Source organism: Biomphalaria glabrata, chromosome 3 (assembly GCF_947242115.1).
Source record: "Biomphalaria glabrata chromosome 3, xgBioGlab47.1, whole genome shotgun sequence".
Taxonomy (NCBI): domain Eukaryota; kingdom Metazoa; phylum Mollusca; class Gastropoda; family Planorbidae; genus Biomphalaria; species Biomphalaria glabrata.
Window position 1 is genome coordinate 48963299 of NC_074713.1, and position 576716 is coordinate 49540014.

A 576716-nucleotide genomic window follows, 5' to 3' on the forward strand; every position below is an offset into this window, starting at 1 on the left:
GGATGTGTGGACGTGTGGACGTGTGGATGTGTGGACGTGTGGATGTGTGGACGTGTGGATGTGTGGACGTGTAGATGTGTGGATGTGTGGACATGTGGATATGTGGACGTGTGGATGTGTGGACGTGTGGATGTGTGGATATGTAGATGTGTGGATGTATGGACGTGTGGATGTGTGGACGTGTGGACGTGTGGATGTGTGGACGTGTGGATGTGTGGACGTGTGGACGTGTGGTTGTGTGGACGTGTGGATGTGTGGACGTGTGGATGTGTGGACGTGTGGACGTGTGGACGTGTGGATGTGTGGACGTGTGGATGTGTGGACGTGTGGACGTGTGGATGTGTGGATGTGTGGATGTGTGTGGATGATGTGAATGTGTGGATGTGTGGACGACATGGAAATCTGGAACAGCTTCGTTGAGAACAGCAGACAAACAAAACAATGTGGCAGTGGCTGTAAACGAATCCTCAGTTGAACGCCGGGATCTCTGGAGTTTGTTACTTGTTGCAAGGTATAGTTAAGTAGATCTAAACTTTTTAGAAATTGCTTGGTGTCTGCGTGGTATAGAGTTTGTCTTTCGAACCCACAAGGTTTTGGGTTCGAATCCTGTTGAAGACTGGAGTTTTTAATGTCGAGATTCTTAGGACGCCCGTGAATTCACCCTGGATACAAGACATTTGTTGGGAATAGTAAAGGACATTGGTCGTTGTGCTAGCCACCTGACACTCTCGCTAACGTCTGCCTTATAAACATATGACCTTTACATTTACCACCCCATGGATCACAAGGTCTGAAAGGAGTACTTGACTTTTACACTTTTAAAAGTTTTATTTCTAGAAGTAAAACAAACCTTCGAAGTCTCCGTCAAGGAAGATAACTTCCTAGCCAAATTTATTTTATTTTTGGTTATAGTTTTTGGTTTGAAGTGGCATGGGTAAGACAAATTTCTGAACTCCGCGAGCATGCCAGGTTGTCGCGTTGGTTTTAAATCTCAGATCAGACTACTTTATTTTGGCCACTGTTTGTCATGCCACAAATCTTCCTGTCACTAATAGAATCCGTTGTCTTCATGTCTTCGCCTTAAGTTGTACCGGTAATGTACGGTTCCTTGCGCAATGTGCACACATCGATAAATAAAACCGTAAAGATATCGCCTGACATTTCTGATGCATTTCTCTCTCTCTCTCTCTCTCTCTCTCTCTTTCTCTCTCTCACACACACATTGTCTACCATTTGTTGTATTTCTTAGTACTATAGTTTCTTTTCTTTATTATTATTATTATGATTATTTTTTTTTTTTGCTTTTTTCTTCCCTCAGCTGCTCGTCCTATCTCTTCAACACTCTTTCTCAATGACTCTCTTTTTTTGAGTTTTTTTCTTTCTTTCTTTCTCTCTCTTTCTTTCTCTCTCTCTCTCTCTTTCTCTCTCTCTCTCTATTTCTAATCAGACTCTTTCTCCTTTCTATTACTCTTTTATCTAATGTCACTTATTCGTTCTCTCTTTCTCTTACTCTTTCTTCTTTTTCTCCATCTTTCTCTCTATTTTTCTTTCTCTTTCTCTCTATAATCTCTTTTGCTATATCTTCTTTCTCTTGATAATCTCTTTTGCTCTATCTTCTTTCTCTCTCTCTCTCTAGAATATCTTTTGCTCTATCTTCTTTCTCTTTCTCTCTATAATCTCTCTTCCGCTATCTTTTCTCTCTCTATAATCTCTCTCTTTTTACTCTCTCTCTCTAATCTCTCTAATCTCTCTTTCTCTCTCTCTCTATAATCTCTCATTTCTCTCTCAATCTCATCTCTTTTTTCTCTCTCCAATCTCTCTTTCCCCCCTCTCTCCGATCTCTCTTTTCCCGCTCTCTCTCTCTAATCTCTCTCTTCTCTCTCTCTCTCATCTCTCTTTTTTCTCTCTAATCTCTCTCTTTTCTCTCTAATCTCTCTCTTTTCTCTCTCTCTCTAGTCTTTCTCTTTTCTTTCTCTAATCTCTTTTTCTCTATTTTCTCTCCGTGTAATCTCTCTCGCTGCCTCATTATTTCTCACCCCTTCTCATTGAGGTCAGTATGCCAATGTCATGACCTTGTGTGTCTTGATATTTTTTTTTTCTGAACTACCGTAAACATCCGTAAGATAGAGACGTCGGGTTCTGTTTGGGTTGTTGTCGTTTGTCTGTGCACCTCGTGACCTTTCCTTCAAAGTGACGCAAGTATACCGTTGTTTATTATTTACTTCCGTCCTGATAACATACATGTGACGCAATCAAGTCTTGCGTTTCTCTTTGCCAGATCGGTGACAGGCAGAAATTTTGATCAACATTGTAGGATTGTGTGTTAGGTCATGATTTCTAGTTGTTGTTTTCAGACATTCGGGAGAGGCTCTAGAACTGACCGTGATTTTATAGGACCTCGAACAACTAAACAATGCAGGTGTTTTTTTTTTGATCGAACATAATAGGATTCTGTTTCTTTCTGGGGCTTGTCTAATTTATAATAAGTAAATAAAGTACCTATTTCATACATGGCGATCTTTTGAGGGCAGAGGATACAAAGCCCATCTGTTTGTATGGTTCCGACAGGTAACGAGGATGTCATGTGGCCAGCACAAGGACCGTCCGCCTTTACTTTTTAAAACATATGTCAGTCACACATTGGAATTGGCTGGGCTTTGGGGCGTCGTAAAAAGTCCCTAACTTCGAATTGACACTCTTCACAGGGAATCCAACTCACGAATCCTCGTCTCGGATGCCAAGCTAATTGCCATACGATCATCACGCCCTATTACTATTAGTATTCTAAATTGCGAAAACCTGATATTTGTGTGTGGAAACCTGATCTCTGTGTGTGGAAACATGATATGTGTGTGTGGAAACATGAAATATGTGTTGAAACAGAATATATGTGTATGGAAACATGATATATGTGTGTTGAAACAGGATATATGTGTGTATGGAAACATGATATATGTGTGTGTGAAAACATGATATATGTGTGTGTGGAAACATGATATATGTGTGTGTGGAAACATGATATATGTGTGTGTGGAAACATGATATATGTGTGTGTGGAAACATGATATATGTGTGTGTGGCAACTCTGTATTGTGGAAACGTTCGCTAGTGGAAGTGGATAGATAAACATCGGGTAGCTTAACTGAACCCCCATGAGGATCACCTCTGCGTCCTGGGAACTAACGCTATTAATAAACCGGCATCAAAGACCTGGGGTGGAGATTCAACAGAGACCACCAGCCCAGTCCAAACATGCCACCACAGCCTTCCACACGGAGAGTTCCTTTAACTTGTGTGACCGTCTCCTGGAGATATGAAGGTTGCGCGGTCTTTTACCGCTTTTGTCACATATTCTTTTTGACTGCCCCAGATTTGCTGATTTCTGTCTCGGAAACCAAAAATTCTCGACCTGTATGGCGACATGCATGCACTACGCAAAACAGCAGGGTTTTTTGTCCAGGGCTTTTGCAAGAGAGGATTTGAGCCTCTCAAGCCCTCACTCAAATGGAGTTTGAGGATGATGTGATGACCGATTCTAAGCGGATCTATCCTAGAACGAACGTATTCGAAGGTCGACACCACAAACCACCGAGGAACCATCAAACAAAACCGGGGGGCGAAGAATCATTGGTTCAATACTGAAGCATGGGAGAAAAGATGCCTCAAAGATGGACGAACTTTCTAAAACTCAACGGGCTTTATCTTATATTCGCAAATAAATCAATACAAATAGAATCTTTATAGCGAAAAATAATATAGTTTCTTTCTGATGCTTGGATGACGGTCTATACGACAGTATGCAGCTCTGACCACACATCCAAAAAAAGGAAAATTGAAGTTTATCGGTATAAGACTTTCGAGAATTATTTTTTGGCGTATTATACACCCCAAAAAACTTTGGATTAATAAAAATGATTTTATTTGGTTCAGAGTCAACGAACTTTACCCCCCCCCCCCCAGTCCTGTCTGAAGTTTCCTCTAAGTCTAATGCATCGACCATTATAAATAATTTATGTAAATATTCTGCAGACGATATATGAATTAAGCTCTAAGAAATCTGATCATAGCAGACTATAAATAGAAATGGAGTTGTGGAACTTTCAGTCTTAAAATATGGAAGTTTGCAGAATGCAGGTGTGAATCTATTCGAAATCATTAAAATTTTTACTTTAAAAAAAGAAAGTTTATGAACTTTTTCAAACTTTTGACATATTGAGATAAATTATTTTCACAGCTTATCTCTATCTGAAGCTTTAAGTACAAAGTTTCTTAGATCGGTTTGAAAATAAAAAATATTATAAAATTGAAATTGGCTTCACATTTTGAAACCTAGGCTAGAAAAATGTACCAAGCTGTTAGTTGGCTTGTGCTGAAATTCCAACCAGAATCTACAAGTTTATACCCAGAGTAAACTCAAGCTACTTTGTGTGATGTAGCTCTGGAGGGTTAGGGATTGTACTAGAAACACGCACGCACACACATCCACCGAGAGAAGGGTTAGGCAATCGAACCGGAAGCTCCTCCGACTCGGACTCAACGACCGTAATATAAGCAACGGAAATAGCCCCATGGTGTATTTATAGTCAGGCACGGGGAATGGGTGGGAGAGGGAAGGAATCGAAGGTTTAAAAATTGCGAAAGAGCAAAAAAAAAAAAAAATAAGGGCAGTGGTGCCAATCATTTTCGGAATAGAGGTCATATCAACCAGCGTTGGTCTTTGGCATAGGCAGCCGCCTAATTTATTTTTTTTTTTAGGAACAATTGTGAAACATGGATAAAATCTCAAACTTATGAGAATTGGGCCCCGTGCAATCCATTTCGCATAGGGCCCGCAATTAGTTAGGACCGGCCCTGCTTTCATCCATGTCACCTGCATTCTTTCATTATCTTCAGCTGGCTAGACTGCTAGATAATTCGAAGATTGTTACGACATGAAAAGGAAACAAATAAATTGTTAATGAGACAGACAAGGCAGGGACATATCAATCCTTCATGGGTCAACGTGTACAAACATTTTACAACACTGACAGACAGACAGACAGACAGAGTGAGTTGATATAAGCTTTGTAAAAAATATTCTTTTTTGCTGGCCAGGCATGATTAATAGTACACATACTTTTCCGAATAGCTACAAGGAGTTTTTTTGTTGTTGTTTTTTTTTGAAGCTCGTAAAATAAATAAGGAAAAGATAGACCAAAATAAAAAATGAAATTGACCAGAAATTCCAACAAAAATTGCCCAGGACAGGAGGAGACAAGTTAACGTTATTAGACTGAAGAATGCCGACTGGAGACTTGATGAAAGTCTGCAAGAGATTAAATTTTTTTTTTGTATAAAGTCTGGTCTCTTCATTTGCCTAGATCTGCGATCATTAGTTAAATTCTAGCGATATTATCTACTTGACAAAGCGCAGAAATTTTAAGTGGCATTTTTTTGCTTGGAAAGAAAACTGCGGAAATGAAAGTCATCTGGTCTTGGTATCGATACCTCGTATCAAGGCGTATATCTAGAGAGCTTGACCTCATGGTTCAATGTCCTTTCGATTAAGGTGAAGGTTACCCACGTGTGCAGACATCAACATAACTAGAAGACATGGCTTGATCCTAGGCTTAATTGGACAAGAATGACAAAATAGTTCACTGATAACACAGTACACACACACACACAAGCTGACCTGGACACCAAGACATTTTGACACACAAGAACAGATCAGTTCACAACACACAACAAGAACATAAATACACAACACAAGATTAGTGCACTCTAGTCACCATGCTACTATAGCAAGATTAGTGCACTTTAGTCACCATGCTCTTATAGCAAGATTAGTGCACTTTAGTCACCATGCTCTTATAGAAAGATTAGTGCACTCTAGTCATCATGCTCTTATAGAAAGATTAGTGCACTCTAGTCACCATGCTACTATAGCAAGATTAGTGCACTCTAGTCACCAGGCTACTATAGCAAGATTAGTGCACTCTAAACACCAGGCTACTATAGCAAGATTAGTGCACTCTAGTCACCAGGCTACTATGACAAAGGTTAAAATGTCATCATGGCCCAATCGCCGTTTTGATCTAGTTTTCCATTTCTTTAATTGTAGGTGATACCTACAATACTTCTGTAGCAGCTTGTGACACTCTACAGAGTATAGACAGTTTAGATAGGTTGGTGTCAAGTGGCAATGTAAGGACATTTGGGTAGAATGTATTCTGGGGGGGGGGGGGGGGGAGGTCTGAATAAATTGGTGTCAGAAACAAAAATGAAAACCTGGTGACCTAATCTCTGTAAGTTACTTTAATGGCGGGGAGATATTATGTTAACTGGTATGTTGTAAGAAAGAAGCTAGTGCCCTTTTTCGGCCGGGCCAGTGCTAGCATAGTAACTCCTCGTCTGGTCGTGAGGTATGCCGTTGGACTGGACTGTCAGTTTGATAGCCTCGATGGTCCTGGGTCCATCTTCTGCCAGGTGCTCTCCCCTGTCGTCCTTCGGTGTTGGCCAGGAAGTAGATTCTCTTCAATTCTTAAGGAACATCGGAAACATGTAAAGCATGAAACAAACTTCGAGAGGACAGGTTCTCTATAAGAGCAAGAATGTCTGACGACGGTTGAACACCTCGATTGCAATTACTAAGACCTCTGTGAGCACGCTCAACCACCCACGTTTCACAATTCTAGGTCACGCTGACATTGACCCAGTTACCTACATGCACCTGTGTTTAGACAAGGACCAGAAATGTCAAGACTGTTTGAAGCTCAAAGTACAGCATCTTAGTGGGTAAAGAAATTATTTGGTACATGCCGCAGAGCAACTTTGAGATCTTTAAATGTCTTCGTCAAAAACACATGATGAGGTCATCTTAACTTTTTGAAATGCCATTAGGAAGACATAGCCCAAGACCGCACTACCTGAAGAGAGATGGTGACCATGAAAGTTATGGAAAGGGAAAATACACGGGCCTCAGCTCTGGTCTCTGGAAGAAAAGGCGTGCCGTACGAAAAAAGTGGCTGGCTCCTCTACCACCAAAGCGAAAGCCACCTTAACCTGCGATATATGTGGACGGGTGTGTCTCTCCAAAATAGGTCTCCACAGTCACATTGAGAAAGTGATGTACGAGATGAAACATTGTCATTCTACGACTGAAGGGGGTCAACTGTCAATGAAAAAAAATATACAAACATGATTATTCTGATGATCCTAGGAGCGTATTCACTTCATCCTCTAGGGATTTTTACATGATCCTTGGGAAATATTTTAAATGATGATCCTCTGGGGATTTTTACATAATCCTTGGGAGAGTTTGACTTGATCCTCAGGGGATATTCACAAGATCAGTATCCATGATTTTATGTCAATTAGAGGCTTAAACTATGCTGTCATTGGTTTACCTTGCTGATTTACGCAGCCCCCTCTAATGTCAATAGGGAAGAAGGAGCACTTTTATGAATTTGTCCTTGCATATGGAATAAGAAAAGCAATGAGTTTGTAAACTCCCTAAACACGAAATGTTTATCTCTGCTACGATGTAAGTTAGGCAGCAATTAGCTTTTTTTTTTTCTGAAAAGCAGGCATGCTTAAAACTAATTATAGTCGAGTATGTGGTTTTTATCAACGATAATATGCTTTTTAAAAATTCATTTTTTCATTCTCTAAGACACTGAACCAGAAGTTCGGTACTGGTTATGTAGTCTTGTATTTCTAGATTTGTGTCACTCGACAGGCAGAAGTGCGGAAGTTACACTTTTCCCAGGGTACATCATCAACCCTCTTTTAATGGAGATCCCTTTCAAGGGTCAGGCGAAAGTTTGAACAAATGAACACATCTACCTGTTGCAGTAAAAGTGATACCGAGGGAGATTTGAGGGGGGGGGGGAGAGAGAGAAATAAGCGCCATTGCCTTCTCCCCCCCCCCCCCCCCCGGCAGTGATACAATCATCAGTGGCAGGAAGTAGGGAAGAAACCATTTATCTCGCTAGCATTGGATGCCAGGCACCCATCTCCTGTAATGCTCTCTCCCTCTCTGCATCTCTCTCTCTCTCTCTCTCTATCTCTCTCTCTCTCTCTAATTCGTTGTCGTCGTATTTTCTTATCTTTGACCGCCATGTGTTAATTCTATAAGCAATGAAAGTTGAGCTTGTGTTGTTGAAAAGGTAACTGTGTCTTAAGATTTACCCATGATGTTGAAAATGTAGCTGTCTTAGGTTGAACCCACAATGTTGAAAATGAAATTGTGTCATAGGTTGAATCCATGTTAAAAATGTATATGTGTTTTAGGTCGACTTGGATTGGGCCCATGATGTTGAAAATATAGCTGTCTTACGTTGAAACCATGATGTTGAAAAGGCATGTGTCTTATGTTGAGTCTGTTTATGTAACATATTTTTTGTCAAATACGCTCCTGAACGAGTTTACAGGATCATTAGAATATAAAGTCAGTGCATATTGTTTGCCTTTTCACTTTATTTTTCTCATTTCCTTTCGTAAAATGTGCGCTACAATTTTTAATCTAATCAGCAAAGATGTAAGCTACAAATAGAAGCATATATACATTTTGTCTATGGCTACAACTAATCGTACAAGGGTGATTCCCAAATCTTCAAACAATCTAGAAAGTTTGTTTCGTTTATCTTACCTGTTGACAAAAGCTATTTCACATTTTATAGAAGGGTAACCATTATTTTTTACAGCTTAGAACCGCAGAAGTATTTAGATACACATCGATTACTTTGTGTCGCGTGGGCATTTTCACGCGACAACTAGACAATGTCAAGGACTCTTATTAATAAAACTTCACTGCTGTCACCTTAATTAAAAAAAATGGAGCTATACTATTAACAATACCCCAACGCCTATCAGTTGATCTTCCTATCAAGTCTTCATTATTACCACTTGCTAGTTACTATGTGGCATTTTACGTCTCGAGAGACGATCTTTCCCCTTTGCAACTTCTTGTGTAACTAAAGAGGCTGATCCTTGATACACAGCTGCGATCACAGGTTGGGCATATATAATCACCAGGCGCCGTTGCATTTTCACCCTTCTTTCTGTTTCTGTTGTGTATGACATCTGCAATCCGTGACCCTTCCTTTATGCTCTCTCTCCACGTGGATCTGTCCAGTGCCACCTCTTCCCAGTTGCCAGTGTCGATTTTGAAGAGCTTCATGTCGCGTTTGCATACATTCATTGCATACCTTAAAAGTGGGCGACCAGCGGCTCTCCTGCCTTCTATTAGATCGCCATACAGGATGTCCTGTTGAAGTCGACCTACTGGCATTCTACTAGTGACTAATGGGGTTTTAAATACGTTTAAGACCATAGAGTGACTGTCTAATACTTTCCCTAGAACCTGAAAGGGTTAGAAAATTTGATTCTGTAGTGAAAAAAAAAGTGCACAAAAATATTATATTAAAAAACATACATTGTCAACATTTCCTTTATTTTGTACCCCGGATACACCAACAAGCTTGTTATTTACTGTTTTCCCGCCATATATGAAAATATCCGATAGTTCTGAGCGTAAAAAAAATAAATTATTATTTTACTCTCTAAACGAATGTTCTTCTGTCAAGAAGTTTACGAGATTAGTTTTTGTTTTTCTCTTATTTTATTGTTTAAATTATCGTCGGCTTGGAGAGTTGTCAATGTCATGGCTGCAACATCTTCACCTTCAACTATCTCTTGGTGTGTTGGACCTATGGGGCATCACACAAGATCTGTTAACCATCTTTCTCCATTCCTCTCGGTCTTTGACCTTTGATAGAATCTCTTACAATGACATGCACTTACATTCTCTTATGTTGTCGCTTTCTCTGTTCGCCTCTTCTTCTTTTTCCTGGTACTGTTCCCTGAAGGAAGGACTTTGCGAGATCTGAGGACCTAATGATATGGCCATAGAGTTTGATTTAGCGTTGTTTTTTTTTAATTTACAGTACTTAGCAGATCATCGCTGAACTAATCCTGTCTCTAAACTCTTCGTTTGTGATGCGGTCTTTGCACTTATCTATATTTACATATTGGTATTGACTTACTGCGTAAAGTACTTCGACGATCTTCTATTTGTTTGAACTTGACATGATGGAATCTTGGAAATAGGATACCACCATCTTTTTTTTTTTTTTGGTATCCGTACGTTCACTGCTAATAACACACACCGAGTTCTATTGCTCCGCTAAATGACAACATTAAAATTATTCCAGTGTACTTTTACTTGCAGATAGAATAACAATGACTCTATCAATATTAAAAGCTCCTATTCATTAGCTGCATTATGATTCAAGCAGGTGTTTTCAATTCAAATCTCAGACTACATGCACTAAAGGAAGTTAAGTGTACTTTTACTGTACCATGCCACTGCACCCTTTGAAGATTTGAATTACGATGGGGATGGCAGCCATTTCAACTTCTGCCAGAAGCGTCACAGTGTAGGAATGAAGGTGCGGGTTGCAATGGTCAGAAAAAAAAAAAGGTTTACAGGACCAGCATACGGAACGCCATCAACAGTACTTTGCCATCAGACTTTGTTATGGATCGTTCCCATAAGTCTTTGCTTTTGTTTTAACTCAACCATATCTATCTGTCTGTATCTCTCTATTTCCTCTTTCTCTCTGTCTTTATATATATATGATAGAAGGGAAGATAGATAGATAGATAGATAGATAGATAGATAGATAGATAGATAGATAGATAGATAGATAGAGAGAGAGAGAGAGAGAGAGAGAGAGAGAGAGAGAGATTCATTTCATTGTTGACAAGCTGGTTGATAACTTGCAAGATGTATACAAGTAATACAGCATTCAACATTCAACGTGTTCTGTACACTAAGATATAACTACCCAGACTAACACACTGAGATCAGTGCACCACAAACACATTTGTTACATTTCTAAAGGATTTTCGTTCTATGCCAATGTTTTGATACACAGACCTACATACTGTACTTTTAGACATGGACTAATAAATGTTCGCCATAAAGGTCTTTTTTTTTTAATATTGACATATATTTATCGCCTTGATCATAACAAACCAACATCCTATGACACGTGATCCACTGATAGAGTAAATATTTGATCTTGTTTCTCCAGAGAACAAAAAAAAAAAAAAAAAAAGAAGAAGCAGTCGTCAACAGAAGAAGACGGATCTCTGAACAGTTACGTGCCCTTGAAATCCTATTTATCTAATAGTTCCCATTAAACGCTTGAAAACGATGAGTTACCTGATACTGACAACTTATACTGACAACCTAATGAGTTACCTGATACTGATAACCTATGTCACTATGTGGTATATATTGATGGCCTTCAATTTTAGTGACACTAGCTTATGCTAGCATAAGAATTACACAGCTCTGCAAAGAAAGCCGGCATGTTGAGTTTGTGTAAAAGTGTAGGTTGTCTGTCTGACCTAGTGGTATGTTCTTCGGACGAATTCACATTCTCCAGCTCGACCCCCCCCCCCCCCCACCCCCAAACTCTGACCATTTGTCGTCCACTATTGTCCAGCATGTGTTAATAGTTATAGTGTACGTATCTTCATTTCTTAAAGAAAGTCTAAAAGTTACCATTTAAAGTTTAGGAATAGTGTTTATCATCTCATTCTATAAACTGACAATAAATATGTAGCCAATTATATGAGGTGCAACGCCTCTTACACATACAATCACTTAATAAAATACTTAATTAGGTAAAACGCAAGTTAAACGCTTGCCAGACGAACCAATAGTTCTAAATTTTATTTATCTCAAGTTGAATTTGTTTATCTATACTATAAAGTAGAAAGTAAGGCGTGTGTATGTATGTTACGAATAGAAATCAAAACCGTTTGACCAATCTTGATAACACTTGGCATAAATGTTCCTTGGATACTAACTGGAACCGTGAAGTATGTATAGTAGCCCTAAAACAAACTTTAGACCCTCAAAAAAAAAAAAAAAAAGGCCAACTCTATGAAAGTATTGCTATTTTATGGATCTAGGCCATGTTTACCATGTTTACATGAGAATGACCATATCACTTTTAAACACACAAAAAAACGGTGATTTGTATGGAACTGATCGTCTGAAGCTTCATTATGTACCTTGTGCAGAAGTTTCGAAGACCAGTTTTGGAATCCCTCATAAAAATCGATGTTCTGGGCTCATGTCATCTGCATTCACAGCGTTAGGGAACATCCCGCGTTATCTCTTGTTTATAAGCTGTGTTAGGGCTAGATCTTGAATGGAAACAATCCCGGCCCTATTAAAGTGCAGATGTGTTTTGACTATGATTAATAACTCTATGTCCAGAAAGTGAAGTACATCTATTCTACTGGCATGCACATTATGTAGGGCTTAAATTAAAAAAAAATAAAACTCAATCGGATTTTCAGTTATAAATCTACCTTCTGTCAGTTTAATATGTGCCCTATTCGGCTATTCTTTAGTCTGTTGGACCTTTGGGCTGCCATGCAAGATTTTTCGACCGTCTTTCTCCATTCCTCTCTGTCTTTTGACTTAGATAAACCCTCTTTCAATGTTTAATATAACACCATAAAAACTACCAATTCTGTAAGTCTGATGTGTAAGCTCCGGTAAACGGGCGTACGGTAGATTAGTAGAAGAAATATTGTATGGATGGTCCCTTAATCGTACAATCGAGCTTATTAGTCAGCCTTCTATTTATTCAAATGCGCATGCGCTACACGAGATTAAAGAGCAATAATTGTAGCAATATTCTTTTCTTTTGGAGAACCAAGAAAAATCCGAAGGGGGTAAAGAACATTAAATGTTATTTATTTCTAATTAAACTACCGTTTATCCGCTCTATTTGGTCATTAATTGACATTCAGTGCTCAATTATAAAAACATTTACTTCTATTGAAGTAGTCAACTCCGCAGTAAGACCGTGTATTAATTGCTCTGAAATTCATTGTTCAAATGGGTGGCCCTTGCTATGAATAGCCGCATGCTGGATGCGGGAGCAATAAAAGAAAGATTAGAACAGCCCCAGGATGACGCTCATGAGTAATGACCTTCCCAGAGCACCTCCCAGCCGACAGTCTTCGCGTGCCAAAAAAGGTTTTCGGAATCCCAAACCCCGGTTCAACGGAGACTTCAGATCGGATCTTCACACTAAACTAAGTCGTCAAGGATTTAGAATGGTATAAAACACAAAGACATTCATTTAATTGTCTCTCAATTATTCTCATCGCGTCAATTACGAATGTATAATTGATCTACTTTTATAATCTATGCCAAGTTATTTCCAGCGATACGGTCTATCAATTAAATAGCGCCGTATAGAAAGTGCGTTCATTCTGACTTATTTATACGTGGACCATACGACAGAGTCGGCTGACGGAGTTATCGTCGCTTTTGTCTCGCTTACAATGAAAAAAATCTTTCTCTACGGCAGGGGTTCTCAACCTGTGGATCGCGACCCCCCCCCCCCCCTGGGGGTCGATTGACGATTTGCCAGGGGTCGCCTAAGACCATCAAAAATAAGGATTGTTATTGTCTATTCTTCTATTGCTGTGTGTGTCTAGGGGGTCGCGGCAGAGTGGGAGATTGTAAAAAGGGGTCGCCGAGCTTAAAAGGTTGAGAACCGCTGCTCTACGGGCTCCTCCGACGATTATACTAGATCCTAAAAACGGAAAACTCTATTTGAAAATGCGATTGGATAATCAATTGATGCATCGACTACTTCAAAGCTTCAAAAGCTTGTGACGACTTTAAAAAAAAAAAGAACCAATAGCAATTTTTTTAAAGTTTTTTCAAAGAAAAGGGGAGGCTATCTTTTGTGTTTAAAGTCTTGTGATCATACTACTCTAGTTTTTATAAATGTATGTAATAAAATATAAATATTTTACGTGAGTAAATTTTGCATATAAAACACCAAGACAGTATAGAAAAATATATTTTAAAATATCTTGTTTATAATAATACTGATAACAATGAAACTTTATTCAGCTACATAGTCACTTTTCTAAGATCAATTTGAAAAGTATAGTAACATTAGAAACTTCAATTTTGGCATTGATACTTCAGGAGATCAAAAACTGAAATGCATTTTAAAAGCTTCTTATTTACCGACAAGACTAATTCAGGGGTCGGCAACCTGCGAATCGCGAGCCACATGCGGCTCTTTGGAGGCTAAGCTGCGGCTCTTAAGTTCCACGCAAATATTAATATTTAACGAAAAAAAAAATAATTTAAAAATCGTTCGGATTCGATTCTCTCATTCGTGCTCGTTTTTCGGCGCACCCCTCCCCTCTGTCTTGAAATGTAACCTACTTGCAGGTGGAAGATCTCTTGATATAGATGAGTCTTGCGACATAAAAGACACGGCACAAGTTAACCTTTTTGTCACATATATGTCTTATCAAGATCCAAAAGAAGAACCTCTAGGATTGCTACCGCTCTCGTGACAAACTAGAGGAGAGAATAGAGCTAATGCGATGTAAAAATACCTTGAAGACAATGTAATCAATGTAAATAAAATCAATGGCAACTGATGGAGTCAGAAGTATGACAGGAAACAAATAAAGGGGCAACTACGATTCTTTGGCGCAAAATAAACCGCGAAATTCTTACGTTTCACTGCATAATACACAAACAAGAGCTTTGTGTCCAAATAGTTGAAGTCATGAATTTGGTAATCAAGATTTTTAAAACCATCTTGTTAAAACACTCTACCGACGTCAGTTTAAAGAATTCTTAACGAAATGGAGATTCTTTACAATTCTTTACAATAAAATGCGATAGCTTTCCAAAGGTAAGATGTTGAAAGTTTAGTTTTGTGCTTGAATGATGTTAATACATTTCTAAATTTAAAAAAAAAGGCATTATACACCCTGAATTCGAGAACGACAAATGGTTGCAAGCATTTTACTTTATGGTGGATATAACAATGAAATTAAATGAGCTACATCTAAAACTGCAAGGAAAGGGATACCCAGCCTATGTTTTGGTCGAAGAATTCATTTGTTTTTGAAGAAAAATTAATTCTTTTTGCAGAAACTATTCAGAGCGGTCAATTCATTTTCAATTTGTAAAGCAATATTGCGATAAAACCAGTAAAACTGTTGACACGAGTTACTTCAGCACAGTTAGAAACATAATTAAAGATGAATTTGTTGACAGACTTGAGCAGTTCAAAACAAACAAAACGATTATAGCATTTATTAAAAAAATCATCTCAACACAAATATAAAGAAAACCCATATTGAGCCATTGGAATTGATACTGGATCTCTAGACATGCAATTAAACGATTTAAAAAGTAAAGCTTTATGTAGATGTAGTGTACAAAGTAAAATATCAAGTTGGAAAAGTTTATGGTCCAGAAATGTATGTAACGCAACAAAAGTGAACAGCTTTAAAAGAAATGCCCTTAGATGAGTCACATTTATATTGCTACAGTCAGGTGAAAAAGTTGGCATTTGGAAGGCTGACGATCGTCGGATTGGCATATTCGTGCCAGCAAGCGTTCTCTTGCATGAATATAATTAAATGTAAAGTAAGAAGCCAACAAACTATTGAAAATTTAGAGTCGTGATAGGAACTAAAAACAAGTTATGAGCCACATGTATCCAAACTTTCTAAAACCTTGCAAAGCCATCACTCCCGTTGAATTTGATTGCACAATTGTCTGTTATTGAAGTAAAAGTTAGTGTTGTATGTAAATGTTGAATTGTTTAAATTTTCTACTTAAATAATAAGTAATTATCTAATATTACCATATAAATAAATATATGTATATATAATAATTTGTTGTGAAAAACACTATTTATAATGAGATAAAGAGATATTTTTTTTCTAATGAATAAATAGATTCGTTTTTTTCAATCAAAATACTTTATTTATGCGAGTACTATTTATTGATTGGAAGAAAAAAAAATGTGGCTCTTTTAAAAGGTTGAGATTTTGTAAATTGTCATTTTTGGTTCTTTCGACTCAAAAGGTTGCCGACCCCTGGACTAATTGACACCTGTGACCAAAAAAAAAAAAAAAAGTTACAGAGAAATTGTAGCAGAACAGAAACTCCCGAGATACTGACTCTAGCTGCGATTTCCACCTTGATGATGAGGAAGTAGTTTTCCAAATCTCAAGGGAGGAGATCGAAAAAGGGAGACAATAAAATGTTTAAATGCCTATGTTCACATAAGTGTGTACACACATAGATGTGTATGCACGTTTGATAGAAGTTAATATAAAGAACTGGGGTAATGTATCCAAAGCACAAGGGAAACAACCATAAGCAATGTACACAAAGTGGAAAAAAAATGTGACTAAGATGTTTAAAATGTTTTAATATCAAATTTTCTACTTTCACACTTTGATTGTTTCTATTTAATTACCTATTGTTGACATTCTCACTAAATATGCATTAAGTACCTTATATTTAAAAAAATTTTCATTATATGCTATTAGAAATAAAAAAAGCTATTTAAAACGTTAAAATAGTATGACAACCCAATATACTTATTTTGTATTGCCGGTAATTTCAAACCTGCATTATAAATTGTAACTATTTAATTTGTACGCTTACTAATAAAATATGTATCTTTTGGTTAAAAAAAAGCCCAATAAAGAGTCCAATAGCCCAAAAAAAGAGGCAATGCCAAAAAAAGAGGCAAAGAAAAGAGGCAAAAGCCCAAGGATTCCTAGGATGTAAACAGCTTGACAACTGAAGTCAAAAGCTAAAAAGCTGAGGTATCCTAAAAAAAATAATACGATTTCTAAGTCTGATGATTTCTTCCTAATACTTTGAAAATGTATTACTAGGGTTTTGAGGTACTTTGGTATTACTGCTTTAGTAGGTTTATTTAATGAGGGTGTTGTATAAGTTTTAGCAGACTTAACGGGAGTCTTCAAATCAATTAGCTTCTGCTAAGTAGCGGCTTAACCAAGTAGTGCTTCCCCTGAAGTACAGTTCGTAAGGATATGCTACTATTTATAATAAACTAGACTAGGCAAATCTGTAGTTCACATCCTACCATGTACGCTTCATTATAGGCTTGCAATTCTTTGCACTATATAGGTAGTCATATATGTTAGTCTTGACGATTTGTTATCATTCGCACATAATTATAGTTATTATTATATTTAGTTAAGGCTAGAATATGATAATTTCTAATTTTTTTTTTTTTTTTTTTTTTTTTTGCTTGGAGGATAAATTGTTGCCAGCTGTCGTTCGGTGTGATAAATGTGAAAGTTTCTTTGAACAAGAGTGAAGAGTGTATAATAGTCACCTTGGTTAATGTACCCTTGCAGAGTTGCGGTCGGTGTTAGCCCTTGATAAAATAGCAGGAGAAACACGTCCACCGGTTTACGATAGAAAAGATATAAGAAAGTTTGCAGTCTTTGGTTTGATCGACCGTTGAGTGCCACGGGCCGCACAAATACACTTAACGACGTATACAAGTATATGTACAGTAAATACTTTATTCACATGTTTATTGTTTGTTTATTTCACGAAACACATAGGCTATTTACAGTGCACTTAATATCGCATAGGCATGGAGAGGAAACCAGTTCTTTGCTTGAATATTCTATGCAACAAGAAAATTGATGCTACGACCTTGAGCCATAGGAGGCAACTTGCACCCCCCTGTAAAAAATCCAGCGACGCCCATGATATCGAGCCTCCGTGATAGAATGGCGACGTGGTAATCTCTGAGCTATTCGGGTACATATTGACTTACTTACTTACCTGTATATATTTTCGCTGACTATTGCAAGGGAGGTAACTGTTAAAATGACATACTTTCTAAGGGATACTATTTTCGGGATTAAATTTTGTTAATTAATTAACTTTTAGTCCATGATTTTACTCTTTAAAAATCAAATGACATATACATGTATATATTTATAAATATTTATATTAATTATATTAACTTTTCAAATATTTTAAAAGTTTTAAAATAATTTTTAAAAATAGGTTTTTGAATGACTATTACCTATGTTTTACAGCTTATTTAAAATAGAAATATTGCTAATATATTATTCCAAAGTTTAAATCTTGGTTATCTTTATATAGTAAAAAAAATTTTTGGACGGGTCAAGTACCCCATCAACTGTTAATTGTTCTGGAGTAGAGGATATTTGTATCGTTTCTGTCTCTAGTGGGTTCAATGGTTAGGTAGTATGTCTTTGATATTAGAAAATATTTCTATAACTATTATTATATATTTATGTTAATCACTTTTCAATTGTTTATGATTTAGTACTTGTGAATTATGAGAATTTACAAATAAAAACATATAAAATATAAAACAAAAAGAGGCAAGATGGCCCTTAAAAGAGGCACATAAAGCTGAAAAAAGAGGCCTAAGGCCCAAGGATTCCTATGATGATAAAGCTAAAATTAAATAGCGCAAATTCTGAGGTTTCCTTAAAAAAACACAAAAAAAAAAACAACTGTTTATTGATTATTGTTTCCGAATACAGGGATCTTGTAGGGGCTAGCTGGCTCAAAGTTATACATAATAATAAAGTGTTTGATCCTAATCACTTAGAATTGACATTTAGGAAAATAATTGATTTTAGCTTAGATAATTATCTAGTTTGATTTTCATATGCTTGTACAATACTCAGGCAGTATTCCAGAAATGAGGTGTTGGGGTCAGGGATATTTGATATTGTGTTGATTGTTCTGGGGTATAGGATCCTTATATCTATTTTCTGTTCTATTACTATTATTATATTTTTAGATTAATCACTTTTCAATTGTTTATGATTTAATACTTGTGAATTATGAGAACTTACAAATAAAAAACTATATAAAAAAAAAGAAGAAAAAAATCCCACAAAATGTAATCGATATACTAAACAATAATTATAGAGAGGATACGCTAATCATAGGGGGGGGGGGGGGGAGGGGAGGGACTTCAACTACATAACTTCTGCATTAGATAAACAGATTACTTTGGCAGTAGGCCCTCCCTCTCATAAAACCTTTCCGAATCTTAATTTCTTAGAGGAGATAGAGATTTTCATTTAGTTGATGCTTACAAGGACACTAGAACCTATGGGTCGTGACACTACCATGGTGCATAGGTCATACCCCGTCTCGAAACGCTTAGATAGAATGTATACGCCTAATCATTTCTATATAAGTCGGCTAAGATACCAGAGGGGAGTGACATAATAGTGATATCTGTTCTCTTCTTCCACACGTATAACTCCTTGAATTCTAGAATTCTTGAAAACTTTAGAAATCCACCCAGCACTTCGTACCATTCTCTTTTAGCACCGTCCAGCCCCATTAAAGGAGGCGCGGTGGCTGAGCGGTAAGGCGCTTGGCTTCCGAACCGGGGTACATGGTTCGAATCCTGGTGAAGACTGGGATTTTTAATTTCGGGATCTTCGGCCGCCTCTGAGCCCACCCAGCTTTAATGGATACCTGACCTGACAAAGGCGGTTGGTCGTTGTGCTGGCCACATAAACACCCTCGTTAACTGTAGGCCAAGGAACCAGATGAGCTCTACATCACCTGCCCTAGAGACCATAAGGTCTGACAGGGGAACTTTACTAATTTAATAACCGCATTAAATGATGGACTAATCAAATTAAATGTCAGCACCTACATATGTTAAGCAAAGGTCACCTGTTCCTGTGGCCCACGGTTAACGAGGAGTTCAGGTAGCCCGCACAACGGCCAACTCGATAGAGACGGAAGCCAATCATGAGAATTTATTGCTTGAAAAGCAAAAAAGTTTTGAAGTGAATTGAAATCTAGTTTTAAATCGTTCGACATCTTGACATTTCCTATGTATACATTTCTGCTTTGTTGTAGATTTATAAATCAATAAAATATAGTCATGTCGATATTGTTTAAACAAGAAGTTCCTCTGAGGTTCATTCAAGGTTATATAACAAGTCAAATTAATTAACACACCTACAAGGGTTGATTGGGGGCACGGTGGCTGAGTGCTTAAGCGCTCGACTTCCGAACCTGGGGTCATGGATTCGAATCTCGTTGAAGAATTGGATTTTGAATTTCAGGAATTTTAGGGCGCCCCTTGAGTCCAACCAACTCTAATGGGTACCTGACTTTAGTTGGGAAAAGTAAATGCGATTGGTCGATGTGCTGGTCACGTGGCCAAAGAAACAGATGACTTTAACTTAATTTGCCCTATGGATCGACATGTCTGAAAGGGTAATTTCACTTTTACAAGATTTAATTGGTATTGAGCAACAACCCTGACCTTCCGTTGCATATTTTATGGTATGTAGGTTTAATATATAGTAGGGATGAATTTGTCATAAATGGTAAATTAGAAAGCGTTATTTGTTTAAGTAACCGGTACATGTAATTGCAAAGGTTTATACGATTATCTATTTAAGGCTACACTTCTTAATGTACCTTTTTTTTTTCAATGCACTGAACCACAAAACATCAGCTATAAATATTTCAAACTTTGGAATTATATTTTTGAAAAATGAAGCGCTATTAGTCATTTGGATCGGCCATATTGATTGAGCTCTTGACAGACGACACATTACCTACCTTTAATTTCAAAGGCTTTGTGTGTGGCGCTGCAGTGCACTCGGGTAATCTTTTTTGACAAAGAGGTTCGCTTCGTCTCTGAATGTCGTCTGCGCCTGAATACCAATCACGTGAGTGGTGAAGATGTAGTCATACGTATTTCCTCTTCCGGCGACACATGTCAGAGCATTTCCTGTATTATCTCCCTTAGGCACAAGTTTCATTCATCTACCTTTCGGCACAGGACAAAACCTAGACGTGTTGGCTTGCTTGGGGGAGGGGGGTATAGGTGTTGATTGACCTAAAATCAACTTCTATCAAACTTAGGAAAACGGGGTTTTTTAATCAAATGATAGCGCGTTGAAGAGCTATCAAAGCAAACTGGAGTATTTATGATGGAGATTGCGCCTGATTGTACGGATAAGACAAATAAAGAGGTAGGCTGAGGATTGATCCGCGTTTTCGTTCCTCAAAGAGTGTGTATTACAATGGAAACAAAAACATCAGCTCACCACAAAGACGTCAGCATTTGGGGATCATGTTTTGTTAGCGCTGACTCAGCTTCCGGTCACAGAGCTTCTGTGGTAAAGACGTTCTGAAAGAGAGGCTAAAAGAGGTGGGGAGGGGGGAGCAGCCATCAGTAGATAAAACTCTCTTTTTTTTTAACGAAGGACTTTGAGATTTCCTCCCACTCACCTTCCCCTCACCACCAATTTTATGTGCCCCCCCCCCCCCCCCCGAAAGTTATAAACTTTGCTGAGACGACTTTTAAAAAATAATTAAGCTATAAATAATATTTTAAGGTTAAATATCAAATTTTAAATCCGACAACACAGTCCGCAAAGTCCACACAGTCCACCAAGTCCACATAGCCCGCAAAATCCACACAGTCCACCAAGTCCACATAGCCCGCAAAGTCCACACAGTCCACCAAGTCCACACAGCCCGCAAAGTCCACACAGTCCACCAAGTCCACACAGCCCGCAAAGTCCACACAGTCCACCAAGTCCACACAGCCCGCAAAGTCCACACAGTCCACCAAGTCCACACAGCCCGCAAAGTCCACACAGTCCACAAACTCCACACTGTTCAGACAGCTTTAGTAGAATTCTAGGATTAGTTAAGGAAAATAAAGACCCATGAGAATTCTGCCATAGTAAGCCTTCGATGGTTTAAAAAAAAAACCCAGTCAATTAAAGTACCCCTTTCACTACAGGTCTTTGATGTTAAGGCTATATAAAAAGTCATCTGTCTCTATGGCTAACGGTTAACGTGTCTCACAAAAACGACCAGCCACTTTTATTTTCACTAATGTCAGGTACCCATGAGTGTCGGTTGGAGCGTTCAAAATCCCAGCTTTCATCGAGGTTGGAACCCGAAACTCCTCGGTTTGGACGTCAAGCACTTTATCACTCCACCACCACGTTATTCCATTGTTCAATTTTCGCTTCGCAGGAGCTGATGATTACAGCCGATCGCGTTTCTGTTCAGCTCTAGATCCCATAATGCTGTTCGTTACGTCATACAAAAATGGGTGTCTCCAGCAGACGATATAGCGATCCACGTCTGCGAATGTTTCGTGTCAACCAGTGCGGTTAAGTTGACCGCTCTTTTTAACTGCGCCCATTGAAAAAAAGGTTCAACCATTGTAAAAGTAAATAATGCATTGTCTCCTTCGTTATTACAGCGTAACATCTGCATAAACCTGTAACGAAAAAACCAGTAACAAAATCCTACAGCAGGATTCATTCAAAACATTTTTTTTTTCCTCTCGACGGATGCCAGTCTGCAGGTTGAACAATAAAATAAATTGACAGCACCGGAACCAGGCATTAGAAACGAATGTCTACCTGGATACCTGCAGAGAGTTCTCGGACACAAACGAGGACAGACTGAAAACATAATGACAGCGATAAAGCAGAAATTTTATGCACTTTGGAACTTGCACTATTAGAAATGTGATCTTTTTTTTTTCTCTCTGTCTTCGTAGACCGCAATCGGTTGAAGCATTCTTTAGTTTCCTACGATTTTAGTGTGCCAAAAAAAAAAAAAGGGATTTTATAGCAAGAATCAAAAAGTTATCGTTTAGTCTAGCGGGCAGAATTGTTGAATTTAGAGGGTTATTCTTTCCTATAGTGTTTTTTTCCTTATTCCAAACTGTGGCTGTTTTTTTTTTTTTTTTTTTTTGTCAATGTGACCTCTTGTATGATTTGCTTAATAAAGGTTTGCGATTTTAGACGTGAGTCTAGGATTCACTATCCAGCACATAGGGACACACTATTCAGAGTCTAGGGACACACTATCCAGCAATCTAGGGATACACTATCCAGCGTCTAAAGACAAACTAAACAGCATCTATGGACATACTATCCAGCATCCAGGAACACACTATCCAGCATCCAGGGACAAACATACAGTGTCTAGGGACACACTACCCAGCAATATAGGGACACACTATCCAGTATCTAGGGATACACTATCTTGCATCTCGGGTCACACCATCCAGCGTATGCTGAATATTCAAGAAGTGATATTATATAAATACAAATTTACTTTTCAAAAATGAAATAGTTTAAGATCTGACAAAACTAATTGTGTTGTTGCCATGAATAATAAGATTATAATTCTTGTAATTGCCACCGGAATAATAAGATTATAATTTTGTAATTGCCATTCTTCATTTTATCGAATCTTTCTCTTTCCATTAAGAAATCATAAGAAAGAATTTAGGCTGTAACATGTTTTATAGCCAATAGACACATTTAAAAAAATGCTTAAATTGTGTATATCACAGTATCTAGGAAACTGGAAACATTTAAGGGTGTCATTTAACATTCTAGCGAGAGATTCTAGTGAGATTTTTAAAGTCTACCTTTTTTTTTTTTAACTAATCAGAAAATGGCTTCATTTCTCTACTTAAAGTGTGAGCAATATTGTAGCTAGATCTACCTTTACCACAAACTCATATTTTTTTGTCTCTCTTTGGTAAATATTCCAATCAATGCCGCCCCATTTGTTTCATAATGCCTTTTATTTGTTGTGTTGCTGGTTTTTTTAAATAGCCACACTTTATAAAACAAATACGTTGGCTTATTATCATGTTCCACAAACAGTAGACGGTTCTATCACACACACACCCACACACACACACACAGGTTGCGGCAGAGATTATAAAATCTCATTAAGGTCTGAAGGTCTCTATTCTAAAGCCCAAGTGTTCGATTCACTGTGATGGAGTGTGTGTGTGTTTCTATGGCGACGTTTGGAAGATGTTAGCGATTACTTCTGAATGATGTAAGATAAGCAGCATTGTCATCAGCGGTTTGATTTAGGTCAGACGACTCCAGAAGGTGAGACTGAAAAGAAGTGTTATTGTAGTGAGTTATATTTTTTAGAAAATATATTTTAACATTAATACTAAAGTCTACAATATTTATTGCCTTTCATCACAAGTTGATGTTGTCTATATTTAAATTAAAGTTATATTTAGTGGGTTTTTTTCAAGTTATTTCTAGTCTTACAAGTTAAAACAGAATATGTCTACATCGGTTTGGTTGTCTACCAGACGTTTGGTGCTACAAGGCAACGACCGTCAACAATACTCACCTGACATACTACCAGGTCAGCGTAACTTTTAAAGCCGCATACGACGTCTTCTTAGTCGTCTCTACAAAGTATGGGGGGGGGGAGACAGTTTACCAAAAGATAAAGAAATGTTTCCCTTTCAATCAATCGCGGGGAGGGGGGGGGGACAAGTTCACAAAGTGTGGAACGAGCCCCCTGGTCTCGACACGGTCTGTTGATCTGCGGTTTTCCTGTCACTCAAAAAAATGTGAGCCTTTTCGTTGACTTATCACCGGAGCCGATCTAGAGGGCGCTTTGTCTCAGCAGACAACTTATCTGAACAGCCAGACACCTAGTGGCAGTAGATAAATGAGGGTCTATACCACACGCCGATGCATTACATGGGCGAGGATCAAAGAGATTCTTAAGTTACCCTTTGAAATGTGTGAATTTTTATGCCTGGTTATTAAAACAGTATTACTTTCTGACTCATTTCCGAAATATGATAGTTATGTATTTAATGTATTAAATATATTACAATTTTAAATAAATAAAAGCATTTTTTTGAAATTGAGGGGGGGGGGGGAAATGACCTGAATTCGAACTCATGACTCAAGCCTCCTCAAGCCGACATTCTAACCACTCTGCTAGTGAGGTAGGTACGTATGAAAATAGAAGATTGTTTAGTTATCTACTGTTTTTTATAAACTTACTTTAAAGCGGCGACCTATAAAGGGGACTAGTTCAGCTAATAACACCACCTCAGTCAAGTACAATTTTTTTCTCTTGTTCGAGACACAAAAAAAAAATTCATTACCAATAGTTAATTAACTATTTAGTTAATTTTGTTTATTGATTCTTGTGTTGTCAGGTAAAAGAAATAATTGTGCAAAATTTAAGCTTGATTCGAGATTGGATGTCGGAGAAATAACGTGTACAAACAGACAGACAGACAGACAGATAGAGATGATATATGCTTTGTAAAAATGGAACATTCACCCCACCTTCATTCCCCCTTCCCTTTTTTTCCGAAACAATTCCTGATTAAGTGCATGTATAAATAGATCTACTCAGAGTATATAAAATTCTAATGCTAAGCCTATAGGTCCTGACTTAAAAGTCGCTGCGCAAAATGCATTTATTTATTGAACTCTTTAACGAATACCTGCGGGAATACCCGCTGAAATATGTTCAAGATGTAGGAATTGTCTAGACATCCAGAACAAATTCACATTTTATTTTCATTATAATTTTGAAAAATTATGAAGGTCAAACCAGAGTTTTCATTGTTTGGTCAATGAGATAGTAATTTTTTTTTCTAAAAGAAATATATATATAAACTGTTAAATTTTTAGACAAATCATTAGCGCCGTATTCGATACCCATGTTTTTTTGGGAAGGATTTATTTTTGACCCGATGAAGACTTTGCAATCTGATAAGAGTAATTATACAAATTGTTGGAATGACATTGATCATTACATTCGACCAGTGAACGCCGTAGTACTTTTTAAATAGCACTTTGATATTCTAATGACATAAAACAGTTTTTCTTTGATCAAGTTAATATTTTACAACACTATAATGGGCTTAAACTAAACATATTGGAAAATTATTTTTGATTATAGGGATACCTAGACCTCATTAATGGTAGCAAGCTGGAGGCCGTAAATGAATTCTGCTACCTTGGATCCACAATTCAAGATGACCTGACTCTAGAAGAGTAGCTAAAAAAAACGCATAGGGAAGGCTGCATCGACCCAGGGGCGTAGCTAGGAATTTTCAATCGTTTGGGGGCCCTGGGGGCTTAACCTCTTTGGAGGACCCTGTATTTTGCATAATATTAATTTTTAATTTAAAAAAAACTCATTTGGGGCCTCCCTCAAGTGGGGGCCCAGGGGGGTTTTCGCATTACCCCCCTCTACCCCCACCCTAGCTACGCCACTGCATCGACCTTCGCTAGACTCAGAACAAGAGGTCACTACAGCGACCAAAATGGAGGTCTACAAGGCATGCGTAGTGAACAAGCTACGGGACGGCAGTGAGTCCTGTCAAAGCAAGAGAGAAAACTAGGCTCTGTCCACGTGCGCCGCCTCCGACGGATCTTGAGAATCACATGGCAAGACAGAGTTGGTTATACTGAAATCTTTGAGCGAACGGTTCTTCCTAGCATTTTACAGTGCTCAGAGAACGCCGCCTGCGCAGGTTGGACATGTTCCCCGGGTGGAGAACAATCGCATCCCGAAAGTCTTTAGGGCAACTCGCGTCTGGCTCAAGAAAAACTGGTGCCCCCCCCCCCCCCCAAACGTCCGTTACATTTATATGGATGTAATCAAACGGGACCTTAAAACAGTGAACATTGATACTGACCATTGGGAAGAGATAGCCTTAGACCTTAAAACAGTGAACATTGATACTGACCATTGGGAAGAGATAGCCTTAGACCTTAAAACAGTGAACATTGATACTGACCATTGGGAAGAGATAGCCTTAGACCTTAAAACAGTGAACATTGATACTGACTATTAGGAAGAGATAGCCCTAGACCGGACTGAGCTGGAGAGAGACAGTGACCAAGAAAGCTACGGACAGCTAGAAAACATGGGCCTCAACTCTGGAAGAAAAGCGTGACATGCGATAAATGGATGGCTCCTCTAACACCAAAGCGAAAGCTGCCTTAACCTGCGATATACATCACATGAAAAAGTGTTCTACCAGATGAAGGATAATTATTACGGCTGAGGTAGGCCAACCCAGAAACTTTACAACTTCGATCACTGAAGATCGATAATAAACATTAATCAATTACCATACAATGAATCTGTTAAATAAATCCACAAAAACTGCTGGAAGGAAGTAATAAGATTGAGATCTGTAAATTAGATGATGTAAAGATAATCTGTTTCTGTGGCCACGGTTAACGAGGGTGTCATGTGGCCAGCACAACGACCTACCGCTTTTGCTTTTCCCCAACTAATGTCAGGTGCCATAAAAATGATCACATCTCCGCCCCCCCCCCCCCCACTCACACAATGTAGAAAAAAAGTATTTACAGGAGACGTGTTCATTCCAATTAAGTGATGCTCTATTGCTCTTCTTTGATCACTGGCACTATCAACATGTTTTGTTTTCCAAGTCCAGAGGAAACAGACGTCACAGCGTGTGGTCCGTTGCACTCTGCTCAAGGATTGAAGAAAAACATTGTGAAACCAGACGAAAAGGGACGGGGCTGGGTGGGACGTAATATTGAGTGATTCAAAGTAAGTTTACTTAAGTATATCAACGTTTTACTTTGCAGTGGTGTAGCTGGACAGGGGCGAGCAAGGGGAGGGGGCAAAAAACCCGGATAGTAAAACGGCATTTAAAAAAATGGCCTAAACTATTATGTCCGGTGAGAGAGAAGAGAGATGTTGTACTATTGACATTCTTTATGTGGTTTTATATTTGAAAGTAACTGAACTTTGACCTTTCCGTTCAGTCCGTCTCTAGAAATACTTACACTCTAGACCGGTCTTTTTTGAGAGTCCTTTTATTAAGCTTAGAATTCTGAAAATTGCTTTGTGCCTGAGCCAACTGATGGAGTGCTTACCTGGACACTGCATGGCCGGTGGGGGGGGGGGGATCGGACGTAACGTTTTTCCCTGGAGAAATCGTCACAGGTAAAAGATTAAATCTAATGTAGGGAAAATGAAGCAGAATATTTTACTTTCGTAAATTGACTTCCCCCCCCCCCCCCCCCCATTCCAGACAAAACAGTAACGGCACCGATTCCTGTCAACCAAATTGATCTTGATTAGTAAAGTCGAGTATACAATTGAAAGTAATCTAATATAGATTGAGTACAAACTACTGAACAACAAACAAATTGAAGCGTTTCAACTGTTGCTGTTTCTTGTCTTGGAGTACTTTCAAGTTCTCTTGAATAAATAAAGTACTTTTGTTATCAGTTGTAAACGAATAGTCAGGGGCGGATGCATCAATTCTGGTTATTACATTTTTACACAGCTTATATCATACACTCTGTCTGTCTGTCTTGTAAAAAAAAAGTTCGAACATGTTTTTTCTCCCATTTCCCATTCTCGGATCAAGTTAAAACTTTGCACAATTATTCATTGAACCTAACAAGACCAGAATCAATTTAAAAATTAACCAATTAGTTAATGTATTATTGATGACTAATTATTTTGTTTGATATGGAAAAAAGGAGAACAAATGAAAGATGTGGATGTATATATGGATTTAATCCCCTTATTACGTTTTGACACGTTTTTTTTTCTCTCACTTTCAGTATTCGGATCAATTTGAAGTTTTTACATCATTATTCATAGTCGATGACAATACACGAATCAATCCAAAAAATGAACCAATCAATCAATCAATCAGTACTACTTAATTTATTTTGTTTTATATAACAGAAAGGGAGCTAAACCTTGTAAATTTCAGTAAATGGTAGTATTTAGTAGTTCTTTCCCTTAAATAAGAACTGTTTTGAAAGAGAATTCTTTTTAAAATTGCTGGTTTATCTTATGTCGCTATCAACGAAATGTTGCAGTGATTGTGATCTGGGAAGATGGAAGGGGCTTGATCGACTGAGCCTAGACCGCTTGTATTTTCATGACTTGGAAAGATGGGTCTTGATAGACTGGACCTAGATCGATTCTATATTCATCACCTGGAAAGATGGAAGACTTGATAGACTGGACCTAGATCGATTCTATATTCATCACCTGGAAAGATGGAAGACTTGATAGACTGGACCTAGACCGCGTCTATTTCCATCAGCTGGGAGGAGACTTGTAATAATGTAAATTCACTCAATGTAGAAATGAAAAAAAAAAACAAACTCAAATTGATTGTTTTGTGTGTGGGCATGTTACTATATTTACAAAACATTGGAGAACACATTTGAGGCCCAGAGGAAAGCCCTCGGAAAGGACAGTTCAGAGGACGTAAAGAACACGTAGATAGATCTCGGGTGGACAACGGCTTTGTCGGCATTAGATTTGGGGAAAATATGCATGTCGCAACTGGTTTAGCCTAATCATGTGAAACAATTCACTCATCCTTAATCTTCGGAATCGAACACATTGCCATTAATGTATAAGGACAATACAAGTGTGTTTAAAAAATGACATTAATGTGTTTAATAAGATAATCACATTGATTTATAATTAGAATATGTGATACACCGTGTTAATATTTTTAATGCAAGCAACTTGTTAGATGAATTCCCCTTTCAGACCTTGCGATCTATAAGGCAGAGGATGTAAACGTCATCTTCTTCTGTCGCCCACGGTTAATGAGGGTGTCATGTGGTCAGCACAACGACCAAACGCTTTTACTTTCCCCAACTAATGTCAGGTACCCATTAGAGCTGGATTCGAGCCAAGGACTTTCAGTTCGGAAGCCAAGCACTTTATCGCTCAGTCACCGCGCCTCCAATTTGTTAGAGAATCTTATGTTTATTGTCAACAAGCTAATAATAAAGTCTTTCATGTGTTAACAGTTTTACTTGAATGTCAAATGCATTTTATATTGGCTTGAAAAAAAAATGTCTTCAACTGAAGTTCAGCTCACACCTTCAAAAATATATTTCTATGTAAAAAAAAAACAAAAAAACAACTCTAAAAGCATTTCTCCAAGCACTCTGTTTTCTTTCGTAATTGCTAAGGAAAGCTCCGCCTCTGGTGACATCACTTGACTAGACAAAGATTTGTGTTTATATTTTGGTCTGGCCACACGATATGGGATTCGGGTACAACATCACGCGAGTCGACGAGAACATAGATTATAAACCTTTTTTGCGACGGGCCTAAGTGGAAGTAACCCGATCGTCTGATCCGCCGCTGACTGTACAGTCGAGAGAAGTGATAAGATTCTATCAGGCGTAGGGTAGATTAGATGTTATTTACATTCTTTCTGTCAATAGGTATTTTGAAGTAACCGAGCTTTGACCTTTCCGTTCAATCAGTATTTATAAATAGATACATTCGCAGACACTCTTTACGGCTGACATCATCTATCTTTTTGCGTTTCAGAAATCGGAAAAACCCGGTCACGGTCACGGTCAAGGGATGTGATGTCAGAGATGGTGAAAAAGAATAAGACAGCAGAGTACATAGCATTAGTATGAGGTCATAGAAGCTTTTGCTCACTGATACTTATATTACAGGCCGACTGGTTATCTGGGCACTTGGGCCTATGCCCTTTTGGTCGGTATCCGATCGGCGGTGAGGCTACCGCCAATAGAATTATGACATGTATGTATGAATGGTCATTAGACAGCTTGTGAAGAACAATGTTTGTGTAATAAGAAATAAAGAACACTGAAGATTAACCTAAAACAAGGCTTTATTAAACTAGAACGACACATGAACTGACGAAAGAAACTTGGACTGTAGCACACTAAATCAATGTTGTGAACACATTCTCACGACGTTACACAAACATAAACAAATAGCAACTATTTCACCACATTCACCCCGCCTAGAATTAAAATAGCAAGTATAGTAATATAGTAGGCCAATAGCATAAATAAAAGAGAATGCCAGTGCCTGTAATACAATAGATCAATAAATAGTGTCGAAATATTAATTTCTCTTGTAAACAATAGTGAATGGTGATGCAAAGAAACCTAAAACCCAGTATCTGTTGTATGACTTATAAACAATTACTAGTTTCTGTTTTAAATATTAACAAATAGTGTAGTAAGTAGACATGTACGTAAGTAAGTGAACAAGTAAACTCTAGTATCAGTAGCAAGAGATAAACAATGCCAGTTTATGTAGAACATATGTAGTGCAATAAAGGAACAACTCTAGACTCTATAGTTCGGTCTGGTTCTTCTCTCTCTCAAGTTGTAACGGGGTTGACTATCCTGTTCTACAATTTGGGAGTCACTAGTGAGTTCCTGAGCGTCAAGTGGGGTATTTTTAAGAGGAAGCGCTCGGAGGTCCTCAGAGCCTACCAGGGGTTCTTTCCTTTCTTGTATCACCGTAGGGGTGTTGACTGGTACTTCCGTGTTTTGAGTTTCTGGAGGATATTCATTATCCTCACCCTGAGGGAAGAACGAAGGTTCACTTGTTGTTGTGGATGGGGAGGGGGTGGGAGCCAAGCGTCTTAGAGAGACCGTCTCCTCTTTACCGCTGGGCAACCGTACGACAGCATATTGGGGGTTGCACATCAGCAATTCGACTTCCTCCGTGAGAGGATCATACTTTGAAAATCGGTTCTCTCTTCTCAGCAACACTCTACCTGGGCTAGATAGCCAAGTGGGGATAGATATCCCGAAGGAGGATTTCCGGTTGAACCGGAAAACTCTCTCATGTGGAGTTTCGTTTGTTGCCGTAGATAGTAATGATCTAATCGAGTATAGGGCCTGGTTCAAGACAAGCTCCCATCTCGAGATCGGGAGATCGAGGTCTTTCAGTGCTAAAGTAACAGCGTTCCATAGAGTTTTGTTTAGTCGTTCGATTTGTCCGTTGCCTGAAGGATTAAAGGCGGTTGTTCTACTTGTAGCTATTCCCCTCTCGTGCAGAAAGGATTGCACCTCCCTCGACATAAAGGACGTACCTCTGTCAGAATGGACGTACTCTGGCATCCCAACAAAGGAAAACAGCTGATTTAAACACTTTATGACAGTGGATGAGGACATATCGGGACATGGGTAGGCAAATGGGAAGCGTGAGTACTCATCCACCATTGTTAATAAGTATTTATTGTGAGTAGCAGATGGGAGTGGCCCCTTAAAATCAATGCTTACTCTCTGAAATGGTTGGGTAGCTTTGATGAGGGTGCCTGAAAACTGTTTGAAGAATCTAGGCTTCAGTTCAGCGCAAGTTTTACATTGGTTTACCACTTTGCGGACGTCCTCGCAGGAAAAAGGTAAGTTCTTAGTCCGAACGAAATGGAGGAGTCTCGTGACCCCTGGGTGACAGAGGTTGTTGTGTAACAGTTTGAGGTCTTCTCCAGTCATTGCTGACGCAAAGTGGTTCCTTGAAAAGGTATCCGCCGCAGCGTTTTGTTTCCCGGGTCGATATACGACGTCATATTGGAAACAACTAAGCTCCAGTCGCCATCTTTGAATCTTTTCGTTTTTGATCTTGCCCTTGTTCTGCTGGTCAAACATAAAAGACACTGAGCGTTGATCTGTAACCAATGTGAAGGGTCTACTGATAAGGTAATGTTGCCATTTTCTCAGGGCTTCTACGATAGCGTATGCTTCCTTTTCCACTGCTGAGTGTCTGCGTTCACTATTAGTGAGTGTTCTTGAAAAGAAGGCGACAGGACGGCCGTCTTGATTAAGAGTGGCGGCAATCGCGATGTCAGAGGCATCTGTTTCGACTGTTAGTGGTCGATTGTAGTCTATCGTCGACACAGCAGCGTTTTCAAGTTCGTGTTTTAGCTGTTTAAAAGCTTGTTGTACTTGTTCAGGGGGAGGAAAGGCTTTGTTGTTCACCAATAAATGGATCTTGTTGGAGAAATTTGGGATCCATTGAGAATAATAGGACAGTAGTCCAATCACCCGCTTTTGTGATTTCATGTCTTGTGGTGGAGGTAGGTTTCTCAATGCTTGAAATCTTTCGGGGTCTGGTCTTAATTGCCCTTGTGAGATTTCGTAGCCTAGGAGGCATACTTTATTAGTCGCAATAGCACTTTTATCATTGTTGAAGGTGATACCGTACTTTTTAGCGGCATTGAGAAATCTCTGTAGATTCTGGTCGTGGCTAATGGAGTCAAGTCCGCAGATGGTAACGTTATCCACGTAAGCGAACGTGTCCTGTAGCCCTGCCTCCTCAATTATTGTGTTGATCGTCCTTTGAAATGCGGCGACTCCGTTTGTCACTCCAAAAGGAATGCGGCAAAACTGATAAAGCTTTCCGCCAGCCTCGAACGCCGTGTACTGCTTTTCATCATCCCTGATAGGTATCTGGTGGTAAGCGCTTTTGAGGTCAAAGGTACTGTACATTGAGTATTTAGATATTTCCTGCACCAGTTCATCCACTTTTGGCACGGGATACGCGTCGAGGTAAGTGAATCGATTGATGGTTTGGCTATAGTCGATAACCATTCTCTTTTTGTGCCTTTCATTCGTTGTTACAATTATCTGGGCTCGCCACGGGGACGTGGAAGGCTCAATAATTTTGTCAGATAGAAGTCTCTTGATTTCAGTTTGAATGAATTTGGAGTCAGGCATAGAATATTTTCTAGATTTAGTGGCTATGGGATGGCAGTTAGGAGCCAGATTAGCGAAGAGGCGAGGGGCTTCAACTCGTGCAGCTTTCAGCGTACAGACCTGGAGAGTGCTTCGTTTTCCTTCAAATGGGATCATCAGTTTTTCGTGCTGGCTGATGAAATCTAGCCCTAAGATTACATCCGATACTAGTCCATCTAGTAGTGAGAGCTTAACACTTTCATATTGTTCATCTTTGTACTTTATTTTAGCGAAAATATGGCCGTGAGTAGTGCGAGAAAGATGTGTAGAGGCCATGTAGATTCTGTTTCTGGACGTTTCTAATTTCCATTTGTACCTTTTAGCAATTGAAGAAGATATATAGCTTTCACTGCTCCCCGTATCTACGAGAGCCTTCAATGGTACTCCATTGACGAGTATTGAAATAGTAGATTTAGTAAGACCGGACGCTGGTGTCGATGCCCAGGAAGATCCAACGGTTGTAGTCCGAGACGTGTCATCATCTGCTTTCACTATGGCTGAGGTTGTAGATTTGAGTGTCTGTCTGGTCGATTTACAGACTTTCTGGAAATGGCCCCTCTTACCGCACAAGTTGCATGTAGCGTCACGGGCCGGACATCTAAAGCGTTGATGTGGGCTGTTTCCACAAAAGAAACATCTTTTACTAGTCGCCGCACTCACCTCGTGTTCTACTTTTGTCATTGGAGAAAGGCTCTCCTCGTCGGCGCTGGCTCCACAGGGAGTTTCAGAGTGGATGTTATACGCCATGGCATGGTTATGGGCATATTCGAGTTGTCTTGCCTCTTCATAGGCGCACTGTAGAGTTAGAGTAGATTTCTCTAAGAGTCGCAGCCTTATGCTGTTTGAAGCCAGTCCAGTAATGAAGGCGTCTCTTACGAAGATATCTCTGTGTTCTTCAGCGGTGACAGCTTTGAAGTCACAGTCTTTGGCCATACTTTTAAGCTTAAGTAGGAAGGAGTCAACGGTTTGTCCGTTCTCTTGTCGACAAAGAGTTATCATGTGCCGTGCAAAAATTTCGCTTTTAGGCTTCACGTAGACATTTTGTAGAACTTTGATTGATTCTTCGAACGTGGTACACTCACTTATGTACTGAAATACGCTCGAAGAAACGTAGTTTTCTAGTAATTTCTTTTTGTCAATCTCGCAATGAGAGACTGAGGAGATGAAATTCTCAAATGTTCTCAGCCAGTGCAGCCACTTCTCGGCAGCCGATGGCGAGCAAGGCTCTATGTCCAGCTCTTTTGGCCTAAATAGACGTTCCATTTGTATTACTACTTTTACTTACAGACTGAGAATAGTGTTGAACGAAAATCCAAAAAAGATACGTGAGGCACATAGATCCATGGAATTGAAAATTTCTAGTTTAATAAATTGTAATAAGAAATAAAGAACACTGAAGATTAACCTAAAACAAGGCTTTATTAAACTAGAACGACACATGAACTGACGAAAGAGACTTGGACTGTAGCACACTAAATCAATGTTGTGAACACATTCTCACGACGTTACACAAACATAAACAAATAGCAACTATTTCACCACAGTTTGATTAAATTATTAACAGAGAGGTGATAGTGTATAAAGCAGTGTTTCTCAAACTGTGATTCCCCCACCCACACTATTCACTAGTCCTTACAAAGAATGCATTAAGGCCTGGAAGGGAGGGGGAATGTCAAGCCGGCCAATTTATTTCTCGAGTGACCAAAAACAAATGCTGCATTTTCATTGTATTTATAGATCACTCTTTAAGTTTATCATAATCACCATTGTTTAATAATCAAAATATTTGAAATATTTGAAGCAAGAGATGTCTCATCCTCTAAGCAAGACTAAATAATCCTTAAAATTTATAGCCTACTTGTTTTGTGAGAGGCGTCAAAATTATCCACATTTTAGAAGAAGACTCTCCCATTATCCACATATTAGAAGAAGACTCTCCCATTATCCACATATTAGAAGAAGACTCTTCCATTATCAACATTTTAGAAGAAGACTCTCCCATTATCAACATTTTAGAAGAAGACTCTCCCATTATCAACATTTTAGAAGAAGACTCTCCCATTATACACATTTTAGAAGAAGACTCTCCCATTATCAACATTTTAGAAGAAGGCTCTCCCATTATCAACATTTTAGAAGAAGACTCTCCCATTATCAACATTTTAGAAGAAGACTCTCCCATTATCAACATTTTAGAAGAAGGCTCTTCCATTATCAACATTTTAGAAGAAGACTCTCCCATTATCCACATTTTAGAAGAAGACTCTTCCATTATCAACATTTTAGAAGAAGACTCTCCCATTATCCACATTTTAGAAGAAGACTCTCCCATTATCCACATTTTAGAAGAAGACTCTCCCATGATCCCCATTTTAGAAGAAGACTCTCCCATTATCCACATTTTAGAAGAAGACTCTTCCATCATCCACATTTTAGAAGAAGACTCTTCCATTATCCACATTTTAGAAGAAGTCTCTCCGCTGACGCCATTTTTTCTCGAATTTCTCGTGTCAGAAAGATCGAATTTCTTCCGTCTGTCGTACATCATAATTTTGCTTTACGAAAAGAAAATCTGCGTCAAGACGATCTATTTTTCTGATAGACTAAACACTTTCCAAATTGACTTGGAAATTTATTTCAGAGAAAACCGAAGATGAAGCGAACTGGCTTTGAGCTTTCATCATAACGTCGATTTGGATTCCACACATTTTCATCTAAGTGCAAAGAAAACAAAGAAAATTGAATGATCTTAACGGCTTTTTTTTATACAAAGCTTATATCAAGTCGCTCTGTCTGTCTGTCTGTCTGGTAAAAAGTTTGTACACGCTATCTCTTCCAAACGCAATCTCAGATCAAGCTGAAATTTTGCACAAGTATTTCTTTTATCTGACAACACAAGAATCTATTAGAAAAACATCAACAATCAGTTAATTAACTGTTGGTAATTAGCTATTTTGTTTGGTATCTCGAACAAGGAAAGAAATAGTACTTAACTGAAGTTGTGGTATAGGCAGAATGAGTTCCTTTTATCGGTTGCCGATCTAAATTGAAACAAACAATATATAACAATACAATCATCAATAGTCATAAGCAGCTCACGAGCAGAGTGGTTAGAATGTCAGATTGCAGAGGCGTGAGACACTACTTCGAATTCAGGTCCACCCAAATACCCTTTTCTCCCCACCCCCCCTTTTTTTCCATTTTCACAACTGGCCCAGATGAGTGATAGGATCAAAGCGGATTGAGACAGCTAAAAGCATGAAATAGCACTAAACAAAAACAATTGGTAAAACTATTATTAATCGCAGAGAGATGTATTGTTGTTGGTCTAGATCTATTACGAATTTAATGACATGACTGATTCAAACTCATTGATACAGCTTCACTTCGTACAAGCTTTGTTTATTGCGAAGTATTTTGTAATGTTTTCCTTGTCAGATATTGCATTCTAAAACTCTCTTATAGACCATTTCTAAAATAGTAAAATAATAAGTAAAGTTCCCCTTTCTGACCCTGTGGTCTATAGAACAGTAAATATGAAAGTCATCCGTTATTTGTGGTATACGTTTAACGAGGGTGTCGTGTGGCCAGCACAACGACCAACCACCTTTACTTTTCCCCAACTAATGCCAGGTACCCATTAGAGCTGGGTACCCATTGGCACCCGAAGATCCCGAAATTAAAAATCCCAGTCCTCACTAGGATTCGAACCGCGGACCCCGAGTTCGGAAGCCAAGCGCTTTACCGCTCAGCCACCGCGCCTCTGACCCATGTCTAAAGGAGGTGCGAATTTATTTATTTTTAATGTAACGCCACTGGTAAAAGTTGAAGAAACGCTGATATTAAGATTGATGAGCAGAGGAATATATGAACAGCTTATTTAAGGGAAAGAACGCCACACTTACAACTATGTATGTCGATCATGTTGAAGTTATTAACTTTTTTTTCGATATCAAAAAATAGTTAATTTCCAATAATTAATTCGTTAATTTTTGTAATGATTCATGTTTTGCAAGGTACTATATATAATTGTTTAAAGTTTCAACATAGACATATATATATATAGACTGGACGATAAAGAACAAATTATTATCGGAAATATTTGGGAAAAGAAAAGTTTGTAGATCCACATCACAAACCTATATATATTTGCCTATGTCTATGATTATGAAACAAAGACAAAATATTGGGAATATGGCAGTTTAGCACTTTTCAAAACTAAAGATCAAAGGTATATATTGGCTGAAATGTTAGTCCTAGAATTTATAGCTCAATCGCCGCCATTTTTTTTTTCACATAGATAGAGTACATAAAACATATTGACTCCCCCCAAATAAAAATAACTTCCTACTTCCAGTCTATATTTATTTATGTCTATGAGTTTCAACTTGATCCGAGATTGGGTGTGGGAGAAATGCTATTAAATATTATTTAATTGGGGGAAACCTGACATATTTAACCATATCTGTGAACACTGATTAATTTCCCTTGTTGGTATCAAACAAAATCATTGATAATCAATAATCAATTCACTCATTGGTTCGTTTTTTTAAATTGATTCGTGCATTTCCTAAGGCAGTCTATATCAAATACAAATTTAATTTCATATCTACGGATCAAAATTATTGATACAACTAAGCTAAATATAAGATTTATTGGGGTTTTTTTTTTATAAAGTATTTTTATATTCTCTTGTTTGGTAGTAATATTCCTTTTGAAATCGTACGCTGGAGAACATATAACGCTTAGAACATGTTGCACCTTTTGGAAAACAAATTGCGTTTTTGTGTGTGTGTTTATTTTGTGTGTGTGCCTTGGTCCTACTTTAAAAGAATAATGTATTTTAACAATTTCGCAATCGTCACGTTATTTAATATTCAACAATGTTTTAACCATATCTTAAATAAACAAGATTTAGCTATAAATGAGTCTCAACCACCCATTTTTTGGGTTTCTTTGCATTTTTAGGTTTCCTTTTAAAAAAAAAAAAAGATTTGATACTTGTGAATTATGAGAACTTACAAATAAAAACAAAAAAAAAAGCCCACAAAAGAGGGGAGATGGCCCATAAAAGAGGCACAAAGAGCCCAAAAAAGAGGCAAAGAAAACAGGCCTAAGGCCCAAGGATTCCTATGATGATAAAGCTAAAATTGAATAGCGCAAATTCTGAGGTTTCCAAAAAAAAAAAAAAAAGCGCAAATTCTGAGTTTAGTGTAGCATACGTAGATGCTAGTTTTTAACGAGACTTTCGTCCATGTCACTGATGTATCAGGAAAAGAAACCATTGCTCGTGTAACTGTTGGCATGAAAGTTAAAGCAGATCGTGATGACGCTTCACGTTATGCTGCTGTGTTGGCTGCTCAGGATGTTGCAGAAAGGACCGGGTTTTACAGCATTGCATATTAAACTCAGAGCTACTGGTGGAAACAGAACTAAAATACCTGGGCCTGGAGCAACAGTCAGCACTTAGAGCTCTGGCACGTTCTGGCATGAAAGTTGGCCGCATTGAGGATGCAACCCCCATTCCATCAGATTGTACTCGCAGGAAGGGTGGTCATCGTGGTAGACGTTTGTAAATCCTTGGACTATGTTCTAAGAAATTAAATATTACATACTTAAATTTATTTATTTTTTAATTCGTTCTTTGAATTACTATCCTGTGAATTCTTTCAGTCATGTCCTACGACAGTGGCCGCAAACTGCGGATCTTCCACTAAAACGTTTAGTGTAGGCTTTCTAAATGAAACATGTTTGAAACGCAAACCTAAAGATAAGGGGCGCAACTGCAGAAAGCTCAAAAGCACAAACAGTGCTGAAGCTTGTACAAGAGTTATTGTAATTGTAATTTATGGTATCATTGACAAACAAAAGAGTTCCTGTGCCTGTTTGTCTGATGGGTGTCGTGTATTTCCTATTGTTCGTCCATCGTGGTTCGATGATGACCACTTTGTCATCCAGTGGGCTGAGGGCTTTGCACTGGGGTTTTATGCCTCCTCATGTGGCTGGTGAGACCTATGTGAGCCCGGAATGTTCGGCCGCACACTGGGCAGGTTTTTCCAGCTGGAGCTAGTGTCGTTTGCCTTGCTTTTCTTCTCTGGCGTTTTTCTTCTGCCAGCGTTGTTCTTTTTTCCTCAGCAACCTGTGCGCCAGTTTTCACAGCGCGACGCCATGATGCTCTGTCATGTGCCTCTGTCTCCCAGGAGGCTGGGTCTATGCTGAACGCCTTCAGAGAAGCTTTGAGGGTGTCCCTGAAGCGCTTTCTTTGACCACCTTGCGAGTGCTTTTCTTCGCTTAGTTGGCCATACAAGAGTTAAAAATACTTATGCTAAAAAAAAGTGTCTAAATGTCATTAGTAGACATCTCCAAAATAGTGCGAACTTAAGTCTCGCCCACAGTTTGATGGCCTTAGGCACATGGTTGTGCCCCGTGCTAAATAAGTGTTTGACCCATTGCATCTGTCGAATGGTAAGTAGTGCTCCTATGCTCTTAGCATCGACCTCCAGCAGAACATAGGTATTTGTAAAGTAGCCTTGTAAGCGTATGTCCATTATGGAGCGAAGGCACCTTTCATTGAAGCGTTGTAGGCTCTGGGTGCACTCTAGAAGACATCTAAGGCTGCTCGTCCTAGTTCATATTTTGCAGTACAATATGTATATCGCAATACCAGAAGTAATACAATACAATGCAATACAATACAATAAGTAATTCAGTAAGGAATGCTAGATGCGATTTTAATCATTAAATTAACAAACAAACACATTTTACAGTATTTACAGTATTTGTCACGTTAAATAATATGCAAAAACTTTTTCCCCTACATTTTATTTCAAAATTAAAGAACCTATTAATAATAAGTCAAATTCAATCATTGGCAGACTAACAATGTACACACTTAGGCCTACCAATATTAACGCACCTTGCGATTGCACTATACACCATCAATACCTTTAATAAAAGTTAAAATTGTTTTACTTGTGCAAATGATTTTCTTCCCGTGAAATAAATATGCATAACAATATTTTGAAATTAATTATTTAAAATAATTCTTCGGTTGTCTAACTGCGTATGCATTGAACGGAAAGAAAACAGGTAATGCTAAATTAGACAACAATATGACTTTAAAAACATCAATTACAATGCATGCTGGGTAACTGACAGACGCCGTTACATACAACATAGCAGATGCGAAATAAAAGGGAAGTAATAGAAAATCTACTATACATTCTGAAATATATGTTTTGCTCTCCCTTTCTAAATATTTCATTCAAAACATGACCGTTGAGTTAACTAGTGAATTAAATAGTAATAATTGGTTACTTAGTAAAGTTGTTATGAACATTAATGGTAAAAAAAAAATGTTGATAATACGCCATAAGAAAAACAAAACCCGTTTAGAAGATACGAAATAGAATAAAAAGATCAAAAGGAAAGAATCCTAGAGAATATTGGCGTCGTCTTGAGGGAAAAAAAAAGATTGATAACAATAGGAAAATTAATAATGATGACTTTACATTCCAAAAAGAACTATTAAACAATCCGAGTAACTATAGCTACAACTATGAGGTGTCGGGGTGAGGTATAGCAGTAAGAGCTTGGCAACATACATGCGTCAAGAGCATAGATGAAATAGTCTGCCTGCCACGCTTAATGTGCATCTCCTGGAGGGATCAGGTCTCTAACCACGACGTTCTAAAACGGGCCAATATGCACAGAATCTATGCTCTTCTTACACAGAGAAGACTACGCTGGCTCGGTCATGTCACTCGCATGCCGGATGGAAGAATCTCTAAAGACTGAGCTAGCATAGGAAGTCAAACTCAAGGGCCGCCCATGATTAACCTACAGAGATGTCTGCACGCGAGACACGAGAACCACAGGAATCAACGAAAATCTGTGGGAGGAGATAGCCCAAGACAGGACAGCATGGAGACAGCCTGTACGTGCTGAAACGAACCTCGCCGAGAGCAAAAGAAACGAGGCTGCCTTAGTCAAGAGGAAGAAAAAGAAAGCTGCCCTGTCAGCTAGCCCTAAAACAGATGCACACAAAATGCATGATCTGTGGCAAACTCTGTGGCTCCAGAATTGGCTTGATCAGTCGCTCTAGACTCTGACCCGTCTCAAGATGAAACTAAAAGCATTCACTCAACAGGGCGCATACATTGTCTTCCGAGACAGACGGAGCCATATGAGGTGTCGGAGAAATAACCTATACAAAACTTTTACCAGACAGAAAGACAGACGGACAGAGCATTCCTTTATCTAGCCCGTATGGGCTCGGTTCTGAATAGGTCTGGGAATAAACTCATTTTTCTTCTGTTTCTAATATATCTTTCATTCCTTTATCTAGCTCGTATGGGCTCGGTTCTGAATAGGTCTGGGAATAAACTCATTTTTCTTCTGTTTCTAATATATCTTTCATTCCTTTATCTAGCTCGTATGGGCTCGGTTCTGAATAGGTCTGGGAATAAACTCATGTTACTTCTGTTTCTAATGTATCTTTCATTCCTTTATCTAGCTCGTATGTGCTTGGTTCTGAATAGGTCTGGGAATAAACTCATGTTACTTCAACAGACAACAGATCAATACATAATCAAAGTATATTAACATTTATCTACAATGAGGGAGTGTTTGAACTCTGGACTATCGGGAGGACAGTCGGAAACGCATACCTTCTGACCAGGCAGTCTTCCGTATTTGTGCTACTTTAAATGAAAAGTTATTTGCTGAAGCTGAACAAATTTAGAGATTTCGCTATTCTGGCTGATATTTACGTGTCCACTATAACGAATAAATCTACATGTTCTCAATACAGAAAAAATCTACATGATACTACATGTCCACTATAACGAATAAATCTACATGTCCTCAATACAGAATAAATCTACATGTCCTCAATACAGAATAAATCTACATGTCCTCAATACAGAATAAATCTACATGTCCTCAATACAGAATAAATCTACATGTCCTCAATACAGAATAAATCTACATGTCCTCAATACAGAATAAATCTACATGTTCAGTATAACGAAAAAATCCACATGTCCACTAGAAATAATAAATCTACTAGTCCTTTACAAAGGGTGAAACATGGGTGCACTATCGAAGGCATTTAAGGCTTCTCGAATGCTCCCATCAAAGATGTCTCGGCTTCATAATGGGCATAAGCTGGCAAGACTGCATTACAAAAAACAATATTCTGCTGGCTAGAGGCCGGTGTGGACAGTATAGAAACACCAATTACCATTTGACAGCTGCGCTGGGTCGGACACGTATCCCGCATGGGAGACGACCTCATGCCAAAGGCGATCTTCTTTGGCGAGCTTAAAGGAGGACGGCTTAACAGAGGTATTTTCTATAACGATCAAACTCGGGCGCCAATTCGCCCTAAATGGCGTAGAGGAAAGAAGCTGGCAGAAGAAGGCGTCTAAAAGAGACAGTTGGAGGGAACTCACTAAGGCTGCGGGACATACATTTGAGACCCAAAGGAAAGCCCTTATTGAAGACAGGCTCAGAAGACGACAGCAAACTGATATAGACCGCCGGTGGACTACTACTGCAAATGCACAAGATGGGGAAAGTATGTAGTTTTCAGTTGGGTTTGCTTAGTCATGTGAAACACTGCACTCATCTTTAGCCTTCGGAATTGAATACATTGCCAATATTATTATAATGAATTAATATACATAAATGTCCACTAACATGGATTGTTTAGCTATCAAGAAGAATAATTTATATTATCTGTTGGCTATAACGGAATAATTTAGCTATCAGCTAAAATTGATATATTAATATATTCTCTATAATGGATACAATCACTTTATTGGATTGATTCATACATATACTTTATATCAGCTTAATGTAAACATCTATTCGTGCACTGATAAATCGGTTTATATAAAATAAACTTCCATCCCCCCAAAACACATTTGATAATACAAGAGGTATGTGTATAGTCCCTCGCACATTCACTCTGACAGTGGGTTCTAAATTATAGATCTACGACTTTAAAAGTGACAGTGATATAGACAGTGATATTAGATACCCGAACACGTGTGAAATAATTATAGTCTTTGCTCTGTCGAGCAGGGGCGTAGCTAGGAATTTGCCATCATTTGGGGGCCCGGGAGGCTTGGCTTAATATTAAATGTAAAAAAAAAAACACTCATTAGGTGGCTTCCCTAAAGTGGGGGCCCGGGGAATTTTCAAATTCTCCCCCTCCCTCCCCACCCTAGCTACGCCACTGCTGTCGAGGACAAAATAGATCTTTTTTTTTATACTAACTATTAGTGTTGTTCGGCCGTGACTAAAAGGAAGCGGAAGTGTCAATACAATATGACGTAATGCAAATTAAAACAAATGAAAATATGTTTGACAAATACGGAAGTCTTATCTTTGTGCTATTTGTAAATGTTTTTTGTATACAGCATGCGGCCTTTGGAGGGAAATACCGAAAATAAAATACAAAGGTTTCGTAGAAAGATTGCGATTTTTCCCGAATCGATGCGTTCAGGGTGCGAATTTGAAAACCCAATCTTTAGCAAGCAACTAAGAGGTAAAAGGAGTCTGTGTACGAAATTTCATGTGAATCCGCTCCTCTGTTGCTGGGATCTCTTGATACATACATAAATGAAAGAATCATTCAGTTGTATTTTGCGCTTGTAATATAGATTCTAATGAATACATTTATATATCCAATATATCCACAATTATGATTTGACTCGAGAGTTTTATAACAAAATGTTACAGTCTGACTTTGCGTCTGTGTTTTAGCTTTGGGAGGCTATATGTGCTCAAAATGCGCTTTTTATGTTGCCTCCATAGCTGAGGGAGCCAGACAGCGCCTCTAGAGGACAAGGACAGAGGTCCGCCTCTGACTGTAGCAGCATTATGTGTGTCACTCTCAGTAGAAACAGCGTCCTTGGCAACGCTTGCATTATGGGAAGTGACGTTTCCCGGTGTTGTTGCTACAACTACGCTTCCAACAGAGTCCGGATATCGCTCATCGACAGAATGCGCCGTGATAGCAGGAAGTGGAAAGATTGGTGCATTGATAGTCTCTGAATGTGCATTGATAGTCTCTAAATGCCTTGCGTTGTGACTGTAGGAATTCAGAGAAACTTTGTTATGTGTTGTCCCCTTTACATTTTCTGAATGAGACACTTTCTCTTTTGAAGTGTTGGCGTAAAGTTGCTCCGTGGTCGCTACTAAATGTCCAGTGGATACGCCTACGTCTGAATGTTCAGCACCTTGCTGCAGTACTTCAGGCGTAAGTTCATGAGGACCGTCGCTAGCAGAAGCAGACGGTATATGCATGAACGAGTTGCTATATTTAGCCTCCGCGTGGCTGTCCCTGTGGTCTTTGCCTATGATGAAGTGTTCAAAGTCTTCCAGAAATTGAGTCACGTCAAGGTCATCTCGACCTTTAAGGACGACGCTGGCTTTCTCAATAAGCGGTTTGCTAAAGGCCATCAACTCTTCCTTACATCTCCTGTGGTCCAGCCTCCTCTTGTCTTGACGCCATCGTAACCTGGGGGTCAAAGAAGAAGTGGAATGTATGCAGGCCGTTGTATTGCATAGAATTGTTTTTTTTTTTAATTAGTAGGCTTTAAAATTGTAACAAGACCAATTAGAATGGAAAAATAAAGAGAAGATACCACTGGAGGATATAAAGAGGAAGGTAAGTAATTACACACTGCCACAGCAACAAAATATTAGAGTGAAAAAAAGCTTTTCAAGTGCACAATATTAAAGTGAGATGTAAAATGCATGTATGTTCCCTAAAAAAATATTACTTAATGTAAGCTAGATCTAGATCTATTTAGAAAATAAACTTTTAATTTTTTTTTTTTGTGTAGGCTAAGTAAGCAAAAGTATCACAGACTAATTCAAATGTATATTTAAAAAAAAAAAAAAGCTCACAATTTATAGCACATCGGCACTGTGCGATACTGCGTAATCGATTTGTCGTTTGTAGTATTAATACAGATATTATGGGACTGTTGATTATACACATATATATATAGAGAGAGAGACTTAAACTCCTTTTCCTTTTTTAAAAAAATGTTAAGATATAAATTTTAATCGGCATGCCAGTCAAAACAATATTCAAAATTAAGTCATCAGAATTTTCCGAATATCACTTGATGAATAGGTCAATGTGTCAAAACTACCGGAGGTATAACTGCATTTACAAATCAAAGCCGAAAATAGAGACTCTTGCTAAATCATGCGCGAAGACAGTTATTCTAAACAGGAGACCTAGAGATTAAACTCATGGGACACTAGACCACCCAAATGAAAGTCTGTAGTTCGAATACTGTTCTCTAATAGCTAGTTACAGCGTTAGGAAACTGACCTGGCCAGGGCTTTCACCGTGTGCTCACTACGTCGGACGAAGTCTGCTTGCTTCAGGAGGTCACGACCTAACTTTGTGTTCAGTGGTTTCTCTCGAGTGACCTTTTCAATTTGGTTCTGAAGACGCTCTTCCTCCTTGTGTTTGACTGAGTCAGCAGACGACTTCATACTAGCGACACTTCTGAAAGGCATTAGAGATAATAACATTGAGCCTACGTAAGACAGAGACCCACAAACAGTAGAGAATGAGACAAACAAACAAAGAAAGTGACAGAGACGTCAAGCTGTGTCTTTCTTTGATTGAGCATATCTATTATATGTACTATGTATATATTAGTATTATTATTTGTATTTTTAAGTTAGAAATGAACGAGTATTCATTCTCTGGCACTGCCAGGGTCGACTTTCGCTATGGAGAAACAAAATTCATTGTTGTCCACTGAGGAATTTTCTGGTGATGTGGCAGGTCTGCAGCAGTACCGCCCTCTGACAGACAACGAGGATGTTCCTAGGAATGTTAAGGGCCTTGAAGGTATCTGTGATGTCAGTTGTCCTTATTATTATTACTATTTTATTACCTGTTTGTGACCCATGATGCACTTTCCGGGACACCAAAAGAGCTTGAATCTTTGACGTAACTCCTCGACAGGAGAGCTCGTTGCAAGGCCTCAACTCGTGCTTTCTCTAACGCTAGACTGCTGTCCAGACCAGGACTTCGCTCCCTTATTTTCTGATTAAAAGTCATAGAAACAAAAGACAAAGTTAAAGGTTGTTCTGGTAAAGGAGATGTAGAGAAAGGAAGTTCTCAATGCTTTTAGTTCTACATTTTGCTGAATTTTCGTCCATCATGTCTACTTTCTACCAGCAACTGGTAGAAAAAAACAGAAATGTTTTATTTAAGGAAGGGTTGGTTGACCTCACCCCCCCCCACTTTTTTTTTTTTCCAATTTACGCTCAAAAAAATTAGTAGTTGTAGTTTCGCTTTATTTATTTATTTATATTTTTTTTTGGGGGGGGGGGGGGGAATTTGTGGAATTCGTTGGCTGTAGTTTTGCTTTAGTTTTGTTTTTTTTTTTCGGAAAGAAGATGGTGATTATTGGGCCTAGAAAAAACCTCTGGACTTAGGCGACTGTAATTTTGCTGTAGTGTGTCTTTTTTTTTTTTTTTTGGGGGGGGGGGGGGTAGAAAGGGAGATTGCATTAATATACTGCCAATGGTAGCTTTATACATTTACACACTACCGAATATCATAATTATACACTGCCAATGATTTACAATGCTTGTCATAATCTTCGCTTAGGGCTAGAATCTTTCAAACCAACTTTGATTTAAACGTCAGCGAATAATACTATGTTATTTATTACCAAGATAATGTTTTTTTTCCCTAAAATATTAGATCTATATGTATTTTATTATTCAATAATTTTTAGAGACGGTCTATGCTTATTTCTAAGCCAAAAAAATACTCTGACCATTCTAATAATTGTCTTTTGTATAGAATTTTTTTTTTTTGCGTTGTTTGATTTATTTTTATTTTCTATCTTCATCGATTGTTTTTACCCCCAGTGATTGTTCTTATTTTAATGATTGTTCTTATCTTTAATGATTGTTCTTATCTTTAATGATTGTTCTTATTTCCAAAGATTGTTCTTACCCTCAGTGACTGCCCTACTCTCCATTTCTCATAACTTTGATTCTTCTGGCATATCAGACTAGCGCGGTTGAAACTCTGACTCGTCTGCTGCAGAGCTCTGTCTTCTCTGGCATTGACCTCCCTTGTCTTCAGCCTCTCTTTCACTGCCAACTCGATGGCCATACTACTGAAGTAGGAGTCGTGGTATAAATGACCCATGTCCATTCTGCTGTCCACTGTGGTAAGCCTAAATAAAGTGAGTCCGAATGACAATAAATATAAGTAACAGAAAAAGGTTGAGCAGAATAAGTAAAGTAACACCCACATGTGAAGTATCCGAAGGATCTACCTATGGCAGCGGTTCTCAAATTTTTAAGCTCGCGACCCCTTTTTATAATCCCATACTTTTCCGCGACCCCCCCCCCACACACACACACATACAGCAATAGAAGAATAGACAATAACAATCCATATTTTCGATGGTCTTAGGCGACCCCTGGCAAATCGTCAATCGACCCCCAAGGGGGTCGCGAACCACAGGTTGAGAACCCCTGACCTATGGGATATATTTGTAGCTAGCAATGCAGCTGATAAGACTGATTTTAATATTTTTACAAATACTATCAGAAGCTATGAAGTACAGGCTATCAACAGCTCTCCCTCAATTCAAAATAAACGTTACCCGCTTCATCATGCGCCCCCGACACAAACACGCTCTCATATTTTGGGCCTGTTAATTTTAGAAGCACTTTTACTTACCCCCCCCCCCCCCCCCCGTCCCCGCCAACAACAAAAAGTTGTTCATTCATACACATTTCCTTTCGCTCCCTTTCTACATTTCTCTTGGTATTTTGTTCTCTAAATAAAAAGAAATATCAATGGACCTCATTCACCAATCGTAAACTAACAACATTTAGCCACGTGATAAAAATGATAAAACAATGAAAAAAAAACGTATCACGTGGTAGCTTGTGTGGATTGTGTAATTTGTATAGAAGAGATAGAGAATCACGTGGCTAAATGTTGTTTGTTTACGATTGGTGAATGAGGTTCATTCGGTTTTATTAAAACTGTAATCGTTTGTTGTACCCCTTTTGAATGTAGCGAAATGACAATAGATCTAGATTTATCTTTTCAATGTTATTAGAATTAGAAGGTTTTTTTTTGTTGTTTTTTTTACTGTGTTGCAAAGTACTATTACTTGCTCTCTCTTTCTCTCTCTCTTTCTCTCTCTCTCTCTCTCTTAATAAAGAAAAAGACTCTTGATCTCTAAATCTTTCATTTAATGCTTTTAGGATTTTTTTCTTTAGACCGCGTCTTAAAGGAAGTGGAAATGACGCAAGGCCTAGTAAGACTAAGTAGACTAAGGGAAAAGAAAAATATTGCTTCAAAAATACGAAATTCATGATATTTTGTATATGCTTGACTGCGGCCTATTTGGGAAATACCGAAAATTTAAAAAAAATACAAAGGTTTGATAGAAAACTTGCGGTTTTTCCCAAGATTGTGATTCTGTCAATAAAACGTTCTTAGTTAGCCTCTAGGAGGTAAAAGCAACATGGATGCGAAATTTCATGCGGATACGTGCGGCAGTTAAAGAGATATCGTGATCAATGAGTCAGTCAATGAGTCAGTCAATGAGTCAGTCAATGAGTCAGTCAATGAATCAGTCAATGAATCAGTCTATGAATCAGTGGTATTTGGTAAATATATAGTAGATTTTGTTAAAAAAACAAAACCGCTCGCATGCATACTATAAAAATAAAAATAATCCCCTCCTTTCTTTCTGTTCATGCAACAATGGAATGTACCAGACAGAGTGAGTTGATATAAGCTTTGTACAAAGCAGACTTTGCATTAGATTGAACTAGAACTTTGAGGGCTGCAAAATATTAGTTTTTTGAGATCTAAGCTTGACACACGGTCTGACGGACAGGCAGCACAAACTAATAGCAGCTTTTCTCCATTCGGGGGCCGCTAAAAATTCATACAATCTAATCATTATAGTCTAATCTCTTTTTTTTTAATATAGTTTCAGGCACCCTTGTGTCATTTTTATAAAAGAATGAATTTTTTTTTTTTTTGTAGGATAAATTATTGTGTAATTAGTTTCTTATTTTACCACCAATATTTTAAAAAATGTTAATTATCAAAATTAGTGACGCCTTTTCATCATGGTTTCATCGTCTCGAGAATCAACCTTTTACAAAAACATACCTCTTGTAATCTTAACCTTTTATTAACAGCCTCTCCACCCCCACCACTCACGACAAAGTGGGATCTTTTATACTGCTTTCGCCAGAGGCGTCTACGGCAAGAGGCGATTTAATAATTTTTTGGAAGAAGAGATTTCAATAAATCTCTGGCAATGCGATTTGATCCTTTTTTACGGTCAAATTTCTCTCGTGTGACGTACTGTTGTTATTTGATACGTCCAGAGAGTGAACATTACATGCCGAGTACAAGACGTCACGCTGAACACAGGATGATTATCAAACCCATCACAAGAGATTAAGCGGTAAAGCACTTGGCTTCCGAACTTGGGGTCCGGGTTTCGAATCCTGGTGAAGGCTGGGATATTTTAATTTCGGGATCTTTGGGCGCCTCTGAGTCCACCCAGCTCTAATGAGAACCTGACAATGGTTGGTGAAAAGAAAAGGCGGTTAGTCGTTGTGCTGGCCACATGACACCCTCGTTAAACGTGGGCCACAAAAACCAGATGAAACAGATGATGACCCATCACAAACGTACATGCGTTACCGTCTCGAATATCTCTCACACTTCAGTCTTGATAAATTATTTATAATTACAGGAGTTCCCCACCAAAAACAAAATGAACAAGAAGATAATTACAATCTATGCGTATCCATGGGTTAGTATAGCCATGCATGCAAAGTAGAAACTGAAATTCTACTTGGTCTTTGGTTTTTCCTGGCCGATTCAGGCAATGAGTTCCAGCCTCTAACGGTAGGCAAGTAGAAAAAAAAAGAGCAAGAATAGGAAATGGAAAATATGTCTTCGTCTTGGATTCTTTTTTATACTTTTTTAGCTGTTATCTTTTGTTGTTGTTTTTATTTTCAGTTATGTTTTAGTGTTTTAGGTATTAGTGCTACTTTGCTTTTCAATCTACCGTCCTGGTGTGTCTGGGGGTTAGCGAGTGTAATAACTGTTTCTCTAATTCATTGTTTCTAAAACTGTGTTCCGGGGGACCTTAGTGTTCCGCGAGGTCTTAATAGGTGTTCAACGAACCACTGGAACAATTAATTAGTAGGCCACCACGTGAAATGATCTCTCTACAAAAAAAAACACAAAAAAACAAAACAAAGTGTTCCTCTAAATACTCAGAATGTGCGAAGTGTTCCGTTAAGGAAAAAATTATAGGAGACAATGTTTTAATCAATTGTGAACATTCATTCAAAACACAACTTACCTAACTTACGACAAGTTGTGCCTAATTCCCGCAGTTTAAGAGATAGATAGAGAGAGAGAGAGAGAGAGAGAGAAAAAAGAAAGAAATAGAGAGGTAAAAAATGAGAGCAAATGAGCAAATAAAAAAAGAAAGGAGGAAGAGAAAGACCAAGAAAGTCATTGAAATATAAGATATTAAGAATTATGCAATTGATATTCCAATTGTGTCCTACCTTTTCTGTAACAAATACTGTAAGAGTTTTCGATGCTACTCTATTGCTATATCCATGTTAAGAGTTCAATAATACACAATGTATGATCTTCTTGTGAAAAGCCAATACTCATAAGATAATAAAAATGGTTGAATTCTAAAAATATCCAAGAAAAACAGCAGAAAGGGCGTAAAGCTATTTTCTATTCAATCGTCAACGTTAATGAAGGTTACACTTATCCTAAAGTTGTCACCCTTATAGTGAAAAAAAAAAGTCATTTGTTTGCCGCTAACACCAATACCTGACCACCCCCTTTCTTTTCCTCAGTTTCACACCACTGGAGAGTACAAACTCCTAATAAGTTCGGGATATCTCTATATCTGAAATGTCAGGAATTCATTCAATACCAAACCTTCTCAAGAATTAATCTTCCACATAGAACATACCTCTTGTAATCTTAACCCTTTTATCAACACCCTCTTCACCTGATCCACCCCCACCACTCACGACAAAGATTCATTGATTAAAATCGATACGTCCTCAGTGAACACACACACAGAGTGTTTTAAACGCTTGGGCAGTTTGTTTTGAGGCGAGAACAAAGATAACAAGAGACTGTCCGCCTCAGTGGGAAACCCACGCCTCTTACTAATACTTCTTTGAAGAGGACTTCAAAACTAAAAGTGACTATTTTTAAAAAAAATGTAAACTAGTAAAATATTTTTTTAAAAATATAAAAATTTCTAGAAAGTTTATATTGAGTGAAATTGTATCAATTATCTTGAATTCATCATGTTGTAATAGGTCTGGACCAGGGGCGGACTGGCTATATGGGCATTCGGGACATTGCCCGGTGGGCCGGTACCAAAATGGGCCGGTAGGACCACCTAAAGGGCCTCATGAATGCCATTATATAACGTATTAAACTTTTAATAATAATAATAATAAGTTATTGTAAAAGAGGCCGTCTGAGCGACGTGTGTGTGTTTTTTTTTTAATCTTTAAGACTCTATAGTATAATGGTAATTTAATCTTACACACTTTCCGAAATAATGTAATAGTCTACATCTGTAGACAGTGCTATTGCTACTAGTAGGCTTCATCATTTTAGGGCCCACACTTTTAGCGGTTGAAAAGCAACGTAAGGCCTACTATATTTCTTACAAAGTTCATTGTCTGCGTTCAGTTACCCATACATGATCAAACTTAACATAATGATGTTGAGGACAGATAGACCTCGAAATGGATGTCCATCATATAATATACAATTTAAGGGCCGTATGGTATAGAAATGCCCGGGCCGATATTAACACTCAGTACGCCCCTGGTCTGGACTAACAATAATAGATTCGTGCGATTGGAAATAGTTTTGTGTACTAATTGTTTTTGTTTAGTGCAGCTGTTGTGCTCATTGCGCTAAAGTCCAAATCAATTTTAAGTTCACGTTTTAGAACTCCAGTCTACCAATACTGTCATAAAGCGATTTGTTTGAACATGCGAACTATTTTTAAATCCTTTTTTTTTTTTAAATAAAGCTTTTCTAAGGGAAAGAACGCCACATATACAGTCATATTTCTCGATACTGCAACAAAAAAATAGGTAGTGGAAGTGCTTGTATTCAGGTCTCATTCTAAAAATACTTCAATGACACAATGACGTCAATACAATAGATTGATTGACTAACTAATTTGAATATAAAAATATTTATAAAAAAAAAAAAAGCAAAGCTAATATGAGCCAATGAAATGCACATATACTGCAATATCTATGAATACTGCAAGATATATTTCCCTTTTCTATTACCCCTCCCCCCATTAATTTTCACTAATTTATTAACTAATTAGTTTGTATGATTGATTCATGTGTTGTCATTGACAAATAATAATAATCTTGTCAGACAGAGTGAGTTAATATAAACTTTGTAAAAAAACAACATTTAATATCTTTCAAATACAGCTATCATCTCAATTAAGAACTATCAATTGGAAGATGCTTTCTACACTATATAAAATCCTTTAAAATAATGTTCGCCTATTAACCACAGTGACATCAGTTCTGGACGAAGAGGTCGGCTCCTCTCTATTAAGAATTTTTTTAAAAATACAGCTTTAAACATTCCTTTAGTCCTCTGTCAGTCATGGTGTTTCAAGGTCATTTGTCATCAATCAAAAGTGCATAGGAGCCCAATTGATTATACATTAATTATGAGTATGCTGTTTGTGTTTACATCAATATTATTATTGTCATAGTAGTTATGCTGAGGTAGACTATTGTAGTCAAACTGAATTTCAATTCGTTTGGACCAACAAAATAATTCTATCTTTAAAATGACTTTTATTTTATAGAACTATTTAACTCTCCTTTGGGTTGTCTTTTTCTTTAGAGTGCTAAATAATTGCATTTTTTAAAAATTTTTCATTGTATCTGTCCGTGATGGTGAGATTCATAACAAACGAATATTCAAATTTGACTAGAGTAACAGTAACACCTTTAGTAAAATCACTAAATTTAGAAAGCCTTGAGGATAGAAGACTCAAAAGTAAAGTAGCAATTATACATAGAACGCTGAACCATAATGGGAAGCGTGGTCGAGAGGCCAAGTGCAGAGTTGTGTTTACTGAGCACCTAAAGGCAGCACGAAAAACCAACTCCTAGATACCCCCTCCCCCCCACTGGTCCACAAATGAGATTGGACCAAAAGCGCTCTGAGCATGCTATAAGCATGAAAGTAGCGCTATATTAAAGCTATAATAATAATAATCTTTAAATACAAAAACAAAACCTAATAAAATACTTAGAAAGACACAAAGATAAAGGCACGTTCCTTTTGTACAAATGCTCACTCTTCACTAGCGCTATTAGAACGGAATGAGTTGCCTGAGCCAACCAGGAAAACCAATGACTTGGCAGAATTTAAGTCATTGGATAACATGAATGACTAGGTGCATGTCGCGTAGGACGTAATCATCTTCTTTCTTGAAGTAACGTCTGTATTTTATAAGATAAGATAACATGCATATAATCCCGAATAAATTTTGCTTATTTTTTAAATGGCATCATTAGTGTGAATATAATTGGGCTGGAAGTCATCTGTCATTTCAAGTAAGGCAGTATCAAAATAATGGTGCCTCCCAGACAGTTTGAGATTAGTACAGTATCAGATTTTGTTTATTAGTTTTCACATTGTCTAAGATATTAAAAACATACATCGATAACATATTCTGACAATTAATCAATAACCTGACTGACTATGAAAACACCCGTTTTATAACATACATTCTTAAATTCAAAGAGTTGTCAGCCCTTATCTATTTCATATTAGTAAGCACTGTTTGGTATGTTTAAGTTGTGAGTCTTCTGAAATCGTTTAGAAGTCATTAGTTACTAGACTAGTGTGTACAGACTGGGTTGACTTTGTTATCATTGGAATATAGACAGAATTGGACAAATTAACTCTTTCTCTCCTAACTGACGATACCAGCGTTGATTCCAGCAGAATGTGGTAAATAATTACGGAGAGAAGGAGTTAAGACATCGGGATGAGGACACGTACACGCACATATATACACAAACACAGTCACACACACACGCGCAAATTTAGGCACAATCAAATACTGACACTTAAGTCAAGAACACACACACACACACACAGGCAGCTGTTTGTAATTTATTGGATGCGTTGACAGGCTCTTTGCAAATCTCTTTGCTGGTTTCTAAGTGTTTACGCTCATGTACAATTCATCATGACCCTCCACCCCTCCTCTCTGGGACTCTTTATTTAGACCGCAGATTCATGATAAAATTTATTATTTTAATTACAACACAAGATACTGAACATTTTCAAAGAGAATTAGATGAGTGATATAAATAGGAATCAAATCGGAGCATGTCTTTCCAGCCAAGAAAACTACCAATTATTAAGAGTAACAAAAAAAAAATAATAAAACAAATAAAGACTACTTATTCATTGCATGGTAAACCAGTTATAAAGACTGAAAATTGAAAATACATATGTGTTTACTGTCTGTCTGTCTAATACGACCATAGAACACCATATGTCTCCCACTTCTCAATCTCCGACTTCTTGGTTCAAGTTGAAACTTAATACAACTCTACATTTCTCTTAACAAAACATGAATCAATCCAAATATTAACCAAATAGCTAATTAAATAGTCTTAATTAATTAATTAATGTATGATATCGAAAAAGGGAAATAAAGCTTAGAGTATTGAGATATGTGGTTGTAAATGTGGAGTACTTCTGGTTAGATAAGATTCTTTTTTTTTTGTATTTTATGTTTAAATAAACATGCAGACGACTCTCTCTGTTATACACATGGGCCATTTTTAAAACCAATATTTAAAAGTTTGATATACTTAGGATTATCAGAAGTTCGATTAGAGGGTCAACATGTCCTCCATTTTAAGGCTGTGTTCCAGCAGACATTGTCTTAAAGTGTGAAAATGTCCGTCTTTTACTGTGTTGTTTACCTGGAATTTTATCTAATCATCAAATTTCATAACTTCTGGGTTTAAACACAACCTCAGCAATGAAGTATTGTCAATGTCATGCATGCGGTACCCAAGGGATCAGCATTGTAGGACAGAATGAGAATGTGCGTTTTTAACCATTTTTGTGTGTGAATAGTTAAGTTCTGTAAATGCTTCTACTGAAAAAAAAAAGCTCCGCCCCTGACCACGCTGCCGCTGAGGTAACTCTTGACATCCTAGCAGGAGGAGCTAACATAAATACTTTTTGCCTGGGAGGGGGGTTGATGAGCGTCCCAAAAAGAAAAACAGTTGTTAAAAAATTGATACAATTTTTTGCAGTCATTGAGTTTCCTTTGTTTATTTAAGTGTCCCCCTTCGAAAAACTTTAACCTCTTTTCTGTCCCCCTTCGATCTTGTAAGTGTCTGGTCTACACATATATAGTACAATATACTGATCAAAGAGATAATTATATGATCGAGTGGTTTGGAAATAGATTTTAATAGAGCTTTTAGGTTTTTTTTTGAGAAAATACAATAACAGACAGAACAAAAGCCAATGTTGGTTTTCTCAGACTATTGTGAGCACAGTGGCGTAGCTTGGGTGGGGGGAGGAGGGGGAGAAGCCCCCCGGGCCCCCAAACGATGGAAAATTCCTAGCTCCGCCCCTGTGTGAGCATGGTCCAGATTTCGAAACCCCACCTCCCATTCGCAATAATCTTCAATTTGGAGCGACTGAAACTTACAAATAAAAACACATTGCAATGGAAGTCACAATGGGCTCAGTAAGGGCGTAACAAGGTTGGTTTAGCATTTGTGCAGTGTTTCCCAAACTGTGTTACACGGAGTCCTAGTGTTCCGCGAGGCCTGAATAGGTGTTCCACGAACTACTGGAATAATTAATTAGTAAGCCGTCGCGTGTATGATATATTTATCATATGATATCGTATGATATATGTATATATATATATATATATATATATATATATATATATATATATATATATATATTGTTATAAACCTGGTGGTGGCACTGAGAGGGGTAGTGGTGTGTGTGTAGTCAGCCGACGCAAATCGCCCCCAGGCCAGCGCTAGACGAGCGGTCAAGCGTGACGAGTTACGACTGTCAGCCGAGTCGAGCGTCAACAGGACAGTTCGGGAAGGATCGCCGACGTGAACAGAGCTCAGGAGCGTCACGAGAGTTATAGTCATCTGACCACCTAGAAACGTCGATGGGCGTTCTGTCCGGTTCGAGAAGGCCAGTAGGGACCCTATATAAGAGAGGAGGTGTCGCAGTCAAGACAGTCGAGAAAAGGGGCTCAATACAGCAAGGTTCACGGCAGGGGTTCAGAGCCCGGTTCACTACAGTCCGGTCGACTACAGCACAGTTCAGCGGTGTGGTTCTGTACGGAGCATTACGACGGTTCAGTGCGGAGTACTATCAAGTACAGTTGAGACGAACGGCGTCTTGATCTTGGTCTGTGATCGAGTCCGACACAACGAGCCTAGTGTGTGAAGTCAGTCCTGAACTGTTGAACCCAGTGAAAGCCCGGAACGAGACGGAGAGGCCAGTGCAAGAGTTGATACGGCGGAACGGTGTTATCGAAGAGGTATTTGTACGGTCTTGTGTTACGTGCTGCCAATTGTACAGTATTGGCTGTTATTTCTTCAACTATTAAAGTGTTACGTTACTTTGGAGCCCTGAGTTGTCAAGTTCTTTAAGTTGGTGGTGTCGTTTGGTGCAATTTGCAGAGAGCCTGGATAGTGAGATTCGTAACAACTGGTGTCAGAAGTGGGATCGGATCGGAATCGGATTGGACCGGATCTACTATGGCTCGTCTGAAACTGCTGTACGAACTTGAATTTAGAGAACTGAAGGAAGAACTCCGTGGACGAAGGCTGAAGGTATATGGTAACAAGGAAACTTTACAAGCACGCCTCCGAGAAGACATGTTGGAAGAAAAAGAAGATCCGGACACATATCTTTTTGAAGTCGAACCTAACTTGCTGGAACAGATCACCAGTATCATGCAGCAACAGATCACCAGTATCATGCGGGAACAGATAGCAGCTATGAACTCGGGGCTGGAAAACACCAATTACAAGATAGATGCCATGAATACCAAGATAGCCGACATGAACCAACGCATACCTGCTGTGGAGGAGAGAATCATCAACTCAGACGTTCGTTCAGATGCTAATACCAGAGAGAGGAGCCTTGGTGGTGATCATGAGGACCCATTGAAACCTGACGAAGCCGTTGAGAGACATATGCAAGTCGAGAGATACCAGCCAGGTCCGGACCTAACAGACGTTGGTCCAGCTGCCAAGACTGAAGATGAAAGTCCTGATGGTGGTGAAGAGAATCCAAGGAAGCTTGACGTTGAAGTTGATGGACATTCGCACGATGGAAGTCATCGACCGGGTCTGAAACCAACAGGCGATTGGCCCGATACTGAGACGAGAGAGAGAGGCCCTGATGGTGGTGAAGAAAGCCGAATGGAGCCTGAAGCCGAAGACGAGGGACCTTTGCACGAGGAGTGTTACCAACCTGCCCCACAAGCATGCCCTCCAGACAAGGCTGACGATGATGACCTGTCCCACAATTCCCTGTCCTGTGAATTTGAAGCCCATCCCAGTCCTTCTTCGCAAAGCCCTATGAAGCCACCTCTTTGGTCAACAATCTTGGTAATCCCTGCCCTTACATCCTATACCTCTCCATGTGTCAAGTGGCTGTCCTCAGTACCGACCGACAAGAGAGCGATGCAACCACAACGTCACTGCAACAAGAGGACGATCAACTGGAGGAAAAGAAGAAGGCGGCGTTTGCGTAGTCCAAAGTGCATGGTGATCCTACCAAGAAATAACTGCAGCCACATGAAGACCAACTGGCGGAGAAGAAGAAGAAGGCGACTTTTGCTGAGTGCAATATGGATGACCATGCGATCACGAGGTCGATACAACCAGATGAAGGCTAACTGGAGGAAAAGAAGAAAACGTTTTCTAAACTCAACGTGGATGACGATGAAAGCACGACGGCGAAGCAACCAGGTTAAGGCCAACTGGAGGAAGAGAAGGAAGCGACCATTGCTGACTGCAACATGGATGGCTCCATCAAGCTCAAGAGGCAAGCCAACTGCCACTGATCGCCCCCCGCCTGCAGCGATGAAACTTTACAGCCAATGTCATGATGTTGATTCTGTCCGGGACGGACAGATCTAAGGAGGGGGCAGTGTTATAAACCTGGTGGTGGCACTGAGAGGGGTAGTGGTGTGTGTGTAGTCAGCCGACGCAAATCGCCCCCAGGCCAGCGCTAGACGAGCGGTCAAGCGTGACGAGTTACGACTGTCAGCCGAGTCGAGCGTCAACAGGACAGTTCGGGAAGGATCGCCGACGTGAACAGAGCTCAGGAGCGTCACGAGAGTTATAGTCATCTGACCACCTAGAAACGTCGATGGGCGTTCTGTCCGGTTCGAGAAGGCCAGTAGGGACCCTATATAAGAGAGGAGGTGTCGCAGTCAAGACAGTCGAGAAAAGGGGCTCAATACAGCAAGGTTCACGGCAGGGGTTCAGAGCCCGGTTCACTACAGTCCGGTCGACTACAGCACAGTTCAGCGGTGTGGTTCTGTACGGAGCATTACGACGGTTCAGTGCGGAGTACTATCAAGTACAGTTGAGACGAACGGCGTCTTGATCTTGGTCTGTGATCGAGTCCGACACAACGAGCCTAGTGTGTGAAGTCAGTCCTGAACTGTTGAACCCAGTGAAAGCCCGGAACGAGACGGAGAGGCCAGTGCAAGAGTTGATACGGCGGAACGGTGTTATCGAAGAGGTATTTGTACGGTCTTGTGTTACGTGCTGCCAATTGTACAGTATTGGCTGTTATTTCTTCAACTATTAAAGTGTTACGTTACTTTGGAGCCCTGAGTTGTCAAGTTCTTTAAGTTGGTGGTGTCGTTTGGTGCAATTTGCAGAGAGCCTGGATAGTGAGATTCGTAACAATATATATATATATATATATATATATGGGAACACATTTGGTCTTCAGACAGCATGTACTTATATCCGAATAGTGTGCGCATCCACGATTGTATACGTTCGTAATAATCTCTAATATTTATATACTCTTATCTTATCTTAAAAATAACAGACATTCCTTCAAGATAGAAGTTAAGCAGACCAAATGCCGTATGCGTAACCATGTGTTCATCTAATCATGCATGATAATTAGAGACTTAAAACTGGTTAACTATTTGTTTCAGGCAACGTATTCCATGTTCTAATCATATGTCACTTAAGAAGAAGGAAGACGTGGACGAATTTTCCCCAGCAAATGAAATAAGAAATGTGCTTTTTTTCCCTTTATGTCTTTATGTGCCTTTTTACAAAGCTTATTTCAACTCACCCTGTCTGTCTGTCTGTCTGATAAAAAGTTAGAATTTTTTTCTTCCATTTCCCATTCTTGGACTAAGTTAAAACTTTTCACAATTAATCTCTGAACCTGACAAGACATGAATCTATTTTAAAAATTTACAAATAGTTATTAATTGTTGGTGATTAATTATTTTCTTTGATTTCGATGTGGGATAATAAGTGCTAATTAATTTGATGTATATATATTGTTGGCCTCCTTCAGTCTTAGAACGACTATGGTTCATCTCGCACACTTTTTCACGTGGCTGTGGAGCCCTATTTTGGAGAGACACTCCCGTCCACAAATATCGCAGGTTAAGGTGGCTTTCGCTTCGGTGATAGAGGAGCTTGCCATTGTACGTCTTTCTTCCAGAGCTGAGGCCCATGTTGATACAATTACTTCCAGAGCTGCGGCCCATGTTGATACAATTACTTCCAGAGCTGAGGCCCATGTTGATACAATTACTGCCAGAGCTGCGGCCCATGTTGATACAATTACTTCCAGAGCTGAGGCCCATGTTGATACAATTACTGCCAGAGCTGGGGCCCATGCTGATACAATTACTTCCAGAGCTGGGGCCCATGTTGATACAATTACTTCCAGAGCTGGGGCCCATGTTGATACAATTACTTCCAGAGCTGGGGCCCAAGTTGATACAATTACTTCCAGAGCTGAGGCCCATGTTGATACAATTACTTCCAGAGCTGGGCCTATGTTGATACAATTACTTCCAGAGCTGGGGCCCATGTTTGTTCGCTGTTCATAACATTCTTGGTACTTGGCTCTCTCCATTATTACCTTTAATACGTTTTGACACGATTTTTTCTACCACTAACCTTTCTCGGATCAAGTTGAAATTTTACACAATTTTTCTTAGTCTATAACTATATACGAATCAATCCAAAAATTAACCAGTTAGATAATAATTTAGTACTAATTAATTAATTTTTGCTTTATATAACAGAAAGGAAGCTAAACCTCGTAATTTTAAGATAAATAGCAATACTTAGCGGCTATTTCCTTTTAGATATAGCTTTGGTTTAAAAAGTATTCTTTTTTATATTGCTTGTTTAAAATTAGTAATTTGTGTTAGTTATTATTACTCATAGACATAAATTAATATAGACTGGCCGAAGGAAGTAACTTCATGTTACTTGAAAACATGTATATCTATTGTATTCGGATTTCCGAATTATGAAAAATTGCATGATCTTCATTCTTTGAGTTAAAAAAAAAACACTAATGAAAATAATGTAATACTTATATAGGTTATGGCTGAAATAGATATGAATACTTAACTTTTATACTGCTCATAAATGCTGTATAATACCTTTACCTTTTACCTATCCCTTAGTCTGTTGGACCGTTTGGGCACCAGGCAAGATTTGTCGACCGTCTTTCTCCATTCCTCCCTTTTTTTTGCCTTGTTTAGAACCTCTCTCAATGGCAGGCCCGTCCATTCTTTAATGTTGTCCTCCCATCGCTTTTTCTGTCTGCCTGTATAATTAAGTACACAAAATTGCAAGTCACAAATTTTCGTTTCATAAAACTCTTTAATCGGCCAGTCTATATTTATTTATGTCTATCTGTATTACTACTTTACTTTTTAGTCTTCTATCCCGAAGAGTCTCTAAATTAGGAACTTATCTTTATGGTAATGGTGTTTCTCTAGTCTAAAGTAAATATTCGTTTGTTATAACTTCAGGGCTCGATTTTGCACACAGAAAAACTTATATTGTAATATACAAGTGTGTCTTTGGTCAAAGAATGTACACATTAATGTCATGAAATCACGCTAAATTACACCTGCGCGAGATTGAGTTTTTGTGTCTAGCGTGAGTATAATTGACTCTCCCAGGCCGTTCTCTCTTTTTATTTTGTTTATTCGTCGGACTGTTATGTCAATATATCAAGTCTTTGTTTGGTACACATTTTAAGATGGCATTCGTGATTTCAATGACGTCGTGTCATAATATATATGTCAGGCCTCTGTGTGACTGTCTTCTTCATGGGCTGTAAGTATGTAAAATTATGTTAATTGGTATCACGATCTCCCAAGATCCCCTGACAAGATCCACCAAGATACCTTGACAGAATTTCGCTAGAGCTAGTATAAGCAGAGCTTTATTTGGCTTGTACACTCTCCAGTAAAGAAATCATTAAAGTCATTCGGATTGAGGTCAATTAATGCGTGATATTTTAAGAGTTGTGCTACTAAGATTTCATTGACAGTCTGAAACAGGCCACTAGATATTGAGCTCATTCCTAAAAGGGGGAATCTTTATAACTGTGGACCTATAATTGAGTTGGTTCCTCGTTCTATATTTCTCTTCTATGTACCACATTATCTTAGTTTCCATATGACTCGCTCTGTAAACGTCATTGCTCCTTGTGATTTCACTTTGGTGTCTCTATTGAAGCCTTTCCATTGTTGTTCCCCAGTATTGAGGAATCAGGCTTGGGACTCGGTGGTAGTCAAGCTCGTATGAACGTAGACTGTTGGCTTTGTCGTTGCGTTTGGGCCGTATTTGGCAACGTAAGCCCGATTGTATTAGGTCTACTGGTATAGTGACTAAGGTGTGCCTTAATGTTAAGCCAGTAATTAATGCATTGTTGCCTGAAATTGTACTTCATATGTAATATTGACTTTTTTGTTTTTGCTCTAATGGCTGTGTATGGACTATGATTCATATCGTATCATTAAACATATGTTACGCTACTACATGTTGCTAAATAATGTACGTTAGCCCATGGGCATTACTTGTTTGACTTAATTAACGCAGGCCTACTCATTCTACTAAGTTGATAGACTGCCAGAAGTGCCAGGGCAGACAAGGTAAAAACACAAACCCCAACAGAGACTACTGCTTTAAGCTATTCTTTCAGGTTATAATTTTGTAATGTTAAAAAGAAAGTGATACCAAGAAAGAGACTGCGTGCACTGCCGACTAGATCTAGTGTCACTCTAGAAGATAGACTATACAAGACATTGTTTTAAGGCTAACCCAATTCTAGAAATGATCTCAAAGGATCATAGTATCATCAAAAGATCATAGGATCATCAAAGGATCATAGTATCATCAAAGGATCATAGTATCATCAAAGGATTATAGTATCATCAAAGGATGCAGAAACATTTCGTGTCACGTGATCGTTCTTTAAAATCTTCAGACTAGCTTCCTAAAAAAAATAAAAATTAAATTAATTTTTAAACAAAACTGTGAGCAGTGATTCCAAGATCGTCATCTCAACGGAACAATGCAACGCGTTAATCTTGATACTTAGCCCGTCAACTTTCCCAATGTGGCTCACATTGTGTGGTTTCAGTGTGGTTTTAGCTCCACGCGGCTAGTCTTTCTATACGGCTGTATTGCTTTCAGCAATAAATGAAAAGTGCCCAACCCGTCGTAATTTGGACATTTATTTTACATCCCTTTGTAGGGGGGCTCCTGGGCATTAGCCCCGCCTGCATTCTCCTAAATCCGGCCCTGCGTCCAGACATACACAAACACACACACAATATTTAACTTTTTACTCCGTAATTATTTACCACATTCTGGTGGAATCAACGCTGGTATCGTCAGTTAGGAGAGAAAGAGTTAAACCTCCCGCTACCGCATAAGTTTTATTAAAATTAAGTATTGCTTGAATTCAACTCTCGGTGTGTATATACACAAAGAAATATAGAAATCTAATTTATGTGACAGTTCTCTGACGACAGACCATATTAAATGGCGCCACTCAACGCGAGATTAAGTTCCACTCCGAAATTAACACAAGGAACAAAGCAGACGTTATGTCATAGGCACGCAAAACACACACACACACACACAAAGTGAAAGTTTTGACCTTAACAGGGCAAACTTGTTATCAGAGAAAGCGGAAATCTTTGACAAAAGGAAAGCCACGAATCAATACTTCTCAGAGCAAGCCATGTGATAACAGGTCCAGAGGTACCTTACCAATTTTGTAACAAAAGCATAGCTCCTAACCATTTGCTAACAAAAAACCCAGTGGTTCCATATCAATTTGAAAAAGCGCGCAATGGTTCCCACCATTCGCTAACAAATTTAGTGGTTCCCAAACTTTTTTTTAACAGCAGCAGTGATTCTTAACCATTAGCTAATAAACGCAGTGGTCTAACTAACAGACGCAGTGACGTTACATTACCAATTGTGTATCGGGCGCTTTTTTCCCTATCTATTAGATATACCAGCTCCTTGATTCCTTAACCCTTAAAACGCGTGTGGTAGCTTAGCCTCTAAACATCAGCATTGTAATTTATTTTGTTTGCACTCACTATAAAACAGCTCAGCACTTTAAGGGTTAAATTAGCTCGGATCATCTGTTTTCGATAATATTATTTGTAATTTTGTAGTTTAATATTTTCATTATTTCTCCTCCCAGCTCTGCCTGTGGTTCCTTTTGGGGCAAAGGTCACCAACCAGCTTCCTCTAGGCAATTCGGCTCAGGGCAAGTCTCTCCAACTGTCCCCACGTCTAGCACGTCTACATCCAAATCGCGTGTTTGGGTATAACCTTATGGTCGTGGAGGTTTGGATACAGTTTTCCTTCTCCTAAGTGTGTAGCTAATCAAGGCTAACGAGCCCCTCCTGCCCGAAGCCTTCTGTTTTAGGCGTCGCCTTTGTCCCTTCTCTTGTTAGTGATAACAATTCCACTGGACACAATATCTGAACCACACGTGAAGGCCAGGTGTTGGACTGGTTATCAAAGGCTATGTGAGACGCAATCATTTTATAGGTAAAGGGGCACTTGAAACCCTTACCATTTATGGCGAGCAAAACCTTGCGAAATTTAACCCATCTTAAAATCTTTTCCTTACAAAATGAATACGACAACATAGTGGCAGCGACTAAAAGTGACAGTGATAGTTCTAGACAGGGCCGGTCTTATGCCACTGCAGCCTATGCTGCCGCAGTGGGCCCCGCACTTTCATAGGCCCCGCGCGATGCGAATTCTAGGTGTAACTTATTAAATTAAACCATTTTAACTTGGGCCTATTTAAAGGGTTCCTGTAATTCTCCTGAAATTATAAAATATAAGAAAAAGTCATGAAAATCTCTTATTATTAAAATCTTCTGAAAACTGATGCAAATCTCCTTAAAACAGACGCAATTGTCATTTCGGGGTGTCATTCAATATGGAAAACGCCAATCTTACTCGCAATTAAAAAAAACCAAAACAGCTTTGCCAGCTTTCATTTAATAAAAATGTAACAATAAGCCGAATTTTAAACAAAACAAGAAATTCAAATACTTAATTTACTTTAATAGTCACTGGCAATCAAATATAGATCTAAATCTATCTCGACCTCTTCGAAAAAAAAACACGATATTTTGCTAGTCGATAGTAAATCTGAATGGCAGATCTGAATGTTTATCGGCTTTTTGTTGGAAAATTACTATCTACTGTAAAGTTAATTTAACAGTGATTTTGTATTTAGTAAAATATAAATAAAATGCAAAGACGAATTTATTTTCTAATACAAAATCTTAATTTTCACTTATTATCCTTATTACAACGCAAATTAGGCCCCGCGCAATCCGTTTCGCATAGGGTCCCGCAACCTGTAGGACCTGCCCTGGTTCTAGAGGGGAAAACATTAGCACACAAGATGAACATAACCTTCAAATATTCAGGAAGAAATCCACCATAATTATTAGAAACAACGTTTAGATTTCATAACTGTTCAGGAAATATTTTTTTTAATCTAAAGGAAGTGATCAATTTACTAATCATTCTTAAGTTGTGATCATAAAAAAATATCATACTTAAGTTAATAAAACTGAGGTATCTTAACAAAAAAATAGAGAAGCTAAAACTAATAATCTAATGGCCGTTCGTAAATCTGAGTCATGATACTACATACCTCGTAGGCCTACTAGAATCGTGATAAGCACGCTTCTAAAGCTATTGCGAACCAATAATACTGCTCTACTCAATAACATGAAGAGCTTAGCATGACTATACTGTCTATCTATAACTTCATGCAAAGTACTGCATAGATTTTTCTATTCAGGGCCGGATTTAGCGTTGATAAGGCCTAAGCTATTTGAGATATGAAGCTACTTGTAATCTTTGTAATACTTGTAACATAAGAATTTTTCTTTTGTTCTTTCTTCAAAATGATTGAAAATAACCATAAAACCATTTGGGAGCTCCCAAGCACGTGGAACTGGCAGCTTGTTCCAACTGAGCTCTCAGTTTTATCAGCTCAACGCAGAGTTTGTTCCTTCACTTATGGGCGTTTTCACAGCAGCGCCACAAGAGATGGAATCATCTAAATGCTCATAATTGTCATAATTAGATGTATAAACTTCTTGTACCAGTTTTCACAGCGCAAAGTCATGATGCCTCTGTCTCCCAAGTGTCTGGGTCTTTGCTGAATGCTTTCAGAGAAGCTTTGAGGGTGTCCCTGAAACGTTTTCTTTGTCCGCCCTGCCTTAATTGGCCATACAGGAGTCGTTTACGGATGCAATGTAATAACTATGAAATAATCCACTGACCTTATGTTAGAGGAAAAAAAAAACAGATTTGAAGATCTACACATATTTATACACACACAAAATCTGGGAAATATGGTATTGGGTCTTTTTAATTTGAAAAAGATGTACATTAGATTTTAATCGACCACCAGCGGACAATGGTTATGCTTGCCCTGGATATGTGGAATAATATGTAGGTCACAGCTGAGGCTGCGTAATCACGGGAAATACAGCATTCCTAATTAATCTTCGGACTCGAAGACAAGCCTTTTTAGCTTTGACAGAGATTTTTTGCTACCAACACGGCAACATTTGAACTGACAGGTCCCACTTAGACTACGAAAAAACAAAAGATTTAAATTATTTAGGTTAGCTTATCATTGTTATAGGTTAAAATATAATCTAGTTTATTGTTTCAGGTCTAAACATAACAAACAGCACACACACACAAAAACTTACACCAGTTCATCAGTGTGGAGTCTCAGTGTTTATTGCTGTTCAATCATTTGTAATATGAACATAATAGGAGGAAAACAACATTCATTTCATTTAGAAGTAGTGAAAGACAATGCACAACAAAAAATAAACAAGTCCAGTCCTAGAATTTTTTTTTTCTTTTTTATCTCTAAGTACTAAATATGTTATTGCTATGAAATTTATCTTGAGTTCTCATAGAGTCAAATCACACCTAACTGTTGAACCAAACAGTTTGACAAATGTTAAACATTAATAAGTTTGACATTTCTACTGTTGTTTTTTTTTTCTTACGGTCAAGTGGCCAACTAAAAGATAGAATACTTCATGCATGTATTAAAAAGTAGAATGTTTTGTGATACAACATTACATAGGTTTGGATTTTTTTCCATTTTGGATTTTTGGCACATCTGCCAACTTTAGGCCATGTCGTGCCCACGACATTACTTGAGCATGGGACCTTATACTTAGGTCTAAGGAGATCAGTCCACCCAGTACCACTAGGTCAGGACTGCAGTGGCAGAGTGGTAAAGACCTTGGCTTTTGAATCAAGTGGTCATGGGTTCAAATCTTCGTAAAAGGTGGCAATTTTTATTTTGGGATTTTTACGACACCCTGGAGTCCACCCAACTGTAATAGGTACCTGACATTAGTTGGTTGTGTTGGCTACATGACACCCATAGAAACAAATGACCATTACATTATTTGACCTATAAGTGACAAGGTCTGAAAGGGGTACTTTACTGCATCAGACAAAACAAATAAATGGATATTGCCAAAGTAAAGAAAACAGATGTACAATGTGTCATAAGAATCTGTAATTTTTGTATTTACAACAGAAGTTTGTTTTGTACTTCACAAATTGGACACCTAAATTTAATTTTTTGATTCCTTCTTGAGGGAGATAATTGTTCTATCTAACACTAGACCCATCGTTATATACATTAAACATGTATCCAACACATTGTTCATCTCACACATCCTCAAACCCCCTTGTACCACTAGTAAAAGTAAATATGATCATCAAAAACAAAAATAAATGTTTCTTGTAATAAATGAATCGATGTTTTAGTTAAACATTAACTGCTGGATAAAAATAGAAATGACATTTTAAGGCTGGTCACATGATTTCTACATGTTTTGAGAAATGACTTTGTTGCTACAATGGTGGACACCACATTGTTCCAAAAGTGTCGGGTTTATCCATGCAAGGGACATCAATAAGCCAGGGGCGATCTGAAACATAATGCAAAGAAATTTGTTAGTGAAATACTCATTACATTAGCATGATTTAAGCCAATGATAATATATGATCTGCAAACCACATCTGACTATTTGAGTTTTCAAAACTTCTACTAACACTGCATAATCAAACTACAGAGGATCAGTTCTATTGAGCTCAACCTTTTTTTCCATATGTTCTCTGAATAATATAAGGGACCATTATGGTTTATAAAGTATACTGATCCAATAGGCTGGTGTGTAAAAGTTAGTGATAGTTGAAAATTTCTTTAGTGATATGACAGTAGGTTAAAAACTTAAAGCGCACTAGCTAGGAGACAGATTTAACTGACAACAGGAGCTTGAGACTGCATAGTGTAAAGACATGTTTATTTACAGTCGACTTAAACCCAACATCAGACTGTGATTAAACATTCAAAGGTGAACTCAAGAAGGATTCTACACTTGTGTTCTTTAGATAGTATTTATCTAAAAATTGATCTAAATATTCTAATAACTTTAACATAAGGAGGAGTTCGCTTGGGTCTTATAATTTCAAAGTTGAACTTTCGGGGATTTTTAATGTGTTCTTAAGTTGGTATTTGTCGAAACTTCATCTACATATTCTATTAACTTTCTGTATTAAATCTTTCAAAACATTGAGTCATCTCTTGACTCGCGAGAACAAACTTTTCTTTCCCAGTTTGCATTTCATAATATATATGTTGCTTTTCATATAATAATAATAAGGGCTTATCATATAATAACAATAATTTTATTCACCCCCTCACCTCCCTAAATTTAACCTTTTATCAAGTTGCTATATTTAACATTTCAGAACATTTACTTACCTCCCTTTTGGTAAGTCTGAGCTGGAAGATCATAAGGTAGTGGGAAAACAGGACTAGTCGTCCCAACAACTTCCTCTAGACGACTGCTGACATTAAATGCATTTTTACAGCCCTGAAAATTCACATGTACACACTTAGGATGTAGTTCTACACCAGTGTTGGGCAAACTTTTTTTAGGAGAGAGCCAAAAAACTTAAAGGAAACATTTTGGCAGGCCATTAAATTTCTTTTTTAAATTTGAGAAATATTAAGCTAATAGGATGTGTACGAATTCAAGCTGCGAGTGTTTTGATAACAGTTTGTTATAATTTGGTTAAAATCATGAAGTTATTGGATTGGACTGATGTGTGGAAGTTGAAAAACACAACAGTCAATAATTAAAAAAAAAAATAAATCTCTTAGTCAATAAAGCAGGATGGACACATGTCTACGTCTAAATTCAAATTTGAGATATTTCATTTTGAAAGGTTAACACACAAGCTACTACCTGTGTTAGGTTGTGTATAGATGCTAGCAGAAGTTGTTTTTTTTTAAACTTTCCAAAAAGAAAGGCTCATCAAGTCTCATTCAGAATGAGAACAAAAGTGAAAGACTCTTTTTTTTAAGTGAGAACTGTGTCACTATCCTCTTTGAATGCCCCTCCCTAATCCACCTTAGGCAGACCCTACTTCCACTACAGCCCAACATAACCAACACCCTGTACGGCAGTGCTGAACAACTGAAGAAAACAGCACACTTTTTTTCCTTGGCACAGTCTGCAAAAGAGCTCACAGCTCAGCAGCAATAAAGCTGGCTAGAAGAAGAAGAAGAAGTGTCACTTTCTAATTTTTTTCTAGCAATGTTTTACATGAACATGCCTGTATCCCCAGTGTATAGGCCCTCAGCTGGGAAATCAAGTATTTTTTAAGCTTTTTTTTATATTTTTCGAGATATTAAAAGTATATATATTTTTTTAATAGACATATTGTTCTTTTTTTTGTCTTTGCTTCGGATATGGGAAGGATTTTTCAAACCTGAAACAGGAGCTATTGTTAAATACTTTTCAGAAAGATAATCTGAACATTTTTAAGAACAAAGATGCTAAGGATTTTTAAACCGGAAACTAATTGGTTAAGCGCCTTATCACTTCTGTCACCATTGCCTCAAAGCCAACTTCTGCCAGCCCAACCCTATCTCATGATTAAAATTTGCGAGTAAAAAGCTGAAATCGAGCTCACTACAATATAATGAAATAAACTTACAAAACATTGAGGCAAGAACAGAACACCAAGTTCATAAGATCTGATCATCAGCTGGCTTTTATCTTTCTCTAATGAACCCCAGGCAGCTTTGGAGAGGTTGGCACTGACAACAAGGAAATAGGACAATTATTACAAACTAGATTCAGATAATATATGGTGGCTTTACAAAGGTTAGGTTAAAACTAATCTAAATGCAATGATTACAATAAAATGTTGGTAAGAATAAATTTAAATCTCTTGGAGATAAAGGTCTTGAAAGTAAGTTCAACTGTTTCTTTTGCTTATGATTAAAACAAATCATGGACACACACAATGACAAAATGCTTTAACTTTCATTAAATGATAAACATTATTGACAAATGAAACAATCTTAAATCTCTTATGAAAGAAAAAAAAAAGCTGTGTCCAACAAGATTCCAACTAAAGACTTGTTTCCAAAGCCAAGCCAAAAAGTCACCTAGTTTCATAATCTATATGTGAAAAGAATATTATGTTTAACTGTGCTTACCTGGTGACCATAAACCAAGCAGCTTGAGAACCATCAGGTGAGACACGGGCATATGTCTTGATATGAGGCACTGCTTTTGACCTACCTCTACCTTCTGAGACCCACTGGCTGAAATAAAACAGTTTAAAAATCTCGGTCCACGTAATCAAATAAATAAAACTAACAGCCCTCCAACACTGCACACAGTTGTTGATTTGAGAAATCAGAGATATTGATTAGAGGAAACAATACTCCCTCAAACATCCACATTAAAAGCCAACAACATTACTGCAGTACTCAATTCATATTTCTTCTTATCTAAGCCCTTCATGTAGTTTCATTGATGTTTCCAGTACGAATTAACATGATTTCTAGGGGAACTCTCTATTTCCTGCAAGGATATCCATGTATAAATTCCACAAATAATTCATTTAGTGGAGAAAAAAAATTACCCGAAGATAGAGATGGATTCCTTCAAAAAAGAAAAAAGTCCATCTTTTTGTCACATATTAGAATTAATCAGAAATTTCTTGATTTATATTCCTCCCACTCAAGCACCCTAACTTCAATTAATTTATAATTATATTCACAATCAAAGCTTTCAGATACTTAAAAAAAAATTTCAGGGGTAATTCCATCCTCTTCCATATGCATGACTGAATGCATGATGCGTAGGACGTAATTATCTTCTTTTTTGAAGTAACGTCTGTATTATATAAGAAAAGATAAGAAAAAATAGTGAAAAGTCCGTTTATCATGTACCTGAAAAACTGTACAAGCCACGGCTGTTTGGAGGCAGTCTTAATGCTGTAAGGTACACAACCACCACCATTGTAGCCTTCCAGACTTAGACGAATGTTGTCTAGTGAAGGAAATATCTGAAAACATTCAGAATGAATGCTTTAAAAGTGAAAACTAATTAAGCAAACAAATTAAAATCTATCAATTTAAAGCAAAGTAGATATAAAGTCTAAGTTTTTTTTTTTTTGTAATCTATTGATGAGTTTGAGTATGGGTTAGGGTTAGGCAAAACTTAAACAAATTGTTACCCTTTAGTAAATACCTAATACATTAAGATGTAAATCCCATCAGTAAGAAAGGTTTAGAGATAAAATATATTCATTAATTTAAAAAAAAACATGCAAGAATAATGTAACTATTTCAAAAGAAAAATATGTTTTTGTTTTTTATTGTTAAAACAGATTTAAGTTTTGAAGATGTTTTTGACAGAGTTTACTTACAAGATTTAGTTTTGACGGCAATAAAGATCCATTTTGTTCACTCTTACATACTGAGATAGACTGACCCCACTCATTCAAAAGCCAAGCCTCCTTGTTGGGTCCTAAAGAGCCAATGCTTGAGAACTGACCTATCACTGGCCAGTTTTTGACTAGCCCAGAATCTGGTCCTCTCTCTGACAAAACCTAAAAAAAAAAAAAGTTGACAAATGTTTAATTTCTGTAAATACAAAACTCTTCCCTTTTTGTTTAATTAGGAAGAGAAATCATAAATAAAGTGGGTTTTTTTCAGGAGAAAGGGAGACAAACATGCAAAAGAAACAACTGGTAATAAGGAATGGACATGCCGTATGCTGGAGAAGCACACCACAAATCAACAGAGTGAAATGGAGGAAATTTGCTTGTAGTTTACTTTGATGCCACCTTGGTCTGACTTAAGTCCTGAAGAAGTTTAACAATGAGAAAATCCTAAAAAAAAAAGACTAAATTACATTACTGCCTTCTTGTTGATTCAGTGATGCTGTAAGACAGTGTTTCCCAAACTGTGTTCCATGAAACCTCAGTGCATCATGAGGCCTGAATAGGTGTCCCATAAACTACTGGAATAATAAACTAGTAGGCAACCACGTGAATTGATCTCTCAAAAAAAATAACAAAAGTGTTTTGATAAATACTAATATTGTGCGAAGTTTTTGTTAAGGAAAAAGTTTGGAAAAACACTGCTGTAAGACATGGTACTACATGTTTTCAACCTTAAGAAACTAAAAAAAAAGTGAGTTCATGCAAATATATGGTGTTAAGAGCAAAAATACAAATGAACTAAATGAACTTAAGGACATGTTAGAAGAATGTGGAAACGTTGAGAAGATTTGATTAGGAAAAATATGAAAAGAGATTCAAACAAATTTCTTTTTTAAGCTCACTCAGTCAGTAATAAGAATAAAGAATTCTTTGAGATGTATGGGTCAAACTTTGAAACATTATAAATTTGTTTTTAAACTTGTTGATGATAGATGAAGAAAGATATCGGACAAGTCAAAGTTTAATGTCATCAGAGCATCAATGTTTCACTTTACCTTTTTCAGTTTTAAGTGTCCCCAGTTGTGTTTATTGTTTAGAGTGTGTCTTCCTGGTACAGAGCCAATGATGTAGACACTGTGAATCAAAGTATTATGCAAAAGTGGTTACAACTATGGGCCTCAGCAAGAACATGCAGGTTTCATAGGGGATGCTCTAAGTTCAGATAGAATGTCACACTAGGAAATTAAACCACAGAAAAGGTCCAAAACACATTTAAAAAAAAATAAAAACCAAAAACCTCTTGTTGAGCTACAAGAATTAAAATAGTTTTATTCAATGTGTAGTAATCTTGAACCAAAATGAGTTGCTACATTTAGACAGGAAACGATGACAAGTTTTGGTTAGAGCAGTGTTCTCCAAACTGTGTTCTCTGAGGCCTGAATAGGTGTTCCACAAACTTCTGAAAACTTGTAGGCCATGAGATAAATTAATCTCTCTAAAAAAATAAGCAAAGTGTTCCATTAGATACTCAGATTGTGCAAAGTGTTCTGTTAAGGACAAAGTTTGGGAAACACTGAGAGTAACCCTAAAGACAGAATAGAATAGAACAAGAAGACATATTTCCTTATACAGAAAAAACATTGTAAGTTGCTAAAAGAAGACCCATTCAAGTTTCTTAATGTGCGTCTTGAAAGTTCAAACAGTTGTGAGAATGGGGCATAAGCTTTAAGTCCTCTTTGTATTCCAACAGAATTAAGACTATTTATGAAGACTATGAAAAACCCTGTCAAGTCCTACAAGCTGGGTCACAAGTGCTGCATATAAAATCATCCACTAATGGGAGAAGGGTTCATTTCCTTAAATAAGAACTATCAATCTCACTGCAACAGATAGCAGAATTATTTTATGAGGATCTTTGAAGTGGAGACTCAGTATCCTTCTCAATTGGACCACAAGAAAAGCTCCACTTTTTTTTTTTAAGACTAGGACATGATGGTCAAGGGCTTTATACCTTTGGAAGCTGGGATATTTAACAGACTTTTCTTCCTACTTCCAAGTACATCGAGTATTAATTCATTCCTGACATCTATGAGCTGACTGCTTAGCCCCCTTGTTAAAAAGCATTTACTGATAAAGGGAAAATAAACTTCCTTTGCAATAATGACTTGTCTCAATAAACCAAGGGTAATGAGAAATTCAATATTACTTTGGCTTTAAAAATAATACACTTCTTGCTGGTAAAAAAAAAATACTTCCTAAAGAAATAAAACTTAAAGACTTTGGTCATGTGTTTTGCATTCTGTATTGTCATCTTAATGGTCACCATCCCGTGTCATCCTACAGGAGGTCTGGGCTAGGATGTAATAATCTTCAATTCTAAAGAAACACCTGAAACTGTCAAATAAACAAACATAATATAAAAGATGCGAGAGATGTACATCATTATCATCTTTCTGCGTTCTTCATGGAACATAGGACCTCAGTAAAAACATGCCACTCTCCACGGTCTCTTATCTTATATAATACAGACGTTACTTCAAAAAAGAAGATGATTACGTCTCTTGCTAGTTTTCTAATAGCTTCCCAGCTCTTTCCCGTCATTTCAGCTTATCTAGTACAATTCAACGTTCTTTTTGGTCTTGAGAGGTGTACAGGAGTGGAAGAAAAAGGTTAAGGAGTGAAAAGCTTATAAAGTGTAACACTTACTTTGCTGAGGACATGTCATGTGATTGAATGTGTTTCTCCCAAGGTGTCAGTTTAATTGATCGGTAGGCTGCGATATATTGCAACAAGTCAGCCTTGAACCCTGTTGTGGAATCTCCTTTGTCTGATGAATTCTTCAAAGGTGGAAATAATGGGCTGATCCAAACTCTGATAATTTTTTTTAAGAACACTATTAATTATAAATTTAAAAATAATTTACAGAAATAAAATTATAAATAAAAAATATAAGATTTTTTAATTAACCTATTGGCAGTATGATAGATTTAAATTTTAAACTGAAACTGCATTACACTATTTGCCTATTAATCATCAAAGCCTTATTATCATTTGATACCACCACCTCATTCAAGTACAATTTATTTCCCTTGTTTGAGATACCAAACAAAATAATTAATTACCAATGGTTAATTAACTAATTGGTTAATTTTTTATTGATAAAAGAAATAATTGTGCAAAATTTCAGCTTGATCTGATTGGGTGTGGGAGAAATCATATGTACAAACTTTTTACCAGACAGACTTTATATAAAATTTGTAAAAACAAAAGAAACTTTTTGAATTTACTGCCAAAAATATGGGAAATTAAATGAAAGAAAGACAAGGAGCCAATTAAGACTAACATTTCTCAATTGTAATAGAAAAGAACAGACCCTTGAGTTTTCTGATGCCAGTCATTATCTATCAAGTTGGCAGTGTGGATGACAACTCTCATTCCACTCTCATATAGAAGCAACATCATCTTTCTGGTGACAGAGTAAGAACATTTTTAAATCACTCCAGGCTAAATCTTTTTTTATTAATTTATTCTAATAAATTATAATAATATTGATTCAACCAGAAACTTTGTAAAACTAATAAGCAAATGTTGATTAGTGTGAAATGAAGGGGGGCACTGTGACTGAGTGGTTGGCTTCCCAACCTGGGGGTCCAGGTTCCGAGCTTCATGAAAACTGGGATTTTGAATTTCAAGATTTTTAGGATACTTGACTTGAGGTGGAAAAAGTAAAGGCTTATGGTCGTTGTGCTAGCCACATGACTCCCTGCTCATTAATTGTTGGCCAAAGAAAGTTACGACCTTAACATCGTCTGCCCTACAGAGCACAATGTCTGAAAGGGGAACTTTACTTTACTTTGTGAAATGATTATAAAAAAAAAAAGAATACATTAAATTTTATTAACAACTTAATAACAAATGTAAATCTAAAATGAAAACACATACAAGAGGAATACAATGACAGAGCTGCCCATTATCACCAAGCAGGTAATTTAAAATAAAAGTTTAGTCTTTTAGTCTTTTAAAACAAGAAACAGAATTAGAAATCATCTGCTTGCATTTGTAAAAAAAAAAATTTAAATGACTGATATATTTCCAAATATAAAACTTACGTATGATGTGTGCCGTATGGTATATCCAAGGCTGCCTGTCAAAGAAAGTAAACAATTTTATTTTACAAAACAATTTTTTTTCAACAACTGTTTTCATAGACAAATTTATTTTCTTAATAAAAATCAAAGCAACAAGATTTGAAATCTTTTTCGTTAACAAACAATTTATGATTACGATCAAAGCCTTAGTCTTACAGTAGCTACATTTTGAATTGTAGGAATTTCAAAATTACAGAAATAAACATTAAGCCACACAGATTCTGTGTCTACATTTCTTGCTACATTTCGTCACAACAGCTTTACAACTGTTATTATTGTAGCTTTTGGCTGTCATGCAAGGATGATTCTTCTATGTCTATATATTGTCAAATATTATTTATATGCTTAAATAATTTTTTAATATAGTTTTTTTAAGCATTTCAAATTTATCTTGATAAAAATACTGTGACAGAAAAAAAGTAAAATAAAAAAAAATGTTTGTCACAATAGAAAACTAAACATGTTTCTATTTTTACATAGGTTAGATAAAGACAATACAGTTTATAAAAAAAAGACATTTTTTAATTATTTAGCTCTTTCATACTTTCTTGTACAATGTTAATACAAAATGCTGATGAAATAGCGATTGGTTAAAATAAATTCCAAATTTAGATTAAGAAAATAATTTTGTCCTTTTTTTTTTAGTACAAAATTAAATACAGCCACATCAGGATGTTTTGGTCCTAATAACTAACTATACATCCATTGCTTAAAAATGGTTTAAGTTCTTCTGGATTTGATCCCATTAAGCAGCTAGTCCAATTAACTGAAGGCACAATTAACCAGATTTATTTGTATTCCATTTTGAATAAAAACAATTTCATTATCAGTTATTAATGACAGCAAATTGCAGAAAAGCCTTGGAAAAAAAACATAAATGTACATAATTCTTAAAGATCAATATCTGAAATTAAGCAAGATCTACTGTTGTTTTTATAACAATGCTATTGAGCCAAACATAAGCCCTTAAAGTTGAAAGTTATTGAGAAATGTATAAGTTGGCAAAATATTTCATACCCAAATGTGAAGCAAAAATTTCAATGCAAATGACTAAGAAAGACGTACCCGACATAAAGTAATGTTTGCATAGTCTGAGGCTTCGGATTTCAAGTCTGTCTCACTTCTTCCCTGCTCCCCATGCACAAGAAGGACAGGCAATTTCCTGAAAATATATATATAGGATTTCCTAATTGAATTGAACCAGTCCTATTTTTTTAAATGTATTATCAGAGTTACTTATAGTGTATTCTTAACAATCACAAGAGTTACTTATTTTCTGCTATTAAACTGTAGTTATAATCTCAACGATGATTTTTTTTTACCAAAGCTTCCAAACAGCTTACTGTTGTTTTTAAAGAGTTGTCATTATGACGAATATAGATGTTAGGGTATTCATTCAATGGAAAACTTAATTGTGCATAAACTTGATAATCTTTAATTGTAATTCAATCTAAGGTACCCAAAGTTTTACTGATGACCAAATTGGAACATTTTCAAAATAAAAGCAAATTAGTGAAGTGAGGCATATACAATATACACTGATTGATTTGTGAGGTGTTATCTAAAGATACATGGCTGTCTGGTCATGGGTTATTGTCCTGAGTTTGACCCTTGCCAACTCCCATCTCCTGCTATCCTGCAGGAGGTTCAGACAAGGACATTATAATTTTTATTTCTGAATGAACATCCAAACTTATAAAACAAAAACTAACAAAAATAAACTTTAATGATTATTACCTAAAATCGGCTGGGTACTGACTCATCAACCACTTGATGTCAAACATGAAATTAAAATGACAAGATGACCTTAGCACACCCATGGAGTTAGACAATATGTCTGGAAGGAAACAAGAATACAACAGTAGACTTTGTTTTCATCCAACTGTACATATACACAAAAGTTGTAAATGAAAAAAAAAAAGACTGTTTACATATTAACTATACAAACTAATGTATTCAATTAAAGTTCAGACATGATAATAATAATTATATTTTTATCCTTTAGGAAATTTATCATTCAATTATTTATGTATTAAATATCACTATCTATCCCTTGACTTTTGCTGTAGGGGTGCTGTGACAGTTCATGTAACCAAATCCCTCCATTTTTTTCTGGTCAGCAGCTGTTCTTAGTAGGATATCAAGAGATATCAGCCAGCTGAGGACCCTTTCTTCATGCTTCCTCCACTGTACCTTCAAGGATGACTTTGGACAGTGAGTCATGTCTTACAATAAGACCAAACCAATTCAGCTTTAGACAGTGAATCATGTCTTACAATAAGACCAAACCAATTCAGCTTTAGACAGTGAGTCATGTCTTACAATAGGACCAAACCAATTCAGCTTTAGACAGTGAGTCATGTCTTACAATAGGACCAAACCAATTCAGCTTTAGACATTGAGTCATGTCTTACAATAGGACCAAACCAGCTCAGCTTTAGACAGTTAGTCATGTCTTACAATAGGACCAAACCAGCTCAGCTTTAGACAGTGAGTAATGTCTTACAATTAGACCAAACCAATTCAGCTTTAGACAGTGAGTCATGTCTTACAATAGGACCAAACCAGCTCAGCTGTAGACAGTGAGTCATGTCTTACAATATGACCAAACCAATTCAGCTTTCATCTCTCCTGCTCCTTTCTTGATATCTGGTATCCAGCATTTTTTGGTAGAATTTACTCTCAAGGTTTGAATTCAGTGTCCAACTTTCACAACCATATAGAAGTACAGAGAGCACTTAGCGAAGAATACAGCTTTAATTTTTCTTGGAAGCTGAGTACAGATTTTCCAGTTTACTCAAGGCAGCTGTCACAAAAACAAAACAGGTTGATGTGTTATTTCTACTTCTATAATCTTTTATAAGTTACCTTTTAATGACATTGCTCCCTGGGTATTAAACTTCTGTGGAATATCTGCAACTTTGGTGAGAAAGAAACTAAAGGGCTGAAACTCTTGATAGACATCTTGAGGAGATCTATTCAGAATGTTATGGGTTGAGGCCCCTTTAGTTTTTTTGTTGACATCACTGCTTTCTGCTCTATCTTCTTGTTCATCTAGCTTTCTTTTCCCTGAAAAAAACATGACAACTTTAGTTTAATATTTACTTTGATGAAAATGTTTGTAAAAACCTAAACTTTCCCCAATCACGCCACAAGTAGACATATCTTTTTCATTACCTGGACTTCTTGGGTGGAAATACTCCTTAAGGTGAATTGGATTTTTTCTGTAACATTTGGAGCCATATGGACAAACTGGCAACTTTTTCTCAGGCTTTGGATAAGATTCTTTATTTGAAGCTTTGTCACCAGAAACATCCACGCTTCTGTTAGAATCTATATACAAAAAGTGAACATTAAAATTCATTAACTGTACATCTTCAATGGTAATCTCTTAACAGAATATAAAATAATGTTTTAAGTTCATAAATGTTTGAAAAATAAAATGAATGAGAAGAGAAAATAAAACCAGTTGGTCCAATTCAGCATTGTGAATGATGTATAATAAACATGTCTCGTTCTAAAATTTAAAGTACCTTTGTCAGAAGCATCAAATAGATCATTTGAACCATCAAGTTTAGAATCACTTTCACTGTCAGTATCTTCAGAATCTGAGACTGTGTGGACCTTATTATGACTAGATCTACTCTTCAGCTTGGTATAACTTGCATGGTTGCTTAAGAACTCTGCTGCTTCTTGATCAAACTTGAAAAAAAAATACATATATATGTAAAACAGTTATATTATTTCCTAATAACTAAATAGTGATAATGAAAAGTTAGAAAATTAGAGGGAGAGAGGAAGCCTAAAGATGTTGAAAACTATTAAATCTATGCTCTTGATACATGTATATAGGTTAACATCATTAGTAAAATCACTAAATTTAGAAACACTTCAGGATGAATCAGCTAGGAAAACCAATGACTTAGCAGAGTTTAAGTCATTGATTAACATGCATGACTAGATTGACACATGAAATGCATCATCATCATCTTTCCTTTGTGCTCCTCATGGAACGTAGAGCCTCAGTTCTTCTTCTTCTTCATCGTTCTCATTGTTATGTTGGAGTGTTCATATGACTAGACCAATACATGAGATGAACTGCGCAGTGGTTTCCAAATCAGGGAGCTCTCCATATAGTTTTCTTTCTATTGGGGTGATTTGGGGCCAATGTCTTATACGGGCCTCTTGGTAGAGAGAGCAGTTTTGGAGGACGTGGTCGGCATTTTCTGGTGATACTCCACATGGGCAGATTTCACTGGTTCCAATTTTGAGCTTCCGGAACATGTGTTGTCGCATTCTGTTGTGTCCGGTCCTGAGTCGAAAGATTAGACGTTGGTCTTGTCGGGATAGCTTATAGTAAGCATCATCTTTCTTGTGATTTGGATGGGAGCTCGTCCATTTCTCATTTATTTTATCTACAATTAATTTCTTCATTTCTTCTGGATAGAGTGCAGAGTTTACTTGTGAGTTTGTTCTCCCACTCTTGGCGAGTGTGTCAGCCTTCTCATTTCCTGCTAGTTGTATGTGAGCTGGAGAGCCTCAGTAATGATGAAGATATATGTAGATTTGGTCAAGTTGAGAATCAAGATTATTGTAGATAGACCTACAGACATAAATATACATCCAAATTTGATTTTACTAGACATAATAATCAAGAATGTATAGAATAAATCTGTAGTGTTATCAACTGTTTTAAGTAACCCTTTTAAGTGACCCTGCCCTGCAAACATTAACAGAAGTGTTAAGTTATTTACCAGCAACCAGCCTATTTAGTCATTTAGAAATCTGTGGAAGAGTGGCTTGATGGAGGAAAGAGAGGAGATTGGGAGTGGAGGTCATTCAATAGACTAAATAAATGGTTAGGAGTCATTCTCCTGAAAAAGAAAAAGTTGCGAAGAGTTTTTTGCCCCTACAATTTCTGGATCTAGATCTACTAGATCTCCAGAAAAAGATTATTTATTACAATTTTATTTATTTATTTTGTCATTATTATTTGATAATTCGTTGTCTGTTGTCACTCCATGTCTAAATATATATATATATATATATATCTTTAAAATTACAGAGACATTACTTCAAAACAATATGTCCTACAAATTTCAAATTTATTCTATTCTAGATCTAAGAATAAGACTTACTAGGTGACTATCTACCACTATCTTATCTTATATTTATATAATACAGGCATTACTTCAAAACAGAAGATGATTACATCCTATGCGTCATGCATTTAGTCATGCATATTAACCAATGATCTAAATTCTGCCAAGTCATTGGTTTTCCCGGCTAGCTCAGGCAACCCATTGCATGCTCTAATACTACTAATAAATATCACTAGGGAAGAAGGAGCATTTATACAAATTTGTCCTACGTATGGAACGAGGAATGTGCCTTTATCTTTGTGTCTTCCTGAGTAATTTATTAAATTTTGCTTTTGTATTTGAAGATTATGGTTCAGTCAGTGTTTCTATATCTATATCACAATGTTCTTGAAATAATTTGTTTATCAGTGACAGTGACTTTAACTGCTAGGTTGTTGGTTTTGCTTATACTTATTGATTTAGGCAAACCATCCCATGCTCTAATGAACTCTAATGGCACTATCACTAGGGAAGAAGGAGCACTTTACGAATTTGACCTACAGTAGATTTAGATTAGACCTAGTCCTAACATATGCCTAGAAGTTAAAGAATGCCAATGGCCTTAGTCCAACTTCCAAGTCCAAGGAATAAATTATTAATTTATTATAAAATATAAGGAGAATTACTAAATTAGCTATGTGCATTTGCAAACCAAGATTTGCCTTGCTGGATATTTTATCTTATATAAATCTTATATAATACAGATATTACTTCAAAAAAGATGATTACGTCCTACATGTCATGCATATTAACCAATGGCTTAAATTCTGCCAAGTGACTGGTTTTCCTGGCTAGCTCAGGCAACCCATTCCATGCTCTAATAGCACTAGGGAAGAAGGAGTATTTGTACAAATTTGTCCTACTCCTAGCATATGGCCATTATGGTTATGGGCATGGGATGAGGAAAGTGTCTTTATCTTTGTGTCTTTCTGAGTATGTTATTAAATTTTGTTTTTGTATTTGAAGATTATGGTTCAGTGTTTTATGTATAATTACTTCTGTCCTGAAGGGTTTCTAAATTTAGTGACTGAATCAGTGAATCTTATCTTCTTATCTTATATAATACAGACGTTACTTCAAAAAAGAAGATGATTACTTCCTACGCGTCATGCATTTAGTCATACATATTAACCAATGACTTAAATTCTGCCAAGTCACTGGTTTTCCTGGCTAGCTCAGGCAACCGATTCCATGCTCTAATAGCACTAGGGAAGAAGGAGTATTTGTACAAATTTGTCCTAGCATATGGGACAAGGAATGTGCCTTTATCTTTGTGTCTTTCAGAGTATTTTATTAAATTTTGTTTTTGTATTTGAAGATTATGGTTCAGTGTTTTATGTATGATTACTACTTTACTTTTGAGCCTTATGGCTTATCTGTCCTGAAGGCTTTCTAAATTTAGTGATTTTACTAAAGGTGTTACTCTAGTCAAATGTGAATATTCGTTTGTTATGAATCTCACTGCTCTATTTTGTGTCTGTTCCAGTTTCTTAATGTTTTCTTGAGTTGGGGGTGGGGGGGGGGGGTCCCAAACGGAGGATGCATGGTGAATATTCTGATTTTATTCAGTTTAAAGTTTATGTTATGAATCTCACTGCTCTTTTTTTTTATACTCTATTTTGTGTCTGTTCCAGTTTCTTAATTTTATTATTAAGTTTAGTTTTTTTAAATGTGTTACAGTGTTCCGTCTTTTAAAAAAAACAGATATTTAGATTTTAGGTCGCAACCTGGGCTTGCAGCTTTCGTGCTAACTTTTCGTCATCAGACATCTTTATTTACTGTGTTGACATGATTTTGTTTTTTTGTGAGAGTTATTAGCCTTATTTTGTTGAGAGTTATTCTCCTTATTTTGTTGTGCTTTACGATTAAACTACTTATTTGTTTTCGAAGCTTATTTCCACGAAACTAAGGTTAAATATCGATACGTTTGAATAATGAATTCATTTTAAAATACATTTCTTAATTAACCAGAGTAAATTACTGAAATATTTATTAGTTAAATCTTAGATTTCACAGTTAAATAAATATTTATTTTGTGCGAAACTGAGATTAAAAATACACACATAGTGAAGGTTTGATTACAATATGGCGGCTTGTTGACAATATTTTGAAGCGACAAACGTTAATTATCATTAACAGTATGTTAAAATAAGAGAAAATATAGGTCTAAATAGTGTATCATTATTATTTTAATTAGTTAAAACCTAACTGTATTATACGTTGTAATAATGTATTATGTCTACGTTTTGCATACTTTTTTTATTAGAAAAGTTTACCATCATTCAAGTTTTGACACGCTGTAGTCCGCTGTACTAGTGTAGTGACAGTAGTGTTACTGTTGACAGTGTTAAGTGTTGTGTTGCTGCCCTTAATTTATTAAACATAATTACCCTCCTCCTTAAAATTAATACTCCATATAGATCTATTTATACATATTTTAAAATGTAATAATAAGTCAAAGTGTAATCTAGCTAGATATATATAGAGATTCATCTCTACTTACTTTATAATTTATGATCATCCACATCAAACTCCATTCAATTCTCTCTTTGGACTCTCTTGCAAAAGTTGTTTTTTTTTAAATGCCATTGAAAAATTTAGATTTAGTTTAAAAAAAAACTTTTTGCACTTGCACTTACATAGTGATAGTAATAAGCAAAATTATGCAACATCTACCCAAACATGTTCACTTAAAAATCATCCCAGAGTTCTGATTGGTGAAGGTGTAATAGATCTTGATCTAACGGTTATTTATAAAGATAGACTTCTACATTTTATATGTTCAGTTTTTACAATTATCCATGAACTCATCTTCACTGGCACAACTTCAAAGTATAGTTTTAAGCCACATAGGCACTGGTGCTATGAATTATAAATATTGGAACAATAAAGCAATATATAATATATAGTCTAATTCTAAACAATTTAACAATATACATCATGTACAAAAATACAACAAAACAAAACAATGTACACAAGTACATTTATTTTTATATGTTTTTCCCATATTTCTATATACATATATGTTTTTTTTTTATTGAAATCAGAATTTTAGAATTAGAAATGTCATTATTGTATTTAATAACGTTATCATTAGAGCTAAAGTCATTACTAACAATAAAATTTTAATCAAAATTTTGCAAGATTTTTTCAACAACTAGAAAAATGACCAAAACCTTATCAATAAATTATCTGAATTGGCGAAATATTTAGCTGACTGGATGTGTGGCCTTTTAAAGTTTACTTTTTACAAAAATAACTTGCAAAATTTAGTTTATTAAATCATTCTACTTACATTGTTTTATTGAAGTATATATATTTTAATTTTATTTCTTCAGATGGCAGAAGTACATGTTATTGGTCAAATTATTGGTGCTTCTGGATTTCCTGATCACAGTTTGTTTTGTAAATGGGGAATTCATTTAGGTTAATATTGTTTCCTTTAGTAATCTCTGTGTTTAGTGTCAGCAGTTTTATATTGCTATACATTTATGGTTGAAATAATTAACACTTTTCCCCTAATGACATCTGGTACTAGTAGTAAAGTATGTTTAATAACACAAGTGATTGTATCTATTATAATTAATACAAATAATTGTAGTTTTAGTTTCCTTGATTTTTTTTTCTTGAATAGTTCCTGAATGTACTTGTTTTGCTGCACGATTCTTTGTTTAAATCTTGTTAGTATAATAATGTTGATGTAATGTATATAATTTGTGATCCATTTTGTAAAATAATTTACATATTTTATTTCCAGGTGGGGGCTGGAAAATCCTCAGTGGTCTAAGAGAAGGTCAAACACAAGTGGACATTCCACAGAGTCATGAAGCTGCATACTTTGCTCATCCAATAGATCTTCATTTGGCTACCAAGGGCATTCAAGGTTTTACTTTCCTTATGTCTTTCTTTCTCAATATGTTACATGGAGATTTTCTTATCCTATTTTAAAGGAAAATTTTAGCATGCTTTTAGCAAGAGATTAAAAAAAAAAAATTAAACAAATCATTTATTTCTTCTGCATTTTTCAGATATATTCTTTCTCAAATATTTATATTTTAAAACTAAGTTGAGCATACAAGATTTACCTACATTAATTCTAAAGTTCACTTCACCTGTCCATACATGATCTGTTGAGCATCTCTCTCCATTCCTGTCTTTTACCAGGATTAGAGTCACTTTCAATGATAGATATGTCCATTCTTCCCACCATTTCTATTGTCTGCCTGTCCATTCTTCCCACCATTTCTATTGTCTGCCTGTCCATTCTTCCCACCATTTCTATTGTCTGCCTGTCCTTCTTTCCTTTGGTACGCCTGCTTTGCACTGCATAAAGGTATTTCCAAGCTCTGTCTATCTTATAATAAAGCCTTACAGTCTTAGCTTGTGTTTTATGAAAATGGTTAGAAGGTCAACATGGGGCATGATCACCATTGTGAAATGGTGTTGGATTTCCTTATTTTGATTTGGTCTTTGTAGGTTCTCAAGTTTTAATTTCACTTTAACTGTCTACTTAACACCAAACATCAGTTTGGAAGGTTCAAGTTGCAAAAAAAAAACTGTTACCTAATATACAAGGAAGTGAGAGTTAGGTGTTGTGTTTCTATATTGGAATCCTGAAAACATGACAAAACTGTTTGAATTCTAAAAGCTTATCCATAATAAAGCGATGTTCTGTTGAATATAATTGCACACATTTAAAGTTAAAAGTAAATAGAAATAGAACTGCATGATAGCTTTACAATTAATACACCATTTCTTTCTTTTTTTTTTTAAGGTTGGCCTAGGATGCATTTTCAAGTCTGGCACCAAGATGCCTTTGGGAGAAATGAGCTGTATGGCTATGGGTTTGTGCACCTTCCCACATCACCAGGAACACATGAAATTGACTGTCCGACTTGGAGGCCAGTTGGCACTTTTATGGAAAGTGTCACACAATTTTTTTTAGGCGGAGGACCTCACCTTAAAAACCCAGACCTAATTTATAGTGGTGCTGACCGATACAGGCTTCAGACAATAGCCATGGGGAAAGTTCATTTACGAATAGGGATAATTCTGAGAAATTTTGATAAATTTGGTATTGAATGTTAATTGTATATTTAAAATGTTACTGTAATATGTGATGAATTTCAAAATTATACAAAGTAATATATGGTCAATTTCTATGTCTATAATTTATAACATGTCAAGTTCATTAACTGTAACCTATCTCCTCAAATGTACATATTTCATAGTTTCATCATTTTTTTATTAAAAAAAAAACAACTTTATTTTTTAAGTAACAATCAAAAGTCTTCTCCAAAATATTATGATCATGAACACATTTTTAACATTTATTTTTATAATTCATCCGTCACTTCAGTCAATGAAGGTCATCATCATCAAACTCCATTTGAGTGAGGGCTTGAGAGGCTCAAATCCTCTCTTACAAAAGCCCTGGACAGAAACCCTGCTGTCTTGCGTAGTGCGTATATGTCACCATACAGGTCGAGAATTTTAGGTTTCCCAGACTGTCAATGAAGGTGTATACTTCACCAATGCCGTCCACACAAACAGAATGTAGTTCGTATCTTATTGAAATTCCTCCTGGCTATTCTCTACACGTTTGAAGTTCGTAACTTGCCATTACTCATTTAAAGATTATACACCAAAAGTTTTAGTTTATTTTTAGCAATATAATTCTAAGTTCCCATTGTGCTGAACCCTAATTTATAAATCGTGTTAAATTTGTTTTTTGTATCACCAAATTTCTTTGAAATAGGTGATTTGCTTAACATGTCATTGTTATTCTATCATTTTTAGGGTCTAGTAAGGCCAATGCAGAAAATTTACTAATTTAGGCTAAGTATTTATTGTTGGTACACTCATTATATATCCCAGGATTCAATAGGTTTAATTACAAGTAAAATAATCAATTGTTTCAGCTAGACGTTATTATGGTTTTTTTTTGTATCTTTCCATCAAGTTCCATAGCATGTTCAGACGTTCTGTGCATTTTAACATGTATGGCTAGGAGTTGTGAAAAAAGGTTTCTATACGCTTTTATGCTCTTAACATAAACATATCAAGATAGGAAGGAGGGGAAAAGCTCCTCCCCTCTCCTTATGTATATACACACACACACACACATGTATATATCTTAAAGCACTTCCGACTTGAAAAGAATAAATTTCAAAAGCTCTGCTTTTTGTGTTTCTGTTTTTTTTTAGCTTCAATGACAATTAGAAGAGACAAAATTTGCAGGTTGCAACAGGGCTTGCACAGGCATGGGAAATACTGCACTCATCCTTTATTCAGAATTGAAGATGTTGCCATTATTATTATTTGTCTAAATGATGTAATAAAATAATATCAATTGGTGTGCATCAACTACAGTTTACAAAAACTGCATTACAAATGTATGCACATATTTATAGGAGTTATTTAAAGCAAGATTTAATAAGTATTTAAGCAATTGAATGAATATGAATGTACTACCGTTACCAATATACTGGTTGTCCATTTATCTGCCTACTTGTAAAAAATCCTTAAGTTCAAGCTAGCACTATATTATGATAGGCCTTGATCTTGTAGTCATTGATGGATGCCTGACTTCAACAGATTACTCTGGAGGTGTCTTGGTTTCTTGTACGGGTGTATTAGATGCGTTTAAACTACTACAGAACAACGCCTACACGTGTAACAAGGTTTGAGAATTAAGTCCAGACCTTTACATACTTGAATGAAGTTTAATACTGAAAAAGGGCAACCATAGAATCTCTATCCTTAATATGAAGTGAAGTCCTAACAGCAACTGACAAATAATAACATTAATAGACAATAACCCATTAAACTGTGCCGTCATTAGTTCATTGTTCCTAATATTGGCATGTAATGGTTTCCTAGAGTTTTGTTAATCCAAATGTACATTTAGTTCTTTATATTAACAATTGCTTCTTGTATTCCTCTCAAAGTTACACTTAGTTCTTTATATTAACAATTACTACTAATGAAAAGCATTTGTCATAATCCTCAAGCTAAAAATATCAAAACCTGCCTTCGACTTACAATGCCAATCAGTTTTTGTGAAAACAAACTCCCTTATTTATTTTTTTTTAACAATCTATTGTTTTAAACATTTAAACATAATTATTAAAAATGTCAAAATATTTTGTTTCTCCTTGAGACTTATTATTAGATCCTTTAGAGTTTTGATAGAGATTGCTCTTTGATAATGTTACAGCCTTTGCCAACAACTGTCCACTGCATGTAGTCTTCCAAGAAGGTATAGTTTTCTTCATTTTTTGCCTCCATGTTATTGCTAATGTATAGGAATCAAAACACCAAGTGTAGATAGCACATAAACAACAATTACAATGAAATAACGCATGTGTTTTTAAAAAATAAACTTAAGATTTTATTATCATCTCTTTGTTCCTTCTGGTATATTCAGACTCACAAATCCTGCAGGTATATAGTTCTGTTTCTCTTTGTGCATGATGGCCATAAATTTAAAGCGCTCCCCCATCTGGTCAGGTGATGTGAGCATCTTGTAACCAGAAATGAGACTGGACCAGTGTTCTTGGTGACATGTTTGTAACAGAGCCTGAAGAGACAAAAACAGATGGAACGATTCAACAACAGTTAATAGCAAAGATAATTTCTTTACCACTGTAACATATCCATTGTAGAGCTTGCTGAGACCAAAGATATTTAGGAATTCAGTAATTATTAATTAGCATAAAAGAAAAATATAGAAGAAAAAAAAAAGTCTAAACATGTAATCAATGGGGAATGGCAAAGTTTGCTAATAATTTATTCCGCATGACTTAGGAGAAAGAAAATTGTACATTTGGCTGTGTCATTGTCTAGAAACTGAGTATGAGTGAAATCATTGTTGAAACAGAAGCAGACTGTGTTAATGGCTGGGTCTCCTTTAAATATTCAGGATAAGGCTTTTAACAATTCTCACTGCAATATAAAATACTAAAAGTTGCCACCAAGAAACTATACAAATGACAAGTAGAATAACATAGTCATTAAACTGGAATTCCATTGGGTCAGAGGTCATGAATTTTTTAACTTTTTTTTTGTATAGTCTGGGGATTGTTAACACTTTACCATTGTTGCTAAATGAAAAATGGACTATACTCCTATAAACAGTACATGAATGTTTTGCAGGAAGTTTAACTTTGAAGAATATTCTGGTACACCAATAGGGAAACTAATGACAAAATGATCCAGTCCCATAGGATGATTTTATTTTTTTGACATTCTCTTTTTCTGTGACCCACTTAAGTAATCACAGATTTTAGCAACTAACACTTACCTGTAATCTGTAGCCTATACCCATGTTGTTTAAGTATCTCTCTTGTGTAATAGGACCAAACACATCAACTAGATAGGAATACACAGATCAATGCTTTTCATCATTTTAAAATGTTTTCTCAATGTTGCTGCTTTTTTGATTCACAATATATCTATAAATACTTGAATATCAAAAACATTACTCTGATAGAAGCTGATCAGTCAAAATGAAAATGTTGATATTTTACCTTCATCGCCAGTAAACTTCTTTAGATATGCAAAGTCAACATCTGCGGTGAGGTCAGCGGTGCCTGGCTCTTCCAAAGGATCATGAAGTTTGTGGCTCTTGAAAGCCTGACAATAAATATATGATCAACTTATTCAACCAAAAATGCAAACAGTCAGCACACAAGCTCCAACCTTTGGGATTTCTGGCCAGCACCATAACCAACAACTCCAACTAGCCAGTTATCCACTTCAGTACAAATAAAAACTGGGATCTTTAATTTCAGGAACTTTGGGCGCCTCTGAGTCCATCCAGCTCTACAGGGTACCTTACATTAGTTGGGTAAAAGTAAAGGCGGTGGGTTGTTGTGCTGGCCACATGACACCCTCGTTAACTGTAGGCCACTGAAAAAGATGAACTTAACAACATCTGCTATATAGACCACAAGGTCTGAAAGGGGAACTTGTTTTTTTTTTTTTACAGATAACAAAACAAATCTTGATGGCCTGAGATCAATTGTTTAATTGATTCAACAGGTTTTTGAACTTAAAATGTATAAGTTGTAGAAAAAGAAACATTCTGAGATAAAGTTATCTGTAGGTGATTTGTATCAATAGTACTTATTAATAATATTAAGGACAAGATTTAATAAAACCAAAATTCTTTTTACCCTAAACGTGCCACCTTTTTCTCCAGTGTGACCATAGTCTGCCAAAATTGCAAATCCTTTGTGCTTCTTTATCCTGCTACAAATCTCTTGGACTATAAGCCCAGCACTGGGACACACTTCTAGATTGGTTCTTTCATCGCTGGCAGCACCCTGAAATATTTAGAAAACTGAGGTCAACAATAATACAAATCTACAAAGCTCATAATTATTATTATTTATATTTAATGTCACAAAAGACATCTGATATTTTTTTTTTAATGTTGAATATCCTTTGATTATATCAATATTTAATATCTGATAAAATAACATCAAAACATGTTTTAATGTTTTAATCAACCATGAAATTAAGAAAAACTGACCATAATTGTATTATTTTGTAACATTTTTTTTGTGTGTTGTTAGATTTGTTACTTATTGACATTATTTAAAAGCAAATTAAAATAGCTTTAAAAATTGTAATTTTCAAACTTAAGCATTATTTTTTTTTAAAGAAAATTATCACAATTTTGATTACATTTATAATATTAAACATGGAACCACCTGTAAATAAGCAATGCTAGCTGGGGTTCTAGTTGGTGCAATAACAAATCTGAGTGTGCCTTTGAGTGGGTCAACATCTATCATGACTTCTCGCCATCCCTTTTCTGTTTTCTGCAGAAAGAAATAAGAAATAATAAAGTAGCTACCAACAAACTTAGAAATGGTGAGCGATGAGTGATTTTAGCAAGTTCCAATCCTAGTAAGTCTGAGATTTAAAGGCAACATTAAATCTAACTAGACAGGATGAGGAATGCATCTTTTTGTGTACTGGTGAAAATACTGGCATTTTTAGTTTTTGGCTTATGCAATTGTAATCTATAAGGCAGATGATATTCATGTCATCTGTTTCTGTGGCCCATGGTTAGTGAGGGTGTCATTGGCCAGCACAATGACCAACCGCCTTTACTTTTCCCCAACTAATGTCAGGCACCCATTAGAACTGGACGGACTCAGAGGTGCCCTAGAGATCCCCAAATTAATAATCCTAGTTTTCACCAGCATTTCAACCCGGGAAACCTTAGTTTGGGAGCCAAGCGCTTTACCAGTCAGCCACCCCACTTCCTTTCACTATGTTAGCCACATATGATGTATGTCGATCATTGGCTTCAATAGAAGTGAAATGAACTTCACCCCTCGATCTGGCTTTACTTCTTTTCAAAGTTCTTTAAGTTCTATCGATTATCTAACATCAGTTGGGGAGGATAAAGTTGGTTGTTCATATACTAGTCTTACAAACTCTTGGCTTTTGAAATAGTTAAAGTTTACTTTAGTTACCCTATAAACTTCTTTGTCATGAAGGATTTTTTTTTAAAGTTACTTCTAAACTCTTGTAGAGTTTTAAATAGTCAGATTTTTAAGTAAACTATAAAAAAAATTCTTACATGAAACTTATGTATGGGTAAAGCATCCAAAAACTCATGGGCAATGAAACAGCTTAGATTCTTAGGGACATTAGCAAGTTCTTTGTACCACGACACCTCCGGACCATATTTGGAGGTCAATTTGAGATAACAAGTCCCAGATTGGTCTGCACCATCTCTGATGGCTGCAACTTCTTCTGTACTTTTACCAGTCAATTTAGCCCCTTGCATGATACTGAGGGTTGGGCTGACCTCCACAAGATGAAGACTCACTTTGTCACTGATATTAGGGAATTGGGCAAATACCTATCAATCAAAAACATATATTGTTAACAGTGCATGATAAAGGAATAATCTTTTAACAAGTAAATAAATACAAGTTTAAGAAAAAAAAAGCTTTGTGAGGTTGTCTGCTTAATCTTGGCTATATCACTATGATAATAATAAATAGATCAAGAAATAAAGAAATAAAACAAAATGGGGTAAAAATTATAAATTGACAGAGAAAATGGCAAAGATTAAAAAAAACAAAAAACATTTTGATAAAGTCTTTTGCTTTTCTATTAAGTGATTTAAACAAAATAAATTCACCATAGAACTCATTAAAATAAAAACTTAAAAGCCATTTATTTTTTTGCAGAATATTTAAAAACCTATAAATACAATCTTTTAATTAAAACTGATAAAAACTTACCCGAAGCATATCATCAGCCAATGTTCCTCTGCCTGGTCCGAGTTCAACAATTTGTATTTTATCTGTATAGTGATTCATCCATTCATTCACGACCCATACTCCAATCATCTGAAAATATAAAAATGCTCAACATTAAAATTTAGTTTAGTAAGTATTATGGGATGTGTGGTCAAGAGGCTAAGCATGCATGGACTTGGCTACCTATTAAGGGAGCTAGAGGTTCGACACCCGACTTTATCAGAGTTGTGTTTACTGAGAGCCTAATGGCAGCATTGAAAACCTTCTCCCAGAAAACCCCTACCCCAACTGGTCCATAAATGACATTGGACCATAGCGCTCCGAACATGCTATAAGCATGAAAGCTTGACAATATAAAAACTATTTGAAAAAATAGTATGGAAAAGGACTCCCTGCAAGAATAAAATCCAATGCCCCTTCATTGAACATTTCACAGATTTTAGCATGTGAGTCAGTGTATATTCAAAGGCACATAAAATTAAGTAACATAATGTTATGAACAAGATTTTCTATATATTGAAATAATATAACAATAAGTTTCAATGAATAACAACATATATATCCAAAGGCTAAAAACTAAATTTTTGTTTCACAGAGTTGTATCAATTATGATACTTACCTCTCCAAACATTTGGCTGATCTCAGGGGAGGTAATAAAGTCTCCAGCAGTTCCAAACACATCCCTGTTCATATAATAACCCTTTATAAAAACAAACATAAACCTATAATAGCAAAACAACTCAAACAAGACACACATTTTACTAATTGTATCATCTTAAAATAGTTTGTATTGTAACAGAGTACAAGGAATATTTAATAGTGAATAACAAACTTACATCTGATCATTTAAAACTGATATGTACAAGCCATGTTAAATTTGCCATCTCAGAAGTCCGAATATGATTTTTTTTTTTTCAATGAAATAATATTTTGATATCAACCCTAATAAAATATTTCTCTTTCTACATTAATCCATGTCAGAATATAAATTCATGATTACTCCACTTACAGACTGAGGATTCGTCAGAACTTCTTTCATGTAGTCAGCCACAGTAAGTGGCCCATTCATTTGTATTCTCTGCTTTAAATGTTTCAACAGTAAATTCTCTGAGCTAGTCACAGTGCTGTACATTTTGTGTAAAGACTGATTCACTGCACATGACGGCCAAGTGGAACTTAGCATAAGAGACGGTTTAGCTATAGATGTTGAGACATGCTTTGACACGTTCAATATTCCAAAGACTGTTTTACAAGCTAGTAATACAGGTCCACCTTGTACTTGCTTCAGCAGCATTTTGAATTGGCTTGAATAAACTGAAATTATTAACTTTAAAAATAATAAAGCACATTAATGACAGAATGTCATTGTGAAGAAAGATTTTTTTTTTAAATTAGATCTCTCTCTATATATATTATATAATTCTGAAATAACTCAAATACATGATAGCTGCCAATAAATGAACGATAGATTGGGAATAGGTCAGAGAATAGATCTAGTAAAATTATTATTACTAAAGACTGAAAGAGTAGAAAAAAAAGTCATTGTTTGTTTTATGTTTTGGATGTTATCATTAACATTTGAAGATATTTGAAGATAATTACTTCCAATCAAGGCTATTCCTAGCGCAAATATGCAGGAGGATCATGATGATTAAGATTTATAAGATAATACATAATTTAAAATGTAATTATGATCTAGGTTATTTTAGATCTAAATCTATAATTATAATTTAAACTAGGGTAATCCTGTTGATCAGAGATCCGGACTCACAAAATGCCAACAATTAGCCAAAAATAACTAATCTAAAAGTATAATATAGATGTATATAGACATAGATCTAGACCAAGTATAGGTCTATTTACTCTATAAATATGGCTATAATAAGAATTAAAGTATTTCTTTAAAATGTGGGAAGCGTGGTCAAGAGGCTAAGTGCACTTGAACTTAGCTTGGCTTGGCTACCTATGAAGGGGGCTCGAGATTCGACACCCAACTTGGGAGAGTTGTGTTTACTGAGCGCCTAAATTGCCCTAAAGTGGCTAAAGGCAGCACGGAAAACCCTTCTCCTAGATACCACCTCCCTCCCACTAGTCCACAACTGAGATTGGACCAAAGCCAAAGTGCTCTGACTAGTCTGACTACTCTTACTCTGAGAATGCTATAACTACTAATACTAAAACTAGTCTATAGTAGACAGTAACTTTAAACTTTTAGTAACTATTTTAGTAAACATAATAATAAAAAAAAAATAAAAATAATTAAAATCTAAATTCTAAATAGTGACAGTCCAGTAGTCTCTCTTCTGTCTCTTAGATTCTATCTAGAATGACTGGAATCTAATCAGACTCAGACTAATCTAAGTCTAGTTAGACTTAGGGACTTAGTTAGTGACCAGTCTAGTCAGACTCTAGTCAAACTAGTCTAAATAGTAAATTCTAAATGATGATAATCATAATAATGTAATGAAATGATTATAGATCTAATTATCATTATTATAATAATCTAGTCAATCTAGATCTAGAATAGTTACTACTTTTATTATTTTAACTTTAGTTTAGCCGTTTAGCAGCTAACCAGCTGCCTTTTTTTTTATTGTAATGATTTATTTAGATTCTAGATCTAGAAAAAAATAATCTAGATCTATATATTTTATTTCTAAATCTAGTCTACATTCTAACGAACCTAGAATAAGATTCAGATCTAGACTAGGAATCTAGATTTAGATTCTATATCTAGATCTAGAGACTAGACAGGTTAGTTAGATATCATTTTATTCTTCCCAAGGACGACAATCATGTTTTCGTTGGCATGATCTAGTAACTAGTTATACTTTTACATGAAGCCAGCTATTGTGATTAAAGTAAGTTTAATATATATATATTTTACTACTTATACGTAAACGTTATAATAAGCCAGTGTCCATAAAGCTGTATTTAAATTGATTATATTATAGAATCTAATTTCAGATGTCAAAATAAATAATGGTAACTGTAATAATAATAGCAGCAATAATAATAACAAACAAAAATACACTTTACGTATATATAAAAGAGTATGTCTCTGTTAACATTTTTTTTGCAAGGTATATGAATTTTGTTTATTTTTTTTAAAGTGGCCTTGACCGTAAGGTTATGACCGAGGAAGCCACCTTGTCTTGTCAAGCATTTCTGTTTGTGTCTGCTTGTTTTGTCTAATATTACCTTTAAAATGGCAGCTAATGTAAGTTTTTTTTACTGATTAAACACTCCTTTTATATCATAGTCTATGATGCATCTAGAATTTAGTGGAATCTTGATTCTAGATCTATTCTAAATCTAGAAGTAGAGCCTAGCTAGAACTCAGTGGAGTCACTCTCACAGTCACAGTGAGTGAGTGACAGTGACAGTCACGACTCAGTCTCAGTTACAGTATGAGTGAGATAATCAATGATAATGATATTGAATCCAATGAGTATCACTTCGTCACTATCAGACTTACTAGATCTATAGAATCAATTTATCAAAGTATGATCACTATCAGTATCATTCACTATCTATGAGTATGTGACTATCATGACTATGACGTCTATGTCAACTATGTCACAGTATGAGTACTATCATTAGTATCATCAGTATCAGTACACCAACTTACTCTGTCTCAGCAGTGACCCCAGTGTCTGTGAGGTCTGTCTCACAAATCAAGACTTCCTTACCTATTCTAACTTAGTCTCTAGTCTAGCCTCTAAGCTCTATTAAGACTATTAGTCTAAATTATGTATCATTTTTTTGTATGTATTATACACTATTATATAGATCTAGTGACCTAGTCTAGATAGTTGATACTAAGATATTCATGACACTAGACTAGAGTACTACTTAGATGTTAGATCTAGTACTAGAGTCCTAGTGCCTAGACTAGATGACTAGACAGTAGACTTAGAAGATGTCTAAGACTAGTCTACTAGAGTCTAGTCACTAGTGGGACTTGTGTCACTAGATTTAGATAATTTAGATATAGATCAATAATATATAGATCTAGATCTAGTGATAATGTAAATGTAACTTTGACTAGAAATATCTAAACCTAGATGTAGATCTAAATATAGTCTAGATTAAGAATGTCAACAACTAATTCGAGGTCTAGCAATACTAATAATTATAACATCATAGTCCTCAGAGTCAGAGTTGTGAGACTCTCAAGTCTCTCCTGACCTCTGGCTCTGGTATCCAAACCAAACCATCACTATAAATATAATGTTTGTAAAAATGTTTTACATGTTTTTGGATGTTCCTTCAGAGTTGAAGATAATTACTTCCTAGTCCAAAACGACAGGGGATGGAAGCGAGCAGGGTTTGAACCCTGGACCATCGATAAATCTGTACGACAGTCCAATGCGCAAACCGCATGACCAGGCAGCCATCCATTGCTAAATGATCTAAATCTTCTAGATCTAGTGCTTATTATTATGATGATGATGCTTTTGCCATGGGCATGGCCATGGCCCATGTCAGAAGATAGACCTTGTAAAATGTTTTACATGTTTCGGATGTTCCTTCAGAGTTGAAGATAATTACTTCCTAGTCCAAACCTCCCGCAGGACAACGGGGGATGGGAGCGGGCAGGGTTTGAAGAAATACTAGATATATAATTATATAGTCTAAGTAGTAGATCTAGATCTATCTAAATCTTATAGTTACTCTAGTTAACTCTAGTACTATAATCTATATATAGACAGTCTGGGAACGCATGAGGCGCCCTAACCGCACTTCCCCTTGGTGGAGGCTGTCCAGGCCTGGGCAAGCTATTATAGCACAGTGCAGGACAGGCCATTGTCCTGTTGGCTCATAATACTCATATTTCTCACGACTATGGCCAAATTTCGATTCACGGTGCCCTTGCTGTTGGGAAAAAGAGGAAACAGTGCCTCATATTCTGTTTGACTGCCCCAGACTTGCTGATCTCCGCCTCGACAGGTCTGGGAAACCAAAAATTCTCGACCTGAATGGTGACGTGTATGCACTACCCAAGACAGCAGGGTTTCTGTCCAGGACTTTTGCAAGAGAGGATTTAAGCCTCTCAAGCCCTCACTCAAATGGATTTTGATTATGATGATGATGATGATATATAGACAGTATAGACTAGAGTATAGTCTAGAATCTAGATAGAACTATAGTACACTTTGACTTAGACTAAGTTAGACTACTTAGAGGTAGAGTATATACACAGACAATGGAAGCATTGAGTATTTTCTCAAGCCCTCACTCAAATGGATTTTGATGATGATGATGATGATATATAGACAGTATAGACTAGAGTATAGTCTAGAATCTAGATAGAACTATAGTACACTTTGACTTAGACTAAGTTAGACTACTTAGAGGTAGAGTATATATACAGACAATGGAAGCATTGAGTATTTTTTCAAATTTCTAACACTTTTAGACTTTATATCTAGATTATAGATGTAATCTAGATCTAGTTTTTAAGTTTTGTATTCCTGTATATGCACTGAACTGAAAGCATCTTTTTTTTTTTTTTTGAATTTATACACATGAATTTGCTGAGACTGAAAGGGGGGCACTAGATCATACCTACTCCACTTGTTGACTGGTAAATATCCCACACCTTTTCAGATCTAGATAATACCTACGCCACCTCTCTTTGATATGAGATTTTAACTTCGCCACTAAAAATGCATACTTGCATAAGCTTGAAGTTGATAGAGTTGTAGGGAAACGTTCCAACATATCTATTCTTATTGACAAATGGATGACAAGTTTTACATAGATGTTTTCAGTTTTTTTGTTGTTGTTTTTTTTTGGTCTAACCTTAGTAACCATTAGACATTACAGAGCTATAAATTAGTATAAAAATTCAAACACAAAAAATGGCTGTGGCTACATGTTTGATAAGTCAGCTTTATTCTCTAAGATGCAGATTTCTTGTGTAGATCTGTATCTTGATAAGAGTTCAAACGAGTATCTTTATTCTATATATTCATCATCGTTGGATTTATATCTAGATCTAGATTCTTATACTCTAATATAGTAATATAGATCTAGATCTTGAATTTGTCTTGTCCTAGAATAACTAGATCTAGAATCTAAATCTAGTTGTAGATTTGTTATTAAATATGGATCTAGTATTTAATAAATAAAATACACTAAATCTTGTCTATGCGTTTGTTAACATTATTATGAAAAATAACACAATTTCAGTATATATAATATTGATGTAGATCTACAATCTAGATCAAGTAGTAAATGTGACCCAAAAAATATACTCTCCCTTGCCATGGCTAGATCAATGATACTGACCTTGCCAAAATAACAACAAAAAATACTGTGCCTTGTGGCAACATAGATGGAAGAATATAGTTACTTCTATCATAATCTCAATTATAGTTCATCTTGTGTAAAATTATGATTAAAAGCAATCAGATCTAGATGATTAAAATATTTGTGATTAATATATTTTGTTTGATTTGGTTTCTAAGTGATGGGTGTGCTACTGTTAAGTAAAAAAAAATCCTTTGTTTGATGTGTGAGACACTTATTAGATCTACCCCACCTCTTTTTGACATTAGATTTATTTTAACTCTCTTTAGTATGTGTACGAATACGTCATATTATATTTTATTTTATTGACTGATGGATGAGAAGTTTATAGATTCTAGATGTTTTTTGTTTTTTTTCTGGTCTTAACATTTGTAGCTAAAATAAAAAATTAAAATGTAAAACTTAATTCAGCAAGTTCGATCTGGTTGTTTTACTCTTGATCATAGAGCTGTGAGGATATTGACTTATTACATGGGTGCAAGATCGCCGGCTATAGCCGGCAGGCCGGCAAAATCGAAGAAAAAAAAAAAAGCTTGCCGGCAAACGCCAGTCCGACTGATTGCCGGCTCAGTATCGGACTTTTTTTTTTTTTTTCACATTCACGTTTTGTACTTTAAAACTAAAACTTAATAAGTCGAATTCAAAGAAAGACAGGAAGTTACAATTCTTAAGTTACGGCGCATGCGCTATTTCCGAACTTTCGCTTTGTATCTAAAAAACGTAAACAAAAGTTAGAAACAAATCCGTATGACCCCGATCTGAGACGCCTAAGTTACATCTATGATCTAGCAAGTAGATCTAATTCTAATAAATTTGATCTGCCGGCATAAAAGTTTAAACCAGACCTAGAGGCTAGATCTAGTCTAGAGATCTAGATTCTAGATCTATTTCTACATTTTAAAATGATTTTAGAAGTTGAACGTATTTAGTATTTACCCGAAAATGCGAATTTACCGTACCGTATCATAGATCTAATTATCGTCGCCGTATCGGCGTATGAATAATGATAGATCTAGTAACGATAGTTTTAAAACTTATATAATAATATAGAACTAGATCTAGTCAATTCTAGTCTTGCCTTTTTTAAAATAAGTTTTTTATTATTAGATCTAGATTTAATTATATCCAGGGACTAGACCTAGACTAGTCAGGCTAGCTAGTGCACTAGACTTGACTAGAGTGTCACTAGAGTGACTGACTAGACTAGTAGTGGCAGTGGTATAATAGTCGATAGATCATCTCAGACGTCTCAGTGGATGATAATGATAGATCGATATCAATTCAATGAGTATTAACTATTAGATCTAGATAATTGGAATAATTAGTTAGAATCTTGCAGTTACAATCTACCACTAGTGGCACTAGCCTGACTAGGTCTAGTCCCTGGGCAGAAGCAGCATAGATCAAAAGTAGATCGTATCAATTACTTTAGTTAGTATTATAATCTATTATCAGATATAATATTCTACTAGTAAAGTCTAGATCTAATTAAATCTAGCTTCTAGATCTAATAATAAAAAAACTTATTTTAAAAAAGGCAAGACTCTAGATCTAGTAGATGATTCTAGCTAGGGGGACAGGGCTCACTTCTATGATCTAGCATTACTAGATTAGTGTGTATATAGATCTAACTTCAAGATCTGGAACTAAATCTAGAGTATATAATTTGGATTTAGTTAGGTCTAGTCTAGACCTAAATCTAGAGAAAATCTAATATCTAGTTAAATAGTAGCTCTAGTGACACTCTATTCCTAGACAAGTTAAAGTCTAGACTTAGACTATTGTATGTCTAGATCTATAATACTTAATTAACTTAATACTTACTAGTTTCTTTATTATACCTAGACATAGATAGGTGTAAATTGGTGGATCTACTCTGTTACTATTATCATAGAATTAAAATGACATCTTGACTAGATCTAGATATCTAGTATAAAAATCAGTCTAAGTACTCTAAGCTACTATTAGTTAGAAGATCCAGTTAACTAGTTCTATATTTGGTAAGATCTACTGACTAGTAGCCTACTCTGTCAGCCAATAAATATTTAGATCTATTAGATCTTTTATTTGAAATAGAGTTAACTTTTAACATAGGTGCTACAAAGTTTGATTTATACTAATATAGTGGTAGTAGGTAGGCCTATCTATGTGCATATTATATATATAAAAAATGAAATGTTTAAACATACATGTAGATTATAGTAATTTAAGTAAAAGCTTAAAATTTATAGTTTGTATTTAAAGACATATATATATATATATATATATATAATATATATATATATATTTATGTCGAGAAGTATAAGAGGCATCATGCTTGCAGGTTTTTTGGGATTGCCGACCCCCCCTTGCAGGCAAAACGGGGCTCTGTTGCTTGCATCCATGTTATTAAGATCTAGATCTGGACTAGATCTAGTTGTACTCTTTTACTTTTTAGTTATTGAATATTTCAAATAGTAATAATAATAATAATAATAATTTTATTTATAAAGCGCTGTTAACAAACAAAATTGTAGGCTCAAGGCGCTGTAACAACATTACAAACATAAACACAACTGCTAGAATAACAGTTAATCTAAAAAAGTTTTAAACAAGTAGGTCTTAATGTTCTTCTTAAAAGTGGTATAGCATGTTGTCTGTCTGAGATCAATGGGGAGTGAGTTCCAAACCTTTGGTCCGTGAACTGAAAAAGCACGCAGACCGTAGCTTTTGAGGGAGAAACGTGGCACTACTAAAAGCGTTGAGTCCATTGAGCGCAGGGTTCTCTGGGGGACATATGGAGTAATCAGTTCGCTAAGGTACAAGGGCATCTCATTGTTATATATACACTGATGACAAAGTGTGGCGACCTTGTAATCGATTCTCGCTTTCACGGGAAGCCAATGGAGCGTGCGCAAGAGCGTAGTAGCAGAATCTTGTCTAGTTTTTTTAAGGACTATTCGAGTACACAGAAGAGAAACATTGCTGCATGCCTGCATAGCTGACTCAACTATTTGAAATGCAGAGTTAATAGTTAAGTGGGAGGTTCAATCACTAGACTAGATTCTAGATTTATATTTAGATAAGTTCTAGACTTTAAGGCTATGTGATTTAAATTAGGCCTTAATTTCTTCTTTCCTATGTCTATCAAAATCTGAATTTGTTTCCTTTGCCTATCAGAATAGATCTACATTAATTTTGTATTACAAACAGTCATTTCTACATTTAATGGCTATGTCCTAGATTCCAAAGCTTAATGATGATTGGACTTTTTAGTCTTCTTGCTCACATAGTTTTTTTAATCACTAATTTTCTAGAAATTATGGATCTAATAGATTTAGATAGCATCAAGTCTACGAGTTTGTTGACTGGTAAATACCCAACACCTTTTCAGATTTAATTGGGATCAGACTCAAGCTGAGTTTGCATTTTCTGAGTGCCAGAATGCAGAAACCTTCCCCAAGATACAGTTTCCCAGTCCATTTGTCCACAAATTGGACTGGACCTGAACTATGGCATGAAATTCGTGCTATATTCTGTGGGCTTTCATCTCAATGGTCTTGGGTTCTAGCCCTGACAATCACCATCCTATGGGAAGTTTGGGCTAGGATATAGTAATCTTCTATTCTAAAGGAACATCGGAAACATATAAAATATAACAAAAACTAGGAGAGTGAAAAGGTCATTAAAGGGACATTATCACTCTCTCTGTTCCTTACCTTGATTACATTTGTTACTGGAGGGGTGCGGATGATATTTTTGCTATTGTTTTATTAATCTGTTTTTCAATAGTATTTGTGGTTTGTTTGTCCAGTATTGGAGTCACAGCTTTTGAAAATCTATTGTGAAAATAAAACATGAACATCACAAAAGTATTAAAAGTATTAAAATAAAATGTATAAATATGCTTTATATTCTTGAAAATTTACCCCCCCCCCCTTTTTTTTTTTTCTCCGAATTCCAACTTTTCACATATAACTTAAATGATCCAGTACATTTGCTAAAAGGAAAAAAAACATTATTGTCACCCTTTACTTTCTTGAAGTGGGCAACAACAAAAAAATATTCACATTATGCTGTTTTAGTAAATCAACATTATTTTGATACAAATTAAAAAAAATATATATATTTTGTACAGAATATTTTTACAAACATCTGTTGTTGTTTTTTTCACTTTATTAAAGATAATAATAATAATAATAATTTTATTTATAAAGCGCTGTTAACAAACAAAATGTAGGCTCAACGGCTCAAAAATATGCTGTGCAAAATATTGATGTAAAAGTTGTTGTTTTTTCTGACTGATGGTCTACAAGGGTGTCATGTGGCTAGCACAAGAAGCAACCACATTTATACTTTCCCTAAATAATTTCAGGTACCCATTAGAGTTGCGTCTACTCAGGGATATCCTAAAAATACAGAAATTCAAAATCCCAGTTTTTACTGAGATTCAAACCTGTTACCCCTCGTTTGGAAGCGGCACATTTTACCACCTAGCTTATTTAATTTTAAGATACAATAACTTGAGATTAGAATGCTTACCGAATCCTGTTTTAACCATTGCTATAATAAGAAAGAAAAAAAAAACATCTCTTTACTATAGTATCACAGTAGTAGTTTGCTGTGCAAAGCATTTCGAGTTTTCAACAAGATATATTCATACAATAAAAATAATACAGATTGATTATTGTTATCATAGCCTGTTGTTTATAATGTTCTGATGTCTAGCATATATTTAGCTGCCTCTGGTAACTATGTATGATTCTCTAATTGGTGAATGATTCATATGACATTCTAATTAACTTTTTTTCTATCTATTAGTCAATATCTACTAGAATCCCCATCCTCTTATTATGGCCTGAATGAAGTCTTATTTATAGGTGTATAGCACATATCCCCATGTGTGCAAACATGTTATTCAGTGTAATCATTGCTGTTACACTGTTGTTTTTTTCAATATTGTGCAGTATTGTATTGTATTGTTTATGCACTTACAGACTAATGCTGCTATATTACAAGGTATCAACTCACTCTATTTGTCTGTGGCCAATTTTTATACTCTTATTTGTCCCACGGCCATTCTCGAATCAAGTTTGAACTTAAAGATTTATTGTTTGTTTTGGTTGTTTAACTAAATGATGTCCTTGAGAAACTTTGAAGGTTGTGTTCAATTTTTGTTTCTGCTGACACTTGCGTCTAAAGCACTGGATCCAGCCAACCAGTTCTATTCATGTGTTTGTTTGGGATTGAACTTGCCTAACTGAGCAGACAGCAGAGGGCATCGTTTGCTATCTTATAAGAAGACCATATTTTTATTTGTCTAACAACTTTTTTTGCCTATGACTCAAGATTTGGAAGACATTTGTAGAGTCCACAAAGAGATGAGGGGAAAACATATATTGTTAATAAAAGCCGTTCTATTATAGTGTAAGAAACATAAGCATTAGAATTGTGGGGGGCGGATAAAGTAGTTAAACATTTTATGTTTTTATTAAAACTATTTCTAAAATTTTGAACTATGTGGTGGTAGACTAGTAAGAAGTAACAACTCTGCTTTTGTCTTAATTCTGTCTCAGTTTTTATTTGTATAAGCCAATGTCTCCCAAACCGTGTTCCGCGAAACCCTAGTGTTTCGCGAGGCCTGAATATGTGTTCCGCGAGGCCTGAATATGTGTTCCGCGAACTATTGGAATAAGTAGATCTAACGAGTAGGCCACTACGTGAATTATTCTCTCTAAAAAAAAAAAGGAAAGTGTTCCGCGAAATACTCAGAATGTGCTAAGTGTTCCGTTACGGAAAAAGTTAGGGAAACAGTGGTTTAAGCAATACAGTTGAATCAGTTGAGTTAAGATTAGTATAAAAAAAGCAACTATGTCAACTTACATTAATGATTGGTTGGCGTAGTCTCAGTCGAGCCTAGATCTGAAGGTCTCATTGTGATAACCATCAAGTTCAAAGGTCACCTGGAAAGTAAAGGCGATTATTCGTAAAATTGATCATTCAGTACCATCGAAAAGGTTTGCTTCGGAAACTCTAGACCCACGTAATTTGAACCCAGTCTATTAAATCTGGAACAACTGGACGCTACTCCGGACCCAGCTGAATGCAACATACTTTTTAAAAATTATTTTCTGGTTAGGGTGGGGGCGTTGTTAGTATAAGTTTGAGGACTACTAAGCCTACTGAATCGATTCCTACCTAGATATGGCTATGTGCAAGTACTTCCTACACCGTTACGACATGTTTAAAAAGGCTATCTCTACGTATATTGCATTTTCCAAGAATAAGAAGGCAGACAACTATGGATATAAATAGTACTTACAGGTTGGCTAACTTCAGCTGTACATAGCAGGGGCCTAGTGAGGAGGCAGGCATGTATTGTTATCTACTTGTACACCCTGAAATAAAAGAGTCAACCAAAAATGAACATAGAAAGATAAAGAGTGCAGTTCCTTCACATGGCTACCTTTACACACTCACTTAAGAAACGCTATACAAAGTCATGCACCATGTTGTGCAATATGCTAAACACTGTCACTGACTTTGAACTTGTAACCTTGAGATGACCGAAAAACAACTTTTAATTGATTTTCGTTTTCCAACTACCTAGTGAACGAGGCCATTGCTTCGGATTCGTCTTATTTCTCATTATTCGTATTTCCGTTCATTGTTTTTTTTCTAAGTTTATTGTCCTGGTTATTGTTGGTGGTGGCTGCATGTGTACACATCAGTTGTTCGAAGTGTCCCATAGAGCCTGCTTTCAGCATGATGTAAGTTTATTTCTCCCGAGCTTACTGTGTGAGTGCCTCCCTATACATTACTTCCCCCCCCCCCCCCCATGGGCTCACTTTGTCCTCATCTTTGAATGATGCTCTTCCAGGACATCTCTTTATTATAACTGATACCTCGTGGGGCCTTGGCTACAAGCTATCCCCTCACATCCGCCACTTAGGTCACCATAATGATTTTGTTTTTCTTATATGTGATTTAGTTATTCTCATAACAAAAAAAAAATGTGCACAGAAATTTCGTTTACCGTTGAGTTCTACTTTTTAATTCATTTTGGTCGCGACACTGATATTGCAGTAATTTCATACCTTTTCATAAAATGCTGGCCATTGAGTGCCCCCTCCCCCCTCCAAAAAAAAAAAAAAACAACGTTCCATTTTAGTTTCGCTATTTTAAAATATTTCGTTCTTTTGTGTTTACAATTATGTGTTTAGTTTTATTTGGTGGGTCTAATATTACGCTACACTTTTTGATTATGCGATTTTGTTATGATTTTCTACTGTTCCAACGAACGATGATGTATGACAACCTGCTCGCTCCTCATCCCTGACTAAACTCCAGAAACTTGACTATCCCTCTGTTGGGAAATCTTATTGTCACTTCCATCCGGCTGTCTATTGAACGCAAGGTAAATACGTTGTAGGCCTATAACACGAGCAGCAGATGGGCAGCCTAACCATTATATTGACAGTTTTACAGGGCTAGCAACTTATCCTAAAGAAAGGAACATTGTGGACAAAATATAGACCTATGTATTAATAACACAAAAAAAAAAAAAAACAACTGTTTCTCTGTTTGCAAACATATTGGCCGTAGGCAATGCGTGGCCTCACGATGTTAAACGAATTAAACACAATACATCTGTTGGTGTTTAGACAGTTCTACGTACACCAGACATAAGATACGACGTCCTGAAACAGAACTTGATGCATGTGGGGGTCTCGCCCTGTACGGAGACAGGCAAACCCTTCAGAACACTACCAGATACCTGGACCGTGCTGTAAAGGGATTAGTCTCAGCACGGAACCTTAAGTGAATGGAGGCTTACACATTTTCACGAAACCATGTCTGACAGTGTGCTCCGAACTAGCCTGCTTTCAGACGTTTGTCAGTAGTCAGAAATGCTGCTGCTTGCCATACACTCCTCTTCAATGTCTATCTTTAGACCAGTATTGTGTGTAGACCATGCATCAACAAACAGATCTAGGAAATCGACTGTACACTTTGGATGTATTGCCTCATCAGCCCTATTGAATCTTGAAACATGTTACCGTCTTTGATAACGTCGGCCTCATCGTGTGTACATGGACATTATTTACCCACCCCCCATCTGTGCGCGTCCCATTTTATATACTTTATGGTTAGATCTTGATCTATAGTATAGTTAGACCACTGACAATCCTTTTTGTTTTTTCGGCGTGGGCCGGGGCAATATAAATTTCAGACACGCGTCACTGGAAAATGCATTACATTTTTTAAACATTTTGCACAGTGTGCAGGTATTTCTAGGGGCGGGATATGGCAGCCGATCGCATCACTGAGTTAGACCACCAACTTAACTTCAGATCTAGATAAAAAAAATGTCTTCAAATTCATATTATTGACCCACCACCACAAGAAAATGTACACAGTATAGGCCTACATATGCTGTATCACATCTTGACCTTAGAGTAACGACCTTCGGCGTAATATATTTCATGTTTCGGCGCAGCGCGGGACCCAAGCCGTGTTATTATCTTATCAGCAATTTTTAACTTCTGTTTTTGTTTGTCGTTTGTTGGCTGAAGTCTGGAAAAGATAAAAATGTCAAGACCTTGTCTTGATAGTCATTGAAAAAAAAACAGAACAAAAAAAACGCGAAGTTGGATTTGTCAATGCTATATGCTGTAATTGTTCGTATGTAATGTGTAATACAGCGCACATGGCTAACATCTCGTCTGCTACATTGTTGTGAGAAACGGGCGCAAGGTCAAGAACGTCTTCTGCTTTACCAGATTTAAATCTTAGCCTTTTTAAATTTTATTTCAAAAGAGTTTGCGTAGGTTATATATATATATATATATTTAATGCACCCCATCCTTTTTCTTTTTTTTTTTTATTTGCCACATTAGTTTTCTTTTATCCTTGAGGTGGTCGGGAGGATGCGGAGAGGTGGTCGATGAAACTATTTACAAACGTTTATAGAGAACACAGTTTGCTAAGGTCTGTAAGGCACCATTTATTGCTCTTAACTTTATGGTGTTTCCTTTTTGGACGCTTTCTCAGCTTGTAGCCCTTAGGCCTTTTGAAAATGTCAACAATTTCAAAAAAAACAATATCGCTGTGACGTGTTGCAATCCACGTTGAAAAAGTTCGTTAGGGAAATCTTTTGACTTTGCGAAGGATTTCTCCAAGCAGACAGACGTGAACCGGAAGCTATTCACCCCTAGTCCTGTCTGAAGGTTCCACAATGCTTGTGGCCATAACTAGGTTAGGTCGTATTTATTTGTATATACGTTGTTCGGACCGGAGCCCGCTATTGTGTGACCGCCACGTACCGTGAAGAGACCGGCCACTCCAGCTGACGGGATTATGATGACGGCCTCCGCGTGGAACGGTGTGGCGGCTTGGACTTGGCAGCTGGGCTACGGGGATGTTGAATTCCTACCCCGAGACTCCAGAAACCGTGCTTTGTATGCCTTGGTTCCCAGGCTCCTAGAGTCAATCCACTAGCAAGAGCATGCCCTCCCCCCCCCACACACACACACCTTCCACAAAAAATAACACGAATAATAATAATAATAATGTGGTACTGAAATTGACGTTAAAGCTTCTACAAAGACATATGCTTTGGGTGCTTGCCTCTTCCATTTCTTCCGCTTAAAAAATGTGTATAACACTCGCTATTAAATCCGAAAGCGGATATAAATCTTAATTCAGTTGGGCGTCATATGTTCCCTTACTTACTTTCTTGAGTAGCTATTATTGCACATTATTAATTATTACGTTGAGTAGAATGTAGTTCCAGCGCTCTGTTCTTTTTTCGTCAAGCTTTTGTGAAGGAGGCTAATAAGTTCAGTTTGTGCTAGAGGTCGAGAGAGAGAGGTCATCTCCACACCGAGTAAGGCTTGTAACTAATTTTGTAACATTAACATGTCATTGAATAAGGCGTCACATTTTTATTTCCTCGGGCTGCACGTAGACTAGTCTCAGTTCCCCCCCACAACCAGGACTGGAGGAAGCTCCTGAGATCCCCCACGTTCAGACGAATTGCAAATGATGCAACGATTGTTTCCCCTGTTAATAATTGTCATTATAATTTAATTTGATATTATGATATATATTTTTTTTTACTTTAGATATTTGAGATTTTTATGATAAATTAAATAATGTCAAGTTCGCTAAATTGAACTCCACCGTCGCCAATTAAATAAAAAAAAGGATCAAGCTCTCTAATTTTAACCCTATCTCAATTCGTGACAGTAAATCTTCGTATCACATCTCCTTTATTACCGCTAGCTAGTTAACCAGTTTTTTTTAAAAATAAGTTATAAGACATAGATCGAAATTTAACACCTGCTACCTGTGGGAATTATTTAGTGCTACAAACAGAATGGCTTAGAAAATTGGATTCTGTGGTGCACAGCAGATTATCCTATACCTTTATTAACGCTTCCGTTATTGTTTTTTTTTTTTAGTTTTACACCGGATACACCAAAAAGCTAGCTATTTATAGTTATTCCGCCATTTATGAAAATCCCGTGTTTTTTTTTATTTTTTGTTTTTTTTTTACTACATTTCCCTGCAGAATTCTGTAAAGGATTTCTTTGTTTATGTCTTTGTAAAAGGTCTGGTCATATCGGACTGGAGACGGTAGCAGATCGCATTGTGCGTTAGTAGTGGGAACTTTTAGGATCATAAACTTTTTTTTGTCCTTTTACTAGACCAAGTTTTATACACCTTTAGTCGTTTTCATTCAATTGAAACTATTCCTTCGTTTATCCTTATAATTTATTTTAATTACCCTCTTGTGTATTTGTAGCTTCTGTGATGTTGCCAGTTCAGGCTGTCTTGAAGTCAACCAATTACTCTGCAATCGTTTGGGTGTAATTGTTCGGGTGTATTACGTGTAGTTGACCAACAACACAAACAAGAACTGGCACATCGATTGTAACAGGTGAAGAGATGTAGTCAAACGATGATGAACAATTGTACATATATTTATTATGATAAAAGGCCACAGTAGAAGTCTCTGTCACTAAACACGTCGTTACCCTGGAATGTTCTAACGCTAACTGATTTTCCGGTCTCTAACCCAACATATCCCAAACGTCACTAGTCCCGTTCAATATGCGTCTACTATGGTGCGTCGCTAAATAACTAACCTATATAAATAAGGTGTCTAACAGATTCCTCCCCCCCTTGAAAAAAAAATATGTCAATATTTTTCCACTACTGTCAAGTCTTACAAGGGCATTTTCAATCTAAGGGGAAGACCACAAACATAAAATCTTGATCTCTTCATCTTGACATCTTCATCTTGACAGTTCCTCATATTCATGTCAATGTTCATAACAGTTCATAACATTCCAGAATCATCTTCACTAGTACACAGTTCATCATGGAGGAAAATGTGGCATTTTATGGGCACGTCCTACACATCTCAAATGTTCTTCACTGGCAGTAATCTGATAACATACAATATTTCAAAAAAAACAATTATAGACTTTATTTACACATTCCATAAATTTTTTCTTCTTACCACCCTTTTATGTGCTTTTGTCCATTTTTCTTTTATACTCACCCTTTTCCATAGAACTAACTTTCGTCAATGATATATGAAATGATTCACACACAAAAAAATATCCATACTTACTTTTAAATGCTTAACATCAAATTTACTTATCTCCCTTTTCCATAACATATAAATGGTGTCAATATATTAATATATATTACATAATCAATATAATCATAGTTTATTTACAAAATTATTTCACTTCAATGTCATTCTAGACAATAGATCAGCTACAATATTCACAGATCCACTAATAGCTTTCACTTCAAATTTATATTCCTGTAGTGCTAAGAACCATCTATAAACACGACTGTTTTTCATGCTCTTTTGCTGTATATACTGAATAGGTTTATGATCAGTTAATAATATGAATTTCCTTCCTATTAAATAGCTCTCTAGCTTAGTAATTACCCATATTACAGCTAAGGCTTCTCTTTCAATGACACTATATTTTTTTTCTGCCTCTGACAATTTTCTGCTTACATATAATATAGGATGTAAGTTATCATAGTTCTGCATTAGACAACCACCAATAGCATTACCAGATGCATCAGTTGTGACATAAAATATTTTGTCTTTATCAGGTAGTCTTAATATTAATTCATGACTAAAAACATCTTTAATTCTGTCAATAGCTTTCACACATTCCTCATTACAAACTACTTTTTGAGGTTTTCCTTTTTTAAGTAAGTCATTTAATGGATTTACTATTTCTGCTAAGTTCTTTATAAACTTTCTGTAATAATTTACTATTCCCAATATGCTTTTAATTTGTCTTTTTGTTGTAGGTATTTCAATATTAAGTACTTTCTTTATGTTATCTTCAATAGGGCTAATCATGTTGTTATTTACTTTATGTCCTAAGAAAATTATTTCCTCCAATCCTATTTCTACTTTTTCTGCTTGAATTGTAAGTCCACTTTCTTTTATTATTTTGAACACTTCTTTTACATCTACCAAATGTTCCTCCCAACTATTATTAAAAATACATATGTCATCCAAATAGCAAATAACATTTTCTTTGTTTCCAATTATCATGTTCATCATTCTATTAAATGTGGCAGGTGCATTTACTAATCCAAAACTCATATAATTCCATTGAAAAATACCATATGGTGTTACAAATGCTGTGTAAGGTTTTGCATTTTCTGTTAAAGGTATTTGCCAATAACCTTTAGTTAAATCTAATTTAGTAAAAAATTTTGCTCCATTTAATTTATGTAAAATATCCTCTATATTTGGCATTGGATATGGGTCAAATTCTGTGATGTTGTTAAGTTTCCTATAATCAATACATAACCGTATATCTCCATTCTTCTTTTTGGCTATCACAATTGGTGAAGCATAAGGAGATGTTGATGGCTCAATTATACCTGATTCTAGTAAATTGTCTATTTCTTTCTTTACTTTGTCTTGTAAATGTAGCGGTATTCTATATGGCTTAAGCTTGATAGGTTTTGTGTCTGTTACTTTAATGTCATGTTTAATAATATTAGTTTTTCCTGGTATGCTGGAAAAAATTTCTTTGTATTCCTGTATTATTTTAGTTATATCTTTTGACTTTTCCTTAGTTAAATTATTAAGATTAATCTTTTGCCAAGTTTGATTCTCTTTTGTTTCTATTACAGGTATTTCCTTAATATCATTTTCATTATGATTTTCATTTGTTATTATCATCAAGCATTCTTCTCTTTCTGAAAATTTATTTTCTATTTCCTCCTGAATGTTTTGTATCAACTCATCTTCTCTATCATGATACAGTTTCAAATTATTTATGTGATATGTTTTAATTTTCCCATTTATTTCAATTTGATAATTCACATCACTAATTTGTTTTATCACCTTAAATGGACCTTTCCATTGTTTACCAATTTTATTTTTCAGGTCATTTATCAATATTAATACATTGTTTCCTACTTCTAGTGTTTTCAATTGTCTTTTCTTATTTAGATTCTCATGAGCACTTTGTTTGTACTTCTTATTGTTGTTATATGCTTGAGTCCATATTTCTTTCAATTCTGTTGTGATTGTTGTTTCACTGTCATTATTTAATTTATTCTCATTGTCTATTAGATTTTCTTTGAAAACATCTAATTCATCTCTAGGTTTTCTTCCATGTATTATTTCATATGGTGAAAATTGTGTTGCTTCATGGATGTTGTTTCTATGAGCAAATAGTACATAGTTAATGTAATGATCCCACTTGTTCTGATTATTCTGAATTATCTTTGTTAGTGATCTTTTTAATGAACCACCATATCGTTCACATAAACCGTTACTCTCCGGGTGATAAACCGAAGAGTATATGTGTTGTATATTGTATTGTTTAGTCCATTTCTTAAATTGTTCTGACTTAAACTGAGATCCCTGATCACTCAATATAATTTTAGGTATACCATGTCTTGTAATTACTTTTTGAGTTATGGCATTAATGATATTCTCTGCACTTGTATTTGATAATGGGATTGCCTCTGGGTATCTACTAAACATGTCTATTACTGTTAGAATGTATTTGTTATTATTTTCAGTTTGAATTAAAGGACCTATTAAATCAATAGATACTTTCTGAAATGGTGCTGTAGGTTCATCCATTTCTTGAATAGGTGCTTTATTCACTAGGCTTTTGTTAGATCTCTTTTGACATATGTCACATGAGTTTATGTATTTGTTGATTGTTGCTTTCATTTTGGGCCAAAATACTTGTTTTGACAAATTCTTATAACATTTCTTTACTCCCCTATGTGCTGCTAAATTATTATCATGTGTCATGATTAAAACATCTTTCCAATATTTCTGTGGTAAGACAAGTTGTTTTATTTTCTTGTTATCATTACTTGTTTGTCTAAATAATATTTTATTTTCTATGCAAAATTTCTCCATTGGATTATTATTGTTTTTATCTGCTATTCTTGAATAAATTTTCCCAATAATATTGTCATTCATTTGTTCTAATGCAAATGTGGGTATTGTTTCTTTTTCACTTTGAGACATTTGTGTTTCAAGACTATTTTGTGTTTCATTTTCTATCTCTCTTTCCTTAACATCTGTATTTTCTATTTGTATTACATTACTGGTTTCTTTTTCTTTATCATTACTTATTACATTTATTGTATTTTCCTGTTTCTTACTTTGTTTATCCATTGATCTTGTTATTATCATACTTGTTATATTTTGTGTTTCTATGTTTTCATGATTTTGTCTTATGTTTTTGTATTTGTTTTGCCAGTCTTCTAATTCTTTTCTTGAACATTCTTTAACTCCTTTTATGTTTCCTACTAACATATCATATCTCATTTCTGGTATTGCAATGCCATCACAATAACCAGTGAAAAATGGAGTTTCAATGTATACCCTTATAGCTTTAAATTCCCTTACGGTGCCATCTGCTAATTCTACTTTCCTAGTAAACCCTTTATACCAATGAGGTTTGACAAATTTAGTTTTTTACTGCCAAGGTGTTACAACCTGAATCCCTGATTAATTCCACCGGAATTCTATCTACAAACCCTGGGTACACTGCAAAATTGTTCCTATTTCCTTCCATGAAATATACCCTATCTGTCCCTTTATTTTTGTATTCCCTACTGTAACTCCTATTTCTATAATTTCCCCTGTCATTCCTATCTCTACTCCTATATCTACTGTTATTTTGTTCATTGTATCTATTTCTACTTCCAGACCTACTATTCCCTCTTCTACAGTTAGCTGCTATATGACCTTTTCCTTGACATTTAAAACAGGTTATTTCACTATATTTTCTAGTTCCACTATTTGATCTGTTTCTATTTCTACTTCTATCAACATTTTCTTTGGTGTATCCTATTAAATCTACTTTGCTTTTATCCCTATCAGAAAATGGTTTATTTGGATAGGCATTTTTGTATACTCTCATTATCTCTGTTATTTCATCTATAGTTTTTGGGTTTCTTTCTCTAATAAAAGATTGTAATTGAGGATCACATTTATTTACAAAGTTGTCCACTAGAATAAAATTTTTTAATCCTTCATAAGAGTTATTCACTTTTTCTAATTTTACCCACTTATTGAAGAAATCCTTTTCCATATTAATGGTAGTTTGGGGTTCTATTTCTAATGATGGTATATTGTCAAAGTATTTCTTTCTAAAAGTTGTAGCATTATGACCATAGGCATTCAATAACTCTCTTTTTAAAACCTGATAGCTATCATCAATATGATGGTCATGATTTTGGCATATTGTTAGAGCTTGACCATGAACAAAGTCTATCAGTATTTCAGACCACTCTTCTTCAGGCATATTAAATGTAGACATTTTTGCCTCATATCTTTTCAGGAAATCACCAATGTCATCTTTCTGTTCATCAAAACTTTGTATTTTTCTTTTTAGCCATGTCTGTGAATTAGGGTTGTCTCTTTGAGTGGTATAATTATTTGAGTTATTTGTGTTATTTCCTTGTTCAGTTTGAGCTCTGGCTTGTGCTGCATCCAATCTCATCTTCTCCATTTTAGCTTCATGCTCTCTAATTTTTTCTCTCTCTTTGTCTTGCCTTTCTTGTTCCTCTTTTTGCTTCTCATATTCTTCCTTTCTGATCCTTTCTTGTCTCTGACGTTCTTCTTGTCTTTCTATTTCTTGTTTTTGACGTTCTGTTTCTTCCCTCACAACTTGCTGTACATAAGCTGCTAAGTCTTTTCCTTTTAACTCCATGGCCTTTCCATCCTGCATAGCTGTTTCCTTAACCTCCTTAAGGTCCACATATGATGATGTAGCCATTGTGTTTTATATTTTATATATATATTTTCACTTAGCCTATCTTGGTTATGGCTATATTTTAAACTTATTTTATATTTAAGTTTTTACAAACTTTTATACAAATTTTAAGTGTTATGTCTCTGTGTTATGTCTCTATCTATAGATTTAGTAAATGAGTAAATCTAGTCTGAGTTATTATGGTTATATTCAAATCTGTATATTAGATCTAGTATCACACAAATTTAAATCCAGTATATTATAGTATGTATAATATTACCATTTAGATCTAGTTATCAAGAGCACTATGACTATTAGATCTAGTATGACCAACTATGATCAATTTTAAAATCTGGTATGACTGAAGTGTCTAGAGTAAATTCAAAGACTGTCTAGAGTCCAGATCTAGAGTAGATTATGGTTCTATTTAACCGTATAAAACTAATATGTTTATACAATGTCAAATATATCTTCAACAAGATATATATATCTAGAATGTACTACCTTCATTCATCTTCCAATTAATAATATTTCAAATTAGAGTCTAGATGATTTAATTGTACCAAAGAGATGTACAACAATTTGCAGATCTAAATTTAGCCAGACGACAGTGTTTGACTACATAGCCAGTTTCGGCATTATTCTCATGGCAAAATCGTATTTGATTTTAACCGCTCAAACTAAAATTATTTTAGTCTGATTCACAGTAAAAGAATCCTACCCGCACTTTCTATCATTAAGTGAAAAAAAATACAGATCTAATTAAATTAATAAAAATAAATAATTTAAAATAATATAAACAAATGAAATAATTAAATGAGACTATCACTATGGGTTGGGATATGACAATATGGCACACAATGATAACGTCACGAAGTAACTAGGCAACAACGGATATGACGTTTACACAAACAAAACAAATTACAACTCTAAACGTATAATATAGCTTTTCATCTAAATTACGTCTTCTACCCCGACGGGTTTTAAGGCGCACCACCTGATTTTACTCAGGCTAACGTACCAAATTTAGACAAAATCTATTTCTAAGGGCAATCTAAACATACACTAATAAGAAAAATGGCACTTAGCTTTTGATAAGAAAGATCCCTTTGTTCGGACTCCCGAATATGCTAGATCACAACAAATTCCACTGCCTCTCTTCCAGTTCTGACTCTGTTCTCCGGTGCTACCAGTATCCCACGTAATGCCACAGATGTCCTGATATGCCACAGCAAAATGTTCTAGTTTCTTCGACGACTGTTGATGACTGTATGTGTAGTTCCGACGACTTTGTGTATACAGTTATTGACGAATAGGTTAACGGTTCTTCTGGCGATGACTTGACTTGTGTAGACGACTACTGACAAATAACAGTCTCTTGACGGCAACTTGATCTGGACGACTGACGAATAACGAATTTCTTGACGATGACTTGATCTGGGCTGACGAATAACGACTTTCTTGACGATGACTTGATCTGGGCTGACGAATAACGACTTTCTTGACGATGACTTGATCTGGGCTGACGAATAACGGTTCTCTAAAATAGTTCACTGCTTCTGCTGCTACTCTGGTAGTACGACGAAGTTTGCTGTTGTACTCTGCTTCATTAGACCAAACTGTCCAATGTAGACTAGGTGAAACCAAGGTCACCTCCGACGACGTTCCGTTAGACGATTAACGGTTTTCAACGAAATTAAGTGGATGTAGCTGTTTCCACAACAATATCAGCACGTCTAGATATCGTCTAGACCAACGAATACTAGATAAATCAATGTTCAGTAATGATACATACAACTTTACTAACCTTCCAAAGGTTAAACACAGTGACCGTTATAAACGTGGCAAGCAACCGGTTCAATGAGCAAACTGCTCCACAAGAATCTCTCCAAGGGTAAGACGACAGAGCGATTTCGATTTAGTTAGCTACCAAACTTGTAGTACTCACAATACTTCTGACAGCGGGCAAACTGTCCTTCTCGACACTGGCGAGGTAAAACTTGATACTCGATGTGGCTCCTATGACGAAGAAAAAATATGTCCAACAGGTTCACTAACGATCTCTCACCCGTTATGAATGAACGGTTTCTCTGGTTGTAGGTCGATTCAGCATATGAAGATCAGGCTTTGCTAATATACTGGTTAAGTAGACCAGACGTTACGATGATTACTGTCCTGACGAAGGTCACCCTGAGTTAACGGCTCGTTGAACGTACGATCAAGAAAATGTAGATCTAGAACAAAGTCACTCTGCGATACTGCTGTGTTCAGCCGTACTCCGATGAAATCTTATATCTTCGAGTGCACGACCCTCACCTGAGTAAACGTTCTGCTTCGATGTCCGGTTCGAGGTTCGTCGGGCTTCGAGGTTCGGGGTCGCCACTGTGATGTTGCCAGTTCAGGCTGTCTTGAAGTCAACCAATTACTCTGCAATCGTTTGGGTGTAATTGTTCGGGTGTATTACGTGTAGTTGACCAACAACACAAACAAGAACTGGCACATCGATTGTAACAGGTGAAGAGATGTAGTCAAACGATGATGAACAATTGTACATATATTTATTATGATAAAAGGCCACAGTAGAAGTCTCTGTCACTAAACACGTCGTTACCCTGGAATGTTCTAACGCTAACTGATTTTCCGGTCTCTAACCCAACATATCCCAAACGTCACTAGTCCCGTTCAATATGCGTCTACTATGGTGCGTCGCTAAATAACTAACCTATATAAATAAGGTGTCTAACACTTCATACTACATCTTGGGAGCACAATCTAGACTTGAATGTATACATGTGGATATTTAGGTAAAATTTAACGATTTCAAACCTTACGATCTATGGGGGCAGATGAGGTAAAGCTCCATCCGTTTCTGTGGCCGACGGTTAACTTGGGTGTCATGTGGCTAGCACAACGACCGACCGCCTTTACTTTTCCCCAACCAATGTCAGGTACCCATTAGAACTGGGTGGACTCAGAGGCGCTCTTAAGATCCCTAAATTAAAAACCCTAGTCTTCACCAGGACTCGAACTTAAGATCCCTCAGTTCGGAAGCCAAGCGCTTTACCACTCAGCCACCACTCTCCTTTTACTGTCATATTCACATACTATTTAAGCAGGTCATTGGCTTCAATAGAAGTGAAATCAACTGTACCTCTCTTTTAGGCTTTACTTCTTTTCAAAGTTGGCAAGCCAAGTGATTTACGGGCTCAGCTGCCACGACCCCCTTGTACTAGCCCAAACTTGCAATGGCGGCGAGCAGGTTTCGAACTCGGGACCATTGTAATGGCAGTTGGAAGTACATTGCACTCGACCAGGCCTACGTCTATCATCTGTTTCATTGTATTTGTCGCCACTTCTCTGCCTACATTTTGAAGTAGGTGAAATGCAATTCTGTTAACATGACCAGTAACATGCACAGCAGTGCCAATTATGGCCAGTTGTAACCTTATCTTGTTAATAAAGAGCTCGGTCTCAAATCGGTTCATTCAAATCTCTCATTACCTTTGTTGACATAGGGCTCGCTTGGTTCAGAGATCTAGACATAGGAAACTTATTGACTTTGTTCTTGATAAGACACGACCTGCATGTCATACTGGGGAAATAAAAAAAAAAAAAATATTTTGGAGCCAAGAAAGGCGTCTTTGTGGTGTGGTAGATCTAGTATATAGTAAAGTAAGAAGATTGAAACTCGGGTCGACGGGATGAGAAGCGTAAGCTCAGCTTACAAAAGTAAATTAAGTGCTCCTACTTCCTGTATGTACATTTATATATCAGCAAGTAGGATCTAGATCTAGCTTTGTCGACTACTAGCCGCACTTGCATATTTGCATAATAGACAGTCTGGTTGATAGAAAATATAGATAAAAGAAAAACAATTTTTTAAAAAACTTAAATTAAGTGTAATTGTAGTTTGTATCAGTCATGTGATTAGATTAATTATATATATTTATATATTTTTGCCAACTGTTTTTGTTTAACACAATTCCATGCTTTTAGCTTTCTCAATACGCCATGATCCCATGATTGTAACACTTGTCTAGAAAAAAAAAGGGGGGATGGGGATCTGTGAATGTTATCGTGATCGCTTTTGTTTTTTAAATGCATGGAAGAAGGGAACTAATTCAACTTATACCACCTTATTTGTCAAGTATGATTTCTTTCCCATGTTGGATACCAAACAAAATAATTAATTCCCAATAGTTCATTAACTAATTGGTTAATATTTTTGTTGATTCATGATTTGTCAGGTACAAGAAATAATTGTGCAAAATTTCCACTTGATCCGAGATTGATTGTGGGAGAAATAACTTGTATTAACTTTTTACCTGACAGACAGACAGACAGAGGGAGCTGTTGATGTAAGCTTTGTAAAACAAAAAAAAATATGTATATTTGACCAGAAAATAAATATTGCTAAATGTGAACACCTCGAACTGTTAGATGCAAGGCCATGCTTAAGAAATGACTAGCTTGAGGGGAACATGTATCCTCATTTTTAGCCTTCACGTTACCCAGATCAATTGTATGTGAACCCCGCCTGGTGTAGTGAACTCTAGGTCCGTTATTTAAGAATAACCCAGTTTGGCCTTTTTGTGTGCGGATATTGAACAGAACAAAAAAAAAAAAAAAACAAGCAGAGTTTGAGTTTTTGGCACATCGGCACAATTTAGGCCATGTCGTGCCCCTAATCCTTCAAGGATTACTCTCCCTACATATCACCAGAGCTAAATTCCATGCAGTTAAATCATTAAAAGCAAGGTCTATTCACAATTACAATGGTAGAGTTAGTAAAAATTTAATAATTTAGTAAAAATCTTTTGTAAATATATGGTCATAATATGGTCATAATTTCACAAATCAAATCTTCGTAGACAAGCCCACCTCCCGGACAAAGCCCAGTACCTTTCCAGGGTCGACACTAAAACAAACAAGCAATAGAAAAAAATAATACTTTTTAAAACCAAAGCTTGTTTGATGGGAAATAACCGCTAATTACTACCATTCATCTTAAAATTACAGGTTTTAGTTCATTTTCTGTCACATAAAACAAAATTAATTAATTAGTGCTAAATGATTAACTAACTGGGCAATTGTTTAGATTGATTTGTGTATTGTTATCGACTATGAATAATTATACGGAATTTCAACTTGAACCGAGACTAGAAAGTTGGGAGAGAAAAAAAACAACATCGTCCAAATGTAATAAGGGGATTACATTAATACATCTAAATCTATCTATATCTACATCTCTCATTCACTTAGTTCGAAATCCAAACAAAATCATTGATCACCAACAATTAACTAACTAATTGTTGAATTTTTTTCGATAGATTAATGTCAAGTCAGGTGCAATGAATAATTGTGCAAAGTCTTGATCCGAGAATGGGAAATGGGAGAAAAAAACAACATGTTCAAACTTTTACCATACAGACAGTCAGACAGAGTGATAGAAGCTTTGTAAAAAAAAAACAACTACTTACGAAAGTTACTAAGACTTCATGGTTCATCACCCTGTTACCAGTGTAGGTTTGCTCGTGTGTAGGTTCACCCACCAATAAGGATACAGCGTGTCCCCCAGGTGCGATCCTCCGCCACAGCCATCCGCATCGCCGTCTGCGTGACATACGATCGTTCTACTTTAGCCCAATATACTTCTCTTGCTTCTTCTATTTAGATTAGTTCAGAAATGACTTTATTCACCACCACCCCCCTCACTTCTTCTTTACCCTGTGCTCGGTCCATGTCGTAGGGCCTAGTTAGTCACAGGCATTAGTAATAGAGGACCGTAGTTTGAACGGCAGTTGGCCTAAGCGAGGTCGACCTTTAGGCCGTGTTAGTATTGTTTTCGTTAATACACCGTTTTCAGTTCATTTTGGAAGGTTCCAGCCCATAGCGGTGCTCTCATGTTGGAGCCTCGGGAGAACTCTTTGTGTTTCCTTTGATTTCGTGGCTTCTTCTTTGGGTGTGCTTCATCCTTGGCTAAAGGACCATCGTAGATCAAGGTGTTCTGCTTTGTCGGATATATAGTTTGCTGAGCTTTTTTTTTTCCCCCATTGATTGAACAGAAGTTCATTGCAGAAGATTTCTCAATGGATCCCTTCTCTGTAAGGTCAATCACTCAGGTAGGTCAAAGGTCATTACATGTAACATAACGATAGCCATTTTCTAATATGCCCTTTACCTCTAGAAAAAAATAAAAATATATTTTCAAAAGCAATTTTTTTATCATGAGTCTGTACACTATGTAATAGTTGTGTACTAGTGCATGTATAATATAAACCTTTTTTCACTATAATGGGTTACAACATATTCCGGATAATCCATACTTACTGCTATTTGCATGTGCTCATCTGTTATCCTACGAATTTTGTCTTATGTACCACGCACGTATGTAGGTACATATAAGCGAAACGTCTGGAATATTGTAGAAATAAATCAATCTACTTTTGTCTAGATTGTAAACTGAAGCTGACTATTGTTCCGTTTCAAGAACAGATGTGCACAATTTTTTTAGCAGTCCCATCTTTCACGGGCATAGAAAAATAGATACGGCCTTGAATGAAGTCGATAATCTAAATCGAATTTTACCACAATTACTAATTAGTTTTCAAATAAACAACAACAACAACACACACACACACACACACAGCAACCATAATGATACTAGCTTTCTTTGTGGGTAGCTGGCTGGTCGTATGGTATGCGCTCTGATCTATCATCACCGTAGTCCTGGGTTCGTACCCTGACCGCCCACTGCCGTCCTGCAGGATGTATGGGCTAGGACGTAATAGATTTTTTTTTTCCTCTTCAAAGGAACGTCTGTAACGTCTGCAGCAACATCTACGGGTCTATGTGTCAAGTATCTCCACCCCTTCCCCTCACACGGATTTCTCAAACTTCATTGGTCTCCTCCCCCCCCCCCCCCCCCACTGCAGGCTATGTCATATTTTTGTAGTCGTTAAAAAAAAAATCTATATTTTATGAGCGACAACAAAAGCTGTTAATGCTGTGCGAACAGTCGTCTGTCCTCCCTCCGCCCACCTGTCACGCTAAAATGCATACACTTAGTTTGTACGAGCTGCCAAGTGTACACAGTCATTGTTTTTTTTTTTTTTTTTGTTGTTCTCGTTGATATATTTTATAAGCTTCTATAGATCCGTTTTCAATAGTAGGCCTAGTGTTTGGTTGTTTATGTGTGTAACGCTATGGGGAATAACTCCATCCGTATTCCTAGTCATCGCACCTTTACTCCCCCTGTCATTCCTCCCCTCACTTCGTGTTACTGTTTAAGCTTTGGATCTTTTTGAATATATTCGAAACTCATTGTTCCTAACGCTGCTATTAGTCCGGCGATTTCACTTTTCACTCTCTCCCTCTACCTTCTACGAATGTCTGTGAAATAAGTTTGAACTCATCCCATCCTATTGATTGTCATCTTTTTTCGTTCTCATTCTTTGTATCCTCCATTCACTTGTTTGCACATCGCCCTTCTAGCCTTCTGTCTGTCCAACAAGTGGTGTTGATACCTGTTCAACCTTGCGGCGGACGAAGAGAAGACATTTCTAAATAAAGCAAAACGATTGTTGTGGGATTTGGGGGTGGGGTCAAATTGGAAAACGTATTTGCAAACTTTTTCATATAATGAAAACCAAGATTAAAACATATACATTTATATTGAAATATGATATGTCAGAGAGTGTACTACATTCATAACACATTTAAATTCTCCCACTTTGTTCAAATCAGGGGCGGCCTTTTGGGTAGTGACTGGTGTAACCAACCCCGAGGAAGACCGCGATACAAGATTGTTTTTGAAAACCAAACCCGTTCTCACAAACTTTTTACTCTATATTTTGGAATTCCTTCCATGCATCTATATTATATCAATTAACATGAAAGCTCTCAACATATTTTTATTATGGTGATCACCCTGACAAGTCACTTTATTGGGGGCAGGGTCATACCTTTGCTCATGCCTTAAGTCTGTCCACAGCTGAGTCCTTAATCTAAGGTTCTGAAGTCCATTTCAGCGCCCCACCTTCAACATAGACTTGAATGTCAGACACTTCCTCGTTGGAGTGTAGATGGTAAGCATGGGAACAGCAATAACACGTTTGTATTCGTTTCCATGCGCCTCGATCTGAATCTATTTCTGTTACTGGGTGCGTTCACTTCAGTAATCTAACACTTGAGTTCCAAACGTCTTGTACAGTGTAGGAACACTCCGCAATAGTAAAACTTTATGGCAGTCCATTAAACTATAACCTTAAATAAAAAAAGAGGAGGCGGTTTATAAAAGCCAATTATTTGCACAGTTCCGGATAGTTTTTATTTTTTTATATATCCAACCACGAAAAGCTCCTCAGTTCAGAAATGTAATGCTGAATCTAATAGCACGCGAGTTTTTGATTACTTAGTCTTTAATGTATTGTGCAAAGTTGTGGGTTAGGGTGAAGAAGGCAATAATTATTATTTTTGTTATGACTTGAACACGAAAACAAAGGTTGAGATTCGACGTCTACCTTTGGACAAACTGTCAAGTAAATGTATCAATGGAATCATGAAAGTCTACATGACGACTGACAGTTGCATGGGTTCACATGCTGTCTTGGGGATAGCAAACTACAGAGCGTGATGAAAAGGGAATGCAACAGTTCAAAAGACAGTCTGTTTATCACATTAGAATCTAAGGACGAAAATGGGGGCAATGTATTTGATCATGACAACATTTGTTTTCTAGGGCTGGATGTAGATGCGTAGTGAGCAAGACGTGCGCCCGGGGCAAGGTACATTATTGCCGCCGCCCCCCCCCCCCCCCCCCATTTTCCATGTCGCATAGAAACATTGGCTCCCGTGCCCCCCCCCCCCCCCCACCGTGCCTCTGGCTTCTTCTTCCTCGTTCTCATTGTTATATTGGGGCGTTCAGATGACTAGACCAATACATGGGATGAACTGCGCAGTGGTTTCCAAATCAGGGAGCTCTCCATATAGTTTTCTTTCTTTTGTGGTGTTTTGGGTCCAGTGTCTTATACGGGCCTCTTGGTAAAGAGAGCAGTTTTGGAGGACATGGTCTCTGGTGACACTCCACATGGGCAGATTTCACTGGTTCCAATTTTGAGCTTCGGTACATATGTTGTCTCATTCTGTTGTGTCCGGTCCTGAGTCGAAAGATTAGACGTTGGTCTTGTCGGGATAGCTTATAATAAGCATAATCTTTCTTATGATTCGGATGAGAGCTTGTCCATTTCTCATTTATTTTATTTAGGCCTTTCTACTATTAGTTTCTTCATTTCTTCTGGATAGAGTGTTATGTGCCTCTAGATAGAGTGTTATGTAGTATGTACCTCTGGATAGAGTGTTATGTACCTCTGGATAGAGTGTTATGTGCCTCTGGTTAGAGTGTTATGTGCCTCTGGATAGAGTGTTATGTGCCTGTGGATAGAGTGTTATGTACCTCTGGCTGGATTTCAACATTACTTTTGAATGGCTGCAATATTTGTGATTTCTTATTGTCATCAAAGGGACGATTGGCTTTTTTTAGTTGTTTTTTTTTGGTTAAAAAAAGGGTGGGGGGGGGGGGGAGGATTCTAAGTCTAACATAGAATTTAGTGCTGACAGATCGTTTGACAATGTTTTTAAAGTTGCTGGTATTTCTATTGTAAGATGCTGAAAACTGTACATAGGGATTACATTTTGCCCCGACTTAGGTAATCTGGTGTTGAGAAATAGGTTTCAAAGTATCAGCACTCACGAAATCGTTCCAGAAATTCTATAAATAGGTACATTATATGACTTTGCCTTAATAATTATAGCATCTTTTTCTTAAAATCGTCGCTATGTCTCTCTACCTAGATAGGATTTTTTTTTTAATACCCAGAAGTGCTAAACATTTTCCTACGCGAAACTAAATATTTTTATTGTGAACTATAAGCTGCATATTTTGCATTCAACTGATTAGGTTACACTATTCTCATGGCCCTCTTCCTGCTAACAAAGGGACACAAGTAGGCTCTTTCACTCACATCTTACCTGCCTCGTCTATAATACTGGCATCTTATGTCACGCTTTGGCTAGAGTGAGGTAGATCATATAATAGCCAGTGTAATATCTTCTGATCACGATGTCACAGATACTTGGCATTCTGGTTTACGTTCGTATTTCTAACCAGTCATGAATGTTTTCAAATAGACTCGGTGCAGTTCTATACTTGTGACATTACAGCTTGAGGCTAAAGTAGGAAAAACAAAGATTTGAAGGCTTTTGTTTTGTGCCTGATGTGTGTAGTTTAAAGTAAACGAACTTCCCTTTCACAGCGAGATGTTTGTGTCACGCTCCAGGAGGCTACCTAGACGATAGTAGGCTAGGTCCACTCAGATCGCAGACTCGAAGGATGTATTTGTCAGAGTCAGGTCAACAGTCAAACCACATTAGGACAAACTCTAGCCAGATAGTCCAGGAGGCACCTAGATCCACTTAGATCGCAGACTCGAAGGATTTATTTGTCAGAGTCAGGTCAACAGTCAAACCACATTAGGACAAACTCTAGCCAGATAGTGTAACATCTAATTTCTCTCTCTGTGTCTCTGTCTGTGCATTGCAAAGCGATTACTTGTTTGGCTCAACATGTTTCGAATATTCCTTCAGAATTGAATAGTATTACATCCTAGCCTAAACCTATCGCAGAACTGCAGGGTTCAAACCCGGGACCCTTCGAGACGACAGCCCAGAGCGCATACCACACGACCAGGCAACCATCTTTCGATGCAGTTCTTTAATTGAACTCAATATTCATTCAATCTTCCTTTTAATCAAAAGCTGATAAATGAGAGATAAATATGCACAATGGTTTAATTCCTGCATGATGCTAAACAAGTTTGTGTTAAGTCGCACTCCGCCCTATAAGTGTTCTCGCTACTCCTCTCCCCCCCCCCCCCCGCCCCCCCTTCGGTGCAACTGTTAGCTTCTACTTCCGCCATGCTGTCAGTGATAACACAAAGATGAAGCCTGATCTCAAGAGTAAGAAATCGTGTGACCGCGCAAGGAGTTCATTAAGTTTGTCCCCAGCACAAAGGAAAGAAGAATTGGCGATCTATAGATTCTATGTTTGTACGAAAGGATGTGTGAATCTCTCGGTTGTAACCTTTATTTCACACACACGACAACATCAGATCAAAGTATTTTTTGAGATGGTCTATTTGACTTCTTTACTTTTTTTGTTCGTAGTCATAAGAGACGGGGAGTCAAGTTTTTGCTCGCAAAGATTTGTTGACACAAGCAGCTGCTTCCTCGTGTGCTGTTTTACAGGACACTGTTTCTCCGTACAATGAGAACCACTGCAGAGACATGAAGGGCGTTGGACTTGAAATGCTGTTCGTTTTATTTATTTGAGTATTTGCTGGTCAGGCTGCACTTCATATACTACGCTACCGACTTTCACCTAAATAGCATTACTCTCACTTTTGTCGACGTTTTCGCAATATTTTTAGAGTTACCAAGTTACCTCCTGTTTGACTTTATTTTGAAGTCTCAGACTTTCCTTCTATGGTGAAGAGGATTACGTCATAGTTCAAACGTCCTACAGAATGTCAGGGCATGGCGATTGGGGTTCAAACCGGGGGCCTCCATAACGAGGCGTTTACCACACGATCAGTTGGTGCAAATTATGTAATATTGTTATAATATCTGTATTAATTAGTCCAAAAAAGATCCCCCCCCCTTTTTTTTTTCAATGTATGTCTATTGCAGAGTTGCAATGTTTTCAATGAGGTTCATACGTCATCACTGTCATAAATGACGTCATAGCCTGGCGAAACCAATCGGTGGAGTTACACGTGGCCAGAGCAGAAGTGAGGTAGATTTCAACTCAACTCATTGTGAACTCTTCATTGTTAACCCAGTAGAAGTTACTTACATTCGTTTTGACTAGAGCTGACCACTTGTTTGAAATGATGATCTCAAAAATCTAAAACTATCTGAAGGCAAAAATAAGTGACATTAAGCTTCTATTCCACTGACTCTAAGGCTAAATTTGAAAAGCTGTAAAAAAACAAAAGTGCCGCCAATCTTAAGACTCCATGTGTGTGCTATTAGAGTGCTTCCATTTACCGGCAGTCTTACATGTGGGAGTGTGTACGTCTGCTTTCATTCAAGTCCTACAGCCTAGACTCACGTTTTGCCATGAGCACACGTGTGTATGATGATAAGACCAGTGCCCTGGTGTTGACTCCACGTGACATTGTTTTACCCCCCCCCTTTACTTTCCCACCGAGAAAACAGCGTCCCCATGTAAATAATCAGTTGCATATGTCCACATTCGGCCCCTTCTAAAATAATTGAAAACATTGAAGGCTACCTACTTTGTAGTCAAGGGAATAGCATATAGGCTATAAACGTATTATTTCTATAAGAAAAAAAGGGGAGGGCAAAGGTGCAGTAAGACACAATCTCATCTCCTTTTGGGATGCTGCTAACTACACTTTGTCACCGCCAGCCACAAAATTGACCGTCAGCAAAATAAATCTTTGGAAGCTCAACCATTTAATCAGTTTTAGTTTCGCACACACGTGGGAATGTTAGCTCTTGACTTATGACGTCATGTTTTGGAGACTACCGCGAATTGTTGTGGTTTATCTTATCTTATCTTGTCTGATTTAATACAGACGTTACTTCAAAAAAGAAGATGATTACGTCCTATGCGTCATGCATTTAGTCATGCATACTAACCAATGACTTAATTTCTGCCAAGTCACTGGGTTTTCCTGGCTAGCTCAGGCAACCCATTCCATGCTCTAATAGCACTTGGGAAGAAGGAGCATTTGTTCAAATTTGTCCTAGCATATGGAACGAGAAAAGTGCTTTTACCTTTGAGTCTTTCTGGGTATTTTGTTAGGTTTTGTTTTTGTATTTTTCTTCTACGTAGGGCCTTTATGATCGTCCGATGAAGTAGCTTATAGGAAAGAGTGAGGATAGGGGGGTGGGGGACAACACCATTTTATTAATCTACTTAACTCTTTTTCTCCTAACTGACGATACCAACGTTGATTCCACCAGAATGTGGTAAATAATTACGGAGACAAAGAGTTAAAGACGTCTTCAGATGATCGTCCTTATCTCCCTCAAGGCTTACACATCAGTACTAAATGAATTAGAATAGCTCTACATTGCCACCAGCTTACATGCCTGTACCATGATACTATCAAGTACTAAATGAATTAGAATAGCTCTACATTGCCACCAGCTTACATGCCTGTACCATGATACTATCAAGTACTAAATGAATTAGAATAGCTCTACATTGCCACCAGCTTACATGCCTGTACCATGATACTATCAAGTACTTAATGAATTAGAATAGCTCTACATTGCCACCAGCTTACATGCCTGTACCATGATACTATCAAGTACTTAATGAATTAGAATAGCTCTACATTGCCACCAGCTTACATGCCTGTACCATGATACTATCAAGTACTTAATGAATTAGAATAGCTCTACATTGCCACCAGCTTACATGCCTGTACCATGATACTATCAAGTACTAAATGAATTAGAATAGCTCTACATTGCCACCAGCTTACATGCCTGTACCATGATACTATCAAGTACTAAATGAATTAGAATAGCTCTACATTGCCACCAGCTTACATGCCTGTACCATGATACTATCAAGTACTTAATGAATTAGAATAGCTCTACATTGCCACCAGCTTACATGCCTGTACCATGATACTATCAAGTACTTAATGAATTAGAATAGCTCTACATTGCCACCAGCTTACATGCCTGTACCATGATACTATCAAGTACTTAATGAATTAGAATAGCTCTACATTGCCACCAGCTTACATGCCTGTACCATGATACTATCAAGTACTTAATGAATTAGAATAGCTCTACATTGCCACCAGCTTACATGCCTGTACCATGATACTATCAAGTACTAAATGAATTAGAATAGCTCTACATTGCCACCAGCTTACATGCCTGTACCATGATACTATCAAGTACTTAATGAATTAGAATAGCTCTACATTGCCACCAGCTTACATGCCTGTACCATGATACTATCAAGTACTTAATGAATTAGAATAGCTCTACATTGCCACCAGCTTACATGCCTGTACCATGATACTATCAAGTACTAAATGAATTAGAATAGCTCTACATTGCCACCAGCTTACATGCCTGTACCATGATACTATCAAGTACTTAATGAATTAGAATAGCTCTACATTGCCACCAGCTTACATGCCTGTACCATGATACTATCAAGTACTAAATGAATTAGAATAGCTCTACATTGCCACCAGCTTACATGCCTGTACCATGATACTATCAAGTACTAAATGAATTAGAATAGCTCTACATTGCCACCAGCTTACATGCCTGTACCATGATACTATCAAGTACTAAATGAATTAGAATAGCTCTACATTGCCACCAGCTTACATGCCTGTACCATGATACTATCAAGTACTAAATGAATTAGAATAGCTCTACATTGCCACCAGCTTACATGCCTGTACCATGATACTATCAGGCTACATGAGTATAGTAATGGACACGTGGTTCGATTGATACAGTCGTGCTTCTTCAAATAGATCCATTGTCGGTCAAACTGTGTTCTGTGTGCATTCAGGCCAGCCTTTGTTGAATACAATAGTGTTCATCTCAACATTGGTACAACAGTCAGGTGCAGTGAGAGGCAGGGCCGTGTTTGCTTTAATAACGATTTGTGGGCCGGTGGGAAATTACTCTTTAATAGACTCTCTCAGGAAGGAGAGATGACTTTACAATTAAAGGGGTAACTATGGTATATCTCTTTAAACAATACATGTGCTTCATTTATAACAGTATTCTGAAACCTTTGCCTGGTTTAAGTCTATTCTTTGACCATCTGTCATTTGATACCCACAAGTGTAGTGTTTTTTTTTCCTTTAAGTGGTACAAAGTTGTTCTTGTTTTTTTTTTTATATGTGTGGGTGTATTGGTTAAAAAACAAGGGGGCGGGGGGATCACCTGGTGTTAATTTTATATCTTGGATATCAAGTGTGTAAGGGTAATGCAGAAATCTTCAATTAATCATGGCCAGATAGCCTGAGATTGCATTCAGTTGATTCCATTGTTTAAAAAATCCTTTCAAAATGTTTTATAATTACTTATATAATGCAGCCAGAGGGCCTGGTGGCTGAGTGGTAAAGCACTAACTGGGGGTTCAGGGTTCAAATCCTGCTAAAGACTGGTATTTTTAATTTCGGGATTTTCTGGCACGTCTGAGTCCACCCAGCTCTAATGGGTACTTGACATTAGTTGGGGAAAAGTAAAGTCGGCTGGTCATTGTGCTGGCACACCCTCGTTAACTGTAGGCCACAGAAACAGATGACCTTTACATCATCTGCCCAATAGACAACAAGGTCTGAAAGGAGAACTTTACTTTATATAATGCAGCCAACCTATTGGACCTTTTACAAATCTTTTCCCTAGTAGAAAAACAAAAAGCTGATAGGGCCAACAACAAAATTGTGAATTCAGTGCAGTCTGTCACAGCATCTCTTCATCTATTGATTAGCTTTCTGCTCTCCTATTGAACATAAATAAAAAATAAAATAGATGTTATCGCAGGTGTTGACATCTTCAAATTAAAAAAAAAAAAAAGTCATCTACAAGGTTATCTAGGTTAGGTAAATATATCTAGTGTATGCTGACTAAAGGATCTTAATTATACATTTTAAATTCTTATGTTCCCACTTTATCTTGATGGTAATTCTGTGGCCTTTCAGGTCAAGGTGACTCACATCTTATACCTGGTTTTGATTGGTTTCCTTTATGTTGTTGTTTTTTACAAAGCTTATATCTACTCTGTCTGTTTGTTTGTCTGTCTGGTAAAACGTGTGTACACATTATTTCTCCTGTAACCCTTCTCAGATTAAGTTGAAACTTCGCACATATATTCATTGGAATAGACAAGACATGAATCAATAAAATAAAAAGTTACCAAATAGTCAATTCATTATTTTATTTGATACCAACAAGGGAAACTAATTCTTCAGTATTTACAGATTTGGCTAAATCTGTTAGGTTTAGTTCCCTTAAATAATTGTTTGTGCTATTTCTTCCTCGTGCATTCTTCGATACAAGTTGATACAATTATTAATTGTATCTAACAAAACATGATTGAGGAAAAAAAATGCAATCAGTCAATTAATTATTGGTAATTATTAATTATTTTGTTTGATATTGAATAAGGGAAATAACCTGTACACCATTGATAGATATAGTTTTAAGGGTGGAGTTCTTCCCCTGGCCTTTAGATAAGCTTTGTTTTTTAAAAAGTATTTTTTATATTTTGCTTGTTGATGCACATCAGGTGTGTTGGCACTTTAACATGCTTTCAGTATTTAGTTCTTGTTCATTCTTAAAAAGGGAAAGTGCCCCCTTTGTGTTCAAAGTTATCCACTTATCAGAATAGTGTTTCAATCACTACAAGAAAACAACAGCAAACCTTCTATTTCTTTCTTTGATATACTATTTAAAATACTACCAGCATTACCCACTGCATACACCTGTTAATTCATTCCCAGGCTCTGTGTTGTTTATTTTAGCCAGTAAATTCTTGTATCACATTTCAGAAAAAACTTTGTATAACACTTCCCAACATATTATAGGCCCATCAATTCTAGTATTTATGATTCTCTTGCTTCACTGTGTTGGATGGCTGTTTATTTTGTCTGAAACTCCCCCCCCCCCCCCCTTTTTTTTAATGAAACTTAATTGTTTGTAAAATGTTTTACATGTTTCGGATATTCCTTCAAAGTTGAACGTAAGCTACTTCCTAGTCCAAACTTCCCGCAGGATAATGGGGATGGCAGTGGGCAGGATATGAATCTCAGAACATTGAGATGACCGAATGATAGTCCAGTTGGCATATAGCAACCCAATCCATGTTCTAATTTCCCAATGGACAAAGGGGCACTTTTACTTTAGTTGCCCATTGAAAATCTTTAAGGTCCAAAATATGCCTGAAACTGTCAATGTTTTGGTCTAAATAACTATTTTTGTTGTTCCTCTCTTCTTGTTCAAATTTGAAGTAACCAAACACCATTAAAAAGCAACCCCATTGAAAGTATAGACAAAGTAATTACATGGCTTAACTTGAATACATTATAGCATCAATAAAGCAGCCCAGCCTCTCCCATATCCCCTCACATCTGTGTTGTTTTGTGGTCCAGTTGATAGTCCTTATTTTGTAAATCAATAGAGTGAAACATGAAATATTTTATGGTAATTTAAGATAAAGGAGAACAGCTTGTTACAATTTTATCACAGCTCATTAAGACTGTAGCTGTTGTTTCTTTGCCATTAAATCCTGTGGCTGTTTCGCAGGGCTTTCAAAGAGATGGGGGAGTTGAGAAGAATTTACCATGCATTGTTTCTTGATGACGTAAGGCCTTACGATGGGTTCATGCCCTTGTAAATTAGTACATTTTTTTGTTTTTTGGTGAGCTGTGGATATGTTGTTTCTTTATCATGAAAAGCAGTTATTTTATCTTCACACATCGTATTTGTGTTTAAGTCTCTTGTTTGGTGCAAACAGATAGTAATGATATTCTGAGTTGAATATAAATAATGTTAAGGGAATTAGCTCATCACTCCTGGTAGGCAAATTAAATGTCATCACATTATGTTATGTCTTTTTTATTTTACTGCTCAGTTTTAATTTAAACATAAAAATTTCTTTTCAGCTTTGTTAAAGCATTGCAGTTTTTTTTTTAGTTCTTAATGTTTTATACGCGTATTTAGCATGTGGTTAAAATATTGCAGTGTTGGCGAGCTTGTGGTAAAAATAATATTTTGTGTTTAGTGAAATCAAAACAGCTTTCTTCTTGACCTTTAAATCTTTAATCACTTATTCATAATATACAGGTATAAACTTGATCAAACACTGCATTAGTCTAATAGTTTAGGGCTACCTTGCCATGTGGTGTGCACACTGGACTGTCCTTTGGATTGTCGTATACCCATTGACCTGTGGGAGGTTTGGGTTAGAATGAAATTCTTCAAATTTGAAGGAACTTCCAAAACATGTAAAACATTTTACAGTTTTTAAACCTAACTAGATAGAGTAACAGAATGAAAAAAACAAAACAATTTTCGTGCCATTAACAAAGTTGTTGTTTTTTTATACTTAAAACTTTCTTTTAGTCAGATAAGGCTCTCTTATGAAATTACAACAGGACCATTTGGGATTAGGAAAAATTGTTAAAAACTTTTTAATGACTTACTCTGTTTATTATTATTGACTGACAGCAATTTTAACATATTTACATTGCTGGTAGCTTTTAACTACTTATCAGTGATTTTTTTTCTTATTTTAATGCATGCAAATGAAAAATGTGATGTAATATAAAAATTATGCTAAAATAAAATAGTAGGTTGATATTTGAGTTAGTTGGTGAAACATTGTAAAAGTAGTTATTCTGTAATTCAACAAAACATTTTATTTGTTTCTTGGAAAAATGAATAAGTAAAGACTTTGCGATTTATAGGGCAGATGATGTAAAGGTCATCTAATTCTATGACCCTTTATTAACGAGGAAATCATGTGGCCAGTGTGTCGACCAGCCACCTTTAATTTTCCCCATCTAATGTCAGGTACCCTCTAGAGTTTGGGTTGCTCTAAAAATCTTGAAATTCAAAATTGCAGTCTTCATCAGGAATGGAACCCCAGACTTCTTGGCCCAGAAGGCAAGTGCTTTATTACTTAGCCATCACACCCTCAAAAATAGGAATGGAAAAAAGAAAAATGTTCGAGTTGTTGAATGTGTCTTTTAAAATTAGTTCTCCCAAGCAAAAGAAAAACTTCAATGTCTAGTTTGCTTAGATATACAGTTCATGTCTATTTTGTTTAGATATTATACAGTTAAATTTAATTAATAAAAAAAACTGCCAAGCACTCTTGCACAGGACAAATAGTGATATTGAAATAAGCAGTCAGATGATCAATAACCATAACATTATTCACAAGATTTATTCATTTTGTATGCATTGTGCACAATCGTCATAAAGATTCTAATTATTTGTAATGCCTGTTTTTAATGACACTACCCACCGTGCTCTTGATCATCTCTATTATTCATCAACATATAAATACATAAATAAATGTAACAACATCAACATAAAATGTAGTATACATCTGTAAAAATCTAAAAGATAGATGTATGTTTGTGCTTGAACATACGCCAGTGGTTCTCAACCTTTTAAGTTTGGCGACCCCTTTTTACAACCCCCCAATCTGCCACGACCCCCACAAACACACACACACATACAGCAATAAAAGAATAGACAATAACAATCCATATTTTCGATGGTCTTAGACGATCCCTGGCTAATCTTCAATCGACCCCCAAGTGGGTCACGACCCACAGGTTGTGACCCCCTGACATACGAGGTAATGAACATTTGAAACCTTTGACCTGTTGGTTTTGAAACTCTTTGGTTAAAAGCTAATGAAATTATACACAAAACTGGACATTGTTCTGAATAACAATAATAATCTATTCATTGGTGTTGAAATTATTTGACAATATCTGTCGACTAGATTGTATAATTACCCATATTGATCTATTAAGGCACTGGTTTACTAAGAAAATCAATAGTAAACATGACTAAATCCAAAAATCTTCTCTAATTTTTTTTTTACTATCTGTCAAAGGCATGTCTCCTAAGGGGGAAAATTCATTAAGCTTTGCATCAATTTCTCTTACTAACCTGTTGTCATGTCTTGTACACTAAAACTTCTTATTGGGGGCAGTGTGTTGGAATGTTTCAAGGCTCAGCTACCTACCTGGAGATGTAAAATGTTTGACATGTTTTGGACATTACTTCAGAGATGAAGATCATCTAATCCCTAGTCCAAACCTAGTGCAGGACGATGGGGGATTGGAGCTGGCAGGGTATGAATCTGGGATCATCAAGATGATCAATGGACAGTCCAGTGCATATACCGCAAAACCAGGCAGCCATCCTTGAAGATCTTGAATTTTTAGTTCTGACAGAGACACTGAGACTGTAGGAATGGCACTGAGACCATCCAGGTTTATATGTCTGGGCTAGCTAAAGTAAAAGTGGTTGATCATATTTCTGGCAACATATCACCTACAAAGCTTTTATCAAGCCACTCTGTCTGTCTGCTAAAAAGTTTTGAACAAGTTATTTCTCCCACACCCATTCTCTGATCAAGTTGAAACTTTGCACAATTGCTCATTGGCAAAGACAAGACATGAATCAATTAAAAACAAAAAAATAACATATACATATAAGTCAATTAATTACTGGTAATTAGTTACTTCGTTTGATATAGGCAAGCGATACTAATCCTTTAGTATTCACAGATATGTTTAAGTATGCTGGGGTTTTTTCTCCTTAGATAATTGTGCCTGTTATTTCTCATACATTGATTCTGGAATGAAGTTGAAACTTTCAACAAATATTTATTGTACCTAAAAAAGCATGAATCAATTTATAAAAATAACTAATTGGACAATTAATTATTGTGTTTGATATTTTAAAAAGAGAAGTAACTTCTACATTATTGAGAGATGGTTGTAAGTGTCAAATTGTTTCCCTTAGTTTTGCAATGTTGTTGTTGTTGTTTTTTAAGCATATTTTTCTATTTTGCTTGTTTACCCTTGTTTAGAAAGAATTATCTGAAGTAAAACCTTTTTATTTTTTGTGAAGTGGATATTAAAGTTTGTTTATGGCTGTCGCACGCTAATATGTATAACTTTTTGTGTCATTCCAGGCCAACTTTGTGAGGGGGCACAAGAGAACTCCTAGTGATGCAGAGTTTCGCGATGCCATGCGTAAAGATGCTCAATCAGCCATGAACAAGGAACTCAACAAGCTTCTTACAACAGCTCCGCCTGGATGGCAAGAGGTCATTATCACATGCTCACACACACAGACACAGACATGCTTTCCTCCACATACACACACTAAATAGTGTCACCTTTTCATTTGTACCATGTCATGGTCAGTATGTCCATATTCATTCCTAGGACTTTTGAGCTAAATGCAGTAATTCATTTCCAGAGCTTTTTAGCTAAATACAGATATTCATTTCCAGGGCTTTTTGCTAAACACAGATATCCATTTCCAGGGCTTTTTAGCTTAATACAGATATTCATTTACAGGCCTTTTTAGCTTAATACAGATATTCATTTACAGGCCTTTATAGCTAAATACAAATATTGATTTCCAAGGCTTTTTAGCTAAATACAGCTCAAAATTTTATTTAGAAGTATCTTCTGTGCACTAAATCTAGTTGTCATACATATTAAAATATACACATGTAATATGTCATTACAGAAGGTATTTCATTTTTGCTTTTGCCTTTAAAAAAAAGAGATAATGTATTGTACTTATTATCGATCATAGTTAGCAGTTTGATGTTACACTAAATATATGGTACAAAAATCAATTGACTTAAGTGAACCAATTAAAATTTTAACACCTACCTCACACACAGCTTTTTTTTTTTTTTGCAAAAACCAATTAACAATAAATTGTGTATAGTAATGACGCTTTGATTTTTTTCTCTCCAGCAAGGTCGTAAGGAGTTTGATGGCTTTGAAAACTTGTTTGGGAGATTTTTACGTGAGACTGGCCCTTCAGTTGAATGGGAAAAGTTGAAACTCTTACCACCAGAAGCTGTAAGTTTGATGAGGATAACATTTAGCTAGGTCAATGTCCTACAATGGTTAAAGTACTTTAAGAGCTCTTTTAAAAAAAAAAAAGTTATTTGTTACTTCATGGTCTTCTTTGAATTCAGTGGGGTACTCTTGTTGACATTTTCACAACTTCATACCATACTGTTTCATTTCAATGTTCTCATTGACTCTTTATTATGGAGTGAGTGTGTGTATCAATTATGATGTAAGAAAAAAGTGTTTAGTTCATGTCTAGGTCAGGCACGACATGGCCTAAATTGTGCCAATGTCCCTAAAATGAAAATCATGTCTAGGTTAATGATGCAACTATAAGTGGCACTGTCGTAAGCTTGGGTTCCCTAGAATGCCAGAGTGAAAGGACATATTTTTGTAGTGAATTAGATTTTGTTCAAAATACCATTTTGTATTATGACTAAAGTCTACTACATTTATTGTATCTCAAGTTGAATTAGTGTATATTGTAATAAAAGTTCTATTTAGTTTTGTTCACCAAAGAAGTTATTCAAGCTATTTTAAGTTTCATAAGTTGAGATATATGTACGCCTGCAGCGGTTTAGTTGCAGTTGTCCACCAGCAGTTTGGTGCTACTAGTCAATGACCGCCAACAACACAAGTTATTCATCTTTCCCTTTGTACCCCTACAAAATAGCGCGAAATAAATAGCTGCTACAAAATAGCGCAAACAAAATAGCACCAGCAAAATAGCGCAGAAAAAAATATATTTCAGTCATTTTGAAAGAAATACTTTAGATATCTTAAAACGCAAATATGCAAACAGTAAGCAAAAATTATAATAAGCTAAAATGAATAATTTCAAAATATATCACTTATTTACATTCCAAAAGTGTACTTTAAAAGTAAGGAAAGATACTTGTCAGAGTTATACACACAAAGACACACGTAGAAATTCCATCACTGCTTGAACGGGGTCACCACATTTCAAAATCCTATTTTTAGCAAATTATGCATTTTAGACTTTTTTGAAAAAGGGGGAATGGTATAAAATTTAATGTACTATCCTTCTCTGCAAATATGGCATACTTTCAGATCTATTAATATTGAAAAAGATTGAGACATCAACAAAATTGCTGCCCCTGACATTAAATTACTAATTATCTGGTACTTTTATACACATCATATATAAGTCAGTGCTATTTTGTCAGGAAATTTCGCACTATTTTGTCTGCGCTATTTTGTCCCTGCTATTTTTCGGGTTACCCTTTCCCTTCATGTTTTTCTCCTGTTCCTCTACTGTCTTTCTTCTTTCTTTCTCCTTGAACTTTGCCCTCTTCTGTAGTTGTTGAAAGGCCATTTTTACTTGTGTTGTGACAATCTCAGTTAAATGTTGGTTTTGGCTTTGACAATGTTGACCATGCTAGTTATACTCAATACTCACCCAAAATCCAAATAGATATGTTTCAAAGTACTTTATATGTATTATGTCAAGGAAGAAGTGTTTGCCTTGTATCTAAAGAGGATTCAAACTATAAACAAACCAACAAATAACCTTCAAATGTTATGGATCCCTCAGAGGTAAAGGGACCCCCACCCCTCTGGGGTTAGCACTTCAGCATTTTTACTTGTCTGTTTTGATAGTTCCACCTCTTCCACCAAACCCTAATGATTCTTTGATTTACATAATAAATACTTCTCATTTTGTGCTTCTTGGTTACTAAATTCTTTAGAACCTTGCTCCAGATTAAATTAGTATTGGCTTATGTGTGTAATGTGGCTATGTTTATGTAATATGATTATGTTATGTGGGTCTGTAGGTTATGTGGTTACTTTTATATGATGCGATTCTGTTTATGTTATGTCTTTATGTTTATGTAATGTGGTTATGTTTATATTATGAGGGTATGTATGTGATGTGGTTATGTTATGCAATGTTATAATGTTTATATATTGTGGTTATGTTTATGTAATGCAGTTATGGTTTTGTATTGTGGTTATGTTTATGTAATGCAGCTATGTTTTTGTATTGTGCTTTGTTTCATTAAGTTCTTTCTACCACCTTCTTTCCATTTCCCAAATAGTGTTGGTGCGGCTACAAACCTCTTTCAAAGCTTTTTATCTCCTTGACAGATTAAAAAATACAATGAGTTAAGTTCACCGTCGCCTCAAGACACAAAAAATCTCTTGAATAACCTGGTTGTGATCAAACTTAATGGAGGTCTCGGCACAAGTATGGGTTGCACCGGACCAAAAAGTGCTATCCAAGTTCGCAATGAGCTCACCTTCCTCGACATGAATGTGCAGCAGATAGAGGTACGTTCTTGTCAATATAGTTACATGTGGCTTACATTTGGTGGGGGGGGGGGGGGTGGGGGGGAATTTAAAAATAATTCAGTTATCAGTCTGACATTAATGACAAATTTATCCATCTGGGTAATTTAAATGAATACATTTTTAAGTTTTTGTTTCGCGCAGAGACATTCCTTCAGAAATGAAGATTACTACTTCCTAGCTCATACCTCCTTTGGGTTAGCAGGGGATGCCTGCTGACAGAGTTAAAACCCAGGAGCATCGGGATGACAATCCAAAGCACATGCCGCACTTTCATTCCTTTAAAAAATAAAATTCTCTTTATTTTATGTTGATTATGTATTCAGCCCCTTGCTAATGAAATCCTTTGTAACAGTGTGCTCTACTCTCTCTTGGCAGCATCTCAACAAAACTTATGGTGTAGATGTTCCCCTTGTTCTCATGAACTCTTTCAACACAGATGAAGACACTCAGAAGATCCTCAGGAAGTACAGTCAGATTAAAGTCAGCATATTTACATTCAACCAGAGCAGGTAGGTCTTGTTTAGTTCTGGTCTCACTTCTATAGAGTCCCCCTGAGATATCCTCTGACAGTTCATAAGTGTAATCAGCTTTTGAAAATATCTTTTTAAAGTGATTTGGCTGTTATCTGGAAGAGCTTTCAAACATTAACAGCACAAAATATTTAAATTAAACAATACCAAGGCCATAAAAGATGTAAAGTCATACATTATAATTTTGCTGCTACTGAAAATAATGATATTAACAAATTCATCATGGAAACTCTAGCTGAGGTTTAGGGCAACCAATAAACCAGTGTTTCCCAGGCTGTGTTCCGCGGAACCCTAGTGTTCCACTAACTACTGGAATAATTAACTAGTAGACCACAACGTGACTTAATCTCTGTAAAAAAAAATAAAGTGTTCTGCTAAATACTCATAATGTGCGAAGTATTCAGTTGAGGAAAAATTCAGGAAACACTGCACTAAACATTTCCTCTTAACAAACAAAAAGGTTTAAGTAAATTGTAAAATGAGATGCCAAGAGAAACATGCCGAGAAATATACAGTATACAAATAAAATGCAACTTTAAGAGTATTATTTTTTAAGAGTATTTTATCACACAATTAATCACCTCATTAATTCTTAGAATTTTCTATTTTCTCTCTGTTCAGTAGTCTTTTATCTCCCTTAACACCATACACTATGTCCTTTTCAAATTGCAAACCAACACAGATTGATAAACCATTTTGACTAAAAATGTATTCCTTACAAACAAGGGCCAACTTTTATCCATTTTACTTTCTATAAATGTATCCATTCTTTAATTATCAATAACCTAAAATGCTGTGCACCCTTTAGGGTTTGAAGCTTTTCTTTCTAGCAAAATTTATTCTTGCTAAGATCCTCAGTTGGAGCCTTTAAACTTTTGACAACATTAAATGAATTTTCTTAGGGTAAAGTGTTAATACCTGCAAAAATTTGGATTCATAATTAGTATAGTTGATCTGCTGTCAAGAAAAGACAATTTGTATCTATCACAACACATAATCTTTCTTTTCAAGTTATTGGCATGTTAACAAATGAGTTTGTCCTCTTTCAGGTACCCCAGAATCAACAGAGATACACTCATGCCAGTCCCTAGAAGTTTTGGAGAGGATTCCATTGAAGGGTAACGTTTTTTTGACTTTAGGCTGCAACAAATCATTTTTGGCCATGTGACTATTTGAAGGTGAAAATGGATGTACCTTTCCTCTTCATATTTGTCAAGAACTGCACCAGATTTTATGTTTGAATGAGGATTAGGGCTTAACATTTCTTAACCAATGACCTAGTATATAAGTAGAAAGATTTGCATATTGCTGTAGTTAATGGTCTAGTTCTATAAATCCCAGCTATCTTGACTTCAGAAAAAACGTTTTTTTTAAAGAGATGCAGTTTAACAAACTTTATTCAAAGTAAAAATTCTTCAAAGATTTAAAATTCCTCAGTTTCCATTTTTCTGTTGCTGTTTTTTTTCCTCACAGGTGGTACCCCCCAGGTCACGGTGATGTGTACAACTCCCTGTATAACTCTGGTCTGCTAGAGAAGTTTATCAAGGATGGCAAGAAGTTTATTTTCATCTCCAACATTGACAACATGGGAGCCACTGTGGACCTCAGTATCCTTGGGCTCATTCTTAATTTGTTTACTTGTTTTCCTTGGCCTCATTCTCAATTTGTTTTCCTTTGCCTCATTCTCAATTTGTTTTCCTTGGCCTCATTCTCAATTTGTTTTCCTTTGCCTCATTCTCAATTTGTTTTCCTTTGCCTCATTCTCAATTTGTTTTCCTAATTTTAAAAAAAGTATTTTAAAGAGTCATTGTCCTGTTAAGTTTTTTTAAGGATTAGTTTCTAAAAACTGTGATTTGGAGTTTTGTTCCTTGATTGAACTTTTAAGACATTCTCAATTTCTTGGTGAACTCTCCTCAGTCAGAGGCACCAGAGTTTGTTATGGAGGTGACAGATAAAACAAGAGCTGATGTTAAGGTGAGTCAAGTCTACAAGAAAATTTCATTATGCTTTTAAAATGATTAAGAGAAGTCTGTAACGTCACTTGAAATGGTATACATGACAATTCAGCAATATTAGGTTGAAGCTAGCAGTAAAAATATTTGAATAAAAAATTGCTTTCCAATATGGTTTTTGTGATTTTGGTGACAAAATAAACTTATATCTAGAATTATTAAAGTCAGATTTGATTCTGGTCTAATTTGTTCATTTTAAATTTTGCTTTCATTTATCTATAAAATAAAAATTGTATATGTTTTCAGTAAACATTTGAAACTCATCCCCTCTTTTATTAGATTATTGATTTGTGTGCCAGCAGATAAACCATTGAATATAAGATTTATTTGATATTTTTTTTGCTTTATATATTACAGTATGTCTAGAAAATGTATGACAATCAATGATCACCCCCATATTTATGCCCCCAATGTGCTAACATTTGTTATCTTCTCCTGCAGGGTGGTACATTAATAGAGTATGAAGGAAAACTAAGACTGCTGGAATATGCACAAGTCCCATCAGATCATGTAAGTCTTGCCCTAGTCTAGAGATATGGGTGTTGGAGCATAGTAAGCCTTGTATTTCTTGTTAGATTGATTTGTAATGTTACTTAACTGAGATTACAAAAAAACTTTCAAATTTTTTTTACTTGCCAGGTTGATGAGTTTAAAAGTGTCAGTAAATTCAAGTAAGTTTGATTATTTGATCAATGCATTAATACATTATTTAATTCAGTCATTCTAGAATAAGACTTTTTTATATGCAGATTGTTTCTCCCTCTGGAATATACTTTTTTCCAAGGATTACTTACAGTATCTTTGTATGTGTCTTGTAGGATATTCAATACCAACAATTTGTGGATCAGTTTGGATGCTATTAAAAGAAATGTTGAAGAAGAGACCTTACACATGGAGATCATTGTCAATCCTAAGGTAGGAAACTGTTTTACTTCCCTTTTTTTATGTTCTTGTATTCCATTATCAATGAGAGCTCTTGTGTGTCTTCTGTAACTAACGATCCAGAATTATTTTCCATGTTTTGACGGAATTACCTATTTGTCATGCTGTTTAACTTCAATTAATTTTTTTTCTTTATCAGAAAATGTTAAATTTAGTATAGAATTGAGGGGAAATGCATGTGTGTTATACATGTTTAGGATGTTCCTTCAGATTCTGAAGCTCAATCCTCCCACAGGGAGACATGGGATGGCAGCAGGAAGGGTTCCAACCTGGGACCACAGAGACCACCAAATGCCTGCTCAGAGCGCATAATATGTGACCATAGCCATGTTTATAGGAACAAAAAGTGGCTGTAATTTTGAATTATGAAATTAAAAATGTAAACTCACCCAGATTCAAGCACATAGTAATTGATAACAAAAAAAATGGTGAAACTATGCAAGATTAGGTTTTAAACAACTGTAAGCAAATATGTGAGAGAAAACAAAAAAAAGCTTTTTAAAGCATTAGCAATGGCATCATCAATCCATGGAAAAATGGCCGTTTAAAATGGACAATAAGAGCATCGTTCTGGGAGAAAGATGTTTTAAAAAATGTATTCTTTTTTTTTGGTTTAGTCATTGTGCATGTTTTGAACAATTGTATTTTTTTTTTTTCTATTTCAAGGTAATAATTATTTTAAAACTAAATAAAATTAAAAGACTGAAACATTAGTTGGTATGTTATAAAAGTCGATATGTTTTCATTTGATTAATGTATTGTTTTTAAAGCCATCCATCCATACATTCTAAGTACACACAAACAAGTGAAAGAGATTACTTTGTGACTTTCAGACTCTAGACAATGGTATGAATGTCATCCAGCTAGAGACTGCAGTGGGTGCTGCTATCAAAAGTTTTGACAGAGCTGTAGGTCAGTATTATGTTGTGTTTTATCAAACTGGTTTTCCAGATTATGTTGATACGAGTTTGACTGCATTATCTATTGCAGGGTTCTCAAATGTTGGGGTCAGTAGAGGGTTACATTTGTATAGTTTTAATTTATTTTCTAGAAAAAGTAGTGTGTGGTGTGATGGGAGCAAGTGTTTTTAGTCATAGTTCCATGAGCAGTTAGCTTCTAAATATAATAGTATTTCTTTTATCTTTAAATAAACTGTTTTTTTGTTAGCAATTTTAATTGTTTGCTGATCTTTTTGTGACACACAACTATCTGAAGTCACATAAGAAAATTTGATGTACAAACAAACAATATGTGATAACTGAAAGATGCATCACTTTGCTGAGAATAATATTCTAAAAATGAAAACAAAAATGTAATTTTCATACCAAATTTTGAGATAAATCTGTTGACTTGCAGATAATTTATTATGATAAGATTTGTTTTTAATAGTCTTACATACTTTTTGGAGTACATATTACAATTGGTGGTCTTTTCTAATTTAAAATAAAGTCATATTTGTCAAAGTTATCAGTTCAAACAACAGTGGCTTTAAGCTCATAACATTTATTTCATGTGTACAGTTAGTAACATTTGTAGCATTGTTCAATGTCTGTAACAGTTCTTTATTTCAACTCTCGTTATTATAAGTGTTTGATTAACTTACAACTGTACAATAGCCTAAAGTAGGTTTTGGACTGTCTCCTGTTGCAGGCATCAATGTGCCACGTAGTCGATTCTTGCCAGTCAAGACAACATCAGATCTGTTAATAGTGATGAGCAACTTGTATGCTATGAGGACAGGATCCCTAGAGATGTCTCCGAAAAGATCATTTCCCAGTGTGCCATTGGTGAAATTAGGTCACCAGTTCTCTAAGGTATGTGGCTCAATCTTGTCACTCATTTGGTCCACTAGATAGGTTAGTGTTAGCTACTTTGAAACTTTGAAATAAGTTCTAATCTAGGCTAAACTTTACACACAAAAAAGTATGAATTAAGTCTTCTCAATGAAAGCCAAAGTTACCAAAACAGTTTCTTGATTGTTTGGGGATATGAGCTATTGGATGAAACCTTAGTTTTACAGGAATCACTCTCTTTGTTTATCCTAAAGAATGTCTGTTCAGCTAACCTTTTCCTCAAAATGTTTAAGGCAGTCTGTCTTTTTTTTTTTAAGGTAAAAGACTTTTTAAATCGTTTTGCAAGCATCCCAGACCTGCTGGAACTTGACCATCTGACAGTGGCTGGTGATGTCAACTTTGGCAAGAATGTTAGTCTGAGGGTAAGGTGACAGTTTCAACTTATATAACCTTTTTTTTAACTCTCAATTAAACTCAGTTCAGCTATGGTTGATACTATTTCTTGTATATAATTATAAGCATATGTATTTATATTTTGTAAAAAAAAGTCTAAAAAAAATGTTTAAGGTCTCATAATGTAGTAGAATAACAATAACACATGCATGCTGTCAAAGTAGACATTTTATAAAACAATGTATGAGGTTTACATTTAAAGATATGTAGCTCATTGATTTGCTTAGCTGAAATACCACATAAGAATACATTTAGTAAAATGCAAACTTTGCCAGAAATCATTCTTTATCAGGAATTATCTAACAGTTATAGAGCAATAACTGCCAAACTTCAAATTTCTAGCAAAATAATTCATTCTAAAATCATGCTATTAAACAAAACCAATTCTTCAAGGGAAAAACATTTGTTCAGAGTCAAGATAGGGTTGTTTCAGAACATACTCTTTGATGTAATCTTCACATGTAATGTTTTAGTGAAATTGTGATATGAGCTCTAAATATTTTATATGCTATCTTATAAATATTTGTTAGTCTAATGTACAGTTCAAAGACTATGTTCCTCAAAGATAATAAAGACATATAATTATATGAACTGGTACAAATATCTGAAAGTCATTGTAAACAAGCTTTCTTGGGAAGACCATCTTGAAACTCAGCACAGTGTCTATTTTTCCTGTACAAAATTAACAGCTTCAAACTACAAAAGATCTTGGCTAATTTTTACTGTGCAACAATGCAAAATCTGCTAACATATGCAATAATTGTTGTCAAGGCAAAGTTTCATCAAAACTGTTGTGCTGATTAGACAGTCTTATAAAACGAGCATTAAAAAAACACATGCACAACACTACTATATTTAAATGAACTGTTTAAGCAAAAATGTATCGGCAGTGAGAAAAATCTTAGAAGACATTCGCCAACCATTCCATTATAACTAGGTCAAGTTGTTGCAAAATGGGGGACTAGAACCAAACAATACAAAAACTCATTTGTTCCCTACTCTGTCAGACTGTATCAGCGCTGCTCGTTGACTGGGCAACGTGAATCAAGACTTCTTTGTATGTTTTGTCTGTTCTATTTATGTGAATGTTGTTTTTGTTGTTTTGATTTGAGGAAAGAATCATTGTAATCACAACAAATTTTCAATAAGGATCAATAAAGCAGTCTTAGTCTTAGCAAACCGATCAGTATTTTAAACTTTTGATGTGCTTCCAAAAAAATATTTTTAAACTTTTTTTGTTGTCTGCAGGGCACTGTCATTATAATTGCTAACCATGGAGAGAAAATTGACATTCCAATGGGCTCTATACTGGAGAACAAGATTGTATCTGGCAATTTGAGGATATTGGATCATTAGCAGCCTGTTGACATCAAGTTACTTACACTATTACTGTCACTGTTGATCACTAGTACCACAACACAGGGAACTCAATTCTCTTTGTCCCATTCAAGTTGCAGTATTATAGGGTATTTATTATTATCACAAAGGGGTTGAACATAGTAGCTGTATCAAATTTGTTAATAACATAGCATAGTAACTGAAGTGGTTCATAGCATAATTCAATTACTTCATCTTTAATCAGACTAAATACAACTGGAAAGAGTTATACAAAATTGCTGCCATTTTATTTCTATGTTGATGATTGGACCTTGGTAGCAGTGAGTGAATGTACTAGAGTAGTGTTAATCTAGGGTATGTGTGTGCATTAGATAAGTGTTAATTTGGTATTTGTGTGTGTGTTATCTTAGATTGAATGAAAGTATTGTTCATCAACTGTATATGTTTGAAGTGAAGAACTTTCAGGTGCTAGTTGGATGCCTGGGATAGTCACGTATGTTCACATCAGTCTTGTTACTTATGTTCACATCTGTCTTGTTACTTATGTTCACATCAGTCTTGTTACTTGTGGCTTGTCCAGTAAATGAAAAGACTAGCAGGTTGAATAGATTCAAGATGTATCACTCAAACTGTTGATGTTTTAGTATGTCTGAAAGTCACTTTCCTTCTGTTATCAGACAGCTGTGAAATACTTTCAGCTGAATTGGAATATTACCAAGAAATGTTAGCAAGAATTGTGTATCTTTTGCTACTTTGGTGACTTTTATTTTGGCTACTGTGTATATCTATCTTGTTTCTTCAACACATAGACTTATCACTGTTGAGAACATCTAGCCATGTTCATTATAATATAAACAATAAAGCCTTCAACTAGTGGTTCTCTTGGCCCCTATATATCATTCTCCAGCAAGTCTACATAGTATACATTTCTGAGAAAATATTTAAGAACCTTTAGTTTAAACTGTGTACCTGTATGATAGAATTAATATCTACCATCTGTTTGTGATTTCAATTGGTAGTGTCCATTCACATTTGGGTGTACAGATAGAAATATATGTATATATAGAGTTTATTATACTTAACAAATATATACCGGTAGTTCTATTTTTTCATCTCTCTCTCTTGTTCATATACCTTTATGTACAGCTGGGAATGTTTAACATGGGAACTAACTACTTGGGATACTAAGGGAAGCTTTACAGTAGTGTTTAGAGTGTCACTTTATTTAATTAGTATAAATAATTAAATTCAGTCATTAAAAGAAAAAAACACTCCAATAAAAAATGGTACAAAACTTGCATTGTCCTTTTTTTCCCCCCCCCTCAAAACTATTTGGATCCTATTGAAATCTTTGTTCAAACAGTTACAAGAATTATTTCTATGACTTCTCTAGAAATATTGTTCTAATTGACACATCCTTAGCTGTCTGGATTGAACTCTAGTTATTTACCCCTGTTGTTTTTTTTTTTATATACTTCTGTTTTTCTCAGCTTTACAGGTTTTAAAAAAAACAACATTTATATCATGTTTTTACAGACTTTTTTCTTTTATTTCTTAATGGCAATATAATAATTGTGATACGTTTTATTAACCATGGGAAGTTATTGTCTTGTGATTTATGATAAATTAATATACTTGTCTACTCTTGGGTTGTTTTTTTATTTATATAGAAATGAGTTTGTACATCCTATTTGTTGATTGCTTTCAAGAAATAAATGCATGTTCTTTCATAAACGGATTACTTAGAGGGTGTAATAACAATGATTTACTTGTATATTTCTTGTATTGTACCCCACCCCATTCACTGGACAAGTGGCTTCCCAGGTCTATCATCATTAATCATTTCATATAATAAAGCATATTTTAACAAGAAAAAAAAAAAGACTTCTAGTTTTTTGTGGTTTATAACTGCATTCACCAATAATACACAAGCAAAGCACCAAAGAATCCAGTGTAAAAATTTTAATGTAAATATCACATGAAGCAAGAATCACTGAAACATGAAGAATGAGTCACACTCGCTGTTGTAACATGACATTCTACTGAGTAGCAGTTTCATGGTTTTATTTCAAAATGTACTGTCCACATGTTCATCCACTGTGTTTATAGAAGAACTATTGGGTCTACCGGTTTTTTTTTCCCAATGAAGTCGCCAATTCATTTCTTCCTAGTCTTTATTATAGCAGTTTCTGATTTTAATGCAATGGAACTAGACTGAATGGAGACGGACATTTTTATTTTATGTAAAAACTGTACGAAAATATTTGTATTATGTTGTAAAGTAGACACACAAGTTCAAATTTAGTTTATTTGATTTTCTAACCAAATAAATAGGCGAAGACAATTTTTTTAATCTAGGAATGGAGTCATTTTAGTGATGGTATTACAATGTCAGTGGAATAAAATACAACCACCAGTTCTGCATATTACATTATTTTATAAACAAAACACGTCTAGGAATGCTTGACATTTTTGTAACCCTCACATTGGAGAACATTCTGAACTGTAGAATTTGTTAACAAACTAAGAAATAAGGCATATATGTAAAACTTAAGTGTAATTTAAAATTCAAGCCCTCACATCAATACTGTGCAGATACAAAACTCAACACTCTAGCGAATGGCACTGAACTAGCATTCTAGCTTTAAATATTTTTCTTTTCTGAAATACTGAATCGTATGATTGGATCAGGTGAATGATTCAATCTGGAGCAGAAACAAGAAGTTTCCAAGGTTGGCATACATCATATTAGTAGTAGCCAATAGATTCTGTTTCATTTGTCCTACTTGAGAGAGATACCATTAAACTGAATACAGTATCTTTGTTTCAAGAATTTGTGCCATGATAGACATAATACATTATAATAACAAGACAATCTTTGAATTGAAAAAACAGCAAGACATTGGAGGGGAAAAATACCATTTCATATTTACAATTCAATTGGACAGAAACATTTGAAATAAATACTGACATCCAATGAGCATTCACACTTATTAAACGCCCCTAGCCAATCAAATTAAACTCTAAAAGAATCCCTCAAGAAATACTTAATGGCTATCAAAATGTTCAGAGAACTGAAGGACATCCCACTTCCAATGATACTTCTGCCATGGCTAATCAACTTATATGTTTCTTTGAAATCATGTTTAAATGTCAAAATATTGTGAACCATAAATAGGACTTGTTTGATTCCTTGCACTTGATGAGCCAAATCAATTTTGTCTTTCACTCACGGAAACCTTTTAAAACTCAAATTTTGACATCTTCAGCAAGATTTTGAAGGAAATTTCTAATGGGCAACAAAAAAATGCTTTCTATTATTAGATAAAAATAAAACGACCAAACTTTCTGCACATAGGCACAAATAACCTCAATAAATTAAAACTGTATACAATAAGGAATAAGCTACGTTGAGAAAAACAAAAATCTGTGTGAATTATTGGTCAAGTCCCCTTATATAGATTCTACCTACAATGGTAGTTTCCACAACATTGGTCAGTCGGTTATAAACAAACTAAGTTCACATATTGCACTTGAAAGAAGAAAATATACAACAATTGCCATAAGTAGAAACCTATTGGAACAGCAAGCATCTTTGAGTCAAAGCACTTTTGGTACTTAGTAGTACTTTTTTTGTTTTGCTTGACAGCTTGTTTTGTAGATCAAATTATGCCATGCCAGAGATGAAGTGTTGAACTGCGTTAGATCCAATTATTGCAAAATACATCCATCAGTACAAGTTGCCTACTGGGAGTGTGGGTGCAACAAAGCTTTACAATTAGCTCAGGATTTTAAGGGACATGGTAGCCTAACAAGATCATGCTTAACTGTTAGGTTCTGGGTTTGAGTCTAGGATTTTTACTTCAGCATTGACCTCTAAGGGTCAAGCTAACTGAATAACCTGAAACCCTTAGAGGAAAATGATAGTTGATATATAAAGTCCATACTGGCCATTATAATAGTCAAATCTAGTGAAAGTCACAGAAATAAGTGGACTAGCCTCCTGTCCAAACAATTGTATAGTGACCTAAATGGGTTGACAGAAAATTGTCCACTCCTAGGAAGCATAATTAGGTTTGATTTAATTGAGGTCTGGCTGTGTATGCCATAAAACTACTGACCATGAAGACAAAGAAGCACATATGAACATGATTCTGCATGCTAGTATCCAACATGTAATGAGTAGTTTTAATATGAACATCACAGCATTATGTTATGTGATGGCGGTGTGACTGTGATGTGAAGATGCTGTCACTCAATCCAGCAGTTGCTCAGTCAAACTCTTCTTGCTGCCTAATCCTTTCTTCCTGTCATGTATGAGGCTGCTAATGAAAGATGTCACCTGACATCCCAGACTGCATTCGTGCTGGTCACAAGGTTCTCCAGTCCTTTGAGCGTGTTGAAACTTCCAGAGTAGAAGGTCAAGTCAGATATCACAAGCCTGGGGGAGGGAGAAAGAATCCAATAATAACAACAATAAACCCTGTTCTTGAGCCACACTTAATAACACTTTTATAGAACCAAATAAATGCACACAATTGTCAACATACATATTTTATATTATATTATCATTAAACTCTGAGTGTGGGCCTGAGACTCAAATCTTCTCTTGCAAAAGCACTTAATGCATGCATGTCACTTATACAGGTCAAGAAACTTCTTCCCATAGAAGGAAATCAGAAAGTCTAGAGCAGTCAAAAAGAATATGTTACAGTTTCCTCTTCATCCCTACAAAGGGGACATCATGAGTCAAAAGTTTGGCCTGAACCATTTGAAATATAAAATAACTGGACAGTGGCCTGTCCAGCACTGTGGTAAAATAGTTTGATCAGGGCTGGGAAACCTCCACAACAGGGAAGGGTGGTCAGGGTGCCTTATGTGCTTCACAACACCGCTGGATTTTTGGAGCTTGTCCCTTTTTTTTCATTGCTATCGATTGGATTGTTGCTAGAGTATGATAAGCTATTAATACACCCCCGCCATTTCCATTTCTATACTAGGCTAACTGTGCATTAATAGAGATAACATTTTGATATTGAACAATGACTAACCATTCAGTAAATATGAGATATAAAAAAAACTTGACTATTTTAATGTAGCATGATGTAAAAAAGAGTTGGCAGTAAGATATAAGAGGCCACCATAAGTTGCGCCCTGAGAACTAGTCAACTTTACTCAACATAAATGGGTTTTATCTTAGTAGTGCTCCTGAAGGTTACGAGAAAAGAAGACACAGTGTATGTACTCGGTTTGTAAATGGTATCAGATTTTCTATTTGTGATTTTTAGGTCCCTAATTATCATCCAGGTTTGATGGATACCTGACCTTGGTTGGGAAAATAAAAAGGTGCTTGGTTATTAATGACATCTTTATAATTCACTATCCACAAAAACAGATTTCTTGGCCAAATAAAAAGTTGTATCTATTGTGACCTTATAAGTAAAGTAAAGTTCTCCTTTCAGACCTTGCGATCTATGGGGCAGATGATGTAAACGTCATCTGTTTCTGTGGCCCACGGTTAACGAGGGTGTCATACCAACCACCTTTACTTTTCCCCAACTAATGTCAGGTACCCATTAGAGCTGGATGGAGAGGTGCCCTAAATATCCTGAAAGTAAAACTCCCAAGCTTCACCAGGATTTCAACCAGGGACCTTCAGTTCGGAACACAAGCGCTTTACCACTCAGCCATTCCTCCTAATGACCTCATGCACTGTAATAAATCAATCCAGTCTATCCTACTAGGTAAAAAAGTGATAGGTTACTTACCCACATTGTGGTCCACCATCATTGGTCACTTTTAATGCAGCTAGCCGCTTGCCAAGAAGGTGCATGAAAGACTGGTTGATCCTTTGAAATAATTCCTGAAAGTATGAAATCATATTACAACATTAGTGTTAATGTCTTTCTACATGCTGAGTTATCCTATGAGCTAGGTGTATCGATTAGTTTCCTTCTATGTACTCACTCTAATCTGAGATAAAGGCAATGTCCCGACTAAAGCTTCATGAAGCTTGGCCAGTTGTTTACATATAGTTCTAAAACATTGGGAAGGCATTGGGGCTTTCACTTCATACTGGAATATAGACCACACAGAAATTATTAAATCTTCTTGTCATTTGGAGCTTATGTTAGAATGAGATGCTATTGCTACTTATAAATAGTCTAAAATGAAAATGGTCTAGCAAGAAAAAGAGTGGCAAGCAAACCTTAGTTAGCTGTGATTCAGTCATATTCTCAGAGATGCTGATTAACTTCAGGTTGATTTCTTCAATGTGGTCATCATAATCCTAGGAACAACAAGATGGTTTAGATTTTTTTTTGCACTTCAGGTTTATGTAAAGCATAAACTGCTGCAGTGTTTATGTAAAAAGCATAATTATAAATAATAAAGAATATCCATATTTATATTATATTATATTCACATTCTTAGCATAAATCATAAATATTCTTAGCAGTGTCCCTTGAATTTTCTGATGATCTAGTAGTCCCGCTGCAGTACTGTCCTAACAAGAATTTTCTCATGTGACAGATAGATAGATAGTGATACTGAAATGTTTACATTATTGCAGATTTTTTTTTTTTTAAAGGCTTTTTGCCCAACACTTTAAAAAATTTACTTTAATTAGTTTGAAAAAAAAATATAGTGTGATTTTTGTAGTTCTTGATTGAAGGATTTAACTATATGGTAAACATCAAAATTTAAAGATTTCATTATTAAAGTTTTTGTTGTAACATCACAGTAATAATATTTTTTGTGAAGTCCCATTAAGAAATCATCTTAGAAATTCATACTAAGAAAGGTGGATAAACATATATATATATATTACTTTTAATTTTAGTGGGTAAATAACTTATGAATTAAGAAAATAAAATAGTCTAAACAAGATAGGTGTCTCTTCAAACTATCTTCTGATCTGTCCTCAGGTATCTGGCCTTTGTTATTTTTATTCCTTTATATTCTCTTGACTTTATTTCAAGGTGACTAGCCAATTATGATTTTTAAGTAACAGAATCATATAAAGTTCAGCATACCTTGGTGATTTTCTTGAAATTTTTGAGCATGTTGCTATTTTTAGCAGGTAGAGTTTGTTCAAAGTGTTCCTTAACTTGTGGTATAAAAAAGACAACAAGCTGCAGACATCTTGAAGCCAACGCTAGGTTCTTAGTGGAAATAGTTTTAAGCCCCACCAGTTGTCTGGCTCCTGCTCCTATCAGTAGCTGACAAGTGCGGGAATTGAACATCTGAAATTTTTAAATTTCCATTCACATAAAAAAGAGGTGAAAAAGATTATCAATGTATTTTATTTTTATGTTTTATTCTAATAACACATGACACACAAAGTAAGAAGATATTTTTTTTTACATAATGTTACAAATCTTGTCATTATAGAAATTGTGATAGTATCCAGCAAGACAGACCTGAAATCCAATGTTCAGTTAACTAGATCCACTTATTTTGCATCAGATTAAAAACTTAGAACAGTTGGTTACCCATTATAAGAAAACAGGCAAATACACTTATCAAATGGTGTTACTAAATATGTTGATAGCTCAATGGCGTTCTTACCTTCAATAAATCTATAAGCCTAGTAAGGAGATCTGGGGTAGCAGAAGGGATGTCAACAACACACTGACAGTATTCTACCATCATTTTGACCAACATCAACACAGTGCTGGAACACAGTCATTTAATCATAAGTCAAACAGACATAACACATGCCAGTAAACTAGCAGAGTCATAAGTCTTGAGAAACCAATAGCTCTTCTATCATAACATTCAAAGTCATTCATGGTATAGAAATCACAAGTAACAGAGCCTAAAATACTGAAGTAAATTAGAAGGAACACTGTATAGCTTTGAGAGATGCATATTGGTGTTCTGACTAAAGAAGTTTGATTTCCTGACTTAAAAGTCAAGACAGTGTATTGGGAGAGCCATTGGTTGCAAATGCATCACTTCTAAAAGGAGAGAGTGGCTCATAAAGCCTAACATTAACTGAAGCATGTGAGGCTCATAATAGGCAGAAAATGTACTGCATTAAGGTATTAAGTGTGTTAAGATTTGCATTGTGGTTATCTCTTTAAGTTTGTTCCTTTAATAGATGATTTAAGCTAAAAAAAAGCAGTGAAAATGTGTGATTATAAAGGGTGACAAATGAACTCTTTCCTTTAAGGACCCACACAAACAGTACATACCCAACAACTGCAAACTCTTCCTCCCCTGCATATAAATATTGTTTAGTTATTTGAGTGCTGCCTGGAAAAAAAAGAACAACAGTAAAACATTCAAAAGTTTATTCCAAATATGAGAAGTATGTGTGCCATTAATCGATGAAACGAAACCTTAAAACTTTACATGTAGAGAAAAATATAATTTTTTTAAATGTCACTCATAATAAGAATACACTTCACAAAACTCTTCTATAAAACAAATCATCAAATACTAACAAAATCAGTTTCATTGAAAACTCAAAATTAACATAACATTTTTTTACTTCACAATTATTTATTTATACAAAATATTTGGGAATAAGATGTGACCTAAAAAAACAAAAAAATTATCACACATTATTTTTTCCTTTTTTTTTTTTAACATACTTGGTTTCAATTCTTTAAAACATAATCTTCTCAATGTTACTACTGAAATTTAATTTATATCACATCTCATTTAACTGTGTCTTACCTGTGCCAGATTTTTTTTCAGGTAATGTTAAAGTACCTTAAAATGAAAAAACAAAATTGTTAACCATAGAAATAAATGGTCAAAGGTCAAATACCTGAGTTAAGACCACGTCACATAGCAATGAAACGTCAACAATTAATCATTACTTTTGCTAACAGACTGAGCCGAGGTGAACTGGATGTGTTCACACAAACATTAAATAAGTCTCGGAGTCATAACAAGTGGAAGACAAAAAGAAAGTTAGCAAAACATATGAATTCAAACGAAAGTCACCTGTGTTGATGACATGACTGACTAAGTCTTGAAACTCGGCAGGTACATCAGCCTGTCTCCACCTCTCATTGTCTAGGATCAGACTGAAAAGAAGATTGATAAATTTGAGGATAGAAGTAGGATGCAAGAGGAAATAGAATGTATCAGGATAGAATCAAAGTATGACACAGTGAGAGTTTTAAAATGAGAAGAGTCAACAGATGTTTCACTCTTCATAAATATACCAGAAGTTGATTCCCTGTATGTGCGAGTTTATGATGTAAACTTGATCAAAGTAGGGCGGATGTATTGGTTGCGTAGGCTGAAGTGTTTCTGATGAATCCACGAGGTGGTCTGGTATAATTCAAGTGTATAAAAAGGACGGTAATTCTAAATGAAAGCATGGGTCAGCCAGCTTTGTTATTTTTTACTGTAATCTTAAATCTTGGGTTTTCTCTCAGATTTTTTTTTGTTTTATTTTAGTTGCTATAAGATTTACTAGATCTATCATTTAGATTCAACTATTCTAGACCTAAAGCCAACATTCACACACAATATATACACACAACCAGTGCTTTAGGAATTAGGCTTCAATATACTTCTCTGTGATGGCCAATGACCTTGAAGCACCATTGACCACTCCTATTACTAACTTGGCTGCATTTCAAATTCATTACTTTTAGTTCTGAACTAAACAAAATATCTTTATCTAATTGTATTAGAAAGCAATTTTATTATTTTGTGAATTTGACCTCTTTTCATAATTACAAAGTATTGCTTTCAACAAAGTGTTAAAATGTTAGAATTGACTTTTTTAAATCTTCCACCCCAAGATTTTAAATATAATTTGTCCAGTAATTCAAATACTGGGCTGTGAAGTAAAATCTTTCATTTAAGAAGGTGGAGTGTCCCATTTAAGAAAAAAAAAAAAATGGTTTTGTTAATTCTGTTGGGGAGGGAGAGCAGGAGGGGTCGTGGGTGTCAGTCACCTGAGTTTATTCTTTCTCTCCTCATGGAATCGAGCAACAAACTTGTTGGCCTGGTTCTGAAGGACTCCTCTGAGTGACATGCTCTTCCTACCACACACTTGCTCAGTGTCACTGACAAAGTCCTCAATACACCTTGACAGAATAACAAACTCTGACGATGACAGGCGATCTAAGAATCCATCCTTAAATATATTAAAATTAAAGAAATATGTTATAATTAAAAAAAAAAATGGTTAGGGACATTTATTATAAAATGAATACTTTTTGAAAATAGAAAGAAAAATGGCTCTGCAAACCTTGGCTCTAGCATTCATGACCTTCACGCATCTGTCATGGCCGTAGTCACTCACAGCATACAACATTTCTCTAAGGCAAACCTGGGCCTTGTCATATTCTGCTGAGGTTATCATGACATCAACATCTTCACTCCTGTCGCAGACAAAAATATCAATATTTGTGCCAGCTTCAAATTGAAGGTAGTAGAACTGTCTAATACATAAAGTCTAAAGGAATGTGATTTTGAGTTTCAATGGCACATAATTTACAAGGGTCTTACAAGTCGCTGTACAGACCCTATGTCATGGCATTTCCTTTCACTGAATGTAAGGAGCAGCATAAAGGAAATGCTTTAAAGACAATCTGAGGCTCTTACTGGCTAGAGAGAGAACACCTGGCAGCAAAGAATATAAAGCTGGAAAACCTTTAAAATGATACTTGGAGACATATTTAACCATCAAAGTAATACTAATTTCGAAGATTGGTGCAGACAGCAAATTAAAACCAATTAGAAACTGCAGGATTTTAACTTTGACAAAACATGTAGATAGCAAAGAGAGTCTGGAGTGCCATGTCAAATTCTGGACTTTTTGTGCCTCAAAGTGTAGTACAATGACCAAGGGTCTTTATTTGACAAAGCTGATAACGTGGGAGGGAGGGGGGAGAGGGGGGGGGGCAGAGTTAGGAAAAGGCTCAAAATAACAGAAAGACATTTAGCTCAGTTCAAAAGTTGGATGAGAAAGTGAATAAATCAAAATAAAAGTTTGTTCCTCATTTCACAGTGTGTTTTTGACCATCAAACCTGAAACATCAAGGAATGACTTTTGAAAAAAGAAAATACTTACAAAGAAACATGGAGATATTCAGTCTCTCCAACATCCTCCCCTGAGGCAGCCATTGCAGCATCTGAGCAAGCTTTGTTCTTGCCTGCAGCCATACCCATAATATTTGTCACTAGACCATGAAATGCCTAGGAACAAGAACAAGATCTTTCAGAAATTTCCAAAAAAAAAGAACACTACTAAAAGTATTGCATTAACACAAGCCAGTTAGGTCTTGTATGTTAAATACTTGTTTTAATACGTCTATAATTCATCTTTGAAGCCAAACATATCAGAAGGTAATAAAGAGGAGTTTTTTATAAAAAATGGTCAGACATTTTGTTTGCAAAACTATTCTGCATAATGATTTTTCAACATGTATTTTTTTAATAAAAAGAAATACATCAAAATGTAAAATTAAAGATATGTTTGTTTGTTGTGTAAAATGTTTTACATGTTTCAGATGTTCCTTCATTATTGAATATAATCTAGTCCAAACCTCGGACAGGACGATGGGGATGGCAGTGGGCAGTGAATAAACACGGGAGCATCAAGACAACCAAACATCAAACAGCTATAGTCCCTGACATTACTACATAATTTTAGATTTTTTTTTAACTTTTGAAAAAAAATAAATTCATCACTTAAAGAAAAATTTTATCCTCGTCATTCAAAAAGCCATCAGTAAGAGAAAAACAAATTGCTATCATCCAACAAGGGAAACTAAAAATCATTAACCAATGGACTTGCCTTGGTTCTATCCAACAAGACCATGACGCTAGCAAAGACTTGCTTGAGTAGCTCCATCCACTGAGGGTAGTTTAACAATCTCATTTGGTCAGCCAAACTGGAATATTATTTTTGTACAATGTAACAATTATAAATTTATTCTTTATATATTACACAACAGATTCGAGTTAACTAAATGAGCTGACAAACTTCTAAAGTATCAAAGCTATTTTGTAGCAGAAAAAGTTCATGCAACCACACCAACAAGATATTTATATATAGAAGTGTGATTTTGACATTCAGCCGTAGCTCTCGATCGCTCCTCAAGGCGTGAAGCTGTGAGTGTCGGAGTCATGAGATATGAAGCAAGAAGAGTGGCCAGCAACAAAGAGCGCCAAACCAACAAAAAATCTGAGAGAAGAAGCAGGCTTATATGCAATGACCAAACCTAGTCATGCCACATATGCGGCCAGCTTTTTAAAGCGAGGATTGGACTTTACAGTCACCCTCGAGTTCATAGGATATGAGAAACGTGCTCATCTTCTATCACAAAGACTGTTCTGATTTACCAAAATCTACAGTATTAATTACAGGCACTATTTTCTGAACACATACAACATTAAAAATAAGAAAAAACTTAATTAAATAAAATAAATTCAAGAAATTAAATCTTTTACAAACTTGTGTTGATAAGTTTTAAGTCATTTATCGTAGACATTGGTAATTAACAGTCTTACCTGCTGGCATTATTCTCTGTATCATTACAATCTGCAATGGCCACAGCTTCAACAACAGTCTAAGGAAACAAACAGTGACCAAGTTCTTTCATGTCTTTTATATACATGATTTCATTCAAATGATAATAATAAAATAATAATAATCTTTATTATCCTTGGGAAAGTGTGCCTTAACATTAACACTACTGCAAGGCAAATAACAAAACATTATAAAGCAAAGGAATTAATATTATAGCAAATAATTTATACTCAAACTTAGACACATTATGTTCAATGATTCTATAGCTAAAGGAATTTAATGGTTCTTGGGTATATTTGTGATCAATGTCTTTTATTTTCTATGTGTCAAATTTAAAATCTTCATCCAGATTGTGTTTTTTTTATGTTTAAAATATACAAAGAGAGAGCGAGAGAGAGAAGTTTTCTGAATCAAAATATCAAAAACTTTTTTTTTTAAATTTACCTGTTTGACTGTAGCCTTGAGGGCTGTGAAGGCTTCCTCTCTGTAGACATCAATGAAGTTAAACTTGTGCTGCCTTAGCATGCCAAACAGCACAGACACTAAGTGTTCCTGAAAGTAACGAAAGTTTCAAATTTGTTTAGTAAAAAAAAAAAAACACAAAAAACAACAGGGATAAGCTACATGTGATGGACTAGCTGTGATATTCCAATAATAGAGCAGAGTAAGAGAATGGTGGCTGAGTCAAAAGAGTGCTGAGGGCCAAGCCTGGGACCATAAAGTAAGGTAAAGTAAAGGTAGCTGCAAATAACTATTTTATATGATTATCACATACCCTAACCCTAACCTTTAAAAGATAGAGCTCAACTTTTATTTAAATTAAAATGTATTTATTTATAGATCATTTTGAAAGCCACATCCTAGCAAACCAAAAATATTTTACAAAAAGGAAAAAAATTTTTTTATAACAATTTAATCCTGTTATTTACTAATGTACCGACAATCTTTCAAACTACTTCCATGGCAGACATTCTGTCACTGACCTCATCAGCCAAGAGAAGAGCATCTTTGACTGGTCGATTAAGTTCCATTGAAATACAGCGATTGAAATCTGCCTGTAGCATTTTGTCTATCAACTTTTCCATTTCAGCTAACTGTGAACCAAGATGTCTGTAACACAAAAATATTAGTTTAAACAATAGAAAGTAAAACTTTAATGAAAGAGGGTTTTTTTTGTCAATTTTATAATTCAAAACATTCACATTATCTTATTCTTATCTTCAAATATCATTACAAAGGATGCCTGCCTAATTGTGTCGTATGCACTCTGGAGTGTCATCTCGATAGTTGGATTCGGATTTTTGGCAAATCTGCACAATTTAGGCTATGTCATCATCTCAAGAGGTTGGGATAGGAAGGATGTAATTATCTACAATTCTGAAGGAACATCTTAAGCTTGTAAAACATGACAGTGATTGCCAACAAAGGGACATGTGTTAGTCTTCATGTTTTTAAGTTACCTCATCTGTAATTAGCTTGGAGGAGTAAAAGTTTTTGGTCCTCTCTTAATAGACAACCTCAAGGCCATTGAGACAAGACAACACCTTCCATAATAATCATGACATCTTCTGAGAAACTATGAAAGGCAAGATCAACTATGGAACAACCATACAGACCTGTTAACTACCTCACCCTAAGGTCGATACTAGTCAACAATCAGAAAGAGGAGTGGCTCAACCAATGGGCATCAGGAAACATAGGAGTGTAACTGTGGTGTTGTTTTTATTCTCTTTCTGTTCTCCACTCTTACAACGAACTAAGTGTTTACCTAAAACTGTGTATTCCAGCCAGATCCTTACAGAGTACATCTTGGGACGTGGAGATCAGATCTAGGGAACCAATGAACTCATTGTTGGAAAGCAGTCTCTGAATGGTAGGCTGGGTCTCATGAATGGAGGACATGATTTTGAGCTGTGGAAATGTGTACAGTGTAGCACAGTTAACAAATGGGATAAATAAAACAAAACGTTCTTAACAAACTAAATTTCTTCAAATTATTTTGTTTGTTTTAATACAAAAAGTGATTTGAACAAAATCATTACAAATGTTAATTTCACTCACTTAGACAATTTTTAATGAATTAGTTTTAATATAAAAATTACTAATAATGATTTCTGCTGTTCAAATTTTAAAATTAATTTGTATCCAGGGCCCAATTTTATTAGAAGGGCAGAAACAAGTCTACAATTTAATAGAGATAAAACCAGGACAAACCTTATTGTATAATGCTTGGTAATTGGCTTTTGTACGAGACAGTTTGATGACTTTTAGGGACTCTTTAGCAATCTTTTCATTTAAAATGTTAATATATTCCCTGAAACATTAAAAAAAGGATTGAACCTCGTTTAGTTTCTACATATTTTACTCTACTCCTAAAAATGCAGTTTTTCTAGTTCCATCACCTGAGTTGTTTGATACACTGGATTGTGTGGGCAAGGTTCTCCTGAAGCTCATCGTGTGATGTCATAGCATGAAAGAAAGCTTCAGACTTCTGTGAAATCTGCCGAGCAATTTGCACCTCTACACTGTCCAAATAATGACTCAGCTGTGGATTTGACAAGTCATTACTATCACTGGAAGAATTAATTACTTTATAGTGTCGACCAATGGCTAATTAGAAAAATATGTTTTTTTTAATTTTAAATATTACAAGAAAAAAAAAATATTTGTTAGACAACACTCCCTGGTTTACCTTTTCCTGAAGAAGCTTTGTAGACTGTCGTTTATCTGTTTGTTGAGTAGATTTTGATTCTTCTATTTGGGACCAAGGGAAAACTGCATTAAATATTTCTGGATTCTCTAGATTAAATTGGGTTGACATAAAAAGCTGTGAAGTGAGAGAAGACAAGCATGAGAGCATTTATAACTCCTAACAACACCAAGCTAAATACAAGTATTTATACACACAAAATTTATTTAATGCTCGTTAGCCAAAGACCAATGTTTCATTTCTAACTGAACAGTACATTGTAATAAATAAAAAAGCAGCTAACACAAGTTAATCAATGTGAACAATGGTGTAAGAAAAACTAATCTTTATGGTAATTACTATTCTTAGAAATATAAGGACTTTGTCCCACTAACTTATATATAAAAGATAAAACAAACTATTCTACCTTAATTTGGTCATAGTCTGCTCTACCTTGCTCTGAAATAAGGAAACAAAAAATAATTTGTTGGGGGTTTTTTTTAAGAGGGGGGGGGGGGAGGAGGGGATTTATTTTTTCTTTCCATCACAAACATAAAATAAAATCTGGAAATTATGTTTTTGTGTAATTATGTTATTGTGTAATGATTAAAATATACAGCTAAATACTAGATGCATGATGCGTAGGACATAATCATCTTCTTTTTTGAAGCAACGTCTGTATTATATAAGATAAGATAAAAGTGTGCTCAATGGAAAAAGCAATCAAGCCTAACAAACTTCAAACCCAATCTAAGGAAAACGCAATCAAGCCTAACAAATTTCAAGCCCAATCTGAATATGCTTGAGAATGGAATAATTACTATGTTTTCAGCTCCATCTTCACATGAAGACAAGAAATTTTAAAAAGGGAAAAAAAAATCTAGCCCAGTTTGACCTAGTTTGGGAATGGTTTCCTCATTAATCTAACAAGTGCAACATCTGCTAATGGCCCTATAACAAATGCCCTACAACATTAATCAAGCACACAGATAACAAATTACTACTTGCAGATCATACTATAGAACTAAAGGAAATAGTTGTTTGTATCCATAGTCTTTTTTTTTTTAAATACAGCAATACATATTTTAAATCATTCTATTTTACACTATTGTGGCAGTTTACAAAATATTTGCAAGAATTTAATATAACAGCAGTCATGACATTAAAGTACTCCATAGGTCTTTGAATGACTTTGAAGTACTCCATAGTTCTATTGAATGACTTTAAAGTACTACATAGGTCTTTGAATGACTTTGAAGTACACCACGTTTCTATTGAATGACTTTGAAGTACTTTACAGTTCTTTGAATGACTTTGAAGTACTCCATAGTTCTGATGAATGACTTTGAAGTACTCCACATTTCTATTGAATGACTATGAAGTATTCCACACTTCTATTGAATAACTATGAAGTATTCCACAGTTCTATTGAATAACTATGAAGTACTCCACAGTTCTATTGAATGACTTGGAAGTACTCCATAGCTCTTTGAATGACTTTGAAGTATTCCACAGTTCTATTGAATGACTATGAAGTACTCCACAGTTCTATTAAATGACTTGGAACTACTCCATAGCTCTTTTAATGACTTTGAAGTACTCCACAGTTATATTGAATGACTATGAAGTATTCCACAGTTCTATTGAATGACTTTGAAGTACTCCATAGTTCTATTGAATGACTTTGAAGTACTCCATAGTTCTTTTAATGACTTTGAAGTACTCCACAGTTCTATTAAATCATGCAACTCACCTAATTGTTTGAAATGAAGGGATGGAAAAATATCTTTGCCCCCGGTGGGAGCTTCCGTCAGCTTGTCTCTATTTTTGGAATGTTTTTTCAATCTCTATGGGAAAAAAAAATAAAAATTATTTTTGTATCTAGTGCAAATTTCTGCATTAGAAAAAAAAAATGAAAACTGACATATTAATAATTTTTCTTTGATTACTTTTACAATGTCACAAGTCAAGATGTAAAGTCCAGGCCTGTAACTAAAGTTTTCTAGGAATGTTAGTAGAAGGAATGTCAAGGCTGGAATTAGGTTTCTCTAAATAGAATGGCTTGCACTTACTAAAATTAGCCAAAAATTTCAGAATCATTTATATACCACAACTACTCAAAAATATCTCAAACAGAAAGATCAGACGATAAATTTAGGGGGGAAAAAAGCGAATGTTGTTAGTTTCTTTTAAAATAAATTTAATTTGATAATCTTGTATTCAGAGAAACTACTACACCTGTTTTCTATTACATACACATTAAGTTCAAATAATTAAAAGTGTTTAAGTGTTCAACTAGATCTACAATACACTTACACATAATGTGGGATCAGAAAAGTCAATACATCATGACTGTACTATTTCATTGTGACAATGACTACATTTAGCTCATATTTGCTATCTGTTTAGCATGTGTATCGGCCATGCTAGTTCATGTTTTCACCAAGACATTCATAATGTAAGAACTACATACTGGTTAACCAACAAACAGAATGTTAACTCTATAGAAAATGTACCACCACAGCAATCACAAATAACTTGTACTTACAACTGATGTTTTCCTGAGATATTTCTCAAAATGTTTTAGTCCTATTTCAGGGACATATGGCGATGGAAGTATCTCTGCCTTCTCAAAAGACTGGCCCCAAGTTTTTGTGAAGAAATCAGTTTCTCGTTTAACAAGTCTCGGATCATTCAGCAGCGCTGGCAGGTTAACAGTGGCATTGTGTATTGTCCACTTAAACTGATCTTGCACAATGCAGGGATCAGAATTGGTAGTGGCTTGCCCTTCACTACACTGTCGCTCTTCACTTCGGATTGATCTAATTTTACTTCTGGCACCACCTGTCAATAAATCATTTATGACATTTTCAAATAAATTATTTAGTGTTTGTATAAAATGCACTAAAGAAGTAAAAACAAAAATGTTTGGGCCACCAGCCCTTCATCAGCTACAAACAAACAAGAAAGACTAAACAATAAACACAAAACAGTTAACTTATCTATCCAATGTTGTTTATCAAGGCCAAAAAGAAACAAGCTGTGCTGGTGTAAAAGTGCAGGAAATTGGAAGGGGCGATGATGTTTCACAGAAATAAATTGGTTAAAGGTTGAGTGTTTATCCCCACCTCATTTTAAATTTTTTAAAAAGTGTTTGTTGTTGATCCTGTGAGGATGGAAGGTGCACGACATGTAAATTTAAGTTATTTTCAATCTGCAGAAGAATATTTTTATCATTGCATTGTTGTATCGCAGTGATGAGAACAGTGCTACTCCTATGTTGTGCTACTGAAATGAACTGAAATGGGGTTAGTAGCAAGATTTTGAATGTCTCTTAAGGTGTTCTTGGAGTCGCATTTTTAAGGTCTTGCCTATGTTTCCAATGTGAAGACATCTTGATAGTCATTTCAGGACAAGTGATGGTGGCTTTAGTTAGTGTGTGTTTGCAGGTCTGACAGTTAAGATGTTCACATGGCCAAGTGCAAGATTCACTTGAAATGATATGAAGTTTAGTATCTCTTGAATAGTGTAAAAGTAAAGTTACCCTTTCAGAACTTGCAATCTATAGGGCAGATGATCTAAAGGTCATCTGTTTCTGTTTCACGGTTAATGAGGGTGTAATGTGGCCAGCAAAACGACCAACCATTTCCTCAACTCATGTCAGGTATCCATTAGAGCTGGGTGGACTCAGAAGTGCCCAAAGATCCCAAAAAATCCCAGTCTTCACCAACAATCGAACCAGGAACCCCCGGTTTAGAAGCCAAGTGCTTTATGACCCCCCCCCCCTCCCATGTTCAGTGTAATAGACCTCAATATGTTGTGATCTGTACAATATTATATATAGTGGAACTTAGGCTAGCAAATGCATGTGATAGCAAACATTTGGAAAATAAAATTATTTATTAAATTTTTTTATTTGGACAGGATGCTGACCAACATTTTAGACCAAGCATCATTTCTGCTCAGTCATTATCCTTCTTATTTAGTGATTATTATGTTTACTAAATATTTTTTTTTATTATTTTAACTGTGTTCTTTTATGTTTTTCTGTTTATTCCACTCTAATTATAATGTATTATAACTGTTCTGATTAAAAAAAAAACATACTACCTATATTGCATTGCCTATAACTTTCATATATTTATTAGCAAGTCAACATTGTCTGGGAACCAATTAAATCTATTTCCTTTTCTTATGGGAAATTTTTTTCTTCAGATACCTGTAATGAACTTTTTGTGGGTATCAGCCAACTTTCCAGAATGGATTGTGGTTTATAGTCAAAAATCCATTTAACTCTTTTGCAGTGTTTAGTATCATATTCCATGCTATTTTATTTTTCAAAGTATAGGCCTAAAAAGAGATTCTATGTAACATGAAGAGATGTGTATAATGTTAATGTGATTTCTACTCACCATGCTCAGTATGGATGTGATCCTTGATGACATGGTCATCATAATCTCTATCACTCACACCTTCTAAAGGTAGCGACGGACAGACACCGTTCATGCCGTAACGACAAACATAGGAACCACCTTCTTTGGAACAGTGAAAATCACGTAAGTGTTGGCTGAAATCTCTGGGAGACTTAAACACATTGGCATCCCGACATAGGCTACATTTTTTCCAAGGAATGTATTGGTGTGTCACCTGACTTTGTAGTGCAGTTAAAGACATCGCAAACTGATTTCTCCTTCCATCAATGTTTTTACTCTTATGAATTTGACTTCCAAAATTAGGAATCAGATGTCTGCAATTTATTAAGAAGTTTGTTTTTAATTTAATAATTTTAATGCTCAATTCAGAAATCTAAAAGAAAAAAAAGTAAAGTTTTGTCTTTTTTTTTTATAGTACGCAAAATGTGTCTGATTGTAATAATCCAACAATTTAATTTCATTATATAATTTAATAAAAAAAAAGTGGGATTAATTTTGTTTTCATTAGAGATAAATGTTCACTAATATGATCATCTTTAAATGATGGCTTTTTTTCATGACAATATGAGGAGTATTTGTACAGATTTGACCTTAGAACTTATGGAACAAGGAAAAAGCCTTTATCTTTGTGTCTTTCTGAGTATACACACTCCCAACCAGCACTTTAAATTGATTTCTAGATTTATAGAATCTAGATCTAGTGACTAGTTTTGTAAACTCTAGTCACACTCTAGTATAAATGAAAATGAGTATTATCATTATCATAATTATGAAATCTAGTCAAGATCTAGTAGATCTAAAGTAGTATGAATATAGATTGATATTATATAGTATAATATAGACAAAGTCAATTATAGTCTCCAGTGACTCTAGCCTAGACTATCTAACTCTATTACTAAATCTAAAAATTCTAAAGTATAAATCTAGATTCTAGACTAGATAGATCTAGATTTATAAGATATCTAGATCTCTCTACTCTCTACCATGAGTACTAGACTACTAATAAGTCTAATAGAGTCTCTAGAGTCAAGAAGTATACACTTAATACACTACTATATTTATACTATTTATATTTATTTATAGATCTAGACTCTAGTAGTAATAGTTTAACTTAAGTACATATAGTAATAGTAAATATATTATAGTATCTTATATTCTACTTCTAGACCTAGATTGGCTAGATCTACTAAATTTTTAATTTATTTAAACTTAAACTCAAGTTAGACAAGTTAGACTTAGAGTTTAGGGCTTAGGGAGTTGGCAAGTTTAGAGTTCTAAAGACTGACCAAAGTGTCTCAAGACTAAAGTTAAAATAAATGAGTTAAAAGAGAATTCCCATTCATGATTCACACACAAAAAAAAAACAACACTAAACTAAAGTCTAGTACTTTAGAGTCTAGTACTCAGTTAGTCAGTAGTAAAGTAAAAGTTACTTTGTCTACTATTACTAGATCTATTGAAGACTATTCTAGTCTAAAAGTTAGTAAAAGTAAAAGTAAAGTAAAAGATTAAAAAGTCTAAAGCCAAAGCTTCAGAAGTTCAGTCCATTTAAATCAATAGTGATGTCAATAGAGCACATTTCAAATGAATTCCTTAATTCTTAATTAGCGAAGCACTTGACACATCTGTTATGGACACTATCGTATTAAAAATTACCAGATTGCCAGAACTAGACTAGTTTGTACTTTATTTATATTAGAGACTTTTACTCCATTTTGACTCTCGTGATTACATTTCCGGTCGAACGTGGCTAGGCGCTCGGTGTTGCTAATGAAATTTGACCATTATAAATTGACTATCAAATCAAATATTGATTAGATCAATAGCATTATCTTATCTTATATGATACAGACGTTACTTCAAAAAAAAAAAAAAGATGATGATTACGTCCTACGCGTCATGCATATTAGTTATGCATAATAGTAATCTAGATCTAGAATTATATAGTTTTAGATATTCAGATCACAATTTTAAAAAATGAACATCTGGTGACTGCATGGTGAGACAGCACGATATACATAAAACTGGTGAACTGGGAAGAAGGGGCACCTATGCCTGTGGTGTAAATTGGTTGAAAGACCTTCTAACGAGAGCGACTAATCTGATTATTATTTGTATGTTGTTGACCTATTCTGCCCAATCTCTTCCACCAACACTAAGAATTTGGTGCTTGTGAGACCATATAGAGTCTAATCCATGTAGGCCTATCCTATAGCGGTTTTAACCATAGTTACCATAGACCCAAATTTGTAGTAGATCTTGTATTACTAGTAGGCTCTACCTTGCAGCTAGTTCTATACCCAAACACGGGAAATATTATACTGCAAGAATCAACCCTGATCGAGGTATTCGTAATGACGTACGACTACCCACTTGTAGGCATACCGACCATCATCTTTCATTTTATATTTAGGCTACTAATAAAGTACTGTTTAAAAAAATTCAATCATGTCTGCGTAGATCTTAGATCTAGAACTAAATACAAAGTTTTGCCCAAGTGAAATAAGAAGGACATAATGGGCTCTGACTGCTTATATAAACAATGGTAACATAAATAAAAAAAACCTCCTTTGCATTATCATAAGTTAACAACTGTCGTTACTAGTTACTATAGATAGGCTGTCACCTTTGACCCGAGACAACATTGAGAAGTGGTGTTTTGGTAGTCGCGTAAACAGAAGTCGAACTAATAGTGAAGGTAAACCTGAAGATTGGACTGTAGCAGCGTATCTTTGTCATATTCATTGTGTTTATTACACATCAACTTACCTGTTTACACTAATTCTTTGTATTGCTCATCTGCTACAGTATTCTTAACAGGCAAAATATAAATTTTAAGAACGGTCTCACACTATCGTGGGTTTCCGTAGTGTAGTGGTCATCACATCTGCCTAACACGCAGAAGGTCCTGGGTTCGAAACCCAGCGGAAACATTTCTTTTTTTTTTATTTTTTTCTTTTATAATTACACTAATTACCTTCGTCTTCACATTTCAAATGAGAACATGAATCAAGACCTTTTTTTATATAATTATGATTATTATTTATTACAAGCAGTATTCGGTAGGCGATCTGTTAAATGAGTGAATCGCGCAGAAAATCTTTACTATTAAATATGTTATTCTACGACAAATTCGTACAAGTGCTCTTTCTTCCCTATTGCCAATAAGAGTATGGAATGGGTTGCCTGAATCAGCCAGGAACGCCAACGGCTAAGCAGAGTTTAAGTAACTAATTAACATATAAGAGGAGATTGACACATGAAATGCGTAGGACGTTATTATCTTTATTTATTTATTTTTTTAGTAACGTCTGTAATTAATAATATAAGATTACTAATAAGATAATACTAAAATATTATTTACAGCTTCACATTCACATATTGTATCCCTTAGTCTGTTGAACTGTTGGGGCACCACACACGACTTGTTAACCGTATCTCCTTCTTTTTCTGAAAGTGGTGTGGACAAAAAAAGGAGGGGGGGTGGCGGGAAATTTAAAAGTGACTAGCAGTCGCTTTATGTATTTTACTTTAACCTGCGATGTCTTCAAATCTAGATCTAGGTCCATGTGATCCTTCTTCCCTAGTGCTATTAGAGCATGGAATGGATTGCCTGAGCTAGCCAGGAAAACCAGTGACTTGGCAGAAATTAAGTCATTGGTTAATATGCATAACTAAATGCATGACGCGTAGGACGTAATCATCTTCTTTTTTGAAGTAACGTCTGTATTATATAAGATAAGAAGATTGTCACAGAAAATGTTTCCAGGGACCAAGTGGCGTAGCAAGGTATCCGTGGGCCATAGTTCAAGAAATTGATACCCTCCCCCCCCCACCAAAAAAAAAAAAACCTAAGAAACTAGAAGTTTGAGTGTGATTTTTTTTTAATCGTCTCATCGTGTAGGGGCGAAAGACTTTCTAGTGTAAGTATCGACTTTTAAAGAAATAGTGTCATGACACTAAATTCAGTACGCCTAATGACTTCTTTTAAATAATAGTGGGTATCTACACATTACTGAGTATCAACTTTCAAATAATAGTGGGTATCTACACATTACTGAGTATCAACTTTCAAATAATAGTGGGTATCTACACACTACTGAGTATCAACTTTCAAATAATAGTGGGTATCTACACACTACTGAGTATCAACTTTCAAATAATAGTGGGTATCTACACACTACTGAGTATCAACTTTCAAATAATAGTGGGTATCTACACACTACTGAGTAACAACTTTCAAATAATAGTGGGTATCTACACACTACTGAGTATCAACTTTCAAATAATAGTGGGTATCTACACACTACTGAGTATCAACTTTCAAATAATAGTGGGTATCTACACACTACTGAGTATCAACTTTCAAATAATAGTGGGTATCTACACACTACTGAGTAACAACTTTCAAATAATAGTGGGTATCTACACACTACTGAGTATCAACTTTCAAATAATAGTGGGTATCTACACACTACTGAGTATCAACTTTCAAATAATAGTGGGTATCTACACACTACTGAGTATCAACATTCAAATAATAGTGGGTATCTACACACTACTGAGTATCAACTTTCAAATAATAGTGGGTATCTACACACTACTGAGTATCAACTTTCAAATAATAGTGGGTATCTACACACTACTGAGTATCAACTTTCAAATAATAGTGGGTATCTACACACTACTGAGTATCAACTTTCAAATAATAGTGGGTATCTACACACTACTGAGTATCAACTTTCAAATAATAGTGGGTATCTACACACTACTGAGTATCAACTTTCAAATAATAGTGGGTATCTACACACTACTGAGTATCAACTTTCAAATAATAGTGGGTATCTACACACTACTGAGTATCAACTTTCAAATAATAGTGGGTATCTACACACTACTGAGTATCAACATTCAAATAATAGTGGGTATCTACACACTACTGAGTATCAACTTTCAAATAATAGTGGGTATCTACACACTACTGAGTATCAACTTTCAAATAATAGTGGGTATCTACACACTACTGAGTATCAACTTTCAAATAATAGTGGGTATCTACACACTACTGAGTATCAACTTTCAAATAATAGTGGGTATCTACACACTACTGAGTATCAACTTTCAAATAATAGTGGGTATCTACACACTACTGAGTATCAACTTTCAAATAATAGTGGGTATCTACACACTACTGAGTATCAACTTTCAAATAATAGTGGGTATCTACACACTACTGAGTATCAACTTTCAAATAATAGTGGGTATCTACACACTACTGAGTATCAACTTTCAAATAATAGTGGGTATCTACACACTACTGAGTATCAACTTTCAAATAATAGTGGGTATCTACACACTACTGAGTATCAACTTTCAAATAATAGTGGGCATCTACACACTACTGAGTAACAACTTTCAAATAATAGTACCGTGATACACTTTTCAGTAACCTCGAGTAATTGTGTTATGATTCTAAATTCAGTCACAATTTAACTTTCAAGTAATAGTATTTTGACACCATGCAAGTATAATGTCTTCTTGAAGAAAAACAAAACTAGTACATATCAGTAGCTAATTTTCGGCACCTTTACATCATGGGCCCAGGCGAAGTAAACCCCTTCGCGCCACGGAGATTCCGCTCCATTGCACTGGCGGATCCAGGTGCCCTAAAATCTGAATCTCTATGACTGTAATTCTAAACAGAAAAAGGCGCTCGATGACAATATACATGCTCACTAGACCATATCCTTAGAACAGAAGTAAGAGAAAATCTTTAGCTGTTTGATGAGACAAGTTTACCATTGCAGCCACATTTTATGTGCGTTTCCGTAGTGTAGTGGTCATCACATCTGCCTAACACGCAGAAGGTCCTGGGTTCGAAACCCAGCGGAAACAACTATTTCTTTTAATTATCTAACCTTTGAAATCAAAAATTCTTTTAATTATTTAACCTTTGAAATAAAAAATTCTTTTAATTATCTAACCTTTGAAATCAAAGTATAAACACGCTAATGACTATAATAAGTAGTAATATTTGTCTTTCTAATTACTTTTCCTGTTTTTTTTTTTTGTTGTTGTTTTTTTTAAAGCGAGAAACTTAAGAAACAGTTGGTTGTAAATCTTTTTAAATATGTTTTCTAGCATATACAAACTATTGAAACACATTGCGAAGTGAACTTTTTATTAAATGTTTTCTATGAAAACAATAATTGTAATAATTATCAAGAATTATTGGGGGAGGGAAGGAAGGTGGGCCTCTGTTAGATTCACAATAAGTGTTAGGTACGTATTTCAAAGGGAGATGATTCACTTTTGAGTCAAGGGGTGGCTATCAATTGATTTCAAATCAGTTGACTTGAAGCACCTAAATTTTCAAAAAGAAATCAAAGACATGTATAATAATGAATCATAAAACAGAATCGTGTGCAGGCTATTTTCCTACACAAAATTAAAAATTTTGTACAAGTCTCTTCATTGCTCATGCTAAAAATAAAAAAATATTGGTACTGGTTGTATTACACTATAATTTAGTATAATATACTTTAAGAACACAAAAAGAATAAATGATCACATGAAAGTAGGTAAACCTTATATATAATACAAGCGCAATTGCTCAATAATTATGCCACTGTTCATACATGTAGTAATATTTAGATTTTATTTAAATCTTCAGAAGCGGATTTATTATCTGTTCTCTGAAAGGAGTATCGAACCCACCCCTATGAGATCACTCTGTAAGACTATAGAAAGCAATCCCAACTTTCATTGTCTGCTTTAGAATAACAGTTTGTATTGAAACTGGAGCCAGGTCGCAGCCAAGCTCAAATAAATAGGTCATTCGCAGAGCCGGGCTTAAGGGAGGGAAGGCGGGGCTACAGCCCGGGGGCCTCCACAAGAGAACAAAAATATATCAGATTTTCGACAGGTTAGAAACTTTTTAAGTATTTTTTTTCTCATTTTTTAACGTTCGCACTTTAAATCTTACGTCTGGTGGCAACAATGTCACGTGATGAGGAACTGTCCGCTTTTAGTTTGTAGCATGCTTGGAATATGTAAATACCGACACAGCTCGGATTTACGGCCTAGCAAGGGCCTTACCCTCCACAAACTCAAACATATACACTTTTTTTAATATGCATATAAAAGATTAAATATACAATGTCTCTATTTCTTTCTTCCATACTGTTACATACTTTTAGATATATTTTTTTTATTTAGAAGTGGATCTTTATTACAGCTTTCAAAAGAGTGTAGGAGCTTCCACAAAGTCTTGCCTCGGGGCCTCCACATACTCAAATCCGGCCCTGGCTATTCCATGTTTGTAAAGCTTAAAATAAAATACTCGTAGATTAGGAACAAACAAACAAAAATTTTAATAATTATAAGTTATTTTTATGGCTATTTTGGCAATATAATTCGATTGTCTGCTCTGTTTTGTAAGGGAAGCAACCGATGAGGCCTACAGAGCTTTTCGGAAAATGATTTAAAAATAATAGAGTTATTGTCCTTTTTATGTTCTTACTTTTTATATTATTATTATAACTTAGATTTGATAAAGTTGATTAAGCACTCTAGATATGTTGCAAAAGAAAACAATAATAATACATCTCGGTATTAAAGGTGAACATTGCTACTAACTCTGGGTACATACCAATGCCATTAGTGATGGTCTAAATATGATAAACAACAATAATACTAAATTTCTAGTTACGTAGATTTTTATTACATTCTCTCCCCCCCCCCTTTTTTTTCTATTTTTTTGTCCACACTTATATACTTTCAAAATCAGTCAAAAAGATTAAAAAAAAAAAAAAACAAGAAAAGATCTCAGAAAGAAACAACAACAACACAGGCATGTGTGGGTTTCCGTAGTGTAGTGGTCATCACATCTGCCTAACACGCAGAAGGTCCTGGGTTCGAAACCCAGCGGAAACAATTGATTTTTTTTTTTTATGTACCTAAACTCTAAAATCAGGTTTTATAAAATTTTAACGGAATAATCATTACGATCTGTAGTAATAATAAAATGATTGAAGCTTCATAGTCTAAATTGTTGGTTAGCAAAGTGTGTTTACTCTCAAGTTTTGTTTTCATTGGGGATGTTGGTCTGCCATAAACGTTACATATTGAACATTGAAATAATTCTGCACTACACCGGTGTTTATGGTACGCCCCAACGCACATATATATAAGTCTATTAACTTGGGTATGTCAGCTGAGATGTGTAGGCCCAGAACGTATGGGATTGTTGTATTTGTTTGTGCCTGTTACTTGCTATTAAACATGTGGCATTGTTTTATTCTTTCGTCGAGTTGCTTGCCTATCTATCTATCTATCTATCTATCTATCTATCTATCTATCTATCTATCTATCTATCTATCTATTATCTATCTATCTATCTATCTATTTATCTATCTATCTATCTATCTATCTATCTATCTATCTATCTATCTATCTATCTACCCACCCATCCATCCATCCATCCATCCATCCATCCATCCATCCATCCATCCATCCATCCATCTATCTATCTATCTATCTATCTATCTATCTATCTATCTATCTATCTATCTATCTATCTATCTATCTATCTATCTATCTATCTATCTATCTATTAGTCTGTCCGTCTGAATTGATGTGGACAGGTCGATTAGAACTAAGGTAGACACTACATACTGTGTATCGACCTTTCACATCTTTTATCGTCTGAATCACTACCTGTAATAAAAACCTCGACATACGACGCCTGCTGAAAAGGAATTGAACCAAAACTTAACACAGTCTTACTAGACATGACTGACATGTGATATGTGTATTACCCGATCGCCTAAAAGAGCACCCAAAAAAAAAACAAGCATCACACTCATTCTCAACCCCCTTTCCCTTCAGTCTGTTGCCCTCAATCCAGACAGCTTGGAACTGTTGAGCGCAATGCTCGCGATCGAGAGTCAACAGTGGAAGGGGGTGGGAGAGGAGGAGGACTAAGGGGAGGTTAATACTGGAGCTTTCATCTCCTTGAGAGAACTCACGAGTTAATCCTGAATTTTTTTGGGTGGAGTTATCCCTCGCTGCCAACCGAAACGAAGACACAGAGGGCAGTGAATGTGCATTCAAAACTTTTTCGTCTTGAGTAGTGTGAGTTCTCTTTCAAAACTATCAGCAGTGAGCTAGTTACTCACTGTTAAATCTTAGGACATTGTTTCCTCGTGTTGTCGTTCAGTTAGAAGTGAGTACGATTTTTTCTTTTCTTCCTTTTAAAACGCATTACGGTGCAAGCTGTTGCATACGTTATTTTCGTAATTCAGTCAGGAAGGAAACCTTCAAGGCTGTCATATCAACATTCTAGTTTTGTGGTGTTAGTTTATTATAGGTGTCAAGTTCAAGGTCACGCCAGGATTACGCTTGGGATGTGCTTTCGATAAGGGGGATGTGACATTCGCAAAACTGTGCTTCTTAGCTGCCCCCACCTCCCTAATGTGTACACAATATCTCCCCCCCCCCCCACCTTGATTTAAATTGCTCGGCAAACGATTATAAAACATTTTGTCATCTATAGTGCTATTGGGACGATGGTGTCTTTAAACAAAAGTTGATATAAAGTAAGCCTAATCAGTGGTGTCCGGATAATTGGAAAACATCGACATGCGACCGTTTTGGTCCTTATAACCGGCTGGTCCAATTAACCAGATTTGACTGTATAGTAAGATTTGCTTTGATGCTTAAACATTCGGTCCGAATACGTGGCTGGTTCTAAGAATTGTGGTGTGTGTGCAGGGCCGGCCCTAACAATTGCAAGGGCCCTATGCGGAACGGATTTTAGTGGATTTTTCTGAGTTTTCAGGAGATTTTAATAATTTCAGGAGATTTCTAGGAGGCCCTGAGAAATCAGGAGGCCAAGGAACCCCTGATATTATATATGTTATAATTGTTTAATTTAATAATTTACACCTAGAATCAGCGCGGGGCCAATGAAAGAGCGGGGCCCACTACGACCGCATAGGCTGCAGTGGCCTAAGTCCGGCCCTGGGTGTGTGTGTCTGTTTGGCATAAACCGCTTGACTATTCAAGTACGAATCCCGACTCGCGCTGAGCTTGCTTGGTGCTTTATTGAAACAAATATCACAGACTAGAACAGACTCAAAAAGAACAAAATGTAAGCCCGCTAATAGCTATCATGTTAAATGTCAAATGTGACTCATAATAAATACATGTATAGTCACATGTCTGGTGTTAGTGTTATGAAGATTGGGGGGGGGGGGGGGAAGTGAACACTATGGAGATGAAAAGGTGATTATGGGCGGCAGGACGAAGAAACTTTTTGCAGTATTTGTGTTTTTAGGCTATAAATATGACAGGGCTGTTTACTTCAACCAACTCTTGTCAATACCTTCCTTGAAAGGAGAATGGAAGGCCACGAAGGTATTTTAAACGTTGGAGAAAGAGGAATTACTAACTTTCCTTTTTGCAGACGACATAGATGGTCTGGCAGGGACAGACGCAGAATTAACTGACCTCGTGATACGCATAGACAACACTTCCACAGCATATACAAAAAAAAATAAAAATAGAACCAATAGCCAACAAGGCTTTCAAAGGGACATCAGTATTGGAGGTGAAAAGCTGATAAGTGTCAGTTGTATTAAATACTTCGGAGCTATCGTCTCAACCAACATAAAAGAATGGACAGGTCTGTCATTGCAAGAATTTCTATCCAAGGCAAAATACAGAGAGGAATGGAGAAAGACAGATCTTGTGTGGTGCCCCAACGGTTCAACAGACTATGAGTTAGGCCAAGGTGAAGGTTATAAATAGTTCACCTGCAGGACAAAATGTAATACTAATAAATTTAACAAGCATCTTTATTGTCGCCTCAACGTGTCAATGAAAACATTGAATAAGAATAAACTCCACTTTCAGACCTTGCGATACATGCGGCATTTAGATGTAGATCTAAAGGTCATCTGTTGTTTTTTTTTATGGCCGACGGTTAGCGAAAGTGTCACGTGGCCAGAACAATGATCCAACGCCACATCAAATGTAGTGTACCAGGACGGTCCTAAACATCCCCAAAGTAAAAAAATCCTTGTCTTCACAGGGATTCGAACCGGAAGCATCACCTTCCCCCAAGTACAGTCAGTGAGAGTCAGTGAGACTGGGTAGTTAGAAGTCGAATGCAATGCAGGTTTGAATGAACAAAACACAACAAAACAAAACAAACCCAAACTACAACAATAACAATGAACATGTAACTTTCATGAGTTGAACGACAATATTTTCCCCTGAATACAACGATTCAGTTTAGGAGTGTTAAATTTATTGAAATGCGTGAAGACACTTTACACTAGAAATACACTGACTCAAATTTTTCTCCTCTCACTGTATATAACCTAGCAACGCGTGTGTGTACGGAATCTGGGTGAAAGCAAAAACATATCTAGACTGCTGTACTATATGTTGTTTTTTTTGGAATTTCCGTTTTGGAGTTGGTGTGTAAACCGAGGTGAAGCAAATTCTCCCACGCCCCTGCTACAATAGCATGCTCAGTATGCTGTCGCACATTCAGGGCTAAGACACACACTAACACAAAGCCCAGGCCTCAGCCCGCTCGCCCGGCACCTTCGACATAGTCACGGAGGCAGAGGCGGCCTTAGCAGTGCGCGGGGCCCTGGGCGAATGTCATATGCGGTGCCTGGGGCGATTGCCCCACTTGCCACCCCCTTAGGCCGCTACTGCACGGAGGTCACGGCTCGCCCCCCCCCCCCCCGGGTAACAAAGGTCGTCGTCGAATTCGATGTCTGAGCTGTATTAGTGTCAATTTGATAAAACCCTTTTATTGGTGAAAATAAACTTGATGACTTAATGTTACCTAAATATTGGCTAAATTTGTTCAAAGTTAGAATTTTTGTCAGCAAATCGACACTGCATTAACGCTCTGTTTATAATGGACCAGAAGTAGGCATAGCAAACAATTTGATAAAGTTAATGGACCTCATTCACCAATCGTAAAAAAACAATATTTTGGCAAGTGGTTCTCTATCACTTCTATACAAATTACGCAATCCATAAAGGCTGTCACGTGATACGTTTTTTTTTCATTGTTTTAACAATATTATCACTAGGCTAAAAGTTGTTTGTAACCGATTGGTGAATGAGGTCCATTAAGCACTCTAGATATGTTGCAAAAGGAAACAATAATAAAATAATAATACATCTCGGTATGAAAGGTGAACATTGCTACTAACTCTGGGTACATACCAATGCCATTAGTGATGGTCTAAATAGGATAAACAACAATTGTTTTAAATTTTGAGTTATGTTAATTTGCTAATAGCTGTCAGTTTCCGTAGTGTAGTGGTTATCACATCTGCCTAACACGCAGAAGGTCCTGGGTTCGAAACCCAGCGGAAACAATTCTATTTTTTATATACCTAAAATGTATGTGGGCTAAAAATATTTATCGAACAAAATATTCTGACCAGTAGTTTCAATAAAATGATAAAGGATTTGCTCGTTAGCAAAGTTTTTTTGGTATGTTCCATTTTAAAGGTTTGTTTTAATTGGGGAGGTTGGTCTGCCATAAACGTTACATATTGCAATGATGCTGCATTGTACCGTGTTTCTGGTACGCACCAACGCACTATTGAACATTGAAATAATTCTGCACTACACCGGTGTTTATGGTACGCACCAACGCACTATTGAACATTGAAATAATTCTGCACTACACCGGTGTTTAGGGTACGCACCAACGCACTACTGAACATTGAAATAATTCTGCACTACACCGGTGTTTAGGGTACGCACCAACGCACTATTGAACATTGAAATAATTCTACATTACACCGGTGCTTATGGTACGCACCAACGCACTATTGAACATTGAAATAATTCTGCACTACACCGGTGTTTAGGGTACGCACCAACGCACTACTGAACATTGAAATAATTCTGCACTACACCGGTGTTTAGGGTACGCACCAACGCACATTGAAATGTTGATGGAGATTGTTTACTTGGGTATGTCCGCTGAGATGGAGGAAGGTGTGTCGGCCAAGAACGAATGGGAAAAAAATAATAAAAAATCTACCCTAACATACATACATAGACTAAACATGCTTATCTAATCTTATATAATTTATAGATACATTCTGGACAACATTGGTCTATATCAAAGGAAATGTAAATGCAATGTTTATTATGATGATTGCATAATAAGCATCCAAACATAAAAGCAAGAATGACTATAAACATATGTAGGTCTAAGAAAAAAACATTTAATATGTAGGCTATATGATGCTCTTATAAAATCTAAAATGTATTTTCTATTGTAAAAGTCTCCACAAATTTGTTGTGTTGGATGTTCTGTTATCTTGTTGGCTTATACGTTTAGGACGTTCCTTCAGAAATGAAGATCATTACGTCCTGACCCAAACGTCCAGCGGGACAACAAGGGAAGACATTGGGCAGGTTTCCAACTCGGGATCATTGTGCATTTTGTTTTAAACTTGATCTTAGGCGTCTGCTGTTATATGGAGTGTGGGTGTATGACTGTGTGTGTGTTTCTATGGTGACGGTGAGAAGAGGTTAGCGATTGGTTGTGAATGATGCAACTTAGGTGGCATTGTCGTCACTTGGTCTTTGTTAGGACAGACGACTCCAGAACGTTAGACTGAAATGTTGTGTTATTGTAGTGAGTTAGATTTTGCTAAGAAATATTATTACATAAGTCTACTACATTAATTTGATCTCATATTAACTTGGTCTATATTATAAATAAAGTTCTACTTAGCATTGTTTACAAGGAAGTTTTTCAAGTTTATTATTTAATATATATTACGCCTACAACGGTTTAGTTTAGTTCTACAAGTCAACGACTTGTAACAACATCTGGTCTATACAAAATTCTTTTAGTTTTTAAAGGTGTTCCTTATGGAGAAATGTGATAAATGGGTGCATATTTACATCCTTCCAAACTAGGCGCCTATGTTTGTGAAATCTAGATCTAAGTGTTGTTTTTCTGCTTCATTGAAGATCCACTTCAAAAGATGTGAAATTTCTTGTGAAATATTTGACGTTCCAGAAAAGATAATTTACACGTTCAAACTTAATCATACACCAGTTTTCAGCAGTAACAAATAAACTGTCAAGGGAGGCTAGTGTTGTTTGCTTTTCAAATAACAATGTACGAACAAGAATTTGACACAGCACCGTATGACAATGTGGAATTCCCGGTTCGAAAGCCCGGCACCGGTACGTGGCCCGGACCAGCATCAGCGGCATCCACCGGAGTAAGTGGGGCAGGCTCAGGTTCAAATGTTAAACTGTTCGGTCACCAGACCACTGGTCGCGGTGTGGGGGGCGCCTCGAAATTGGCGCCGCTGGTGGAAGTGGATGGCTCGGAGGGTGCCGAGAATAATCACAGGATGCAACTCATTAATTTCGGAAGCAGTCAGGCGGCCACATCGTCATCCACGTCGACTACTTCCTTCACGGCGCAGCAGCACGGGGCACAGTCCAAGGTAGGTTACCTCTCTTTGTCTTCTCTCTCTGTGTGTGCCATAACAAGAATGACAACTATTAATTAAAAATGCCTTAATCATTAGTATATCACCTATTAAAAAAAACATTTAACTCTTTGTCTCCTAACTAACGATACCAACGTTGATTTGACCCCATTAAATTTACTAAAATTTTGGTTTTATAAACTTTAATTTGTGTTATATAAAGAGAGCATGCATTCTTCTACAATTATAGACCTAATATAACAATTCCTGATAACAAACAAAAAAGTTATAGAGGTTTAATTATAACAGGTTAGTGAAACACAAATCAGCAAAATGAATAATTCCATCGAAACGTAAAAATTTACGGAGAGAAAGAGTTAAATATATTAATTAAAATTATTATTTATATATCTTTCTGACTCTCCTTCCAAAACTCTTGCCCTGAACCATAATTTTTTTTTCACTTTCTAATTATCTAATTGCTAAGTTACACTCCATATGAGTACACTCTACACCTCCGGGTAATGTTGTCAATTAACGTTGATTGCAGCCAAACTATGGTAATTAAAGATAATGAAGGATACATTAGGCTGATGTGTTGTAGTAAGCGTTTCTTAAGTAAAACAACTCATCACTCAATCACCTCCCAAAAGTGAAGCTGACTGCATAAGAATGCTAAACGTTTGTTGGAAATTAAAAATAAAAACAACAACTAATGTTTCAGGATATTTTACCAGCACAAAGTAGATACAAGACACCGATTACAAAAACAGACACAAAACTCATTTATATGGTATCGAGTAAGAGAAATAAATGCTACTTATTGAGGGATGCGGTTATGGAGTTATTCCCCTTATTACAATTTGTACACGTTTTTCTCCCGCTTCCCATTCTCGGATCAAGCTGAAATTTTGTATAATTGTTCGTTGTAAATGAAAATAATTGAATCAATTAAAAAAAACAACAATTGGTTAATTTTGTTTAATATAGAAAAATAAGGAGCTTATATATTCACATCGATTTTGATGTTCTTCTCCTAAAGTTTTTTTTGTTTTTTAAAAGATTTTTTATTTGATACAATTCACGTGAAAGTTATCACAAAAACAAACAAGTTTTCTATTCACTACGTCGGCAATTTGAGTTTTTTTTTTTTTTCTAATTTAATTTAATTTATTTTTTTTACTCAAAAGGCTAATGATCGTCACTTTCTATCTGCTTGTATTAAAAACGACACAAGAAAAAAATAAGTCTTTTTTTTCCCCTCTATCTTAAAATGGTTTTACAAACTCACGCAACGTGCATGCATGCTCACACTCTTGTCCTAGAAAACACTTGCTAACATACTCACAACACACCCCCACACGTCAGGTGGAATGCATCTGTGCAGTGACCGAGAGGGGAGATGATGGGGAAGACCTGAGTTGTGTTATGTTGCCAGGAAGCAGGGGGAAATCACTCTATCGTTTTGGGGGGAATAATCTGTTCCCAAGCTGATTTCTACCTCTAGCAACGCAATACGATAGCAGGCATTCTCCGCTGCGTCCATTCTGATAATTCCGCTTTTTTGGAGATAATAGGGAATTGTATAGTGAGATAACGCGTTGTTTGTAGCTGAGTAGTTATTAGTTCTATTTGGTTTCAAGCAAATGTGTACGAGCGTTGCGTAACAAGCACAGAGCGGACCTAAATAGTTCATTTAATTCATTGCACGTTTTCCTCTTGGCGTAAATAGAGAAGTTAATGACTAAAACTTTATAGCTTGCAGATTTGGTAAACGTTATTGTTCGCAAACATTACTATTTGACTAGAGTGGCACTATTAGTAAATTGACAAAATTTAGAGACATTACAGTAAAAAATAATACATAGACCTAAAACACTGAAGCGTCATTTACAAATAAAAAATTGAAAAAAAAACACTCAACATTATAACATACTTGGAAAGACACAAAGATAAAGGCACATTTCTTATTCCATATGCTAGGTCAAAGTCTTACTAATCCTCCTTCTTTCATAGTACCATTAGATGACTAGAATGGAACTTAAAGTAAATTAAAGATTCCCCTTTCAGACCTAGCGATCTATTGGGGATGTGATGTAAAAGTCATCTGTTTCTGTTGCCTACGGTTAACGAGGGTGTATTGTGTCCAGCACAACGACCAACTTCCTTTACTTTTCCCCAACTAATGGTCAGGTACCGATTGGTGAAGTGGTCAGTCACGATTTGGCTGACCACCTCGCAAAAAACGCGGTCGCCAAGGCCTTCGAGCATGATGAACCGTGCATATACCAAAGTGTACGATCCCTGGCCGAAAAACAATTGTTGGCGCTTTGGAACGATGGCTGGGATTCTTCGGACAAGGGCCGTAACCTCAACAGGGCAATGAGAAGACCAGATAAAAGAGTTGCGTGGTGGCAACTCAATCGTGCGGAACAGGCGGTCCTAGCCCAGTTCCGAGTCGGGCACTGTCCAATTGGTGTTTACTTCGGACAGTGGAGGGAAAATTACGACACACGGTGTCGTCACTGCATGGAGGAACTGGTACATGTCCGACACTAGGGCTGTCCTTGTAAGGGGGCAAGGCGACCTTAAAACTCACTGCTCGCTTCTTCTCACGTGTTCTAAGGGAGTAATGGCTGGCTACCAATGGGGTTTCTGATTCGGGTGAGCTCAGAGGCGCCCAAAGAATAAAAAATCCTAGAATCCTCACCAGGATTCGAACCCGAAACCCCGGGTTCGGACGCCAAGCGCCTGCAGAGCATGAAACGGGTTATCTAAATCAGCAAGGAAAGCTACTGAAGTAGAAAAGTGTAAGAGTCTAATTAACACGCACGACTAGTTCCACACATGCGTAGCACGTATAGCTATCTCTTCTTTTATTGAGGAACGTCTGTAATTAACTAAGATAAGATGTATAAACAATCAGTAAATAAATATAAGTATAATATTGTTGTAACTCTAGGTTAGGCACTCAACGAATAGGCATGCAACTCAACACAGTGTAACAGGAAATAAATACAGGTGTTTATTCACTAGGACAAACACATAGCATCCTTCAGCTTCCTCAGAGTCTTTCTACTAATTTACCAGTCCTTTAGACAGCAACCCGAATGTGGACCAACGACAGCCTTCCCCGCTTCGCTCCAGGTCCCTTCTACAACCTTCAGGCAGCACCAAAAGCTGGCTTCTTAGTTTCCAAACATTCAGACTCTTCACAATCCCTGATGCAATGTTATTATCTCTCTCCTAGTGTCTTCCTGTTTACGTTCACTAGTGCGCTAGTGCGCACCTCAAGCACTGGTGCAAGGCAGGGTTACAACACTACCCCCACCTTAGTCTTTTCGTCCCGAAAAGAAACATGTTCACGGTTGGCCAGTGCAGGTGGAGGTCGGTCAGTGGGAGTCACAGATTGCATTGATCGTGCTCCCCACAAAGCAATCCACACTGCTCTCTGCAGGTGCCGCTTTCTCCTTCTGCTCCAATTGACCTGCCTTTGGTTAAGGGGAAGTCGTTTTCGTTGTCTGGCCTTTCTCTTAGTTACCACCGACGGCAGACTCATGGCGAGAAGCGATGCAGCGGATGTCATAGCGTAGGTCATCAAGACCATTTGTCTTACACGTTGCTCCAGCAGGCTTTCTCGATGTGCCGTGGGCCCCCAGGAGGCCAAGTTGTCAAACACGGTATAATCTTTAAGCTTGTCTGAAAGACATATCTGTGGGGCACGTTTACAACGTCCTATGTGTCCATCTGCTGTACCACCATCAGCGCTTCTCTTGCTAATACTGGTATCAGGACAAATACTTAGTTGGCAGGTCTTCCGGTGCTCGAATTCTCCCTTTGAGGAGGTCCCGTCATCACAGTTATTTTTCAACGTCTGAGTGTAGGCAGGAATCACGATAGCATGATCAGATCTGTGCTCAGTACTTTCACAACAAATGTTAGGATTCTTGTCGTAGGAGCCAAGCTTGCACGGCTCACTATTACAGTCATAGACAGCGCCACCATCAACGGCGTCTCCGTTGAGTAACGGATTGTTTATACCTGTCGACATGGTAGCCATCTGATCGTCGGTCTTGCTCATCACGGTATCAAACGTATCATCAGTCTTGTTCAGCGAGGTACTGATACCTATCTGTTTAATCATGGTACAGATCTGCTCGTTGACCTCTTTTAGCTGTACCTGGAACGAGTTCATCTGATCTGTCACGGTATTCATGAGCTCTCTGATATCTGGTTGTACTTCGAACAGATACGAGTCCGGATCTTCATCTTCGTCCAGCAAGGCTTGTCGAAGGCGCTCTCTCATTTTTTCTTTGGCACAGAAGATCCTCAGCTCCCTGGCTCGGAGCTCCTCTTTTAACTGTTTACAGCTTAGTTCATCTAGCTTCCTCAGCGTTGTCATTGTTTCCTTTCGTTGAGCTGCCTAAATCCCACTTCTGACACCAATTGTTGTAACTCTAGGTTAGGCACTCAACGAATAGGCATGCAACTCAACACAGTGTAACAGGAAATAAATACAGGTGTTTATTCACTAGGACAAACACATAGCATCCTTCAGCTTCCTCAGAGTCTTTCTACTAATTTACCAGTCCTTTAGACAGCAACCCGAATGTGGACCAACGACAGCCTTCCCCGCTTCGCTCCAGGTCCCTTCTACAACCTTCAGGCAGCACCAAAAGCTGGCTTCTTAGTTTCCAAACATTCAGACTCTTCACAATCCCTGATGCAATGTTATTATCTCTCTCCTAGTGTCTTCCTGTTGACGTTCACTAGTGCGCTAGTGCGCACCTCAAGCACTGGTGCAAGGCAGGGTTACAACAATATAATAATAGTAAAAAAAACAACATCGTAAAACAAAAAACAGAAGGCTCAAAAGTAAAGTAGCAATAATACATAAAACACTGAACCATAATCTTCAAATACAAAAACAAAATTTAATAAAATACTCAGAAAGACACAAAGATAAAGGCACATTCCTCGTCCCATATGCTAGGATAAATTTGTACAAATACTCCTTCTTCCCTAGTGCTATTAGAGCATGGAATGGGTTGCCTGAGCTAGCCAGGAAAACCAGTGACTTGGCAGAATTTAGGTCATTGGTTAACATGCATTACTAAAAGCATGACGCGTAGGACGTAATCATCTTCTTTTTTGAGGTAACGTCTGTATTATATAAGATAAGATAAGACAAAGATTGTTAGGACGACATTGCATTACTATTTATTTGTATGTATTCTTTGAGCAGGACAAATTAAAAAAAAAAAAGATGCAAGTCGTACCAAGGCATCATGACTTATAAAAACAGGGGCAAGAACTCATGCGTTCTTTGGTGGCAGTTTCATTACGGGTTTATTTTAATATTGCACGAGCAGATCCCCGTGCTGCGGTGTGTTTGAAACCCCGTAATATATGAGTATGCACATACACTTCCATATAGACTTATCAGATGTAACCTTCTCGTCTGGCTGCATTATAACGCTATTCCCCCCACACAATACACACATATTTTAAATGAAATGCCCCTCCCCTAAAAAAATCTTTGGCCTTTGTATATTCATTCAGTGGAACAGTCAGCATTACCAGAACATCTACCATTTTTTAGGGGGCATCTTCCAATAGAAAGTCCTCATTCCCAACCACGAACTTTTAGGCAGACCAACATTTTTTGGGGGTTAGGTGTTTAATTTTAATATGCTTTTTATAAACTCTTTCTGCCTTATCACGATCTAGTGGAGAATTAGATTTAAGATCTAGTTCTATGAAGAAATACGCATAAATGAAAAATTTGGAACGAAAGAAAAGTGTTAATGTGTGGATAGAAATACAATCTTTAATTTTAGACGTCTAGAGGACGGCTTTGAAAAAAACAAACAAACAAAAAACAACAACGTATTAGTTCGAAATTGCAAATGAAAAAAAAATCGTTTTTGGTACTAGCCACAAGGAATTATATATGGACGAAGATATGTCACTATAAGAGTTTGACTATAATTAGACGATATATATATATTTATATAACATTATAAACTAAAAGGACAAGCTCATAGATCTATCTATTCTATATGAACTAATGCTCTAAAATACTAGTTGCAACATTCTAGAGAATGTTGCTGGTTATTTACTAGTAACACGAGTAACTTACAATAGTTGTTACAAAAATAAGGATTGGAGAGAATTTTTTTTTTCATTGCACTTCACCACAATTCCCAAATGGTCTAGTGGTTAGGATTCCGCGCTCTCACCGCGGCGGCCGGGGTTCGATTCCCCGTTTGGGAATGATTTTTTATGTATAAATTGTTATCACAATTATTTCAAGTAAAAACAGTATTCTTTTAACAACTTTTTAATTTTTATTAATTCAAAAAAATGAGTCACATGACAAAAACCTAAGTGAAATAACTAGATCCTAATCTACATATAGTAGGTAATTGAAAGTATATTCCACCACATTTTCGTACACCGAAACTGTATTTGGTACATCTCCTGTTTGCTCAATGTAATGAAATGATAACGGCTAGAATACCAATAACATGGCTTTATTCGACAAAATTAGACTACAGTAAACAGTGAATGAAACCAGCACGTCTAGCATACCACTGATGGCAGTCTATACACACACACACTGGACATGAAACACAACAATGGCCATGACCTTCAGACACGCTGGACGCACGCAGAAAATCAACTCAGTTACACTACAATCACCCCGCCTAAAAGTTATAGGAACATAAACATGTAAATAATAGTGAAGGATAGCGATATAAGAGGCCTTAGTATCCCTACAGAATACTTACAGATTTACTCTATTGAAAAGCATTGTATAACTATAAACAAACACGTTATACAGTATAAAATTATCAGTCCCTTATGCATACAAATATTAAGACCAGTTGTCTTGAATAACAATAAGTAATACAATACAAAAAGTCTAACTAGAAAAGCTATACACTATAAAATGTTCAGTTCCAAGTGTGTTATATTAAGCCTACAGATACTGAGTTAGAACTTGTGATATGGAAAAATAATTAAATACATGTTAGACCTTATAATTAGGTCTGCTTGTTCTTGGTCTTAGGTTATATCTACCAGGACCAATACTGCCGTCGATTGGAGTTGGTGACATCGGCGGCTCTCTAACAGGAGACTCAGCCCCTGCATTTACTTCTTCTTGATGTCCATTTTCCCCTTGTTGTACATATGTGTTAGGAGCAGCCATTGGTTCTATAGTCATATGGTCAGTAGGCACCTGCATCTGTGTTATAGGGTTTGTCTCCGGCTCAAAGTCTTCATGTTCCATATGTTGATACACCTCTGATTCTCCCTCTCATTGCCCCACAGGAGATTTCGTTCGTTGAATTGTAAGCCTGAGCATGCGTTGTGGCTGTTTCTAACACTCTAGCTTCGTCAAAAGCGCTTTGTAGAGTAAGAGATGTCTTTTCCAGTAGCCGCTGTCTAAAAGTGTTGGATGCCAGACCCGTTATGAAGGCGTCTCTAATGCAAATGTCTCTGTGCTGTTCAGCAGTTACTTCTTTAAAGTCACAGTCCCGGGCCAGGCTTCGCAACTTTAGCATAAAGGACTCTACCGTTTGGCCCGGCTGCTGTTTACATGTAGCAACCAAATGTCTAGCAAAAATGTCATTCTTTACCTTAATATAAGTAGTCTTGAGTGTGTCTATGGCCATCGAATAGGACGATACATCACTGATGAGCATATAAACCGTAGCAGATACGTGATTCTTCAACAACTTTAGTTTAAAGTCTTCGTTAATATCCTTGATGGACGAAAGAAAATTCTGAAATGTGTCATACCAGTGAGTCCATTTTTCTGAGGCCAGAGGAGCATTAGGATCAATGTCCAACTCTTTCGGTCTGAGTAATTTATCCATTGTAGATAAAGGAATCCAACACTAATCCAGATACATAATTTTGTCGAATAAATTGTAATGAAATGATAACGACTAGAATACCAATAACATGGCTTTATTCGACAAAATTAGACTACAGTAAACAGTGAATGAAACCAGCACGTCTAGCATACCACTGATGCAGTCTATACACACACACACTGGACATGAAACACAACAATGGCCATGACCTTCAGACACGCTGGACGCACGCAGAAAATCAACTCAGTTACACTACACTCAACTGTATCAATCTACATGCTGACTATATAATGGCTATGTCCTCGATTCAGAAGATAAAAGATGAATGCAATATTTCACATAACTTTGCAAACCCAGTTGCGACCTGCATATTTTTCCACAAGTGATGCTGACAAAGCTGTTGTCCGCTAGGGTCTAGTTAAGTTTTCTTTTCGTCTTTTGTGCCTGTCTTCAACAAGGCTTTTACTCAGGTCTCTAATGTCTGTTCCGCGGTTTTTGTAAGAAATCTCCAACTGTCTCTTTCAGGGGATGTTGATAAGGTGCGCAAAGGTGCACGCGTTCAATATAATAAAGTATCTTTCTCCGCCATGACACTAATGGTTGTTGTTGGTTTATTGCTGACTGTGAACCTAGATCTTAATTAACAGAGGTCATCTGCAGCCAGCTACTTTCCTCTATGCCAGTGAGGGTAAAATGGCGCCTGAGCTGATCTTCATAGCGCTTACGGCAGGAACCTTTGTTACGCCGTCGTCCCTTTATGCGCGCCAGAGAAGATCACCTTTTGCATGGGATCGTCTGCCATGCGGGATAAGTGTCCTTCCCATTGCAGCCTTCGGATGGTAATTATTGCTTTTATGCTGCCCACACAAGCCTCCAGAAGAACATGACATAAGTAGGACAAAACGAACTAGACAGATCTGCTAGATCTACTCCAGAGTGTCCCAAATCAGGTCTGTCCTGAACTGAAGAAAAGTTAACAACAAATATTCAAAAAGTAATGTTGCGTGTTGCTTTGAAAACCTTCGTCAAATATACACTGACAGCATTCGTGGGGCTAGGGGAGCTCATTGTGCCCGGGTCCATGACTTATAATGGACCCTTAAATACTGCAAGCTTCGATTGTGATGACGCATATGTCAAAAAAAAAATTGTTACTGAGTGCAATGGCACTGTTGTAAAATATTGTAAAAGGTGGCACATGTACTTTTGTAAATACATAGAACCTTCGAGTTTCTCTGGAAAAAAAAAAAGGGGGGGGGGGGATCATATTCTTGAAACCTGGTCATAGGCATCCTGCTACTTAGCTGTAGGCCTATATATCAGCAGGCCTACCCAATAATTGATGTGTTCTTTATCCAACAGTGTACACTCTGCGCCTGTGTATTAAGGATTTTGGGTCTAAAAATGGGTTCACTCCGAAAATATAAATACACAACAGAATCAGCGACGTTTTGGCAGAGCCGTTTTTTTTTGTCCACTTTAGTATAAGCGTAAATAGTATACTTTCTCCCCTCCCCCCCCCCCCCCCCCAAAAAAAAAAGTCATAATCAAAGTATTGACTGATATAGGCCTACATATCGCGAACTCTGATAAGTCATTTTCCTACTTGGTACCTCGAAGTTGACAATGGCATACAAAATCTTGATAAACACATAGACACAACCTAAGAAAAATAGACAAGGTTCAAAATATTGGTCTAAGGATAATGACAGGAGCAAGCAAAACAACACCCATAAGAGCTATGGAGGAAACCGCTGCCCTGATCTCTCTGGATGAAAGAAGAGAAATAAAAATCATTTCCCAATTACTAAATTGGAAACCTTGGAGAGGCACCCACTCAGAACAAAAATCCACAAAACTGGCACAAAAAAACGTCTCAAAAGGACCAATTTCATACAGGAATCTCTAAACCTAAAAAAGAAACACCAACTTGAAAAAATTACTCTGGAATCCTCGATACACTATAATGAATCTCCACCCTGGGACGAAAGCCCTCTTCCTACTATAAGGGACCATATTGAAAACATAAAAAGAAAATCTGATTACAGACCAACAGAGCTCAAGGAAATAGTGAACTGTTTTCTACATACCAATTACCCTAGCAATCAGTGGATCAGAGTTTACACGGATGGCTCACCCCATAAAGCCACCACACATGGAGGAGCTGGAATACTTATCGAATGGCCAGATGGAGGAAAACTAGAAAAATCCATTGCAACTGGAGAGCTCTCTGACAGTCACAGAGCAGAAAGGGAAGCACTAGCACTAGCTGCTACCATGCTAGCAAATCATCCAAGTTCCCCTCACAGTCAGATTGTCTTTCTAACAGACGCGAAAACAACCCTCCAAAGCTTGCAAAACTCTGATTCCCCTTATATTAAAAACCTCAGAACAGCACTTATAAAGCTCAACAACAACAGCAAAAAAAATGTTATTCAATGGATACCAGCTCACATACAACTAGCAGGAAATGAGAAGGCTGACACACTCGCCAAGAGTGGGAGAACAAACTCACAAGTAAACTCTGCACTCTATCCAGAATAAATGAAGAAATTAATGGTACATAAAATAAATGAGAAATGGACGAGCTCTCATCCAAATCACAAGAAAGATGACGCTTACTATAAGCTATCCCGACAAGACCAACGTCTAATCTTTCGACTCAGGACCGGACACAACAGAATGCGACAACACATGTACCGGAAGCTCAAAATTGGAACCAGTGAAATCTGCCCATGTGGAGTATCACCAGAAAATGCCGACCACGTCCTCCAAAACTGCTCTCTCTACCAAGAGGCCCGTATAAGACATTGGCCCCAAATCACCCCAATAGAAAGAAAACTATATGGAGAGCTCCCTGATTTGGAAACCACTGCGCAGTTCATCTCATGTATTGGTCTAGTCATATGAACACTCCAACATAACAATGAGAACGATGAAGAAGAAAGAAGACATAGACACGAGTAGGACGTAATAACAAAACATCATCTTCCAATTATTGTGTTGATGTGTTTGTGTATTGATTTGGAGAAGAACTACTCATTTTTTAAGTTTTATTTATTAATATTTTAATCTGGACAAAATACAATTTAACCTCTTTTAATTTGAAAGAATATTTTACCTTTATGAACACACATTCTTCAAGACGCAACCACTTCCGGAAAGTCTAGAGCAGACGTTGACCCATATTTCTATGTCTATGAGCAGACGTAATAAACTGGTCACAAGCGGATGTATTCACCCCATGACAAAAAAAACAAAAAAAAAAAACTGAAAGCTATTGATAAAAAGAACTATGAACAACATTCTTTTAGCTATTTGAATTGTTTAGGGCTTCAGGTTGCTTTGAATTACTTGTTTAAATTTCTGTAGGCCTAAGAAGTTGTTTTTTTTTTTTTACCTTTTCTGAACCCTTGAATGTTCAACATAAATGTGTTAACCTTTGACCTTTGCGCTCTACTTTTGGTGAAACTGAACTCACCTGTTGAGTATGGCTCCCATGCTGGGGAAACATTTCGAAATGGAGATGACTACTGAAGTGTGCTTCTTGACCCAAATATTGTTTATGTGATTAATAGGTGTAGTCGATAAAAGACATGATTTTATAGTTATATACTCAAAAATATTGCATCAGAATGTACACAACCAACCAATCCATATAATTACACCTCTAAACTGATGGTAAGCTGAGCGATCATGGAGAATTGCACTGTTCTAAATAGAACGTCTTGTAGGGCCAACTATACATTCTGTTTACTCTCTCTCTCTCTCTCTCTCTCTCAAAAAGTTAACTGTTACTTTCGCTCCATCTTTCCCCTTTCGGTCTTCTATCTTGAAATCTCTAAACTATTTAGGCTTCAGACCTATCGTTTGGTAAACACAATTTCTGGAAGCACATTTACAGTCTATGTAGTGCAACTCTGATGTCTTGCCAGATTTTTTGATTACAGGCTTTTAATTTCCCTCTGTTTTAAACTAATCGACACCCTCTAAAGTCTAAACAAATGACATTTTTGGCATGTAAGATAATTATTTTTACATAGGAAGTTAAAAGAGTTTAAAACTTTAATTTATGATCAGACAATTTGTTGATTTTCAGAAGAGTTTTTGTATAAATATAAACTGATATCATCATCACTCTTCTGAGTTCCTCATGGAACATAGGGCCTCGACAAAAACACGCCACTCTCCACGATCTCTTGCTAGTTTTTTGATGGTTTCCCAGCTCTTCCCGGTCCTCTCGGCTTCTTCAAGTACACTGCGTCGCTATGTTCTTTTTGGTCTTCCTCTGCGTCTGGGGGTTCCACTCCCTAGCTCTGTTGCTGGTATCTTTTCTAAGGGTGTGACCAATCCATCTCCACTTCCTCCCTAAGATCTGCACTTCTATATTTTCTGTCCACTCATCTCCCACAGTTTGGTGTTTTCTACTTTGTCGTACCAGTGTATTTTTAGGATATTTCTCAGCCATCTGTTGATGAAGGTCTGTACTTTTTTTGTTGTCGCTTCAGTTGTTCTCCATATTTCAGAACCATACAGTAGGACAGCCTTGACATTAGAGTTAAAATTCTTAGTTTAGTCTTGTTTGAAATGTGAGGAGATTTCCAGGTCCTACACTCCCAAGGTATATAAAATTTTCTACTTGGTCTATTGTCTGAGAATCCAGTACTATGTCTCCAATTTGTTTATTGTTTACTTTAAGTACTTTTGTTTTTTGGTGGTTTATTTAAGGCCTACTCTTTTTCTTTCTGGAGGACGGCAGACTATAAGAAATTCTTTCTTGAGGACGCAGATTATAAGAAATTCTTTCTTGAGGACGCAGACTATAAGAAATTCTTGCATGAGGAGGGCAGACTAAAAGATGTGGCCTCTGTTGAACTGTGTATGTGTGTGTAATGTTTGGTTAAATTATGCAAATGAAAATCAAGGAAGTTTAGATCCAGACGATAGCTCAAACCATAAGTCCCATTAAAGATTGAGATTTTGCTAAATAACCTACACCATTTTGATTTCACATTCAACTTCAAAATAAAGAAACACGTTTAACTGCATAATAAGGCACAACACAGTGGCATTTGTCAGCTAGCATTAAAATGACTTTTCATTAGATAGGTCTACATTTATACAAAAAGTAAATTGAACCAAAGAGCTTTAATTAATAAATTGTGGTTGTTGGCCTACATCAAAAGGCAATGGCGTAGCTAGGGTAGGGAAAGGAGGTGGAATAATTACTAAATCCCCCCCCCAGGCCTCCAATTGAGGGGGGCCCCAAATGAGTGTTTTTTTTACATTAAATATTACGCAAAATGCAGGGGCCCCCAAAGAGGCCCAGCCCCTCCCCTCCTGATCTCCAAATGACTATAAATTTCGAGCTACGCCCCTGTCAAAAGGATTACCTTTTAATAAAAATCTGGATTTTTAAAATATAATATATATTTAATTATCTGACTTTCAACCGTAGGCCTACTAGGATCTAGATTTTCTAGATCTAGCTCAAGATCTAGTTCTTTCAGTGCGCGACCTCAATCTCATCCACTTTCGAAGTTAAAAAAAAAAAGAAAACAATTCTAACGAGGTTGACGTTTTGGTTAAGGTAAAGTGTGAAGAGTTACAACCTGGCAAGTTTCAGACTCACGCTGCGGGTTTGTACTTTCACAGTCTGGGCAAGTTGCCAGTGACGAAAGTTTTGATAAGCCAACTCAGCTTTATCGGCTGAAATACTAAGATTGTAATTGTTTAGCCCAGTTTACCAAGGGAGGTAAATAACGTTGGCATGGTATGTCGCCTCGTGTGTTCTGTTCAATCAGGATTCCGCCCAAGAAATTTCTATTAAAAAAAGAAAATTCCGATCGTTTCAAGACACATGACATGATTAGTCTGGGAGCTCCATCTGTTCACATATAGATTGTTTTCTACTAGTCTGACCCTTCTTCAGAACAGATTATTACGTCCTAGACCAGGTGTTCTCAACCTGTGGATCGCGACCCCTTTGAGGGTCGAATGACCATTTGTCAGGGGTCGCCTGAGGGGTCGCCTGAGACCATCAGAAATTGGGTTTTTGGTCTGTTTATCATCGAAGCATATTTGTACCATAGTTGGTATACATTTTCATTTTTAGACTTAATGCATTTGATAAGCTGATAAACAAGCCGAACCAAAAAAGTTCATGTCTTGCCTATCCGCTGAGGTACATTTAGTATTGTTCAAGCAAAAGACAGCTTGTGTTTACTGGGGGTTTTGTTTTATGCATCAAGTATAACATTCCAACCCTTTAAAGTCCAATTTAAAATAAAAGATTGATTCACAAAAAAGTCGTGTTTTCAAAGTTGTGTGGTATGTGGAACTGTTTAATAAAGTTTGAAACAAAAAAAAACACACTTTGTCTTATTTGTAATAAAAAACGTGGCCTTTATAAAGGCTAGCATATTTCCCGTCACTCCATTTCTAAACAGAATGAAAAGTGGTATGCCTCCTTGAGACAAGATGAAGCCGCAGACCTCGGACAAATAAAAGTACATGTTAAAATAGAACGTTATAATTGTTATGTTATATTTTTGTTTTATTTTTGTGCCGGTCCGAACAAAAAGTTTGTTCATCATTGATTTCGTAGCGACAGACGTTAAATACAATAAAAACATGTTCTGTTCCTGGAATAACATGACCTAGTTTAATTGTTGTAAGCATACGTATGTCTGCTTGATAAACTCTATCGCTGAGCTTCATTAATTTATGAGAGAGGTGCCATATTAAAATTATTCTTCTCATTACATTTCTCTCTTTCCTTACCTCTTGTTACTTCCCCTTTCTCTGTTTCTCTCTCTGTTTCTCTCTCCCCCCCTCCCTCTCTCTTTCCCTCCTCTTTCTCTCTTCCCCCCTCTCTCTAACTTTCTACCCCCTCTCTATCTTTCTCTCTTTCTTTTAATCCACATCCCTGTTTGCTCTGAAACAACACACATCCAAATAGAAACAATCTTTATGGAATTCAACCAATTTCTCCATTTATAGTGAAATCTTTATTGTTGCTTCTTTTTTCTTGCAATTAAAAAATTAAACAAGAAAATATTAAAAATACTTTTTTAAAAAAAAGCTTAGATTAAGCATACTTGTATCAATTAGTTGTATCAATCAGTCATGTAATTAAACTTGTAATAGATGTAGACTAACAACAATAAATACGTGCGATTACAAATAGTTGTATCCATTGTTATTGTTTAGCTCTATTTCATGCTTTTAGCTTTCTCAATACGTTATGATCCTCTCACTTGTCTGGACCAGATGGGAAAGTGGTGGAAGAAGAAAGAAGGGTGAATCGGGGTGAATATGTCCGTGATCGCTTTATAAATGCTTTAAAAAAAAATAAAGTTGAACGACTTGAATTCGCACTCGAGGGCTTTATTTTTTTTTAAAGTACTTTTAATTTTGAAAACATGCTTCTAGTGTTCAAAATAATCAAATGTTTTCGTATTCACCCGGAAATAGTTTATAAATATATATACATTGTAAACATATAATAACTTGATGACTAAGATCCACCTCCTCAATACGATATCGTTGTCCATAAGGAGACCTACACATAGACATAGAAGTGATCCATTCAAAAGGCTTATGAGCGATGACTGAGGAGGATTCTAGGAATAGCATAGGCCTACCCAGATCATGTAACCAATAGAGAAATCTGGCCTGCTTTCCCTTCGTAAAAATGTGTTCAATAAATGTGTTTTATAATGAATTTGTAACAAAACGTTTATATTTATATAAGTTGCAATTATTAACGTTTCTATTGCGTATTCACCATATTCATGTGCATACTTGTGTGACTAGTTGAAAAGCATGGCGAAACATGAAGGAAAATATTAAATAAGGTCAACTACATTGCTATACATTTGTAAATAAGCCAACGTTAGCGCGAAGGCTGTATTTGATGGGAGTCTTTGTAAGAGCACAATGAATGTCATCTTCAGCATCAAGTCTACTTCTTTATTTAGACTTGATAACTAACAGGCAGGAAAACTCTTTTTTGCAAAGATATAAGCTTACTGTTAGAAATAAATAAAGAAGGCGCAACATAATCCCAAAATTGGATATGACTGCAAACACGTGATCCAGAATTGTGTAACTGACATTGTCATTTTTGAGCTGCATCATTTTTGATAAGGTCAATAAACTCTTTTGGTCTCCGGAACATCTTCAGCTTTGATTTCTAGAAAGTGTAAACAGGAAGTCATGTAGATTTGGAAGTTTAGTGAAATTTTTTTTTTTATTTTTGCTTTCTGATACAAAAAAATTACTTCACGAATATTCAAAACAACACTTTTTAGAAGTTTGCCTCTCGACAACATTGTAACATCAGTGTGCAGAACATATAGAATGCATCAAACGCATTACAAAGAAGTAACTATCATTGATAAAACAGGTCTTCCTTCAAACAATGATGCTACACTCAATAACTCAAAGCTTAATCTGTATCCACTAACAAAATATCCGTCTTCCTAAATATGTCACCCCTCATTTGTTTTATTTTATTAAATGTATGTTTGACGGTCGTTTCATAACTTCTAAATTGAAAATCAATCTGAGTAATATCCCTTTGTTTTGTTATCAGAAATGAAAATGTATACCAACTATGGTACAAATATGCTTCGATGATAAACAGACCAAAAACCCAATTTCTGATGGTCTCAGGCGACCCCTCATGCGACCCCTGACAAATGGTCATTCGACCCTCAAAGGGGTCGCGATCCACAGGTTGAGAACACCTGGTCTAGGACGTAATAATCTGTTCTGAAGAAGGGTCAGACTAGTAGAAAACAATCTATATGTGAACAGATGGAGCTCCCAGACTAATCATGTCATGTGTCTTGAAACGATCGGAATTTTCTTTTTTTAATAGAAATTTCTTGGGCGGAATCCTGATTGAACAGAACACACGAGGCGACATACCATGCCAACGTTATTTACCTCCCTTGGTAAACTGGGCTAAACAATTACAATCTTAGTATTTCAGCCGATAAAGCTGAGTTGGCTTATCAAAACTTTCGTCACTGGCAACTTGCCCAGACTGTGAAAGTACAAACCCGCAGCGTGAGTCTGAAACTTGCCAGGTTGTAACTCTTCACACTTTACCTTAACCAAAACGTCAACCTCGTTAGAATTGTTTTCTTTTTTTTTTTAACTTCGAAAGTGGATGAGATTGAGGTCGCGCACTGAAAGAACTAGATCTTGAGCTAGATCTAGAAAATCTAGATCCTAGTAGGCCTACGGTTGAAAGTCAGATAATTAAATATATATTATATTTTAAAAATCCAGATTTTTATTAAAAGGTAATCCTTTTGACAGGGGCGTAGCTCGAAATTTATAGTCATTTGGAGATCAGGAGGGGAGGGGCTGGGCCTCTTTGGGGGCCCCTGCATTTTGCGTAATATTTAATGTAAAAAAAACACTCATTTGGGGCCCCCCTCAATTGGAGGCCTGGGGGGGGGATTTAGTAATTATTCCACCTCCTTTCCCTACCCTAGCTACGCCATTGCCTTTTGATGTAGGGGTCGCCTGAGGGGTCGCCTGAGACCATCAGAAATTGGGTTTTTGGTCTGTTTATCATCGAAGCATATTTGTACCATAGTTGGTATACATTTTCATTTCTGATAACAAAACAAAGGGATATTACTCAGATTGATTTTCAATTTAGAAGTTATGAAACGACCGTCAAACATACATTTAATAAAATAAAACAAATGAGGGGTGACATATTTAGGAAGACGGATATTTTGTTAGTGGATACAGATTAAGCTTTGAGTTATTGAGTGTAGCATCATTGTTTGAAGGAAGACCTGTTTTATCAATGATAGTTACTTCTTTGTAATGCGTTTGATGCATTCTATATGTTCTGCACACTGATGTTACAATGTTGTCGAGAGGCAAACTTCTAAAAAGTGTTGTTTTGAATATTCGTGAAGTAATTTTTTTGTATCAGAAAGCAAAAATAAAAAAAAAAATTTCACTAAACTTCCAAATCTACATGACTTCCTGTTTACACTTTCTAGAAATCAAAGCTGAAGATGTTCCGGAGACCAAAAGAGTTTATTGACCTTATCAAAAATGATGCAGCTCAAAAATGACAATGTCAGTTACACAATTCTGGATCACGTGTTTGCAGTCATATCCAATTTTGGGATTATGTTGCGCCTTCTTTATTTATTTCTAACAGTAAGCTTATATCTTTGCAAAAAAGAGTTTTCCTGCCTGTTAGTTATCAAGTCTAAATAAAGAAGTAGACTTGATGCTGAAGATGACATTCATTGTGCTCTTACAAAGACTCCCATCAAATACAGCCTTCGCGCTAACGTTGGCTTATTTACAAATGTATAGCAATGTAGTTGACCTTATTTAATATTTTCCTTCATGTTTCGCCATGCTTTTCAACTAGTCACACAAGTATGCACATGAATATGGTGAATACGCAATAGAAACGTTAATAATTGCAACTTATATAAATATAAACGTTTTGTTTCAAATTCATTATAAAACACATTTATTGAACACATTTTTACGAAGGGAAAGCAGGCCAGATTTCTCTATTGGTTACATGATCTGGGTAGGCCTATGCTATTCCTAGAATCCTCCTCAGTCATCGCTCATAAGCCTTTTGAATGGATCACTTCTATGTCTATGTGTAGGTCTCCTTATGGACAACGATATCGTATTGAGGAGGTGGATCTTAGTCATCAAGTTATTATATGTTTACAATGTATATATATTTATAAACTATTTCCGGGTGAATACGAAAACATTTGATTATTTTGAACACTAGAAGCATGTTTTCAAAATTAAAAGTACTTTAAAAAAAAATAAAGCCCTCGAGTGCGAATTCAAGTCGTTCAACTTTATTTTTTTTTAAAGCATTTATAAAGCGATCACGGACATATTCACCCCGATTCACCCTTCTTTCTTCTTCCACCACTTTCCCATCTGGTCCAGACAAGTGAGAGGATCATAACGTATTGAGAAAGCTAAAAGCATGAAATAGAGCTAAACAATAACAATGGATACAACTATTTGTAATCGCACGTATTTATTGTTGTTAGTCTACATCTATTACAAGTTTAATTACATGACTGATTGATACAACTAATTGATACAAGTATGCTTAATCTAAGCTTTTTTTTTAAAAAGTATTTTTAATATTTTCTTGTTTAATTTTTTAATTGCAAGAAAAAAGAAGCAACAATAAAGATTTCACTATAAATGGAGAAATTGGTTGAATTCCATAAAGATTGTTTCTATTTGGATGTGTGTTGTTTCAGAGCAAACAGGGATGTGGATTAAAAGAAAGAGAGAAAGATAGAGAGGGGGTAGAAAGTTAGAGAGAGGGGGGAAGAGAGAAAGAGGAGGGAAAGAGAGAGGGAGGGGGGGAGAGAGAAACAGAGAGAGAAACAGAGAAAGGGGAAGTAACAAGAGGTAAGGAAAGAGAGAAATGTAATGAGAAGAATAATTTTAATATGGCACCTCTCTCATAAATTAATGAAGCTCAGCGATAGAGTTTATCAAGCAGACATACGTATGCTTACAACAATTAAACTAGGTCATGTTATTCCAGGAACAGAACATGTTTTTATTGTATTTAACGTCTGTCGCTACGAAATCAATGATGAACAAACTTTTTGTTCGGACCGGCACAAAAATAAAACAAAAATATAACATAACAATTATAACGTTCTATTTTAACATGTACTTTTATTTGTCCGAGGTCTGCGGCTTCATCTTGTCTCAAGGAGGCATACCACTTTTCATTCTGTTTAGAAATGGAGTGACGGGAAATATGCTAGCCTTTATAAAGGCCACGTTTTTTATTACAAATAAGACAAAGTGTGTTTTTTTTTGTTTCAAACTTTATTAAACAGTTCCACATACCACACAACTTTGAAAACACGACTTTTTTGTGAATCAATCTTTTATTTTAAATTGGACTTTAAAGGGTTGGAATGTTATACTTGATGCATAAAACAAAACCCCCAGTAAACACAAGCTGTCTTTTGCTTGAACAATACTAAATGTACCTCAGCGGATAGGCAAGACATGAACTTTTTTGGTTCGGCTTGTTTATCAGCTTATCAAATGCATTAAGTCTAAATTCGCAATGTTATCCACCAATTTTTCAACTCCATTTAAAAAGATTAATTTTTTTTAAAAATCGTGTTTTTTTTAAAGATGGTAGCGAAAGTAAATGTGACAGCCCGTGTTGAACCTTTATTTCGTAATTTTCCCTCCACCGTCCGAAGTAAACACCAACTGGACAGTGAGCGACTCGGAACTGGGCTAGGACCGCCTGTTCCGCACGACTGAGTTGCCACCACGCAACTCTTTTATCTGGTCTAGTCATTGCCCTGTGGAGGTCACGGCCCTTATCCGAAGAATCCCAGCCATCGTACCAATGTGCCACTTGAGGGGGGCCCCCAAATGAGTGTTTTTTTTTACATTCAATAGTACATTCAAGAGGTCCCCCAGATGATGGAAAATTCCTAGCTACTCCCCTGAAGTTCTGACGACAGGTACAAAATACATCAATTCTTGAACACGCAGCAATTTCAGTGTTCGCATCTCACAGTCACCGACCCGTATTGGTGACAACAAGAAGAAATTTCTTTACCTAGCTGAACTTTAATTAACTTTCTAGGTTGCTCTAAATCTAATTGATATATTCTACAACAAACAACACTGTTTCATTCTGACATTGACACTTGTGATTCTCATATTTCTAGTCCCCGAATCATCATGTTACTTTCTAATATTGTAGCTAGTGAAACACTCCAATGTTTGCATGATATTTTAGGCATATGTTCTTATTGTGTCTAATTGTTCGCAGACAGCCTCCACGACAGCATCTTCACTCGGCACAGAGCTGAATGCCACACCTACAACAAACACCTTTTCCACAGCTGCTGCGTCCTCAACAAGCACAGCCGCCTCAACGGCCACAGCCACTACAACGACGTCCTCGTCGTCGACATCCTCCTCCAGCGCAGCAGCGAGGCAATCAACCACAGTGAACACCACAGCGAACACCAGCAAACCAGTCATCACGGTACCGAATGATTCCACAACATATGTAGCAACACAGGTGAGAGTTTTTCTGAGATCCATAACATTGTACTGTCAAAGTAAAGTTTCCCTTTCAAACTTTGCGATCTATGGGGCAGATTGTGTTAAGGTCATCTGTTTCTATGGCCAACACAACGACCAACCGCCTTTGCTTTCCCCAACTTTAGTCAGGTACCCATTAGAGTTGGGTGGACTCAGGGCACCCTAAAAATCTGAAATTTTGGGAATGTAGTGGGGTACATTACAGTATTTCGTACGACTATTTACGCAAATAATTTAGATATTGGATTGGTTCTAGGAAACTATCCCAATTTAGGAACAACTTTCTTTTTTTTTTTTTTTTTTTACCTTCTACTTTTATATTTGTTTCTTTTTTAAATATGAAATACAAGCAGCATCTGTACTTACTTCAAAGTAGCCATTTTGTTCTCAATCGATCTTGCCAAAAGTAAGGATTATTAGCTGATAGAAATGTGTAGTTTTCAGCTGAGGTTGTTTCCCTTGCAGTTTTTTGTTGAATGAAAAGAAAACTCGTTAGTTTTAATTAATTATTTAACAAAAAATATAGAAATATTAATTATTTACAATATATTTCAGTCGCTAGCACCAGTTTGAAAAATATTTTTAAATTAGGTTTCATGAACGCTCATTAAATGTCAAGTTAGCATTTAAATTGCAGACGTCTGCTTAATATCGTCTGCTACTGAATTGCTACCACGTGACCTTATAACGTATAGTGTTATTTTAAAAAGTAACTATGAACTAGCCAGACACGCCCTTGTGGAGTGTACCCAGAGAATGCCGGGGATGCTCTTCAAAGATTCATGGTCCATCGAGACACTGGCCCCACAGCACCCTATAGAATAAAAACTATATTGAGAGCTGCCTAACCTGGAAACTACGTACATCTATACCCTTCAACAATGTAACAATTATTTCTAAATAATTATTTCTAAATTATACTTTGTTTGGTGCAAACGTATAGTCTTATTCGTATACACATTATTACACCGTGTGCAAAAAGTAACAGACTGTAATAAATGTTACAAGGTGACGTCCACCTCAGACACGTTACGTAAAAAGACACCCAAGCAAATGGAGACGGAGGATGAGGACTTTAAACGCCACGACCTGAACCCGTGGGCCAGGAGCGCCCTGGAGAGAGTCTACACCCAGCATAAAGACTTCTACCAGCTCAACTCTAAAGTTCTGGACGAGGGCAGTCTTCTGAAGCAGGATGTCATGGATATTTACAGGAAAACTGGAGAGACTCTGACCTACGAGCAGCTCTTGCAAGGTTAGTTGAATGAGAAAAGCGTCTGTCTGTCTGTCAGTCGGTCTTTCTCTGTCTGTCTCTATATCTGTCTCTCTATACATATATAGAGATACAGGGACAGAGAGATAGATCTATTGGGAAGAAAAGGAAATAACAAGGCTTGCTTCGGACAATGCAAAATGTGGAATGCGTTAGGAATCTATAATAAACTCCCCATTTAATTGGTCAATCAGATAAAGTGTTACATATAATTACAAAAGAATTAGGAGCTAATATATCTAGACATTTTTATAAGTATGTATGCCGGGAATTCATGCTATAGTAAAGAAATAACAGAACTCTTTCTTAACGAAACAACGAAATAAAATTGTTTTTTAAACAAAGACTTCAACACGCCTTATTTAAACACAATATAAATTAATTTCAATAATAGATTCACACAAGTAGACTTATCATGAATCTTGAAACTTATTTACTGAACCTGCTTGTGTTCCTTTGTATTGAGACCTTCTCTAAAATAAAACTTCGCCAGGAAAGAACCAGAATATTGGATTGAAAAGATGTCCACTTATTTTTTACGCCTTTGAGCTATTTTTAGTTCTATTGGAAACCTACTGTTGATTCTCGAAATGTAAACACGAAGTTTATACAATGGACCTCATTCACCAATCGTAAACAAACAACATTTAGCCACGTGGTGCTCTATCTCTTCTATATAATTTACGATCTCATGTTTAATTCATGATGGTTGTCACGTGACAGTTTTTCCCGTTGTTTTATCAATAAGATCACTAAATGTTTTTTGTTTACGATTGGTGAATGAGGTCCATTCAAACATCCTTGAAGTCACCACGTGACATAAATATTATATGCAAGAGTTTGTTAACAGTATTTATTTTGGTATGTACTCAGTTAAGCATATTTCAAAGTTTGATTCGTATAAATGAAGAGCTTTACGGTTTGTATTTTTACAATTGCATTAATTTTTTTTCAATAAATGAACGAAACCCCCCCCCCCCCCCCCAAAAAAAAAAAAAAAAAGTATGACATGCAAAGAGTAAATAAACGACTCATATTGAAGACTACATTGTTATCATTTATTATTGTTATTATAATTTTTTGGACACTAGATCTATCCTGAGGGCTTTGTATGGGAAACGCTAAAGGCTAATCTCAGTCTTCCTGTCAATTAACTCAGGGGAACATTAATTCCGCTTCCGGTGAGCATGTTAGTTGCAGTTTGGAATAAATTACATGACATTTGAGTCAGCACGTGAACTGGTGAGTGTGCAGGGTCAAACTTCTGAATAGCGTAAACATTGATAAAGCTGTGGTTGCTGATGTTTTGGTGTAAATGTATATGTGTGTGTTTGTGTGTGTAAGTGTGGTGTCTATTTTTCTAAGTAATGAGGTAGGTGTGGGAAAGTTTCCCTGAATTGCGCTAATGGGCCAATTTATTTTAAAGTTCGGCTTTGTGTATTTTACTTCCGGTGACTAAGAATTAATGTGGCAAAATATGCAACCACTTGAAATATAGGCTATATCTATAGTTCGTCCATCGTGGTTCGATGATAACCACTTTTGTCATCCAGGGGTATGAGGGCTTTGAACTGTAGTTTTATGCCTCCTCATGTGGCTGGTGAAACCAATGTGAACCCGGGATGTTCGGCTGTACACTGGGCAGGTTATTCCAGCTGGAGCTAGTGTCAATGACCTTGCTTTTTTTTTCTCTGGCGCTTTTCTTCTGCCTGCGTTGTTCTCTAGTCCTCAACAGTTTGTGCGCCAGTTTTCACAGCGCGACGCCATGATGCTCTATCATGTGCTTCCGTCTCCCAGATGGCTGGGTCAATGCTGATTCAATGCTGAAGGCTTTCAGAGAAACTTTGAGGGTGTCTCTGAAGCGTTTTCTTTGTCCACCTAGTGAGCGCTTCCCTTCCTTTAATTAGCCATACAAGGGTCGTTTAGGAATGTGGGGGTCTTTCCTTCTACAAATGTGGCCTGCCCATCGCAGCCTTGTGAAATAATGCACTTCTCAATAATCTTCTGACTCGAAGAAGAAAAGCTTTATTATTAATGAGCTAAAGAAGGAATGAAAGATAGCTCATTTTTTTATGTGAATATGTACATCTGTTATGTGGGAGAGACGCATGTCTATGTTAGAGTGAAAATGCCTTTCTTTTGAGTGCAACTTTAATATCATCCCAGACGAAAAGGAATCGAATTGTTTTATTCCATGTGTGTATGTATGTGCCAGGTAAAGTTATGGCACCACAAAGATGTGCGTGTTTGTGTGTATTGTGTAACCCTAAGCCATGTACTCGCCTTAGTCTGCATGATATTCTAAGTATGTCTAAGAGACATATGTATGGAATGAATTCGACAAATGACATTTTCGTCTTCGACCTTCTTGTTGTCAAGAGACTCCCAGACGTTTAATTCCCGCCACACTTTCCCCAATGGGGCACGATGACATTAGGGTCTACATCCCCGCCTCTTTATTCCGCCCTTGGCTAAAGTTTCAGGGGAAAATGTGAAGTTGAAACAGATGCCTACCTGGCTATCGTTCCGTACGAAATATTGATATCAATAGAAAAAGTAAACGTGATTTTAATAGAAGAACATTAAATAGATTTTGAAGGATATATTGTTGGGCCCCTAAGCAAGCCAGGGCCCTAAGCTATAGCATATTTTGCCTATAGATAAATACAGTAGTAGGAGGCGTGTTGGCTTAGTGGAAATACCCAAAGACGTAATCTGTGAAAATAGTCCTGTAGCCAAATTTAAATTAAGTTTTTTATACTTTGAAAAATTATAACGGTCAAACTAGAGTTTTCAGAGTGGGCCACCGAGCTATTATTATTTTTTCTCAACGGTATACATCAACTGTCAAATTTCTAGGAAAAATCGTTAGAGCCGTTTTCGAGAAACGTGTCCACTCACGCGTCTCCAGGTTTTGCTAATGAATATGCGACCTGAGAAATTGTAACAAAAAAAAGGTTGCCGTGCTCAAAACTGCACGAAGACCAAAATAAAAACACGGGATAGAGTCTCCTGCCAAAATATACAAATCTCTGCTTGTTTTCGCAGGACACACAGGCGTGGAACCTTTCTCTGTTGGGGTCAAAGGTTACTTAATGACTCACTCGACTCACAAATTTTGTACTCACCCAGACTCCCACTACCTCGACCAACACACCCACACACGATGCACATGACACATCGCCAGTGTGTAGACATTACAAAAGACATGTTCTACCGTGACTTTTGGGTGTGCCATGGTGCCCCCGTCAACAGACACAAACTGATGTGATCTCTATCAGCTGGTTTGTAGACTTCCCTAAAACACGGGTATACAATTGACGTCATGGATTTAAAAAAAAAACAACTCTTTACACCAAACGCCTAAACACTATTTTCAAGCAAAGGAAGGATCATGATGGATTAAATATTTTAATTCTTTAGTGCTAGATTGTTTTGTACTTAATGTTACCAGACACCAACACACCCAAAAGGAGGACAGATAAGAGGACCAGAGACTTAAAAAAGAGGACAGAAAATAGGCAAAATAAAGATTTAAACAAGATTACCAATTTAATTGGAAAACAATAGGCCTACAATAATAAATTATTTATTTATCAGACGATTTGAATTTTTGAAGTTCATCTCGCCTGCAAACACAGTGTGGAACATTTTCTTCAGATTGTAGGACTCATTTTTAAAGAAGAATCTCTCTCAATAGAGAGTTTATTACAAAGCTTATATCGACTCACTCTGTCTGTCTGCCTGGTAAAAAGTGTGTACACGTTCTTTCTCCCACACCCATTCTCAAATAAAGCTGAAATTTCGCACAATTGTTCATTGACATAGACAAGACATAAATCAATTATAAAAAAGTAACCAATTAGACAATTAGTTACTGGTAATTCATTATTTTGTTTTATTGCAACAAGGGAAACTAACACTTCAGTATTTACCTAAATGTGTTAGGTTTAGTCCTCTTCCCTTAGATAATTGTCAACGCTATTTGCTGATCAAGTTGATACTTTAAACAATTATTTATTGTACCTAACAAAACATGAATCAACAAACAAAAATACTCAATTGATCACTTAATTATTGGTAATTAATTATTTTGTTTGATATCGAATAAGGGGAATAACTTGTACATTACTGGTAGATATAGTTTTAAGGAGAGATTTCTTTAGGTAAGCCATGTTTTTTTTTTTTAAAGGATTTTATGTATATTTTTTTTCTCTTTTGTTCCATATGTTTGTTTTGTGAACGAAAATCTCACAGAGTAGCCTACTGAGAAACAGGTTTCACATAAATAGCCTTATAAAAAGATTGTTTAAAAATGTGTCATCTTTTTGTCCTGTAAATGATTTCAAATGGCTGTCCTTGCCAAAAATACACATAATCATATACACCAGTGGTTCCAAAACTTTTTTGTCTCGTAGACCCCTTGTCTTGTTTTCTGGTTTTCGGTAGACCCTCTAACTTATATTGCATTTTTTTTTCAAACATTAAATATTAATTATGCCTAATTAAAATTTGCCTTAAGTAACATACAAGTAATGTTGGGGAGCCAAGTATATAAATGGAGATGTGCCTAAAGCAGGAATAAAAGACAGTTGTTTTTCCTTTATTCTGACATATCCATTCATATCTTGGACAAACCATAGTATTTTATTTAAATTAGTATTAACTACTTTTTAAAAAGAGTTTCTCGTGTATTTCTTGAGCTTTCACGAATGGTTCTAATATTGGAGACACAGAACTCTATTCACTAACAGGAGAAGTGGTGAAGGCGACTAATTGGTGCCTAAACCAGTAAGGTTCTGGCAGGAGAGATTCATTAGCGTTGGCTTTCAACCCACAAAACAGAATCAAAACGGACTTCAAACCTCTTCTGCCTTTCAGCCATACTCAAACATGGGGAAGGTTTCGTGGGTCAACTCTGACAAAAAAAAAAGGAGCCGGCGACCTTTAGACAGTTTGCAGCACATAGCGCTACACCTTGTCAGAGTCTGTGACGCCGCTGATCCCAAACTGTATAGACCTATGTCGTTGGCCAAGAATTGCATAAGAAACTTTTAATGTTATAATTCTTACTACCTATGTGAAGTTCGTTTAATAATATCAGATGTAGGTTTGCGTAAAACAGTTTTTAAAACTACTTCAACGGCTGGCAAAATTAATGTTTTATCTATAATGATATCTATATTTGGCTATAAGTAAAGAGATCTTGTAAAACGCTCACTAACCACAATCTTCTCTACATTATATTGAAGAGAGATTTTCTGGGTTTATTCTGAACTTTATATTTAAGTGTTCTAAAGTTTTTAACTTCTTTATCTATTTTAAAACAGTGGCATCGTCTCAAATGATCCTCCAGCATAATTAGGTTCATATCGTAATAATACAGGTCTTAGTCAACCGCTTGTTTGACAAGGAAGGAATGAATCCCAATTTTAAATAATTAACGCTGTAAAATCTACATTTATTTTTGTTATACATTAGTTACATTTAGACAAAGTTAGACTTTTTAAATAAATGTTGAAATTAAATACAACAATTTTTCGTTTAAATAGCGGGGTACATATTTAAAGGATTAACTAAGGTACAAATCATATATTAGTGTAGGAAATAATTACATTAATGGGATGTCAAAATCAAAGTCACGACCTGCTTGAATGAAATCCATTATCGTAGACCCCCGGGAATATCTCATAGACCCCCAATTTATTTTTTTCACTTTCGTAGACCCCTGGGGGTCTACATAGACCACTTTGGGAATCACTGAAATTGTACACCAATATAGACACTTATGTGCTGTATACACGAGTTATGTTGCATGTTTACATTAAACCAGAAGCTATAAAGATATGAACTTGGTTTATGCCATGAGTTATGGCCTCCTTCAGTCGTAAAGCGACTTTGGATCATCTCATGGAAATTAGCATTAGCTGTGGTCGGAATGATATCGCCCATACATCAGTTTCCCCCCTCGCCTCGCAGGTCATGTATTGCGAGTGCCGATACAGTTTGGAGTCAGAGGCGTCGCAGACTCTGACAGGGTGTAGCACTGAGTGCTGCAAACTGCCTAAGGGTCACCGACTCCTGTTTTTTCCTCAGGGTTGACTCGCGAAGCATTAACTATGATTGGGTATAGCTGCAAGGCAGCAGTGGTTTGAATTCAAAGTTTACCTTCTCCAAGGTATGTAGCCAGCCATGGCTATCGAGCCCCTCCTGCCCGAAGCCTACAGGTTTATGCGGCAGTTACTCGCCTTTGACTCTTCTTCTGTTAGTGAAAACAGTTCCGCCTGACTCCATATCTGAGTTACACGTGAATGACACAAGTTGGACTTGAGGCTATTGGAGACGCATGCCATTAGGAAGCATTTTATAGGTAGTGGAGTGCTAATAATATCGATTTCCACTTCCGGCAATGACAACGTATAAGCCTACAATAAACAAAAAGCAAAAGCCAGATATTTTCACACTTTTTAGGCAAATCCTTTAACCTGAAAACAGGCTACCCTCTTTGCACATGCTGTTTTTTATTTTTTTTTCTTCAAAAAGAGCCTATACTTGCAAACTAAACAGTTTCCACTATACATGTATTCCATCCCAGTGGCGCTACAGCCATGGAGGGGCCTGGTCTGCTTTAGCACATCTCTCCATTCTGATCTATCTAGTGCTTTACGTCTCCATGCGCCTTTGGGGCGCCTGCCTTTTGGATTCTGCCGGTGAACTATTTTTGCCCCTGTGTTTTCTGACATGCTTTCGAGGTGACCTGCCCCCAACGTAATCTGTTTCTTTTTTATTTCTCTTACTATGGAGAGGTCCTCATCTAGCTGGTATGTTCCTTGGTTGGTGCGAATCCTACATCCGGTTTCCTCATGTATGGCACCATACATTTTTTTCTTTCCCAAGTATTTAGCAGATTTTCTGTGGTTTTTGTGAGCGTCCAGGTTTCACTTGCATATAGTACCGGTCTGATGAGGGTTTTGTAAATAGATTTCTTTGTTTTCTTAGATATAAGTTTGCTTTTAAGTATGTATTGTGTGTTATAGAACTTATAGTATAACCACTATACAAGTGTTATGTAAGCCTATTGTGTAGGTGCATTTTGTTCATAGACCTTTGTCGCGCTCACACCTACTACTTATCTCATCATCTTTCCATTGTTTGTAAAGATAGTCCAGATAGTGCAGATAGTCCAGATAGTACAGAGATGTTAAGTTCAAAGGGAGTTGTGGCTGGAAGTTAACGATAGGAGCATGTGGTCAGAACAACGACCAGTTCTCTTTATGTCATGTTTTAGGACAAAGACATACAGATAGAGATAGTCTCTAATTAACATGAAGAGCTAGATTGGCACATAGATACGCGTAGGACGTAACTATCTTCTTTGAAGGGACATAAGTAATTTAAAAGATTGTTATTTTCCACTTCCCCAACCTCTTGACCCGCACAGACTCCTGTATCACATCTATCTTCATAACCACTCAGACCACCCTCCCTCTCTTTTCTCCACTCACCGTTTTAAGGATCTCCCCCCCCTCCCCCAGATGCTCCTGCCCCAGGTACCACCAGCATCTGATAAACAAAATGTAAAAAGCAGGGGAGGTAAGATGTGTTATCTTCGAGCAAATTCTGTACAACTTGTTTATTTAATTGTTACTCCCCTTTGCTTCCCACGTCCACCTAATGATTCCGTCTTTTTGACCTGGCAGGTATGCTTGTGGACGGCGAGAGGTTCCTGCTGGGCAGCTGCTGGCTTTACTTTACACACGTCCAGTTCCTTGACGTGGAGGGAACCAGGGCGCTCAGGGAGCCTTATGGCAAGGGCAGGATCGGGTTGACCAGCAAGAGGGCGCTGTTTTTGTCTACTGAGAACTACACAGGTAGGTTATTTGATTACGATGCCGACCAGGTGTTGTTAGTTGTACTGAAATGGCTTAGGAAGAGACTCTCAAAAATAAGCATTGAGTCTCAAGGCTCACAAGGTAATAGATCATGACCTTCGTGACCTTTTCGTAGGTTTTGAACAGACGTTTGAATGCTGGACCTAGATGGGGAGGAAAGGCCAGCTACTTTACGCAAATTTTTTTTCCCCTTGTGATCCTGTCTCTAATCTCTTCGTTTGTGATGCTGTTTTGTATGTGATCAATGACTACGATCTTTCTGTAGAATCTCACGTTAGATAGGTTTGAGCTTATTGTATTACGTTAGCTTGGTCATTTACCTTACAGTAATGTAATCAATTATTGCACATTTCTTTTATATCATTGGAACAGAATGTCGAAGACGGGGCTTGAAGTTAAGTAAAAAACAGACAATAATAGGAGCCTAGAAAAAAATACTGAAGACTAGTTGTTAAGCACATCCGATTTTGAATCTGAAGTTTATTATGTTACTAGTTGGCCAAAGATTCGTTTAAGATTTATCATAAAAGGGAGTTAACTGGTTTATTTCCAAAGGTTATCTTTCACACAGTTGTCGCGAACTCCACTTTAAAAAGAGAACTATTTTATTTCGACAGTTTTATTATATTTATGACTATATCTTTAAAAAATATGTAGTATATATTATAAAATCAAAACCTATGCAGAAATGTATTTGTTGGTTCTATATTTCCCATCAAATAAATCTTTATAAGCAACTCTTGAATACCAGCAATATCTTGAATTGTGCACAGACTTATGTACACAATATGTGGGAAGCGTGGTCAGAGTGCGAAGTGCACTTGGACTTGGCTTGGCTTGGCTACCTATGAAGGGGGCTCGAGGTACGACACCCGACTCAGGCAGAGTTGTGTTTACTGAGCACTTGAAGGCAGCACGGAAAAACCTTCTCCTAGATTTACCCCCCCCCCCCCCCCCCAACTGAGATTGGACCAAAGCGCCCTGAGCATGATATAAGCATGAAAGTAGCGCCATATAAAAGCCATAATTAATTAATTAATATCCTAAAAGAAAGTGACGGTCTCTTTATGATTTGTAATAGATGCCAACTTAGAGCAGTTCGTGGACGCAAGCAAGAAGCAAGACAACTTGGGCTACAAGCTGGAAGTCTCCAAACGCAGCATCGTGCTGTTCAAGAATATTCCCCTCAGCAACTTCCACAGTGCAGAGATGGAGGTGGTGACTGGCACTGCTGCGCAGACCAAGATCACCAAGAATATTTGTTGTGGCTGTTTCGGGGTGAGTCATTAACTTTAAACATGGGAAATATGGAAGATGAAGGGTCATAAATAAATACTAGAGTGAACTTCTTAATCATTCTTTTATTACAAAGCTTCTTTCAACTCACTCTGTCTGTCTGGTGAAAAGTTGGATCATGTTTTTTCATTTTCCATTCTCGGATCAAGTTAAAACTTTGCACAATTATTTATTCATTGAGCCTGACAAGGCATGAATCACTAAAACGTTTTAACCAATTAGTTAATTAATCGATTGTGATTAATTATTTTATTTGATATCGAAACAAGGGGAACAAATGTTACTTAATGAGAGATGTGGATTTAATCCCCTTAGTACGTTTGGACATGTTTTTTTACCCCACCCCACCTTCTCGGATGAAGTTGAAATTTTGAATAATTATTCAAAGTTGATGACAATACACCAAAAATATATTTAAAAAAATAACAACCAATTAGTTAATCATTTAGTACTAATTAATTAATTTTGTTTTATTTAGCAGAAAGGGAGCTAAACCCTGTAATTTACAGATAAATGGCAGTAATTAGCGCTCTTCCCCTTAGATAAGCTCTGTTATTAAAAAGTATTCTTTTTATTTCTATTGCTTGTTTGAGAATATTAGCTTGAGTATTGTTTCACAAATGAAAACTGTTATGTCCTAGACCTAAACCCATTGCTGGATAGCAGTGGGAAATCTGATCCCTCATGCTGACAGTTGAAGGGTGTGCACATGACCAGGCATGGCTAAATTCACCTATATGCAACACAGGCTATTGCTTAGGACTCAGGAAATATTTAGTACTGACTTATTATGGATTTATATTACTGGACTTATTAAGGGCCCCATATCTCTAATAACTTAATGTCTTTTCAAGTCCAAATACGGCACTGCCACCTAGCAACCATTCTGAAGCAGCTTATGATAGGCCTACATTTTTTTTTATAGTTTTTTCTTAGATGATATACAGTTTAGCATAAATATGGGTTTAGCTGCATTTTTTATATAGTTCGTCCATCGTGGTTCGATGATGACCACTTTGTCATCCAGGAGCTGGAGCTAGTGTCATTGTCGTTGCTTTTCTTCTCTGGCGTTTTTCTTCTGCCAGCGTTGTTCTCTTTTCCTCAGCAACCTGTGCGCCAGTTTTCACAGCACGACGCCATGCTGCTCTGTCATGTGCCTCTGTCTCCCAGGTGCCTGGGTCTATGCTGAAGGCTTTCAGAGAAGCTTTGAGGGTGTCCCTGAAGCGTTTTCTTTGACCGCCTTGCGAGCGCTTTCCTTCGCTTAGTTGATCATACAATAGTCGTTTAGGGATGCGGCGGTCTTCCATTCTGCAGACCTGTCATGCCCATTGCAGCTGGGACTGCATCAGGGTTGTATGGATGCTTTGCAGACCCGCTCTTAGAAGGACTTCAGTATCTGGTATTTTGTCTTTCAATTTGACATTCAGTATTTTTCTTAGACATGTCATATGGAAGTGGTTCAGTTTCTTTGCATGTTTTCTGTACACTGTCCACGTTTCTGAGGCATATAGCAATGTAGGGAGGATGACAGCTCGATAGATCCCTAGCTTTGTATTAGTGGTGATACCTCGTCTTTTCCAAACGTTTTAGACAGTCTGTCATAGGATGCACTGGCCTTAGCGATACACAGGTCGATTTCATTATCGATCTTTCCGTTTCTGGATATCATGATATGTGAATCTGTCCACTGCATTTATATCATGTCCATTAATCTTGTTGCTTGGATCCAAGTAGGCTTTCCCTGGAGCGGACAAATATAAGACTTCCGTCTTTTTTTTTTGTTGATGCAAGGTCAAGGTCTGAGCATGCTCTTGAGAAGTCACTGACTATGCTCTGCAGATCATTTTCAGAACAGGCATTTAGGGCAAAGTCATCAGCAAATTGCAAGTCCCTGATTACTGCTGATTTTATTTTTGATTTTGCGTTGAGCCACCTCGGGTTGAATAGGCCACCATCAAATCTGTATGATATATTTATCCTGTTGTTTTCTCTATTTGTGAATGCATCTGTCAGCATAGCGGAGAACATGATACTGAACAGTGTATGTGCTAGGACTAAGCCTTGTTTTACCCCGTTTGATGCTTCGAAGGGCTCTGAAGCTGCATTTTTAAACACATCTAAATGACCTTTGGGCTTAAACAAAATGTAATCATATAATCTCTACACAGTACAACTAAAAAATAGTCTAAATTAGGCCTACTTACAGAGGCGTAGCTGGGGGGGGGGGAGAATTTGAAAATCCCCCCGGGCCTCAACTTGAGGGGGGGGGGCCAAATGGGTATTTTTTTACATTAAATATTATGCAATACGCTTGGGCCCCCAAAGAGGCCAAGCCCTCCGGGCCCCCCAAATGATGGCCAATTCCTAGCTACGCCACTGCCTACTTATTGTATGTATCATTTCAATTATTAGCTGACTTGTACAATATTATCAATAGTTTCTCCTTGTCTATTGCCAACTACGTATCCATAAAAAAAGAAAAACTCAGCAAGTTAACACACCATGTCTCTTATGTTGGAGGGTACAAACCAATTAAAGTGGTGTTTATGTCTTATTCAATATATCTTATTTCATGTTCTCTACCCACAGATCGGAAAGTGGGTGTCCACTCCTCCCATGACCAGGTCCATCAACAATCGTGTACTTAGAGTGGGCGTTTCAATGCCTCCATGGCAGACCAGGATGTTTTTGGACATTCACCTTGACCCTTCCATGTCACTGACAGTGGCCAGAGACTTCATCTCTCAGCTTCATGCCTTCGCCCCACACATGCACTAAGTTTCTGGTAGAGAAGATTTGTGGGTTCAGTGCCATAATAAGACTTCATGATATTACACCTTTTTGTATCTTGATTTGTGTATATATTTCTGCATTGTTATGTTTTGTTTCTGTGGACTATTGGGCCTATCCAGTGATACTGTTTTGTTTTATGTACAGTGCAATACACCATCAGTATTCAATCCATATACTTGATCTCTGTAACATTTTACAATGTATGGTTCCTTCTTATTACTATTTTTTAGTATTGCAGAATGAATACAAAAATTAATTAACTTTTTTTTTAAAAAAAAAGGGAAGCTTGTATAAGGGAAACAACTGCACATTAAAAACCATATATCTCAATACTGTAAGATTTATTTCTCTTTAATTACTGTACCACTATTTAACCCTTTTGTTAGGGACAAGGAACAACATGTTCATATAATGTAAGCAAGATGAAACACAAGGTTTTGTTCTTGCCATGCAGTTTTATAAATTATTTTTATAATGTCATTATATTCATTGCATTAATCAAAACATACTTCTGCACTTAACTATATATTTAAATCAAGTTGCTGGTAGTATACATTGTGTCTCTGGATATTGAAGTAACTTGTGGGGAACATTAATGTAAAATCTTAAGCCTGTCCTCTTGCCTTTATTTTCTATTAGTTAATTGTTTTCTTTCACCAACATGTTTATTCTATTGTTGAATTCCAACTAAGCCATAGATTACTGTAATGCTTCTCTTATTATGACCAAATTCTATAGTTTAATAGTTTATTTTAAGAATGGTCTATAGTTTTCTGAATTATTATATTAATGTAGTTCCAATACATGGAGTACCTGATTATTTGTGTGAGACTGAGGGGGAGAGAATGAACATTAGAGAGTAAAGGAGAGACAGAAATTGTGATTGAGGAAAGGAGAGCAATAGTCTGAGGAATGGGAGAGAGAAAGGGAGGCAGTGAAAGAGATGGAGAGAGAGGGAGATTGAAAGAGCAATGAATAAAAGGTACAGAGGTGGGGACAGTGTGTTGTATATAAATAATATATTCACATATTGCTTGAGTGTAGACTGTAGACCATCATTATATATTTTCTAGAGGCTGACAGAACTAGTGTTTATTAATTTGTACCAATACTCACGAAATATCTTATTCTCTTTTAATAAAATGGATTAATAAAAGAAAAATGTTTCTTGTAAAATGTTTGACATGTTTCGGATGTTCCTTTAGAGGTGAAGATAATCTAATTCCTAGTCCAAACCTCCCACAGGGAGATAGGATGGCAGTGGGCAGGGTATGAACCTGGGATCATCGAGACAACTGAACAACAGTCCAGTGCACATACCACACAACCATTCTTGACTAAGAATTGTGCTACTGGAATGCATTCTTAATTATATTAATAATATTAGATAACAGTGGCAAAACAACAAGGACATACTTAGTAGTCTTCTCAGCAAACCAGTGATGTGATATTACCACAAGCTAAAAAAAATATAAAAAAGTAAACATATATGTGTACCTATGTGCCATCTAATTCATCTCAGAAGACCCTATTACCACAGCAATGTAGCATAACCAACACACTGTATGGCAGTGTGAAACAGCTGAATATTGTACAGTATTACCCTAAGCACACATGAAGTACATGTACTTATAAAAAAAACAACAACATGTTTTCGGTATTGTTCCACATAACTGATTTATTTAGCCATTGGGCCTGTATAGAATAAAAATTGGATAAAAAATGGTATTTACATGTATGATTAAACTTAAAAAAATTACTTTATTAAAAAATACTATAGACCTGACCATATATTTCATTAGACTTAAATATTTTGCTTATGTATTCATCATAAACTCATAATTCCAAAATAAGGAATGAATATTATAAGATAAGATAATTTTTATTGGTCCAATGAAATGGAAATTCAGTTTGACTACAATTGAACACCTCAGCGTAACTACTGTACAATAACAATATAGATGCAAACAATATGAAAGGAATAATAGAAAAATGCTGATTATGTCTTGACATGAATATTCAGTAAAATAGCATACAAATAGAAATATACAAAATAAAACTATTGCAATGTTTTCCCTCATTTATCATACTTAAATTTAGCAAAAAATATAAAACTTTCATGAAATTAAATGTTGTATTAAAAATTATCACCCATATTATGGATCAAAATAGTAAGGCAGAAGTGAAAACACCCAGATATGCCACCTAAAAGCACCTATTGAAGGAAGTGCCAAGAATATTTGCCATGGTTTCAGTGTAGTTCAGGTCTGCATGTTGTACCCTTACTGTACATTCAAAGTTTCCATTTCACATTCTCATTTTTTGTATTTCACTTATATAACCAGCTCTGCTACAATGTCATCATGCAGTATAGATCATTTTGTCATCTATAGCATTTTTCAATTTTAAAATTTGATAGGTTATCAATAGATACAGTGATCAAGATTGGAAATATTCTAATGCCAAATATTTATAAAAAGTAAACATTGATTCCCACTTGTTTTCAAGCTTCTCACTAGAAAATAATTTTAAAAGCTTAAATTTCTGTTAATAGTGATTTCTTCAATATAAAACAATAATTATGCAATTCAATGAAAAATAAAGTACAGACCTAGGCATTTCATTATGAAAACTACAATTTGAATGACTAGAGTCACTCAGTACTTTGTGAAATCAATGGGGGGACAATATTTGTTTTTTTTGTTAGGCGTTGAAGGGAAGGGATTTAACTCTTGTAAAAATAAATTACTGTATGCATGTCCTTACTGCTATGCCTAATATATTTTGAAAAGAACACAGTAAGATGTCTATTTGTGACAGCATTCCATACTTGAAGAATAATCATTTCATATTCTAAGGAAACACATCTACATCAGGGAGACTACTCTTAACACACACAATTTTACTCACTGGTTATGGTTAGTAACATTCGAATCTTTTATTCTACAATTCCTCTTATCAGCTTACAAACTTTGCATGGGTGGATGGATACAAATTTCAAAAATGACTAACAATATTCCTAGACATTTGACAGTTTATCAATGGCTTTGTGCACTAAGCAATACAGCAGGGTTTCTGTCCAGGGTTTTAGCAAGAGAGTATTTGAGCCTCTCTAGCCCTCACTGAAATGGAGTTTGATGATGATGGTGATCAAATTGGTTTGGGAAAAAAAACAACTAGCTAACTGGCTATGCAATGTAAACTCTGGTTTGACTGTTATAATTTTTCAAAATATAACCATCTCACAATTAAATTTGGTCTATTTTGTAAAACCTTCAGTTGGAATTCATACATTCATTTCAGATGTTTCTTAGTATTTAGTAAAGAGTTGAATAAATAGAGCTAGAATTAATTTGTGACAGACATATGTTTATATAATCCTTATACAATTTGTCAAAACACAATATCAATGCTGAATCTCTACTAGATTCTAAATTTAGCCAAGACACTACTGTCTTTAAATGTTTCTAAGTTTGAATCTATATCAGCAAACTAGAATATTCTAAACTCTTAGTAGATTTATACATGGGAGTAGGCTACTCAGGATTAATTCAGGGGTGAGGGATTGGGGTGTGATGAAGAATTTTCCTTTTTTTTAATCTATCATTGATTAGTTATTGAGAACAAAGTTATCGCTCTTACAAAAAAGTCATCAACTTCATGACAAATGTATTGATTAAAAAATCGCTTCTTTTGGTTACTTGCAGGTCTATGTCTTAAAATGTAATTAAATATTCAGGGTAAACTTGAGAATCATGAAAAATAGCATAAATTCCTCTACTTTTATCACCACCAGAATCATAAGGTCTGTTGGTTCCTGGCTTTTTAGGGAGGTATTTTGTGGAGGAGTTTGTCTCAATAAATTCTCCAGTCAAAACTCGAGCTCTGTACATGTGTCTATTACCGTCCAAGTCAGGCTTGGTAAACTTACATGAATAACTTGACTTGTCCGCAAAATAGACTCCCGACCCATATATTGTTCCTAAATAAGAAAATATTTCTGAACAGTTTTTATTTAAAATAGACAAATTATATTTAAAACAAAGATGAGAAAAAAATAATAATTTACCAAATGAACTAATATTTTGAATTTCATTTTCCAATAGAAAGCAATGATGACCTGAATTATCATAATGTGCTTTAAAATGCTTTAAAAAAAAGTATTTTTTTCTATTAGTATTTATTTCTTCTTTCTCCCTGCTTCTCTTCCCCCCCCCCTTTTAAAGTACAGTCTATTATTGTCCCTTGAACTTAGCCAATCATATACATGAATTGACCCTTGCTAGTCTGATGATTACGGGATCAGGGAGGTGTCGGATTATTGAAGAGGTAAGATTACCAAAGGTTAGCTGCACTTCAAACAGTTTAGTTGTAGATGTCAGGAAAATTATATTTATGATGTACAGTAAAAAGATATTCTCTTAGACTTTCAATGGTATAAAATAAACAATAGAAAAAAAAATTGATCTAAACATAGGAAAAAAAAATTAACTTGGGATATCTGCTTGATTTAAGTGTTTTTCTCTTAGTGTGGTCTTCAATGTATTTCTCAAAACATTCTACTTTCTCCGTATTTTTTATAATGTCATGAATGGTAGATGGTTGCTTGATGTCATAAATCGAAGAAATGGCAGTGGAAGTTTCATCACGGTCATACCTCTTTAAAATTTTCTATTTTTCAAGAAGAGCGAGAATGTTTTATGCTTACTTTTGCCCACTTTGTTCTCCATCCTACAAGACATAACAAAAACTTCAACCCTAAAAAATACATCAGGTAAACTGTCCGATAGTAATCACAGAAAGACAATCACAAATGTTTCACCATCTAATGCAGCAAGAAGCACATTAGAAGAGGAATGCTGAAACACATATGTACAGCTGAAGCGCACATTGTTGCAGAGTCAGGGCTATGTCTTTTACTGATTGTGTCAAATTGAAAAGTGTCAGACTATCAAGCATCAATTAAAAGAACATTTTACTACTCCGAAAATTTTAGAACTTTTAATTTTTAGGTAAAATTAAGAAATTCTAATGTATAAATTTACCATTGACTCCGCAATAGTTTCTGTTAAATCCATTTTCATTTATTGGAGGAATACAATCTGACATTGTCCCATGAAAAAGTTTTTGTTCATTTTGATGACCTTGTGGATTGTACTGATCCAGTTCCTTTTTTTTCACACAATATTGTAAATATAAGGATTTATTTTGAATGCGTTCAAGCTGGCGAAAAAAAGAAATATTTAATTAAATTATTATTTCCATATTAAATTAGACTTAAATTATATTTATCAAAAAGCTAACAAAGTGAAGAAAACAAACATAGAATTAAAAAAAACTTTTTTATTGTATAAAAACACTTGCCAATGAATAATTTTATGAGAAAATGGAACTCTGGCAAAGAAAACAGCCCAACTAAATAAGAAGATCCTAGATAATTTTTACGGCGCAACTATGCAAAATCTGCTAACATACGGAATAACTTGGCAAGACAATGCTTCATCTAAACTGTTGCGACGTCTAGAAAACATTATAAAAAGGGCAATAAAAAATCACACGCACAACATGACCATTTTTAAAGGAACTTTTTGAACAGAAATGTCTAAGAAAAATGAGAAAAATCTTGAAATCAACAGTCATCCACTCCATCATTACTATGCCAAGTCATTGCAAAGTGAGCGACTATTGTCAGTCAAGACAAGAACAGAGCGGTACAAAAACCTGTTCATACCTTACTCTGTCAGACTTATCAACACCACCCTTTGATTAAGAAACATGAAAAGGAACAAGATGCCTGTGTGTAGTCGCAGAATGAACTCTTTATATTGTGTTGTTTTTATATGAGAAAAGAGTTCTTGTAAAAAAATTTCCATAAGGATCAATAAAACAGTCTTAGAAAATCAAAATAAGAGTAAATGAAGAACTACTGTTGGGTGCCAGGGAAATATTTGACAACTGATGAGATGGAGTGGCTGTTGCTCAACTCTAGTTCTCAAAGCCATTTAATCTAATTTCAAACACACTACTTTGTTTTTAAAATTTTTTAATGGTAAGCCTAATAGGTTACTAATAATTCAATAAAAGAAAACTACTGAAGCTATCAAATATGTTTGAATTGTAGGCTAAACTAACCTTTTTTAAAGGAAAATCTGGCAATGTCAGGTGAAACTGTTTCTCTACTTCACTATATTCCTCAGCTTGTGGCATTACTTCTACAACTTTCAAATTCTGTGTTTTTAACATGGGCTCCCAACGCTTAGGCCAAAGTTCCTGGGCGTGGATGTGAAGATAAAAACTAAGGAGCACACACACACACACAAAGTAATTGGAAATAAAATATAAAAGTGTTGTTTTTTTTTACATTCTATCAATAAAGAGGATTTCCTATCTTCAAAGTATGGGAAAGTTAGCACTCTCATTGGCTGTGAATAACCAGGAGTAACTTAAGTTTTTGTCACAAGAGATGCCATTGCTGTTTCTTTTCTCTAATTGCACTTTCTTTGGTAAGTGTGTCCTAGGTTTGTGCCGAGACCATGCTAAAAGTTCCCATCACCACCACCTACTGCTTAACTGTGACAAACCAAGTACTTGAGGGTCAAGAATACGATGGGGAGGGCCCCCACATCTCTAACTTGAGTGTTAAAGAAACCAAATGGGGTCATTCTTGTGTATCAGTATATTCACAAAAAAGACATTCCAAAGAATGTATCACCTTAAGCAAGTAATAGTGTCATTTCACTCTGTACAGTAATGTGGTCTTACAGGTAGTAGTCTCATGACACACAATTGTTTAATGACTTATTATACTTCTGTCCTAACACACAATTGTTTAATGACTTATTATACTTCTGTCCTAACACTCAATTGTTTAATGACTTATTATACTTCTGTCCTAACACTCAATTGTTTAATGACTTATTATAATTCTGTCATGACACTCAATTCTTTAATGACTTATTATACTTCTGTCCTAACACTCAATTGTTTAATGACTTATTATACTTCTGTCCTGACACTCAATTCTTTAATGACTTATTATACTTCTGTCATGACACTCAATTCTTTAATGACTTATTATACTTCTGTCCTAACACTCAATTCTTTAATGACTTATTATACTTCTGTCCTAACACTCAATTGTTTAATGACTTATTATACTTCTGTCCTAACACTCAATTGTTTAATGACTTATTATACTTCTGTCATAACACTCAAATCTTTAATGACTTATAACTCTGTCATGACACTCAATTCTTTAATGACTTATAACTCTGTCATGACACTCAATTCTTTAATGACTTATTATTCTTCTGTCATGACACTCAATAATTGTGCAATTACTTAAAATGACTATCTTTCAATTTCCTTCGTGCAACTTAACTATGGTCCTCTGTGAAAAGAACCCTTTCGCAATATGGTTGCTATGCAATGCTTGCTAAATAAACAATACAATTTATTGGAAAATAATTTAAAGAACACATACACCTTAGTGGTATATACTTTCTAGGCTGAATAAAACAAAAAATGGCAATTTGAAGTTTGATTGTATGCCAATATAAGAAGAGAAATATAAATAAATATAGTTATAGAAAAGAAAATTGTTATATTAAATTTGATATGATTAATTTGTATTGCCATTGAAATTGTCTGAAAAAAATGTGTAGAAATAGTTAGAAACCTTTAGACCTTTTATTTACTCTTTCTCGAGATAACGTTCCAGTGTTGCCATTTGCAGTCATTCCTGGAAAATTTATGTCATGTATAAAACCAATAGTGTCCAGTCCTTTACAGCTGCTGGCTTCATGCTGGTATGTTTTTTCGATTTCACTATTCATCATAGAATAAAAAGAAATGATCAAAGAAATCACAATAACACAGACAAGGACTATCATATTTTATAGGTTTAACATAATAAAATATTACTTATTTTTTTTTACTATTTTTCTTTACACGTGTTATAAAAGTGCAGATTTGTTTATATAATTGAATAGAGATAACAAGAATAATGATATACTTTGATTTCTTTGTATCTAATCTAATCTAATCTATATAAAAAAATAGAGAGAGAGAGTGAAAGCCTAAGTAATTACTCATCCAAATGTCTAATACTTAGAAAGGTTTAAATTCACACCAATTCTCTTCTTGTGTGTAATGCCACTCAATACCAATGTTAGTTCTTCTTTTACTTGCACCTTCAATCATAGTTTTCAATCTTGTCTTCACTTTCAACATTCCATTAGAATGAAAGCCTTCCATTTCTAGGAAACCACATTTAATATCAATTTTCGCTATGATTAAATGTTCGAGACACAGCTTCAATAATTCTTCAATCTGTGAAATGCAAAAGGGTTTTAAAAAAGAAATTAACTCTTCAAAGCTAGTGAAATATTGGGAAACAATATATTTTTTTTTCTAAATATGTGAATACACAATTTTATGGAACATCTAGACTAATATACATATTTATAATTAAAACATAAATTCCAAAATGAATTGACTTACAGTAAACTGGTCACTTTAAATGTTGTTAACTATAGTGAGCTTATATTTGTTTTCCTACTACTACTTTATTGTATATAACTCACTAGATGATATTCTTTGTTAAACATCACCATATTGCATTAGCTGAAATGCTTTAAGCCTAATACCATTCAGATAGCTAGGACACATTGTGACCCAAATAGACTTGGCCAAGATTACCATCATGTGAGTGCAAAACAATCAAAAGGCATTAGTGCAAAGAAGAGCTGGTAAGACAAAGTTAAAAGGAATAAATTGCTTTATCAAGTGAAGCGCACCAGTTGTGCTTAGTTGAGAAAATACCCTAAAGATATGGTTTATGGCTTCTATTTGTGAACTAGTGTCTATTGTAATTAGTTTTTAAAAATAACACTTTTTTGTTTTTCATGAATTAACCAGTACAAGTATGAGAGTAATGATGCTGGTTGGAAGAACTAGGGAAATTAAATGCACAAGTAAACAATGTAACATACATAACAGCATGACTTGTGGAAAAATTATGATTTAGAAAATGCAGCGAAAGCTAAAAAAAAAGTAAAATGAACTTACATTTGAAAAACAAAATTAAAAGGAAGTATAAAAATCATTTCTTGGTCTAGTCTAAGAAAAATGACAGAAGGCTCTCGCAAATCCAATAGTTATAAAAAAAATTTTTAATGAACACAGAAATTTAAAATTTCTCTCAATTTATGCCTTACAATGTTTACATTATTTTTGTGTGTGTTAAATTAATTTTTTTTTTAGCTAAGAAATTTTGTTTTAAATGATGGGACCACATCTACATAAGGCAGACTACTCTTAAACATTTTCTCCTCTAAATAGTAATATTCTTTTATCTACAATTTCTCTATCACTATAATATCTTTTATAAACTTTTTACAAGGGAGGTGTGTAAGATTTGCAAATGTTTAACTCTAAGAAACCCATGAGTAGAGAAGCAAAAGATGAACCAAATGATGTAAAAAAATTTTTGATAGTATGCAAACACTTGTGAAGTGAAGTAGAATGTCAGTAGAAATAGATTTGTCTTTATTATGGGAGTTCAGAAAAGAATCAAATAGCATTAAGACTGTCAGTATGTGGGATGGAGGTGTCAAGGGAGCTGGCAAACGTTTGCTAGTGTGGTTTGCATCTTAATCTTGTTTGTCCAGGAAGGGGGTGGTACATTCAGTGTTGTGTTTTTTGTTTATAATTGATATAAGGCCTCATGCCCAAACCTTCTTTTATCCTATGCATATGTTTATTGTGCTTTTTACTCATGCAACAGGGAATCTTTTTTTTTATTCTCAGTAAACCTTTGATTTAAATACTTCAATGTTTAGTTTATTTTCACTTCATTAATACTTACTTGAATTGAACTGAGAAGATGTACGTTATTTTCTATTTCTTTTTTATAAGCCAACTTGCAAGCTTCTAATAGTTCTTTGGCTGCTTTTATTCTGTCCAGTGCATGTATTGAATAAAAATGAACATCCACTTCCTGAGAAATATTTTCAGGTAACATAGTCGTATCTGGTAAAAAATAAATATTTTTCCCAATCTGAATGTAAAGTAACAAGTAAAAACTTACTTTAAAATATTTTTTTCATGAAGTAAATGTAGAAGTCTTTATAATGTCACTTTTTCCCTAAGATTCACATCAATATAATCTTCTTTAAGTACATTGAAAACAAAATATTTTGAAGAATATTGCCATATAGTATTTAGTTTATGGGGGCAAGGTGGCTGAGGGGTAGATTGCTTGACTTCTGACCAGAGAGGATTTGAATGTCAGTGAAGTCTGAGATTTAAAGATTCTGGACTTGTAGGACACCCATGAGTCATATCTACCCAACTCAAGTGGGTATTTGACATTAATTGGGGAAAGTAAAGGTGACTTGTCATTGTGCTAGCAACATAACCCCCATGTTTACTATAAGCCAAAGAAACAGATGACTTTTACATTATCTTAACTTATAAAATACAGATGTTACATCTAAAAAGAAGATAATTACAATTGTAAGGTCTGAAAGGGTTACTTCATTTTTTTTAGTACTTAGTTGTTTTTATTTTTGTCAAAAACAAAATTCCATTTATCTATTATGGCTTAGAATTATTTTAAAAAAAATATTGATAAATAATGCAAATGGAAATAAAATGGTGGTATGTATCTAAAATCGATTTAAAAAAAAAAAGAAACTTTAATAACAGTAGGTGGCTTTGTTGTTTATTCTTTGATTGTTCTTTGCTTATTCTCTTACCTGTTGTTTCTTTATTGTACAGATGTGGATGTGAGCCTTCATGGTGTAAGAAATTCTCTAAATTGGCATCATTGAGAATCACTAACTTGATTTTTCTTAGATTCTGTGTTGGTAACAGTCCAAATGCCTCCACAGCTTGAAATATGCACTGCTTTATACTTGTAATATTTTTCTTGTGGAACCCTTGCAATAAAAGGCGAGAATTGAGTTGTACACAATCAACATATTGACTTAAACAACATTACAATCTGACAACACATTCACTTAGACAACATTACTAGCTAACAACTGATAACAATATAACAAGCTAACAACACATCTACAAAGACAACATTACTAACAACATATCTAAACAACATTTTTAAATATCAACATATTTTAACAACATCACTAGCCGTCAACATATCTAAACTTATATGGCAGTCTGGTCATTTGGTATGCATTCTGGACTGTCTTGATCAATGGTCCCGGGTTCTGACCTCACCCACTGCCATTCCCTTTCTAACCTGCGGACAATGGTTATGCTTGCCCTGGATGTGGCAAAATGTGTGGAGCTAACAAAGACAACATTACTAACTAAAAACATATTTAAACAACATTTTTAGATATCAACATATTTTAACAACATTACTAGCCATCAACATATCTAAACAACATTATTAAGTGTCAACTTATTTGATTTGGTAGCATTCATAGCAAGCTCGATGACAACAAAGTTTTATTATCCTTTTTTTTATCTTTAATTATATCTAATGTAATCAAAAACAAATTTGAGCTTATACAAAGAATATATTGATTGTGTGAATATACTAAAACAATACACCATCTATGCTAAGGGTATAGTGGGTCTTTGCTAAGTTTATATTGATATAATACCAAGTTTATGCAGAAACAATGCTAAGTTCAAACTGAAACACTGCTTAATTTATACACATACATTTTTAAGCTTTTACAAAGGATATATTGAGCCTAAGTTAAAACTTTCCTACCTGCCCCTAATGCAGGCAAGGCTAGGGATGTAGCTCCAAGTTTTTCTGCTTCTATCAAAACTTTGAAAATGCCTTGAGCTAAACGTGGAGCAAATGCATCTTTGTTCATAAAAATAATGTGCTGACATGACAAATTGGGAGCTGAGGTCATTGTGACATCATTTAAATCCAGGTCTGTTTCTGTTAAAGGTTTATCAAATAAAAGCTAACACATGGACATTAAGACAACAATAAAAGTAGATGTACTTTTGAAAAAATGTATTATACATATTTAAAAAAAAAATTAATTAAAAGGAAAGGTACCACTTTCAGATCTTGTGATCTATGAGGATAGGTGATGCAAAACTCATCTCTTTCTGTGGTCAACAGTTGACAATTGTGTCATTAATCACTCAGTCACCACACACCCAAAGAAAGTTTTTTTTATATATATAATGCAAATGGGTCATGTTTATTGTATTTAATTCAGAGTCTTTTTACATATTTTTTAGTAGGAAAGATCAAAGATGTGTCTAACCTATATTTTTTTTTCTGGCTGAAACCTACTCTTATACCATTAAAAAAGTAGTGTCAGTTTGACCCCATTGTTAAAAATAGACTACATGACCAGAATAGCAGCACTTTTTAAAATAATATTTTACTTTCCTTGACATAATATAATATGACATTGTGTTATAACATCCTAATAAATAGTGCACCATGTTTCTTGGTTGAATTTCCCAATATTCACATCAATCCTTTTTTGGGAATGCATGGTGGACCACTCTTTGGATGATCAAAGGTGTACTGAACTGTTCCTTCTGTTGCTTTTATCACAAAGTTCAGTGGAATGCAAGCTTTGTCCTTTTTCATCATGCCAACCAAAATTTGATTCCTGGATTTTAGTGGGTTCTTTTTTAGAGAAAAATAAACCTTCATATTGACAGTAGTATGAGGTCAATATAAACCCAAGCAAAGCAAAAATAAACTAAAATAATGAATAACCTGTAATACTTTGAAAATATCAAAATGTGTAACATACACACCTTGCCAAAAAAAAAAAAGTTTTAAAACATAATTGGTCCAAAGAGGGCTGGGGTCATATTGACTTCATGGTACCAGAGATGGGTCAAATTCAAATATTCTCAAGTGCATAAAAAGCTAGGCTGCTGTAATAGTTCCACTCAACAAACATTAGATAAAAAAAGAATATTTAAAAAAAAATGTAAAGGAGAAATTATAAGTATAATATTCTGCTCATTGTAGACACTTTGATCTTTAAGTTCTAGTCTTTAGGTCATGAAATATAGTTACATAGAAAAAGGGAAAGAAATGGAGGAATGTGAAGACAAAGAAAGAAAAATTTAAAACAAGCAAAATAAAAAAAAAATAAAAAATAAAAACAAAGCTTATATTCATGTGCATCTATTAGTTTGGATCAGTCATGTAATTAAATTTGTAATAGATCTAGACTAACAATAATAAATCTGTGCGATTAGAAATATTTTTTTTCCAATTTCTTTTTGTTTAGTGCAATTTCATGCATTTAGCGTTCTCAATACGCTAGGATCCAATCTCTTGTCTAGACAAGTTGGAAAGGGTAAGACAGAACAGAGTTGCCGGGTGATAATTTTTTAAATGTATTTTTTTTTTAAAAAGGGTACGACCTGAATTGAGCTTATAGGCTAAAGCCTTCTCAAGCCAACGTACAAACCGCTAGTGAAGATTCAAATGAACATGGAAGATTGTATAGTTATCTATTGTTTCTATTTCATGTTTGTGTTCACTAAGCCTAAGACACAGCCTAATATATAGGAGACTAATTCAGCTTATATCATCACTTCACTCAAGTGCTATTTTTTTCCCCCTGTTTGAGATACCAAACAAAATTATTTATTACCCATTGTTGATTAACTAATTGGTTAATTTATTACCCATTGTTGATTAACTAATTGGTTAATTTATTACCCATTGTTGATTAACTAATTGGTTAATTTTTTTTTCTTTTTTAAAAATTCCTGTGTTGTCAGGTAAAAGATATAATTGTGCAAAATTTCAGCTTGATACGAGATTGGGTGTCAGAGAAATAACGTGTACAAACTTTTGGCCAGACAAACAGAGTGAGTTGATATAAGTTTTGTAAAAATTAAAAGATCATTATCTTATCTTATAAAATACAGACATCAGAAGAGAAGATGATAAAATCCTAGGCATATCCCTAGGTCAATTTAGTCAATCTAGTCATGCATGTTAATCAGTGACCTAAACTCTACAGTGTCAAAAAATATATATCTAAAGTAGCAGTAGATCATTTCCAATTATCTTTACTGCCGTTAATTACTTTCTCATTTGTTTTTTAATATGTTTTTCATTGCTCCACTGTCAAAGGATGAACCTTTTTCCATATTGATATTATTTTGTGCTACAAATGGAGGAGTTTAGAAATTTTATTTTGAAGTGCCAAAAACTGCCCAATATCTATTAAATATCTTATACTTTAGCTTTATCTTAGCTTTATAGTTATCCACCACAAATAAAAATCTCCAATAGGTTATTACAACTTACTTTTAGTGTTACATTCATCTTGCAGTTTCTTGCCACATTTTTCAAGCAATACATTGCATACTTCACCTGTGACAGAAAAAAAAAAAATAAAACATTGATTGTACCTACTTTTTTTTGTACAGGTTAAATGAAAATATTTAGTGCAAAAAAACTTAATATTTATATTTTGTTATTATATGATTGGCAGTTAGCAGTAGACTTAATTAGATTTGTATTGTCAGGTGTTCCAGTATATTTACACATGCATAAACTAAAATTTTCTATTTTAAACCAACTAGCCTGCTTATGTTTTGGACATTAAGTGTGAGAATAAAAATTTTATGAGGCGGATGTTTCTTAAATTACATGATCCCAATATTGACATTTGATTGTTATTTAGTATTTAGGGATCTATCTAGCTGTCATCCTCCCAACATTGCTCTATGCCTAAGAAATGTAGAAAGTGTACAGAAAACATGCAAACTAACTGAATCACTTCCACAAGACATGTCTAAGTAAAATAATGAATGTCAAATGGCAAGAAAAAATACCAGATACATAAGTAGATACATACTTCAACATAAGGTCAGTGGATTATTACATTGTTATTACATTGCATCCCTCAACGACTTTTGTATGGTCAATTAAGGGAAGGAAAGCGCTCGCAAGACGGTAAAAGAAAACGCTTCTGGGACACCCTCAAAGCTTCTCTGAAAGCGTTCAGCATAAACCCAGCCACCTGGGAGACAGAAGCACATGATAGAGCATCATGGCATCGCGCTGTGAAAACTGGCGCACAAATTTGTGAGGAAAAGAGAACAGCACTGGCAGAAGAAAAGCGCAAGAAAGCAAGTAATGCCAATGACACTAACTCCAGCTGGAATAAACTGCCCAGTGTGCAGCTGAACATTCTGGCCTCTCATAGGTCTCACCACCCACATGAGGAGGCACAAACCCCAGTGCAAAGCTCTCAATCATCAAACCACGATGGACGAACTATATGTGTGTATTTTATAAAGATAAGAAATATGAGTGGTGTATCTGAGAAGTTCTTGATTATTTTGTCCTATTTCAACTTGTAAGATATGGCTGATTCAGACAACTGGCACAGTCAATCATACCTTTAAAATTTTTAGCATAACTTATTCATTATTATTATTATTCATAGAACATTAATATTAATAAATTTAACATATACCAGATGAAGCAAGATTCATGGAGTCTTTAATACCGGTCACTATGACATCAGTTTCTTGTTCTGTGATGTCTCCAACTTTAATCCTCAGAAATATATGCCCATATCTGTAGACATTACCTGCAAAATAAAACTACTTTGACTTGAATTTAAAACTATTCCTTTCAGTAATTTAAAAATGTATATATAAATTCAATAAAATTTGAGGTATTAGTCTTTTTCTCAGCCAAAATACTGGGAGGAAAAAGCTATCTTGCTAGGATAACACAAAATCTCCAAAAGTCTACAAATTACACACACCAGTATGTTAACATTATAGAAGATTAAAAAAAAAAGAAATTATATCCTAAAAAACTAGCACCAAAGAATGCTAAACAGATCCTTCAAACCTGATTCCAAGACACCCCACCCAAGGCTAAAGTCTGCTAAGATCAATATCTTCTGATCAACAAATCACTATGCAGTTCATTAAAGATCTAGTTAATTGACCCTTATCACAATGGTTCAATTCATAAAACATTTATGTGACCTATCTGATTTTACAACAAAGATTAAGATGAAACTGAGGACTTGATGGAACAAGAGAAGTAATCAAGAATTAGCCTATGAAAATTTTTAGAAGCTTAGGAGCTGTAATGGATTTTGTCTTCTTTTCAAAATAATAATTTATTAGCATACACATATAAGTTAAGCAATCAAATGTACCTTTCAATTTTGCATTGGCTTCTTTAAATCCAGTTGAAAATACCGACTGTATGGTCTGGAAATAATGTTTTTTTTTTGTATAAGAATTTTAAAATTACAAATACTTGTATTAATCATAAATAATATATAATGAATCAAAAACTAAATTGAACATACATAATTTCCAAAAATATGCCTAAATAATAATAGCTTCTTTTCCTAAATAGAAATTAAAATTGAAAATGTTATATATCTTTATAAACCTGATTGCAGTAAGTTTGAAAACTTTGGTCAAGGTTGTGGTGATAACACAACTTGTAGGTAAATAGCCAATAGAAATTGTATTTTATGTACTACTAATAGCTAGTATAAAATATCTTGCACCTAATAAAGCATTAAGTTAATAATACTTTTTTTTTTCTTATTATTGTTGTTTGACCATTTAGTAAGATTTCAAACAAACAATAGTTTGAGAGCATACTGTATTAGTTACTATTAGAAAGAGGGAGATAATGAAATATGAAACTTTTTTTGGTTAGGATAACTTTTTATAAGCATAAAAAGTTTTTCAAATCTCTATGTTATGACATAAATATCATCATGATCATGCAACTGAAACATCAGAGGTTTGTTAGTGTAAGAGATATTAGTTTTAAACATTCTCCAATGCATCATCTTTCAAACTTCAAAGAAAAAACTGAATATCATCATTACCTCAGCTGCTTCTGTATCACTGGGAAAGACGACTAGTTGAATTTGCTGTAAAGAATCTGACTTCAGCTTAGAGTGTTGGATGATTGACTCAAGCATCACTTTTGAAAAAATATCTAAAAATATATTTTAAATTATGAAAAATATAAATAATTTGATCTTTAAAATGAAAACACTGAAAAGATTTTTGGAAATTCAAAATTTAAAAACTAAAATGTGAATAATTAAAAAATTTGGTGCATTAATAATTCTGATAACAAACCAAGGGGAAAACTCAATCCTCCTGTTCCTAAAGCAGGAAAAGAGATAGACTTGGCTTGGAGAATTTCAGCTCTTGCAAGCAGATTTTCTAATAAATCTGACATCTTAATAAAAAAAAAACAAAAAAGAAAAAGTTAATTTCATGTAAACAGGTCTGATATATGACTAGATAAATATTACATGGGGATACACATTTTATACAAAAAGAAAATCCGCTGCTGAGGACTGACATGAATGGCGAAAATTGAATCTAAATCAACCACCGGCAAACAATGGTTATGTCTGCAATGGATGTGGCCAAATATGTAGGTCACAGCTGATGAAGGAAAAAATTTCTATTGATTCAACATGGTGCCTCAGTGGAAACGTCCGCCAAGGGAATTGTATAGGCTAAGAATGAGAGTCAGCGCAGCCCCAAAGAGAAATTCTCCTCCTAAATATTAATAAGCCAGGAAAATCATTGACTTAGCAAAGTTTAAGTCACTAATCAATATGCATTAGGAGATTTTCTCTTTTGATGAATGTCTGTATTGACTACAATAAAATTAAGACATTCCCTGTAAAACTAAACATTTCAAAAATGAGGAAACATATAGTGCACACTGAATATGTTGCAGGATTGATATCATGCTTTGCTAGAACTTAATATTATTTTATGAGTTTGATAATCAGGTAAACTAGCAAATATACATAAAACAAACTACCATAATCTTCAAAAAATACAAAAACAAAACCTAATTAGATACTCAGAAAGACACAAAGATAAAGGCACATTCCTAGTTCCATATATGCTAGGACAAATTTGTACAAATACTCCTTCTTCCCTAGTGCTATTAGAGCATGGAATGGGTTGCCTGAGCTAGCCAGGAAAACCAGTGACTTGGCAGAGTTCAAGTCATTGATTAACATGCATGACTAGATAGAGATAGGGACAATGGTTGGTGTAAACGCCTTCTTTTTTTTTTTTTTTTGTATTTTATAAGATAAGAATTTTTTTATTTTTTTTATTTCCCTATAATACAATAGTGCACAGGTAAAGAGCTCTGGGTAAAGTCTCAAATCATGCTTGAGTTGTGATCTAATTTATTAATAAAACTAACCTGTTGCACAGCTTCTTCACTGTACTTAGGAACACAAGCGTGGAAGATATGTTTAGTTTGTAGTTTCCCTCCACTAGTTTCAGCAAACTCACCTAACTTTATACCTTTGGGGTACCTTAAAAAAAAAAGACCTAGATCTATATGAGAACAGTATTAGGCGTAGATCTAGATGCTTGGCATACTATTCAATTCCATTTAATAAAGCTCAATAGCTTCAATTAAGGCCAAAAGATCAGACAAGACGACTAGTCCAGGAAAAGTCTAGAAGTCAGCAAGTAAAACCAATGACATGGCAGAAATTAAGTTCCTGATTTAGAGTCTACATGCATCTGTATAGTGTATTTTATAAGATAAGTGTGTGAAGGCAAGGCTATCAGTATAATATTATATAAGTAGATCTATTAATATGTGCTGCAAACAGCCTTAGTGGCATTAAGCCTTAAGTTCGCCGGCTCCTGATGTTTGCTTCGGGTTGACTCCTGGGCGGAGGTCTTAATTTTATAATTTTTGGTAACGCTAGATTCTCTAGCAGCATAATTTGAATTCAGAGTTTTCCTTCTCCTAGGTAGACTAAGTAGCCAGCCATGGTTAACAAGACACTTCTGGATTTAGGCGCCAGTTACTCGCATTCATTCCTTCTCCTGTCAGTGAAAACAGTTCCGCCAGACTCAATAATTCTACTCGAGCTGGAAGTGAAGGCCAGCAGTTATCTTTGCCGGAAGTGGTAATGGATAGATCTATATAATTTACAGTCCACTAGCTATAAAATGCTTCCTAATGGCAATCGTCTCAGCATTTGACAACCAGCCCGCTATCTAGATCTATTTAATCATGTGAAAATACGTATAGGGGCTAAACAATATAGATATTGATTTAATTTATTATGTTTTTATACATTTTAAAATCTATTCAGCTACTCAGCCCCAAAGATCCCCGTAAACGGATAGCCCCTTTACGTGGTAGACTACATCACATATCACATAAATGACGCCTCACTTTCAAGGGAAGTTGATAACCGTCTGACCAGGGCCAGTAGCGCTTTTGGACGTCTTCAGCGAGAGTTTGGCGGAATAAATCTCCTCCACCTGCCTGCAAAAATCAATGTCTACCAGGTGGTGGTTCTCTCAACCCTTCTATATTGATCTGAGACATGGACACTATACAGAAAGCAACTAAAACTACTTTAGCGCTTTTACCAAAGATGCTTGCTCTCTATTATGGACATACAGTGGCAAGACCGCATTACAAACAGCGATGTCATGCGAACGCCGGTATGGACAATATAGAGGGACTTCTTATGGTCCCACAGTTAGCCTACACTGGGCATTTCACATAACTTGTATGGGAGACTAACGTATGCCAAAGGCAGTTCTTTTTTGGTGAGCTAAATAGTAGTTGATGTAACAGAGGTGCCCCAGGAAACGGTTCAAAGACCAGCTTTGGCACCAACTTTCGTTGACTGACATAGAAGAGTTGCATGCGGCCTCAGAACGAGACAGCTGGAGGTCACTCTCAAAGGCCGCGGGATACACATTTGAGACAAAAAGAAAATCCGCTGCCGAGGACAAACGCAGACGGCGAAAAGAAAATCTAAATCGACCACCTGCGGACAACGATTATGCTTGCCGTGAATGTGGCAAAATATGTAGTTCACAGCTGGGGCTGGGCAGCCACGGGAAATACTGCATTCCTCACTATCTTCGTACTCGAAGAAAAGCCTTATTAAACAAATTTACACACAAAAATACGTATTCAGTCAATGTCAGCTTCATATGACCAAATAAAAATGTATAAAATGTCTACAAAAAGCAAGTTTCGCAAATTCGTGTTAAAAAACAAAAAAAAAAAACACTAGGCCTATTTAATAAAGAAAAAAAGTTGTAGGCCTATCTTGTACCACAGACCTATATATATATATTATAGGTTTGTCTTGTACTTATTGATTAAGTCGGCTTTAAAAAAAAAGCATATTAGGTCTGAATTGTGAATTAAGAATCGCTTCTGGTAGCTTTAACCCCCATAGTTTCGATCGTGGCAAGGGCTTAGTTGCTCTAGGCACACGGAAGGTAGTAAAAGTTATGTTCAAATGTTTTCGTCCACAGCTATGGCAAACGGGGGTATTAGTGATAAGTCAGTCAAAAAATCAGGACAAATTGCGTTCATAATATATATCTAGACTTATATTTAAAGATAGTTTTAAATTAAAGTTTAAAATAAAAAGCAACAGAATCAGTAATGTTAATGACACAGCAACCTATACAAAAGTAAAGATTGGATTAGTAAAAGATTGGATTAGTTTAAACCTTTGAAAGTTGGGTTGTAAGGCATATAACATGCTATTTAAATCACTATTTAATAAATGTAAGTTCAAAAGATTAACAAATATTAGCTCTAGCACCTACCGTTTTTCTAACGTCCTCTGCACCTCCTCTCCAGCTTGGCTTAAAATTAGTTGAGCAAGAACTCCGACTTTTAAATTAAGTGCAGTATTGACTGTGATGACGATAATATCTGACTAACACCAAAGGGACATAAATCAGAAAAGTTAGTGTGAAAAACAAATAAACTAATTTGAATATTTAAAAAGATATAGATACATGCAAGATAGGGCTACGCCGTGTGTTGCATTTGGCTGCCAGCGTTGTAAAAATGTATCCAATGAAATGTTATTGCAGAAGTTCAACGCTGATTGACTAGACTATTCGATTTTTTGTTGTTGTTTTTTGTCGCTTTCTTTAAATAGGCTAAGTGTTCCTCCAATGAATTTTTGTCACCTTATTTCAGAGAAGAAATAGTTTTTTGTTTGTTTTTCCTTTTTTTGCGTAGACGTCTGCCCAACTCATTTTTCATTTTATTAAGTCTGCCCATGAATTTTGGACAGTATGCCTATGTCACATGCTTGAAGTCTATAATGTGGCAGGAATAAATGACATTGAGGTTCTTAGGAGACACTCTTCAAGAAACTGATTTAATAAGAAATCTGGAGGAACTCAGTTTGGTAGGAAGGAGGAATTCTCCAGCAGTGCTCTGGCAAGAATCTGGCCCGTCCGACGTAATGCCTCATAGCCCCCATACAGATAGAATGCTTATCCAGACACGCCTCCCCATGAACTCCCTGAGATGGCCACACTCGTACAAGATATTCGACAACTGCTTCCACGCTCTCTCCACATTGACCTCATTGGGAGTCATGGTTTGGACGGGCCGGGCAAAGTACGCACCATCAGGAAAGTGTGCTGTCCTACACTGCGCAATGGTTGACTGGTTTGAACTTCTCAACCGCCAGCATGGATGGTCGCGATCTGGGTGACGTATATATGATGTCTGACACCACGTGCACTGTTGGGTTCCTCCCAAAGATTTGAACCACTTCTCATGAATTAGTGCTCGGATTTTCAGCCGTTGTCTGTAAAATGCCTCTTGCTTCGAGATCCAAAGCAGCCAGTGCGCCCTCCCTTACCAGGACATCAGCCGCCTCATTGACCATCACGACCCAATGTGAGGGCGCCCACTGCATAAAAATGACATCACCTATAAATCGGCGAATGTTATCTGCGACGCCGAGTGCCTCTTCTATCGGTAAGTCTCCGTACTACTCTGGCTGATTTGATACAAGAAATGTAAGTAAGGATTTTACCGCAAGCTAATTCCTGACAAATACATAAATGCCCAACTTCAGTCTAACTACAGTAAAGACATGTTGACACCAATGTAAATGCTATTGTAATTTACATTACAAGACATAAATACACGATACTCACAGTTTGTTTTTCAATTTCTCCTATGATTAAGTTGATTTTAAGATGTCTGATTTTCCAACTATTTTCAGTCGTGGTCATCTTAAGAGAGTCACCTTTAAAATAATCACATAAGTCTAAGTATTAAAAAACTTATTTGACTAAATTTTGTAATTGGTCATTAAATGTTCGTCCAAGTATAACCTTTTGTTAGTAACGTATATTTATCCTTCTTCTCAGAAGCTCAAGTGAAGGCATCATTGGAGCTGGATTGAATACGAGGATCTTTTGAATTGTTTTATTCATTTATTTATAGGTAGCTTTTTTTTGTGTTGTAGGGGGCTGAGTGGTTAAGCACTCGGCTTCCGAAACCTGGGGTGCTGGGTTTGAATCCCGATGAAGATATGGATTTTGAATTTCGAGATTTTTAGGGTTTACCCAACTCTAAAGGGTACCCAAATTTAGTCTGAGAAAGTAAAGGTGGTTGGTCCTTGTACTAGTGTACTGGTCACATGACACCCTGTTCGTTAACTGTTGGCTAAAGAAAAAGATGACCTCAATATCATCTGCCCTAAATATTGCAATGTCTGAAAGGGGAACTTTACTTTTTGTGTGTGTGTGAAGGTCGCAACTGGGTTTGCGTGGTTATGTGAAATACTGCACTCATAATAAATCTTCGGTACTGAAGACAATGCCTTTAACTTTAGAATCAATAATAGCATCAAGCTCATAATTTGTAAGCAGAGTCTACATGGAAACGTGCTATGATTGTTGAAATGACCTGAGTATTTAGGTACTCGTGAGCGGAATAGGATAACGTCCCTCATGGGAATATAGGTCACTTAGAGTTTGTACACTAAAAGATGGTCCAAGTCTTGCACGCCTTGTAGATGTTTTCTGGTAGATAATTGTAAAGTTTTTTTTAAAGGGCATTATAATTCGAAGTTGTGCACATTCACTAGAATATAGATCGTTGCAACATAAAGACAACGTCTAAAACTGCGGAAGGAAAATTGACTAACCCCAAGCGTAAAGCAATGCAGGTCATTATAAATCTAATTAGCAACGATTCGTTATATTGATATAGTAAACCTCACAACCTTCTCTACCTGGTCCTCCTAGACTTAAGTTCATCTTGGGATTCGGCACCACTTTAACAATGCAGCCGTGTTTTTCTTGAATACGTCCAATTAGCTCCTGTCCATCAGCTCTTTGAAGAAACTCGAGTATCCCAAAGTTCTTGATAGTCACTCCAGATACATTTAACTGTTCTCTGTATACAATAAAACACATTTAATAACAAAATGTTGATCTTCAATATTTTAATAGAGAAAAAATGGCAATGAATGTAGTTTGTGTTATATCAGACCTAAACTACGGCCCGTATCCTGCCCATGATTCGGTGCTATGTGGCCCATGGAAACGTCTGCCTACAGTCATATTAAGTATCAGTGAAATGGCCTGTGATAGCCTGCATGTGACTGAAATTGAATTGGCTCCCACGCAAAAAAAAAGTGTTGGGGAACCAGTTTGTTTCTCAAACTCGTAGGATGCCCCTATTGGTTAGTGGCGCTCATATGTTCGTTCGCTTCAAAGACCAGCTTAGGCACCAACTTGCCTTAGCTGACATAGAAAAGAGCACCTGGTTGCATGAGGCTTCAGAATGAGACAGCTGGAAGTTAATTACAAAGGGATACACATGTGAGACCAAACGAAAACCCGCTGCCGAGGACAGGCGAAGACGGCGAAAATAGAAATCTTAATCGACCGTTGGAGGACAATGGTTATTCTTGCCCTGGATGCTGCAAAATATGTAGGTCACAGCAAGGACTGTGTAACCACGGGAAATAGTGCATTCCTCATTAATCTTCGGACAAAATAAAATGTAGAAAGAACAAAATTAAAGTTTCAGAGCCGGGGAACGTGTTCTTAAGCCAGTCCACTAAATGCAAGAATGCTCTCTACAGACACTACTGCACTTTATCATGTTAGCCTACCTTGACGAAATAGCTTCGCAGTCACTGTAAAGGGAGATCACTTTTCTAACCCGTCCATGATAAATCTGCTTATTCTGAGGCGAACAGAAAAAAAAAATACTGTAACATTAGATTTACACAACAATGAAATAAATAAATAATTGTAGCCTCCCTTAATGATAGCCACTGTGGAATTTTGAATGATATGGCAGTTCTACAGTAACACCGCCCTCAATGGCATTGACAATGAAATGTCTAGGTCCTCAGAGATGCCGTTGAGATGATATGTCACCACTCCTGTAGAATTGTAGATATCACATTTATTCATTATTGTTATACTAGCGTACGTTTTTTATTTTCTTTTTCTTTGTCAAGGTTTTCAATGCTGTGAGACAGCGGTACTTGAATGTCAATAATTGTTATATATTTTTGTTTGTTTGTTATTTTAAAATAGATATGCTCGATTGTCTGTCACGAACAAACCAAAAAGAAACAAATAGCCTCATAACTAGTTCAGCTACAACATTTCCAGTTTATAGCCAAACCTTTCGGCTCAACCAGCCACACTTAAATACACAGAAATGCAGAGCCCCCCCCCCCTTGGATGACAGAAGTTATAATCATCGACTACGAATTGAGCATAAAGGATGTCTTTGCGATTTCTTCCAGAAAAGAGAGAACGAAAGAAATATTTATGATAGATTACATTGTAGTTCAGACCAATCTAGCTTGCCTTCTGGGCCATGGAACATTAACAAGTATGAAACTAATCAACGCCAATAAAGATAGTTTTATTGCATTAGCAGCAGGGGCGTAACTGGGATTTGGGGGCCCGGGGGGGGGATTGACCTCTTTGGGGGCCCCTTGCATTTTCACATTCGACATATGACATGAAATAATGTACGCAAAAATATATAAGCCCAAAATCAAATTGGTTCAGTATATTAGTAAACTTAACAAAAATTAATCATTAAGACTCTTTTAAATACCGTTGTTTATTAGTTAAATAATGCACAAGTGACAAATCTCAATTGATATCGTGCAATCTGTGCAGCAAAGAAATCTATAACATCATCTTCATCGATACTTTTCTGACTTCACAGACATTAAAGCCACGATAAGCCTTTCTTGCGTCATTGTGCTCCTGAGATAGTTTTTGATGAACTTGAGCTTTGAGAATGATCTCTCACATGACGTAATGGAAGTGGCCTGAGTTAGCGGTATTCGGAGGGGGTTGCAAGGTTTGAGCACACGTAATTACCATATGAAGCCTGTTTCCTCAATATGTCTATTGGTGATTGTATTACTGGTTTGTTGATGAAAAGTGCTCGTGCATCAATGACATCATTGAAAAAGCGATTTGCCATTTATTTCATCATACAAACAGGAAAAGTAGCACAGTTTGTCATAAGCGTATCTTCATCTAACAGGTGTCTTGGTTCAAGAAGAAACCCAAAGGTATCCATTTTCTTTCCAGCCTTTGGAATCTGCCCTTCATCTCCATATGAAATCTGTCCAGTACTTCTGTCGCAACACGTTTGAATTGCAGTTCTATTGAAAGTCCTACATTAGAACTCAACTTCCCATCAAGTCTTTTCTTTCTTCTGGTTGTTTTTATTACAGGGAATCCATAGTATTCACTACCTTCTTTTGCTTTTTCGATGGATTGGGTTTTTGTCAGTTTCTCATCATTTTGCAGAAAGCATGAAAGGGTACTAATTTCTTTAGCAGCTTCCCGTATGTGCTGTCCAGACTTTTGTAGTTTTTTTCTGAACTATATTAATTGGGCGCAGGAGCTTTGACCAGAATTCCAGATAGGCAAAAAATTTTCCACTGCATGAAGAAGATTCTGTACTAATATTATATGATATTACATCATTGTTGGTTGTTTATGTTTTGTGCGAAAGCAAAAGTATTCAAAGCATACAAAAGTGGGAAAAATCCGTATCTCGTTTTGCTCGAGTATAGAAATACTTCGATAAGCGGACTGCCGTATTCACCATCACAACTGCTGACGAGTAGAAGACTCAGGGAATCATTCCAACTGATTCCAAACTATTGAAACCATCGGTAGCTGAAAATGCAGAGACATTACTCAACGAACGATAGATGAAAAGCAAAGTGAAATATGATGCAAAAGCAAGACTACCTAAAGATTATTCTGTCGGAGAGTTCGTCTAGGACAAACATGGCAGAAAGCAGTTGTAATAAAAAAACATTCAGCACTCAGATCTTACATCATAAAGACAAACGATGGAAAAACATACAGAAGAAATCAACGCTTTTTGACTAAAGAATAGTAAAGAATGAATAAAATGCATAGACGAATTTATTCTCTAATACAAACTCTTAAATTTCACTTATTATACGCTTCCCTACCCAAACTTGGCCCCGCGAAATCCGTGTAACGACACAAGACTCTTCACAAATAATAAGACACTCTCAGGTTTTAATCTAAAAATACTTGAATATGATCACAAATGACGTAAACATCATATTTTCTAACTCTCTTCATATCCATGAGGAAAGATGAATAGAGGGGTAATAACTCGATTGTGAAGTTTAATTCTAAAATTATACACGCCAAACCCGAATAATGGACTATTCTAGCATTATTAAGAATAACTTTTGGATCTGTTATACTCGATTCTGTAAATTTTGCTTCAAGGTTAATTAGTGTAGCCATAAAATACTCGCCATTTAGATCTATTATTAGTTAAGGTAACAAGATACCTGGAATTCACTGTATATCATGCAGTTTTATTCGTGGCAACAAAGTTTAAAATGTGTAAAACTACTTTAAAAAAAAACTTTGATCTCTGTGGGAAAAAATATTTTTAAAATGTCAACAAAGTCAACGTACTGATAGACCTAGATTTAGGTTTAGTCTTTGTTATAAATTTAATCCATAAAAGTTGAAAAAAAAAAAAGACACCCGTTGACACTATTTGTCAATCAAATATATTAATTTATGTATTTAGAAATAAATTTCGGACACCCATTTGGGGCCCCCCCCTAGAAGGGGGCCCGGGGGGATCTTAAAATTCTCCCCCCACCCCTCCCCTTAGTTACGCCACTGATTAGCAGTGAATAACGATGATGAACACTGTAGTAGAAGGTTTACTTGTGATTTGGCTGGTGTAAGAGAAGTTTCCAATTTAAAACAAGATTACAAAGACAGTTTGTGTGGAAACACAAACTCAAAATCGGCCCCCGAAGTGGTCCACCCTGGCAGGCTTTAATATTTTCAGAAAGAACATCCAAATGAAATTATATCAAAGACAAATGAGAGATAAGAATGGAGAAAGAAGGTTGACAGATCTTGTGTAGTGCCCCAACGGTACAGCAGATCAAAGGATAGGTGCAAGTGAATGCAAAGTTAGACGTGAACCTGGCCTAACTAGTTCCCCTTTCAGACCTTGTGGTCTGTAGGGCAGATGATGCAAAGTTCATCTGTTTTATGGCCTACGGTTAACGAGGGTGTCATGTAGCCAGCACAACAACCAACCGCCTTTACTTTTCCCCAACTAGTATCAGGTACCCATTGGAGCTGGGTGGACTCAGAGGCGCCTAAGGATTCCAAAGTTGAAAATCCCAGTCTTCACCAGGATTCGAACCCGGGGCCACCGGTTCGGAAGCCAAGCGCTTTACCGCTCAGCTACCGCGCCTCTCCTGGCCTAACTGAAGTCTTATAATAGATGTAATTGTTTTGAAAAGGATCAATCTCTTATTCGAATGCAAAAAAAAAAATAATAATAATTTCCGCATTAAAAAAAATGTTCACGAAAATGACGTTTACAAGATTACTATTCGTTTTAACTTAGGTCTCACTTATAATGCATACTAATTAGCTTTTTCTCTATAAAAAACTGCTTGCATAACTGATTTTAAAAATTAGATTTTTTTCGCTTTCAGCACCAAAAAAAGTAGCCATTGCATCAGAACTTTGAATGGTCTAAAATATTGTGATGTCGGATTTTCAATATCTTTTCTAGTTTACGAGATTTAAACGGGACGGACGGACAGACATTTCGCACAAAACTAATAGCGTCTTTTCCCCTTTCGGGGGCCGCTAAAAATTGATAGCAGCATTAAGCCCAGAAAAGAACACAGAATGAAACACTTGAAAATACCAATATTTCTAAATTGAAATTGTGCATGAATACGATACTGTTTTTCTTACCTTATTTTTAGTTTCAATTTGACTTAGTAAGTTTTTTTGGACAGAAATCGCAAAAGGTATCTCTGGAGTGAACCCATCTTTAGCTTCAAATTTAACTTCTGACAGGCAAGGGAAATATTTAGAGAGAAACAATGTTTCACCATCTATTTCCAATTCTTGTTTCAGGAAAAGAATGTCATCAGCGTCTGAAATATAAGTAGTAAAGTAAAGTTCCCCTTTCAGACCTTGTGATCTATAGGGCAGATGATGTAAAGGTCATCTGTTTCTGTGACCTACGGTTAACAAGGGTGTCATGGGGCCAGCACAACGACCAACCGCATTTACTTTTCCCTAACTAATGTCAGGTACCCTCTAGAGCTGGGTGGACTCAGAGGCGCCCGAAGATCCCGAAATTAAAAATCTCAGTCTTCACCAGGATTCGAACCCCGGTCCCCGTATATAAATATATATACACTATTCCTAAAAATACATATTGAGATAACATTTTATTGTGACAATGAACTGCTGCTAGTAAATATTTAAGAAGTATGCCTAAATGATCTGTATATGATACACTTGAAGAGGTTTTGAAAATAAAGACCAGAAACAGAGTATAAAATAAGAAAATGTAAACATGAGCCATTATGGCAGTTCTTTTACCAAAAGCACATACTTCATCAATTTATATAGCATTAAAAAAAACACGTATTTAAAAGTAAAGTTACTATAAGTAATAAAAAAAACAACTAAATCATCTCTTCCAAAATACAATAACACAATAAAAAGTCATAAAGACTCAAAGATAAAGAGGGCATTTCCTAGGCCTTATATTATTTGTTAGGACAAAATCGTATTAGTGATCCTTCTTCCCCATAGCCATTAGAGCATGAAACGAATTTTCTTAGAGGTTTAAGAGAATATTAAGTGTATATTAACGAACTCGGGGTCCTGGCTGAAGGGTGGGATATGGAATTCTTGGATATTTAGGGAGCCTTGAGTCCACCCAACTCTAATGGGTAACTGACTTAAGTTGTGGAAAGTAAATCGATAAGCCGTTGTGCTGACCACATGGCACTCTGCTCGTTGGTCATACAAACAGATGACCTTTTTATCATCTGCCCCATAAGTGGCAAGGTCTGAAAGGGAAACTTTACTATTCACACGCACGAGTAGATTAACAATGATTACACATCGGGCGTAATTATAACAGGATTAGAAGATTCATTTATACTTTTTAGAATTGGTATTACACTCTGCACTAACCTATAGTGCGTTCAAAGTAAACAACAGCTTGCTTGTCTTGATTGATCTCTTCCAAAGACTTCATTTGACCGCCCCAACTGAGTACTTTGTTTTTCAATGACGACACGGTAACTTTTTCAGAGAGTCCATTCACAAGAATGCTGTTAGTATTAAACACAGGCTTTGCAATCAACTGTTTTGAGCCCAAAGTTAATCCATTGCCTTCCATAAGTATCTCTTCTATTAAAAAAAATAATATAATTGCTTAAACAATTAATTCTAAGGCTACTTTATGTTCATATAAAATAGTAAACTAATTAATCCTATTATAATTTTTCATAATTTTATAACAATTCTATTAAACATAGATTTATGATAAATATCACAACACATAACTGGCAAAACAGAAATGAATTATTTTCCTTGTTTTTTTTTTTCAATGTTCCTTTTCATATCATTTACCTTTGCATGGGGGCGGCTATATGCAAAAGGGATATTATACAGGTACTCAATAATAAGATAAGATTCTACTTATTTTGTCGTCAACTGGGTAAGCCACTCTAACAACGATAAATGAGAGAACAAAACAAATATTTAAAGATGAAATATTTTGTTGTACAGAACAATCTAGCATGCCTTTTGGGACGTGGAAAATTAACAAGAATAAAACTAATCAACGTCAAAGCTAGATTCATTGCATCGGTAGTGAATAACCAAGATGAAGACTGTATTGAATGTTTACTTGTGATTTGGGTGATTTAGGAGAAGTTTCCTTTAAAAAACAGTTGATTGCAGCATTAAGTCCAAGGTTCTGTCGTGTAGAAAGAACCCTATTGCTTTACAAGAAAGAGTGAGGAGTTAAAGACCCTAGTTCAGAGAGGAACATTAGAACCATTGATAGAGCCTAAGACTGTGTGAGTCAGGTGACGATAGTTAAATAATGAAAAATAAATAGAATTCGCATAGATCTACAAGCACTAAATAAGGTTTTACTAAGGGGAAAGTACATGGAGCGGAGGACGAATCCAGAACCAAGTAGATAACAGTGCTTACATGATGTCTGTTTCTATCTATCTATCTATCTATCTATCTATCTATCTATCTATCTATCTATCTATCTATCTATCTATATATATATATAGGCCTATATATATATATATATATATATTTATATATATATATAATTCTCGTCGTCGCCCAACCATGCGGGACACCACGCAAAAGTCATGGAAAGATTACTCTTTTATTTCTGCAAGTCGGACTAGAGTTACCCCAAGTAACTTTAAATGTTGCTATGGGGGCGAGAGGTGCACTCGTATTTGATAATAATGTATCGATTTCCGAATTGACGCTAATGGCAGTTGTTTGCGTATTGTTGAATGTATACTTGTCTCCAACAAATTAATAAATAATATTTCATACTAGTAGTATACATTTCGTGGAAGATCCGCTGCCAAGGCGTCCAAGAGTCTCATGCGGCTCGCGGGCCGCAGTTTTCGATCACTGGTACCCTTTAGATAAGACGTTCTCATTGCACGCTGCTTTGATGATTTAATTCAACCTTTTCTTTTATATCCTTTCTGGCACTTCTTCACCAAATAGATACAATTTAATTTGTGAAATACACTCAGGTTTAAATAAAAAAGAAAAAAATATACATTTACCAAATAACTTTTAAAATGTGTAATTAAGATATTGAAAAAAAAAAGAGTTTTTAGATTATTTCTGTTCGTGTTGCAATATCTAATAGCTATTATTTAAATTAATGTTTGTTTACCCAAGTTAAAGTCGGCCATAAAAGCGACAATGCACCTATCTGGCAGATCTTGCTGAATGATGTCATCCACATGGAGTCCAGTTAGGGCAGTGATCTCTTCGGCTAACTTTTCAAGGTTTCCAAGATCACCTTGGAGATATATTAAATTTGAATACACCGGAAGCTCATCTTTCGATGTCATTTCTGTATCTGTTCATTTATTTAGAAAAAAGTGTTATGAAATGTTATAAATTAAGTAGACCAAAGATCGAGGCTAAACAAACAACGTTTTTCACAAATACTAGAACAACACACAGAGATGTCTTTGTAACTAGACATCTTTATTATGTTTGTTTTATTGCGTTAAATGTCTCGGATGTTCCTTCAGAGTTGAAGGTAATCTACTTCCTAGTCCAAACCTCCCGCAGGAAGACAGGGAATGGCAGCTGCATGTTATGAACCCTGGACAGTCGAGGACGACTGAACGACAATCCACGGTCAGGCAACCACCCAACACACAGAGAAATGGATTATATCCTCCCAACAAGCTCGTCACATAGGGCGACAAGTTTTCTCCAAAGATATCAGTCACAAGCAACTGTCACAGCTTCTTCCTAGTTCACATAGGGCGACAAGTTTTCTCCAAAGAGATAAGTCACAAGCAACTGTCACAGCTTCTTCCCAGTTCAAATAGGGCGACAAGTTTTCTCCAAAGAGATCAGTCACAAGCAACTTCCACAGCTTCATCCCAGTGTCTACGGATTTTAGATCTTCAATAAAAGTGTGATGCCATGGTAGAAGTGGACTGACATCGTTTTCTTCTTTTTGACCCCCCATTTCATTTTTTGACTTCGATTAGCAGGTTTCGTCTTACCTAAATTATGTCCCTTAAATCTCATAACGCAGTGCTGCCCAAAATACGGCCCGCTGGACGCGCCCATCGAAACGTCGGCGCACAGTGTAAAAAAGGTTGTTGTTTTTTTAAATCATAAAAGCACATGCGCTGAACAACAGATTTTTTAAAAATATATTTTTTTGACAGAAATAGAAACCGAATATGATGACATTCTATGTCATTGTTAAATGCAGCTGGTTAAACCGTGACAAAGTACTAAAAAGTTATTTGATCTGGAATGTAAATTAAATTTTTTTATTACGTATAACTTAAAGCAAGTATCAACTGAGCGACTGCTAGTGGATGTAGGAAAAAGAAAAGTTGATTTTGCAAATGTACAAGCCCCCTCCCCCCACCCCAACGAAATTGAAACTCATCCTGCAGCAGGCGGAAAGGAGGCACCTTGACCATTGTCACTGACTGACGACCATAGTCAGACATCCCTCCTGCTCGACAATGTCAATAGTTCTATCCCGTGTTGCATATAGCGAATTTCCAAAAAAAACAAACAAACAAAAAAACGCGAAGGATAATCAAGATGTTTACAGCAAATCGACTATAGTAGGGCCTCACTACCATGACACGTTCGGTCATCGGGCGGAGAACATTTCTCTGTTGGTCACATGATCTCGATATGTTATTCATAGGATCGTTCTCAATATTCCCTGCTGATCCACTTTACTCCTTTTTCGACCTTTGTGGGTTGGAGAGTATTCAGATCTTTGAACTTCTTCATTTAAAAAAAAAAACATGAACAGTATAGGGACAACTAAAAAAGAGGCTATAGACTGTTGCGGACGGCTCAGGTTATATCTGTATAAATATTATAAATGATTTACAGATGATAGAGCTGTCTAAAACATTATCCTTTCGTCTTCTTATTGAAGTGCACCTTGGAATCGTAATCATCAACAAGAAACTCTGTTTCAGTGAGGGCTTGAGAGGCTCAAATCCTCTCTTGCAAAATCCATGGAGAGAAACCATGCTGTTTTGCGTAGTGCATACATGTCACCATACAGGTCGAGAATGTATGGTTTCCAAGACCTGTCGAGACGGAGCAAGTCTGGGGCAGTCAGAATTTGAGGCACGGTTTCCTCTTCTTCTTGCAGCGTGGCACCGTGACTATTAATTTGGCCATGTCCGCGAGAAATATGAGCCAACAGGACAGTGTTCTGTCTTGCACTGTGCTATAATAGCTTGCTTAGGCCTGGACAGCCTCCACCACGCGAAAGTGCGGTCAGTGCGCCTCATGCGCTCAGAGACTCCGCGGGCTTTTTGGGACTTGTCCCAGCACTCAAACCATTGCTATTTTTTTTAGCCTGCTCAGTAGATGGTGTTAGCCCTTCCTGCAATAGTGTTGTCAGAATCGCAATAACGTTTTCATAGTCCCCCCACCCCTCCGACAGTACCACTAAGTTAAACAGTTTTACCTTATTATTAGAATGAAGGATTACCTTTATTGATCTTGTCGTCTGCTACTACATGTCCATCTAATGACATTGTGTGGTCATCTTGGCAATCCCCAGAGCTTAAATCAGAGTTTAGATTTGTAGAGCTCGATTGTGGCTTATGGCAATTTTCAAGGCTTAAATCTTTAGAGCTTAAATCTTTAGCGCTTAAATCTGGTCCTTTTGTATCTATCTTTGTCAGGGTTGTTTTATTGTTGGCTTCGTCAGACATTTCTAGCTCCATTGATTTACTTTTGATAGCTTTTATTTCATCTGCCAAATTGTCTTTTCCGTCATTTGGGATCTCATCGAAACAAGGACTAACTTTGACAAAAACACTGGACATGCTCACTGTATCTTTTCTTTTTATTATGCGCTCAACGGCTGTTGAAATGGACAAAGAGAATGTATTTTTTTGTTAGATGAAATGAGGAATCAGAAATTGTTGTAATTAAGCTTGGTAAACGGTAAACAATAATAGGAATGTTTTCTTGATACATCGACATGACAATACATTATTATCTTTTCGCCCTTAAGTTTATACTGTTTTAAGATTGAAAGATTTTCAAGCGGTTACAGGGGCGGACTGGGTGTCAAAATCGGCCCGGGCATTTGTATATAATTTGGCCAAAAAGTGTATATCATATGTTGGGCATCCAATTATAGGCCTAACTGTCCTCAAAATCAATATGTTAAATTTGATAATGTATCGATAACCATACACATGCATACAGTAGACTTTTTCTTCATAAGAAATATAGGCTATAAGCCTTATGTTGCTTTATAATCTTTAAGTGTGAAAACCCTAAAAGGATGAAGCATACAAGAATCAATGTCTTGCTAATGGAAACTGTCCTAAAGAAATACACCAATTAGGAAGAAATGTGCTCTTTGTAAAAATAATTCATCTTAATAAATTTTGGCTATACAGGTATTGGAGTAACTTCAGCTTCAAGAAAATTGCCTAAACTTTAGCTACAAACTTCAGCGGGCTCGCTAATTTTGTTTGGAGTAAATGAGGATTTTGTGTTAATTGGTCGTGACGCATTTAACTAAAACTTCTGGCAAGGTCAGAGCACCGACTACAAAATTCGATTATAAGTGTCGCTGTAACTCTGAACTCGTCAAGAACAGCGCCAAAATGAAATTAGCGCTGCCTTGAAGACGACCTTAGATAAAAAAAATGCTACAGGAAAGAGCTCTCCCAGAAAGAGACGCAGACTGATGTCTGGAATTGGCAGGCTGTTCTGCGTATGACACATCGACATGCAACCCTCATTTATTTTGGAGGTTGAAGCGTGATATGTGGCGTCGTTCTTATAGAATCCTAACGAACAGAGCCCCAGCGCCTGGATGTTTCAACTTACGCGGTACATTATAGGAACACGTAGGAACCCCTCGTGGGCTCTGCCTTCGGCCTTGACTGCGAAGAAAGAATCCAGATGTGGGTCAAAAAGCCATATCTCACGATAACGGCTGTGATTAAATTATGATCTAGTTGATGGGGGAACCTCCAGCCGGAGTGATTGGGGAAGAGCTAACTCTTGTTCCTAGCCTCTGGATAAATCCTTCCCGTTGGTCAAGGGTCATAAATGGGCAGATGCTCGACCCTGACACTTACAGACGATGTTTCAATTCAACGACAAGCACTTAATGGAGCAGTTCGCTTGGTGCCAATATCTTATCTTAATACTCAGCCAAGGCACAGGTCGATGGCCTTCAACTGTAGATTGCTGCAAAGTATATTGTTACGTATTTCTGAATCTTCTGGCTAAATGTATTAGTAGGCACACAAATAAAAACACTGCAAAGAACTTGACGACTCAACTTTCAGTTTCATATAACTTTAATGACTATTAACTCTAACAATTCGTCACTGTAACATGTAGCGTAGAAGACTGTACAATATCTGTCAGTTTACAGTTAGCTATACTTCGTTGCAATTCATCTCTTCACTTCGTTGCAATCTCTTCTCAACTTGCATCGAGCCGTATTCCACAGAACAGACCAACGACACACTTCCCAGTGTCGCTCCAGGTCTCCCAAAGCTGAACCAAGTCGTACTCAAGTCTACCGAATCAGAGCCGCACACGTCTTACATCGACTGTATCGACTGTAACGGCTCAAGTCCACTGTAGTTCGCTGTATAGACTTTAACGACAGTAGTCCACTCCGGTTAACTCTACCCTAGTTAACTTGCATCGAGTCGTACACATTTCTCTTCCACTAGAGCCGCACACGTCTTACATCGTCTGTATCGACTGTAACGGCTCACTCACGACTGACTTTCACATTAACTCTCTGGCTTATATAGAGTCCCTAATCGCTTGTCCAATATTGCAAAAACACTGCTAGTATCCTCTGGAACAACACGGGAGGAAACATCACATCCTGTCGTTGTTAATACATGTCGATTCCAGAGAACACCTGCTGCAGTGTCATCTCGCCGAGGTCACTACGTGTCACTGTTCATTTGTAACACTGCCCCCTTCGTAGATCTGTTCGTCCTCTGGAACAACACGTGAGGGCACGTCACTTCCTGTCTTTGTTTACACGTATAGATTCCAGAGAACAATCGCTGCTGTGTCATCTCGCCGGGGTCATATGTTGACCTCTGCCTATCACTGTTCATTTGTAACAATATTTTAGATGCAGCACTAGTAAGAAGAAAGAAAACAATAACTTACCTTCAACTTCTTTGAATGTTATAATCGCACTAGTTCTGTCTTCAGAGATTTGAACATCTTCTACTGGTCCACCACCTTGGCTATTCTCGTTGCTAAAAAATGTTTTAAGTCTTATTTGGGTAATATCAGAAGGAAGGCCGTCAGCTTTCAATTTTCTTGTTGGCCCTGACATCATTTCCTCTGTAAGGAAATCAATCTTCAAGCAGTTTATCTAAATATTTCAGAGACACTGAACACAACTGGAAATATTAAATCATGGTATATTTTTTACAAAGCTTATATCAACTCACTCTGTCTGTCGGTCTGTTTGTCAATCTGTCTGTCTATTGTCCGTCTATCTGTCTGTCTGTCTGCCTATCGGTCTGTCAGTCTAATAATTTTTTCTCTTATTTTTTCACATTCTCGGATCAAGTTGAAACTTTGCACGATTATTCATTGTACATGAAAAAACAATGAATCAATAGTAATCAATAAACAAAAATTAACCAATTATTTAATAAAGTGTTGCTAATTAATTATTTCGTTTGCGATTGAATAAGGGTGAAAATGCTACTTAATGGTAGATGTAGATGTAACCATGGATTTATTCCCCTTATTTGTCACATTTTTCTCCCATTTCCATTCTCAGATCAAGTTGAAATTTTGCATTATCATTTTTAGTCGATGACAACACACGAATCAATTTTTAAAAATTATAATTAGTTAATCTATTGGTAGTAATAAATTAATTTTGTATTATATAACAGAAAGGGAGTTAAAGCCGGCCATCTTGAGATAAATAGCAGTAATAAGCGTTTTTTTAAAAAGTATTTATGAATATTTTCCTTGTTATATTTAATTCTAACTTGAGTTGCTGCACTTGCACTCGTTCAATGAGGGCTACTTAATTAAGAAATAACAATAAAACACTGAACCATCTATTAGAGCATGGAATGGGTTGCCTGAACCAGCCAGGAAAACCAATGACTTGGCAGAATTTAAGTCATTGATTAAGATGCATGACTAGATGCATGTCGCGTAGGACATAATCATCTTCTTTTTTGAAGTAACGTCTGTATTATATAAGATAAGCTTTTGCCGAAGAGTTTGCAAGCTGAATAGAGGAATTGTAGAAAAAATAATAACTTTAATATAATATTACTTGAAGTGGTTTGTTTTTTTGGAGGCGCAGTGGCAAAGCGCTTGGCTTCCGAACGAGAGGTCCCAGGTTCGAATCCTGGTGAAGACTGGGATTTTTAATTTCGAGATCTTAAGGGCGCCCAGTTCTAATGGGTATCTGACATTAGTTGGGGTAAATTAAGTCCGTGGACCTTTACACCATGTGTCCTATAAATTGCATGTTCTGAAAGTGGAACTTTACTTTATGCCTAATGTTGTTGTTTTTTTACAATGATAAGAGGGTACTTAAATTCATATAAAGATTTATGACACAAGCTATTTTTAGATTCTGCTGCAAAGCGGATACTTGAATTCAGATTAAACATTTGCGACATTCAGGTTTGTTTTTTTCTATTGCGACGTAAGGGCTTTGGCCTTCGAGTCTAGTAGTAGGCTACATCGTGACTGTTTTTTAGTAGCCCTGACCTACATTGTTGTGAAAAAAAAACAACAAATATACCGGTAATTTTTGTGCTGTCCGTCTGTCAGTTATCTCAAGAACTAAAAGCAGTATTTAAACGTCAATTTCTCGAGCGCAAGTATCGCACTCAAATTTGTGGCGAACACTTATGATTTGTATAATAATAAGGCTTGTCTTCGAGTCCGAAGATTAACGAGGAATGCAGATAGGATTTGTATACAATTAAATTAAATAATGAAACTGTTTTACAAAAACATGTAGGCCCTACATCAAGATCTAGGACTATAGAAATATGAAGGCTGAAATCTTCATAGTCGGTTTTTCTTTCAAAGCCCTAACTCACTAACTGACTTACTAATGATCTAAATTTCGATGACAAAAACTTACAAATAAACCATAGTGTTATTTTTTTTTTGTACCATGAATAGACAATGTAGATCAACTAAGATCTTTTCACCGTCAATGTCGACACTGAATACAAAAACAAAGAATGAGATATTTCATTTTCTTCTTCTTTTAAAAAATACGAAATAGATACATGAATGTGTGTACGTTTACAAAGTAATTATAGGTATCTCTAGGGGTTATAACCCTAAACGCCTTCAGCGTGTATAAGGCTAATATAGGTATCTCTAGGGGTTATAACCCTAAACGTCTTCAGCTTGTATAAGGCTAATATAGGTATCTTTATGGGTTAAAACCCTAAACGTCTTCAGCGTGTATAAGGCTAATATAGGTATGCGTGTATAAGGCTAATATAGGTATCTTTACGGGTTATAACCCTAAACGTTTTCAGTGTGTATGAGGCTAATATAGGTATCTTTACGGGTTATAACCCTAAACGTTTTCAGTGTGTATAAGGCTAATATAGGTATCTTTACGGGTTATAACCCTAAACGTTTTCAGTGTGTATAAGGCTAATATAGGTATCTTTACGGGTTATAACCCTAAACGTTTTCAGTGTGTATAAGGCTAATATAGGTATCTTTACGGGTTATAACCCTAAACGTTTTCAGTGTGTATAAGGCTAATATAGGTATCTTTACGGGTTATAACCCTAAACGTTTTCAGTGTGTATAAGGCTAATATAGGTATCTTTACGGGTTATAACCCTAAACGTTTTCAGTGTGTATAAGGCTAATATAGGTATCTTTACGGGTTATAACCCTAAACGTTTTCAGTGTGTATAAGGCTAATATAGGTATCTTTACGGGTTATAACCCTAAACGTTTTCAGTGTGTATAAGGCTAATATAGGTATGCGTGTATAAGGCTAATATAGGTATCTTTACGGGTTATAACCCTAAACGTTTTCAGTGTGTATAAGGCTAATAACAGGAATTGAATAAAGTATTTGATCATGTTTTATGAATTTTTCTTATCTTAAAGCTAAACAATTTGTGCGTGTGTGTGTGTTTATGAACAAAAACAACAACTGAAAAACCTGGCGTAGGTTGTTTTTTTTGTATACTTAAGAGACTCCTATTCTGCTTTAGAAAGTACCGGTACCAGGTTTCAGTTATTAATGCGCTAGGAAATCTATACGTTTATGTTAAGGATTCTCCCACAACTAAACTCTATTGATAAACGAAGACGTAATCAGATAATTATATTGTATTCATTAATAAAAATGTTTATTCATACCTGCTCAAGCAACGTACTCAGCCCAGCCAATAAGCTTACGTAAATTCCGAAGATATTTGTTTGTTTCTTAAGGCTAACATATGATGGAACTGAAATCTGTCATTTTGTTTTCAGCTCGCTAAACTTGTAATATAAAAAGTACGACTAGAATGCAGGAGACAATCTCATAGTAAAACCAGACGACAACATTGTCAAAGCTTCTACTCTTTTTTTTTTTTATTTCCTTCCTGATAATAAAAAAGTGTTATCAACTTGAGACAAGAAGCAGTAAATCTTTGACTATCTAGTACAGGAAACAGTTCACCCCTGTCGTATGATGATGTACGTCTGTTTCTTTTGGCCAACAGTTAACGAGCAGGATGTCATGTGATGATGTGACCAGCACAACAACCAATCGCCTTGACTTTCTCCAGCTAAAGCCAGGAACCCATTAGAGTTGGATTGACTCAGGAGCACCCTGAAAATCCCGAAATGCAAGTCTTCGCCAAGATTCCAACCCAGGACCTCAGGAAGCCAAGTGCTTAACCGCTCAACCACCGCGTCCCCATTGATCCGTCTACGTCTAATTCATGTTACCCAGGAAGTGACGTGAAACGTTTGTAGCCCTTCTCCTCCCTCTAGATTTATTTTATAATTGTTTCCAAAAGAAATTCAACTTTTTTATTTTGAAAGCAAACAGTTTTGTTTTTAAAATTAAATATGTAAGGCGATTTTTTTCAATTCTAAAAAATTAAAACTATTTCCTCTTCATATGACAGATGTTGAAACTTGAAAATATATCAAATAAACATCTTTCCCCATTTGAAGTTTTATAAATACAACTTTACGTTCGTTTTTATTTAATACTGTTTAAATTGTCTAGAATATACTATGTACAGATAAATACTTTTAGATTGTGTTGTATTAGACTCTAATCTCTGGTGGTGGACGTTTTTATCCGTTGAAGTGTGTACCTGTTCTAAATAACTGTATACAGTCAGTTGTGACTGTTCACTAATTAAAAAAAAAAAAGAAAAAGATTCTACTTGAAAATTAAATATAGAAGTGAAGCTAGGTGCTGAAACAAATGATGATACATACATATTAAACATAAATGAACAGCAGCACAAGTTTTTAAATGAGAGAAAATAGTGAATTAAATGCGACGAAAATAAGGGACTGCGCTGTTCATTTATGTTTAATGTACTTGAAAATTAGATTGTATTTTATTGTATAGGAGGGAGTGTCCATTATTTTATTTAACGTAATGGTCTCTAATTACTCATCCAAAATAACATAAGCCTAAGCCTATTTTATAATACGACTGATATCTTGGTGTTATCAAGCCTTAGCGTTGTCTTTAATTGTTGAAGCTGTACAGGAACTATAGTGCTGTAGTTCGACGACCAAAAAAAAGCCTCGCAAAGTTAAAATGGACTTGGCCTTATCTTTAGCGCTTTCTAGAAAAACACAAAAAGACAATAGAGAACAAAACCTTTAAGAGGAGAACAAAACAAAACAAAAAAAAAACAACAACAAAGACTAAGCTTACTATTTATTTTATAAAACATGCCAGAAAACAAAAGAAAACTACCTCCAAAACAATCATAAGTCCAGTAGTTATGTATTCAAGTGAAACCTGGACTCTGACCAAAAAAAAAATCTTCTAAATACTTGGGAAAGGAAAATCCTTAGAAAAATTAATGGTGACATACATGAGGAAACCGGATGGAGTACTCCCACCAACCAGCTCTATGAAGACCTCTCCATATTAGCGGAAATAAAAAGAAACAGATTACGTTGGGCAGGTCACCTCGAAAGAATGCCAGAGAACAGAGGAGCAAAGATTGTTCACCAGCAAAACCAAAAGGCAGACGACCCAAAGGCAGACCACGAGTACAGAGGCTTGATGACGTAGAGGCAGATCTACAACAGCTCAAAGTCCGGCCATGGAGACGTAAAGCCCAGGATAGATTGGAATGGAGAGAAGTGCTAGAGCAGGCTAGGGCCCTCCATGGAGACGTTAAGCCCAGGATAGATCAGAATGGAAATATGTGCAAGAGCAGGCTTAGGGCCCTCCATGGAGACGTAAAACCCAGGATAGATCAGAATGGAGAGATGTGCTAGTGCAGGCCAGGGCCCTCCATGGAGACGTAAAGCCCAGGATAGATCAGAATGGAAATATGTGCAAGAGCAGGCTTAGGGCCCTCCATGGAGACGTAAAGCCCAGGATAGATCAGAATGGAAATATGTGCAAGAGCAGGCTTAGGGCCCTCCATGGAGACGTAAAGCCCAGGATAGATCAGAATGGAGAGATGTGCTAGAGCAGGCTAGGGCCCTCCACGGGCTGTAGCGCCACTGGGATGGATGGATGCCAGTAAATTGCGGGCTGTCAAACTTGTGTATCATATTTCTCAGACGAAGCTACTTTTCGACATCCTAGTGAAGCTTCGTGTACGACATGTACTTCAGATTGCACTTTGTAAAACAAAAATGTTCTCACTTTCTATTTCTCTCTTTTCGTCCACTGTGCATCTTATCTTATAAAATACAGACGTTACTTCAAAAAAGAAGATGATCACGTCCTACGCGTCATGCATTTAGTCATGCATATTAACCAATGACTTAAATTCAGCCAAGTCACTGGTTTTCCTGGCTAGCTCAGGCAACCCATTCCATGCTCTAATAGCACTAGGGAAGGAGTATTTGTACAAATTTGTCCTAGCATATGGGACGAGGAATGTGCCTTTATCTTTGTGTCTTTCAGAGTATTTTATTAAATTTTGTTTTTGTATTTGAAGATTATGGTTCAGTGTTTTATGTATGATTGCTACTTTACTTTTGAGCCTTCTATGGCCGGGAATGCAAAAGAAAAATCACAGCTATATAGCTGGAACAGCGTTGAATATACAAACATATATTAGTGAAATAGTAAAAAAAAAAAACAACTAATATTGAAAAAAAAGATTTAGTAGTAAAAAATTACCAACAAAACGTATTTATTTATGAATGAGTTTGTGCAGTGGCGTAGCAAGGGTTTTGGTGGCCTTCAGAAAAAAAAAATAATTGAATATTACGTGCTCTCTGACAGTGATCAATGATATTTTCTAAAAGAATTACTCCGCCGCCCATCTCCAAATTAGAGAGCAACAATTGTTTGTAAACAACTTTAGTTTGGAAAATCTCCACTTTACACTTAACGAAAGAAAACAAAAATGTAAGCAATTTTGGAGATTTCCATCTATGGCGGAAAATTATAAATAGCTAGCTATTCGATGTATCTAATAGATACCTGGCATTAGTTGGGGGAAAAGTAAAGGAGGTTGGCCGTTGTGCTGGCCACATGACACCCTCGTTAATCGTAGGCCACAGAAACAGATGCTCTTTACATCATCTGTCCATTAGATCGCAAGGTCTGAAAGGGGAAACTTTGCTTTATATTATTATTCGGTGTATCCAGTGTCCAAAATAAGAGAGTTGTTCATGTAGTCTAAAAGGTATGCACCATTCACTTTATAGCACTGTGAAATAACCATTGCTAAGCTATTTCGCTTGTAACACAAAGTCGCTATTTAGTTGGCTACACTGATCAATTAATATCGTGTCCTTGACATTGTTTATTTATATTAAAACTCTTTTGAGTTTCGAACTTCTTTTGTTGAAATTTCCCTAGGCTTACATTACTTTATAAATACCCATTTTGTATTTTGTGTCTCTCTTTAACAGCGTTATCGTTTATTATTGCCTCAAACATTATACTGAACATCAAAATGTAAACAAAACTGAGATTACTGTGCTCTGTACGACGGGGCAACGAGCTATTGGTCTAAACTGCTCACAGGTTGTGACGTTGATGGTCAGTGTTTAGGCCTTTCATAACGATTGGTGATGATGATTGGAGATGTTCACGGCTAATTTCAAGCACAGTCATCTTCTTCTATAACGACTGGTCTCCATCAAACTCAATGAACTTGTCTCTTCCAAAAGCCCTGGACAAAGACCCTACTGTTCTGCATAAGGCACAACGTTGGGCTCCCCAGACCTGTTGGTTTCTCCTGACCTGTCGAGACGAAACAAGTCTGGGGCAGTCGAAAAGAATACCAGACACGGTCTCTTCTTCCTCCCCCATCACTCCGGAAGCACTAAAGCACCGGGTTCAATATTGGAAGACATGTTAATGGTTTACGCTAGCTGATACCTATAGTTCGGCCCCGGCTTCCCTTGCTACGCTACTGAGTTTGTGTTTAAACCAGAAAAATAAAATATGATTGACGCATACAATACATTTACAATTTCAAAAAAAAAAAAAAAAAAGTGAAAAACAGACACAGTTTAGGCCAATCGAAGTTGAGAGGCCAAATACGCTTGAACTTGGCTTGGCTAAATACGAAGGGGGCTCGAGGTTCGACACCCGACTCGAGCAGAGTTGTGTTTACTGAGCGGCCTAAAGGCAGCACGGAAAACCTCCAAGATACCCCCCTACACACACACTGGTCCACAAATGAGATTGGATCTGAGCATGCTATAAGTATGAAAGTAACGCTATATGAAAAATATAATTATTATAATTATTATCCCTCCCTTCTGGATGGAGGACATGGCACAAAAAAAAAAGACAAAAAGGAAACATACCAAAACATTATGTTCCTTCCATTGTGTTCAAAGAGTACAGAGAGGATGAAACAAAAAATGGTGATACTGCCTCCGTACATCAACACATTTTTGTTTGTACAATTTCACAGCATTCTTTCATATTGCATTCTGTTGTACATTAACAATGTTACATTCAAAGTGCATTAAAAGCATGACAATAATTCGAACTTTACAGACTCCTAGGCGTAAAGTGTTTGGAGGTTTCATTACAATACTTTGATACAGCCATTCGTTGCAAACAAGAGTTAATTACAATAATTTAATTTATAGCGCTGTTAACAAACAAAATGTAGGCTCAAGGCACTGTGATACATACCATTACAAACATAAACACGAGAGCTAAAATGACAAACTAATCTCAAAAAGTTTTGAGCAAGGTCTTAATGCTACTTCTGGAACGTAGTGTAACATGTTGATAAAAAAAATGATATAGTCAAGTTTAGCTGGATAATTATTTATTGGACGAATGTCTCTAATGTTGGAAACGTCCATGACTTTATCAAGTTAGCATAAAACTAAACAAAGTAAAAAGCTCATTGATAAGTTAAACTATATGAAGCTGTAGCTTAGATGTATATGTATCTGGAACTTAGTCTCTAAATGGATTCTTCGTGTCTACTCTGTCCACTCTATATGTATATATAGGGCCTATGCTGGGCACTTGAAATGCAAAAGGGTGTTTATAGGGTAGAGGGGCTATCATTGAATGGCTATGTTTTTGCTGGCCAATGCACAGGTTACCTTATAATTAAGGTTTTACTTAAATCAAACACTACAGATAGTTAACACAATGACACAGTCCCAGACGGGTCAGGACAAACAGACTAGATTACCAAACATATATAAGCACAATTAGGAATACTAGAACAAATACAAGCAAGAGTAACTCAAAAGGTCAAGTTCATCATTACTTTAGTTGGCAATTGCCAATAATGATATCAAGGTTAGTGTACCTATTATTTCACATCAATGTCCAGGGTAGGACCTGATGTGATGGGTGTGAAAGTGGGCTTAAGTGGAGGCACTATTAATATTCTCTCCTCCCCTCCCCCAGATGTTGTATTTATATTAGACTTTTGCTCAGCCCAACCAATCCACTCAGAAGAGACTTAAATTTATGCGAATGAATTTTGTCCTACAACTCTCATTAATACAACACCATAGACAAACTGCAACAGTGACTCTGTCTGTGACAGTAAAGTAACTTATAATGTTTATCCTACATAAAACTTACAGGATCAATATGATACAACAAAATAACAACATAGAATATACCATTCTCCATTCAGAGCTTACGCAGATGATGCCATTGATATGTAATCAAATATTCTGGATACATTTGTGCGTCATGAAAAATGACAAAGATTCCTTGATTTTTATTACCACCAGAATCATAGGGTCTGTTGGTTCCTGGCTTTTTGGGAGGACACTTGGTGTCTGGAGATGTGGCGATGAACTGTCCAGTCAAAACTCTAGCTCTGTACATGTAACAATTGCCACGAAGATCTGGTTCAGCATATCGTATTGAGTAGCTGGATTCATTAGCAAAATAAACTCCTTGACCATAAGCTGTACCTGAAGAAAGTATTTAAAAAAAATCATATTACAATTGTTTTCTGATCCAAACTAATTAATACAATTACACAATTACAATTAGAATTAATCTTTGTTTTTCTTACTGCCTATGCGTCCATCCAGGTTATGGCTAACCAACAAGCTTCCTCCAGGTTTATTTCTCCAGATCCTTGGTTGTTTTTTCAGCTGACGGATGGCTGCTCGAGCTTTGCCAATGCATGTTATTGAATATCTGCATCAGTTCCTCCATGGTTGTCCAGTATACTGCCAAGATAAGAGAAGCTTCCACTTTTTCTAGCTTTCCACCTCTTCTAGCACCTTGCTTGAACTGTGATGGTAGGATTGTTTACAGTCTTGATCTTGAACACCTTGCTCTTTCCTTGGTTTATGGTAAAACAGCTTGGCTCTGAGTTGTCTGCAACAGTGCTTATCTTTTCCTACATCTGCTATTGGGTGTGAGAGAGAAGAGCCAGGTCATCTGTATAGTTTAGGTTATCTAACTGCTTCTAAAGTGTTAACTTTAACCATTTCATTTCCGGTCTGTTCATGTCATCCTGTTCCAATCTATGGCCAGTAGGAACAGAAAGAGAAAGAGAGAGAGAAAGAGAGAGAGAGAGAGAGAGAGAGAGAAAGAGAGAGAGAGAGAGAGAGAGAGAGAGAGAGAGAGTAGGCAGCTTTCTCCATCTTGTGTTTCAACTTTGAATGTGTCGCTCACTTGTCTGCGATGAACTATTCAACATTTCTTCAAATGTCTTTCTGAGGATGTTGATACTTGTCTCAGACACTGCCATGTATCTCAGTCATCTCTAAAGGTCATGCATGTCCACCCTGTTGAATGCGTTCCCATAGTATATACATCTGATATAAAAAGGTGATTTCTTTCAATGGACTGTTCCTGAATGATGCGTAGCGTTATGATCTAATCTATGCATATCTCCTTTCAGAAGCTGAAATCCTCACCTTGGGGTGTATGACTTGGTATCAAGTACTTCTTAACTTGTTTGGGGTTACTATTTCTCTCAGTTTATGTCATGTCTGTTCTATTGTTTCCTCTAGGATCAGGAACTTGTTCCATACAGCAGCCTATAGCTCTTACGGTTTTGAAATGTCTTTCAGGCGATGGCTGCTGGATCCTCCTGTCCTAGTCTTCTTCTTCAACTTAAATTTCAGCCAGTCAGGCGATCATAAAATGTGGTCAATTAGGTTCTCTGTTGATAAGTCTAGCCATAACCACGTTGCCTTGCATTAACATTTATGTTGGAATACAGTTCCTGACAGTTCCAAGTGGCACACACTTTGGCGAATCTCTCTCCATTGTCATTCATCTTGCCTAGTCCTTGCTGATCCATGATCTCCTTGTGTCCTTTTTTGTCATTGCCTAGCTTAGTGTCCAACTGTCCATGATAAACACAATGTTCTTTAGTCTGTCTTGTAGGATAGCAGTCTGTAGTAGAAATTGTCTTTCTCTAATAAACACTATTAACAGTCTCTTGTTACGACTTACCATTCTTTCCACAAAAGCTTCGATTGAATCCATTTTCATTTATTTGATTTATAGAAGAGGCTGAGGTTCCATGAAATAATTTCCTTTCATTTTGATGGTTCTCAGGGTTGTGCAGTTCCAATTCATCTTTTTTGGCACAGAATTGCAAGAAGAGGGATTTGTTTTGAATGCGTTGAATCTGAAAATAAAAAACGTGTATTCACATTTTAAATTTATTGGGTACAATAGAAAATTATATTTCATTACAACATAGACATGTAATGTACATTTAATAATAACAATATTAAATTTATTTATTCCAAAGATTACATCTGAATATCCAGTGGATTAAAAGAAATTAAAGGAGGCACTTGTACAGAGAGAGGAGGAATATACGAAAACATAAAGAAACTAGAACAGACACTAAGTCAAAAAGTGAAATCTATATATAACAAATGAATATTCACATCTGACTAGAGCAAAACCATTAGTAAAATAACACTCAGCCACTGCGCCTCCTATGCAGACATCTGCAAATATTCAAACTTTTGTCCTGAATTTATGCTATTAGGTAGGTCATTCGTGTAAATTAGAAACATTAGTGGACTCAAGGCTGTTCTGTGAAGTGCATTTAAGTTTTTAGTTTATGGTGTGATTTTGAGCCATTTATTATTACTGTTTATTCTCTTCCTATCAGGAAATCCTGAATCCATTCTTGTAATTCCAAAATATTTTTGATTTTTTAAGCAAGCTACGGTGGTGAAATATATAATATGCTATAGAGAAATATGTAGTGTTTTTTTTTTTTGCTCATTATTATCTAATCCCTTTGAAAAGTCATCAATTAGTCCTATTGGTTGAGTTTCACATGACCTATATTTCCTAAAGCCATGTTGGTATGGAGTAATGATATTATGTCTTATCTAAGTGATTTATGATGTTGCTACATTATTACATGTCCTAGTATTTTTGATGTGATTTTGGTGAGTGATCAGTTTTATCTCCTTTTTAAATAGTGGAGTGACATTAGCTTCTATTAACTCTAAGCTTAACATCTATATTTTATATGTAATGACATATTTGTACAAATAATCTCCTTAGTGCCAGCATAGAACAGATTGCCTAAATCAGTCAGGAAAACTAATGAATTAGTTTAGTCTCTGATAAACATACATGATTAAGAACGTCAAATAAGACATTTGGAAAATTGCTTTCTTAATGAGCTTCACTTTTTTTAAAGGAATCATTTGCCATCAAATGTTTGTATACAAATAGGTCAGCTTTGAATCTTTGAACATTTATTTGTTGCTTATATAACTGACAATCCTCATTTTTAAAAAAATATTGTTATAAACCTGGTGGTGGCACAGATGGGGGTGGTGTGTGTGTGTGTGTAGTCAGCCAACCACCCCAGGCCAGCACTAGACGAGCAGTCGAGCGTGATGAGTTACGACGGTTAGCCGAGACGAGTTTCAACATGACGGTTCAGGAAGAATCGGTGTCGTGAACACAGTTCAGGACCGTCATGAGATTTGTAGTCATCTGACCACCCAGAAACGTCGAGCGGCGTTCTGTCCGGTTCGAGAAGGCCAGCAGGGACCCTATATAAAGAGCGAAGGTATCAGAGACCAGTCAGTCACAACTTCCCGATCTACAGTTCGTTACAACGGCTCAATACAAGTCCGAGACGAGACAGAGACCAGTGCAAGAGTTGATACGGCGGAAGGATATTTGTACACTCTTGTGTTATGTGCTGCCAATTGTACAGTATTGGCTGTTATTTATTGACATTTAACTATTACGTTATTTGGAGCCCTGAGTTGTCAAGTTCTTTAAGTTGGTGGTGTCGTGTGATGCAGTTTGCAGCGAGCCTGGATAGTGAGATTTGTAACAATATAAAATTCTATTTTTACACATTTTTTTTTTTGGAAAGACACTAAAATGAGCTGTTATACTTTATACAAAACAAAATTACCTAAAATTGAAATTTCCTGTAAAGAGCTTATTTTAAAATCTTTTTTTGCACATAAAAACTTTTCTGGGTCAATTAATTCAGAATGAATACAAAGTAACAAGTTAAAAAGGGATGCCTTTTAAAGGCCTCCTGCAGCTGTCAAAGCAATAAAGTATTTATTTAATTTCAGATGTAACTAGAAAATGGAAAATAGGAAAAGTTCATCAGCTATTCAAATAAAATAACGATACATACCTTTCTAATGAATACAGAACTTCCCAGTAGGGAGAGTTTAAAATGTTTTTCTACTTCTTTATATTCCAGACTTTCTTGTTTTAATTCAATGACTTCTAAGTTCTTTTTTTCTGACATTAAGTCCCAATATTTCGGCCAGGACTGGGTTTTAGTTAAATCTATAAAGACATTAACAAAATATATTTAAGTGACAGTAGCACTAATACGTTTTATAAATTAAAAATATATGTTAATATGGCTACATATTTAATTTTTAAAAATATATTTCTTACAAAAAAAATATAGACCACATACATACTAAATACATGTTCATAAAATCCAACAAGAAAAAATTGAGACCATTCAATCAGTAATGCAAATTAAAAAAAAAAAAAAGCTTTTATATGCTGTATCTTTCATGCTTACAGTATGCTCAGTGTGATATGGTCCAATCTTTTTATGGACCAGTGGGGCGAGGGGATATCTGAGAATAGATTTCTATGCTGCCTTTAGGGGCACAACTCTGCTCAAGTCTGGATCACACCCGAGCCCCCTGTAACGTGTCCTAGCTGTTTTGGTCTCGCATCCACACATCAGTTACAGCAGGGTTTCCCAAACTATTTCCGTAATTGAACACTTCACACATTCTGAGTAGTTAGTGGAACACTTTTGTTATTTTTTAGAGATTAATTCACGTGGTGGCCTACTAGTTAATTATTTCCGTAGTTTGCGGAATACCTATTCAAGCCTCGCGGTAAACTGGGGTTGAGCGGAACACAGTTTGGGAAACACTTGTCGTACAGAATGAATTTAAGTCATTCAGTCAGTTTAATGGATTAACTCTGACCACCGTCATCCTCCACCATTCTGAAAGAGGGCTGGGCTAGGTTATAATAATCTTCATCACTGAAAAAACACTCGAATCCTTTAAACAAAAAAAAGAAACAAATTATAGTTGGTAATTATGTTCAATTTAAAAGAACCTCTATGTTTGCTTGTTTTCAAAATGTTTGACATGTTTCGGATGTTACTTAAGAGTTGAAGATAATTACTTCCTAGTCCAAACCTCCCACAGGACAACGGGGGATGGGAGCAGGCAGAGTTTGAACCTGAGACTATCGATAAGTCAGAACGACAGTCCAGCGCGCAAACTGCATGACCAGGCAGCCATCCTCTATTAATTCACTAGCTTGAATCTATCAAATTCTAAAATGGTAGAAGTAATGTTAATGTAAGCTAGTGTTTTTCCAACCAGGGTCATGCCATCAAGACTGTGGGGGTGGGCCACATGGTTTAAAACAAAAGAGATGTGAATATCTAGAAATACCCTCAAACATTTTAGTTTACTCCGCAATAAATCTAAACAAGGTTTGCTAATCTTTGAATGAAATAAAAAAATAATTATTGTACCTTTAGTTTTGATCTGACGTTTAATTTTCGATGTGGATTTATTATCTCCGTTATCATTTAAGCAAATTTCAATCATCCTAGTGAAATCAATAAAGTATTTGTTGCCATTGGCATCTTGTCTTGTGAAGTGACTGGCTTTATTTTGATATTCTTTTTCTATCTCACTGTTCAGCCTAGATGTAAATAACATCATAATATGATATGATAATATGATAATTAAATCATATTAAAACAGTAAGAATAGTAAGGAATTGTTTGAAGACAACAGTACTTGTAACAATAATCTTCCATCCCCCACTACTGCAAATGTCCAACTTACAATGGCTCATATTTGTTCCAGTTTTTTCCTTCACCATACATCCACTCAATAGACTGTAGGGTTGGATGTGAGCTCTCAACTGTATCTTTTCCTGTCTTTCTGTTGAAAGGGATATTGAAGGAATCTGACTTCTTAAAGGATGTTTCTTCTGCGGCTTTAGTCATTTCTTTCAGTTTGCCATAAACTTGTGAAATTCCTCCAAAATCAAAACCTTGCAATTGAACTGAACCATCCTGACAACTAATGTCAACCTTAGTCTTACATTCAAGTCCTAGATTCTTTAAATTTTCAATCTGAATATAATACATAAAAAATGACTTAAGGTCATCTGTCATTATAAATACATAAATATAAATATTGTTATTCAATTAATTTTATAGTAATAGTTATTTGCTTCAGACAAATATTTCAAATATTAAATCTTAATTGTTTAGACTTTTTATGTTTACAAAATCTCTGTTTCTGTGAAATGGTAGTGAACAAATCTTTGCTAACAACATCTCTCACTGTTTCTGTGAAATGATGGTGTACAAATCTTTGCTAGCAAAATCTCTGTTTCTGTGAAATGGTGGTGTACAAATATTTGCTAAGTTGCTCAAATCCCAAGGGAGACTATAGAAATTTTTTATTTGGGACCTCACATGAGTACTTTTCTAATGCTTGTAGGATAAATGCCCTTTTATACAATGAAACCAGAGCGTGTTGCTATAAATATGCGCTAGCAGGATAACACATGCTTATAAAAAAAAAGTCTAAAAGAATTGCAGATGAAAACTGACAGAATCAAGTTACAATGTTTTTTTAAGTATGTAATTATTATTATAGCTTTTATATAGCGCTACTTTCATGCTTATAGCATGCTCAGAGCGCTTTGGTCCAATCTCATAATAAAAATATAAACCAGTCTTGAATAAAGACAAGAGGAGAAAGATTGTTCACTTTATCACAACACTGTTACCTGTGAGTCATCGAGCAGGTGCAGGTTAGATTCTTCTTTCTGTACATCATTATAAGCTAAAGCACAGCGTTCTTTAAGCTTTCTGCCTATTTCTTCATTTCCATGAGCATCAGTTGAGTAAATCTGTACTATCAATTTCTCTGACATACTTCTAACAGGTGTACTTTTTCTAAAGGTATTGGTGTCTCCTAAAAGAGAGATAGTGAAACAAAGTTGCTAGTTTTAAATTACATTTATGTAAAATAAAATAAAATATTTTTTTTTAAATTTATATTACTTCTCTAAACCAGATACAAATTATATATTTGAAAAAAAAAATCACTTTCCCCCAACATATGTTTTTAATGATTTCATTACAGAATTATGTTTTAAAATTTTCCATTCGACAAATACTTACTTCTGCCTCGGCTTTCATGTTTTAAAAACTCATTAAGAATCCCTGGATTATTGGTTACTAGCTTGATTTCTGTAAGGTTCTGTGGTTCTAATACACTAAACTGCTTTAAGGATTGAAAAATCAATTTCTTCATTGTTTTTGCTTTCATCTTATTACTGGCTAGAAAAACAAATCCAATGAAATGATTTATTATTGTTTCTCTACAGACACATTAACTCTTTCTCTCTGTAATTATTTTCCATGATCTGACGGAATTATTCCTTTTTGTTCATTTATAGTTCACTTTCCTGTTATGATTAAACTTCTATAACTTTGTTATCAGAAAATATTTTGTTTGTATAACAGAATTGAAAGGGAATGCATGCTCTTTTTTTATATAACACAAATTAATGTTCATTAATTCAAAAATTAATTTAATGGGGTCAAATCAACGATGGTATCGTCAAATAGGAGAGAAAGAGTTAAATAGAAAACTACTTCAAGATGCATGTACATAACTTGAACAATGCACTATAAAAGTGAACACACATTCTCTTTACCTGACTGGAGAGCTGGTAATGTAACTGATTTAGCTCCTAGTTTTTCTGCTTCTCTAAAAGCCATCAAAATGCCTCTGTCCATGGAATGATCAAACTTGTTCAGACTGATATGAACTATATGTTGACAGTATAAATTGGGTGCTGAGGTCACTATAACCCCTTTCAATGACATCTCATTTTCTAAAAAAAAAAAAATATGATATAAGGAAAAAGTTAGAATCAGAAAAAAAGTATTAAAATTAAAATCAGAAAAAAGTATTAAAATTAGAATCAGAAGAAAGTATTAAAATTAGAATCAGAAGAAAATATTAAATTAGAATCAGAAGAAAGTATTAAAATTAGAATCAGAAGAAAGTATTAAATTAGAATCAGAAGAAAATATTAAATTAGAATTAGAAGAAAGTATTAAAATTAGAATCAGAAGAAAGTATTAAATTAGAATCAGAAAAATGTATTAAATTAGAATCAGAAGAAAGTATTAAAATTAGAATCAGAAGAAAGTATTAAATTAGAATCAGAAGAAAGTATTAAATTAGAATCAGAAGAAAGTATTAAAATTAGAATCAGAAAAATTTATTAAATTAGAATCAGAAGAAAGTATTAAAATTAGAATCAGAAGAAAATATTAAATTAGAATCAGAAGAAAGTATTAAAATTAGAATCAGAAGAAAATATTAAATTAGAATCAGAAAAAAGTATTAAAATTAGAATCAGAAGAAAGTATTAAAATTAGAATCAGAAGAAAGTATTAAATTAGAATCAGAAAAATGTATTAAATTAGAATCAGAAGAAAGTATTAAAATTAGAATCAGAAGAAAGTATTAAATTAGAATCAGAAGAAAGTATTAAATTAGAATCAGAATAAGAAAGTATTAAAATTAGAATCAGAAGAAAGTATTAAAATTAGAATCAGAAGAAAATATTAAATTAGAATCAGAAGAAAGTATTAAAATTAGAATCAGAAGAAAGTATTAAAATTAGAATCAGAAGAAAATATTAAATTAGAATCAGAAGAAAGTATTAAAATTAAAATCAGAAGAAAGTATTAAATTAGAATCAGAAGAAAATATTAAATTAGAATCAGAAGAAAGTATTAAAATTAGAATCAGAAGAAAGTATTAAAATTAGAATCAGAAGAAAGTATTAAAATTAGAATCAGAAAAATGTATTAAATTAGAATCAGAAGAAAGTATTAAAATTAGAATCAGAAGAAAGTATTAAAATTAGAATCAGAAGAAAGTATTAAATTAGAATCAGAAGAAAGTATTAAAATTAGAATCAGAAAAATGTATTAAATTAGAATCAGAAGAAAGTATTAAAATTAGAATCAGAAAAATGTATTAAATTAGAATCAGAAGAAAGTATTAAATTAGAATCAGAAGAAAGTATTAAAATTAGAATCAGAAGAAAATATTAAATTAGAATCAGAAGAAAGTATTAAAATTAGAATCAGAAGAAAGTATTAAAATTAGAATCAGAAGAAAATATTAAATTAGAATCAGAAGAAAGTATTAAAATTAAAATCAGAAGAAAGTATTAAATTAGAATCAGAAGAAAATATTAAATTAGAATCAGAAGAAAGTATTAAAATTAGAATCAGAAGAAAGTATTAAAATTAGAATCAGAAGAAAGTATTAAAATTAGAATCAGAAAAATGTATTAAATTAGAATCAGAAGAAAGTATTAAAATTAGAATCAGAAGAAAGTATTAAAATTAGAATCAGAAGAAAGTATTAAATTAGAATCAGAAGAAAGTATTAAAATTAGAATCAGAAAAATGTATTAAATTAGAATCAGAAGAAAGTATTAAAATTAGAATCAGAAAAATGTATTAAATTAGAATCAGAAGAAAGTATTAAATTAGAATCAGAAGAAAGTATTAAAATTAGAATCAGAAGAAAGTATTAAATTAGAATCAGAAGAAAGTATTAAAATTAGAATCAGAAAAATGTATTAAACTAGAATCAGAAGAAAGTATTAAAATTCCCTGTGATGACTGATATTTTAAAATTCAGGATTTTTAGGGCTCTCCTGAGTCAACCCAACTCTAATGGTGTAAGAGGAGGACATTATTGATTTAAGTACTGTTTGGTGTAAGAGGCTATGTTATTGACTTAAGTACTGTTTTTTCTAATATCAGATGCTGTTGAAAACCATTGTCCATTTTAGTGGGTAAGTTCATTGTATTTTTTTTCTCAAGATCTTGGATTGTTGCAATTGTAGAGGATATTGTTTAATTGTTAGAATTAGACTATATTGATTTTTACAATATTACTGTTTTAGAGCCAGTGTCAGTGTGGCTTGAAACCCTGCCTATTGACTATGACTGTATTGTCAAGAAGGTAGAGAGAGTATGACTCAAGGCATGAGGAACGTAGCATGAGAAGTATTTGACGAGTTGATACATGTACTTCCAGAAGAGCACTGAGTTCTACTGTTCTCTATTCAATTTTGTGTGTGTTTAGTACATTTAAATTTCTTATATTTTTAAATTCATATAAATAAACCTATGGTACATTCATAGAAACACCCCTGGGCTTCAGATGTTACTGCAGTAATTAGTTTCTATGTTCCTGACACTGCAGGATAACAGGGAGGGGTAGTAGGACCATTGAGAAGTCTGAATGACATTCCAGAGAGCATACCGCATGACCAGGCAGCCATTAACAGCCTATATATAAACAAATTAATAAACACTTCTTTTTTTTCTAATGTAAGAAATAGCTCTGTGAAAGGGAATTTATAATAGCTACATCTACATCTGGGTGTTAACATGAGAGGCCAAAGAATAGTCAGAGCATGTAAGTAGGACTTTTTTTTTTAGAAAGGGGGAAAGGGAAAGGAAAAAAAAAATTATAAGCCAAAAGTATGTAGCAAAGTAAGACTTTATAATATAGATGGAGAGAAAGAGATAAACAGATATTAATTTAAATTTGACTTCAAGATAAAAACACAAAACAAATATCACTAACTTTTTAAATTGCATTCCTTCTGAAGTGACTGACCACATTTTTCTAGTAAAGTAACACTAGCCTGACCTTTGTTGAAAACAAAACAACAACATATAGGATGATTCGCTACTAAAGGTGCAAAAAAAAAAGGAAGGCAGATTTAGAAAATGAAATGTTATAGATAATTTATACAATGTAGATCTAACTCAAATGGAAAAATTACTTAACAAAATTTTTGTTTATTGAACACATTTCATACATGGTTGAAAAACTATAAATAGCTATTCATTTCATGAAACCTTTTATAAAAAAATATAAGAAGTGTCGTTAAGCTGTTATAAGACACAGACACACATATATTATTTCTAGACTGTATAAGACACAGACATACATATATTATTTCTAGACTGGATAAGACACAGACATACATATATTATTTCTAGACTGTATAAGACACAGACATACATATATTATTTCTAGACTGGATAAGACACAGACATACATATATTATTTCTAGACTGGATAAGACACAGACATACATAGGCATATATTATTTTTAGACTAGATAAGACACAGACATACATAGGCCTATATTATTTCTAGACTAGATAAGACACAGACATACATATATTATTTCTAGACTGGATAGGACACAGACATACATAGGCCTATATTATTTTTAGACTAGATAAGACACAGACATACATATATTATTTCTATACTGTATAAGACACAGACATAAATAGGCCTATATTATTTTTAGACTAGATAAGACACAGACATACATATATTATTTCTATACTGTATAAGACACAGACATACATAGGCCTAGATTATTATTAGACTAGATAAGACACAGACATACATATATTATTTCTAGACTGGATGCATTGATCTCTTAACACTAGACAACAGTGTCCTATAACAGAGTAAAAAAAAAGTAAAGTTCCACTTTTCAGACCTTGTGGTCTATAGGGCAGATGATGTAAAGGTCATCTGATTCTGTGGCCTATGGTCAACGAGGGTGTCATGTGGCCAGCGCAATGACCAACTGCCTTTGCTTTTTCCCAACTAATGTCAGGTACCCATTAGAGCTGGGTGGACTCAGAGGCGCCCAAAGATCCTGAAATTAAAAATCTTCACGCCTCCCTATAACAGGGTATTGATACATAAAGTTGTTGTTTTTAAACCTAACCTATAAAAAACATAAAATTTGCATAATAGAGATCCAGAATACAGATATAGATTTAGAAAGATCTATTTAATAATATGTGCAATTCAAGATGATTAAAATCAACAAGCTATAGATATTTAGATCAAAGATTGTCTCAACATGAAATATGTTGTAATCCCCATGGAAACTTTAAGGAAATAAGCTTTAGGCCAATATATTATAGATAAGCGTGAATATATATAAAACCCGCAAAATGGGATTGCTTTGTTTCTAATATTGGCTGTTTCCAGGCTAGATATAGTTTATATAGCTCTCAGGAATACAATAAGTTTTGTACACTTTTAGCACTGAAGAGTCACATTTTCTAAGCTCTGCCATTTTCAGCCTAAATTAATTTCAATGTGTGGGTAAATTAGACTTTTCCTCAATCACCTAAAACTTATTTAAAACAAAGGGCAACTAACAAGCGGTCCTGAAGGAGACTCAATTATCAAGATCAATTAAAATGTACCATGTTAAAATTAACAACTCCATTCCGGTCAAAAGTGAAATACAACTAAGCACAAGTAACATTGTTTAGTTTATGGTGAAAATTCCAATATAGCATATAGCTTTTTTTTTTTACCCGCATTATTGAACCATGCAAACCATTTTAAGATATTTTCAATGAGTTAAAAAAAAACTACTTTACAATATTTTTCTGTTAGATTCACACATTTTTTAAGCAGTAGGCCTACCTGAATTGGCAAGATCGAGAGAATCTTTCAAACCATTCACTATTACATCAGTATTTTGTTGTGTTATGTCCCCTTGTTGTATTTTAAAAAATACTTGTCCAGATTGAAAAACATGGTCTTTAACTGAAAAAAAAAAGTTTCTCTTAATTTTTCATGAAGTCAAAATCAAAATTGTCTTTTTTCTTTAGGTTAGATTGATTGATTAACTATTTAGTTAATTAATTTTTTTTATTGATTCATGTGTTGTCATTGACAAAGAATAATTGTGTAAAGTTTCAACTTGATCCGAGAGTTGGGAGTAGGAAATATAACCTGTACAAGATTTTGACCAGAGACAGATGAAGTGAGTTGATATAAGCTCTGTAAATATGAAAATTCTGTTTACTAATGGTAGAAAGATGAAGCTTACAACAATACAAGTTATTTACTGTCTTGATAATGGATCAAAATTGTTAAATAACAGTTTGAATTTCAGATACAATGTAAAAATGTAAAGTAAATCCTAGTAACAGCTTTATGCCAGAAAATGTATCTATTGTTTTAAGTTAAAGCTGAAAATAAAATTATGTAGAACTTTTAAGCTTATTAAAGCTTTGCAACATAGATTCAAACAGAAGCATTAAAATCTCTATTATATTAACCATGCAGCAAATTGAAGCTCTACATATCAAAATAAAAGTAACAAATAGACACATTCTGGTGTTTCTTTGTAGAATCTCAGCCAATGCAAAAGAAGACATGAAATACATAAATCTTAAAAGTTTTTGTTTTTTTTTGCTGTTGGATGGAAAATGTATTTGTAAAAATGTAAGTCTATAATTATTTAATGATATTGAATTGAACACATTCTTGTAGATCTAGAAGTTTCTGGCATAGAAAGTTTAACACCTGTGATAAAAAAAAAGTTTTTTTTTTGCATTTTTGTGTATGTGTGTGTGCAAACTTTCGACTACAATATCCAAAGTATTAGAGAATCTATAGCCAAGAACAGATGTAGATGGCGTAAAGAGAACCTAAACTGACCAATGGTAGACAACGATTAAGTCTGCGATGGATGAAGTAAAATATGTAGATCACAGCTAGGACTGCACAGCCACATGAGATACTGCACTTCTCCTTCAGACTCGAAGACAAGCCTTATTATTATTATTATTATTATTATTATAAACAAAATGTGTTACCTTCAAAGATACCATTATTTAATTTTCTAGGGTTATCATTGAACAGAGTACTTCCTTTAGCTAAAACTGCATCAAAACACTGTGGATTAAGTTTAAGAATTTGTAATTACATTTTCCATTTAGACTTAGTTTTAGGTCTAACACAAAAGTACTTTTTTTTTTTAAATTTTAAAAAATATATAATAATGAATTGAATTGAATATTTTTATTCTAGAAAGCTTTCCTTAACGTTGTGTTGATCCACACTATGGTAATCATTCATTCATATTTTATTTCAATTAAAAAATTTACTTGTGTAACTTTTGATTAAAAAATAGAAATGATGCAAACATAAGACAATATATATTGGGAAATGAATTATTATTTTGTGCACTGTTTTTTTTTTTTAATTGGGACATCTTTTTTTTTTTTCATTTTGTAAGAATTGGAATTAATTTAAAGAGAAAATTTAAAGCACTGCTTCAAAAATGAAGGTAAAAGAAAAAACGCTAGATAAACATGACCCCACACCAAGCTCCAGTTGATTTTCTTGTTGGCTTAAAACAGTTTTAATTCTAATTAATTTTTATGTAGATGGTATGGTAAATGTCACCCTATACCTTTGAGCTTTTAAAATAGTCCAAATTATAAATATTACACCCAAAGAAGGGTACCAATTGAAAAAAAAAAAAAAAAAACAAACTTAAACACAAAATTATAGACAAAATTTATTTTCAAGGTGGCAAAAATATTTTAATTTAAAAGAAAATTGATGCCAATAATCAATTTCAAAATTTATTATATATGCACTAACCTTTTTATCTTTTGGAAAGACAACAATATTAACAGACTGTAAAGCATGTGTATTCTTTTCAGCATGTAACCTAATAGCTTCCATGACAATTTCAGCTGAGATATCTGTAAGACAAAAATATTTTAAAACAAAAACACAGTTTTTACTATAATATACAAACAACATAATTCCATAATATCACAGTATTCAAAATCATGTGCATCTGGTTCTTTTTTTTTTACCTGGTGGATATCTCAGAATTCCTGTACCCAATGCTGGGAAGGAGATAGACTTGGCTTTTAGTTTTTCAGCTCTATCTAAGAGTCTACTGATTATATGCAGAATCTGTTAGGAATAACAAAATAGAAAAAAAATAATAAATTGGCGTACATTATTCTACATCTACTTACAATATATAGAAAACAAAGTTTAGTAACTTTATTCTATTGTAAAGCTAAATCATTTTCTCAATAAATACATGTTTAGACTTTCTTTTCATATTGTCTAATTGAGTTTATTTATGAGAGAATGAATAGACCAACGACACAAGATTTTGATGATCCATTCTCCTAATCTTCACATATCATTATAAATCACAAGTTTTCTACCAGATAAATAGGAATGATCTATATGTTAGTATTATCTCCTAAAATGTACCTGTCTGATGTTATCTGGTCTGTAATATGGCAAACAAACATGAAGAATGTAATCGCATGGTAACATGCCACCACTAGATTGAGCAAAATCACCAACTCCAATGCCAATTTTATATCTAAATGTAGAAAATTTAACATGTTGCATATAAATGCAATGTTGTGAATAAAAAAAAAGATAATTTAAGGAAAGGCTAAATCAATCAATTTAAATATATTTCTTGATAATTTAGTTTCTTTACTAAGCATATATCTTTTTAAGTATTAAAGATTGTTTAAAAATGAGGTCAGTCTAAGCTTAGCTGACATAAATAGAAATTATATTCATACCTTGTCAGCAATTCAATCTGTATAATATCACCAGCTGCTCTCAGAACAGATGAGGCCATTGTTCCAAAATTTAAGTTGAGAGACTTATCCACTGTACTAACAATAACATCTGTCTAAAAGAAAGACAACTTTATAAGCTATACTTAGATTAACATTCTCTGTAATACAACTTCCTAACAATATGCATTGGAACAATCATAATGACAAAGAAAAAAAAATCAAGAATAACAAAATTATCTATATATTAATTTCAAATCTATTGTATAAGTTGAAATACTGACCAAAACAGTTTTTATGGTATTCATCAACTTTAATTTAATGGAGAGAGTATCACACTCCTCAAATGTCAAGTACTGAGACAACAAAATTAGGCCAACTAGCACATTGATAGAAAGTCCATTCGACTAAAAATACTGATATCACACAATCGTTTACAACATTGTTACTCTGTACAAATCAAATAATAATTTTGACATTTGTAAATGATTTTTGTTCCTGGCATTTGTGAATGATTAGCATTCCTGGCATTTGTGAATGATTAGCATTCCCAGCATTTGTGAATGATTATTATTCCTGACATTTGTAAATGATTATCATTCCTGACATTTGTAAATGATTATAACAGGTAAACTTTACTACCCCTGCTCTGATAACATTTTTTATATGTTCATTCTCTTGCTGAAATCTGTTTAGACTGAAATTGTTGAAGTTGAGAGAATCTCATCACAGATTGCCTTCCAGAAGTAAATTCTCATTGTGCTTATCTGTGCTCTGCTTAGAAAATATATTGACCATTGGTTAGCCTTGGCAAGACTTTTTAATTGCTGTACAGTCTTTGGCTGTTGCACTGTGAATTACTATGATAGCTGGATCTAGAATGATCAGCAGATTACTTGGTACAAATTGTTAATTTAGTTGAGGATAAAAGTAATAAATCATATCCTGAAGCACAATCAGAAGGGCCATTCAAAACAGTGAATAGAAAGGGAAGGGGTGCCAGTACCAGTATACAGGTGAAAATGTAAAATGTTTTCCCATTTCAGACATTCTATCAGATATTGAAGATAACTACATCATGGTAGAAGGCAGTATTCGAACCTGGGACCAACCTGTCCGCCGAATGACAAATCCAGAGCGCATACAATACAACCAGATTAACACATGCGTGTCTATCTATGTGATCATGTGCTATGTGCTCCAAACTGTCAACAAGACTGTTCAAAGTTCAAGCCCTGCCAACTTTCATCCCCTGATTTCCTGATTAAGTAATAACCTTTATTTCTGAAGGATGGCAGGAGATGGTGGCAGGCAGTGTTTCGAACCCAGATCAATCTAGACAACAGTCAGAAGGTATACCACATAAATGGACAAACATCCACAGCCAAGCAGCCAATCTAAAAATTAACTTTAAAATACTATCTACCTTTTGTCTGTCTATTTCTCCTTGGATCACTCTTACTTTTATACTATTAAAATCCCATCCACATGGAGGAACACTTTTGCCTGAAAAATTAAATAGATTTTAGAATCCCAATCAAAATTATAATCGATTTAAATATAATAAATCTGCATCTAAGTAATACACTTACATTTCGATGGCATTAATTCTACTAATAAATAGTGACATATGTACTTCTACTAGTACTAACCCATGATGATATTTACTACTAATAAAATTATGATATTTAGACTATTAATGACTTATGCTGTGAATTAGCAATAATTTATATTTCAATTTCATCAGACCTTAATTAGGTATGGCTAACTTGTCACCATGATTAAATCTTTTCCATTTTGTTGAAATTCTGAAGTTTGCTAATAAGTCAGAATGGCTCAAAAATATTGATGGAAATAAGTGAATTGTAAAACTTTAATTCACTTTAACTTACACCTTTTTTAAGTTTTATGGACCTTTGGCACATCAAAAGTGATTTATTCGACCATCGCTATGTAGTACCTTATCGTACTTTTGGGACATTTGCAGTCATCTGTTGAATCATTGGGACACCACAAGTGATCTGTTGAACCATTGAGAAAACTCAAATGATCTTATTCTTGACATTCCTAAGTTTTACAATCAGTGTAAGGCCCTTTTTTTCTTTTTCAGGCATGAAGATCTTTTTCACTTTTGAGGTTCTTGTTATTTGGTTATAATACTTTATTTTTTATTTACAATAGTCTGGAAGTTAGTATATGTCTCCATTGACTAATCTGTCCTGTTGTGTAACAAATAATTTTATAAACCATCATCCATCCTAGTGGCGCTACAGCCCATGGAGGGCCCTGGCCTGCTTTAGCACATCTCTCCATTCTGATCTATCCAGTGCTTTACGTCTCCATGCCTGGACTTTTAGCTGTTGTAGATCTGCCTCTACGTCATTAAGCCACTGTTCTCGTGGTCTTCCTTTGGTGCACATGCCTTTTGATTTTTGCCGGTGAACTTATATCATGTTATCATTATCATTTGGACTTTTCTTTCCAAATAGATACAAGGTATAGCTCTGCTACAACTATGTATAACTAAGATATTTTATTCATTGATTTTAAGATTAAATGTAAAGCAAACGTTATTTCTATCTTATAATACATGTTTTAATTTTAAGTCAAATTTTAATTCTAAAATCTTAAATGGTTAAAAATGGTTAGAAATTATTATTATTTTTTTATTTTTTTACCTTTGACATCGTTTGCTTCCTTCTTAGTCTCTGATTTAACATCCCACACAAAGTTCATCATACATCTATGTTCAGTTTCTAGTTTCTTGATCAAGGCTATGCCTTCAGCACTCCGCAGGTACTCTTGAATCCCAAACATCTCTAGCTGCAGATTGTGTTCATCTATAGCAGTCCTTGTCCCAGCAAAGAATATAAATATGGATAAATAAGATACCATGGTTGAGTTCTTAAAACAAAATATTTAAAATAAAACTTAATATTAAATATTACTAGCTTATAAGCTGTAAGTATGAACCTATAATAGTTAAAGCTGCAATAATGAACTGATGTTGTTTAGTTCAACTACATTTAGGCCAAGGATAAAAGAAGGTTATATGTGGTTGGTGCAACTACTAACTACTACTAACACAAGATCTAGTAATTGGAAATAGAAGCTAGTACAACATGAGAAAATGCTGAGCTGAAGAGCTTTAAATTATAGTCAGATACTGATGAGACTCTAAGATTTGGATATTAATTTATTATTATAGTGTGAGGTTATAACTGTTGGAGACATTTCTATATGAACATATGTTCTTTTATCTCATAATAAATGTTGGCTGCTGACGTTGGACTTTGTTAACTGTATTCTAAATCTAGTTCAGTTAGTCACACAGTGAGGATACCACTGAGTGCATACTTCCACCAACACCACCTGGTCGTGCGGTTTGCACGCTGGACTGTCGTTCAGATTTATCGATGGTCCCGGGTTCAAACCCTGCCCGCTCCCATCCCCTGCCGTCCTGCGGGAGGTTTGGACTAGGAAGTAATTATCTTCAACTCTTCAACATTTTACAAACATTTTAATAATGCCAAAAAATGGCAATGTCTTCTATTACGAAGTTTAAGCTTAAACAAGGGGATATCACTATCATACCAAAATATCAAAATAACATATTCACTCTCTCCATACTTCCCCCTGACAGATAAGTGGAGTGCTTCACATGACTATGCAGACCCAGTTGCTACCTACACATTGTTCCCCAGGTAGTCTATTTAAGTTTTCTTTCCCTCTTCTGTGCCTGTTTTCAGTTATGAATTTTCTTTGAGTCTCAAATGTTTGTCCTGCAGCCTTTGTGAGAGCTCTCCAACTGTACATATACCTCACACTAGCAGACAATAACCCAAAACCACATAAATGCAAATAAACGTCTACAAACTGATAACCATATAAGAAGAAAAAAAAAAGCGATTTCAGTTGAAAACTCAAATCACTAGTAAAAATAACTGCATCAACAAAGACTCAAGCGGACTTAACCAATAATATAGACATTACATGTAACTAAATTTTAAAATCTTTATATCTATGGAAAAGGTAATAATGACCCAGAATTGGCAAAATCAGATAGCTAAGGAAGATGTTATTTAATGCTAATGGTGAAATGATTAGTTTAAAAATGTTTCTTTAAGTCATTTTGTCAGGTAGTGAGGAAAAATAAACATAAAAAATAAATGAGTGAGAGTAATGTTTAAACTGCAATTTCAATCTTAGATTTTCTTACAAGGGCAATGGACTTATGAAGGCAGTTCTGAAAGAATTATTCATAGTTCTTAAACCAATTTTCAGGAAATATTAAGAGTGATTCTATCCAAGGCAAAAGACAGAGAAAAAATCTCATTGAAATACAGTTGAAAGATCAAAGTGTGGTAATGGCACTACAGACTAAATGATAGGTGACGGTGAAGAAATATACCCATAAAGGATTGTGTTGGACCTATAGAAGTTAGAAACTTAAAATCAAATTTCTCAGACACTGTCTCCAATTTCACAAAATGGTGTGAGGAACACTTTAACAGCAAATTAATTATTTCGATACAACTTTCAGATCTTTTATTCATTTTGAATCAAATAAAGGGACATAAAAGGCATTTTGTTATCAGTGCTAAGCACTCATTTTGACTTACATTAGATATTGTACAAGATTTTCACAACTCCATATATTTCCTTTTTTGCCAGTCATAATGAAAAGTTCTGGTGTGACTTTTATTTCTGCTACTCTTATATGTGATGAGTTGAATTTTTTCACATCCTCCATCAAATATTTCTTCATGAAATCTTGCTTGATGCCAGTGAAAGGATTTTTTTTCACACTTAAGAATTCAGTTCTCTGAATGTAATAAAATAAATAGGACAGGTCAATTCCATACCACTGAAAGGTCAACATATTTTAATGCAATTACATTGGTTTAATATTCTTAAAAGGGCTAACTATTACATTCAGTCTTGACCAAAAATATGGATGTAACTGAACTAGTGGTGTGGGTCAGTATAGTCATGTGTGATTATCTGACACGTAGGACACAGGCCTGTGTACTTTGAGCAGATTGATGTAAACACTTTCTGTGTAGATAAACAGTGATATGGAGATAGGACAATATAAAAAAAGACTGTGTTTTCAAGAAGTTCTTGGGCCAAGTGAGCTTGAGATTCAACAGAGTTAAGGGGAGACTAATACTCCAGTAGCCTATAAGCTGACTACAATGATGATAGACATTTGTAAAGTATTTGTTTGTTTTTTTAAGTTTATTTATTATTTATTTATTACACTGATTAAAGTGCTAAATTATTTGGAGCCTGAGTTGTCAAGTTCTTGAGTTAGCTACATCAATTTGTGCAGTGTTTATCTTTTTAAATTTAATTAGTTCATTTAATTTGTTTAATCAACATTAAATCCTAGGGGAAACAATGTGATATCACCTCAACACACAATAGATAGAGAATGTATATAAATATATTTTAAGAACAAATTAGGGCACTCAAATATAAAAAAAAGAAAAAAAAAATTTTTTTACCTAAAAGTGAAATAATAAGAATATGTTATGTATTCTTATACCCTAGCCTTGACTTTGGATCCTTTTACAACAATCATAATCATAAAAATCTGACTACTTGTTTTGAATTTTAAAATTTTAAATAATTAAATTTTAGACTTAATCTTTAAACAGTATTTACACAAAACTACTATCCCAAATATATACGTAGAAAAACAACAACATTCATTTACCTTAGTAGTGAGAAATTTGTAAATTAGTGTGAAGGCACATATGGTAATTACAACACAAGTGAACACAGGATAAACCAGTAAGGAAGCACCAGCTGACTTTGAGTTATCCTTTGGTGTCACAATTGATAACAGGATAAGTAACAGATAGAGGAACTAATAAGAATAGAAACAAAATGTGTAAAAAAATAACAGAAGTTCAATTCATGTTAAGCTATAGTTTTGCTCAGCTCATTTGCAGTTAGACTAAATTGTGTTTCTACCAGTTTAAATTTAATTGAATATTGAAAGTAAAAAGTAAAGTTCCTCTTTCAGACCTTGCAATCTATGGGACAGATGATGTAAAGGTCACCTGTTTCTGTGGCCCCACAATTAATGAGGGTGTCATGTGGCTAAGGCAACGACCAACTGCCTTTACTTTTCCCCTATAATGTCAAGTACCCATTAGAGCTGGGTGGACTCAGAGATGCCCAAAGATCCTAAAATTAAGAATCCTGGTCTTCACCAGGATTCAAACCTAAGACCCCAGTTCAGAAGCCAAGCGCTTTACCGATCAGCCACCACGCCTCCTTTAATTGAATATAAATGTGTCAAAATCCTGTGAAACATTTGGGTACGATGTAAAAATCTTCAATTCTGGAGGAGTGTTCAAAACATGTAAAACAAAACACTCATCTTACATTGACCTGAATTGTCAGTATGTTTAGACTAGCAATTTGACATTTACTACTAAGTACCGGTATCTTAAAAAATATATTTAGCAAAAAAAAACCCAGCTAAACAACCTTTATGTTAAACTTCATGTAAAACGAATACAAATAGATAATTCTATGAAGAAGTTCCTTTTTTAATTGCATAAAGAATGTATCACTCTAGGTGTTAATGGATTTGAATATTTTAAGCCCGCACTCAGATTTGATGATGATGATGTGTTAATGGTAACACTAAACTTGCATGATAATGACAACTGATATAGACATAGGTTGCATATCTTTATCTTCCTTCTTTCATTAATCACATCATTTTGTTCGATTCTTTTTTTTTTCAAATCATCTTTCTCTCTCTCTCTACAATGGTCTATAATGAAAGCAGAAATTTCTGCACAAGCATTTATTAGTGTATATCATACATGCAGTAAATTGATGTAGTTATTACTTAGACTAAGAGCCCTTAGAAATAAATGAGAAATATTTATATGTCGTTATCCTAGGACAAACTTGTACAAATGCTCCTTCTTCCCTAGTGCTATTAGAGCATAAAAAGGGTTGCCTGAGCCAGTGACTTGGCAGAATTTAAGTTATTAGTTAATTGCATGGCTAGATTGACAGAAGGCCATGCGTGTGATGTAATCATCTTATTTTTTGAAGTAACATCTGTATTTTATAAGATAACAATGGCTGCCTGGTCATGTGGTATTTGCTCTAGACTGTTGTTAAGCATCTCGATGGCCCAGGTTCAAACCCTGCTTGCTGCCATCCTCCGAGGTTATTATTATCTTCGGAATCTGAAGAAACATCCGAAACATGTAAAACATTTTACAAACATGTTGAACTGAACAAATATTTATAATGATCAAATTAGTTAAATTTAATAATAACTAAAAGAAAAAGCCCATTCATTAGTATAAAGAAAAACCCTAAGGAAAACATATTATGGAACTGAAAAAATCTTGTTTGATAAAACCAAATTATATAGGTTTACCAGCTCATGCCATATGTCTTCTTTACAACTATCAACAAATTCTTTACTGCTCCTCCAATCTCTTGATCCAATGTGCTTCAGTGCTTTCACAGCGATGGCTATTCCTTTAGACTTTTCTTGGGAACTATTAACATGATTATAAACATTGTTATATATCAAAAAAATCAAAAGTTATTTCCATGTAGCCTAGCTGTTACATATATGCTGGTTAAAAACTAAGAAATTGATGTTAGCAACTAAATGTTGAAATACTTTCAATGAAACACAGGTAAATATTTAAAATAAAATAAAAAAAAAACAATTGTTGCTTAAAAATAAATTGCTGAAATTGCTGCTATAAACCATTATTAGGCTAATGAGTAGGCCTTATAGGCTACCATTGTGCATAAATCATAACATCATATTAATAAATTAAGTTAAGAGATAACTAAAATAAGTTATCAATGAGGCATATAACTTTTTTTGTGCAACAAAATACCTTAATAATACTATGTAACTCAGACTTCAGATCTAGAGTATTGGACATAAGTTTTAATGTAGACTTTTGTTATGCTGATTTAATTGGTCAGGTAATCATGGAAATGATGGGCTATATTTGTATATTAACTTTATGATTCTCTTCCAATATTTAGAATCAACAGATATATGCAGATTGATAATCAATATTGTATTATCATTATGTGAGACATAAATGATAGCAATTTTAAAGACGAATAGATCTATCTCGAAAGCAAACATCTTAAAACATTGAAATTTGACGAAGTTAATTTACTTGTGGAAAAGTTTTAAAATTTCTCAGAAAAATAGTTATGGTGTACGTCTGCACAATGTAGATCTAGATCTAGACCTAAGACTTCTTGGTATGTGGGTTGGATAAACTAGTTTTTCTTTTGACTTTACTTTCTCTTCTCCAATTTGAGTTATATCGTCTCAGATTTTCTCGTCACTTATTTCAAGGCAGAGTTATGTCTTGATTTATTTAACAGAAAGAAAAAAAATAGACTCTAGGTTTAGATCGAGACTCAGACTCAACCAACGACAACGTATACCCTTGTCACTGTGTTAATCATGCAGTGTATAAGACTTAAACTCTGCTAAATAATAGGTTTTTTTCTGTCTGATTTAGGTAACCCGTTCCAACTTCCATGCTCTGAACTAGACTAAACTGTCTATAAAGACTAAAGACATACTTAAGTTAATGAAATGGCACTGACTGACTGAGCTCTATCTTGACTAAATCAGCATAGGCCTACAATCTAGTCTACATGTCATTGTCAGCCATTCTCGCGTGAACGCCATTAGATTAAGATCTAGAAATTGCACTTAATAATTAAATTTAGTAATGAATTCAGCTTCAATCATAACTCGAACATTGTATTGTAACTCCTTTGCAACGATGTGTGGTTTCATTGTAATTATCGGACTCAATGCAATTCCTGCATTAACTATTGTAGTAATACTAAATCATTACATTTTCTTTTCTTTACGTTTAATTCGAGATTCATTTTCATAAATTAGCCTATTCTACAACAAAAACACGACCTTTAATATCATAATAATCATGACCTATAAATGAAGGGTTATTACTCTTTATAAATGAAATAAGTAATGTTCAATTAGGCCTGCGTCACGACACGAGTAGGCTAGACTATATCTTCACCTTAGAAATGATATATATACATGGGCGTAGCCAGGGGGGGGGTTCTTGGGGTTCAAACCCCCCCCCCCCCGAAATGAAATCCCCCCCCGGGGGGGGGAGGGATTAAGTGACTGATTTTTGCTTTCATTTGTTTATTTTAGGTGAGATTTTAATACTAAATCATCACTTACCACAGCACAGCCGAGGCAGTTTTGAGTTAAAAACCCTCTGCCAGGGGGTTTTGAGTTTAAATCCCCTTACCAGAGGGTTTCGAGATTTTAAAAACCCTTATCAGGGGGTTTTGAGATACAAATCCCTCTACCAGGGGGCTTTGAGTTTATTTTAAACCCCCTACCAGAGGTTTTTGCAGTTAAATTCCCCTCTTCTATAAAACAAAACAAAAAAAAAAATGCAAACAACAATCCCCAAATTCCAACAGCACAGTTGAGGAAGATTTTGATTTTAAAACCCCATCCAAAATTTACGATAACCCCATCTTCAATATAAAAAAAGCAAATTATACACTATAAAATCTATGAGCGTAGCCAAAGGGGTTTTGAGTTTAAATCCCCCTCCTCCAGATGGCTTTTTCTTTAAAGTTTAAAACCCCTCCAGATGGTTTTGAGTTTAAAATTCCCCTACAGAGCGTTTAGAGTTGAAAACCTCTCTCTTCAATATTATTTTAAAGCAAACTACAGTCACCAAATTCTATGATCGTAGCTAAATGGGGTTTTGAATTAAAAACAAAACAAAAAAAAAAAAAAACAGAGATTTTTTAGTTTAAAACTCCTCAACAGATGATTTGACGAAAAAACTTTCATTTTCGATATAAAATCTAAAGCGAAATACAGGCATGTAATTCCAAGAGCGTAGTCAAGAAAGGTTACAAATTTCTACCAGTGGCTTGGGCTCCATTAATTAAGTGTGAATAGTCTTCTGCCGAAATTGAAAATCATTAAATGTGTCTCAACAAAGATGGCTAAGACAGATTTTAGGAGTCAGTCATAGAGATCGGGTCTCAATCAAAGAAATCATATGCCGAACTGGGAGTCGAATCCTTAGTAAGGTTGTGACAGAGCGTCGCATGAGGTTTTGCAGGACATGTTTTCCGACAAAATGAATTACGCAAAATGAGAGTTGCGGAAACAGCTTGCCGGAAAATGCGCCGAACGGCGCGAGAGGGTCTAAGTCAGTAAGAATAGCACATTAGGTTTTTGAAATAAAACTTTTTAATAGCAAGAAAATGCACTGTAGATACCTCAGAATATGCATTTTGTTGGCTTTCAATACCAGAAATAGTGCTCGGCGGCGGGGCTTCGCCCCGCGCTGAGGGAGCGTTGCGAACTCCCCCAGACCCCCTTGCTAGCAAGGGCGGGGAGTCTACAATAAACAATAAACGTCTTCTGAAAGGGTCAGAATGTAATAAAGATTAATTATGTACACACACACACATATATTTATATATATAATTTTTTTTTCGCGGGGGGGGGGGGGGGGGGGGAGGTCGGGGCGGAACCAAAACCCTCCCCGAAAAAAAATTCTGGCTACGCCCATGTATATATATATATATATATATATATATATATATATAGGCCTATAACATAATTTATTCCACTATGGTGTAACATTGCATAACGCTACTACGTTTGATGGGTATTAATTAAAAAATATTGATGCTTCTACAATTAAAATGTTTGAAATGATTCTTATATTCACTTGTCTGAAACAGCTAGCCTCGAATGTCAATTATAATAATAAAAATAACAAACAAGGTTACAAAGATAGTTTGTGTGAAAACGCAAACTCAAAATCAACCCCGAAGTGGTCACCACAGACAAGTCAAAGGCAGGTTTCAATTTGTTCAGCATACATATCGGAAGCTGTGGATTACATGTATATCCTATCAACAACCACAGCCCTATCTCCGCCAATACAAAAAAGAGATATGTACGTATCAAAAGTATTGCCAATTATATTATAGAATTCTCATGTCAAATGACGACATGATACGACAGGGTACGGAGATCTATCACTATTATAGCCTAAATATTTCATTGTTAATAGTCGTATATGTTCAATGAACTGATAGTTATTAAGATATGGCTCAACATGAACCTGACATGACTGGTGTAATTAGATAAAACCGACATTACATGTATTTTATGAAATTCTAATCTCTCATTCAAGGTCTCTTATCTTATCTTATATAATACAGACGTTACTTCAAATATGAAGATGATTACGTCCTACACGTCATGCATTTAGTCACGCTTATTAATCAATGACCTAAATTCTGCCAAGTCAGTGGTTTTCCTGGCTATCTCAGGCAACCCATTCCATGCTCTAATAGCGCTAGGGAAGAAGGAGTATTTGTACAAATTTGTCCTAGCATATGAGACGAGGAATGTACCTTTATCTTTGTGTCTTTTTGAGTATTTTATTAAATTGAGTATTTGAAGATTATGGTTCAGTGTTGTATGTATAATTACTACTTTACTTTTGAGTCTTTTTGTCCTGAAGGCTTTCTAAATTTAGTGATTTAACTAAAGGTGTTACTCTAGTCAAATGTGAATATTCGTTTGTTATGAATCTCACTGCTCTATTTTGTGTCTGTTCCAGTTTCTTCCAAACAGAGGATGCATATTGTTACGTATTTCTGAATCTTCTGGCTAGATGTATTAGTTGGCACACAAATAAAAACACAGCAAAGAACTTGACGACTAAACTTTCAGTTTCATATAACTTTAATGACTATTAACTCTAACAATTTATTACTGTAACATGTAGCGTAGAAGACTGTACAATATCTGTCAGTTTGCAGTTAGCTATACTTCGTTGCAATTCATCTCTTCACTTAGTTGCAATTCATCTCTTCTCAACTTCCATCGAGCCGTATTCCACAGAACAGACCAACGACACACTTCCCAGTGTCGCTCCAGGTCTCCTAAAGCTGAACCAAGTCGCACTCAAGTCTACCGAATCAGAGCCGCACACGTCTTACATCGACTGTATCGACTGTAACGGCTCAAGTCCACTGTAGTTCGCTGTATAGACTTTAACGACAGTAGTCCACTCCAGTTAACTCTACCATAGTTAACTTGCACCGAGTCGTACACATTTCTCTTCCACAGAGCCGCACACGTCTTACACCGTCTGTATCGACTGTAACGGCTCACTCACGACTCCATACGACTGACTTTCACATGAACTCTCTGGCTTATATAGAGTCCCTAATCGCTTGTCCAAAGTTGCACAAACACGGCTAGTATTCTCTGGAATAACACGTGAGGAAACGTCACATCCTGTCTTTGTTTATACATGTAGATTCCAGAAAACATCGGCTGCAGTGTCATCCAGCCAGGGTCACAAGTTGTGACCTCTATCTGTCACTGGACATTTTTAGTACCTTCTGGAATAACACGTAAGGACACGTCACATCCTGTCTCTGTTTATACATGTACATTCCAGGGAACACCCGCTGATGTGTTATCTCGTCGGGGTCACACGTTAACCTCTTCCTGTCACTGGTCATTTGTAACACTGCCCCCTTCTTAGATCTGTTCGTCCCGAACAGATTCCATTTCACCACGATACTGAAGAAACCGATCGACGATCAAGAAGGAAGCTTTGGTGGTTGCCCCCTTCTCAGAGATGTTCTTTCAATCTGGCCGTTGTCCATCTTCTTTCCATAGAAGAATGGGAGCCAAATCCTCATTTTTCAGCAGGTCCTCACAAATGTTTTCATCAATCTTGGTATGGAAACATCGATCTTCAGATGACGACATTGGGCACTCTTGTCGAGAAAATTCATCAGCATTCTAACGAGTTCGTGCTTCACTGGCTGAGTTTTACATTCTCCAGCATCTTTTTACAGAGCTTCTTCAGAGATACACAGGTTCATCACAGTACAGCAATATTCACATGTTCTTCTTACAACAGCAACTGACTTTGGGTTTGTACGATGTCTGTTGGGTTGATCTTCTTGTACAGTTCTGTCACAGATGGTTACTCACTACAGTTCTGACATCTTTAAACTACTTCTTTTCTGTCCTTCTTGCTTCTGACTTAATTAGCGTTCTTCTAAAAACCTCTGTTATACTTCATCAAACCTATTCTTATGAGTTCTTCTTTAGTGGCTTCACACTTTCAACTGATTCGTAAGGCTTTCTTCTTTGGTTTGATGGTTCCGGGCAGAATCTTTCTAGCAACATGGGCTATGGAGTTTCGTTAGTGCAGGTGGGGGTCTATCAGTGGGAGAAGTGGTGGGCTTGTTTTCTAACAACATGGGCTGTGGAGTTTCATCAATGCAGGTGGGGGTCTATCAGTGGGAGAAGGGGTGGGTTTGTATCTTGATCTTGTTAGAGCCATCCACGTTGCACTCTGCATGTGTCGCTTTCTTCGCCTCCTCAATTTGATATTTCTTTGATTTCGTTGATGTCGATGTCGTTGTCTTGCTTTCTTGTCGATCAATGCTGATGGCAGCCACTTAGCACATAGGAAGGTATTGCATTCCATATCTGTAGTCATCAAGACTGTTGATCTAACAAGTTGCTTCAGCATTATTCTTCGATGGGTACTTTGCGAATGAGCTGCAAGTCCACTTGAAGGCAAGGTGTCAAACACGTCATCACCTTCATCCGAGTCAGGAGGACTCGACTGTGGGGCAGGTTGATAACATTCAACGTGCAAAGGTCCATCAACTTCAGCATCAGTTTCTATTGTAATTCCTTGACTATCACCAGGGCTTCTCACGCCTACCTTGATAGCTGTACAAGCTTCTGTTAAGTCTAGAGCTTGTTGGTGTATTTCTTGGCATTCACAGTCTTCTTGCATAGCTACGTACGTACAGTTCTTGTCAAACGCATGAGTGCAGTAATCAAACTTCGAGTTCCTCTCGTAGATACTGGCAGATAGAAGACAGAAGTCTTTAAGGCCCACAGCAACAGGCTTGGACGCAGACCCAACGTTGTCTTGATCTGTTTGGCTGTTTGAGGTACTCATATCAGGTTTATCTGTAGCTAAAGCTTCGGTCAAACTAAAGGTCTCTTCTATTGTTTCTTCAGCGGTCTCATTCTGCTTTTCGTTGAAATAGTAACAGCTACCGTCTCTTTTCATTTCTTGTGGGCCACATTCGTTTGGTTTGCTATCACAGTAACAGACAGCACAGCCATCACCAACATGCCTATCGTAATTGTCTGTATCGCCACATCCTTGGTTGGACGATTGTTCGCTGTTCATCACTGGTGTAGCTCTTTCATCTGTCGACTCAATCTGATACTGTTGGGTGTTCAGCAGCTCGTTAATCATGATTCTCGTTTGATCTTTTATTTGTTCTTCTGTCTTGTTGGGCGTGGTAGCTATTTCTTCATTCTCATTCATGGCTTTAATCAACTGGTTAAATGAAGAAAATCTGGTGTTGATTTCTGATTCTATCTCCTTAATGCTTTCTTTCACCGAGTTCATTTTGTATTGCAAAGTTCTCAGGAGCTCCATCGTATTAGGTTTGATTTCAAATTGGCAAGTGTCCGGATTCTCATCTTCCTTCAACAGGGCTTGTCTGAGACGTGCTGTTAGCGCTTCCTTATTTCCGTTAAGCTGTAGACCTCTTTCTCGAAGCTCTTGTCTAAGTTCTTTCATGTCAAGTTCAATAAGAAGTTTGATGGAACACATTCTAGCCAGAAAGATCCCACTTCTGACACCAATTGTTACGTATTTCTGAATCTTCTGGCTAGATGTATTAGTTGGCACACAAATAAAAACACAGCAAAGAACTTGACGACTAAACTTTCAGTTTCATATAACTTTAATGACTATTAACTCTAACAATTTATTACTGTAACATGTAGCGTAGAAGACTGTACAATATCTGTCAGTTTGCAGTTAGCTATACTTCGTTGCAATTCATCTCTTCACTTAGTTGCAATTCATCTCTTCTCAACTTCCATCGAGCCGTATTCCACAGAACAGACCAACGACACACTTCCCAGTGTCGCTCCAGGTCTCCTAAAGCTGAACCAAGTCGCACTCAAGTCTACCGAATCAGAGCCGCACACGTCTTACATCGACTGTATCGACTGTAACGGCTCAAGTCCACTGTAGTTCGCTGTATAGACTTTAACGACAGTAGTCCACTCCAGTTAACTCTACCATAGTTAACTTGCACCGAGTCGTACACATTTCTCTTCCACAGAGCCGCACACGTCTTACACCGTCTGTATCGACTGTAACGGCTCACTCACGACTCCATACGACTGACTTTCACATGAACTCTCTGGCTTATATAGAGTCCCTAATCGCTTGTCCAAAGTTGCACAAACACGGCTAGTATTCTCTGGAATAACACGTGAGGAAACGTCACATCCTGTCTTTGTTTATACATGTAGATTCCAGAAAACATCGGCTGCAGTGTCATCCAGCCAGGGTCACAAGTTGTGACCTCTATCTGTCACTGGACATTTTTAGTACCTTCTGGAATAACACGTAAGGACACGTCACATCCTGTCTCTGTTTATACATGTACATTCCAGGGAACACCCGCTGATGTGTTATCTCGTCGGGGTCACACGTTAACCTCTTCCTGTCACTGGTCATTTGTAACAATATTCTATTAATTGCCTCAAGGAAGAAACTGTTTCATTTGGTAAAATCTCTATGTGTACGTCGAAAAGTAAACACTTTATTTATAAGTAGTTTAAATAACAGAAAACACTCAATATAGTAATACAAAATATTTTTCTAACATTACATTTAGCAAAAATATGAATGAATTTTGAAAAAGCATATAGGAATATCATAGCTCTTTTTGTACAGTCTCCCCCCCCCCCCTTTTTTTTTTTACTATTTATAGTGAATATTATAGTTTTTAAAAAGGTATATTTTTTAAATGAAAAACAAAACAACAACCCATTTAATTTTAAAAAGAAAGAAAAGAAGCCATTGCACATGAACTAAATGATATGATATCGGATCTTCATTTTTTTTTCTTGTTTTTGCAATCCAAACGGACGGACGGATAGACATACAGATGGATGGACAGACAGATCACACAAAACAAATAGCGGCTATTCCCCGTATGATGGTCGCTAAAAATAGTTATTACCAATAGAAAAATGTTGCACAATGTTAAGCTTTCACACTTCAGGTATAGACCAAAAAACCGTTGGTCTTAAACTACCTCTGCTCTGGTAATTCATTCGACGGTCGCGACTCACAGGTTGAGAACCTCTAATCTAGTCTATACCTGATGTCATCAATATGAATTTTTTAACCTAGGTCAGTGAAAAAAAAAAGACTTACTTTTGCTGCACTTGTCCAGTAAGAACCAAATGTTGCATGTTTGCCACTTTCACAACATAACAAGGAAACCATTTTCTGTAGACTTTTCTTCCCACAAAAGCATTAGCTGAGACTTCCTCAAGGCCTGCATAGACACACACATCGCTATCTGGAAAATATTGAAACAAAATAAAAATGCATTCAGAAAGGGCCGGATTTAGGGGAGTGCAGGTGGGGCTACAGCCCCGGAAACTTCACAAGAAAGATTCCTCCACAATAGAGATACAAATAGACTTCTATCCGAATTCGACGGGTCAGAAACTTTTACTTTGTTGTTTTTTTTTTCAAACTTTCTTTTTTCGCATTTTTACTGCTGACAAAAAATGTCGTGATTAAGAAGTGTACGCTTGTAGCATGCTTGGCTTGGAATAAGTAAATGCAGCTTCGGATTTACGTCAATGCGTCTACCTAACCCTCCACAAACGTATACATATAAACGCTTTTTAAAATAAATATGCATATTAAATATTTTTTGAACAAGGAAAGTGACATTAGTTTATAATAACTCTTTTTCTTTCTTCTAAAATATAGCATGCTTTTAGATATAAGTATTTTTATTTAGAAGTGTATCTTTATTAAAGCTTTCGAAAATGTATAGGGGCCTCCACATACTCTAACCCGGCCTTGATTACAGAAACTAATAAGTAAAGTGCAATGAATAATGATACTTAAGACTTATGGTTAAAAGTGAATATTATCATCAGTAGACGTCAATTCCTTATCCATACTAAACGATGTAAAAGAAAATTAAGGCCTTTATTTCTTATAGAGATCAACGTTAGCGTGAATATATTCGGATGAATCTATAAAAGGACCAACAACAACATTCCAAGTCCAATAGCTGACATGTCCAGCCACATACGAATTCTTATTGGTTTGATGGAGTTGTTGTATGATCTCGAGTTGGCCCCGCCTATCGAAGTCCTTCGTTAATCACAAATAGGTTATTATCTTGAACAGTGTAGCATTGCCTTGATTGGAATCAAAAGAATGGATTAAGAAGAAGCAGAAAGTCAGTCACAGATAAAAAGCCCAAACTTTTTGCTGGAATCTTGTGCAAAACAAGAAAACGTTGTAAATGTTTTCTCACAAGCACTAGAGATTCACTAGCATTCACTGGCGGATCCAGAATGGGGGGGGGGGGCGGTAGGGGCGATCGCCCCCCAGCCCCCTGCCCACTCGGCCGACCCCCCCCCCCCTGTCCGGGGGGGGGTTGAATATCTAAATGATATAAGTTACATATTGATATTTGAACCAATTTGTATATTATATCGCGCACTCTAATCTCAAATTTTATCATTAGTAAATATAAAATGAAAAAGGGTTGTACCAAGTAGGAGGGGCAATACATGCAATCGCCCTCAGCCCATCGGACAAACCAATACTTTTTCTTTTTGTATTTTAGTTAAGAAATTACAAAATTAAAAAAAAATGTCACTACTATAATTTGTATATGCTATAAATTAAATTCTTTTATCGAGTCTCCCCACTCCTATTCTTTAATGCCAAATGCAATCATTAGCAGAAATTATAAAAAGGAGCGAGGATTAATCGTTTTCACTCTACCGCCCCTCCCGGTTCCAGACGAAAACATGATGTTTTAAAACAGAATTGTCAAATATGGCGAGAGAGTTTATGTAATTTCACATGAATTTATCATAATTATTTAAAGAAAGACTTTGCTTTGGAAAATTTAGAATTCATAAGAAATCTTTCAGCATAAGATTAACAATTGAGATGATTTTTGAACCCAAATATTATTTTCATAGTCACCTTTTTCCAACCTTTACTCATACTGATATTTGTCTATTTTTTATATAAATTTGGGAATATAACTCACAATTTATGCTTAAATCCTAAAAATGCAAAAAAACATTATAATGGAATCTAATTGGTCCACTGAATTTCTCCTCCCACTTCCGAATTATTTTGTTTAGAGCTTTGAATTCTAGTTCTGTAACAAAACAAAGCTACAAACATGTTTATTGATTAAAATGTATCACTTACAAATGAGCTTTTTAAAAAATAATATTATATTTCCAATATTTTTTTTTCGGCGGCGATCCTCAAAGCCTTAATCTAAATATGTGGGCTATCTTATTTTTTCAAGGAACAAATCGGTTGTATTTGCAATGTAGTTAGGGCCTATAAATTCATATTAGAATAATTTTCAAGTAAAACATTATGCAAAAGGTCCTTTTTTATAGGATGATTAATGAGCTGTAGATGTCAGGAGAATGCTTACTGCGCTCCCCCGACCCCCTGGCTGTCAAGATGTTAATTTTTTTTTCGCTGAAGATTGAGAAAACACACACACACACACACACATACATACATACATACATATATATATATATATATATATATATATATATATATATATATATATATATATATATATATATATATATATATATATATTGTTACGATCCTCTCTCCTAATCATCAGGCCTTCCGTAAACACTGCTAAAACTCAACACAACACATCAACACATCAAGAACTTGACAACAAGAGCTCCACAATATCGGGTACTTTAATAATGAGTGAATAAGTAGATAACAGCCAATACTAGACAATTGGCATCAAACACATCAACAACTGAAATGTCACTCTGTACATCACCGTACAAAACTCTACTGTCTCTCTTTCTGGACTTGTACATCAACACATGAGGACTCGACCAGGACCGACTTCATAGCCGACTAACAGTCCCGGTCTCGACGCTCTCCGGTCTTGAACTGCCGCTTTCCTACACACTGTGTCCTCGTACACGCAGGCTTTCGATCACATGACCATAACATTGGTCATATTTGCGTGTAATCGTGTAATCGTAGTACTGTCCCTTGTCCATGGCCCCGCTGACCTGAGTGATTCACGTGTGTCAGCTGAGCCTATAGTTAACCCTTTTCCGCCGCCAATAGGGTCGTAACACTGCCCCCTTCTCAGATTTGTCCGTCCCGGACAAAATCTAGCACACGACATAGGCAGTGGAGGTGAATCGATGCAGGAGGAGGACTATCGGTGGGGGCGACAATGGGCTTATATTGCCATCTCGATGGAGTCATCTGTGTTGTTGTCTGCGTATGTCTCTTTCTCCTACTCCAGTTGACCTTCACCTGGCTGCACTGACGTCGTGGTTGCATCGCCGTGCACTTTGGACTCAGCAAACGTAGCCTTCTTCGATCGCTCACTTCTGAGGGCAGCCACTTAACACACGGGGAGGGATAGGATGTCAGGACTGGGGTCACCAAGATCGTTGGCCTATCAGGTTGTTTCATAGGGCTTTCAAGAGACGGGTTTTGGGAATGGGTATCAGGTCCACAGGAGGGGAAATAGTGGCACACATCATCTTCAGGCTTGTCCGGAGGGCAAACTAGTGGAGCAAGTTGGCAGCACTCCACTTGCGAAGGACCCTCATCTTCAGCATCAGGCTCCAGTTCACTTACTTGACCATCATCAGGGCTTCTCACTATGGTCTCGTCAGCAGGACAAACATTTGTTGGGTGCAGACCTTGCCGATGGGTTCCTTGTAGTTGGCGTTCTCCCTGCAAAGCTCGACACACAAAGTTCTTGCCAAACATCTGGGTGCAGCCATCAGGATTCGAGTTCCTCTCATCAGCACTGACAGATTGACAGATGTCTTTAATGTCCTCAGCTACAGGCTTGATGTAAGACACGACGTTGTCTTGTTCTATCTGGCTGATGGAGGCACTCACGTCATGGACGTCTGTAGCAAAAGCGTTGGTTGAACTATTGGTCTCGGTCTCTTCTCTTGTTTCTTCACCTGTTTCTTTCTGCGAGTCACCCTTGATCACATTCTGAAAGCCAGCCAACATCTGTTTTTGAAATGTGATCAAGAGCTCTACCACATCAGGTTCGAGTTCAAAGAGGTACGTGTTCGGATCTTCCTCTTCATCCACAAGGGCTTGCCGGAGACGTTCTTTAAGAGTTTCGTTGTTCCTTTCGTAGTACTTCAGTCCTCGCCATTTCAGCTCTTGTTTCAGTTCTTTCAGATTCAGTTCATCTAGCAGTTTTACAGAAGCCATAGGAAATCCCACTTCAAGACACCAGTGTTACGATCTCTCTCCTAATCATCAAGCCTTCTGTAAACACTGCTAAAACTCAACACAACACATCAACACATCAAGAACTTGACAAGAGCTCCACAATATCGGGTACTTTAATAATGAGTGAATAAGTAGATAACAGCCAATACTAGACAATTGGCATCAAACACATCAACAACTGAAATGTCACTCTGTATATCACCGTACAAAACTCTACTGTCTCTCTTTCTGGACTTGTACATCAACACATGAGGACTCGACCAGGACCGACTTCATAGCCGACTAACAGTCCCGGTCTCGACGCTCTCCGGTCTTGAACTGCCGCTTTCCTACACACTGTGTCCTCGTACACGCAGGCTTTCGATCACATGACCATAACATTGGTCATATTTGCGTGTAATCGTGTAATCGTAGTACTGTCCCTTGTCCATGGCCCCGCTGACCTGAGTGATTCACGTGTGTCAGCTGAGCCTATAGTTAACCCTTTTCCGCCGCCAATAGGGTCGTAACAATATATATATATATATATATATATATATATATATATATGTATATATATATATATATATATATATATATATATATATATATATAGAGGCCTATATGCTGCACGCGCGTTTATGCTTAGGGTTAGGGTTTACTGGGCGTTAAGGTTAGGGTTTGTAAAAATATCGCCCCCCCCCGCCACTCCAAAGTTCTGGATCCGCTAGTGCTAGCCCTATGATGACAGCGTTTATGAATGAACAGGCTCAACACCACAAGAAACACTAATACCAAAACGACAAAGATATAATTCGTCAAAATACAAAGACTAGAAGCTTTGTTACAATATATGAAACAATCTTGACATCATTTGAGTTATTGAACGTAAGGGTATTTAATTACCTTCAAACAAGTGAACATGTTCTGCTGTGTGTGTAGTCAGTTCTAAGATGCAAACGTGAAACTAGGTGTCCAAGTTATTGAGAAAGCAGTCAGTATATGACCTGGTAAGTAAAGTTCCCAATTCACACCTTGCGTTCTACAGGACAGATGATTCTAAGGTCGTGTGTTTCTTGGCCAACGGTTAACAAGCAGGGTGTCATGTGACCAGCACAACGAACTACCGCCTTTACTTTTTCAAACTAAAGTCAGGTACACCGTACCCGTTAGAGTCGGGTGGACCCAGGAACCCAGTCTTCATCGAGATTCAAACCCAAGACTCCAGGTTCGGAAGCAAAGTGCTTTACCACTCAGCCACCTCGCGCCCACGACCTTGTGAGATAGGCAGTTAAATAATGGGGGACGAAGAGTTGTGGGCCTATTTGTAAATTGATGTCCATAGGCCTGAGAATATGGTAGCAGAAGTTTGTGAGAGTAAATGAGAGATTCCCCATTCCAAGTGTTATAGCAGTGATTAGTTTCAATATCATCGAATAAAGTGTTCCTATTGCTAACTACTTTTGATACGAATTAAACTTTACACAATGTTCCTGAGGACAGGTATTATTGGATGCACATCACGTGTATAATTTGTGGCCCGAATTTTAGAAAAACGCCTAGGCCGATTTTGACACCCTTGATCTTATTGCTTACCTTTAAACTTTTTTTATTGGCCTAAAATAAAGAAGGCTGTGAGACTATAATTTAGGCTATGAATCTGCACAGAAATAAAATGCATATATTTCTATTTCGTAAACGATCTGTAGCTAAGCAAAAACTCACCTATATAAACTCCCCAATGGGCTTTGCCATTCCATAAAAATTCGAAAAAATCTCCTTGGTCCAAAAGGATAAATTGTGGATAGTCCATTTTGTTTTTCCACGCATTGATTCTACCTCGTCCACGTCTATAATTTTCAGCCTGTAAGATAAAAAAATGTTTTTTTCCCCTTAATCTAAATAGCAAAACAATCTGAATGTTTCTGTAAAGCTAGGTCTTGGTCTGAAGTATAAAATCTATATGATTGTAGTTTCTGGGAGTTTTAAAGGCTAAGCAAGGTTGCTGGCTGGCTACGAAGGAAGAACCAGCTGAGTCGTTTTAGTTTAATTAAATCTGCTATTTAAAAAAATAAATAAAGTTCCCCTTTCAGACCTTGTGGTCTATAGGGCAGATGATGTAAATGTGGCCTACTGTTAACGAGGGTGTCATGTGGCCAGCACAACGACCAACCGCCTTTACTTTTCCCAGCTTATGTCAGGTACCCATTAGAGCTGGGTGGACTCAGAGGCGTCTAAAGATCCCGAAATTAAAAATACAAGTCTTCACCAGGATTCGAACCGGGACCCCCAATTCAGAAGCCAAGCACATTACCGCTCAGCCACCGCGCCTCCTAAATCTGCTATTTGCTGCACCTTATTAATGGAGCCCTCTTGGCTACGCTTATGGAATTTGGTGACTGGTTTGCTTTAGATTTTATATCGCAAAGGGGCTGAAAAATTGATTCTACAATGCTGAAAATGCAACATGTATATATATAGGGAAAAGAAGGAAAATGATATTGTTTCTGTAGCTGGAGAGACTATTGAAATAGTGCAAACTTTTAAATACCTTGGTACTATCCTAGAGAATAAACTAAATTTTACTGTAAATACTGATTATATCAGCAAAAAAGGGTATGTTTTATCGCGCTCTCATCTGCAATGTTTTAAGTTTTAATATCACTGCCTGGTATGGCGATTTGCACATTAAAATAAAAATAATGGAATCCTAAATGCTGCTGGTAAAATCATTGGCAAAAAGCAAACCCCATTTGGGCAGCTGTTTGAGACAGACATCCATAAAAAAAAGCTAAAAAGATTCTAGAAACGGAAGGATTACCCTTTGGGTCAGGATTTTGTGATTTTACCATGACGAAAGAGATACAAGACACCGATAGTAAATTAACATTCTGGTTTACCACAATATTCCATTAGTACTTTTACCGATCTTCTTTCACATGTCCACCGCATGATTTAAACACATAATTTTAGTTTACATCTTTTTAGTATTTTTTCCCCTTCAAGCTCCAATCAGAGGTAATGTATAATTGTCTCAACACTAGCTCCAGTATGTCTTAAATGTTAATGTTCCTTATATGCAGTCATTTTGTCTTGTCTCTAGTGTTACTACAATATGGTCGCTAAGATATACAAAGTGGCACATTCCTCTTACTGCGTTGCCACGGGTAGCCGTGTTCTTGAAGTGTGTATACCAGACAGACTACACTCGTGTTGCCTTGCGACATGCTCTCTGATCATATGATCTAAGAGGACGTAACCAAAAGGAAGAAACAATCCTTCAAACGTGTTGACTTCCCTTTAAAAGAATACGTTTTTGAGTAGTTTTCCGTGGTAGATAACTCAAGTTCCATTGATTTTCCATCAAGCAAAAAAAAAACCCCTCTCTTTAACAAGGGTACATACACATCCTCAAACATTCACACAAACACTTTGACTGTAAAACTTTATAACAATAGGAATGTCAGAATAGCCTTTAATATTCATCTTAGATAGAGCTGATAGATAGAGCAAATTTATCATGTATATTAAATTATACAATAAAAATACAAATGTTATATAACTAGTGAAATTATCAGTTTTATGTTCAATTATCTTTATAAATATTAAATCTAAATTATAAGGATGTACACATATATTGGTATTAACAACTTTTGTTCTACTGCGCCACACTAGACTTCTGTAGCTGGTTACTATTATTAGGTTAAAGTTAGTAGTCATCTTATTTGTAATTTTAGGTAATTTATTTAAGACAATAGGCAAGTCAAGAATAACAGTATTTTTGAAAATAAAACTCCTAATGATTGTGTGTATATTTTGTCACTTGTGTAAACGTTGGTGGTGGTTCTGTGATATTTGCTAAATACACTCTCTTCGAGATAACCAGGTTGTTCACAAATATTGCTCTACCGAATGTGGTAGTTGCTGCGTAATGAAAACTTTTTAAGACAACATTAAGAAACTGGAACAGACACAAAATGGAGCAATAAGATTGATAAAAAACGAAAAATCACAATTCATTTGAATAACACTAATAGTAAAATCAATAAATTTAGAAAGCCTTCAGGCAAGAAAACTTAAAAGTAAAGTATCAATTGTACATAAAACACTGAACCATAGTCTTCAGATGGAAAAACAAAACCTAATAAAATACTCAGAAAGACACAAAGCTAAAGGCACATTCCTTGTTCCATACGCTAGGAAAGATTTGTTCAAATGCCCCACCTTCCCTAGTGCTATTAGAGCATGGAATGGGTTGTTCATGCATGACTAGATTGACGTAGGATAATCATCTTATTCTTATTTTACCTGAAACTCCATTATAGAAGCTTAAAATATAATAAAAAAAAATTGTTTTATAAAAAAAAAATGTGTGCCTCAAACTTGGTATCGAGCTTGTAATTCTGACACCGTCAGATGTGTGAGCGTATGTATTTAGCCAGCGGAAATTCATACTTTTTGATATGTATTGAAATTATCATTATATGGCCATCTAGATCCAATACTAGACATAGACTTCTGATTTATAACTCTAAAGTTCTACTCTAGATCTAGATTTACTTTAAAAAAAAATTAGTAAGGCGTTGATATTCTTTCAATTAATTTGAAGCTACTTTCAATTTACCCTGTTATCGTATAATTTCGGAACACAATGGCTGACTGCGCCATGTTTTTTTGTAAGTCGTCAAGCCAAATATAGGCCTACATCTACCTATTTTTTTACTTTGAAAAATTATAACGGTCATACTACATTTATTACCATTGACAATCGAGCTAGTAATTCTTGTCTCAGCAACTGTTTCATTTCTAGAGCAGTCTTTGAGATCAGCGCACGGCATCACTCCATAAAAGAGTGACTTAAATAGAGGTATTGTACAAAATGTCTTAAAATAAAAAACAAGATGCTTATATATTTAATATATGTTATATTTCAGAAATTCCTCTACCATGTGATGAACAATGAAAATAAGATGCGTATTTAGAGTTTGTATCAATTATTTAGTGTAGACAATTATCTCCGCTACTTGTAGTCAATTAGAGTTTTAAAACACCATCGAGTGATTTTATTGCAAAAAGTTTTTTTTTTGGAAGGAAGGGGGTTTTGAGGTTACCCGGGGAGGAGGGTCGAAGCCATCAGCTAACTGCACCTGATGACACCAGCCCTAGAGACGCCACTGCCTAGATTTATTTTCAGTGTAATTAATAAAAGGAGTATTTACATTCAGCCTAACCAGTAACTAATCCCTCAGCATAACCAGTAGGCCTAACTAGATGAATGAATTCACACGAGATATGTCGTCGTGCTAGACATATAGCGCTATCGTGTTACTCCATTATAGGAAGACCTGCCTACCTTAAAGACCGCTAGCTTCAAACGTAAACCTCTACTTCCTAAGCTGAACAAGAAGAGCAAGAATACGAAACTAACGCAATCATTAGAACGTGTAAGCGATGTAAACAATTTGACTGACTTGAAGCATGTTTGTACACAATCTGCATCAATAATAAATAAAGAATTTAACAGGGGTGACGCAAAAAGCAGCTGGGAAATAAATAAAACAAACAAAAATCAATAAAAGCTGTGATAATCGTACACATCTACACTGCAAGACACCACACCGTCATCATTGGTGTTACACATATACCTTGCAGACACACACACACATGCTTTATGATTGAGTTAATCGAAGAATACATCTAAGTTATCTAATCAAGTACGGTCACATATCAGTTATTGCTATTCGACCTGTCTCATGCGATAACAACTAAACACAACTGCTTATTACAAACCTTCCTCATATCCTTCCTCCTCTAGTAATTAATGTAAGTAAATGCAATGTAGCGCGTAAACTAATCACAACTTAATCAGAACAGGGGCAGTGGGCACATTGTCTCAACATTACGTCCCCTACGGTTAATTACTGGCTAGTGGGTAGCAAGAGAAACTGGGACAGAAAAATCTAAATCTAAATTGGGGATAAAAAGTTACACACCTTAACATAAATCAAACTCCGCAACAGTTACATAGATGTAGTGATACTGATTTTTTTTTCTATGGTAAGAATAAAGAGTAACAGAATATTCACAGCGAGAACCCGGAAGCCAGGTTGATAGGCAGAGAAAATCTATTTCTGGTGATAAAGGTCAGAATAAAATTCATCTTGCGGGCTTTTCGCTTTAATATATTGCACTGGTTTATTCTCACTTTGATGCCACGTTGTTTTGTAAAGTAGTCCTCCCCACCCCCTTTTAACATTTTATTGCCAACCGATGGAAAAAGAAAAGATATAATGGACATCTTTAAAAAAATTTTAAAAGATTTTATCAACTCACTCAGTCTGTATGTCTGTCTGGTACAAATTTTGTACACGTTATTTTTCCCACTTCCCATTCTCGTATCAAGTTGAAACTTTGCACAATACCAGAGCATTATAATATAGCAAGTGGGGTACGCTGAAGGGTGAAATCAAAAGCTCAGCAATTAAAGATCTCAGCCATGCAGGGCGCCATTTCACGCGTACCTCATACCTCCTTCCTTATTGTGTAAAGACTTTTTAAATCATCTTCCCTAAACGTTACAAGTCTCAATTATAAATTGTTTCTACAAACACATACAGAGATGTCCTGAGAAGCACATCTAAATAAATAGAGATGTCCTGAGAAGCACATCTAAACAGAGATGTCCTAAGAAGCCCATCTAAACAGAAATGTCCTGAGAAGTCCATCTAAACAGAAATGTCCTGAGAAGTCCATCTAAACAGAAATGTCCTGAGAAGTCCATCTAAACAGAAAAGTCCTGAGAAGTCCATCTAAACAGAAATGTCCTGAGAAGTCCATCTAAACAGAAATGTCCTGAGAAGTCCATCTAAACAGAAAAGTCCTGAGAAGCACATCCGAACACAGATGTCCTGAGAAGCACATGCAAGCACAGATGTCCTGAGAAGCACATCCAAACACAGATGTCCTGAGAAACACATTCGAAAACAGATGTCCTGACAAACACATTCTAATACAGATGTCCTGACAAGCACATCCAAACAATAAAAAAGGCACATCCTATCACAGACAAACACATAAGCTTTATGTTTTTCAAAATATTGTGTAGGGCCTATATGTAGCTAAAATATAATCTCTTTTACAATTAAAAAATAAAAGGGTACATTGGAAACTTTAAAAAAATTGCATCATTTATTAGGGCTAAGTTTAAGAAATACGGTTAAAAGCATAAACGCAACTTACCTCTGTCTTTGCAAACCCTATTGTGTCAACCAGTGTATTGCGTTCCGTACAGAGTTATGCACCATGCTATAAAACCGACTAGTTTTAACTAGCAGCTATAAAAAAAAAAGTACATTATCAAGTAACAGTGTCAACTGCGCTGCTCTAGGGGCAGGTTTGGATTCTCGCGAGCACGCTACTCTGCCTCATCGTGGCGCTCGCGTGGAAACGACCATTAGAGGAAGTGGTTAGGCTAAATGGGTAGCAACACAAGACTCCCGTGGGGTGCCCACGGGTAGACGAGAGTCAACCTCTTGCACGGGCGGGGTTGTAAAAAAGTCCCCACAAACCTGTCACACATCCATGCGCTGTTCCTCAAAGGGACCGTTACATAAATGGCGGGTCCCGCACAGTTAGCTTGGTACAATGAAGGAAAATGGCAGAAGATCCCGGTGCATTCTCGGCCTTCTGCCGTGTTTAGCCCACGCGTTGGGGGCCAAATGTATCGGTTAACAGCAATGCTTTACATAGGCATTGTCTAGGGTCTCTCCCAAACAGAACTGTGTGTTCACACAGTTTTTTTTTTTTTTACTGTTTGGCGCCCAAACAGGTTTTTTTTTTTCAAACTTAGGGCTCGAAGAGCCTTCGGCTCAGCCCTTAGACATCAACAAGGTTTGGATTCTAAATGTGGAGAAAGTCTTTTTTAGCGGCCCCCGAAAGGGGAAAAGACGCTATTAGTTTTGTGTGGAATGTCTGTCCGTCCGTCCCGATTAGAACTCGTAAACTAGAAAAGATAGTGAAAATCCAACATCATAATATTTTAGACCATTCTAAGTTCTGATGCAACGGCTACGTTTTTCTTTTATGAAAGCCAAAAATCTAATTTTTAAATCAATTATGCAAGCAGTTTTTTCATAAAAATACACCACTTTTACAACTATTCAGTATTAATAGTAACAAACACGGGAGGCTCTTTATTGGGGGGAGGAAAGGGGGAACCAACATTTACCACATTATCAAATTTTCAACATATTTATGCAAACGGTTGTAGATTTCTTGTCCAAAAAATATTAATTTACATTTGTATTGTTAGGTTATGTAAGTTCTGTTATACTAAGTACTATATTTACACAAAAATGTTTACTAATTTTTTCAAGAGAATAAATCTAATTAGTATATATAAGTTGGACATAATTTAAAACAACATATAATAAGTAGTTTTTCATATTATCGCGTGAACTGTAGTACCAATCGATTACCATAGAGCACTTAACCAAAGGGAAAAAAAATTACGGAAATGCTTTTTTCTTGAAGAATAACAGATTGACCCTTTACAAAACAATTAGATCAATTAGATATTCATTATAAGACAATAGTTAGGCCAGACTCACATCTAACTTTACATTCACTTTCACCTATCCTTTGGTCTGCTGGACCGCTGGGGCACTACACAAGATCTGTTAACCTTTTTTTCCCCCATTCTTCTCTGTCATTTGTCTTTGATAAAATTTCATTCTGATAATATTGAAACCTGCCTTTTTACCTGCCTGGGTGGCCGATTTTCAGTTTGTGTTTCTACACAAACTGTCTTTGTAACCTTGTTATTTAATACTCTCGATGACAATCGTATTAATTTTTGTAACATTATGAATAATTAGGTTTTCATTTCTTCCGTGCTGCCTTCCAAAGCAGGGTGGCTGCCTGGTCGTGCGGTATGCGCGTTGGACCGTGACCTCCGTGTATGACGAAGGCGCCGGATGGACTGTCGTTCGGACTTCCCGGTTCATACCCTGCTCGCTGCCATCCCCTGTCATCCTGCGGGTGACTTTGAATGGGAAGTAGATTATATTCAACTCTGAAGGAACATCCAAGACATGTAAAACATTTAAGAAACATTTTACAAAGCAATTTTAAACAAAGAAAATTTGCTAGAGTCTGAAGTCGAGCTCCAGCCTCCAACAGCCGACGTGTTTGCCGCTGAGCTGTTCAAGTTCTTATAAAAAAAAGAATGTTTTATCAGTCCATTGTTAGTTTAAGACTTTTATTGAAAAACATACTCCGCTACACAAGGCTTATCTTCCCTTCGCCAAGAACATTTTCTGTATAAATAATGCATAAATTAATGAACTAATTGGTTTATTTTGGATTGATTGTGTTTTTATAGACAAGAAATACTTGTGGAAAGTTTCAACTTGATCCGAGATTCGAGAATGAGAAGCAGAGGAAAAAGTGAAAGGCCTATACGTATTATATGTTTATACGTCCGCCACACAGCGGTGCATAGACAGAAAATATCAAGTATAAGCTTTGTGGCAATGTCAACCTATGTAACTATATACTTTTAAGCATATTATGTTGAAAATCTAGGTTGAAAATAAAAGTGTATTAGGAACAAAAAGTTGGTTTTCAAAAACAGAAGAGCATAAAAATAAATACATACAAATTATTACTCATGTCAAGGGGTGCAACAAGTTTAAAACTTTACACATGATTGAAAACACTTATCTTCTCTTGAATGATTTTGTTCTTGCCTGCACTTTGCAATTAAAAAGCTATATATTAATAATGTCAGTTTACAAACTGAAAAATGTAAATTGGTCCTTTAAGCTACTCTACATACATATCACTTTGAGAACCCCTTTCACTTTCACCTATCCCTTAGTGTGTTGAACCGTTGGGGTACCACACGCGATCCGTTGACCCTCTTTCTCCATTCCTCTGTTTTTGCCTTTGAATTTCCTTCAGTGACGGTTCATTCTTTGTTGTTATCTTCCCATCACTTTCTCTGTCTGCCTCTTTTTCTCTTCCACTTTGAAATAGGACATTCTTATCTTATAAATGACAAAAGATAAGATAATTACGTCCTACGAGTATTGATGTATCAATCTTGGGATGCATGCATGCAGGACCGGATCTAAAGGAGGGCAGGTGGGGACACTGACCCATGGACTCGACACTAGAGATTTATTTAAATATCGAAATTTCGACAGATCAGAAACTTGTAAGTTTATTTTTATCAAACTTTTATCTTCACATTCTGACTGATAATACTTTAAATCCTAATATATAAATGCAACTTCAGATTTACGGCAGTGCGTCAACTCAAGGCTTACCCTCCACTATCTCGAAACTATACATTTTTGTACTAAAATATGCATATGAAATAAAAAAAAAAGAAGGAAGATGAGATTACATTTACAAGTACTCTATTTTTCTACTAAGATATGATTTTTACATTTAAGTACAAATTATTCAGAAGTGGGATTTCGAAAAAGTGTAATCATGTCCCCGTATGTCCAATTATTTAAATCTGGCCATGTATACATGTTAATCCGTGACTTTAATTCTGTCAAGTTATTGGTTTTCCTGGCTGATTCAGGCAACCCATTTCATGCCCCAGTTGCATTATGGTAGAGGAGACACTTGTACAAATTTATCGTAGCAAATGGAATAAAAAATGTGCCCTTATCTTTATGTCTTTATTAAGCTGTGTTTTTTTAATTTGTTAATTATGCATTTTCAAAACTTAAAATAATATAGAAAGACAAAGGCACCAAAATCAGACTGATGCGCTCCCTGGTCATGGCCACTTTCTTATATGCTTGTGAGTCTTGGACGCAAACTGCAGAGCTAGAGAGGAAGATCCTAGCAATGGAATTGGCATCCTAGATATCACATTTAAAGACCGCATCACAAACCAAGAGATTAGAGACATGGTCATGAAGCAATTGGACCACATGATGACCTTCTAACTATCTTAAAAAAACGCAAGCTAAAAATCTATAGCCATATTACAAGGCCTATGGGTCTCGCAAAGACCTTCCTTCAGGGAACAGTACCAGGAAAAAGAAGAAGAGGCATACAGAGAAAGCGAGGGGAAGACAACATAAAAGAATATGGACGAGCCTGCCATTGAAAGTGGTTCTAACTAAGGCAAAAGACAGAATAGAATGGAGAAAGACGGTCAACAAATCTTGCATGGTGCCCCAGCGGTCCAATAGACAAAGGTATAGGTAAGGCAAGGTAATTATGGTTCACTGTTCTATGTATCATTGCTACTTTACTTTTTAGCTACTGTTGCAGTTAGTCAGAGTTATGGCTAAAGCAGTGAGAGTTAGATGTCGCTAGTCTATTGCAAATAGTTGGTTAATTAATTATTTTTTGATCATCCTTTATATTATTATAGTATCATGTATCTTAATAGTATTTACTCTGTATATATATATATATTGTTGTAAGTTCGAGTTTTAAAGAATTATATCTACCCTGTGGCGTGTTATTGCATCTTCGTAGGCTGAGCGTTTGTCTTAGATCAAGTGCACCTCCGATTCCGCATGTCAGATGATCTGGAGAAGATACAACACAAGTCTGTCTTCGAGCAGCACCGTGAAAGTGTTACTTTAATCAAATGTAAATATTTGTTAGAAATCGCATGGCTGTATCTATTTTAGTTTCCTGAGTTGAGGGGTCCAATGCAGATGACGATATTCTAATATTGGTCGTGTGGTTTGAGACATAAGTGGGCCTAAAAGTGTTCCTTGAGGTACACTTGAGCTTACTGTTATTGGTATTGATATGGAGCCATTTATTATTACATTTTGTTTTCATCTATCAAGAAATCCTCAACCCAATAGTGTAGTAGACAGGCAATGTACATTTACTTAGCTATTGTGACAGTAAGCTATGGTGACTTTGTATGCCTTTTAGAAGTCTAACAGAGTGACATCTGCTTAGATCTAGTAGTTTAGTTTCACATCACAATTTCCTTTAGCCATTTTGGGTGTAAGGACATTATGTTTTTATTAGTGGTTTACGATGTTTCTAGTATTTTACACCTGAAGCTGGTGAGTGATACGTGCCTGGAGTTTCCTGTATCAGAGTGATCTCCTTTTTAAAATTAAGGCTTCACATAGCCCTAAGCTTCTTTCCAGTTTCACAGCTCTCTACCTTGATTAAGCTAAAATAAGAAGGCGCCTAAGCTTTTTTTTTTTTTTTTGGGGGGGGGGGGGGGGGGCGGGGCACCTCTTATACGCCCACAACAGTTCATATATAATATCTAATATATATCTTATATATGATCTCTTTTGAAAAAATAATTTATTAGTATATATAGTATAAAACCAATAGTCTATGCATAGAAAAAAAAAATTGACAAAAATGTCATTTCTGTTCTAATAATGTGATAGGCATATTGTAACTAGTATCTATCTTGGAAAACGTGGAAAAATATTATCAATCAAATGAGGAATAAATTAAGAATATCACCCCAACACCCTACACTGATACAGATTTTGTTTGCTTTGCAATGTGCTCAACTCTTTCAAGGCTCATCCTTAGCACCTACACATGAAAAACATAATTGTTGACAATACCTCCGTTCACCAACAAAAATGTTTAATACCATTTTCAAGCAATCTTTTAGAATATAATATCATATGCATCGTATAAAAAGTACTATATCTATATATATATATATATATATGGGGTGGGGCCGTCGCTTAGTGGTTGAGCGCTTGGCTTTCGAACCTGGAGTCCAGGGTTCGAATCTTGGTGTAGACTTGGTGAATTTCGTGATTTTTAGGGCACCCCTAAGTCCCCCCCCCCAACTCTAATGGGTACCCGACCTTAGGTAGGGAAAGTATATATATATATATATATATATAAAGAACATATATAGAACACATAGAAATGCTGTTGAAGTGTTGGTGTGGCTGGTTTAGGTGACAATAATATGCCGTACATTGAAGGCCAGATGGTCGTCGTCTAAGGCATAAATGTCTCGAGTTATTCATTACAATAATTATATGCACACACCTGGTGCACACAAGTGTATTTATACATAGACGAATATCGATAATGCTGAGTGCCCAATTAAAGTAATCCTTAAATGAATAATGTTAATGTCTTACATTTAGAAGATTAAGTGACCCTGCTACAACCCTAGAAATAATACAAAGTTGGTTTGACAACGTCATTGTCAAGTTAAAGAAAAATGATATAGTAGCTCAGATGTTTATGAATAAGGAATTGTCTCTTTTTAGTTTTTTATTGTTAAGTCTTCCATGATCCCCCCTCCTCCCTATAAATGTACCCTGGGGCACGAAGTGAAATGGGAGGTTGAAAGGTAAGGGCGGGGAGTATACACAAAAAGACCTCGTTTAATGGCCAGTGTTTCTAATTAGGACTTAGGCACAGCAGATAAGTGTCAGGAATCTAACATGCTAATTTATTCAACGAAAAAATAATGAGAAAAGACCTATATAATTGAATCTTGTCAGTAACATCGAGGTAGCATATACATTTATGAGCAATTAAGATTTGGATGCAAAAAGATGCACTAAAAATATTGTTGACCGAAAAACAATCTATATGAAAAACTGTTACAATGATGCCATTAATAAGGATATCATTCTACATTAAGAATTTTTATATACTATGCAATTAATAAGTATAATATAATATTAATAATATACATTTAGAAGTGTTCAAGATAATGCTATTACTAAAAATAACATTCTATAATTCTATAGGCTATTTGAAGCGTTTACAGATATTACAATTATTAAAAAATAACATTCTATAATTCTATAGGCTATTTGAAGCGTTTACAGATATTACAATTACTAAAAATAACATTCTATAATTCTATAGGCTATGTGAAGCGTTTACAGATATTACAATTATTAAAAAATAACATTCTATAATTCTATAGGCTATTTGAAGCGTTTACAGATATTACAATTACTAAAAATAACATTCTATAATTCTATAGGCTATGTGAAGCGTTTACAGATATTACAATTACTAAAAATAACATTCTATAATTCTATAGGCTATTTGAAGCGTTTACAGATATTACAATTATTAAAAAATAACATTCTGTTGATAGAACTGTTACATATGATGTCATAAGAATAACATTCTCCATTTAGAACTATTACAGTAGATATGTAATCAAATATTCTGGATACATTTGGGCGTCATGAAAAATGACAAAGATTCCTTGATTTTTATTTCCTCCAGAATCATAGGGTCTGTTGGTTCCTGGCTTTTTGGGAGGACACTTAGTTTCTGGGGAGGTCGCGATGAACTGTCCAGTCAAAACTCTAGCTCTGTACATGTAACGCTTGCCACGATGGTCTGGTTCAGCATAATTTGTAGAATAGCTGGACTCGGTAGCGAAATAAACACCTTTACCGTAAGCAGTACCTTAAGAAAGAAATAATAAAAGAAGAACTCTATGAAATGTGTGATATAGTAAACACTTGTAGAATACCGGAAATTAATTATAATAAAAATGAATATTATAATTAATCATCTTTTGCTACAGCATTTCTGAAACTAAAATTGACGTCAATATATTTTTAAAAACTTTAAAGATTGATAATTCGGACGATGAAGACAGTTTCGTGAGTCAGTGCGATGTGGGGGAAAAAAAAGGTTCCCTGATTACCAGATTTTAGATTTCCTCAAAACATTGTTAGCAAAATTATTTTTTAAAGAAGTTCTGACTAAACACCATGAACAGTCACAAGCTATGGCTTATACCGTTCTTTCCACAGAAGCTTCGATTGAATCCAATTTCATTAATTTGATTTATAGAGGAGGCTGAGGTTCCATGAAATAATTTCCTTTCATTTTGATGGTTCTCAGGATTGTGCAGTTCCAATTCATCTTTTTTGGCACAGAATTGCAAGAAGAGGGATTTGTTTTGAATGCGTTGAATCTGAAAATAAAAATGTCCTTAAAATTTCACTATGTTGAGTATAACAAAAAACTTTACTTTAATATAACATAATACGCACATTTTTCTTTTTAATTAGTATTTAAAAGTTTAACATTGCCAGAAAACACAAGACAAGACAAATATCATGGTCCTCCAAAGAGTAAACGTTATTCAGTAATTTCTCATTTATCCTGTTCATTTATATTGTCCAACTTAAAGAAACTCTTTTAACGAGTTCAATGTCAATATACATTCCCAAGAAACCAACAGAAAAAAGAGCAGTTCTCCATTGATGCTTAGACAATCGATCACTAAAGAATCATAGTCACTGGTTAGCAAACGGACGTTGTCAAGAGTCTGTCTTATACTATATATTATATAGTTTTATTATTATGTTATGGATTGTATACAATATAAAAGATCGAAATGAAAGTTATTAGAATGAATGTTTATTCTATGTCGTAAGTATATGGACCTCTACAATAATAATAAACAACAAGAATAACTAAAAAGAAATACTTAAAAAAAAAAAACAAAGTTTATATCAAGCGTATTTGTATCAAGTAGTTTGTACCAGTCACGTAATTAGATTTGTAATAGATCTAGATAAATGATATTCAACATCTTTTCGTATTTTTTCTTTATAAAAAAATAAAGTAGTGTGAGAAGGCGAATTTAAATAAAATAGGATCTACTCCAATCCACCATTTATTTATCAATTTTCCTGCTGTCAATAACAGATCGTTAATTGTATAACTATTACTGGGAATTATGACAATAACTTATAGTGATTGCTCACAAAAATTAATCTGATTATCATGACTTTCTTTCAATACATTTTAAGCTATTGAATATTTTTTTTTAGGTTTGATATTTTTTAAAATTTGGTATAAATATTATTATAGCTGAATTCACTAAAAATGAAATTAAGCTAATGGAATCCTTGTGCCTCATGCAGTATGTCAATATCAGAAATGTCGATCTTTAAATTAGTCGAAGCAAGACGAAGGTCTCCTCTAGTGGCTACATTTAGTCTATTTCTATGCTTACTTGTTAAGTTTGTTTCGCATTAAATCTACTTTAACGATGTATGTTGAATAGTTAACATAATTCCATTTGCGACCACAGTTTTGGAATTTTACAGGACCATATAAGTGCAGCGGAGGCGCGGTGGCTGAGCGGTAAAGCTCTTGCCTTCCGAACCGGGGTCCGGGTTCGAATCCTGGGATTTTCAATTTCGGATCTTCAGGCGCCTCTGAGTCCACCCAGCTCTAATGGGTACCTGACATTAGTTGGGAAAAGTAAAGGCGGTTGGTCGTTGTACTGGCCACATGATATCCTCGTTAACAGTAGGCCACAGAAACAAATGACCTTTACATCATCTGCCCTATAGACCACAAGTTCTGAAAGGGGAACTTTACTTTTTTATAAGTGCAGCCATATCTCTCCTGTGCCTCCAGTGTAAATCTTTTATTTTATTACTCAATTTGAACATCAGTAACAGATGTTTAAAAATGGTCTTTTATATTTACATTTTTTAATTTATTACATCCTAGAAGTGAATCTTCATTTCTTCATAGAGCATTGTTAGGTGAATTGATGTTCTTTGACACTAATTCATTTATCAACAAACAAGTTATGTGAGTTTGTAAAACCCTTTAAAATAGATTTAATCTCTCAATAGAAGAGAAAATGATATAATCAATGAATGTTAATTTCATCCCCTGCAGATGAAGGTTGGTTTCATTCATTTGTGTTAGATGTTAATTATGTAAAACAAATCCTTTAAAAAAAATTTTTAAAGTCATCTAGCGCCCCCGTTGAAGACCAGTGATCTAGAATTACAATAATAAATGTGTGCGATTAAAAATATTTTTACCAATTGTTTTTGTTTAGCGCAATTTCATGCTTTTAGTTTTCTCAATGTGCTATGATCCTGTCACTTGTCTGGGTCAGATGGGGAAAGAAAGAGGGGGGATGAAGTGTATTGAACTGAATGTTGCCGTGATCGCTTTTTAAATGCATTAAAAAAATTGTTCACTCGGTGCTCAAGCCTCTCAAGGGGACTAATTCAACTTATACCAGCACACAAGTCAAGTACGATTTTTTCCCCTGTTCACTATCAAAAGAAATAATGAATTACCAGCAGTTAATTAACTAATTCTTTTTAATTGATTCTTGTTTCCTCAGGTACAAGAAATAATTGTGCAAAATTTCAACTTGACTCGAAAATGGGTGTGTGAGAAATTACGTGTATAAAAGTTTTTACCAGACAGAGTTGGCATAAGTTTTGTAAGAATATACCCATTTATAAGGAGACATATAGGAGCGATTGTAGAATAAATGGATGTAACATTTTGGTGATTCCTGTCTAACCAAGGATTGGCTCAGTGTTAAAAATAAAATAAAGTTGTTATCACCGGAAGTGGTAATTGTTTCAAGCTTTCCAATACCCGAAAACTGCTCTCAGTGGCATGCGTGGACAACATAAACACATTACATAGGCTACATGTTGACAGATGGACAACATAAACACATCACATAGGCTACATGTTGACAGGTGGACAACATAAACACATTACATACATGTTGACAGGTGGACAACATAAACACATTACATACATGTTGACAGGTGGACAACATAAACACATTACATACATGTTGACAGGTGAACAACATAAACACATTACATACATGTTGACAGGTGGACAACATAAACACATTACATACATGTTGACAGGTGGACAACATAAACACATTACATACATGTTGACAGGTGGACAACATAAACACATTACATACATGCTCTAGTAGCCCTAGTGCATGGGTCGGCAACCTGAGCCTCGCGAGCCACATGCAGCTCCTTAGATGTTAAGCTGTTACTTAGTTCCATGCGCAAATATTATTTATTTTATCGAAAAAAAAAACATTTAAAAATCGTTCGATTCGATTAACGAATATTAGGCACCAATTCTATCTCTCGGCCACTTGTACTCGCTTTTCAGCGCACCCCTCTTCCATGTCTTGAAATGTAACAAATTTGCAGGTGGAAGATATTCAACATTCTTCTGCCTTATCACTTGATATAAGATGATTCTTGCGACATAAATGACACTGCACAGGTTGCCCTTTTTGATATATATTGCACATGAAAACACTTTTAGGGTCAACCAGGGTCAACTAATTCAGAATGAAAACAAATTAAAAAAAAACAAGCAAATACAAAAAATATTTTTTTAACAAAATTATATAAAAGAAACAACTGGAAAAAAAAAACAGCCATGTTTCTCAATAATGTAAGATTTATTTCCCATTTTTTCTGAAGCATAAAAAATCAACTACCAATAATTTATTGATCAATTTTTTGTTATTAAACTCATGTTTTCTTAGGGACAATGAATAATTGTGCAAAGTTTAAACTTGATTAGAAAGTAAAATATCTAACTGCTATCTACCATAAATTAATAATTTGCCTAATCCGTAGGATATGAGAAATACGTACCTCTTCGATCACGAAGGCGGAGCTATATATAATCATCAGTTGTTATTTTAGCACTGAAAAGCAGCTATTTAAATATACTAACAATACTAACCTTTTCAATCTTCACAGACCTTCCATTTAATGATAGTTTGAAATGATCTTTTACTTCTTTATATTCCAGACTTTTTGAGTTTAAATCACATACTTCTAAATTCTTATTATGTGCCATCAAATCCCAATATTTAGGCCAAGAATTGGTTCTAGTTAAATCTAAAAAAAATAATGGACAAAGGACATACAATTTAAACATCAGCATTCAAGCATTGTAAATATAAATCGTACTGACATATAAACACTACAAGTTTAAAACTTTATCCAATGTTTACTTTTTTAAAGAAAATACAAACATATGGAATTCTACATACTTTATGTCTTTAAAGGAGACACGGTGGCTGGGTGGTAATGTGCTTGGCTTCCGAGCCAGGGGTTCTGGGTTCGAATCTTGGTGAAGACTTTGACATTGAAGTTCGGTATGTTAAGGGTACCTCTCAGTTCACCCAGCTCTAATGGGTACCTGACATTAGTTGGGGAAATGTAAGGGCGGTTGGACGTTGTGTTGGCCACATTGCGCCCTCGTTGTCACAGAAACGGATAACCCTTATATCATCTACAGTATGTGTCATCCACGAGAACTTTACTTTACTTAAATGTTTTTAAGGGCTAAAAGTAGATTTTATAAATGGCGCTTATTAAATCTTTAATGTCAAATGTCCATGCAGTTATTGAAAGGATGGGCAACTTTTTAACGAAAAGTTGAATTAGTGTAAAATATATTTTTTTCTATTACGCACATAAAGGTTTAAGAATATATCCCCCATTTTACTATAAAAGTACAGCGTAAAATGATAATCTCAATAAGTGCAATCACTTTCTCCATCCATTTTGATCCTTGTTCCGACCCATACAAAGCTTGCAATATATAGCTAGAATAATAGTTATTTACATTTTTTGGGCAGCTAATTAATTACGGCTTTAGGACATTCAATCCAGATGCCAGTAACAAAAGAAATCTAACCATTAAATTTAATGTCGGTAATTTTTCTTGAGCTCCCCCTAGTTGTGTGCTTTAACCCTTTAAACGCGTGTGGTGGTTCAGCCTCTAAACATCAGAATTGTAATTCCATTTTGTATGCAATCATTGTAAAACAGCTCAGCACTTTAAGGGTTAAAAGAATAACAGTTTATGCATGTTATAGAATGCCATAGAAATAGTTGTTGAATTCATAACTAATAAACATTTAAGAGATTGGAACACTTCTTAGTATCCGCTATCTCTGTAGCTTGGATTGCACGTACGTAAAACAACAACTGGTGACAATACTGTCAACATAAGCAAGAGAAGCATAGAGACTACAGAACACTAATGATATGTATTTGTGGTAAGGTAACAAGTACACAGAAAGAAAGAAATTAATGAAGAATGAGAAAGGGGGGGGGGGGAGGAGGGAGAAAACAGAGAGGGTAAAATAAGAGAAGGTGAAAGAAAGGAACCAGAACAATCTCATGCAACTACCAAAGGTTTGCTTATCTGTTAAAGAAATAACAAACAATGATCATACCTTTAGCTTCGCTGAGACGTTTAATTTTCAATGTGGAGTCTTTTTTATCATTGATATCTAAGTGAATTTCAGTCATACTCGTGAAATCGATGAAGTATTTGTTGCCATTGGCATCTTGTCTTGTGAAGTGACTGGCTTTATTGTGGTATTCTTTTTCTATCTCACTGTTTAGCCTATAAGTAAATAGGTGACATAGTAATTTATTTATTTAAATATATATAAAACATCAAGAGAAGACAATTTACTGGCTAATCTGGTGCTGTTCCCTAGCCGACACCCAATTGTTGGCACTTTGGTATGACCGTTGGGATGCTTCCGACAAGGGCCGTGAGCTCTATAGGCAGTTGAGTTGACCAGTCCGAAAGGACGCGTGGTGGCAGCTTAAACGTGCGGAACAGGCCGTCCTAGCCCAGTTCCGAGTCGGACACTGTCCATTAGGGACGATTCATGGAGAATTACGACACGCTGTGCCGCCACTGCATCGAGGACGTAGAAAAAGTGGACCCCATTCTTTACGAATGTCGCGTTTTGCATGAAGGACGATCGGGACACGGATTTGAGAGAGAGAGAGAACTGGTTCGTGTGTGGCATTAGGGCTGTCCTTGGACGGGGGCAAGGCGACCTTAAAACTCGCTTCCCGTTTCCTTTCAAGTGCTCTAAGGGAGTAATTCTCAGCATGGTTCGTTATAGGAAGGGGGAACACAAGTAAGGGTTAATGAAGCCGTGTCCTAAAATAAACGAACATGCTTAAATTATCAGCTGGTTTAACTCTTTCTCTCCGTAATTATTTACCACATGCTGGTGGAATCAACGTTGGTATCGTCAGTTAGGAGAGAAAGAGTTAAGGGAGACTCAGGGGAGTCTGGGTAGAACCAATCTCATTCCTGCGAAATCATTCCCTTTGGTCAAGGGTCATAAATGACACAAGCTCAACCTCTAAGGACACACTACAAAGAGGTTGTTTCAAAGGAAAAAGCAAACACAGAAATGAGTGTATTCAAGTTTAAGTTATATACAAAAAATATTGACAGTTTATCAAAAAGTCTCACTTTTAAGAAATCAAAATTTGCGTTATCACGTTTATCTAGACCGATTTGCAAACAACATTAAATAGATTTTCCTGCTTTACATAAATGTTATTTGACTATTTTTATGTATAAACATTTCTTAGAAACACTTAATCACATCCAACTTACAATGTATCATAATTGTTCCAGTTTTTTCCTTGACCATATACCCACTGGACAGAAGGTGATCTTGGAAGTGAAGTCTCAGCTGAATCGTTGACTGAAGTTTCATTCAAAGGTATGTTGAAGGAGTCTAACATTTCATGCTTATTACAAGAAGTGTCTTCAACTTCAGCTATCTCATTCAGCTTGCAATTAACTTGCGAAATGTCAGATGTTTCTTCAGCTCCAGTCATTTCTTTTAGTTTGACATAAACATTTGAAAGTTCACGTGTTTCTTCAGCAGTTTTAGTCATTTTCTTCAGTTTGCCATAAATTTGTGAAATTCTCTCTAAATCAAAACCTTTCATTCGAACCAAACCATCCTGACAACTAATGTCAACTTTGATGTTATGTTCAATCCCTAGATTCTTTAATTTTTCAATCTAAAAATAGTATATTTTAATAATATTATATCAATATAAGTTATATAATATAACTAGTCTAATATAACTATTAATTTCAGTTAAATTAATAATTATTTTGTACAATTTTTGCTACAATCAAATGTTTCAACTGTCAAAAGTTTATTTTGATTTATTTGTTTTTTTTTTAAATCTTTCAAAGTTAGGCGTTCCTTTGGTGTGTTCCAGTAGAGACGCTTACAAATATGTCATACATGTCATCTACGTTGGAGTCGCAATACTACTTTCTATAACATGAAGTGACATATTGACTGAACATGTGTACCTGCTTGACAGTAAGCTGATGCAGATTAGATTCTTCCTTCTGTATATCATTATAAGCTAAAGCACATTGTTCTTGAAGCTTTCTGGAAATCTCTGCGTTTCTATGAGCATCAGCTGAGTAAATCTGTATTTTGACATTCATTGAAATTCTTCTAGCAGGTGTACTGTTTTTTAAGTTATGGCTATCTTTTTAAACATAAAGAAGAGAAACCATTTTTACTAGCCGGCAAATTTTATACGTGAAGTAGAGTTACTGTTTTTAAGTATCTAATTTTGCTCTTTAATTTTACAAAATATAAGCAATATACAAATTTCAAAAATAAATAAAATCAGTGTTACAACTTTCTCGATAGCCAAACATTAATTGAGTAAAATCTTTATTCTAATTTTAAAATAATAAATATCATACAATTGTTTTTCTGCATTCACCTTTAAAAAACTCATCAAGAATTGCTGGTTCATTGGTAACTAACTTTATGTTTACAACGTTCTGTGGTTCTAGTTTACTAAACTGCTTTAGTGATTGAAATATCCACTTTTTCATTGTTTTTGCTTTCGTCTTTTTGTCGACTAGAAATAAAATAATAAATGAAATTATACATTCATGTTTCTTTTTCATTGACATTAAGTAGAAAATAATGGAAATCATATAGATGAAATAAAAATAAGCACTCAACACAAGAGTTTGAGTTTGATTTTGAGTTTTTGGCACATCGGCACAATTTAGGCCATGTCTGCCCGTAATCCCTCAAGGGTTATTCTCCCTTCATACCGCACGAGCTAATTTTTATATACTTAAGCCATTAGAATCAAGGTCCATTCACAGTTAAAATAGTAAAGGTAGTAAAAATTTAATAATTTAATAAAAATCTTTTGTAAAATATTATACTGATTAGGGTTTATTAAAAGAAATGTCTATAAATCAAATAAGAACATAAAACTAAAATGTTATTTAACCTTGGTTAGGCCATTAACAGAATATTCATCCTTTGTTTGGGACCCCTCAACTCAAGAGAAGATTAAGAAACCGGAACAGACACAAAATAGAGCAGTGAGATTCATAACAAATGAATATTCACATTTGACTAGAGTAACACCTTTAGTAAAATCACTAAATTTAGAAAGCCTTCAGGATAGAAGACTCAAAAGTAAAGTACCAATTATACATAAAACACTTCAAAAACAAAACCTAGTAAAATACTCAGAAAGACACAAAAATAAAGGGACATTCCTATGCTAGGACAAATTGGTATAAATGCTCCTTTCTTCTCTAGTGTTATTAGGGCATGGAATGTGTTTCCTGAGTCCGCCAGGAAAACCAATGACCTGGCAGACTTTTAGTCATTAGCTAACATGCATGGCTAGATTGATCTAGGAACATGCGTAGAACGCAATCTTCTTCTCTCTCTTTTTTTTTATTTTGAAGTAACGTCTGTATTTTATAAGATAGAAGATAAGAAAGTGAAAGCACATTCTATTTACCTGACTGTAGAGCTGGTAAAGAGACAGATTTAGCTCCTAGTTTTTCGGCTTCTGTAAAAGCCATCAAGATGCCTCTGTCCATGGAATGATCAAACTTGTTCAGACTGATGTGAACGATATGTTTACAGAACAACTTTGGTGCTGAGGTCACCATAACCCCTTTTAATAGCATTTCATTCTCTAAATGATATTTAAACAAAAAAATATATATTGTTAACAAAAGTTAGTTTTGCAATAAAGAAAAAGTAGAGAATAATTATCTTATACGTGTATACTGAATTGCGGCATTGGATTAACAAGAAAAACATTTTAAAAATAATATTTTAAAAAGACAATACCTCTGTTACGCAACTTAAAATATAATATAATATAAAAAAATTAATTAAACAAAATATTTAATCTAAAACGGGTATCGAACTAGAGATGGGAATCGAACCCAACTTTTAAAGTTCGGGTTCGGTTCGGTTCGGTCAGATTTAAGTTCGAGTTCGGTTCGGTTCGATGACGAGTATAGTTCGGGTTCGGTTCGGTTCGGTCAGGTCTAAAGTTCGGGTTCGGCTCGGTTCGATGTTATGAAATTATGTCATATCAAAATTAAGTTATAAGGTTTAATGTAATTTATTAGTTAAAACTTTTTTATTTGAATTTTTACATAAAACAAATACTTTGCAATATATAATAGGTCTATGGGCAATACTTTTTCCAACATAATGTTGCCTACATACATTTAAAGCGTTGTAAAAATTTCTTAATGGAGATAGAAATAAAGATGCGGTAGGTTTTCGTTCAAGTAGGCAAGTGGTTTCATTCAGGGCGTGACGCGGCGCTAAGCGAATTTTTTTTAAAAGACTAATATCGATGTGCTTTCTTTCAGAACGCACTATTCATCACAATAAAAAAAAAAAGGCGAGGGCCATATTAAATCTAATAATAAAGAGGCAGACCTGGCCAATAGAATTATGCAAGGGACATTCTAGGTAGGCCTACATATTGCGCACATACTTCTATAATGGGCGTGATCTTTTTAAACAAATATTCGTGTAAAGACGTCTCTATCGAGGATTTTTTTTCACACATAAGTCGTCACTATAATAAATTGCAATATACGGAAGAAACTCGACTATTCTGAGACAAAAAAAAATGCAGAAGAATCACACTAGCGAAGATGTTTTAAAATGTTTTCTTCAAAACGTTTTGACCCATATTGTGCATACGCGCCTCGCAAAAAGCAGTCTTCAGTTGACAAGGTCTTATTAGAAGATAAAATGACACCTCCACTTAATATATTTTAATTTTTAAACATGTAATTATACTAATATTCAGATAAGTTACACTAAAAATAAAACTTTTTTTTTCGGTGCCCCCTCTCTTTGTTAGTTGGTCGTTGGTTTGTCGCTTACAAACAGCTAGTACAATTGAACCAATATAGGCATTTTATATTTTTACCGGTAAGGATAGTATAGATGGACTTCTTATGGTCCGACAGTTATGCTGGGCAGGGCACGTATCCCGTATGGGAAACGAACGTATGCCAAAGGCAGTCTTTTTTTTTTTTGGTGAGCTAAAAGGTGGTCAACGTTACAGAGGCGCCCCATGGAAACTCTTCAAAGACCAGCTTAGGAGTCAACTTTGCTTAGTTGACATAGAAGAGAGCACCTGGTTGCACGTGGCCTTAGAACGAGTCAGTTGGAGTTCACTTCCGAAGGACGCGGGATACACATTTGAGACCAAAAGAAAATCCGCTGCCGGGGACAAACGCAGACGCGAAAAGAAAAACTAAATCAACCACCTGCGAACAGTGTTTATGCTTGCCCTGGATGTGGCAAAATATGTAGGTCACAGCTGGGCCTGCACAGCCATGGGAAAAACTGCATTCCTCACTAATCTTCGGACTCGAAGACAAGCCTTATAATAACATTTAAACTTAATACACTTTCAAATAAAGTTCTTATGTGAACAACTCAATATAGCCTAACTGTTATTACAATATTCACATATTTAACTTGTGATAGAGATGTAATATTAATGAAATATACTGATATTTAAACAAAATCTAGGTCACCACAAAACAACGTCTTTACTCTTTCATGTCTCAAGATTGTTTGCCGTTTCACATTTGCATTACGCTAATTTCATCATCCTTAATGCATAAACACCAATCAATCGCTTAACCTCTTCTTATCGCCACCAGACAACACACACACACACACTCTCTGACACCCCTTTTTGTCAGGAAGTTGCGTCTCCCCATCCCCCAATTCAAGGTACTAACCATCCCCACCCACGGGAGAGGACCCAAAGTTTGAGAAACGCTGCATTAAAAATACTGATGATCAATGCAAAACAGAATAATAGTAAAAATATTCAGGGGCGTAGATAGGAATTTTTCATCGTTTGGGGGCCCGGGAGGGGCTGGACTTCTTTGGGGGCCCCTGCATTTTGCGTAATATTGAATATTTGTTGTAAAAAACACTAATTTGGGGCCCCCCTCAAGTGGGGGCCGGGGGGGGGTTACATTTCTCCCCCTCCTCCCCCACCCTTGCTACGCCACTGATAATATTCCAATATGGAATACTTCACAATTTTTGTAAAAATAAATCACTTAATAGAAGATAATTAAAATTTATTTTAAACTAGAACACAAATGAACCTATTTATATCTACACTCTCTAATCGGCAAAAAATATTCTACTCTCAACTAACAGTCATCTCAAATAAAAGTGACAATGTTTTAATGTTGACTTTGTACTTACTAGGAACTTGAATCTAGATCTAGATCTAATTAGAGGGCGCCTATTCGACTCAAAACCAATATTGCAAACAGCCCGCGAAAATTCAAGGTTAGGGGGAGAGTCGGCACGTACGGAAAAACCCATGGGAATCAAAGCGAGCCGCTTTTTTTTTTTCAAAATACCCCCCCCCCTCCCAAGTTTTCAAAGTATAATGGAATCATTAGAATTTAAATAAAATATTTAATTAATTTTTATTTTAAACCCAAAATATAAAAAAAAGGGATGTAAAAATTGCAAAATTAGTTCGGTTAAGAAAAGGAGGGTTCGTTCGGTTCGGTTCGTACCAAGCAGTTTCAAAGTTCGGGTTCGGTTCGGTTCGGTCATAAGTGAGGTTCGAGTTCGGTTCGTTCGGTTCGGGTTCGGTTCGTTTCCCATCTCTATATCGAACCCATGTTTTTAACACCGACAGATGCGTGAACGTACGATGTTACCAAATCGGCCAGATTTTGAAAATCTTAATATGAAGTTTATCCCTAGTTATCTAATAAAAAAAAAAAACGCGATGAGTAGGCCGAGTAGGCCTACAATCTCATTTTCTATGGTCGATGTTGCAATAAAGTTGCGTTTTTTATATACGGAAAGATCCAATTTCGAATTAATTCTTTTAAATCTATTTTTGAGATCAATGTAATTTAATTCCAATTTTTGTCCATTGATAGAGAAGCTGCTTCACTGACAATGTAGCACATATGTATGCATATGTATAACATACATAATGATATGGTATGGTTGTTACACATGTGTTATGTAATCTATTCTGATCTAACATCTAGACGATCATCTGATTTTATTTTCCGTTTTACTGTAGATCTAGAAAATTTAGATCTTATAATAATCTTTTTCGAGACTTAGAATTATTTAAGGCGAAATACAATGCATAATTTAATGTAATGTCCATTATACATTTTTATCCGTTCATAGATGATTTCCTTTAAAGTCGGATTTGGAAAAAGACGATGGAGGACGCCTCTGAGTTTGTTTGTAAAAAGGAAACCGTTGCGACTTCTGTTGTAATGGTTACCGATTAGGCGCCGCAAATAACATCTTTATGCAGTGGGTGCCCTCGCACTGCGGTGCGGGGGACAATGAGGCGGCTGATGCTCTAGCACGTGAAGGAGCGCTGGCCGTGCACACTTTTGAAGCCCCAAGTACGTTTAACCAAGCTACGACATTAATTCGAGAGTGGGTACATGACAAGTGGTTGAAATCCCGGGATGGCTCCAACAAAGCCCGTGGAGTCTGACAGCATTTGCGTCGCCCGGACCGCAACGATCCATGGTGGAGGCTAAAAAGGTCAGAACAATCAATCATTGCGCGGCGTAGAACGGGGCACTGCCCTGTTGGTGCTTATTTTGCCCGGTTCCGGCCAAAGTTTGATGCTCGATGCCGGCACTGTGGAGAGTTGGTGGAAACAGTGGCGCATATCTTGCCAGAGTGTCTGCAGCTCCGGGGTAGCTTGTCTGCAGAGTCACTTGACCTGTATGGGAGCTTTAAGGCACTACGCCTAACAGCAGAGTTTCTCGCCAAGGCTCTACGTGAGGACTAGCTCTTCCAGCCTTGCTACCAAATGGAGTTTATCTCAGGATCCGACAGTGGCATCATAACAATATAATTTTATGTAATAATGACAATTGTACTAATATTTATGTCCACATAAGTTGATAATTTGTAAAAAACAGTTGTAAGTACTACTGATATTTTACAATGAAATAGTACATAGAAATGTGTAAATAGATAGTAGGCCTATCACTAAAAATGAAAGATGTTTTTAAATCTCTATTTGGAGACATATTAGAATAAGCAATACAAGTTTTGCGTTACTCATACATGTTATTATTTGTTGTTGAAAGATATTTGAATATCTAGTTAAAAATGGACTTTGGTAACATACATAAAAAACAACAACATATAAACTTGGCAGTCAATAATTAGATATGTCTATTTATATATGTCTATGATTAATATCACAAACTTTTTAAATTGCATTCTCTTTGGAGTGACTGGCCAGATTTTTCAAGCAAATCAGCACCAACTTGACCTTTGGTGAAAATGAATCAAAACTATATTACATTATGTTACATATAAATAATAATTTGTTTTGGTTAAACAAAAGAAAAGATTTCAGATTAGATTAGAAACAATAATTTTTTTAAAATACAAAAAATAAAACAATCCCTCCATTGTACAACTAAAAAAATAAATATAGGCATATATATAGATTAATAATAATAATAATAATAAAGCTTGTCTTCGAGTCCGAAGATCAGTAAGGAATGCAGTATTTCCGGTGGCTGCGCAGCCCCAACTGTGACCTACATATTTTGCCACACCCAAGGCAAGCATAACCGTTGTCAGCAGGTGGTCGATTTAGATTTTCTTTTCGCCGTCTGTCCTCGGCAGCGGATTTTCTTTTGGTCTCAAACGTGTATCCCGCGGCCTTTGTGAGTGACCTCCAGCTGTCTCGTTCTGAGGCCGCATGCAACCAGGTGCTCTCGTCTATGTCATCTAGGGCAAGTTGGCGTCTTAGCTGGTCTTTGAAGCGTTTATTTAAAAAAACAATTTAAAAAACAAATAGCTCACACCAGGTATGAAACTCGTGTTTTTACTCCGTCAGCTTCATAAACATAAACTGCTGCCCATTAGACTAAGGAGAAGTGTATAAATGTGTCATTGTTTATTGGTACTATCATTATAATTATATAGACATCTAGTCCTAAATCTAGATCCATATCTACACTTCTGATATATAACTTTTAAGGTCTAGATCTAGATTCTAGATGTAGGCCTAACCTATATAAGATTTACATAATAATATAAACAAAGCTTTTACCAACTTTAAAATTTAAGTCACAACAAAGTTATTGGTACATTACTGTTGATTACGTCATTTTTTTTAAATTCAAATTTATAGCCAAATTTACATTTATTTATATTTTACTTTGAAAAAATGATAACGGTCAAGCTAGATCTGCTAGACTTCCCCGTGTTGCCAACTAGCTAATAATTCTTTTCTCAGCAATATACATCAACTGTTAAAAAAATTCTATAAAAATCGTTTGAGCCCAGGGGCGGACTGGGTATCAAATTCGGCCCGGGCATTACCATATAAACCGGCCCACAAATGTCATGTCATATATTTTCGATGTGTGTGTGTGAAATTTATATATATATATATATATTAGTGTGTGTCTATATGTAATTAATCTTCATTACATTCTTATCTTTCATTCTTTCAAACGTTTTTTCTACCCTAGAATACTAGGGAGTCTGGGGGAGCGCTGTAAGCTAAATGTCTCCCCTTTAGCCGCGTCATATCAATGTTTTCTAACTTAACCTTTCCCTTCCCTCTTTTTCGTTAACTTTCAATGGAACCATCAAAAGACGGGTGAGGGAAGGAGCAAAACAAAAATAGGAGCGCCATCAAAGGCCCATGCCGACCAGCAAAATGATCAGGCCAAACACAGTCTTGAAGACATCAAAGTAGTGTTGAAGGCCATGCCGCTCGTGCATAGCAGAAAGTACGGTCTAACGTTTTACAAATGATAACACGTACAGTGTATAGTGTAATTCTTAAATTATATTCTTGTTGAATTTCAAACAAAATTAATTGTCATAATAATTTAAAAAAAAACACAAGAAAACGTGTTCGCTCCTTTGTGTCTTGCTTTAACTTTAAAAAGTTGTCTGCATTTAATTTTTTTTTCTTTGGTCGCGACCAGACAGGCCCATTTGGTACCGGCCCACCGGGCATTTGCCCGTTTGCCCATATAGCCAGTCCGCCCCTGTTTGAGCCGGTTTTTTTTTTAGTCTGTACCTAGGCCCCTGGTTCCATGAAGTTATGACTTAGAGGTATTGTGGTAATTATAACATATTTTCTCATTTAATTTCTTACTAATAAGTTGATCTAATTGGCACAAGGAAAACAATATAAAGTCTGGGAATAAATCAACTGGCTTAGCCAGTGTTTACTGCTAGTAGGTTAAAGATTATTGAAACCATACCTGATGTAGCAAGATCCACTGAATCCTTCAAACCATTCACTATGACATCAGTATTTTGTTTTGTTATGTCCCCTTGTTTTATCTTTAGAAATACTTTTCCACATTGATAAACATCGCCTTCAACTAAAAACAAATGTAATTATTTGTCTATTACACTTTGCTAGTGTAATAATGATGACCACTATTTAGGAATGTGTTTCACGTGATTGAGGAAAAAAAAACAACCGTCCAGGTCTATATCTTTCTTACTTCAATTTCTTGTAGTATCAATGAGATTCAATTTAATATATTCCCTTTGATTTAAATAAATGTAGTATTTGGTATAATGTAACATCAATATTAGGAACACTGATTTTCTGATCATCAACAGTGGCGTAACCATAATGAACTGTAAAATGTGTCGATTATATTTGTTGCTGTTAATATATAACTTATTAGTATTCATTGTATATTTAAATTTAAGATATAAAAAACACATCAACATTAAGTTGAAAATGATGAAGACTTCAAGACTTTAAGGAAACAGTTCTGCATTATATCATTGTTTCTAGAATTTTTGCTACATGTGCCAAACTATACCGAAATGTTACATTCGCTGCTCCCCCAATCAGCGGAAAGCTCCCCCAAGCGGGGTCCGGGACATAATCCCATGACTTTTGACAATGAGTCGTGTCTTACATTATGACCGAACCAGCACAGCTTTCATCTCTTCACTGTACTGAGTTCTTCCTTTTGTCAGCCAGAGTGTTGAGTTGTAACAGTATTAACTCATTGTCTTATTTTCCTGATGTCTGATACCCAGCAGTTTTTCTGTAGCCTTTACTCTCAATGGCTTGAACTCTTCAGGGTTCAGTTTTTAACGTTCACAGACACATAGGTTTAATGTTACTTGGAAGCTGATGTTACTCTCACAGGTTTTCCACAATTTAGTCATGGCAGCGGATGTTGAACACTAGGCATTTAAATTAGTCCACTTCTTATCATGTTTGCTCATTCAACATGCATTCAACATCATATTTTTTTTATTAATAAACTATTCAAATGTAGAATACCAAGTAATAAACCGATATTTCGCCCTTGAAAAAAAAAACTTTCTTATGTAAGCACGTAGTGTGCAATGGAAAATACACATAGATAAAATAATTAAATTTATACAAATCTAGATTTAATTAATAGACGCAGTGGCTGAGCGGTAAAGCGCTTGGCTTCCGAACCGGGGACCGGGGTTCGAATCCTGGTGAAGACTGGAATTTTTTATTTCGTGATCTTTGGGCGCCTCTGAGTCCACCCAGCTCTAATGTGTACCTGACATTAGTTGGGGAAAAGTAAAGGCGGTTAGTCGTTGTGCTGGCCACATGACACCCTTGTTAACCGTAGGCCACAGAAACAGATGACCTTTACATCATCTGCCCTATAGACCACAAGGTCTGATTGGGGGGAACTTGAATATCTAGGTATAGTTATTTATTTTATTTGAAAAAGTTGTCTGCTCTACCCAAAAGTGCTATTTTTCCACTTGGTTGTCACCCCTCTCCACCGGTAGGTACAATGCTGTGCGGCTCTCACACCGCACCCCCTAGTGACGCCACAGCTGTCAGCTACTTTTTTTTTTATGCCTTGATCTTCGTAACAGAAGTTATTGCCAGATTTTTAGATTTCAACCGAGAATAACAAGACCAAAAATAATTTATAAAAAAAAATATTTAATATGTACAAATGAGCAAGTATGAAATAAAGTACAATGCACGAAAGAGTAATATCATTGTTTTTTAATAGAAGGTAAGCGTATTGTAAATTGCTTATTGAGAATACTTTATTGAGAATAAATTCTGTAAAAAATAATTTTGTTTTAGATTTCTAGTTGAATACGTTGGCATAGTTAGTTTCTCGCAGATATTGATTGACATTTTTTTTTTGTGCATTTTGGTTGTAAACTTTCATAACAAAACCCCAGAACATTTTAATTTAAAGCTTTGAACGTCCTCATTAAAAAGTCTTCTTTGAAGTCACATAAAACAAAACTTTACTAACATACAGTTTATTTAGACAGAGAACAAGTTTATATCAGTTTTTAATGAATTTGGGAAAACATAAAAAATGTGATATTATGTTTACCTTTAGAGATCCCATCATTTAGATTACCAGAATTATCGTTGAATAGTGTGCCTCCTCTAGCAAAAACTGCATCAAAACACTGTGGAATTATTTGTTTTAAAACTTTGTGTTACATAATGAATCTAGACCTTATTAGTAAGTATAACTAAAAATCTTTCATAAAAAAATAAATAATAAATAATGTAATCTTTTCTAGAAAAATTTTATTTATATTTGAGGGCACAGGTGTATTCCATGTAACTCTAGGTCTTTTCATAGCATGTTTTATCGTAGCTTATTCAGCCTTTTGGTGGCTATTTGTCTGACCTGTCTACTTTTGATAAGTCGATCCTTGTGCGGGTCTGAAGTTTTAATTTTTGTTAACCTTGTATCATGCGTTTTGTTTTATTTTGAGTCTTTTCAAATACATAAAATTCGAATCGTCCATATTGAAGAATTTCATACATGGCGGACATGCTAATAAATAGCTAGCTTTTTGGTGCATCCGGTGTAAAGTAAAGGAAGTGTTGATAAACTAGCTTACTTAATGATTTGTGTAACACATTTTAGCACTGTAGAATCTCATTTTTGAAGCTCTCCTGCTTTTATTTTAGTTAGTTGGCAGTTTTTGAAGCTCAAATGTTTAGCTTATCTTGAGAATCTCAAATAGAGATATATAGTGTGTACAATGGCATTTACTCTTTGCATGATCGACAGTAGGGATGTACTCTATGGTCAATGACTTAGTTACGTTTGGGAATCAATTGATGAGTGTGGCTCCAATGTTAGAATCAAGGCGAGATGCTGTTAGAGGGTTTATAATATTTATAAACAAACATGCAGCGCCTTGCTATATACATTTGCCTAGTATTCTGAATGTGAATGTTTGTGTGACATTGTTCTTTTCATCAAAAGTTGTACGTATAAATACAAATGTAAATACTTATTTTCATTTTTCATTAAAATAATTATAACAATAATTCAAATGTCTTTTAGATCTAGTTATTTAATATTATACACATATACACACACACACGCACGCACGAACGCACACACACACATACACACACATACACACATACATACATTCATATATACATATACATATATATACATATACATATATATATATAACGACAATTTAATATTAAGTGTTGGATGTGAAGATGTCTCGATTTTACCATAAGATTGTGTTGATCAGACAATGCGTTTTTGATGTTATAATTTAGTGTACATTTCTATTTTAAACAATTACCGAACATTAAAAAAATATCATTATGCCGAAGATTCAAATATAAACTATCAAATTAAAAAAAAATATGATCCTACAACAATAAATACAAAGTTTTATTTCTGAAACTAGGAATCACTTTATTAAAATATACACACTGTACAATACAATGAAACAAGTTTAACTCTCTTCCTTCAAGCTCATAACTACAACTGACTTTCCCCGTCCTTTTAAACACGTTTTATCATCTACCTCATACTATATCTAGAGACAATCAACTACAAAAATCAACCTTGTTCCTTTTATGGAACTAACTTGCCCGCTTCTGTTAAAAGAAAGCATGCTTGTTCCAAGAACCCGTCGACAATTAACCATGACTCTGCTCTGATAAAGATATAAAACTATCCATTTTAAAGCACCAACCTTTTTATCTTTTGGAAAGACAACAATATTAACAAACTGTAAAGTATGCGTATTCTTTGTAGCATGTTGCCTAATGGCTTCCATGATGACTTCAGCCGAGATATCTGTAGACAAGAAAAATCTCACTAAAGAAATCGTATTATGTTTTTACAATCGTCTGCTGTGAATATTTTGCGCTAATATCACTGTATTTAAAAATCATTTGCGTCTCTTCTTTTACCTGGTGGGTATCGCAAAATTCCTGTACCCAGAGCAGGGAAAGAGATTGACTTGGCTTTGAGGCTTTCAGCTCCATTTAAGAGCTTACTGATTATATTTTGAATCTGAAAAAAAAAATTATGCAAAACGAATATTGGCCAACTTTTAATTTTCATTTACTTACAATAAGATGTTACTCTGTGTGGCAATCAAATGTAAAGCGGATACCAATATTACAGTACATTGAACAAATCTAGCAGAAATATAATATGGCCTACTTAAGTCGGGAAACAACTATGGATCATCTCATGGAAATGATATGAATGGCTGGGCATTAGATATGATCGGAACGATGTTGCCCACACAGCATTCCCCCCCCCCTCTCCAGGCCGCTGATCTATCCAAAGAAGCAGCAAGTGCCGATACAGTTTGGAATCAGCGGCATTGCAGGTTCTGCCAGTGTGTTGTTAGCTGCCTAAGGGTCGCCATTTTTGTGTGTAGTTGAAAGGCAGCAGAGGTTTGAATTCATAATTTTCCTTCTCCTAGATGGGTGGCCAGTCATGGCTGACGTATCCCTCTTGCCCGAAGCTAACTCGCCTTTGCCCCTTCTACTGTTAAACAGTTCCACCTGGCCCAATATCTGAGCCACGTGTGAAGTGTTGTGAAGGCCAGGAGTTGGACTGATTGTCAGAGGCTATTAGAGATGCATGTCATTGAAAGCATTTTATAGGTAGTGGAGTGTTTACATTTACATCTATTACCACTTCCGTCAATGATAACTGATAACAATAAAAAAGTAAAACAAAACTAATGAGACTTTTTTTTTCAGAAAGCACTAAAAATTAAGTTTATTCATGTGAGAATATATAGATCAGTGGGATATGATGAGAGATGAGGTGACAAATGCCACGCTTTAGAGAGAAATGTTGAAAGAGATAAATGATCTGAATGTTAGTATTATCTCCTAAAATGTACCTGTCTGGTGTTATCTGGTCTGTAAAATGGCAGACAAACATGAAGAATGTAATTGCATGGTAACATGCCACCACTAGACTGAGCATAATCACCAACCGCAATGCCAGTTTTATATCTAAACATGAGATATAGTAATTAATACAATATTCTGGAGGAAAAGACATGAATCGTAGGGACAGAAGTAGGCTATATGCGTAGACACTAATTGCCATGTAAAACAAGATAATTGAAATAAAACTTTGTAATTCTGTTATATATATATATATATATATAAATCATAAAAGAAAAAAGAAGTTCCCCTTTTAGACCTTGTGGTCTATAGGGCAGATGATGTAAAAGTCATCTGTTTCTGTAGCCTACGAGGGTGTCATGTGGCCAGCACAACGACCAACCGCCTGTACTTTTCCGCAACTAATGTCAGGTACCCATTAGAGCAAATGAGAGATAAGGATGGAGAAAGAAGGTTGACAGATCTTGTGTAGTGCCCCAATGATGCTGCAGATCAAAGGATAGGTGCAAATGCAAAGTTAGATGCTTCAGACCTTGAGGTCTATTAGGTAAACGATGTAAAAAATATGTTCAAGAAAATCAAGTTTATAAGATTACTATTCGTTTAAAATTAGGTCTTAGTTATAATGCATACTAATTAGCTTTTTCTCTTTAAAAAAACTGCTTGCATAACTGATTTTAAAAATTAGATTTTTCGCTTTCAGGAAAAAAAAAGTAGCCGTTGCATCAGAACTTTGAATGGTCTAAAATATTGTGAAATCGGATTTTCAATATCTTTTCTAGTTTACGAGATCTAAACGGGAGGGACGGAGCGTCTTTTCCCCTTTCGGGGGCCGCTATTACGGTTAACGAGGGTGTCATGTAGCCAGCACAACGACCAACCGCCTTTACTTTTCCCCAACTAATGTCAGGTACCCATTATAGCTGGGTAGACTCAGAGGCGCCCAAGGATTCCGAAGTTGAAAATCCCAGTCTTCACCAGGATTCGGATTTTCAATATCTTTTCTAGTTTACGAGATCTAAACGGTACGGACGGACAGACGCACAAAACTAATAGCGTCTTTTCCCCTTTCGGGGGCCGCTAAAAAGAGAGGATCAATTCATCTTTGTTCACATCCAAATAATATCCAAACCAAACCAACCTTTTTCGCAGTTCTATCTGTATAATATCACCAGCAGCTCTCAGAACCGACGAGGCCATAGTTCCAAGACTTAGGTTAAGAGATTTATCCACTGTACTAACAATAACATCAGTCTGAAAAACAAAACTTCCCAAAATGTCATGAAACATTATGCTAGGAATGACTTTCTTGTTCCATAAAACAGAACACATTAAGAAAAGCAAATTCTGAGATGAACTCTATTTGTGTTGAATTATATTTTTACGAAGCTTATATCAACTCTGTCTGTCTGTCTTCAGTCTGTCTGTTTGTCTGTCTGGTAAAAAGTGTGTACACGTTATTTCTGCCACACCCATTTTCGGATCAAGCTGAGACTTCGCTCAATTAATCATCTACATTGACAGGACATGAATCAAAAAAAAAAAAAAAAAAGTAACCAATTAGACAATAAATTACTGGAAACCATTATTTTGTTTAATAGCAACAAGGGAAACTAATACTTCAATAGTCACAGATATGACAAAATTAGTTGGGTTTAGTCCCCTTAAATAATGGTTTCTGCTATTTCTCCCACACGCATTCTCCAATCAAGTTGATACTTTAACCAATTAATTATTGTAACGAACGAAACATGAATAAATCAAAAAAATACACAATTAGTCAATTAATTATTGTTGTTAATTCTTTTGTTTAATATCTAATAAGGGAAATAACTTGTACGTCATTGGTACATTTAATTTTATGGACTGAGTTTTTCCCCTTTAGATAAGCTTTGTTTTTTTAATTATTTTTTTTTTTACTTGCTTGTTTAATTGTTTTCTCTAATAGAGACACTTTAGAAGACTTAATGTCATTGAACTAAATTTTTAAACATAGAATGTCTAAACTAGTTGCATCATTATTTGTTTAATTTTTCCTCCCAGGCTCATCGTTTGTCTTCAAAATATGGAAGAAAACAATATATATATATTATTTTGTACAAAACTATTTACCTTCTGTTTATCAATTTCTCCTTGGATTACTCTCACATATATATTTCCGAAATTCCATCCACAATAAATATCACTTTTATCTGAAGAATAAAAGCTTTTAGTCCTTTATAATTTAGAATAAGACGGGCCTACCAAAATACAATTGCTTAGGAACTAAATTTCAACTATTTGCATGTGAATGCAAAATATATAGAACAAATAAAAATAAGCTACTAAAATATTAGAAAGAAAACTAGAAGACTTACAGAAATGGTAATAAAATAGGCGCATGAGGAACCAAAAAAAAAAACGACAACAACTAAACATCAAGGAAAAGATTAAGAGTATAAAAAAATTCAAATCAAACAATTCATAAAATAAAATATAAAGTAAAATGCTCTTTAACTCAAGAAAATTGAAAAATAAAACTAGAACATGAGCAAAATTAATCCGTGAGATTTATTAAAAAGACATATTCAAATTTAACTATAGTGACACCATTAGGAAAATCAATAAATTTTGAGACACAGTTGCTTCTTCTTGTTAAGTGCTAATAGACAGGTAAATAGGCTGCGAGAACCAGCCAGGAAAACCAATGACTTAGCAGATATTAAGGGTCCCCAAGGAATAGCCAAACAAGACTAACTAACGGAAACACGTATGACGTAATGTACGTCTCCTCTGAAAGAACGTCTGTAAAGTCTAAGATAAGATAGCATAGCAACCATGTGGATTTTTAAGGCTGCCATCAGCTGTTACAGCCTCTTGTCTTCTTTCTTGGTGCTGTTCCTTTCAGTATTTCATTTTGTTTGTTTTTGTAATGGTTCAGAAGTCCTCATGGGACCAAATCGACTTTTTGACCCTGTGATGACTTCATATTTTGATGCAGTATTTCTACATGTTGGCTAATAGCTTTTTAAAGCCACCTTCCCTTTATTGATTGGATTTTTTTCTTTTCAAAGTCCGGATTTATAGCCTAAGTTTTGCATTTCTGTATCACGTGTCTCCTTACTACTACTTACTACTACGATTTTTAGTAGGCTTACTATTTGAGATTAAACCTGAAACAGACTTCCTTCTATAGCAAATAAATATTTCTTTTTTTTTTTTAAACGCGACAACTTCACTCTAAAATGTTAATTAATTTGATAAAAGAAATGACAGTAGATATATTTTAACCTGGGAAATCTCTTGTTTCATTTTTGGTCTCAGGTTTAACATCCCAGAAGATGTCTACCAGGCATCTATTTTCAAATTCTAGCTTTCTGACCAAGTCTTTGCCTCTGTCACCTTGCAGGTACTCTTGAATCCCAAACATCTCTATCTGCGTCTTGTGTACATTGATTGTGGTCCTAGTTCAACCAAAGAAGATAATATGGCTAAGCAACACACTCAGTATTTTTAAAGGCTACATGTCTATATTTACAAGGTAAGACATTAACTATTCTCAAAAAGATTTTGCTACTAAAGATATTAAATTGAATATAAAACTAACGCTTAAACAATAGTGTCAAAGAATCTGTTTCGCTGCCTAATCACGTAGTGTGCATTTCGTACTGGGAGTCCTCTTTTTTAACATTGCCTGATGCCATTCTACATGACTTTTGTAATAGGTTCTAATTTAATTAATTTTTGAAGGGCATTGCCAACAATTTATTGTACCGGACAAAACATGATTAGGCCTATATAAAACAATAATATTCAATTAGTCAATTAATTATTGGTTACTAATTGGTTAATTTTTTAAATTTATTCATGTTTTGTAAGGTACAGTATGTAATTATTTAAAGTTTTACCCTGATCTGAGAATGGGTATGGAAGAAAAAACGTGTGCAATTATCTCATTGACAAAACCCTACATGTTAAGCCATATCTGTGAATACTGAAGAATTAATTTCCATTGTTGGTATCGAACAAAATAATTAATAACCAGTAATTGTCTAATTTTTAAATTGATTCATGTCTTGTCTATGCCAATGAATAATTGTGCAAAGTTTCAACTTGATCAGAGAATGAGTGTGGCAGAGATAATGCGCTTAAACCTTTACCAGACAGACAGATTGAGTAGATAAAAGCTTTGTAAAAAAAAAACAAAAAAAAAAAAACAACTAAGCTCTGAGTGTCATATTCATGTATTCATGTTTTAGTAGGTTACATTACATTTTTTTTTATTTTAGCACCTATCTTAATTTTCAATATAACAAATGGACATATGGGCATTTATATTTTGACACTTCAAAAGCGTTGATTTAGAACTTACGTTAGATGTTGTACGAAATTGTCACAAACTAGAAAATATTGTATTTTCCCAGTCAAAATCAACATTTCTGGTGTAAGCTTTATTTCAGCTACTCCCTTATGTAACCAGTTGAATCTGTTCAAATCTTCCATCAAATATTTGTTCATGAAATCTCGCTTGACTCCAGTGAAGGGATTCTCTTTAACCCTTAAGAATTCATTTCTCTGAATGTAATCGAATAAATAAGTAATGAGAAGAGGGAAGTAAGAGGCAAGTGAAAAAGATGAGAAAAACAAGCAAAATAAAAAAAAACAATTATTACAAAACAAAGCTTATATTAAGTGTATCAATTAGTTTGGATCAGTCATGTCATTAAATTTGTAATAAGCATCAGATGACAATCTATGATGGGTACTAACTCAGCTTACACCATCACTTCAGTCAAGTACTATTTCTTTTCCATAGAAAGGGGACTAATTCAGCTTGTACCACCTCTACAGTCAAGTACTCTTTCTTTCCTTTGTTTGACATACTAAACAAGTATAACTTTTTACCAATAGTTAATTAGCTAATTGGTTAAACATTTTTTTTTATTGATTCTTGTGTTGTCAGGTAAAAGAAATAATTGTGCGAAATTTCAGCTTGATCCGAGATTGGGAGTGAGAGAAATAACGTGTACCAACTTTTGGCCAAACAGACACACTGACAGCCAGCCAGACAAACAGAGTTGATATAAGCTTTGTAAGAATGGGTGACAGAAAGAGACTGTGAAGGACAGGGGGAAATCGTAATGGAAATAATGAGAAAGCGATTACTTGGAGTAAGGGAATGTAGGAAAGAAAAATATAACTTCAAATTGATATATTACAGTTTATACGCCCACTTCGGTCAAAATAAATAATTACCAATCAACTAATTGGATTAATTTTTTTAAAACAAATTAATCATTGTGTTGTCAGGTAAAGATATAATTGTGCAAAATTTCAGCCCAATTCGAGATTGGGTGTGGGAGAAATAACATGCACAAAATTTTTACCAGACAGAGTGAGAGTGTTAATGTAAGCTTTGTAATAAATCTAATAACATAATTTAAATGTTAATAGTTTTATGTAAAAAAATCTAGTGACAGTCATATTAACTATTTTGTTTCAGTTCAATATAAAAAAAATATCATAACATTGTTTATTGTTTCTTCATTACAGTGCCAAATGATTATACTGCTCTAAACACCTGGTCTAGCAGACCCACCTTTCTCTCTTCTCCATTATTTTAATTATTATCGGGCTGCACACTATAGTTCATTTCTTTTTTTTTTTATGCTTTGTTGATAAAATTAAGACTGTCATTAAGTAAGATTACGTAATAGGTTTTTTATTCAGCTTTGTAGCTACAGTGCACCTTGCTCATGGGGCATAATTCGGAAATGATTGCAACGACATAAAGGGAGATAACACATAATATTATGTCAGAAGTAAAAGATAAAACATATGATCACATTAGCACAGTCAATAGTTCGCATGATGAAAACAAGAAAAGCATAAAAAAAAAAAATTTAACAAAAAATTTAGAATACATCCTTTATATGACTTCGTGTCCTGAGATAAATGACAAGTGCAACTTTTAGTGAAAAACGACCAAGATTGATTTGATATGTTTACACACATGTTGATTGCATCGGACGAATGGTTTGCCTCGTCAAATGTAATACGATGCGTAAAATTATTCTTTAATTTATTGAACGCTTGAATCAATAAAGCTTTACATTCGGAGATTCCCGAACGAGATAGTCTTTTCAAGAACGCGATGGATCTTTCAAAACCGATGTTGGCCCTAGATCTAGACCATAGACATATATATATATAGACTGGACGATAAAGTAAAAATTATTATGGGAAACATTTGGGAAAATGTCAGTTTGTATGAGTTATACAGCAGTTATGAGTAGTGTAAAATTAAAAGTATTTATAGTTTGTTTGTTTTTTCAGCCATAACCTATATACCCCTAGAATTCTAGATTTTATATATAGATATAGATATTACATATATATGCCATGTTGTTGTTTTTTTACTATTAAATTTACATAATTAAAATAATTATAAATAGTTTTAAATACTAGATCTAGATCTAGTCTCTATAAATACTATAGTAAAAAAATACTACTTACTACTAGTACTATACTACTATACTATAAAGTATAATTGTAATCTGTATAGTCTAGTCTATAGTCTATAGTTAGTATATGAATAGTCTAGGACTAGATTGTCACTAGATCTATAATCTATACTTATACTAGATCTAGTCTATAGCTTGCATGCATAGATGTTAGACTGACTAGTTTAATAGTTAGTAGTAAAAAGTATGAAAAAGTATTAGACGTAGTTATTACAAATATTAGTCATATTTATAAGAGTTAGGGCTAATTTTCTTTGACTTTTTTGACTAAAAACTAATTCTAACTATTTGAATCGATAAGACGACCGCCATACATTAATAAAGAAGCCATGTCAACAAAGATAGATCCACATCACAAATCTATAATCTATATATATTTGCCTATGTCTATGATTATGAAACAAAGGCAAAATACTGAGAATATGGCAGTTTTTTACTTTTCAAAACTAAAGATCATAGTTATATATTGGCTGAAATGTTAGTCCTAGAATTTATAGCTCAATTGCCGCAATTTTTTTTTCACATAGATATAGTACATAAAACATATTTGACTTCCCCCAAATAAAAATAACTTCCTACTTCCAGTCTATATTTATTTATGTCTATGATCTAGACCTAATAAAAACAAAAACAAAAACAACACATTGAACTTTAATTATTTGGATACTTTGAAGAATTATAAAAGTCAAACTAGAGTTTTCCCTTTGTGTCCAACGAGCTAGCTATTTTGTCAGAAATAAAATTTATGGGAAAATCCTTAGAGAGCCGTTTTTGTGATCCATGTTCAACAAGCTCCATCCATCCAGGTTTCTCCATGAAGTTTTGACTTAAATAGAGGCTTCGTAAAAATGTTGATGTTATTACAAGACGTAATTTTTTCCCCTCAAAATCATTTCCCATCCAAAAGTGCATCGTCCGATTTGGATCAATTTGAAAAAAACAAACAAATCATACCCCTAACCAAGCTTGATAAAATACAAAGTTGTACGTCTAACTCAATTAAAAACTTAACAAGTCTAGACAAAAATCTGAAAAATTGCCTTAAAACAATAACCCTAAAACACTACAGATCTAGAAATATATAAAAAAAAGTCCTTTACCTTGTTAGTGACAAGTATGTAAATTACGAATATGGCACATATAGCAAAAGCACATCTGAATCCAGGATGATTAAGAAATATAGGACTAGCATTTTCCGTTGGAGTAAATATTGATAACATGACAAGAAACAGACAAACGATCTGATAGAATAGAAAGAAAACGGACAATAAATAGTTTAAAATAACAGGTTTTAATTTCACTTAGGCTTCCATAAAAAATAATATAAGAGACACAGAAGGCGTTCATTATTTGTAAAGAAAAAAGTGTATAGGGCAGATGATGTAAAAGTCATCTGTTACTGAAGCCCACGGTTAACGAGGGTGTTACGTAGTCAGCACAATTGCCTTTACTTTTCCCTAACTAATGTCAGGTACCCGTTAGAGCTGGACTCAGAGGCGAAATAAAAAATCCAATTTCACCAGGATTCAAACCTGGAATCCCAGTTCGGAATCCAAGCGCTTTACCACTCAGCCACCGCGCCTCTATATAAATTTTAGAATACATAAAATTAATGGGACTGTTGGCTCTTAAACTCAATATATCATGTTGGCTAAGCAAGATTTGCATAGACATCAATCTGCAAGGTCAACAGTATAATTACTATGTTTTACTGATTTATTTGTAATTAATTCTAACATATTTACTAAATATTTATCTAAATTTTAATGGTACAATGCAAATAAATAAATAAATTTAAATTTAAGGGAATAAGCTTGGCGTGTTTGTATAAATGTAAAGTAAAGTTCCCTTTGAGATCTTGCGATTTATTGGGCAAATGATGTTAAGGTCATCTGTTTCCTTGGCCAACGATTAATGAGCTGGGTGTCATGTGGCCAGCACAACGACCAACCGCATTTACTTTTCCCCAACTAATGTCAGGCACCCAGTCTTCACCGAGTTACTTTACTTGTTTTAGACTTAAAGTTAAAAAATTTTGAAAAATTCTGGAAAACATTGGATAAATTTCAGAACCTTTTTCTGTTAAAACCGTATACTTATGTTGAACCTGTAACAAGAATGATGTTAAAATATACGCCTTATGTTTATTATTAAAAAAATCCTTCTGAAGCCAATTCCAACATTTGCTTTTCTTCCGCATGCGACAAACCTTCTGACATGGATGTGGAGCTACTTATATATTTATACATTCCATATTATATGTTTATATCAGGCTAATAGTTTTTCAAAGCTCTTTTGCGAACTGTCCGAATGCTGTGTTGTGCCATTCAGAGTAGCCTATCAGCATCAATTTTATTAGCCTGGCTTGTTTTAAACTCACAAAGAGAGGGAAACGATTCTACTTCTTTATTACCAACGCTCTCGTGCCATAAATGTAATTTTACGATGGCGTCTTCACGTTATCTTTAATATTAAATTTGAAACAATTAATTTTTCTTCTCCTTGTAGAGACAAGCTGAGGTTATGTAAAACAGAGAATATATCTGCTTAATATATGCTATTTTCCAGTCATCAACTGAAATCTATCATTAAGCAAAACATTGAAGTTCATGTCTTTGTTCAAATGCTCTATCTGTCCAAAGAGCGTCCGTATCGAAAAGAGGCTCTTCACAGGGCCGGTCCTACAGGTTGCGGGGCCCTATGCAAAAAGGATTGCGCGGGGCCTAATAAGGATAATAAGTGAAAATTAAGATTTTGTATTAGAAAAAAAAATTCGTCTTGGCATTTTATTTACAGTTTACTAAGTACAAAGTCACTGTTAAATTAATTTAATAGTAGATACTAGTTTTCCAACAAAACGCCGATAAACATTTATATCTGCCTTTTAGATTTACTATCGGCTAGCAAAGTATAGTTTTTTTTTCGAAGAGGTCGAGATAGATTTAGATCTATATTTGTATGCCAGTGACTATTAAAGTAAATGAAGTGTTTGAACTTCTTGTTTTAGTTAAAATTCGACTTATTATTACATTTTTATTTAATGAAGTTGACAATGCCGTTTCGTTGTTTTGTTTTTAATCGCGAGTAGGATTGGCGTTTTCCATATTGAATGACACCCAGGAATGACAATTTTGTCTGTTTTAAGGAGGTTTGCATCAGTTTTCAGAAGATTTTAATAATTAAAGGAGATTTTCATGACTTTTTCTTATATTTTATAATTTCAGGAGAATCCCAGGAACCCTTTAATAAGTTAAAATGGTTTAATTTAATAATTTACACCTAGAATTCGCATCGCGCGGAGCCTTTCAAATAGCGGGGCCCTAAGACCGGCCCTGGCTCTTCATGACTACTTCCTATTTCTTCTCCTAAATGTCCTAAAATACAAGAGAGTGGCAATTCGTGGCGATCCTGACCTATAAATACGTAATAAACAACCTTCCACTCTCTTTTGCCATTGCTATTGGTGTATGAATGTAAATTAATTATTAATACTTGGTTTTTATTTATTAACTAACCATAATAAATGGGTCAAAATCATCATGGTTAACGAGGTGCCACGCGTACCCTCTCCAAACTCTTCCCGTACCCCTGGTGGTACGCGTATCCCACTTCGGGAAACACTGGTCTATTGTAATCGTAGTGTTAGTTCAAATACAAGTTGATTCTGTTTTGCAAAGAATGCAGATAATTGACATAATTATTGATTTATGCCACGGACCAACATAATTTGAAATGTAGTTAAGTGCGTGTGCTATAATGTAGAACAAAGGCTTAACCACTGTGTAAAACAGATTAGGATTTACCACATAAAGCCATATATTTCCTTTGCAATAATCTACGAATTCTCTACTGCTTCTCCAGTTTTTGGATCCAATGTGCTTGAGTGCTTTCACAGCAACGGCAGTTCCATTGGACCATAGGCCTAGTTCAGAGCTGCTAACATAAAGCGTTGTTAGAGAGCATAGTGATAACAAGCACTCCTTAATGTGATGTTAAATCCTATTTTAAAACTAAGAAAATAGAACAAGAAAAATATTAACAAGAAAAACATTTTTAAAATATATTTTTTAAAGGATAATGCCTCCATCATTACACTTCATATATAGTAAAATAATTGCAAAACAAAATTAGAAAAAATATTTGAGGTTCAATTCGGGTATCGAACCCGTGACACCGTCAGCTGCTTAATTGCCTTAACATTGAAAGTCGGCATTTTCTGAAAAGGCCAGCGGTGATGACATACTAATGCGATTATTTATGGTATGTTTATTATATGGACAAGCTAGATCTAACGCTAGACCTAAAGTTGTGATCTACAACTCTCAAGATCTACTCTAGATCTATAATGTCGATGTAATGTATATTAGATTTACTTAAAAATATAAGCAACGCTTATAAACTTCAATAAAATTGAAGGAAGTTTAAATTCGCCGATGTCGCATAATTACGGTAATACGGCTGAGTACGCCATGATGGCTCTAGATCTAGATAAGTTTGTAAGTCTCTCGCCAAATTTACATTTATTTTTTTTACTTTGAAAATTTTAACGGTCATACTAGAATTTTCCCCATGTGGCCAATTAGCTAGTAATTCTTTTCTCGGCTATATACATCAACCGTTAAATTTCTTAGAAAATCGTTAGAGCAGTATTCGAGATCTGCATCCTTCCTCGATGAAAGAAAAACTTTAATAGAGGTATTGAAAAAAAAATACTTTAAAAAAAAAGACCGTACCTCGTTTATAGAAAGCCTAAAACGATTATTTTCATTCTAGAATCAAGTTGAAATTTTGCACAATTACTTATTGACTTAAACAATACATGTCATGAATCGATAACAAACAAACTAATAAGTCAATTAATTACTGGTAATTAGTTTGTTTGATGAGGTGTATGGGGTATCTAGGAGGGGTAGAACCTCTAGGGACATGCAGTCTTTTTGAGGGTAGCTTGGCTCACTCTTGGTCTCCATTCGGTACCCAACTCTCACCTGTGGCTTCCAGAAGCTGTAGCATGCGCAGCGACCACATCCCGGGAACGGCTTTGACTGGCCGGCTAAATAATGTAGAGGGTATCTGACAAGTCCGTGGCATTCAGTACAATGAGGTTCTGTCAAACCTAGCATGTGAAGTCTAGTCTTGACGGCCTGTCCGTAACGTCACAAAACTAGACAAATCAGAAAGAAAGGCACAGTGCTATGGAGCACTCTAGAGCAGGACAAGACACACAGAAAGTCTCTGGTCATCCCCTGCTGCACCCAAACTTGTCCCCGGAAGTCTTGACCAAATCTTGCTTCCGGAAAAGGACGAGCTTTAGGGCGAGAGAGTGAGGTCGACGTGTTGCGCGAATCCTCCTCACTTTAATCCAAATTCCAGCGCAAAGTCACTAAGTCATCCCCCCCCTCTCCCATAATACAACCAAACCAAAGCCCTGTGGCGACAGGCAAGCAGTGAAGCGGTAGGTGTGGGCACACTGGAAGCCGTAGCTGCAACCCTGCACACAGGTGGCTCAGGCATATGGTCGTTCACCACTGACACAGAGCAGGAGTGGAGTCCGGCAGCCACCTGATGGGCTTAAGTTTACCCTGCGCGTTTATTGGTGTGCGTTTTTTTTTTAAACTAATGTATTTGTGCAAGAGAATAAACTTACTTTCTTTGCAAGTTGCCAGTCAAAACTAACTGTTGCATCTTTGTTACCTTCACAGTATAACTAGGAAACTGTCTAAAAAAAGAGTCACTATCCGTGACTTCGTCAATTCCTGCGTAGACACATATATTGTTATCTGGAAACAAAAAAAACAAAAACAAAAAACAGGTTACAAAGACAGTTTGTGTGGAAACACAAACTCAAAATCGGCCCCCCGAAGTGGTTCACCCAGGCAGGTAGAAAAGGTTTCTCAGAAAGAATATCATAAAGAAATTCTATCAAAGACAAATGACAGAGAAGAATGGAGAAAGAAGGTTGACAGATCTTGTGTGATGCCCCACGGTCCAACAAACCAAAGGATAGGCGAAAGTGAATGTGAAGTAAGATATGAACCTGACCTAGCTAATGTCTTATGATGAATATCTAATTGATCTAAATGTTTTGTAAAGGGTCAATCTCTTATTCAAAACCTCAAGAAAAAAACATTTCGTTAAAAAAATTTCTTCCTTTAGTTAAGTATTCTATGGCTGTGGCGTAGTACGGCATTTCACGCGATAATATGAAAACCAACTTATTAATTGTTGTTTTAAATCATGTCTAACTTATATGCATACAAAATACATTTTTCTCTTTTTAAAAAAGTTTTTGTGTGTAAATGTAGTAGTAAGTATGACAGAACTTACTTAACTTAGCAATACATTTGTAAAAAAAAAGATTTTGACAAAAAATCTAAAGCCATCAGCATAAATGTGTTACAAATATGGTATATAGTCTTCATCCCTAAGCCTCCAGTGTTTATTCCATCAATAGTGAATAGTTGTAAAAGTGGTGTATTTTTATGAAAAAACTGCTTGCATAAGTGATTTAAAAAATTTGATTTTTCGCTTTCAGAAAAGAAAAAAGAAGCCGTTGCATGTGAACTTTGAATGGTCTAAAATTTATGATGTCGTATTTTCACCATCTTTTCTAGTTTACGAGATCCAAACGGGACGGACGAACGGACGGACAGACATTCCACACAAAACCAATAGCGTCTTTTCCCCTTTCGGAGGCCGCTAAAAAATGTAACTGATAAGCATTTTTGCAAAAGTTACCAAACTAACGAAATTTTGCATTACTTCTTTAACTCTCATCACTGACTATTTATTGATACCACTCCACAGTGAGTTTCAATGATCTTAGGTGGCGTTAAAAATTCATTTTGCCATATTCGAATATTTAGAGCACCATCTTTACAAAAACTAAAAATATTTGGTTTACTGAAGTAGCTTGGGTATCGGGAGGCATCTATCTATCTATCTATCTATCTATCTATCTATCTATCTATCTATCTATCTATCTATCTATCTATCTATCTATCTATCTATCTATCTATCTATCTATCTGTCTGTCTGTCTGTCTGTCTGTCTGTCATTCTCTTTATATATATATATATATATTTATTTATATTAGTATTACACACAGGCCACGCCTCTTGATTTATTGTTTATTTTCATCGAGACCCTTCCTCCATTTAATTTTTGCACTTTCAATTAAACGTCGCGCTCTTTTTTAACGCTCCCCCCCCCTTAGCATCTTTTCAGTCTGTGAATTCTAATATCTATTACGTTTATTTGGAACCGCCCGCTCTCTTTCTCTCTCCTTCTCTCTCTCTCTCTCTCATTTTCTCTCTCTCTCCTCTAACTCTTTCTCTCTCTGGAATCCTCTGTTGTTGCCTTATTTATTTTTGCATCCTACGCATTGAAAAGCTCTCTCACATAGACTTTTGACTTGAATTGGAACGTCCTGCTTTATAAAGCCCCCACCCACATGCAAACACATACTTCTGGTCCGTAAGCTCAACCTTTCTTCTGACACTTCGGTACTATATAGAAGACAAATACGACTTCTTGAACGTGTTTACCAAAGATGTCTGCTCCTCAACATGGATATACGATGGCAAGACAGCACCTCAAATAACGATATTCTTGCAAGTAAAAGGGCGTCTGCGTAACAAAGGGGGCCGCCGAAAAATCACTAAAGACCAGCTTAGGTGCCAGTTTGTTTTAACTGACACAAGAAAGAGCACCTAGAAGCAGGGAGCTTCCAAACATGATAACTGGGGATTTTTTTGTTACAAGGGCCACTGGAAACACATTTGAGTCCAAAAAGGAAATTTATAGCCGCGGACAGACGTTGACGTCCGAAAGAGAACCAGAGCAAACCACGGGTAGAAAACGTTTATGTCTGCGCTGGATGTGGCAATATATGTAGGTCGCAGATGGGACTTAGTAGCCACGGGAAAAACTAAACTTCTTAAGTTTTGAGTTCGAAGAAAAGCTTTATTTATTTATGCTTTAAATATAGACTTGGGCCATTGGGAAAAAGTACCGAAAATTAAATACAAAAGTTTAATAGAAAGTTTAAAATTGTTCATGAATTGCCGCGTTCAGACTTCGCGTTCAGGCCAGATGTCTTCTGAATGGGATAGTTGGAGACCTCTCACGAAGGCTGCGGGACACACGCATGAGGAGCAAAGAAAAGCCCTTGCCGCAGAAAACCAAAAAAAGGAAACTTAAATACACTCCCGGCGGACAACGGCTAAGTCTGCATTAGGATTGGCAAAATATGTAGGTCGCAACTGGCTATGCGTGATCATGTAACACACTTCATTCATCCAAAATTTTTTGAAAGGAAGACATTGCCATTTTTACTAACATTAATAAGATAAAAGAAAATTACTAAATATTGAAATATTATTATTCTAAACATAATTTTTTTTTCGTGCCTAATAAAGGTTTATTTTAAACATTGATTGCTGAGGCTAATTCTAATTTTGCATGGAGAATCTATGTAATTAAGCCTAACCAGAAATAAATTGCATAAGTATAGCCCTATATCATTTTCTTCGTTACAATACAATATCAACAATGTAAAGTCACCAATGCTGATTCCCCAGTGCGCTGTACCGTTCAACAGAAATTCAAAAAAATCTCCTTGATTTATGTTGAATAAATGCCGAGTATCCATTAGTTCTATCTTGTTAACACCGATATTTTTCAGCCTGTAAAATAGACACAAATGTTGGATTACTGAAAGGTTTTTATCTTTAATTTTCTTTTATTCATTTTCTGATTACTAGATAGGTGTCGGGGTTGTAATTTTGGGCCGTGGCTCGTCTGCCCGGGCACCCCTGACAGTCTATCAGTCAATATATTAAGTAATTATAACAGAACAGGTAATGACAATATTTTAACATACGGATAATAAAGATTATTATTATTATTATTATTATTAATTAACAACGAGAGTTTAAATAACAACGGTTTAATAATTCGATGATATAATATGACATGAATGTTGATTCTATACATTATGATACTAAATACAAGATGAGAGCGCCTAAGTTACGTGAATATATGCAACATAAATTTAGTTACCAGGCAAGCACACCTTAGTCTCAGTGCAAACAGTCCAACCTGGGCTCGCGATGCCCACACCCCAATGCCATAGATAAAAGCCTAGTAAGGTCCATGCAACTACACATTCTACAGATCAGGCTTGACTCCAGTAGAGTCCCAAGTCTGCGTCTCTAAACAAGAAAAAATATGCATTCCATGTGATAGCCATTCACACGATTACAATACCAACGACTTTAGGTCTATGAAATAAAGAAAAGAATTAAAATAACCAAAATTATCCAATACTGGGGGAAACATAACAAAACAGAGAGCTCCAGCCAAAAATCTGCTACCCAAGCAAAACAAATAGAAGCAATGACACCAACATAGCACGTCCTTAGAAACAGCGCACAAACTATTATGGTGCACAAAAGAAACCGAAACACAGCTAGCAAACAAACCAACTCCATATGCTTATGACAATAGACACTACATGTAATCAATAAGTCATGACGGCAAGCGCTGTAGTTCTAGTCCTACTGGAAACTTTTACTCTAGTAAATAGAAAGAATAGAAATCCTTTTCTAGTCTCAAAGTTTTCACCTGCTTCAAGAGCTATATGAAATTAGATGACAAACCTCAACATAGTGTGTCGTTATGCTGGGTGCATAACACCCACTTAAACAGCCTAAACAGAGACAGGCGAGTTCTTCCTAGCGTAGAAGCCTGTTAAGTAAACTACTTTATTATTTTACTTTTAAAAAAAGGGAGACAAGCAAGAAAACGAAAGTAACTCTAGTTATCAGAGGACGCTAAAGATCATATTTACCTTTTCTGTAGTGCAGAATGAAATTCTGTGAAAACTATAGTATTTGGTATTCTAATAACGATTTCAATAACGATTGTATGCAATCTCTAACAACAAACGATAATGAAACCTTCTGTGTTCGGATTCCAGGTAAACGATTATACAACAACAGCATGGAAATAAAAATCGATCTTTGTTGTCGTAACGTTAAATAGTCACACCATGGAACTATTCTAATGGAACACCAGCTTCGTATCTTAACAAGGTACAAGGGAGACAAAGTGCCCTAGCAAATCTTTTTTTTTACGCTTCCTGTCCAGTCGAGAAATCCATGATGCTGCCGAAGAAGAAACTTACTCCGTGAGTCGTTTGGATTGACCTGCATTGAGTGTAAAACTTTTCTACGCTCTATTTGATTAGATGTGTGTATAAACTTCATCCATTTTCTGACTAGCTGATAGGAGAGATGCAATGATCCCGCATTAAATAGTTTTTACTAAATAATAAAACGTTCTGGAACATTTTGCTCGCCGTCCTCTAAATCAAGATCTTTAGGCCTATTATAAGAATTTAATATACTCTGAGCAAATACAATCGCGTAGTATTAACATAAATTTTTTTTTTTCGTGGATAGAGCAATTACGGGATATTAGTAATGCCGTTTTAATTTATCGCGCATACGACTGGCGTTTTCCATAATGAATGACACCCCAAAATGACAATTTTTGTCTTTATATTTCAGGAGATTTGTATGAGTTTCAAAAGATTTTTTAATAATTTCCGAAGATTTCTATGATTTTTTTTGCATATATTTTGCAATTTTAGTTTTTTTCCAGGAGCTCCTGGTAAATCAGGCTGCCGCGGGAAATCTGTTATAAATTATAAAATGGTTTAATTCCTAGAATTAGCGCGGGTCCTATAAAAGTGTGGGGCCCACTGCGGTCGCATAAGTTTTAGTGGCCTATGGCCGGCCCTGCAAAATAGACGAGTATCTTACGCCGTGGGTTGACTATCTATCTATATATATATATAATTCTCTTCACGGTTCAAGAGTTTGGACAAGAAGTAAAAGAAAAATCACTCTTTTATTTCTGCAAGTCGGACTAAAGTTACACTATGAAAAAAAGGGAGGGGGGAGAATAAGTAGTATTCACCCGTCACTAAATAGCAGGGCCGGACTCAACCGTTGTGGGGCTCTATGCGAAACGGATTTCTCGTGCCCAAGTTTAGGTAGGGTACGGATAATAAGGGACAATTAAGAACTTGTATTACAAAATAAATTCGTCTTTGCATTTTATTCATTCTTTACTACGTACCTTAACCCAAACATTGTCAGGTACATGATAAACCGAGAGGCGCCTCGTACTGTATGAAAACTAAAATTCAGGCCTCAACTAGATATTGAATTCTAAATCTTTAATTAGGCAGTCAAGCGTGTTAAAATTAGTTAGCGACCTTGTAGTGTAACTGAGCTGTTTATTTTCTGCGTGCGTCCAGCGTGACGAAAAGTCATGTCCAGTGTGTGTGTGTGTGTGTGTTCATAGTATTTAAGCAATGTCGTGAGATGTGCTTGTTGTCTCGTCCACGGTGTACTGCAATATTGTCGAATAAAGCCATGTCATTGGTATTCTAGTCATTATCATTTCATTACAATGTATTCGACAAGATTTTGTGTCTGGATTAGTGTTGGAATTCTTAATCAACAATGGATAAATTACTCAGACCGAAAGAGTTGGACATTGATCCAAATGCTCCTCTGGCCTCAGAAAAATGGACTCACTGGTATGACACATTTCAGATTTTTCTTTCGTCCATCAAGGATATTAACGAAGACTTTAAACAAAAGTTGAAGAATCACGTTTCTGCTACGGTTTATATGCTCATTAGTGATGTATCGTCCTATTCAATGGCCATAGACACACTCAGGGCTACCTACATCAAGGTAAAGAATGACATTTTTGCTAGACATTTAGTTGCTACATGTAAACAACAGCCGGGCCAAACGGTTGAGTCCTTTATGCTAACGTTGCGAAGCCTGGCCCGGGACTGTGACTTTAAAGAAGTAACTGCAGAACAGCACAGAGACATTTGCATTAGAGACGCCTTCATAACTGGTCTGGCATCCAACACTATTAGACATCGGCTACTGGAATAGACATATCTTACTCTACAAAGCGCTTATGACAAAGCTAGAGTGTTAGAAACAGCCACAACGCATGCGCTGGCCTACAATTCTACGAACGAAATCTGTGGGGCAATGAAAACGCCAACTCACTCCCATCTAGACACATCCATATCTAGTGAAGACCAGGAATTAAATGCCATTAAGTCGCTATGCTACTTCTGTGATAGAAGGAGACACTCTAGGACTAAATACCCTGCTCGAAATGCATCAGTGCGGTAAAAAAGGACACTTACTAACTGTTTGTAAATCAAGTAAAACAACAGCCAACAAAGCTGCCATCAAACTATCACTGACTTGTGTGATAACTCCATATACCTTGTCATCAACGCATTTCTCTGGGCTTACACAGTCTACGACCCAAGTGAACATCAATGGCTTAATGTTGCAAGCTCTCATAGACACTGGCAGCTGTGAAAGCTACATATCAGAAGCCATCATCAAAAGAAATAAATGGCCAGTACGTCCGTCTACAAACAGAATATTCATGGCCTCTACACATCTTTCTGAAAAGACATTAGGACAAACATTTGCCGATGTCCAGAACAAGGGAGAACACTACGAAAAGGTCAAACTTTCTATACTTTGCTGGATTGTGCTCGGGTGTAATCCTTGGTGTAGACTTCATAAGTCTTCATAAGGAATTGACCTTACCGTACGGAGGAAAACGCAATCCTTTACACACCTATGGTCTTAAAGCAGCACGAGTCGAAACACCGAGCCTATTCAGTAATCTAACTTCTGACTGCAGACCGGTGGCTACTAAGTCCCGAAAGCACTCAAAAGGTGATACAGAATTTATTGAGTCTGAAGTTAGAAAACTCCTCTCGGACAAAATCATTGAACCCTCAAAGTCTCCCTGGAGAGCACAGGTGCTGGTGACAACAAACGAGAGACATAAAAGAAGGATGGTCATTGATTACAGTCAAACAATAAATCGCTTCACCTTACTGGATGCATACCCAATGCCCCGAGTCGATGAACTGGTAGAACGGATATCCAACTATTCCGTCTTTAGTACTCTAGACCTCAAAAGTGCCTACCATCAAATACCAATCAAGATTGAAAAAAGGCCGTTTACTGCATTTGAGGCATGTGGCAAACTCTATCAGTTCTGTCGCATCCTTTTCGGTGTTACCAACGGAGTTGCATGCTTTCAGAGAACAAGAAATTAAATTATTGAGAATGAAAAGTTACAGGACACCTTTGTATACGTGAACAATGTAACGGTATGTGGTCATGATAAAGAGTCACACGATGAGAATCTGCAAAGATCAAGAATCAAAATTTTATGGTCATACAATCAATAAGATCAAGAATCAAAATTTTATGGTCATACAATCAATAAGATCAAGAATCAAAATTTTATGGTCATACAATCAATAAGATCAAGAATCAAAATTTTATGGTCATACAATCAATGCAATCAAGAATCAAAATCTTATGGTGATACCAATAAAATCAAAATGTTATTTATGAATATTCAACTTAAATTGTGTGTATGTGTGTATGCTTGATATAATGCACCAGTACAGATAAACATACAAACAGAAATAAAGCCTACAAAAAAAATACAAATATATATATATACAATAAAACTATAACAATATTTTCCCCTATTTCTAAGTCATTGTTTAACTGCCTTATACATTCCACTGCGCAAACCCTTAGTTCAAGTTTTTTTTTTTCAAGCATCTCCTATTTGCTTTATACTAGTTCATTTTAAACTTGTATAACTTATTCTTGTACTGTGTGACAGTGTGGGATAACATATAGACAATTTTTCATCTATTGCATGTTCTAGAAATAGAATTATGAATTATTTTTAAGTTAGGAATGCAATGAATACACTTACAAATATTCATATTTAAAACATATACAAAGAATTAATTTGATTTCTTTTCAAACTTCTCTGTAGATAAATGGAAGCAAATTTGCTAATGATTACAGCTTACTACTTATATTATATTAGCAAAGAGTTAAAACATTGAAACACAAAGTTATTATTACTTTATAAAAATGTAGCTGTGTTTATGCAAATCAATGAAGAATGAAATATGAACCTTGGCATTGCAATAATGAATATCACAATATGGTTTACTAATATGATTCATATTAAAGACCTTTTATATTTTTTCCTGTCCATTTTTATGAGGGAAGTTAGTGGGAAGGGACATTACATTATATTCTTGTAATAAACTTTCTGTTTTATTACTTTAAACTATGAGAGGCATTCATAGAGAATGTACTTTTCTTTCAACCTTAAACCTAATTACACTCTATGCTATGTGAACTCCAACGGTAGTCTCCCTTTTTTCTAAGAATGGAGTTCTCTCCCAGTGTTGAGTTTTGATATGAAGAGTACTCTTCATTATTTAGAGCAAATCACAGATTGCGAACTAATTGGCCCAATTTTTCTGTTTTTTTTTTTTTTTTCTAGCTTCCTAATGGTTAGATTTGGTGATAAAATCAATCATCCAAGAACTCACCAGCGATTGGTTAATATAAATAGATTACTTTCTCTGATTGCCCAACACATTTGTATATTAAATATCCAAGTCAACTTGTGGTAGTGTCAGTTATGCTTTGTATTAACAATTGCTTATGCCAAAAAAACTTTGCAACACAAAGCATAAAAAAATTTGGTTCTATGAACAAAAAAAAAACATGTTAGATTGTCTATTTTTATTTTTTAAATTGCTTCAATTGAAGCCACACCTATTTTACCTGCAACAGTAAAATCCTCATTACCCCCCCCCCCCCCAAACCAAGGCTCTCGTATTTATTCCATTGTATACTACCAGTGCCCTGTGCACACAGTCCTACTTGTCTCATCTATAGACAATCTCATTGGTATATTAGTGATATCTTCGGATAGTAGATCTAACACATTAGACGATTAGCAAATTAATACTGTAAAGACCACAACATGAAGAAATAATCAAAAGGATTTATTATGTTCTTTAATTAGTCTACACATGTAAGCACATTTTTAGACCTGTAAATTCAAAACACTATAACAGAAAATATGGTAAACTATTAAAACAAGATTTTAATTATTATTTTACAAAGACACTTTTGACTTGAATTATAATTTACAATTACGTGTAGAACATAAAACAAGGTAGTGAAATTAGATTATTATTTACAATTTACAAAACTAGAGCATAAGCTAGGCTACAACAGATATTTACAGTTATGGCAGCTTTGTTTTTAACATTATCCTTTATGCAAAATTTTAAATATACAGATGATTTCATTTCCTTTGATATATTACATCAATATTAAGAACCTCTAAACGTTCCGTGCAGCTGTACAGAAAGCGGGGCAGAAGAGGCTGCAGACAAAATCTACTTTTCCTATTTCCTCACCCTCCAAACTATCAAAGTATGCACACAGCTCCTAAGCCACCAGCCATCACAAATGCTGCATCAGACCTATAGAGAATCCCCATCTTTCTGGTTACAGCCCGGGCATATATCTTTCATTTCTTCCATGTTCAAATGACACTTTGCCAGTTCTTCCTCCTCATCAGCTGCTAATAATTCTGCTTTCATTGATGCCCTTGCTGATTTCCTCTTCATGATCGCTATCATGTCTTAGACTGAAACTGCTGAGCAAGTACTTTGTTCAGAGCTAGCTCATCGTGCTTTTTCTTTCTTTCTGCTTGCTGTTGCTCTTTTAGTACTCTTCTCTCACCTTTCTCTTTTTTTCTTCTTTTCTCTTCTCCATTCGTTTTATTCCTTTCTTTTTGATCCTTTTCCTCATCTTTACTTTCCAGCATGTTCTGAAACTCCTCTCCACTTACCATGCGTGGAATTGTTGGCATTGTCCTTTATGCCTTACCTTTCCATTTAAATGATGGGATTTTTAATATGTCATCCTGGGGGACAAACGCCTTTGATTGTTGCTTGTTGCCATTGTTTCGGTTGGTCTAATTGTTATCTAATCAGGGTTAAATGATGAAAGTTTTTTAATTTGATGTCATCATCTGGGTTTGGGAATTGGTGATTCTGGAGAAAAACATTGTAAGGTCATTTCTGGTGGTTACATCGTAAATGAAATGTATATGTTCTTTTAAAGCTTTAATCTGTTGGATATTTAAATTGAAATGGGTTGGAATTTCCAATGCATAGTGGGATATTGAGCCAAATGTAGATGGTTCAATTGAGCATGGTAAATGTGACTGTGGTAGTGCTGTGGATATGAATGACTCGGGTAGAGCCACTGATATGGATGATTCAAGTGGGGTGGGTGTATAGGGCTGATCAAATAAAGAAGTTAAGTTTGAAGTGTTAATTTTCTCAAGTGTATGAATTGTGACTTCCTGGTGTGTACTAGGGCTTTTTTTTGTGTAGCACCATATGTGGTTTGGGTTGTTTCAGCTGCCAGAAGTGACAGATACACTCAGCTTGGGAAAAGTTTGCTTGATTTTATTATCTTTTCTGGATTCAGTGGATTAATTCCCGCGGCCCTGAAGCTGCTGGCGGCTATCTCCTGTGTAGCAGCTTTCTTCAAACTGGCTTTAGGTTGCAAATGATTCTTATTTGATGTCTTCTCAACTGTGTTCCTTAATGGCTTCAGCCCAGGTTGATTTCATGGCTCAAAAAAAAAAGCCTGATCTAATGATTGTATTAAGTGACCTGCAGTACAATATGATTGGGTTTTCAGAGCACAAAGTGCTTGTCTCCAGCAGGGATGTATGGCAGTGTGACTGTCTACTAACAAAAGGATGGGTTTGAAAAAAATGGCTGCTGTGATCCAGCCATTACTTGGGACTTGTCAGATGGCATCAGGGAAGTCCTGGAGTAGGTTCATTCTAGGGCTGCATTTGTAGGGGTAGATTAAAAGAGGGGAGGGGTGTAATGCCCCACTGTATTAGCACATGAAAACACAATGACTTGTGTTTTGTTATTTGCAGTGACATTATTCACATGCTTAATGCCTTTACATGCAATCACTTTCCAGGCTTTTGTATCAAAAGCAAACCCAGATTCGTCAACATTGTAAATTCTTTGTTGGTCATTGAATATGTTGGGATCAATTTTCTCAATGCTGCCCATAAAATTTTGAAACCAAAATTGAATTTCATTAGAGGAAATGATGGCCCAATCCTTTCCAAGAGACATGGGGGATCTTGTCCGTTCTAGATGCCTCTTAAAATACATGTGCAGCCACTGCCTTGTCGAGAAACATCGTCTGATAAACTAGGGTACCTAGAAGCTATTATAGCTCTTGCAGGCTCACAAACCTCCTCGTTCATTTTTCCAAACCCATTTTCTGACAGTTAATTGGGCAAGTTTTTCCTCCTCAATTTTGGTCAATACATTTTTAGAGAAAACACATGGCTGTCTCCCACACAGTTTGTCATAGAGTGTTGTGGTAGGACTTCCAAAGTGAGCAGATGCCTGCGTAATTGTCATTCTTTTGGCTTTAATTTCATGACTAAAGCCACATTGATAATTTCAGGATGGTGTTGTTATCTTACACTTTTTACGCTATTCTTATAGTAATAGTCAAGAAATTCTTGGATAATATTAAGACTTTATGAATAAGCTGTAATAGAATCTATAATCTTTGCAATGTGGAACTCGTGCATATCTAAAATGTAAGAAAAAAATATGCGCATACTTAGATATGTATACAATTCTTATTCATATTTAAGCAATAGTTCTAAATTAATTAGCACAATATTAAAATCTTAACAGGTCTAAAATTATAATATTACACAAATGGAGATGTCAAAATTATGTCCTTAATGGGACACTTTAGTCTATTATACAGCCAATTATACTCTTGTTCGCAATGCTTACTATATGTAATAAAGAAATCTTTACTAAAAAAAAATTTATTGTATTTGAAGTTAATGCAAAGCATAAGAGAACATATACACACGTTTCCCTATCAATTTAAAAGCCAAATGTACAATTCTCATTTGGTAGAAGCTTTATCTGACTTTAAAATTTGACTAACACCTTGCATAGTTGTCTTCTGGAAATCTAAAGATAAAGAAAATTGTTTACCTATACAAATGGACCAAAAAAGAATCGGGAAATCAAAAGTAAAAATGAATATAAACGAGACTGAAGAATAGAAAACTTGAGCCTGAGAAGTTTTGACTAAATAGTTTTGCAATAAATATAAAAATAAATTAGTTATGGATAATATTATGGTGACATGGACAATTCTTGCAGATTCGCAATCAGTGATTTACTCTATATGGAAAAATATGTCCAAAATAAAGCATAATCATTAATTTTTAGGTTATTTTGTGCAAGCACTTAAAGTTAGTTATATTTTATGTTTATGTTTTTAAAAAGAAAACCTAGCTTATATCGTGTTTGTTAAATGTGCTTCAGGCATTTAGATTAAAAGTATACATTGATTATTAAAAAGGCCTATAAACAAATCTTCATGAGGTTGGCTACATTTAATGCATTAAGTTTTACTAGATTGTTTAGTACGTTTGTACATGTCTTCCAATAAATTTCACATAATTGACATACATTAAAATGTAATCAAATATTCAGGGTAAACTTGAGAATCATGAAAAATAGCATAAATTCCTCTACTTTTATCACCACCAGAATCATAAGGTCTGTTAGTTCCTGGCTTTTTAGGGAGGTATTTTGTTGAGGAGTTTGTCTCAATAAATTCTCCAGTCAAAACTCGAGCTCTGTACATGTGTCTATTACCATCTGAGTCAGACTTGGTATAATTAATTGAATAGCTTGACTTGTCTGCAAAATAGACTCCTGACCCATATACTGTTCCTAAATAAGAAAACAATGTTTATGAAGAGTGTTCAATCAATTAACATTGACACATTAAATTCCAGCTAAGGGTGTAATTTTTAATAATTTTAAAATGTATTATAAATATTTTACATCATCTACCCCATAGATCACAAGGTCTGAAAAGGAAACATGACTTTTTTAAATACATATTTTAAAAGTCATTTTTTTAAAAACAAGTTGATAGACTGAGACCTAATTTTTTGTTATAGTTGCTTCGAGACATGTTTTTTTGCGCAAATATATATTTCTTTTTTTTTTTTTCTCGTAAAGGGGATGGGGGGGGGGGGGGGGGGGGGGGGGGGGGACGACGACACATCACATTAACTATCCATCACTTTTTACATCATGAAATACTCATTTACACTTGCTTCCTCTTACTTTTCTCTCTCACTCCGCCCCAACCTTTTTTTTTTAACCTGGTTGTTCTTTGAACTGAATCATTTACATATTGAAATAAAACAAAATTGTAAAGCTCGAAAGATAACATTTTTACAGGATAAATAAACAATTTTTATATCACACAGTTGTTTATATCTTACCATTGACTCCGCAATAGTTTCTGTTAAATCCATTTTCATTTATTGGAGGAATACAATCTGACATTGTCCCATGAAAAAGTTTTTGTTCATTTTGATGGTTTTGTGGATTGTACTGATCCAGTTCCTTTTTTTTCACACAAAATTGTAAATATAAGGATTTATTTTGAATGCGTTCAAGCTGATGAGAAAACAAAAAGTTTGAAATGAATGTTTTACTTCCATGTTAAATGTGATCCGATAAAGAGTATCAAAAAGCTAAATTTACTTCTATGTTGAATTTCACTTCATCAAGAGTATTAAAAAGCTAAAAACTGTATTTTGAAAAGCATAATTTTTCTATTGAAATCAACTCAAAACAATTTGTTACAACAATACATACATTACTTTTCAGTTTGTTTCTGATATAGATAACTAAATTTGTAATCAATATATTTCTTGTCAGTACCAAAAACAAGCAGTTTTATCTGGGAAGAAATATAGAACAAGCAAATTTTGTATAGCCTACTGCAATAACACTATGGAATGTGAAAAGGAAATGAAAAGGAGTTATAGATGATAAGGATGTTAATGACCCAATGAAATAAACAGACAACTACAACAGCCTCCATTTAACACATGAGCTTCTCAGCTTCCATACTTGGGTGGAAATCAACTGTCTAAACAGTTCCTCCATGTCCCATGTTGGATACTGCCCTGGTGCTACAGGGGCAGAGTTATAACAATACATGTAGGTGGTTGGAATATATATTATCCTTAGAGCTACATAAAAATAAAAGTGTTTGGAGCATGTTTATATTTCGTTCAAATGACTGACTGCAAATCCTGAAAGAGCAAACTTTGCTTTGATTTATCTATCAGTTTAAAAAAAGTAAAGTAAATAAAGTGCTCCTTTCAGATTTTGGGGGCAGATTATATAAAGATCATCTGTTTCTTTGGCTAATAGTCAACAAGTGGGAGTTTCATGTGGCCAGCAAAATGTTACCCAATGAGTGTCAGGTACCCATTACAGTTGGATGGACTCAGCAGTAATACAAAAATCCAAAACTTCCAAATCCTGGTCTTCTAAAAGATTTGAACTCGAGACTCTTTGGTTCAGAAGCCAGGCACTTTACCACTCAGCTATCATGCCTCCTTCCCTCTGTATCAGTGACGGATGACATAGTTGGCCTGAAGGGCATTTAGATTTTTTAAGTGTCAGGGGCTAAACATCACATAAATCATCAAATCTAACTCTTCTGCAGGGGACTGTATGTCTTCACATACATACATTCAAGAGTTTAATAAATTAATGTTCAGGAACATTTTTGGGCATCCTATTCTAAGTCTAGATCTAAAAGCATATCATTTGAATAGTAAAGTCTAGTAGAGCTATACATTCACTTAACAAGGATTCTTTCTCTTTTTTTTTAAATCTAACATTCATTGGTTATTAAGACAAAATAATTGCTCCATAAGTTGTATAAAGGAGGTATTGTCTTTTTCTTTAAAAATAAGTGAAGTTGTTCTTGTTTATATTGTATAGAACACTTGCAACTTGATAATATAGTTGAATGTGACAATAAAAACAAATTTAGATGAAGAATGATTGTTGCTGCCAAAGGAAAGGGTTTACTTTATTAAAATGTTATGAATGTTATTGTGCCCTAGCCTAATCTCCTGCAGGTTAGCATGGGATGGCAGTGAGCAGGGCTCAACTCGGGGGACATGGTTTTGACAATCCATGCACAATCCTAGCACATGACCAGGCAGCCATAAGCTGGAAGAGTGTAGAGAGAGTTTCTGTGGCACACAGATAATTGACAAGCTGCAGATCTAATATTACACACTAATTTGAGTTAGGAAAAAAAAATATATAACTAAAATGGTAATCCTATATAATGCAAGAACAACGTTTAGTAACATTTCAATAAAAGAACTATTCAGCTATAATTGTGTTTAAACTGTAAGCTAAACTAACCTTTTTTACAGGTGAACCTGACAATGTGCTATGAAACTGTTTCTCTACTTCATTGTATTCATCTGTTCCTGGCTTTACTTCTACAACTTTCAAATTGTCTGCTTTTGACATGGGCTCCCAATGCTTAGGCCACAGTTCTTTGGCTTGAATAGGAAGATAAGATGAAGCACACAAATTATTGTAAAAAATTAATAAGTAATTGGAAATATTTTGATTGCTTTTTGTTTTACATCTTGTCACTAAAAGGGCCTGCTCAAAGTCTGAGAAAATTAGTAGGCTCTGACTGACTCTGAAAACCCATCAGTGACTTTTTTTTTGTGATAAGTAATACAGTTGATGATATAGTCTTTCCTCTAATTGCAGTTTCTATGTTAAGGATATAAAATATCTAGGTTTGTGCCACGACTATAGTGTTAAAAGTTTCCAAAGTCAAAATTTACTGCTTAACTGTGGCATACCAAAGTAGGCAAACTCATGGGTTTGGGTGATGGTGGATCCCAATTCCCTAAGTTGAGTGACACAAATCAATATGTATTAGACATTACATTTACAAAAAGACCTTCCAGTTTATTTACCACCTTTTGCAAATAACTGCCATTACAATATACTCAGCTTTGCCTATTTACAAGTAAATTTACTTCATTTAGTAAACAAGTTTTCCTCTCAGACCGTGCAGTCTAAAGGGAAGATGATGTAAGGGTCATCTGTTTCTGTGACCCGGGTGTCAATGCAGTAATGACTTCTTATAAATGGGTGATGTGCAAATCTTTAAAGTAATAAATGACTATCAGTAACCTCTCCGGGACTCAGCCATTGAACCCTGTTGCACCATTGATGCTTTAGCACTTTATCTAAAAAGCAATAGTACAATTTATTTCAACAAACACATACACCCATTGTATATAACACATATAATTATTATTATTATTATAGCTTTTATATAGCGCTACTTTCATGCTTATAGCATGCTCAGAGCGCTTTTGGTCCAATCTCATTTGTGGACCGGTGGGGGGGAGGGGGTATCTAGGAGTTGGTTTTCCGTACTGCCTTTAGGCGCTCAGTAAACACAACTCTGCCCGAGTCGGGTGTCGAACCTCGAGCCCCCTTCTAGGTAGCCAAGCCAAGCCAAGTTCAAGCGCACTTGGCCTCTCAACCACGCTTCCCACAATTACGACACCAATATGCAGAGAAAATACAAATCTATTAAATTTGATTAAATCCAGTTTTATTTGCCATTAAAATTGTCAGAAAAGTTGTGGAAATCGTATACCTTGAGACCTGTCGATTCGTCTTATTGGAGACACAGTTTGGCAAGTTGCAATCATCCTTGGAAAATGTATTTCATATACACATCCATTAGTATCTTGTAGTAGACAGGTGGTGACTTTTTGTTGGTACATTCTTTCCATTTCACTATTAAGCCTTGAATTCACAGTATGTAAAAAAAAAAAAGTTTACAATAACACAAATAAGGCCTTTCATTATTTTAGAGGCTTAGAATGATAAAATACTGATTTTTTTTTTAGCAAAATTATGTTTCTACAATTGTTATAAAGTGAAGATTTTTTTAAAAAATTACAATGAGAAAACAGGAATGTTATGCAAGGCCGGCTTTAGACCACTGCAACATATGCACTACTATGCAGCCCCGCGCTAATTCTAGGTGTAAATTATTAAATTAAATCATTATAACTTATATATAACAGGGTTTCCGCAGTCTCTTGATTTTCCAGGATCTCCTGGAAATCTCTTGAAATTGCAAAAAAAGTCCTGGAAATCTTAAATATTAAAATCTCCTAAAAAATAGGACAAAATTGTCATTTTGGGGTGCCAATCCTATACAAAATTAAAAAAAAAACGGCATTGTCAGCTTTCATTTAACAAAAATGTATTGAAAATCTTAATTTTGACATTTTGGTTATCCCTACCTAGACTGGGCCCCGTGCAATCAGTTTCGCATAAGGCACCGCAATTGTTAGGGCCAGCCCTGATGTTATGGTATACTTTTATTTCATTTCATAATCCTCACACTAAATTATTCATTATCTTTGACATTTTACAATATATGTAGTATGTGTTTTTAGTTGACTACTTATAGAAATGTAATTTGGTCATCCAAAGTTCTAATACTTACAAAGGTTCAAAGTCAAACCAATTCTTATCATCTTGTTTATATTGCCACTGGACACTAATGTTATTACTTCTTTTACTTGCAACTTCAATCATCTTTTTCAATCTTCTCTTCACTTCCAACATTCCATTAGGATGAAAACTTTCCATTTCTAGGAAACCTCTTTTAACATTCATTTTGACTAAGATCAAGTGCTTAGAGCACAAGTCCAGTAACTCTTTAATCTGTGCAAAGCAAAATATTCAAAATTTTTTTTTTATTTTACATTTATGGTAATATATGTTTCCTGCTTCTAGTTATCTTTCTACAAATAAAAATGCATTAAAGCAATTCAGAATATTCTTATTGGTTGCTTTAAAAGGTGATCAGGTGTTAGCCAGCTTATCTTTTTTTTTCAACAACCCACTTTGCGCCTAACTGACTGTTGAACAGATTCATGGGATGTCTAGATGAAATTCTTTAACATATAGTTTTCTTTTTCATTCGCTGAAACGCCCTAATACCATTGAAATGGCTTGGACCCATTTAGCGACAAATATACTTGGCCAAGATTACTATCAAGCGAGTAGAAAGCACACTAGAGACATTGGTGATTAGAAGAGCTGGTTAGAAAACTTTAAAACACAGACTGTTGAGGAGTTCTATTTACTGTACCCTTACAACAATGTTTGATTCTACAGTGGGTGAACAGGAGAGCAAATAGTTTATAAAAATAACGTTTTTTACATTTAATTTATCAGCACAAGTATTCAGAGAAATGGCACTGGAAAGAAGCAATAGAGGAAAACCAAATTAACTGTAAGAATAAACAACAAGAACAAAAAATACTTTTTTAAAAACAAAAATGTTTTGTTTTTAAAATTTTTGACATGTTTCGGATGTTCCTTCAGAGTTGAAGATCATATACTTCCTAGTCCAAACCTCCCGCAGGACAACGGGGGATGGGGACGGGCATGGTTTGAACCCGGGACTATCGGTAAGTCTGCACAACAGTCCAGCTTGCAAACCTCACGAGCAGGCAGCCATCCATACACAAAGCTTCTACAAGTGTATTTGTATTGATTAGTTTGGATCAGTCATGTAATTAAACATTAATTCATCTAAGTGCAGAAAAAGGCCAAATAATCTTACAATGAACAAATGTTCATAGTATTAAGACAAGCATCACCTAAGAACAAGAATCACATTAGCAGAGATGTTTGCTCTTCTTCAAAATATTTTGAGTCAATATTTTTCCATACCCTTATCTCTTCAGACCTTGCAATCTATGGGGCAGATGATGGTCATCTGTTTCTCTGGCCAACATATAATGAGCTAGGTGTCATGTGGCCATCACAATGACCAATCACCATTACTTTCCTCAGCTAAAGTCAGGTAACCATTAGAGTTGGGTGGACTCAAAGGTATCCTTAAAATCTTAGAATAAAAAATCCCTGTCTCCATCGATATTCGAACCTGGGACATCTCGGTTCAGAAGCCAAGAGCTTTACCAATCAGCCACCACACTCCTAAATATTACTCTTGGAAATCCAATTATTTTTTTGCCATTTGAAATATCTCTAAAACTATGCTTTAGAATATTTCCATTTTCTGTGAGTTTTGTAATTGGTCATTCTGTCAGTCAACATTCCTTTGATTTAAATACTGCAATTGTAATTTTACTTGAAAAACAGTTACTTACTTGCATTGAACTGAGTAGATGCAAGTTACTTTCTATTTCTTTTTCTATCTTATAAGCCAACTTGCAAGCATCTCGTAGCTCATTGGCTGCTTTTTTTTTGTTCTGTGCAATTAATGAATGAAAATCAACATTCACTTCCTGAGAAATATTTTCCGGTAGCATGGTTGTATCTGTTGGAAAATATCATCAATCTGAATATCTGAAGTGACAAGAAGTATATAGAGTACTTTAAAGCTAATTTTTTTTAAATGGCTTTCATATCGTGCAACTTTCATGCTATAGTATGCTCAGAGTGCTATTATACAATCTCTTTTGTGGACTAGTGGGGATATCTAGGAGAAGTTTTCTATGCTGCCTTTAGGCACTCATAATCAAACACAACTCTGCTTTGGGATTCAAACTCAAGCCCCCTTGATAGGAATCCAAGTAAGTTATGTACTATAATGGTCATTGGGGTCAATTTTTCATAATTGGAACTATATTCATTTTATTTCAATATAATTTATGTTTAATAAAACTCATTTTTTAATTGAGTCATTATGTATTTTCCTTTCCTCTTCCTTTTAAGTCATAGACCAGAGTCAAACACATCCCTTCATTATCAACATAAACAAAAACATTTTATAGAAGCAATTTTCATATTGTCAATAAATGGCATAAACATGTGCATGTGTTGAACAAAATTACTAGAGTACTAGATGTAAAGACTGTAGAATTAGAAGCACTATTTTGATATGACTAGATCTAAATCAAGACTATCTGAAATGTGCCTAATGAACTTAAAAGGGCTGGCAGAAAAGTATTACTGGGTTTCTGAGGCCAAAAGTAGATTTGTTGTGATGGAAGGTGGGGGTGGCTATTCCAATTCAACATAAAAGATACTAAAACTCAAGGGCAAAAGCATGATAGGGAATCTTTGAAATGCAGGCCCTTTTATTGGAAGTAAAAAATAAATGTTTTCTGGCCAGAAAGGTTTGTGGGAGTGCACCACAATGTAAATTTTGTACAAAAAAGTTCCAGCCATTTTAATGAAAGTGCAAAACAAAAAATAATAATAAAATAAAAAAAATAATTAAAAAAAACAGGGTGCAAGGTGTATCTGACAAAAAAAAAAAAAATATATATACCCTTGGAACAAATCAAATTAACATGCATAGCTGGTGTTTAGTTCATGTTTTTTTTTTCAATTGCTTTTAAAATGATTATTTATGTCTGAAACATTTTTTTTTTCATGTCTGCTTCACTCTCTTACCTGTCGTTTCTTTATTGTACAGATGTGGATGTGAGCCTTCATGGTCTAAGAAATCATCTAGAATGGCAGCATTCAGGATCACTAACTTGATTTTTCTTAGATTCTGTGTTGGTAACTTACCAAATTCCTCTACAGCTTGAAATATGCACTGCTTTATACTTGTAATCTGTTTCTTGTGGAACCCTTGCAATACAAGGAAATAAACAATCAACACTTTGACTTTACAAAATTACAATCTAACAAGACATTTACTTTAATGACATTATAGGCTAAACAACATATCTACTTCCACAACATTACTAGTTAAACAACATATCTACTTCCACAACATTACTAGCTAAACAACATATCTACTTCCACAACATTACTAGCTAAACAACATATTTACTTCCACAACATTACTAGCTAAACAACATATCTACTTCCATAACATTACTAGCTAAACAACATATTTACTTCCATAACATTACTAGCTAAACAACATATTTACTTCCACAACATTACTAGCTAAACAACATATTTACTTCCACAACATTACTAGCTAAACAACATATCTACTTCCACAACATTACTAGCTAAACAACATATTTACTTCCACAACATTACTAGCTAAACAACATATTTACTTCCACAACATTACTAGCTAAACAACATATTTACTTCCACAACATTACTAGCTAAACAACATATTTACTTCCACAACATTACTAGCTAAACAACATATCTACTTCCACAACATTATAAACTAAAAACATTTGCTTCAACAATATATCTAACTAACAACGTGGTGGCTGAGTGGTTTAAGTGCTTGGCTTCCAAACCTTGGGTCCTGGTTTGGAATCTTGGTGAAAACTGGGATTTTGAATTCCGGGATTTATTAGGTGGCCCTAAGTCCACCCAACTCTAATAGGTACCTGAGTTGGGGAAAGTAAAGGAGGTTGGTCATTGTTCTGGCCATGCACTCACACCATTGGCCAAAGAAACAGATGACCTTAACATCCTCTGCCTATAAACTGCATGGTCTGAAAGGGGAGCCCTACTAACAAGCTAATATTATGCAATATTACTACCTAACAACATATTCACTTTAAAATTACCAGCTAACAATATATATAGTTCAACAGTATTAATAATTATAGTAAGCCTGATGACAAGTGAGAATAACATTTTCTAAATTTTAATTATGACCTGTATTTTGTGATTTAATCAGATCCAACCTAATTTAAGTTTATTCTAAAACAATGCTAAATTATATTTTTTATTTCATTTGATTTTTGGCACATCAGCACAATTTAGGCCAAGGCATAAATTATAAGTTTAAACAGAAACAATGCTATGTTAAAACTGAAACAACTATAAGCTTATACTATACTAAAACAATGCTACTAAATTCTAAGTTTATACTGAAAAGTTTTAAGTTTATTTTTTTTTAAATCAACTGCCAAGTGTATAGAGAGGATATATTGAGCCTAAGTTAAAACTTTCCTACCTGCCCCTAATGCAGGCAAGGCTAGTGATGTAGCTCCAAGTTTTTCTGCTTCTATCAAAACTTTGAAGATGCCTTGAGCTAAACGTGGAGCAAATGCATCTTTGTTCATAAAAATAATGTGCTGACATGACAAATTGGGAGCTGAGGTCACTGTGACATCTTTTGAATCTAGGTCCTTTTCTGAATAATAAATATAAAATATAAAAGTTACTTAATCCGTACTTGCATTTCTACACATTCACCTTACGATAACAGCAAAGCTAGATGTAGGCTACTTTATTGTTTTTAAATTCATTATATAATTTACATTAATATATTTAAATCTGAAAAATATTAATTTGCCAGCTATTTTCAATATTTGAATACAGTGTATATATCTTAACTTGTTTATGTGTGTATATTAAATAAATAATTAAAAATATTTTTTGAGTCATCATTATTATCAGATTTATTAAATATGGCTTAAGAATTATTGTCCCTCCTCCATCTAAATTGTTTAGAAATATTTCAATGGCCATATTTCACAATTAAATTGTGAAGCTCTCTCATTGGAAAACTATTATCACTAAAGAATATCAAGTATATTCACTCTTCCCATTTTAAAAAAGGTTAACAAAAGTTTAAGCATTTGATAGAATGATATCAAATCTAATTTTTTTTTTTGGTTTAAATAATGTCAGAGTCATGTTTATTGTATCTAGTACAAAGACTTATTCAACTTTGATTAGTTGGCTAGATGAATGATGTTTCTTAAGTAGTCATTCAGTTTTTCATAGTTTAAATTACAGTATTTCCATCACAGCATAATAAGCTTAGTTACTGTGACAGTTGCTCTAAACAAGAAATAAATATACATGAATACTAAAATAAATAATTGTGCTCCTTATTTAAATTTTTTAAAAATTCAGCTCATGCACATTCTTTTAATCACTAAAATTAAATAATGTAGAAAAAGAAAAGAAAGCAATAAGGGGATGATATGAGGGAAAAACAACATGAAAATGAAAAGAGGAAACATCAGGAGAGATTTTGAGATAGATAAAATAAGCAAAGCCAAGAACACTTGATTGAAAGATCACTGTTGTCATATCATAGCAACTGATTCTCAGATCCAATCTGACACTAATTAGCTGCCCATTTGTTTAGTGGTGACTTGCCATAGGATGAACTTTTAATATTTCTTCCTTTTTTTTGTGTGCCAGAAAACAAAAGAGCTTAAAAATGTAATCTTGATTATTTACAACTTACTTTTAGCATTACATTCATCTTGCAGTTTCTTGCCACATTTTTTAAGCAGTAAACTGCATACTCCACCTGTGACCGAAAAAAAAAAAAGGCGTAGCTTCTAATTGTTTGTTACATAGTACATTGCCAGGTTAAAAAAATAATATGTGAAAAAACATGTTTACTATGTTTTAGTTTTTTTTTTCAGATTGAATGTAATAACAGACTTAAATCTAGTTTATTTTATATTTAGCCAGGTTTTGGAATATACTTGCACAAGTAAAAGATTATTTTATATTTTAAACAAACCAGGGTGTTTATAGCATTGTCTTGGACATTAAGTGTGAGAATAAAAAACTTTTATGGGGCTGCTGTTTCTTAAATGACATAATCCAAATATTAACACGATATTATCAGTTTCATATATCCATTATTTATATGTGTTGATGTAACTTATTTATGTTACTATTGCATAACTAAAATAATGCAATGTTAATTCATCATAACTAAAATAATGTTAGATGCGCAGTGGTTGAATGGTAAAGGGCTTGGCTTTCAAACTGGGGGTTCCAGGTTTCAATCATGGGATTTTAATTTCAGGATCTTTAGGGCCCATCTGAGCTCACCCAGCTCTAATGGGTACCTCACATTTGCTAGTAAAAAGTAAAGGTGGTTGGTTGTTATGCTAGTTACTTGACACCCTGGTTAAACTGTGGGCCACAGAAACAGAAGACTTTTACATCAACTGCTCTATAGCCCACATGGTCTCAAAGGGGAACTTTACTTTACTTACTTAAAATAATGTTTCATTTAGATGGGATAATTTTGTTTTATGCTTTTTTTTAAATCAACTATCTGTGAGTCAACATGAGTAAATGGGTAAAGATGATTGTTATAGAGAATTTTTTTATTCTAAAAAAAGATAAGGGTATGAAATGTTTTTAAGATTGTTGGTTGTGTGAGTGAAAGTCTTGTTTATTATGTACTATTTCAACTAGAACTTGTATGAACATGGTTGAGGTTCCCATCTCTTCAAGAAATATTATTTATTGTCATTCTCCAAACAAAGGCAGCCATAGAGTCATCTTATAAGTTACAGAAATTCTATTTAAAAAAAAAGATTATGACATCTAACAGAAATAAATATGCTCATTTTTTATTTTATGATAATTAAGTTTTTAATTTGTTTTTCCTGGCCAATCCAGGCCACCTGCACTGTTACTGCAAGCTTTAACATTTTTAGCATAAATTATTTTTCTATAATTATAACTATGAATAATAATATTAATAGGTTGTAATATATACCAGATGAAGCCAGATTCATGGAGTCTTTAATGCTAGTCACTATAACATCAGTGTCTTGTTCTGTGATATCTCCATGCTTTATCTTCAGAAATACATCACCATATTTGTAGACATTACCTGCAAAAAAAAACTATTTTGACTTGAATTTAAAATTATTTCTTCATTCAACGAAGTAAAAAATGTATAATTAAATAAAAATTTCAATCCAATTAGAGGTCTTAATCTGTTTCTCGGCCAAAATACAAGGGCAGAATCCTTTTGACAAGCTATCTTGCTATGGTAACTTAACTCTTCTCTCCTAAAACATCATTGATTTGACCCAATTAGATTAAATTTATTTTTGGTTTCATAAACTATAATTTTCGTTATATAAAAAGAGCATGCATTCTCCTGTAATTTTATAGCAAAAGTAATGTTTTCTTATTACAAACAAAAATATTGTTGAAGTTTAATTATAACAGGAGGCGCAGTGGCTGAGCAGTAAAGCGCTTGTCTTCTGAACCAGGGTTCGAATCCTGGTGAAGACTGGATTTTTAATTTTGGGATCTTCAGGCGCCTCTGAGTCCACCCATCTCTAATGGGTACCTGATGTTAGTTGGGGAAAAGTAAAGGCGGTTGGTCATTGTGCTGTCCACATGACACCCTAGTTAACTGTAGGCCACAAAAACATAAGACCTTTACAACATCTGCCCTATAGACCACAGTGTCTGAAAGGGGAACTTTACTTTTTTTTTAGAATCATAACAGGGTAACAGGGAGAATGCCAAAATGTGAAGAATGAACAATTCTGTCAGAACGTGGAAAAATATATGTGGGGATCAAGAGTTAATATTTTTCTGCTAAACATCAAGCAGAAGTAACATTCCAGAAACTGAAACTTGGAAAAATAAGTTATGTCCCTTAGGATTGGCACCAAATTGGCTGAACTGATACTTTGAACTTGATACCTAGACACCACTACAAAGGCTGAAATTCTGTTAAGAACTGCCTAATTAATAGACCAATATGCGGCTCATTGCAGAGCTAGTTATCTGACCTCTATCACATTGTTCTAGTTCGCATCAGGACTAATTATGTGATCCCCTCTGACTTAACAGAGGAGATGAAGAAGTAGATGTCTTGATTGTATAGAAAATCCACAATTATTCAAGAACACTTCTTAAAGCTAAGGAATTCTTATTACTCATATAGGCATTTATTTATATTCTAAGACCCTAAGATATAATGAAGAGATCTACAAATGTAAAAAGGGGCATGTTTAGTTACTCAACCACTTTTAAAGAAAGGGTGAAGGACTTGTATTCTTGCACCAAAATGAAAAAGTTAAAATTTTTCATTTTTTTTTATACCAATATATGAAGAGTGTAGCAAGACACAATTTCTGCTGCAGTAAAACTGAGTGCTATAACTGACAATATGTAAATAAGTGTATAGTAATCAAATGTAATCAGATACCATGAAAAGAAGACAAACGAGTTGACAAATGGAAGAACTTTTCAATAATAGGAAGAAATTAATGCTGAGCTGATTCTGTCATATTATCTTATCTTTTATAATACAGATGTTACTTCAAAAAAGAAGATGATTACATCCTACAATTCATGCATTTAATCATGCATATTTTATGACGTGACAAATTGTATTAAGTCCTCCTTAAAGCTAAAGTGGAGAAAGCATGAAGAAAGGGTCATCCAAAGAAAATCTGGCTAGACAACATAAAAGAATGGGTCAGCCTCTCTTTTCCTGTCCTGCTAAGAACAACTGCTGACTAGGAAAAGTGGCATATTTGGTTCCCCAAACTATAAAAGCACTCCTATGGTGAAAGGGGTGAAAGTCAAAAGACAAATGAGATGAATCAAATGTACCTTTTAATTCTGAACTAGCTTCCATAAATCCAGTTGAAAATACTGCATGGACAGCCTGAAAATAATGTGATGTATTTGGGCTTTTAAAATTACAAATACTAGCATTAATATGCAAATAACTTTATACAATAAATTAAATTTAAATCTAAATTGAATATGCATAAATTCCAAAGATGATGATAAATAATATATAATATAAACTTGGCTTGTATTAGTTTCATTAGATAACAATTAGAATTACATACTTCATTATATATTTTAATAAACCATATTGTAGTACGTTTTGAAAGCTTTGGTCAAGGTTTGTGTCATCCAACAACTTGTAGTTTAATAACCAATAGAAATTTCTGCATATTAAGTGACTTATTTGCTTAGTTTAAGAACTACATAACATAGAGTATTTAGAGTTAGAATTTAAAAAAGCTCACCAAATACTAATATTAAATAAAAGCATTAAATAGATATTTCTTTTAAGAAAAGGAACTATTTAAAATGAAGCCAGGATAACATTTCAAAGAAATACGCCTTTGCGGAGTGTCAACAGAGAATGCTGACCACGTCTTCCAAAGATGCACATTTTTTCAAGCGGCTCAAATGGGGAGTACTAACCCAAAACACCTCTATAGAAGGAAAAACTGTAAGGAGAGCTGCCTGATCTGGACACCATTGCAGTTCAGCTGATCTCAGATACATGCATTTATTTGTTTAAAATGTTTTGAATGTTGCTTCAGAATTGAAGATTATGACATCTTAGTCCCAACCTCCCAAAGGAAGCAAACCTCAAGCCCAGGACCAATGAGTAAATAGTCCACAGCATACCACTTAATCAGGCAGCCATAGGATTTGTACCATCCAACATGATAATGCAGAAATAGATGACAGTATTCTCTAGTGTATAAAAAAAAAAGCTAAATATTATCGTTACCTCAGCTGCATTTAAATGACTGGGAAAGACGACCATTTGAATTTGTTTTAGTGCATTTGACTTCAACTTAGAGTGTTGGATGATTGCTTCAAGCATTACTTTTGAAAAAATATCTAAAAAAATATATATTTAAAAATGTTAAATAATAAAACAAAAATCAATGATTAAAACTTTAATAGATTTAAAAACATTGAAAATTTCTTTTGAATGTAAAAAATTTGAAACCAAAATATGACTTACTAAAATTAGTGACATTAATAATTCTGGGTAACATACCAAGAGGACATTTCAGATTTCCTGTTCCTAGAGTAGGAAAAGAGATAGACTTGGCTTGGAGTATGTCTGCTCTAGCAAGCATATTTCTTACTAAATCTGTCATCTAAATGTTTATTAAAAAAAAAAAAAATTCATGAAAACAGGTCTGATATCTAAATATGACATTGTTGAATTCCAATGAAAAACATAAAAATAATTCATTTTGGATTTTCGACTATAAGCCAAAACTTTTTCAAATGACCTAAAATCTAGGCACTAGAGCAAACATTTTAGAGGTAATGTCTTTTGTAATATATTGGCAAATATACCTAGCCTTTAAGCTAATTTCAGTTATTTTAATATTCTAGTCAAAATGAGTTTGAAAGAACTAGAAACTTAGTTTCTTGAAAAATAACAAACTATAGAAATTCCAGATAATTTAATCAATAAAATCAACAAGAATAATCAAATTAGCTTGAATTGCAATATTGAAATCAATTAAAACAGAAGTTAAGCTAAACTAGAATTATGAATAAAAAAAAAATTAAAATGAACAAGATTTATATACTATTTACAAGCCTAACTACTAGATAAATCTCAGTAGAAATTTTCAGTCTAATTCTATCTACATTCATTAATTCTTGAGATAAATCTCAATAGAAATTTTCAGTCTAATTCTATCTACATTCATTAATTCTTGAGATAAATCTCAGTAGAAATTTTCAGTCTAATTCTATCTACATTCATTAATTCTTTAGTACTTGGTAGCATCACAAGAATATTTTTAGCCACTCCATTAGCTATCCTAGAACAGTGGCACCAACTTCCTCAAGCCGATGAAGTTATCAGAGTTCAATTCCCACTGTTTTAACTATTTCAGGTGATCCTTCAGATATGAAGATTATTACATCCCTAGCACAAACCTCACACAGGACAGCGGGGGCAGAGTTTGAACCCAGGACCATCAAGTTGACAGACAGAGCGCATACCACACAACTAGGCAGCCCTCCATTATAAACAAGTTAAAGACAAGGTCAAGTCCTCTTCTCTTGCCTCTGTGATACCCATTAAGTATTATTCTTTGAAAAAAAAATCATTTTTCTACTTTATTATTTCATGCTTTTCTAATTATTTTTAATTTGACTAAAAGCTTCCATTAATTAACCAACATTTTTTGTCTTAATAAAAAAAAATCTAATAAATCACATTGTCTACAATAACAGAGTTGCCTCTAGAACTGGAAATCAACATCATTTTAACACACAACAGTGTACAATGAAATTATCACATGATGGCTATTATCTAGAAAGTAATTTTCATCCAGGAGTTAAATAATTTTTTTTTCATTTTCCTAACTAATTAGTGTGCAGGTAAGAAGCTTTGGGTAGAGTGTCACTTGGTTCATAAATTAAACTAACCTTGTGATCAGCTCCTTGACTGTATGTTGGAACACAAGCATGGAAGATATATTTAGCTTGAAGATTCCCTCCACTAGTCTCAGCAAATTCATAAAACTTTATACCATTGGCATATCTTAAACAAAGATTAATATTTATAGGAGGGATTTTTAGAGTTGAGTTTAATGTTCACACAAAGAGAAAAAATATATAAGTTAACTAAAATCAGAAGAGTAGCATTATTGGCCACTATGATATATAATTATTTCTAGCTTTAGTCTCTATATTAATATCTTTAAAATTTTGGCTTGCTTTTAATAAAAAATCTTATCCTTGTGCCAATCTACTTCTTATTACATATGCTAGGACAAGTTTGTACAGGTGCTCCTTCTTCTCATGTCATTAGAGAATGGAATGGGTTGCCTGAATCAGCCAAGTAAACCAATGAATTAGCAGACTTTAGGACTAGATTGACACTTGAAATGCATATGGCATAATTTTTCTTGCTGATTGAGGCAACCCATTCCATTATCTAATGTCTACTAGTGAATTAAATGAAGAAAGTCACAGTTTGAAAGTGCACGTTTAATTGTCTTGTAGATCTAAGAATTTGTCTTAGCCTTAGCACATAGAACTAGATCTAGAATCTATACATTTAATGATTTACAATTCTATACTGTCTATAGATCTAGATCTTTAGTATATAGATTCTAGATGTCTGAGTAGATCTAGACATCCTAGATCTAGAAATCTAGTTAAAATAGAGTTTATTGAGGGGAATCTCTAGATCTAACAATAGTAACAGAATAAATAAGAAATGACAGTCACAATGTGACAGTCACAATGTGACAGTCACAATGTCAATTGAATGTGCCTTTAAATTACTTTCATGCTTTAGATCTAGACTAGAATAGATCTAATCTAATACTTTATTGAGTTTATTTTTGTCCTTTTGAGTTAGTCTCTTCATAAAAATTATTTTTTTATAATTTCGTTGCATTTTCATCATTTTGTATTTCAATTTTTGTAAATACTAAATAGGACAGTAAACTAAATGCAAGAGAGGTTATGGTTTGCAATGTTTTTTGTATTAATGCTACATTACTTTTTAGTCTTCTGTCTTGAAGTGTGTCAAGTTTAGTCTAGATCTAATGATGGCTTTACTCCAGTCAAATGTAAAATTCGTCTGTTATAGATCTAGATTATTCTAGATGTAATCTAGAATCTATATTTATAAAAATCACAGCACTTTGCATCTCTCTGTTCTAGTTTCTTTATGTTTTCGTTAGTTGAAGAGTCCTAAACCAAGGCAGGATTAAAAAAAATTGTTTGACTTTTTTTTTGTAATTTTTATTTTACTAGATCCTCCCGCGCCGTTCAACACAGGGCAGCAATCTGTCCTCAGAAAGAACTGTCACTGGCAATTCCTGGAGCCTCTTACCACCTGGTCCTCCATGAATATGGCGCCAAGTTATAACTTAAATATAAGAAGACATTTTTCCCTATTTGCGCTTTCCTCGTATTGCGGGAGGTTTGGACTAGGAAGTAAATTATCTTTAACTCTGATGGAACATCTGAAACATGGAAACATTTTACAAACAACATTTTATTGGTTTCCTATGTCGAACTGGGACTCGACTGTTATCGAAACTCGCATGAGGTTTGCGGGACATGTCATCCGAAAGAATGAATTACGCATACCTAGAGTTGCGATGACATGAAGGCCATTCCAAGATGACTTTTTAATTAATTATAATACAGATCTAGGTTTTTTTTTTTTTTTTTGAGTTATTTGTTACTCTTAACAATTGAATTTTATTCTGGGTAGAAAAACTCATTCTAATCTTATTCCGTTTCTGTAATTCATCAATGAAAATGTTTAGAACCTTGTGCTAATTATATTATTCTATATACATTTATTATGCAATCATATGTAATCATTAGTCATTAGTTTTACTTAAATACTTTAAATTCATGTAAATTAGAAAACAAAAGCAACCCCTTTTAGAATTAAATGATGAATACCATTGGTGAATAGTTTAGGTAGATTTATTTTATTATTAAAACTTAGCATTTAGGTTATATCGCAATAAACACCTAGATCTGGACTCTCTCTATAGGCCTACCTATTAAATAATTATTATACTCAGAACTCTACAATATGACATGTCTATACATACCTTAGTTTTAACTCTTTCTGCACCTTAACTCCAGCTTGGCTTAAAATTACTTGAGCAAGAGCTCCCACATTTAAATCGAGTGTTCTGTTGACTGTAATGACGATAATATCTGACTAGCATCAAATGAACATAAATCAATGAAATTAGAAAAACAGAAACTTGAATAGAGATATATATATATATATTTATTTAGCATGGGCGTAGCCAGGGGGAGGGTTCACCCCGCCACTCCCCCCCCCCCCCCCGAAATGAAATCCCCCTCCCCCAGCAGGAGACGGAATTAAAAGACTGATTTTTGCTTTGTGTTTATTTTAGGTGAGATTTTAATACTAAAGTTTAATACTTGAGTTTGGTAGGCTATGTTTTCAAACATGAAAGACCTATTAAATATAATTTAAGCCAACTCTTAAGAGCGTCCTCAAAGAATTATGAATCTGCATACATGCAGAAGTGTGAATTTAATCACACATTATTATTATAACTCTTTAAAAAATACGTTGAGCCTACAAAAAGCTACAGACATGCCATTTTTTAATGATGGATGTAAGCCTATAATGAACTTCCTATAACAAGATTTGTATACTATTTACAAGCCTATCTACTAGATACATTTCAGTAGCTTAATACAGGGGCGGACTAGATGTCAAAATCGACCCAGGCATTTCTAAACAGTAGGCCTACAGCCCATAAATTGTTATCATATGATGGGCCTCCAATTATTGGCCTATCTGTTGTCAAAATCAACATGCTATTTTTTTTATAATGTATCGATAACTGTATGCATGCTCTATATCTTTATCAGAAATATAGGCAATTATGTAGCTTTTTAATCGCTATGTTTGGTTTGTAGGCCCTAAAATGATGAAATCTACTAATAGCATTGACTACGGATGTAGGCTATTACATTATTTTTGAAAATGTGTTAGATTAAATTAGTATTACACTGCAGTCTGTAAAAGATGTTTTTAACATGACGCTCATATAGCCGTTTGCGCTGGCTTGGATATGTTCGCCGGATGGAGGACAAGCGCATCCCGAAAGTCATCCTCTATGGACAACTCGCGACTGGCACAAGAAAAGCTGGTCTCCCCCACCTCCGAGGCTCCGTTACATAGATGTAATAAAACGTGACCTCAAATCAGTGAACATCAATACTGACAATTGGGAAGACATAGCTCTAGACCGTACCAGATGGAGAGAGACAGTGACCAAGAAAGCTATGGACAGTGAAAGTACATGGGTCTCAGCTCAGGAAGAAAAACTACAATCCGAAAAACTGCCAACTCCTCTAACACCAAAGCAAAAGCCACCTTAACCTGCGCTATCTGTGGACGGGAGTGTCTCTCCAAAATAGGGCTCCACAGCCACATGAGGAAGTGTGCTCTGAGATGAACCATAGTCGTTCTACGACTGAAGGAGGCCAATGAATATGAGAATATTATAAAACCTTTAACAATTTAATGAGTGCCATAGTGATATTCATGAGGCGCTTTAGGCCCATCGAGTACCGGCCCACCGGGCATTTGCCCAAATGCTTATATAGCCATTCCGCCCCTGGCTTAATATTACAAGACATCAATACACGACACTTACAGTTTGTTTTTCAATTTCTCCTTTGATCAAGTTGACCTTAAGACGTCCGATTTTCCAATCATTTTCCGTCTTATTGGAACCACCTTTACAAAAAGTGTTATGATGTAATCCTGTAATTTATTTAAAGTTTAAACATAAAGTCAATAATAATTACTATTGTTTTTTTTTTTACATTTTATTTAGAAAGGAGTGGTTTATTAAACGTCCTTCCTTAAAAAGCTAGATTAGGTATATTTTGTAGTTTTTAAAGTTTGCATAACGGCCTAACGTTTTTCGAATCAATAATAGCATACATATTCATTCTCATAGTTTTATTTTGAAACGCGTCTGATGCATTCAAATGGTCTCTGAATTTTAAAGTTGTAAAAATAACATGAACTTTAAGTCTTTAATGAAGTAAACATGGTCACATAGATGATAGATCTAGAGGAGGTAAATATAAATTGAGATAGATAGCTGTAAATGTGTGTATAGCCTAGATTACGACAATGTAAAGTAGTATTCCATATGGTACAGTCCCTACAGTGTGTCCCTTTGAAATATTAAGTCAAGACACTTCATGACAGAAAAATAAAAAGTAAAGTAGCTATAATACCTATAAAACTGAACCATAATTTACAAATAGAAAAAAAAACCTAATAAAATACTCAGAAAGACACACAAATAAAGGCACATTTCATTCGCTAGAATCAATTCGTACAAGTGCTCCTTCTTCCTTAGCGCCATTAGAGAATGGAATGGGTTACCTGAATCAGACAGGAATGCCATTATGCCAACGACTTGTCATAATTTAAATCATTGATTAACATGCATGACTAAATAAGTCAAATATTAAGTAATTAACATCTTAAATTACGAAACGAAAATGCATTACATACAACAAGAATTAAAACATTGCAAGTAAGTGTGCATCATGCAGATAAAGAAACATTACAACCTTCAGTAATGGGTCCCCCAACACACAGGTTCTTCTCGGAAATCGGCACAACTTTAACAATGCATTCGTGTTTATCTTGAATAGCTTCTATCAGCTTCTGTCCATCAGCCCCTTGCAAGAACTCGTATATACCAAAGCTTCTGATATTCAATCGAAAGGCGTTAGCAGAACGTGATCTTATCCTAGGTAAAAACATAAGCACGTTGACTTACAAATACTTACAAATACTTTGATTCTCAATATGATGATTAAAGAAATACAAAAAAATGGGAGTTTGTGTTAGTATTAGTGTCGAGACTTGCATTGCTTATAGGCCTACGACTCCTTCAAAGTAACTATCGGGTGTCTCATATTAACAAACCAATGAATTTCGCGATTGCCTGTGATTCCCCATTACATAAATTACACACACACACAAAACCACTTGTAAAAACACTACTTTGAATAACGACAAAATATCGATTGTTAATCGGTGGCTATTAAAATTCTATTTTATCAAACTGACACTTGGTAAAGTAAGAAATAGCTTGCATGCATTCACAAGGTTTGAAATCCTAAAGGATATATAACAGTTGGGGAGCTCAGGGAGGTAGGGGGTAAAGGATTAAAATAGTTGCCAAAATTTAAAAACAAAAAGCCAGTCAAAACCTATAATGAAGACTTTGGGAAGGTCAACCAGAGCCGGCTTTAGACATATGCAAACTAGGCAGCCTCGTAGGGCCTTCGATGGGTAGCCTCGCGAAGGAATAAACAAATTATTTTTAGAGAAAAAATAGGGAAACATGAATCAAATCTCAAACTTAGCTGAATTATATGGCTCTATGTCTACTAGCCTAGCTCCAAGTCTCTAATACGATTCAAGGTTTATTCGTGAATGTCTAGATCTACTTGTTAGACTAAATATCTTAGAAGACCATTGTTTCTTCTTTTGGTGAAATATCGAAACATTATTTTTAGTCTGGTGATCATGAGTCGTCCATGAAGCTCATTCGTTCTGTCGCCGCTATGTGAATGTAACGTATTAGTTGGGTTAGGTGTAGATACAGGACGGTTTATAATTCTTTGATATAGATTTAGTGTTTTCAACATTTTTGACTAACTTCGATATAACTCATTTTTGGACTTGACTACAAGCAGGACAATGTATCGAATTTCTCCATCCTCCCTCCTCCCTATTGATGTTATAGAAAATAGTAAGCTGCAAGTTACTTTTGGTATATTGTTTGACTACTCATAAAAACCAGCAATGGTATCGTTAAAGTGAAAGCAGTATCCTACGATTTTTCTCTTTAAAGGGAGACAAGACTATGAGAACAGTTCTGATACCTTAAAGTGAATGAAAAGGGATGAGCTTGACTTTATTATGTGTCGAGATCGGAGATATTTTAACGCCCTTTTAATGGGAAGCTGTGCGCAGGAAAGCGCTCTCGGGGGGGGGGGGGGGGGGGGTGTGTCAACACAAGCATTATAAAGACACCCTCAAAAACTCTATGAAGGAGTGTGAGATTGATATTCACGTTGGGAAACACTATCTTATCTTATAAAATAAAGATGTTACTTTTAAAAAAAAAAAGAAGATGATTACGTCCGACGCGTTATGCATGTTAATTTTCAAAATTTTAATGGTTTTCTTTAAGGAAACAAAAATGTAGCCGCTGCATCAGAACTTTGAAGGATCTAAAATATTATGGCATCGGATTTCTAAAATCATGTGTAGTTTTGTGATATTGTTACGAATCTCACTATCAGGCTCTCTGCAAACTGCACCTGGCACCACCAACTGAAAGAACTTGACAACTCAGTGCTCCAAATAACGTAATAGTTTAATGTCGATAAATAACAGCCAATACTGTACAATTGGCAGCACGTAACACAAGACTGTACAAACATCTCTCCGCCGTATCAACTCTTGCACTGGTCTCTCTCTGTCTCGCTTCGGACTTGTACTGAGCCGTCAACGAACTGTAGATCGGGAAGTTGTAACTGACTCGTCTCTGATACCTTCGCTCTTTATATATAGGGTCCCTGCTGGCCTTCTAGAACCGGGCAGAACGTCGCTCGACCATTCTGGGTGGTCATATGACTACCTCCCTCGTGACGCTCCTGAGCTCTGTTCACGACGCCGATCCTACTCGAACCTTCATGTTGACACTCGTCTCGGTTGACCGTCGTAGCTCGTCACGGTTGACCGCTCATCAACCGTTGGCCTGGGGCGATTTGCGTCGGCTGACTACACACACACACTACCCCCATCTGTGCCACCACCAGGTTTACAACAATATAAATGTGACAGTCAGACGGGACAGACTGACCACACAAAACCAATAACGGATTTTCCCCTTTCGTGGGCCGCTGAACAAGTGAACAAAAAATAAAAGGTTCAGAACTGGAAAATATTATCTCGAAACGGCCTATTGACACCCTCGTCAACTGTTGAACGTAAACAGATGACCTTTACATCATCAGCATAATTGATCACAATGTCTGAAAAGGGAACTTTAATTACTTTACAGACTATTGGATGTTGGTAAAACCCTTCAATTCATGAAATACCTTGACAAAATTTCTGTCCAGTCACTTTGATCGGGAATATCTTTTATAACTGTGTCCTGAAAATAAAAAAAAAATAATAATCAAATAATGTCAGACTAAAAATTCCGTAATTATCATGAACATTTTAGTACGGTACCATTATCTCAGAACATGAGAAAAAGAACTACAATGAAAACCAAAGCTAACAGATTAAGCAACTATGAAAATAAACTAAAACAGAAACAGGGGGCGCAGTGGTTTGGCTTCCGAACCTAGGGTCCTGGGTTCGAATCTCGGTGATGACTGGGATTTTGAATTTTAGTATTTTTAGAGCGCCCCTGAGTCTACGCAACTCTAATAGGCAGCTGACTTGAGCTGGGAAAAGTAAAGGCGGTTGGTCGTTGTGCTGGCTACATGACACTCTGCTCTTTAATCGTTGGCCAAAGAAACAGATGACCTTAACCATCATCTGACCTATAGATCGCAAGGTCTGAAAGGGAATCTTTACTTACAATATGATGTCATGATATCAGTTAACAACTGACTTCGCAGACATCTTTGAGGTCCTGAACATTCTTAAGCAAGAACATTCTTGCTACCTGTCAAAGCGAAGTCCTGGTGCAGACCTGCCACATTATCAGAAATTATAATGGCTTTTGTTTCCCTCTAGAGAATCTCGATTCTGACAGTGTCAGAAAATGACTACATTAGTGTTACAATACGTGTTCTTTTCAACTGTTGATTATTTCTATGCAAGGACATGTATACCTCGTAGCAGTTTCAATATATATGTATTATACAAAACTTTACAATGCAACCCCATCTTTCTCTCTCTCTCTCTTTCTCTCCAAACTTCAAATTCTGACTAACAAAAATCAGGTCTTAAATACTTTTTCTCTCCACACATACTTTTCGCATGTACCTGTACAAACACGCCACGTAGACACTTTGATTGCCTCGCGTCTCACTCTCGCGTCTCACAGTCACCCACCCGTATCGTATCAACAAACATCTTTCTCTCATCCAGATATAGACACATTCTCCCTCTCGTCTCTGCAGTCTCCACATTTAGTTTATTTTTACTTTATGTTGGTGTGTAGGTCTTCCTAATAAAGCCACGTTATTAGTGTATAACAGTCATGCCCAAAATACGGGTAAGATCCGGCCTGCGACATGGTTCCATTCGCCCTCCGTAACACCTGCAGAAAGTGTTGGAAATTCCCCCCCCCCCCCCCCCCGGAAAAAAAAGTTGTGTCAAATCAATGTTTAGGCCTACTTATGTTAGGGCTCTCACTTTTTATCTGATGTACTAGTAGGCATACCATGACCTTTAAAATTTTAATGTAGAATCTACCATGAAAAGTGGACAGACCTTTTAATGGGACACAATGTCAAGACATATCTGTATTATAAAGAAAGTGTGATTGTTTAAAAAAAACAAAACAGCAAGCTATAAACGGCATTATGAAAAAATTATGGCGGCATTGATGGGAATATTTACCAAAAAGAGGCAAGAAAATTAGTCGGTGGTAAAACTAGCTACATTGTTGCTCACATTTTTTAAGTAGAAAAAATGGAAAAAAATGAGCCTCAAAGGCTCAAATATCCTATATAAGCACTAGATCCACGGGTTTCTCGTAAAATTAATTTAACGGTCTATTTCGTTTCATCTTCGTACCAGTAATGTGGCCAGCAACTCGAGTGTCGGAAATTAAATGGCCCGCAGGTCGAAATAGGTTGGCCATTGCTGGTGTATACTATTTTTACAAGCATTCAGAGGCATACGTTGGGGGTGGCGAGTGAGGCCCATTATGTAAATAAACGGTGCGTCTGCCCCAAATAGAAACTACTGCATCATTCTGTTAAAGACTCTGCATTGTGCCCGGGTGGAAATAGTCGTTGGCGAAGATGATTAGTCTAATAGGGAAGCAAAACAGAACCGGGTTCATCGCAATGGAGGGAATGGAATATAGCTCCAACAAACAGACAGTTTCTCAAGGTATCGTTCTTATGGCGACCACATGTACGGCTGATGTGGAACAAAGAGGAAATATGGGGGAGTTTCCCCGTTGTACTCAGCCTTCGGCCTTGCTTCTGGCCCGAGGGTTTTAAAAAATACATGTGATCGTGACAATATTTCTAAAGTGACAATGAAATGTCTACAATACCTTACTTTCATCCTCAACTAGTTTTTGTACATTTTCTGTGTCTGAAGTTGTTAAAAGATTGCCTGTAATGAAACCATCTTTTGCTTCACTTTTGACTTCGTTATTACAGTCACGTTTTGACAAAGAAGGAAAATATTTTGAGATGAACAACTTTGCACCATCTATTTCAATTTCTTGTTTTTTGAAAAGAATGTCCTCAACATCTGAAACATAACTGTATGAATTTTGAGCGTATACATTTAAAACAATATAAATAAGAGTTAAAACACACATTGAAGAGTAATTTACATTGATAATTTTATTTGTTTTATTTCTTTGTTGCAGATGCACTGACCACAAAGTGTGGCCTCCTTGTAGTCGATTCCTGCATTCACATGAAGCCAATAGAGTGTAGGGTGGAGACTGGTAGCGGAATCTCGTCTTGTTTTTTTTTTTCATTTTTTGTAGAACTTTTTGAGCCACTTTGTTGTGAATTCGCTGCAGCTTGGCGATTTTGTCATCGGGTATACCCGCTAGCACGGCGTTGCAGTAGTCAAGGGTTTTCCTGGCTAACTCAGGCAACCCATTCCATGCTCTAATTGCACTAGGGAAGAAGGAGTATTAAAAGCTGATGAGTCCGTTAGCATGATGTAGAACGGTAGATTGTCTACGCTTATGACTCACAGGCCTGCGTATGACACTCGCCCGGGGCCCCGCGTATGACAGCCACACCGAGCCCCGAATACAGCTAAGCAGAGGGGTAGTGAGCAAAATGTGCGCCCGGGGCAAGGTACTTTTTTTGAATCAATCGTACAATCATGCACCTGAAAAAGAATTGTGAAGTTGAATCCACTCGATTACAAGCGAAAATCCGTCACCAAGAGATAAATTAAAAGTGTCTGGTTATATCCCAAGGAGTGATCAACTTTGAGTAAATGCAGCATTTCTAAAAGATTGCTTCCATACGAAGTTTTTCGTTAGAGATTCGGATTTTTCAATCACTTAGAGGAGATGGACGCTGCAGATTTGTAGGCTGCTGCAGGTAAATTACAAGACAATGAAGAGCCTAGTCTTGGTTTGTTCAATTTGTGTCTTTAATAGACTTATATTAAGAGGACTACACAAAAATACCAATCTATGGATCTATTTTACTGTATTATGCCTGGGGCTATATAATTCTGAATTATCTTCCCAAACGTTGAAATTACAAAAAGAATGTAGATTATTTGGTTTTAATGGTCTTGAATAATTATAGCTCTTGCTCGTTTTCAAAAATGAAAACGATAAAGAATAGGCTCCGAACGAAGATGGAATAAAACCTTCTATCGAAGCGAACTCTTCAGGGTATTGAAAGTGATTTACTCCGAGAGCTAGATTTCAACAAAATCATCAATGGCTTTTTGTTATTAAAAAAACCCTCAAATTTTCATTCATTAAAGCAATAATTTAGTCTTCGATGAAACTGTATTCGACTTGAACAACGTACTACATTCTTTGTTGAATAAATATACGGATATACATCATATACACCAGAGTCAGAGGAATTACATAAAGATTGTTTCTATATTTGACTATCATGTTTTAAAAGTAGTGTTCTTGATGGAAAGAAGGGACTGGCGATAAAGTGAAGACGATTAATCAGATAAGTGTCCTCTCCAATTTATGGAAAGTTTTATGGGTGATTTTCTTACGTATTTTTTTGGTATATATTTTTGTTCTTTTTTTTATTTAAAAAAATGAGCATCACCTTAACGATTATTTGATACCACATCTATTTATGTTCATCAAAAGTATGTATTTGATGTATTACACACTGCACTGACCTACATCCGGTTCAAAGTAAACAATAACTTGCTTGTCTTCTTTGATTTCCTGCATGCACTTTATTTGACCGCCCCCACTGAGTTCTTTGTTGTCTAAGTAAGTCTTCACTGACGACATAGTAACTTTCTCGGAGAGTCCATTCACTAGAATGCTGTTAGTATTTAACACTGGCTTTGCTGTCAACTGCTTTGACCCTAGAGTCAATCCATTCCCTATAAGTACTCCATCTGATGAAAAAAGGTGTATGTGTAGGTTTTTACTTTATATAATGCCACTAGACATATGTTACCCGCGACCCGCGGGTCTTTATTTGCGCATTACTGTCGATATAGTCACTGAGAGTGTTTGTAAACAATTAAACGAAATAATAATGTAATAAGTAAAGCGAATGTGTCAATGTAAAAATAGTGTGAATGAAGCTATCAGATCAAAATAGCTAATAGGGGAAAATCCTTTTTTTTTTTAATTAAAACATTTGCTTTTGAATAAATTAGTGGATTGGATTTAGATGTATGTTAAACGTAGCTAATGATCCTTTCACGTTATTTCTCTTTCGCTACGAAAATAAAATTAGTTTTGCGAAAATGGTTTACCCGTAGTCGATACATTCTTATCTATTGAAAACGAAAAGAGCGATAGCTTTGTTAAATAAATGGGATTATAAAGTGAACAATTAAACGAAATAATTTTTAGTACGCGATTCATGAATGAATATAGATCTAGGCCTATCTCACCTCGGCTTCGCAGCTTTCGTAAACGAATGTAGATTTAGAAAACCAAATTTGAATGTTTATTTGATCAAAATATGAAATGAATGGACTTTAATTAATGTATTTATACGTTAAAATAGTTGGATTAGAGTTTTAGATCTAGGGATGGGATTATAAAGTGAACAATTAAACGAAATTATATTTAGTACGCGATTCATGAATGAATATAGATCTAGGCCTATCTCAACTCGGCTTCTCAGCTTTCATAGATGAATGTAGCTTTAGAAAACCAAATTTGAATGTTTATTTGATCAAAATATGAAATGAATGGACTTTAATTAATATGTTTATGTGTTAAAGTATAAAACTATCTGTGCGAAGAGAAGTTTTATCATCTTAGAGTTGAATTAGAGTTTTAGATCTAGGGATGGGATTATAAAGTAAACAATTAAACGAATTAATATTTAGTACGCGATTCATTACGGAATTGTCTAATGAAAGAATGTTCGTCAGGAAATCTGTAATCACAGATATAAGGAACTAATTAATGTAAAAAATGCTTTTGAAACACAAAATTGAAGATTAATTTTATTATATAATGAAATCAATGGATCTTCTTTTGTATTTTCATGTGTCAAAGTAAAAAACTATCTGCGCAAAGTGTATTTCTTAAAATTAGATCTAGGTCTAAATCCTTTCTATCTTTTCTTATGTCAACATTGTAGACATGGCCTAGATCCATAAAATACTATAGCTGTAATAGAGTCGGACAACTTTATTTTTTTTGAGGGTCTTACATTTGTTTTAGGGCTACAATACATTCACTAAGGTCTAAGTTGGTACCCAAGGAACATTCCTGCCTAGTTTTATCAAGATTGGTCAAGCGGTTTTGATGTCTATAAGTAACATACATACATACATACCCCTCACATTCTACTTTATAATATAGATGGCTAGGATCTTGTGTATTGTGTATATCCAACAACATTTAATTTAACCAGCCTAAGCTAGCAAAGGGACATTACAATTAACAAGAGAGACGTACTCAAGACTTCTTACTACTTTAAATGATGTGTTTATTCACAAAGGGATGCTTGTCTCCCTATTCGTCGTTACTTATCTGTCTCTATCACTATTCAAACTTCTCTAGGCTCCAGCCATCTTGTTACCCATCTACGCCTATTCTGCTACGTCATTCGTCTGTCTGACTACGTCACTACTTTTACCGTCGCTAAAAACAATGCACAATATATTTATCTACAAAACTAACATTATTTCTAAACTAAACTAGAGGTCACTACAATATATTAGTAAGATGTAGCAATTTAAAAAAAATTAACATCGAAAAAAGTTGAATGATTGAATGTACGGCTGGTTGAGTAGTTTGCTGTTAGAGCTCTCGTCACGATGGTCAAGGGTTTGAACAATAATAATCATTTCTGAAGGAATATCCTTAATTTACAAGCCAGGACAATTTTAAACCCTCGATTGCTATTTCATAAAAATATTATAGCAAAAAACATCAACCAGCAGGACACATATTAAAATATTAAATTCAGCGAAAGGTGTTGGTTGCGTGGACGAGAAATTTGTGAATAGAAATGTTTGCATGTAAAATATCTATATTACTGAACAACTTATGTAAATACGTTGTTTGCTGGTGTTTTTTTTTTTTACCCAAGTTTGAGTCTCTCTTAAAAACAACAATGCAAGAATCTAGAAGGTCTTGCTGAATGATTTCGTCTACTTCGATGCCAGTTTTGGAAGTTATCTGTTTGGACAACTGTTCAAGGTCTCCAAGATCACCATTAAGATACATTAAATTTGGATACACCGGAAGCTCGTCTTTTGCCGACACTTCTGTATCTGTATCAGGCAAAAATTTCATATGTAGCAAAAAAAAAAAAAAAAAAAAAACGTTATCCTTTAATTGCTCATTGATTTGGTCTTTCAAATCTCATATTTCCCCTCCATACCCATCTTCTAGTCCCACTTGGTCAATAAATAAAACCCATCTTCTAGTCCCACTTGTTCAATAAATAAAACCCATCTTCTAGTCCCACTTGTTCAATAAATAAAACCCATCTTCTAGTTCACTTGTTCAATAAATTAAACCCATCTTCTAGGCCCACTTGTTCAATAAATAAAACCCATCTTCTAGTCCCACTTGTTCAATAAATAAAACCCATCTTCTAGTCCCACTTGTTCAATAAATAAAACCCATCTTCTAGTCCCACTTGTTCAATAAATTAAACCCATCTTCTAGGCCCACTTGTTCAATAAATAAAACCCATCTTCTAGTCCCACTTGTTCAATAAATAAAACCCATCTTCTAGTCCCACTTGTTCAATAAAGTAAACCCTTCTTCTAGTCCCACTTGTTCAATAAATTAAACCCATCTTCTAGTCCCACTTGTTCAATAAAGTAAACCCTTCTTCTAGTCCCACTTGTTAAATAAATAAAACCCATCTTCTAGTCTTACTTGTTCAATAAATTAAAGTATTACCTTTTTGAATCAGTGTGTCGGCTGCTACTTGTCTTTCATTTGGTATTTTCTTGTCATTGGCATTTAGATCTTGTGAAGTGATGGTGTGTAGATGTTGGCAATCTTCAGAGCTTAAATCTTTAGATCTTAAATTTTTTGAGATGAAATCACTACAGCTTATATCTTTAGAAAGTACATTTTCAGAGCTTAAATTTTTAGAGCTTATATCTTTGGAGATTACATTTTCAGAACTTAAACTTTTGGAGCTTATATCGTTGGAGATTTCATTTTCAGGGCTTAAAGTTTTAGACCTGAAGAAAACTTTAGCGCTTAAATTTTCTGGGTTAAGATCTTTACAGCTAAAGACTGCTTTTTGTTTTACTATATTTGCGGTTGTTATTTTATTGTTGGCCTCTTGCGACTTTTCCGGCTTTACTTTTGATAGCTTTTATTTCATCTGCCAGATTGTCATTGCAGTCATGTGGTATCTCGTCAAAATAAGGACTGACTTTGACAAAAACACTGGACATACTCACTGTCTCTCGTCTTTTTATTATGCGGTCAACAGCTGTTGAAATGGACAAACGAAAGGTTTTGTATTGTGTTTTAAAATATTTTGATGATGTTGCAATTAAAAAAAAAACAGAAATGTCATATTTATGATTGATGAACGATAGTATTAACTCATTTTTTTAAGACACAAATAAAACATAGATTAGAGTTAAAATATTTTTAATGAGATTATTCTGCACTTCCAGATTGTGAGACAGCAAAAAGTATAGGCTTCTTCCTTTCTTTTTTTTTAAAGCACTTTCGGTGTTTACTTCTGCGCTATAGACATTTGATAAAAACAATCTGATATTTTATTACCAAGAAACAACAGCAAACAAACAAACAAAATACAACGAAATAGATGCATAAACAAGCAAGTGGGTTTATAAACACATGGGTTCGTGTGCTAAAAATTTTAAAAAATTAAATGCATGCAGTGTTGTTTTTTTTTTTTTTTTTTTTTGCGCAAGGCGAAATAAGTAGCCTAATACTACAATTTGCAATGCGGGAGCGTTATAATCTGGCAAACAAAAACAAACAAAAAAAACTAGGAGAGGGTAAAGTAAACAGAATTGAGGGTTTTCACATACTCGGGTTATTAAAAGTATTTGATTAGAAACAATTAAGGTCCAGCTGTAGAGAGTTATTTTTAGTTCTATTGATTTCAAAAGTAAATAGATTAAACAGTCTGCACCTGAGTACGAGTACAATATTTATTAGCCAGTTAAGGCACAAGCCAGGATACCACTCTTAAAGATTAAGAACTATCTTACCAGGAAACTACTGTGCAGTTTATTTCAGATACACAACTAACCTAAGGAAAAAAAGTACCTTCTACTTCTTTGAATGTTATAATCGCACTAGTTCTGTCTTCAGAGATTTGAACATCTTCTACTGGTCCACCACCTTGGCTATTCTCGTTGCTAAAAAATGTTTTAAGTCTTATTTCGGTTATATCAGAAGGAAGGCCGTCAGCTTTCAATTTTCTTGTTGGCGCTGACATCTTCTGCAAATAAAATCATTCCTTTAATAGTAGATCTAAATACTTTAGATCGTATTTTGTAGTACAAAATTTGAAAACAAATGTAGTTTAAATTGCTGCCTCCGTTTCCTGTTAAAAATTAATTTTAAGAGTAGGCCTAATTCTGAAACACTGTTTCCTTTAACGGTGGTTTAATTTAAAAACAACAACCAGTTTTAAAAAAATTGTATGATTAAAGAGTCCAAAATAGAAAACTATTCTGCTTAAAGGATGTATGTCTGGTCTTGTGGCATGCGCTCTTGGCTGTCTTCTCGAAGATAGCGGGTTCGAACCTTGCCAGCCGCCGTCGCCCGTCGCATTGCGGGAGGTTTCGATTAGAATGTAATAATCTTCAACTCTACAGGATCATTCGAAACACGTAAAATAAAAAAAAAGGTCTACAACAATTTTGATATGGAGAGACATGGATTAGCTAGCCCTATGCAACACATTTGGATTAAATGTATCTTTTGTAATTGTTGATAGTTTTTTTTACTTAAAAACTAATGATAGGTCAAGGTAATCTTATCTTCAACTTTTATCTTATAATCATTTTCTCGAGAACCTTCCTATTTTCTACAATTAGGTGATCCAAGACCAGGAAGAAGATGAGAATGTTGCACACACCGCTGATTTAAACGTGTATGCCTTGAGGGAAGATATAACTCAAAGAGGTTTGGTGTTGGAGTTACTTCTTATATAAAGCAACTCTGGACAGCTCTTGAAAACCTTAAAATCAACATCAACGAAACTGTTCTTTGTAGGATCCCAGGACACATTGAATTAGAAGGCAATGAAACAGCAGACCTACTGGCCAAAGATGGAAGAATGAACAAACAAATGAAAATCTCTCTCTACCCTGAAGAAATGATGAAAGTAACAGAGAGTAGAATAAATGAGAATTGGACCAGCTCACATCCCAATGACAACAAAAGGACGCCTATTAATACGGCATCTCGACATGACCAAAGCATAATGTTTCGACTCAGAACCAGACACAACAGAATGAGACAACATATGTTCCGGAAGCTTAAAGTCGGGACGAGTGAAACCTGCCCTTGTGGAGCATCGTCAGAGAATGCTGACCATGTCCTTCAAAGCTGCATAAAAATCAAGTGGCCCGAACAAGACTCCGGCCCCAAAACCCTCCAATAGAACGAAGAAGAAGAAGTGCTAGAATTTAAGTCCCTGGCGTAGTAGTAGAAATCCTGGCACTCGAGGCTGGATTTAGACTTTATAAGACACTAAGCTAATTGAGCAATGGGACCCATTGTAATCAACAAAAGGCATTTGTTTTTATTAGCTCTTTCTTCAAAATGATTGAAAATATTTCAGGAACCTTTTTTTTTTTTTTTGGGGGGGGGGGATTGTTACAGCTTATGATGCCTATAGGTAAATACGGCACTGCCCTATTACCATTGTCAATGGGGTTTTTTAAGCGCCCCCGAAAGGGAATAGACGCTATTAGATTTGTGTGGTCTGTGGTCCGTCTGTCCCATTTAGTTCTCGTAAAATAGAAAAGATATTAATTTTTATCTTATCTTATATAATGCAGACGTTACTTCAGACGTCCTACGCATCATGCATCTAGTCATGCATGTTAACCAATAAACTTAAATTCTGCCAAGTCACTGGTCTTTCTTTATTCCTCTCTGTCCTTTGCCTTTGAGAGAATTTCATTCACTGACAGGCCCTTCCACTCTATAATGTTGTCTTTCCATTGTTTTCTCTGTCTTCCTCTTCATATTCTTCCTGTTACTGTTCCCTAAAGGAATGTCCTTGCGAGCCCTGAGGACCTTGTGATGTGGCCATAGAGTTTGAGCTTACATTTTTTGACAATGGTTAGCAGGTCATTGTGAGGTCCAATAGCTGTATTAATCCTGTTTCTAATTCTTTATTCGTGATGCGGTCTTGGTAAGTGACACCAAGGATTTAACTAAATCTTCATAACTTTCAGTTCATTGAATACATATGAATATTAACAGTGTATAAATAATAGCATTAATAAATCTCGTATACTGTGGTATCAAGTCGTTAGTCGAACAATGCAATTGTATCGCTGACACTTTCGACACGAGCACGTCTCTTCTTTTTGTATCTTTTTGTAATTGTTGATAGTTTGTAGTTCATAGTTTTTTATATTCTTTCAGAAAATATTGAAACCTGCCTTTTTTACCTGCCTGGGCGGAACTTTTCAGGGGCCGTTTCTGAGTATGTGTTTCCATATTAACTGTCTTTGTAACCTTGTTTTAGATAGTCTTTTGAACAGTCTTATCGATAATGAGACAAAGAGAATGGTAGTAAATTAATAGTTCATCATTCACCTCAATGTCTTTAGCTTGACAATTACCCATCACCAACACTACAAGACTAGAGCCTTCAATGGGGCGAGGGAAAAGAAAGATATTAAAGAGACCTACTGGTCTAGTAGTAGATCTGGAACGATATTTTTATTAGTATTGTTTTTTAAAGTGGCAAAAAAGGTCCGTCTAAAAAAGGAAGTTATAGTTTTGTTTATAACTCATCTACCTATGGGCCAAAAAATGTTTTTTTCTCGTACGGTCTGTGTGTAGCAAGTCAGATCCTCTTAATACGTACGATGGATCCATAATTATTTTGTTTACAACGCTAAGAGAATTCAAGATTTACGACATTGGTTATTTTTAAATTTATCGTAAAGTAACATTTACGACTAGTAGATATCCTGGCTAGAAAACATTTATCACAGGGGGAAAACTGCAATAGTTTTTGAGTTGTCCATTTGTTAGTTAACAAGCAAAATATTTTTTTTTAATTCTGAAAAAAAAAATTGCACAATTACTGCATTACGTCCTTTTTCTATAAAAAAAATTAATTAATTACCACTGATTAATTGACTAATTTGTTAATTTATTTATCGATTCATGTGTTGTCATCGATAATGAGTAGTTTAACAAAGTTTCAGCTTGATCTGAGAATGGGAAGTGGGAGAAATTTCACTCACTCTGTGTGGGAGTTGATAATAAAGTTTCTAAAAACGATATTGAAAACCAGAGGTTACCGTCACCTGCCCGGACTTCTAAATATATTCAACAGCAACTACTAGTCATCTGAACACGAATCCTTAGATGTTTTTTTAACTTAATATGTTGTTTGACCTACACGCCTGGCATTATAGGAGTAAGGAGATAAAGAATTGTAATAGTGTGTCATGAGTTTAGGCCTAAATAATATTTGAGTTTTGATGGGCGGAACTTTTTTTTTTATAATGTGGTTGGGGTGGGTGTGACATGCAGGTGTGTCACGGTGTGTGTATGCTTTCTGACATCAATGACCTGTAGGGGATTCGATGACCATCCATGTAACACGGGCTGAATTAATAAAAAAAAATCTAGGATCTTGATATGAGCTTTTAGTTTATTACTAATGTTAGTTACTGTAACAAAGAGTTAAGAAAACACACCATGAAAACATGAATGGGGCGGGGGGCTAATATGAAAGAACTAAAATACTACAGAAAGATCCTAGGTGTCACTTACAAAGACCGCATCAAAAATGAAGAGGTTAGAAACAGGATTCATACAGCAAATGGACCTCACAATGACCTGCTAACCACTGTAAAAAAAAACGCATACTTAAACTCTATGGCCACATCACAAGGTCCTCAGGGCTTACAAATATCTTCATTCAGGAAAAAGAAGAGGCAGACAGAGAAAGAGTTGGGAGGTGGACATAAAAAAAGGACAGGTCAGTACGTCATTGAATGAAACTATCCAAGGTAAATGACTGATATGAATGGCGGTCAACAGATCTTCCGTGGTGCCCCAACGGTATAACAGACTAAGGATAGGTGAAGATGAATAAGAAAGCTAAACAAGTGAGGTATTTAACTGTATGGGTTACACATTTTAAAATGGTTTGAATGTGTATGAGGTGAGGCCGTTAAAAGAATTTTAAAAAATAAATTGGCACATGTTTTTATAACATTTGAAATAGATATGTAGATCTAAAAATAAAAAGAGGATTTTTTTAAAAGTGTGTAACAGTTACTCATGAAAGAACTTGTAAGAACTATTGGATCATATTGGGAGAGTTTGTCTCATTTGAAATGTAGATTAAAAAGTTTTATTTTGCTCTGTAAGCAGTATTTTTTAAGATATTGCATCCAGTATATGTTTATAAACCTAAATCAATACATTTTAAAAACTTTTTCCTAAGGTTTATTAAAAGAAAAAAAAAAAAAATTATATTGTGTACATTGATACATCATTTCGTCATACCTCATGCTCAGTCTGCCTAGAAATCCAATAATCTTACGTAACAACTAAATTAAAGTTTGTAGTTATCTTAAGCCGAACACATAAGGATGCAGGTATTTCCTTTATTCATATTAATGAGCTCACTAAACATACGATATAGATTAATATAGAAACAGGATAACAATGTCACAAGGAAAGCATTCGACAGTCTTATTCAATGCATATTTTAAATTAACTTCCTGAATGTCAGAAAATGTTATCAACTCGAAACATAATAAATCTTCTACAATCTATTTACAGTTCGACTCTGCGGTATTTGCAGAGTCTTGGTTGCCATCGAATAGATACGCCCATGTCTAATTTATGTGACAAAACAGAGCACGTGACGTGGTACGTTTGATGTCCCCTCCCTCTAAATGTACTTTATCATTGTTTTTAAATAGAGCTTTTTTAGGTTGCGAACAAAATGGAGCGCGGTGGCTGAGTGGTTAAGCGCTTGGCTTTTGAAGACCCAATGTCGTGAGTTTGATCCCAATATATTTTTGTTCTCTTTATTTTCCAGGACAAATAAAATCTGAGTATTTAGCTTACATCCTATCTGAACATTCAGTAGGAATACATTTATTTTTCATCTTGTTTTTCTGTAAACTGTTAGCTTGGTTGTTTTTCAAAACATACTTCGGATTTATTCAAAATCTTTGACAGCTCTTTTTAAACGATAAATTTTTAAAAATAAACTTTTTCCTTCCCCCCAAAACAATGGTACGAAAGACACTGTCGCTATTAATTAGCATTTTGAATTTCTGACACTTTTCTGGACTACATAGTTCATAATTAGCAACATAATAAACATTGGAAAACAAGGTCTTTGTTGTTCCCCCCCCCCTCTTTTTTTTCTTCCATTCGACCACCCCCCTAACTTTAAGGAGTGCCCCAAGTGATTGATATGGTGGTCATAGAGAACTTAACTCTTTCTCTCCTAACTGACGATACCAACGTTGATTCCACCAGAATGTGGTAAATAATTACGGAGAAAAAGAGTTAACAATAGGAAACGTGCCCAAGAACATCAAGTTCCAGATTCATTGGCATCCGTGCTACTATTTCATATATTTAAACTTGACACAGTCGGTATAACAACTTTTCATAATAAAGATTAATAGATTCACTCATCCGTAATCTTGGCTACCTAGAAGGGGGCTCGAGGTTCGACACCCGACTCGGGCAGAGTTGTGTTTACTGAGCGCTTAAAGGCAGCACGGAAAACCAACTCCTAGATTCCCTTTCCCCCCCCCCCCCCCCCCCCACTGGTCCACAAACGAGATTGGACCAAAAAGCGCTCTGAGCATGCTATAAGCATGAAAGTAGCGCTATATAAAAACTATAATAACAATTATAATCATAATAATCTTCAGAATCTACTACATTATAATTACAATTATTACTTACTCGCAGTGAATACTAAACATTTCAGAGATTCCTCTATTCATAAATATATTGGGTTGCACTTGATGGGTGAATCACATTATTGGAACAGAAATAGCGTTTTAAATTTGTTTTTCTATGCAGAGGTAGCAATGGCTAGAATTTAAAAAAAAGCTAATGTCACGCCCCTGTTTAAAAATGAGATAAATCTGAATCAAGAAACTATAGATAAGTACCACTCAGCTAGTATCACATGTCTAGTTATATCATAAAGCACTTACTTGAATACCACATCCTTAAGGTCATGTGAAACTCAACTAATAGGTCTAATAAAGTCTAACTGTTGACTATTCAAAGGGATAAGATAATAATGAGCAACTAGATGCCATGTTTAAGGCATTAGACAAAGCTCACTACCATTTGTTTAATTTGCATAACGCCTATGACGAACTCATCTTCCTTTTTTGAAGTAACGCTTGTATTTTATGAGATAAGATAAGATAATTTTTTATATAATTTGACATTACTGTCTAACACACCATTGGATTCAGGATTTACAGATAAAACCTGTAATAATATCTGGCTTCACAGCAACACCAATAATTATAAGCTCATGCATAGCTCAAGGGACATTCGTTCGCCCACTACAGTTTCTAATTTATATAAATTACCTACATAATTGCATTACTTTATTAACAAAAATTTAGTCTATTTTAAGATGATTACATAATATATATACATAATAATAGCGACACAAGATACAGAAATTTCACACAGAGAATCAGAAGAATTACAGAATTGAGAATCAGATTGGAACATGTCTTTCGACCGGATTATTAGGAGGAACAAAAGAACACGAGCATATTTTATTCATGGTATGAACACTGGCGGATCCAGGGGGGGGGGCGGTAGATTTTAAAAAATATATTATTTTACAGCGCTCCCCCAGACCACCTAGCTGTCAAGAGAAATGCCTCAACATGGCTGTTTTTTATTTTAACTATTATTATTTTTTGAATAATATTTTTTTCGGTGACGATCCTCAAAGCCTTAATCTAAATATGTGGGGTATCTTTATGTTTTCAAGGAACAAATCGGTTGTATTTACATTGTAAGAAGAGACTGTTAATTCATATGACAATATTTTTCAAGTAAAACATTTTTCAAAAGGTCATTTTTTGAATAGGGTGAATAATGAGATGTAGATGTCAGGAGAATGCGTTTCTGCTTTGAAGAATGCAAGAAAACGCTTTTGGCTTAGAGCGCTCCCCCAGAGTCCCTAGCTGTCAAGAGAAAGGCCTCAACATGCTGTTTTTGTGTGTGCTTTTCTTTTTTTTGGACAAAGGTTGAGAAACACTGCTTTTTTAAAATTCTAATATATATATGCTGTACCCGCCTTTATGCTTAGGGTTAGGGTTAGGAAAAGAATCGCCCCCCCCCCTCCAAAGTTATGGATCCGCTAGTGGGTATTATGCATACATAAGTTCCATCTGACGTACATAAAGGCAACCTTTGTACAGGTACACAATGAATCATTTATATCCTGGTGAACCAGTTACAAAAACTAAACAGAGTTGCTCAGACATCAAGCAGAGCAATACGGTTTACTAAATGATATTTCACAAATCAATCAACATAAAACTAATCTGCTTTTTAACCTTGGTTCGACCAATATTAAAATATACGTCCTCCGTGTATGGGGCTCCTCAAATCAAGAAAACATAAAGAAACTAGAATAGACACTAAATGGAGCAGTGATATCTATAACAAATGAATATTCACATTTGTTAAATTATCACCATTAATAAAATCATTAAATTTATGTGTGTGTTATAGGCCCTACATTGCTTTTACCACTCAGTATTTGTGAGTAACATCCCTTGTAACTAATGTCAACCAATATGGAGTAAGAATAAACAGCTGATTTATCCGTTACACACAATACTAAGAGTTGTATGGTTAAAGTTTATGATAATAAAATTATACATTAACCAACATTAAAATATGGAAGCAAATTGATACAAAAACTAGAGCGTAGACAAAATAACATTCTTTATTTGGAATTTTACAAATGACACAATTAATTACACTCTGCATTCACTGAACTATAACAGATGATTCCATTAATAACATTTACTTTCAGATGATGTCATCAATAACATTCTACATTAAGAATTGTTACAGATTATGCCCTATAAAATATTCTCCATTTAGAACTATTACAGTAGATATGTAATCAAATATTCTGGATACATTTGAGCGTCATGAAAAATTACAAAGATTCCTTGATTTATGTTACCTCCAGAATCATAGGGTCTGTTGGTGCCAGGCTTTTTGGGAGGACACTTGGTGTCTCGAGATGTTTTAATGAACTGTCCAGTCAAAACTCTAGCTCTGTACATGTAACACTTGCCATGAGGGTCAGGTGGAGAATAATTTAATGAGTAGCTGGATTCAGTAGCAAAATAAACTCCTTTACCATAAGCAGTACCTTAGGAAAGTGTGTACATAAAGAAAGCATATAAAAAAATGTAGGCCTATCTTTAACTCAAATGAGACTAACAAACTAGGTGGACAGGAAACAGTCAATTATGAAATATGATCCTAAAGTTAAACAATATGTTTCCTATGGATGAAATTTTTTTAAACTTAATGCAACTATCAATTGAATTCTCATTTTGGTTGTTATTCAATGCTTATTTTGAAATTGGAGAGCTTAGTAGCCTATATTTGGTTTCAAAAGAAAAAAATCCTTTTAAAAAACGAAAGCTTATCTAAGGGTAAGAACTCTGCATATAATGTAGAATCTTTTCCCCCTATTCAATAACAAACAAAATAATACATTACCAATAATTGGTTGACTATTTTATTTATTTTTGAATTGATTCATGTTTTGTTAGGTACAATAAGTAATTGTTTAAAATATCAATTTGATCCAAGAATGAGTGTGGGAAAAGTTGAAAACTCAGTTGTGCTGGCCACATGACACCCTCATTAACCAAGGACCACAGAAACAGATGACGTTTACATGATCTACCCAACAGATCACAAGGTATGGATGAGGGGAACTTTACTTTCTATATGAGGGGATGAAACCCCGCATTTTTCTCAGTGAATCCTGAAAGATTAATTTCCCTTGTCGTTATTAAAAAAATAATTAATTGCCAGTAGTTAATTGACTAATTGGTTAATTTTTTATTTATTCATGTCTTGTCTATGCCAATGAACATTTGTGCAAAGTTACTACTTGATACGAGAATGGGAAGTGGGAGAAATAACTTGTTCAAACTTTTTACCAGACAGAGTGACTCGATATAAGCTATGTAAAAAGCTTTTCGTTTCCATACTTTTTACCGTAATATATTTTCGACTAAATTCTTTGTTTCACCTCTAATTAAACAACATTATCAGTTTCTAGTTAAACTTACCATTCTTTCCACAAAAGCTTCTATTGAATCCAGTTTCGTTAATTTGACATACAGAGGAGACTGAAGTTCCATGAAATAATTTCCTTTCATTTGGATGGTTCTCAGGATTGTGCAGTTCCAATTCATCTTTTTTGGCACAGAATTGCAAGAAGAGGGATTTATTTTGAATGCGTTGAATCTGGAAATAAAAAAAAAGTGTATTCAAATAAAAAATATAGAGTACAATAGAAACAATATTTCGATGCAATATAGCATGCAATTTAAACAGCACAAGAAATGTGTCAATTCCAAAACGTATAAAATATATAAATTAACATCTATTCTCCACACAGGAGCCACAGCTACGACTAAAGCCATAGGTCCGAACTTGCAACCCCCTGCAAAAAATCCTACGGGCGCCCCCTGACACATCCTTTTACGGCTAGTCAGTTAAATACTATAATATTTACAAACCTAAATAAACTTGGCTGATAATTTCCAGTTCAACAAATTCTTAATGTTAAATTTGTTTTTGCAAATAAAGTCTCTCTGTTTCATTCAGATTGAATACAAATTTTGAGATAAAAAAAAAAAGGATAGTCTCCTTATAGACGTGGGGGCACGGTGGCTGAGTGGTTAAGCACTTGGCTTCCGTACCTGGGGTCCATGGTTAAAATTGGGGTGAAGGCTGTGAATTTTGAATAATGGGTACCTGACTTTAGTTGTGGAAATTAATGGGGGTAGGTCATTGTGATGATCACAATACACCTTGCTAATTAACCATTGGCCAAAGAAATATCTTACTATCATCTGCCTTATACATCGCAATAGATATCTTATAGACAACAACTATTAACTATAGACACAAATAAAGATACTAGTATTCATTAATACTACAGTGTAACTATAGAATTCACAATTTGAAAAGCTGCTCTGCTTTTAAATGTTGAAACAATACAAACCTTGTTAATCATCACAGATCTTCCAAGTATGGATATTTGAAAATGTTGTTCTACTTCTTTATATTCCAGACTTTCTTGTTTTAATGCAATGACTTCTAAGTTCTTTTTTTCTGACATTAAGTCCCAATATTGCGGCCAGGACTGAGTTTTAAATAAATCTATAAAGATAATTGACAAAAAAGATAAAATTAACAGTAGCACTAAAGCTTTTTATTAATTAGAAAAAAAAAATCGTATCATTTTTGAGAGTAAATGTTATTGTTTAGTCAGGCCCGTTATTGTAACCCAGTAACCCACATTGCCGACATGTCGAAAGAATGTGCTAATTAACAGATAGGGGGGATAATTAAATTCCTTTTAGGTCTATATGTATGGACGATCTAATATGAATAATGCAGCATTTAAAGAGACAAGAAAATGTTTGTTAGTCTCTACTAGCCTACTATTACATGGTGTCAAATGAACCGACTCCAACCGCCACAACCGCTGGAATTTAATGGAAATGTTGCAGAAAACTGGAGAAGTTTTAAACAATGGTTTCAAATTTACCCCATAGCAAGTGGACTTGATACCAAAAGTAAAGAAGTCCAGTCCATGACATTACTACATGAAAATAACCACGAAGCAGTCCAAGTCTACAACACATTCCAGTGGACAGACGATGATTATTGAACAAGTGGAACTAGAAGATGAGTTTTATTTATTGAACAAGTGGAACTAGAAGATGAGTTTTATTTATTGAACAAGTGGAACTAGAAGATGGGTTTAATTTATTGAACAAGTGGAACTAGAAGATGAGTTTTATTTATTGAACAAGTGGAACTAGAAGATGAGTTTTATTTATTGAACAAGTGGAACTAGAAGATGGGTTTAATTTATTGAACAAGTGGAACTAGAAGATGGGTTTAATTTATTGAACAAGTGGAACTAGAAGATGGGTTTAATTTATTGAACAAGTGGAACTAGAAGATGGGTTTAATTTATTGAACAAGTGGAACTAGAAGGTTGGTTTTATTTAGTGAATAAGCGGGACTAGAAGATGGTGTATGGAGGGGAAAATGTTATTGAGATTTGAAAGTCCAAATCAATGAGCAGTCTTAAGGATAACGTTTTTTTTTTGTTTTGTTTGCTTTATGTGAAACTTTTGCCTAATCATCATTGGCCTCTCTTTCAGTTGTGAAACGACTATGGTTCATCTCGAACATTTTTTCATATGGCTGTGGAGTCCTATTTTGGAGACTCTCGTCCACATTTATTGCAGGTAAAGGGGGCTTTCGCTTTGGTGGTAGAGGAGCTGTCCATTTCCCGTATGGCACGCTTTTCTTCAAGAGTCGAGGCCCATGTTTTCTCGCGTCTGAAGCTTTCTTGGTCACTGTCTCTCTCCAACTAGTGCGGTCTAAGGCAATGTCTTCCCAATGCTCAGTATCAATGTTCACTGATTTTAAAACCCTTTTTATCACATCAACGTAACGGAGGTGGGGGCGACCAGTTTTTCTTGAGCCAGACGCAAGTTGCCCGTACAGAATGATTTTCGGGATGCAATTATCCTCCATCCGTCAAACATGTCCGAGCCAGCGCGGCGTTGTCTGAGGACCGTAAAGATGCTGGGAAGGCCTGTTCTCGCGAGGATCACAGTATTACACACTCTTTCCATGTTATTTTTAAGATTCTACAAAGCAGCGCAAGTGGAATGAGTTTAGTTAGCATGATACAGATACAGAAATGACACAAAAAGATGAGCTTCCGGTGTATCCAAATTTAATGTAGATCTTAATGGTGATCTTGGAGACTTTGAACAGTTGGCCAAACAGATAACTTCCAAAACTGGCATGGAAGTAGACGAAATCATTCAGCAAGACCTTCTAGATTCGTGCATTGTTGTTTTTAGGAGAGGTAAACATTTAACAACGTATTTTACACAAGTAGTTAAGTAATATAGATAGTTTACATGCAAACAGTTCTATTAACAAATTTCTCGGCCACCCAACCTATACTACACCTTTAACTGAATTTAAAAATTTAATGTGTCCTGATAGTTGATTGTCATTAAAATTGTCATGACTTATAAGTTACAGATCTGATTATTATTGTTATCACTCTAGAAAACAAGCATATAACATTTACATTGGATACAGGAGCACAAGTCAACATTCTTCTTTATAGGATTTTCAATTAACTTAGAAGAAAGAAACTCCAGAAGTCATCATCAAGACTTACTACATACAGTGAACATTTAAAGGTTGTTGGCAAAACATTAAATGTTCAGTAAAAGAAAAAAAATGCATTTTTAGAGTTTCAAGTAGTAGATACACACTCCAAACTAATTTTGGGTCTACCAGGTAGCCAGCAGATGAATCTTAACCAAATTTTTGAAACTATTCAAAATGTTGAAACCTACATGGACGAAATATTGATAGCTGTAGAACTACAGCAGAACATGACGAGAAACTTCAGATCGTAACTCTTTCTCTTCTTTTCAACAAGCTACATGAAAACACATTGTAATGAGTTACCTTTAGAGATGCCATCAGGTAAGTTTCTTTTGATATCATTGAACAGTGTACTTCCTTTAGCTAAAACTTCATCAAAACACTGCAGATTAAGTTTTAGATTTTTTAAATTTTTATTATATATTTAAATTTATTTGCTTTTATTCAATTTAACAAAAAATACTAACAAATAGAAAAAAAAGTAATTGAAAAGCATTCATTTGTATTTGTTGTTTGCATTTTTTCCTATTTACATATATGGTTTGTATTATTCATTTTTGTTAAAGTTTCATATGAAATCTATTAAAATGCACCAACCTTTTTATCTTTTGAATAGACAACAATATTAACAAACTGTAAATCATATTTATTCTTTTCTGCATGTCGCCTAATGGCTTCCATGATAATTTCAGAAGAGATATCTTTAGACAGAAAAAAAGTCTTACAAAATTATCTAAAAAATTGTTTTACAGCAATCATCTTTAACATATTATGCCTTAATATCACTGTATTAAACATCATTTGCATCTTGTTTTTTTTTTTGTTTTTACCTGATGGATATCTCAAAATTCCTGTACCCAAAGCTGGGAAAGAGATAGACTTAGATTTGAGTCTTTCAGCTCTGTCTAAGAGCCTACTGACTGTGTTTAAAATCTGAAAAAAAATGTAATTTTTAAAAAAAAATGGTTATAAATGTTTTTCATCTATATATAATAAAAAAAAGTTTAAGTTCCCCTTTTAGACCTTGTGGTCAATAGGGCAGATGATGTAAAGGTCATCTGTTTCTGTGGCATACAGTTAACAACTAATGTCAGTTACCCATTAGAGCTGGTTGGACTCAGAGGCCCCCAAAGATCCCGAAATTAAAAATCCCATTAATCACCAGGATTCAAACCCGGGGCCCCTGGTTCAGAAGCCAAATGCTTTACTGCTCAGTCACACCACACCTCCCATCTATGTATAATACTTACTTAAAAATGTTATTGTTATGTCCTAAATAAATTATATGAAATACTAAAATTTTAATTGCTTTTACATAGCATATTTTTCACCAAATAGCATGTTCAATGCCCTCTGGATCAATCTCTTTGGTGGACTTCAGTAGGCAGGAGATATCTGAAAGAAAGTTCTTTGGGTGCTCAGCTAACACAGCTATACTTGCTGGAAATCCCAAATTAAAATTCGTAGTCTACATGGGATTTAAGACCAAGGCTCATTAGTCAGGGAGTGTTGTTACTGGTCGTTGACTTGTAGCACCAAACTGCCGGTAGAGAACTAGACCGTTGTAGATGTTATATATCTTAACTAATAAAACTTCGTTAATCATTCGACGGTTGGGACCCCTCTGAGCAATGCTACGCAAGTGGAAGCATCCTGTCTATCCTCACGGTGTTTAGCTAAGATTAGATCTAGGTCATCTAGGTTCCTACCGGGTATCATAACTTTGTGAACAATACTAAGTATAACTTTAGTTGTAATACAAACAAAGTCAACTTGATAAGAAATAAAGTGTAGGCCTACTAGACGTACGACATCGTTAACAAAATATAACTTTCAGTCTCACATTCCGGAGTCATCTCCCCTAACCTAGACCAATGACAATGCCACCTAAGTTGCAGCATTCACAACTAATCGCTAACCGCTTCCCACCTTCATCATATAATCACACACACACACACACCACATACGAGAGCGGTGGCTGAGTGGATAAACGCTTGGCTTCCGAACCTGGGGTCCTGGGTTCGAATCTCGGTGATTTTCAATTCCGGGATTTTTAGGGCGCCCCTGAGTCCAGCCAACTCTAATGGGTACCTGACTTTAGTTGGGGAAAAGTATAGGCGGTTGGTTGTTGTGCTGACCACATAACACCCTGCTCGTTAACCGTTGGACAAATAAACAAATGACCTTAACATCATCTGCACTATAGATCTGAAAGGAGTTGTCTTTTTTTTACACGCACCACATAACAGTCAACCAATTGAATAAATGGAACATATTTATCAGACAAATAATACAATGTGCTAAATATAAATGGAGAGAATAACTAGATCACTGGCCTGAGGTTTAGCTGACATGGAATAGTTTCCCTTTATAATTAATCCTAACTTTTTAATTATATTATTAGAAGCGTAACTAAAGAAATAAATGATCTGAATGAAAAAAATTATATCTTAAAATGTACCTGTGAGACATTATCCTGTTTGTAATTTGGCAGACAAACATGAAGGATATAATTGCATGGTAACATGCCACCACTGGATTGAGCAAAATCTCCAACTTCAATTCCTGTTCCATATCTAAATGTAGATTAAACAAATAATAATGATAGTTCTGTGGGGACATTTATTTATAAATGGAATAATATTTGTTTTTGTGTGTATCTGTGTACATATATATATATATTAATATGTAGGTCACGGCTGGGACTGCGAAGCCACGGGAAATACTGCATTCCTCACTAATCTTCGGACTCGAAGACTAGCCTTATTTTATATATATATATAATGGTCATTTCATAGTTGTTTGTTGTGCTGGCCATATGACACCTTACTCATTAACCATTAGCCAAAGAAACATAATTAACATCATCTGACCTATGTATTGCAATGTCTGAAAGGGGAACTTTACATTAGGGGCGCGTTGGCTTAGTGGTTCAGCGCTTAGCTTCCAAACCTGGGGTCCAGGGTTCAAATCTTCGTGGGATTTTAAATTTCAGAATTTTTTATGGCGACCCTGAGTCCACAAACACAAATACACACAAAAGTTAATATTATTCTTATTGCATTTATAAATATATGTCACCACAGAGCTATTACTATTTATTATATATAAATAAAAAAATTAATATTTATATAATACTACACAACACATAGATATATATCATTTCTATACATAAATTGCACTAAAGTGTAATAAGAAATAAAGGAACACTGAAGAGTAACCTAAAACAAGGCTTTATTAAACTAGAACGACACATGAACTGACGAAATAGACTTGGACAGTAGCACATTAAATCAATGTTGTGAACACATTCTCACGACGTTACACAAACATAAACAAATAGTAACTATTTCACCACAAAAGATTGAAGACAAAATTAAAAGTAGGCTAATGTCCTCTGAATCCAAACCAGTTTAAATCATATCCAAACCTTGTCAGCAATTCTGTCTGTATAACATCACCAGCTGCTCTCAGAACAGATGAGGCCATTGTTCCAAAATTTAAGTTGAGAGATTTATCCACTGTACTAACAATAACATCTGTCTGAAATGTAAAACAACAAACGCTCATTAAGGGGAGGTATCCCTAGAGAAAATCGAGTTTTAGGTCTAGGATATCGATTTTTAACTAATAACATAATTAAGTAGATCAACCATTTTTCATTACATTACAATCATTTTTATTGCTTAAATCTGTGTCTAAAACATGTTTTATGTTGTTTTTGTAAGGCCTATGAGACAAAATTTTTATAAAATTTCTTGAAAAGTACAAAAATGGCCCTTGGTTACGCCATCTCTATTATAAGCAAATCATTGTTTGACTATCGATGTTTGGTATGGTTTTTTTCCTCACGATCTCTAGTTTTATAAAGACGCCTCGTTTTCGCTCTATGTTTCATTCAATTTCGGTAATGATCGGAAATCTTCGGTCAACTTTTGAAGCAAATTAGATTATTTTTAGCCTTGCTAATAAATAAAGAAACGCCATTGGTTGATTTTGCCCCCGTGGTCGGAATCCCCGTAACTACTTTTGTTATTTCCGACTATCGATAATAGACTTTATTTCAATGGCGAAGTCTACACGTTGACTTTCTTTTCTGTTCATGTGTGCATTTTCTTATTTATTCAACAGTTACAGTATATATATTTCTTGTTTTATTCATCAAATATTCTAGATCTGCTTCACCTTGTTTTTTATAAATGGCTAGACTCAACAAAAGGCTAGCTCAATTGAAGCAAGCTCGAATGAGTCGCAAATTAGATCTAGAAAGAGTTACTGGTAAATCTAAGACTCTAGTCGATCTAGATAAATCTAGTACTTCCACAACAAGTTCTAGATCTATATCTTCATCAACACCTAGCCCTACTAGATCTAGATCTGATTCATCTTCTGGACATAATATTACGTCAGCAGTTGAAATTGAGAATGTGTCTACTGAAGCCAATAAAAGTGAGGCATTGGCATCTAGATCTAAGTCTAGTAAACTTCATTTAGATCTCAATACCAGGAGTAAAAGTAAAATTATTGACATTCCCAAATTAGATGTTGATAATTTAATATCCACCACTCCACACACTAACAGAATTTGAATTTGACCAACTTCAGGCCCTTATACAGCCTTTACTTTGTCCTGGCTGCAATAAGTCTTCATTAAAATTAAATTCTGATGAAAAATGTCGCAAAGGCCTGTCGCAAAGGCCTGTCTGTTAAACTTAGCATTAACTGTGAAACATGCAGGACAGTTGTAAGTAGCAACCATACATCAGGATATTCTAAAGAAAATAAAAGATATTCTGTTAACAATTCTGCAGTTCTATCATCAATCTTATGTGGATTAGGTTCCTACACATTTAACAAACTGTGTGAACATTTAGACATACCTGGAATGTGTAAAAAAAACTTTCTAAATATTACTAAACTAATTTACAATAAAGGTGATGATATCCGACAGGCCCTAGAACTTAAAACTGTTGACCTTATTCGTCGAAAGCATGCGGAGGAAAGTGGAGTTTCTATAAACGAAGAAGATATCATTGATATTGATGTCTCATATGATGGCTCGTGGCTAACCAGAGGACACACTTCACATATTGGAATTGGATGTGTTGTTGATGTGTTAACAGGATATGTTTTGGATTTCCACATAGTTTCAACATTTTGTTTGGTCTGTCAAACCACTGGCAGAAAGATTAAAGAAAAATCCCCATCACAGTATTCAGAATGGTTTGAAACACACAAGCCTTTTTGTGAAATCAACTACACAGGTGAGGGTCTATTAAATATAATTTACACTTCTATCAAGTCTTTGTGTATAGTTTTTAAATTCTCTTCGCTAAATTTTTATTAGCTTTGCTTTTTTTGTAGATTCACTAAATAATATTAACAAGTTTCTAAACTGTTTGATTTTCTTTATATTTACAGGTTCATCAGCTATGATGGAAACACATGCCGCAGAGGTATTATGGCTGAGGTCAGTTACAAAATTTAAGCTTCGCTACACATCAATGTTATCTGATGGAGATGCTAAATCTTTCAAAAGAGTAACTGAACTTAAACCTTATGGTGACATTCCCATAGTAAAAGAAGAATGTGTCAACCATGTTGGTAAAAGGATGGGATCTGCACTTCGAAATTTAGTTGCTGATTGTAGCAAAAAAGGTACTTCTCTTGGAGGCAAAGGGCATGGTAAACTAACTCAAAACACTATAAAAAAGTTAACACTTTATTACTCTAGAGCCATTAGAAAGCACAAAAATGTTTCTGATATGCAGAAAGCTATAATGGCATCTCTTTATCATTGCTTGTCAACTGACAAATCACCGAAACATCAATTGTGTCCAACTGGATCTGGCTCGTGGTGCTTCTACAATGCTGCTGTTGCTAAAAATGAGACTCCTGGTCCACATAGCAAGCTTCTCTGCACTCCTCTAAATTATAAGCTACTAGCTGACCACTTAAAACCAATATATAAACGCCTCTCCGAGCCAGCCCTCTTACAACGTTGTTTGCTAGGTGCTACCCAAAACGCCAACGAGTCTTTGCATTCCAAGATTTGGAGTACTTGTGATAAAAAGAAATTTTCTTCTTGGAACAAGGTAACATTTTCAGTGATATCCTCTATTTATGACTTTAACTTTGGATTTGCTGCTTCAAAAATAATGAAAAATATTCTGTTCTGCAAAAACACGTTTCATGCCCATCGTCTTGGTTTGAGTCGACAGAATCAACGATTAAGTGGGTCGGCGTATAAAAAAAGTAAAGTGGTCATGAGACGACTCCAGATGAGGAAAGCTGCAAAAGCTCGAAGGGAACTTGAGTTAAGAGATGCAGAGGGACCTACTTATGAAGCAGGACAGTTTTAGCTGTTTTTTTTTCTGCTTTTTCTTCTTTTTTCAGAAATCAACAAATATAAATTTCACGTAGGTCATTTAGCTGTACACATGATTTCTCCTAAACTAATTGTTTGATTTTAATGAAATTTGAAACACTTGTTCTAGACATGATATACCTTACTTGTATAATGAATTTTTGTGAAACTTTTTAATACTTTTTTCTAAGTTTTCACATCTATACTTTAAACTCATTTTTCTCAAAATGTTACTTTTTGCACATATCATTATGCCTTACTAGGAATTTCTCCTAAACTACTTGATAGATTTCGATGAAATTTGAAACACTTCTTAAGGACATCATTTACTTTACTCGTACAATGAGTTTTTTTCAAACTTTTATTTACTTTTTTTTTAAAAGTAATTTTAATTAATATTTATCCCGTTTTTTATGCCTAAAATATAACTAAAAATTCAAAAATTTGTAAAAAAAAAACCATACTTCAATCTTTAATTCTGACGTTGTACCAATTTAGAGGATCCTTTTCTCTTATCTTTAAATTCAATTTCATGTAATTTTGATCAATAGTTTTTACAAAATTCAGAGTTTTAATTTGTATACAATAAACAATATGGCCGCCGTTACCATGGCAACCATCATTCAAACAACTTTTTTTTTAGCATTATTTATTTTAGAATATCATTATATGTTACCATAACAAATTTCAAAGGCCTAGCTTCAGAAATAAGAAAAATAAGATTTTCAGGGATACCTCCCCTTAATGGTCAAGAAACAGTATGCATTGTCCCAGAAAACAAAATATACCAGAAAAAGCAACTAAATGTTATCTCTGTTGTCAGGGGCATGTATGTCGACATTAAATATTTTATTTCTTTGTTGATATTTTGGTATGATAGTTATATCCCTTTGTTGATATGTACTCCCAGGTTAGGAATGTGAACAGTCTGCACGTGTTATGAACTGAATGTTGTAGTTTTTTCTTCAATGTGAAAGAGAGTGCGATAGCCAGTAGGGGCCCTGTTCCCTGTCCAGGAAGGTTGGACAGTTGTTTCCTGGACTGGTGTTTGTGCGGTTAATTATTTCTGAGAGTGTTGCTGTCATTGTGTATTCCTTTGGGTATTACAGTAAAAAGTAAAAGTAAATTCCCTTTTTCAGACCTTGTGGTCTATAGGGCAAATGATTCTGTGGCCTACGGTTAAGAGGCTGTCATGTGGCCAGCACAACGACCAACCGCCTTTACTTTTCCCCAACTAATGTCAGGTACCCATTAGAGCTGGGAGGACTCAGAGGCGCCCAAGGATCCTAAAATAAAAATCCCAGTCTTCACCAGGATTTGAACCCGGAACCCTCGGTTCAGAAGCCAAACGTTTTACTGCTCAGCCACCGCGCCTCCTTGGATATTAAAGTTATTGTTATTTTCCTGGATAGCTGGAGTCTCTTGTGGAGTTTATTTAGTAGTAATTATTTGTTCTTAAGTAACCCCTAATGAGCCAAGAAAATAACCTAAAATTCCCATCTATGGCAGATAATCATACATCTAAATAGCTAGGTTTTGGTATTGATCAGCTCTCATCTCTTAGGGATCGTGGTGGCCGAGTGGTTAAGCACTTGGCTTCCAAACCATGGATCCTGGGTTCGAATCTTGGATTTTGAATTTCGGGATTTTCATGGCACCCCTGAGAACACCCAAATTTAATGAGAAAGTAAAGGCGGTTGTTCGTTGTGCTGGCCACATGACACCATTAGCCAAAGAAACAGATGGCCTTAACATCATCTGCCTTATAGGTCGCAAGGTCTGAAAGGGAAACTTTACTTTGTTAGTTTACTCATATTTCTTATTCCATCTAGCCTACCCAGAGAAGTAATATATTGGGACTTGATAAGACAAACTTATTTTCTCACTTTTTACCTGTGATAGTATTGATTTTAACATTAGATTCTTAAGTCTGGCTCTAATTCTGGTTATAATTAAAAACAAGATTACAAAGAGAGTTTGTGTTACACAAACTCAGAGGCGGCCCCCGTCGAAGTCGGATCCCTGTCGGATCTGCATATTCGCAAATAATATTCAAGAGGTGATTTAATTTTGATGGTCAAAAGTAATAATGTTTCAAAGATTCATTTGCCGTAAATTTAAATTTAAATTAAATAAAAAATAGTAGATTAGTTTTAGTATATTAAAACATTACAATATTGATCAAATCGTTTGGAAATGAAAATCTACACTTTTTTTTTTACACTTTAAGTTTAGAAATTGAAATTCTACATCTTAATCTAGTCTATTTTAGTCTAAACTAGATCTAGAAATTCTAGATCTAGAATCTAGAATAATTTTAATTAGAATATAAATCCAGATCTAGATATACTGTAATAAAAATCTAGATCTAGTTTAAAAAATCTAGATTAGATCTAAATCAAGATATCATTCCTTTTTTAAACGCGAGTCACATAACGAGGCTTAATAAACATTACTGTACCGAGTTCTTTTTTCATTTCATTTGAAGAATTAATTCCATATAACGTCAGAGGGAAAAAAAACACTACGTCACACGGCCTAGCTAGACTAAAAATCGCCTTCATCATTACGAGCCATTTATCGAGTGATCATAGACATTGGTGCACCGAGTGCGTTCTTTAAGCATTTCATTTAAAGAATTCATTCCATATGACGTCAAAGGAAAAAAAAAACACTACGTCACACGGCCTAGCTAGAATAAAAAATCGCCTTCATCATTACGAGCCATTTATCGAGTGTTCATAGACATTGGTGCACCGAGTGCGTTCTTTTAGCATTTCTTTTAAAGAATTCATTCCATATGACGTCAAAAGAAAAAAAAAACACTACGTCACACGGCCTAGCTAGAATAAAAATCGCCTTCATCATTACGAGCCATTTATCGAGTGTTCATAGACATTGGTGCACCGAGTGCGTTCTTTTAGCATTTCTTTTAAAGAATTCATTCTATATGACGTCAAAAGAAAAAAAAAACACTACGTCACACGGCCTAGCTAGACTAAAAATCGCCTTTATCATTACGAGCTATTTATCGAGTGTTCATAGACATTGGTGCACCGAGTGCGTTCTTTTAACATTACATTTAAAGAGTCCATTCATATGACGTCAAAGAAAAAAAATTCCATTACCTCACAATAGGCTAGTACCGGTACCATAAAAAAAAATGTCTTTATTTACACGAGATATTTAACGAGGGTTCATAGACATTGGTGCACTGAGTTCTAATAGAATTTATTTAAAAAGGATCAAAGCCGCATTGTTTTTGCGTTTTGTCTGTCAGTCGGTCTGTCCGTCATCTTGATATAAAAAAAAAACAAAAACTAAAAGTTATGAAAAATTGATTAACCTTTATTTTACGTTTCAAAACATCGCAATAATTTTTAGGTATGAACACAATTGAAAAGTTTATATAATAGATTGTTCCGGATGTTTGTATAAATAGTAATAGAAAAAGAGAATTTTAGTTAAATGTAATACCGTTAATTAAATTTTTTGGATGGTCTCGTATAAAAATTAGATGTACTACAGCCATGTGGAGAGATTTTCATACCTTACTTTGGTGTTTGGATTCTGTTTTCCTTAAAAATCGGAACATAATATTAACGATAATTAGATTTTATAATGTTTTAGGTAGAAAGTTAAATGTACTGTAAGAGAGTAGTGAGTTAAAATATTTTTCATAAAAATCCGTAAAAACATTATTTCGTAAATGAGAAGATTATTTGTTAATTAATTAGAAGAGGGAGTTCAAACAATTATTTGGCGTTAGTAGATTTTTAAATAAATTCGGAAATTTCTGGCGACGATTTGTAAGAAACAAAATCCGGAACTTTCTTTATCGATTACAAAACTTCTATGTTATGTTTTAGCAAGAAAAAAAATGTCTAAAAAGTAATTTTCAGTAATCAATTCTAGTAAATTACTTTTTTTTAAAGCCCTGAACAACCTATTGTCGATTTTTTTAAAAATTTGTTTAAAGATGAAAATACGGAACAATTTGATATTGATAACCAAATTATAGTGACGCATTGTCAAATAATATAAGTGTAATATTAGTAAATTATGCGATTTCAAACAATCATTAGGCATAATTCATGCTTTATAAAACAATATCCGGAACATTTTTACACTTAATGAAATATAAGTCAGTATAGAGATTTTGATTTAGCATTAATATGCTATTTACATAAAAAACGGAACAACATATTATTGATAAAGTGTTTTTGCAACGTTTAAGCATGGAAATTGAATGTAATATAAATTAGAAGAGCAAACAAATATTCATTGGCACTGATTTGTTTTTCACAAAACATCCGGAACAATCTATTATAGATACTTAAAACTATTGCAATATTTCTGAATGAAAAATTAAAGGTTAAATCAGATTTACGATAGCCTCTAGTGTTATTTGTTAATCTAATCGTGACGGACAGACCGACCAACAGACAAAACGCACAAAAATAATCTTCTTTTATTTGGATGGGAGCACTAAACAAAAAATAAATAAAATCTGATTTTTTAAAAAAGTTTAAGGAATTGGTTTAGCACCTGATCATGTAGCGACGTTACGCTACTGCACGAAAATCGCTGCATAAAAAGTCCATTAAAAAAAAATGTGCGTGATATTTACATACAAAATGCATTATTAGCCTTTATAAACAAACAGAAATGTATTCTTTTAATTTTAGCAGCTAGTTGACCAGAAAAAACATCTTTAACTATTATTTATATTTGTTGTAAACATTTCGTGTACATTTTAAAAATATATTTGACTTAGTGATACTGAAAATACACAAAAATTGTCCATCCTTGTTAGCATATTGTAACATTGCCTCCCTTACATTTACGTAATTGTTTTAGAATTGGTGTATTTTTATGAAAAAATCGCTTGCATAATTAATTTTATAAATTAAACGGTTTGCTTTTAGAAAACCAAAAGTAGCCGTTGCACCTAAACTTTTCAAGCCGCATTTAATGATGAAATAATATTTTTCATATCTCTTCTAGTTTTCGAGATCTGAGTGTGACAGACGGACAGACGGACAGACGGACATTTTGCACAAACCTAATAGCGGCTTTTTCCCCTTACGGGGGCCGCTAAAAAACAGAAATGGAAAAGTGGTTTGAGTGCTGGGACAAGTCCCAAAAAGCCCGTGGAGTCTGGGTGTGCATGAGGCGCCCTGACTGCTTTTCCCCGTGGTGGAGGCTGTCCAGACCTGAGCAAGCTATTATAGCACAGTAGCACAGTGCAGGACAGGCCATTGTCCTGTTGGCTCATATTTCTCTCGTCTATGGCCAAATTTCGATTCACAGTGAACCCGCTGCGGTGAAGAAGAGGAAACAGTGTCTCATATTCTGTTCGACTGCCCCAGACTTGCTGATCTCCGCCTCGACAGGTCTGGGAAACCAAAAATTCTCGACCTGTATGGCGACATTTATGCACTACGCAAGACAGCAGGGTTTCTATCCAGGGCTTTTGGCAAGAGAGGATTTGAGCCTCTCAAGCCCTCACTCTAATGGAGTTTGATGATGATGATGATGAAAGTTTAACCCTAGAATGTCTTTTCTAGTTTCTTCTCTAGTTGTCAATTTATTTCCTTAAGATCTGCAGTGTCTCATCAGCTTCCTGTGATGTATAGCTTCTTGTCAAGAAATTCAAGATAAATCATTTTGTTAACACTAAACGTGAAGGTGTACATTAATATTTACCTTTTGTCTTTCAATGTCTCCTTCGATGACTCTCACATTGATATTTCCAAAATCCCATCCACATTGAACATTACATTTATCTGAGAAAGAAAAAAGTTTCAGAGCTACAGTTATAATCTATTTATGAGTTAAAAATATTTGGGTCTAAAATTTTTTTAGGGTTTAGTATAACAAATCTATCACTTCAAACATTTGACTTAGCATAATTCAAGTCATTGGTTAATATGTATGACTAAATGCATGACGCGTAGGACGTAATCATCTTCTTTTTTGAAGTAACATCCGTAGAGATATGACAGTGCACAAAGTGCTGATGATGATGATAACAAAAAGATTATTGTTTTAAAACAAGTATATAGATATTTGATTTGATTTTATCCATCGTTTTCATGGTGCTCCTCCTTGCATGGCTGTGTTCACAGAATTTGAATTGTTTAAAAAAATCATAGTCATGAGTCTAAATTAACTTTTTGACCCTATGTTGACTTTCCTTTTTTGATGCAATATCTGAAAGTGATGCATAAAACCTTTACAAAGTAATTTACATTTATCACAACATACGGAATGTATGGATCGATCTAGGGAAGAAACACTAATCCTGGCTAGAACTAATCCTGGCTAGAACTGATCCTGGCTAGAACTAATCCTGGCTAGAACTGATCCTGGCTAGAGAGAGGAAGGGATTTAATGTTTTAAAAGTAAACTTTATACAGACTTCATTTTACAGCTAGTATGTTTTAATTTTTTTTTAAATTAATTCTATAATGTTAAGTAGTTTAACAATTCAAGTGTAAATAGCTCATTTTTTTTAACCTTTGACATTCCTTGCTCCAAGCTTAGTCTCGGGTTTACTATCCCGCAAAATTTTCCTCGTGTAGCTATGTTCATTTTGTAGTCTCTTGATCAAAGCTTTGCCTTCATCCCGCTGCGGGAACTCTTGTTCCCCAAACATCTCTATCTGCCCGTTGTGTGCATCTCTTTTAGTCCTGTCCCAACCAAGAAGATAATACTGATAAACATGATACACAGTATAAAAAAAAGAACAACCTACACTGCTACACTGACATCATTACAATACTACATCTAATCTATATAGGCACAAAAAGTTAATCGACTAAACATTTATGGTGACAATAACAATAGAAATATCAACAAAAAAGTGAAACATTTAAATGACTTTTTTTTATTAATTGCTCAGCATTATTGTTTAAAAGTAGTCTGTTTGACAAATTGGCTAAACTATAAATTATTGTACAGAAAATCATCTCAACACTTAAAGTAGGCCTAAAATTTTCATAAAAAATATTATCTAGTATGGCTTAAAAAAAATTTCGCCATAAAGTTTATAATTGCTTTTTAATCTTCATATCTAGTACAAAAATGTTTCAGTACGATTGCCAATCAACTAATAAAAAAATTGACATCATTAACCGAGTTTGAACCTAAATTGAAGCTCTACGTTGAATTTTATTATTAAAGCATCAAGATCATATCGCTTTGAATTTCATTAATAAATGTGGGAATATATGCCTGTCCTTTAGTTTTTAAATTACCTGTTCACTCTTCAGCACTATAGTTAAAACTCGCTTTTAAAAAAGATGATATACAAAGTGAATGAATTCGCAAAAAATGCAATATTATTTAAGCATGGGGTCTACCGAAAATTGGAAAACATTGCAAGGGGTCTACGAGATAAAAATAAGTTTGTGACCCACTGATCTACATAATTAATAGTGCTGCCTCTAGTCTAGAACTTACGTTAGATCTTGTACAAAATTGTCACAAGCCAAAATATGGTCTACATCTCCAGTCATAATTAAAAATTCTGGTGTAAGTATTATTTCTGCTTCCCCTTCATGTGATGAGTTAAATCTGTTCACATCTTCCATCACACGTTTGTTAATGAAGTCTTGTTTGACGCCGGCGAAAGGATTTTCTTTCACCTTTAAGAATTCATTTCTCTGAATGTAATCCAATAAATGGGGCATGTTAAAAATGAAACCAAAAAAAAAAAAGGTTATCATATTGTTGTAACTCCGCTGCCGCGCTACACTGATGGTGCGCACCAGAGCACCATTCAAGACAAGTAGTGGAAGACATGTTGATACTAGGAGGTAGGACTGTTGTAGATCCGGCTTAAGTTATGCGAGTCTGAACAGTCCGGGGCTAAGTGCTTGTCCTGTGTGATACTAGTGAACTGCTTGGGAGACCTGGAGCGACACTGGGAAGTGTGTCGGTGGTCTGTTCTAGTATTAAGTAGGATTCTTTCAACTTAAAAGATATTACTCCCTGTGACTTGATAGCTTTGAGAGACCTGGAGTGACACTGGGAAATGTGTCGGTGGTCTGTTCTAGTATTAACTAGGACTCGTAGAACTTAAGACATTACTCCCTGTGACTTGATAGCGGAAGTCCAAGTCTAACTATTTGTGGATAACTTAAAATAAATACATTGTTTATTATTGCCTCCTACCTTTCGTTGAGTTGCCCCCCTTAGAGTTACAACACTATAATATAGTCGATAATATAGATCTACTATGAGTAGGAATGTGAAGAGAGAAATCAATGAAAGAATACCAAATGATGCGAAGTATGAAAGCATGAGAATGTGAGTGAGAGAGTAAAGAAAAACAAATAGAGAGAAAAAGAAAATAAGAGCAAGAAAGAGAATGTGAAAATGAGTGTATAGAGAAGGGAGATACAAATAAGGAGGAATGAGAGGTTGGGTCACATAAAGCGTGACTAAAAGAGAAAGAGAAAGAGTTGAGAGAGATTCAAAGAGTGAGAAAAAGAGAGATCAAGTGAAAGAATGTGTAATAGGGGGAAAAAAAAAAGTGGGTGAGAAGATATGAGATAGAGAGAGGTGGTGAGTATTATATAAGATAAGATAAGAGTGGAGAGACGCCCATAAGGTGATCAATATATTTATATATACCTAGTGAACGCACAAATATGACATTAATTCAAAGCGAGACCGTACGGTTTTAGAAAGAGAGAAAATAACAGTCGATGCCAGGCTTTTTTCTAGAGCATCTACAAAGTTAGAGACTGAGGCCAGACACTTCCGTTTAATATCATTTTTTAAAAGACTACGTGGAAACATTTTTTCCATTGAATTTTAAAATAAAAAATTTTGAGTTCCCAGCTAAAAGTATCAATCACTCCTTGCCAACACCCCTTCCCCTAAATCATTTCTTAAAACAGCTATTTAAATACAACATTCCTTTAAATATTTTTTTATTAAATCCTAAATAAGTCTATAAAGAAAATATAAAGAAAGGGCATTTACACAACATAAAACGACCAAAATAGAATATATAAAACAAAACATTTACCTTCTGAGTGAAAAGATAATAAATAAATGCAAGGACACTAAAACCAACTACATCAAAAATTATTTCCGGAAAGGAACGACCATCAGACTTTGCATTTTCATCTGGGGTAGATTTATTACTCTTTGTAGTCGCCGAAAATAGCAGGAAAAGTAAAAAATAACGTAGCTAATAGAAAGAAAAAAAAGTTGTCAGACAAATATATAGATGAGGATGTTGGATGTACTTCAAGCTGTCAAACAAAAATAAATCTAGATGTTTCATTTACTTAACTAAGCTGTCAATCGAAAACGAAAGTAGATCAAAACGTATTTATAGTGACGCTCAGTTCAATAAATTTTAGTTTCTATCCAACATATGTATAAGCCTATATGTATGTATGTATGTATGTATATATGTGTATATAGAATGTACATTATATGTGTATATGTATATGTATAGTGGCGTAGCTAGCAATGTGTGGGTGGTGCGTGCCGCACGGGGCATCAAGTGGTGAGGGGCATCAAACTGAGGATAAACTTTCTCAGTAAAAAAAACACATTGCATATGTATATACGTATCTCATATGTTAACTACAAATGGAATTATTTGGCTACTTTGTTCATCTCATATGTTAACTACAAATGGAATTATTTGGCTACTTTGTTCATCCCATATGTTAACAACAAATTGAATTATTTGGCTACTTTGTTCATCCCATATGTTAACAACAAATGGAATTATTTGGCTACTTTGTTCATCCCATATGTTAACAACAAATGGAATTATTTGGCTACTTTGTTCATCCCATATGTTAACAACAAATTGAATTATTTGGCTACTTTGTTCATCCCATATGTTAACAACAAATGGAATTATTTGGCTACTTTGTTCATCCCATATGTTAACGAATTGAACTATTTGGCTACTTTGTTCATCTCATTTGTTCTTTCTTCAATGACATGTAGCCTGTAGATCAGGTCGAATCAAATAAAATAGATTTGTTTCAATCTCTCAGGCGACGCACTTTTGCATACCCATTTCCTTCTGGGGCACATGGGACTTGTTGTTACTTCATTGCTCTGTACTGTGCTTTCATTTAGAGCTGAAGCCTCTAGACTATTCTAAACAATACTATGGTCGCTGCTCAAGACCGAAAAGTTCTGTTGGCGCGCATAGTGCTCACTCAGACGGAGAGATTGAAATGGTTGACGGCATGGGAACAAACGACCAAAGGGTAAAAATGCGTAGTGCTACCGGAAAAGAATCTGGGATATCATTTCTTTTTTCTCAAAGCAGAATCCGAAAAAAATGTAACTAATTTCTGGGAAATTTGTGAAATTACTATCCAAGTTAGATCCACTCCTAAGATAACATGTAATCCGAACCAAGCTAGTTCCAGATCGAATATGTAAATATCCCCACAAATGCTAAACGAACTTTTTGTAACGAGCTGACATACGCCCACCCCCTTCTTTTTTTCTGAGCCTCGCGAAAATTACGTGGGGTAACTCTAGTCCGACTTTCAGAAATAAAAGAGTTATCGTTCCATGACCTTTTTCATCGTGGTGTCCTGCATGGTTGGGTCACGAAGATGCATATTGAATGATTACGAGCCAGATATTTCTAGTTGTTTTTTTTTTCAAATGTTAAGGTCACGTTATCTTGGATAATGACGGTGTACTTATTCTTTCATTGTCATCATCTTAATTCCTTGTCTGCTTGAACCATTCATTTAAAGTTTTGACTTATAAAACTATAAGTGCATAAGTTTGAGTTTACCAGATTAGGCCACATTTTAACTTGACAACTGTCAACAAATTCTCTACTGCTCTTCCATTTTTGGGATCCAATTTGCTTCACTGCTTTCAAGGCTATTTCAGTTCCTCTGGAGCTGGTAACGTTAAGAATCAAAAGCAAATATTTTAAAACGTGCTTTTTAAAGTAATGTTATGTTCAAAACTTATTATAAAACTATTGTTCAATTTTAAGATACTAGTTTTGATTGAAACAATGGATTTCAACGAAACCCAGGCAATTATTTACATGACATCGAAATAGAACTATAGCCTCAATGCACAATGGAATCGAGAATCATTCATCACTAACTTAGCTATAAAGTTTCAGCTGCGTTGACATTTTTTTGTTTTGAAAATTAAAAACATTTTTTCGTGTACAATCATTTCATTATAATGTGATGGTATTGCCCTACTTTAGAGAGAGAGAGTGCAATTCAGGATTACTTCTTACAATCATTGCATTATAATGTGATGGTATTGTCCAACTTTAGAGAGAGAGTGTGCAATTCAGGATTACTTCTTACAATCATTGCATTATAATGTGATGTCCAACTTTAGAGAGAGAGAGTGCAATTCAGGATTACTTCTTACAATCATTGCATTATAATGTGATGTCCAACTTTAGAGAGAGTGTGCAATTCAGGATGACTTCTTACAATCATTGCATTATAATGTGATGGTATTGCCCTACTTTAGAGAGAGAGAGCGCAATTCAGGATGACTTCTTACAATCATTGCATTATAATGTGATGGTATTGCCCTACTTTAGAGAGAGAGAGTGCAATTCAGGATTACTTCTTACAATCATTGCATTATAATGTGATGTCCAACTTTAGAGAGAGTGTGCAATTCAGGATGACTTCTTACAATCATTGCATTATAATGTGATGGTATTGTCCAACTTTAGAGAGAGAGAGTGCTATTCAGGATTACTTCTTACAATCATTGCATTATAATGTGATGGTATTGTCCAACTTTAGAGAGAGAGTGTACAATTCAGGATTACTTCTTAATTGTGGCGCTAGCTTTTGGCTTTGACAGTAACACAAGACGTTGACTTTGAAAATGATTCCAAGTACAACTATGAACCATAATAAATGTCGGGTTTGTGGTCGAACAGTCTGTGTACTTGGATGGTTGCAGAGTTATCTCTCTTGTTTCTCTTTCATGTTTGTGTTCACTCAGCCTGACACGGCAGCCTAATATAAAGGGAACTTATTCAGCTTATACCACCACTTCAGTCAAGTACAATTTCTTTCACTTGTTCGAGATACCAAACTCAATAATTTATTTATAACGAATTCTTTAATTATTTTTTTTTAAATTGATTGTTGTGTTGTCAGGTAAAAGAAATAATTTAGCAAAATTTTGTATTGGGTGTGAGGGAAATAACGTGTACAAACATTTTACCAGACAGACAGACAGACAGAGTGATTTGATAGAAGCTTTGTAAAAAAAAAAACTTACTTTCGCTGCACCTTTTCGGTCAGAACCAAATGTTGCATCTTTGCCACTTTCACAACATAACAAGGAAACCATTTTCTATACAGTCTTCTAACAATAAAAGCATTATCTGGGACTTCATCAACCCCTGCATAGACACATACGTCGCCATCTGGAACATGTACAATCTAATATATAAAGCACAAAGTAAGGTGCATATATGTATGTATGTATCATGGGCGTAGCCAAGATTTTTTTCGGTGGGGGGGGGTGTACATAATTAACCTTTATTACATTCTGACACTTCAATATTTCGGAAGATCTTTATTGTACCATAGAATAGGTTCTTCTTAGAGTTTGTGGAAAAACTGTAGACACCCCGCCCTTGACAGCAAGGGGGTTTGGGGTAGCATTGTTAGCTGCCCCCAGCCGCCAGGCACTATTTTGGTATTTAAACCAAACAAAAAAGGAATATTCTGAGGTATCTACAGTGCATTATCCTGCTTTTAAAAAATTTAGTACAAAAACCCAATCTGCTATTCTTACTTAGGACTTTGATCCTCCCGCGCCATTCGGCGCATTGGGCGGTAAGCTGTCTCCACAAAAATCTGTCACTGGCAATGTCTAAAGCCTCTTCTCACCTGGTGTCCACTGCTCTGATGACCATCTGGAGGGTTTTTTAACATAAAGTCCAGAGGGGGGTAAACTCAAAACCCCTTTGGCTATGCTCATATAATTTTGAGTGTGTAATTTGCGTTTTTTTTTATATTGAAGATGTGGTTTTTAGCCTCAAACACCGCTGGAGGTGGGTTTTAAACAAAACAAATCGGGAATACTATCAGTATAGATAATAAAATAATTCCTATCAGCAGTGGCGTAGAATCCATGGCGCGAAGGGGTTCAATGAACACAGGCTCACGACCATTTAGGGGCACACACCCGATGATGTACCAACCATGGGGCCAGGGGCGGATTTACCTCTATGCAACATAAGCTCTAGTTTAGGTCCAAGAAATATTTAGTAGTTACAGTACATACAGTATCTGAACTTACAAGGGGGCCCCATATTAAATAGTTTAAGGCCTTTTCGACATTAAATAAGGCATTGCATTGCAGTTAGGGGCCTCATTGCGCCTGGTCTCATGACTATAATGACCAATTGAGGCCTGCCATACACTGCAATTTTGTAAAAAAAAACAAAAAAAAAACAAACTATATTATATATATATTGTTATGACTTTGCCATGCGCACCGCCATCCAAGATAGTGCAGAAAGAAGGTGCGCACTATCAGTGACCAGACAAGTCGGATGTTTTTTTTGTCGGAAGAGACTAACGATTTCCGCCCCAGTCGAGAGCCAATATGGAGATGTTGTATTCAAGGCAGATGCCCCTTTGTGTTTGTCATGTCTCAGTGTAAATAAACGTCTTTGTCTCGTTGAGTTGCCTCCCTTAAGTTATTACAATATGTTTAGATATTCTTTCAATAAATTTGAAGCAACTTTAAATTTACTGTTATCTCATAACTTCGGAACACTAAGGCTGACTACGCCATGTTTCTTTTTTTTTTTTTTTTTAAAGTCTAGTCCAGCCATGGTCAAGTCAAATTTACATTTATTTATGTTTTAATTTGAGAAATTATAATGGTCAAACTAGTTTTCCCCGTCTGGCCATCGAACAAGTAATTCTTTTCTCAGCGATATACATCAACTTTTACATTTCTAGGAAAATTATTAGAGCCGTTTTTGTGATCAGCAGTCCAGGTTCATGGAACCAGGCTCATCAATCAAGGTTCCTAGATGCAGGTTCTATGAAGGAGTGACTTGAATAGAGGTATTACATCATTTTACTTACAAATATCTTTTTAAAAATACATTTTAAAACGAATCACATTTTAAGAAGAGCGTTTTTTGTTTTCACTCTTAATAACGTAAATAAATAAATCTTTACATTCCGAAATTTTGAATGCGATAGTCCTTTATAGAACGCGATAGTTCTTTTAAAACCAACGTTGGATCTATATCTAGAACTAGTTCTTTAGCCAAATACAAATTTATTGCTTTTTTTTTTACTTTGTAAAATTATAACGGTTAAACTAGGGTTTTCTGCGTGTGTCCAACGAGCCGATAATTCTTTTCTCAGCGATATACATCAAATTTCAAGGAAAATCGTTAGAATTGCGTTGTTGTTTTTTAGACGCTTGCCCAGGTTTCACACAGATTCCTCCATGAAGTTCTAACTTGAATAGAGGTTTTGTAAAAATAACAGATAAAAAACCTTAAAAGACTTTTTGTCCTTTTATTTTCAAACGTCGTGCCCAGGACGAGGCAGTTGACTTCTTGCCCAGGATAGGGCAGTTTAACTTCATACCCAGGACGAGGTACTTTAACGTCTTACCCAGGACGAAGCAGTTTTAAGAATTACTTAGAGAGAGGCAGTTGACTTCTTGCCCAGGATAGGGCAGTTTAACTTCATACCCAGGACGAGGTACTTTAACGTCTTACCCAGGACGAAGCAGTTTTAAGAATTACTTAGAGAGAGGCAGTTGACTTCTTGCCCAGGATAGGGCAGTTTAACTTCATACCCAGGACGAGGCAGTTTACTTCTTACCCAGGATAGGGCAGTTTAACGTCATACCCAGGACGAGGTACTTTAACGTCTTACCCAGGACGAAGCAGTTTTAAGAATTACTTAGAGAGAGGCAGTTGACTTCTTGCCCAGGATAGGGCAGTTTAACTTCATACCCAGGACGAGGCAGTTTACTTCTTACCCAGGATAGGGCAGTTTAACGTCATACCCAGGACGAGGTACTTTAACGTCTTACCCAGGATAGGGCAGTTTAACGTCATACCCAGGACGAGGTACTTTAACGTCTTACCCAGGACGAAGCAGTTTTAAGAATTACTTAGAGAGAGGCAGTTGACTTCTTGCCCAGGATAGGGCAGTTTAACGTCATACCCAGGACGAGGTACTTTAACGTCTTACCCAGGATAAGGCAGTTTAACGTCATACCCAGGACGAAGCAGTTTTAAGAATTACTTAGAGAGAGGCAGTTGACGTCTTGCCCAGGATAGGGCAGTTTAACTTCATACCCAGGACGAGGCAGTTTACTTCTTACCCAGGACGAAGCAGTTTTAAGAATTACTTAGAGAGAGGCAGTTGACTTCTTGCCCAGGATAGGGCAGTTTAACTTCATACTCAGGACGAGGCAGTTTACTTCTTGCCCAGGATAGGGCAGTTTAACGTCATACCCAGGACGAGGCAGTTGACTTCTTGCCCAGGATAGGGCAGTTTAACTTCATACCCAGGACGAGGTACTTTAACGTCTTACCCAGGACGAAGCAGTTTTAAGATTTACTTAGAGAGAGTTGAATGGAATTCTTATAGTACTATGCTCCTACGTCTAAGAAAGCAAACCCACGGAACTTTCCTTGAAAAATGTTCTCAATTTCAAAATTAATGTAAAAATAGGTGACTTAAAAATAGACGTGAAAAAATCGCATTTATTCGTATTTTGACCCCTGGTAACAGCAGTATAACATCCGGAGAATAGGGAAAATATGTATCCATCTGTAATCGTAAGTGTATCAGTAGGCCTATAGATAACATAATAAAATTTAATAAATATTATCATATTGTTCAATTTTCTATTGTTTATATGTTTAAGATATAGGCCTCTAGGTATTGTGGTAGAATCTATATTGTTATTATAAGCGCAATGAGCCCTGAATAATTTATTCATCTTATCTTATATAATACAGACGTTACTTCAAAAAAGAAGATGATTACGTCCTACGCGTCATGCATTTAGTCATGCATATTAACCAATGATCTAAATTCTGCCAAGTCACTGGTTTTCCTGGCTAGCTCAGGCAACCCATTCCACGCTCTAATAGCACTAGGGAAGAAGGAGCACTTGTACAAATGTGTCCTAGTACTGACTGACTATCATACCATAATTGTCCCACTTACCGTTTACGAAAGAATACGAATATATAACCAATGACTACTTTCCGTGTTCCTATAACAACTAAGCACTTTTCACGATCGACACCGCAGCGGTTAAATTTACCGAAAACGATTTTTTTTTATTCGCGATTTCAACATTTTCAACCAACATTTTTGTTCGCTATCCGACATTTAAAAAAATGACAAGATTATACTTCCTGTCACTTTCAGTGCGTAATTTTCACGATTAGCTCCCTTGTTTGGGGATAGTTGCAAGGCAGCAGTGTTTTAGATTCAGTTTGCCTTTAGCTATCAGTCGGTTGTGTATCAGACTTTAGATCAGAGAGTCACTGCTTCAAATCTCAAATCGCACGTAAATTTTTTTTTTTCATTTTTATGTAATTTTTAATTAGTGATTCTGCACAATTTAATTTTAGTAATTCAATCTACATACAAGATGAAAAGAAATTTATAACCTCGATCCCAAGTTGAAGTTTTAAAAATTGATTTTAAAAAATGGTGTTTGAAAAAGTCGAAGTGCTTTTCAAATATTTCGATAAAAATCTGAAAAGTGGAAGAATACTCATCTATTGTATGTAGGACTATTTTGTAAGACGTTCAAATGTGTGTGGGGGGAATAAGTGGTCATCGAATTCACTGGCAAACAAGGATGTGTTTGGTAGGGGTGGCGTTATAAAGTGGGCTGTGTCATTAGATGTAACAGATACCATATAGTTCGAGTATTCGAGGGGGTCGGGGCGGGTCGAAATAAAGGGAGTGGAGATATAGCTGACCTGGAATTAACAGATCGGAAGTGAGTGTGATTGGGAGGGCGATTTAAGGGGGGCAACTCCAACTAAACTTAATATATATATATAATATATATTTATAGTACGATATACTGACCAAAGGGGATGTTTTTTAAATGCGGTCAATTTTATTGAAAGTGAAAAAAAGGTGGGGGTGGGTGGGTACGGGTATGTGAGCATTTGCAGGTTGTAAGAAGAATGTAAACAAATTAACGAGCGACGCCGGTGGGTAATGCAAGTATGTAGCATGTTTTATGCCTCCTCATGTGGCTGCTGAGACCTATGTGAGCCCGGAATGTTTGGATGCACACTAGGCAGGTTATTCCAGGTCATTGATGTTCCATTGGCTTTGCTTCATTTTTTCCTTGACGCTTTTCTTCTGCCAGCGCTGTTCTCTTCTCTGGCTGTCCCTGAGTCGTTTTCTTAGTGATCGCTTCCCTTTCTTTAATTGACCATACAGAAGTCGTTTATGGATATACATACATAGCTCACCTAAGCATATTCCCCAGTGTGCTGTATCGTTCAACAGAAACTCAAAAAAGTCTCCTTGGTTTATGACGACTAAATGGCGGAGATCCATGTTTCCTCCTTTTGCTCACACTAGTTTTTAACCTGTGAAATAAAAACGAATGTCAGCTTTCTTTAATTAACCCTTAAAACGCTTGTAGTAGTTTAGCCTCTAAACATCAGAATTGTAATTCCATTTTATATTCGCTCATTGTAAAACAGCTCAGCACTTTAAAGGTTAACGGCATCTTTGTTATAACAACTGCACAATTAATTTGTGTTTCTTTTTTCAAATTAAATGTAAATAAAGGGCCAGCCACCCGTGTCTGAAGTGTTGGGATAGTCATACCTTGGTTTAACGATAAGTTAACTCCCTTAGAAACCAGTCAAATCAATTTTTAAGAGATACAAAAAATATGATCATGTAGTTCTAAATCCATATTTGTATACTGATAAAGTCAAATGACAGTAATATGACACAACAAATGTAAAATACTTTAAATAAAAGATGTCGTTTCATCTTTTAGGTATAATATTTTTTTTAATGTATACCGTTTTCGTGAGAAACGCAACATGATCGACTTGAAACTCTTTTATTTTCATTCGCAACTTCGCCATTTTGGAATGTGTCTAATTCTCCTGATCCTCACATGCCCTACATACATCGCTATGTTGACGACTTTTATTTGAAAAAAAGGGGTACGGGACGTTTGGCGCAGCTGCTTTGGCGCGAGAGGTTCCGAAAATAATGTATAAATCACATTTTTAGCGGCCCCCCGTAACGGGAATAGCCGCTATTAGGTCTGTCTGCCCGTCCATTCCTTCGTACTGATCATCCCCATCATCCAACTCCATTTAAGTGAGGGCTTGAGAGGCTCAAGTCCTCTCTTGCAAAAGCCCTTTCAAGGGCCGCTAAAAAAAAAAAAAAGAAAAGCTCGTATTTAATAAAGCGAGAGCACCGTTCAATCGTTGCCAATTCTCTCAATAGTGCAAGGTTTGGCTCCCCTTAGTTTAGTCCTTTTTATATTTAAAATGAAATTAATTAACTATTACTAACTGATTGGGTAATTGGTTATTTTGTTAAATTGATGCATGTGTTGTCATCGACAATGAATCATTGTGCAAAATTTCAAATTGACTCGGGAACGGAAAGTGGAAGAAAAAAGGTGTAAAAGATTCCACCTAGACAGACAGACGGAGAGAGTTAATATAAGCTTTGTAAGAGTTGATCTACCTAAAACCAACCAATCTGATTTCGACCAATTTTTTTCATGCCCCAAATGCAGTTGTAGAGGCACGGTGGTTGAATGGTAAAGCGCTTGACGTACGAATCGAAGGGTTCCTGGTTCGAATCCTGGGCTTTTTCATTTAGGGATCTTTGGGTACCTCTGAGATATTTTCGTATGGAAACTCTGCTCTTTGTATCAAATTGTATGCGATGTCCTAACACAATAGCTAGACACTACATTTAACGGAATCCCTTTTCTATATGAAACAAAATTGTCTATTGTGTCTCCGTATCTATAAATTGATATATGATATACATTTGGTTTGCTTTTGTTGTATGATGTTAAATAACTGAAACGTCCAGATTACCCAGAAGGCTTTGAAAAATTGTGTTAGAGGCGTCGCTAGGGATGGTGTCATCTTATTGCGATTAGTCATTGATGTCACTTCGCAAAATTTCTTTCCGAATTCTAACTACTCAATAAAATCTATCATTAGTTTATTTTTGTTGAAATTTAGTATTAAGAGCTAATTACTTTCACTGTACACATTTGTATAATGAGAGCGGATTTGTTCTATTTCGTTGTTTCTTAGACGTGATCACTTTGTGTAACCCCCTGCTGTGTTTCCCCGTTAGGTCCGCACCCATCGCACCTCCTCCTAGCGACGCTACAGGACTGTTAATAAAAACAGATTTAACCCAAAAAAAAAAAAGTATTGTCGCTTTAATTCTACTACACAGGAGAAAAAAAATTCAAAATTTGAAATGGAAACCTGAACGGCGCAACTTCAAATAGTTTCAAACATTCTTGTACTCTTCTTAGGTAATATGATCTTTAAAAAAAATCTAGGTTATAGCACATTGACACGCGTCAATGACAACCAACAAACCAAACATTTCTCCTGTAATTGTACCTTCAGACTCCAACACATTGTTTGTAAACTGAAGAAATATACCTTGGAGAAAACCAAAATCTTTTTATTCCTAAAAACCATACCATAATAAAAAAAAAATATTTAACCAAAATTCAAGCCCTTACAAATATAATAATAATAATAATACAGCTTGTCTTCGAGTGCGAAGATTAGTGAGGAATGCAGTATTTCCCGTGGATGCACATCCCCAGCTGTGACCTATATATTTTACCACTTCAGGTCAAGCATAACCATTGTCCGCAGGTGGTCGACTAAGATTTTCTTTTCTCCGTCGCCTTATAAATATATCAACATGGTATTTGAGTAGATATTGTGCAATATATAGGCACGCGTTTCTATTGTATGTAGACCCCATAAAATGTATCCTATTTAAAGTTCTTAAAGCAATTATTAGTTGTTTGTTTTTCCAAAATAAAACCCAATCTACCAAAAGAATTGTTTAAAAAACTGCAGAAGTCTTCATTCAAAACTATAAACAAAAAAGTGTACTACTAAATATATTTATCAGTTAGTGTTATCGTTTAGAGTTAGGGTTAATGTTTAGAGTTAGAGAGTTAATGTTTAGAGTTAGGGTTAATGTTTAGAGTTAACGGTTTATTACTAAAAGGTAACTTACTTCTGTGTTGATAAGTCCAATCGTGTCAACCAGTTAAATTGTGTTCCGTATGGAGTTATCCTCAAAGCCGACTATTTTAACTAGCAGCTTATGGAAACTTCGAATATCTAGCCTCTAGTACCGGTAAAACTGTAGCCTGTGCAGCATAAGGGACAAGTTGGATCCATGCATAGTTTGTGAATAAAATCTTTTCTTTTAAAACAAAAAATATTAATCTCGATGAAAATTGTATTTAAACAAATATATAAATACTTATTTTAAAACTAAAAGAAACATTATAACTTTGAAAGATCCAAGCGTGCTAGTCGGAGTGAGCCCGGGAAAGCAGGTCTCTTTACAGTCCAATCAGGTTGAATCACACAGGGATGTACAAATATTTGGCCCTAATAACCGGCTGGCTCGATAAACTGGATTGGACTCTTTAGTATTAAATAATTAATTTTAAAATGCCGAAAATCCAATCAGAAGTACCGACCTGTAGTGTGTCCTCTTGTGCTGTATTCATCAATGCAATCTTTCTAGAGCTCTGTTTAAAGTTCTATCTGATATATCGCCCATATATGTATGTTTCCCTCAACTGTACTACTTTAAGGATGAATGATTCAAACAGGCAAATCATAAAGAAATTTCTTTTTTTTTTAAATAAAGCATATCTAAAGAAAAGAACTCCGCATTTACAACTATATATCTGAATAATGTAGAAGTTAAAGTTTAAGGAGAACTAAAGTGTACAATTTTCTAAGAGGACAAAACTCCACATATTTAGCCGTATATGTGAATACTGACGGATTTATTTCCATTGTCGGTATAAAGAAAAGTAATTACCAGTTATTAATTGATTAATTGTTATTATTATTGATTCACGTATTGTCTACATTTTTTCTTTCTACAACTTGTAATTAGCTTGTGCTTAAACTATTGGGGGAAAACAATGAATGATAGATAAGGTCACAAGGAGAACGTCTCGTTTTAATCGTGAAATATGCTAAGCTGTTACACATACCCAGTAAGTAAGGTCATTTACTTTATCCGCTATTGCTATATGCACAAGTAATTGAATAGGAGAATTGAGTCAATCACAATGTCAATGGCATGATCATGTCAAATATTTAAAAAAAAAAAAAAAATAGTTGTCATGGATAATACGAAACAATTCTATAAGATCACAGAACGTAATGTATCGAAGCTTACTGAGACGCGTCTCAACTTAACGTATTTGTAGTCCTTTTATTTTAGACCTGCCCATGTAGTGTGGTCAGAAGTCTGGACCTGCCGGAGGACCAATTTAGATTTTAGTTTTCCTAATGATTCTCATTGTTTCGCGGGGAAATGCCGGGCAAGACCATCCCGCGAAAATTAACGAATTTCCGCAGAGTAGAGGAAATATATTTCTGCTAGTATTTTATGAGTGGTAGAACTTCTAAAACCCTCACTCATAGCCCGCCCTTTCCATCAAACAGTCATTCTATAATGAGCTTCAGCTGGAACTACATCTGGTATCCTACCAACTCATTTAATAGAGTCATTCCTATGTTGTAATCTAAGGTAAATAAGTGTGACCCGGGTGTAAAGATGAACACTACATATACTGTACGTATGAGATACTTGTTACATGATATATTTTGTCATCTCCAGACCTAGTTTAATTCTTTTTTAAAAACACCAGCTCTCTCCCTTCCCTTTCCATTTTCTTTAGGCAACCCACTGGCCAAAATCACGTGATAGCCGCCTGAGTTCTGTCAATACTTCTCTGCTTATAATCTAGGATCTCTTGTATTGATAACAAACTTGTTCAAGTGTTATCGAAGCATTCAATTTACAAGATAAGTCAGCAATGTCAGCCATGGCGTTAATTCCGAGTTCCGACTAGATAGAAAGAAAAACCTGTCAGAAGTTTTAGTGATTTATTCTTTAAGTGTCCTGGACAATACGAAAAAAAAAAAAAAAAAAAAAAGAAAGAAAGTATAAAGATAAGAAAGCCTTAAGTTGGCCAGGAAGTGATTGGTATTCGCGTGATCAGAAATAAAGTAATAGACTTAGTCTAAACCTCAACTAAACAGGTTTGTTTGTTAATTTTAACAGATATTTTTGTCATGCTAATCCGATTTCTTTTCCTGATAGCATATTAGAAAACTTCATCAGGTCTACTTTTAACATGACTTGTCTGGCTATATTGCATTCAGTAGGTAATGTAGTCTAGTGTTAGTGCTATTATTGTTTAGTATTAATATTCAAATAAACACGCAATATACTTTGATTATATTTAATTAATTTAATCGTAGTAAAAAAAAAAAGTAACATTCATAATATAATAGTAGGCCTATGCCCTATTATTACATTTTTAAAAATCGTAACTGCATTGCAATTAGTAGTTAAATTATTCTATTCATTTTTCTTAAACATTATAAATCATTATTGTCGGATTTACCTATACATTATGAATCCAATGAAGTTGACTCATTTATAAGTCTTAAACACATATATCTACATGTGCATTTACATAGGGGTTCATTTAATGCCGCATTTAGACTTGAAATTGCCTAAGCTATTTGAGATTTGGAACCCTTTATAAGCCAATATAAGCCCAGATTTTATATGCCAGTGCTAATTTCTAAAAATTTCTTGGAGGCCTTATGCTATAGCTAGATGTAAATCCGGCCTTAAGTTCATTTGTCTACATAGTCTAAATGGTTTATTTATCTATTTCCACAGCAACTGTTGAGAAAAAAAAATCAAAAATTAAATTTTTGATATTTTACGTTTGAAAAACCTGGCCAGATACATGTCCATCAAGTTAAAAAAAAAACCACCATACAAACTAAAAGAATCTATTTCCGTGGTGGAGGCTTGCCAGGCATGAGCAAGCTATTTATAGCAGAGTGAAGGGCAGGCCTCTGTCCCATTGGCTCATATTTCTCACGGCTCAGACTAAACTTCGACTGACGGTGCCCCGCTCTGGGGAAGAATAGGAAATCGTATCTCATATTCATTTCGACTGCCCCAGACTTGATCTCCTGGGAAATTCTCGACATGCTTGGCGACATATATGCACTACGCAAAACAGTGGAGTTGGTGTCCAGGGCTTTTGCAAGAGAGGATTCGAACCTCACAAGCCCTCACTTTAATAAAAGTTTGATGAGGATGATTCTATAGTAGAATGAATAATTTCAATAAAAAAGATAAAGATCCACTTGATTCTAATTACTATGTAAAAAAGCGGTCACTAAATCGCACCATTTCTATTTTTCTTTAAAGATTAAACCGAGCATTCCGCATGGAGAAAAGAAATCAGACGTCTGACAGATCAAGTAAAAAATATCACTGGTAAAATGAGAAAATGAAATCTACATAAAAGTAAACATTTAAAAATAAGTTACATATCTACATGACAACTAGATATAAAGCGTTAATACGTTATGTCCCCCTGGGCATTCCTTAACGCCAACAAGTGAAAATGATTTCTATGAACGTGACCAATACTAAAAGAAATGGAAGGCCTTCTGAAATGTGTAACAGTTTGGACGATTACTTTGATCAAATTAACCATTCTAAGAACCACGGCAGAAACATACACGAAACACTTTCTGGTGTGAGCTCTGATCATAGTCATAAATCAAATCAAGCGCTGAGAATTCCAAGAAAATCTAGGTCAGCTTGCCAGCAAACTTTAGTAGCAGCACTGGGGCATCCCAGAACAATCGTATCTGCTAGCCACCAGACACCATCGAATCAAGCACTTGAAAAAACTCCCAAAGAAGTCGTCTGTCGCTACAGACGGCCATACACTAAACAAGAGCTAGCTCGTGCCTTGCCTCGAAGAAGTTTTTTCAGCTGCCACGAGAACGCACTGCGGGAGGCCAAATTAACCCGCAAATTAACAGAGAAGCTGAATCGTAACAGGGGGGAACCAGCACCCATTAGTCGTGGTAGGCCTACTATAAAGCCACTTAATTCAACTTTACATATGCTTGATTCTGACCGTATAAACACCAACTTAAAAGAATGTCTAGACACTAGTAACGGTGTTGATTTTTTTAAAGGGACGCAGCCAACGATTGACAATATTGAGCCTCTGTTTAAATATCTTGAGTACGTCAAGGCAAACCAAGAAGAGTTCCTACGCTATTTGCAAGCCAAGAAACTTGTAGCAGACGACACTCAAAGCTCAATTATTAAATTAGGCCACGCTTTTGAATTGCGCCACCATGGTGGACAAATTCAAAGGTCTTTCGACGACTTAGATGTAGTTGTTATGGCAGCCAAGATTTTAAATCACAGAACAAGTCTGAGAGCTAGTCGTACGGACAATATGTGGCGATCAGGATTACTTCCTGATAATTCTCAAAGCTTTGTAGAAAAAATATCACGAGATGAAAGCACGCCCAAGACAGAGCTCGAGAAACGATTGCTGAGGGCTGAAGAATGGGCAACTACTGTGTCCACGTATGCCCTAAACAGGATTAAACAGCAGGTTCTAAAAGATCTAGGATATGGTGACCATGACCTAGAGATGTGGTGGCAGCCTCTTCAAACGTGTCAGTATTTGAGGACTGGACCTTCGTCATAAACTCAGTTCGCTCTCATTTGGAAACAAGATGTGCATAAATATCATCGACCACTATGCATGGTACTAATTGGATTGTATTCATTTATCTGTGAGAGCAACCCATCCACAAGGGCCACCCACGAGTTTGTGAGTGATGCAAACTCCCTTTATTATCTTGTCTTATATTTATAATTACTCAACATAAATGACGGACGAAAATAAGATCGTGATAAAATTTTATTGCTGCACAAATTTCCTTCCATAAATATGTCAGTATTTCAAGAGTTTATTGATTCGTAGACTGTTACTGGAGGCCATATAGTGACTTGAGCCTGGATTCGATACCTGGTCTTCTTAAAACCACTTCTTGGTTGTTGTTTTTTTGTTTATCTATGGCCGTGTGTAACTTGGAGGGATGGGGAAGTGGAGGAGACCTACAATGTTGACTTTTACATTTTCTACTCTAGGTGGAACAAATCTCAATGGACAGAAAAGCTAAACCAGTCTTTGTAGCACCAGATGCCGTCGCTTGTAACGAAATTCTATTTAATTTTGACCTGTGCTCTTGTGATTCTGCTAAATATCCCACACCTTTCTGGTGTTAATTGACGTAATTCAGTCTAGTTTGAGGCGGTAATTTCTCTTCCATTCCTCAAGATGGTCCTGTGTCACTGAGACCTATACAATGGTCAAGATGATCCTGTGTCACTGAGACCTATACAATGGTCAAGATGGTTCTGTGTCACAGAGACCTATACAATGGTCAAGATGGTTCTGTGTCACAGAGACCTATAAAATAAGATGTTCCTGTGTCACAGAGACCTATAACATGTCACAAAGTGTCACAATAAAATAATGAAGAGGGTCCAGTGACGTCCAGAGTATCCCATAATTAATAAAATGTTGCCATTAGCCATGTTGCTAATTTTTCATAATTGCTTAGAAAATGAGCATATTCTTTACAAATTGGCCATAAATCTTTATTTAGTCAAGGCTCCTTTCACCATAATACTAATTTCTTAACCTACACCTCAGTTCTATGGGCTAGATACTCTTGAGACTCCCCTATGTCCTAGATGCTGTTCAGCATGGGCGTAGCCAGGATTTTTTTTTCGGGAGGGATCCCCCCCCCCCGCAAAAAAAATAATATATATGTATATATATGAGTGTGTGTTAATAAATCTTCATTACATTCTGACCCTTCATTCTTTCGGAAGAAGTTTATTGTAGACTCCCCGCCTTTGCCAGAAAGGATGTCTGGGGAAGCGCTGTGAGCAAAGCACTATTTCCGGTATTGAAAGCCAACAAAATGCATTATCCTGCTATTAAAAAGTTTTATTTCAAAAACCTAATCTGCTATTCTTGCTTACTTAGATCCTCCCGCGCCGTTCGGCGCATTGGGCGGCAAGCTGCTTCCACATAAATCTGTCACTGGCAATGTCTGAAGCCTCTTCCCATCTGCTCTGAGGACAGATCCCCTGTTTCCAATATCTAAAGAGATATATATCCTATTTCTATATCTATATAATAAGTGAACATAAATAAAAACAATATTTGCTGTATGGCATCAATCGAATTTATTTGATTTTTTTTTTGTTCAGTAAAAACAAAATGATTCTTTCTATACATGACACATCATTGAAATCAATACAACTGTAGTAGAGTTACCTTGTCATATGAAAAGACACAAAATGAATCACAAACATCCATGGTCATAAAAAAGGAGCAAATGACATCATCAAAATGTTACCAGCTCAAGTAGATGACATCATCAAAATGTTACCAGCTCAAGTAAATGACATCATCAAAATGTTACCAGCTCAAATAAATGACATCATCAAAATGTTGCCATCTAAATGACATCATCAAAATGTTACCAGCTCAAGTAAATGACATCATCAAAATGTTGCCATCTAAATGTCATCAAAATGTCACCAGCTCAGATAAATAATATTTACTTTACAATAACCAGAAGACAAAAAAAAATGTGTCTGACTGTCAATGGTAATACATTGACTAAATGCAATTGAGATATAAATAAATAAATAAATAAATTTGATCAATGATTGCTTTGGAGTCTAGAAATTTATGTATATTTTTTGAACAGTTCATTAATCATTCTAACTTTGATATTTGTACTTTAAAAATTTTACCAAAAAAAAAAATTCATTAAAAAAATGTAAATATTTCTCCTCAAGCTGAAAGACTACATAGATCTGAAGTAATTGTGAAGTAAACTGAAAGACTAAGCTAGGTTACTTGAATGTAGGATAGTAAGGTTGGCTTTGAGTGTCGAAGTAATTCAAGGTCAAAAGATGTATGTAAATGTTTAGACTCTGGACTTAAAGAAAAGGTAATAAGTATGTAAAAAAACAAAAAGTAAAAAAATATAAATTTAGTGATAAAATTGTACAATTGCATTTAGTATCAAAATATGTAAGTGATCAACTTTGGACATAATTACTACACGCAAAATATAGGTATATTTATTTACACATATAATATTATCCAGCAGTAGAATAAATGCGGTGAAAATTCTTTAAATACAATTTTAATAACAAATTTACTACATCAGGTTAAGTTTTTTACTAAGCAACAAAAAAAAAATTTGAATTACAGCTCAAGCTAAAAGAAAATTTTGGTGTATATTATATCTTATAAGTTACAGAAGTTCTTTAAAAAAAAATTAATTATTCCAAGTAATAAAAAAGTTATAGTTGCAGGGATTAATTTTTTTCTTGTCATTCTTTGACTGAACAAAAGAAACATCTCAAAAAGAAACATCTCAAACAGAAACTTTGATGTTGGGATACTACAATATGTGCCTGTTTCAAAACATGTAATAAATATTGATGGTCCCTCAAATGCTTCACGAGTACAAACAACTTGCTCTCATAAAAAAAAAAACGGATAAAAAATGTAAACCTCAGCACTTAAATAATTTTACGATACCACAAATATTAAAACTTAGACATTAGAAATTGTCGCGTCATATAATATTGTGATGAAAATCATCGAATATTACACTGCAAGAGAAAAAACATTTAAAATACATAGGAGAAGGATAAAAAAATGATATGAAATTCAGTTTTGTACACGTATGTAAACACGTCACAGTGAAATAGGAGCATAAATATTCTACAGAAGTAGTCTAATGTGGACATTGTGGAGAGAACAAAAGAAAATTATACACATGTTTGAAGAAGTCATACAGAAATGATGTCACAGGGAGAGGTCAAATGTGGAGAACTCTTCAGCCAATATATGAAACAGGAAAAAAGACAAACATAGCATTGAGAAAGCTGAAGCAATGCAAGCATGAAAGACATAATGCGCATTTCAAATCTGAAACTTTCTTGACATGGGAATAGAAATTTAGAACTCTTTCTCCTAACCTGGTGGACCTCAAAGAAATGGACTCTTCTGTTTACTAAGCCTGAGAATCTAGTAGCTCTTAAAGAAACAGTCTTCAAAAACACAAGAATTGTAAAATGTCTATTACTTGTACATAGCCTGTAAACAAAAAACTAACAGTGATAACTAGATTACATTGTTTTGAAGACACTGATTTGATTTGCCACTATTCCCTCTGAAACTTTTGTTGATTAGGCTTAAGCTAATATGATTTTTAAAATTGCTTTTCACATCTTTCAAAATGGTCCGTTCTCTAGGGTCCAATCACATTAGTGGACATGTGGGGCAGGGAGATTCCATGTTGCCTCTAGGTGCTTAGTAAACACAACTCATAGTCTGGATTCAAACTTGAGCCCCTGGATAGGTAACTAAGCAGTTTTAGCCCCACAACCGACAACCTAAGATAAAACATTGCTAGGAAATAATATTTATATAGCACTTATTGAAGATTTCAATGTTGTGTTTTTTTTTATACATAGCACAGATTCTAAACACCAACGCCAAATAAAATTAAATAAAAAGATTAGCACATTCGAATCATAAACTCAGGAGAGAACAGAAAACTTTGTCTAAAATGTCCCAGGAAAAAAACAGATTATTCTGAACCCTCAAGAACATGATATGTAGTTAAAACAAACAGTACAACAAATAATGACATAGTCTAATATCAAATAAATTAATTGGAAAACTTATACAAACATTACAACTGTACAACAATAATAATCAATTTATTCAGTTCCACCTTTACCAAAAAATGTGTTGACTTGTTATAATTTGAAAAAGAAAAAATGGTTTTTGTATGCAGCCATTTTGTTTTTTTTAATAACAAACACAATTAATGCCACAATGCTAAAAAGTTTTGGAAAACAATGCAGTAACAATTTATATAAAATAAACTGTTGACATTGAATATTTTCTAGTGACTTGGCAACAAGGACATCCATGACATATGGCATGTTGTAGCTTTCTGTTTGACAACTTCATACTATACTTTAACATTCAGTTGTTTTTTTTGACAAACACATTTTGTCTAATCAATCTTAAAATAATAAGTTTCTATTCTTTCTTGTTGCAAATTATCTTCACAGCCTGGGCTCTAATTGTCAAGCAATGAGGCTTGACAACTCATAAATATTTTAACACCAAAAAAAAAATTTTTTTTGCTATAAAAAATAAAATTGGGCTTCGGAAATACCAAACATTTGTAACTCTCATGTTCATTAAATTTTAGACATGGTATGCATGAATATATATATATACATAATTAACATTTTTGAAATCAAAACATTATTAAGAATATAGAAAAGATATCAATATTAACACATGAGACAGTCTGTAGCAGTAATAATGCAAGTGTAATGAAAAAAAGTATCACAAATATTGATTCTTCTTTATTTACAAATGACCAGTGTGTGATATTTTAGTTAAAGTTATAAACTGCGCCAAAAATTAAATGTACATAAAAAAAAAAACGACTGTGGTTTTAAAGTGTACAAAATTTGATGAAGTAAATACAATTTGTAAAATGTTTGTTTCATGATGGTGAATGACGACTTTTTGACTTTTCCCCAGAAATTTTTGTAAACATTTAAAGTATCAAAAGTTAACAGTAGACCTTTCTCGTAGATGTGTATGCAATCTGTACAATGCGAGGAATTAGTAGTAAAATATAAAAGAAATGAAGTTTCAGAAGAGAAATTGAATGCTGGGAAGAACAAAGCCAGGAAGTGAAAGAGAAATATACGATGGAGCAGAAAGTGAAATAGCGAGAGCCCATGTTGTCAAGAATCAAACAAAATTATTCTACGCTGCTGAAATGTACTACATTGTCCAGACCTGTTTTTAAAAATTCATTAGTCCTTACTTTTGTTATTTTATCAACTGATTAAAGATGTGCAGTATTGCACATTATAAGAAGATGATTTGGATATAGTGATAACCATTTGTTGATTTAAGTTGATCATAGTTCAAAATAATCATAAGATAATTGCTTTTTTTTTTTTTTTGGCTAATAGACAAATCAAATATGTAGTGCATTTTAATTTAAAATAGGATGACAGGAAATATGAACTTTGGTGAATTAAAAAAAAATATTTACATAGTATAATTAATATTAAAAAAAAAAATTCATTCCGTTAGAATTTTTAAAAATATTTTTTTTTAATTGATTTAATCAGTAAAAAAAATATTAATGTGAAATTTAACATTCATTTACATATATTTAACTAGAAAAACAAACTGAAGTCCAAGTTAGGTCAATGTTACAAATGTGCTGTAAGTCCAATATGTCTTGTCATTTTGTTTTCATAATATTGGAGACTGTAGTTTAAAAAATAGTGAAATTCATTCTACACCTTGAGCATATGATTGGGAACATTGATTGATGCAATGTACAAATATTGGTCTTTTTTTTCCCTACTATTTTAAATGCTTTTTAAAGGATGTAACTTCTGCCTAAAACAATGTTGGATTTGTGTGAATTCATTAAAGTGTATTCAAAATGTGACAATGATATAGTTAGTATATGGAAGTGGATTGAGCAGGACTGACTGTGAACAACAAAGGTAGGAATAGAATTTTGATTTTTTAATATCAAATTTTTTGTTTCGGTTTGTTGTTTGGAATGCTTGATGGTAGAAAACTTTTTGTAAGGAATATGTTGATTTTAGAGAGAGAAAAATAGTTTATCTATAACCTCATGACACCAAAACTAAACTATATATACAGGTCTAAGTGTTTCTCAAAACTTTGACCTGTGGAGCCCCCTAATTTGAGAAATACTGCTGTGGGCTATGGCTAATAAAACACTAGAACACAAAAGTTGAACTAAACTTATAATGTCAGCTGCGTGACTGTATAGAATCATTCCTAGCAGGGTTGATATGTTTGTGATACACTGCCAACCTCTTCATCCAACCAAACTAACTTTCAATATACAGTCAAACCTTATTATATCCAACACAGCTAAATGAAAATGTAGAAATCTATGTCATATTGAACATTTCTCTGCTCAGCTCTGGACTATGACAATCAATTTTCTTTGGTTTTTTCAAACAAAATGAGGCAATCTGGTTCAACTCCATATAATGAGGTTTGACTCTACATAAATTAACTACTTCGGTCATAGGACAATGACATTGCAAACATTGGAGTATTTGCAGCAGGAGAAAGTCTATTCTCTTATTGCAGACGGTAAGTGCGATGAGTTGAGTCTAAGCATGAAGCTGATTCAGTATGAATGTACTAGCATTACTACAGGAATGTTCTTAAGGTCTTTGAGATAGCTCTTCAGCCTTATTATATACTATTGTAACCAATAGGTCAATTGTATTCAAGGCTATTAAGTCAGTATCTTTCAAACTTCACTTTGACATCACAACGGATCGTTGCTCATTTGCATTTGGAGCAGAAACTCATTTCACACGAGAACATTTAAAACTTTATCCGGTGTATTTCATAATTCACAAGATAATCATGGGCCTGTTTATTCTTACATTTACTGTGGGCATGCAGAATCATGAATTCACAGCAGGCCTGTAGCTTCCTTTTGAGCCATCGCTGAAGTCCATTTCAGTGTAGTCGTTGCTGCTTCTATTTTTGTTTACAATGTCTGGAGCTTTGACAGGGGTGAACTTTACTGGCCAGTACATTTTGTTCTCATTTTGCAAGAGATTTCTTTGATTCTCAACATTTTGATCATTGGGTCGGCTGCGATACTGTCTAGATTTCAGAATCAAAATTCTTACGAGAACCCCAATGACAATAATTAGTCCTAAAGCTAGGGCTAGCATAGAAAACCCAAAAGCTGTAGCGTTAAAAGTAGATTTCTCCTCACCATGCTCTGTGAAAAAAAAAAAAACCAATAAGATATTTGTTTCATTCATTTACATTTTGAAATTTTTATGTTTTGTAGTATGGGTGAAATATTTACATACTATTCAAAAACTGAAATAAAGCTTTTCAGTGAGAATGACTTAAATATATTGTAATATATCTACTTTTAATTTAAAAAAATGTATAAACAACATTTGAATTTTAAGCTCACCAGAAGTATCAGAATGTGTGTACACTTGCTGTTCATAGGTACTGTTGTGAACAGTAGCTTCAGGTTTTGGTCCATCTGTTGAGAGTTGTATTAATTATGTTCAATTGAAGTATAAGTGTTCAATATAAAAATTAATTATAAAATTATTTATTTTCTTCTTTGTAATTCAGAGTTATATTTTTTATTGAGTTAAAGAGAAATGTTAAAAAAAAAATGCCACAGAATGTTTACATTTTTAAATTTCAATATTTGTTTTATAGTTTTTTTTTAAAATAAAAATAATTACCATAACATTCAAGGCAACACTGGTCGGACATTTTGATAACACCAAATGTGCAATCCAAACTAGGGCAAGACATGGGAAAGCACTCCTTCTTTCCATGTACACATACACATTGAGTGCAGTTATCTCCCTGCCATTTTTCTCCAGAGTCATAGGTGACATTGTTGTAAACACAGAATTGTGCTTTTGCTGCTTCTGTAGAAACAATATCAATGGAAATTAACAAAAGGAAAGAAACAATTTCAATGGAAATTAACAAAAGGAAAGAATTTCAATGGAAATTAACATAAGGAAAGAATTTCAATGGAAATTAGTAAAAGGAAAGAAACAATTTCAATGGAAATTAGTAAAAGGAAAGAAACAATTTCAATGGAAATTAACAAAAGGAAAGAAACAATTTCAATGGAAATTAACAAAAGGAAAGAAACAATTTCAATGGAAATTAACAAAAGGAAAGAATTTCAATGGAAATTAACATAAGGAAAGAATTTCAATGGAAATTAGTAAAAGGAAAGAAACAATTTCAATGGAAATTAGTAAAAGGAAAGAAACAATTTCAATGGAAATTAACAAAAGGAAAGAAACAATTTCAATGGAAATTAACAAAAGGAAAGAAACAATTTCAATGGAAATTAACAAAAGGAAAGAATTTCAATGGAAATTAACATAAGGAAAGAATTTCAATGGAAATTAGTAAAAGGAAAGAAACAATTTCAATGGAAATTAGTAAAAGGAAAGAAACAATTTCAATGGAAATTAACAAAAGGAAAGAAACAATTTCAATGGAAATTAACAAAAGGAAAGAAACAATTTCAATGGAAATTAACAAAAGGAAAGAAACAATTTCAATGGAAATTAACAAAAGGAAAGAAACAATTTCAATGGAAATTAACAAAAGGAAAGAAACAATTTCAATGGAAATTAACAAAAGGAAAGAAACAATTTCAATGGAAATTGGCGAAAGAAAAGAATTTCAATGGAAATTAACAAAATGAAAAAAATTTCAAAGGAAATTAACATAAGGAAAGAAACAATTTCAATGGAAATTACTTTCAAAGAATTAATTAGAACACATTTAATGTGTGGAAAGATTTGAATTTTAATTAGAACAATGAATCATGCATACCTCAGCCTCGCAGAATTGTGAAGATAGTAGGATAGTGGGAGTCAAACCCCAGACTATTATTAATAATTTACAATTTAACCCTATATTAAATTTTGTGTTTGCAATGAAAATAGTCTGCAATTATCTGTATTCTATATGTCTGCAAATAAGTTGAATTTTCTGGTGTTTATTGATGTACATGAAACACTTCCAAAATGTTAAAAGAAAAGTCAATGAAAAATAATCTTCAAAGAGATGGTTTTAAAAGTTTCTTTTATGTATTTATAATACAAATGTGTTAAGATACTAACATGACATGGTTTATTTAATTTTTAATCATAATTAGAAAAAAATACAAAAATTACAACCCCCCTCAAACCATTATGATTATAGTTTGGTTGGCAACAACAATGCCAGTCCAAAGAAGCAACACAATGTTCTGGTTTGAATCTTGCTAATGACCAGCTATTGCCACCATAAAACACAATGAAAACCAAGGGGCTATTTAATTACACAATCAATAGATCAGATCTTTATAACATTGGGATGCCTCACTGTTGACTTTTTACTGACTACAACTTACCAACACAAGTGGGACAGCACTGGCCTTTTTTTAGCACTGTCTTGTTGCAACTGACCACAGGGCACACCTGATTGTAGCAGATGATTTGCCCATCCAGACATGTACAGCTCTGGCAAGGTGTGGACTGCCAAGTCTCGCCGTGTTTATACATCATAGAGGTAGGTGAGCGGCAGTGGTGATGTCCAGCCACAGGGAGAGAACTCAGGTCATCACCTGGTGGAGAAGAGAAATGGATTTGAGTGCAACATCTCTATCCACCATTTCCCCTTCACCAATCCCATTTAAACCAGCAGAAACCTTAACTCACTTATACATTAGACATGCGGTTCTATACTAATTCTTGCATTTATCAAGTCATCAATATACAGCCAGGCCCTTTGCACCTAGAATGATGACTGGAGCAATTATTGAACTACATATAGTTTAGTTATTCATAGCCCAATTTTTAAATAAGTTGGGGGCCTGGAAATTTGGTTACACAAACTGTCACAGTACTGCTAAGACAAACATCAGGGACAGATAATGATGAAGATGAATTTCCATCCCTTTATTTATTGTATGAATGGAAGAATTATTTTTTTAAATATATAATGTACCTAACTATTAGAATAACTATTAGAATAATCAACAGGATAAGTAGATCTATCTATTCAATATCAATGAAAATAATAATAATCACATTATTTATTTACTTATTAACGTCCTAGCAATAATACCTTTACTATATAGATCTAAAAAAAAATTTCAAATTTACAAGAGCAATTTAACATACAGGAAAGAGAGGGATAAAGTGGGTCTTTTATTTTCCTGGCATTTCGGAGAGAGTTAAAAGTTGGATTTGGGCCAGTTATAAGTGACATGTCAGTCTCACCTCTGCATATGGCACAGCACTGCCCCTCTGGTTTGACCGGATGATGGCACACCACAGGGGGGCAGGAGGATGTTTGGCAGAGGATGTTGCCACCATGGCACACACACAATGTGCAGGAGTCCATCTGCCAGGTTTCACCCTCTACATAGTGATGTCCTTCAGCCGACTGGCATTTCTCCCCTTCTCCTTCTAGTTCTGGCACTGTCAGACCTGAGCCAGAGGACAAACAATTTATTTATTTAAAAAATTTTTTTTTAAGGCTAAATCTAAATATATTTTATTGTGCAATATGGATACATTTATGCTGTACTGTAAACCATTTGATAATATAGGATGATTGCATGCGGCCTCAGAACGAGACAGCTGGAGGTCACTCACAAAGGCCGCAGGATAGACATTTAAGACCTAAGAAAATCTGCTTCCAAGGACAGGCGCAGACGGCAAAAAGAAAATCTTAATCCACCACTGGCGGACAATGGTTATGCTTGCCCTGGATGTGGCAAAATATGTAGGTCACAGCTAGGACTGCGTAACCACAGGAAATACTGCATTCCTCATGAATCTTTTGACTCAAAGACAAGCCTTATTATTATTAAATACTTATGACTTAACAAAGATATTATTGTTGGAAAAGTTGATCTAATTAAGGCAGGGTTATGCTTTTATTGAAACTCTTTTTATATAATTTATTCAAGGGATGTAACAGTTAACATGATGTTTCTGAAATATCACTATCACCTCTTACAATTATAAATATTGCTACAAATAGATGTCCTATAATATTGCTGATTACCTGGACACGTGGGGCAGCAGTCTCCAACTCTAAACACGGGATGGTTACAGATCGGGGCAGGGCAGGCCAGCAAGGAACACATCTCCAGGCCATTGTGGCAGTAGCACTTTCTGCAGCCATCGTTCCATGATTCACCGTTGACATACCTTGAGCCCTGCTGTGACATACACTGCCTGCCATCTCCACGCTGGTGCTCAGTGCTGATCAAGCCCGGAGTGTAGGATTCTGTAATATAATTTGAGATAAATGAAAAAAATTATTTTTTTAAAATTCTAAACAAAAAATATGAAAAGTTAATAAGTTATAAGATAAATGATAGTTTCCAAAGTATATCATTTTTCTTTTAACTTGCTAACTAAAAATTCATTTTAAGAAGTGTTAAATGTAAGTATATTATTCCTATGTGTGGGTTGAGTGACTGAATGCCATAAAACTCTTGGCTGCCTATCAAGGAAGCTCAAGATCAAATCCAGACTCGCATCTTATCTACTTCTACCTACAGATGCAAGCAAGCATTTTACCCTTTAAAATGACCAACAGTAAACGGTGGTCACGACTGTCTCATTCTCATTTGAGGATCAGTCTGTGACACTCAGTTATGAATTTAATTCTTAATATTTCAGATGGTTAAATCCAAGCAAAGTAAAAATTCTCCTTAAATCATTTAAGGATCTGTTTGTTATTGAGTTATACATAAAACACTAAACCATAATCTTCAAATACAAAAACAAAATTTAATAAAATACTCAGAAAGATACAAAGATAAAGGCACATTCCTCATCCCATATATGCTAGGACACATTTTTACAAATACTCCTTCTTCCCTAGTGCTATTGGAGCATGGAATGGGTTGCCTGAGCTGGCCAGGAAAACCAGTGACTTGGCAGACTTTTGGTCATTGGTTAATATGCATGACTGAATGCATGACAAAACAAGATTACAAAGAGAGTTTGTGTTACACAAACTCAGAGGCGGCCCCCGTCGAAGTCGGATCCCTGTCGGATCTGCATATTCGCAAATAATATTCAAGAGGTGATTTAATTTTGATGTAAAATGTTTTACACGTTTCGGATGTTCCTTCAGAGTTGAAGATAATTACTTCCTAGTCCAAACCTCCCGCAGGACGACGGGGGATGTGAGCGGGCAGGGTTTGAACCCTGGGCCATCCATAAATCTGAACGACAGTCCAGCGCGCAAACCGCACGACCAGGCAGCCATCCGATGGTCAAAAGTAATAATGTTTCAAAGATTCATTTGCCGTAAATTTAAATTTAATAAAAAATAGTAGATTAGTTTTAGTATATTAAAATATTACAATATTGATCAAAACGTTTGGAAATGAAAATCTACACTTTTTTTTACACTTTAAGTTTAGAAATTGAAATTCTACATCTTAATCTAGTCTATTTTAGTCTAAACTAGATCTAGAAATTCTAGATCTAGACTCTAAAATAATTTTAATTAGAATATAAATCCAGATCTAGATATACTGTAATAAAAATCTAGATCTAGTTTAAAAAATCTAGATTAGATCTAAATCAAGATATCATTCCTTTTTTAAACGCGAGTCACATAACGAGGCTTAATAAACATTACTATGCCGAGTTCTTTTTTCATTTCGTTTGAAGAATTTATTCCATATAACGTCAGAGGGAAAAAAAACCACTACGTCACACGGCCTAGCTAGACTAAAAATCGCCTTCATCTATAAGAGCCATTTATCGAGTGTTCATAGACTTTGGTGCACCGAGTGCGTTCTTTAAGCATTTCATTTAAAGAATTCATTCCATATGACGTCAAAGGAAAAAAAACACTACGTCACACGGCCTAGCTAGAATAAAAATCGCCTTCATCATTACGAGCCTTTTATCGAGTGTTCATAGACATTGGTGCACCGAGTGCGTTCTTTTAGCATTTCTTTTAAAGAATTCATTCCATATGACGTCAAAGGAAAAAAAAAACACTACGTCACACGGCTTAGTTAGACTAAAATATGTTTTCATTAATACAAGCAATTTTTTCGAGGGTTAATAGACATTGGTGCACCGAGTACGTTCTTTTAACATTACATTTAAAGAGTCCATTCATATGACGTCAAAGAAAAAAAATTCCATTACCTCACAATAGGCTAGTACCGGTACCATAAAAAAAATGTCTTTATTTACACGAGATATTTAACGAGGGTTCATAGACATTGGTGCACTGAGTTCTAATAGAATTTATTTAAAAAGGATCAAAGCCGCATTGTTTTTGCGTTTTGTCTGTCAGTCGGTCTGTCCGTCATCTTGATATAAAAAAAAAACAACAACTAAAAGTTATTAAAAATTGATTAACCTTTATTTTACGTTTGAAAACATCGCAATAATTTTTAGGTATGAACACAATTGAAAAGTTTATATAATAGATTGTTCCGGATGTTTGTATAAATAGTAAAAGAAAAAGAGAATTTCAGATAAATGTAATACCGTTAATTAAATTTTTTGGATGGTCTCGTATAAAAATTAGATGTACTACAGCCACGTGGAGAGATTTTCATACCTTACTTTGGTGTTTGGATTCTGTTTTCCTTAAAAATCGGAACATAATATTAACGATAATTAGATTTTTTAATGTTTTAGGTAGAAAGTTAAATGTACTGTAAGAGAGTAGTGAGTTAAAATATTTTTCATAAAAATCCGTAAAAACATTATTTCGTAAATGAGAAGATTATTTGTTTATTAATTAGAAGAGGGAGTTCAAACAATTATTTGGCGTTAGTAGATTTTTAAATAAATTCGGAAATTTCTGGCGACGATTTGTAAGAAACAAATTTCCGGAACTTTCTTTATTGATTACAAAACTTCTATGTTATGTTTTACAAGAAAATTAAATGTCTAAAAAGTAATTTTCAGTAATCAATTCTAGTAAATTACTTTTTTTAAAAGCCTTATGCGATTTCAAACAATCATTAGGCATAATTCATGTTTTAGAAAACAATATCCGGAACATTTTTACACTTAATGAAATATAAGTCAGTATAGAGATTTTGATTTAGCATTAATATGCTATTTACATAAAAAACGGAACAACATATTATTGATAATGTGTTTTTGCAACGTTTAAAAATGGAAATTGAATGTAATATAAGTTAGAAGAGCAAACAAACATTTGTTGGCGTTGATTAGATTTGCACAAAAAAATCCGGAACAATCAATTTTAGATACTTAAAACTATTGAGATGTTATGGGAGGAACATTAAAGGGTAAATCAGATTTTCAATAGCTTTAAGAGTTCTAGTTTTTTAAATCTAATCGTGACGGACAGACCGACCAACAGACAAAACGCACAAAAATAAGCTTCTTTTATTCGGATGGGGGCACTAAACAAAAAATAAATAAAATCTGATTTTTAAAAAAAAGTTTAAGGAATTGGTTTAGCACCTGATCATGTTGCGACGTTACGCTACTGCACGAAAATCGCTGCATAAAAAGTCCATTTTAAAAAATGTGCGTGATATATACATACAAAGTGCATTATTAGCCTTTATAAACAAACAGAAATGTTTTCTTTTAATTTTAGCAGCTAGTTGACCAGAAAAAACGTCTTTAACTATTATTTATATTTGTTGTAAACATTTCCTGTACATTTTTAAAATATATTTGACTTAGTGATACTGAAAATACACAAAAATTGTCCATCTTTGTTAGCATATTGTTACAAATGAACAGTGATAGGTAGAGGTCAACGTATGACCCCGGCGAGATGACACAGCAGCTAGTGTTCCCTGGAATCTACATGTACAAACAAAGACAGGATGTGACGTGTCCACACGTGTTGTTCCAGGGGACGAACAGATCTAAGTAGGGGGACAGTTACTAATGAACAGTGACAGATAAAGGTCACTACGTGTGATCCCGACTTGATGACACTGCAGCGAGTGTTTTCTGGAATCTACGTGTATAAATAAAGACAGGATGTGACGTTTCCTGACATGTTATTCCAGAGGATACTAGGAGTGTTTGTGCAACTTTGGAGAAGCGATTAGGGACTCTATATAAGCCAGAAAGTTAATGTGAAAGTCAGTCGTATGGAGTCGTGAGTGAGCCGTTACAGTCGATACAGACTATGTAAGACGTGTGCGGCTCTGTGGAAGAGAAATGTGTACGACTCGATGCAAGTTAACTAGGGTAGAGTTAACTGGAGTGGACTACTGTCGTTAAAGTCTATACAGCGAACTACAGTGGACTTGAGCCGTTACAGTCGATACAGTCGATGTAAGACTTGTGCGGCTCTGATTCGGTAGACTTGAGTACGACTTGGTTCAGCTTTGGGAGACCTGGAGCGACACTGGGAAGTGTGTCGTTGGTCTGTTACGACTTGGTTCAGTTTTGGAGACCTGGAGCGACACTGGGAAGTGTGTCGTTGGTCTGTTCTGTGGAATACGGCTCGATGGAAGTTGAGAAGAGACGAATTGCAACGAAGTGAAGAGATGAATTACAACGAAGTATAGCTAACTGTAAACTGACAGATATTGTACAGTCTTCTACGCTACATGTTACAGTAACGAATTGTTAGAGTTAATAGTCATTAAAGTTATATGAAGCTGAAAGTTTAGTCGTCAAGTTCTTTACAGTGTTTTTATTTGTGTGCCTACTAGTACATTTAGCCAGAAGATTCAGAAATACGTAACAATTGGTGTCAGAAGTGGGATCTTTCTGGCTAGAATGTTTTCCATCAAACTTCTTATTGAACTTGACATGAAAGAACTTAGACAAGAGCTTCGAGAAAGAGGTCTACATCTTAACGGAAATAAGGAAACGCTAACAGCACGTCTCAGACAAGCCCTGTTGGAGGAAGATGAGAATCCGGAAACCTGCCAATTTGAAATCAAACCTAATATGACGGAGCTCGTGAGAACCTTGCAATACAAAATGAACTCGGTGAACGAGAGCATTAAGGAGATAGAATCAGAAATCAACACCAGATTTTCTTCATTTAACCAGTTGATTAAAGTCATGAATGAAAATGAACAAATAGCTACCACGCCCAACAAGACAGAAGAACAAACAAATACGATAAAAGATCAAACGAGAATCATGATTAACGAGCTGCTGAACACCCAACATTATCAGATTGAGTCGACAGATGAAAGAGCTACACCACTGATGAACAACGAACAATTGTCCTACCAAGGATGTGGCGAAACAGACAATTACGATAGGGATGCTGGTGATGGTTGTGCTGTCTGTGACTGTGATAGCAAACCAAACGAATGTGGCCCACAAGAATTGAAAAGAGACGGTAGCTGTTACTATTTCAACGAAAAGCAGAATGAGACCGCTGAAGAAACAATAGAAGAGACCTATAGTTTGACCGAAGCTTTAGGTATAGATATACCTGATATGAGTACCTCAACCAGCCAAACAGATCAAGACAACGTTGGGTCTGAGTCCAAGCCTGTTGCTGTGGGCCTTAAAGACTTCTGTCTATCTGCCAGTGTCTACGAGAGGAACTCGAAGCTTGATTACTGCACTCATGCGTTTGACAAGAACTGTACGTACGTAGCTATGCAAGAAGACTGTGAATGCTTAGAAATACACCAACAAGCTCTAGACTTAACAGAAGCTTGTACAGCTATCAAGGTAGGCGTGAGAAGCCCTGGTGAAAGTCAAGGAAACACAATAGAATCTGATGCTGAAGTTGATGGACCTTTGCACGTTGAATGTTATCAACCTGCCCCACAGTCGAGTCCTCCAGACTCGGATGAAGGTGCTGACGTGTTTGACAACTTGCCTTCAAGTGGACTTGCAGCTCATTCGCAAAGCACCCATCGAAGAATAATGCTGAAGCAACTTGTTAGATCAACAGTCTTGATGACTACAGCTATGAAATACAATGCCTTCTTATGTGCTAAGTCGCTGCCATCAGCATTGATCGACAGGAAAGCAAGACAACGACAACGACATCAACGCAACCAAAGAAATATCAAATTGAGGAGGCGGAGAAAGCGACATATGCAGAGTGCAACGTGGATGGCTCCAACAAGATCAAGATACAAACCCACCCCTTCTCCCACTGATAGACCCCCACCTGCATTTATGAAACTCCATAGCCCATGTTGTTAGAAAACAAGCCCCACCACTTCTCCCGTTGATAGACCCCCACCTGCACTAATGAAACTCCATAGCCCATGTTGTTAGGAAGATTCTGTCCGGAACCATCAGACAAAAGACGAAAGCCTTACTATCAGTTGAAAGTGTGAAGCCACTAAAGAATAATTTAAGAACAGAAGTATAACAAAGGTTTTAGAAGAACGCTAATTAAGTCAGAAGCAAGAAGGACAGAAAAGAAGTAGTTTAAGATGTCAGAACTGTAGTGAGTAACCATCTGTGACAGAACTGTACAAGAAGATCAACCCAACATCGTACAAACCCAAGTCAGTTGCTGTTGTTTAAAAGAAGAGCATGTGAATATTGCTGTACTGTGATGAACCTAGTTATCTCTGAAGAAGCTCTGTAAAAAGATGCTTGAAAATGTAAAACTCAGCCAGTGAAGCACGAACTCGTTAGAATGCTGATGAATTTTCTCGACAAGAGTGCCCAATGTCGTCATCTGAAGGTCGATGTTTCCATACCAAGATTGATGAAAACATTTGTGAGGAACTGCTGAAAAATGAGGATTTGGCTCCCATTCTTCTATGGAAAGAAGATGGACAACTGCCAGATTGAAAGAACATCTCTGAGAAAGGGGCAACTACCAAAGCATCCTTCTTGATCGCCAATCGGTTTCTTCAGTATCGTGGTGAAGTGGAATCTGTTCGGGACGAACAGATCTAAGAAGGGGGCAGTGTTACAAATGAACAGTGATAGGTAGAGGTCAACGTATGACCCCGGCGAGATGACACAGCAGCTAGTGTTCCCTGGAATCTACATGTACAAACAAAGACAGGATGTGACGTGTCCACACGTGTTGTTCCAGGGGACGAACAGATCTAAGTAGGGGGACAGTTACTAATGAACAGTGACAGATAAAGGTCACTACGTGTGATCCCGACTTGATGACACTGCAGCGAGTGTTTTCTGGAATCTACGTGTATAAATAAAGACAGGATGTGACGTTTCCTGACATGTTATTCCAGAGGATACTAGGAGTGTTTGTGCAACTTTGGAGAAGCGATTAGGGACTCTATATAAGCCAGAAAGTTAATGTGAAAGTCAGTCGTATGGAGTCGTGAGTGAGCCGTTACAGTCGATACAGACTATGTAAGACGTGTGCGGCTCTGTGGAAGAGAAATGTGTACGACTCGATGCAAGTTAACTAGGGTAGAGTTAACTGGAGTGGACTACTGTCGTTAAAGTCTATACAGCGAACTACAGTGGACTTGAGCCGTTACAGTCGATACAGTCGATGTAAGACTTGTGCGGCTCTGATTCGGTAGACTTGAGTACGACTTGGTTCAGCTTTGGGAGACCTGGAGCGACACTGGGAAGTGTGTCGTTGGTCTGTTACGACTTGGTTCAGTTTTGGAGACCTGGAGCGACACTGGGAAGTGTGTCGTTGGTCTGTTCTGTGGAATACGGCTCGATGGAAGTTGAGAAGAGACGAATTGCAACGAAGTGAAGAGATGAATTACAACGAAGTATAGCTAACTGTAAACTGACAGATATTGTACAGTCTTCTACGCTACATGTTACAGTAACGAATTGTTAGAGTTAATAGTCATTAAAGTTATATGAAGCTGAAAGTTTAGTCGTCAAGTTCTTTACAGTGTTTTTATTTGTGTGCCTACTAGTACATTTAGCCAGAAGATTCAGAAATACGTAACAATATTGTAACATTGCCTCCCTTACATTTACGTAATTGTTTTAGAATTGGTGTATGCTTGCATAATTAATTTTATAAATTAAACGGTTTGCTTTTAGAAAACCAAAAGTAGCCGTTGCACCTAAACTTTTTAAGCCGGATTTAATGATGAAATAATATTTTTCATATCTCTTCTAGTTTTCAAGATCTGAGTGTGACAGACGGACAGACGGACATTTTGCACAAACCTAATAGCGGCTTTTTCCCCTTACGGGGGCCGCTAAAAATTGCCTTCTCACGCTTCTCTATTAGTCTAGAATTTTTCTTAAAGAGGGGGCGCTGGCGGATTTTTTTTTTTAAAGGAAGAAAAAAGAAAAAACAAAAAGGGGGCAGTTTAGGCCAAAAAAAGGTTGAAGACCACTGACTCAACTGACTGAATACTCATACTTGTCATACTGATCTAGGGCTAGGGACAGAGAGCAAGAGTTAAAAAATAACAAAACACACAAAATCTGACCTTTACATTTGCATAATGGACAGCCTTCATCATTCAGCGCGTAGCCGTGAGTGCATCGCTTGGTGCATTCCAGCTGCGGGCACTTGTTACACTTGCACTTGACACAGCCGTCCCTGGTCGTCTTGTAGCCGTACTCGCAGTGCTTGTCACACTTCTGCTCCTTCAACGCCGCGCATTTGTCTTCCGAACATACGCAGAGTGAGTTCCCTTGGCTGTCCAACTTGAAACCAAACGGGCAGAACAAGTTGCAAGTCTCTGCGATGTCAAGAGAGGTAACTCAATTAACAATGTAAACATATGTTTCTTTGGGTTATCTGCCTTACGCAACTGTTTGATTGATTCTCAGACCCCCCCCCTCACACACACACACACCAGTCGCCCCACACACATTTTTTTTTCTCTCACACACATATCTTAATAAGGAAGGTATATCTACTGACATTATTACAGGTTTTAAATGATTTTTGCTTCAAGTTCAATTGAAACAATGACCTGAACAAGAAAAGATTATATTAATCTCTTCCCTTTGAATCTCTAAAAACTAACAATTTCCAGCTGCACCCCAAAACTTTTAAAGGACAAAATATAAATTTCAGATTTTCGTCTAACTTACGAACTAGTTTCTGCATTATGGGATCATTTAGGTAATATGACATTCATACGGGAGGCACAGTGGTAAAGTGCTTGGCTTCCTAATCGAGGGGTCCGGTGTTCGAATACTTGTGAAGGCTAAGATGCTTAATTTCGGGATCCTTAGGGCGCCTCTGAGTTCACTCTGGGTACCTGGCAATAATTGGAGAAATGTAAAGGTGGTTGGACTGATTTATTAGGATGGTTAATGACTTTATTCATATAGCAACAGCCAGCTGTACTTCCCAATATTGGAAGAAAAATTGGGAAATCATGGACAAGGGTCTAGATGGCATTACGTTGTCAGTTGTCAGCAGAATGATCGACCGCTTTTACCTCCCTCAGCAGATGTCAAGCTACCAAAGAGATGAATGAAGTCACATCTACCTCATAAAAGTAGTCAAAATAAATATCCAAATTTTTACAGAGATTCAAACCCTGGACCTTCCTATCGGCAGCCAAAACGCTGCTAGTCCAGGCACTTTCCTTCACAGAACAGCAGTGTCCAGGAGATTACCTAGACAAACACAACAGCACTGTCCAGGTACATACCCCCACCACCAAACAGAACAGCACTACCTAAGTACTTACCTTCACAAACAGAACAGCACTGCCCAGGCACACGTTTCGGCTTAAGACACTCTACGGCACACATCTCCGCCTGGCACTCTGCCTTGCCGTTACGACATGTGCACGTGGTGCAGTCATTCTCCTTCCAAGTGTCTGACTCGTTGTGCACTTGACCAGACTCGGACACACAGCCTAGTAAGGGGAGACAAACGAAACTTAGATAAACACACTTAGGTCACACATGCATGTAAGAAAAGACACATTTTACGTTCATAGTGCACACTAGGACACACAAGCTAGTAGGAAATGACACATTTTACGTTAATAGTGCACACTAGGACACACATGCTAGTAGGAAAAGACACATTTTATGTTAATAGTGCACACTAGGACACACATGCTAGTAGGAAAAGACACATTTTATGTTAATAGTGCACACTAGGACACACATGCTAGTAGGAAAAGACACATTTTATGTTAATAGTGCACACTAGGACACACATACTAGTAGGAAAAGACACTATTTGCGTTAATAGTGCACACTAGGACACACATGCTAGTAGGAAAAGACACTATTTACGTTAATAGTGCACACTAGGACACACATGCTAGTAGGAAAAGACAATTTACTTTAATAGTGCACACATACTAGTAGGGAAAGACACATTTTACGTTCATAGTGCACACTAGGACACACATGCTAGTAGGAAAAGACACATTTCACAGTATACACTTAGGACTAACATCCTAGTACCTAGGGCTACAATTATAGTTTCCCTTCTAAAGATCATAACAATATAGAGGCTAACAACAGTTCTGCTATTTATAATGTATCTAGACACATTACGCGTGGGTGGGCCTCTATCACGTTACAGTTGCTGACGTGAAGGCATGCAGTTCTGTTTCGTACAATAGACACTATTCTCAATTTGTTTTGCCCTGTCATACTATTTAAACGAGACGAGTAGGGGCGGACACCCCGCTCTCCGCCTCTGCGTTGTGTACTCACCTCTACACACAGGGCAGCACTCCCCCTCGATGTACACCATGTAAGAACAGCTCGGGCCTGGGCAGGTCCTCCGCGTGCACTTGCTGACCCCGTTGTTGCACGTGCAGGTCCGGCACTCGTCAGCCTTCCAGACCTCGCCGTTTCTCATTTCTTTGCCATTGAATTTACACGTCAGGAAAAATTCTGTAATACAAATAGATCGGAAAGAGAAAACAATGTTAGTATATACACATAGTAGGTAAAGTAGGCCTACCCCTTTCAGACCTTGCGATGTAAGGACGATCTATTTGTAGGGTTTGACGGTTATAGAGGGTGTCATGTAGCTAGCACAACGACCAACCGCCTTTACTTTCCCCGACTAATGTCAGGGTCGTTTGGTGGACTCAAGGGAGTGCTAAAACTCCCGAAGTTCAAAATTTCTGCTTTAATAGAGATTTGAAACCTAGGCCCCTCGAATCGGACGCCAAGCCCCAATGTTAATATGCAGTCTTTTCAGTTCAATATCACGTGTATACTAATGGCATAGGGTACAGAACAGACAATTCAGTTAAGCATTAAACTCAACGCAGAGCTAATTGTTGATCTGGACGCTAACCCTAACCCAACAAAGAACAAACACACACACATGCAAAAAGTGTGCACATTATTTCAACAGGTAATTGATGCTCTACACCCGATAGACGAATTTGTCTGCTAATTTTGTGACCAAATATGTAGGTCAGAGCAGGGTCTGCGAATCCAAAGAAACAATACTCTTTCTTGATCTTCTGACTTGAAGACGTTTCCTTATTCTATTTAAATTTTGGGCTTCGAGTCATAAAATGAAATTTAAAATAATGCCAAAAGATTAACTGGAACACAGCGACAGACAATCATTTCAATGTATATATGGGGACCAAAAAAACTGGATGAATACCGATGACCTGTCAAAACTTCATAATAAAGCTAAATATATATTTTAAAAATATTAAAACTGGAAATATGTCCACCTAGTATGAAGGTGTAAGGTCTCCGGAGACAAGTCTTTTAATACAGTTCTTACCTGCCTAGAAGAGGGGAGAGAATGCAGCTAACATTGATGCTCTGGTTAACAAAGTTTTCGTGAAGAAATGAACTTTGACTTTTGCCCTAAAAACAAGAGCTAACTTGATATGCGTGAAGAGTTAAGGAAATGTATGGATTCCTGGATACAAAATGAATCTTGAAGTGAACCAGAGATTAATTTCAAGAGAGACATCTCATTAGGAAGTCAACAGACTTCAACAAGTCCAAAACATGAAAGTATCTGATAGAATCATGGATACTATTTGTCTACTTCTAATAGGATTTAAAAATAAGTTAGCTTCACTCACAAACCTAGAGATTACAGACATGGTTACTGCAGCGATTGGACCCCATGATAACCTGCTATCATAAAAAAAAACGCAATCTAAAAATCTATGGCCATATTACAAGATCTTCGAGGCTCGCTAAGACCTTCCCTCAGGGAACAGTACCAGGAAAAAGAAGAAGAGGCAGACAGAGAAAGCGATGGGTAGACAACATAAAAGAATGGAAGGGCCAATCACTGAAAGAGGCTCTTACTAAGGCAAAAGACAAAGAGTAATGGAGAAAGACGGTCGACAAATCTTGCATGGTGCCCCAACGGTCCAACAGACTAAAAGGACAGGTAAAGGTAAAGTAAGCTTTACTCATTCTGTAATACACGTGGTAATCGAAACCAGAACAAAGAAGAAAAAAGAAAGGATGGGGAAAGGGGGGGGGGGGGTCAGGTCAACGACATTTCGGTTTCAGAATAGTTCATTCATCTAAGATCACAACCCCCTCCCTTCTCTCTCCCTGCAGATGTCCACTCCACAGCACTGCTGCTAACTTCTCATTATCATTACGTTCTATACACACCGAAACCTGCAGACCTGTGTCTAGTTATTAACCAATTACACGGAGTATTTAAATACACTTGAGAACAATGGCTTGCTATAGTCCCGGCTCGTTAGTTCTGGGCAAAGAATGCGAATAGACAAGGACCGAGGGCAATTACCACTGGGCAAATACGCCGGTCCAATAACGCATCTAGGAATTAGTTTCACTTACTGCGGTCAACGCATCACAAAATTTGAATTTGGACGCTATAATTGTTTGACCTGGTTGTGTGAAATTTGGGCGTCGAATTGGGAAACTGCGGCAAGGAGTTGATTGGGACAACGAATCGGGCTACCAGCACTGTTGGGACAACGAATCGGGCTACCAGCACAGTTGGGACAACGAATCGGGGCTACCAGCACTGTTGGGACAACGAATCGGGCTACCAGCACAGTTGGGACAACGAATCGGGGCTACCAGCACTGTTGGGACAACGAATCGGGCTACCAGCACAGTTGGGACAACGAATCGGGGCTACCAGCATTGTTGGGACAACGAATCGGGGCTACCAGCACTGTTGGGACAACGAATCGGGCTACCAGCACAGTTGGGACAACGAATCGGGCTACCAGCACTGTTGGGACAACGAATCGGGCTACCAGCACTGTTGGGACAACGAATCGGGCTACCAGCACTGTTGGGACAACGAATCGGGGCTACCAGCATTGTTGGGACAACGAATCGGGGCTACCAGCACTGTTGGGACAACGAATCGGGGCTACCAGCATTGTTGGGACAACGAATCGGGCTACCAGCACTGTTGGGACAACGAATCGGGCTACCAGCACTGTTGGGACAACGAATCGGGCTACAAGCACTGTATTGTTCGCTTTCTTTTTCCAAGAATTGATTATAAGTGTTTATTACTAGTATTACCAGCATTAACAGTTTGATAAAAACAACATCATAGTCAGTATGTAATAATGATATAAAAACACAGAGAATCTTGAAGTAGAAGATTCAGCGTTCTAAGACTTATTTAGAAAACTATTCTGTAACTTTCTAGTTACCCAGGGGTTATAAATCTGTCTCAAAACAGATCTGTCTAAGTCAGTCTAAGACTTATTTGGAAAACTATTCTGCTACTTTCCATATTCTAGAGGTTATCATAAATGTGTCACAAAGCATAATTTATATCTGGACAAATTTGAAACAAAAAATTGGATTAGTCTCATGACGAGAACTAAACATTGGAGAAGCGTAACAATTATTATGTTACAGTTATTCTATTTCTCCCCCCCCCCCCCCCCCTTTTACCATCATAATAAGTCGATTGAACTACAGTCCATGTATTGTTTTTTTTTTGAAACAAAATAACAGAAATGCTGTTAAATCAATTAAACTAGCAACACCGCGATCAATCTCGGGGATTAGCCCACTTGTCAACTCCGATGGTTATTAATGGTAACAGGATCAAATTAACTTCTTGGCAATGTTTTTGATGTTCACATCCAGATAACTGACCCATTAAACAGACCGAGATAATTAGTGCACAAAGGGAAGTCAGAGAATTCACACTGTGAGAGCGAGTGTTTTTTTTTTCTGATTCGATCGTTGTTAAAGTTGGCAACAAGCTCTAACGATAATTTCTGCTGGAATTGCCAGATTGACTAATTTTATTATGAATGTTGAAAATTAGTCTGCTGTCATTTAACCAAAATCAAATACAAAAACAAAACATAATAAAAACACTCAGAAAGACAAAGATAAAGGCACATTTCTTGATCCATATGCTAGGACAAATTTGTACAAATACTCCATCTTCCCTAGTGCTATTAGGGCATGGAATGGGTTGCCTGAATCAGCCAGGAAAACTAACTGACATAGCCGAGTGACTGATTAACATGCATGACAATATTGACATAGGGACACGCTGTGGGACGTAATCATCTCTTTTGAAGTTACGTCTCTATTTTATAAGATAAGATAAGATAGAATAAGATAATAGGCTTGGTAGGGGCATAGCTATGAATTTTCCATCATTTGGGGGGCTTGACCTCTTTGGGGGCCCCTGTATTTCGCGTAATATTTAATATTTAATGTAAGAAACACTCAATTGGGGGCCTCCCTCAAGTATTTTTAATCATATACCTTATAAATACATGTGGCTGGAAACTAAAGATGAATTTATATTTACTGTCTAGTGTCTACACTGAGGACTCAGACACATACAAGACTAACTGTCAAGTTTGTTTTTTCCTAAAACCATCAATCGACTACTTTTGGCTACTTCCCGTAGCTAGTTTGGTTTTCGAAGTAGAAAGTTGGCATTCTATCACTGACCTATATTGTTCAAGACACTGACATTGATAGATCGCTAGGGATGTAACATGATGGGAAGGGAGATCAAACAAAATGGCACATGTTCTGTGACCTACTTTGAGCATCATGCCAGGGAAGGTAAATATAAACCATTGGCTTAAGCAACAGATCCATCAGCACTTTGTAATCAGTCCTTATAGTTTATAGGCAAGTGCTGACGTGAAATTGGTTTCTGTTTTGTTATTTTCATCAATTTTATTTATTAAAACTAGCAAAATATACAATTTACTTTTTGTAATAAATGTGTACAAGAAAGAACAACACAATTACTACCATATATATCAATACTGCAATATTTATACCACTTTTCTGTATAGAACAAAATGAATTAATTACTACTAATTAATTAATTAATCGCCCATCTTTTTTTTTTATTGATTCATGTGTTGGCTTTGACATTGAATAAGTATGTAAAGTTTCAACTTGATCCGAGAATGGGAAGTGGGAGAAACAACGTGTACAAGATTTGTACCAGACAGACAGACAGACAGACAGACAGACAGAGTGAGTTGATAGAAGATTTGTAAAAAAAAAAAACAACAAGATACTATCTGGGCTGTGTGGATGAGGGGCATAATCTGCTTGGCTCGTTAACAAGGAAGTTCGAGTTCAAATCTCAACTTGAGTTGAGTTGAGTTATTGAGTTGTGTCTGCCTCCCCCTCCTCCGCTGGCCCACAAAAGAGATTAAACCATAGCGCCGTTGCCAATGCTAGCAGCTCGAAAGTTTCACTACATAAAATCATTCTAAATAAAAGAGAAAACATTCAATCTAAATTAAGAAAACTTTGGTTAGAGTGTGTATGTGTTTATTTAGACAGAGAGAGCGAGAGAGAGAGAGAGAGAGAGAGGGGGGGGAAGAGAGAGAAAGAAAGAGAAAAAGAAAGAGGAAGAGAGAAATAAAGAGAGAGAGAGAGGGTAAGAAAGAAAGAAAGAGGAAGAGAGAGGAAGAGAGAAAGAAAAAGAGAGAGAGAGGAAGAGAGAGAGAGGGGAAGAGATGGGGGGGGGAGAAATAGAGAGCGGGAGAGGGAGAGGGAGAGAGGGAGAGAGAGAGAGAAAGAGGGAGAGGAAGAGAGAGAGAGAGAAAGAGAAAGAGTGAGAGAAAGAGAGTGGAAGAGAGAGAGAAAGAGAGAGGAAGAGAGAGTGCGAGAGAGTGCGAGAAAGAGAAAGAGAGAGAGTGAGAGAAAGAGAGAGAGAGAAAGGAAGAGAGAGAGAGGAAGAAAGAGAAAGAGAGAGAAAGAGAGAGAGTTAGAGAGAAAGAGAGCGGAAGAGAGAGAGGAAGAGAGAGTGCGAGAGAGTGCGAGAAAGAGAAAGAGAGAGAGTGAGAGAAAGAGAGAGAGAGAAAGGAAGAGAGAGAGAGGAAGAAAGAGAAAGAGAGAGAAAGAGAGAGAGTGAGAGAGAAAGAGAGAGGAAGAGAGAGAGAGAAAGAGAAAAAGAGAGAAAGAGAGAGAGGAAGAGAGAGAGAGAGAGAGAAAGAGAAATAGTGAGAGAAAGAGGGCGGAAGAGAGAGAGAAAGAGAGAGGAAGAGAGAGTGCGAGAGAGTGCGAGAAAGAGAAAGAGAGAGAGTGAGAGAAAGAGAGAGAGAGAAAGGAAGAGAGAGAGAGGAAGAAAGAGAAAGAGAGAGAAAGAGAGAGAGTGAGAGAGAAAGAGAGAGGAAGAGAGAGAGAGAAAGAGAAAAAGAGAGAAAGAGAGAGAGGAAGAGAGAGAGAGAAAGAGAGTGAGAGAAAGAGAGCGGAAGAGAGAGAGAAAGAGAGAGGAAGAGAGAGTGCGAGAGAGTGCGAGAAAGAGAGAGAAAGAGAGAGAGTGAGAGAAAGAGAGAGAGTGAGAGTGAGAGAAAGAGAGAGTGAGAGAGAGGAAGAGAGAGAGAGGAAGAAAGAGAAAGAGAGAGAAAGAGAGAGATAGTGAGAGAAAGAGAGAGGAAGAGAGAGAGAGAGAAAGAGAGAGAGAGAGATAAAGATAGAGAGAGAGAGAGAAAGATATATCCATAGTAAATCAAGGACAGAGAGAAAGAGAGAGACCACGATAAAAAAAAAGGGACTAGATAAAAAGGGATCCAGTTCCTGTACTATTACGTATCACTCCGGGAAGCGCAGGAGAAGGGAGAGAAGGGGGTGGGAAGCAATTATTTTTAGCATCATTTAATTAACATTCTTGTCGTGGATGTGGGACCCGGTGGGGGGGAGAGGCAGATATAAGTGTTATCAATTAGCTTGATATCAACATTACTGCACAAGTCAGCGGAGGCATGCCAAACCGTGACCTACATTCTCCCTCTGCCCACACTCGCCCCTGACATACCCAACCATACATACACTCAGACTACGACCCGCGGGCAAGAAAAGGTCGGCGTATAATTATCCTGCCCGCGTTACAAAAGAGAAATGTAACCGAAACCTAAACAACAGTATCTTTCCTATGTGTACTTTCTACATTAAATAAACAAAAAAATTTAGATTGGATCTAATAGTCTGACAATAGTTATATCAAAATTCATAAGTTAAACTTCTTAGATACATAGTCGTAAAGTAGAAAAATGGAGACATTTTGTTATGAATATTAATAAATCAATATCATCATAAGTCAAACTGTATAAACCGTTAGAGCGTGAATTTGTGTATTTTGTACTCATAGTATGTACAGGTGGGGAACAAACAAGCCACATTAAAAAAAACAAAAAAAAAAAACTTACAATTATCTTTCTCAATAATGTAAAAGTTATTTCCCTTTTAGATATCAAACTAATTAGTTAACTAAATTGATCAATTTTTAAATTGATTCGTGTTTTGTTAGATACAATAATAATTGTTTATAAATTTCCACTTGATCCGAGAATATGTTTGGGAGAAATAACGTGTACAATTATCGAAGGGGACAAAACCATACATATTTAGCCCTATCTGTGAATACTGAAGGATATAAAAAGAAATAATTAATTAACTGTAATTGTTTGTTTTATTGATTCATGTATTGCTTTTCCAAATTAAAAATTTTGTCAAGTTTTAACTTGATCCCAAAATAGGTGTGGGCGAAAGAACGTGTTCAAACATTTTATCAGACAGACAGACAGACAGACAGACAGACAGATACACATAGTGAACTGATATAAGCTTTGTAACAAAAAAAGAGTATTTTGAAAAATCCATCTATATTCATTTCAAAACGATTCTGGTGAGTACCAACTAGTGCTCATCTGAAAGTAGTGTTAGCCTACCTATTGCAAACATATGAATGTTAATTAATTATACCAAAAGTGGAGTATAAAAGACTCCCCGTGGATACTGAATTTCACATGAGGATAATTTTATCTTTTTTGTTAAAAGTTCTTTTTAATAGTGTATACCTTTTACTATAATCATAAATATAATTTGAGTTCGGCCTTAAAAACACCCAGTCGCCAGTTGCCTACCTAATTTTCCGAACCAGCCGTCTTGGAAAGCTAAAGGTCAATTTGTCTTTCAATGGTAAGGGACACAAATCCTCCTGGAAATTTCAAGCCGATCGAGAATTCTAATTAACGGAAGCTCTGGCTTGGAGTTGTTTATGACTCTTTCATCCCGTGCGGTTACCAGATGAAAACACTCTAAAAAGACTGAAGTATGGTACTGTTATGTTGTACTTTGTTTGTTTTTTTTCTTCAAGCAAGCAAAAAAAAAAATTTAAAAAAAAAAACCTCTTGAGATTTTAAAAAATTGTTCGTTATGAAAGAAAAACAAAAGAATTGATTGATATTTGGTGCTGAGACAAAAATCGTTAAACAACAGGAGTTGCAAACAAAAAAAAAATCGCCAATATGAAAATGTGGTTTTGAGTTTGTCAAATGTTTTCCCTGTCTCGGATGTTCCTTCAGAGTTGAAGATAATTTGCTTCCTAGTTCAAACCTCCCGCAGGACGACGGGGGATGGGAGCGGGCAGGGTTTGAATCCTGGACCATCGATAAATCTGAACGACAGTCCAGTGCGCAAACCGCACGACCAGGCAGCCATACTGTCATCACTTGATTACTAAGCAATGCTTGTTCATTGAATATAAAAGTTTAAGTTAGAATAACAAGTACGAACAAAAACTCTTCAACATCTATACCCTGAGTTTAAAAAAAATCCCACCTATTTATTAAATATATTCGCTCGAAATGTAGTTCTAATTAAATACTTGTCAACCAGTCGCTCAGATAATAATGTGGGGTTATGTTTCTCGGCATCAACGTGGCGTTCGGGTGAAAACGGTCGTTATAGGAGACGATTAGGCTAATAGGGAAGCAAAAAAGAAACCCGGTTGGGGTGCCTTAGGATTAAGTACACTGCACTAGCGGGGATGGAAAAAAAAAGCACAACAAACATGTCACATCCACCTGAATGGATAATGTGGTACAAGGAAAGCATATTTAGGAGATTCCCCGGAGCGCTCGGCCTTAGGTTTCGCTTCCAAGTTATTACCCGAGCGTCTTGAGATACGAGCCATCGGGGATGTAGAAATTAACATCTGATAATCTGATTGGCAATTTCAGTCAGAAATTTGTTCAGGCAGATGGGGGAGCTTCCAATGGCCTAAAGTTCCAAGAGTCTTAAACTTAATTTTCAAAACAATTACGAAGTTAACTCAATAAGTAGGTCGAACTGTGAAGTCCAGGTCGAAATTATTGATCAATTAAAAGGCAGCGGTGAAATCATGGTTAAAAAAGAGCAATTGTTGAGTCCTGGTCAACTATTGTTTTCCAATAGCATAGGGCACAGTAATAATAAACAATTTACGTTGGCACTCAAGGTATCTAAAAAAAATATTTGGATATAATCCGGGACCATCGAAACGACAGTCCAGAGCTCATACCACATGACCAGTCCGCGATCTAATCAATTTAATCATCTCCCTTATGTTGGAGAAATACAATCCATTAATCCATTTCAGCGATACTATCCAACCTTCCAAAAGTCTTAACAGGTTCTCAGAGACTACGTGAGAAAAAAAGAAAAAGATATTTTCTCGCTTCTGTGTTCAGTATACTGTAAGCGGTACATCAGTAGTTAATTGTTTTACCGGTAAGTTCATGTGATTGATGGTAATCTCTTTGAGCGTGAAATTTGAACGTAACATTCCCCTACTCTGGTGGGGGTCATCTTTCGCGAAATCTGGCAGAAGATCGTATCTGAAGACAGTTCCACAAAGTATAGAATCGACACATGGCATATGTTAACGGGGTGGATTAGGTTCTTTGACTTGTGCGCACCGGTAACAGGGGATGAAAAAAAAAAGGGACAGGGCTGGGTAGGGACAGGAGGAGTCTACCCAAAGTCCAAAATCATGTCGGGTCAGTGCACTGCTGTTTGCTGGAACAATAGTTAGCTAGAGTGCAAATAAAATAAACCCTAACGGAAGCAGAAACAAATGTTGCGCGTGGCTCTAGAATTCAACTACGGGAGTTACAATCTACGCAGCACGGACTCCTAGGTTAACACCCTGACGTACACTTTATGTTCGGGCGACATCGTGTGCAAATTGGTGTTTTATTTGTTAAAATCTTCAACCAACTATGGTAAGGTTGAACAATTAAAAAGAATGGACCTCATTCACCAATCGTAAACAAACAACATTTAATCATGTGATCTTATTGATAAAACAATGGAAAAAAAATGTCACGTGATAACCATCATGAATTAAACATGAGATCGTAAATTATATGGAAGAGATAGAGCACCACGTGGCTAAATATTGTTTGTTTACGATTGGTGAATGAGGTCCAAAGGCGTAAATAGTCATTTTAGGATTTTGATGTCAGGAGCCCACTTAAGGCATTTTTTTTTTATGCATTCGGAGAAATATTTGGTAGAATATATATTTTTAAAAGCCCTAATAAGCAATACAGAACTAAATTTTAAAACTATTGAACTTTTAGTACAAGCTAGTGTTTATTAGTGCGCCGAATAGCTACTAGGTCGTGTGGTACGACTCTGTACTACAGTCTTCGTAGACCCTGGTCCTGAGACAGGCTTGTGCTAGGATGTAATAATCTGCCATTTCAACTGAAACTCTGAAACATGTAAAACTAACTCATTCATTTATCCTCATTGCTTAAAGAACGTATGCCATTATTTCACAAGTCACGTGTTAGGTAGTCATTAAATGTTGGGTGGCCCAGATACTATGTGGCCTCAAATGCGCATTAATTGTTGGCCCTAATTACGCATTGATGATGATAACCTCATAAAGAGACAGCCGGCCTTAAGCCACCTCAACCTATGCGGCCACAGTGGGCCCGCACCTTCCTTTTCGAAAACTACCATCTACTGTAGATACCACTTAAAGTTAATGTGACCGTGATTTTGTACTTAAGTAAAGTATGAATAAAATACAAAGACGAATTTATTTTCTAATACAAAATCTTAATTTTCCCTTATTATCCTTATCCATACCCAGACTGGGCCCCGCGCAATCCGTTTCGCATAAGGCCCCGCAATCTGTAGGACCGGCCCTGAAGGACACACATATGAGGCCCAAAGAAAAGTCCCTGGCGAAAACAGGTCAAGAAGACTATAAAAAAGCTTAAACAGATTCCCGGCGGACAACGGCGTTGTCTGCGCTAGACAAAGCAAAATATGCAGGTCGGAACTGGGATTTCGTGGTCATATGAAATATTGCACTCATCCTTAATCTTCGGAATCGAAAACAAAATTGCTTTAAGCAAAATATCCTCCATACACTGCTCGCCTACCAAGTTATTACGTAACTAGACAAAAGTTCACGCCAGTCACGACCTTGCCCTCTTACTAAACAAAAGATATTTATATTATCATTCCCATATATCCATAGATGGCATCATAAACATCAAAGATACGCCCACGAGTCTCTGTATATGTGTGTGTGTGTGGTTGTATTAGAGAAATGTTAACCTCTTCCTGTGCTAACAGAAGAGAGCTTATGTGTAACACCGCGCAATCTTTAACTCGCACTATTTTTGTAACGCGCAGGCACTTCATGAATGAATAGAATTGTTTGCACATTCTTCCCTCAGATAGACGGCCGTAGATTTATACGCCACTGATGTCAGTTAGTAAGCCAAGGGAGAAAACACAAGAGGGAAGGAACTAGAAAGGGGGGGCTGTACTCTTATTTAATTCTAGACAAGGAAAGTGGAAACATGCGGTTGAGGAGGTGGGGAGGGGATGAGTTCAAGAGACGCTGCATGGGATGGACTATAAATATCCGGTGCGTGGCAGGTGAATGGAACATACAACGCCTACTCCAGGGGTATGCTGGGAAGATAGTAAAAGGGAAAAAAATCGTACTCACTTGATGCTAATTTTAGAAAGATTATCCAACGATTCTCTCTCCTTTTAATTTGTAGTTTTCGCCCAGACTGAAATAATTTCGTAGTGGAAAGGGGGGGGGGGGGAAGCTCGGCCTGGGGGGGGGGGGGGGGAGATGAAAGAATCGAGAGACGGAAATAGCTATCAATAAACAGACACACAGAACACATGTCGGAGAGATTCGAGATCTCGACTCTGTAGATCGTAGTTACAAGATGTAAGGAGACTGGAAACTTGTATTTTTGACCGAGTCTAGTAAAGAATCCTCCTTTCATTAGTGGTCACTTTCTGTAACTCAATGATGAGTGAGGGATGAGAATAAAAAGAAAGATGTGGGGACTGGGGTGGGGGTGGGGGGTTGTTACGCTTGCTTCTTAAGAGACATCGCAGGAAGTACTGAATACGTTCTGTTCGAAGTGACATTAGTCTGGTACTGATAAACTAGTTTATCATCTAGCGTCATCTTCATCTTCATTCCTTAATCGGTTGAACCGTTAGCAGTGGCGTAGGAATTGGCCATCATCTGGGGGGCCAGCAAGCTTGACCTCTTTAGGGGCCCCTGCATTTTGCGTTATATTTAAGATTTAAAGTAAAAAAAAAATTCGAACACTCATTTAGGGGTCCACCTCAAATGGAGTCCCAGGGGGGATTTTCAAATTCTCCCCCCTCCCCGACTCTAGCTACGCCGCTGACCGTTAGGGTACCACACATATGTCGACTGTCTTTCTCCACTCCTGTCAGCCTTTTGCCTTGAGTAGTGACAGGTCCGTCCTAGGATTGTGTCTTCCCATCGTTTGCTATGTCTGCCTCCTCTTTTTTTTCCTGGTAGTCCTAGTACTGTTCCCTGAAGGAAGGTTCTTGCGAGCACTTAGTCTATGCTTATGTTTTAACGAGTTGTGGAAAGGGAAAGAGAATCTTAGGATGTACGCTCATCTAAACTAGTTCCTGGTGTTAAACAGAGTTCCAAAACACAACACGGAGAAAGAATGTTATGCAGCAGCTACAACAATCAACCGACATCATTTTTACAAAGCTTATATCAACTCAGTCTGGTAAAAAACTGTGTACACGTTATTTCTGCCACACCCAATCTCGGATCAAGCTGAAATTTTGCACAATTATATCTTTTACCTGACAACACAAGAATCATTATAAAAAACCCTATTAGTTAATTAACTTTGGCAATTTTTTTTATATCAAACAAGGGAAAGAATTTGTACTTGACTCAAGTGGTGGTATAAGCTGAGTTAGCCCTCATAATATGTCGTCTCAGTTTTAGTGAACACAACGTGAAAAATAGGAGGAGACTATAGAAACAATAAATACAATCTTCCATGTTCATACGCTCACCCTTAGCGTAGGCGTTACCGTGTTGGCTTGAGAAGCATAAGTAGGCTTGAGCCATGAGTTTAAATATAGGTCGTTCCCGCTTTTTTTTTTTATTTCTATAAATGCTTCTTTATTTTTGTTTTTAATCTAGATCTATTACAAATTTAAAGTACATGACTGATCCAAACTAATTGATACAATTACACTTAATATGAGCTTTGTTGTTTTTTTTAAGTTTTTTAAAAATTTCCCTCTAACTCACATCGAACACCCGTCAGAACATGAGGGACTCAAGAGGCAGTGGATCCCAGGCAGTGGATCTCGAGTGTAACAAAAACTCAAGCCAGGGCACAACCTCAAGAGTCTCGCTTCGATTTGCAAGGAAATGACGCTAAGTGACTCAAGTTTGTTTTTCTCTGTGACCAACAGTTAACGAGGGTATCACGTGGCCTGCACTACAGAAGAGTGGATTAAGTTGAGGCCCTTAAATCACCAGCATCCACAACTAAGAGCCTTGGCTCACAAGCGCCCACCTTGAGTCAGCCCTCCCACTTTTTTGTTTCCTATTTCCACTGTTTATTTGCCTACCTGGAATACAAGTAAATTTGGTACAGCAGGACCCAGGAAGTCCAGTGGCCTCAGAGATGACGTCAAGGTGGTATCCAACAGGACACTCCACATCCTCACACTTGTTTTCAATGGGGCAAGAACACCTGGAGACCAAAGAAGCATACACAAGTCACATCCACGTCGATTGATAACAATTCAAAGCAGTCGGCACTGGATATAAGGAGATATTAATTTGTTTATAATTATATAGTTCAGTGTTTCCCAAACCTTTTCCTCAACGGAACACTTCGCACATTTCTGAGATTAATTCACGTGGTGGTTTACTAATTAATTATAAAAGTCCGACCACATACCAGACACAGAAATCTTAAAGCTGTCCAACGTGAACAGTATCAATGCGACAGTAAAAGGGTCCCAACTTCGATGGGCGGGACATGTGTCGTCAGCATGCTTTTTAAAGCGAGTATTAGACTTAACAGTCATCTTCGAGTCCATAGGAAATGAGAAATGTGCTCATCTTCGATCACGAAGGAGGAGCTATATATATAATTATTCAAGCAGTTCGTGGAACACTAGGGTTCCACTTAACACAGTTTGGGAAACACTGATATAATTAATATGAAAGTTCACAAAACAAGCCAAACAATTATAAAGCTAAAATTTTCTTACAATAGGACTTCGTTGATTGCTTGATATTTAGAACCGATCTCGTAGTCAAGAATATGTGAATCTTCAATCAACAAACTTTTAATTTTGTCATGTTTTATCTGACAAGATTCACATTATAAAAGAGCTTTGGACAATTTTGTTTGTAAAACAAGATCACAACAAGATGAAGATAACCCCAATGTTCTTTGAACTTTGCCTTTAGAAAAAGCTTTAGAAATATTTTATTATTTTATAATAGTAAGTAGTTGTAGATCTAGGTTTTCTTAATTTTTTATAAACCATTTGATCTACGGCAGTGGTGCCCAACCTAATTCGACCTGCGGGCCATTTTAATTTCCCAACACTCCTCTCGCGGGCCACATGACCGAAAAGTTACAAAAACTAAATGAAATTGTTCTGAAACTATTTTACCAAAACCCTTTGGGTGTAGTGCTATATTCATCATTTCGTGTGATATTTGACGATTATGTTTTTCACGCGTCAGAAAATAACTTCATTTGTCTACTTCAAATGTTAGCAACAGTATAGGTCTCTTATTGGTTAATATTCACATCGATCCTCAAATCTCTAGTTGTAGTGAATCTTTTATTCGTGGTTTAAACCAATAATGCCGCCATAATTATTTATAATGCCGATATACATGTTGTTGTTTTTTAAACAGCCACACTTTCTTTATAAAACAAAGATGTAGGCTTATTATCATGTTCCGCAAACAAGTAAAGATCCGCCCACTGGTCCTGGTAGATTCTACATTCAGTCTCTGTTCCTAAACGCACAAACGTTAAAGGTCATGGTAGCAATACATTCAGAAAAAATATATGACAGTCCTAAATAGGTAAAGATACATTTTTCAACATTTATTTTTTTGGAGGGAATTTTCTCCATTTTGTGTCGACGTTTCGGCGGGCGGGCCGGATATAACCACGTCGAGGCCGGATTTGACCCGCGGCGTATTTTGGGCACCAATGATCAACGGTGTCAGAAGATGTAAATCTTATTCGTTTCTCTGGCCAAAGGTAAATGGAACCAGCACAATGATCAATCGCCTTTACTTTCTCTAATATCAGGTACCTATTAAGGTTACGCTGACTCAAGTGAAATAAAAAAAAAATTAATAATACGAACTAGAAATCCCTCGCGTCCAAAACTCAGAGCTTTACCTCTTGGCTACAACTCGTTTATAAGCTCAATATAACAAAATTAATTATAACAGGTACAGCCCACAGTCTGACTTTTTATCGACTAGGTGTACGAATGACATAATATAGGTAGTATATCTTTAAGTTATTACTTAGACTACTTCCAGCTGGTAAAGCGTGTCAGGTGGATATATAATGCTTACCCTTGCTGCACCTCGCAGCAGTGGTCATCTGTCCACATGGGCATCAGTCGGACACTATCCTCTGGGCATGGCTCTTCTTCGATTGGTGGACACATGGTCGAGGGACAATCTGCATAAAGACAGTCAAAGTACAATCAATAGAATGGAATCAGCGAAGAGTAGGAACAGGAGTAATAGAGAAACTGGCACACTAAACAAAAAAATACTTTTTAAAAACAAAGCAGCAATTAGTTTGAATCATTCATGGAAAAAGTCAGTTTCAAAACCACGTGATTATGTGTAGTTTAAAGATTGCTAGGTCTTTCCTGTTCAGTAACCTTCAGTGTGAGCATCCCTAATCGTTGATTCAATTAATTCCCTTATTAATACTTCCGTCTCTTGCAGACCGGATACACCAATAAGTTTGGTATTTACGGTAAGACTCTGTATATTTAAAACCTCCAATAAGTTTGGTATTTACGGTAAGACTCTGTATATTTAAAACCTCCAATAAGTTTGGTATTTACGGTAAGACTCTGTATATTTAAAACCTCCAATAAGTTTGGTATTTACGGTAAGACTCTGTATATTTAAAACCTCCAATAAGTTTGGTATTTACGGTAAGACTCTGTATATTTAATACCTCCAATAAGTTTGGTATTTACGGTAAGACTCTGTATATTTAAAACCTTCAATAAGTTTGGTATTTACGGTAAGACTCTGTATATTTAAAACCTTCAATAAGTTTGGTATTTACGGTAAGACTCTGTATATTTAAAACCTTCAATAAGTTTGGTATTTACGGTAAGACTCTGTATATTTAAAACCTCCAATAAGTTTGGTATTTACGGTAAGACTCTGTATATTTAAAACCTTCAATAAGTTTGGTATTTACGGTAAGACTCTGTATATTTAAAACCTTAAAATAAGTTTGGTATTTACGGTAAGACTCTGTATATTTAAAACCTTCAATAAGTTTGGTATTTACGGTAAGACTCTGTATATTTAAAACCTTCAATAAGTTTGGTATTTACGGTAAGACTCTGTATATTTAAAACCTCCAATAAGTTTCTCGTGCTTTCAGTGCATACCAATTTATGGTTTTAAATAATACAAATCCATTCCTATTCATGATCAGTTCTATTCATACCCATGTCATGCGCAGTGTTGGTGTTTTTTATTTTAACTAAGTTACGTATCGAGTATTAGGTATATATTTATATTGAATGACATAGAATCGATTATTTTGAATCACCGAGCTTTCCAAGTACTTATAGTCTAATGTTAGTTTTAAAAAATATTAGCGAACGAACTTATTCTGTATTTTCTCTTAGCTGATTAGGTCCTACTGTCTCTCTATTTAATGCAAAATTAATTAATTACGACTTATCGATTAACTACATAACATTTTTTTTCAGTGATTCGTATGTTGTCATCGACAATGAATAATTGTGGAAAATTTCATCTTGAACCTAGAATGGGAATCGGAAGAAAAAGATGTACACGATTCCACCCAGACAGACAGAAAAACAAATGGCTATAAACTAGACGTATGATCCCTACAGAGTTACACAAATTAGTTAGAGAATATTAAGAACAATATTTTGATTTCTTTAACTTGATTTGAATTTGATTCTGCAAGGTGAAACGTCGCTGTTATGAAAACTAATGCGTATTGAAGAATGAATATTTTTTTTTTTTTTGGGGGGGGGGGGGGCGACCTGAAGACTGATTGACTGGCATGATTAAAGCCCACTTACCGTTCGACCTCTGACATTCGTACACGTCACAGCACGTGCCGGGAAGGCCGGTTGCATTCTGCAGCAGACGTAACGTGAAGCCGCGCGCGCACGAGGGAATGTGACAGGCGGACATATTGCACACACAGTAGAGCGTGGAATCCCGTGAGGGAAGGTCAAGGTGGTTCATCTCAGGGGCCTCTCCGTGAGGCTGTGACGCCTTGCTCTGAGCGTCTCGGACCTGGGCATCTTCCGGAGGGCGAGGACTGGTGTCGGCGCTCCCAGGGTCCTCCGACTTCCGGGTCTTGAATGCCACGGAGGAGTCTGGGGGACACAGGCGTTCAATGTAGGCTGGTGGGCAGTTCTGACCAGAGCATCCCATTTCTGGTATTTCTGAAAAGTACAATATAAGGAATTAAAACATTTGGATTACTTACTTTTGCATATGAAAATGTAATCAATACTTTGGGCTACGGTAAATTTATCATTTTGAGCCACTTGTTAAAGCGAGCGGAAAGTACGAGGAGATAGTGGTGCTGGCTAAGCTACCATCTACCGACCCCCTTAAAGATATTTGAAAGTATAAATTCCATTGCTGTTATAATAGATACGTGTCGAACGATTTTTACTCAATTACAATTTCTAACTACAAATTTTTGGGTGAATGTTATTTATAGAAATCGAAATGATTAACTATCTAGGTGTAGCTTGGCATGAATATTTGACATGTGTTTAAAATACCATAGCAACGTTAACAATAACAACTACAAAAAATAATGTATGGTTAAGGGTTAAACACTTCTATAGTCTCGCGTTCAAATCTAACTATTTCATTCTGACGTCTGGCCATATAACTGCTTCGTTGACCGATACAGAAAGAAGTAAAGAGTACATCATCTGACCGTTAAAACATTAGGTTGGGGTTCAAATCTCCACTTATTCTACCAACACAAACATGTGAATGAATTGTGATGCTGCGGTAGTCCCATCACGCGTGGACCTGTATTCATTCCGAGTATGGGAAATCGTGAGAATAAAATCTCCAGCTGTGAAGTGAACGCGAACGGACGGACTTAAAACGAACAAAAGATTAGACAACAAAAAAAAAATATCGGGAAACAAGATTTCCTTTTAAAGAAGCGTAACTCTAGCCACCTTTCCATGGTCTCTTAGCTACAGAGTTAGCAGCCCTTGTCCGTACCCCCCAACTTGAGCTTTCTATGGAGAGCTGTACGCTGCTTGATTCCTGGATCACTGGATTACATTCTGATGAACACAATACGCTTTGCTCCTGGGAACCAGCAAGGAGATTTGTTCCCCTGTGCCCCCGGAACCTCATCCCCATTCGCCCCACAGTTTTAAGACCTGCGCCCTGTAATCCAATGTACTCGAGTTTCCCACGTCAGAGAATCAGGCTGAAAAGCAACTGTTGTAAGAAAATGTGAAAGGGGTGGGGGGCGGGCGGTGAAATGAACCCAGGGGCGATTGTTAATGTGGGTTACCTCGATGCGTGAAAGTGGGAAAATGTGTTATGAATATTTATAACGCAGAATTAGATTTAAATTGACGTTTTGTATTTTAGCGCCGACTCGGCACGCCTCTCTTTCAAGTCTTCTTTTCATTGGTCAAATTCTTTTCATTGAGAATGATGGGAGGTTTTTTTTTCTTTTTCTTCGGCGCCCCGGGGAACAAGAACAAAAAAAACAACAGATTATTTTTATAACTACTCGACCATAAGAGTGTAATCTGTACATATTCTATGAGAAAGAATGCCTAGAAAGAATGCATATAAAGCCAGGGGTCAAATCAAGCTGAAGCTAACGCGACCCATATGATTTAAGCTGTTAAGTGTTGGGTGAATAGAAAGATTTTTGTTTTTAATTCACGTGATCTCATCACGTGGTCTCATCACGTGGTCTCCAATGTGTTTGAGAACAATTTCTGTTTCTGTTCGGTTGATATAATCAAGAACAAAGACTCGCTTTTGGATGTAACCTTCTGTACAAAGAAATGACCATGCCAAACAAACTGGACAATATTTCCAGGGGCGTATCTAGGATTTTTCCTTCGTTTGGGGGCCCGGGAGGGTGGCTTGACCTCTTTGGGAGACCCTGCATTTTGCGTAATATTTAATTTTTAATGTAAAAAAAAACACTTCTTTGGACCCCCCCTCAAGTGGGGGTCGGGGGATTTTCAAATTCTCCCCCCCCCTCCTCCCTAGCAACGCCACTGTAACTTTCTCCCCCGCAAAGAGTAATCTACTATCTTTCAACTAAGAACAGGACACAGGCCTCTGTTAAATTACCATCTGAACAAAATAAATCCCACACACTTCCCCTTTATAGGCACTGCGCCCACCTTTATAAAACTGTAAACCACATCCTCTTTGAATGCCCCTTCCTAATCCACCTTAGACAGACCCTACTTCCACTACAGCCCAACATAACCAACACCCTGTACGGCAGTGCTGAACAACTGAAGAGAACAGCACACAATTTTTCCTTGGCACAGTCTGCAAAAGAGCTCACAGCTCAGCAGCAATAAAGCTGGCTAGAAGAAGAAGGATGTCACCTCCAAGGAATATGTTAATTCTGGAGCCATCTTGGTTCACAACTGCAGTTCATACAAAGAACTTTACAAACACAAACAGGGAGCATAGTTTGTATAAAACTTCACGAGACAACTTCCCTTCTTATTGTAGTTATTAATAACTTAGCACATGTAGTTATCAAAGAAGCATCAATTATCTGTGTGTGTGTGTGGGGGGGGGTGGCAGTTTATATCCTGGTTTTGAAAACCAAGAACCCTTTTAAAATATCTCTTTCTACTGCGACCTTCAAGGCGATGTAATATTTAACTTTAGTTGGAGAGAGGTTCTCAATTGGTTTTGCTTGAAATAAAATCGTCATCGCCCCCCATTAGACACGCCAGCTAGAAAAAACAACTGTCAGCTGATACGGCGACCCGTGCTGCAAGACAGCATATGCAGATTAACACTAAAAAAAATTAACAAAATGTCTGCGCATGTCGCGAAATGTCAATATTGAAACACACGAGCCACTTCGAAAAAGTTTTTATGGGGCTGAGTACTCATCCAAACAAGGGAAGTAAAAATGTTTGTTCTCCAATTCAAAACCTGGTTCGAGTTTTTTTTAGTTTGCCGACACTCGGGCGATTTGGTTTTCGAGAGTTTGCATCAAGACGTACGCTTGGAGGGTATTCCAAGATCACACTGGCGTGATGTTGTCATGGTAACAGATTCAACACAGAAAAAAGAAAATGGAGATATTTTATTTCTCCTTTCTGGATAACCTTCAAAAGTTTCACCCGCCCAGACTACATAGATTGGCACAAAGCATCAGCTACAATACTTATGCATACCTTAACATTGTATGTCAAGAGGCTGGTGGCTCGTCTGCAATGGATGGCCATTAAAAGAACAAACACACAATTAAACTCTGCACTCTATCCAGAATAAATGAAGAAAACTAATAGTGAATAAAATAAACGAGAAATGGTCAGGCTCTCATCCGATTCCGAATCATAAGAAAGACGACGCCTATTACAAGCTATCCCGACAAGATCAACGTCTAATCTTTCGCCTCAGAACCAGACACAGCAGATCGAGACAACACATGTACCGGAAGCTCAAATTGGAACCAATGAAATCTGCCCATATGGAGTGTCCCCAAAGAATGCTGACCATGATCTTCAAAACTACTCTCTTTACCAAGAGGCCCGTACAAGACACTGGTCCCAAAACATCGATTTAGAAAGAAAACTATATGGAGAGCTCTATGATTTGGAAACCACTGCACAGTTCATCTCATGTATTGGTCTAGTCATCTGAACGCTCCAACATAACAATGAGAACGTGGAAGAAGAATAAGTTGTTTCTGTATAATTTTATTAAGTATATTATTACTATTATTAGTACTATTACTTATTGTATTTTGTATATAATTATTATTATTATTACTATTTACTATCATTATTACTTTTGCTAATTGTATTTTGTTAAGTATATTATTATTATTATTGTTATTATTACTATTATTAGTACTAATTGTATTTTGGTTAGTTTATTATTATTATTAGTAGTAGTAGTAGTAGTAGCAGTAGTAGTACTATTGCTAATTATATTTTCTTATGTTTATTATTATTATTATTATTACAATTATTAGTACTATTACTAAGATAATTCCTAATTGACAGTCAATAAAAATGGCGCCGACATATTTCAATTATTGTCACACCTAGCGGAGACGATAGCAGGTGGAGATAACTCTGTAATCTGTTTAGAAATTTGGCTAATAAAGTAGAGCTAGCAACTTCATTCAGCGAGATAAGAGAGGAAAATAAGAGAGCTAACGAGAGGATAATCTTGTTTATTTCCTTGTTTTCCCGTTGTCATGCCAACCAACAGGTAAAACTTTTTTTGTTTTTTGACACGATAAAAAATTTGTCGGTTAGTTCCTAATCTTGCTAATGATAATAAAACCGTTTTTTTTTTTAAAAAAAAGGTTTACTACTTTTTTTTCCCCAGGCGTGCCGCCCTCCTCCCACCCCCATTTCCCAGCCCCCATCACGGACTGGTTTGTCCGCTTGCTTGAGATCGAGACTTCCTGGTCGTCGATCACTCCGCGCGCGCAGATATTTGCAACCTTTTTTATATCGCGGAAGGAGACAAACTCGGAATCAAGACGAGACCAAAAAAAAAAAATGCTATGTAAAACAAGGCCTGCTTGACGAGGGGGCTCACACGGCTAGCGGCGTACAGAAAAAAAAAAGTGTGCCGTCGCTTGAAACAAAATGTACAGCGGCGGTATGTCAAGGATTTCGCGCCCCCCCCCCCCCAACCTTCTGCATCCCTCACTCAATGGGCCCTATTACACCAGTTTGTCAACATGCCGTGACTGTTTTATCTAATCGTGTCACTAGGTCAGTTTTGCGTCCACCTTAGCAGCCCCCCCCCCCACGCCCGACACCACCGCACTCTCTATCTCCGCCGGAGTCTGTCCACCCGCACGGCACTAGTCTAAACAGCTAGGCCACGTCTAAATACTCGAGATACAGCGAGACACCGTGTTGAGGGCTGGATTCATCCCACTTCCGGGAGATACATGGGCGTCTCTAAAACATCGTATTTTAACAGTTGTCGGAAATATCTTCTGAGCTTTGGTTTCCCGGATGTAGACTACAGGTCTACCATTGTGTTCTTGTGTGTCGCTCTTTCTTTATATATACACAGACTAAGACACATACTTATAATATATATATATATATATATATATGTCAACAATTTATATATAGTTAATTAAAAAGTAAAGTAACCCGTTCATGCCTTGCGATCTTCTAATATATTACAGACGATACTTCAAAAATAAAAATAAAAAGATAATTACGTCCTACGCGTTTAATGTGTCAATCTAGTCATGCATGTTAATTCAATGACTTACACTCTGCTGATGCTAACTCGTTGGTTTACCTGGCTGATTCAGGCAACCCATTTCACTCTTTATAGGACAGATAATGGTAAGGTAATTTGTATCAATGTCCAACAGCGAACGAGGGTTTCACGTGGCGAGCACAACGACCATCCACTTTACCTTCCCCATGCAATGTCAGACACCCATTCGAATTGGGAGGAATCAATTTAAAATCCAGATCTTCACCGAGATTTGAACCGAGACTCATTGGTTGGAAAGCCCAGCGCTTTACCACTCTGACACCACACCACGCCCCAAGACTGCTACTGTTATAGTATTAATCCTGTGGTGGACAATTGCTTTCAAACTGAACTTCAATTTGTTTAGACCAATAAGATTATTTTATCTTCAAATGTAACTATTACACCGTAGGTACAGGTGTGAAGCTAAGTGCTAAAACAAAGTTATATAAGTAATATGTATGTATACACTGGTAAGTGAATAAAATGCAACATTTTAATAGAATACACATGGAGAATGAGGTCAGACGAAAAAAACGATAAATTGGGGCCGGGGGGGGGGGGGGGAAGAGAGAGGATAACTCTACAGCCGTGAAATGTAATGATGTACAACTAGACATTCTTAGCCTCCCTTGTAAGTGTTAAAATCACTTCCAGAAATTGTGTACATTCCCAGAATTCCTGATAGACAATAAACACGGCGATCTGGCAGGTCCAACAAGCACACCTACACAGTTACGTATCTACACATACACACACACACAAACAAAATGTAGGTAATAGATCTTTCAGCATGCAATCTCTCTCTCTTCTTTTCTCTCTATCTCTTCTTCTCTCTCACCTCTCCCCCCTCCCCTCTTTCTCTCTGAAACACTAAGTTCATACCCTACGTCAGTGTTTCCCAAACCTTCGACTTAAGTTAAAGATTATAATTTTTGTAACACTGAGCACCCCTCGCCTAGAGTCTAGGAGAAGAATTAACATAATAAATGGGTATTTAAAAAGCGAATAGCTAATGAGGTGCAACGCACACCCCCTCCAAAGTCTTCCTGTTCCCCTGGGGGGTACGTGTAACCCCCCCCCCACACACACACACACACACTTTTGGAAACACTCCCCTACGTGAATTTAAACAGGTGCTACTCGATGCAGACGACATTAAGCTACTCGGCCTCGTGATGACGTGTATTTCATCACTTCCGGCTTAAACAGTAGCATTGTTGTTTTAAATTTAAACCAATGGATGGGACAAACTTTTTTTTTTATACGCTTGCAGTAAGTGACTAGTAAAAAGTTGTACATCATGCAGACTTAGCCTCGTTCTCAGTATTATGTTGGAGCGTTCAGATGACTAGTCCAATATAGGAGATGAACTGCGCAGGGGTTTCCAAATCAAGGAGCTCTCCATATAGTTTTCTTTCTATAGGGGTGTTTAGGGGCCAGTGTCTTGTTCGGGCCTCTTGATAAAGAAAGCAGTTTTGAAGGACAATGTCAACATTCTTTGTGACACTCCGGTCAGCATTCTTTGTGAAAATCCACAATGACAGATTTCGCTAGTTCAAATGTTTAGCATCCGGAACATATGTTGTCTGATTCTGTTGTGTCAGGTTCCGGTACTGACTTTCCACTGGGGTATTGAAACTGTTCTCGTGCCAGTTCCAACGGAAGTCTACCATACAAGTCTAAACTAGACAGGGTACTTTCCTAACGAGCTCCTTATTGGATGATAAGCAAAGACCGAAAATATAAATTAAAGTAGGATCTCAGATCATCACAACATCATCATCAAAATTTGAATAGACGGCGGCTTGAACGGCATGTTAGTAGAGTGGTAAAGCGCTTGGCTTCTGAACAGGAGGGTCCTGGGTTCGAATCCAAGTGAAAACTGAGATTTTTAATTTTGGGATCCTTAAGGCGCCTCTGAGTCCAACCAGCTCTAATGGAAACCTGACATGATTTGGGGAAAAGTAAAGGCGGTTGGTCGTTGTGATTGCCTCATGACACGCTCGTTAACCGTGGGCCACAGAAACAGATGACCTCGTAGATCTCAAGATCTCAAAGGGGAACTTTACTTACGGTTTGACCATGGCCGCCAAAATATTCACGAGGTCACTGCATGACAGGCTCTAGTCTTCCCCACTTTTAAAAGCCCAGAATAAAAACCCATGTGCTGTCGGTATGTTTCGATATCGATCAAGAGAAAGTAGCTTCTCTGATCGTGCTAATGGACCTCATTCACCAATCGTAAACAAACAACATTTAGCCACGTGGCGCTCTATCTCTTCTATATAATTTACGATCTCATGTTTAATTCATGATGGTTGTCACGTGACAGTTTTTTCCATTGTTTTATCAATAAGATCACGTGACTAAATGTTGTTTGTTTACGATTGGTGAATGAGGTCCATTGGAGACGTACGTAATCCCCCAAACAGTTCTCTTATTTTTTTTTAAAATAAGAGAATATTAAGTTTTTTTTTTCTTTTTGGGATTTTCGACAAATATTACACATTCAAGATCTAGGCCAGTGTTTCCCTGAGTTCCGCGGAAACCTAGTGTTTCGGGAGACTTGAATAGGAGTTTCACGAACTACTGGAATAGTTAACTAGGGTAAGCCATCAGATGAATTAACCTCTCTAAACAAGAAGTAAAATAATCCATTAAATAAATACTTAGCATTTGCAAAGTGTTCCGTTAAGTAGAAAATGTTTGGGAAACCCTGATCTTAAAAAAAAAAAGTGAATGGAAGAGAGTTATAGAGAATGAGAAAGAAAGAGATGATGATGATGATGATGATGGTGGAAAAAAAAAAGATGAATAACAAGCACCATATTATCTCTTTCCCATAAAATCATTTTATAAATTAAAGAGGCGTTGTCGTCTAGAGATACGTATAGTGTCAAGATAATTCGAAACAGAGGCTGTTAAACTAACGGATTTCCCCCATAAGCTATTAATAGATGTCCCCGATAGTGGAAGCGCCTTTTCCACACTCTTGGCACAAATAGTACAGATGTTTAAAAAAAAAAAACAGGATAATTCATGAATGAAAGACGGGAGGTGGAGGAGAGGATAGCACGCTGATGAAACAGAAACCCACTCCAACAAAAAAAAAAAATCATATCTACGCCACATGTGACATCTCATGACATCTCCGCCACTTGAGAATCAAGAAAGAGGTTTAAGTACACCACATGTACACACAATACTGTACACATGTGAATTTGTCTACTTGTGGACTCGATTGCGCGGGGCCTTGGCACGTGCCAAAATAGCGCGAGCTGTGTATCTCGTATCGATGTAATTAACTCCCTAATTTCCGCCCCATGTATTCCTGGCGCGGTGGCAGTGTCACTCTGCAAGCATATCACCATGACTAAATCAACATGTCAGTAATATATCTAGGTAGGTGTGGTCCAAGCTATTCATGTGTAATGTACGCAAGCATTGATTGCTTAAAGAAGTCTTTAAATAAAAAAAAAACACAAGTGTGTGTGCGTGTTTGAAAGAAAGATAACTCCGTTGTTTTAATTGAAATAGAAAATACCGGTGGTTCTTCTTGACGTTCTTCTGACACCAGGCTTAAATGAAAGTATATGTGAGTCAGTCTCTACAGATAAATGAGTTCATCCCAAATTTCTAATGTAAAGAAATTTGTTTTCTTTACAAGATCATCTAACTAAACCAACCACACACACATAATTCTCCTTTATAAGACTTTGTCTTCATTGTTTAATATACTTCATATCCAAAAGTCTAGATAGATAAGATAGATTAGATGGACGGACGGACGGACGGACGGACAGACAGACAGACAGACAGACAGATAGATAGATAGATAGATAGATAGATAGATAGATAGATAGATAGATAGATAGATAGATAGATAGATGGTGTTACATGCGAACTTAAGACTTCGCCTAACCTGCCCAGTGTGCAGCCAAACACTCCTGCCTCACATAGGTCTCACCAGCCTCACGAGAAAGCACAAAGCCCAGTGCAGGGCCCTCCGGATAGCTGCCTTTATTTTCGGGAAAGGTGCCCTAGCCTTTGTGGATCCCTCCACTTCCTGCAAGGCAGCAGGTTTGATTTTGGTCCACCCGGGGTATTTCAGGGGGGCATTCCCCAATCCGCCACCTGGGGAGGCGCTCGATGGGAGATGAAAGACTCCACACGAGAGATGGACGAACTGCAGCTATAGATGATGTAATACATGCTAACTTAAGAGAGTACTACGGAGTTTAAGACACCATTACATTCCTCCAGTCGGAGTCCTTCCTTGCTCCGTTGGTCATTGCACAAAACCAATAGAAGATGGGAGACCCAGGAATTGTTCGGTACGGCCTATCTCTGTATTTAGTGAAGAGGTGGACGTGGCCTACGACAATATCGAAAGTGATAACCAAAACAAAGCGATAAATACAGCGAAGTTTACTTTGACACAGTGGGAATGGAATCTCAACAAGGCCTAACCAGTCGTGGCAACAACACTTGAATACATTAACCTTGTTTCGTGTAAGGTCAAGGACGGTCATGGTGTGGTTGAGCACGTAAGACAAGACGACCACAGAGACGGAGGTGTTAAAGAATGTCGAAATCATTTGACAGCAAAAAAAAAAACGTGATAGCTGTGGAACATGGGCTCCCGAACCTGCTAAGCATGAGATGTAATGACATTGTAAAGAGAAGCGTGCGCCAGATTTGGTATCAATGCCATTAGCTTATTTTGAGTTTTTTGGATGGTATCTCTGGGAGTTGGATTCGTATATTGATTATTGTTTTAGCAACAAGTAATGACATATATTTCTGCTTTGTGATCATCTATCATGTTTAAGTGAAATATTTACTTTACATATAATTGAGAAAATTATGGTATATGATAATTTGCATTTTTTTTCACTATCACAATCATAGGAGGTTAAATAAAGCAAATAGCCGCCACCAAATTCAAATTGCATATCACTTTTAACGAGGGAAAAAAAAAACTGTGTTCATGCGATTATGTCGTTGTTGTCGATAAGTATTAAAGATAGAAGGTGGTTTTCCGAAAAGATTAAGTTATGTCTCGTTGATAAGTGCAAAGGAATGCGTTGATTGTGACTCAAGAATGGACGTGTGCAAAAAAATGTGTATCACGTGTTATCGCCGCGTTCATTTTGACCTACTCTCGGCCCCGTTGTCTCTGAGTTACGACTTCAACATGCGTGGGAGTTTTCGGGGCCGATATCATCCGCGGTGTCTGGGCATGACGTCAACCCGTTAGCTGCATACTTTTGGCTTCGCAGACGACCAGGTAGTAGAGGGACAAGTGCCGCGTCATAGAGGAGTCATGGCCAGCACTTGGTGATAGACGAAGGGTTAGCTGAGGACAGACAGCAGCAGGGGGTACAAGCATGGTAAAAGGAATTCGGACTTGGTGTACCGGTACACAAAAATGTCATGAGCTAATTGCTATTAAGATGATGACTCAGACAAGACCGGAAACAGTCATATCAGTATATCAAGTATGATCATTAGATCGTAGTGGGTGTTCAGAGCCAAGTCAATGGTTAGAGCTAGTCAATGTTTAGAGCTAGTCAATGTTTAGAGCTAAGTCAAGGTTCAGAGCTAAGTCAATGTTCAGAGCTAGTCAATGTTCGGAGCTAGTCATGATGTTCAGAGCTAGTCAATGTTCAGAGCTAAGTCAATGTTCAGAGTTAGTCATGATGTTCAGAGCTAGTCAATGTTCAGAGCTAGTCGGTGTTCAGAGCTAGTCAATGTTCAGAGCTAGTCGGTGTTCAGAGCTAGTCAATGTTCAGAGATAGTCGGTGTTCACTGAAGTCCACCCTCAGAACAACCTGCACGACAGATTTAAGCAAGCGCTCACGACTCTTGTTTTATTTTTTATTTTTGTTTTTTTTGGTTCCGCGAATTTTCATTGAATTAGAAAGTCAGTAAAGTAATCGTTTCAGACCTTGCAATCCATGTGGCAGATTATCTGATTTATAGCTGACGGTTAACGAGGGTGTCATGTGGCCAGCACAACGACCCATCAATCCAAATTCCCAACTTAATGTCAAGTTTCCATTAGAGTGGTATTTCTACTTCCGGCCATCTTGAATTTAAAAATACTAAAAAATATTTTACGCAGGATTAAAAGACTAAATAGCGTAAAACTAAACAATTAGCCCCCCCCTCCCCCGTTCTACTCAAGAAAGTTGACTGGTTGGCGCATGAGGCTTTTTTAGTGGACATTAGGGTCACGTGGGCTCCAAAAGTGAACGTTAACATCCGTGTCAGAACTGTACATTTGTGGTAAAAAAAATGTAAGAGTTTGGCTCGAGGAGCATGGCTTACAACAACGGATGTGATGAAATGGTCTAGACATAGGCATCGGTGTAGAGCCATCTCTTAGTCCTGGCCTCTGGATAACATCCTTCCAGTTGGTCAAAGTGTTATAAAACAAAAGTAAAGTTCCCCTTTCAGACATTGTGGTCTATAGGGCAGCCGATGTAAAGATCGTCTGTTTCTGTGGGTGGTTTCTGTGTTAACAAGGGTGGCATGTGGCCATCACAACGACCACCCACCTTTGCTTTTTCCTCAATTCATGTTAGGTACCCATTAGAGCTGGGTAGACTCAGAGGCGCCCGAAATTTTAAAAAATCTCAGCCTTCACCAGGATTCGAACCCGCAACCACCGCGACTCCCGGTCAAAGTGTTATAAATGGGGCCCCCGTGGGGGCTGATCTTGACAATCTTGACCCTTACCGGACACTCACTGAGAGGGTGGGGGAAAAAGTTTAAAATTTAAACGTAGACCGCATTGGTAAATCTGATAGAACTAATAATTATTAAAATTATTGTTTCGTGAATAGAGTGTCCTTCCTGTTCCTTTAACACAGGGGTTCTCAACCTCTGGGTCGCGACCCCCTTGGGGGTCGATTGACCATACGCCAGGGGTCGCCTAAGACCATCGAAACTATGGATCGGTATTGTCTACTCTTCTATTGGTGTGTGTGTAGGGGGGTCGCGGCAGAGTGGGGGGTTGTAAAAAGGGGTCACCGAGCTTAAAAGGTTGAGAACCGCTGCTTAACATGTTCAGTACGTTATGGTCCATCTGGGTGGGAAAAGGGTTTCCGAGCTACCCCACAGAGACACAAGTTGCTTCCCCTGGTCTGTTAACTCTTTCAAGACGACGCCTCACTCTTGTTTTTAACATAAACATACTTTAGGAGTAGATCTAGCTTTTTTTTTTTAATCTTTTCTAGGTGTTTTTAACATAAACATACTTTAGGAGTAGATCTAGCTTTTTTTTAAAATCTTTTCTAGGTGTTTTTAACATAAACATACTTTAGGAGTAGATCTAGCTTTTTTTTTTAATCTTTTCTAGGTGTTTTTAACATAAACATACTTTAGGAGTAGATCTAGCTTTTTTTTTTAATCTTTTCTAGGTGTTTTTAACATAAACATACTTTAGGAGTAGATCTAGCTTTTTTTTTAAATCTTTTCTCGTTGTTTTTTTTTTTTTTTTTTTTTGTTTTTCATTTAAAGAGTTTGCTATAAGTGTTGAGAAACACTGCCAAAATATAAAGAAAACACACAAACCCATACACACAAAAAACAGCACAACTATCAACTCAGCAGAAGTAAACTCGTTCTAAGTTGGCAAGTGTTTGTTGCTATAAGGAAACCCATTTGTTATTGTATTCTAGCTGTGTTCCTACACTCAGTGCTATCAGGAGGGGAACACACACATGGAGCCAGTCAGACACACTTAACCTCAGAAACAATGTGATGTGTATGTCTGGGGGAGATGCGAAAGGGGCCCCGGTTAAAACAAAAACGTATAATTCCCTATTATCGTTACGTTTGTAGTAACAGACATTTCAAGGATAATAAAGAAAATATTAGTAGTTTATAATAACAAGGCTTGTCTTCAAGTCCGAAGATTAATTAGGAATGCAGTATTTCCCGTGGCTACAAAGCACCAGGGGAAACCTACATATTTTGCCAGGGCAAGCATTGTCCACCGGTGGTCAAATTAAGAATTTCGTTTCGACGTCTACATCTGTCCTCAGGCAGCGGATTTTCTGTATTATATGCCCCAACTTATATACCTTTACATCAACTGCGTGGCACATCGCTACATCTGATATGGGAACTTTGTGTTTTTTCCCTATTATTCTTACTATTTATTATTAAATTAATCTAAAAATTTTTGCCCTTCGACTCTCACAAATAATATATTGCCTATTATCAAATAGTTATATTGCCTATTATCAAATAATATATTGCCTATTATCAAATAATATATTGCCTATTATCAAATAACATATTGCCTATTATCAAATAACATATTGCCTATTATCAAATAATATATTGCCTATTATCAAATAATATATTGCCTATTATCAAATAATATATTGCCTATTATCAAATAGTTATAGATGGCAAAGAGCCATTCGTAATGTGGGTCATTTTTTGGACTTACCAATTAATGTTGTATACGCTAAAAATTTCTTTAAACGTATAGCGGACACAATACATTTGAACTTTGGATCAGGAACTTGGTTATATAATAGCGTGCTTCAATGCATGTTAAATTACACTTCAAAAGGGGGGGGGGCTGAAGGGTGATAGTCAAAGATTTCAACTCGTCTTGCAAGATGTTCACACTAAAACTCTATATCAAGGCGGTCCGTCGTTGGGCTGGTACTCTCTTATCCAAAGGTAACATAGAAACTAACAGTCCAATTTAGTTCATATGAATCACGAACTCTCAAAAATAGGCAATTTTTTTGTTAGTATTTAAAAAAAAACCAACCTATGTATTAGACGAATGATTGTTCTGTGTTACATCCGCAAAGCAAAGTAGGGCAATCATCCTTTTTTTGTTTAATTGCTTTTAAATAGCGCTTTTCGTGTTTATAGCATGCTCAGTGCGCTATGATCCTATCTCTTTTATGGACCTGTGGGGTTAGGGGTCAATCTGGGAAAAGGTTTAGCCGCTCAGCTAGCACAAATCAGCTTGAGTAGGGATTCAAACTCGTCCCCTTGATAGAGAGCCAAGCGGTTTAAGCCACTCTGCCACACATCTCATTTAGGTATTCATTATATCATTAAGTTTAAAGTTACGATTAAGGTAATCATTATATCATTTAGTTAAAGTTAGGATTAAGGTAATCATTATATCATTAAGTTAAAGTTAGAATTAAGGTAATCATTATATTATTAAGGCTAGAGCTAGGATTAAGGTAATCATTATATTATTTAGAAGAAATTTTCTTGAACCCTTTACATTGCGACGCCACTGAATGATGCATTGTTATGCATTACATTGGAATGATAAGATACAAGTGTCAGTGGCTCAGTGTTATTGAGGTATGCCAAACATTTGAAGCTACAGGTGTAGGAGTACTTTCAAAGGTAAAGACGCAGGAAAGAAGGGGAATCTATCACTGGAATGATTCCAGCAACAAGACTCTCTCAGTTCCCTGACAGTGGTTAATACCCTCTGTGAAAGGCACTCTGTTTTCCTAAATTCCCAGTTATATGGTAGAAACAAGAGACTGATAAACAAAACTCAGGCAGAAAAGGAAGAGGGCGGGTTAAATCGTGACCTCAACACTGACCTGCAACGTCACAATCTGTGGGCAAGGAAGACCAAAAGCTCGTCGCCATGTCGTACAGACCTGTGACGTGGCAACGCGCTATTTTTCTAAACTGCCCACACGCTGTGACGTTGCAGGTCAGTGTTGAAGCCTTCTGGAACGATTGGTCTCGGTTAAATTAGTTTTTTTAATCAAATAGATGTGAAATGGGACCATTGTAACAGTGCATTGACTAACCATCTATTTGGTATATTTAGTATTATCAGTTGTCTAGAAGCAGACCAAAAAATTGCAAAGTGCTTTTTGGCAAAGATATCTTCACCTTATAAGTAGACAATGAGATTGTCGAAACCAATTTGGCAAAGGCATGTTTGCCTAAAACGTAGACAATGAGAATGTGAGGACCAATTTAGCAAAAACATAGATTTGCCTAAAATGTAGACCATGAGATTGTAAAGACCCATTTGACAAAGACATCTTTGCCTAAAAAGTAGACCATAAGATTGTGAAGACCAGACCACTTTGGCAAAGGCATCTTTGCCTAAAGCGCATCAGTACTAAGACATCCCTCCCCCCCAATAAACGAAGCCTTAAATCGCCATTCACCAAAAGAAACAGAGCATGCTCTTGTATTCATGTTTAAAAAAAATGAATGAATGGAGCAGGTTCTTTAAAAAATCCCGCAGTAAATGCTCTAGAATGCTCATCCCAAGAATGTAATTGTAGCGTGGCTCTTGGCAGTTTAAAATTCCAGAAGTCTGCAGTTACTTTCCCCATAAAGATAGAGGACGGCGGGAAAACAATAGACGCCACCAGGGAACCTTTAGACCACATTAAACGTACTGCGTGAGTGATTAGTGTAGACAGAAGTGTGAGCAATTAAAAACTCCAACCTGACAAACGCTAAAGCACGCGGAGTCTACGTTTCTCCCGGGTAACAAGCGCGTTAACTCAAGGTAGCACCGACAAGTTGTCGGCTCACTAAAATCAGTTATCCCCCGTCGTTTTCACGTCTTTATTTAAACTTGTATTTCTGAAGAGGGGAGCTAATTTTAAGAAGTCGAGTCAAGATTGATCACCGCGAACATCCAACGTAGAAGGAAAAGTAGACAGTTACTTTATCAAAATTATTATTGTTATTTTTTGCACATGTTCACGCAAAGAGTTCTGTTATTTTCCTTGGGTTTAAATAATAATAATAAAAGACAATGTTTAACAGTTAGTTATTTTCAGTTTTGGATGAGTTTTCCCCCCTTGAGCCAAAAATAGCTTTGTTATCGTTTCCACATAAGTGTGTGGCTTCCCTGGAGTGAGTCATTCTTACTCACTTTCTTTCACCCAGAGCTTACCTTGTGTTCCCCCCCCCCCCCTATTCCCCCCCTTCCTGACTCAAGAGGATGGAATTTCATATTTGTTTGGTCTATTTGTTTGTTACTCTGTGGACTTGAGGAAATGGTCTTTTTTCTGGTGGTCCGTAAGGAAGAGAGGAAAGTGTGACAAGGCTGTGTGTGTGGGGTGGGGGTGGGGGGTGAGGCATGAGTACTTGTGGGTAATGAAAACGCGAGCGAAGGTGGGATTTAGGGGGGGGGGGCTTTAGCACAAAGAGGACTGTGTGGATTGACTTACAGAACAAAAAATAAATATGAAGATACGCTGGGCAGTAGTTTTGTATATAGATATACCTCCACACACAAGCTAGGTCTATTTATTGTACACACAGAGAGTGAAAGACAAAGTGAAGAAAACGAATACAATGAATGAAAGAGACAGACAGACAGACAGACAGATGGTCAAAACGTAACGGCAGGAGATAAAGATGAGTACAAATAAACAGGTCCCCCCCAGTCTAAACAGACCGAGTGACAATGATAGGTCAGATGTGTGGATGTATGAAGTTATGAATGAAGATGTGATGAACAGAAGTAACAAACTGTAGTAGATATATGTAGAGAAAGACGCACACTCGGCAAAATTTATAAACAGAAAGACTTCATGTTACCAATCAAAACTTACAAACAGAATGACTTCATTTTACCAATCAAAATTTACAAACAGAAAGACTTCATGTTACCAATCAAAATTTACAAACAGAAAGACTTCATGTTACCAATCAAAATTTACAAACAGAAAGACTTCATTTTACCAATCAAAATTTACAAACAGAAAGACTTCATGTTACCAATCAAAATTTACAAACAGAAAGACTTCATGTTACCAATCAAAATTTACAAACAGAAAGACTTCATTTTACCAATCAAAATTTACAAACAGAAAGACTTCATTTTACCAGTCAAAATTTACAAACAGAAAGACTTCATGTTACCAATCAAAATTTACAAACAGAAAGACTTCATTTTACCAATCAAAATTTACAAACAGAAAGACTTCATGTTACCAATCAAAATTTACAAACAGAAAGACTTCATGTTACCAATCAAAATTTACAAACAGAAAGACTTCATTTTACCAATCAAAATTTACAAACAGAAAGACTTCATGTTACCAATCAAAATTTACAAACAGAAAGACTTCATGTTACCAATCCAAATTATACATTCTTTTAGAATATAGATGCTCAATCTATGTTCCGCGAGTCACATCCGGTCTGTGAGACTGCTATCCGGCTCATGAAGCTTCTCTCCATAGCGAGTAATGACGCCTCAGAGGCATGGCTCCATTGGAATCGACGATTGTATTTTCTGTAAAGCGACACCTGTTATGCTCTTTTGAAATTTACAGAGCCCCTAGTCCGCAAAAAAGGCCATCACTGTTTTAGAAGAACTACATAATTCTAACCGGCAATTTTCTTATAAATGGCCAGACATTTGTCAGCTATTAAGGCCAAACTCAAACCTGACTATAGCGAATCCTAACATCTCGTGTTAAAAGCCCATAACGAGGGGCAGTAATTAGAAAAATCATTGTGGCAATCCATTGTCACGCGGGCCACTTTTATATTCCTATTACATACTGAAACCCAACTTTTGTAGAGGTGTTTTCTTTTTTTTATGTGCCACTATATCTGATGTCAGTCCGCCATTAAAACCAGCACGGGTCTACTCTCTTGGGGATCCTCCACAGACAATGAAGTAACGCGAGACTTCCAGTAGGGGGCGCTCGTGTTATGAAGACTCTCCACGTGGAAGAGTTAAGTAGAACGCTCGAAACGCCGCGGGAGATAGTGTCAATAAGTCTTGAAAAGGGGGGGGGGGTATGGGAGACAGTGGCGTGGAAGCTAAAGAGATGAATAGCTCCGATGTGATAAAATCGTCACTTAAGAGCTAAAGGCTGTGAAAGACAGAGGCGTACACCGTATGGAGGATACACATCTGATTAAATTTTATGTTAGCAAATGAAGCTTTATCCAAAAGAAGTCATAATGAAAACATTTTCGGGCAATAACTTAAGCATTTTTACAAAGCTTATTTCAGCTCACCTTGTCTGTCTGTCTGTCAGTATGTTGGATCAAGTTAAAATGTTGCACAAATATTCGATTCAATTTCCGACAGGAGCTCACTTCGCTAGAATCCGTGACAGCTTTGATCTTCAAAATGTATACCCCCAGGAACTAGCAGGAAGACGCCCAAACAATGCAACAACTCCTTGGCGAGTACAGGAAGCTACGTTATAACTGACAAGCCTTCGACAGTGCTCGAGTTTTTGAAAGAGAGAGAACTGGAGACATTGAAACCACTGCCGACTTCCTGGACCGTGCTGCATGAGACGTCACTAGTACGGATCTTTAGAGGGTGGAAGTTTACTAATGATACAATAAGCGATGGCCCGAGGCAAGCGCAACTTTCTAGTATTCGTTACACTGATTGGAAGAGAGAATAGGACTTGCAAGACACTAAACGAAAATAGAACTGGTTTCGATACTGGGGCGAGTTCATGAAAGAGAGAGAGAGAGAGAGAGAGACACTGAGAGAGAGAAACGGTGCAAATAAATGAGGGTCTCTTACTGTACGGAGACACTGCTAGAGACTAGTTTGAGTACGACATATTATGCACGAGAATTGCCAATGTTGCAATAGAAACAACTCACAACTTACGTTCGTTTATAACAAGATTTAGGAGAATAATAATTTCAAATACACCTCACACTTGCTGACACAAATTATTGATATGTCTCGGTCAATTAATTGGTTACCACGGCAAGAGGAATACGGAGGAATCTCTAGTGAGCTCGGCCTCGCTGGGAAGGAAAAAAAACTCCTAGGGGGCTCAAGGAGCTGTGTCCCACACAGATGTGATTAAATGATCATCTCATCTAGTCATTGGGCCACCGGACAGAGAGGTCAGTGACGAGTCCATCTCTCAGTCCTGACCACTTTGGTCAAGGGACTTTAAAGAGCGCAACTCGACCCTTATGGACCAAGATCAACCGATTGCATACAGACATTTTAAACTATATTAATGTATTTTTTTCTTTGACGCAAAGACACTTTAAGAATGAAATGGCATCAAATAACATGAAAGAAATTCAAATAAATTGCTTTACAATATGGTTAAAGATTTGACATTAACAAACAGGTTAAATTGTAAAAGCAAGGTGGATAAACATGAAGCATTAATATAGACATTCCAAAGAGTCCAAGTACACGCGGTCAAGTGCTTCCAATCTCAGCGCCCCGGGGCGTTACTGGGACGTTTGGATTGTTTCGCCTTCCAAGTCGCTGCTAGACACGAGAAAGAGGAAAAAAAAAGAGGAGAGAGGGAGGGGGGGCGAGCAACGCCAGTACTGGATATAGTAGTTCTGTTTATAGCTAATTGATACTGTTCACATGGTTTCTCTTCATCTAGGGCTTTTACCTTCAAAACTTTGGGCCCAACACAAGACAAGTCTTTGTTTACGTTTCAAATTTGTCACTCGCCCCCCCCCCCACCCCACCCCCGCGCGAAACCGCCTCTCGGGGCCTCCTTCCATTCGTGCGCTGCGTACACAATGCTTTTACCTCCATGTAATCTCACTTAATCTCACTTAATCGCAGTTAATCTCGGATCCGGTTTAAATCTTTTAAAGACAAGCAGATCCTCTCAGAGCCTGAAAGTCAAGGGAGATCATTAATATCAACATGAATGCGTTAGTGTTACACAGGTTTTAATGGCCTGAGCGTGCGTGTTCTCGTGTGTAATCCGTGCGAATTAGTGCTAGTGTGTATATGTGCTGTAATTTCATCAATCGCACATTATCTTGTAAAAAAAAAATATTTAAAAAAAAGACTGAATGGATTATAACATCAATCACTGTTAGGTATTTTATATTAGTTATGCACATGAAACTTTCCAGGTTATACCATTAACAACGATTTCAGAATAGAAAACAAATAACTTTTTGTAGAGCCTCACATTGAGCAACAGATCGCCTGTTACATATCTCCGCGACGCCTCTCCAGTTAAAAAAAATACTGATAACTTGAAAAACATTACCAGTAAGGCTCTAAACACAAAATTCTTAATTATTTCACTACCCATCATATTAAAAATCAAGATAAATAAAATTGGTCCAACAAAACATGATATGGGAGCTTGTAAGCTTTAAAGTCAGATTTCAGGACAACGAACTGTTCCTGTTAATAAATTACTGTAAATAAAAGTTTAAACCTGCCAGGTTTAAATTGAATGTCCTTTCAGATGATTTGTCAATTAAGTGCATTTATTTATGCTACATTGTTGATGCCAGTAGAGGCGCGGTGACTGAGTGGTAAAGCGCTTGGGGTCACGGGTTGGTATCCTGGTGAAGACTGGGATTTTTATTTCGGGATATTTGAGTGCCACCCAGCACTAATGGGTTGGGGAAAGTAAAGGCGTTGGTCGTTGTGCTGGCCTCGTGGCATCCTCTTTGACCTTGGGCCACAGAGACTAATTTCCTTTAAATCGTCAGCCCTATAGATCGCAAGGTCTGAAAGGGGAACTTTTGAAGCCATTGCCTGGATGCTGTTATCGTGATGTTCTTGTTTAACTCAAGATGTGCGCGGAGAAGCTGGCGTGGCCTACGAATTCAAATTCAACGGAAAAAGACAAGACGGTCAACAGCAACTGGTAATCTCTCGGACAGCCACAGAGCAAAAAGTGTAGCACCACGTGAACAAGCCGCCCCTAGCACGCCGAACAGCCAGATTGTCTGCTTGACTGACGCCACAGAAGTCCGCAATGCCTGATAGACTGGTGTTTCAGCACAAAAACTCAGCTCTTGTAAAACTCAACAACTACAGCAAGGAAACTCGTCCTCAATGATGAGACTATACACAATACACTATCATCATACGTCAAAATCAACGTTTTATAAATAACTCAATCTTAAATTTAATAACTAACACTGTAAACACTATTGTGTTTATATTCCTCCATTTTTTTGGTTCTCTTTCAACACGCATTCGCACCATTCTATTTTCACACTGCGGTGCGTACTTAACAAATGGTTCCCAGGCCTCATTGAAATAGAAGAAAATGAAAAGCATAAAAATTGGTCAAAGATGAGAAAATGATTAAACAACCCAAAGTCCCTCTCTAGTAAAAAAAACCCCACCAAGTTTAAGAAAAAAGATTCCCAATACAAGCTGTCCAGACATGACCAACTATTTCCTCACAGAACTGGACAGTGCAGAATGAGAAAACACAGGTTCAGGAAGCTACATAATAGGAACTAGTGAGATTTGCCCTTGTGGAGCATCACCATGCCAACCATGTCCTTCAAAGCTGCATACTCTATCAAAAGGCCCGAACAAAACACTAGCCCAACTGGGACAAGAAAAATTCGCCCTTGTGGAGCATCACTAGAGAATGCCAGCCATGTCATTCAAAGCCGCATACTCAAACAAGACCCTGGCCCCAATAACCCCTTAAAGAACAAAACCTGTATGGAGAGCTTCCAGATCTGACTTCCAGTTATGACTCTCATCTCCAAAAGTGGTTTTCCATGAACCAGTATCCGGCTCTATCAAATGATTCAATATTCTCGTTTGGACCCATGTAGGTCACAAGATTTGAGGATCACGTGGTTGATATATTACGTGTCACAGTTTCCCGCCATTTATTACCGTCTGATTGCTGCAGGAGATATGACGTCGTTCTGACAATCGCCCACTTCAATCGTCTGCTTACCATAAGATCTCGTTTTAATCCTGTCCCAATTGAAATGCACGATACCGCGATAATACGAGATTTCTAAGACAATACACGGATATGCAAATGACGGACAAATAGGTTAAGCTGTTGGTCACATTGGTTCTCCCCCCCCCCCCCCCCCCTCGGGGGAGGAGGGAATTCTCACTAGTTTTGTGTGTATTGCAAAAACAATGTTGTCAAGGTCATTTTTGAGACTTTTTTACGTCTGCTAGACTTGACGCTACAAAAGTGAACTAAACAATAAAAGAGCTTCTTACTATTTGGGCGTTGAAGTGTCCCACCAGAAGGAACAGATGCTCGAGGTGGTGACTAGTGTCGCAAGATTGTTTGTATGAAGTTTGCTTGAGGTTTGCGTGAATTGCGGGTCATGTTTTGCGACAAAATGAATCGCGTGCCCCAAAGAGAGCAATAACGTGGAGGCCGAAACGAGGACGATGCTAACAGGGACGCCTTCTTATACTTTTTTTTTTTTTTTTACTGTTAATCTCAAGCCATGGGGATGCTACAGCATAAGCTTTGAATAACTAATTATTTATGATGGATTCTTGAACTAGGCATCGTAATTTTTTTTCGTATCAGTGCATTTGTTAGGCCTACTTAGCTACGGCCAGAGTCGCTAGAATGATGGGTCTTCGCTGCTGTAACAGAAACGAGTGTCGTCGTGTTGAGTTTCGTTGGTTAATTGAGGAGCCACTTGACTGATTATTTTTAATTTGTTCACTAATGTCCAACCCTCAAAAATTAGAAGAGAGGAAAGCCGAGTTGGTGCGGTCATATTGTAGGACACGAGTCACTGTCAAAAATAGTACTTCAGTTTTCTCTATTGGACAGTCTTCTCTATTGGGCCGTCTTCTCTATTGGGCCGTCTTCTCTATTGGGCCCTCTTCTCTATTGGACAGTCTGCTCTATTGGACAGTCTTCTCTATTGGGCCGTCTTCTCTATTGGGCCATCTTCTCTATTGATATCCCGCAAGGGTCAGTGGCTGACCGAGAAGAATGGAGAGATTTAATTGCGTGTACCGTTGCAACACCCTTACGACGCAAGACAAGGGACTGATTAGAATGATGATGATATTGATGATTCTTCTTCTTCTTCGTTCTCATTGTTATGTTGGAGTGTTCAGATGACTAGACCAATACATGAGATGAACTGCGCAGTGGTTTCCAAATCAGGCAGCTCTCCATATAGTTTTCTTTCTATTGGGGTATTTTGGGGACAATGTCTTATACAGGCCTCTTGGTAAAGAGAGCAGTTTTGGAGGACGTGGTCGGCATTCTCTGGTGATACTCCACATGGGCAGATTTCACTGGTTCCAATTTTGAGCTTCCGGTACAGATGTTGTCGCATTCTGAGTCGGTCGCATTCAGTCGCATTCGGTCCTGAGTCGAAAATATTGATGATGATAATGACTACAAAACAGATAAATTTTTTTTCAGAGAAGTTTGTTCGTCTGTGTCATTTACATAACTCCATGGACTCCCAAAACTTTGACCAGTCAGTATGGGGACTGCAAGAGAAACAGATAATGACGTTTATAGAATCGGAAATTGAGACAGGGTGACAAAACGGAAGTGCATCTTCGTCATCTCTGGTTGCAGACGACTCAATCAATGACCCAAGCGGCTCTCATCTTACGCCCCTCTTCCAACCATCATCGTTAAGCGATAGCGTCATCAACCGGAAGAGGCAACTGAAATTGATATTATCATCATGACGCCATCTTGTTGAAAAAAATATCTTTTTTTTTTTAAATTTATTTAATCAAAAGGAGAACATTATCTTCAGAACAAAGACAAACAAAGAAATCGTGTGTTTTTTTTAATGTAGTTTTCAGTGTGTCTGTCTGTGTGTGTGTTTTTGACCTTAAACATAAACTGGAATGTTATTATGTGAAGTCAGATTTGTGGCGAAGAATGAGGGGGTGGGTGGAAGAGTAAAAATACATTTTATGACTCTTGCACCGTATATGTAAGCTGAATGTACTTTTTTATTATGCGCGATATTATCTTTCCAAATTATAACAATAATTTCTACTCAAAATAGATGTTTTATAACTGGTGCAGGTGAGTTTTCATATTTGATTATGAGAGAAAGTAAATAATGGATTGAATTAGACCCCAAAGAATGTATTGAACACCTTGACCAGGATGTACCACCTACTCCTTCGTATCCTTTTTTTTTTTTTGACCTCACACTCTTCCATATCTCTCTCTCTCTCTGTCTTGTTTTCATGTCTCTCGAACATTCTTTCTTCCCGTACACGCTCTCTTTTTCATATCTTCTCTCTATTTCCCTCCTTCTCTCATTCTCTATCTATTTCCCTAATTCTCTCATTCTCTATCTATTTCCCTCATTCTCTCATTCTCTATCTATTTCCCTCCTTCTATCATTCTCTATCTATTTCCCTCCTTCTATCATTCTCTATCTATTTCCCTCCTTCTCTCATTCTCTATCTATTTCCCTCCTTCTCTCATTCTCTCCCTATTTCCCTCCTTCTATCATTCTCTATCTATTTCCCTCCTTCTATCATTCTCTATCTATTTCCCTCCTTCTATCATTCTCTATCTATTTCCCTCCTTCTCTCATTCTCTATCTATTTCCCTCCTTCTCTCATTCTCTATCTATTTCCCTCCTTCTATCATTCTCTATCTATTTCCCTCCTTCTATCATTCTCTATCTATTTCCCTCCTTCTATCATTCTCTATCTATTTCCCTCCTTCTCTCATTCTCTATCTATTTCCCTCCTTCTCTCATTCTCTATCTATTTCCCTCCTTCTATCATTCTCTATCTATTTCCCTCCTTCTATCATTCTCTATCTATTTCCCTCCTTCTATCATTCTCTATCTATTTCCCTCCTTCTCTCATTCTCTATTTCCCTCCTTCTCTCATTCTCTCCCTATTTCCCTCACTTTTATTTTGTACAAAGCTTAGATCAACTTGTTTGCCTGGTGAAATGATTGTACCCCTTATTTCTCCCACTTCCCATTCTCGGATCAAGTTGAAACTTTGCACAATTATTGATTGCTCCTGACAAAATATAAATCAATAATAAAAATTAATTATTTAAAAAGTGGCAAATAATTACTTTAGTTTGATATTGATTAAGGAAAAAATATTAAAGTATGGATAGATATGGCTATAAATGTACAGTTTTCCCCTTCTCTCACACTATCTCTACCCCGGCATTACTCTCTCTTCATTCCTCTTTCTCTTACCCTATCTCACACTATTCCTCCCACCGTATCCCCCACTATCCCTCTGAATTTGAAGTAAACGCACCTGTAAAAAAAAATAATTTCCTATACACCAAAAAAATGAACACCTTAAAAGCATGAGTCTCAGATATACATCTTCTTGTCTGCTAGGTGCAGACAATCTAAATCGATCCCAGATTTTTTTTTCAATAGATAGTATCTCCTAATGAAACGAGATTCCTTCTAAAGTGCTGGTTAATCCAACGGTCCACAAACTGCTTTCCTACTGTGCCCCAGAAAAGCGCCATTTTAATCTCCCTGTTTCCAGCACTGACAACATGCTAACACTTTGCTGCGAGTTAACTAAATAAAAACAAACAGTCGTTGTGCTGGCTGCATAACACCCTCATAGACAGTTGAGATCCAGCTAATAGGACAGGTTAACTCTATCGAATCAGCCTTCTGGTACTCGTGGCTTGAAGGCTAAACAGTTTGAGATACATCCTAGTGTAATAAAAGGTTGTTTCAACCCATTAGTAGCACAGGTGGGAATACATTCTATACAAAGGCTATTTATGTTTCCATGCTTTATCAGAAAGCGCTATAAAAAGTATTCTGAACCTGTGGTCGAGATATCAGCGTGTGTGTGTGTGTTTCTCAAAAGTGTTCTTTGATATATTGCATACAATGTATGCATGCTTCGCATGGTTGAAATTCCTCTAGCTCTGCATTCGCGGTTGGCGTTCCTTTTGAATGGTGTTTGATTCGTCTCTATAGAGAGCAGTTACTTACGTCGTGCTTATATGAAGAGGTTAGAAATAGTTGCAGTTGTTAGTTTTTTTTTTTGTTTTTATCACAAACGCTCAGGTTTTTAGTTTGGGATGTTAGATTTGATGCTGATGATAAAAAAGCGAGCTAGAACAAGACGTTTTAATGAAGCTAGTTCTCTGAGCACCACTTCATTCCACGCCCCTGGATGTAAGGAGGCGGAGCTTCTCTTGTACACTCAGCATCCACTTGTTAACGTGTCATGGTGATAAGTTTGTAGGAAAATATAATTTCACAAGTCAGGCTCTTCAGATCTTGAATTGTTATGGAAGGGACTTGAAGATTGAGTCCTTCTTGTTGGTTCCCCTCTAGCTGGTTCATCTACAGTCGGTTCCCTTCCTGTTGGTTCCCATTCTAGCTGGTTCATCTGCAGTCGGTTCCCTTCTTGTTGGTTCCCCTTCTAGCTGGTTCATCTACAGTTTGTTCCCTTATTGTTGGTTCCCCTTCTAGCTGGTTCATCTACAGTCGGTTCCCTTCTTGTTGGTTCCCCTTCTAGCTGGTTCTCCTTCTGTCGGTTCTCTTCTTGTTAGTTCCCCTTCTAGCTGGTTCATCTGCAGTCGGTTCCCTTCTTGTTGGTTCCCCTTCTAGCTGGTTCATCTACAGTTGGTTCCCTTATTGTTGGTTCCCCTTCTAGCTGGTTCATCTACAGTTGGTTCCCTTCTTGTTGGTTCCCCTTCTAGCTGGTTCATCTACAGTTGGTTCCCTTCTTGTTGGTTCCCCTTCTAGCTGGTTCATCTACAGTGGGTTCCCTTATTGTTGGTTCCCCTTCTAGCTGGTTCATCTACTGTTGGTTCCCTTCTTGTTGGTTCCCCTTCTAGCTGGTTCATCTACAGTGGGTTCCCTTATTGTTGGTTCCCCTTCTAAGTGGTTCATCTACAGTGGGTTCCCTTATTGTTGGTTCCCCTCTAGCTGGTTCATCTACAGTGGGTTCCCTTATTGTTGGTTCCCCTTCTAGCTGGTTCATCTACAGTGGGTTCCCTTATTGTTGGTTCCCCTTCTAAGTGGTTCATCTACAGTGGGTTCCCTTATTGTTGGTTCCCCTCTAGCTGGTTCATCTACTGTTGGTTCCCTTATTGTTGGTTCCCCTTCTAGCTGGTTCATCTACAGTGGGTTCCCTTCTTGTTGGTTCCTCTTCTAGCTGGTTTATCTACAGTGGGTTCCCTTATTGTTGGTTCCCCTCTAGCTGGTTCATCTACTGTTGGTTCCCTTATTGTTGGTTCCCCTTCTAGCTGGTTCATCTACTGTTGGTTCCCTTCTTGTTGGTTCCTCTTCTAGCTGGTTTATCTACAGTGGGTTCCCTTATTGTTGGTTTCCCTTCTAGCTGGTTCATCTACAGTGGGTTCCCTTATTGTTGGTTCCCCTCTAGCTGGTTCATCTACAGTGGGTTCCCTTATTGTTGGTTCCCCTCTAGCTGGTTCATCTACTGTTGGTTCCCTTCTTATTGGTTCCCCTTCTAGCTGGTTCATATACAGTTGGTTCCCTTATTGTTGGTTCCCCTTCTAGATGGTTCATCTACAGTTGGTTCCCTTATTGTTGGTTCCCCTTCTAGCTGGTTCCCTTATTGTTGGTTCCCCTTCTAGCTGGTTCATCTACTGTTGGTTCCCTTCTTGTTGGTTCCCCTTCTAGCTGGATCATCTACTGTTGGTTCCCTTCTTGCTAGTTCTCCTCCTGTCTGTTCTCTTCTTGTTGATTCCCTTCTTGTTGGTACTATTCTTGTAAATTCCTTTTTCATACATTCCCTCAAGTTGGTTCCTCTCTTTCATCTTCAACTCTTGTTGGTTCCCCTGTCGTAGTTCCCTCTTGATTGTTCTAATATTGTTACACTCTACAAGTTTCCACTTAAGTCGCTTGTAGATTCCTCTCTTGTTACAAGCTTGTAACTAACTGGTTCTCTCTTGTAGCTGCAACCATGTAGGTTCCCCTCTCAAAGTCACACTTGTGTTGGTTCCCATCTTCCTGTTTGTTCCCTTTTCCAGACGTTAACGTCCTTCTTATCCTCGAACCCGCCTCCTTTTTCATCATTAAAAAAATATCCCATTCGAGTATCCAGACGACACCCCAATCTGGACGAATACGACGCCAATATCCAGCCGCGTGTAATTTAGGGTGCCCTTGGTATCGATTTCTAGATAAGGTGGACGAGGCAATGAAACCGCTTGTAATCGATGGCAGATTTTGGCCATTCAGCGTCTAACATTTGTAATAAACAACGCTCTTCTTAGCGTATAAACAGTATGTACTTAATATGCCAACTCCGAGATTGAAACGATTGACTTTATTCAGCAGACGTACAATGAACCTAATAAAAGGATATTCAGATATTTTGATTGCTTAAAAGGAAACATGTCAGTTTTCGGGAAATCCCGCGTGGACATGTCACAAATAAGACAATAGTCTCAAACACAAAACTTCGTAGCAATCAAGGACTTCCTGTTTTATTGTTGATATTAGTAACAGGGGGAGGTAAAACGTAGCTCGGAGCTTACAATGCTGATAAAGCTAGTGATAGTGAAATGGATTTAGTGGAAGTCTTGTGCACTGCAAGATACGATGCAGCACTCTCTCCTCACCTGTACATTTGCACTCAAAACTTTTGTTCAACTCCACCTGTAATCAACATGTGGCTAAAACAAGTGCAGCAACTGCGCAGTTCTTCAAACGTATTGCCCAATAGGTCACTTACACTTTAATTCTATCGACAAGTCAATAAGTGTGTTTATATAGATGAATTCATAGATGGATGGTGAGAGATAGATGAATGGATGGATAAATAGATGGACGTATATAGAGATATATTTATATTTATTTAGATAGCACGGACGGACGGACAGTCAAAAAGACATATCGTTAGAGTGAGAGTGAGAGAGAAGAGAGAGAGAGAGAGGAGAGAGAGAGAGAGAGAGAGAGAGGAGAGAGAGAGGGGGTTTGATATACTTTAAAACACAGTGTTATTTTATGAACGAGAACTGATCGGAATTCAATACTTGTGTGTGCATGAAAGGTGAAGGCCACGATGTACATTGCCAAAAAAATACCTGGCCGAATCGTATGCTCGTCACTTCCTTTTTATTCCCGTCATGCCCCCGCCCCTTTCCCCCGTCTTTGCTTATGAGAAGAAAAAAAAACAACGAGTTTTACCATGTGTTAGCCCAAAACGAGAGTTTCATTTCCGAGGCTTGAAACAGGGGCTCCACAACAACAAACAAATACGCTGCATCAAAAACGATCCGACCGAGGGCGCAGCTCCCTCGTGGTATGCACTGTCTGACACCCTCCCTTCCCGCCGGTGCACCATCTTGTCTTTTAGGAAAACTCTTGGATGGGGAGAGGGCAGCCACAAGATGGGAGCCCCCCCCCGCCCCCCCTTTTTTTTTTTTGCTTTTATATGAACCGCAAAGAGGGCAACAGGTCTGCAGGAAAACAATGTGTTGATATAGGTAAACTGAAGCAGAATCACACACACACACACATATATACACACACAGCTAAACACACTTATAAACACATTGAAGGCCAGAGCATAAGGCCCCCCTTTTTTTTTTGTGTATTTGCAGGAGGCCGTTTACAAGGTCTTGTCATGTGGTGTTTACCTTCAGAGCGATGATTCAATGCTACGTTACTGCGTCATTTTGGCATCGATTACAATGTCAAGGCTAATTGGATCAAAGTACAAATAGCAATAACAAATAACGGATTTATCCAAGCATACACCTTTTTTTTTAAAAACCAAAGAACATATTCAATTACAGAAATGAATCCATCCAAAGAGCAAATAAATCTCGCCTAGAATTGAATCCATTAACGTGTCATACTAGAGATTGTATGTCCCTTGAGAGAAATAACCGTTAATATATTGACATTTTTTTGTTATTATTATTAGCATGAGATTTTTAAAAAAAATGTCTCCGGAAAGACAAGACGTTTTATTGATTGAAAGAGAGACAAGCGTCAAGGTTCTATTCTCCACACTGGAGACAATCAGGTTCTATAACTCGTAAGTACTACCTAGATACACTTGGCAGACTGATTACAGACAAAAGGGGGAGGGGGTAGAGGGGGGGGGCAGACCTGGTTTGTTACAATAGACTCCAGACTATGTTCACGTTCTTGTATGATGTAACATCGTAGGTAGAGTTACATTATAAATAATACAAGATGTCCCAGCCATGAAACTTGAACGAAACACTGTCTTCGGATATTATTTATCTCTCAAGAAATGGAACTTATACAAATTCCAAATGCAGAAGTGCGATCTCTCTCTCTTCTCCCTTTCTCTCTCTCTCTCTCTCTTCTCTCTTTCTCTCTCTCTCTTCTCTCTTTCTCTCTCATCCACACACAAATAAATTTCGGCCCTTGAATTCTAATAACCATTTAGAAAATAAAAGAATAAAGTTTTTTTTCATCACTTCAATTTCTTATCCATTCAGTTTTCCGAGAGAGATAGGTTTAGACATAGAGAGAGAGATTTAGAGAGAGCGAGATTTAGTGATAAGATAGAGTAATACGAATTTCTGATTATATTTATAGAAAACGTTTATTTATAATTGTTATTATGGAAAGTCTTAAATTTATTTCCGTATTAAACCGTTTGTTTTGTTATTTAATGAGATCCTAATTTTTTCTCTTCTCTTCGTGTCTCTAGAGAAACCACAACTTCAGGGTTGCCACACACACAATTTCTTTATTAAATGTTTGACCAATCAGATGACGTGTTCTAGTATTTCCTATGTCTTTCATGTTGGCAGTCAAAACTTTTTATCTTATCTCGTCTGCTGCTGTTTTTTTGTTTTGTTTCGTTGTTTAGTTTGTTTATACTTTGAGTTGTTGTTTTTGTTGTTTTTTTCTCTCCTGATTACACCAACGAGTGATGTAACAGAACAAGACCTAGACACTAGGAGCAAGATAACGTGTTCGAGCGGACAGTGTAGAAATGTTTGGATGGTCTATAGTGCTGCTGGTTCTGATTAGAAGAGTTCAGTGACTCAACCTGGACAGTTCGTCACGTGGGATGAAAAGTTTTGAATTGATAGGCATGTCGTCAGTTCTCACCAAGGAATCGCGAGTCTCAACAATTCTCATGGCGAGTTCCTAGGTGGCGCCACATTATGCATGCAGTGCCAACACGCCATGAATGTCAAGGTCACTCTATTAAAACCTCCCACGTGTTGATTGTTTACTTTGTTAAATGTCAAAAGAAACTGTCACATGCCACTTTGGAATTAAGATTGTAATTTTTTTTTTTATTCTAAGTAATCAAATTAAAAAAAAACAATTGAAGATATCTTAAAATTAGTTGTGTGTATTTCTTTGAAATTAAAGCAATTTGACATGGAGCAACTGCTAAATGTCACATGTGATTTTAAAGATAAAACGTCCTCTGGTTCGGGCAGGTCCATAAAATTTCTGTTTCTCGCCACGCCCACTTTTAAAATAACTTCTGTCACCATTTAGGCTGTAAGTTTCGGGTTATATAAAATTACACTTCCGTACTGCAATATTACAAAAGCACCCAATTAATCATGCATACACACACACACACCACTGATCCACACACACACACACCTTTGATCCACACACACACATAAATAGAATTAAAGCGTCATCAGAGAAATGTCGTCATCTGTTTAAAAACATTATAGCCTCAACTACAAAATGTCTTTCAAAACAACCTGGATATAATTTTTAAACGCTCCTGCAGTAACATTTTATCCTAACACAGAAATGTGAAAAAAAAAAGCTGGCAACATTGAGGTAATGCCAGGGGGGAGTTCGTCAAAATCTATTCACATGTATGTTTTCACAGCAGCAAAACTTAAATCGGCGGCGTTATTTAAATCACCAAATTCTTGGTCTTTAGAAAGTTGGAATAGGCTTTGATGCTTGCCTCTGTGTTTCTTTTGAATAGAGGCCCTTAACATCTTTAAAATTTACACTGTTTTCCATCTGTTCAAACTTCGAGCATGTATTTACTTGTGTTCAATGTCTGATGCACCGACTATATCAGTGATGCCCAAACTATGGTCCGAGGGTCATATCTGGCCCATCGAAACTTCTGTCCATAGTGCACAGTGAAGTGGCCGAGTGCTACTCTAACTCACCGATTTGAAGCAGTGATGCGGCAGCTAGCAAGCGTGTCGGAAACAAGGTTGGGCCCCCGCAGGGCCAGATCTACGAGAAAGAGATTTGAAACGTTTTCTTGAAGAAACAATCCTTTCGTCTCTGGTTAAAATTTTACAACATAATTGACGCCATATTGTTTTTCTTTGAATCGCTGTGTGTATTCTTTCACACATACGCGGTCTCTCGAAATGACCAGCTGTTCCCAGGCTGTCTCTGCTAACAATTTGTATCTCAGGACCACAGATAATCGAATGTAATGAGTAAGTCCAGTGGCATAGCTAAGTTGGGGGTGGAGGGAAGAGAATTTGAAAATGCCCCTGGCCCCCCACTTGAGGGGATCCCCTAAATGAGTGTTTTTTACATTCAAAAATTAAATGTTACGCAAAATGCAGGAGGCCCCCAAAGAGGTCAAGCCCCTAGGCCCCCAAACGATGGAAAATTCCTAGCTACGCCCCTGAGTGAGTCTATACAGAACATGATTTAAGTTTAATAAGGCTGTTTGAGATAAGGGGTTATTTATAAGTCCATATGTTATAGTCAATCCCAATTTAATTTTCATAAACTCAGAGATTTAAATTAAGAAGTATATAGATAGTAAAATAATACATACCGGTATTTTGATCTTAAAATTATCATTATTCATAACAAACTCACTCTGGTATTTTATTTTTGGTTCCCTCCCTCAAGAAAGTTGTGGGCCTAAACTTTCATACGCTAATCCTGCACTGAGTCTATAGACGCTGATCTTGGAACCGCTGCAACATTCCAGACATCTTTACCGTGACGTGACGCTGTAACAGGTCTCAGCATTGAAAAACTTGTATTGTTGGCGTTCAGGGCGGGAGGTCGCATAGTTTTTAACGCTCCGTGCACCAACAGACACAGCATCGAGTCAGCTTCGAAAGTTGACAGGTTAAGACTCCCGCAGAGAAAATAACGCATTTCTCATGCCCGGGGGGTCCCCGGACTGTATCCAGGGTAGAGGAAAGGAAGAAGGGCGCTCGACAATGTCAAGGTGACAATTCTACAAAGTCAACTTTGTATTGGACAGACACTGACCGGGTCACTTAGATCAACAAATAGTATCAGTAACAAATTGAACTTTTAGCTTAATCATCTATTAGTGTTGATAAATACACACAAAGTACTTGACTTGTACAAACTCATCAAAACACAAAGCCAAATATAGTAAAAAAAAATAAAATATATCTATTGAAGATCTGGTTTAAATATTGAAAATAATAAGAGCTGAAAGAGAGGAAGGTCACACAAAACTAAGAACATAGCTTATCTGTTTCAAAGAAAAGGTCAATTGACTCTCTAACTTCTGGTAATGGTGCTGAGAAGAGTGGGGTATCAGGTGCGCGCACCAAAAAGGACAGACTACGAACGCGGCATTAATAAATGATGTAATATTAGAATCATGAAACTATACTAAAATTAGAATAGGGTCTCGAGCAGTGTTTCCCAAACTTTGTTCCACGGAACCCTAATGTTCCGCGAGGCCTGAATAGGTGTTCCGCGAACTACTGGAATAATTAGCTTGTAGGCCACCAGGTGAATAAATCTTTCTAAAAATAAATAACCAAAGTGTTCCGTTAAATACTTAGCATGTGCGAAGTGTTCCGCTAAGGAAAAAAAGGTTTGGGAAGCACTGGTCTGGATAATAAATAACATGACAGACTAGAACTTTCATAGCATCAACATCTTAGTAGAGACAAAGACTTCGACCGATCGCCCGTTGTACATGTAAGTGCATATTAAAACTGAAAAGAGACATCGCTTTTATGTTATACGTTCATTGTTGTAACTTAGTAAGCTTACTAACGAGTGACTCGAATAATTCAGAATATAAGAAATAAAAAGAAAGTTACCCTTTTAGACCTTGTGATCTATAGGGCAGATGATGTAGAGGTCATCTGTTTCTGTGGCCCACGGTTAACGAGCGTGTCATGTAGCCAGTACAACGACCAACCTCCTTTCCCCAACTAATGTCAGGTACCCATTAGAGCTGGGTGCTAATTTAATCAAACATATAAAAGTTATTCAAGCAAGCAGCAACCATACAATAGTAGCATACTGCAGAATATATTTTATGATTTTCATTACGATTCCTTTACCTACTTAGAACATTATTCTTACTGTTAAATTATGAGAACTTACAAATAAATAAAAAAAGGCCCAAGGATTCCTATTATGATAAAGCTAAAATTGAATAGCGCAAATTCTGAGGTTTCCTTTTTAAAAAAATAAATAAATATATTGGGCCTCCCTACAACCCGATTTTCAAGCACAGTCATACGCTACTAGAGATGAGAATACAAAAAAAAAATTAGAACTTCTAATTAAACATGAATGTTCCCACACGCCCACCTAATGTAAACAGCTCCCACAAGTCGAGAAATATTTCCCACAATTCGCAGTAAGCCGATTCCCCACAAACCCCCTCAATTCTTGCAGACGATATTCCGATTGTTGTCCCATGAACCGGATCCCCCTTTTTCCCAGCATTCCAACTATTATTTCATAAGTCATAACGTAATGATTAGATCTCCGCTGAGTGCCTGGGAGAACTGGGGGGGGGGTTTGCGCTGGGAGAGGGGGATGTAGCGGTGTCATGCCAACCACCTGGTTTGATGAGGTTTGCACACATCTGTTGGAGTTGACACCGAGAGCAGACGACGGGACTTACCGGTAGCTGTGAATAGAGTGGAATCGAAGGTGATCTTTTTTTTTAAACAAAATGATTTGTTAAGTGAGTGGGAGGGGGGGCGGAGACACACGAGGAATGTCTAAAAATAAGAACAGAACTTGTCTGGAAAGGCGACGCTTGAGGTTCTACTGGCAGACTGTTATACAGCCTAGGACCAGAAACAATAGAAGACAGATGAGGGATTTGTTTGTACTCAGGGCGCCAGGAATGCCAACAATGTCAATACGAGAGGTCAAGGACGGACTTCGCTGGAAAAAAAAATATTGTTTTAAAAAGGGACGTAAAGTATTCAATTCCCTGGAACCAAAAAAAAAAAAAAAAAAATTGAACCTGAGTGTTGGACGGACAGCGAATCATAATAGTGTGGTGTCCCAGTTTCAAATAGACCACATCGGACTCTGAACTCTTCCGATATATGTCAAGCTTAACTACGTAGAACACTGAAATGTTTTGTAATCAATTCATATCAAAGAGTCAACACACAAATATCCAGAATGAACGTTTTGTATTGACTAAAACAAAAAGTGCAGGGGTGGGGGGGGCAAGTATGCAAATGATGGTGGTGTTTTTTTTTTCCTTACATCTTCTATATTATAAAGTAGAATGTGAGGGGTATGTATGTATGTATGTATGTATGTTACTTATAGACATCAAAACCGCTTGACCAATCTTGATAAAACTAGGCAGGAATGTTCCTTGGGTACCAACTTAGACCGTAGTGTATGTATTGTAGCCCTAAAACAAACTTAAGACCCTCAAAAAAAAAAATAAAGTTGTCCGACTCTATTACAGCTATAGTATTTTATGGATCTAGGCCATGTCTACAATGTTGACATAAGAAAAGATAGAAAGGATTTAGACCTAGATCTAATTTTAAGAAATACACTTTGCGCAGATAGTTTTTTACTTTGACACATGAAAATACAAAAGAAGATCCATTGATTTCATTATATAATAAAATTAACCTTCAATTTTGTGTTTCAAAAGCATTTTTTACATTAATTAGTTCCTTATATCTGTGATTACAGATTTCCTGACGAACATTCTTTCATTAGACAATACCGTAATGAATCGCGTACTAAATATTAATTCGTTTAATTGTTTACTTTATAATCCCATCCCTAGATCTAAAACTCTAATTCAACTCTAAGATGATAAAACTTCTCTTCGCACAGATAGTTTTTTACTTTGACACATGAAAATACAAAAGAAGATCCATTGATTTCATTATATAATAAAATTAACCTTCAATTTTGTGTTTCAAAAGCATTTTTTACATTAATTAGTTCCTTATATCTGTGATTACAGATTTCCTGACGAACATTCTTTCATTAGACAATACCGTAATGAATCGCGTACTAAATATTAATTCGTTTAATTGTTTACTTTATAATCCCATCCCTAGATCTAAAACTCTAATTCAACTCTAAGATGATAAAACTTCTCTTCGCACAGATAGTTTTATACTTTAACACATAAACATATTAATTAAAGTCCATTCATTTCATATTTTGATCAAATAAACATTCAAATTTGGTTTTCTAAAGCTACATTCGTTTACGAAAGCTGCGAAGCCGAGTTGAGATAGGCCTAGATCTATATTCATTCATGAATCGCGTACTAAAAATTATTTCGTTTAATTGTTTACTTTATAATCCCATCCCTAGATCTAAAACTCTAATCCAACTCTAAGATGATAAAACTTCTCTTCGCACAGATAGTTTAATACTTTAACACATAAACATATTAATTAAAGTCCATTCATTTCATATTTTGATCAAATAAACATTCAAAATTGGTTTTCTAAAGTTACATCCGTTTACGAAAGCTGCGAAGCCGAGTTGAGATAGGCCTAGATCTATGTTCATTCATGAATCGCGTACTAAAAATTATTTCGTTTAATTGTTCACTTTATAATCCCATCATTTAACAAAGCTATCGCTCTTTTCGTTTTTAATAGATAAGAATGTATCGACTTCGGGTAACCCATTTTCGCAAACCTAATTTTATTTTCGTAGCGAAACTGAAATAACGTGAAAGGATCATTAGCTACGTTTAACATACATCTAAATCCAATCCACTAGATTATTTAAAAGAAATGTTTTAATTAAAAAAAAATGGATTTAAGCCTATTAGCTATTTTGATTTGATAGCATTATTCACACTATTTTTACATTGACACATTCGCTTTACTTATTACATTATTATTTCGTTTAATTGCTTACAAAACACTCTCAGTGACTATATCGAAAGTAATGCGCAAATAAAGACCCGCGGGTCGCGGGTAACATATGTCTAGTTGTTCATAAGAATGTTTCCATTACCTATTGTTATTATATATATTACATATATATATTACGCTTAGCATGTTTAGTGCTTTTTGTGAACCTGTTAGGGGGGGGGGGGTAATCTGAGAGAAGGTTTCCGTGCTGCCTTGAGGTGCTCATCAAACACAACACACGACACTGCTCGAGTCGGGATTCGAACTCAGGCCCCCTTGTTCGGTGGCCAATCAGTAACGAAGCGGTTTTTTGGCCTCTCGGCCACACATCCCGTTTGCTGTGGTATTTGATGTAACGTTCGCTTTTATACAATAGAAAATAATCTGTCAGGGGCGGACACACTTTTTGAGTAGGAAAAAAATTCATATGTTACAGTCCATGATAAGTTGGGGTCATCTGTTTCAGTTATCAGTCTGAGAATGTTTGTGTGTGTTGTCAAATTCTTAACGGATTATTTAGTGAGAATTATTTTTTTTCTTGCGCACTGGCCTAGCTATGCACAGGTCACCAGACATAGCTTCATAATAAGAGTTGATTAAAAAAAATAATGAGAGTCGACCATTTGAACAAAGGACAGAAGCAGTCAATCTCAGAGATGCAGTATATTTGCAGATGCAGTTTGTCTGACAGATGTACTATATCTGACAACTCCGAGCTTAGTTATGTTGGTTTTTTTTTTTTATTTTGTCTTCGATTATGAATAATTATGCAAAATTGCAAAACTTGATTCGAGAATGAGAAGTGGGAGAAATAAAGTTTACAAAAAAAAAAATTGTACTAGGTAACAAAACACATAAATGCAAAGTAGATATAAGCTTCGTAAATAATGTACACAACAAAATATCGGGAATAACTTCACATATACAGCCACATCCTTCAATACTGTTTAATAATTTCCCTCTTTCATCTAACCCCCAAGGTTCACATTAAAAATGGTTTGAACTCGAAGCCTCTGGATTGGAAGTAGTGTGTTTCACCACTAGGCCATCATTTTAACTATAATAAAACAGAGCATACATTGGAACGTAGCTGCAGTTACACAAGACCCAGATAACGGTTCGCGTGTTTTGTCATATCTATTATTAGGAACCTACACCAGCTAAAAAACAAAACAACCTCTGCTCGTGTGCCACTGTAGCGCAAATAACGTCATCAATAGATGAAAGTTTGTGACTTTGCCAGAGCATGCAGCGGATATCGTGTTTTGATAATCATGTCAGGTCACTGTCTGACTCGATCATGTGTCCGTCCGTTCAATAAGCGACGTTATTGTTTGTGCCTGGGAACGCTCGGAGGGGGAGGGGGGAGGGCTCCGTTTCGCTATATAGGAATTCACAGTGATCGAGATAAACCAAGAAATTTTTAGAAAAAAAAAAACCTAAACAAAACAGAAGAAACGTAGAGACATTTAAAGAATGGATTAAAGCCAGACATTTGAAGACGTCTGCTCGTGTCTGATCTCCGTTTTAGCAGCATTTCGACAGACGTTTTTAGCTCCAGGTTTGGCTTTTTAAAAAAAAAATAGATCTAGAAGATTCTTATCTTGCTCAGTCATAATTAGCGTTAAGCATGCCTCGTTTTCAGAACGAGGCCAATTCGTGCACAAAGTAGGCTTACACTAGGGCAGACGTTAAAATGGAGTCGAGCGCGAGCTCCCAGATCAAAAGACATTCTGGGATTCGAGAGTACATAAAGCATTCGTTTGGCGCTTCGAAATTGTGGATGCACTTTTTCCTGTCAAGATGGGAAGATACTAATAAACGCTGAGAATGAAAATATCGAATTTGTTTTTCGTTGATGGAATCGAATGCAAGTCAGCCATGTGGCGTTTTAATGTTTGCAAAAAAAAAGAAAATTGAAGTTGGGAAAGTTGTATATCACTGAGTTGAGCTCAAGGCAGAGTTAAATGTTACCTGTCTCAATGAAGACAATTTTCTTGCGTCACTTTAGCTCCTTAAAAGCATAAGCCCTTAGTGCCGCTTTATTTATAAGCAAAAGCTACTAGCACCAATTGAGCTCCTTAAAAGAATACGTTCTTCATAAAAGTAAGCTTCTAGCACCAGTTTAGCTCTTATAAGTATAAGCTATTAGCACACCTTTAGTTCCTTACAAGAATAAGCTCATCATAAAATTGACCTCCTAGCATAACCTTAGCTATCAAAAGCTTTATCACTGCTTTATTTCCTTGAGAAGTAAATCTCATATTGACACTTAAGCTCAATAAAGCTCCAAGATCATTTCACTACTTTAACTCCTTAAAAGTGAAAGCTCTGACACCAGTTCTACTTAATCGACCGTCTCCATATCTACCAATCATATCTAACCATGAAGGGAAAAAAAAAAACCCGACTCTCTCGCGGCCTTGAACAATGAACCCTCCCGCCAGTGTTCCGGCGCGCTATCTATTTCTGACTGTCACACAGAAGCAGGTGCTCCCAGCGTGGCATTCATTATGACATTCATAATGGCACGAGATAGTCTGGACACTGACATTCAGACATGTCACACGCTGTCATAAATACAGTGAGGACCAAAGGTCAAAGGTGATATGTGAACAGACCCGGCTTTCGTTTTTGCTTCAAACCTTTGTTGACCAAGATAGTTCGACACCCCCCCCCCACACACACACACTCCTTTTACTTTTCCAAAGACTTACCCCCCCCCCCCTAACCTACCTGTCTCCTCACACAGACGGTTCTTCTTAACACAACCCCACACACCCACACATATTTACCTCTGAAAAAAAAAAAACGAGAGTGTTTACGTTCCACCAACCACCTCCCTTCCATTCCGCAAACTATTTATTTTTTATTCAAACACATATAAACTTATTATCTTCCCTTTAATCACCAGTTTATAATCAGTTAATAATGCATTTAGTCATCCACAACAAGGATGTAACAGAATAAGTTTATATTTTATTAGTATGTGTTTCTTTAAATGGCGAAGTTTAAATACTTGAAAAAAAAAAAACAACTTATTAGCCAGGCTCTAGGTATTAAACAAAAAGTAAAAAAAAAAATACTTTAAAACATTTTGATCTACAATGTCCCATAACACACATACACTTCCACGCAACTAAAAGAAAAAAACTAATTATCTAATTATTCTGCGTTTTAATTTTGCCATTCTAAAAGCATTCTTCCAGAGTCAACAGAACCTCCAGAACCTCTTCTCTCTAACCATAGCCAGAACCTCACAATGCAGACAGAACTTTTACACTATGAGCTGAGAGGAACTCTTCTGGCAACAGAGCTGAAAGGATTACTGCTCCCGTATGTGTTGTAACCAGAACCTAACCAGAACATCAGAAAGTAACCAGAACCCAAGCATTGTAACTAGAATCTCATTAGACCTCATACCGCAACCCGAACCCCGTACCGTGCCCCAGACAGCAACCAGAATATCTGCATTGTAACGGGGCCCTCGTACTGTAACCAGAATCTCATTAGAACTCATACCGCAACCCGAACCCCGTACCGTGCCCCAGACAGCTACCAGAATATCTGCATTGTAACGGGGCCCTCGTACTGTAATCAGAATTTCATTAGACCTCATACCGCAACCCGAACCCCGTACAGCAACCAGAATATCTGCATTGTAACGGGGCCCTCGTACTGTAATCAGAATCTCATTAGACCTCATACCGCAACCCGAACCCCGTACAGCAACCAGAATATCTGCATTGTAACGGGGCCCTCGTACTGTAACCAGAAATTCGGATGCGTGACGATATGATGAGACTATGGTAACAAGCTGTAGACTAGCCCCCACATAGGTGTGTCTTTATTGAGATACTTATCTATTAGTAAAGGAATACTTAGAATTAAACTTTGGGTGTCGCACTGTGATTTTGGAAGGTCATATAAGGGATACACATGTATATGTGTCATCACATGTTGCATACGAAAGCAAATACCTTATAGTATATTTAACAACTATTAATAAAATAATTATAACAAAAAAAAAGCCAGGTCTTGTAAAAAGTACTGAGTGATGGAAACACTGGAGATTTTTGTTGTTGTTTTTTCTTCTATTTTCTAAACAGTTCTGTCAAGTGATGTTCTTGGGCAAACAGCTGACAATCTTAAAAAAAAAACCAAGTGAAGGTCGCTGCTCCCCAGAACTTCGCCCTCTCCGCACTTTTCCATTCACCGCCCCGTCACTCGGCCTTCGTCCACCTCATTTTACAGTTGACATTTACTGCTTCAAGTCTGTCCGTCTGTCTGTCTGTCTGTCTCTACTCTCTCTCTCTCTCTCTCTCTCTCTCTCACTTTCGTCCTCAGCCACCAATTACCCTCTTCTCTGCCCCCCCCCCCCCGTATTTATCTGCTATTTTTGAACCCTCCAGTAAAAGGTCGGGCAAGATGTTTACTGGTCTGTTTGTTTGTTTGTTAGGCGATGCACTTTTAAATTAGGCTGATGGATGTTTCCTGTGAAAGTCCTCCCCCCCACCCCAATTTTTTCACCTTTTCAGCAAAGCAATTTACTAATGTCTATCATTTTGAAAAGTAGGTTGATCTAGATATAACAGAAAGTCGATCCAGCTATAAGAGAAAAAGTTGTTTCGAATATAAGAGAAATAAATAAAAGAGAAAGTTGATCCAGATATAAGAGAAAGTTGATCCAGATATAAGAGAAAATCGATCCAGATATAAGATAACAGAGTGGTTAATCTAACATGTTATTTTTAAAATACTTCAAAAGAATGTACGTTTAAACGAGTTCGGTCTGTATACCACCTGCCCCATGGAAAAAGAAACTTTTTTTTTTTATAGCACGTATGTTACTTTGTGTGGGTTTGCTAGATAATGCAACGCTAATGAGAATAGATCTCTCAGCTAAATGCGACCAGAACAATGATGTTAAGCTCGTACCTAGGTCTAAGTATACAGATGCTAACAGAATGCGGATGTTGGCCAAGTGGGGTGTTCGCTGAGGACTGTCATCTCGATAGTCCTGGGTTTGAACCCCCCGCCCCCTCCACCCTCCCAACTCCACACCGTTTAAAGCGATGCAACAAAATCTTAAGCTCTGAAGAAAAATCCAAAATGTTTAAAAAAAACAAAAACAAAATTATACATATATACATGTGTCCTGTAAAATGATATTCTTAATATTAATATAATAAATTTGAATAAATATTCATACTTCAGCAAAATGGACTCAGAGATGGGTGTTGATATATCATATTTTCGAAACATCTAAACCTAAACAAACACATTGGCGTCGGCTGCAGAACAGTGGCGTCGGCTGCAGAACAGTGGCGCCGGACAAAGCCCATTTCTACATTTCTTAAACGTTTCTACGTCCAGACACCACAGACGTAACCCCCCCCCCCCCCTCCATCTGGTTCAGTCCAGCAGTTCACCTGTAATCGCAATAACTAGGCCACTGGGACTTGTCCTCAGAAGGTCCCTAAATCACATAACTGTCAGAGGTACCGGCCACCACCACCCCTCTCCCCCCATCTCTCTCTCTCTCTCTCACCTGGACTTCAAGATGTCTGCCGCACGAATGTGTTTGTGTGTGTGTGTGTGTTCGGCATATGTCGGACTGAGTATACGTGTGTATACACAAATAAAGCTCCCTGAGTTACGTAACCACACAAACACACACACACACACAAATTAGCTGCTAGTGTCATTCGCCTGACCTGATTTATGGCAGGTCAAGGTCTTGGCCCAAGCCACGTGATGACGTGGGTCGTACTGAATGGAGGACAAAACCTGAAACAATTTCTACAACGGCGATTCAAGGATGTGTGTGTGGACATCTTTTTTTTTTAAGACACTTCATTCAATTGTGTGCGTCACACTATTAAAGAAATCCCATTCTCAGTCGTGTGCTCGTAGTTTGGGATTCAGTGAAATCTTTGGACGCTAACTGCAGAACTAGAAAGGAGAATCTTAGCCATGGCGTTGAGAAGCAACCTTAGGAACCTACAAATACTGCATCACAAAAATGAGATTACAAACAGGATCACAACCCCACGATGACCTGCTGACCAATGACAAAAGACGATGTCCTGCTGACCACTGACAAAAGACGATGACCTGCTGACCACTGACAAAAGACGATGACCTGCTAACCACTGTCAAAAGACGCAAACTAAAACTTTATGGCCATACCACAAGGTCGTCACTCGCAAAGACATTTCTTCAGGGAACAGTACCAGGAAAAAGAAGAAGAGGCAGACAGAGAAAGCGATGGGAAGACAATATTTTTAAAAAATGGACAGGGCTGACATTGAAAGAGATTGAATCCACGGCAAAAGACAGAGAGGAATGGAGAAAGACGGTCTACTAATCGTGTGTGGTGCCCCAACGGTCCAACAGAATAAAGGATATGCGAAGGTAAAATGTTTGAGTTTTAAGGCCATGGGCTTAAGTCACGGGTTGTTTCGCTTATGCCAGCTCTCTATTCCAAGCAATGAATAGTGCCTACTGATTATTTCCCCTAAATCCTGACCCCCAAAATGAAGGCGAAGGACGCGCAGAAACATTGACCTTTGGACGGTTGGGTGACCCTGACACACATTGTCAAAAACAAAATAAAAAAACTCTGACCGTGAAACAAAACCTAAATGAGTTGTTGGGGGGGGGGGGGAGGGAGAGAACTGTGTCCTGTGTGCACACAAGGTAAACAACTCGTCAGTGTTTGAACTCTTCCCCTACAAAACACAGTCGGTCACTGTGCACACCTCTTTACATCAAAACCTTAGGGCATGAGCATCAAGGCAGTAGTAGTTCAGTAAATGCTTCCTGTTTACAGCCTTTGCGAAATCTTCAAATCTAGCCAGATTGTTTAACTGTTTAATGTACTTATATAATAAAGAGGCCACGCGTCGCACGTTGCTAATAACAACGGACGTTTGGTGACGTACTATCTATAAACTCAATTGTTTATTCCATTAAATAAAAACAATATAAGTAAATATAAGATATTTTTTTAGCTACTTTCAATATATATACTACTAGAATATAAATGTAGACTTTAGTATATAAAGTGGAATAATTTTAGTATTCTTGAGTGATGACATTTAAAGACAGCATCACAAACCAAGAGATTAGAGACAGGGTAACTACAGCGATTGGACCCCGCTATGACCTGCTAACTATCGTAAAAAAATAAACGCAGGCTAAAAATCTATGGCCATATTAAAAGGTCTTGGGGCTAGCAAAGACTTTCCTTCAGGGGACAGTACCAGGAAAAAGTAGAAGAGGCAGACAGAGAAAGCGGTGGGAGAACAACATAAAAGAATGAACTGGCTTGCCATTGAAAGATGTTCTATCCAAAGCAAAAAACAGAGAGGAATGGAGAAAAACAGTTGACGAATCTTGCATGGTGCCCCAACGATCCAACAGACTAAGGGATATGTAAAGGTAAAAAAAAAAAAAAGGTAAATTCTTAAGTGTGTATTTCTCATTTCAATTCGTAATTAGTGAGATTATATTTAAAGAATGTTTAGGGCCCGTTCATTCTACGAATTAAGTGTATTCTATTCTATTTTTCATGATTTATTCTTACAGACCCAGAGAAGTCTGCATCATCAGATCTAGACGTAACCAAAAACCCCACCATCAGCATAATGATACCATTAAAACTTGAGCAGGCTAACAACCAAATTATTTTGACAGCAGCATCGGAGATCATTTCAAAACTTAGTCATCACAAAAGATATTTTTTTTTAGGAAAGGGTTAGGGTTAGTTATATAATATCATTCACGGCCATCCAGAATCATACAATAATTGTCCCCTCCCCCCAATCGGTATAGAGTTGGCTCCTACTAGTGGAGATTTGCCAGCTGCCAGCTAAATAATAAAGAAATCATCTCTAATTTGAATAAAATCTCAATACGTGACAGTTAATCTTCGTATCAATTTTTAGCGGCCCCCGAAAGGGGAAAAGACGCTATTAGTTTTGTATGAAATGTCTGTCTGTCTGTCCCGTTTAGATCTCGTAAAATAGAAAAGATAGTGAAAATCCGACACCATAATATTTTTAGTCCATTCAAAGTTCTGATGCAAAGGCCACTTTTTTCTTTTCTAAAAGCGAAACATCTAATTTTTTAAATCACTTATGCAAGCAGTTTTTTTCATAAAAAATACACCGCTTTTAAAACTATTCGCTATTAATAGTAACATTTAAACCAAGTGGAATATTCCAATTTCGAATGCTTTTAGTCTAGCTGAAACTGTTTGGTCTCCTTCAGTAGCTAGCTATCGCGCGATCGAGAAAAGCAACAAGAAACACTTAGTGATCTCTGACAAGAGAAACTGGAGAAGACGAGATGAATGCCTACTTACCCATGCATATTCCAACAAGACTCTCCTCTGACGTAACATCCTCACTTAAAGGCCTGACGCAATGCAGGTTCTTGTCGCACGTTCCTGAGAGATCGTATATGCCTCCACAGCTTTGGTTCACCTGGCGCGCGCACTCGTAGCAGCACCGGCAGGGCCCGAGAACCATCCCGCCTGGGCAGTTCGTATCGTTGACGCACGTGGCGACGTCGCATGGTTCACAGGACAACGCGGACACCATCGTCTGCTGAAGCTGGCAGCAGAGGAGCAGCAGAAGAAGGAGACCCGTCACTAGAGCGCCCCTGGCCTCTACGAGCTTGAGGGCGCCGGAGCTCTTCGAGCCCAGGCGGTGAGTCCGCTGGCAGAAATGAAGTTTTCTTGGCGGCGAGAGGACCGCCAGTTTCACGAAGCAGACCATGATACGGCCCGCAGAGACATTCGGGCGTGTGCGGGCTGAAGAAGACGTCGTTGTGGGCGTCCTGAAAAACTTTGTGGTCTTCCTTAACTCCTTTTCCCTTTTTTTTTTTTGTTGTTGTTTCTTTCAATTGACCTTGACCTCGTGTACTACATTCACCGGCTGAAGAGAAAGGGGAGAGAATCCTCCTCCGCACACCTTAAGATGCACTTGTTAGCAGACTTGACATGTCGAGGGGGGTCACGTGGTTGAGTGTGACGTCATAAAAGCTTTTTTTATTTTTTTATTTGCACATCCTACGTTCATCAAACTGAAAAAAAAACAATAAAATAAAATGAAAATAAAATAAAATGATACTGAGTCAAGCTTTATAACAAACAAAAAAATAGTAATATTAAAAAAAAAGGGGAGGAGAAACTAGAATGTAGCTTATTGATAGAAATGCCTGGCAGCTGAGAACATCACGCCCTAGTGTAGCGTTGAACTCCCCGGCAAGTTAAAAGAAAACAAATAAAACAAAGGAAATATGAAGTAAAAAATAAATGTAAAAATTCTGAAAATAAATAAATTTGTTGTCTGCTGCTACATGCGTTACTCGGTGCATTTCATCTTTGTTGGGATATAACGTACAAGACACTAGCTCACCTCCGTTATACAACTTACAGAGCGATGAGTTTGAAATCATGAATGCTAGAAACAAAAAGAGCATTCTTTACCCCGCTCCATTTCCACCCTCTAGATCTAGGCTAGATCTTATATATTTCTAAATCAGAATTTTAGGTAGATCTAGTTCTATAAAAAGGAAAGTACCAATAAATACTTATACATTAACACGAGTGTAGCTGAGTGGCTAATGTGCTTGGAACATGGAGCTAATGTACGAGTTCTACACCCAGTTAGAGCAATGAGTTTTTGTTTTATTTCTTTTATATTTAATTTTATTTTAACTTGTATAATGGAAGTATTGTAATTTTTTTTTGCTTTTCTTGTTTGAACAAAGCTAACATTGGGTGAAATTAATTACATCAATTAATTTGAATCAGTCATGTAGTTAGTTTCTTTTTACAATACCTCTATCCAATAAAATATATATACAGAAAGAGACAGACAGACAGACGGACGGACGGACGGACAGACGGACGGACGGACAGACAGGCACGTAGGCAGGAAGGCAGGCAGGCAGGCAGACAGACAGAAAAACAGACAGACACAAAAAAAGAGAGAAAAACAGATAGACAGACAGAAAAACAGACGGACAGACAGATAGATAGACATATGAACGGACGGACGGATGGACGGACGGACGGACGGACGGATGGATAGCTAGCTAGCTAGCTGGCTAGATAGATAGATAGATAGATAGATAGATAGATAGATAGATAGATAGATAGATAGATAGATAACAAAAGATGAATTGCTAGATACAGGCCTGTTTAGCATTAAATAAGATGCTTTAAGCCTGCTCACAATTACAGGCGCTGCAGTTAACATCCTTTAGGGGGCGGGTATGGCCATGCCTTAGCAGTCTCCCAGGCAAGGGTTGTTCAATCCGCCAACCCATTAGGGAGGGAACAGAAGCATGACACGGTTATTAGGTCTTAATACTGTAGAGACGGTAAGGGGCATCGTGGGAGGGTGGCAATACCGAGGGTTCCACAGGCCTATTCCAATAGGCGCCTGAGTTGTGTTGGCCACTATATATCCTCGTTAACCGTCGGTCACAGAAACTGATAAGCTCATCAGCTGCCCCAAGTGCTGCAGAATGTGTTTTGGACATAAAGCAATGCCTCATTAGAAGAAAACTTATACTGAAACTTCGTGATTTAAAAAAGGTCTTATAGCTGTAAATAAAAGATCATATAACTGTAAATAAAAGGTCATATATCTGTATTAACAATATCTCATTACTGTAAATAAAAGGTCATGTCTGTATTAACGAGGTCATAAAAAAAAAGTTCCCTTTAAAGACCTTGCAATCTATGGGGCAGATGATGTAAAGGCCAACTGTTTCTGTGGCCTACTGTTAACGAGGGTGTCATGTGGCCAGCACAACGACCAATCGCCTTTACTTTTCTCCAATTAATGTCAGGTACCATTAGAGCTGGGTGGATTTAGAGGCGCTTTAATGATCCCGAAATAAAAAAAAAATCGCTGTCTTCGCAAGGATTCGAACTTCGACCCCCGGTTCGGAAGCCAAGCGCTTTACCACTCAGCCAACGCACCTCCAACAAGCTTATATAACTGTAAATAAAATGTCAAATGCGAGTATCAACGATGTCATACAACTGTAAATAATAAATGAAAGGGCAAGCCTTTTTAGCAAGGTCATATATAACTGTAAATAAAAGGCCTTTTTAGCAAGGTCATATATAACTGTAAATAAAAGGTCTTTTTAGCAAGGTCATATATAATTGTAAATAAAAGGCCATATGTATTAAAAAGGTCATAAATAATAAAAATAAAAAAAAGTAAAAGTACTACATTTCTAAAATAAATTCTAATGTTTGTAACCACTGACTCCTCTGATGAGTCAACGCAACGCCAATGTCCACATGCAGAAGACCACACTTCCACTGCCGTTGTACACATTGTCTGGGGGTGACGTATTATTATACATGCAGAAACAGACGCACGGACAGACTGGCGTTTAAACGTTGTTGTTTTTTTTTTTTTTTTGCTTTTTCCGGCAGACGAGAGCAGATGAGGGAGGGGGGGGGGTCGAACCATCTTTCACCTCAACAGGTAGATTCATCGTGACATGCCTCTGTTTTGTCATATTCAAGGGCATTCCATTCCATTTAGACATCATGTCTTAATAAACAAGGCTAACAAACAAAACAATATTATACAACAACAAATAATATATATATATAACAACCAGCTGTTAGGATGTAAGTATGTTCATTTGTTGAAACTCTTATATTGACCCATTTGTTTGTTGAACCGATGCAGAGATGTCATCGAGGCCCCGGATGTACTGAAAACTTTTTATTGCAAAGAAAAAAAACAAAGGGAAATGTTAGATTCAAATTAATCTCTAGTCGTGGTCTCACCCTACGTAGAACCACATTAACAACTCACGCCCTCAAACTAATCACTACATTCAGCACCGTCACCACATACAAAAAACATGCATTACAAAACACACGCATTGTCACGTACTCACACTGCATGCATTTATAATAAACACATGCGCACCATCAACACACATCACACTCATAGCACTCTACCAACACCACATAAACACACACACACACATCGACATCATCGCAAAACATCATACTTGCATAAACACATTAACATCCTTATATCATCACGGATATCACTATCATCATACATATTACTAGCACCGTCCATACCCCACAATCATTAATCACACATTACTATCATCACACACACATTACTATCATCACACACACTTTACTATCATCACACACACATTACTATCATCACACACACTTTACTATCATCACACACACATTAATATCATCACACACACATTACTATCATCACACACACATTACTATCATCACACACACATAACCATCATCATGCAGGCATCACAATCATCCTATACGTATTATCACTATCATCACACACACACATCACCATCCTAGCACAAAACATCCCTATCATGAAACACACAGCGTTACAATCATAAACATCACCAACTGTTGTTGGTCGGTCGTTGACTTGTAGCACCAGATTGCAAGTACAACTAAACCGATGTAGGCGTAGTGTATTGTTAATTGCAGAGCTTGAAATAACTTCACAAAACTATGCATACATTTTGATTTACAACATAGAACTACTCAATAGTAATAAAAAAACAACAACTGATATTTAAACAAAATCTAACACTAGAAAAAAACATGTTTTTACTGTTTCAATTTTCTTGTCTCCCATTCTTTGCATATATTATGACAGAATCGCTTATCTTGCATTATTCAACCAGACTAACAGACCTTTTCTACATAATCACCTAAGAAACTCACACCTACACTCCAAAACACCAACATCACATGCACACATCATCATCACACACACACAAAGTCACTATCTCCACACACACTTCTATTGATTCATAACCTTCAAGCCAGTCTCTCTAGTTTCCGAATCACTCAGATCTCATCATCCTCTCTTGCTCTTTCAATTTTCTAAATCAAAATTTAGTTTTATGACCCCATCCCCATCCCGAACACCAAACATCGAACTAAAGTACATGGTATCCAAACGCCCCCCCCCCTTTTTTTTCAATTAAAACCATCCGCCCCCAAATCAAAGTTGTTTCTTTTAGCGCGTGAACCTGGTTGCACCGCGACGCATCCCACAGGCGCCCAGCTGAGGAGATCAACACTCTGGACAAGAGTCAAAGCCCCTCACACGCCCACAAATACCTGAGGGCTGCGAGCGAGTGCGTGAGTAGGCGGGTGGATATTTGAACCCCGGAACCTAATCATCTTCATGTCCACATAAACTGTTTCACAGAGTTGGTAGAGGCGCAATTTTGGGTGTTTATTTTTTTTCAAACATCGTTAGCTGGGGGGGGGGGGGATATTACATCCACGCATGCGCGTTTACGCGAGAGCGCGTGCGCACACACACACGCTCTCGTATTAAAGCTCAAAGTCAGCACACACACACACACACAAACACACACGCACACACTTTTAAATCATTTTGAAGGTTGACGGGACGAAACTCCAAAAAGATAAAAATTAGCGAACATATGCTGGGTTTTTCTTTTTTGCACCCAGTAGTGGGTTGAAAAAAAAAACCTAACATGTCATGCCTTTATAGTATTGTCTAAACTAAACATTTTCAAAAGAAACTAAAACTTGTATAGGAGAATTGTATAATTAACATCGAAGCTAACAAAAAATAAATAATAGTACAAAGTGTCATAGAGTAATAGAAGCGCTGATGTCAACCTGGTTCTTTTTCATCCAACCAAATTGTGCTAGAAGTTCGAATGGGTTTCAAACTTTGACCTTACGTACAATGGGAGGCTGGGAATGGGAGGCTGGAATTGTTTTGTGAGGGTGAAATAGAGAGAGAGAGAGAGAGAGAGAGAGAGAGAGAAATGAAGGAGAAAGAAAGAATGAGAGAATGAAAGAAAGAGCGAGAGAAGAAGAGAGAGAGAGAAAGAGCGTTAGGTCAGTGTGCTGTTCACACAATCCCTCATCAACTGTGTTGCACAAAACAGGTGACCTTAAATTATTGTTATGGAGTACAATGCATGGTGGTCGAGAACTATCCCTATGGGTGATTGACGATGAAACGCCGGATGCTACTATGTTTCCCCCTCTTGTGAATTCATCTCTTTGGTTGTAATGTAAAGTGATGTAAAAGAAAGGAATTGACAGAGAATGGGAGAGGGTGCAGTGGAGCAGCCCCCCCCCCCCGATGAATTGCTGAAGAGGTCACAGGTAGGGTAGGGCGTCGATCTTTGGTACGAGTAAAACAGCCGTGTGTGTGTGTTTGAGGGAGGGGGGGCTCACTTAATGTCATAATAGCTGTACAAACTACAAGACTGGGGTAGATGAGGAATGTGCAGATAATGGGAGGAGGGGAGAATTAGTCTGGGGGGGGGGGGAGGGAGAGGAGGTCGATCTCTTATCAGCAAACAAACCAAACAAACAACATGTGTAACTCCCAACAACTTTTCAGGGGACACGTGGAGGTAACTCTCTTAGAGGGAGGAGCGCCGAGAATTAATTTGTTCCTATATCGGCAACATGTTAACGAATTCGTAAGTTTGAAATTAACAAAGAAATTAAATAAAAGAAGAAAAAAAAAGAAGGGGGGGGGGGGGGGAGAGGCGCCTCGGTTGTCGATTGTTATTTAACTTTTTTTTTTTTCATTAAGTAGGGGGATCTTAGGATTATTGGATGGATTAGAATAGGATTAAGTCAAGGATAAAGTAAAAATAGATTAGTTTATTGAACAAGACAACGATACATTTAAGCATGTTATTTTTCATTGAAAACTTGGATAGGATTACAGAGCGATTACAAGTAAGTGAAAGACAATCGAATGAATGGATCTCCAGTGGGGAACTCGAACACGAAAAAGTAATTTGAAAGTTCTATGGCAATAACTTCCAGATGAAATGATTATTTCCATTTATTACGTATGGATATTGGGAGGGGGCGGGGATTCCATCGAGCGCGTAGCCTAGCCAGGATTACTTGGGGTCAAGGACGTGCTTTATTGGAAAAAAAAAGGGGGGGGGGAGTATGGAGTTTGTATGAAAAGGGTATTGAAAGAAGAGTTTGAGGCGCCATTTATTATGAAGGTTTTACAGTAACCCATTACAGCTAGGAACAATACAAATGTTAAAAAAGAACCGCATTTCGGGATCTTGAGACCTTTGTGAACTGGAAATGGCTGTCTGAGAATACCCAGGTCTCCCACTGCCGGCTCCAGAGCCCCGCCAGCCAATGATTGTCTGCATTCTGAGCTGCGTGATTGCATTTTACAGACAGAAGAGCAGCGCCCAGCAGACGTGTGCGAAATACCGTGAGACCCTTTCATCATCAAGGCCTGTTTCCGCACTTTGCACACCCTGAAATCCGAGCCCTGTTTTACCAAACAGAGGAAGAAATGTTGTGGGTAATTCTCTTCCATAGTCATTGGCCTGATCCAGATCTGCTTCAGTAAGGCCTGCGACACCCAAACGAAATATTCAGACCTATACCACAAGAAAAGCGAACTTTTTATAAATTTATGCAATAAGACCAATACCATAACAGACTACAGCATAACATATTGAATTTATTCACTAAGACCTATACCTCAAATGTTGCACTATAATTGGAAATTTAAAGCTTAAGTTCATACGACAATTGTTATACATCAGCAACTATAATAATGAGATGCCCCCTGTACCTTAGAGAACTGATTACTCCATATGTCCCCCAGAGAGCCCTGCGCTCAATGTACTCAAAGCTTTTAGTAGTGCCACGCTTCTCCCTCAAAAGCTACGGTCTGCGGGCTTTTTCAATGCACGGACCAAAGGTTTGGAACTCACTCCCCATTGATCTCAGACAGACAACATGCTATACCACTTTTAAGAAGAACATTAAGAGCTACTTGTTTAAAACTTTTTTAGATTATTTTTTGATTTCAATTGTCGTGTCTGTGTTTGTAATGTTATTACAGCGCCTTGAGCCTACATTTTGTTTGTTAACAGCGCTTTATAAATAAAATTATTATTATTATTATTATATACCATACTATAAAATACCGTAGACATGTGCCATTATGGTCGCAAAGTTTGACGCAAGAAATATAGCTTAATGTTATAGCCTTCTAGTTGGACTTTTTAATGTATAGTTTTCTCACTGATGACCTCAACTCAAATCAATAAACGAACACCCTACAAGTAGGTCAAAGTGAGTCACCTCACCTCTAATAAACAAAAAAAAAGAGCCTAGCAAGTCATACTTTGAAGGCCAAGGCACCTTTGAAGTAAATACTGAAAAGGGGGGGGGGGAGGGGGGTCATAAAAGGCGATGAGAAGGAAAACAAGTGTCGAACTAACAGGGCACAGATGTGTTCTACTTCAAGGAGGGGGGGGGGCGCGAACCAACAAGCGATGATCTTTCCAATCTTGATCGACTTCCGCTTTTGGTAGAGAATGATGGGGAGGAAGTCGGGAGCCCTCATCTTTAACCGAGGCAGACGTCGAGGCCTCGAGGATAACCAGAAAATAATATTTTCTACATCCACATAGACATCGCCCAGGTGTATATGAGGTGGCAATGATTGCCGTTATTTAATATCACACTATATTATATTAATGAGAATAGGCTTCGGTTGGTATGTGCAAGGACACTAAGCTCCAGCTGGACCAACCTGCCCAGTGTGCAGACGAGCATTCCGGGCTCACAGGGGTCTCACCAGCCACACGAGGAGGCACAAAACCCCAGTGCAAGCCCCCCCCCCCCTTTTCCTGGATGACAGAAGTGGTCATCATCGACCCATGTTGGTCAATCTATATATGTGTAACGATTGAATTGAGCCGTTCAATACGTCGATAAAAGCTTTGTACAAATTAAAATAAATGTTTAAAAAAATAAAATAAATCTAGTTGGGTTGGGCGATTTCAAGGTCAGACATACTTTTTTTTGTTCTCATTGTAAAGTGTGTGTGTGTGTGTGTGTGTGGGAGGAGGGGGGGAGTCATAGACAAACAGCGCCATTCTTCATACAGTTCAATTTTTAAAGCAGTGTTCCTGGGCCAGTATCTTGTTCAATAGGTTCTTGATAAACTAGACGTAGTCAGCATTCTCTGGTGACCCTTCAATAGGGCACGTGTCCCTAGTTTAAATCTATATTATAAAGTAGAATGTGAGGGGTATGTATGTATGTATGTATGTATGTATGTTACTTATAGACATCAAAACCGCTTGACCAATCTTGATAAAACTAGGCAGGAATGTTCCTTGAGTACCAACTTAGACCTTAGTGAATGTATTGTAGCCCTAAAACAAATGTAAGACCCTCAAAAAAAATAAAGTTGTCCGACTCTATTACAGCTATAGTATTTTATGGATCTAGGCCATGTATACAATGTTGACATGAGAAAAGATAGAAAGGATTTAGACCTAGATCTAATTTTAAGAAATACACTTTGCGCAGATAGTTTTTTACTTTGACACATGAAAAGACAAAAGAAGATCCATTGATTTCATTATATAATTAAATTAACCTTCAATTTTGTGTTTCAAAAGCATTTTTTACATAAATTAGTTCCTGATATCTGTGACTACAGATTTCCTGACGAACATTCTTTCATTAGACAATACCGTAATGAATCGCGTACTAAATATTAATTCGTTTAATTGTTTACTTTATAATCCCATCCCTAGATCTAAAACTCTAAGATGATAAAACTTCTCTTCGCACAGATAGTTTTATACTTTAACACATAAACATATTAATTAAAGTCCATTCATTTCATATTTTGATCAAATAAACATTCAAATTTGGTTTTCTAAAGCTACATTCGTCTACGAAAGCTGCGAAGCCGAGTTGAGATAGGCCTAGATCTATATTCATTCATGAATCGCGTACTAAAAATTATTTCGTTTAATTGTTTACTTTATAATCTCATCCCTAGATCTAAAACTCTAATCCAACTCTAAGATGATAAAACTTCTCTTCGCACAGATAGTTTTATACTTTAACACATAAATATATTAATTAAAGTCCATTCATTTCATATTTTGATCAAATAAACATTCAAATTTGGTTTTCTAAAGCTACATTCGTTTACGAAAGCTGCGAAGCCGAGTTGAGATAGGCCTAGATCTATATTCATTCATGAATCGCGTACTAAAAATTATTTCGTTTAATTGTTCACTTTATAATCCCATTTATTTAACAAAGCTATCGCTCTTTTCGTTTTTAATAGATAAGAATGTATCGACTTCGGGTAAACCATTTTCGCAAAACTAATTTTATTTTCGTAGCGAAAGAGAAATAACGTGAAAGGATCATTATTTAACATACATCTAAATCCAATCCACTAGATTATTCAAAAGCAAATGTTTTAATTTTAAAAAAAATGGATTTAAGCCTATTAGCTATTTTAACATTGACACATTCGCTTTACTTATTACATTATTATTTCGTTTAATTGTTTACAAAACACTCTCAGTGACTATATCGACAGTAATGCGCAAATAAAGACCCGCGGGTCGCGGGTAACATATGTCTAGTATTATATAAAAGTTGGTTGTTTTTTTTTTTTTAAACTCACTTCATCATGGACTGCTGGCCACGTGACAATGTGAGTCAGTGATGGATGCCTCACGTAACTGGTCAGTTGTGCGACATTTAAACCATTATGCCTCCCAACTTTTTCAATAAAATGAATACATCTTTTTTAAAACCATGAACCCCCCCCCCCCCCAAATTTATTCTTATCCCCCCCCCCCTCTCCTTTTAGACTACCTCAAATCTGTTAAAAACAAAAACAGGTCTGTAGAAGAGACATGTCACGTGATTGTTTGAATCTCGGTGCTTCTATTGGGTTCCCTTTAGTCATGAGAGAGAGAGAGAGACAGAGACAGAGAGAGAGAGAGAGACAGAGAGAGAGACAGAGAGAGAGACAGAGAGAGAGACAGAGAGAGAGAGACAGAGAGAGAGAGACAGAGAGAGAGACAGAGAGAGAGAGACAGAGAGAGAGACAGAGAGAGAGAGAGACAGAGAGACAGAGACAGAGAGAGACAGAGAGAGAGACAGAGACAGAGAGAGAGACAGAGAGAGAGAGAGACAGAGAGAGACAGAGAGAAAGAAAGACAGAGACAGGTGTTGTAATAGTAGGCTAGTAGTGACTAACAAACACTTTGTAGTCTGTGTTAATGCTAACTTTATTCATATATATAACTATATATATATATATATATATATATATATATATATATATATATAGGCCTTAAAGGAATTTAATTATTCCCCTTATCTGTTAATTAGCGCATTCTTTCGACATGTCAGCAATGTGGGTCACTGGGTTACAATAACGAGACGGGCCTGACAAAACAATATCATTTACGATCACAGATAGGGCGAAGTAGCCATCGCTCTCTAAGCCCAGCGGTACCTGCGGGTTGTAAAGGTCAACTTGATCCTCGGTCAAGAAATATGTCACACTTCGACTCTGTTCAGTGACCAGGCTCCCCCATTCGGGGCGCCAGTTGGTGGTGGGAAACTGAGAATCTGGTGTGGCGAAACATGGCGAAAAGGCACCCAGACTAAAGGTCAGAATAACAAGCTGTCGTTCTCCCTACCCCCCCCCCCCTTTCTCTATCTCTCTTCCCATCTACGAATTTTAACTGGTAACTTTGTGCTGTTATTTTACCTCAAAATGCATTTCTTACAAATATTATTAGTAACATTATTACTTGACTCTAAAATACCTTAAAGAGGTTAATGATGCCTCCCCGGAAGACACAGCCGTGAGGCGAATGAAGTTCAACTTTAACTCTTTCTCTCCTAACTGACGATACCAACGTTGATTCCACCAGAATGTGGTAAATATTTACGAGAGAAAGAGTAAATGCGGAAAAGTTCTTATCGGAAGAAGACAGAACAAATTATGTCCAGTCTTCCAGCGGGACAATAAACAATATAATTAAGCACCATCCGCCGACATATCTTTTTTTTTTCTGGCCCCGGGGGGGGGGGGGATGAACTAAGTTTGTGATTTACGGCATGTTAACTTGTATAAAGGATTTTTGCTTTAATTAGATCTAAGTTAGACAATCGTGTAGGTGTGAAGACGAACTCTGAAGAAATCTGAACAAAGAGTTCTCTATGTAAAATCCAAGCACTATTTTAATGATACAAAGGACACAATCTTGAATCGACATGATTATGGTGTAAAGGCTTGTGCATAGTTGTGTATTAATCGATTCCATTTATCAAGGAAAAAAAAAACTAGGAAGGCAATAGAGACGAGGATGATGGATACTAGTTAAACTGATCTATCGTTCCTCCGTAGATGTAAGGCGTTATCTCCATTGAGAGTATTTTTTTTTAATCACCAAGGGGACTCAACGGTTCGACGCAGAGTCTTTGAGCGCGCGGAGGGTTAAGCGAACGAAGGGCATATAATGAGCAGTGTTAAGTGGGCAGGGCGGAATAACTTTGAGTGATTTTCAAAATTAACAAAGTTCAACAATGTCTGAGCATTGTTAGTACACGCACACTGTGTTATTCTATTGGGGGGGGGGGGGGGGAATGGACACCATCTAATTACAGCTGCAGTAAGTACACCAATTAAAATTTCGGAGTCTCGTGCATTTAATTAATTGGGAATCAGCCGAAAGAAAAAAAAAACATGATCGGAAAGCCCCAATCAAACTCAAGTACGATAAAGGAAAAACCCAGATTGAATTTTTAAAGGGAGAAGTGCAAATCGAATAAGAGTGACCCACATTTGACTACAAAATTTAAAGGGCTGCATACCTATGAAGTCTCAAAGCCTACAAAGCCCAGTTTAATATTATCTATTGAAGGTTTTCATACATGGCGGGTAATCTTAAAATAGCCAGCTTTAAGGTGTATCCGGTGTTAGAAAATAAAGGATGGGTTGTTAGGCTGTGTTTTTAAAAAGTTACATGCTACATCTTGTGCACATTTTGGCACTGTAGGATCTAATTTGTTAAGCTCTTCCGTTTGTGACTTTTATCGAGTTGGCAAGTTTGGAGTACAATTTAGCGTCCTTGACATTCTTTAGTTTAATCGTGAAAATCTCATGCAGTCTCTAAGCATTCCTTCAAGGAACAGAACCAGGCGCAATATAAAAAAAAGTAAGACGTGATGATGATAATGAAAGAATAGACGGTGACCACACTAAATCTGACTCAAACTCTTGATTCGTACAAACGCATCTTCTTCCCTTCTTCCATCAGAGCATGAGACTGGTTGCCTGAATCAGACAGGAAAACCAACGACTTAGCAGAGTCTCTAAGACTCTTGAAACTCTAGGCCTGTGGAAGCGTGTCTCCATCTGACTGTCTGAACAATCTTCTGTATGGGAAAGATCCAAGCGGATTTACATTTTGCATCCTTATTATCGATGGCTCGTATCTCAAGATGCTTGGGTTAGAAATGAGGCCTAAGGCCGAGCAAACCGGAGAAAATCCCCATATTCCCCCGTCAGTGCAGACAAGGACACAAGTGGGGTTGCAAAGTCGCAACTTATGGGTGGTTTAAACCAATAGCTTCTTGCTAGAGATAGGAAACGAACCGAACGAACTGAACTCGAACCACACTTATGACCGAACCGAACTATACTCGTCATCGAACCGAGCCGAACTTAAATCTGAGCGAACCGAACCCGAACTTTAAAAGTTGGGTTCGATTCCCATCTCTACCTGTTGCCATGTCACAGGTCTGTACGACGTGGCGACGAGCTATTGGTCTCCACTGCCCACAGGTTGTGACGTTGTAGGTCAGTGTTCAGGCCTTGTATAACGACTGGTCTCGATTCGAACCCAGAGAGAGAGAGAGAGAGAGAGAGAGAGAGAGAGAGAGAGAGAGAGAGAACAAAAAATTACGTATAAACAAGGTTACAAAAGACAGTTTGTGTGGAAACACAAACTCAATATCGGCCCCCGAAGAGGTCCACCCAGGAGGCTTCAATATTTTCAGAAAGAACATCCAAATGAAATTATATCAAAGACAAATGAGAGATAAGAATGGAGAAAGAAGGTTAACAGATCTTGTGTAGTGCCCCAACGGTCCCGCAGATCAAAGGATAGGTGTAAGTGAATGTAAAGTTAGATGTGAACCTGGCCTAACTAGTTCCCCTTTTAGACATTGTGGTCTATAGGACAGATGATGTAAAGTTCAACTGTTTACGGTTAGCGAGGGTGTCATGTAGCCAGCACAACGACCAACCGCCTATACTTTTCCCCAACTAATGTCAGGTACTCATTAGAGCTGAGTGGACTCAGAGGCGCCCAAAGATTCCAAAGTTGAAAATCCCAGTCTTCACCAGGATTCGAACCCGGGACCCCCGGTTCGGAAGCCAAGCGCTGTACCGCTCAGCCACCGCGCCTCCCCTGGCCTAACTGATGTCTTATAATTGATCTAATTGTTTTGAAAAGGCTCAATCTCTTATTCGAATCCTCAAAAAAAAAAAAAAAAAAAAAAAAAAAAAAATCCACAATATAAAAAAATGTTCAGAAAAATGAAGTTTATAAGATCACTATTCATTTTAAATTAGGTCTAAATTATAATGCATACTAATTAGCTTTTTCTCTTTAAAAAAACTGCTTGCATAACTGATTTTAAAAATTAGATTTTTCGCTTTCAGAAAAAAAAAAGTAGCCGTTGCATCAGAACTTTGAATGGTCTAAAAATTGTGATGTCGGATTTTCAATATCTTTTCTAGTTTACGAGATCTAAACGGGACGGACGGACAGACATTTCGCACAAAACTAATAGCGTCTTTTCCCCTTTCGGGGGCCGCTAAAAAAGAACCATTAAAAAAAAAACTTTCTATACAGTGATAGAAACTAGATTCACTGTGACTTGGGTCCGATATGGAGTCACTGACATGCGGGTTCAAAAAGCATAAGCAAGGCTGTCAGTAGACCTAGAGATAAATCCAAAATGTCTTTCATGTGATAACACTATTGCACTGGTATACAGATTTTTGTTCTGTTGCTCCATTCATGCCTCAAATAGAGCCTTGCTGAGTCGGCATTTGCATGTGCCACTTTTAAGTAGTGTTTAAACTGCACTGCAGACAGTAAACCATTTGTTTACAGACTGCACCCCCCCCCTTCCCACTCATTTCTTTAGGAAGAATCCTCCAATGGTAAGGCCCCCACACCGACACCCCTCCTCCCCACGATTGCAGGCTGTTTATGTCTGTCGGTGGATTGCTTGATTTATCTACAATGTAATAGTTGCTTTTAGTTTTGTCGCATTGTCTCTGTATCTCTCTATCTATGTTTTTGTGTGTGTGTGTCTCTATCTCTATCTGTCTCTCTCTCTGCCCTGTCACTCCGTCTCTCTATTATTACACCCTTTCTTGAATGATGTTTGTTATGCATTCCCTCCCCTCCCCTTCTCATCCACCAGAATGGACTATCTTTAGGTCTGAAAATACAAGTTCTGGTCGGCCATTGTTCTCAGGAAGTGGCAACTTATCCCCCTCCCCCACCTACACACACACTTTGGGGTGGTCTCCTTGCCTAACACACCAATCCCTTCTATACGCCCCCCCCCTTTTTCCACAATCTATTGTAGTATTACATTATGTAAGTGACATTGAATGCAAGCACAAAAAGTAATGGGGGTGGGGGGAGTACCGAGAAGGAGAGTGAGGTAAAAATAGTGACACTAAACTAGTGAGACCTCCAATGAAAGAGCCTGAATGAGGATGGCAATAACAGTATTCATTTTCTTATAATCTCTCTCTCTCTCTCACTCTTTGGCTCATGCGCTCTCTCTCTCTTTCTCTTTAATTCTCTCTCAATCTTGCTGCCCATCTTGGTCCACGTTCTCTCCCTGACTCTCGTTTTCTCAATCTTTCTCTCACTCTCCAAAACGACTCTATAAAAAATTTTTCTTTTTTTTCTATCAATCTTTCTATCTCTCGCTCTCTCACTCTCTTCTGTCTATTTATTCCTCTTCCGAATTTTCCTCACACTCTCCAATTCCCTCCTCTTTCTATTAGTCTCTCTCTCTCTCTCTCTCTTTCTCTCTCTCTATCTCCAGGTATAAATGAAACCATTGAGCGAGACACATTGAATGTCAAGTTGTTGCCCCACGTGACCGTCATTGACCAATCACTTTCCTTTCACCAGACAGCTTCATGTCACAACAGAAATTCAAATAATTAGCCAATGTCTTACATGTCGAGATTAACATTTATTGATACGTTTTTTATAGTTATCTAATCAGTATTCTCAACCTTGGATTTATTCCACCATAGCTGGGTTTTGTTTAGTTTTTTTTTTTTAATATTCTACGGAAGTATTGTATTACTTTTATAGTTCCGCCTCTACGGAGGAGGTGTTACGGGGAGATGTTGCAGACGATCCGATGCAAGGTGTCAGTCCCAAAGAAGCGGAGGCACCTTGCATTACGATGCCACACATGGATTGATGAGTTTAACAAAGAGGTATGAACCAAAACTAACGCGATTAGGAAAAACTCCGATTGGGAACTGGACAGGATGAACTGCCCCTCCCATAGTTCCCAGGTAATTGAGAGGTAAGGCATTGGCTTCAATTTCGGTGAACAAGTATCAGTGCAGTGTTTCACGTGAGAACGTAGACCCACTTCCGACCTACATATTTTACCACAACTAATGTACACAATGCCGTGAGAGATCTATTTAAGACTAAGACTGCTTTATTGATCCTTATGGAAATTCGTTGCGATTACAAGGACTCTTTTCTGCGCCTATGTTCAGCAAAGGCTTTTCATTGAGTCTCAACTATGTCCCACGATCTTTCACTGCCAGCTTTCATCTATGTCAGTGAGGGGAAAATGTCTGAATGCGCTATAAAGAACTGTACTGTATGGTATATATATATAAAAAAAAGAAAATAAGTTAAAGTTATATGAATTTTTCAAAGCTACGGTCCCAGAAGAGAAGCGCCCTGACCACACTAACTAGAGGACCACGACGTTTACGTAACACAATGAAGTACCTGGATTTCTCTTTTACCTGCCTTCTACATAATCTCGGGGGGGGGGGGGATTTAGACCTAAGTGTCACAGATTTATGAACGTTGGGTCACATGTCACGTGGGATATCTATGGTCTAGCAGAAGGAGTGGTTTTGGGAGGAACACTAACAAAGAGGCAAGTAATGACAATAACAGTGATTATAACTCTTGATCTACCACACGCACACACACACACACACACACGCGCGTAGCAATAGTCCAACATTATCATATGAGCATTTAGTTACTATATGTGCCACGTGTGGACTCTGTGACCAGGAATGCATGTCTAATGAACACTTAACCATTCGTGGATTAAAGTTATAACATGTAACGAACTCATGTTTAATTTTTTTTTACAAGTCAATCATCTTTTTTCTGCGTTCTCATTCTCGTGAGGGTGGGGGGCTGAGATTTCTAGACCTACTTCTAAGATGATCTCCGCAAATGTTTCCAGATCAGGCCATTCTCCATACATTTTTTCTTTTACATGGATTTTATTAGTGCCGTGTGCAACTTCGGAAGACAGGATCTAGACAGGAACAAACACGGGAAGAGAAAAGCTGGGAGACCAAAGCAAACATGGATGAGATCAGTAGACCAAGATGCAAGGACATCCTGATGGACATGGAACCAACTGAGAGGGATTGCCCCAGAGTCCGATGGCCAAGTACTGTTGCGGCCCTATGTTCCACTGGAAATCAAAACTATTTAAGTTAATTCTTGTATGGGCCTCACGATCAAATACACGGTTTTGGAGGACAAGGTCGGCATGCTCCGGTGACACTCCACAAGGCCATGTTAAAGGGGGGCATCAGAATGGAAGCACAGTCAGATTTAACTTTCGCCCCAAGATGCAGAGAATTGAGCTACACTTTCTTTTAGGTAGTCCTGATCTGAGGGGAAGTTGAAATTGTTTTCAACACGGTTGCTAAGGACGGTGGAGTCCTGTAAATCTTTGTTGTATGGTAGACAATAATTGTTGAAATGAAAAGGTACTAAACGAATAATCTTCAGCTACACACGTCTGTATGACGTACTACACAACATTACAAATACCTCAAGGGGAATAACTTTAGTGACAACTCTGACGTCCACAAGTAGTTCGCTGAATGTTACATGCACATTTCTAAATCCACCTAGTTTGTGTATGGTTTGTGTATCTAAAAATACATTTCCCTTTTAGACATTTGTTAGACACTTAGTATAGAGACGCACCGTAGTTGGCGTCACGGTTTAGTCGGGCCTACTTTATTGATGTTATTATTAGTCAGCTGGTGCTAGGACTTCAAAGGGACAACTGCATATTACGGTCAGAGACTCGACTGTGGCCTTTCTAGTATACATTCAAGTAAATATCGGTCTGGACTTAAGTCCTTTAACCTTGTAATGTAATGTAGGCATTGTCCTGTAGTAGTTTAAGCGCATCTAATACACCCGTACAAGAAACTCAGACATCTCCTGAGAAATCTGTCGAAGTCAGACAGCCATCAACAACTGCAAGATGAAAGCTTATCACACGTTACCATGCAAGGGGCAGATAATTCTAAGTCTCAACTGTTTCTATGGCAATCGATTAAAGAGAATATCACGTGGCCACGATAAACTAAACAATGTCAAGGACGCTAAACTGAACGTCAATGTTGCCAACTAAAAAATTATAAAATAAAATGAGCCACAAACGGAAGAGATTTAACATTTTAATTCTGAAATGCTAAAAAGTGATTAATTAAAAACCAGACCGTAAAAACACCTAGTTTATCAACACTTCCTGTATTCTGTACACCGGATATACCAAAAAAAAATGCAGCTATATATATATAGTTTTATCCTCCATAGATATTTTCTAATAGCAATGCGAGATGAAGAGCCTGCAACGGAATAGATTTGAACCGGATTAAAATCTAACAAATTTTTTTTTATATAGCGACCATCAGCAGTCTGATTAACTTTGCCATCACCTGCTGGTATGGTAATACCCCACTGGCACAAAGACTTAGACTAAATAGACTAATTAAAAAGGCATCGTATATCACTCGAACACAGCTACCATCTCTTGAAGAGCTGTTTCATGAAAAAAGCCTTTCCAAAACACTCACGATTCTTAAGGATAACCTGCACTGTTACACAAGATCTGAACGAAGTGGTCGTCTCCTTTCCACAACAGAAAGATTTAAAAACTACTTAATCCCACTTTCGGTCAGAGTGTTACAAGATCAGCTGTCGTCATCGAGAAGTACATAGAAGTCTAATTCATAAAGCGCTGGTTGTGAGTGCGCTTGTGTTTCGTGTGTGAATGTTGTTCGAATTTTTTCATCTATACTTTTATTGTACAGTAGTTATGCTGATGTTGTCAAACTGAATTTCCATTTGATTGGATCAATAAAATTATCTTATCTTATCACCGTAACAGGCTAAAATATTGTAATAACTGAAAGGAGGCAACTCAACGAGACATAGATGTTTATTTACATGGAGACATGACAAACACATAGGACATCTGAATTAAGCACAGCATCTATATCAGCTCTAGACTTGGAAATCATTCTCTCACTTCTCTAATGTTGACATCCTTCCTAGTCAAGTCTCTGATAGTGCGCACCTTCTGCACTGGCTTGGATGGCGGTGTGCATGGCAGGGTTATAACTATATTATACATTTCAAGCTTCCTGTAATCTTTACCAATCGCATTCTATAAATCTTAAAAAGAAAACAACTTGTATTTATCTCTGACAAGAGAGACTTCCCTAATGTGCTCTAAAAGTAATGCAAGGCTCGTGTTCTGGGTGTAAAGCTAACTTAATTATGACATTTTCTTTGTGAGTTGCTGTTTTCGCGCGCTGCTAAAAATAATCTTCTCATCAATAACTCCGGGGCAGCCATGTCATCATCATAATTACAGCCACGGGGCCACAAGGTATAAATTATGTCACAAAAGGCAGGAAAGTGTGTTTGTGTGTGTGTGCGCGTTTAGCTAAAGGCTGGCTGTATTGGGGGGGGGGGGGGGATAAAGAGAAGGTAATTCGCATACAGGAACGTATATGTCTGATATTATCTTCCCTTGCAGTTAGAACTAGTTCACAGGAGAAAGTTTGTAAGAAATGTTTTGAAAAGAAAGTCACTAAACGAACGAGAGGAAACAGACCAAGAGACAACCTTAAATAGCTTTAGTTCGTGTGTGAATTTAAGATGAGATATCCTACACTGCGAACTACAATTATAGGTTTTAGCACATCTTAATGTAGGAGTAAGTTATGACACATGACATCCCCACATCACATAGCCACATGACATCACCACATCACATCCCCACATAGCCACTTGACATCCCCACATCACATAGCCACATCTCACACATGGACGCGGATTTTGAAAATGGCTCTAACGATTTTCCTAGAAATTTGACAAATCGTATTTTTTAGTGTTCCATTGCAGAATTCAAACAGATCATGTGACTCTTGGTTTAAATAGCACAAGTGACATAAAATACGCCAGTGTAAGACGTCACAGTTGAATACTAAAACTGTAAGACGTCAAAGTATGACTTACTAGTTGAATACTAAAAAAACTCAAAGTGAACAGTAAGACGTCTCCGTTGAATACTGAAAGTCAACTGTAAGATGTCAAAGTAAGACGTGAAAATCCAGCCTGCTCTCAACATCTTGACATGGAGGATAATTGAACCACACAAAAAGAAGTTCATACTGAAACACTATCAGGAAACAGCGGGGCGAACTAGGACACGATACTCTCCATTAATCTCCAGCGCCATGTTTTATTTATTCTTTGCGATAACTTTAATCCCTTTCAAGTCAACTAAATCCCCAACCCACCCCGCCATCCCTTCTGTTTCGATCTTATCCTTGAATGCAGGATGCCATTTATTAAACTCTTCGTATCCATTAATTCTACATTTAAGGCCTCGGGACTGCATTGGTTGAGCCGGACCTAAATCGTAACTTCAGTACATTAGCTTGAGACGTCTTTTCAATGGGACGACCCATCGTAACATTAGGGTAGTATTTACTTACCCTGAACCCACTCCTCGCTCCCCCCCCCCCCAACCCCCGCCCCAAGTGTACCCCCCTTCACACCCACCCAGCCCAAATTTAGCATAGGAAAAATGTCGAACAGTTATTGAAGAGTGCGCTGGTGAAAGAGGTCCCTAATTAGTTTGTGTTTTCGGTACAAATCATCGGCCCTGATCAGGGTGCTCTGTCAGCCTCACACAAGAAAAGGTATACTATACAATACCAGGAGGATAAGACCAGCCACACACAATCTCACTTGTGCAAGCGCAAGTCACGCTACAATGGGCGATTTGGGACTGGTCGCGCAACAGTGGGGGTAAGCGAGTGGAACAACTTGTGAGAACCACTGTTCTCGTGTAAGGTGAGAGAGAGAGGGAGGGATATAGGAGAAGGGGGGAAGGGTGACAGTGTACATTCTATCTACACTAATCGACCTGCTCTGCCATTTCAATGGTGCAGCTGTTCCGAAATCACGTCATTCGAGGGTCTTAGCTTCTAACGAGCGCGTGGATCAGGTCCTTTGGTTCACTCGGTGTGACAGTGCTACGGAGCAGGGCGCTCTGTTGCCCTATTTATAGAAACCTGGCACAATTTTTTTTTTATTAAAACGTAATATGGACTTAAATGGCGCGCCCCAACTACACCGTCTTGCCCCCTTATCCCAGCGCAGCCCCCCCCCCCGCCCCATTTAAAACACCCCAGCATGTGTTTCTTGGTATCTCGTATGCGTTAAACATTGTTGTTGGGGCAATTATTTATTATATATGTAATGGGCTATTCTTATGGTTGCGTTCAAAGCAGCGGTGTAGCAACAGTGGAGCAGGGGCTCATTGCACCCGGTCCCTTGACCGATGGGGGCCCATGGCGGCAGTAGATAAAACAAAAATACATTATACAGGATAATTCGACAGGACTTTTCCACATGTCACACCGACACCACATACCCATATGACATTTCCACATGACATACCGACACCACACACCCACATGACATGCAGACACCACATACCCACATGACATTTCCACATCATATACCGACACCACAAACATGACTTTTCATTATTTTGCGGACATCTACTTATGTGAATTTAAATTTTTAAAACACTCAACCGTCCAATTTCTTTTTAAAAAAAAAGAGGTGGGGGGGCGAACCACTGTATTCTTAAACCCGTGTCTACTGGTACAGTACTGCGCCACTGATTCAAAGTAGTATACCTTTTTTTTTTAGGCTGACAGTTCACATTTTGGCGATGACAGCCACATTAAACTCAAAAGTAAAACAGATGATAGGTCTGTAAGGCTTGTACTTAGATGACTGGCACAAGGGTAATCCCTTAAGACGGTCATGTGACCATTGTGACAAATAGATAGCTCTTTATCATTGGAAGACAGTCTTACATGACAGCATAGTAGTTTAATAAAGATAAATACTTTTTTTTTTTTGGTCTGGGTGATAGTACTGTACGAAGGAATGTTATAGATGTGTTGTCTAGTAGATCGAGGCCCTTACTCTGATCTAATTTTTTATACATGTGTTGTCTAGTAGCACACGGCCCTTCCAATGACCTAATTTATTACACGTGTGTTGTCTAGTAGATCGAGGCCCTTACTCTGATCTAATTTATTATACCTGTGTTGTCTAGTAGCACACGGCCCATATAATGACCTAATTTATTACACATGTGTTGTCTAGTAGAACACGGCCCATATAATGACCTAATTTATTACACATGTGTTGTCTAGTAGAACACGGCACATACAGTGACCTAATTTATTACACAAGCAGTCTAGTAGAACACGGGCCCTTATATTGACCAAATGTATTATACATGTGTTGTCTAGTAGCACACGCCCATACAATTACCTAATTTATTACACATGCAATAAGAATAATTGAACAAACACAGCTACCTACGTTTTCTATATACACACTGCTATGTACACTTTTTGACAGACACACTGTTACCTACACATTTAAACAGACACATTGTTACCAGCAAATTTAAACAGACACATCTGCTACATATATATTCACATTTGAACAGAGGCATTGCTACATATATATTCACATTTGAACAGACACACTGCTACCTATATATTTGAAAAAGACACGCTGATACCTAGATCTATATATTTAGGTCATTGGTTAATATGCATGACAAAATGCATGACGCGTAGGACGTAATCATCTTCTTTTTTTTTTTTAAGGGGGATGCACAGTGAGAAAACATAGATTTAGGTCAAAAATATCGATATTTTAAAATTAATTGATTTTAATAGTTTAAAATGTCTAGAATACGAATTCCCTATCAGAATACTAAAAAAAATACGTTTTATACATCAATTTTGTATTTTAAATGTAGATATATAAGCAAAATTTTGATGTTTTGGTGAAAAATCAACATTTTGTAAGCTATAGTTGATAAGCTAATGTACGCTCTAATCCCTAACAGATGGTATCGATACAAAGGTCTACTTTTCTAGTTCCGATTATGTGCATGGTTTCTCATTCTATAAATAAATAGTACTGCAATGAACTTTCAAAATACGTCACTACCTCTTTTTTTCCCCTATATCCTCATATACACACCCACAAAGCCATATTTACGCATGCGCACCATCAAAGCTTCTATAGTTACTGTAATTACACGCATGCGCACTGAAAAAGCTTCCGTAACTACAAAGTATGCACGCATGCGCACATGACGTGAACCGGTCCTTCTTCTGTAAACTTCCATCACATCAACAATCGATTCATTATTGAAACTCAGAAATGCCAACAAAAGGTTATATGTTTGGAAAGAAAAAACGTTACTGTAAGCCCAGAGGACGACATGCTTCAAAGACAAATGCACAATTACAAAGGTAAGTCTAGATCTAGAGTTTGCTTTTTTTTTTATTTACTAGACAAGCGTGTGCTGACACATAAAATAATGACTATGAAACCTTGGCTCTTTGAGTTCGACAACGTGTTTATCCAATGAATCACATCTAGATCTAGAATCTAGATTCTATAGACATTAAATAAATATCATGAAAATGATTGCAAACATAGAGATCTATCCTTTTATAGATCTAGTCTATATTAGGAGCATAGATCACATTAGAACTAGATAATCTCTAGAGATTAGATTATCTGATTATCGTGTATGATGATGTATTGAACAGTATTGTAGGACTTCAACTTCAACTCAAGTCTTGGTCTTAGTTGTTTTTTTTTAGATCTAGTACATATTGTCATATATAGATCTATATTACATGTAACATGTCTCTATACATTCTTTACTTTTTATGATTAATACAATATATGATTTCTAAAATGCATTATAAAATTTAAAATAATCTTCATGTTGTGATAGATGTGACGTGTACTTTCATACTATTGAATTTTTTTTTAAAGACCCTCTAATTTATTTTTTATTTGTTTGCAGCTCTGTTTTGGATACAGCTGGATCTGAAGCAGCAACAACACAGCCTGCAAGTGCAGCTGAGCGAAAAATATCCCTAACTGCAGTTACTAACGCTGATAACACCAATAAGAGGCTGCCTGAAGATTTCATATACGTCATGATGAATTCAATGCAATTGACCACAATGGTCTCCTTGTTGTGCTGTCCACATTGCTTTGACAACAAATTAACTATGTGCATCACACAATCAAAAGGCATGGCTCATTTGATTAAAATCAAATGCCTAAATTGTGAAACATATTTGTGGTCCGACTGGACCTCAAAAAAAAGTAATGATGTTCATCTGGATATTAATGTCCGCGCTGTCGCTGCATTAAAAGAATCTGGAATCTCGCATTCTAAATTTGATAGGTTTTGTGGACTTATGAGTATGCCCTGCATGCACAGAAATACTTATAACAATCTAGCTAACATAGTCAATACCGCTATAATTGAAGCTGGTGAAGAATGTATGATTAGGGCATCTGCTGTTGTGCATGGAAGAAACATTTCACAACCTCTAACTACAGATGAAAGAATAAGTTCAACAGGCTGTCCTGTTATTACAGTTTCTTTCGATGGGACTTGGCATAAAAGGGGCCACTCATCTCATTCAGGAATTGGCACAGTTATTTTGATACTGGACTCGTCATCGACACCGAAGTCCTATCAAATTATTGCCATGTTTGTGATTCAAACTCTGCAGAACTAAACTTTGATGCCTCTAAGCATATGTGTCAAAAAAACTTCAGTGGCTCAGCAAATGCAATGGAGGCCGCAGCAGCATCCAAAATCTTTTCGCGCTCTGTGGCATCCAGAAAACTTGTTTATGGCACGATGCTGTGTGATGGCGATAGTAAATCGCATTCATCTGCCATTACCAACTCAGGATATGATGTAGAAATCTTAAAAGAGGACTGCATTAACCACATCTCAAAAAGAATGTTTAATGCTTTGAACAATTTAAAAATGTCTAACAAAAAAGAACTAAATTATAGGCTTACAAAGCCAAAAATTGAAAAAATTACAAATTACTATTCCAAAGCTCTGCGCCAAAATGCTCCCGACATTCAAAAAATGAAGCTGGCTGTTATGGGCTCATTTTTTCATATGATGAGCTCAGACCTAGATCATAACCACAGGTTGTGTCCTGATGGCGCTACATCTTGGTGTCACTTTAAGAGATCAGAGGCACTAAAACAGCCATATAAAAAACACAACCAGACCATCACATCAGAAATAGGTAAACTGTTATTTCCTATAATGAAAAGACTAACAGACACAGATCTGTTAAAAAGATGTTCTAGAATGGGAACACAAAACGCCAATGAATCTTTTCATTCCCTCATTTGGCAAAGATGCCCCAAAACAGAATTCGCAACATTAAAAACGGTAAGGGCTGCGACATACCTTGCTGTTTTAGCCTTCAATAATGGACCTGTTGGCATCAGATCAGTTTTTGACATATTAGGCATTCCCTGGACACTAAAGAACATTTCTTCTAGTGAGAAAAAGCAAAATGTCAAACTACAGCTTGTTAGAAAAAGAAAATCAATCGCATTAGTGTCCAGGAGAAAAAACTTGAAAAAACGAAGAATTGAGCATGAGCACCGGGCAGAGGTTCTAGAAGGTCCAACCTATCAATCAGGCCATTTTAATGAATAGTTTTTTGTTTTTTTTATTATCTATTATGTTGTTTTATGTAAATATTCCCTTTTTTTTCATTTTTATGGTTACAATAAATATTTTATATCATTTTAAAAACTTTAAATGCGTTTTTCTCAAAATGTATTTTTAGGTGCATGTTGTCCACAAGAATCTCAAAATCTTTAGTTCTGTATAAGTTAGACTAATAATTTTTCACATGTAGTTTATTGATAGTATATCATAGGTAATAGGCTGCAAAAATTTTCAATATGTATAATAAATTTCATAAAAAAATAAAAATAATGATGTGACCTCAGATGAAAAATGGGGTCGGAAAAAAATAAAAATTTTAAAAATTCATAAAAATTAAACCAGTAATAATTTTCAAAACAAAATTAGCCAGTTACCTATGGGATTCAAATATCTATCAGGTGCAATCAAAAAATTAAAAAAATTTTGAGTACTTTAGAATATTTTAAGAATTTTGTAAACATTGTTTATTTTCAAGATGGCCGCCATTTCCATAGCAACCCAAAAGGCTACACTCATAAAATGTGTATGGTTACTCATGTCTCTATATGTTCTATCAAGTCATGCATAAAGCTTTTCTATTTATCTGTAAATTACAAAAATTGAAATTTCATTGTGCATCCCCCTTAAGTAACGTCTGTATCATATAAGATAAGATATTTGGACAGACTTACTGATACCTATATATTTGAGCAGACACACTGATACCTATATATTTGAACAGACACACTGATACCGATATATTTGGACAGACACACTGATACCTATATATTTGAACAGACACACTGATACCTATATATTTGAACAGACACACTGATACCTATATATTTGAACAGACACACTGATACCGATATATCTGGACAGACACACTGATACCTATATATTTGAACAGACACACTGATACCGATACATTTGGACAGACACACTCCTATTTAGACATTTTGAATAACACAGTCCTTCTAAAGCATCGTATTATAAACTATCAATTGCGATGGAAATAATTTCAAGAAATCCCCCCCCCCCCCCCACCAGGCTTATGATCTAAAAAAACAAAGCCGCTTAAAACGGTGAGATTACAGTTCACAATATAAGCCAAAAGAACGTGATTCGTGATTTTTTAAAAAAAGTCGTTAAACAGATGTAAGAACACGTATTTCCATACATTCGCATACCAGTACGCCATCTGCTTTAAAACGGTTTCTAGGGAAACGTCAATGTGAATATATTCTCGGAAATATAAGAGACAAGTGCGTAATCATGACCGTGCTAAATACGCACACACACACATAATTTCGCGTCAGTGTTTTATTTTATAAGCACATTTTTCCTTTTGGCACTTGAAACTTTTTTCTGCGCTCTTTTAATTCGTTCGCGGAATTCTTGGATTCAGTCGCAGCCGTTGCTAAGTCAACAAAAAGAAAACTTGTTAATTTCCAAACCAACGAGAGCTACGAGACCTAGATCTAGAACATTTCGAGAGTTCTCTCCCTGCTAAAGATACAAATCACGCCAACTCAAAGACAAAAATTAAACACAAAAATTAGACACAAAATCAGCTGACGATGTGCGATGTTCTAGGAGTGTGTGGGGGGGGGGGGGGGGCGTCCGCGGATGAAAGTACGCTGGGGTGCACAGTTTTTGTTTTCATCTACGGGTTTAAGTACATTTTTTTTTTAAAAGTACACGTGTTTTTTTTCTTGAAAAGAACTGCGGTTACTTTGAAACTAAACTCCGGAGAGTACGTGTTTCTGTCATAACTTGTGGTGTAGGTGAATTAATGAGGTCAATAGCTTTTTAAACCAAAAGACGGCACGAGAGAGAGAGCACTGTATTTATACAGGGAAAAAGGGGGGGGGGGATCCAATTACATTTTACTGTTTGGCGTATTGGCAGGTTTATTGTTAGCTAGTATGGCCTGGCATGTTTCTTCTATCTTGAAGGCTGTTTTTTATTGCTTAATTATACAGGCCAATTTAATTCTAATATATATATTTAACTTGGGAAGTACGCAAGTTGTTTAAATAAAAAATCAAATTAAAGAAAAAAAAAATAGCCAAAACATTGGGGACGGGGGCTGGGTTCATTGTTTTATTTTGTTTTTTTCACTATACAAGACTTATCTGATCTACATTTCTATATCTATTTCAGTGGTGCCCTAGTCTTCTACTTGTCTATATATATTTCAGTGGTGCCCTAGTCTTCTACTTGTCTATATATATTTCAGTGGTACCCTAGTCTTCTACTTGTCTATATATATTTCAGTGGTGCCCTAGTCTTCTACTTGTCTATATATATTTCAGTGGTACCCTAGTCTTCTACTTGTCTATATATATTTCAGTGGTACCCTAGTCTTCTACTTGTCTATATATATATATTTCAGTGGTACCCTAGTCTTCTACTTGTCTATATATATTTCAGTGGTGCCCTAGTCTTCTACTTGTCTATATATATTTCAGTGGTACCCTAGTCTTCTACTTGTCTATATATATATATTTCAGTGGTACCCTAGTCTTCTACTTGTCTATATATATTTCAGTGGTGCCCTAGTCTTCTACTTGTCTATATATATTTCAGTGGTGCCCTAGTCTTTTACTTTTCATTGTCCACTATGCGCAGAAGCTTCGATGGATCGGATATAGTCGCGGCATGGGCTGGACATGTCCCGCAAGCCGTAAATTGGGCATCATTGATTGATATTAGCAAGGATATTAGTTCACCAAACAGAATGCCTTGTGGAAGTCGACCTTATTATACAACTGTTGTTTTTATATTATATTAACTCTTTCTCTCCATAATTATTTACCACATTCTGATGGAATCAACGCTGGTAGCGTCTGTTAGGAGAGAAAGAGTTAAAGATAGGTTCAGGTTTCGGTCCGTTTTCGTTCCGGAACAAAACCTGAACTACTGGCCCAAATTGCACAGTCCACAGCAGCCCTTTCCAAACTTAAAATAATATGGAAAGACAAAGGCAGAACCCTCGGCATCAAAATCAGACTGATGCACATCCTGGACATGGCCAGATTTTTATATGCTTGTGATATAAGAGCTGGAGAGGAGGATCCTTGCAATGGAATTGAGATGCTGCAGAAGGATCCTTGCAATGGAATTGAGATGCTGCAGAAGGATCCTTGCAATGGAATTAAGATTCTGCAGAAGGATCCTTGCAATGGAATTGAGATGCTGCAGAAGGATCCTTGCAATGGAATTGAGATGCTGCAGAAGGATCCTTGCAATGGAATTGAGATGCTGCAGAAGGATCCTTGCAATGGAATTGAGATACTGCAGAAGGATCCTTGCAATGGAATTGAGATGCTGCAGAAGGATCCTTGCAATGGAATTGAGATGCTGCAGAAGGATCCTTGCAATGGAATTGAGATGCTGCAGAAGGATCCTTGCAATGGAATTGAGATGCTGCAGAAGGATCCTTGCAATGGAATTGAGATGCTGCAGAAGGATCCTTGCAATGGAATTGAGATGCTGCAGAAGGATTATAGATGTCCCATTTAAAGACCGCATCACAAACCCCAAGAAATTAGAGACAGGGTTACTGCCGTGATTGAACCCCATGATGACCTGCTAACTATCGTAAAAAAAAAAAAAACGCAAGCTAAAAATCTATGGCCATATTACAAGATCTTCGTGGCTCGCAAAAGACATTTCTTCAGGGAACAGTACCAGGAAAAAGAAGAAGAGGCAGACAGAGAAAGCGATGGGAAGACAACATATAAGAATGGACGGGCCAGCTATTGAAAGAGGTTCTAACTAAGGCGAAAGACAGAGAGGAACGTAGAAAGACAGTCGACAAATCTTGCATAGTGCCCCAACGGTCCAACAGACTAAGGGATAGGTAAATGTAAAAGATGGGTACCGGTATTGTCCAGTGCAAGCCTATTATCAATTTTAAAAATACTTAACGCAGCCTTGCAAATTTGAGATGACTAACATACGCAACGGCCTGCGTAACCATGCGAAATACTGCACCATCCCGAGCCTCACAACAAACCTTTAATATAACTTTTATAATTAATTTACAGACGTGTTCACATGCCTAGAACTACTATTATGATCAGTGTTACTTTGACCTATTCCCCTAGGTGGTATGTTTGATCGCTCTCTCTCTCTCTCTTTATAAATTTACTCATATATATATATATATATGTCTGTGTGTGTGTCTGTGTGCGTGAGAATACAAAGATACCCATAATGCAACACAATACACTTACCGTGGAATCTAGTCAAACAGACTGACGAACACACCCACGCGTGCACATATTTAAACTAGAGAGAAGAACAGCGAAAGAAAATGTGGTGGTGGGGGGGGGGGGGGGGAGAGGGCGCTTTGTAATCTACATCTGCCTTACGTCACGAACGATGAAACCGCAGGTTCGCTTCACGCGCCAGTCTCCACATGTCGGAAACAGAAACACAAAAAGAGAGAGAGAGGGAGGGCGGGGGGAGGGGAGGAAATGAACGTAGAAAGAAAAAAGAAGAAAAAAAACACAACAAAATGGAAGAAGAGCAGTCGCCCCTGTTTCTAAATATACCGGGGGGAAAAATAAAAGACTAAAAATAATTTGCGCATTTTTATTTTCAACGTCTTGACAGAAATACCTACAGCTATGATTCACCTGAGGGGGGAAGGCGCCCCGGCGTTTTACTCATCGCCGAGGGGGAGGACCGGGTGCCCATTTAAAAAAAAAAAAAAAAGAAATCGCGGTCTTTGGTAGCCCGGATGTTCAAAAGCATGCACCAGAATAAGCATCATCTCTAGAGGCGCCCACAAAACTGAAAGCATCAAAAGAATAAGCAGCCCCCTCTGAGGAAAGGGAGAGGGGTAACCTTTGGTAAGAATTGGTGACATCACTAGCAGTGTACTTTTAACATATAAGCATTTTGGCTTTAACAGAATCACGAGGATATTATTAGTCCTAATACATTAAACATGGTTTTAAATATATAATGACGTGTCTACAGCCACTCGACTGGTGGGCGGCTAGAATTTAAAGTGGGCAATTGCATTCTCATGTTTAGTCATCAACTTTATGAATAATTGAAATTTTCGCTTTCTGTTTTTGTTAATATTCGAAAGCTTTTTTTTTTCTTCAGAAAATCTATTTTAATATGCATGCCTGTGTGTGTGTGTGTGCGCGCGAGCGCGTTTCAACGCCAGCTTGTTTAGGCTGTCAGTCTCTTTACAGGGAAATGTGAATGAGTAAGATTTCTACGTTGCTAAAAGTGTTCACTTAAGCCTAGCGAATCTTCTAGTAACAATAAGAGATATAACAGTGAAGCATGTAGCTAAAAAACAACATTTCTTATCCTTTTAGCGAGGACAAATACAAACAATAGGCTTTATCATTCTCACTGTCACTCGTGCATGAGAGAGATGGAAATAGCCACAGAAATCCGATGAACTACTAGGCACGCTATCCCTTTTTATCTATGGGGGGGGGGGGGGGGGGGAGATGATGTGAAGCTTATCCCTTTCTATGGCCAAAGGTTAACGAGGGTGTCATGTGGTCAGCACAACGACAATTCGGTTTGCATCATCAACGTATGTCAAGGCAGCCATTAGAGACTGGTGGACTCAGGGGAAGCCTAAAATATCACGAGATTTGAACTCCACCCATTTAGGTTCGGAAGTCAGCGCTTTAACGCTCGACAACCGGCCATCGAATGACTAGCACGCTTAATACGTAGTGATATTTTGTTTTCGTTACGGACAGTATGTACTTTACACGAGAACAATGGTCACTTGGCCATGTAACATTTGCACCGGTCCTTCGCTTTCTAGTCGTGAATAATGGCGGCTTAAAGGGGTACTCTGCTTATTCTTTTCATCCGTGAAGAATAGCAGCTCGAAAAGGTACAGGTCAGTATTGGTCATACGTAAGACCCGAAAAGAATAGCAGATTGGCGAGGTGCAGGTCAGTATAGGTCATACGTAAGACCCGAAAAGAATAGCAGATTGGCGAGGTGCAGGTCAGTATTGGCCATACGTAAGACCCGAAAAGAATATCAGATGGGCGAGGTGCAGGTCAGTATTGGCCATACGTAAGACCCGAAAAGAATAGCAGATTGACGAGGTACATGTCAGTATTGGTCATACGTAAGACCCGAAAAGAATAGTAGATTGGCGAGGTGCTGGTCAGTATTGGTCATACGTAAGACACGAAAAGAACAGCAGATTGGCGAGGTGCAGGTCAGAATTGGTCATACGTAAGACCCGAAAAGAATAGCAGATTGACGAGGTGCAGGTCAGTATTGGTCAAACGTTAGACCCGTGAAGAAAAGCGGGTTGATGAGGTACAAGCCAGTACGTTAGACCCGTGAAAAATGGCGGCTTAAAGAGGCAGCCAGCATTGGTTTTTCTGTTGGAATAGTGGCAATTTAACGCCAAACACCTTATCCATAGCGAAGGATAACCAGGTGTCATACCTCGCCGCGAAAGTGTCAATCAGGGTGTTAGGTGATACCCAGACACCCCAGTCCTATGCATCCTTACTTACCCTGATAAGAATGCGTTGGTAGCCGCGGTCTCCTATACCTAAGCCATTCAACAGACATAGACTTTTTATCGATACGAAATTAGTATTTTTAGACCATCTATTTATATGACATTACTTGTTCAAGGACCCATAACTCTAGCAAAGTGCAGTGTTATTATTAGAGCCTTGCTGTCAGGGACATACCAAGCATTCCTTCATAACCAGACCTAAGTCAAGTCGGCACAACCTTCTAGTTAGAACACCAAACACTGGGTCTGGAACTAGATCTAGACCTAAGTCAAGTCTGCATAACTTTTCAGTCATAATTTAATTAAAATAGGTCTTCTAAACATCAATTCAGGAACTAGATTATAGATCTAGAATCTAGAACTAAATCGCTATTAAATATGAAAAATGCTATTCATAGAATGTGCAATCTTTTGTTCGTTGATTTAAAAAAAAAATTCTATTTAACCTTTTTTAAAGCTAGATCCATTATACGTATATACTAGCTCAAGCGTCTTTAAAAGAAGCACCCAGTAATTCCAATCTACATTGACACAGGGAATACCATACAATTATTGTATGACCAGACGTAAATCTAAGTTTGTTTACACTTTTCAAAGAAAAAAAAAAGGAATTCCCCCTGCTATTGAACTTTGACATTAATCAAATGTATTGCAAGTCGTTTGTACATGAAGCTTTTCTAAAAATAGACGACTATTTCAGGAACGACAACTTACCTTTTAATAAAAAAAAAAGGTTGTTTTGATTAAAAGTCACAGATGCTAGACAATCGCTGTGTTAATTCACTCACGAACAGGTCTAAATAATCCAATCAAGAATGTAGAAGTCAATCGTAGTCATCAAATATATATATAGAAATGTAGATCTAGATATCTAGATCGGAAAGTGTATTTTCACAATAATGCGACAATGGAATGAATTGAATATTTTTATAGTCACTAAAACATTACCAGACTAAAACTACAAAACACAGATTACATCATTACATTATCTTATCACTTGATAGTGACGGCGTTATCCAATTAAATAGATAAATTACACTAGGAAACACTATATTTATATAAAGTCCATAGAACTAATCTAGATCTAGTCTCTATTCAAATTCAAAGTGAAATCTTTGTCCACAGTGCGAGTTCAATACTCAGATATGAAGCGTCCTTATGAGAAAAAAAACAACTTTTAATTTTTTACTTTCCCGCGAATCATCCACGACTAATACACAAGTTCTGCAAATGCCGAGGCCAGCAGAAGACGCGAGGGTTTAAGCGAGAGGCGACATCACTTCTGTAAAACCTTATCAAAATAACAAACAGTCGTGAGGCTTCGAATAGAAGGAAAAAAAAAAATTCGTGTCGCAGTTCATATCCGCCGACCTACTGCGCATGCCCAGCTGTGAGAGAGAAAAAAAGGAGGGGGGAGGGGGGAAGGCCGCGGTGTTAGTACTAGCAGTGGGCGAAGAGAGCGAGAAGGGAGGGGGGGGGGGAGGTCTAGTTTAAAAAAGAAACTTGGCGCACAGATCGCGTGGAGTTGTCAGCCGCTAGCAGATCCTACGGCCCACATCGTTGATTGTAGATCCAGATCTAGACTAGAGTCAAATTGTTTTCGCAACACGGCAGCCATTAAGATTTTTTTTTTAAATTATTAGGGGAATCCCCTGTTCTTTCCAGTACACTGGCCAGTTCCGATATTGATCGCATTAGGCCTAGTGTATTACTAAAACTAAAGTAAAAAAAAGGTATTTTGAATGTTTGTACAGATAACTTAGCAGATGGCGATCAATGTTAAGAATGTTTCTCAAACCCTTTCACGCAGCACAATTCACAAGATATTTACTCCCCCCCCCCCCCGCCCCAAAAAAAAATCCCCCCCACCCCCATTGTTGACAGTCGTTGACTTATAGCACCATACTGCTGGTAGACAACTTAACTGCGTATTATATTTTAAAATATAAAACTTAAAATAACTTGAATGACTTCTTTGCGAAAAAAAAAAACCAACTAAATACAACTTTTATTACAATATAGACAAATTAACTTGAGATGAAGTTTAAACAAATCTCACAATAAAAACATGTCTTTACACTCTGGTATCCTGGAGTCGTCTGGCGTACCTAACACAGCCTACGACAGCGCCGCTTATCCTTGCATCATACGACAAAACTAACAATTAATGCTCCCTTTCTTCATCGTCAAACAATCAATTCTCCCTTTCTTCATAATCACCTTGGAAACACATACACCATAAGCCCCCCTCCCCCCCCCCCATCCAGCTTTAAGCCAGCCAGCCGCTAGGGGGATTGAGGTGTATGTCGAAGGCGCCGATTTAGGGACCACTGTAAGATCCCGAAGTGGGGTCAGGGGAAGAACTCCAGCGACAAGCGTTTTCCTGCTTTAAGAGAATCAGAAATGCATTCGTCTCGCTTCTGCAACGCTATACTTATAAAAAGAAGAACGCAGGTCAAAAAAAAAAAAAGTGATAAGTAGGCCTAGTAAGGGGTGGGCGGATCGATTTTAAAATGTTTTCCTGGACCCTGAGCTGAGGAAACACATTCTCATAGAGTGCACTATTCATCCTAGTTCGAAAGAAATATCTGGCCAGATTTATTAAAGTAAAAAAAAATAGTGCAACTCATGTACAATACTATAATGAGATATTCGTTGTAAATGTACAGGACATTAGTCTGCGTTGGTCGAAATTGTCATACGATCATCTTCGTCATAAAAAGCGGACCTTTGTCGTGAGTAATTCGACCTTTCATTCACGAGAAAGTCGACAAATTGTTTAGAATACACACACACAGAAACACTCAGGAAGAATGCAGAAAAAAAAAAGCTTGAGATTTTCTTATCTTATAAAATACAGACGTTACTTCAAAAGACACAATAATTACGCCCTACGCGTGTCCCTGATTCAATCTAGTCATGCATGTTAATCAATGACTTAAACTCTGCCATGTCGTTGGTTTTCCTGGCTGACTCAGGCAACCCATTCCATGCCGTAATAGCACTAGGGAAGAAGAAGAGATTTCAGTTAATGCTTTCGAAAGATTAATTTTTTTTTTCGAGTAACATGACGTCACGTTTATGAACACGTTCGCCAGAATTCTCACCAATGCTAGCGGCTAGAGGGCGCTGCTGTCAACTCTTGGCTTAGCAGACGTCACCCCAAGCTCGTGCACTTTTGACGCTTTCAGACCGCTGGACCGTGGAGTGTGACTTCAACAATGTCACTGCCTGCAAACGCACCCCACGGGGCGCCAGTAGTGGAAGAACTGGCGAGAGGGAGGGGGGGGAGTGGGGAGTACAGCATCAGCTACAAGTACACTGGTTCGAGTTTTTGTGTGTGTGTTTTTTTTACATCAAAAAAACAGAAAGCGTGGGGGGGGGGGAAGTAGATAGGCATTTAAAAAAAAAATAGAGAAGGCCAACATTTTCAGTCTTTTCACAGGCCGTAACAGTCAAGTAGAAGGGAACACCTTCTGTCTCTATCTATAGCAGCGGTTCTCAACCTTTTATGCTCGGCGACCCCTTTTTACAATACCCCACTTAGCCGCAAACCCCCCCCCCCCCCCCCCGCACACACAGAGCAATTGAAGACAATAACAATCCATTTTTTCAATGGTCTTTGGCGACCCCTGGCAAATCGTCAACCGACCCCCAAAGGGGTCGCGATCCACAGGTTGAGAACCCCTGATCTAGAGATTCTATTCTTCCAGTCACTTGAATGATAAAAGGGAAAACAAAATGATCACGTTCAAGGTCAGTGTTTCTCAAACTTTAACCAGCGGCGGCCCCCCATTCCTTCCGCAACGAAAATAATTTGCTCGAGCCCCTTTGAGTATGATGTGGTCTGGAAGTGCAGTATCGGCTCTCACCTCGGTGGGGTCCAGGAGGGTTTTGAAACATGTATTGAAAAAGAAAATAATAAAATAGAACTATTGATATAACATACATTTTCCGGTATTTCGTTGCATACATATAAACAATGTGTTAGCGATACAAATGTACGTAATCAGTGCTAAAAAAAAAGTGTGTAGATAATTTGCTAGTTTTTTGTTATACTAAAACTAACATTATTGCTGGAGATAGTATTGGAGAGGCAGAGGTTTCATTGTAGAGGCATAGGTTTCATTTTAGAGGCAGATGTTTCATTGTAGAGGAACAGGTTTCATTGAAGAGGCATAGGTTTCATTGGAGAACATTGGTTTCATTGGAGAAGCATAGGTTTCATTGGAGTGGCAGAGGTTTCATTGTAGAGGCATATGTTTCATTGTTGAGGCAAATGTTTCATTGTAGAGGCACAGGTTTCATTGGAGAAGCATAGGTTTCATTGAAGAGGCACAGGTTTCATTGTAGAGGCAGAGGTTTCATTGTAGAGGCACAGGTTTCATTGTAGAGGCACAGGTTTCGTTGGAGAAGCATAGGTTTCATTGGAGAGGCAGAGGTTTCAATGTAGAGGCAGAGGTTTCATTGTAGAGGCAGAGGTTTCATTGTAGAGGCACATGTTTCATCGGAGAAGCATAGGTTTCATTGGAGAGGCAGGTGTTTCATTGGAGAGGCTTGGATTGGGACACTGGCCAATGTGACTCACCTTCCTGACTACAACCTCCAGAGAGCTCTGAAACGTGGCCTACCCCACTGACAAAAACAATGGCGTGTGTGGAGTGACTAGATAGTAAACATAAGGTACGTATGGTGATGCAATGGATTCCCAACGAGAAGAAAGTCAGTTTGGCGAAGCTAGGACACTTCTAGACCCACCATAGGAGCCGCAAACACACGAGAGTGCATAAGCCAGGATTTGTGAATGGATCAACTCCAAGTGGTACTAATTATTAATGTCTCAATCTCTTTTGTGTACCAGTGTGTGTGTGTGGGGGGGGGTATCCGGGTGAAGGTTTTCCAACTGCTTAGCAAATACAACCCTGCTAGAGTCGGAATTTGAACTCAAGACCCCTTGTAAGGTGGCCAATCCGTATCCAAACGGTTTTAGCCTCTCAGCCACACGTCACTTGCTTGGAGGGAACTTGAAGTTTGTCTGTGAATAGGCAACAATAATGGCAGAAAGGCTCAAGATTGAAATAAGCAAGAGGGGAAAATGTCTAGAGATTATCTGTAGAGAATCTTGGACACCATGCGCTTTCTCTTAAAGCTGAATCTGGCACTCCGTGGGCATTGCGAACGAGTTGAAGAAGAATTGTCAGTACAAAATCAAAGAAATATCCTGGAGTGAAATTACTAACCAAGTAGGATTCATTCCCGAGAGACCCAATACGTACATGTCACAACAAAATAAAAACGAATTTATTGTAATATAAGTGCTCACAAAAAACAAAACAAAAAAATCTTACAGAAAGTTTAAAAAGCAAATAATTCTCGATTATTTTCCAAAGTACACCTAACATCTAAAATCTGGATCAAAATTTTATGGTACATTGTCAGAGCCTCAAAGACCTATCAGCAACAAGAAAAAAAAATGCCAGGCGAAAAAAGATAAAGATAAGTTTTCTGTCAAAACACAACAAAGAGCGACTGATGGACACTCCTTCCCTGGACCGCATTTTTCATGAAATAATAGCCCCATAAGAATAACATAATGATAAATATGAATTTTAGTCGCCTTTATTGAATCCTCAGATAGAAATAAATCTCGATGGTTCTCCCAGCGACATAGAAAAAAAACGAAATTTGTCTGGGGCCTTCTGGTAATTGTCGCAGTTTCTGCTAAAGACTCCGAACTCCCAAAAAACAATAATATATTGAGATTTGAAGTTTTACAAAAATAAAACGCCAGTCCCCGAATATTGCTATCTTGATTCGCATATATTTTACTAGTGTGGTAAATGTGGCTTACATGCAATCGAAGTTTTTCAAAACATACTTGGATGAAGTAATACTTACAATCAACGATGGACGAATTTACGACTCACTTGTTTAAATTCGTCAGTTGAAAAATTTGTGGAAAAAAAATGATTTCGATATAATGATCGATAGTTTTCCGGCGAGATAGTACGCGAGATTCACTTGTATTATTTTTTGTGTTAAATCACTTCTTTGCGAAATAGTATTGCTTAAATAATGAATCACTTTCTTTCGAAATTAGAAACTTTTCGCTGTTTTAAAACTTTTTTTTTTTTAGGGTACAATGAGGAACTGCCGCACAGGGCATCAAATATCCTAGCAACGCCACTGTCATGTCATGAAAATGACATGAATGCCTGGGCATTAGTTTTGGAGGAACGATGTCGCCCCCACACAGCAGTCGCTCCCACCCCCCTCTCGAGGCAGCAGTTGTATCCAAGAATGGCAAGTGCCGTTACAGTTCGGTGTCAACGATGTCAAGATAAAAATAAAAAAAAACTGATTAAATTAATAGGCTATGTACATGTGCGTTTCCGTAGTGTAGTGGTCATCACATCTGCCTAACACGCAGAAGGTCCTGGGTTCGAAACCCAGCGGAAACAATTCTTTTTTTTTTTTTTTTTTTTTTATTTATTTAAATTTGGTATATTACTTAATAAGTAAAACTGGCCGTATTGAAAAGCTAAAAAATAGAACGTCTAAATAAAAACTTTTTATCCATACCAAATACTCTGCTGGATCTGAGTAACCCCATGAAGTACTGAACTCTTCCTTAACCTTTGAACTCAAGACATTGCTTTATTGTTATTTACATGTGTACATTTTTTGTTTGTAGGTCAGATTCCGCAACCTTGTAGAATTATTCAAACACGAATTTGGTGGGGGGGGGGGGGAACGTCGCAGGTATTTCTTTGTAAACTATTCAGACCATTGTTTAGACTTTGTTTTCGTTTGATGTCTAAATGCCACTAGGTCACGTGATGCCTCGTCACGTCTGCTTTGTTGCACTATTAAACTCAAATGTTCCACTACAGGGGTGCGGTCACATTGACTGCCGACACGCTTGTCAAGAAATAAATCGCCGAGTCCAATGAAACAAAATGGACAGCGGCTTCATTTTTACACCCTGGGCCGAAGTTTCGTTAGGCCGTGTATATCACATTGTCAGGGGCTGGATAGGACTCACTGTTCTAGCACTAGATCCACTTAATGCACACTCTTTTACTCCACACCCACTTTTTGTTTCATATTTTATCATCCGCCCCTTCTCTACACTCCTTCCCTACACCGCCCCCCTTTTTTTTTATATATATCTGCATTATGTACTGTGTAGCACCAAGCCGTATAGCACCCTGCCGTGTTGCACTTTGTCGCATAGCACTTTTGTCGCATAGCACCTTGTCGAATAGCAACTTGTATAGCACCTTGTTGTGTACCAACTTGTTGCATATCACCATAGCAGCTTGTCGTAAAACACCTTGTGGTATAGCGTCTTGTCATATAGCACCTTGTCGCATAGCACCTTACGTTAAGCACCTTGTCGTATAGTTCCTAGTCTCATAGCATTTTGTGGTATATCACCTTGTCGAATAGCTCCTTTTCGCATAGCACCTTGTGGTAAAGCACCTTCTCGTATAGTACCTTGTGGTAAAGTACCTTCTCGTATAGCACCTTGTGGCAAAGCACCTCCTCGTATAGCACCTTGTGGGAAAGCACCTCCTCGTATAGCACCTTGTGGTAAAGCACCTTCTCGTATAGCACATTGTGACAAAGCACCTTCTCTTATAGCACCTTGTGGTAAAGCACCTTCTCGTATAGCACCTTGTGGCAAAGCACCTCCTCGTATAGCACATTGTGGTAAAGCACCTCCTCGAATAGCACCTTGTGGTAAAGCACCTTCTCGTATAGCACCTTGTGGCAAAGCACCTCCTCGTATAGCACCTTGTGGTAAAACTCCTTCTCGTATAGCACCTTGTGGTAAAGCACCTTCTCGTATAGTACCTTGTAATAAAGCATCTTCTCGTATAGCACCATGTGGCAAAGCACCTCCTCGTATAGCACCTTGTGGTAAAGCACCTTCTCGTATAGCACATTGTGACAAAGCACCTTCTCTTATAGCACCTTGTGGTAAAGCACCTTCTCGTATAGCACCTTGTGGCAAAGCACCTCCTCGTATAGCACCGTGTGGTAAAGCACCTCCTCGAATAGCACCTTGTGGTAAAGCACCTTCTCGTATAGCACCTTGTGGCAAAGCACCTCCTCGTATAGCACCTTGTGGTAAAACTCCTTCTCGTATAGCACCTTGTGGTAAAGCACCTTCTCGTATAGTACCTTGTAATAAAGCATCTTCTCTTATAGCACCTTGTGGTAAAGCACCTTCTCGTATAGCACCTTGTGGCAAAGCACCTCCTCGTATATCGCCTTGTGGTAAAGCACCTCCTCGTACAGCACCTTGTCGTATAGCACCTTGTTGTGGGTTAGGAATCACTAGTGCTACAACCACTTGATCCACATTTTTGTTTACATTTCATCCTTCTTCACCTCTTCTTTATTTCATGTTCACATTTTACTATCCCTCCCTTCTACCCCCCCCTCCACTTTATTTTTCATATCTTACTGTCCTCCCTCCCCCCTCCCCGTCCCGGTTCCCCCCCTCCCCCCTACAATTTTCACTTCCTCCCCGTGTTTGAACTGTCAGTAAGTCCAAACCTCTAGGGGGGTTTTAAGTTTTGTTTATTTTTGATTCCAATAACTCAGCTTTAAGATAACCCTAACACCTGGGCGTATTGTCTTTCACGCCCCTAAACTGTTTTCACGAGCGTACCCCCCCCCTAAAAAAAAAATGCTCGTTACGTGTTGCGTCTTTGAATGTAACATTTTTACATTGCTCTAAATGCCCAGGTAGAAACACTTGAAATTCATGCGCCTAGATCTCGTAACGAAGTGGTTATATGGAGGAAAAAAAATGATTTTGTCAAGTTTTCTGTTCTCTCTTCTCCTCCTGAGATAAAGTGTTCCTGATTTAAGTCTACCCAAATTTCTTTGAACTTGATGCGCTTTTTGCGAATTTTGTTTTTTTTTCTTCGAAGTTCATAGACTTTGAACGATTGCGGTAATCTATTCAAGCGCAGGTGTTTTACTGGCCACGTCTGAGATAGGCGGAAGAAGTTTCGGGACGGCTAATGACATTACTGGCCAGGCGTTTTTTTTTAAAGAGAATATCAACCTTGAATTCAGTTTTAAAATTATGTTTTGTTCTATTTTCAGCTTACGGTCAAGGCTATGATTTAATATCAAGAACATTGTGGTTTTTTTTTTTACAAATCTAATATCAACTAACTCTGTCTGTCTGCCTGCCTGCCTGCCTGTCTGTCTGTCTGTCTGTCTGTCTGTCTGCATGTCTGTCTGTCTGTCTGTCTGTCTGGTACACATTTTAAACACGTTATCCCCTCACTTCTGATTCCCGGTTAAAACATGCATAAATAATTTTAGAAAATAACAGGTTAGTTAATTATCTTATCAATTAAATAATGGTAATTCATTTATTCTGTTTGATATTGAAAAAAAAAAGAAAAAACTAGTACAGTATTGAGATTCTTTCACATAGATATTTTTTTACATTGCTTTTTATTTTGAAATTGTGATTAGTTATGTTATGTTTTTTTTTAATCTCTCTGTCTTTATATCGGTCTGCCAATCTGTCTGTCTGTATATTTGTATGTCATGAATGTATGTATGTGTATGTATGTGTATGTATGTGTATGTATGTATGAATGTATGTATGTATGTATGTGTGTATGTATGTATGTATGTATGTATGTATGTATGTATGTATGTATGTATGTATGTATGTATGTATGTATGTATATATGTATGTGTATGTATGTATGTATGTATGTATGTATGTATGTATGTATGTATGTATGTATGTATGTATGTATCTCCTCGAAGGTGGATTTTCCATTGACGGCGAAAATAGAACCTAAATAGACCACCGGCGGACAACGTTTATGTCTGTGTTGCGGGTAGCATAATATGTAGGTCACAGCAGGGACTGCGTAGCCACGTGAGATACTGTATTACTCATTCACTTTCAGACGCGATGACAAGCCTTTTTAATATGTGTGTATTTTTGTATATATGTACGGTTTTTATTTAGAAAAGGGATATATGTCTTGTAGTATTTAGATAAGCATCCGTAAATGTTTTTTCCCTTATATATTAGAATTTTTAAAAAGTGTTTTTCTTTTTTTTTTTATGCTTAATTACAATACCCCCACCCCTCTACACGCCGACATTATCACTGCACGAAACAGGAAGATAACATTTCAGATGTAAATTCTCTGGTCAATGCCGTAACGCTTAATCGCGAAACAAAGATCTGTTCAATTAGGATTCATGTTACTCAAGTACCTCGTGCCAGCAGAAGTGTAATAACTTAGCCGCACGACCTGATTCCGGCCGGATCAAATACCACATCCCAATTAAGGCCGTTATCGAATGTATTGATTGCTTTTAATAAATCCAAATAGTAGTAGTTTCTTGCTAGATCACTACGAGAGGGCTAGTTCTTTCCGCTTTGATTCGCAATCGAGTTCATCCTCGTGATCGGATCCTGACGCATTGAGGAAGCTAAAAGCAGGAACAAAAGCAACGGGTAACGAAATATTTCTAATCGCTCAGATTTATCATTGTAAGTCTAGAAAAGTTTAGATCAGTGATGCCCAACCTTATACGGTCTGCGGGCCATTTTAATTTCCGACACTCGTGTCGCGGGCCACATTAATGAAAAGATGAAAAAAAAATAGAGAATAAACTATTTTAAATAGTTTATTACAAACTCGTGGCTGTAGTCGGCAACGTGGCGTAGAAAACAATTGTCTGCATTGCTCAAAATTTCGTAAGCAGGGGCGTCTGACTTAGTAAGTCAGTAAAAAAAAACATTTCGAAATCTGCTTCTCTGTCGGAACATGCATTGTATCATTCAGTTTTGGAGATTTGAACCCATATCTTCTAAGATCTGTCCACTTTTTCTTTCAATTTTCTACACTATGAGTTTACTCGCACTGATACCAAAAGAACATAAACCAAAAGAATGCAGAAATGATTCCCCTATGCTGCACACCCAAGATGTCAAGGACATGGCCAGCTCTTGAAAGCAGTGGCATAGTCCAAAAAAAAATATCTGTAAACTTTTTTCGCCAAAAATACACGTTCTGTAAAAAAATTAGTAATATGAATATTATACATTAGATCACAATGAAATCCATTCATCTCTAACGTAGGGAAAATACATTTTTCAACCCTTTTTTTCCAATTTTTTCCGATGTTCGGCGGGCCGGATGAAACCACGTCGCGGGCCGGATATGGCCCACGGGCTGTAGTTTGGGTATCACTGGTTTAGATCTATAACAAGTTAAATCACATGACTGATCCAAACTAGTTGATACAATTTTACACTTAATATAAGCTTTGTTTTTTTTAGCATTTTTATGGTGTGTATTTTTTTCTTTCTGTCTTATGCGTTGTATTGTTCACTTAATGTTGTGTGCGGTGCTGTACGCTGCGTCATGTATTCATACGGTGATATGGCTTAAAACGCAAGTGAAATATAACGTTTGTGATAAGAGAAGTTTTAATGGGACATTGTCTTTCTGCGCACCGTAATTCCAGTGCACTATTAGACAAGGACAAAGCTTAAGAAGTCCTAGGTCTTGATTTAGAGCTATTGTCTCATTTCTTTGAGTGTACATTGACCTCAATCCGTACATTAAAGTAAACATTTAGCATTGCATTTTTATTTCAATGCAGTTTGTTAAAAGGGGGCATGGGCGTAGCCAAGGGGGGGGGGGCTTTGAGGTTCAGACCCCCCCCCCGGGGGGTGGACGGAGTTTAGTGACTGATTTTTTGCTTTGATTTTGCTTATTTTAGGTGAGATTTTAATACTAAACCATCACTTGCCCCAGCGCAGTCAATGGGGTTTTGAGTTTAAAACCCTCTACCAGGAAATTTTCCAGTTAAACCCACATCTTCTATAAAACAACCCCCCCCCCCAAAAGAAAATAAATAATAATGCAAACGACAAATTCCAAGAGCATAGCTAAGGAAGATTTTAGTTTTAAAACGCCCTCCGAAATTTACGATAAAACCCCCTCTTCAATATAAAAAAAGCAAATTACACACTCAAAATGTTATGAGCGTAGCCAAAGGGGGTTTTGAGTTTAACCCCCCCCCTCCAGTGGGGTTTGAAGCTAAAAAATACCTCTTCAATATAATAAAAAAGCAAATTACACACTAAAATTCTTTTGAGCGTGACAAAGCCAAGTGGGGTTTTGAGTTTGAACCCCCCTCCTCCAGATGGCTTTTTAAAAAATTTAACCCCCCCCTCCAGATAGCTTTGAGTTTAAGATCCCCCTACAGAGAGTTTTGAGGTTGAAAACCCCTCTTCAATATTAGTCTAAATCCAATTACACTCACCAAATTCTATGTGCGTAGCAAAATGGGGTTTTGAATTTGTTAAAAAAAAACTGCAGAGATTTTCAAGTTTAACCCCCCCCCCCAAACAAATCAGCCAGAATGTATCTTCTATCAATACTTCAATCAGCCAGAATGTATCTTCTATCGATACCTCAATCAGCCAGAATGTATCTTCTATCAATACCTCAATCAGCCAGAATGTATCTTCTATCGATACCTCAATCAGCCAGAATGTATCTTCTATCGATACCTCAATCAGCCAGAATGTATCTTCTATCGATACCTCAATCAGCCAGAATGTATCTTGTATCGATACCTCAATCAGCCAGAATGTATCTTCTATCGATACCTCAATCAGCCAGAATGTATCTTCTATCAATACCTCAATCAGCCAGAATGTATCTTCTACCAAAAGAACGTAACAGCTCAAGGCTACAGGTCACGTACACTTATGTGTCCAATAAATGAAAACCAATATTGTACAATTGACAACACGTAAAAATGACTGTACAAATGCTTCACCGTTGATAATTGTACCACCGTATCAGCTCAGTACCTCTATCAACTCAGCTGGCCTCTGTATCAGCTCAGTACCTCTGTATCAAACTCAGTACCTCTGTATCAACTCAGCTGGCCTCTGTATCAGCTCAGTACCTCTGTATCAGCTCAGTACCTCTGTATCAGCTCAGCTGGCCTCTGTATCAGCTCAGTACCTCTGTATCAACTCAGCTGGCCTCTGTATCAGCTCAGTACCTCTGTATCAGCTCAGTACCTCCGTATCAGCTCAGCTGGCCTCTGTATCAGCTCAGTACCTCTGTATCAACTCAGCTGGCCTCTTCGCCTTGTTCTGGACTTGGACTTGATTCTCTGTTCGTGTCTAGAAAGACCTTGCTGAGACTTTTTTACATAGTTTGCCATTTATAAATGCTGGCTTCGTTTCTGTGAGACATCCAATCTTCCTGTCCATTATTGGGAAGGTTTTAAATTGCAGAAGTTCTCAAATTATTCTGAGCAATAGAATCATTTAGAGAAAATCATCCTTTATCTATTGTACAGTCAAATTTAGTGCTGCGTTTAAACTCCATTTCACTCTCTCTCTCTCTCTCTTTCTGTATCACCCTTACTCTCTCTCCCTGCCTCTCTATTTTCTATTTCACACTGCCTCTCTGTCTATGTTTTTTTCACTCTCTTTCACCCTGACTCTGCCTGTGTGTGTCTCTCTTTGCCTGTGTGTGTCTCTCTCTGTCTGAGTATGTGTCTCTCTCTCTGTCTGTGTGTGTCTCTCTCTCTGCCTGTGTGTGTCTCTGCCTGTGTGTATGTTTCTCTCTCTGCCTATATGTGTGTGTCTCTGTCTGTGTGTGTCTCTCTCTGCCTGTGTGTGTCTCTGCCTGTGTGTTTGTTTCTCTCTCTCTGCCTATATGTGTGTCTCTCTGTCTGTGTGTTTGTGTGTCTCTCCCTGACTGTGTATGTGTCTCTCTCCCTGCATGTGTGTGTGTCTCTCTCTCCTTGCATGTGTGTCTCTCTCTCCCTGTCTTTATGGGTGTCTCTCTGCCTCTATATGTGTGTCACTCTCCCTGCCTGTGTGTGTGTCTCTCTCTGCCTGTGTGTGTGTCTCTCTCTGCCTGTGTGTGTCTCTCTCTCCCTGCCTGTGTGTTTTTCTCTCTCTGTCTCATTCTCTCACACCTTCTCCACTTATAATAGATTTTGAGAACCTCTGATCTCTAATGTTATAATCACGTGTGCATTTGTGACTTGTAACTCTTTAATTCCATTCACTTGGTGAAAAAAACAACAGTAAAAAAAAAAAAAAAATGGACCACACATCAAGTTCTGCACTTCTCAAGAAGTCACATAGTTTTCAAATTTCATGACGACTAGTCTATCTATGACGTGACATGACATTTGGGACATAGCTAGCGCCAAGTAACACTGACGTCTGCGCAGCGGATCGCGTTTCCAGGATCCTATCTATGTCATATCTTGAATGTAAAGAGACAATGAAAACCATCAAATATGGACCGATCTGAGACTACTGTTTCGTAGACTCACGTTGTCGAAATTAAATCGTAATAATAATAACAATAATTATAATGATAATAATAATAATAGCAGGATGTTCAGCCCTATCAGAATCTGCCTACCTACATACCTATCTCGACATAATAAAGTTGCAAAGCTAATACACCAACACCTGGCTTTGACACACAATTTGATCGGTAAGGATACTCCTCCTTATTACAAATACTCGCTACAAGAGGTTCTCGAGTCTACGAATCATTGGCTGTTCATTGATAAAAAGAAGACAAAAAAAAAAACGCTACCATTATTGACATCGCCATACCACTGTCTCATCATTTAAGAAAAACTGAAATGGAAAAGCAAAGAAAATATGGGAACCTAGGCTTGGAGATTAAGTGTTTCTGGAAGTTATTCAAAATAACAATATACCCCATTGTTATATCAAACGAGGGTATAATAGTAACTGACCTCACATTCCTAGGAACATTCTCGTTGCCTGTCAGAGGCCGGTACTGAGGGACTTCTTATGGTCGAACTCTCTTGCTCGAGTTAACAACCAGCTTAGGCGCCAACTGGCTTTAACTGACATAGAAAAGGGGAATCTGGTTGCACGCAGCTTCAGAACGAGACTGCTGGAAGTCCCTTATAAAGGCCGCGGGATACACATTTGAGTCCACAAGAAAATCCGCTGCCGAGGACAGACGTAGACGGCGAAAAGAAAATCTAAATTGACCACCGGCGGACAATGATTATGCCTGCGTCATTTTTGGGTAAAATATTTAGGTCACAGCTGGAGCTACGTAGTCACGGGAAATACTGCATTCGTCATTAATCTTCGGACTCAAGGACAAACCTTATTATGCTAATTTTAGTGACCAATTTAGAGTTTTATACATTTCATTTACACCCAGGAGAGAATCACACCATTTCATTACATAAAGTGGACAGCTGAATAGTGTAAAAACACTTCTCTATGTAGTCTCTAGTAGGTTCAATGGTTAGGATGGTTAGGTAGTATGTCCTTGATATTAAATAATATTTCTATTACTATTATTATATTTTTAGGTTAATCACTTTTTATTTGTCTATGATTTAATACTTGTAAATTATGAGAACTTACAAGTAAAAACATTTATAAAAAAAAAAAGCCCACAAAAGAGGCGAAGAAAAGAGTCCTAAGGCCCAAGGATTCCCATGATGATAAAGCTAAAATTGAATAGCGTAAATTCTGAGGTTTCCCTTTTTTTTTTAAAAAAAAAAAAAAAAAAAGAAAAGAGATAAAAAACAAAACACTTCTGTTTGTAACGTATTATTAAACCGGAAGCGACCTAACGCATGCTTATCGATTGGGAGGGGGGGAGGAGGGCGCCTTAAGATTAACAAGACAAATATTATTTTCTGGAAGTTTTCAATTATAAAGAAATCAAGTTCTGGAAAAAATATTTTTGACAAACAAACATTTTCACAAACATCTAATTACTTATTATATTTCTTGATCTGTCTTATAAATGACCGTTGTAATAATGCTAATTCTATAATGGACTTCAATCGCGCTTTATCAGACGCAATGACCGTGCTTGATATAATGTGCATTATATTAATGGCATCTACAATATTTTTTTTTTCAGTTTAGAATAGTGTAAGTTCTTCTTTTTTTTTCTTTCTAAGTTATCCAAATGTTAAGACTATTGTTTCTCAAACCGTTTGACGCCCCACACCCCACACCCACTTATGGTATTGTCAAACGGAGCACTGATCTATCCAAAGGAACGGCGAGTGCCGTACAAAAAACATTTTGTCCAAAGTAAATAGCCTCCAACCCTGAGCTTCTTACATGTCTATTTTTAACGAGTTTTGTAATATAAAGGGAGTTAACAGAGCTAAACAATCTACATTTTTTGACAATGGTGGCTTTTCTACTAAAGATTGTTTACAGTAATCTTTACTTACAAATTAGATTTTTAATTATCTCTGCAGTGTAAAATAAAAATAAGTTTAAAAAAAAACGATTTAAAAATGTTGATTTTCAATATTTATGCATTCTTACACCGGAAACACCAACTAGCTCTGAAGGCTTCACATTGGCAGCGCCCTTTAATACGATTGGGACAGCCTATATATGTTGGCGCATTCTCCGGTAATTGCCCACTCTCTACAGGCTGCCGAAGGTCGCGCTAACTTTCTTTCTTTCTCTTTATTCTCTTTCTCAAAATCTTTCTTTCTCTTTTTTCTCTTTCTCAACTTCTTTCTTTCTTTTTCCTCTTTCTCAAAATCTTTCTTTCTTTTTTTTTCTCTTTCTCAAAATCTTTCTTTCTCTTTTCTCTCTTTCTCAAAATCTTTCTTTCTCTTTTCTCTCTTTCTCAACTTCTTTATTTCTCTTTTTTCTCTTTCTCAAAATCTTTCTTTCTCTTTTCTCTCTTTCTCAGAATCTTTTTTTCTCTTTCTCAAAATCTTTCTTTCTCTTTCCTCTCTTTCTCAAAATCTCTCTTTCTCAAAATCTTTCTTTCTCTTTTTTCTCTTTCTCAAAATCTTTCTTTCTCTCTTTCTCAGAATCTTTCTTTCTCTTTTTTCTCTTTCTCAAAATCTTTCTTTCTCTTTCCTCTCTTTCTCAAAATCTTTCTTTCTCTCTTTCTCAACTTCTTTCTTTCTATATTCTCTCTTTCTCAAAATCTTTCTTTCTCTATTCTCTCTATCTATCTTTCTCTATCGTCTCTTTTTTTCTTCTTCAAAAACTTTCTTTCCTTTCCCCTCCTTCTCTAGCCGTGTCGCCTTAAGCCTTGACCTTTCATCTTCAGAAGATTAAGTAACTTAGACCCCCGGATCATATAATCCACTCTCCTTTCATTTCCCCCCCCCCCACCTACCCTCATTCTACCCGCGAAGAAAAAAATCACAAATTTATCTCATATTTCCTGTCAACAGGCCCGGGCGAAATTCGTCCTACTGTAACAATGTATTAGGTCTACTCGTATAGCAGCCTGGCCAGTGCACGTAACATTGTTACAGTTCGGCTATTGTTACGTGCATTAATATATCTGTATGGCTAATGGGTCCCGGCTTTTCGTATCTTGTTGTTTGGATAGGTAAAGGGAAATAATTAGTTGTTGCTGGCTACAAGAGTCATAACCTGCTGTACGAATTAAGTCCACCTAAATAATGAACATATGTCGCCCATTACTCTCTAGTTGAATCTATTAATAATGTCCTTCTTCGACATAATGTAGCTGCTTGAACAGAAGCAGGTTGATCGCGTATCACTCGAATACAGCTACCTTCTTTTGAAGAGCCTTTTCATGAAAGATGCCTTTCCAAAACACTCTCGATTCTTAAGGACAAACTGCACCCATTAAACCATTGTTACATAAGATCTGAACGAAGTGGTCGTCTCCTTTCCATTAGGACTAAAAATGAAAGATTTAAAAACTCCTTCATCTCACTGTCGGACAGAGTGTTACAAGATCAGCTGTCGTCAACGAGAAGTACATAGAAGTCAGATTCATAAAGCGCTGGTAGTGAGTGTGTATGTGTTTCGTGTGTGAATGTTGTTCGAATTTTTCATCTATACTGTTATTGTACAGTAGTTACGCTGATTTTGTCAATTGTAGTCAAACTGAATTCCCATTTGATTGGGTCAATAAAATTATCTTATCTTATCTTATCTTAATGCAAGAATAAGTTGTTAAGGTTTTCATTGTCCCAAAGAAATCAATTAACCCCTTTGGAAGAATCTATTAAGTCCAATTTTTTATTATGGCAGAATCAAGCACTTAACTACCAAACTCATGGGAGAATAAACCTCTTCGCTACCTAACGTAAAGAGCGGTAAAGCAAGCGCTTGGCTTCCGAACCGGGGGTCCTGGATTCGAATCCTGGTGAAGACTGGGATTTTTAATTTCGGGATCTTTAAGCACCTCTGAGTCCACCCATCTCTAATGACATTAGTTGGGGATAATTAAAGGCGGTTGGTCGTTGTGCTGGCCACATGACAAACTCGTTAACCGTAGGTCTGAAAGGGAACTTTTTTTTTTTACCAAACGGAACCGCTGAGGGTGAAAGAGTTCGAATCTCTTATGTTCTCCATTGAAGAGCAAAGCTTTTCTTATTTCATAGTATATCCTCAGAAAAGATTGTACCAGAGTGCAATAAGCAGGCTGGAAGAAGGAAAGAGAAGAAATATAACAGTACTTTAAAAAAGAATAAGTCATTAGTGATCTCATCTGTCAAAGGGAACTCGCTGTTCTAAAATCTAAGTTCACTCCCATGTTTGTTGTGCTATAGAAAAAATATGAAAGTCTGCCCCTTATCCTGCTTACCTGTCAATACTTTGGTCATTGGATTGTAGCCCCAAACATCTAGTACAACTAAACCGATGTAGGTATATTAATTTCTTAATGTAGAGCTTGAAATAAACTTGTAGAGACTTCTATTTGGGCAAACTTGAAAATGGCTTTTATTTATCTTATCTTTATCTTATATGATACAGACGTTACTTCAAAAAAAGAAGATGATTACGTCCCACGCGTCATGCATTTAGTCATGCATATTAACCAATGACTTAAATTCTGCCAAGTCACTGGTTTTCCTGGCTAGCTCAGGCAACCCATTCCGTGCTCTAATAGCGCTAGGGAAGAAGGAGCTTTTGTACAAATTTGTACACAGTTTATAACTTCAATACAGATGTAAGTAGCAGTACACAAGTTAAAAAGGATATGCTAAACAAGATCTAAGGTAGTACAACAATGCACGTGGTTCTGTCACAGGTCTCTGGTTTGCTCTTTCCTCTGTTCAAGTTTCAAATGTATTCACTATCAACCATCACGTGATTTCATCCGTTTATTCAGCCTACACAACCAAACCATCCGCTCACTTTTTCTTATGTTTACATTGGAAACACGCAATAATACTTCATAGCAATACGGTAACCAAGATTTTGCTAGAACATAGTTACGAAAGCAAAATCTTTTTTTCTATAAAATGTACAATGCTGACGGAGGCTCTTCCTTTCGCTTTTCATCCTATGATTTTAATGTTTGGTGGAATTGTGGAAAAACTAGGGGCCTTCGATGTAAAGTTTTACCGAATTGTGTAGACAAGCTTAAAAAGAATTTTAAAAAAAGAATAGCATGGCTGAATCATCGCTAAATCTTATTAGATGTGTAAGAATATAATCCATTACATATTACATACCGAAAATTAAGTAAGATTTTTTTTTCTCTCTCTATCTTTCTTTCTCTCTCTCTCTCTCTGTTTCTCTTTCTATCTCTTTCTTAACCCATCTCATAAATGTTTTTCGCTTCTATTTTATCTTCTACTCTCTCATGTTTCTTCCTACCTCCCTACTCTCTTCCTTCTTTCTTTCTTTCTTACTCTCCCTCTCCTCCCTCTTTTACTCTCTTTATTTCTCACTCTCTTTTATCTTTTATAGGTTCTTTTATTCCTGTCTTTCGCTTCTCTGTTACTCTCCTTTTCTTCTCTCTCTCTCTCCTCTACGACTCTCCTTCTTCCCTCGATCTCTCTTTCTCTCTCTCCTACACTCACACACACAAATCTGTGAAAGAAACATCTAAAAAAAACACCTCAACATTGCCCCTCCACTCCCCCCCCCCACCCCGGGGGCTGCCAAAACAACGCCGGTTATTACTTCGCTAATGTTTCTTTCAGGAGCAGACGATCTAGATCTCGCGGGCTTTTTATTTTAATTGTCACTTCCGTCTTATGCAGGGAAACTTGATACTCGCGCCAACTTCATACAGACGCGTGAGTTGTCGGGGTGTGGGGGTGGACGGGGCGAACGAAATGGTAATCTAAAGGAAGGGGGCGCTATTCGGGAGAATTAACTTGCATAGCAGAGATTACATAGAGGGCTGGAGTTGCGTTATAAACACTTCAGAGTTATCGCTTTGTTTTAGAATTATAAAAAATAATAATTCAAGTTCCGAAGAGAACAAATTAAAAAAAAATGTAGTTTAAAAAAAAGTGGCGACGACCTGGAAGCACTGGACTTAATGAGTTTAGGAGAAGTGGGGAATTAAGAGTGCTAGAACAAAGAGGGAAGGGGAATGGTGTTATGCTGGATTTATGAAAAAAGGTAAAAGTGTGTGTGTGTGTGTGTGTGTGTGTGATACAACGATGTCACGTGATGGTTAAAAAAAAAAAAGCATATTTACATAATTTGTATCATTAAGGGAAACAAAATTTAAAAATATAAACACGAGAGAGTTGGGGGGGGGGGGTAGAGAGAGAGGGAGATGTGGGATGGGGCTTTCTCCTTGTCATTAGACAGAGTAATTATGGCACTACTCATAAACAGACACACACACAGACATACAAACAGACACACACACACAGACATACACACTGACGCACACACAGACATCACTGAAACGCAATTACAATCACCGGTAGCGAAGCGAGAAGACAGAGCTGTAGTTATGAACCTTTGCTAAATTGTGAGAAACATTTGGGGCACATGTAGTGCACGTACATCTGTCATGGCCTTGACCGTCCAAAAAAATCTGTAATGGCCTTGACCGTCCTAAACTCTGTAATGGCCATTATCGTTTTGAAATATGCAATGTCCTTGATCGTCCTAAAATATGTAACGGCCTTGATAGTTTTAAAATATGTAATGACCTTGATCATCCTAAAAAAATATGTAATGGCATTGATCGTCCTAAAATCTGTAATGGCCTTGATCGTCCTAAAAATATGTAATGGCCTTGATCGTCCTAAAAATATGTTATGGCCTTAATCATCCTAAAAATCTGTAATGACCTTGATCATCCTAAAAAATATGTAATGGCCTTGACCGTCCTAAAATCGTTTTCTTGTTTAGCAAGACGTCTTGTAGCTGAAGTTTTAATCGTGTAAAAGAAATTTTAAATAAAACAAAACGTAGCAAGGTAGAATCGCATTACGAAAACACAAAAATCTCTGACCTGAGAAAGACGGGTAGAAATGCATTGACTTTTCTTTTTTGTGTTCTTTATCTAATGCAATAAATAAATATGTGACAAAATGTGACATGGTGTTGACTCATTCTAGTCCGACGGTTTTCGGAGGTTCCCAGCTCCCGTCTCCTCAGCGTGACGCCTCCAAGGTAACGTCGGCCCGGGGGATGCAGAAAGACTAAAACATGGAGCGAACATAACCTCCAGCTGCACGTGCGGAGGATGAAAGGGTTGATAGCAAGTCCCATCCGTTACACCGTTCCCCACCGGGCCCATACGGACGGTGACGGTTCCTCCGGCCGCGCATGGGATGGAGAACCCATTGCATTGGCTCGTGAACCTTTACAAAAACATCAATTACCAGCACTTCCTGTACTTTGTACACCGGATACACCAAATAGCTAGCTATTTATAGTTTTTTTTTCAGCCATGTATGAATAACTCCAATACAATAGGAATTTAGAAGAAAACAACTTCAACTTGTCTGTATCGGATTGTGAATGTAAATAAATTAAATAGCGCCATTTAAATAGCTCGAGGACAAAATAGCACCGACAAAATAGTTCAATGTCAAAATAGCACCGACAAAATAGTTCAATGTCAAAATAGCACCGACAAAATAGCTCGATGAGAAAATAGCACCAATAATATAGCTCGATGAGAAAATAGCTCCGACAAAATTGTTCAATGTCAAAATAGCACAGACAAAATAGTTCGATGTCAAAATAATTCGATGTCAAAATAGCACTGACAAAATAGTTCGATGTCAAAATAGCACTGACAAAATAGTTCGATGTCAAAATAGCACTGACAAAATAATTCGATGTCAAAATAGCACTGACAAAATAGTTCCATGTCAAAATAATTCGATGTCAAAATAGCACTGACAAAATAGTTCAATGTCAAAATAATTCGATGTCAAAATAGCACCGACAAAAAAAGTTCCATGTCAAAAAAGCACCGACAAAATAGTTCCATGTCAAAATAGTACCGACAAAATAGTTCCATGTCAAAATAGCTCGATGACAGAATAGCTCGATGACAGAATAGCTCGATGACAGAATAGCTCGATGACAAAATAGCACCGACACAATGGTGTCACACAAATTAATGCACATAAATAATAAGGGGGAAAAACTAAAATTCAAAAACAAGTGTTGTTTATTTCATTAATGGACTTAAATGGACTATAATTTCTTCTAGGTTTCAGTGTAATATCATGTGGAATTGACTAACCCGCAGGGGCCGCCTACGAGTTTGTTTGAACACGAAGTCCCTTTATTATCTTGTTTTGGTGTTTTAAATCTTAGTGAACGCGGTGTCAGAAACACGGAGAACGCTGCTAAACTATGCCAATTAAAGGGAATTTCCGCTCTGGATCTATTTTTAAAACACGAGGCTTGCCGCTAACTCCAACGCTAAAGGATAATTTCTTGGCGAGCCTGTCAGGCGGGGGTATAAATTTACTATAAATATACTTACATGTTTCCCCAAATAGATCGCTGTGTTCCATGTCTCAATTAGAGGCTGCTGCCGCGCTCACCGGATGTACAATCTATTTCCGACACGGAAAACGAAAGTAAAACATTTTTAATAGGCTGACATTGAGCCAGTAGTGACCCGTCTCATTAGCGAAGTGCTAATGATGTACCCATTCCAGGCCGAGTGTCGGACGTAATTTGTTTAACCTTTACATGTTAATGGATAGCACCCTCCAGCCCGCCCTGCCCGCCCCACACCCGCAGGCTACTGAAGAGCAGACGTTATAGGAAGTTGATTAGAGCAGTGGATGCTGAATGCGCTAAGGCCAGAGATGCCCGAAATACGGCCCGCGGGCCAAATCCGTCCTCCGACGTGGTTCCCTTCGGCCCTCCAAAACTTCGGCACAAGGTGTAGAAAATCTTCCCCGCCCCCCCCCCCTTTTTTTTTTCCAAAAAAAAAAAAAAGCTCAACAATATCATAACCTACGATAGGGTCCTCACTTTTAATGTAAAATTTACCAGGAAAAGAGAACTGATCTGAACTGAACATGATAATAAGACAATATTTTTATTTATAAAGAAAGTGTGGCTGTTTTTAAAACTGCGCTAAGGGATGCTGGAGGCGATAGGGGCGCTACAATCTCTTGGGGGATGTCGCGGGCACTAGGGGATGGTGATGGCGCTATGGAGTGCTGTGTGCGCCAGGGGGGGATAAGGGCACGCTGGGGGTCGCAAGGGATTGCCAGGGAAAGTCTGTAACGTATTCACTATTGCCGAGGTGCACAGGGCTCCAACACTCCCAGGACCGGATCTGCTAAGACGAACTTAGGTCATGCTAACATAAGAAAGTAAAGATAACATTCCTTAGTGCCTGTAGATGTAGATTCCAGATAAACCTTCCTAGACTGACGGAAAAAGAGAGAAAGAGAGAGAGAGAGAGAGTATCATTTTCGCGCTTGGGGTAGTGATGGAGTCCAGTGAGAGAACATTGTATGTCCATGTTGTCTTTCAGTTATTGCCAGGTGTTTTTGGGGTTCCATTCCATTCAAACATGGTAGTAAATTTAACTTTAGGAAATCCCATTCGAGTGTCTAAATCTACCTTCAACATAAAGAGTAAACATGAATGAGAAAAAAATAAACATGACATTGGTTTAATCTGGCTTGTTATTTAGGTCGTAGCTGGGAATATATTAAACTTGTATATAACATTCTGAAGCACATTCCAATGTTTTGCCCAATTACACAAACCAGTGTTTCCCAAACTGTGTTCCGCAGGACCATAATGTTCGGGTAGGCCTGAATAGGTGTTCCAAGAACTATTGGGATTATTTACTACCAGGCAGCCATCCGTAGTGACCGGTGAATACCTGCTCTCCCCCCCCCCCTTTTTGTTATTTCATGGGGTGACTATCCGCAGAAATAAGAGAGTGATCTTTCCTTTACTTCTTCTTCTCGTCCAAACTCTTGAGCGACGAAGAGAATCATATATAGATAGATAGATTAGGCCATCACGTGAATTAATCTCTGTAAACAAAAATTAGGAGTGTTCCGCTAAATACTCAGATTGTGAGAAGTGTTCCGTTAAGGACAAGTTTGGGACTCACTGACCTAAACAATGACAAGGAGGCTTAATTAAACAACAATGTCGCCAAAAAATCGTAATCTGTACATTTGTTATTTAAGCAAAAAACACTGGCCTATATATATTCTACCTAGACTGGTAAACGGAAACAAATTCTTATCCGATAATTAGATCACAGACCTATATATATAGATTGTTATGTACGTAACACTTTTTCAAGCTTTAAGGGAAGTCGCCCTGAATCTAGGAAAATCGATCCCTCTCAGTAAGGGAATGATTTTTAGTTTTCAAAGTTAGAACTATGTAGAACAGGGGTTCCCAACCTGTGCGTCGCGACCCCTTTGCCAGGGGTCGCCAAAAAACCCCAGGAAATTTGGATCTCATCTATTCATCATTGGATTTTTTATTTATTTATTTTGTGTGTGTGTGTGTTTCCATTCTAACGTGCTGTAAAAAGCATCTTGAACCGGACCTGGTCTTCAAACTATTTCCTGTCACGTTCTGTTTGAGATTGTGGCACACCTTTTTCTTCCATTTCCAAGAACAAAACTTTGAAGATTTTCCAGCTTGTTAGTTATTAAGTCCAAATTCAGAAGTAGACTTGATGCAGAAGATGACATTCGTTGTTGGATTCCTGATATGGTGGAAACTTCGCACTGCCCTCGGGGTGTTTGTAAATTTTGTCGAAACACAATTTATTTACCAATGTAGTTTACTGTATCAAAGACTGTTATCCATACTTCACCATAATTATCAAATTTGTCAGTTAAGTAAGAAACATGTATTTTGTGAATACGCAATAGAAAAGTAAATAAATGCAAGTCTGAATAATGACCCATTTTAATTGAATTATGAGCACAAAACTTTATATATTTGTATATCTGTGGGAAATTATATTAGGGGTCGCGGAACTAGAAACGTTGAGAACCGCTGATGTAGAAGGTCTGACTTCGGATCCTGCTCTGTAAAGACAGTCAGTCTAGTAAGTCATGCAGGGCCGGTCTTAGGCCACTGCAGCCTATGCGGTCGCAGTGGGCCCGGCGCTTTCATAGGCCCCGCGCTATTTAGTTAAACCATTATAACTTATATATAATAAGGTTTCCACGGCCTCCTGATTTTCAGGAAATTTCCCGAAATTATTGAAGTCTCCTGAAAAATGGACAATATTGTCTTATTTTGGGTGCCAATAAATAAAAACAGCATTGTGAGCTTTCATTTAATAAAAATTTTTTGCAAAGACGAAAATATTTTCTAACTAAAATAATCTTAATTTGGAGATTATGCTTATCCCTACCCAGACAAGGCCCCGCGCAATCCGTTTCGCATAGGGCCCCGCAATAGCTAGGGCCGGCCCTGAAGTCATGAGACAGCATGTCTCGGAACCATATAGGTCTGACTTCGGATCTTTTTCTGTAAAGACAGTCAGTCAAGTAAGTCATGAGACAGCATGTCTCGGAACCATATAGGTCTGACTTCGGATCTTTTTCTGTAAAGACAGTCAGTCAAGTAAGTCATGAGACAGCATGTCTCGGAACCATATAGGTCTGACTTCGGATCTTTTTCTGTAAAGACAGTCAGTCAAGTAAGTCATGAGACAGCATGTCTCGGAACCATATAGGTCTGACTTCGGATCTTTTTCTGTAAAGACAGTCAGTCAAGTAAGTCATGAGACAGCATGTCTCGGAACCATATAGGTCTGACTTCGGATCTTTTTCTGTAAAGACAGTCAGTCAAGTAAGTCATGAGACAGCATGTCTCGGAACCATATAGGTCTGACTTCGGATCTTTTTCTGTAAAGACAGTCAGTCAAGTAAGTCATGAGACAGCATGTCTCGGAACCATATAGGTCTGACTTCGGATCTTTTTCTGTAAAGACAGTCAGTCAAGTAAGTCATGAGACAGCATGTCTCGGAACCATATAGGTCTGACTTCGGATCTTTTTCTGTAAAGACAGTCAGTCAAGTAAGTCATGAGACAGCATGTCTCGGAACCATATAGGTCTGACTTCGGATCTTTTTCTGTAAAGACAGTCAGTCAAGTAAGTCATGAGACAGCATGTCTCGGAACCATATAGGTCTGACTTCGGATCTTTTTCTGTAAAGACAGTCAGTCAAGTAAGTCATGAGACAGCATGTCTCGGAACCATATAGGTCTGACTTCGGATCTTTTTCTGTAAAGACAGTCAGTCAAGTAAGTCATGAGACAGCATGTCTCGGAACCATATAGGTCTGACTTCGGATCTTTTTCTGTAAAGACAGTCAGTCAAGTAAGTCATGAGACAGCATGTCTCGGAACCATATAGGTCTGACTTCGGATCTTTTTCTGTAAAGACAGTCAGTCAAGTAAGTCATGAGACAGCATGTCTCGGAACCATATAGGTCTGACTTCGGATCTTTTTCTGTAAAGACAGTCAGTCAAGTAAGTCATGAGACAGCATGTCTCGGAACCATATAGGTCTGACTTCGGATCTTTTTCTGTAAAGACAGTCAGTCAAGTAAGTCATGAGACAGCATGTCTCGGAACCATATAGGTCTGACTTCGGATCTTTTTCTGTAAAGACAGTCAGTCAAGTAAGTCATGAGACAGCATGTCTCGGAACCATATAGGTCTGACTTCGGATCTTTTTCTGTAAAGACAGTCAGTCAAGTAAGTCATGAGACAGCATGTCTCGGAACCATATAGGTCTGACTTCGGATCTTTTTCTGTAAAGACAGTCAGTCAAGTAAGTCATGAGACAGCATGTCTCGGAACCATATAGGTCTGACTTCGGATCTTTTTCTGTAAAGACAGTCAGTCAAGTAAGTCATGAGACAGCATGTCTCGGAACCATATAGGTCTGACTTCGGATCTTTTTCTGTAAAGACAGTCAGTCAAGTAAGTCATGAGACAGCATGTCTCGGAACCATATAGGTCTGACTTCGGATCTTTTTCTGTAAAGACAGTCAGTCAAGTAAGTCATGAGACAGCATGTCTCGGAACCATATAGGTCTGACTTCGGATCTTTTTCTGTAAAGACAGTCAGTCAAGTAAGTCATGAGACAGCATGTCTCGGAACCATATAGGTCTGACTTCGGATCTTTTTCTGTAAAGACAGTCAGTCAAGTAAGTCATGAGACAGCATGTCTCGGAACCATATAGGTCTGACTTCGGATCTTTTTCTGTAAAGACAGTCAGTCAAGTAAGTCATGAGACAGCATGTCTCGGAACCATATAGGTCTGACTTCGGATCTTTTTCTGTAAAGACAGTCAGTCAAGTAAGTCATGAGACAGCATGTCTCGGAACCATATAGGTCTGACTTCGGATCTTTTTCTGTAAAGACAGTCAGTCAAGTAAGTCATGAGACAGCATGTCTCGGAACCATATAGGTCTGACTTCGGATCTTTTTCTGTAAAGACAGTCAGTCAAGTAAGTCATGAGACAGCATGTCTCGGAACCATATAGGTCTGACTTCGGATCTTTTTCTGTAAAGACAGTCAGTCAAGTAAGTCATGAGACAGGATGCCAATATAATTACTATTGTCCCAAGGGAGACAATTAATGGGGTGAGCTCCCTTTGTTGATTAGTTTATTTAGGCTCTCTCTCCAGTACTCAGTACAACACTCTAGCGACAAATCACTTTAGACACAGAAAAAAAAAATGCTTAAAAATAATTAACTTTTTTTTTTTGAGTGAGACATTGTGCTGTGACAACTTGGCCCAGGTGGCAGGTCATGGAGTCATACGAATCAAGTAAATGTCGATGCTGTCAGTTTCTCCACGGCACAGGGTACGTGGCTACACCTCGGCAGGTGTGAAACCAATCAAAGAATTGGCAACCGGGTTTGAATTCGTTCAACCTGCAGGTCATTCCATTATCTTTATTGCTTGAATAAGTTTTCCCTTCCGGCAGAGTTTATCTCTCTGTGTGAGTTTGTATATCTTCTTAAACATGGCGATGTCAACATGACCTTAGTGGGGGCACGTTGACCTTCAGGAAAAAACTAGGCGTGTGCGGTGATCGACTGACAGATAAAGCAGAAGATCAAATCTCGCGCCCTTTTCTTCCTCGCGGCGCCACCGAATACAAAAGAGAAACTAATGTTTGAAGTAATGAGGAGGGAAGACGCTGGGAGGGGATTCAAATAAGTCTGACTTTTTTTTTTTTGAGCCCCCGAATGGGGATTAGATGCTATTAGTTGAATCTGGTCTGGGT

At 36.4% G+C, this 576716-nt stretch overlaps 19 protein-coding genes, 2 long non-coding RNA genes and 6 other non-coding genes across 47 annotated transcripts; 15 read left to right on the plus strand and 12 right to left on the minus strand.

Moving 5' to 3' along the window:
* Positions 1-21275: 21275 nt before the first annotated feature.
* On the minus strand, positions 21276-34779 carry LOC129925117 (uncharacterized). The gene is made up of 2 exons (XM_056023487.1): positions 31505-34779; positions 21276-21561 (listed from the first exon to the last, which is right to left on the minus strand). The coding sequence occupies exons 1-2, from the start codon at positions 34501-34503 to the stop codon at positions 21276-21278; spliced, it is 3285 nt and encodes a 1094-aa protein (XP_055879462.1). The 5' UTR covers positions 34504-34779.
* A 172-nt stretch (positions 34780-34951) lies between these two features.
* LOC106051989 (uncharacterized) lies at positions 34952-35897 on the plus strand. Its single transcript, XM_056023488.1, has 2 exons — positions 34952-34967; positions 35113-35897. Exons 1-2 carry the CDS (start codon positions 34952-34954, stop codon positions 35895-35897), a joined length of 801 nt encoding a protein of 266 aa, XP_055879463.1.
* Positions 35898-38466: 2569 nt separating this feature from the next.
* On the plus strand, positions 38467-38860 carry LOC129925118 (40S ribosomal protein S14-like). Its single transcript, XM_056023489.1, is given in 3 exon segments — positions 38467-38621; positions 38623-38695; positions 38697-38860. Coding segments are annotated over 3 exon segments (348 nt in total). The 3' UTR covers positions 38817-38860.
* Positions 38861-43261: 4401 nt separating this feature from the next.
* On the minus strand, positions 43262-50931 carry LOC106052006 (uncharacterized). The gene is made up of 5 exons (XM_013207246.2): positions 50872-50931; positions 47252-47477; positions 46176-46327; positions 45599-45778; positions 43262-44770 (listed from the first exon to the last, which is right to left on the minus strand). Exons 2-5 carry the CDS (start codon positions 47453-47455, stop codon positions 43984-43986), a joined length of 1323 nt encoding a protein of 440 aa, XP_013062700.2. The 5' UTR covers positions 47456-47477; positions 50872-50931; the 3' UTR covers positions 43262-43983.
* A 15794-nt stretch (positions 50932-66725) lies between these two features.
* On the minus strand, positions 66726-82937 carry LOC106051988 (tyrosyl-DNA phosphodiesterase 1-like). Its single transcript, XM_056022429.1, has 16 exons — positions 82807-82937; positions 79472-79640; positions 79116-79271; positions 78807-79007; positions 77676-77775; positions 77004-77100; positions 75900-75934; positions 75164-75256; positions 74497-74661; positions 72846-72924; positions 71773-71955; positions 71294-71409; positions 70553-70660; positions 70045-70147; positions 68804-68915; positions 66726-67967 (listed from the first exon to the last, which is right to left on the minus strand). The coding sequence occupies exons 1-16, from the start codon at positions 82846-82848 to the stop codon at positions 67891-67893; spliced, it is 1836 nt and encodes a 611-aa protein (XP_055878404.1). The 5' UTR covers positions 82849-82937; the 3' UTR covers positions 66726-67890.
* A 146-nt stretch (positions 82938-83083) lies between these two features.
* LOC106051996 (B9 domain-containing protein 2-like) lies at positions 83084-88481 on the plus strand. Its single transcript, XM_013207233.2, has 4 exons — positions 83084-83217; positions 84418-84505; positions 84837-84962; positions 85854-88481. The coding sequence occupies exons 2-4, from the start codon at positions 84418-84420 to the stop codon at positions 86165-86167; spliced, it is 528 nt and encodes a 175-aa protein (XP_013062687.1). The 5' UTR covers positions 83084-83217; the 3' UTR covers positions 86168-88481.
* LOC106051997 (protein arginine methyltransferase NDUFAF7, mitochondrial-like) lies at positions 88449-120588 on the minus strand. 4 transcript variants are annotated; one of them, XM_056022435.1, is made up of 15 exons: positions 120437-120588; positions 118458-118548; positions 104990-105065; positions 104551-104630; positions 103210-103230; positions 102387-102506; positions 93380-93684; positions 92990-93070; positions 92353-92460; positions 91680-91964; positions 90799-90909; positions 90259-90408; positions 89611-89716; positions 89385-89452; positions 88449-88661 (listed from the first exon to the last, which is right to left on the minus strand). In XM_056022435.1, exons 7-15 carry the CDS (start codon positions 93662-93664, stop codon positions 88479-88481), a joined length of 1377 nt encoding a protein of 458 aa, XP_055878410.1. In that variant the 5' UTR covers positions 93665-93684; positions 102387-102506; positions 103210-103230; positions 104551-104630; positions 104990-105065; positions 118458-118548; positions 120437-120588; the 3' UTR covers positions 88449-88478. The 4 variants fall into 4 exon arrangements, with proteins under 4 accessions (XP_055878410.1, XP_055878411.1, XP_055878412.1 ...); XM_056022436.1 differs by lacking the exon at positions 118458-118548; XM_056022437.1 differs by lacking the exons at positions 102387-102506; positions 103210-103230; positions 104551-104630; ... (1 more) ...; positions 118458-118548; positions 120437-120588 and adding an exon at positions 95054-95199 and having other exon boundaries at positions 93380-93697.
* LOC106051987 (UTP--glucose-1-phosphate uridylyltransferase-like) lies at positions 95453-147923 on the plus strand. Of its 3 annotated transcripts, none has more exons than XM_056022434.1 (15): positions 95453-95590; positions 135757-135891; positions 136559-136666; positions 138770-138952; positions 139349-139482; positions 140553-140621; positions 140977-141110; positions 141389-141477; positions 141957-142025; positions 142155-142186; positions 142334-142430; positions 143291-143369; positions 144108-144271; positions 144568-144672; positions 145952-147923. In XM_056022434.1, exons 1-15 carry the CDS (start codon positions 95579-95581, stop codon positions 146057-146059), a joined length of 1518 nt encoding a protein of 505 aa, XP_055878409.1. In that variant the 5' UTR covers positions 95453-95578; the 3' UTR covers positions 146060-147923. The 3 variants fall into 3 exon arrangements, with proteins under 3 accessions (XP_055878409.1, XP_055878408.1, XP_055878407.1); XM_056022433.1 differs by lacking the exon at positions 95453-95590 and adding an exon at positions 120939-121078; XM_056022432.1 differs by lacking the exon at positions 95453-95590 and adding an exon at positions 132250-132396.
* Positions 147359-167454, minus strand: LOC106051986 (vacuolar protein sorting-associated protein 54-like). Of its 2 annotated transcripts, none has more exons than XM_056022430.1 (25): positions 167328-167454; positions 165651-165985; positions 163787-164082; positions 162992-163085; positions 161666-161697; positions 161242-161376; positions 160952-161094; positions 160764-160863; positions 160318-160460; positions 159533-159659; positions 158994-159101; positions 158531-158589; positions 157815-157911; positions 157089-157213; positions 156264-156396; positions 155968-156149; positions 155000-155082; positions 154727-154762; positions 154240-154300; positions 153611-153716; positions 153076-153285; positions 152250-152330; positions 152009-152116; positions 151810-151904; positions 147359-150482 (listed from the first exon to the last, which is right to left on the minus strand). In XM_056022430.1, exons 2-25 carry the CDS (start codon positions 165910-165912, stop codon positions 150380-150382), a joined length of 2919 nt encoding a protein of 972 aa, XP_055878405.1. In that variant the 5' UTR covers positions 165913-165985; positions 167328-167454; the 3' UTR covers positions 147359-150379. The 2 variants fall into 2 exon arrangements, with proteins under 2 accessions (XP_055878405.1, XP_055878406.1); XM_056022431.1 differs by having other exon boundaries at positions 167357-167404.
* A 1077-nt stretch (positions 167455-168531) lies between these two features.
* On the plus strand, positions 168532-168604 carry Trnav-aac (transfer RNA valine (anticodon AAC)). Its single transcript has one exon. It is a non-coding gene; the product is annotated as a tRNA-Val (tRNA).
* A 2889-nt stretch (positions 168605-171493) lies between these two features.
* Positions 171494-171566, plus strand: Trnav-aac (transfer RNA valine (anticodon AAC)). The gene has a single exon. It is a non-coding gene; the product is annotated as a tRNA-Val (tRNA).
* Positions 171567-173533: 1967 nt separating this feature from the next.
* On the plus strand, positions 173534-173606 carry Trnav-aac (transfer RNA valine (anticodon AAC)). The gene has a single exon. It is a non-coding gene; the product is annotated as a tRNA-Val (tRNA).
* Positions 173607-174659: 1053 nt separating this feature from the next.
* LOC106051995 (uncharacterized) lies at positions 174660-215625 on the plus strand. 4 transcript variants are annotated; one of them, XM_013207232.2, is made up of 7 exons: positions 174660-174806; positions 179703-180190; positions 200918-201172; positions 202204-202450; positions 210169-210339; positions 211442-211638; positions 214246-215625. In XM_013207232.2, the coding sequence occupies exons 2-7, from the start codon at positions 179852-179854 to the stop codon at positions 214432-214434; spliced, it is 1398 nt and encodes a 465-aa protein (XP_013062686.2). In that variant the 5' UTR covers positions 174660-174806; positions 179703-179851; the 3' UTR covers positions 214435-215625. The 4 variants fall into 4 exon arrangements, with proteins under 4 accessions (XP_013062686.2, XP_013062685.2, XP_013062684.2 ...); XM_013207231.2 differs by having other exon boundaries at positions 174672-174897; positions 179649-180190; XM_013207230.2 differs by having other exon boundaries at positions 174672-174897.
* Positions 178009-178081, plus strand: Trnav-aac (transfer RNA valine (anticodon AAC)). The gene has a single exon. It is a non-coding gene; the product is annotated as a tRNA-Val (tRNA).
* On the plus strand, positions 186380-186451 carry Trnae-cuc (transfer RNA glutamic acid (anticodon CUC)). Its single transcript has one exon. It is a non-coding gene; the product is annotated as a tRNA-Glu (tRNA).
* A 475-nt stretch (positions 215626-216100) lies between the features above and the next one.
* Positions 216101-254020, minus strand: LOC106051994 (protein mono-ADP-ribosyltransferase PARP14-like). 2 transcript variants are annotated; one of them, XM_056022440.1, is made up of 24 exons: positions 253798-254020; positions 250576-250755; positions 247895-248272; positions 245567-245755; positions 243811-244029; positions 242569-242753; positions 238407-238480; positions 237510-237682; positions 236434-236525; positions 235075-235187; positions 232673-232787; positions 231574-231676; positions 231315-231427; positions 230622-230676; positions 229920-230036; positions 228743-228808; positions 226199-226378; positions 225210-225392; positions 224318-224481; positions 222581-222780; positions 222136-222276; positions 220582-220744; positions 219495-219672; positions 216101-218431 (listed from the first exon to the last, which is right to left on the minus strand). In XM_056022440.1, exons 2-24 carry the CDS (start codon positions 250748-250750, stop codon positions 218166-218168), a joined length of 3642 nt encoding a protein of 1213 aa, XP_055878415.1. In that variant the 5' UTR covers positions 250751-250755; positions 253798-254020; the 3' UTR covers positions 216101-218165. The 2 variants fall into 2 exon arrangements, with proteins under 2 accessions (XP_055878415.1, XP_055878416.1); XM_056022441.1 differs by having other exon boundaries at positions 237519-237682; positions 250576-250814.
* Positions 254021-255316: 1296 nt separating this feature from the next.
* LOC106051983 (protein mono-ADP-ribosyltransferase PARP14-like) lies at positions 255317-302920 on the minus strand. Of its 4 annotated transcripts, none has more exons than XM_056022449.1 (23): positions 302774-302920; positions 297260-297398; positions 291449-291596; positions 282514-282637; positions 280816-280968; positions 279716-279918; positions 277772-277944; positions 276520-276599; positions 275097-275209; positions 274771-274885; positions 274356-274458; positions 274135-274238; positions 273342-273420; positions 272161-272283; positions 270271-270336; positions 267299-267478; positions 266760-266918; positions 266363-266550; positions 265405-265697; positions 265086-265258; positions 263697-263854; positions 261509-261686; positions 255317-260004 (listed from the first exon to the last, which is right to left on the minus strand). In XM_056022449.1, the coding sequence occupies exons 2-23, from the start codon at positions 297345-297347 to the stop codon at positions 259715-259717; spliced, it is 3291 nt and encodes a 1096-aa protein (XP_055878424.1). In that variant the 5' UTR covers positions 297348-297398; positions 302774-302920; the 3' UTR covers positions 255317-259714. The 4 variants fall into 4 exon arrangements, with proteins under 4 accessions (XP_055878424.1, XP_055878426.1, XP_055878425.1 ...); XM_056022451.1 differs by lacking the exon at positions 302774-302920 and adding an exon at positions 301528-301607; XM_056022450.1 differs by lacking the exon at positions 302774-302920 and adding an exon at positions 300888-301166.
* A 5205-nt stretch (positions 302921-308125) lies between these two features.
* Positions 308126-347252, minus strand: LOC106052003 (protein mono-ADP-ribosyltransferase PARP14-like). 5 transcript variants are annotated; one of them, XM_056022445.1, is made up of 24 exons: positions 347056-347252; positions 346266-346417; positions 345768-345889; positions 342850-342982; positions 341006-341138; positions 338303-338443; positions 335051-335253; positions 333970-334142; positions 332812-332891; positions 331841-331953; positions 330690-330804; positions 329737-329839; positions 329517-329620; positions 327884-327962; positions 325769-325891; positions 323740-323805; positions 318976-319155; positions 317923-318063; positions 317495-317679; positions 316775-317190; positions 315579-315751; positions 314072-314229; positions 310301-310478; positions 308126-309961 (listed from the first exon to the last, which is right to left on the minus strand). In XM_056022445.1, exons 3-24 carry the CDS (start codon positions 345853-345855, stop codon positions 309690-309692), a joined length of 3357 nt encoding a protein of 1118 aa, XP_055878420.1. In that variant the 5' UTR covers positions 345856-345889; positions 346266-346417; positions 347056-347252; the 3' UTR covers positions 308126-309689. The 5 variants fall into 5 exon arrangements, with proteins under 5 accessions (XP_055878420.1, XP_055878422.1, XP_055878419.1 ...); XM_056022447.1 differs by lacking the exon at positions 346266-346417; XM_056022444.1 differs by having other exon boundaries at positions 346279-347252.
* A 5945-nt stretch (positions 347253-353197) lies between these two features.
* On the minus strand, positions 353198-383454 carry LOC106051999 (protein mono-ADP-ribosyltransferase PARP15-like). 2 transcript variants are annotated; one of them, XM_056022454.1, is made up of 20 exons: positions 383246-383454; positions 381444-381646; positions 379297-379352; positions 376744-376925; positions 375807-375916; positions 374214-374326; positions 372055-372169; positions 370658-370760; positions 370382-370494; positions 369457-369511; positions 367592-367708; positions 366311-366376; positions 365063-365242; positions 363694-363756; positions 362322-362491; positions 360644-360864; positions 359780-359931; positions 358510-358652; positions 356553-356730; positions 353198-355989 (listed from the first exon to the last, which is right to left on the minus strand). In XM_056022454.1, exons 1-20 carry the CDS (start codon positions 383361-383363, stop codon positions 355724-355726), a joined length of 2724 nt encoding a protein of 907 aa, XP_055878429.1. In that variant the 5' UTR covers positions 383364-383454; the 3' UTR covers positions 353198-355723. The 2 variants fall into 2 exon arrangements, with proteins under 2 accessions (XP_055878429.1, XP_055878428.1); XM_056022453.1 differs by having other exon boundaries at positions 363574-363756.
* Positions 383455-386876: 3422 nt separating this feature from the next.
* LOC129924939 (uncharacterized) lies at positions 386877-393521 on the minus strand. Its single transcript, XR_008776803.1, has 3 exons — positions 392274-393521; positions 387825-387999; positions 386877-387009 (listed from the first exon to the last, which is right to left on the minus strand). It is a non-coding gene; the product is annotated as an uncharacterized LOC129924939 (long non-coding RNA).
* Positions 393522-395714: 2193 nt separating this feature from the next.
* LOC106055780 (protein mono-ADP-ribosyltransferase PARP14-like) lies at positions 395715-427269 on the minus strand. 2 transcript variants are annotated; one of them, XM_056022455.1, is made up of 16 exons: positions 426927-427269; positions 424133-424252; positions 418909-419056; positions 417425-417536; positions 415667-415831; positions 414091-414293; positions 413146-413318; positions 412333-412412; positions 403687-403799; positions 402718-402832; positions 401087-401189; positions 400854-400957; positions 400560-400638; positions 398047-398204; positions 397106-397283; positions 395715-396168 (listed from the first exon to the last, which is right to left on the minus strand). In XM_056022455.1, the coding sequence occupies exons 2-16, from the start codon at positions 424218-424220 to the stop codon at positions 395897-395899; spliced, it is 2091 nt and encodes a 696-aa protein (XP_055878430.1). In that variant the 5' UTR covers positions 424221-424252; positions 426927-427269; the 3' UTR covers positions 395715-395896. The 2 variants fall into 2 exon arrangements, with proteins under 2 accessions (XP_055878430.1, XP_055878431.1); XM_056022456.1 differs by lacking the exons at positions 424133-424252; positions 426927-427269 and adding an exon at positions 422856-422995.
* Positions 404851-407254, plus strand: LOC129924940 (uncharacterized). The gene is made up of 2 exons (XM_056022457.1): positions 404851-405520; positions 405678-407254. The coding sequence occupies exons 1-2, from the start codon at positions 404923-404925 to the stop codon at positions 406616-406618; spliced, it is 1539 nt and encodes a 512-aa protein (XP_055878432.1). The 5' UTR covers positions 404851-404922; the 3' UTR covers positions 406619-407254.
* Positions 421139-421538, plus strand: LOC129924941 (uncharacterized). Its single transcript, XR_008776804.1, has 3 exons — positions 421139-421263; positions 421318-421370; positions 421425-421538. It is a non-coding gene; the product is annotated as an uncharacterized LOC129924941 (long non-coding RNA).
* Positions 427270-428906: 1637 nt separating the features above from the next.
* LOC106052002 (uncharacterized) lies at positions 428907-434416 on the plus strand. The gene is made up of 2 exons (XM_056022460.1): positions 428907-428986; positions 429639-434416. The coding sequence occupies exon 2, from the start codon at positions 430381-430383 to the stop codon at positions 431491-431493; it is 1113 nt and encodes a 370-aa protein (XP_055878435.1). The 5' UTR covers positions 428907-428986; positions 429639-430380; the 3' UTR covers positions 431494-434416.
* Positions 433026-549523, minus strand: LOC106051993 (cysteine-rich motor neuron 1 protein-like). The gene is made up of 14 exons (XM_056022459.1): positions 548867-549523; positions 515860-516581; positions 470265-470636; positions 468526-468634; positions 466533-466657; positions 453075-453257; positions 452087-452257; positions 450866-451120; positions 442567-442791; positions 441774-441983; positions 440903-441115; positions 439218-439409; positions 438932-439006; positions 433026-438727 (listed from the first exon to the last, which is right to left on the minus strand). The coding sequence occupies exons 2-14, from the start codon at positions 516272-516274 to the stop codon at positions 438402-438404; spliced, it is 2871 nt and encodes a 956-aa protein (XP_055878434.1). The 5' UTR covers positions 516275-516581; positions 548867-549523; the 3' UTR covers positions 433026-438401.
* LOC129924942 (uncharacterized) lies at positions 538728-541726 on the plus strand. Of its 2 annotated transcripts, none has more exons than XM_056022462.1 (2): positions 538728-539371; positions 539938-541726. In XM_056022462.1, exons 1-2 carry the CDS (start codon positions 539280-539282, stop codon positions 540665-540667), a joined length of 822 nt encoding a protein of 273 aa, XP_055878437.1. In that variant the 5' UTR covers positions 538728-539279; the 3' UTR covers positions 540668-541726. The 2 variants fall into 2 exon arrangements, with proteins under 2 accessions (XP_055878437.1, XP_055878436.1); XM_056022461.1 differs by having other exon boundaries at positions 538738-539371.
* A 5017-nt stretch (positions 549524-554540) lies between the features above and the next one.
* On the plus strand, positions 554541-554613 carry Trnav-aac (transfer RNA valine (anticodon AAC)). The gene has a single exon. It is a non-coding gene; the product is annotated as a tRNA-Val (tRNA).
* The last annotated feature ends 22103 nt before the right edge of the window (positions 554614-576716 follow it).

Bases quoted from the DNA above. Each gene is read 5' to 3' on its own strand.
- LOC106051999 (XM_056022453.1), bottom strand. From the start codon at position 383,363: ATGTCGTCAGTGAAGACTTACTTAGACAACAAAGAACTCAGTGGGGGC. The intron at 367,709-369,456 runs GTACATTTGATT...TTTTTTTTGCAG, and splicing joins AGCTAGTTCAGAATTAAAAG to GTAATGTCTACAAATATGGT. The intron at 362,492-363,573 runs GTAAGAGAGTGA...ATTTTCCAACAG, and splicing joins GTACAATAAAGAAACGACAG to ATACAACCATGCTACCGGAA.
- LOC106052003 (XM_056022447.1), bottom strand. From the start codon at position 345,855: ATGGATACTCGGCATTTATTCAACATAAATCAAGGAGATTTTTTTGAA. The intron at 323,806-325,768 runs GTATGGTTTCAA...TTTTCACCAAAG, and splicing joins AGTGGATCTTGCTACATCAG to GTCAAGTTGGTGCTGATTTG. The intron at 317,680-317,922 runs GTGAATGCAGAA...ATGTTTAAAAAG, and splicing joins TCTTGATGAGTTTTTTAAAG to ATAGCCATAACTTAAAAAAC.
- LOC106052002 (XM_056022460.1), top strand. From the start codon at position 430,381: ATGATTTCTATGAACGTGACCAATACTAAAAGAAATGGAAGGCCTTCT.
- LOC129924942 (XM_056022461.1), top strand. From the start codon at position 540,688: ATGTGTCAAAAAAACTTCAGTGGCTCAGCAAATGCAATGGAGGCCGCA.
- LOC106052006 (XM_013207246.2), bottom strand. From the start codon at position 47,455: ATGGACATGGGTCATTTATACCACGACTCCTACTTCAGTAGTATGGCC. The intron at 45,779-46,175 runs GTAATAAAATAG...AATGCCTTTCAG, and splicing joins GCATCATGGGTCACAAACAG to AAGTGTCGCTAGTATGAAGT. The intron at 44,771-45,598 runs GTCAGTTTCCTA...TTTGACCCCCAG, and splicing joins ACGGTGAAAGCCCTGGCCAG to GTTACGATGGCGTCAAGACA.
- LOC106051997 (XM_056022436.1), bottom strand. From the start codon at position 93,664: ATGCTGCTGAAGCAAGTACAAGGTGGACCTGTATTACTAGCTTGTAAA. The intron at 89,453-89,610 runs GTAAAATATCAA...ATTCCTATCTAG, and splicing joins GAAGTTTACTGGCGATGAAG to TTGATGTGTTTGGTCCTATT. The intron at 88,662-89,384 runs GTAAGTGTTAGT...TTGTCTCTTCAG, and splicing joins GTATAGGCTACAGATTACAG to GCTCTGTTACAAACATGTCA.
- LOC106051995 (XM_013207232.2), top strand. From the start codon at position 179,852: ATGTACGAACAAGAATTTGACACAGCACCGTATGACAATGTGGAATTC. The intron at 180,191-200,917 runs GTAGGTTACCTC...AATTGTTCGCAG, and splicing joins AGCACGGGGCACAGTCCAAG to ACAGCCTCCACGACAGCATC. The intron at 211,639-214,245 runs GTGAGTCATTAA...CTCTACCCACAG, and splicing joins TTTGTTGTGGCTGTTTCGGG to ATCGGAAAGTGGGTGTCCAC.
- LOC106051988 (XM_056022429.1), bottom strand. From the start codon at position 82,848: ATGTCTGATGACGAAAAGTTAGCACGAAAGCTGCAAGCCCAG. The intron at 77,776-78,806 runs GTAACTTATAAA...GTTTCCTTCCAG, and splicing joins GGGAGCAATGTCATTAAAAG to ACATATTGTCTAACTCCATG. The intron at 67,968-68,803 runs GTAAGTAAATGT...ATTATGTTTCAG, and splicing joins TCAGACTTACCAAAAGGGAG to ATCGCCCCTGGCTTATTGAT.
- LOC106051994 (XM_056022440.1), bottom strand. From the start codon at position 250,750: ATGATGTCAGGGCCAACAAGAAAATTGAAAGCTGACGGCCTTCCTTCT. The intron at 226,379-228,742 runs GTAAGTTGTAAT...AACCTTTAACAG, and splicing joins AGATGAATGTAACACTAAAA to AAACAGACCTGGATTTAAAT. The intron at 218,432-219,494 runs GTAAATTTATAC...TTTCTTATTTAG, and splicing joins AAACTATTGCGGAGTCAATG to GAACAATATATGGGTCGGGA.
- LOC129924940 (XM_056022457.1), top strand. From the start codon at position 404,923: ATGAAAAATGTCGCAAAGGCCTGTCGCAAAGGCCTGTCTGTTAAACTT. The intron at 405,521-405,677 runs GTGAGGGTCTAT...TTATATTTACAG, and splicing joins TTGTGAAATCAACTACACAG to GTTCATCAGCTATGATGGAA.
- LOC129925117 (XM_056023487.1), bottom strand. From the start codon at position 34,503: ATGGAACGTCTATTTAGGCCAAAAGAGCTGGACATAGAGCCTTGCTCG. The intron at 21,562-31,504 runs ACAAATCGAACG...ATTCTACTAAAG, and splicing joins TTTAATCCTTCAGGCAACGG to CTGTCTGAACAGTGTGGAGT.
- LOC106051996 (XM_013207233.2), top strand. From the start codon at position 84,418: ATGGCAGAAGTACATGTTATTGGTCAAATTATTGGTGCTTCTGGATTT. The intron at 84,506-84,836 runs GTTAATATTGTT...TTTTATTTCCAG, and splicing joins TAAATGGGGAATTCATTTAG to GTGGGGGCTGGAAAATCCTC. The intron at 84,963-85,853 runs GTTTTACTTTCC...TTTTTTTTTAAG, and splicing joins GGCTACCAAGGGCATTCAAG to GTTGGCCTAGGATGCATTTT.
- LOC106051986 (XM_056022430.1), bottom strand. From the start codon at position 165,912: ATGTCTTTAACTGCACTACAAAGTCAGGTGACACACCAATACATTCCT. The intron at 161,698-162,991 runs GTGAGTTGCATG...TCCTTATTTCAG, and splicing joins CCTTCATTTCAAACAATTAG to AGCAAGGTAGAGCAGACTAT. The intron at 153,286-153,610 runs GTAAGAACGCCA...TAAAAATTTCAG, and splicing joins GGCTTATAGATTTATTGAAG to ATGTTCAATTCCCGCACTTG.
- LOC106051983 (XM_056022449.1), bottom strand. From the start codon at position 297,347: ATGGACTATCCACAATTTATCCTTTTGGACCAAGGAGATTTTTTCGAA. The intron at 291,597-297,259 runs GTGAGTTTTTGC...AATATTTTCCAG, and splicing joins CCATTGGGGAGTTTATATAG to ATAGCGATGTGTGTGTCTAT. The intron at 261,687-263,696 runs GTATGTATCGTT...TTTTATTTTCAG, and splicing joins GTTCTGTATTCATTAGAAAG to ATTCAACGCATTCAAAACAA.
- LOC106051987 (XM_056022432.1), top strand. From the start codon at position 132,352: ATGGGGGAGTTGAGAAGAATTTACCATGCATTGTTTCTTGATGAC. The intron at 135,892-136,558 runs GTCATTATCACA...TTTTCTCTCCAG, and splicing joins CTCCGCCTGGATGGCAAGAG to CAAGGTCGTAAGGAGTTTGA. The intron at 136,667-138,769 runs GTAAGTTTGATG...TCTCCTTGACAG, and splicing joins AACTCTTACCACCAGAAGCT to ATTAAAAAATACAATGAGTT.
- LOC106051993 (XM_056022459.1), bottom strand. From the start codon at position 516,274: ATGGTCTGCTTCGTGAAACTGGCGGTCCTCTCGCCGCCAAGAAAACTT. The intron at 466,658-468,525 runs GTAAGCATTATA...TTTGGTCTCCAG, and splicing joins TGCTGCGAGGTGCAGCAAGG to GTGTTCTTGCCCCATTGAAA. The intron at 442,792-450,865 runs GTCAGATTTTGT...ATTATATTACAG, and splicing joins TCCATTATGCAAATGTAAAG to AATCCTACACTCCGGGCTTG.
- LOC106055780 (XM_056022455.1), bottom strand. From the start codon at position 424,220: ATGGATCTCCGCCATTTAGTCGTCATAAACCAAGGAGACTTTTTTGAG. The intron at 400,958-401,086 runs GTAAAAACAAAA...TTCTGTCTAAAG, and splicing joins AATTTTGAGATATCCATCAG to ATATCTCTTCTGAAATTATC. The intron at 396,169-397,105 runs GTAAGTTTAACT...CACTTTCCTAAG, and splicing joins AAGCTTTTGTGGAAAGAATG to GTACTGCTTATGGTAAAGGA.